Source organism: Pieris napi, chromosome 8, assembly GCF_905475465.1.
Source record: "Pieris napi chromosome 8, ilPieNapi1.2, whole genome shotgun sequence".
Classification (NCBI taxonomy): domain Eukaryota; kingdom Metazoa; phylum Arthropoda; class Insecta; order Lepidoptera; family Pieridae; genus Pieris; species Pieris napi.
This window is the reverse complement of record NC_062241.1, coordinates 12,398,844-12,870,880: the sequence shown is the minus strand read 5'-3', so window position 1 is coordinate 12,870,880 and position 472,037 is coordinate 12,398,844. Positions and strand designations below refer to the sequence as shown.

At 33.5% G+C, this 472,037-nt stretch overlaps 15 protein-coding genes, 1 non-coding gene and 1 pseudogene across 31 annotated transcripts; 9 read left to right on the top strand and 8 right to left on the bottom strand.

The window, feature by feature from the left end:
- Nucleotides 1–10,046: 10,046 nt before the first annotated feature.
- Nucleotides 10,047–10,165, bottom strand: LOC125052089 (annotated as a pseudogene).
- A 27,676-nt stretch (nucleotides 10,166–37,841) lies between these two features.
- On the top strand, nucleotides 37,842–126,428 carry LOC125051859 (dopamine D2-like receptor). 2 transcript variants are annotated; one of them, XM_047652453.1, is made up of 9 exons: nucleotides 37,842–37,984; nucleotides 100,412–100,839; nucleotides 108,415–108,524; nucleotides 110,140–110,392; nucleotides 118,184–118,365; nucleotides 118,858–118,953; nucleotides 119,189–119,365; nucleotides 123,150–123,328; nucleotides 123,852–126,428. In XM_047652453.1, the coding sequence occupies exons 2-9, from the start codon at nucleotides 100,519–100,521 to the stop codon at nucleotides 124,061–124,063; spliced, it is 1,530 nt and encodes a 509-aa protein (XP_047508409.1). In that variant the 5' UTR covers nucleotides 37,842–37,984; nucleotides 100,412–100,518; the 3' UTR covers nucleotides 124,064–126,428. The 2 variants fall into 2 exon arrangements, with proteins under 2 accessions (XP_047508409.1, XP_047508410.1); XM_047652454.1 differs by lacking the exon at nucleotides 37,842–37,984 and adding an exon at nucleotides 98,412–98,613.
- A 1,783-nt stretch (nucleotides 126,429–128,211) lies between these two features.
- LOC125051544 lies at nucleotides 128,212–144,308 on the top strand. 3 transcript variants are annotated; one of them, XM_047651934.1, is made up of 4 exons: nucleotides 128,212–128,461; nucleotides 140,180–140,313; nucleotides 140,647–140,728; nucleotides 140,801–144,308. In XM_047651934.1, exons 2-4 carry the CDS (start codon nucleotides 140,189–140,191, stop codon nucleotides 142,160–142,162), a joined length of 1,569 nt encoding a protein of 522 aa, XP_047507890.1. In that variant the 5' UTR covers nucleotides 128,212–128,461; nucleotides 140,180–140,188; the 3' UTR covers nucleotides 142,163–144,308. The 3 variants fall into 3 exon arrangements, with proteins under 3 accessions (XP_047507890.1, XP_047507889.1, XP_047507891.1); XM_047651933.1 differs by lacking the exon at nucleotides 128,212–128,461 and adding an exon at nucleotides 128,911–129,047; XM_047651935.1 differs by lacking the exon at nucleotides 128,212–128,461 and adding an exon at nucleotides 129,681–129,885.
- A 1,021-nt stretch (nucleotides 144,309–145,329) lies between these two features.
- Nucleotides 145,330–168,388, top strand: LOC125051604 (anaphase-promoting complex subunit 1). The gene is made up of 26 exons (XM_047652042.1): nucleotides 145,330–145,555; nucleotides 145,739–145,937; nucleotides 146,252–146,557; nucleotides 146,831–148,140; nucleotides 148,868–149,066; nucleotides 149,942–150,102; nucleotides 152,798–153,499; nucleotides 154,678–154,837; nucleotides 155,531–155,722; nucleotides 156,479–156,629; nucleotides 157,053–157,205; nucleotides 157,855–158,098; nucleotides 158,298–158,460; nucleotides 158,830–159,009; nucleotides 159,504–159,677; nucleotides 161,045–161,263; nucleotides 161,989–162,112; nucleotides 162,570–162,768; nucleotides 162,894–163,022; nucleotides 163,144–163,277; nucleotides 164,046–164,151; nucleotides 164,738–164,880; nucleotides 165,082–165,496; nucleotides 166,083–166,314; nucleotides 167,226–167,404; nucleotides 168,031–168,388. Exons 1-26 carry the CDS (start codon nucleotides 145,532–145,534, stop codon nucleotides 168,049–168,051), a joined length of 6,219 nt encoding a protein of 2,072 aa, XP_047507998.1. The 5' UTR covers nucleotides 145,330–145,531; the 3' UTR covers nucleotides 168,052–168,388.
- Nucleotides 168,389–168,600: 212 nt separating this feature from the next.
- On the bottom strand, nucleotides 168,601–173,947 carry LOC125052024 (serine protease 53-like). The gene is made up of 9 exons (XM_047652664.1): nucleotides 173,840–173,947; nucleotides 173,084–173,306; nucleotides 172,328–172,562; nucleotides 171,983–172,156; nucleotides 171,564–171,708; nucleotides 170,884–171,097; nucleotides 169,933–170,179; nucleotides 169,090–169,263; nucleotides 168,601–168,766 (listed from the first exon to the last, which is right to left on the bottom strand). Exons 1-9 carry the CDS (start codon nucleotides 173,889–173,891, stop codon nucleotides 168,617–168,619), a joined length of 1,614 nt encoding a protein of 537 aa, XP_047508620.1. The 5' UTR covers nucleotides 173,892–173,947; the 3' UTR covers nucleotides 168,601–168,616.
- A 1,790-nt stretch (nucleotides 173,948–175,737) lies between these two features.
- Nucleotides 175,738–178,488, bottom strand: LOC125051935 (chymotrypsin-1-like). Its single transcript, XM_047652562.1, has 5 exons — nucleotides 178,371–178,488; nucleotides 177,034–177,259; nucleotides 176,715–176,949; nucleotides 176,216–176,395; nucleotides 175,738–175,929 (listed from the first exon to the last, which is right to left on the bottom strand). The coding sequence occupies exons 1-5, from the start codon at nucleotides 178,420–178,422 to the stop codon at nucleotides 175,783–175,785; spliced, it is 840 nt and encodes a 279-aa protein (XP_047508518.1). The 5' UTR covers nucleotides 178,423–178,488; the 3' UTR covers nucleotides 175,738–175,782.
- Nucleotides 178,489–180,076: 1,588 nt separating this feature from the next.
- LOC125051933 (chymotrypsin-1-like) lies at nucleotides 180,077–183,752 on the bottom strand. Its single transcript, XM_047652561.1, has 5 exons — nucleotides 183,697–183,752; nucleotides 183,235–183,460; nucleotides 181,002–181,236; nucleotides 180,561–180,734; nucleotides 180,077–180,262 (listed from the first exon to the last, which is right to left on the bottom strand). Exons 1-5 carry the CDS (start codon nucleotides 183,746–183,748, stop codon nucleotides 180,104–180,106), a joined length of 846 nt encoding a protein of 281 aa, XP_047508517.1. The 5' UTR covers nucleotides 183,749–183,752; the 3' UTR covers nucleotides 180,077–180,103.
- Nucleotides 183,753–187,343: 3,591 nt separating this feature from the next.
- On the bottom strand, nucleotides 187,344–190,070 carry LOC125051932 (chymotrypsin-1-like). The gene is made up of 5 exons (XM_047652560.1): nucleotides 189,957–190,070; nucleotides 189,289–189,514; nucleotides 188,336–188,570; nucleotides 187,823–188,002; nucleotides 187,344–187,531 (listed from the first exon to the last, which is right to left on the bottom strand). The coding sequence occupies exons 1-5, from the start codon at nucleotides 190,006–190,008 to the stop codon at nucleotides 187,373–187,375; spliced, it is 852 nt and encodes a 283-aa protein (XP_047508516.1). The 5' UTR covers nucleotides 190,009–190,070; the 3' UTR covers nucleotides 187,344–187,372.
- A 1,713-nt stretch (nucleotides 190,071–191,783) lies between these two features.
- Nucleotides 191,784–218,086, bottom strand: LOC125052060 (chymotrypsin-1-like). 2 transcript variants are annotated; one of them, XM_047652721.1, is made up of 5 exons: nucleotides 218,013–218,086; nucleotides 194,842–195,070; nucleotides 192,664–192,898; nucleotides 192,207–192,380; nucleotides 191,784–191,977 (listed from the first exon to the last, which is right to left on the bottom strand). In XM_047652721.1, the coding sequence occupies exons 2-5, from the start codon at nucleotides 194,976–194,978 to the stop codon at nucleotides 191,807–191,809; spliced, it is 717 nt and encodes a 238-aa protein (XP_047508677.1). In that variant the 5' UTR covers nucleotides 194,979–195,070; nucleotides 218,013–218,086; the 3' UTR covers nucleotides 191,784–191,806. The 2 variants fall into 2 exon arrangements, with proteins under 2 accessions (XP_047508677.1, XP_047508676.1); XM_047652720.1 differs by lacking the exon at nucleotides 218,013–218,086 and adding an exon at nucleotides 195,154–195,620.
- Nucleotides 195,174–200,893, top strand: LOC125052058 (zinc finger protein 62-like). 3 transcript variants are annotated; one of them, XM_047652718.1, is made up of 5 exons: nucleotides 195,174–195,274; nucleotides 196,133–196,981; nucleotides 197,228–197,422; nucleotides 197,921–198,432; nucleotides 198,734–200,893. In XM_047652718.1, exons 2-5 carry the CDS (start codon nucleotides 196,138–196,140, stop codon nucleotides 199,385–199,387), a joined length of 2,205 nt encoding a protein of 734 aa, XP_047508674.1. In that variant the 5' UTR covers nucleotides 195,174–195,274; nucleotides 196,133–196,137; the 3' UTR covers nucleotides 199,388–200,893. The 3 variants fall into 3 exon arrangements, with proteins under 3 accessions (XP_047508674.1, XP_047508673.1, XP_047508672.1); XM_047652717.1 differs by lacking the exon at nucleotides 195,174–195,274 and adding an exon at nucleotides 195,824–196,020; XM_047652716.1 differs by lacking the exon at nucleotides 195,174–195,274 and having other exon boundaries at nucleotides 196,042–196,981.
- Nucleotides 201,068–252,886, top strand: LOC125052055 (1-phosphatidylinositol 4,5-bisphosphate phosphodiesterase). 3 transcript variants are annotated; one of them, XM_047652708.1, is made up of 22 exons: nucleotides 201,068–201,242; nucleotides 221,073–221,177; nucleotides 222,606–222,719; nucleotides 228,947–229,006; nucleotides 229,920–230,057; nucleotides 232,823–232,902; nucleotides 235,385–235,621; nucleotides 236,253–236,419; nucleotides 236,924–237,134; nucleotides 237,347–237,605; nucleotides 238,497–238,679; nucleotides 238,996–239,149; nucleotides 239,659–239,816; nucleotides 240,626–240,832; nucleotides 242,010–242,174; nucleotides 245,606–245,810; nucleotides 246,196–246,327; nucleotides 249,448–249,625; nucleotides 250,272–250,475; nucleotides 250,980–251,136; nucleotides 251,582–251,671; nucleotides 251,800–252,886. In XM_047652708.1, exons 2-22 carry the CDS (start codon nucleotides 221,121–221,123, stop codon nucleotides 251,866–251,868), a joined length of 3,225 nt encoding a protein of 1,074 aa, XP_047508664.1. In that variant the 5' UTR covers nucleotides 201,068–201,242; nucleotides 221,073–221,120; the 3' UTR covers nucleotides 251,869–252,886. The 3 variants fall into 3 exon arrangements, with proteins under 3 accessions (XP_047508664.1, XP_047508665.1, XP_047508666.1); XM_047652709.1 differs by lacking the exon at nucleotides 232,823–232,902 and adding an exon at nucleotides 231,175–231,254; XM_047652710.1 differs by lacking the exon at nucleotides 201,068–201,242 and adding an exon at nucleotides 216,075–216,137.
- Nucleotides 252,887–253,701: 815 nt separating this feature from the next.
- LOC125052061 (39S ribosomal protein L33, mitochondrial) lies at nucleotides 253,702–254,892 on the bottom strand. Its single transcript, XM_047652722.1, has 3 exons — nucleotides 254,731–254,892; nucleotides 254,528–254,631; nucleotides 253,702–253,846 (listed from the first exon to the last, which is right to left on the bottom strand). Exons 1-3 carry the CDS (start codon nucleotides 254,769–254,771, stop codon nucleotides 253,791–253,793), a joined length of 201 nt encoding a protein of 66 aa, XP_047508678.1. The 5' UTR covers nucleotides 254,772–254,892; the 3' UTR covers nucleotides 253,702–253,790.
- A 333-nt stretch (nucleotides 254,893–255,225) lies between these two features.
- Nucleotides 255,226–257,153, top strand: LOC125052059 (ELAV-like protein 1). The gene has a single exon (XM_047652719.1). The coding sequence runs from the start codon at nucleotides 255,611–255,613 to the stop codon at nucleotides 256,739–256,741; it is 1,131 nt and encodes a 376-aa protein (XP_047508675.1). The 5' UTR covers nucleotides 255,226–255,610; the 3' UTR covers nucleotides 256,742–257,153.
- Nucleotides 257,154–260,702: 3,549 nt separating this feature from the next.
- On the bottom strand, nucleotides 260,703–307,358 carry LOC125052057 (mitogen-activated protein kinase kinase kinase 11). Of its 4 annotated transcripts, none has more exons than XM_047652711.1 (13): nucleotides 306,245–307,358; nucleotides 276,604–276,743; nucleotides 276,019–276,211; nucleotides 275,196–275,371; nucleotides 274,880–274,900; nucleotides 274,037–274,223; nucleotides 268,414–268,581; nucleotides 268,022–268,189; nucleotides 264,966–265,076; nucleotides 264,753–264,888; nucleotides 264,168–264,285; nucleotides 263,316–264,058; nucleotides 260,703–263,222 (listed from the first exon to the last, which is right to left on the bottom strand). In XM_047652711.1, exons 1-13 carry the CDS (start codon nucleotides 306,927–306,929, stop codon nucleotides 263,165–263,167), a joined length of 2,904 nt encoding a protein of 967 aa, XP_047508667.1. In that variant the 5' UTR covers nucleotides 306,930–307,358; the 3' UTR covers nucleotides 260,703–263,164. The 4 variants fall into 4 exon arrangements, with proteins under 4 accessions (XP_047508667.1, XP_047508669.1, XP_047508668.1 ...); XM_047652713.1 differs by having other exon boundaries at nucleotides 264,966–265,055; XM_047652712.1 differs by lacking the exon at nucleotides 274,880–274,900 and having other exon boundaries at nucleotides 306,245–307,343.
- Nucleotides 307,359–308,056: 698 nt separating this feature from the next.
- On the top strand, nucleotides 308,057–308,128 carry Trnaq-uug. The gene has a single exon. It is a non-coding gene; the product is annotated as a tRNA-Gln (tRNA).
- Nucleotides 308,129–308,319: 191 nt separating this feature from the next.
- Nucleotides 308,320–407,199, top strand: LOC125052054 (protein PALS1). Of its 5 annotated transcripts, none has more exons than XM_047652703.1 (20): nucleotides 308,320–308,961; nucleotides 310,187–310,302; nucleotides 311,816–311,873; nucleotides 321,212–321,351; nucleotides 324,561–324,919; nucleotides 357,672–357,784; nucleotides 359,051–359,691; nucleotides 361,238–361,366; nucleotides 397,457–397,640; nucleotides 399,060–399,283; nucleotides 400,455–400,625; nucleotides 401,109–401,217; nucleotides 401,459–401,556; nucleotides 401,882–402,086; nucleotides 402,661–402,793; nucleotides 403,001–403,164; nucleotides 403,367–403,531; nucleotides 404,021–404,152; nucleotides 404,402–404,583; nucleotides 404,950–407,199. In XM_047652703.1, the coding sequence occupies exons 1-20, from the start codon at nucleotides 308,826–308,828 to the stop codon at nucleotides 405,130–405,132; spliced, it is 3,642 nt and encodes a 1,213-aa protein (XP_047508659.1). In that variant the 5' UTR covers nucleotides 308,320–308,825; the 3' UTR covers nucleotides 405,133–407,199. The 5 variants fall into 5 exon arrangements, with proteins under 5 accessions (XP_047508659.1, XP_047508660.1, XP_047508662.1 ...); XM_047652704.1 differs by having other exon boundaries at nucleotides 308,321–308,961; nucleotides 321,212–321,345; XM_047652706.1 differs by having other exon boundaries at nucleotides 308,322–308,961; nucleotides 359,051–359,142.
- Nucleotides 407,200–409,606: 2,407 nt separating this feature from the next.
- Nucleotides 409,607–412,705, top strand: LOC125051768 (breast cancer metastasis-suppressor 1-like protein). Its single transcript, XM_047652313.1, has 5 exons — nucleotides 409,607–409,939; nucleotides 410,360–410,510; nucleotides 411,029–411,122; nucleotides 411,935–412,069; nucleotides 412,575–412,705. Exons 1-5 carry the CDS (start codon nucleotides 409,738–409,740, stop codon nucleotides 412,671–412,673), a joined length of 681 nt encoding a protein of 226 aa, XP_047508269.1. The 5' UTR covers nucleotides 409,607–409,737; the 3' UTR covers nucleotides 412,674–412,705.
- The last annotated feature ends 59,332 nt before the right edge of the window (nucleotides 412,706–472,037 follow it).

Here is a 472,037-nt window from a genome sequence, read left to right as displayed (position 1 = left end):
ATACCCGCATAATGTTTACACTTACAATGGATACAAAATGTATTTTTAAGGTGTACCTTAAAGCAAGGAAAAAATAATGAAATTGAAAAATATAATCGAAATATAATCATTATTCACTTGGCATGTCAAAGTGTAAAATATTGTATGCAAAAGCACAAAACATGTCAGTAATATAGAAAAAAAAAAAAATGTAAAAAAATGAATATGCACTAAGCACAAACATGTCAATAGAATAAAATAAAATGCATATGCAAAAGCACAAGACATGTCAGATTGTAAATATGTACAACATGCAAAAAAAAAAAAAAAGAAGTGAAAGACAGCTTACAAAAACACAAGCGATAGCTGTATAAGCGAGCAGCTCAATCCCAGGCGTTTCTATCATTTAAATAATCGGATATCCTGTAATATCCTTTAGTTAATAATTTTGATTTAATAAAAAATTTAAATTTCTTAAGGGGAAGTTTACGAACATCCATAGGAAGTTTATTGTAAAAGCGTATACATTGACCCATGAACGAGTTGCTTATTCTATGAAGGCGAGTAGCATGAACTGTTAAATTATTTTTGTTCCTAGTATTTCGGGAGTGAAGATCAGACAATTTGACAAAATCCGGTTCGTTTTTGTAAACATAAAGTAAATTTTCAAAAATATATTGTGAAGTTACAGTCAGAATGTTTATCTCTTTGAATTTCTCTCGGAGAGAAACTCTAGGACCTAACTTATATATAGCGCGGACAGCCCTTTTTTGTAATAAGAAGATTGTATTAATATCCGCACAGTTTCCCCAAAGGAGAATGCCGTACGTCATCAAGCTATGAAAATAACTGAAATAAACAATTCTGGCAGTATCCACATCAGTAATTTGTCTAATTTTCCTTACAGCATAAGCAGCTGAACTGAGCCTTCCAGACAATTTGTTAATGTGTGGGCCCCACTGTAGTTTGGCGTCAACAGTAATGCCAAGAAAAACAGTTGACTCAACAGGGTCCAACTCTACTCCATTCAGTTGTACATTGGTGCTTAACTGCCTCACATTAGGCGTAGAAAATTTTATTAATGTAGTTTTACTTGAGTTCAAAAGCAGATTATTAACATTAAACCAATGGACAACCTTAGATAGTGCCAAATTAACTTGGTCAAAATTTTCAAGTTGACGCTTAACTTTAAAAACAAGCGAAGTGTCATCCGCAAATAATAGGATTTTGTGATCATCCCTTACACAAAAAGGTAAATCATTGATATAGATAAGGAATAAGAAAGGACCTAGAATTGAACCCTGCGGAACACCCATAGTTACCACAGATCCTTTTGATTTTTTGCCATTAATATCTACACTTTGTATTCTATTGTCTAAATATGAACTGAGAAGTCTAAGAGCCTTATTTCTAATGCCATAGTGGTGTAGTTTCTTGATAAGTGTGTCATGGCAAACACAGTCAAAAGCTTTGGACAAGTCACAGAATATGCCTAAAGCATCCTGTGAATTCTCCCAAGCCTCGAATACATTTTTGAGTAGTTCCACACCTGCATCAGCAGTAGACCGACCCTTAGTAAATCCAAATTGTTTGGAGTGAAAAAGATTCTGTCTGTTAAAATGCTTTAGCATTTGCTTTAAAATTATTTTCTCAAAAATTTTGCTCAGTGTAGGCAAAATTGAGATAGGGCGAAAATTCGTAGGATCGGTTGTACTACCAGATTTGAAGAGTGGAATCACCTTGCTTAACTTCATTAAGTCCGGAAACACACCAGATGCGACACAAGAGTTGAACACAATTGCCAGAAATGGGGAAATACATTCAATTATTGAGGATATTATTTGAACTGACAACCCCCAAAGATCGGTGGACTTTTTTACTTCCAAATCTTTAAATGCATCTAGAATGTCCTTAGCACTAACAACTGTAAATTCAAAACTTGTCCCACATTCTGCGACACAGTCTTTAAGTATGTTGTATGCGGAGCCGGAAGATGACAACAAAGTTTGAGTTGTTAATACAGGAATATTAGTGAAAAAAGATTCAAACTCGGTTGCCACCTCCAAATCCGCCCTAACATCTATATCATTAATTTTAAGATGAAAATCATTATTCTTGACTGTGGTTCTTCCTATTTCAGAATTAATAATATTCCAAGTAGTTTTAATTTTGTTTGCAGAAGATCGTATTTTGTTTTTAATGTGTAAAGATTTTGCGGCAGCACAGGCTCTCTTAAAAGTCTTAGAGTAATTTTTAACATACTCCCTAAACCTTTCACTATGATCATGGTTCCTTTCATTATATAATTCAAATAATCTTATTCTGCTTTTAAAAATACCTGGTGTTGCCCAGTCACTAAACAAAACTCGATCACTAACAGAAACTGATCTAGATGTAAAAACCTTCTTAAACTGAGAATTAATCATGTTAAATAATGAAGAGTAAGCTTGGTCAGGGTTATTGTGATAAGGCAAACCAGGCAGTTTTTCATTTAAATTATTTTTAAAAAGTTCTAAACGATAACTGGTTACTGGAACAAAATTAACATTTTTTCGATTTGCTTTAACAATGTCTTTAGTAAATGAAACCAACTGGCCACAGTGATCTGAATCTAACAGATTAATAATTGAGTAGAAAGTTGGCTTCACATTTGTAAAAACATTGCCAATACTGGCAGGTGATCTGCGCCATACCCTGAATCACGCCATCGAAGTGTATCTGACCGCTGAGCTTCTTCATGTACATCATCTTGAACTCAGCTATTGGTGCCCTGTTCTAGTGGTCGAGAATCCTCCCTTGGGTTCAGTGGAAACAGTGCACCATGCCTTCATAATACCTACTACTGTTTTTTGTAAAAAGTTGGAGTTTCACAAATACTCTGTTTAACACTTTTTAAAACGCCACATACTACGTTAATAACTCAGTACCCAGATACTTGGTTAACTTGATGTATTACATTTTTCTGGTTTAAAAATATCCGTAAAACAAACTGAATTTACATTCAAATTTTTCATATCGAGTTAAACACATCATAGCTTATATAATAAGGTCAATTCCAAACTCGTTTCTTTTATAGAATCGATCAAAGTCAGGAAGTGATTAGCCAAGAGTTTCACCAAGTCAAACTTCCCGTTCGAGGGCTCTTAATCGTAACTCTTCTATATAGTGGCTCATTAGCCACTATCCACGTCCTTTATTCGATATAGTGCCACATAGATTAGAGTACTTGTAGGGTTATTCTATATTCAAAAACTAAACATTTATTAACACGCACTTAAAATATTTACAATACAAAAAATATATTTTAGTGCGCAGTGTAATTTGGCTTCACTCAGTAGACACACGGGCTATGATTATCAGGAAATGTTTTGATCGAGTCAGTTGACTGTTGATTTTTATTCTTGCTATGGTTTGTCATTGAGATTTCTTGTATTCGTTTTAAGAATCATAATTTAATAATTAAAAGTAAGAATATTGTTACGACCAACCAGATCAGAGCAAATGTCTTGAATGGAGCATCTACAAGATGAAGCCTCGACGCCATTGTGGTAATAAGACGTTGGGTCTAGTAGTGTGATTAAAATAAAGTTGGGTCCCCTGAACCTGCCGCTTGTTATAATTTAAGCTAAACTTCTTTTTAACACTAAAAGGCATCAATCTAAATTAAATATAGTACGATAATTATTCGTGTCTTTTGTGCTCGCACTTTACGCCCACAAAGCCCGCAAATGACGATGTTGACGGAGTGACGATATTTCTGCGACAGATATAATATATATTAAATATAGAGGTAATTCAAATAAATACATGTACATATACGTATTGATTCATTCAGTACTGTGCAACAAAACTGTGTACTCTCCTTGCATATTGCAAGTGATGATAACTCAGATAGTGTAGTAGACAACATTTCACATCAAATGAAGATTGCCTTGACGTGTCCAATTAAACAATAAGTTAAAAATATGCAAATTAGGTACCTACAGATCTTTTTATTTCCACATAAGGGTTAAAATCGTTTAGGATCACTTAACAATGTTGGTTGTAGACATACTTAAGATCTTAGGACATAACAGGACATAGCGAGTAACTTAAAGTAATTGTTGTAATGGACTTAGTTGAAAATACGTATTCCTATACTTTATATTGGTAAATTAAAACGTCCGAAACAAAAAGACACACAATTTTCCTTTCTTATGACCTTCGCGAAATCGTGCGTGCGTGACCAGTTTGTCTAAAGTTGTAAATCACATTTAAACGTTCGATACAATATGTTAATATCCTAAATTCGATTCAAACCCAGAATATATCACAGAAATAAATTATAATTTGTATAAATAATTGCATGATACAGATTAGGGTCGAGGTCGGTCCCTTTGTCTTTTGTCGTATGTTATCTGAATGTTTTTTCCTTTGCCGCTTTGTGTTTTATAATGGGTTGTGCTCTTGAATAGAGAACACTCGCGTAAAATAGGCTTTATCTATTTATTTTATAATGGCCTGCGGGTGTCAAGCTTTGTTATTTGCTAAGAGATAGAAACTTAAAAAAAATTGGTGTAGTTCATTATTGCCTATCTTTGTTAATAAAATAAAATAAGAAACCAATTACAAAAAATACCAGTTTTCTTTCCAATCTTAAAAAGATCTCCGTGCAATCTAGATCAAGGTTACAAGTAATGAAATATAATAAATCGACGAAGACCACATCGGTTCGCCGAAAAGACCCCAAAGGTCGCCTTTACATTTATGAGAAATTTATTGGATAATTCCTCGGCGGAGCAGTAAGGAGAATTTGAAAAGTAAATAAAATCGTTTTAAGAGAACTGAACAGAATTATAATGAAAACATACGGGTGTACAATATCAATTACTATCTGGTTTAACACCTCTTGTTATGTGACATGTGGAGTTTTTTTAATGTAGCAAACGTACAGGAGGCTCACCTGATTTTATATTGATAGATACATTGCCAGTTCAGTTAGTGCCAGTTCTCAAATCAAGGGCGTTGAACGGAAAAGAAGAACTGGCAATAAACTCTCCGCCACGCTTTTTAATCGCCATGTTTTTTTTACTGCAACCATTACACCATGTTCCACATGACATCTTAAGTAATTAATAATAATAACATAAATTAAAAACAAAGACTTGTCCTCCATCAGCAGCAGGCATGGTGAAATAGGAGCACGCACTTACATTCTGGTGGGAACAACACGCAAACACATAGTCGAAATAACTAACATCACCGTATATACGAATTCAAGTACGACCAGTCACCACAAATGTGCACGAGAGTGAAGCATCGCCTCGCCTTGCTGAGCACACCAAGCTTTTTAGAGGCTTCCAAATGACCGCGAAACTGAACGTCATTCGATATGTCAACTCCCAGTATTCCGATGCTGGCTGTGCCGTTAAGGAGAGTATCTTCTACCAAATTAACTTCAGGCGAGCCTAGTCGAGCCTAGTCAATATTGACTAAGTTCAGCGAGCTGGTGTCTTTGATAATCCTGCAATTCAGTTTTCTTAGGTGCGAATAACGAACCTTGTCAGAAAACCGATTTAGAATGTCAATTTCAACATTAGTTGCATGTTAAACTGTTTCTTTCAATCTCTTATGCTTTTGTGAAATAAAGAGATACCGTTTTAGACTACCGTACATTTAGTCGCGGCGAAAGAGCAAAGAAATCGCTCCACAGAGCCGTGATTAACAAAGTTTAATTGTATTTTTAATTTGGCAGATTCCATAAAGTTGATTCCCTCAAACGATCTACATTCTTTCATATTTATTTCAATCACATACTAGACTTTTATCTGCATATTTGATGTATGTTTTGTTATTTATGGTGTAAGGCTTGCAATACAATATCTCCGGTAGAGATTTTTTTTAAAAAGAGGACCAATGTCGTTTGTTTCATTGTATTTTAATGTCGTTATTTTTCTTTATAAAATTAAACAAAACACACAAAATTATTCTAGTAAAAATTGATCAATTACAAGAAAAAACTACAAACAATTTATTGGGAAAGTTAACTTTTGTATAGTATCGAAATTGAGGAAATTTTCTAAATAAAGTTTATTTCCTATCCGTACTAGGTTAACTATTATTTCGTGTATAATAAAACCCGAAGAATAAAAGCAACATAAACCTCTTTAAACCTCGTTGCCTGCTTTTCTATTATTATTGTTTAAAGTAGTCGATCCCAGTCTTTATGTGTACAGTCGTACAAAGCAGCAGACGAGGCGTTTGAGAGACCAGAATACGATTTTATTTAATTGTCGGAGTTCTGGGATTTTAGATTTGAATCAGGTATTGGTATAAATACAAAACAAAAAGAAGATAAGTTAGTATATGCCGAAGTTATTTGTAAAAAAAGGGTAGCAAGACTGCTCCCCCACACACATCTCAATAAAAAAAGAGACAGGAAACCGGCGTTGGTAAGCGAAGCGGCTAGCGATTTGAGAGTTAGTAACCAAACTACGACAATAGCAAGTCAGATTCCAAGTGCGTCGCAAACGGTACTCAATGTTAGAAATCCTGAGGTACTTCGCGGAAGAAAGATACTACGGAGGAAAAATTTACATGAATATGTGGCATAGAAGTGGACGTTAAGGTTAATTCCAAAAAAGCTAGGAAGGAATATGCATAGGTATACAATATATTTATTATTTTAACGGTATCGGAATCGAAAGTTATATTGATCTGAAGTATGGCCTGTGAACACCGAGTGCATTCAATGGTTTTGGTTTCGGAACCAAAAAATAAAACTGTATGTACTGTAACTTTTCTCTTTATTATCAAAATGCTAGAGGCTTGCGAACACTGAACATCGATATAGTGGCCATAACAGAAACGGGATGTAATGATTCTATGAAAGAGATGCGGAACTTGTGCCCGCGAAGTATCAAATCCTAAGATGCGACCGGACGGAGTGAAGAAAACAAAGTGGCGTGTTTTAGTGGCCATGCGTGAACTGCAGTGGCGACGTGTGGAAGAACCGAATGATAAGATATAAAGACCGTATTCAACGAAGAGCGATTCGAATCGTCGACGACCAATCACATTCCGTGCGGCTTGGTCCCTTGACGTTGCGCAGAGATGTGTGGTTCTCTCTGCATCTTCTACCACATTTACCATGGAGAGTGTTCAGAGGAATTGTTCAGTCTAAACCTGCAGCTGAGTTTCACTATCGGACATCAAGGTAAAATCCAAAATATCATCCGTATCACCTCGACGTCCGTCGTTCCACAACTGAGCGTTTTCTAAGGCAGTTTTTGCCGAGCACCACCACTATGTGGAACCAGCTGCCCACTGAAGTATTTCCGAACCAATTCGACTCAATTCATGTAGTGTAAATGTTAAACAATATTTAGAATTTTTCTTGTCGTTCTGTGAATTCACTCAAGTAAGTCGGGCGTTTAATTGTGATGGGAGACAGCTGGATTTAGTTTTGTGCTCGTCGGGTATGAGAGCCGGGTTGTGTGTTTTTGAAGTGGACCATGTACTTTCTTTTATTTTTCTCGACATTATCGTAGAAGTAGGGAAGGGTATGACGGGTCTAAGCGTTACTACATACGATGTTTTGCATTTTCTGAGAAGATTTTCTATGGTAATATATATATATTTTTTTACCATAGGAAAGTAGAGATTTCAACGAACTGAAAGCACACCAACTTTTTAAAAAAAGCTGAAATTTTGACGTCAGAATTTTCGATTGAAAATTAGGGTGTTTTTTCGATATTAATTCAAAATAAGGTGAAAAAATAGATATTTTTAATCAAATAAATTACAGTATATTTGGGACAAAATAAGGTAAGTTTTCACCAAATTTCGTTTAAAAAAATTTTTTTTTGTAAAAGATAAAAATAAATAACCAAAAACTTGGTTTTTTGAATTTTTCACACCAATTTTGAGGTTATGTGAAAAATGTGTGAATACAAAAGTTTTAGATCTTTTTATTACCTACAACTTTGCCATTTAACTTTCTTCGATAGGACTTTTAGTTTTGCCGGAAATCGAGATAAACCGTTATTTACCCTTAAAACACTTATTTTTTGAAGGATTTTATGAAGTAAGTTAAGTATCTCACAACATATATTAAGAATAATTTATTGATTTACATTTTAGCAAAGTATTAATTTAATAGACAATAAAATTACCAATATAATTTCAATAAGTGTTAACAAATTACGTTTTGTTTTGAATAACATTTGTTGCATACTTTTTACTAGGTACCACTTAATAACTAGCTCGAGCCTTCGTGTTAAAGTGTCAAGTGGTTTAAGTAAAGCATTACAAAAGAAAGCAAGAATCAGACAAAAACTGTAGACGTTATTAGACGTTGTTAGGAGAAGTATAAAAGCATGGAAACAATCCGACATATAATTAGCTGAGTTCGTCTAATGAGCACTAGCGAGTGAGGGAGTTATGCTCTTTGCAAAGCATCTTAACGCTTGCGTGTACTGCTGCCAGAATAATCATAGTACGAATAAGGATGATTTCTGTTTCTCTTTGTAAGACAAAGGCTTTTTAATAAATTACTTAATTATAATGCAGATCAATAGATGGCAGTTATTTCATCTGGAAACGCGGTATTGTTTTACTTAGCAGATTTTACATAGTGGTGACTGTTTATTTGATTAAATGAGTTTTCATGATATCGAAGTGTATAATGTTAAGCTTGCGGACTCCCAATGGAGCTTGGAAAGTAAATTTGCGCAGGATTTGGTTATTTAAGACTACATTACAGGGATATAACCGCGAATTTTTTACACGATTTACTAGTTGACATTTAACAATTTAAAATGTTTAGCATAATAAGAACATGTATTGCCGTGAAGTTATACATGTGTAAAAAAAAATTATACAACACCAATGCTGAATAAAATTATTACTATTTTCATAATAACAAACAAATGTTCTTCGCGATTCTCCTAATTTAATGACGCCCACGTCAGAGTGGCATTACGATGAAGTTACTTCATTCCCGTGTTGGTATTCTCTGTTATAAGATTTACGTCTTACCAAAACTTGGAATCGTGCGAACTTAAGAACGTGTTTAGTTTTTAAAAGAATATCTAAGAATGTTTAATTGGAATGATATTTACAAGTGTATACGAGTAGACCAAGACTGTAGATTTTGCTCACTCAGGCTTTCTTAGTTTTATAAGCGTGGCGGTTTCCTAAATCGTCGGAGTTACGCACAGTATAGCCAGACGCAGGCACTCTCTTCGACTGTTACGTTGCATTCATTCGCTTATATTATATTTTTGTACGCGAGTGGGCGAGATAGTAAAACTAAAATTCTCTATTATTTAAAGCACCCCGATGACCCAGGAACCGTACGAAGTCATTATATATATTACGATATTTGAAATTCAATCGATTTAATTCAGTACCTCTTAATAAAATAAACAACTGTTTAATAAATTATTTAGACAATCATTCCATTCCACTTGATATAAAAAGTGAAATAGGGAGCACCGAAAGTTAATATTTGATTCACGCGTTGGACTGCGATCTGAATTCAGCAGTCGCTTTTCAGCATTTCTTTTTAAAATAAAATAGGGATACCGAGGTTAGATCACGTAGTGGTCTGGATTGATCAGTCATTTAAGCGCATGAGCCAATCCTGTGAAAGCCTGTAGGAAATTGTACTATTTTCACGAAATGAGCGTTTCTGAAAACTGTTCATCCACGATGCAGACGTATTGAACTATGTACTAACTCATCTGCAATGAAATCTCGCTTGGAAATGAAGTTCTCTTAAACTCACATACATACTATGTGTTACGCTGTATGAATTTATTCGATATTCTTAATAACAATAGATAGCTTGTTCTTACTTTAAGAGCGGGCACTAACCAAAATCACTCATCGTAGATTTGATTTTATGGATGTGATCTTTGAATTAAAAATAAAATACAATATAAATTCCTCTAAACAAAAAAAAACTTTAGAGGTGTCAAGGGACACCCGGATGGAACGAAATTCCTTTCGATTAATTTATATGTTAATTGGTATCATAACAGTATGAAGGATTTTCTACACATCAATCTTACGACGAAAAAAAAAGCCAACATCACGAGGTGTTCCCAGGCGGTCACCCATCCAAGTACTGACCTCGCCCGACGTTGCTTAACTTCGGTGTTCGGACGAGAACCGGTGTATTACAATAGCAAAGAGCAAAAAAGTGTCGTGACAACTTTTCGTAAGAATTTTTTCCGTCTAGCCCCCTTTCACAACGCGCGATAAGGAACTTCGTTCCAAAAACACAGTCACCCACCATTTGTCTAATTTCGTTTTTATTCAATGATGACAAGTATTATGGAGCCAAAAATTAATTGAACTACAGATAAAGTACCACTTTCAAAAGTATTAAATGGGTAGTAGGACTTTACTTGAATTCAAAATCTGTCTGAACTAAACACGAAGTATGATAGTAATCAAAATCAACATTAAAAAGGATTTAATTGTGTTATTTCGCCTTTCTTTTTCCTTTATGTTTTACGATTTCGTTAAAATACTCGGCAGTCTATTATATTCAAAGAGGGCAATCAAAGGCTGACTTCAAAGAATTACAAAGAAGTCCGTTTTCCCCAAATTAGCGTGGAATTTACTCCGGCCCTTTGTTACCCCTTACATAAATAGTAAATCTACTCCGCATACTATGCGAATAAGAGAATTATTGAATACTTGAAGATTTAACATTTAAACGTTCATGGGATTTACGCCATATATATTGTGTATATGAGCCATTAATTATGTCTTTTTAAATAAAATGTTACGTACCACATAGGTTAAATAAATCTTAATATATATATTTCTTGTGTGCGTGTGTATGTGACTGAACTCCTCCTAAACGACTGGACCGATTTTGATGAAATTTTTTGTGTGTGTTCAAGGGGATCTGGGAATGGTTTAGATTCAGCCCGCCAGATGTTAAGGGTAGTCCACCCCTAATTTTTATTTTTTTATTTATAGATAAAATTTTATTTTTTATTTTTTTTATGTTACAGAATTAAAAAAAACATACAACCCCTAATTTTCAACCCTCTACGATCAACCCCTATTTCTTTATTATAAATGATATACATGGCAAAACGACGTTTGCCGGATCGGCTAGTATTTTATAAATATTGAAAGTAAGCATTTAAATGTTAAATGTTAATTAATTACATATGTCCAGTCTTTAGTCTTTTATAAAATGACTTTCCCTTTGTAAGTTATGTGTTATTCATACAAATAACATACTTAGATAAAACTCAATTAAAATTTAAATAATACAAAATTGACTTGTGACTTCTCTAATCAGAAATTTTTGCTAACGATGTTCACGAGAATGCAGAAAACAAGGCATTCTGAAACATTGTCTATTTTCATAATCACTACTTTTTATATATTTAATTTCCATTTCATTATAAATATTATGAAAAAAAATCTCGAAGTAAAGTTGCTCATGTTCATAGCATAAGTATTCGGACTGTTTAATTTAATTTATGTGAGCAGTATTTTTTCGAGGCAGTTCGTTATGTCATCTGCTTAGTTAATTAAAAGTGTTATAGTTTGGTTCACTTAATTAACTATTCAAGTTCATAAACGAGTTTAAATTGTGAAGCACTCATGTAACAAAAGTAGTTAGTTAGTAACTTCAAATACTCGTCAGCACCTATATTACATATTAATTTAATCAAAAAGAATCATCTCTATAATAGTTTTATTTGTTGTATTTGTTTTTTTATTATTATACTCGTACAATATTGAAAATGTGGAGTTATTAGACCTAGTAACTAGAGTCACGTCTACTTAATTAATTATTTTGTTGTCTGGGCCGGTCTACTGATTTCAGCACGCGTTACATTTATTATTTTGCTTACAGATATTATAATTATATTAGGTGATTTGTCTCCTCTACCAAAAACAGGTCTTCGATTTTGGATCTAAGGGTACCATTACTTTCTAATGTCAAAATCTGTTCGTATTTGACATACGGTAGTCGTACTTACCGCGAAAACTCAACAAGTGCATTACCGTTAATAAACCCTGAACATGTATGACATCACAAATATATTTTGTCTATCCTTCGCTATGCCGACAATTTTTAATTGCACATTTAATTGGTGCTCAGCCGAGGCTGGAACATATCCTCCGCCTCCTGTTTACCCACATAGACAAAAATTAGAATTCTTTGTCGCGTTTATTTGTTTCAGAGAGAAAAGGTAAATAAGGCCATAAGGGGAAAATATGATTTGAGGGTTTTAGTAAGGTCCATCAGGAGAAGAAAGTACCAATTCTTAAAAGGCCGACAAAGCACTCGCGCGCCCTCTGGCATTGAGAAAGTTCATGAGCAGAGAGATCAATTTCTAGAAAAAAGGTTAAAATAAAAAGGTTAAATGCTTTTTTAATTATGGATACTTTAAAATTACTAATAAAGTGATATTTAAGATAATTGAATTACATAGAACTACACAGAACGTCAACAGGAAAATGTCATGGTATTTTCTATATGTCAACATCTTATAAAAAGAAAACTCCCCTAGAAGTATAAAGAAACACTTCCCCGTATTATAAATTTTGGAAACTTGGGTTTCAAATAAAAAACTATTTTTATGTTAACTACGACATCTCTTGAGGTGGAGATGGACGATTCATATCGCGACATCTACAACCAGCTTTTGAAACCAAATTGTTTGTAGATTTCCTGTACGCTCTGAATTCCTTTTATTTTAAATAGAGGGCAGGTAATATTTCATAGGTACTGTAAAACATAAATCATTTTGTGTTGTTGTATTAAGCGCCATCTTACTCAGCTTTTCTTTTATTTCTAAACTTCAGAATTGTTTTTTTTGTTCAGTGTTTCTTGATTGAATATATATGCGGCTATCTTAAAATTTTTCAGAACAAAATATTTACTTTAATAGTACAAAAAAAATTATTACACAAATGATATAAAAAGTTGATGAATTATCAAAAAATGTCTAATGATGGTCTAAGATAATTAAAATTTTTGCTGCCCCTGCGAACTTCGTTTCGTATTAATTTCCATTATTAGAGTAGTAGGGTAATGGAAATTAATCAGCAGCCTAGCTCCTTAATAGCTACCAACATATGGAACATTTTGCTATGCTTCCCCATCAAGACTTTTCCGGAATAAAAACCTAAGCACTAAATAAAACGAAAATTTCCCATTTTTTATATTGTTCCGATTTTTCTCTCAATCATTTTTTTTTTCATAGTCAGACTAAAGTTTTGGGAATATGTGTGTCTTCTACCCGTTTTATTATTTTTCTTTTACGAGTTTACGGAATATTAGTAGTATATTAGTATTATAATTTTTTAAAGGATGTCAAAAGTATTTTTGAAGATTTTTGTGATATTTGCAGTTTTTAAATTCGTTATAAATGTTGATACTTAGCACTTAGTTGTTTAGACGTTTTTTTATATTAATTCAGAACAGTATTTCTTGGTCTGCTGTAGTGGTGAAAAAACTTTTAAGATCTGTGTTGTTTAAACTAAGTTATGAACTTCATTTAAATTATTATATTTTCAGCTAAGTACGAAAATCATAAAAAAAATATTTTTGAAATTAATGTTTGAAGATTTTATTATATATTTATTAGATTATTATTTTTATTTAAAACTTATGGTTGCAAAAATCATTAATTTAAAACTTATAAACAGACGTTTAAAACTTATAAACATTGCAAAATCGAAGAAAAGTCATCAAAACTTTTCAATACTCTAGCTCACTTAGCGGATAGTTTAAAAAGTCCTAACTGAGACAATACTTAGTACTAGATAAAGTTTACTTCAAGAGATTTATCTCACTTTAGGAAACTTCCAGGTTGTTGACATCGAATGTTAAGTTTTAATTCTAGACCTGTACCATTTTACATCCAACTTTACTTATTTGCTCGAGAATCTAAAATGAGCTAACATTCGTACTCAGTCGTCGATGCATTTTCTCTTTTGGTAAATTAATTTAATTTATACTCATAAAGGATGGTGTAACAGCAAAGAAAATTTATTTCCGATTGGATAATTACTGATTTAAGGAAGAAAGTGCAGTAATTTTTTTAACATGGATTTTATAAATATTTTTAAAGTTGTTTTAGTGATATGATAATAAATCGTAAGTACATTGTCTTGTTTTGTAAGTCAACTATATTGTAAATGAAGTGCTAGTAATACTATAATGTATATATAAACTACTAAAAAATAAAAATGCGTCTAATATTAATAATTCTTAGTCTTTCCTCAAACTTTGATTTTGTCCCCTTTGGAGCAGAGAACCATGGGCCGTGGGGTTCAAGTGCACAGGCGCTAATTAAAGATTTAAGTTGTCGCCTGGTAGATAGTACCGGTGACCGCAAAGCTGGTGCTTTATATAAATAAGTATCGCAACGCAGCGAGGAAATGCTGCCAGCGTTAAAGGTTGTTAAATTTGTTTTAATTTTCTATTTATCAATTTATTATTATTATTACTATGTAGGTTAAGAATATTGTAAATAGTGTATATTTGTGTGTTGGAAATAAATAAATCATAATTTACTTATTAATCGTAATGCAATTTTTTTCATACGGCTCTTGGGAATACACACTCATAGTAAATAAAAATGAAACGCGTTGTAAAATGTACGTGCATAAGATATATTGTACGGGTGTTAAATTGAATGTGACGGCAATAACTTTCTCGAATTAGCCTCGTCCCGTGTGATTTCTCCAGAGACTCAAACCTTGGTTACTTGCACTCCGTAACTGTATCCATTAGATTCGAATTTCATTTACCAAATTGTAAGAAGTTTGTGAAGAAAAATCTTTCGCTTTTTTACTATCACTATCGCAAAAGAAAATACAAATTAACGCATTCTTAATTTTTTAATTCTAGAACTTAAACTTGTAAATTACAGTTGTACTCCGACTTGTTCATGAAGATTTTACACTTAAGCCAGATTTTAATAAGTTAGCTCAATTTTTCCGTTCTTTCACATACCTATAATAGATATACCAAAAGAAATAATGTATTTGACTTTGAATTTTTAAAAATATGTACAATTTTATTAAATTTTCAAACAGTTTTTTAATGATTTTTATAAGTTAAGACCAAAACAGACTTAAACGTATACAGTATACACGTCTTACAAACATGTGTTTACAATTTCAAGGTTTCACTAAATGTAGAATGGTGAAATGGCTTTGCGTGTTTGACCACCGTTAATGTAGAGGTCACTGTTAATGGAACACAGCTCGAAATTATTTATTCACCAAACAATATTAATCTTTTCACTAATTATTTTAACATTCTACAATATCTAATGTCTAAATCAAGAGTGACTAGTTAGTCATTTTTAAAAAAATTAAATAAATACCCTAAGTAATATAAGATGTATCTTCTATAGACTTAACGAAGAGGTCATATTATAGAATTAATAAGTCTATAAAAGAGATTCAAAATCTATCAACTTTATAGCAATTTAATGTTTTCCCTTTTATTTATAAAAAAAGAAAACAGCAGAATTATTATTTTGTCTCTTTCTGTCAAATTATGTTTACGCTATAATAAAGAGAGATGAGTACTTTAGCTAAAACGTATCGTACATTAGGGGGTATGTCCTTATGGCTCTTACGAATTTTAAAAATCTATATATTTTTTGTTATAAATTTGCGCGCATGCTACGCGTCTACAATGTTTATATATATATCTACGAGACTAGGCTGAACTAAAACATAGGATTTCCTGGAAGAAATCGCTTGTTAGCGATAAGGCCGCCCGTTGCCTTATAACTTTTGTAACCTGCCTTTTTTATTTTTGTTATGTGTATGTTTTTGATTAAGGTAATAAAGTATAAATAAATAAAACTCTACTGCTACAGTTCATATCTAATCTGCTACGCTTGGATGTCTACGATCGTAACTTTGAAAAAGGATTTTTTTATAGCCAAATTTATTGAACTATATTGATAGGCATTTTAATATTGTCCTTCAGTATGTGTTTTAAAAACTTTTAAATTAATTTATTTGAACTTTGCGCAATATCTAGAACAAACAAAATTCAATCTAAATTTAATTAAATTATGTTGAAAGTAAACAATTTGTTTGAAAACTCACAATTTCATACCAGGACGTTATAAACTCACATTATTATATTACGACATCAATAGTACAAGGATATATTGTGTAGAGAACAGATCTTATAACAAGTGAATTTATACCAAAATATTATAATAATATTTCAACAAAATCAACGATTCTATCTTTTTAGGTCTGGGCCTCAGATTTCTGTATCTGTTTGATGACCATTTGTCAATCTAATAGACAAGTAGGTGATCAGCCTCCTGTGCTTGACGACACGCTGCGCCGTTGACTTTTTGGATCTAAGGCAAGCAGGTTTCGATGTTTTCCTTCACCGTTCGTGTAAATGCTCATTTAGATCAGTCCATTGGTGTACAGCCGCAGTAAGCAGATATTTTTATTATTACTGAATCTTTAACTGCAGACGTTTGGATTTAATTTCCAGAGAGGCTGAAAACATAAGACACACCATACATATTTGTTAAAGACACAATTCGATATCTAAGTTTGGGAGTTAACGATGTTTAAACTCCCTGCCCGCCCTGAGCCTGCTCTTGTGTCCCACACGAGTTACTTGGCCAGTCTTAATAGATATACGCCATGGCCGTCTCGTCCTAGACATCGTCAAAATGTGAACCTGTGTTTTAACAGCAGATTCAATGTAATAATTAAATTGTTCAATATGTGCAAGTAATATTTGGTAAAAGAAATAATTAGTTAGGATAAAACAAACAAGAATTGAACGTATATAACTTTATTACTAAAAACATTAAACATTATTAAAATAATTTGAAATTTTAGCCAACGTAATAATAATAATAAATAAAAGTGTATTCTAATGCTGGCAGCATCACACGTTTCACTATCATGCATCTGTAGAGAATTATTAAATAATAATATTGTAAAACATATTTTTAATGAGTACTTCCTTTACCAAAACAAGATTTTTTGAGAGTAGAGCAGAGATAATGTATTTGAAAATACTCGAATACAATTGAAGTTAAAGGCAAGATAAGTCTTTGAAGTCAGACACGTGTTCTATTTGCGTCGACTTGCGTTTCTTTCTCGTTGCTTCTAAAGTACCAATAAAGTTTTCATATTTCCTTGTAAATTGGATTTATATTCATTAAAATTAAAGTTTAACCAAATAACGCAATGTCAAACATTGACGTAAATAATATTTTTACTTTAGTTTTTTTTTTATAGAACGGGGGCAAACGAGCAGGAGGCTCACCTGATGTTAAGTGATGTCTGAGTCCCGTAGAACATCTAATAGTAAACAAACTCAGTAATAAGACCCAATTAAATGGTATTTATAGTATTCTGAGCTTCTTTAAGAACCTTCCTAAATTCAAATCTAGCTTCGGGTGTAATTCCAAAGTAAATGTATTATAATAAAGTATTATTTTTTGAATGTAAAACCTAATTAACTATAATAAACATTTTCATCTTTCTACATAATAATCATCCAATAACAGTATAGCCAGGTGTTTTAAAAGTAAACACAAATTTGCTGACCTGAGTCTACCTCACAATAGACGAAAACACTTAAAATCGTACGTTTTTACGATTCCTAACGAAACAATCATGTTTAAGTAATTTTATTAGTTTCGTTTTACGAGCTATAAAATCTTTGGCCCTACTATGTTCATAAATACAATCGGAATAATAGTGGATTCTATTTTCATTTTTATCTTATAAGGTTCTGAGTGCATTTGTACATTATATATTAGGTCTAGAATTGTAAATAGTTAAAAACTGTTATCGGAATGTCGAGCCTATCAAAATACATCGTTTTATTTATTTATGGGCGGATGCCCTTCATTATTAGAATCAGCCATATCTTAATAATTTTAATGTTGGTCACCAAACTCAAAATCTATTTACTATTAATTAGGAAATCTCTTAAACAAGCACTTTCAATTAGTTTTGTAACAAAAACACACCAGATTATTTAGAACAAAAGCGATTCGTCGCAGACGTGGTGCGCTCGCCGTTGACGTTCGAAAAACTCCACACGATTCAACATGGCCGCGCTGACCATCGATACGACGCTCCGCCAGACTTGACAACTGTCAAATCTCGTTCCAATATTTGCAGTATTTCTTAACATGGCGCTAGGAATGCGCCGTCATATTTATTTCGTAACCCTAATAACACAAAGATGGAATACTTACATAATATTCGCAAAAGGGTTTCAATTAAAGGGAAAATTAATAAAAATATTCAATACATTTAATTAAGTAATACCTAATTTGGCTGTGTTGTGTGATGGTGTAAAAGTGAGGGTATGTACGTGAAGGTGTATATATGGGGTATGCTCATGATGCAGGTGATTTTGCGCTATTGATATTCCGCTATAGCTTAAACAAGTCAAGGCTTAAATATTGGTCGATGTTTGTCCGGGCTGCGCGATACAAAATTTGAGATTTTTACATAGTTAGTGTTGATGTTAGGAACATGAAACAAAGCACGACTACGAGTCTTGTAGACAGAAACAAGGAAGGGCAATTTTTCTAGAAGTGAGCTACGATTTTGTTTGAGATGATGACGTGTAGTAGCAATGAATCATATTGTTTTTAGCGTAGTCAAATGTTTCTAAGATTAATTTATACGCATTGAAAACAAAGTATTTATTTTAAATATATAAGGTGAAGTTACATTCAAAACGATTTTTAAGAGATTTATTTGTGAATGTGTTTTGTAGTAGGGGTCTATCCACTGGCGGTGTGTCGCATCTGATTCAGCACTTTATGCATTTTCCATGTGCACGTCGCAGATACGAGCCTCGGTTATGAGACTACATTTTTATTTTCCAATTGCCATTGTTCTTAAGAATATATTTACTTTATTCTTTTACTAAACTTCAATTGCTCAATATAACGATCATATTCCAAGACTATTCTCAGTTGTTTTTATTAATTAAAGAAAATGTATTTTCTAACATTTATAGTTAGAATTGGGAATGCTACACGCTACTCTGAATAGCTTGAGTGCGTACTTGTGTTATTTGTTTTGTCTACACGAACTAAGTCACGGATTTAATAGTACAAACTTTATTAACAATCAATACTTTTAATTTATTAGAAAAGAATTAAGATCATGCGTACATACAAATTATTCAATTTCATTCAATTTGGGAATGTTTATAATCGATTAGGGAACATCACTCAGCGATTTTATTGTTCTAATCTACACCCTCGAGGACCTACCAGTATGAATAATTTATAAGCCAAGTCATTGGTTAGCATTAATTGCAGGCTTTTATGGCTTCTCTGGAAAAGCTAAAGTTTTTTTCGTTATTCGCTAATGGTCTTTAAACAGACTAAGCATATCTATAATATTTACTGCTTTTAATTGTGTCACTTAGAAGTAGGTGCTATTTTTAATTAGGTTGTCTGTAAAGTCGGTTAACGGACGATATTTTACGTGATAACATCATAAGAAAGCAATGATGAAAAATTGCATAATTTTATAAATTGAATTAAATTATTATCACCTAATTATCATTGTTTTGTATAGCACGAAGGAGTTATATTATATAAATTAATATATATTTGCACTCGTTAATTCAATATAATTTTTTTACTTATTCCAAGTAACTATGTGCTAATTCACATTAACTTTTCACTTCACCTTATAAACAGTTGACAAAAAAGTTCACGTACCTACCTATAGGTTGTGCGCTGCCGCTGTCTTCTTACTCGGACGCATCGGTCAATGGAGTGGAAGAGACATAAATACGTCTCAAGGGAAACGCTTAGGTCGATCGTGCCTCTCTATTGCTTTTTCCGCGCTCTTGCTTGCACGCTCGTCTCAGGTGGAACGTGACATTGAGTCATGTGTTTTCGTGCGAACTGCCGGCGTTCATCGATTTATAACACGTTATCACGTCAAAAAAGTATTGCTATTCAGTAGAAATGAGTAAAAGAGTATATTATGAAACTAATAGACCTCAGTTTATTTACTTCAAAGATTTTCTTCATAATTGCATTATCTAATAACTTCTTGAAGCAATGTTAGTTTCTTGCAAACTTTATAAAATTATGAGGGTAGAGCACTAATAAACTTACAGAACTGTTATTGAAATACTATAATTTCATCTGTGGCTAAGTTTTAACTTGTGAATAACGTGACAGGATTTCATGACAAAAGTTTTACGAAAGTTGGTTACTTTAAAAGTGATATAAATGAGTGTCTCAAGACTAGTTTATAACAATATACAAATTTGTGAAGTTTGTTGCAACGTTCGTATTTCTGAGGAACAAACCCTGTGGTCTAGTGCAGATAATTGAAAATATAATATAATATCAAAATTAATTATATACCTATAATTTGATTCAAAACTAACTTTTTTCCAGGACCTTTAAAAGAGTCTACAGTGAGATAGTCAGAATACGCTTGCGCAATTTTCTGCCAATCTTCGCCACCAACTTCTTTCAGCTCGTCAACCCAGCCTACAAGAGGCAACTTCTGATTTATAATAATGATATTATTACGTTTGCATAACTGTGTTATGTGCTAATTCTGTCCATTCTTAATACATTTGTATTACAGACAAACTCCGATCGATAGAACTCTAAAATTGTGCATATGTTGAACTTATTAAACGAAAATATATATTTCAATTTCCAACCCGCAACTCAACCACGACTAATCATTAAGTTTCTTAGGTAAAGTAATAAATTATGAGTGATTTGAACTTTTACTCAAAGTGCGGCGTCATAAACTGTCTACCTCGTGAGTGCACTGACATGATAATGTACTAGGAACTTTTTATATTCCAGTAAAAGCAGGTGCACGTAATTGGCAATAGTTTGTAATATACGTGGTATAATATTCTAATATGTATAAAACATTTTATTTGTCTGGACCACGTATATGATAAAGAGAATAAAATAGATTTAAAGGCCAGTCATTTATTTATATGAAGACCCGCAAGTAACATGGGCACACAAAAAATGATATAAATAAATCAGTCTGGGTTCAGATTCTGTATCTGTTTCATGATCATTTGTCAATCTAGGCAAGTAAATGCCTTCTGACACACACCGTCGACTTTTTGAGTCTCTCTTGAGGCAAGCCGGTTTCCTCACGATTTCTTTCGCCGCTCGATCGAATGTTAAACATTGGCACACATTACGTTATAATTTTCTTTGCTTTCAATTCAGTTATAAAACTGCAAAATTGCTAAAAAGTATGTAGGTATTATTTTATTCAAAATTAAATGTAATGTAAGAAATCGGACACGTCAAAGACACAAAAAGCGAGGACTTGTGTGACTGACACTGACAGAATACTGATCAATGAACACCTATGTTTGCTCTATTTTCCAATTGGTACAATACTTGATACACAATTGAAATCTATGAAACGAGATTTTTCACACAAAGTGCGAATTCCACGGATCTATTTTGCACACTCGCCACAAGAGCCGTCAACGTGTCACGCGCGAATAGAACCGCGACGCTATGTCTAATTGAATTCATATTTTCATTTGAGGGAGATTTAACTGGAACTAACTTTGTTTGTTTTTTGTTTAAAACAGATTTTTGGATGAAATACTATATTCAGAAAATTCAGTGGATTCAGCGTGCGACTCTCATCCCTGAGGTCATAGGTTCGATCCCCGGCTGTGCACTTTCTGTCTATGTGCGCATTTAACATTCGCTCGAACGGTAAAGGAAAACATCGTGAGGAAACCGGCTTGCTTTGGACCCAAAAAGTTGACGGCGTGTGTCAGGTACAGGAGGCTGATCACCTACTTGCCTAGATACAGAAATCTGAGACCCAGACCTAAAAAGGTTGTAGTGCCACTGATTTATTTTATTTTTATATTTCAGAAATGATTCTTTGATTATTTATTTGAGTAAAAAGTTATTAATGAGCTGGGAAATATCATTATGGGATTTTCTAAATTTTTATTTTATATACCAAAATCTATAAAATCTGGTTAAACTTTTCAAGTAGATAGGCAACAAGGTACCTTGGCATTTTTATAAGAAATTAGCCGTGAAATATGTTAAGAAAAAGTTAAATAATATTCACGTGTTGACGTAAAAAATATATTAAACCACAATATTCTGCCTTCAAGTATATTAAGGAAATACTTTTTGCATTTTATAGGTTTCCTTTTAAAATTAATTTAAGAAAACCAATTTCTATTTCAATAGCATGACTATAAACGTGCACGAGCGAACTTGCGTTTTCATAGTTTTCTTCAAATAACTACAAGAAAACCCCGTATTGCAGATAGGAAATACCTTTATTTCTATAGGTAAACATTCGTATGATAATGTTTTGATTTTCTTATTCAGAGGAATTTACATTAATTTACCATAGAAACCTTTCACTGTATATTAATTAATTGAATTCTAAAGTAATCGGAATCAAATTTCGATTTTCTGGAACGGTGTTCGTACGGAGGCAAATACGACCTTGTGTTTTTTTAGTTCATCAGTTGTCTATGTTTTTTATCATACTTAAACGGTTTATGTGGGACAATAAATTATCTTGGGTTATTCGTTGAATATATTACTAAACTTAGTTCTTACATTGACAAGTCAGATATTCCAATAATAAATAGTTTTTTGTTATTGTACAATTTGAAGTACAATTAGCTGACTAAGAAATAACTCCCTTAATTGTTTTGTTATTCGTTTAAATTCTATTCTGAATTTGACCCCAATTGAAACAACCTACTCTATAGCCAAATCGAATCTTAAATCAAAATAGAGCTTTTTTATGTTTTTTAACTACTAACTTTCTGAACTATTTCCTTTCACGATTGGATTGGAGCATAATTCAAGAGAATGAATTAGTAAGTATTCGTTCGATGTGATTTTTATTGATATAGGTTTTTACTACATTGAAACGGTTGTACAGTTTAATTTTTAAAATTAAAATTAATTTAAGTCATATATAACTTTGCCTTTTTCAAAACTTTCAGATTATTGTCGAACCAAGCGATATGCTTGGTTCCTATTAAAAACTTTCAAACGAACATATTGTGTTGCTATTAAAGAGAGGTCGTAAATAACTGTATCAATATCGGTCGTAAAAGCTTTTAAAGTGATTTTTGTCATCGTTATGGTGTCCCTTCGATTACTTACATTCCATTTTTAAATATAACCCAAATCTTCTTATACTATGCGTCATATCCTTGCAATATTTATCTTAGTTTCAATAGATATAATCTAATAAGTTTTGAAGAAGATAATATTAAATTTTCCGACCTTTATGGTCACCTGTGTCTTACACACGACGCCGTGTCTAAGACATGCTCATTTTTCACGATGTTCTCCTTTACTTTTGTAAGAAATATCTACTTGCGTAATTGAGTATTGCTATTATTGCTATTAGATAATAGCGATAGCAATACTCACTTCGGCCGTCACAGCAACGACATTTACGTCAAAGTCAAAGCATACGACTTCTTTATTTTTTTACTTTTCATTTTATTTAGCCTCGCCAACAAGGCCACTCATAATAAATAATTTAATTTAACTTTTCAATTAAAAATAGACCTTTAAAACTGTGGTATGCAAACGCGTTGAATTCCGCAAAGCGTGTTTACTCTTAATCATTTTGTTATATAGAAAATAATGTTAAGTTAAAACTAGTTTCTACTCTAGGCACACTATTATTCTAATGTGTTTTGAAAGTTATCCTAAGCTGTGGCTCGGAAAGGGTTACAAACAACAAACACATAAATCACTCCGAACTAACAAAATCTACATAGATCTTCGTTAATATGTGGTAATAGTACCAACAGTGCCATACTTAAAATACTTTAATTAATCATTCTTTAACAAATATGTATATAAATTTGTCCAGCAAAACAAAACCTGATCTAGTACGACTCTCAATGCCAGAGTCCTCGAGAGTGCGTTGCCAACCTTTTAAGAATTGGTACGCTCTTTTCTTGAAAGACCCTAAGTCGAATTGGTTCGGAAATCCATCAGTGAGCAGCTAGTTCCACATAACAGTGGTGCGTGGAAAAAGCTGCCTTAACGTCAAGGTGATACGCATGGTATATTGTATTCTACCTTGACGTCTGATGATGAAACTCAGCATTAGACCGAACAACTCCTCTGAACACTCTCCATTGTAAATGCGGTAGAAGATGCAGAGTGACCCCACATTCACACTCTAAAACACTCTCTCCCAGAGGAAGATTTAAATCAAAATCTAAAGGGAGGATCCTCGACTAGTCAAACTATAGAATGGCCGGCCCAAAGGTCCCAGTGAGGCGCATATATATACGAGGTGTATATATAAAAGCGGTCGGAGTAACTTTGTTAGCGCGCTTCATGGTCCTCGTGATTTCTAGCCGAAGATAGAAGGTAGGATCGCAACGCATTTTAATTTTCGTCCTCATCACTGTCGTATCACTATTAAAGTTTATAAACGTGCGAAACCTTATACGATTAGCATAAAACCTTTTAAGAGCCTATCATATGCCATTATTTGTTATTAAAGATATTTGTAATGTTTTGTAACGAATTGAATAATAAACGCAAACCCAGTTTGACATCGATCTTTTCTGTTCTTCCATTGACTCTGTGAGACGCACACTCACATCCAGCTATTTCCATTAGAATAGTCATACTTAATTTTTTTAATTTTTTATTTACTAAAGTTCTTTAATTGTTTCATAGTATTATAAATTCATAAATGTTAATTTTAGTCCTCCTATCTCCTTAAGGTATTTATGGATTATCTATAGGTGGAGATTTGTAATTAGTACTGACTTTATTTTATTGTAATCGTAATTTACCTTCTGTTAAAATACTGTAAATCTTCCTAAAATGCAAAAATAAATAAATAAATACGTTTTAGTTCAAGATAAATTATAAACAGATCCTATTTGTTTGATATCTTTATAGCTAATAAACTCAATTCAACAGTTTAGTTATATGAATTCAAATGTCTAAATCTAAAAAAACCAGTGGTGCTTCATTTGAACAAACAAATTTAGGTCTAGCCTTAGTTTTCTGTATCTGTTTCGAGATCATTTATTTTTCTTAATATACAATTTGTTGATCACTTCTGAGGCTACACAGGCCGTCGGCCGTCGACGTCATTTTCTGTCGATGTTTTCCTTCATCGTACAAGCAAGTGTTAATTGAGCTTATAAACAGAAATTTCATTGGTATAGCCGGGGATCGAACCTATAACCTCAGAAATGATAGCCGCACGCTGAAATTACTAGACCAACACTGCTCCTGTTCAGTTCATAAAACTTTACGATGAAATTAAATGCGAAAATGCTTTGTAATAAAGAAATATTCTCGTACATATTTCTCATGAGCAAACTACAAAATGCCACTTTGACATTCAAGTCAAAGACAAACTAGGTTGTAGCACGTGCAGATATAAATGCCGTTTGTAATTTCATTACTAGTCTCATTACTTATTCATTGCTGCCGTGTTAGAACGTACGAAGAGGACTTTTTAATAATTAACTTTTTCAGATTTGCACGGGAAACTTCTATGATGCAAACAGGTAATATCACTTATTATTTTGTGAGTAAAATTAGCGTTAGATTAAAATTGTTTTTTATAATTCACCACACCAATAAATCACCTAAAATGAAACTCATCATAGTAATATTAGAATAATAGATTTATGTCTAATCGACAAGCGAATAAGAAGATAAAAAAATCTCATTATTGAGAATGCCAATACCTCCCATACTTCCCATAAAGATAAACAACTCCAGGTAATGACATCTTGGACAACAAAGATGGAGGTGATAAGCCATTAGGCATAATGGGGTATCTTTAATGGAGCATTGTTGCAATGACACCAGCGACCATCGGCATCCTACCCCGTAGACGTCGCATCTTTAGTATATAAACAGAAGTCTCACGACAAGTATTCATTCGCATCACCCATAGCACTAAGCTTTAGTTTAAGTCAATTTGTATATTTTGTAGTAAAAAAGTGTTATGTTTTAATAAAGGATTTTGAAGTGAAACTTCCTTAGGCGCATGAGGGTAAATTTTTATGGAAACCTCACGAAGATGTGCAGCGTTTTTGTCGAAGAAAAGGGAGATTGAGACCGATTGAGAGAGAGTGAGAAGGGCGGAATACCTGATAGAAATTCTATTTTTAAAATTAAAATTTCGTAAAGAGAATTTATGAAATATTAGTATTTTATATTTTATGCAAAATAACGTATTGAAATGTCACATGACGAATTGTGAATTTAGTTTGCTAAAGAAGTTTCGTAGTTTCGTTGTACGCACGCACTTTTTTAATTTCTTACTAGCTGAAATATTTTAAACAATTAGGTCTTAACACGATTTCTAAATACTTTATTGAAATATTAAAATCCATAATTGTACGCATGAGTATAATACTCGTATGTTGCGGCCGATAATGCTGGCAAGAAGAAGTTGTCCCATCGGTGATTAATTATAGATACGATTGAGAGATCACAAATCTAGCCATACTAAGTTTTGCTTCAAATTCACGAGTTATTCAAATATAATATGAATATATCCTTAAATATTCAACACTTTACAACATTTACGTCCCAAAATATACTTCTAAACTAATCTTCTGTGAATGTCTAATGACATTACATAAACACAGTATTTGTACATAATTTAAGTCTCTATGTGGTATAAATAAAGAATTTTTAACAAAGTATTTATATGTTTGGTATGATTGCAACGAATAAGCTTGCTTACTTAATTAAAACACCATGTTATCCATGAGTAAGATACTATATTTATTTCGAAAATATTAAAAAAATATCTACAGGCGTATAAAACAAAACTCTCATATGATAGATCCCATTGTTAATTTATTTAACAGTTAGTATTCCTCCCTAAATAACGTATATTAAAATGAAAAAGGATCTCCATTAAATTTCAAACAGAATACCCATTTTAAATCAGGAATAGACTTCAATAAAACTTCATTTTAAAGTGACGCCGTTGAACAAAGAGAGGTTTTTTATTAGTTCATAATCAGTAAATGTCAGATGCGCTCACTGAATGAATGAAATGAGTGAACTAAATTGAATTTCAGGTCCCTTGGGAACGATTTACATAGACTATAGTTTAATATCGACGTCAGGGATTAGTACCTTTGTAAGTTTTATCAGGCTCCTTTGAGTTAATGAACTTTGCGACACAAGTTTCTGATTGATCTTCGTATATACGCTTAATGTATACGTATATACTAGCTCTTGCTAGTTTATGTTAACAAACTAACTAACGACTATTATTTATTAAGGCATTTTCAACATTGTATGGAATATTTGAAGTTAAATTTCACTTTCGCCTAAATTAAGTTCTACGCCAGTCATGCTGCATCTAGGGATGCTCGATGATCATCGATGTTGAAAGCAAAAACATTGATGTTGCTATACCAAAAATATCGTAACATCGATGTTAACTCACGGCCTCCCGCATGACCAATGCAACTTACGAAACAAATTATGTCTTCTATGAACGCATCCACAAATCCATAAGGTTTATTAAATTTTTTAACACGTATTCATTATTTGCGCCCTTCATTCGTTCTTCGTAGTCTCGTTCGCTCTTTCTCTCTCACACTTCCTGACTACTCTTTATCAACTAATAAATATATTAATAGACGAATTATTGAATGAAAATTTTGAAAAAGACGAACCGTCTTTATCAAAATTTTCATTCAGTCAGTTGATAAAAAATATCGGAATATGTAATAATTTGTTCTGTTTCTTAATAAATTTCGAACCATTTCACTGTATTTTATTTATTTGTCAATTACTAATGCAAAAATCATCAGTTCATTTTTTGATAAATATCGAAAAACGATGTTAGGCTTTCGATTATGACATCAATGACAATATGATATTTTTTTAACATCGATCATCCCTACTCTGGTCTTGATCTCATCGATCGTCCATGAAAATTAAAATGTTTAATAAGAACTTGTATTTTGCGTGTACGTCCACCTTTAAATACTGCGTTGGGCGTTGGGGCCCGCGCGTTACTGACTTAAATTAATTACTTGACTAAATTTTAAGACTCCGTAAGCCCTTCAACTCTAAATTTTATTGGTTAGAAAATACCTCGACGGGCAGCTGGTGTCGCAAATGCGACGGGTGTTATATATACATATGATAATTAGTAGGTATAGAAATTTTTTGAAGTACCGTACACCGTTCGTGTTTCTACAATTCGTATATCTTTTTTCTAAAGATAAATTCCCTTTAAAAATATCTCCTTTTTATCCCTAATAAAATCGTATTCCCCAGCCTATACGATGTCATCATCTTCAAATTTATGGCCCATGGGATCCTGTTACCATGGAGGTAGGTAGGAATTCCGACCTTGGTCCGATGAATATGGAGGATGTTCATTCAAGTCGAAGCCAGCTTCTTAAATGACAGCCATCGCAACTCTGAAATTGTCAGCCTAGTTTGCCACTTCTGGGCACCCAAATAGTTGTGTGTAATATTTTGGAAGTGTCCATAATATAGAAACCTTTATTTCCTCCGCTATAAAACAAACGACGATCCACCAAGACAACGTTTCTACTTTTTTAATCATTTGTTCAGTCACCGATGTAGGGCGCTCGGCGCGGGGGTCGCCTTTAATGAAAGTTCACACAATAACGCGCGTAAAATATGGACAAGTATAAGCCAAGCAAGTAATGTTGCTGTCAAGTCTTAATTAACTAGCTTGGTAGTAATAAAAGTAAGCAGAAATATTTGATTACCGGTTAAGTAATTTTACCCATTTTTAAAAACGTTACAACACGACGCAAACAAATGACTCCTAGTTTAAAAAAATAAAAGAGAACTGATTGTTTTATTATTGTTATTATGATATCGGGGCTATGCTTGATAGATATATACTTAATTTCTAATAATTCTGTATCGCATTAGAACTTGAACACCTGGTATGCGCGTTAAAAAATACGTTATAAAACGGACATCGAAGTGACAAGGGTGGAATTTCATCCCGACGTCCAATGTTCCAATCAAGTTTAGCATGTTTAGGCTATGGACTAAAATGTATTGTAACATTTATTTCTGTGTTTGCTGGTATAAAAACTATTACAAATACATCGAATATTAATAAAAATGTATCTTCATTTAACAGTGACAATAAAAATAAAGCTTGAGCATGACTTTGAAGATATCTCTGAGGAGAATGTTTAATCACAACATCGTTGGTATTTGCAGAAAATTATTGTTAAGTTTGAACATGACTAAGATGAAAGAAAATATTTTCAGAAAAACGGTACACAGAAACTATGAGTCAAAGCGAATCATACCTTTGTGTTAGCTTTAACGAGACGATTGTAGTACTCGGCAAGCTGTATATGTAAAACTGCGTTCTAAAAACAGAACAAGCAATTCCGATACTTTTTATAATTATTTTTTTCATATTATGTTCACATTAACATTTCAAAAGCGAGTGTCAACATATTATACACATTCGTTGATTGGACTTATCATTAGCGATACCACCGCACAATTTATTCAAACTAACTTCTTCGTGATAACGATAACGTGATATTTCTTAGTTAATAAATATGTTAATAAAATATTCTGTATTCAACTACATTTTTACCACTATGATATAATTTGGAGTTTATTAAAAAAATGACTAAAAATTCTTGATAACCTTGACTTTTTCTTTGGTTCCAAACCAACCTTGTCATTGGTCTTAGTTTAATGCATGCATCTCGTATATTATAACTAACTAGACGATCATCCAGCTATGCCTACTATGCCTGCTTTTTGGGTCTGAAACATGCCTGTATTATCCTAATATGCCTGGTTTTTATCATTCGCAAACCAGCGCGATCAAAGAAATAAATAGTTGCCGCATAGTCGGGAATCAACGCACGATTTTAAGCTTAGTGATTACTATCTTGGAAATCACAAACTATAAATATTAAAAGTAACAAAACACTCAACCTAGAAAGTTTTATTCCTTACAAAACAATTTTTAATTAACTAAAATACCACAATGAAAATTATACGCAACCAGAAGACAATCTTTTTACACAACGCCACCATAAATAACAAAAAACTCCCGCGTCTGTCACGTCCGCGCGCCAATCGCCACATTTCCGGTGTTCCCAGTTCCACTCCTCTCTGTTACCCCTCACTCGGTCCGACTTGCTCTGTGGAGATTGTTTTATAAGACGGCCGTTCCTGACAGTGCGGCGTCCTCGACCGCAGCATTACTTGCACCACTAGCATCAGAGCCATTTCTCTCTTCATTTGTTTCATCCCTTGCAACCTGCTCATTATTGTCTAATGCAGTCTCTGAAACATAGAAGGAACTTGTAAGTAATTTACTTAGTTTAGTGTTATAGCCTGAAGCATATATCCTGGATTAGAGGGATGAAAAATGACATTTATCTCTATTTCTCAATTACCAGTACTATGTGCGCAAGCGTGCACTCAAGCGCACACAGATAAGGTCTATCAAAAAGCAAATATTACAGAATTAGATAGCTTCAGACTTAACACAAATAAAAATAAAACTCAGTATCTTGCCATACACTGTTGTAACCACAGCGGCTTCTAGTGCTCTCATAAGCGACAATTTGTTAAAACAGAGACCCATACATTTTGCATGTTCTCTAAGTGGCCTAAACACATTAGCACCAGAAAAATTTGTAACAGAGACCCATACCTTTGTATGTTCTCTATGTGGCCTAAACACATTAGCACCACAAAAATTTGTAACAGAGACCCATACCTTTGCATGTTCTCTATGTGGCCTAAACACATTAGCACCACAAAAATTTGAAACAGAGACCCATACCTTTGCATGTTCTCTATGTGGTCTAAACACATTAGCACCACTGACATCACTCACCAGTCTCAAAAAAAACTGAGCACGCATCCGGCGTCCACTCGCCTTGCCACAACATCATATTTTCAGCTGCAGCTTGGGTCTTTTTCCCATAGGAACCAGCTAGTAGCTCTAACTCGTAACGGTGGCACGGTAACGCGCGAATAACCTTGTAAGGCCCGCGCATGCCGGAGTCCAGTTTGCCGGTGATTTGTGCCGTCTTGCTCACAAACACAAAGTCTCCGACAGCAAAAGTGAGTGGCTGCCGTCGACCCTCGTTAACGTAGGCATCCTGGCGCTGTTGATTGGTTGCAAGGAGTTCCGAAGCTCGTTGTCTGCGAAGAGTTAAAAGAGCCTCCCGATTGGGATTAGAGTTAGTAAGTGCCACATCTCGCACTAACGATCTGATGACTGGAGTAACTGCGTCAATACCGACCAGTAACTGTAGTGGTGACGTCTGCGTGGTACTTTGCTTGGAGATATTCAAAGTGAGCTGCATCCTCCACAGCACATCGGACCATTGGGAACCTTTGTTGCCTACTTCAACACGTAGCATGTTGAGAACTGTCCTGCAGTACCGCTCCGCTTGCCCATTTTCACGGTGCATACCAGGCGTGATAAAATGTATCGAGCATCCCAAATCACTGACCCAATTTTGGAATGTAGCGCTTTCGAACATTCTAGCGCGATCACATACTATTGTAGACGGCGTACCAAATAATGACACCGCATTTGAAAAAACTCGTTTTAGCTCGTCAGTGTTTTGTCTGTACAGAGAGTAGAGCAAACAATACTTGGAAAATGCATCCACTATAATCAAAACGTATTTGAAACCGTTTGACTCTTGGAGCGGCCCTAGGACATCGGTATGTATAATAGAAAAAGGGATATCTGGCTTTGTCCAGGATTGAATCGGTTGTGACGGAGCCCTGGGAACTTTTTTATGTGCTAAACATACTAGACAATAACTTATGTACTTTTTTACAAACTGTCGCAAACTAGGAAACCAAAAGTGTCTTAATATTAAGTCAGTTGTTCTGTCAGTCCCAATATGATCATGTTCATCGTGGAACACCCTCAACAAACTGAGTCTGTGACCCTTAGGGATGTAACACAAGAGTCGCGGGTCTTCCCCAGTTGGTGTAAATTTGTAGTACAACAAATCATTTTTTATCACATACCTAGTATCGTCAAGCTGCCCGTCTCTTAATCTAGAAATTAACTCTTGTGTCTCCACATCAGCGGTTTGAGCGATCTTCGCCCAGCTGCTTGGATTCCGAATATGAGACACATTGGCAGTGGAAAGAGGAGGATTACGGCTCAGAAAATCTGCATGTTGCATTAAAGCCCCTTTTCGATAATCTAAAGTAAAATTAAAATCTTGTAAATACACCCACCAGCGCGCAACTCGAGGCAACAGATCTTTTTTACGCTCCGTCAATTTTAATGAATTGCAATCAGTCACTATTTTAAAGGCTATACCAATCAAATAGTGGCGGAAGTGCTGGAGCGCACGTACGACAGCCAAGGTCTCCAGCTCATAGCTGTGGTACCGTGACTCTGCGCCCTGGGTGGACTTACTAAAATAACCGACAACCCTCTTTCCCCTACCGGCATGTTCCTGTAACAAAATAGCACCAAGACCAATAGCACTTGCATCGGTGTGAAGTTCCGTAGGCAGCCGGGGATTGAATATCGCTAAAACCGGTTCATTTGTCAAACAGTGAATTATATAATCGCGAGCAGTATCCTGCTCAGCACCCCACAAAAATGGTAACCCTTTTCTTAACAACTTTGCTATACATGCGGTCTTAGAAGCGTAACCCGATATGTAGCGACGGAAATATCCCGCTAAGCCTAGAAACTGGCGAACCTCCTTGACATTTGTGGGTTTTGGAGATCTAATAAGTGCATCGACCTTCCCCAGACTCGGTCTGACCTGACCATGACCGATCAATCGCCCCAAGTATTCAATTTCTGAGTCTAAAAAGCTACATTTTTTTAAATTAATAGAAAATCCCGCTGTTTTTAATGTATGTAAAACTTCTTTCAACGTGTCCAGGCCTTCCTCTACTGAATTTGACAGTAATAAAACGTCGTCTATATACGTAAGGGCTTTGCCAGCATCTATTAATGTTTTTAAAGTTTTGGAAATGATTCTCTGATAAACAATTGGTGCATTGGCCAACCCATAGGGCATTTTCAAATATTCATAATGTCCTTCAGGTGTCACGAAGGCAGTCTTGCTGATTGAGTCATCGTCCCTTATTGGCACCTGGTGAAATCCAGTAGCCATATCAAGACTGGTGAAGATTTTATAGCTGCCAAGCTTGTCAACATGGTCATCGATTAGCGGCAAGGGAAATCTCTCCTTGACAGTGATAGAATTGAGAGCCCGATAATCGACACACATTCTATCACTGCCGTCTTTCTTTTTGACCAAAATAATAGGACTAGCGTAGTCAGACTGAGACTCCCGAATTATACCCTTACTGAGCAAATCGCTGACAATGTCACGAACTCTATTCTTTTCATCTATCGAAAGTTTATAAGGACGATGACTTATCGGGGTAGTCGAAGTTAATCGAATTTCCATGCTGCCTGTGTTCACGGTGGAGGCCGCAGTGCCAGAGATAAATAAATCCGAAAATTCGTGAATTATCGTTAGTAATCTATCCCTATCTACACCAATTAATGGGGTCCTGACACTCCCATCGTCCACCGCGACCACATGCTGCACAATCGGTACAATACCAGACCTTACAAGCCGCTGTTCTCCATTACTTCGAATGTATGTCAAACCCTTTCGGTTCAGTACGTCGGTACCAATCAAAATGGGTGCATTTATGCACTGAGAAGGAACAACAAATAAATCTATTTCTAATGACACTTCAGGAAATTCTATTACTGTCGTAATTAGAGAAGTCGACTCAATTTCTTGACTTCCAATTCCACGCATCAAGCGATAAGTTGGCACTCTATTCAAATTAAAATATCTCAGTACTGACTCTGAAATCAAAGAAATATCCGACCCACTATCGATCAAAACATCGACTGGTACTTTTTGAAGTACTGCTGATATTACGTTACTTTGTTTGGGGTCAAGTCTAAGCAAAAATTTACTTCATTGATTTTTTTATCACCACTGTTAGAACGCTGTTTTTGAAAACATGAATCTATCAAATGTCCCTTACGCTTACAAAATGTGCAATATTTAACTGACCTATTCTGATTGTCGCTTAATGCAATTGGAGATGGTTTTGTGAAACTGTCACTCTGAGTAGAAGTCGTAGGATCAGCTCTAAGTTGTTTAGGACAATGCCATTTCTTATGACCTAATTTTCCACAGGTGTGGCAAGTAATTTTATTATTATCAAACCTAGACGCCTCGCGTTTTCGCGTGAAAGACGGACCTGAACTACTAAAAGAACGAACGGTATTGTTAGATTGGCGGTAATCGTATTTAGGTTTTATATAAACAGATAAAAATTCAATCAAACCTTTTGAGTGTAATTTAGCATTTGTGGCCGCGGCTTTTATTTGGGGATCGCTAATGCCTCGAACAACAATAGCGGTTTTCAGCTCATCGGATAAACCTTTAACGATATTAAGACGTAGCAAAGATTTACGCGCGTATTCCGCATAAGTAGAAAACTTATTAGAGTTTGTACTCATTACCTCAAATAATACAGAAGCCATGTCAACGTTACGTGGACATAACGATCTAAATTCTAGTTTAAAATTACTCCACGATCGATAATTTGTCACCCAATCGTTTAACCACAACTTCGCATCTCCTTTCAAACAACTACCTATCCGTCCTAAACATTCGTGATCATCCCAATTATTTAGAAGCCGGGCACGGTCAACCTCGTTGCACCAAACATCAAAGTCGTGTACATTTGGATCAAAAGGCGATATATAAAAGTTGTGAGACTTTGCTTTGAACAATGCAGTCAATGCTTCAACAATACCGCTCCCCTCCTCCTTTGCTTCACTGGTTTTCATATCCAGTGTGTGTGGAATACTACCCTCAATAACCTCTTTAGCCATGCCTGAGCCTGGCTTACTAGCAGAACTCTGTACAGCCAATGGAGTAGAAACTAAATGACTCCCGTTCACAGGACGCGACGGACTCACGCTATCTACGGATACAGGTAGTCTAGCTTCGATCACTTCTAATCTACTAAGAATCCTATCAAAAGCTACATAGCGTGAACTATCGCGGCGTTTACGAGAGCTATGAGGGTCGTGCGATACATCACGACGCCTGGAAGTCCGATTCCGGCGGTTTGATGAACTACTATAGAGACTTCTACCAGGCGGCGTACATCGGGAATCTACACTATCGCGACGTGCTTCGCGACAACTAGAACGCCGTTTTTCGCGACTATGCCTTTGTCCCTCGAGTCGAGACGAAAGACCAGACATTTTGCTTTTATAAGAAATAAAACTTACGGCCGAGATGAGGTTCCTCCAATACTGAACACTAATAAGTACTAAATTTAGAAAACAAACGGTCTAAACGCGTGGTTATCCCACTTCTGATCTTGGAAATCACAAACTATAAATATTAAAAGTAACAAAACACTCAACCTAGAAAGTTTTATTCCTTACAAAACAATTTTTAATTAACTAAAATACCACAATGAAAATTATACGCAACCAGAAGACAATCTTTTTACACAACGCCACCATAAATAACAAAAAACTCCCGCGTCTGTCACGTCCGCGCGCCAATCGCCACATTTCCGGTGTTCCCAGTTCCACTCCTCTCTGTTACCCCTCACTCGGTCCGACTTGCTCTGTGGAGATTGTTTTATAAGAAATGGTATTAAAGAAACTATTAAATACGTCTGATTTGCCGAGATACTTGCTAATGTCAAAAACCGATTAAAACTGTAACCGATTCGACTAGATTGTATGTAATTGCCACCTTCTCTTGAAAATGGATCAAATTATCATAATAATAAAGTATGAAACGCTTAGTATCAGCAGAAAAATAGAAGCACATACATTATAGTAAGAAAAAAATATTCAGGTTAAATTGGTCATAGCGTGATTTTATATAGCCTTCCTATAGACTTCTATTTTGTGTTCTCTCGCATTCTGTATCATTTACTCTTACTGTTCATATTATTTAGCATTTATTATGACGGTAAAAAAATTTAGATTCCAAATAATTACGATTGTAAAATTTAAAAAAAAACAGTCAATTGAATTTCATCATGTATGGTACAAAATTGTTAGCGGAACGAATTCGTATAATTATCGAAGTTCTCTTAATTAAAATTCTGAAATCAATAAATACTTTCATGTGAATATGAAGTTAGAATTTTGGTTAGCAGCGATAATTTTTATTCCAATATTGTATATACGTAGTTAGTTGGTAGATGTATTCATAAGAACTAATTTCGAAAAAAAGAAAAAGTGATAAAACTAACCAATACTTTGACTTATTAGGAGCCTTTTTTGGTAGAACAGAAAGAAACAGACCCAAATATCATAAATTACGTAATGTTAAGTAGTATCAGTGATTCTGGACACTTTTACTGCCATATTTGCGAGTGCATTGTCGTCCTTTTAAAAACTGGGACGCTTGTTTCTTGAAAATACTCTACACACAGAATACAGAAAAAAAGATTTTAAGTTCTAAACTATTGTAATGATTGTTAAACGGTTTTATTTAGCTCACCCCGTTTGTTTTATTTATTCTTGGGTCAAATTTAGTAATTCAAATTTCACCCTCTTCCTGTCAACCGATTTATCTGAAATTTTGTATACACTTTGGATTTTGGTGACAATACAATAAACTAAATAAATAAAATAAAAATAAATAAATAAATATTATATAATATATAAATATTATATATATATATATATATAACATTATATTAAAAACTGTATCTATTTTATTAATTAAATATATATTATATTTATATTATAGAATTGATTTATTTATATAAACTAACGGGCAAGGAACCTTGCAATAATGAAGCACTAAATGAATTAAACAGAATGCGAAATAAAAACTAAAAACTAGAAAATAAAAATAGGTAAAAAAACTTTTTAAGTTAAACGGTTTTATGTTAAACATACATTGCAATGTTTAAGATAAATGTACTAAAAACCAAAAAATAATAAAATAGATACAGTCGTGGGAATTATAAACATATGCATAGACTAGACTAAAATAAAACCGTAGGGCACGTCAATTGTCTACAATCGTTGATTAAAATGTTTGTTTTGTAATGTTACACTATAATTAGGCAGTTGTTCAACCGACAACGATGGACGTGTGATAAGTAGGGCTAGAATGTGGAAACAAGCTAGCAAGCTCGATTATAAGCGAGTTTTAGGGTTTCATAGTGGTGAGCGAGTAGTACTTTTATCATATGTTTTGTCGATTAAAGACAAACTACGAGCAGTGAAACGATTCCTCGCCAGCCAGCAGTGTGAATGTCCAACGATAAACTAGTTGAAACATCTCTTTTATTTACATGGAGTGTATAACTATTGGAATTTCCATGAGCAAGAAAATAGTAAGTAATTTCCTGACCGTCTGCGGGCCAACTGCCTATTTTAACGACGAATTAAACGATTCTTCTATCGCACATTAAGTCGATAATTTGTAGACAATTGACGTGCCCCACGGTTTTATTTTAGTCTAGTCTATGCATATGTTTATAATTCCCACGACTGTATCTATTTTATTATTTTTTGGTTTTTAGTACATTTATCTTAAACATTGCAATGTATGTTTAACATAAAACCGTTTAACTTAAAAAGTTTTTTTACCTATTTTTATTTTTTTTTTTAATACAAATATCTCAATTCTAGTTTAGCCTCACTTATAACAAATGTATAATGAGTAAAATTTCAGCAGGTACAATAGTAAAAATTATATATTATCTGCGCATGTGCGCGGGAAAACGTCTCGATTTTAGCAACTTCCCTCAGTCGGTGCCCAATTTTGCCGAGATTAAGAGCTCGCTCAAGGTTTTGGAAAAACTCGGAAATCGCGGGAAAAGGTGTTACTTTTTAAATTCTAAATTTCAAATACTAACTGTAGAGTTATAAGTGAAGTGGTTTCAGAGGCTAGTGTTTTATTTTCTTGGTGAGTATTTATTGTGTTTATAGTAATAAAATTCGTAAATTCTGAAATTACATAAAAAATTAATTATAGAATTAGAGAGCTTTTCTAATAATATATACGTACATAACATTGCATGCTACTATTGTAACTAACTATTTAATTACAATGTAAAAGGTAAATAAATAATATGTTTTATTATATTTAAATCGAATCGAGAAAATTAATAATGCATATAAAATATAATATAATAAAATTCTGTACAAATGATTTTCTTGCAATATAAATCACACAAACAAAAATAAAGTATTTGAACTGTGTTAATTCCTGATACCATCTTGGACTATGTTTTGCTAAAAAACTTAAATTTTTGAACATTGGCGTTTTTTTTTCATAGAATATAGAATTAGTATTCGATGTGAAAAAAACGTTTGTAAGCTTAAAAAGGCTACGGTAAAATTAAAATTAAATGAAAATTTAACTTCACACAAAGTTCCTCAGTCTATCCAAACGCCTAATTATTTTCTGTTATATATTGTAGAGATTTGTATGTAAAAGGGAATGTTTAAGTTACAATATGTATAATAAAAATATCTGGCTGTAATCATTAGTAAAAGCCTGTACAAAACTCCAATGCCTGCAACTGCCTTAGGCAGATACATTTGTCTCTTTTCCCCTAACATACGTTGGCAAATAGCAAAACCTACGTATAAGATACCATCGTATTATACCTTGACAGTAGATAAAGAACGTAGCAATTCTTAAAAGGCCGGCACGGCACTCGCGAGCCCTCTGGCATAGGGAGGCGGTGGTATAACATCAGATGAGCCTCCTACCCGTTTGCTTCTGTTCTATTTAAAAATTAGATAACAATAATAGTTATATTAAATTTAATTATTTTTTAAAACAACTCTATTTTTTATACTATATATAAAAAAATGTGTATATATCCCAATTATAAACTATAAATGTAAAACTAGATATATTAATTTCTCTTCCTTTTTTTTTAAGTACTTCACAATTCGGTTACTTTTTTCCTAAACAGAATTGATTAACAATATTGTTTAAACTCCATGTGACACTGACATTAAACTCCCTAAAACGATGAAATTATTCGGCTTTGGTTAACCTTGTTTTTATTATCGAAATATATAACTTCCTTTTTAGATAACAACTCTCTATAGCGAAAATACGAGTTTACGCCGTACTCAAATTAACATAACTGCAACACCCTGTATAAACAGCTATAATAAAGTGGCTATCAATACAGTTGTCCCGGAACAATTGGAACGAATTGTGCAGAAAACAAAACAAACAAACAGACATTTGTTATTCGTGAAAGCTATTTATCTTACAAGCTTTTGTTGTGTTCATGTTTGAGATATATATGTGATTGATGACGTCATATATAACAGACATTTTTGTGTTCATATAAGTGATTAAACTCATTGAGTTCAGCAGCGAGGACCGATTCAAAATTTTGGAGAAAATAATATAATTAGATAAATAAAAGGAGAGCAAAAAATAAACGAAAACAAGTATTCGTATTAAATCCTTGTAAAGCACTATCTATAGCTTTAAATTCCGTTATTGCTTCTGTTTGTGTCTACTGTCTGTTTGTACTAATGTAATGACTCCTAGATTAGATTAAGGGTGAAAGAAAAATTACAGTTTCGTATAGGTACAAAAGACTTTCACCATAATATAGTATGAAATATACACTGTATGAACTAATGATAGTTGTTGTAATGAGTATGTTAAATTTGACATATATTTAGTATTCTAAATCTATTTTCCTAAATTCCTTATTTATTAATTACATTATTAGCTTATTATTTGGTTGTTTAAAGACAAAACCATTAATTTTTTAGTGATATTTGTTTATTGATGAAAAAATTGTACCATAAAAATGTAATAAGGGTTATTTTTTAAGCTTTGAGCTTTGGTTCCTAAACAATAGAAGGTCATCAATCAATTATTATCGTTAACGCCAGTGTGTGGAAATTCATAATTTGGGCTCTCATTTTTCAGATGTCTGAAAAATGAGTTCCAATTGACATGCGTTTCATGTTCCAATTACCTTATCAGACCCTTCTTTATAATGTTTCAAAGATCGCGGTGTTCTACGGCAATATGTTTAACTTTTACGCTAGCTTAAAGTAGGTTTTCTTCTATCAAATTGTATTTACGCTATGGTAAAAAGAGACATGACGTGCACTACAGTTAAAACCGTGCACGGACTGATATTTATAATGAATTTGTATTCTGACTAAGAGCAGTGTCTATCTAGAGGATTCTGCGTGCCCACTCATGCCTGAGAGGGTTTGAACCTTCCTTTGAACCCTTATCAATGCAAAATATCATGAACATCACCTTGCTGGCAGGAAGTCTTCCACGGTCCATTGTGAAATGGACTTTCTTTTGCGAACTAGCGAGCTGTCAAATTGATTCCCTGAGAGATGCGACCTCCAACTATTCAAAGTTAGAGTGAATTTGACCCTCAAAGGCCGGCACCCACCAAATATGGGAGGCCATGGGCTGCGATGACTGCCCTTTATGGGTGTCCCACTGGCCATTTGCCCCCCTATTATATAAAAAATACCTACGTCGTTCACACCCCGGCTGTCCACCAATAGACTTTTTTTATTCCAAAAAAGTCGATGCCGTGTGTAAGACACAGAAAGCTGACGTAAAAATGCAAGGCAGAAGGTGACTTTCCTGTGAGAAAAAACAAATAATCACAATAAATACACAAATCTAAGGCCCAGGCATAGGTAATGCCCCACTGCATTTTTTAAATTGACTTGCCAAAGCAAGTGCACCGTAAGAGTTATGATTTACGATAAAAATTTAAACGATATTCAAGTATAGCAACTATCCATTATCATAATTAAACTACAACTTGCAACCAGCTGTTGACGTGGTTTGTTGTATTTGAAGATTTAGTTGTATTAATTGTGTTTTAGTTTTGTCCAAATAGCTTAGAATGAAAATTAATCAAAGAGAATTTAGTGAAGACTACAAGTTGGTAATTAAGTCTTTATATTAATTTTCAATACATTAATATGAATTTTGCTTTCACAAATTTATTTTGTACAAATATTATAAAGAGGAAACATTTTCAAAATAAAACAGGGATCCCTCATTAAAATGCAATAATGTAACCCAAGGTGTGACAAAATTATCCGTAAAAAATTTGTCATGGCGTAAGCTGTGGAAACTATTGATGATAGAACAAAAAAATGTTATAGAACGTATCAATATCTACATCAAGAATGTTTTAGCCATGAGCAATTGTATCTTGGCCCATCCCGAGTCGGAACTCCAAAACATGAAATTATTTTGCTGCCACAAAACAAAACTACGTCAAACATTGTGTATAGGGAGTTCTAAGACACTGAAGTTCTTCAAATAAATCTCTTCTTTAATATTATAGAAGAATGTTTTACATTTGGAATTTTTGTTTTTATTTTATTTTTTTTTAAATTATATCCTAAATATTACTGAACTGATTCAAAAAATTATTTCATTACCTAATAGAATTCAAGAATTTTTCAATACCTGTAGAGTATTTTTAAATTTACTAATGGTCTACGTAAGTGATGTTAAGAATTTAAAAATTTGTTAGTTATATATTCGCTATAAAGAATTGATTAGATTATAAATGTAAGTTTGTATCTAATAATCTGAAAGGAAGTAATTAAAAACTAAGAAACTAAGTAAAATAAAACTTTTATGTTAACAAAAATATATCTATAGTCCGACTTAGTAGACTACCATGAGATCGGTATCTACGCGAGTGAAACCGCGGCTGGAAGCATTGCAAATTATTAATAATGTGCTAAGCATTTCATTAATTTACACCCTACTCCAAGACGAAGCATTTTTAAGTATCATTGAAGTAAATAAAACTGCTTTACTAATAAGAAATAGTAATTTTACATAAAGGACAAAAAAGCATATAGCATCTCTAGTATTGCTTTTACACTATGTAAATCCACATGATCCGTCACAAAATGGGACCGACACATTTCTGAATCATAGGTGTGATTTTCTTTTCACAGAGAATATGACTTTGTAAAATATTATGTATGTGTAAACAAAACAAATTGAATCAAAATATGGTTCTTAAATAAAAGGTAATAAAAGGAATCTCAATGATCCAAAGCAACAATAAAATCAACGGTCCATTGACTCGATCAGAACATTTCCTGATAATCCGAGCATTCCCTGACATATATAAGTATATATTATTTCGTTTCTTCTATTCTATCTATTTCAAAATTAGCTAATTGAGAAACGGTGCAGTGTGATAAAAAACGTTCACGTGAGTTATGTCGGTGGCGATGTTTTGTAGGGATGTTCAAATGTATGGTAAATGAAACTCTTTTTGAAGCTGGGTGTCAACTGGCTTGAATCGTTTAAGACATGAGCTTATAACAAACATAAAAGTATGGATATTAGAGTTGCAACGCTAGCTTGACAAAAAACTAACTTGACTTATTGAATACACTTATGTTATTGGTCATTATCGGAAACGAGAATGATATATTACAATTTATGTGTGCGAGAATCAAAGGGCTCATTTTGGCTTCAATTGTGCGATAATTGCTAACATTTGGCTTCTAATTATTAAATAAAATATACATACGTAACTTAAATAATGTTAGGTTACATAACTCGTGTTAGTACGTTAGTTACTCCATACGAACATCATCATTACAATAAGTTACATTGGTTAGAAGAAACTTAAAATATTTATACCATTTTACAAAGTATTGCCTTGGGCGATTGTCTGCAAACGGAGTCGTAAAACGTTCATTGGGTCTTAACTGGTGCATTTTATGGCTTTCTTCGGGTTTATGAACGTGAATTCGAAGGAAATGTTTATTCGTTTATCCTTTATAGTTAAAAGTTAATCTATTCTAAACTATAGGTAATTTTAAAGTCGTAAGCATATAATAGACAGATCACTCTCGGACGGTCTGGAATAGATTTTATGTAAAAAAACAATGGCAGCGGAAAGTGTCGTAAACTATACAAATACTTTGTAATGTTTTAAATTAAATATAAAAAGCCACCAATTCGAAAAAGGCCGGCAACGCAATCGCGAGCCCTCTGGTGAGCCAGTTAAAAGTGCAATTTATAATTAAAAAATATGTCTATAATAGAGTTGCATGAATTGGCTTTTGTGTTTAAAAGAAAAACCTTTCCTACCTCCTTTCATTCGTTTCGAAACGAGCAACTCTTTTCTTCCAATTTACTCTCTTTTTTATTGTAATCCCATCAAAGGAGCCAATTAAACTCGTGTATACCTAGTACTAGTAGTATGCATCACTTGCAATTTCCCGTCCGTTCCCTCCGGCTAACAATTCCTACTTGCTGTTCAATTGATTGTATTTTTAATTAATTAGCTTCTTGATCAATACTTGATTGTACTTAACCTTTTTTGTATTTATTTATAGACCGTGAATAAGAATATAATATAATTGCATTAATGGTTTTATATTTTATTTATCATAGGGTAATTTTGTGAAGTATAGCTGATATTAAATTTTTATTAGTAATGCAGAAGCAGATTGTTCAAGTGATTTGTAAACCACAAAATTCACCACCACAACCACAACATTATATAATTTATTAATATACATTAAGAATGTACACAATAAAAAATGCAATACACAAAACTATAAACTCTTAGTGTACAAGTAATAATACTACCTCAAAGGTGGCGTGGAAACGTGTGCATATTATGACGATTACAACTCTTTTAACTTTTTGAATCGTGATATCTCAAAAACGGTGGCTCTTAGGAAAAAAAGTATTTTGACATTTTTTATACATAATTATCTGATCTACAATTTTTGTCTGAACTAATTTTATGATAAAACTTACCATTTTGCTGAAAATCGCGAAAAACCCATTTTTGTGATCTTTGAACCGGAGTAATTTTTTTTGCACGTGCCGGATCGATGAGGACTTTTCACATTTCCTTTATAATAGTGTATTGAGCAATCCTACCAATATTCAGCCAAGTGCGAATTATTGTAACCTTACCCCTATTTTTTAGTCTAATTTGACCGGATTATCATTAAAGATTCATAACTTTAGATTGGTTTCCGTAATTAGAGATAAATTTATGTAAAAGCCAAGGAAAGTGTCAATTAAAACTTTGTAATATTAGTCACTTAATATCTTGAGATCAAGCGGAATATGATAAATCAAATATATGAGATTATAAGCTATATACAAGCACTAATCAATCTTTTTTTAACAAATATTTCGAATTTATGACATACTAAAATAATCAGTAATCGGAAGAAAGTATCCTGCTGCCTGTAGATTATGTTAAAACTGTAATAATTATATTAATCTATAAATAGTTTAATTTGGTTTAAGACATTTATTAATATAAAAAATAAATCAGTGGCGCTACAACCTCTTTAAGTCTAGGCCTCAGATTTCTGAATCTGTTTCATGATCATTTTTTAATCTAATAGGGAAGTAGGTGATCAGCCTCCAGTGCCGACACACGCCGTCGACTTTTCGGTCGTAGTCATGTCGGTTTCCTCACGATGTTTTCCTTCACCGTTCGAGCGAATTTTAAATGCGCACATAGAAAGTCCATTGGTACACAGCCGGGGATCGAACCTACGGCCTCAGGGATGAGAGTCGCACGCTGAAACCCCTAGGTCACATCCAGATAGTGCTATAGCAAATAGCAATGGATGCTCCTTGTTAACAACGATATTTGACAAAGCGATATTCGCCTAATAAAACGCAAGTGATTAGCTTGTCCGTGATTGGTACGCTCCACCTCGCGTGCGTAGCCCTTCGTAGTAGGGCGCGTAGATACAACATGACTACAGATAATATTGTGTATAGCCTGTAACGAACCCACAGTTTTTCACAGTCGACCGTTCTACTACATCCAGTTGATATATATTAGATCCCAAGAACTCATTGGGTATTTTTATTGTCCTGTGTTGTTCAAGTTTTGGTTAATTCAATTATTTAGTGTGATTCATGTTCGATGAATACAGGCCATCATGGTCGGCATAAATTTCGTATGTAGATGATACAAAGTTGTTGAGCGTGTTCAAGATACCGTGAATATGTAAATGTGACCAGATTCAGAAACGCTATGAAAATCGATTTAACACCAATGTCACAAGGCTCGAAATAACGTATTCCATTTTGAGTGATTTCCTATAGCTTAGGTCAGATATACACAAGCACGTCTTAACAAATATATGAATTATCCCTCCTCCTAATAATGTTAAGGGCAGAACAATTTCTTTATCTAATTTATTTATTTTTTAGATAAGTATTAAAACTGTTCCTGCCATACGCCGTTCAGTTTTGCTTTGCGTTACGATATATCAGTTCACAGTACAAACAAGTGTTAATTGCGTATATTATATACATCAATTGGGTTGGAACGCACCACTTCAAAGTTGGAGAAACGCTTACATTAGAGTAGAAATATGCATCGACAAAAATATAATTTACATAAAATATAAATTTTTTAATTAGATTTCATTTCTTTAATATTTTATCCAGTAAAACTTAAAATTTATATATAAAAAATATTAATCCGAACACAAAAATTAATATGTTATTATAATTGTAGAGAGTGGAGCGGATGATACACCATTCGCATACAAAACAAACCAAGAATTTAATATTTTATATATTAAATAATAAAATGTTCGTAAATAAAGACCCTTAAAATAGGCCGTGTGAAACGAGGTGTCGATTTCAAAGGAATATTGGAATTTTATTGCTTTCGAAAACTCACCGCGTGTGCATATTTAAAATTTTCAATATATCTTTAACAATTGTATATTGTGTAATGGAAATTATATTTATAAAATCATTTGTCTGTGGTCACACAAGAAGGGACTTTAAGCAAAAACACCAATGTGCCTTGAATATGTGCTTCAAATAAAAATGTACCCTTATTTGTATAAAATTATATATATTTTATAGAGAATTATTATCGCTGAGAGCTTGAATCACAATGAGTAAGTTCCATGAAAAAAAAAACCATGGATGAATAAATTAATGCATGTTAGAAATTTCGAAGAATACTCTATTTCGAATGAATTATTTATTTCTAACATTATATAAACAGTACTCGCATCCAGTACCAGCTTCCACTTGACCGTATTCAGCGAAGAGCGATTCGAATCATCAACGACCAGTCTTTCTTTCTTCAGACTTTCCGAGCGGTTTGATCCCTTAGACGGCGTAGAGATGTGGGATCACTCTGCATCTTCTACCGCATTTACCATGGAGTGTATCGCCTCGACGTCCGTCGTTCAACAAATGAGCGTTTTTTAAGGAGCGGCTGCCCACTGATGTATTTCCGAACCTATTCTTAAAAGACCGGCAACGCACTCGCGAGCCCTCCAGCTTTAAGAGTGTCCATGGGCGGCAGTATCTATTTATTAACATCAGATGAGTCTCCTGTCTGTTTGCCTATTCCATTAAAAAAAAACATTGTGGCCTGTTAATAAGACAATGTAATGTAATTTAATCAACGCAATATTTATCCAAAATCACAATATGGAAATCACGAAACGCGTTTTTAATATTTTTTAATTAAACTCGTAATTAAATGTAAGCCTTTATACGGCACGTTTACCAAAATAATGTTATTATAAATTCAATATGGCGCACGTACTTCACATAGATTTCGCGTAACCACCTCGCATCTTGATTAATTCTCTTATCATGTATTATAGGTTATAGATTTTTGCAGTAAGAGCATTGGTATATACATTAATGAAGATGTTTTTGCAAGGCTTGTTAAATGTACTTATATGAAACATGTCAACATGTCTGGTCTGAACGCGGCAACTCAGTTACGGAATTAAATCCCGAATTTATTAACGAATCATTTAAGAAAACTAAAATATGAAATAGTTTGGGTGAACTTTGAATACTATTGTCATTATTTTAAACGATTAAACAGTATTATTTTAAGTCAGTTCGTAGCATCTAGGCGCCCAACTACGAAGGGCTACGCACGCGAGGTGGAGCGTAGAAGTACTTAGCATGAACTAATCACTTGCGTTTTATTAAGCAATTAATAATTTATTTATTCTTTCGCTTTTTTTTACAATACTATTTATAAATATAATAATAATAAAGCAAGTTTATTTTCAATCTTTAGAATTGTTATCAGTATACATATTAAATTTGTTATGTTAATTTTTTTTATTGTTACTAGTTATCCTAACTCCTAAATGTACACATATTAAATCACCAAATACATAGAAATCGTACCGTCTAACGCTAATTTAACGCTAAATTAATCAAAGTTAATCTTTAATTGATTAATTTGCAAAATTAATTGTTGTTATTACTCTTTTTTAATGATATATATTTTTTTTTTTAAGGACACTTCTCCAATTATAACTTGAATTTCTTCTTATATTTGTAATGTGTCACTTATGTATAATTTTTGTATAATAAAATAAATAAATAAACGAACATATTATAACAATATTTTTTATCATATGTTCGTTTATTGTATGTTTATTTATTACTAGTATTTTTTCCTAATACTGTTAGTTACTGAAGCCTTGGTGCTTTAAAAGACCGAATGTCATTCGTTATAAACAAAGAAAGTTAGTTTCGTCGGATTTATCCTAGAACCAACATTACTCCTTTGTCTTTCGATGTTCTATCACATATAAATTTGTGCAAATTTAATTGATTAAATAATTAATCAGGCGGAACGTTTTATACTTACACTAGACTTGCGGTACATGTTTATTTATCAAAGCTGTTCATTTAGGGTTTTCATCCGATTAAATTCGGTCGTAGCTAGTTATACACGAAGCTACCCTCAATACCAGTATTTACTGAGATATCTTCAACCAAAGAATATTATATGTCGGCGAAATGGCGCTGGTGTCAGCTGTCACAGAGCTCGTAAATTTACAACGTCAAAGTCTAATCAATTTATAATCGTTTAATAATAGTGGTTCATTTGATTTGTCAATATTGATAGATCCATAAATTAACGACTATTTGATAGTCTATACGCTATAGTAATAGTAATTTCATAGTCATTATTTTAAATGTCAGAGCAATGGTGTTAGTGTCAGCTGCCAATGTCATTGTAATTTAATAACGTCAAGGTCAAATTAGTGCAAAACCGTAAATGCTGTGCTTTTCTTAATTATTAAATACGGCCATCAATTCGAATGAGCGGAGGAATCAAGCAGAAGCCTTTAAAAAGTAAACAATGTCGACATTAAACGGCTGATTCAAAAAAACAAATTTATGACAAAAGCAATGTTGACGTCATTATCTTCAATGATTTATGCAGGTCCTGCTTTTGTTAAAATTCAGGTCGTGCTCCCTGTCTCCGTCCTTCTTGTCGACTATATCCAGTGGCGAAACAATAGGGTGGCAGGGCTGGCAAAATGCCACGGGCCCCCGACCCAAGAGGGCCCCTGCCCAAAAGATATTATGTTGGATATGGATGAATGTGAAGTCTCCAATACGCATTGGGCTAGCGTGGGGACTACAGACCATTCCCTCTCGCCTAAGAGGAGGCCTATGGTCATTAGTGGGACATTTACAACGTGTAATTGAGTACGCTGAAAATCTCGAAGTTCATTAAAATTAAATTGAGTAGGGACGATTTTTACTGATAGGGCCCCATCAAAAGAATTGCCACGAAAGAAGATTTGCCTCGGGCCCCAGATGGTATAGTTACGCCACTGACTATATCCCTATTGCTCATTATCAGTTCCTGCGATTCACTTTCTACCTTCCTTCCCCGTAATCCTTGACCTTCGTGCACCATTATTTAGCTTCTGACCTCGTTCCTGGAACTCTTTAGTTAAGTTTCTTACTCACTCCGTCGCATATATCACCCGTCAGATTTATAATATAACTCGACATTTTATAGCCTGAAAGAATAAAAACTGTATTATCCACAGTAACAGGATATTAAGGTAAATTAAGTGCACTAGGAGCCAGTCTCTTCCTTTTGACATGTTAACCTTTTTTTTAATTTATGATTTCTACATAACACAAATTTATATTTAAACTATTTTTGCACAATAAGAATATTTTCTGTATCAGCATGGAACAGGTCGAAAAGATGTTGTTTAAAATTTTTAGTGAATGAATGTAATGTGGGTTTTTAAATGTTTGTGAAAATTCTGTTTTAAGAAAGTGGTGAAAGATGAAAGGGCCTGGGAAGGAGAAAAAGCGTTGGGCGAAAAAAATGCGTTTTTTGGGTTGCTTATATAGGTTTGCGTTGTGTACGATGTGGTGTTGTTGTTGTTTGTTTCCAAAAAGGTCTGTTTATTTATAACAGTAACAGTTAAAAGTTTTGTTTCATTGTACAATTTTGAAGTTGAGTAGCGAAAAGATTTCCTATAGGATATTTTAAGAATGGCACGTTGGGTAAGCTCAATTTTCGAGCGCCTTTTTTCAGTAGTGGACGTTGACATGATATGAACACGGTATATTGCTTAAAAGTATGTGAATAATCCTAGGTATAAACAATAATTCTATCTAGAGTATGCACTAAGCCTCTGCCACAAACTATTCCAACCGTGAATCCATGTTAAACAATGTGATAACTTCGCTTCAAAATCTCGAAGGCTTCATGTAAAGGAACTTTGAACTACTTTGCCTTGAAGTTAACGGGTTTATGTAAAACAATTGATAAAGTGGACTATATATACTTTAAAGTTGGCTTAGCTGCTTCGATGCTCCTAGTTTGCTCTATTGCATTGATTTTGGAACAAACGGTTGGGCTAAAAGCAATTATATTACTTAATAATGTTTTCCGCTAAAAAAACACTTAAAGCCTCAGCTACCATCGAAAGACGAGGAGGTGTTCAGAAGAGTTGTTCGGACTAATACCTGGAGCTGAGTTTCATCATCGAACGTCAAGACAGAATACAAAACACAATCGTATAACTTCAACGTCCGTCGTTCCAGAACTGAGCGTTTCTTAAGATGGGTTCTTGCCGCGCACCACCACTATATGGAACCAGCTTCCCACTGAAGTATTCCGAACCAATTCAACTTAGGGTCCTTCTAGAAAAGAGCATGCCATTTCTTGAAAGGTTGGCAATGCACTTGCGAGCCTTCTGGCAATGTGAGTAACCATGGACATCCGAAAGTCATTGCCGCCGCTATGCTTCCTGTTAAATTAACTTTAAATTAAATTGGTTAGAACTTGAGCTAGAACGTAATTGCGTTGAAATTATATTATGTTGATCAATAAATATTATAATAATAGAGCAAAACAGTGAGATGAAACTGTAAATACTGTAAACGGCAGAACATAAGTGTCACGTACTTACATATTAATTGTAATGTTAAAGTTACAAAGCTGGCGTGCGAGACGTTGACGTTAACTTGTTCGTGTGAAGTTTCGACGTCACGTCTTACCGTCAGGCATATTCAGCTTAATAGATTATATTATGGGCTACGTGAATTTCACTTTAAGGGCTGGTTATTGGCTGTTCAAGGAATTGTAAATATTTTTTACTAACACTCACATTCCTGAAAGACTACTACAATATACTAAATACTAAAGGTATTATCATACTAAATCTTGCTGATACACATTCGTTTTGGTGATGGTGTGATCAAGTCACGATTCTCACGGGTATCCCCGTAACAGCTGCACCAAGGGAAGCTACAAACCGAACAAAGTGGAGAGATCACTAGCAGGACAGTAGGCACCTTACAGTGACACTACCTTCAGCAATGAAGAATACAACTGAAAAGAAATTAGTGTCTATGTTGACAAACCAAATAAGTTGTGTTAATAAACCATTCAAAATTCTCAATTGACTATCGGCGCGTACTTGACTAATATTTTGATTTATTAAGATTGTGATATATACAATATAATTTTGTCTAAACAAAAGTATATTGTATATATAAGATGCTATCTTTATTAGAGAACTGATCATAGTTTGATATTAAAATTAATAGACAAATCTGTAAGTAATATTTTTGTATATGTATGGGTTTATATATTATCGGTAATACGATAATAAATATAAAAAGACTAACACAGCATTGAACATGTTTCTCGATAAATCAGTTCTCAATACTCAGCTAAATACGATCTCATTTATTAGATCCCTGAATTAACCTTTGCCCTTATAACCTTCAATTCAATTAGGATGTGGAGAGCTACTTAAAAAATAATTTAGATTTTCGATTTCTGAAGTTTTAATTTAACCCATTTGTCGATATTTAAATGAATATCTTATAAGAAAAATCTAACCACAATATATAATTTGAGCCAGTCAGGTAGGTGGTAATAAGATTAATTCTAGTGAGTATGTAATCAGATATTTTGTGAGGATAAGGGTGACCTCGAGGGCCCTTTGAGGCTAATTTTTATATAGACCCTTTGTTCGCGTCTCTATTGTTTCCTGTACTTGACATTGACAAGTAATACTACTTGCTTTTAAATAAGTAATACGATAAACTACGAAGTTGTTTAGTTTTTGCGTGTACATTTAAATAAAGTTCTTTATTTACACGAATTTATTGTAATTGTCGCTCGCTGCCAATTGCTGAAAACCATTGCAAACGTCGAGGTATATTCCCGTATATATAAATTAGAAACGTTTTAGTTTAAAACTTGTTTAAAGGTAAAATAATCTATTCTTTGTTTTAAACTATAAAGATATGCCTAATCCAGATTGGTGAGCAGTATTGGCCTGCTTCAGTGCGCGACTGTAATCCCTGAGGTCGTAGGTTCGATCCGCGGCTATGGACCAATGAACTTTCCATGTACGCATTAAACACCCTCGTACGGTGAAGGAAAAAACTCAAAAAGTCGATTTTGTGTATGACACAGCAGAGTTGATCAGCACCTACTTAATTTAGACAAATTAGAAATAACAATTGGGCCCAAAACAGATCCAGATATCTGAGGCCTAGGCCTTAAAAGGCTGTAGCATAAAAGTTAAGTTTTTTTCGTAGTTTTTATGTTATATTAATTTTGTTTATAAGTATTGACTACGAGTAGTCAGTACTTATAAACGCTGGCACTTTTTCTTACCAGAACTAAATATAAATGGAGATAAATTATTGTATTATTAAAATGATACAGTATATTTGTTGGCCTAATAAAATGTATTTGACATTTCCTTTAATTCTACAAACAAACAGAGATTATTCCACATTTAATATGAATGTTTTAATGTAATTGCCTTGAGCGACATCAGTTCGCCAACAACTCAGTCAAACAGTCTGCCTCTGCGTGTACACGCGCGGAATTTTAAGCTATAGGGCAATTAAATTATAGTATTGTAGACTTTAGTTTTTCCAAAGTATTTAAGCAAATACAGGTCTCATTCAAAACCATCTTTAAAAGGAACTTATTTCGAGTTCAATTTTTAATATTTATTATAAACAGAAATAAAAATCTAAGGCCAAAACCACCTACAAGCAGTAAGTATTTTTGACAACAGCATCTCCAGACCAAAGTAGATCTAACCTAAAACTGAGGCTACACCAGCTTGTGCTCAAGAATGGGGACGCGAATTACAAACATCAATTTCCCGCGAACTCTATTACTGATATCGGCCGAGCAAACATTCTTTCGTTAATTAACTTGTTTGATGAATGAGCAACACTTAGGACTGCTACAATCGATTAATTACGATCTCTCCCACGCTCTCAATCACAGAAAATCAATGGAACTCCCTTCGTTTATAATTAGACACGTTAATTGTTGTATCTGGAGTTTATTATTATTATTATTATTATTTTATAGAATAGGGGGCAAACGGGCAGGAGGCTTACCAGATGGTAAGTGATACCGCCGCCCATAGATCTCAGTGCCAAAGGGCTCGCGAGTGCGTTGCCGGCCTTTAAAATTAGTATTGATGAAAGTAGGAATAGTATATTGTAATAATAAAGGATCCTCTGTCAACAAATGTATAAGAAATAATACATTTTTCCATGAAAGCACCTCTTTTTGTAAATTTTACTAGGTGTCTTGTATGGGTTAATTTGGAACGAAGTTGTTGAAAAGATACTAAATTTACTTTAGTTATTATGACTACTAGTTGTTTACCTAGTGGTTAAGCCTGCTATTCTCAATATAGAGACCGGGCATTATTCCATGAAAATTTAAATTAATCATGAAACAGATGTAGATTTTTTGCGAAACAAAGATTTTTGGTATTATTATGCAGTAAAACCTTATCTAATTTAATACATTTTTTTTTCATTTCTCACAGTGGTTGTCTGGAAGAGATCGCTCGAAAGTGATAAGGCCGCCAGTTGCCTTTCCTTTACATTGAATTATGTTCAAATGTTCAACGAAGTGTTAAAAAATAAATAAAATTAGCAACTAAACAAAATTTTGAGAACTAAATAAAAATCACACACAATTTTTCTATTTTTATTCCCCGTATTTAGACAACCCTCAGAACGTGTGAACCTGTGAAGCCAACGCAACGATAAAAATCGTATACCGTTCAAGTATGTAATTACGCTGCCAAATTATTTGAATTATTCTGGCTTCATATAGGGTGAGATGCTATTTAAAGTACAAAGGCTTTGGAAAATATAAATGTCTTATGTTTGTCTCGAACGCTTTCATTTAAATACGGGCCGTTAACCCATACTTATTCAATCAATTTAATCACAAAAATAATGCGATTCATTAATCCTTTCCAATGTTATTACAATGTACTTAGTACACTGTTAAAGGTACGAAACCTTTTTGATTTATTTATTAAAAATATGTACAGCTTAGCTTAACATTATATTTTAATTCGTGACAAATTGTCCAATATTAAACAAAATGGTTTTTGATATTGACACTGATATTACATAAAGAATTACAATAAATTCACTTTTGTACTAATGAATGTTTGATTAAAATACTTACGTATTATAAAATGAAGTACCCGGCCGTGTCTCTCTGTCCACATGACTGGTCCTCAAAAAGTACCGATTTTTGCATTTTCATCTTGATAGTGTTTCTTCCGGAAGGTCTTAATTCTTTGTGTATGAAAAAATACCGAAATATAACTATTATTGTTGACGAGATCGCAAAAATCCGCAGGAAGCTATACTAAAATGATAACTATATATACATATAATTATAATGCATGCAGTAGTAAAAAGTAGATTTAATAGCGATGATAACTGCACAATTTAACTTATATGATTGTTTTTTTTTCAAACGTGATTCGAACAATTAACTGTAAATTGATAAACAAGAAGAAAGTGTAGTTTTATGTATAGAAATCAAACGTCCAACATTTATCAAATAAATGGTCAAATATTTGCCGTAACAAGCGGCCGATTGTCATCAGGGAAATGGAATAAATTACTTAAATTCCCTTTCATACAACGCCATTTTTGATTTTATTCCACGAACGATCTCTTTTATTTTGCAGTGAGCGTGCGAAACGCATGAGTAAACCAGGTCTCTACAGATTACAACAATGGCTGAACTCACGCACGTGCCATTTCATATAAGAAAAGTTCATTTTATAAAGAGAAATAGAACAGAGGCAAGATTGACCGGGGAATTATTGGTTTATTTATGCCCACCTTATTGCACTCACAATTAAATAATTATAATAACAATTACATGATGCACTGTGCGGCATTATTGCTTAATAAATTTGCAAAGAAAGTGTTTGATTCAGATTGATTTAAAAACACAAAATCAGCCATATAAAATGCAAAATTATGCATGCATGGTAAGCAATCTCTTGCAGCCTAATTAAAGAAAACACTTAAAATATAAATGCAAGGGTGCGAAATTTATTTTATAAGATTTAATTATTATATAAAATACCATTACGATAAGGAAGTCAATGCTAATAAACAACACAACACAAACACTACTAGTAAACAGAGTCAATATAAAACGAGTATTTTGTTAATAAAGCTGAATGGTTCGAGTATGTTGATATAGCGGATTTATCATATTCATTGTGTATCAATATTATTTATTTGTATTGTTTGGTCTTTTGTTTCACTTTTTAAAGTTATTTCGAACACAAATATACAGTATTTGCAATACTCCTAACCTACTTAGTAATAATAAAAATAATTGAAAATTAATAAAAACAAAATTTAAGCAGTAGCAGTGTACCTTTAACGCTGGCAGCATTTTCTCGCTGTCTTGCGATACTTATTCATTGAGTGATAAAAGCACCAACTGTCTCTATTGTGTGTCATATATACATATATAATATCATAATCATTCATTCACAAACATCTATATAGTTTTACAATTTTGTATAACATTGCTTTGCAGTTTTCGTTTATCTTCACAACAAAGAAGATAAAATATGTTTAAATGTAAGGCCAAAGGAAACAGTTGACACTATACATTTTGCCAACTTCCAAGGTCCAGAGATGTTTACGATTAATTAAAGAGCAAAACTGGTCTGTTCGTGGCACTTTGTCTGGAATATTAGCTCTGCGATATCCGGCAAGGAGCTACCAAAACAATTCATTTGAGTTATACTTGCTTAATTACTTTTTTTTAACTTGTATATGTTATATACAGAAATAAATACACAAAATCTGTCCAAATTAAAATTATATTTTTAAAATGGAATTTTATATTACTGTTTAAAAATAAAAACGTCTTACTTTCATCCATTAGCGAGAAGACTCAATTTGTTCGTAGCCAGCTTTAAGTTTTCAGAGTGATGCATTTTAGCTTCCACTTCAACTAAAAAGTATTTAAGTCTAAAAAAATATAAAAAAACTGAGTTAATACATGTCAACGATATATATATGTTTAATTCCAGAAAGGCAATATGATTTTCGGTTTCCCGGAATTTTGTTTACAAAATATATATGCTGCAATCGCTGAACTATAAATGTATAGTAAAAAATTAGGTAAGCGAATGGGGACCATATACTTCGTGTCCCGCGGTCCTCAAATATACGGTAGAGAATAAAATGTTCTAGGATCTATTAAATTTTCAAATGCATTTTTTAAGAGAACGTTCGAAAAAAGCGCTCTTTCAATTTGTAATGCTTTAAAGAACTTAATTACCTAACAAGAAATAATGCAAATTAGCAAGCCGTATCATCTAATAGATAATGATTGTTGCTCCAGGAATTATACTCTGAATTTCAAACACATGTTCAAACAGGTGTACTAGCGTTTTGATACTATAATAACAGTGAAGTTAATTGATACTGGATGTGTGCTAAGTAATAACGTTATAAAATTATTTCAGTATAAAAATATTAAATTAAGCTTTCGTTTTAAATATTTAATTTTTAATCAATTGTCAGAGTAATGTAAGCTATGCGCGTATTTTGTTCGCTTAAATGCTATACAGAATCTGATTAATCAGAGCAATGCTTTTAAAATGTATATATGTGTTTTAAATAGATTACTACGCACGAAATATCAATCGATTAAATATATATTCTTTTTGTATACAATATTTTTTAAATTAAAGTATTGTAACGTCGACGCTTCGGTGGACGGAGAAATTGTGACAAATTTGTGTTCCACTGTCATATTAATTTTTGTATTCAAATAAATAAATTACACATTTACTTCTCTATACAGATAGATATACATACCTATTCGTCTAGTATATCTATCTAGTATATTAGTCTCCAATCGTTACTTTTTATACTATGATATGATTTCTTTAATTATTGAATCCTCACAATACTGAAAATATAAATTCAAGACAAAATTTATATTTTCAGTATTGTCCCTACTGCATAGATGCAATGATAATAGTCGTCACAGTTATTAATATTAAAGCAGTTTTAGCTTAGCAGTTAATTATGTGGTTTTCATCGTTGAAGTCGTGCGATCGAGCCCCGGGAAAATTGATATTATTTTCATGTGCGCAACTTAAAGTACGCACATAAAGGACATCCGAGAAAGCCGTATTAAATCGTAGATCCAAAAATTTACAACGTGAGACTAAATACTGACTTAATATTCTCTTTTATAATAAGAATAATTAATGAAGCATGTGTGCAAAAACACGATTGTAGGTCCACTAGATTATTTAAACTAACATAGTTTGAAAAAAGCTATCAAAACACATTCAATCATTCAATTCCATAAAGTGGAATATTAAATTGAATGCATGAATATAAAGGGAATGGAAGGCCATTCTTCTCACAATCTAATTTAGCTCCGATTAATTCGGTGAATCAATCAATCTAGCTGTAATGTATTGAATCTAATCCAGTACGAAATCAGTAAATTATAATAGTAGTGAAACAATGCTGCCTTAAATAGGGAGCAGGATAGGATTTCAGCATCGGTTAACTAATAACTTTATCAGCGTCTTTCGAAAATGTATATTATTCTTTACAATGTTCTAGTGCAAATTGATAAATGTAAAATGCAATACACTAAGCACTTAATAGCATACATGTACTTAATCATTTGTAAATAATTAAATAATGTTTATTAATGTAGATATTCTTTATTCATTATTGTACGAATTATTGAAAACATCTCATAATCACAATCCTCTAATTTATAATGCATACAATTCAATCGTTACGGATTAAATAGATAGAAACGAATATACGAAATAAATCCTAATGAAAACCCTACACCTCTAGTCAGTGAGTTTTAAATTTCAAACGTCTAAGTGAAGGATTTATGCAGCTTTTATTAAAACCTTCGGAATTTATTGCACGTACTTTACAGACAACGCAATATTAAATTAATAGTTTATTAATCTTGTTTAAAAATCTCAGATAAAATTCATTTTCACTTATTTATTAATAATGAAGTTGGATAATCGATAACAATGATCGACCTCGATCAGCCAATTTATCTTTTGATTCATTCTGAAACCTATATGAGGTTTTCAGAATGAGTGATATTCAGAAAAAGAATACATTTCTATAACGTTAGGTTTTATTTACGCTTTAGTGGGATCATATAACCCTCATTTAAGCAATAGGACTTTTACTGTCCCAATTATATGTATCTTTTCGAAAAACTAAACTAACTTCTAACTATCTTTCTTTCTCCTTGCCTGACAGAGCTGACCTTGGCCTAACGCCATCTTGAAAAGGAAGTCTCCACCGTCAATATCGCGGTGTGATATTCCGATGTGGGAAACTATATTCCGGAAACGTGCTACCCGCAATGTTCTAACTTCCTTGGACATTCATAATTTGAACAGGCCTTATGGCATCCCCCCAATTGTGCTGCGTACTGTCCGGAAGTGTCCAGACATGCTTCAATACATGCGATCCCTAAAAAAGGCGATCGCATTGATCCGTCTAACTATCGTCCCATAGCTATAACAGCCTAGTTCTCCAAAATAATGGAAACCATTATTAACAGCCAGTTCCTAAGGTACGTAGAGGGCCACCAGCTGAATCGTTGTAATTATTATACAGTTAAGAATCGTTTGGAGCTTAACCTCAGTTAAGATACGAATGCGTGGTTTTCCTTGATTAATCGGCTGGCAAACTTATCTATAATGCCTATTTCATGAAGACAAATGAAAGGACAGTAGCTTTTTTTCTACACAAAAACAATTTTTTGCGTTAAAAGGTATTTATTGCACGTTGTAATCCGTATTTTACGCCTGGGTTTCTTGGATGAAACTGGTCTTAGCAGTAAACCATCTCTAAGTAAAATTTTATTACCTTTTTTATGATATTGTATGTAACCTAAGTAAAGTGTAAGTAATCTATCTATCTGCGAAAACCCTGGGAATGTTTCATCTTCTAATATAATTTTTGATTTTTATTTTATATTTATTCGTTTGAAATAAATAAAAATTAGTTGGCAATTATATTTGTCATTTTTATTAAAAAGGTTTCTATTATGTGCCCTATGTTTCAACATATAAATAACAAATAACAGTAGATGACCCAGGGCATAGTTTACCCACTGGGCATTGTAATCGCAACAAAACAATCAAACCGAAAATCCAATACTCATGCCATGAAATGTACAGGTTTATTTGAAAACGTTTATTGTTTTCATTCGTTTGCGTGTGAATTACATTTTATGGGCACTTTGGAATTAGATAAAAGCGTATACAATTTTACTGCATAACTTTAACATAATACTTTAGTGGACTTATACTTATTATGTATATATATTGTTTTGTTTATAATTTTGTGTTATACAAATAGTATATACAATATAAAAATATACAAGTATACAAATAGTTATTTTTTTAGTACAGAAGGCAAAAGGCCAGGAGTCATCGAGTAAAATTTATTGCTATAAGTAAATATTTTTTTATTTACGACGAGATGATATCTATCAACATACCTGCTGCCGATCTTGGCCTGCTGCTTATTAAATCTTTATTCTGTTCAACTATAGTGAGACTAAAATGCAACAAAATGAATACAAAAATGTGAAATTCTTAAGTGCGTAAAATACATTATATTACTCGAAAAACCCAACTTAGCTTTTAGCTGTTAACAGAAATACCGAATTCCACCGAGCCTTCACGTCACTTAGTGACAGCTCCACTTTACGCATTTGTAAAAGGAAAGTACTACGAGTATTTATATACGTATATAACGGGCCCTAGTATTGACTAGCTACCACTTCCAGTGAGGAAAAGTAATCAAAATCCGTTTGTTAAGAATAAGTTGCACCTCTAAACTATGTTATCAAAATAGTAATAAGAGACGATATACTATAATATGTTGGCCATACACATACATATATAAGTTTGTTTTCTTCTAAGTGTGCATGTAGTTACCACATCCCCTTACCGTAAAAGAAAACCTCGAGAGGAAACCTGCATATCTTAGATAAAAGGGGCATCACCTATTCGTCTATATAAAATATAGAAATAATCTACGAAAGATACAAACAAAATGAATATCAGAATCATATATATGTCTATAATAATGAAATTTAAACAAGTAGAGTAGAAGCTCAACATAATAAAAAAATTATAATAATCAAACCTAAAATAAACCTATAATAACTCTGATTACGACGATACTCAACGAACGATATAAACAAACATTAATAGTAGCTGAAAGGAGAAATGTTTGCGATTTGTGCAGTTCCATACACCAATATCGAAATTCCAGGTATTTGTCAGTACGATCGGGCAGCGTACATATTTGCAAACAAACCTACGCTTCGCATTGGGTCAGTGCATTTCAATAAAGTACAAGTTTAAGCTACAGGTTTTCAAATAAAGCAATCCATATTTTACATCATCATGGAGACTCTCGAGAGAAAATATTGTTTGTTTTGCGGAATATTTGTGACAGCTAAACATGTATGTTTTGATGTTGGTAGACCCAACACAATTAAGCCTATTTAAATATGTATACTATGATTTAACAAATGTAAATTATAATTATACTGGAAAAACTAAAGGAAAGAAGAGTAGTGGTATTAAGTGCAGTTAGTGTTATTACAAAATACAAGGAACATTTTTTGATTATTTCCCCTATAATAATGCGACTAGGTACTGTTTCATAAATAAATATAATCGTTCCATCAAATTTTCAATTATTATTAAAAATGATAAGCCGTATTAGTTTTTAGCCTCTGTAATAGGATACCGTTGATATTTTCCTCGTAGACGTTGACATTTTCCATTTACTCTTCCTACCCTCCCCCATTTCAGTATTACCTCTTACCATTTCTTTGGTGGCACAACTTACTACCTCTGAAATCCACGGGCCTTCAGTTTTTGCCTATATTCTGTAATCATGTTTATTAATGAAATGACAATCAAACATATATTTCAAACGATTTTAAATGTTTAATATGAATGTATTTTTCTTCGTATATTTTTTGCTGGCAACATGCTATTTGAGTGTTTTTCCAGAAATCTTCAGAATTGCTATATGTAAGTTCTACATAAAAGTGGCTGACACGAAATAAAAGTGTTGAAGTCTGAAGCCATATACAATCTTGTAGAAGTTTCATTAAAACTTTTCAGCGTAAAGAAATGTCCGAGTGGCTTTTGGGCTCGAGAAGTTTCCTCCTAATTACAAGTAGTGGTTATCGGAATATTTTCATTACTCTATACCTTTATACCACAACTTTTATCACGTACATGAGAAAATTATGAGATATAAAACTTAATCTATACAGCACTTTTTTATATTTTTGCATAGATATTCTATAATTGGAAGATAATAATAAATACAGTATGTAGCACTATTGCGTATACATTGAATGGGGAATTTTATACTCATGCTAATTTGGTATGCATTTAACATAGACAGCGCCGAACTCAATTTTATAGTTGTATAAATCATGCAGGACACTAAAAACAAAACTACATTAGAAATTCATATTTTATTATATAAATTCCTTGTGGATTATTATTTTAAAAGAAGTATATAACTTCAAAACATACTAAAATGTTGACTATAGCTAACTTCAGGGTTTGTGACGGTGTGCGCGCGCATCGTAAAAATATACTCTCATAATTTTTCCCTAACGCGCCAGAAGAAGTATAACTTCAAAAATATGTCATAGGAAATCATTTGGGGCTTCTGGAACCTAAGTCTAAGAGGCCCATGCCTTACAGGTCTGGTACTCGTCTTATCAAGATGACCTAGCGTGTAGGAACTTTGTATTCAACTAATCACTGGCTTGTATTATTTCCAGACCTATTTACATCCTTGACCAAGTGACTTGACCTGACCACTCTTTTTTAATCAATTTCTACTTTACCTAATATTTAGTACTTTACTGAAATACTCAATAACTATAATTTTTATGTGGGACAAGACGAAAACAAAGTTAGAAACGTTTAGAAAGTAGGACTAATATACTATTTAATGCTAGCAAATAATCTTAACATAAGTCAGCAGAAATTGAGTGCAGACTGAGAGTGACTGAGAGTGACAATGGACATTAATAGAACTTCCATTTAATTTTACGTAGTTTTATTAAACTATTACTACGACTATCATTATGGGAATAATTTTATCAACTATATTATCTGGCTTAAACGCTTAAAATTGTATGAAAACTTATTACATACTTTTTTTTGAATAAAATATTTCGTTATTTTAAATAAATATTATTTTAATTGAATAGTATTTCTTTAATATGATTAATCACATGGGTCGAAGCTTTTCTTTGTGTTAAGATCGCAATGGAATGCTAACTTGAAGCACAGAATAAAGGAAAATCTTTTTGATCATTGATCGAATATCCCTTAAAACTAGTTTTAACGAATCGACGCTTAAAATACATTCTGGAATAATAATAAATAAAAATAATAATTGATGTATTTGAATACGGACCTCAACCAGCGTATGGACAAGAATATAGCTCAAATCGATCCCAGGACCGAAAGCAATGTGTTAAGTACTTAGCTATGACGCAATAGTTTGCTAATCATATTTAATTTACCACTGAAGATGCCTTCAAAATATTTAAATATAACCTACAGCAATTAATTAAAATAACCTGTGATTAAAAATAGAAGTACATTTGAAATAGTCTGTCATTTGCACACTAATTACGAATTAGCACCTCAAAGACACGGCGCAAATGTAATTAAAACTTATGAATTCACTGAATTAAATTATAATTGTATAAGTTTTTGAAACTTTACTTTGGATAGTTAAAAGACGTATGTAATAAAACTATTTTGGTATTTACCAGACCGTATTTAGAAATATGGCAATTAAATAAATGTCTTGCAACCTTAAACTCATTAATTTCTATGTCTTCTTCATTGAAACCAGATAATTGTATATTACTACGTATGTACGAACGCCACATTATGATATATAAGTTTGTGAATTTATTAATAAACATATATCATATAACGAGTTTATCGATTATCTATCGAAAAAATAGGACTATCGCAGTAATTGGACAACAATCAATTTGGCTTGCTTATCAATTAATGTTTTTAAATAAATAAAACGCCTATCTCTAAATTCTATCATCGTGTATCATCTTTTTAAACTCGTTTAACTATGATGTGTCTTGACCTAGCTTTAACATTCCATTGTAAACAACAATTCTTGGTCCTTTTTGTTATATATTTTATATCAATTTAAGTAGTATATAAATGTATCTATGTAAAAACACATAAAACTATGTGAGAGACCTATATTAAGGCAAAAATAATATAAAAAGGCCAACTGGTAATTTCAAATGTGCATTAAAATATGAACACAACTTGCATTTTTCATTTCGCGACATTTTCGCCACAAAGTTTATTTAAAGTGTCAACTTGTATATTTACTGGGTGTTTTTAATCATTTTAAATTTTAAGTTTAAAGGTAGGTACAATATACATGGAATGTTGAGAGAATACTACAAATTTACATCTAAAGCAAAATATTATTATAAAAGTAGATTGCTATTAATAGCTTAACACTGAATTAATGTCTAATTATCCACGCATCAAACAAACAGAACAAATTTGAACTTTACGACCAACCAGGCTCCAGAAGATAAAACACTTATATGGAAATTGTATTCGTTTTTAGAACATACTCCCAAGCGAAATTAGAAAATTATCACTAAATAAATTCAAAGCCCTCGTTAAACGTAAATTAAACAATAAAGCTTTTTATAAATTTGAATGATCCTAATCCTTGGGATTGATTTGCTCTAGTTCAAACAATTTGTATGACTCAAAACATAGCCATTAAAAAGAGTGGCGGCAAGTTTCTTGCCAGTTCTTCTTGCTCGCTCTACCCCCTTTTGCATACAAAAATTAATGATTGGTTTAGCTTATATTGTCAGTTTATGTGTTTTACTGGCTGTAACTAGAAACTATTCGGTCATGTGAAAATACATCTAACTTTATTCATATAGGTAAACAAGTACACATCAGTCAGAAAAGAAGTTAAAACAATTGTAAATGTACAGCCAGTTCTCAAATCAAGGGCGTAGAACGGAAGAGAAGGACTGGCAATAAAATCTCCGCCACTCATTTGGATCGCCAAGTTTTTTGTTTTACACAACGTTTGTAAGGAGCTGCAACCATTACACCATGTTCCACATGAAATCTTAAGAAACAAATAATAATAAAATAAATTAAAAACAAAGATTGATCTACTCTTCACTTGGTTTCAATATAATTTACTCACTGTCAACGCGTCGAAATCATGCTACATTATATTTAAATCTAAAAATAAAAAAGTTTTACCTCATGATCCATTACAAATAAATAACACGGTCATAGAAGAAAAAAGTACAGAAAAATATCTCGGTCTTAGAATGGATAGCGGTTTGACGTGGAATACACAAATTGAGCACATCAGATCTAAGCTCTGTTCACTTATGGGATCACTTCGACACATTGCTCGGTGTATCCCACGTCAGGTACGTTACACCATCTACAACTCGTTGGTCAAGCCACATCTACTTTATTTAATTGAAGTATGGGGCAGCGCCGCTAAAACTAAATTAATAAATATTCAAGTATTACAAAATAAAATTATAAAAATACTGTTCCACTATAATTATCTTGCACCTACCATAAATATATATCGAGACACAAACATAATGAATCTAAAACAACTTTATATTTATCACACATGTATTCTTGTAAAAAAATTTATAACAAGTTCTCTCCATACAAGTTTAGCTTTCTCCAAACCGCCACGTGTACGAAGTATGCGTCGAACGAGTTATCTTGCATTACCTAAAGTACGTACGAACTACGGCAAAAAAATGTTTACCTACGAAGGCGCACAGCTGTATAATAAACTACCCACATATATAAAAAATATTACTTCTATCGATTCATTCAAATCAAAGCTAAGTAAATATGTTAAACAAAATTACTTTTAAATTCATTTCTTATTACTTACTTATTACTTACTTTTAATTCATATTTCTTTGTTTACTTTTATTTTTTAAATTTATTGCATGTACGGCTATATTTTATTGTGATTATTTTAAGAACGACTACAATGTTATGTTATCTAAAGTATTATTCTCATGTAAGTGACATTTGTTGTCTTTTTTGAGAAATAAAGTCTTTAAACCTAAACCTAGATTTGTCCTCTATCAGCAGGAGGCATTGTGAAATAGGAGCACGCATTAAATTCTCGTGGAAACAACACGCAAATCGCCGCATACACGAACTCAAGTAGGACCAGTCACCACAAGTAGCACCCGTACACGAGTATTACGCATGGCTAGCCGTCGGCCCCCTTGCCATATTTTAGGGAGAAAGACAACCCGACGCATGGACGCCGCCAAATCCGCAAATACGTGCGCATCAGCTTATTAAGCTTCTAGTGTATTTATCTAAATAAAAATAATATTACTGCAGATTAACTGTAATTTTCAATGTTCAGTGCAGTGATAATTTGTTGTAGATGTATTTTACAAAACTCATAATATACACCTATTGAGTGGTTCATGAAAAATAGTATAATACAATGATAACTCGAAGTTGTTATAAATTGTGCTTTGAAGCTTGGATACTAATAAAGCTTAAATTGATACAAATTGCTCGTTCCTGATTAAAACTTTGCTGAACTTCCCCGGAGACTATAAACCCTTTATAAATTTTCCAATGACCACAAATACACTGTCCAAGCGATTTTATAGGATTATATTGAACGATTATACATGAAGGTAACCTATTTTTAGCAATTACCGTTGTGATTGTTTACCGCCCCTTGGTACCCGAATCACTCAAATTATGATATTCCATAAATCCTGTAACCACTCAACGGAGCATGTACGTCTTTTAAATGATGTTGATGTACCCTTCCCCATATTTTTGATTTTCCGGAAATTAAACCGTCCCTTCTAAAATTGTTCCTCCGTAAATTCTATCAAATTAATTTTCAATACTAATTTATCTATTCTTAATCTACATAATAAGAATAATAATTAAAAATTGATAAAAAGAAAATTAAAACAATTATAAAAAGTTTGGTCTCTGTACCTGACGTACCTATTACCTTATACCTTACCTTTACCGGTACCTGGTGTACCTTTAAATATATATAATATTACTATGTAGGTTAAGAATATTCTAAATACATTATTACAATATATTTGTGTGTTGGAAAAAATAATTTGTATATTTATTTAATTCGTGTATCATATTGAACCTGTTCGGGGTTGGGATAAATTATCAAGATATTTAATGGGATAATTATTTATTTTATGAGCAATGGACTAAACTAGTGGGGTGAGATAAGATTAAGAGTCGCGCCCGGTACGAGGTCTGAATGCCGACTAACTTAAGTGAAATAATAAGATATAATGGAAATGAACACACAAGCAAATCATATTGCATGGTGTCATTTACATTGCAATACCTGTACGGTTGTAAATCGTACATGTTCCCGGGGGAGGAAAAGATGAGGGTTAGTAAAATGGAGGATGAACTTAAGACTAACAAGGTGATACACAAATTTTAATATTAAATGTTTATATAGTGTTCACTATATGTTATGATTAGTTGTGGGTGAGAAAATGAATTACATTTATCATATTAACTACAAAGATCACTTATATTTAATTCCGGAAGGGAAAACACACGAAAGATCGGCGAGGAAGGTCGATCTTGATTATTTACACTTACACTGGATTGACTTTTTGAATTTAAATTACTCACTCAACACAGTGAAAACACTTATATTATTATGATAAGAATGCCTTTTTTCCCTAACTTCACACTCACTCACAACACTTTCACTATTCACGGGGTGTGTAACTATACTGAGCTTTACACGAACTTAGTATTGAAAGGAAAAATAATGTTAAGGATAAAACCATAGCAGAGAAAGAGATGCCGCTGAAATTCTTCGCTTTAGGCTTCTTTTCATCGACCTTCTCATGGTTTAAAGATTGATTATTATTATTTGTAGGTAGAAGGGATAACTTAACGACTGGGCGTTTAATTGTTTATTATGATACATATCCCTATCAAGAAGGTACGGCCGCACTCATGAAAGACATTCAGTATCTCAAAACAATATGCTCTATGATAAAGGAAGGTCGCGTGTGCTTTCGCAATATTTTTGTGCTTAGTGTGTGTGTTATACTGATACCTGCGCATCAAAAGAATACATCTAGAACTACGATTTATGGATACATCTCTTTTATCCTAATCACATTGCCTTAGAAAGGCAATATACCTCAACCTCGACCTCGGTGCCTTAGAAGGGCACTACATCTCTTCACCTCGTGACCTCGGTGCCTTAGGAAAGCACTACATCTCTTCACCTCGTAACCTCGGTGCCTTAGAAGGGCACTACATCTCTTCACCTCGTGACCTCGGTGCCTTAGGAAAGCACTACATCTCTTCACCTCGTAACCTCGGTGCCTTAGAAGGGCACTACATCTCTTCACTTCATGACCTCGGTGCCTTAGGAAAGCACTACATCTCTTCACCTCGTGACCTCGGTGCCTTAGGAAGGCACTACATCTCTTCACCTCGTAACCTCGGTGCCTTAGAAGGGCACTACATCTCTTCACCTCGTGACCTCGGTGCCTTAGGAAAGCACTACATCTCTTCACCTCGTAACCTCGGTGCCTTAGGAAGGTACTACATCTCTTCACTTCGTGACCTCGGTGCCCTAGGAAGGCATAGTACATCTCGGATTCAGTACAACCTTGCAGGTATTGCGAGGATATCTTGAGCAACTTATCAGCTGAACAAGTAAGGTTATATTGTTATCTCTGATAATCTTTAATTATGTCCACAATGGAAGAAATTTTAGCTACCCAACAACAGTTGGTGGACGCATTGGATAAGCTTTATATCAACTTTAAGAAGGATGGAGCGGAGCGAAAGACTCCCGATTATATACGTCGTCGTTTAGAAACGTTAGAACAATATTTTACAGATATCCATAACAACCATATGACACTTTTATCTTTTAGTGATCAGTCTCATGAATATTTTACTTTTAATAAATACGAGCAGATTAAGAAAAAATATGGTAATATTAAGACAACCTTAATAAATTATAAGCCTTTGGCAAGCATTACAAAATCCCCTGAATTACAACCTCCAACGTTTCAAGCCCCGTCTACCTCTAACGCATCGACCTCTAATGAATCTCAGGAAATATCTCTCAAAAATAACTCTAATATGAGTAAAACAGAAGAGCTCATGAGAAAACAAACTACAAATTTTAAAGCTTTTTTGAGAACTGCCTCGAGTATAGAACTTGACCTTATCTCGGAAAAGTGGGAGTTAGAAGACATCCTAAAGACCTTGCAAGTCCGTTGGACTGCGATTGATAGCTTACATTGGGAGTTGGACAATGAACTTTGTGGTTCCAACCGAGAATATGAAGATCAATTTACAAATTACGAAAAATATTACATTAAAGTTAAGAAGGATATCAATAAAAAGATGTGGTCGGTATCACACATTGAATAACAACAGTATTTATTTTGATAAAATAACTAACATGCGTATAGTTAGAGACGATTGGCGTTTAATTGTTTATTATGATACATATCCCTATCAAGAAGGTACGGCCGCACTCATGAAAGACATTCAGTATCTCAAAACAATATGCTCTATGATAAAGGAACAATTGACACATTGCGACGGTATCACGTTACAGCTCGAGCACGAGTTCGATGAAATGAAACATTATAATGATATTGTAATTATGAGTAACTCGATTGATACGGGAGCTAAGCGCCAACGTCGTGGTTTGATAGACGGAGTAGGTTATGTTGCTAATAGTTTATTTGGATTATTAGATCATAGGTTTGCAGAAAAATATGAAAAAGATATCGATCTTTTAAGAGAGAATGAAAATCATTTATTTAAATTGTGGAAAAATCAAACTTCAGTCGTGGAAGCTGAATTAAATCTTATGAAAAGAATGGAAAGTACAATGACTAAACAACATAAAATAGTCAATCAAAAACTTAATAACCTTGAGAACTCAAACCTTATTCTTAAACAAAAAATACAAAACGCATCTTTTATCTCGGATTTTATAACCTCGGCATTTATAACTAACAACTTATTATATAATCTCAGAAGAATACAAGACTTTATATTAGATACAGTAACGAATATTTACAGTGGTAAATTAGATTTCCATTTGATATCTCCAAAACAGCTGAGGTCAGAATTAAATTTGATATCTGCACAACTACCCAGTGATTTGGCGTTGCCGGTTGACAATTTCCACTTTCAAGATATTTATAGTTTATTAAAAGTTAAAACAAAGAACACTAAAAAATATTTAATAATAGAAATAAGAATACCCTTGGTGGAAAGAAATATTTATGAAATCTTTAATCTCATTTCAATCCCACGTATCTCAAACGGCAGTATGGAGACAGTGATTCCAACCTCTAATTTAGTGGGTATCAATATACAAAAGGACTCGTACATAACAATCTCGGAAAGCGATTTTCAATCATGTCTAAATCAGAACCCTACAACTATGTTTTGTCATATTAGAAATCCTATCCGGCTCGAAGGACCAATGTTCGGGGTTGGGATAAATTATCAAGATATTTAATGGGATAATTATTTATTTTATGAGCAATGGACTAAACTAGTGGGGTGAGATAAGATTAAGAGTCGCGCCCGGTACGAGGTCTGAATGCCGACTAACTTAAGTGAAATAATAAGATATAATGGAAATGAACACACAAGCAAATCATATTGCATGGTGTCATTTACATTGCAATACCTGTACGGTTGTAAATCGTACAGAACCAGTGAATCAATCCAAAAATTTATTGTAAGTGACTTCTTTAAATATGGTAAATAAAACTACGACTTTGAACGTTTAATATTGTATCGATCGTTTACTTCTATTGACATTTGACACATCCACAATGAACTAATATATTTCAAATAAGGCAATTTATTGGAGAAAAATCTTTCATTTCGTTAACATTACAGTGAGAAACATTTAAACTGAATATCTCTCATCCGATAGCAGCTATCGATCAAGTTAACGATCAATTCGGTCTTGCCATGACGATTTGGTGAGACGATTTATTGAAAAAGACATTTATTGCTACCTTAGACAGGCAACAACCATGAAAACAAAAACAATTTGCAATTCTTATATAAATTTAGTTAAACGATTCATACACGTACGTATACTTATTTTGCTACTATTGTCTGATATTATTAGGTCCTTACATATGAAATTGGCGTTTTGTATGGGAGGAAAAAATGTAGTTTTTTTTTAAATAGAATATATTTAATTGATCAAAGTATGTACCATTACTATCTATGCACTTTTTAATACATAGACACTCTCAATTTCAGAGGGCTCGCGAGTGCGTTGTCCGCCTTTTAATATAAACTTAACGGATATACTTCATGAAATTAAAGTCATAAGAGCCCTTAGAGTTGTAGTTCTGGTTGTTATGATAATATACTGACAAAGCGAAGTCTTCACAGAAACTATTTTCATATTTCACAAAATTCATAGAAATACTTTACCAACATCCATTGCACAGAACATTTCATTTCAAATATTTTCAATCCAAACTTTGAAGGGTAGTTCACTGGCATTTACTTGTCATTTGAGCCTTTTTATTTCTAAACAAAATGTGTTTTTTATGGATCTGAAATACACACTATCTTCTGTGCCTGACACTATTATTCATTTGCTAAAATCACACTCAGGGCATCTTCCAACCACTAAGCCACCTACATCGTTCAGAACGAACAATTTGGATAGTTGTTTCTGTTATCTGTTTTAATATGTACATAAAACATTATATATAATAATCTGTGATGTCTCAAGAGGGTAGTACGAAATTTATTATTATTAATTTAGTATTTACATAAATTAATCCACTGTTTACTTGACCCCGAGGTACACAGATCATGGACAAAGTGATATATAATATATAAAATTCTCATGTCACAATGTTCGTTCCCATACTTCTCCGAAACGGCTCGACCGATTCTTATGAAATGCTTTATATTCAGTAAGTCTGAGAATCGGCTACAATCTATCTTTCAAACTCTTAAGTGATAAGGGGCGTCCACCCCAAATTTTATTTTTTTAATTATTAGTCAATTTTTTTTTGTTGTTTTTATTTTTTTATGATACAACACACAAAAATACACACAACCCTTAATTTTCACTCGTCTACGATCAACCCCTATTTTTTTATTACAGTAGATAGTTATGTTTATTGAACTAAACTAAACTAAAATGTTTCCTAGAAATAATATACATGGCAAAACAAACGTTTGCCGGGTCAGCTAGTATTAACATAAAATAAAACAGTTTTTAGCTGTCAAAAAGTTCGAATGTTGTTCCTCAAGTCGGGAGACGTAGGTATAGTTTAGGAGTTATTATTTAATTTAAAAGTAACATTACAACTTTTCCCTATAAATTCAACTTACATTTGTAGTACGCAATTGATATTTCTATTAAAATTATTTGCTTAAATTTGAGAATCATTTTTCATAATATGTTTCTTGATGAGGAAAGCTAAATAAAAATTGTGAAATTATTTTTAATTTGCTCTTACTTCATACAAATTAAGATCTATTTTAAGCAAACGAAATTTTATTGTTTTAGTAATAAAGCATACAATCGTTAAGTCGTCAAAGAATTTTCCCATTGTTGTGTACTTCGCGGATATTTGAAAAGTTCGCAAGTCATAACCAGTTTTGTATAATGGATTGATTCGAGTTTAAAGTGAATTTCCAACAATTAGCATTTCAGGCTTATCGTGCTTATATTCAGCAATAACTCAATTATATTTACTGTTTTAAGCAACAAATTTAATGAGGATATGGATTTTAAGTATTGATAAGCATAATCCTGTCTATCCTTCTTCACAAATATTCAGTGTACTATGATATTTCATTAAACCATTAGGTAACTAACTAAGAAAACTAACTTTTCTCTTATTAGTCGCGATTTTAGCCCATTTATGGTTTTGCAATCTGCTAACAAGTTCTGTTTTAGTGCTTCTTGCTACGGCTTGCTATCGTAGTTTACCTGAATACATTAGTTATCTTTCGATATTGGAAAAGTTATATTTAGTTCAGCACACTAAGCAGCAGCTAAAGCACACTTTAGGGAAATTATGTTTGGTATTTCAGGATGATTACAGATTGATAATAACTTAAAAATTTGCATAATAAATCTAAGTAGTATAAAACTGTATTTTTTTTTAAATTCATCCATTACGCAATAAATATATGCGTATTTAAACAATTATCAATTGAAGACAAAAAAAAGAGGTAGAGCGTCGTATTAACATGAGCTGGAAAAACTTTTGGTCAAAAATAAAAACTAAACTACGTAGTAGCTTGCCAAAATGCGATGTAAAATGCCAATTAAAAATAAGAAGAAATACAACCTTTACCTGATACGTGGTTCCGATCAGTGGTACTGAAGGCCACAACCACAACGAGTAATAAGAAAACATTATATATTGTAAACAATCGATTGGTAATAAGCCGGCTTTATTATTATTATGTAATTATATATATATAATATTTCTCAATGCTAATTTATTAACAATTTACAAAGTTTAAATTACAAACAATATCTAAAATAATATGGTTAAAAAGTATTTATGGGGTCAAGCGAAGTAGGTCAGGTGTCCCAAAGCTCAACCCTTTGGGAGACAAATTGTTTAATTATTTTAGTAACGTGTGGTTTCCCTTACTAACATTAGGACATCACATGTTATGAGGACTTACGTTTCCAACTACCAATTTCTTTTAAAGGGTGCAGGTTTGATTTTATATTTGACGTTACACACAGTTACAAATCGAACCTTTTCAAACCAAATAAGTTTTCTTTATATGTACGACATGGACATGCTTGTACGGCGAAACGAAAATATAAGGAGAATATTTTACGTATAGACTCAATCGAGACTGCCACAAAAAACTAATAGCTTGCTCGAAACAAACAAAGTAAAGTGCATGTAAAACAATTATTTTAAAAAGAATAAATAAAACATTTATAAAAATGCTGAGTTGAATGGAAATTGTGTTTTATGAATTACACCGCTGTGTAAACAGTAAAAACTTTTCTTAAGAATGCTTATTTTATTTGAATAAAAACATAAATGTTTTACAAAAACAAACACGTAGTAGGGAATTAAAAAATATATTATTAATGAATTGTTTGTCCTTTGATAAATAAATTAAATATATGTTTTCCTTCACTGTTCAGCGAATGTTAAATGCACACATAGACAGAAAGTCAATTGGTGCAAAGCCGGGGATCGATCCTACGACCTGATGGATGAGAGTCGGACGCTGAAGCAACTAGGCCAACACTGCGTTGTGCAATGTGCATTGATATGATATTAAAGTAATAATAAAATGACAACAGAGTTATAAGAACAAAACGAATAAAAGGTTATTTTATAAGTTCACGACTAAACCATTAAAGAGATTTTATATCATGTAACATAAAGGGTCTTAAAAAATCGCATTCCTTTGGTATTAACAGCACTGTATCCGATACATTTCGTTTTAATGTTGATGTAATCCCATAAGCCAGCCTTATGTGTATCTTGAAGTACTTGTCAATTTGCTTTCCCAATTTCATTATTGGAAAACGGAATCCAATTTTTATTTCGGTTATATTTTTGATTTGATTTCCGAATAGGCAAATCAATTTCCCTGTGTACAAATCCTCTGACGTTCGCTAATCTATATTATCGTATTTTTATATAGTATATCGTAAAAAGTTAAATCATGTTTTATTACTGTATCATGTTTAACAGGTTCACTGTCCAAGCAAGGAAGTGGAAATACCCTTCAAGTCCAGTTGCGTTTCTTTGAAAAGTAGTTTCTTTTGAGGTTTAAAGGAGGGCCGTATGTCCCAGAACTTTTTAGTTATATGTCCTGTCAAGTGAGCGTCATATACGCAAATCCCCGTACGTCCACAACTCCAAAAAGCCTAGAAGTTGTACCTGCAAGCAGACCTCATATGGTCTGTTAAGCCTTCTGGAGGTGAGCAATCAGGGGACATCATCAAATATATGCTCTTGAGTTGAAGGTGATCTCACTAGCAATTATTGAGAAAAAAAACATTACTAGATTTAGGGCACATCATTGTTTGACTCAAGATATAAAGTAATAGTATATTAATACAATATTCTTCCACTTCTGCTTGAAAAGCTAAGCGAAACGCTTAGTTATCATTGGTCCGGAAATACTTCGATGGGTAACTGATTCCCCCTAAGTGGCACAGCAAAAAGTTTCTGTGTCACTTAGACGAAGGGTGAAAATCTATTATAATAATATATTGCGCTGTGATATATAAGTTATAGCACAAAATGTTTGCTACGTTTCAACTGTATATTGCCACTATTGAGTTATGGTTTCTTCAAATTGAACTACGGAGACAACTATTAGCATTTAAACCACGGCGAGATGCGGCTATAACGTATGGAGTGTAGTCCTTACTAATATCGATAACGTCATATAACTATCAATCCATAGTATTTAATGAATAAAGCCTCCTTCTTATCATATATCTCAATTCAACACTGTACGTATATATATTTTCAGGTTGTTACAATTGTTCTTACAAAAGCCTTGTTATCTATTTTGACATGTTTTAAATCCTTTAGCCTTTTGATGAGAGCAGCGTGTTAACTACGGTTACAATTTTTACATAGAAAAAAATATTTTAACAACCAACAAGGTATTAGATTTAGTACAAGTTATAAAGACGTTAATGCTGATAGTGCCACATACTTTTCTTGACCGGTAAGAGCGTCGCTGTCATGATAGTATTTCCAGTAAATAAAAATTAATCATTATTAGGCTAATAATTTTAAGTCATGCAGGCTACTGTAATTTAAATTTAGTTTTTTATACTAGTAACTAGATAATACCTACTTGTTGTTATCTCTGCCAATAGTGTCATTTGCAGGGGCGGATCTACTTAAGGGCTTTTTTGGCTGCAGCTCAGGGCCCCATGGATACAAAGGGCCCTCAGTCCCCACTGAAAACAATAGGCGATATTTTTGATTTAAAAAACATATGAAATTTAAAAAAATCCAATAATATTGTTGGACTGCCCTGAGATCAATCAACTCATGTGTGATGCGTGTCAATCGAACGGAACGGGGAATTTCCAGTCGCTTGTTTTCGGTTGATGTATTTTTTCGCGTGTGGGTCTATTATGGGAGACTTCCCCCAGAGCCCCACAAGTTCACGACCGCCCATGGTCATTTGTACTGACTTTAAATAATAATTTGTACTAAGACTGTCATTATAAAACTCGACGGTCCAACTAGATTTATGTACTAAAATTCCTTGGTGCTTCATATCTTTTTATTAGTATTAATTTAAATTTAATTATGTTTTAAGTGCTTGTTAGCGGGTTAAACTGAATACAATTTAATTAATTTTAAATTTATAAACCGGAAAAACAATCCGTTTTAAGAATGAAAACTACGCTTCTATTTAAAGAGTGAACCTAAACAATAGAAAACAAAATACGGTATTTCATGAAAAGAAAACAACTGAGGTATATTCTTTAGTTTTTCTCTTAGTGTGATTAATATTGCTTTATTTCTTTCAACATTTTAAAAATGTCCATCAATGAAGGAGGTACAAAAAGTAGATTTTTTTTTTAAATAATATATTTTATTACCCAAAGTATGTAGGTACTATTGCTATCTATGCACTTTAGCCATCTTATAGGTAGTTGATTGATCTCATTACTAAAAAATCTTTGAAGGCGGTTTCGACTGCCCTATCAGAGTCAAGCAGAGTTTTAATCTGTTGTAGTAAGGTCCGGGGAGTACCGTGGATGTCTTAGTGTGCGTCCACACTGCAAGCCTAGCGCGGCGGGACCGAGCGAGACAGCGGGCGTAGTTTTCAATTGCTTCAATCCGCGCGATCTGGCCACACTACGGGCCTAATCTGCGAGCGAACCAAGGCGCGGGTGCGGGGGTAACAAACTAGTTCGGTCTTGTCGCTCGAAAATAAAAAATACTGAAATGTTTATAAGTGCCATTCAATCTAAACCACTTATATGACAGAGCTAACATCCACACCACATTAATCGTACAATAATAAAAAAAATATGGAGTGAAATAAAAGAACAATTTCCTGGAAGCAAAGGTAAGTTTAATATAATACATATATTATATTAAATTTACCAGATATTCCTCTGTTTTTATTTATTTCGTGCACACCATCTCTAGTGTTCAACACCTCCCATCGCAGGATCGAACTGTCTAGTAAAAATAGCAAATCCTCGTCCATAGTTTATACCTGAATTACGTTGAACCGCTTCAAGAACTCGTGCATCACTGTGGCCTTAGGCCTAAGTCACCGCGCATTTAGTATGGACGCACTGTTGGACATTCCAATTAAAGCTCCTCTAAGCTCTTCTGCGTTCTAGAGCGATTGACTAGCCTTTGTTGTTTAGCAGCTAGCTTTTACCTAACCTGTATAAAGATAACCTATACCTAATTATAAAGATTTATTGGGATTCGATGAAAATAGAATCTAGTTCAATAAATACCCAACAAAGCAAAACTGAAAACGGGATAATCTTATTGAATTATATATATTCATGTGGAAACCACATTCACCGCTTTTACACTCTATTACATTTCTACTAAGATGTGGTGAACTAAATAGATTGTAAAATTCGCTACGCTGAACAAAACGTCTTTTAAGTTCGTCTCTACTTTGTATTCCCACAATTCCGACTGCGTACACGTTATATAAATCCAAGTTAGACATCTATTATAGACACAATTATTGGCAAACACAATAATTATGGTATCCCTATTTGTTATTCATATTTGTTGCATATTTTTGTGTTCATGTTTGTTAATTGCGATGATTATGTTAAAGTTTCTGTTTCTTTTTCTGTTTTCAAGACGACGTAATAGTTATATATATTAAAGAAATCTATGTACTTATTTAGTTAAGATAACAAAATACAGGCTGTAATTAGATTATTTTTTTGTCACTATCATACAATCTCATTATTTTCGTTTGTCTTGACATAACTGAAAAATATTGATTAAAAAGAAAACAAAAACATACATTATATAAAATAGTTTTATTTGATTTTCATTCCATACACATAAATAGAACTTCCTATTTATCCTCTATTTGCTTGCTTTCTCAGGTTATTTACTTTTCTAAGCAATAAGAAATGTTGGGGTTACTTTAGCGATAGAAATGATAAAACTTCGTCGTCCTCTGAGTGAGTGCCGATGAAATGAGCTTCATACTGCGAAAACTGTTCTTTTATTCAAAACACGAGCGTCTTAAGGAAACACTAGGAAAATATTTTTCCGCTGGAGGTACATTATTTTCCGGAATTGCGTCTGCTGATGACTAAATTAAAGGCAGGTATTCTGAAAAATTGCAGTTGGAAATATGGAATAAAAACTCGTGGAAATAGGATATAATTAGAAAGAATATGCTTTTAAGAACTAAATAGCTTTTATAAAGCTTTTTTAAAGTTTTTTGTGATTTATTTTAACAGAATATATTTTTAGCCTCGGTACCATTCTAGTGAAACAAAGTACTCAATTTCATGGAGTTTCTTTCCCATTCTTCTCTGATCTATTGATTTTAGTTTGACTTTGACTAATATAACAAAATTAGCTTAAGCCATCGAAGGCAATTGTCTACCTACCTCTGAGTAACCATAGCATATGTCTGTCTAGAATCACTAAGGTCTAACCCAGACTGAGGCTTATTGCACAGTGCACACCTCCTTCAGTTTTTTAAGGTAAATGATCTAGGCACTATCTCGGTATACAAAAATCACTAAAACCTATGTAGATAAAAATATTTTTTTAGAGTTACGTAAAAGACATGAACAAACTGCTTTCTTTTGTCACCGAAGGCCATTAAGCATGTTGACGTCTAAAGAAGGGGTCAGGGTAAACTGGACGTTAACACTGCATTCAACAGAAACGACCAATGCTTTAGCTTTTATTACTCTTTTAGTACGCAATTAGTACTTTCTTACAAAACTCACTAAAGAGAATGTCAATGAAAAATATGTAATGTTCACTTGCTGTGGCCGGTGAGCCTTCACCGCATAGAGAAGGGCGATTAACGTAAGCCCCAATGGCACGAGCAAGCTTTTTGTCTGAACCAATTTTACGCTGCCCTAGTGCAAAATGTCGAGAAATTATTTATTTTCCTTATTTCCTATTTTTACTGTGACATAATACTAATACAATATTAAACTAAACTAAAAGTATAATTTAAACAAAACATAAACCTTTTTATAACTAATTATAAATAATGCAATTCTTGTGAATTCAGCCAGTGTGCAACTAAATAAAACTAAATGTTGTAGATATAACTTAATAATGTTGATATAACTAATAAAAATAATAAATGTAATATGATTACGATATCAGACTAACACATCTTACGTAATTCATGGATCTAACGTAATTTATGCTCGCTCAATACAATTGTATCCTTTGAAGAGAAACAATTTCGTCATTCAAGATCTTTGCGAAACTTTAACGGTTTACTTATTTAAGGGTTTTTCAAATAAACCATAAGTGACATTAGCGCGTTCAACCAAAAACACAAAATCGTTAATAAAATAAGGTGCGAAATGAATGAATTTCCTATTTACAATCGCATACAAAAACGGTAATATATTGCCCGCGATGGAAGTCATTGATATGTGTGATTTATTTTCGTTTTCATTTTTCCCTATAGGTTTTGGTGTGGAGGAGTAGAAAAATACAGTAAAAAGGTTTTTATTATGCTTTATATTAAATAAAATATGTCTTTCTTGTCTGTTCTAGAGACATATTAGAATAATACTCGTTACTAATCATGCTTTATCGTAATCACTCCAGAATCGAAAAATTATAAGAAAACTGTCGGAAAATATGAATGAACACAAGATATTGTAGTAATTTAATTTCTTTGAAATACTAAATTTTGTTATACAAGTCAAACAATTTTAATGCACGAGTAATATTTTTGATTTAATCTCTGAACAAACAAAATATGTAGTACATCTACTTTTAACTCGTTATCTCTTTAGTACAAATATATATTAGTTAAGGGTATAATAGGAAATATTCCTTTTCCTAAATAATATATTAATTATAATAATTCGAGTCTATAAAGTTTGTTTAACAGAGATACAGATACACAGAAGTTCCACAACTTAACATCGAAATCGAAAAGCTAATTCGATTATAATCAATGTTTCCCTAGGTCAAACGCTCTTAACTTATATCAAGGCTACATTTAATCCAATCTTCAGCCTAACCAGCTACAAGTTAGTTAAACACCGCTTAAATCTTTAAATAGGACCTCCACTTCTACTGAAACAAATTTTAAGGATTATTTTTCCGACCCAAATATCGGCCAATAGAATTGCACCATTCGACGTCACGTGGTACAACCTACATGGTATTATACTGATAATTTTTTGTGAAAATTTTCTCTGGTCGTTGCTTCAAGAAAAGTATTAAGTAGTTGTTTTATTCATTATGAAATTCTTATTTGTTAACTGTACATTTCGTCTCTTGGTGCAATTCTATTGGCCGACATTTGGGTCGGAAAAATAATCCCCCGAATACCACACGAGCTTCAAAATTATCGGGCATTTCCCTCAAGGTTCCCTGCAAACAAATATAGTCGTCATGACGACTATATTAATTGTTTGCAACGAACCTATCGGGAAATACCCGATAATTTTGAAGCTCTTGTGGTATTATAAGTGATAATTAAAATAAATAAACATGTATTATTGTTTTTTCGGAGTTTAGAAGCTACTATATAAAAAACAATTCACAATCAATACCCATTTATAAACATGGTTTCAGATAACTGATATGTCAAAATGATAAAAAATATTCACACAAAATGTCATAATGGATAAAAATAGTTCGCTGACATTGTACTTGTAATTTGATTTATCTTAGGAAAAGCTGTACTGTGTCTGTGTACATTATTTAGGAAAGATGAAAGGTTGTTTGCGTTTCAAGATCCTTGGCGAGGTCAAGGGAGCGATTCAACCCTTTTAACCAACGCAATGAAGGAGAATTTAAGGGACTGTGAAACACATTTGAAATTAATGTATGCTACACAACACGATTAGCCTTTTATGTATGTTATATAGTTTTAATTGAATATAAGCTTTAGAGACGAAATGAAAACCTAACTATATAAAGTAGGGGGCACTCCAGTGGAGGCATGATGACATTATCGCGTCTTCTAATCATTTGCTATTTTAAAAGAGTACCGAGAGTTTATTACGCCGGCTTTTTCTCTCGGCCTACACCCTGTCTTCTTTGCCGATGAGTAGGGATGCCTACAAATTCAAATTTAATGACGTGGAATAAGTGATACCTGTATCTTATGTTCCATAATAAACATATTTATTTTATTTATTTACAGTTAAGTATTTCTTTGTACGTACAATTTTTTTTGGTATAAGGTATTCCGGTGATACAATGAAGTTTTCCTTCGCTATTAAAGCGCCAGTACTGTGAATTTAGCAACAGGTACCTTGTGATTATGTGAGGTGATTTTATACCATGTGATCTCAACCTAATCTATTCTTGTTATATGTTTTAAATATGATGTTTAGAATTTTTTAATACTCACTGCATTAACAGAGATTTTTTTATAACTTGGTAAAATACTAACACAAAAAGACTTGTCTTTGACTTTTATCGATTTATCGAGCGAAAATAAAAGTTACAAATAAAAAACCATTTTCAAATGTTGAAAATTTATTTTTATAGATTGATTATCTATTTTTTACAAAAAATAATAGTTTAACATTGCTTTACTAAAACTTATTTCTATAAATAGAAAAGTTTTGTTCGAAGCTTTCATACCAGGATAATATTAAATAGAAGAGCTTTTTCTATTTTATTTATTACACAATGCTTATCAAAATTAAAATAAGTATTCTTTCACGAACCTGGTATTTTCTAAGCACACAAAGGAATAGAGTTTATAACGGAAAAAGTAACAAAATAACCTTTTATAAAAAAAATATAATTTTTCTAAATAAAGTATGATTATTTACTATAAAAATAAATCAGTATTGTCGTGAATTTATACATATTTTAATATATATAATACTTTAATATGATTAGAAAACTATAATTATTTATATTGAGGACAAGGTATTTATTTAATTATCAAACATTTCGTATTCATAATCTGAATATTTCGTGATGGTGAAGTTTTGAAATTTCGCTCGCTCAAAAAAGAGAGAGATTTATTCGTTCGAAACGAATAACTCAACGAATAAATGTCTGAAATACTGAATATTATGGAATTAAATTAAAATCTGAATATCTAATGCAATATCATTAAATATACCGTTATTTCACGGTTCTCGCGCGTACCTGATTCCTTTCCTGTCTTTAAATGAACATTTTTCGAGAGAAATAGGCATAACCTGAATGATTTCAAATGAAGCGCTTCTTTTATTTTGAAGAATAAAATAAGGTCTGTGAAATATTTTCTTCTTTTCCTTTCCATATATTATTTGTTGCTTAATGGTGCATATTACGTATAACGCTGGGCTGGATCCCATTGAAACAATAATTGTTTACGTTGGCTGATAGCTAAATGCCTTTGGGATTGAAAAATATACAGTCATAATGAATTTCTGATTTTTTTTTATATTTACCCTTGTATTTGAAAGAGATAGGCAAATCTTCTCTTACAAAACTCGAAAAAACTTTGAAATGGCCACTGCTCCTGCTAAAATATCTTCTTCTCTTTCTAACTTATATCATTATATCATAAGTTTGATAACTTGCAGATCAAAAATGTTAGAGAAAATATGTTATTTATATAACAATAGTGTTCATTTTTTTATGGAACTGGGGGCAAACGGGCAGGAGGATCACCTGATATTAAGTGATACCGCCCCGCCCATGGACACTCTCAATGCCAGAGGGTTCTCCAGTGCGTTGCCGGCCTTTTAAGAATTGGTACGCACTTTTCTTGAAGGCTCTAAGTCGAGTTGGTTTGGAAATGCTTCAGTAGGCAGCTAGTTCCACATAGCAGTGGTAAGCGGCAAAAACTGCCTTGAAAAAACGCTTAGCTGTGGAACGGCGGACGTCGAGGTGATTCAGGAGGAATTTCCTATTCTGAATCGAAGTCCGATGATGAAACTCAGCTGTAGGTATTATTATCCGAACAACCGAGTTTTGCCTTTGTTCTCTCGTAAGAATAAATGCTGCTATATAATTTCACCCAACACATGTTTCCGTCTTAATTGAGAGGTCAATTAATGCTGGTTACTTGAGACAGGAGTTTCAAATTCCTTGCGGTTAATAGATGAACTGAGATATATAGATTGCCAGTGTATTGGGACCTTAGTTACGTAGATTCTAATAATTAATTCGCACCGTTAAAACCTAAAATGGATGTAAAATTATGAAAATATTGACCGCCATTCCCCTAGGATCATACCCAGAAAGGGTTTTGATTCCGTAATTATTTCGTTATCACAGAATGCAGTTCACCTACTTATCTAAAAATGGAATAAAAAACACACGCATAGAAATAATTAGCTTAGCTTAGAAATAGTTTAGAAATATATTTTCTATAACATTAAAGACTATTAACTCAGACAAAACAGCGTACGAGTATTTTATGACGCTCTGATTCACGTAACGTCGAATCTAATAAACGCTCGCCCCGTAACTTTCACAAAAGGATTGTTTCCAGTTACCTTGTGCATTCTGTAATGTTTACTGTATTCAAAGATACAAGCGCAGTGTTATAGGGCTGTCAAACAATACAAAAACGAATCCACAAAGGCGTTGTATAAAGCATAAAGTGTTTGTTGAAGATGATAAGCTAAAAGCCTTTGTCGTTCGTAACACGATTTGGTTGAAACACAGAAGGTCCTGAATGTACAAAGAATATTAAGATAGGAATAATTTTTTTTACTGAATAGAGATTACAATTGAAGTACATTTCATTTATTTATAAGTTCAAATACAACATGTATGCTTAATTTACGTATACAATAAAATATGACATTTGAACATAAAAATTTCAAACTAGCAAAAAAAACACAAGCAGACAGCAAAAAACATTAAAACTATATAGAAACTTAAACCTCATTAAAATCGCAAGGAAACAAGCATATCTTAGACCTAGGAAACGTTGAATTAAAAAAGATGATCTGTCTGAAAAGATCTTGATAAGACCATAGATAGTAAGTAAAAAAGCTACCATAACAGATTATTCCAACTATTTCCTTTACATCACATAATGAACAGTGCATACACATAGAAAAGAAAAAACAACACAACAGTAAGCAGTAATAAATTGAAATATTTACAAAAAGACAAACTATTTCTAACAGCATATAACTACATAAAAGTAATCCTTATATTACGACCATTGCAACATCCAAAAATTTGCACCATAGAATCTGTCTACCTTAAAAAAGCCACCAATAATTTTATATTGATTGGGATTAAGTTACATGTATATTTTAGTAAATAATTAGAAGCGTAAACTAAATGGAAATCGGACACTTGAAGCCAAAATGAGCCCTTTATTTTCCCACACTCATCAATTATAATATCACATTCTCATTTCCGATATTGTCCAATAACATAAATGTCACTTAGATTTAAGAACCCCTAAATAAGCCAAGTTAGTTTTTTTGCTAAGCCAGCGTCGCAACCCCACTACCCCTAATTTTATGTTAGCTGTTAGAAGCTTATGTTTTAAACAATTAAAGTCAGTTGACACCCAGCTTCAAACAAAGTGTTTCATTTAACATAATATATTAGAACATGTCTACAACAACCGCCACCGAACTTAACTCACGTTTTGACTTTTTAATGCATTGTTTATTTTCCGAAATTATGTTAAAACCACTGAAAATAATTTACAATGTAGAGAGCCCTATTCAGGGCAACGAGCACCTGTTCGTTACAACAAAGGCTTAGACGTCCATTAGTTAGGGCCTAGCTTTGTAAATGATAAATATCTGACCGTGAAAAAAGAATGTTGAAAATTTGAAATACTTGTTTTAAACTGTAAAGGTCAATTATAGCTTGCTTTTGATGACGTTTTCATAAATAATAATATCAGAGGTACGGCTCTTGCATATCAAATCAATCGAATCACTTTCTTGTAGATTTAGATGTCTTCTTTAAAAATGTAGTAGGTACATCACTTTGCTCTACTGTCAATAGTTTCTATAGCTTACGCCTTTCACGCCTTTGGCTACCATTTTTGAAGTTTTCATGTGGCTCCCTAACTTTAAAGTATAAAAATTTTCTATAACCTTTGTTCATCAGGGATGTAGAATTCTAATGGTAAAGCATTTCTTTTTAAATCATATAACAAACACAGAAAAACATTCCTCCTTAAATTATTAGTGTAAAAGAATAACTTTATCAGCCTTTTGTGCCTGACACTTGTCTTCGCGTTTAGGTCTTAAATTCCTAATGTCTGACGATGTATACTTTACAAGCAAGTGTTGAGTGCTCAATTAACTAGGCCAACACTGCTCATAACTCAGTGTCGTAAACTCGTAAGTATTATTATTATTTTTGTTTTTACTTAAAACGGCAAAAAACTACAAGAGAAAATAGATTTCATTTTCTGATTAAACTAAACGAAGGTGTAGTGAGTACGAGCACAACAAGGCTTTAATCAAATTATCAATCTAAAAACCTCAAACCTCAGTACCACACTCCATTAGCCGCTTTAATAGGGATACACAATACTGTGTGAACTTAACGTAACACACGCTTTGGAAGTTGACTTTATTTCTCAATACTAAATTATATTAACCATTAAAGTTATACCTAATAAATAAAGCTATTGAAGGATTTAAATAAAAAATTCGATGACTTTGAGACCTGACATGCATAAGTATGTCCTTAAGTATATATATGTCAGAGATAATGTAATAAGAAAACACGATGTCATTTGTTTTATTAGAATGGCAACACCACGCAATATCGTACACATTTTAAAAGTTGTATATTTTCAGTGTCTTGTCAGTCAATTGTCATTAGTGCGTTAGATCAATCGATGAATTCAGTTCGTCTTGATCGGCGACTGCGCTCGAGACGTGCGCGCTGACTTATTTAAAAAAAAACAGATATCCAACGACGATAGTGATATCTATCTGGCTATACTAATATTATTCGCTATTAAAATTAAGGGAAAAAACACTTCGTCGCAACTTACCGTAAAATACAAAAAAAAACATAAATTGATATAACGTTAAAAAATTATGCTGTGCTTAATTATAGTTAATTAACTATATTATTTTTATTCTATCCTTATACATTAGTAATTGAAGTGATGTAATTCAAAAAAGAAAAGATGAAAACAATTCCTACTAATCACTAATAATAACCGTAGAATTTTCCTTACGGTTTAGATAGAAGATTTTTCTCTTGCTTGCTTATAATACTGACTATGTAGTTCGCTTATCGCATATCTACAAGTCATACAGTTTTATAAAGTACTACACTACAAACAAGTGTATATAAAACTCCTTTTATATATATCAATGTATACATAACCTATATTTTATGTTACTAAGTTCGATAGTAATAAATTATGCCCGCCCACTAATGAAATGACCAAACAACGTAAAGTTTAACATTAATTATGGACCCTAATTAAATTTCAGGCCTCTTCAACTTGCTCCGAGGTACTCGAAAATGGCCTTTCTTTGAGCTCCAGTTCAAACAATTTTTCCATTTTCATTCGGCCTCTGAATTACTCACATATAGCGTAAAAAAACTACTCTGATTTGGATTTTTACATACCCTAATGAAATTATTTTATTATCTTTTATAAAAATTTGATTTATTTTGATTAAAACTTTGGCTTAACTATAAACAAAACCTATAAAACATCAAGACAATTTACTTTAACTCACCACTAAATACACTGACAGACACAGACAGCCAATAAATGAAGAAAAATTTTTGTATTACCAACTCCAAAGAAGGTTTTTGTAATATTTAGCGGCCATTACATAAGTGAATTCTGGTTATCGTCTGTAAGGTTTATACTTTCTGAATCGATTAACTTTATTGGCTGGTTTATGATCTAGGAATCCAAATAAATAAGGTATAATGGATTGAACAAGCTTGACCGAAATTGTTGAACAGGCAAAATTCTTAGTTAAGTCTATCAGAAAATTTAGTTATTTCGAACCTACATAAGGAATCCCCAATAAATTAATCAAGAACGCAAAAGGTTATCAAAAAAGGAAACTTCATTTATTCCAACGTGGATTATTTAATAATCGCCTCTGCTTTGGATAAAGTTTTTAATTAATTTTTACGGAATCCTTATTAAAATGAGCTGCCAAATAATCTACCGTGTACACGATAATTGGTAGTGATTAATATGTGATTAAAGCATAAATTAATGTGTTGGTAAATGTTCTGGCTTAAGTGGACTATTCATTAGTAAAATAGTACTTAATCATCAAACTATTCTACCATCGTATCTAATTTAGTTAGTTATATTGTTGTTTCATTGAGGGAGCACTGTACTAAAAATCCTGCGAGAAACCTTTAACACTTCTCTAGATTTATTCGTATCTTATATTGATTCTATAAAAATTTTTTTTTAGAAATTACTTGAAAAGGGCTTAAAAGGTATAATTAAATATACACTTTTCTATTTATGAATCATACAAGTATTTGGAAGGTAATAAATGGAAACAAATTCATTTGTTAAGAGTGTGCCCGGGAAAGAAACCTCAATTTATATAAATAAAACTTAATTGCAGGCTTAATGCTTAATAAATTATATAAATAAATAGCGAAATTACTTAAGTCCCATAAACATAATTATTTTTCTTCAAATAAATTCTGTTGAAATTATATAATTACTTGATATTACAAGAAATTCATATATCAACGAGTCTTAAATTGATTCCCCGAGTGAAGGTTTTAATAATTCTTTACATTAATCTAATATAAATCCTTACTAAATCAATTTCATATTTAGTGATTTTGGTAATTAGAAAATATATCAAATGGCTAGATTCGGTTCAAATGTAGCTATTTGGATTTTCCTTCTAGTTTTATTAATGTTGTTCACATAATTTGTTCTGAGCGCAGATAGTATGTAAACAGAGTAGGGAGTGTCTTGTAGCGGGAGTAAATTTATTTTGTCCTATTTTATATTAGTTATTATGGTAATTTATATTTAAATTTTAATCTTGGCCTAAGTAATTATGAACTGTAAACTGAATGTAAGACCCAAAGGAACGTTTATCATTTTACACAGTGATTTTACAACCATTAATCTCCAACAAATGCTACGTTTTAAAAAATGGCGACACTTACTTCATTACCGCGCAATGCAATGCGCCGCAGGGCTCACTTAACGTAATGAATTCTATATTCTTCTATATCATTCAAGAAAACCGGCAACGCACTTGCGAGCCCTCTGGCAATGTGAGTGTACATGAGCGTATCACTTAACGTTAGATGAGCCTTCTGCACGTTTGCCCCCTGTAACATTAAAACAAAAGCTAGGTATCCAATAGGCTGGAGATATTACGCGATTATCACCCGATTTTTTTAATTTTGTTTTGCCACCCACTATGGAAGCAATTTTAAAGTGTATATAACATGATGACTAAAAAACCTCAGAGTAAGAATATAAAAGGCGACTCTTGTCTCGTTTCTAGGCTTGGAATGAAGATGCATTTGACCTAGTACTAGCAAACGAAACGCGCTATCGTTTCTCGTTCGTTTACCTTCTAACCTTCGGTGTTACCACTAACAAAATGCGTGTTTATGGGCTGTGACTTTTGTCCAGATTCGTACAAACCTCCCTTTATGAATCTTAAACTATAAACGTTTTATACAGATTCAAGAGGCGACACAAACATCATTAGAATACAGTTAAAACGCTATCACACGAACCTATGAATGGGACGTTGCCCTCTCTATTATTCACAGTCAATTCGGCCATGCTGAGAGTTACTGTCGCCATACAGTCCTCCTAATCCGATCTCCCGCTTGGGGACTAAATACATCATTTAGGATTAGTTAGCAAAGAAATTGAACTATTTTATATTGATCATTACTATGTACGAAGCAGTACTAGTAACATGTAATGTATATTTTAGTTAATAATTAGAATCTTATATTTGAATACAATAAATTTAAAACATCAGTTTTGCTAGCCTTTTAGTTTTTCATACACTCGTAAATTGTAATATAACATTCTCGTTTCCGATAATGTCCAATAGGTCGACTACACTTATATTCTCTATAGGTAACATAAGTGTCTCTTAGATTTAAGAACCCTTCAATAAGTCAAGTGAGTTTTTTTGTCAATCAAGCATCGCATCCCCATATTTTTTTTTTATTGATGAAGCTCGTGTTTTAAACTATTAAAGCCAGTAGACACCCAGGTTCAAACAAAGATTTTCATTTATTTGAATATCCCACCATCAACCGCCACCGAACTTAACTCTAGTTAGTGATTATTTTTATTGCTTATTCGATTTAATTCAGATTAATTTATTTTATATAATTAGGATGTTCTTGTGAGTGTTTATACCACCACCACAAAACTGTCAATTGTTTTAGATCGCCTTACTCCGTCTGGCTTGTACTGATTATACAAATAGTAATTAGTATTAAATTAATACGGTGTGTGTTTTTAATTCCATTACCTATAATTAATATCTCTTAAAATCTCGATGGATACTTATTTACTGATATAAAAATTACATTGCTATTTCACACGCTGATATGTCTCACTATATTTTTTATGTAACAGGCGGCAAACGTCGTCCATAGACACTCGGGCTCGCAAGTGCGTTGCCGTTTAAGAATTATTGGTACGCTCTTTTCTTGATGGACCCTTAGACGAATTGGTTTGGAAATACTTCAGCGGGCAGCTGGTTCCACATAGTGGTGGTGCAACTGTTTTCGCGCACCACCACGATGGACGTCGAGGAAATCTGGGTGGAATTTCTTATTCTGCCTCGACGACGTATATCTAAACCACCAAGGGCTATATAATTCAAGTCAAAGTCAAGTCAAAAATCATATAGGTTTCATCAATTACGTACACTTATGAACGTCAAAAAAGAAATAAAAATTAAATGCTTCTAATTTTACATTTACTGCCAGTTCTCAAATCAAGGGCGTAAAACGGAAGAGAAGAATTGGCGATAAACTCTCCGCCATTTTTTTAAATCATGAAACATCAAATTTAGAGTTCTCAAATTTTGGATACAAAACAAATAAGTTCAGCCATTAAACGCCTGAATACATTTATGTAGTCCCCGATAACTTACTATGACTCAGTAGAAGATTTGTTAGAAATCTTTATTGTTTATGCCAGCCATTTCATGTAACGTCCCAGTTAAGATGTAACGATATCGATATTTTATTTATGGGTGCATTTACGACTTTAATAACTTTTATTGATAAAGTTACCTTTGACGTCGTTTATAAGTTAACATAACTCTCCATTAGGGTTACAATCAACATCAGATGGACTTGTGGCCGAACTTGTGTTGTGGCCGAACGCCGTCCAGTTCTGTTGAAAAAAATATTGTTAAAACATTTTAAGCCTACTTTAATTGCTAATTCGAAACAATTATTATTTTGCCGGGAATAGAATTACATAACCTGCGGTCTTTACATAATAATAATAATAAAGCCTTTTTTATTTCCATATCCTTAGTTTACATGGCAAATGTTGTAAGTATTTCCTTATAGCTAAATGTTAGTCGCCTGTGGATATGGGTCCCATTTTTACCATTATGAATACTTACTTACTCCGCTAACGCTAGTTAGTTCTTCACTTTCGATGATCTTGCGCTAATTCTTACCACCACTTGGAGCTCAAGTTTCTACGCTTGGTTCCTGCCAGCGTTACCTGGACCGTCTGACGGGCCGTCATTGGTATTATTGGATATGCTTTCAAACAACTTTTATGGTAAAATCACAGTTAAAAAAATACACGTAGTTTGCGTTTTAATAATAATAATTTATTTATTTAAACAGACACTCATAAGTCCACATGTTTATTGATTTTAGTTTTATTAGTGATAGTTACAACAATCACCGCAACAAAACCACACAGAGTTTTTTACCATGTAGGCACATGCGGTTCAATGCTATTACCGCCAAAATGCTGTTAGGGTCTGTTTCACAATGTACGGATAAAGTACCAAATAGCTATGCAACACATAAATTATGAGGAAGATTGTGCTATTTGACATTCATCGGACTCATAACTTATAATGGACTTTATGTGACGAATAGCGCTATCTGACAGTCGTGAAACGCAACAATAGTGTTTATCCTACCAATAAGTATATTAAATAATAAATAGCTAATTTGGAACTTATGTAGAACTTATCCTTACATTGTGAAACAGACCCTTAGTCTCGCACCGCTATATACGAGTATAATAATAATAATCCAATGGCTACAACACTTAAACCTGACATTAAGTTGCATACGTTTCAGCGATAATTTTTATTTTATAGACAAGTCGGTGAAGACCCGGTTTTTGGGTTTGAGATGTGCTGATTCCCGGTGTTTGCCTTCACTTTAATAACGTGCAGATACGCACATTAAATGAAAATTCTTTAAGCGCACAGACGCCTAATGCGTGATCGTGCGATCTTTTATCTGTTTTATATTTATTGATTTTAAAGAATGATATTAGATTATTATTATTACCATGGTATATTACATTTGACTTTAATTTGCCTACATTTAAACCACTTTTAATTAACTATTAATTTGTATTAGTGTAATAATCATTTGCCTGTCTATTTTTGTATGGTTGATTGTTGCGGTTATTTTATAATTAATCAATCTAAATGTACCACTTACTTTGCGAATAAACGATTTTTTTATGTTTATAAGGCTATTACCGCAAAACTCCCACATATTTACGATTTGAACCCAAACCGTAATCCATTAAATATAAACTCAAGAGTTACTTAGCATTAATCCAAGTCTGTCACATAAATACAGTCATAAGTCTTACGAGATATGAAATATTTACCCGAAATTCCCTTTCCACTCTCTTGACCTTACTTTTCTAAGCAATCTCCGGTCACTTACGATGTTTCTCCTTTTCGTATTTTGGGTCTTAGTTCGAGTTATATAAAATTTAAGTACTGGAAGCTTTTCAGTTTTAACGATGATATAAATGTTAACTTATAACTTAACATTATATGCTAGATACATAAAGTATACAATATACATAATACATATATTAATTCGTGTATGTGGGTAGCTTAAATTGGTTTGTACGCAAGTGCGTACAACAATAGAATAAATGCCAAATAATTAAATGTTAATTGCTATGAAACGAATGTAATGTAAATGTTGAAGAAAGTGACTGCGCTTACTCGTATATTGTCGGGGGGTGACTCCAACGATTTAGGAATCGTCACGTTTATAAAACTAAAAAAGCTTGAGTTACATGTATGTACATCCTTGGCTCGCTATTAAAAAGATGTTAATTTTTTTTTAATTATGAACAACTTGTTAATTTTGGAGCCCAGTGATGATATAATAAGGTCATAGCTTCGACATATATGATACGATTCTATACAAATATTAGGAGACACTTAGAATGTATATTCTAGTATGAAAACTAACTTGAGCAAAAAAATTAACATGCAGGCGCTGTCAACACCTACACTTTGTGATAGGACACGCGTACGACGTAGCACATATTTACAGAATTATACAACCTTTTCTCGCTTCGTAGCGGTTCCGTAGGCCTTTTGTAGCAAGGAGCTTTAATCATACTTGATAAAACTAGATGACCACTCCTCTAAAGTTAGTTTATATTTACCAATCTTCCGTTCAAGATACAACACGAACCGTGTATATGTATATACAAAAGTACCATTAAAAAGTATTTTTGGCCAACCTAGGATGTGATTGCTTTGCTCCATTTTAGATACATGACATGTATAATAATGATTTTTTTTTTCTGTTTGTTTTTGTTATTTTTTTTGTATTGATTGTATTATTTTAGTTTATAATTTATTTATAACAGCTTACCAACGCTCGGCACACTGATACATTGTTACATAGCAGAATGGAGATAATAAAAATAAATTAAACAAAGCAATAATACAATTTATATGAAACTAAATACGATTTTATAGTGTGAAAGGACAACTATGGATATCCAGACTAGGAAGGAATATACAATACTCGTATATATTAAAACCTAGATATAATATATAACGAATTTAAAGAAATTGGTACTGTGGTGTAGCCCTTCACACATCAAGCTTAATATGTTTTCTGTACTTTTAGTTTATTATGTATAAATAATAATAAATAAATATATATTAATGTCAAAACTCTCAATACTAAAGAACCATTTACTAAATATACAGAATATATTATTTACTCTAGAGTCTCCACGTCGAAACTTACCACTAAATATTGCTATCCTGTACCAAAACAGTATTGGTTTCATAGTTCGCGGTAAATCTAGTCTCTGAGTCTTAGCCTTGGAAGACCTATAGAGTTTCAGACACGATAATAGGTTTACCATGTTTTAACTATTCCAGTAGTCATTTTATAAGGGAATCCTAAAAAGTATTTCCGAGACGAGAGGAGTTGCGAACAGCTTAAACAAAGAAGAGAAATTGAAACACAAATTATATTTGCTCTGTGGAGTTTTATGCAAAGTTTTAGCGTATATTTAAATTGTGTTTCTTGTCTTTTGAGATGGAGAGATCGTGTCCCCCAAAGGGCTATTTGTAAAAGATCGTAGCTATTTCACGCCTCATTATTCTTTTTAATCACTTCGAAAGGTTTACTTTTAAAAAAGATAGATAAACTTCTAATATGAAGCATATTTATTTGTAGAAGAAAAGAAATTACGCTCTCTTAATTTTTATTACAATTTATTAAAGGTCCATCATGGGTGTACACTGAATAATGCCTAAGTTACATAAAACTTTCGTTTTTTAGTTAACACGTACTAATCCTCCTACGGGGTTTGGAAGTCTGTTAAAACAAAAAACTGCTGTTATGTTTTTATATATCAGAAAATAATATTTGAATAACATTCGTCATTCGAATTTCGGAAAGTAAAAAAATGGCAAAGGCCTCCTCCAAATCCCACCTTTCCTCTCTGCAATGTACCTTGCTGTTTCTTTAATTTGGTCTATCCACCTTCTAAATTGTCATCTTTTTTGGCGAGCGTAAGGGGCATGAAAAATAGGTGTCGTCCGATTCTCAGACTTACTGAATATGCACAAAAAATTAATGAGAATCGGTCGAGCCGTTTCGGAGGAGTATGAAAACGAACATTGTGACACGAGAATTCTATATACTAGAAGATAAATAACTTAGAAATTTACTTCTACTAAACGATAGAAGGTTTATTATTGAAATTTATAAAAAAAAGTATTTACTTCGTATATGTCTCCCTAAACGGAGGTCAACATAATAACGGTCATTATCCAATCCCATAGTCAATCTGGATAATTCCCACATTAACCAGATTGATGGTGCTTTACCCGGAAACGGAGGACCCACATTTATCTAAATGGTTCATGTCATTTTGACTGCCAAAGAAAGGTGTACTTATCCCGAAACTAATTGTCTCTACGACATGATTAACTTAACCTTTTCAGAAGGTTTTATTTTATCTCGCTTGACCTTTCTTTTTTATAAAGATATCTGGAAAGTGTATTTGGTTCCGGTTAGTCATAAATGTCGGTAGAAATCAATCAATAATTCAGTGGCGCTACAACCTTTTCATATCTGGGCCTCAGAAAACTGTATCTGTTTCATGATCATTTGTCAATCTAATCAAATAGGCAAGTAAGTAATCAGCCTCCTGTGAGCACATGCCGCCAAATTTTTGGTATGAGGCGATTCGGTTTCTTCATCTCTGCTTACACCAATGGATTATTCTATCTTGGACCTGAAAATCTATAATGTGTGTTAGGACCGGAAGTTTTAACACCAATATTAGCTAATTATAGAAAAAAGAACCAGGAAATATAACCATAATTGCTTGTAAATGCGTTCTCCTATTTCAAGTTGCCTACTGCAAATAGAGGATAAATCTTTAATTTTTATTTTATTATTAATTACTTAAAAATGTCATGTGAAACATAGTGTAATGGTTGCAGGTCCTTACAAACATTTTGTAAAACAAAAAACTTGGAGTGGCGGAGAGTTTATTGCCAGTTATTCTTGTTCGTTCTACGCTCTTGATTTGTGAACTAGCAGTAAATCTAAAATTAGAAGCATTTAATATGTACATTACTTTACCTTCATAAGTGTACTTTGTGTTACCTAAATGAATTAATGATTTTGAAAATGAATTCCTTTATCCAGAAATCTTACGCCACTACCAGAGGCTATAGGACCACTGGTTGTTTTCAAACCAATTTTCCCAATTAAAAAATATAAAGAATAACAGATTTAGATATCTGAGGGTACGACTAAGCCATCGCTTCTTTTAAAATACTCGCATATTTTATATAAAGATAAAATACATCAGATATTTTCTGTGTGCGTTGTGACTCGAGTAACAGGCAGTCGCTCAGATCCATACAATGGTTGAAATTATTTCATCGCCTCATGGTTCATTCCGTGCGATTGCTAGCTATGGCTGTGTTCTACTTTAGGCATTTTATACGACAGCGTTTAAAACAACATTCTTAATAACAGTGAAGCGTTTTCCCTTTTAAGAATAAAATAGACTCTGTGACTTGCTACAGAAATAAAAATAAATCAGTGGCGCTACTACCTCTATAGGCCTCAGATTTTTGTATCTGTTTCATGATTATTTCTCAATCTAATAGGCAAGTAGGTGATCAGCCTTCTGTGCCTGGCACACACCGTCGATTTTTGGGTCTAAAGCAAGCCGGTTACCTCACGATGTTTTCCTTCGCCGTTTGAGCAAATGTTAAATGCGCTCATAGAATGTTCATTGGTCCACAGCCAGGGATCGAACCTACGTTCTCAGGGATGAGAGTTGCACGCTAAAGCCACTGGGCCAACACTGCTCTGATATATATATATTGATACATATCAGGCGCAAATTAAAGCATTGACGATTACCGTTTTCCTACATTGAGGGGTACATTGATGTATGCATGTATGTTCATATTCATGAACGGGTGCTACATGTGGTGATTCGTCGGACTTGATTTCGTGTATGCGGTGATGTTAGTAATTTCGACTATGTATTTGCGTGTTGTTCGCACGAGAATGTTAATGGGTGCTCCTATTTCACCATGCCTATGTTCATTTGTTTTTTTTTGTGGACCATGGTGTAATGGTTGCAGCTTTTGTAAAATAAAACAAGTTGGAGTGGCGGAGAGTTTATTGGCAGTTCTTCTCTTCCGTTTGACGCCCTTGATTTGAAAAATGGCAGTAAATGTAAAATTAGAAGCATTTAGCATTTAATATGTATTTCTCTATTGACGTGTTCATAAGTGTACATTATGTTACCTAAATGAATAAATGATTTTTGAATTTTGAATTTTTAAATCCAAACACGATAGATTACATCATGTAATTGTGACCCCAAAAAAAGAGTTAAATATATATGATAAAAATTTGTATTCGTTTTGAAGAATAATAAATCGTATAAATGTGTTGTTTTCAACCTTGGAATATTAAGATACTGCAAAATCATGAACAACTTCCAGTCTCAAGGAAAACTTTTTCGAGTCTGCCCTGAGAAGTAGTGCGAAGTTCGTGCGAATAATGTTTACGGGGAACGGACAACCGCGTCCGTTGTTGTTATTAAATTCTTATTAATTGTTTACCTTCAAAAACTCTCTACACAAAACAGCAGAGAATTACAAGAACGTTTCTTGGATAACATGGTATGTGATTGCTTGGCACAATAGAGGCGTGGTATTTTGATGTTATAACATTTTGATCTGTTTGCTATATCTGTGGTCTTTTCTTTTTATTAAGTGTAGTAATTTTTTCCTTTCGTTGACTAATTGATAATGTACTTCAGACACCAAGGTCAAACCTTTGGGCCTGTAGCTAAAGTTTTTTTTATTAAATGAAGAAAATTAAGAGTACGACGAATAGTTTATAAAAAGCCTTAAAGTTAAACTGTCTGAGAATAAATTGTCTGGTAAGTGAAACATAGCAGTGCTGCGATGTAATAAATTGTCACAAAGATTTGAATGTTCTGATATAATTAAACAAGGTAATATATTACCCAATTATTAAAAAATACGACGTAATTTTTTATTGTCTCTATTTTTTACTTAGAAAATATTTAACAATCCCCATTACACTAATATACTAATTCAGCTGAATTTAATTGATGGCAGCCATATAGAAATTCATTTTCGCGTAGAACAACTCCGACTTTTCATATAAAAGAATCATACATGACTATTTATCATGGTGGATTTTCCCTTTCTCTCGATTTATTCACTGAAATATATTCCTCCAAAGGCATGTGATTTCAGATGACAAGATAGAGTATGCCATAGGACTGCCAGTTACGCCTTCAGGGCTCAAATATTTTCTTTATGTATGGTCTGTATTCTTTGAAAAAATATATTATGTTTACGTTCAAAAAAATTTAATTTTATTTGGTTTTAGTACTAAACAGTATCGAGAAGGAGTCAAACGAAGATTTATACGAATTCACGTCATTTTAAATTATTGTGATCATTAATCACATTCATAGCGTCAGCCTTCAATTTTAACAATGACAAGTAGGCGATCGCCCTAACCCACATTCCAGAAACAATTATTATTTCGCCGGGAAATAACCATTATTAATATAATGAAGAATACATAGTAGATAATATAATGTATGAATAAGAGTTAATTTTTCATTACCATTAACGTATACAGTCTCATTTCTCATTTAGTTAAGACAAAGCTTTAAAATAAGTCTGATGTAACAGTGGAGAAACCTCACCAGGATTCGAGACAGATTAAATATGAAACCACAGTAAATGTAAAAAGTGGAAACTCCGCGGAGATTATGAGAATTTCTAAACGGCTTCCTGCCGACTTTCTTATTCCACTTGTCCATAATTCTAATTAAATCCTAAATTAAATTCGGGCTTAACTTTTTGTTTTATGGACATTTTCGGGAACCACAATTAGTGTCGCCTTTTCTGTTGACAATGCTTTGACTTTTACATGTTATATTGTTTATTTAAACCAGTGATTCCCAAAGTGGTCTATATCGACCCCTAGGGGTCTATGACAACCTGCAAGGGGTCTACGTCAGAAAAAATTCGGGGGTCCATGAAATGAAAAGGTCCACGATAGTGGATCTCAACTCATACTATCTTATAATATCAAAACATATACATTATTTATAAAAGTACCTATGAAGTAAAAAAATATTATATATGTTTATAAAATTGTTGTAGGATGTTGGTATTCGCTTTGTGGTCGCAATACATTTTGAAATTTACAGGAAATCAATATCAGGTAAGTAGGGGGTCTACCCAACACGGAAAAACATGGCAAGGGGTCTACGACACAAAAAAATTTGGGGAACGCTGAGTTAAACCTAAACATATCAATTAAATATACAGTGGTACTATCTACCGGGCGCCAATTTAAATCTTTAATAAGCGCCTGTGCACTTGAACCCCACGTCCCAAGAGTCTCTACTCCAAAGGGAACAAAAACAATAGTTATTACTAAATTTAAATTGAGCAATAATCACACAGATATCTATAATATTTAAAAAAGGTCTGCAATCACCAAACAGACAATGAAAGACATATATAAAATATACCTTAAAGCGATTGAGACTATATAGTATACAAGACAGTGACCCAATAAAATTTTGCTCTAATAAAAATTCAAATATCGTCCATGACAGTACGATTACTTAAACGCTTTGAACAGTAGAGCTATCATTGATTCCAATACAGTCGTGTAGAGAACTTGTTTACTATGAATTAATTTACATCATAAACTACAGTGCAATAAGTAAAATCTTTTAAAGTTACTAGACAAAGCATATTTTTAACAAATGACTTTATACTCTTGACTTTTACGAAACGAAAACATACGGATGTATTGTCGTAGTATATCTTATTATAAATAGACTTTATTCGAAAAAAATATAAGTGGCGCTTCAACCTTTTTAGCTCTGGGCCTCAGATTTCTGTATCTGTTTCATGATCATTTGTCAATCTCAATAGGTTAAGTTAGTAGGTGATCAGCCTCCTGTGTCTGATACACGCCGTCGACTTTTTGGGTCTAAAGCAAGCCGGTTTCCTCACGATGCTTTCCTTCATCGTTCGAGTGAGTGTTAAATTCCCAAAAAGGAAGAAAGTCCATTGGTGCACAGCCGGGGATCGATTCTACGACCTCAGGGATGGGAGTCGCACGTTTAACCCACTAGGCCAACATCGCTCGAAAATTCGCAAAAAATTACGAAAAAATAAAAAGTAACAAAAAAGCAAGTCCTTAAAAAACTTATAAACACTTTTGTTAGGGACTATGCCAATTCGCGTCGTCCATTAGAGCTCGCGTTAGGTCCCCTAATTCAATTCCATAAAAGACGTCCGGAGATAAGAGTATGTCCACTTTAGAATATTATATTCAACTATTATACTGTCGTATAAAGTGTAAAATAAAGTTTATAAACATAAAGTTTAAGATATCTTTATGCTCCTTATTTATTTATTTTGCAAATAAGTTGCGGTATTTAAAGTTTAGAATATTGTTTATAATTTCTCGTAAGTGTGTTAGCCTTGGACTGCACCTCGCCTTGAATACTGAGGTACGGCTTTTAGTATTAAATACAACATCAAATAATTTAAGAGATGGAAAACATTTATCATTTTACATCATAAAAACACTGTATAGAAAAACATAATTTCGCATAATTCGTTTGTGTGTTTAATGAATTATGTTGAAAGTAATGTCTTTTGGTTTTATTTTACTATGTTTTATTATAGGCTTTCATTTTAGATACTTTTACAGTTAACCACATATATATTTCTACCTCATTCTTTTTAGTCATCTGTGTGCCCTTTTTTGGCAAAGGCCTTCTCAAAATCCCGCCATTCCATGCCGTTCTCTGTCACGTACCATCTGCTGTTTTCTTAATTTGGTCTATCCACCTTCTAAGTTGTCTTCCTCTGTTTCGTTTATTGTACCTGGGACACCAGTTTAGTACTTTCTTGCTCCTCTTGCCTTGGTATATTTTTATGTAATAGGAGACAAACGGGCAAGAGGCTCATCTGATGTCAAGTGATACCGCCACTAACATCAGATAAGAACTCACATTGCCAGAAGGCTCGCAAGTGCGTTGCCGGCATTTTAAGAAATTGTACGCTCTTTTCTTGAAAGACACTAAGTCGAATTGGTTCGGAAATACTTTAGTGAGCAGCTGGTTCCACTTAAGTTCTACTACCTTAGTTGTTCTTCTTAAAGATTATTTTATGAATTTTTATTTTCTCTACCTACACATCTGTAGCTTCGTATACTGCGCTTAAGTGGGCGCCCAAGTTTAAGATACAGGTAGGTTACAACTTACATACAATATATCTTTTGGTTACTACAGATCTCAACTCATGAGGGCCTCTCGACTTCTAAGAAGTACGCGAATGATAAAAAAATTGAAATAACGTAATATATCTCATTTATTTCGATACAGAATTCTCATAAAGTATATAAAGAAATACACGCAGTCTCTTTTCCAGTACTGTTCGATAACGTTAACTGAATATCTTGTAATGATGTTAAAATGACTCTTCAAATTATATTGTTATAAAAACTATTGTCCTCACAGCCGATCGGTTCTAGTCTGACATGGCTTGATTTCAGGCTTCACTGCTTCTATTCATGAAAACTAAACAATAAAGCAAAAAAGAATTTCTTTCAGAATGTACTCTCACTCAGTTCTACGTTTCACGAACAAACATAATAACGTTAGACAAATTCAATTATACCGCTACGTTAGAGAAGACAGATTTCATTGGAAAATCAAAATAAAAGGAAGTAATCTATTTTAATAGGTAACCGAAATTTATATTATTTCCGGTGAAATGGTTAATACTAGTTTCATCAAAATCGTTTACTACAAAATAACAGGTTTAGTACCTGTTATTTTATATTTTAATAACATTGTGTGAGCTATTTATATTTTAATAACAACTGACTGAAATATTTCAAGTTGTCCGTTGTTGCGGTGTTATTACCAATTAAATTTAATTATATCAAAAACAAATTCAGTCTCGATAATAATAAATAAATAAAAACGTTAACTAAATTTTAAAAATGCAGTATAGGGAATTCCCCAAACAAATTTGATGAATACTAAAACAAAAAAAATGTTTGTTGTGTATATTAAAACTTCCTGTCTTCCTGTTTATAGTTGGTATCTCAGTCAAGTATTTTTTAATCATGAATTTAGTCTCAATAATTATAAAATTATTGATTAAACGCTCGGATTCACATCGATGCCAGACTACTTATCAAATTGCCTATTATGTGCGGTTCAAATGTCAAAGCTCAGTTCTCAGTGAATTCTTGTTTCATCAACATAGTAATTGGTAATTACAATTTTGTTCCAGATTCGTGGACCCATAATGGATGGCGTCAGAGCTAACACGGAATTCCGTGCAAAAGTTGACCCAATGAATATGGGCAAAACATAAATCAAAATGTACAACACCATAAAATGGAGACACCAATATGCACAACGAATTCAACTTATACAGATTATAATCGAACATTGAACGACACAAATTTTACATTATATGGATTTGACTTTGACAGGAATGACAGTACCACTTCAAATTCGACGGAATCTGTTTATAATCTATGGGCACTGTCACTCATAGTGTTTCCCCTTCTGACTCTGTTTGGAAATGTGCTGGTGATTTTAAGTGTGGCTAGGGAAAAGAGTTTACAAACTGCTACAAATTACTTTATCGTCAGTTTGGCGGTAGCCGATTTGCTCGTGGCGGTGGTTGTGATGCCTTTTGGAGTTTATTATTTGGTAAGTGAGATTTATCGTATTTTTATTATTAATATCTTATTGCAAATACCTCCAAAGATAAATTTAAAACTTGTTTCGTAGTCAGCTTAATTATGATTTTATCGCCATCGTTCTCATTGCTAATGCCCGCCCCACTGATAAGACCGCGATGAGACGTACCTACTTAGTGATAATCCACTTCGCCAACTAAATTTGTGTTGTCTAATAACGATAAACTATGTATAATTTTGAATCAAATCCCTCAAACATGCAAGTTTCCTGGCGACATTATACATTATGAAACATCTTTAAAGAAAAACAAGTTCGCACAGCCGAGTTTTACTAGGTTGAACTTGCCTGTTCTCGAATAATAAAAAGGCATTTATGGCCGATGAATTTTTATTTCAGGAGCAACAATGGCCTATTATTTATAGATTTATTAATATTTAGCCCGTGATCGTCAGTGAGTTCAGTCACGTAGTAATACTATCGGAACATTTTCATCCATAAAAACAAACGCGCCGATTTATATCACGTCGCTATTTTGATGATTTTTAAGTAAATCTGTAACTTAATATTACTTAGATTAACTTATTTACGTGTGAATAAGTGATGTTGTTACGTGAGAATAATTAAGAGAGGATTATAATAAGACGATAATTATCTTTGAAAGCCTAGGTTTTGTACTTTGTACGTTATGGGAATTTTTGAGAAGTAATGGGAATGTCAATCGCACGGAACGCGTTTCGACAATTATTTTCGTGTGAAATGGAGCGGGTTCTCAAAATCGTTGGCGAGATTACTTTCGCGCTGTCATTAAAACGAATAAACGAAACTGTATAAATATTAAAATACACGGTTAAATCATTTTAACTATAACAACCTTACTTGTATTCTATTTATAGTTCGTATTTCAATATCAACCTTATTTGCCCAAAAACCAACTTGTCACTTACGGATTAAAGCGAAAAGTATCGGCAATTCGATCATACCGTTATCAAGTTCTTCATTAGACGTTTAACGATATAATGGGGATTAATGCGTATTATCCCATAACCACTAAAAGCGAACCTTTCCTTTTTTATTCGATTGATTAACATAGATATATATCACTTACTTTTATTTGCTGCCGTAGTGATAAATGACATAAAAAAAGTTCAGTGGCGCTACAACCTCTTTAGGTCTTGGCCTCAGATTTCTGAATCTGTTTCATGATCATTTTTAAATGTATTAGGCAAGTAGGTGATCAGCCTCCAGAGCCTGACACACGCCGTCGACTTTTTGGGTCGTAGACAAGTCGGTTTGCTCACGATGTTTTCCTTCACCATTCGAGGAAATATTTAATGCGCACATAGAAATAAAGTCCATTGGTGCACAGCCGGGGATCGAACCTACGACCTCAGGTATGAAAGTCGCATGCAAGAATGAGATATGAAATGTTTAAATTTCAACAGAGGATAAACATTCCGAAAGAGATGTCTTAGATTCAATTGTTCATTAGCTGCAGATCTTTGAAATAGCCTAATAATAATCTATAGTAAATATAAACGTTTATATCTGCAATATATACGATGTGTGTGAAGTGTGAAGTGAGTTCGCAAGTAAACTCATTAATGGATTTTTTTATGAATATGACCACTTATTTTCTCCATACATCCAGTGGAATCTAACCAGCAACGTACATAAATTAATAGAACGACATGCACTATCATGCCATGTCACACAAATAGAAGTGGTTAATTAGGAAATGAATATCGAAATCATTACGCTTTGAGAGGGCTGTCAACGTTGATCGATTTAATTAGTCAGAGATACCCACTGTTGGTCTAAATATATCATCACATACATACATATTTAATTTCCATTTATTTTTTTTCTTTTTATCGATATACTCGTGGTTGAGGGTCGTTCAAACAACACATCTAATACTAAAACATACATTATCATTTCATAACACAGGCTTGAGTTACACAAATATATTATACATAAATACACACCCATACCCTTACACGCCGTCTCTCTCTCTCTCATAATATTATTGTTAAGTCTGCAAACGTTCTAATTCGATTTGATTGCGATTCGATAAAACAATATTTTGTACTATAGTTAATTAAGATTTCTAAAGAAATAATGTAACAAATGTATACTATAATATATTAAAAATATAATAGGTTTCTTTCCAGAAACACCTCAACGTAGAAAGAGAAGGGCAGCGATTACATAGAGTATTATAGTTGTAATTGCATAATTTGTGTTAGCTAGTTGAAAATACTCGTATATCCATACAATATTTCCACAAAATGGAAATCCCAATATTGCTTCTAGTGCTCGTAACATAAGCTACGTAAAGTGAAAAGCCGTAAGGATATAGAGTCTCACACATAATTCAAAGTACTTAAAGCTACCTTGAATATTCTCTAAGTAGGAAGTATATTCTAAAATTCGTATCAAGCCGAAAATATGTATGTCATAATAATATATTACATTAAACTATTTACACAAATATATATTAAAATCACTTATTTCACTTTTGAAAGTCAAAATAACAAGTTAAAAATATTAAAAAAGAAAAAGACTAGTTGTCCTTTCCAAACGGTAGTTTCATGTGGTATGAAACTCATAAATACATATTTTGTATGCATTGGTTTGATGATTATTGATTATATGTGAAGACCATGTACCCAGAACAAAAAAAAACTACTATACAAAAATAAAATAGGCGCATGGTGTTATGCAGCAGATAACTATATTATTATGTAGATATATGGTGCTCACATATTTACAAATATTGCAACTATAACTATGAACTTATTAATTACAACAGACACTTTGTTACTCAACTAACTAAGAAAAAGTAAAAATCAATATAATTTGTATTATTTACTTATATACGAGATTTGTTCCCACGAGAATGTAAGTGCGTGCTCCTATTTCAGCATGCCTACTGCTGATAGAGGACAATCTTTGTTTTTTTTTTATTAACTATTAATTACTTAAATGTCATATGGAACATAGTGTAATGGTTGCAGCTCCTTACAAACATTTTGTAAAACAAAAAACTTGGCGATTAAAAAGAGTGGCGGAGAGTTTATTGCCAGTTCTTCTCGTCCGTTCGTCGCCCTTGATTTGACAACTGGCAGTAAATGTAAAATTAGAAGCATTTAATATGTATTTCTTTATTGACGATCAAGTGTACATTGTTTTAGATCGATTAATCGATTTAATTATCATTGTTACCTAACTGAATAAATGATTTTGAATTTGATTAAGACATTCAAAGATTAATATTATTAACCAAACCAATGACTCTACGTTTTACTTCGGAATCGAACGATGCTGTTTTGTCTTTGTAATGTGCCCCGGCCGGGGCACGGCCCGGTCGAGACACGGTGTAGCGTGAATCATCCTTTAGGGTATAAAATGAAAAGGCTTGAGCAATATAATACTGTAATATGCTTTGACAAATTTAAAATGTAAGCAACTTCTATAAGTTGCTTACATTTTAAAAGAAACACCTATGTGTTTCTTTAAAATTTGGTTACGTGGTGTAGTCCAACAATAATCCCAAAGTACAGCTTTTCTTGGAGAGCAACCATAGAGACAATTAATTTACAAAAGTTCTTTTGAATTATGGCTTGTCCCTATTGGTGGTAGATTGTAACAAATTGTCAGGAAAAAACCTTGTAATATTTTTTTTTTGTAAAAACCGATTTTTTTTAATTCAAAATCCGTTATTCCATGAAACTTAAGTAGCCTAACGAGAAGAAAACTATTAATAATTGTGTATAAATAATATTTTTCTTTATTTTCACACTACAATTGAGTAAATTCCTGCTTATAGGAACCTGACCTCACACTTGGCCTACTTTTCATTTCAATATCAGTTACTATCAAAAGCATTCTTCGTACAATAAAATTCCTGTTTCTTTTCAAATAAAATTCCACTTTCCGTGGTTTCTCGGTATGGCAATATCATATCTAATACCAGAAACTCAATGTTTAGTAATGTAATTTTTATTTATTAAAAAACATTACATACTCAAACCTCAACCTCATCAGAGATCTAAATACCACGCACTCCTGCAAAACGGCTAGACAGATTTTTATAAAGAATTTGTAGGTATAACAATATGTCTTTAAAGTTCCATAATTACTATATACGGTACCTCCTAGTCTCGTAATACTCTTGCTATATAATGAAAATATATTCCCTAGGTGTGCTTTCTTTGTGGGCTTATGTGGTAGACCATGCCATACGAAAACCAGATTATTACCAGTTTACTTAATATTCTGTTTCGTGTGGTATTTCTGTTTGACCTTACTTACATGTACTTTGAGAACTTATTCAAATACGCCTTTGAGAGTGATTTAATTAAAATTGTTTATTTTGTATAAAATACACAATATTGCATGTTTGAACTATACATGTGTTAATAAAGTTGTTTTTAATTAACCGTCCAGTTTATTTACAATACTGAGATTTATCTAATAATATTCTGAGAAATCTGTAACAATTAAATGTTTCTAACATTTTTCTTCTAGAATCTGCTATATCCAATTACTTAAGGACATCATTATTTTTCTTATGGAAATCATTTATTATACAAAGCCCCGCTTTACCTGTAATTGCCATAATTTAAGATTATCGTTTTTTTTTGTATGCTAAAACTTTTCTTATACATACAATTTCTGTGAGATTTATAAGCAAAATGGCCATAACTTTGACATCGTATTTTGTTTGGTTTTTATAATTTATTATCTCTTCGAGTATGTTAACATGTTTGCCTATAGATGCTTATCACATTAAAATTCTATTTTATTTTTCTCGTACCAATGTATCAGTGTGCCAATCGTTGGCAAGCTTTTTATCAATAAATAAACTTCTATCAATCTTAATAATATTATGTATGGTCGTAAAAATGCCTGCTGTCGCAAAATTTTAATTCCTTATCGCGTTTTTCTAACTAAACTAATCTTTTTTTTTTAACTAAACTTGGCATCAATTCACATGAAGCTTAATCATTTAACGCTTGAAAAATGATAACAATTTAAATACCATAAAAATGGTTTTATTTTACGTCATATGAAGTTTTAGATTGCATGAATACAAAAGAATTTTCAGCTTTCTCACGACTCAACCTTATCTAACCTTGAAATTTTCATACATCTTTGAAATGTTTAGAAATTTTACGTAAGTCTTAATAAATGCTGCCTCAAGGCACGAAAATGTTTTTTTAAAAACTGCTTTGGACTTCTTTTGTTTTTTCTACATAAAGAATAATGGCTACAGATAATCCTTATCCCCAGCCTTCCGAAATGATTTTCACGCTAAGCTTTTTTTATTTAATACAAATACAAATTATATAAAAAGTTAGTTGTTGGTGCTAAAATGACGTATTGCCGGGTAAAGGCCGGCAACGCACCCAATAAAATGGGACATCATGGACTGTGATACTGCTCTTAATTGGCGCCTATAAAAAAGATCCTCAACATCCGACTTGATTGTGCTTTCTAGCAAAGCATACCAATGTAACATTAAAATATATCTAACTCGCTTCATTAAAAATAATTTCGTCAATACAAGTCTTCAAATTTCTATAATCTGAGAAAGTAAGAACACTATCATATTTTAAGTAGTTTACAACAAACAAAACTATTTTTTTTAAGAATGGCTAAAACTTAATTTAATTTTAAACTTCACGAACATATTTCACTTCATTAAGTTTTAGTTAATTACAGTAATTTTTCATTGGTTTCAAAAAACTTCCGGGAAAGTCGTCAAGGTCACCGTCAGACCTTACCTAAAACATGAAAGTTCAATTAGGGCCGAGATTTCTTAAAGAATGTATTCTACGGCCTTGGTTCTCTATTATACTCGGAGTAGGTTCATATTTATTACTCGACGCCTTTTATTTCTGCCTTATGTGGACGTGAGAATTTATTTGTCTGCCTGGCCAGCCTTGGAGTATGAAAACAAGGGATTTAGGAAGGATTTATTTTTTACTGTTATAAGCTCTATCTCTAACTCTATCCATTCTTATACAGTAATTAATAAAAATAAAATAAATCAGCGCTACAACCTTTTTAGATCTGGGCCTCAGATTTCTGTGTCTGTTTCGTGATCATTTGTCTATTTAATAGGAAACCTTCTGTGCCTGACACACGCTGTCGACTTTTTGGGTCTAAGGCAAGCCGGTTTCTTCACGATTTTTTCTCTGAATGATGCCGGGGATCGAACTTACGACCTCATGGATGAGAGTTGTTTTCTTCTTATTTTCAGTTTCTTTTAATTTCATTTTTGAATTAATGCTGCGTGTCAACCAGACATGGAAAATGTCTCTCTCTCTCAATATAGCTCTCTCCCAATTCTCGCTCTATGGCACTGTGCGCGTGATGCGACGTTCGCTCTTTCTCACTCTCTCTCTCTCTCGATCTTTCTCACTTGCTTGCTCCCTACTCTCGCTCCATGGCTATTTTGCTTCATGCTACGTTCGCCCTTTCTCAGTCTCTCTCAATCGCTCTCTCCCTTTGCAACGCTGCACATCTTCGTGACGCTAATATTATTATTTATTTATTTATTATTGCGTTTCATCCGTAAAAAAATTACCCTCATGCGCCAAAAGAAGTTTCGCTTCAAAAATTGAATTTCACCTATTATTTACAACTTTAAAATTATATTTGAAACTGTAGGCACGCTAAAATAGAGATAACAGAAGATTTATTGATCTCTTACATAAAAACTTGGATAATGTTTGCCCTTATTAATAAATTATACTCAAGTATTGTAATCTTTATATATTCTTCTATCACGCTCATAGACATCTCAATAATAAAGACAAAACTGATTAAAATATATAGTGTTTTGTGTTTAAATAGTGTTTTAAGTTGTAACATTACTTTTAATTAGAGCTTATACAGCCCTAACTCTCCATACTAAATGAAAAACGTATTTTCTTTCACATGAAATTTTGTAGATAAAATTAACCTTCAAACAGCTGAAACTGGTATAAATAAAGTATGAAAGGGCATCAGATTAATTTCGAGAGAGTGCGGACAAAGCCAGGCGGCGTTCATGCTTTTAGTGTAATGAAGTGTGCACCAATTCGCTTTTAATCTTGATTCTGATATGTGTATTTTATCAAACATTTTACTAAATACAACTAGAAATGTATCGAGGTTATTTTCGTTGGGTATTTATTTTTGTACCTACGTAATTTTTGTTATTAAACTAAAAAATACCGAGCCTGACTTGAACTTATTTTTAGTATTGACTCAATGACCATCTACATATCGAATCAGTCTTTCTGGTGTTTCTAATAGACCAACATCAGAGACTTAGCGCGATCCAAGAGTATGTCAAACTCCACTACGTTATGACGTATGGAAGTTAAGCTTAGCGCTAATTCTCGAGACTGAATCTTACAATTAGAGTCCGCCAACGAATAAGCGTATCTCCTTTTATAATACAAAAACGTTCTCACGACTGGGGCGGTCTGGGGTCCACATTAGGCTAGACCATGTGTTCAATATCCCTGCCTTATACAGGAGCACTTCATTAGCAAGTAAAATCGTTATTAATACTATCATTGTATCCAGGTGAATGGAATATGGGGTCTACCATCCGTGGTATGTGACTGCTACATCGCCATGGATGTCACCTGTTCCACATCCAGCATCTTCAATCTTGTCGCCATCTCAGTTGACAGGTAATAAATGTTTCAAACTATCGCTAAGATTATTATTTCTATCTATATATGGTATTCTATAAGAACCTATCCACGAGACCGCGAGTTTGGTTGCGCTTTTGCGGTAACCTCTTGATATACTTAAAAGAAATCTGATAGTAATAAAGTTTCTAAACTTAGATTTAAAATAAAGATTAATATTATTTAAAATTCCGACTCAGATGGTATAATAAAACTGATTCCAATAAATAAATCTCTTTAAACACATTTAGTAAGATATTTTGAACTGTAGAACTTTCACTGTTTTTCATTTATTCTACACACAAATCTTCATTAATTATCAAAATATATGCGTGTATTCGAATGAAATATTTTAATTTTAATTTCGCTAAAACGCCTACTCAAAAAAAAACTTAAATTAAAAATATACACTGGAATCATACGTTTCATCAACAGTCGCCGTTTCTTTTGAATATTTTTTAAAGGGCTCATACCTACGAAGTTGTTACAGCATTAGACATGTGTTTACGCAATAAGTTGGCGGAATTCTAGTATTTTTAATTCAATAATAAATTAAAATTTTCTTTCCTCATCACCTACAAAACAACTGACATAAAAATGCACTGAAAGGTACACATTGATTTATATTATAAATAATCGTTGTACACATTGATTTTCATGGATTTTTTTTTGGAAAATGTATGTCTTTATTTTTATTGAATGAAATAAAATATTTTTTAAAACATGGAACTGGCTTGAAGACGGTTGAGTTGTGATAAACAGAAATCTCTCTTTCCACTTTTGTACACAAATGAAACTTATCATTTTATCTTAATCATTATCCTTAAACAAGAAATTAAATTCTCTGCCGTTCCGTTGTCATTTATCTCCAGTGATAAATATCTTGCTAAATTAAATCAGATATTAGCCAGCATAACATGACCCTCGCATTCATCTTGTTATTATTTATGTCTGGTTTTGTTATGATGGTTATTTGTTGGCCTGTGATATTTATGGTCTGTTTTTTATGTATTACAAGCAATCTTTCGGTTTATAACTAACCGATTAACCTCAACTTTGTGTTATAATGGTAAATGTTATTTTCTTCACATTTTTCGTACAATAAGGAAACCGCTGAATCAAAAATAAGCGACATTTATTTGGTAATAATAATTGATACGTATTAAAGTCACTAGATATATGAAACAAAGATTATTTATTAAACCTCGTTCGCTGAAGGAAATATCGTAAGGAAACCGACATGCCTTAGACCCAAAAGTCGACGGCGTGTGTCACGCCTAAAAGGTTTGAGCACCACTGGTTTCTTTTTTATTTATATTCAATTGTTGTAGTCGATCATCCTTCTTTCGTAGTACTTTGATCCTTCTTTCTTGATATTCTATAAGAAAGCCTAACATTTGGTATTTTTTATAGAACAGGGGGCAAACGGGCTCACCTGATGTTAAGTGATACCGCCGCCCATGGACACTCTCATTGCCAGAGGGCTCGTAGATAATAAGATTTAGCAAAACAAATATTTATGTGTACATTTTTTTATACTTGGCGACATATTTCACATTGCGCTTTAAAGAAATCGATTGGCTAGTTAATAATGGAAAATTTCAAAAAATTTCAGATATATAGCAGTCACGCAACCAATAAAATACGCAAAACATAAAAGCAACCTTCGCGTGTGGCTGATGATCGGTGTCGCCTGGCTGGTGTCTGCTGCTATTGGCTCACCCGTGGTCTTGGGTCTCAACAACACACCAGATCGCAGTGAACACCAATGCCTTTTCAACAGTACGGACTATGTGATTTTCTCGTCACTGGGATCCTTCTACATACCGTGCATCATTATGATGTTCCTGTATTATAGGATTTTTAAGGTTAGTGGATATACCTTTGTAAACGGAATTATTTAATCTAATTATCTTAATATAATATCTTCGGTCCGAAGCAAATTTAAGGAATTACATATTTTGACTCTGGCAAGTCAATACATTTATGAGAATATTTTGTATGTGCGGAAAAATATAGATATCTTTAAAAAGAATAGTAGCTTCCATAATTATAGTACTCGTAATAAAGACAAAATTAGCGCACCAACCAGAAGGCTGCATAAAACGAGTAATTCTTTCCAAGGCAATTGTATACGTTTTTTCAACAAAATCCCTAGTGAGATACAAGCGTTGTCAATAAATAAATTTAAATCGTACATTAAAGTAAAACTGCTTGCTAAGGCTTATTATAATATAAATGAATATTTAAACGATCCTAGTGCTTGGATATGAGTTGCTCCAGTATATATTATAGGTAACACGACTGAATCTCTCGGCTGCTTTTCCAGACTCTGGGGCGATCGTCAACATCCACGACTGTTTTAATGTAAAGTGGGAACAAACCGTGATCCATGTGGTATCCAATTATTTCAGTATTATTATTATTTTCTTATGTAGCCAAGTCCACATTTCAAGGATCGTCATGCTCGCTTAAATGTCATTGCTTGTGGCGGCGTCCATGCGTCGGGTTGTCTCTTTCCCTAAAATATGGCGAGGGGGCCGATGGCTGGCCATGCGTCATACTCGTGAACGGGTGCTACTTGTGGTGACTGGTCGTACTTGAATTCGTGTATGCGGTGATGTTAATTATTTCGACTATGTGTTTGCGTGTTGTTCCCACGAGAATGTAAGTGCGTGCTCCTATTTCACCATGCCTCCTGCTGATAGGGGACAAGTCTTTGTTTTTATTTATGTTAATATTATTAATTACTTAAAAAATGGCGATTAAAAAGAGTGGCGGAGAGTTTATTGCCAGTTCTTCTCTTCCGTTCTACGCCCTTGATTTGAGAACTGGCAGTAAATGTAAAATTAGAAGCATTAATATTTATTTCTTTAATGACGAATCACAAGTGTACATTGTGTTACCTACGTGAATAAATGATTTTTGAATAAAAAAAATAATACCTCTCTTCGTTTAGTTAAATACCCTATTGTTTAATTCTTCTCTTTATCACAATATAATCACAATTTGAATTATCTTAGGTAATAGTGTAATAAGACTGAGCTTTTGGAAGTTGGAATATTTTATGTAACGTTTCTGGCTTTTTAAGTTTCGTAGCTTAGATGTTCAAGTAGATGCTTTATATTCCTACAAACCCGAAACAACTATCCCGTCTTGAACCCCGAATATAAGGAACTATTTATATATGTGGGTGAAATACTCTTAATGCGATATTCGAGAATATAGCTTTTATCTACTTATCACATAATGAAGCAGTCAATGATTAGACAGAAATAAGAAATAAGGCCAATTCTTATTTTATGTCTTTACATTCCCTTTTTGTTATACACTAAGAAAAAATTTAATCCCTAACACCCGCGGATTTAATTTAAACATTACAATCGAATAAATTGAACTAAATTGGAGTTAGCTTAGAGCAGACATTGATTTACCACTAACATTTTAACACTGAATTTGAATTATAACGAAATTTAATTTGAAATGCCCAAAGCTATTACCTAAATGAATTGTGAATGCATATCGTTATACCTGCCGATGACACACCACGATCGTTTGACAACATGCGGTTTGGATCCGTTTGAAACAAACCTAATTCTAGGAAATGTTCGTAATTTTCGTTGCATTTCGTTGCCTGAAATTTGCGAATATTTGTACTACTATAATGTATAATGGAATATTACACTAGCTATATCCCGTGGCGCTACAAAGCTTCAGGGGTGGCCTTGCATTAATGTTTATATATTTTTTTTGTTAATTGAATCATAATTAATTCCACGTCAAGTGGAGCAAGGTGTTATGGTTTCAAACACATTGTAAAACAGAATACTTGACGATTAAAAGGAAAGGAGTACATCCAGTATTTTACGTCCGTTCTACGCTGTTAATTTGAGAACGGACAATAAATATATATTGTCAATATAATATAATATCGTCATTACAAAAAAGTATATATTCGAAAGGGTGTCAAGATTACCTACTTTAACAAATTATGACTATGATTATTGAATGCGCATTAAAATAAACATCGATACTGTGGGTTCTTACGCACATTCCTCTTAACCTATAGGTTTACCCACTGTTATTATGCATATTTAACATATATAACATATAGAAGTATGTAAAGGTGTGAACAAAACATAATCAAACGCGTGACAAGCAGAGCACGAGAGAAACACGAGAAAACAAAAACGGGCTGAATTTAGTAATAATTTTAATGTGATTTTTGACTTTTGATTAATGTGAGTGTATTAACAAGTACTGCAATTTTAAAGAACTCTCATATCTCTAATGGCGGATAAAAACAATTAAATATCTAGAGACGTGCACTCCGCTGGGACACGATGATTCAAGGAAACAAAGGGCAGTATCTTTTGGCTTGCATTTTCACCTGAGTGACTTATTTAATCTATACTTAAATCAAGACTTAAATCGATAACACTTATAATATCACTATCAGTAAGGCTTGTCTAAGAATCTTGGTATCGGCGTACAAAACATGCGTAAACAAAATGTTACTATTATATTATATGAAAGAAGTTTCACTTAGTCAACAATGTTATAAAGGTACAAAAAGCGCTTTTGAAAACATCGTAAATCACGGATAAACAAATATTATTGCCACTCAATATTGAATGTATAAATAATTCCTTTGAGTAAGGTAACGCATGATTTGTGCCTGTCGTGTGCATTTTCTTTCGGCATGTGACCTACTTTCGATTATATAGGAGGAATATAAAATATTACAATAGCTAGGTTGGCTTTTTAAGTATAGTTGGTTGGCTAGATTAAACTTCAACTAACTAGTGTTAAACTGTTTTTAGCAGGCAGTGTTTGTGGTAATATCTTTTATTGAGTATTTTGCAAACAAAGGCAAAAGAATGATATGACGATGATGAATAAAACATATCCATAAATTTAAAAAAACAGTATTTTCATTTTTATAACTTACTAGCGACCCGCCCCGGCTTCGCACGGATCCAATGCTGATACTAAATTCAAAGTGCTACAGAGTAAAGGGAGAACCGCGGTCCGCGGCCTCCGACGCGTTGCGTCCCGCAATTTTTAAATTTGTGTTATCTTCGAAAATATTCATTAAAATCATATGCTGTAAAGGGCCATATACATCTATATTAAATCAACAATGTATTTAAGGTAATTAATTGGATAAGGATTAATGCTGTATTGGTTAAACTCGCTTCGAAAATAAGCCATTATTTGTCGTAAAAAATGTTATTGTACCACCATCGTATACCATCGCGGAGTTTTCTGTAGACCTTTTCAATGTGTACAATACTTAGTATATTATTTTGATAAATCTCGTAGGGTTCGCAAGGTTAGCGGAAAAAACTATAAACAAAAATTTTGAAGTACAAAATATTTTTTTTTTAGTTTGTTTATATTATAGTTAATATTTTGATTAAAGTGTATATATATTATACATAAGTTTATTATATAACATTAAAAATTAAAACTGTGGCTAAGAATCAGGATCGGGGCTTACCGCTGAGTATATCCAAATACTGACGACTGTCAAAATCCAACAACTTTTTAGTATTTGCCAGAATTTTTTATAAGTACCTACATTACTGTACCCTTCGAATAGTATTACTTCAAATGTACCGTTAAACAAGTGAAATATCATGTCAGTTAGTAGCAAGCACCCTTTGTAATGGTTCGATTTGTATTCCTAAAACGCTTGCGCCTTTTTGTCAGCATTATTGGAACTCTTTCTTACCTTAAATGTTTAACCGGCGAAAACTATTCTGTTTAAATGTTTTTTTTATTATATGTTTTGATTTTTAAACCTTTTTAGTTGATCGACTTAATTCAATGCGTTTTGGATTCGCTACCCTTATTAGTTTCGGGTTATGGAAGTATATATATATATTATAAAAAATATTTCTAAATAGACTGCCCGTATCTGACCAATTATCTATTCCGGTGTCAAGGTTTTATGTATGTCTTATGTATTTCTCCTTAACTCATTATAAGATTACAGAATTCAAGATCATTAAGTAGAAGTTTAAAAGGGGCTCGATTTATTTGGTTATTTTTATTAGCTATATATTTTTTACTGAAAATGATTAATTGACAGCAACAATAAGAAAATTTACTTTTAATATTTGGAGCACAGAAACTAAATAATAATTTAGAGAACAGTAATGCAGGCACCGCAAGTTTACGGAAAATGCGTATAATATGTGTATGTTTTAAAAAAGTTATAAGTTCTAAACCATACTTAAAAGATACAAGAAAACATGGCGTACTATACGATGAAGATTTATTAAAGCGATGATACTTGTTCCAATACGTAATATGTCTAAATGTCCTTTTTAAATTATGATTAAGGTCTGCAATATCTTTATATTCAGAAATAAGAAACGCAAATTCAGTAAATATTCAGTCTTGTTAACGTCCCACTTGACCTAAATAACTAATAAGTTCGATAAGCCTTTATCGTCTAACGAAATAAGGCAAGAAAATATAACCATTTATATGCCTACATTTGCCTAGATACCGACGAAATTACTCTTGCAACATTGAACATCATTATTCTTTAACATGTTTGCTTGTTATATAATTTTGCTTTTGAAATCAAAGGAACATAAAGTTCTTGTGATATGGGTCGACTGAAATAATTACCGATTTTTCCACAATTTAGAGACGTTTTCAGCAAGCTGAAACGTGCCTGCCATTTCAGGAGAGGGTATATTACATATTAGAATAATGTTATTTGCATAAAGATACCCTCGTTTTCATTAGACTGAAACATTTTTCAGACTGTTTCAGAGCACGTGTATTTTAGTGGTACAGTTTTCAGGTTAGATAGTTTCAGGATTGGTTATATCCCTTTGGTGAAGGAATATTCTAGAGTGAACTTTCTAGGTGTGAGACGAGGACGGAGCAATGTGTGAAAGAGATAAAGAGTACGTACGTAGAATTGTCAGATAAGGATAGTACAACCGCTACTCAGTACCAATCCTGCCTAGAAAGTTCTTGAACATAGTTCAAGATTATTCTCTGGGATATATAAACGAGCCGAAACGCGACCAGTTAATTCAGTTTCGAGTGCGATTCCAAGAGACTAACCTTGATGAGATATAGTGCGAATAGTGAAGACAAGTGATAAAGTACTGTGTGAAGTGAGTGTAATTGAAGAAATTAGTGTCGTAATTAGTGTATTTCAGCACGTAATTTGTGTTTTAGTGTAATTAAATTCCTAGTTGATTTATTTAAAAATAAACCCTTTAAGAGATCTACGGCGTTTTCTATCTAGCTCGTAACAATTAATGTTCGGCTACGCGAGATTAGTTGTTATTTTTAACAACTAATCTGTGATCAAGATTACATTGATAAACAAAATATAAGAAACAGAAAACATAACTAACGACAATTAACAATTAATATTATGAAGAAAAAAAATTCTTACTGCTAAATAAAGTCACAAGTCTTCCCGATCTTCTTCTTAGAATTACAATTATATAAATTTCATAACGAATTATTTGTAATAAACATATAAAAACTACACCCTTAATTCACAAAACCTAAATCCGTCTTATAAGAAACCTACTTTTTCGATTTCTGTCAAATTGTGATGAAAAAGGCAGATGAAATTAAAACGGTGATAGTAGATGGACTTATATTTTAATAATGCGGAAAACTATTAGGAAAGAAAGCCCTTAGGAAGAAGTAAATGGAATACTTAATGTAAAATAAGTAACATTAAATATTTAATGGAAATTTGAACATAGTTGGGTGTATTTGGATCTAAAAGAAAGCTCGAACATACATCAGGCACATATATTAGTGCCTGATGTATTGATGTAGTGTTAGAAAGTAAGACGCAAAAAAATTTCTTGAATTTTACCATGCCTTCATGATATAAATCCACAATAAAAAATCAAAACAATCAGTGGCACAACCTTTTAGGATCAGACTTCTGTATCTGTTTCATGATCATTTTTTTTCCTCGCGATGCTTTCCTTCACCGTTCGACCGAATGTTAATTGTGCACATAGAAAGTCCATTGGTGCACAGCCGCGGATCGAATCTACCACCTCAGGGATGAGAGTCGCACTCTGAAGCCATTAGGCCAAAATTGCAAATAGCATTAATTAGTAATTAGAATGTTTGATCATAGCTAAATTATATCGTTCGTAATTATTTTAAGAAGTGATTGATATATCGTTATAATGACGTTTATTCACAACGTTGCCATATTTACGTTGACTCTAATTTACTAAAAAGACAACATTCTATCTAAATTCCTATATCTGTGAAATTCAGGCGTCTGTTGGGGTTTACTTAATAGCTTTAGAGAAATATCGACGATGTGCTGAACTTGCTTCATAAACATTTGCGTATGAACCGCCGGTGATAATGAATTTCTAGTTAACCTATATTTGGTAGTAATTATTTAAGTTGAATACTGGTTACGTAGTTGATCAAAGAGAGACGGAAAAAATATGCTTTGAAACGCTCCTCTCCGCTTAAAATTCTATTAGCAGAATAAAAGAAAAAAATACAAAATGTTCATCTCTGTCAATATTGTCAACTGTCAAACATTTAATGTTCATTTCGTCGATACAGAAAACTCTCCCCACAAAATATTAAAGAACGTATTTCAATAAAGGTTTCGAATTGGCAAGAGATATCCACAATTCCACAGTATTGGTAAACTGGTGTGTTTTAGATTTAAAAAATGTCAATAATAAAAGGATTGACAATATATATTGTTTGTCAAATATTTTTGCGTGCGTTGAGAAATTTATTTCGTGTAAACTAAAGAAAATATATCAAGATACAACGAGTGGCAAATGAACAAATGACTTTTAAAAAACATGAAATCGATTGGTATCATACCATTTTGAAAAAGTAATGAACTTAATATTTATTTTGTATTCACTCTAATCTGTAACACATGATTGACTATTTGGTGGTACGAAGTTAGCCGGGTCAGCTAGTAGAAAATACATAATATGACTATTGATTGTCGAATAATGCCCATTAATGAACACGTGTCTGCAAGTGTCTGTATCGCTTTCTTCTCTTTCTTGGCGAAGGATTTGGCCCTCATTTTTCCAGCCCTATTCGTTTTAAACATGGTAAATCTTGCTGTAGACGCTGCACTTCTGAACATATATGTATTAAGTACAATTAGAAGTATAATTATATATCCATCTTCCATACGGCTCAAAGGCGTACAAAACCGTTACTTATATTAATGAACTAGCAGACCGGCCAAGCGTTGCTGTGGCTAAGGTTTTAGTTATATTACATAGTAGTAAACTATTCAAGGGAAACGGTAGGAGAACACCAGTCATGGGGACCACCAAGCTTTTTTGGTGGTAATGCCATTAAATTGTAGCTTAGTTGAAACGTTGGTACTTTCAACACAGCGCCATCTGTTAGAATTGTGACTATCAAATAATAAACAAATATTTGGCAATAAAATAATATTGCGGGTATAAATTGAGATGTAAGCTATCCTATCTTTTAAGTTAGATCAAACTGCACACGGTGTGCAAATTTGATTGAAATCGGTTCGGTAGTTTAGGAGTCCATAGCGGACAAACAACGTGACACGTAATTTATATATATTAAGATAGGATTAATGGATTTGACAGTAGCATACCTGAACCTGCTATTACTTTCAGGCGATACGACAGCGCGCAAAGAAGCAACGCGTAGCTAAAACGACTTCGACAGTCAGTTCGGCCGTGTCAACAGGCGCAACGGCTGTCATAATTGAGAACGTTGCGCATGCGCATCGGTTTAATATACCAGAAGACAGAGCGACCAATACAGCCTCCGGTAGCAATGACGATGATGATGATAAGTAAGATCTTTCACTGCTTTCGTTCTCTTGGTTTTATGCTTTTAAGCCGGGTGTTTGACTCCTAGGTATTTGTTCCGGTTTGAAATATATCTATGAGATATGATTGAGATTAGCTTTTTTGATTTGATTTGATTGACAGCTATACAATTTTCTTTAAAATAATGTTTTTGCTTTTTACGACCGACAAGTTTAAAACAATAAAATATTTATATATCTAACTAGGCTAACTTATGTGTATTCATAAAATATAATAATATAAATAAATCAGTGGCGTTACAACCTCTTTAGGTTTGGGCCTCAGATTTCTGAATCTGTTTCATGATAATTTTTCAATATAATAGGCAAGTAGGTGATCAGCCCCCAGTGCCTGACACACGCCGTCGACGTTCTGGGTCTAAGGCAAACCGGTTTCCTCGCGAAGTTTTCCTTCACCGTTCGAGCGAATGTTAAAGCATAAAATATAATTATTGATTTCATTGTATGCTTGTATAGCTACGATAAAACAGAGATGGGTGAATATGTAGAAGAGTTGGCGAGAACGAGGTCGGCGCGGTTCATGCTAGCCGCTGTCGTCGAAGAGACTGGCCTGTAAGTAATAATTATAATTTACATTTAATATAAAATCTGTGTTTGACCTAACCTTTGACCCAAAGATTATATGTTTTTTTATTTATTTTCTTCATAAATTGCACAGAACCTGTGCGTTTCTTTACTTGCAGTCTACTATACTGAATGTATTATAAAAACAATCAATAAAATATAGCTAATCTAATTAATAGAAGTAATCTAAAGCCGAATACAAAATGAAAGTCATCTCTTTCAGAATAATGGCCAATCTAGCATCACCAATACCAATGATAGATCCCAACACAAATAACGACTCTGGCTATGTTCCCTCCAATATGGACTTGGAGAAGGAACATTCACCCCCTCCTTCACCCCACCGTGAAGAGAAGAAAGAAGAAAGGAGAAATGATTTACCTAAGAAACCTGAGTTGAAGTAAGATATTACTTATTTAACATTAAAAGTTTTCAAAAGCATTTGCGCACTCTTCCTTATTTTGTGGCTCCTTCAAAATTCAAAAAATTCAAAATTCAAAAATCATTTATTCACGTAGGTAACACAATGTACACTTGTGATTCGTCATTAAAGATATAAATATTAATGCTTCTAATTTTACATTTACTGCCAGTTCTCAAATCAAGGGCGTAGAACGGAAGAGAAGAACTGGCAATAAACTCTCCGCCACTCTTTTTAATCGCCATGTTTTTTTTTTTTTTTTTTTACACAACGGTTGTAAGGAGCTGCAACCATTACACCATGTTCCACATGACATTTTAAGTAATTAATAATAAGAACATAAATAAAAACAAAGACTTGTCCCCTATCAGCAGGAGGCATGGTGAAATAGGAGCACGCACTTACATTCTCGTGGGAACAACACGCAAACACATAGTCGAAATAATTAACATCACCGCATACACGAATTCAAGTACGACCAGTCACCACAAGCAGCACCCGTTCACGAGTATGACGCATGGCCAGCCATCGGCCTTAAGGTCTTTTACAAATTAATCTTCTTTTAAACGAATTTATTACATTATATAGGCTCATGTTGAGTACTTTATGAAAATGTAAGTCTAGACAATATTAGTTCCAAAGAAATAATCTTACATTAATAGTATATGTAAAACTTTGCTGAGTTTTCCTAATACATACTTCATATATGTAAAGTCGTGGAGGAAGGATGCAGTACTGTTCCTCCAACCAGGATCCTCGAACAGTCTAACCACTGACTGGCCGACCCGAAAGCTCCAATGGCTAAATTCGAGCAGTTGTATATTAGGTGGCCTGAAAAGTTCGTAGGCTAACATTGAAACCATATTTTTTTTTATAAAGCAAGCAAAGCAAAAAATTTTTTTTTTTCAATTTTTAATAAAATATTATTTTCATAAAAGTCTGCAGCTACGGAAACGTGGTAAGGTCAGTGACCCCAGGCGAATGAACGAGACGTTAGCACATCACACGCTCGACCGGCCCCCGCCCCCGCAGTTGCATCACACTATTTATTAGCAAACGAAGCAAATGACAATTTCATCACACACAATATTGTTTGTTTTTGGTCAAAAACCAATGCTTTATTAACACAAGAAAATTCCTTTTCATCCATGTTTTGAAACAAACAAAAGTTCCATCACTTAAAATACTATATCTCACAACACACTCTCTCGAAAGTTAGGACTAAAAATTTATTTAATACTAGAAGCGCCATCTATGTGTCAGTCTTCGAACTTTTCAGCCCACCTGTTATTATCCTTAAAGGCCGGTAAAACTTCGTTAGCACTCAGCACATTTCAGGGTATGACGTCTGAGCAGTGACTTGTAAGAGCAGATTGCCGATGTCGCTAGAAAATATTTCCAAATGATATATTTGTTATATTTTAACTTTCTTCCTTAATAAAATATTCATTTAGCCATATCGTGGCATAAACCTGTAAGACAAATCGCGCAGGGTAATATTTTTTAGTTTGGGTTTAATTAGAACATTACGAAAATCTCAAATAATTTATTTTAGTATAAAGACTGTCAGTTCCATCAGCATGAAAAATGTACAACATCTGGCCACTTCAGACATAATATCCCCTAATTGGGCGTACAATCAGCGAGATAAGTGCTTTAAAATGTTTTCTGAGCTTTGAAATGGTAATCAGAGTTATTCGCCATCCCATCAGATTAAGTAGCTCTTGTAGCCAATACTAATTGCTTTACGAGTAATATAATCTTACCAAATGTTTTATAAAATATCATTAAGTTAAAAGTAATATATCTAACTTTAATTTCTTTTGTAAGTTTTTTTATGTAATAGGAGGCAAACGGAGGCACATCTGATACCGCCGCCCATGGACACTCATTGCCAAAAGTGCGTTGCTGGCCTTTCAAGAATTGGTACGCTCTTTTCTTTAAGGACCCTAAGTCAAATTATTAATGTTAACTGTATTTTATTTTCATAAAACGAAACTCATATATATATTTAATTGTAAGTATATAGATGTGTATATGATTATATAAAGTGCTGTGCGATCACAAAACGAAAGTTTTAATAATAAATATTGATGTAATGCATTTTAGTTACTAGACACAAAAAATTACAAACCTAAGCTTATCCCTACTGTAATGAAAAGCAGTAAACAAAATTATCATTGCTGAATTTGTCAAAATAATATATCCATCCAGAGAGCAATAAACTACTAAAAAAAATCTGTATAAAAAAATACTTAAAATTAGCCAACCAAAGAACTTGTAGTTGTAGATGAAAATGCCCGATTTCAACCCTTGGCTTATAATTCACGGGTGAGAGAACAAACGGTTCATCATTATGTATATTTCTGATTTCAATATTATTAGCATAACAACGAAGTGTCATTTGTTCATCAATTACTTATGAATATTCATTACTTATTAAATGCCTCAACTTGATTCGAACGAAAATTTGTATGGAAAACTTAAAACGAAATATTGGAGCGAAGAAATTAAATAAAAAGAAATGAAAGGTAAAGCATTATCTGACATAACTATACCAAATCAAATATATAATATCTAGTACGTATATGATATGAATAATAATAAAAAATCAGTGGTACCTTTTTAGGTCTGAGCCTCAGATTTCTGAATCTGTTTCATGATCAATTGTCAATCTAGCTTCCTATGCCTGACACACGCCGTCGACTTTTTGCCAATACTAATTGCTTTACGAGTAATATAATCTTACCAAATGTTTTATAAAATATCATGAAGTTAAAAGTAATATATCTAACTTTAATTTCTTTTGTAAGTTTTTTTATGTAATAGGAGGCAAACGGAGGCACATCTGATACCGCCGCCCATGGACACTCATTGCCAAAAGTGCGTTGCTGGCCTTTCAAGAATTGGTACGCTCTTTTCTTTAAGGACCCTAAGTCAAATTATTAATGTTAACTGTATTTTATTTTCATAAAACGAAACTCATATATATATTTAATTGTAAGTATATAGATGTGTATATGATTATATAAAGTGCTGTGCGATCACAAAACGAAAGTTTTAATAATAAATATTGATGTAATGCATTTTAGTTACTAGACACAAAAAATTACAAACCTAAGCTTATCCTACTGTAACGAAGTGTCATTTGTTCATCAATTACTTATGAATATTCATTACTTATTAAATGCCTCAACTTGATTCGAACGAAAATTTGTATGGAAAACTTAAAACGAAATATTGGAGCGAAGAAATTAAATAAAAAGAAATGAAAGGTAAAGCATTATCTGACATAACTATACCAAATCAAATATATAATATCTAGTACGTATATGATATGAATAATAATAAAAAATCAGTGGTACCTTTTTAGGTCTGAGCCTCAGATTTCTGAATCTGTTTCATGATCAATTGTCAATCTAGCTTCCTATGCCTGACACACGCCGTCGACTTTTTGGGTCTACGGCAACCCAGTTTCCTCACGATGTTTTCCTTCACCGTTAGAGCGAATATTAAATGCGCACATAGAAAGAAAGTCTATAGGTGCACAGCCGGGGATCGAACCTACGACCTCAGGTATGAGAGTCGCACGCTGAAGCTACTAGGCTATATGATAGGTATATGTAAGTCAGTCAGTAGTGTAATAAATTCGCGTTTAATTGAGGTGTTGTCATAATAATTTAACGATATATCTCTCAATGGAACTCCTCGTTTGATTAGTTTGCTAAAGTTATTTCAAATATTTTTTTTAATAAATTTACAGAAAAAAGTTGAGCCGGATAAGCAACAGCTCGTTAATATCAACTCCGCGTCGAAGGTTCAGAAGTGCAGCGTCTGCAGCAAGATTTACCATCTTCAAAGCGAACAGGGCTGGAAAAATGAGGGCCAAATCCTTCGCCAAGAAAGAGAAGAAAGCTACTCAGACACTGGCAATTGTATTAGGTACGTGTTAATTTTTATTATTTTATTAATGCACATTATTCGACAATCATGGTTGAATGGTCATAATGATATCATTAATAAGCATATGTTTCCACACGTTCAGTTCCTTCATCTTCAGTTTGAGATAACGTCCATGATATTCTTATAAATTGAGCATGTATGTACCTACTCATTATGCACGAATGGCTAAAAGTCTATAGTATTTAAGTAGGTATATGTGCTTTAATAACGGATATAGAAAGGCAAAGTCTTTTCTTTTGTTGTAGTATCTCCGTGACTCTTGATATCGACATGGTTTATAGATGGTCGCCCGACAAAGCTTCGATAAGCGGATACTTTATTCTGTCAGTTTGGAATGCACGAAGCTTACCTCACAATACTATTATACTAATAAATAATATGTGTGTAGTAAAATTTGTATTTTTCTGGAGAACCTAATTTATAGACACCAAAATGTGTGTGTTTAATTTATCTTTACACTAATTACTTTTTTCCGTGCCATAATTTTGTATACAATTTTCAGGGGTATTCCTCTTCTGCTGGGCCCCATTCTTTACCTGCTCAGTTCTGGATGCTCTCTGCACCAAGTTCGGATGGAGCTGCTCACCGGGTGTCACCGCCTTCATCCTAACAACTTGGCTTGGATACATCAATTCCTTCCTCAATCCAGTGATTTATACAATCTTTAATCCAGAATTTCGTAAGGCGTTTAGGAAAATTCTGTATTGTTCTTAAAGCATGTAGTAGAGAATTAAATCTCATTTTATTTAAGTAGCGGGCTGATAACGTCGTAGGCTAACATAGAAAAACTCCTTGATTATTTAATAAATGCCGAGAGCGACACAACGATTAAAGCGGTAATAAAAAAAATTGATACCATTTTTATAGTACGATTTGTCTTTAGCCTTAATATAGGCTTCAGTTTCGGCCATTTCATCACCGCAAAATGTTTGTCCAGCTAGCATTCTCTTGAGATCTGAGAAACAGGAAAAATCGCTAGGGGCCAAATCTGGAGAATACGGTGGTTGCGGAAGCAATATTCGAAGCCCAATTTATGGAATTTTGCCTTGTGCCTTGTCTTGATGTAACAGAACTATCTTCTACTTCAAATGGGGCGGTTTCTCTGCGATGATGTCCTTCAAACGCTTGTTGATGAATTTTCCCTTTTTTGGATAATCGATAAATGATTATACCATGCGCACCCCAAAATATTTATCCTATCACCTTGCCAGCCTTTGGCGTCTTTCCAAGATTTGGAGTCGATACATCACGAACAGTCGGCTGACTGTCGATTGGACTCGGTGTGAAATTATGTTGACCTGTTTTATCCATTGTCACATTCACTTCTTCAGACAGCTTCAAACACTGCTCAGAATCATCAATTCGTTATTGTTTTTTGGTAACACACGAAATTCCTTTTTATATTTTTTTTTAAACATTCCTTCCCTTAAAATACTACCCACTAACTCTCACAAACTAATAGTACGACAGTGAACTTTATACATGTGTCTCTTGAACGTAAGGACTAACTAAAAATCAATCCATTTAATACTAGTAGCGCCATCTATGTGTCAGCCTACGAACTATTCAGCCCACGTAATATATTTAATTCGATAAACGTAAAATTATAACAGAAGAGTATTTTACTATTGTGATAAATGTGAAAATAGATGAATGGGATAGTGACTCTTACGTATTGGAGCTGAATGTAATTGCCGTACCTATTAATAGTTTCACGTACTTAATGACTCGAGCTTTACATTATGTACACTTTTAATACTTGTCACGGGAACACTTCAAACTTGGGAAAAAACTACTAACTACTTATTTACCTGTAATAGTAATTTTCCCAATATTTTAATTTTATTTTAATAGAATTTAACTAATATTGAGGCTCAAAAGTTTTAAAAAGGGAAGTTACGCCTGGCGTATCAGGATTGTTTCCCGGTTGAAACACAGGTTGTAGCTTTAGGTTAAAAATGATCTAGTTGATTTTGAGGAGCCTACACCTAGCCTACACAGCTAGCTTCAAAAAATTCCTGACTCAACTTATCTTCTTCTAGTTTATTCTAAATTAGTATTGGCACCAAGAAACATATTTCCTTCTCCAGTAAATCAAAAAAAATTGTAAAAATGAGTGTCTATTTTAATACTGGAAACTGTAAATATGTAAAAAATATTGATTGGTGTAAAAACTGTTGTAGTAATTGTCTGTGTAATAGAGATTATGATATCGCTTAACCACCTAATATACTTAGTAGGGCTACCACAGACAAGCAGATCTAATGAGATCTAAGGTTGTGCTAACATTTGTGTATGCGATGTTACATATAAAATAAACCAATTGAATAACCACGGCGTTACGTTAAATAAACTTTAATCTGCTCTGTGTTAGCCTTAACTTCCTTCCCGCGGTTGTGAAACAATTTAATTAATTAGACTTAATAAGATTTGTAATTGAATGTATACGATTTCTATTAATGTTGTAAAAGATCAACAAATTATTTCTATGTAAACACAATCATGATTCAAACTAAAACAGTTAATATTTGTTTTTAATATATTATATACAGAGTTATTGGTAACGACGTATTCCCGTTAGGAGGTGCTGTGATAATTTTAACCCATATGTGTATTACAAAAGTGAACGTTTGAGTTACGTTTTTAAGCTTTTTTCAAAATAAGGCAAAACGCAATATCAAAAATTTATTCTTAAAACAGCATCAATTTAAATTTAATTTATCAGTAATAAAACAACAATTATCGGTCGTAATTTAAAAATTCTAGAAAAGTAAAACGATGTTGTTATCAACAATATTTTTTGAGATTTTTCACCAAAATGCCTTAAAACACTTTAAGGGAATAATAGGGTCGAATTACCAATAACCCTGAATATTTAAAACTAACTGGTACACATGAAAGTATTCTTTATTGAATTTAACCAAAAAATTTAAGTTTGTCTTTTATTTAATTTTAAGATAAAATAAAACTTAATTGTTAAGTAAATGTACAAAATTGTAAATAACACTTTTTGTAAATAATACATATACTTAAATAAATTAAATGTGTATTTGGTGTCGAGTAAAGAAACGTGAACTTTTTTATTCTTTTATTTAACAACTAAACCCATTCTTCACAAATATGGCATTATATTTTATTCTTATACCAAAATTAAATATAAAATATGATTTATTTCGTAATGTACACTTATGAATCTCAAAACAATCTATCTTTTTAAATTTACATTTACTGCCATTTGTCAAAAGGGCGTAAAGCGTACGAGAAGGACTGGCAATAAACTCTCCGTCAGTCTCATCGCCAATTTTGAGTTACTTACCACGTAATTTTGAGAAAGTGACATCAGGGCTACTGAAATATTAAAAGAACTACCTCGCCCCCTTCGTGGTAAGATGTTCTCATTAAAGTCCTTTTTTACGATCGAGATGTTTACGTGATAACGTCTTATTGGTGATATAAGTTTTTGGGAAGTAAGGAATTAATGAAGATAACAATTTTTTCAAATTTTAAATTACATCTATCGTTTTATTTACACACCGAAATTTATCGGGTGTAAAATGACAAGTTTACTTATTCGACTATGATATACATTTTTCTTCATACATTCACGGAATGACTGGCAGCGCTCGAGATGAGACGGGAGATCGGTCCGTCTCTCTCTCGTTATACCTGCGATCGCGCTCGTGAGGTTTTGGTGTGACACAAGTTTCTGAACATGTCACCCGACTAAAACGATTTTAAAGACGTTATCACGTCAATAAAATTAAAAAAGCCTTATATAATAATATTTTCCTAATTGTCTATTCTTTATTTAACCAAGGGGCAAATACGATACGTGTACGAGCCGATATAGTATTTCTCCAGCCTCGATAATGGGTAAAATATAGAGCAAATAGTAACGATAAAAAAAATTATGTATGAAGGAAAGCAGCGCTGCGCGAGAGAGACATCGAATTCGTTTGGTAAACAAATTGTATCGAAAGTACTTCGAAGATTGTCATTGTAAAATTAACAAGGAATTTGTCTTAGTGTTTGATTTCCAATGCTACTTATTAGCTTTTCAAGATGTTTAACGTCAGATGCACCTCCTGCCCGTTTGCCCAGTGGGCAGTGCATTCAAAAACAAGAATAATTTTCTTGCTTAACCAATTATGATAATACATATCTATAAACTTTAAACAAAAAATTATTAAAACTGTTTATTTATTTCGACTCTGCCGTAGCACAGATACAAATGCAGTTATAGATATTAAAATGTACACTGCACTGTTTTAAATCTTAAAACGTCATAATAATTATTAAAAAATATTGTTAGAACTACTGCCATCTATAGCATACCATGGGAATGGTGGTCAAATACGAAAAATGAAATTTTCAAATTTTAAGCTTAATAACTTTTTTTAAAGCTATGATATTAGTTAGGACCAAAGATATTTATTATATACACTGATTGTAGTGTAACAAGAACATAAACATTTTCGTTTGATAATAAATTTTCCTTTCTTATCTAGCTTTAGACGTTTCGTACTAGATGGCGCTAGTAGTTCCGTAAACATTGCTTTGTTATGTCTAAAAATACCTAACCTGATAATGATTATACGATATGATGAAATAGATATATAATATCTATAATTTCCTTAGGGTTTTCAATTCATCTTATACGGATAAAAGTTTTATTTAAGTGTTTTCCTTTTGTATTCATAAGTGCAACAAAAAATGACGTCTATTGCGTTCCAGTGTTTTCAATTTGCGAGTAATGAGCATGCTGTCTCTTTCTACATATATAGAAGAACCGCGAAATAAACCGAGACAGATAGTTTTTGTCAGTCTCTTACTGAAAACTGTGTTTCGTATCAGCTGACCTGACAAGCAAAGCAAAACAGTCGGTGCGCGACCATCTTGTCAAAACTGGAGTTAGTGACAATAAATAAATATTATAAAATGTCCTAAATCACTCGTAATGACTTAACTTTTGTATCGTATCTAATAAAATCGAGTGCATAGTTCATCATAGTGCTATTTTCATCTCGTTAACAGTAAATTTTCCTTTATAATTCGGGTTTGTGCTGCGTCAAATGACGTCATGTGTGTGATACACGTATCGCTGCCGAGTTCGTAAGTATTTTCTTTTATTACTGTATTAATTATATTAAACAGACAATTATTTCAAATAGCTTTCAGTTCCACCTATGTCAGTTTCATTCATGAATCATGTGGAAATCGCAAAAATAGCTTCTATGTCTCTCCATACTGGTTACAAAAGTTGGTAGATTGAAGTGCCCTTGAAAATTATGCAGCAAAAATCACATAGCAGTTAGGCCAATTGGTCTATTAGTTGTAACATCGCTTTCTATTCGTATTAATGGACTAAACTCTTGATTTCCTTGAGTTTTTTTAATATTTATCTGCATAGTAACTGAGTAAAAACGTCGCACACTTGTCGGCTATTGGTGAGTAGGTATTATGGATAGCGAATGCTCTCGACTTTGGTGTATAGAAAGTATGTATTTATGTATCACAAACATTTGATAATAAAAGTACATGATTCAATTAAAATGGCTGCCATCTGTAGAAAAGTGCTAATTACTTGACGCTTATTAATAAACACTTACGTATTCATTACCTACCTACAACATCCATCTACCTACTTTTTCATTTTTGTAACAGCGTCATGTCAACAAAATGTTTCTATAACATAACGGTGAGTGAAATAAAACAATTAAATAAAGATACTAATAGGATCCATACTGCTTGGGTGATACCCTGCGCGCCTCAATACATAAATAATTATCCATCGCTTGTTATTGACAAACAAGAAACAAGTTACAGTCCATTAGTCGTTATTTCGTTCGGCTATTTTTAATCCGTAATCCGCCTGCAATGGCGAATGATATGGACGAGTTTTTTTTTTATCACGTGTTTACATTGCAACATAAACATATTATGTATGTGAGCAGTTTCTTTGTTGAATCGGCTATGGAACGCTTTTCTCTCAATGTTTCCTTGGTATTTACGCGTTTTGGCATTTCAAGGATACGTTTTTATATTGGAATATATAGTTGTCTGTTGTAGTTTAGTCAACATGTATGTATTTGTTCCTACTGGCCTAGATTTGATATAAAATGATAGATCGATATATGAATGCCCTTGTACCGTGTCCTACCTCAAGTTTTATTTATCGTCTCTCTCTGTTATTTGCAAGTACAGTGAAATTAATTCCATCGATTCAACACAACACATTTTTATTTACGTGGCAATATAGCTTATGTTATTCACCTATCAATAAATCTATTGAAATTATGTCATCCCCGTGTCACAGACATACATGTGGGAGTCATAATTTTCTAATCCAAGGACGTTTTTAAAGGTCAAACGCGTGACAGCCTTATTTAAAGACTAAAAACATTTTAACATAATTAAAGTTATAACAGAAAATTAATTAAATATATATTTATAAAACGTGTTTAAAGATCAAACTTTTGAGTTCGTGATGACGGGCTTGCTCCAGTCAACATGATGGAGTCGTCTTAAATAAGCAGGTATATTATTTTTTAAACATATGTATATGTCACCGTCAAATTGTAAACACCGTTAGATTGTAATCTATCTCGCGAGATTATAAACTGTCGAAAGATTGTGAACCTCAGCTTACTGCTTACAATTTAACGTATTATTATTCGGTAGATTGTACTACACTAACTTAGTTATCATTCAAACTTCTTTGGTCAATTACAGATTAATTTTACTTCCCAACAATTTCATATAACTACCGAATAATAATACGTTAAATTGTAAGCAGTTCGTTGAGGTTCACAATCTTTCGACAGTTTATAATCTCGCGAGATAGATTACAATCTAACGGTGTTTACAATTTTACGGTGACATTAGTGTTGCCCAAATGCAAGACCAAGACGAGACTTAGGCCAGTCTTGGTATTGTCTTGCGTCAATACACCTGGTCTTGGTCTTGGTCTTGGTATTGCGCTCTCAGTCTTGGTCTTGGTCTTGATCTTGCAGCAAGAGTCTCGCAAGTCTCGCAAGACTTGCAAATACCTATTTGCCTATTGCTATTTGTGGGGTTTGCGGGCTATCCTGGAGCATTCACCAATGTATTGTACATCAACCAATAATAGCAGGCAGGCTACAGGCATTGTGTTGAGATTAGCAGATTTCATTACAGTGTGCGTAGGTACATTTTTTAGGCAATTTGTCGTACTCGTGACTGTCGCGCTTTGCTACGTAGGTACTGTCGTTAAAGTATGTGTAAGTAAGAAACGATGTAGGTACCTACTACAACAAAATTGTATTCCTTAGAAAAATAATCGTCGTACCTACACGACGATTATTTTTATTTATTTAGTAAATCATCGCTGAAGACAATAGTCGCTACTAGAGTAGGTACGATAGAAGTTGATAAACCGACACTGCAATTCTCGATGATTTTAAAACAAAATACGTAAAGCAATATGACGTCGCTCATATTTGGAGCTTTTCCACGTTTCAAGTTTGTTAAAATCACCCACTTCCAATTTTGCAGTGCAATGTCCTTTTAAAAGGTAATCTATATATATAAAAATGAAACCCGTTTTCCGTTGTCACGACATAACATGAAAACGGTTTGACCGATTTGTCTGATTTTTTTTAATAATATACCATGAAGTACGAAGATGGTTCTTACGGAGAAAAATTAAAATAAAATTGAGTGAATCAGTCTAAAAACAACACTTTTCTATATTCCCATACAAAATATTCGTAATAATACTTAAAAGTGAATTTGAACTTTAATACCATAGCATAAAGTTCAAGTGTTAATGGAGGGGTTCCGGGAAGGTAAATTTTTATTTTTTGACATAATGTATTTGTTGTCTTATCAATTTTCTTTTTTTATCTTACTAGCTAGACCGGTGTCCCGAATAGCAGAATAAGTATTTTAAACAAATAAAGAATCGACTGTTAGGCGGTACGATGTTCGCCAGGCCAGCTAGTAATAATATAAACTAGGTATATTTTTATTACTTACAACAATTTTTATAAAATCTACCTATCCTTACGACTACATTCTTCCTTGCGAGGACAACATAATCTATTTGCGTCCGTTCTGAGCACCCGGAAACTTATTTTATTTTTTAGAACATGGGCAGTGGCGGCGACCTTTGACATGAAAGCGACGGCGGCAACACAAAGTCTAGAAGCGGACTAAATTTTTACCTATTTTGGTGGGGTTGTCAATGTTGGCATTAGCACAGAAAAATAAAATTAAGTAAACACAACGTTTATCCACTTTTTAATAACTAGGTATCCACGATAGAATATTTTTTCTACTAATTTCCTAAGGGTCGATTCGACCAAACTTCAATTTATACACGAGTAACTATACCAAGAATAATCTATTCCATGATTTTAATCTCGAGTAAATCCATAGTCGTTTGTCCACGTAATCGATAGTATAATTGCGCTAGGAATAACAATACGCGAATAGCAATAAAATGGTGAACGAAAATACTCGGCAAATAAATGTTGTTCTACAACGGGACAGTGTAAGAGCATACATCATGTCAACTCGATTTTGCCGTATTATAGTGTGAAAAAGTAGCTTTTAACAGGTGTCAAACGACAACAAAAAGTTTTTATTTCTTGTTTGTTTGAGGCTTTCGTCTAAAAAGGAACTTCTGTTGAGCCCAGTTGAATTTCATTCTAATATTATAGAAAATAAAAAATCTAAAAATAAATAAATAAATACTAAATTGTTTAAACGTTTCATTATACAATGCCAGACTATTAATTTAGTGCGTTGCGTTGACTTGAAATTAAAACACAGAATACATATTTGTGAAATGACAGAAATCAGCTGATTGGACTGACTGACGCCATTAAATTATTCTAGGAATAGCTGTTATTCCGTGCGAAACGGCGGTATAGTTGCAATTCCCGAATAAGCCCACTATTCTTAGAATTTGTAGTTGGTAAAACGTAAAATTTATTTACTCTCGATTAACTGACGATTTATTCTAAGATTAAGATTTACTCTTGTTTGGTCGAATCGACCCTAAGTACTCAGTCTAAATATCTTTTTCATAATTTTTGTTTTTCAATAATATGTTGTGTGTAATTGAATGGTAAACTCTAAATCTTACTAGAGAGCTTTTTTAAAATAAACTTATTGAAAGCACTGACATGGCATATACACTTTTCAATCTTGCTGCTCACATTTTAGTACCTAGGTATCACTCACTATCTATCATTTACCGATATTAACAATGATTATTTCGAAATCAAAATATTCGCAATTCAATAGATGCAATACCTACTTAGTTATTAATTATCATCTCGCCCGACAGCTTTTAACGCTGTAGTGTTCGAATTCAAGCCAGTGTGAGAATGTATTTAAATAAAAAAAACTCAGAGCATTCAATTTATACCTACATACTGCTGGGACATCTTCAAGGTCATTTAATTTTATACTCCTATACCAACCCTACCAAAATAGGTAAAAATTTGTGTGCCTCTGTCCGTACTCTTTGTCGGCGAATGCGGCGCTCAGTGTCAAATGCTGTGTTACACTTGTTGCAAACCGCGGTGTCTTTGTCGGTAAATTATCAAATAAGTAGGTATTTAATACACCGACCGACCAACAGTTTATTCGCAGAACGTCACATTTCCCCAATCAACTTTGAACCTTAATTCTTTAGCGATAAACTTGAAAATCTGTTGAAGAAATTTGATAGATTGTAGTAGCTTGATGTGCTGGCGTCTGTACCATAGTATTGGCTGCCGTAGAAACTGTTACTAGACCTACTCGACTCGCTGTTAGTTTTAAATTTTGCTAAATAGAAGAATAATATAAACTTTGAAACATAAGTTTCACACCTACATGATGTTTATATAATTTTGTTAACTATAATTTTAAGCACATACCAACCTACGAGTACTAACTTTAGATCTGCACATTAGACATAAACAAGCATAACATATTATTATAGGTAGATACCTACAAGGTATGAACTTTGCTAGAATGTTATTAGGGAACAGATTTGTGAGTATTAACACGCTACCTACTTAATAAATTGTTGAAATATAATAAGTACTTACCTACCTAATCAATATACAATACGTTTCAGGGTGCTTTCAGACGAGCGGCACGTTGCCACTTACAAATACAACTGCAGCCCTTAGTTTAGTGTTATGATTTGTGATACCTACGGTTTTGATACTGGGGAACGTTTCTCAAAATCGGGATTGAAACCAAATACCTACTTAATAACGCCCAAATCTCAGTTTGTCTTAACTGCAAGACGCAAGAGTCTTGCAGGCTTAAGTATTGTCTTGCTCAAGTCTTGCAGGGTTCAGTCTTGGTATTGGTCTTGCTATAATAAGGCGGTCTTGGTATTGGTCTTGGTCTTGCAAAAACGCAAGAACAAGACCAAGACTGCAAGACCAAGACCGATTTTGGGCAACACTAGGTGACATATATAAAGGATAAGTTAATGTTCCTATACAATGCGAATTAAATTAGTATACTTGTCAGCCAACGCTGTCCTTGCATGATTTTTAATAGATTCTTTAAAAATAATTCCATCCTCTTTTTATTATAAATTGACCTTGAAAATTTATCAGCTTCCTGAGGTGTCGCACGTCTCTAGGGCCAATGTTTACAATTTACATAGTCCCTCATTCTTGATATAGAATGATATATTCCTCATTTTTATTCAGAATAACGAATATATTATAACAATTGCGTGTCGGAAGGATGTTTTCTCGTTGGCCTACGTACTTACAACTTGTAATAAATTGCCCTGCGCAGGATTACACAGCATTATTACCGCGTCATTGATTCAATTCATCATTATTCTCGATTCTTATAACTAATCTCAAACGTTAGACCTAATAAATACTTATTAGATATAAGTACAATTTTTAGACACGTTCATACTGTATTACTTATACTATCTTGATGAATGTATGAGTAACTAACTTAGAAGCTTATTAAAAAAAACATTATTACACATAATAAAAAAGGATGTATAGTTGAAAAAGAAAGTCCAATAGGATTCCCTGTGTCGTGGGCAGCCAGTCTCTTAAACAACATTACTAATGAAACACACACGGATACACACCAAATAATAATAATCATAAAATTACGGAATAAGGTACATTTTAAGTGTGTAATGTGTGTGTGTGTGTTGTGGTGGTAACCTTGCCCTGGTCATTCTGCCAGAGACCACAACAGTTAGACGCCTCAGACGCAAAAAAAGAAAAATTATGTTATAATAATAATAGTAGAAAACTACTATAAGAAATAGATAATTCTCTTCCATTTGAAATATTATTTATTTTACGTACTTGACGTAATAAATTCTATATAACATACAATTTTATTATTAAACTACTGTTGCACAAGAAGGCTGCTTTCGGTATCAGCATAGGACAAGTTTAGAAGATGTTGCTTCTTTTGTGATTGTTAGTGAATGCATAGATAGTTAAAATTTAGTTTTTAAGAAAGTGGTTATAGATGAAAATTAAAAGTCTATTATCTAATTAAAGGTGAAGTTACTATGTTTCCACTTTTCAGCGCTGTTTATTTATCATAGGTACTCGTGTTAACCAAATAAATCATTCCATTAAGAATTTATCTGTAAGTGCGTTGTGTTTAGTATGTAATACGGTTCATCCCCGTAATTGGCTCGATGATTTTATATAAGTGTTTTATTTGTGACAATTCTATTAAGCAATTTTTATATAAACGTGCAAATATGAATCGATGTTGCATAAACAATGGTGGACATTTAAATACGGTCGCAACACTTTGAATTTAAACCGTGCTTTTTAGTACACAGGAGTTGACATTTTTATGAGGTGTTACCAGTCATAGAATTAATAATGATATCAAATATTTGGCGAGTGGTGGTGTTTGCTGCACACTCCCTTGAGAGCGTCGGTGAGCGTTGGCCCGTTCGGGGCGCATGCCCCCTTCGGGTGGTGATTTTGTTCGCACCCTGCTGATGTTTATCCATTGATAATTTTTTATAAATATTTCTTTATGTAATAGGAGGCAAACGGGCAGGAGACTCATCTGTTGTTAAGTGATATCGCCCATGGGCACTTACATTGCCAGAAGGCTCGCAAGTGCGTTACCGGCCTTTTAAGAATTGGTACGCTCTTTATCACATATTTTTTAATCATCGCGAATTTGAGATCTAAAAATGAAACATTCGAATTACTAAAAACTATATTTATTATGAAACTGGTTATGACAAAATTGATGTAACGCTAGTCCCTCTAATTTCAATAAAATCAAATCAAATATTATTTCAAACGATATCACATACATACAGATCAAACTGATAACCTCCTTTTGTGAGGTCGACTAATTTATTTAGTTATTAAGACTCATAAAATATATAAATGTCGTCATAGGAACAATCCTATTAATTATAAATAATGCCCTAGGGCCTAGACTAAAGAGAACAAAAAAATACTTGTTGTTGAACTGTTTGTTATAAAATATTTAAAAAGAGCCCTGGTCTAAGCCTAAAAAAAAATATTCTAAGATGGCGCCATTTGTAAGCGATACATTTGAGTGAAATTATAAAACAGTATAAAACCTATTAAATATCTTATTACCATGTGATGAAAATATCAACCATAGTGACGTGAACATAAAACATTCAATGAAAATCGATAGTGTTAACGAGACTCATTACTGCGAACATTATCATTAATTAATTATTTAAAGTACAATTTCTTTAGATTCTTAAGATTTAATTGCGTACAGATTTTTTTTTAAACATCTGGCACGTCCTTAGTAGTTCAAAAATAAAATTGGTTGTTAAAATCGTTTTCAACAATACTAATTACTTTCTCTTGGAACATGTTTTTGGCGTAACGTGGGCAATTAAGTAATCTTACTAATGACGAAAATAATTTGGGTGTTTACGAATTTCAATGGCTATTTTTATTACTTTATAAATAGAATATAAGATCTCTTCAGGTTATGCCAATTGTAGTATACATTCTTATAAATACAACTAATGTACTTTTTTGTCTCTTTCTGTCAAATTGTCTTTTCGCTACGGTAAAACGGGACGAATGAATACTTAAGTTATAGCGATCTAATTAGACTGATTTATTTGTTATGAATAAAGGAGATAAAATAAATTCAAACAGGCTGTATTCTGTCAAGATTCGGCAGCTTGTCTTCCCTTGACGGCAATTATTTTGTCGTCAGCCTCGCTTGAAGACTCGTCAAAATGTTAATTTTGGTTCATGCGATCTTGAGACGTGCCCTTAAATTGTTGTTTACAGTGTCCGAATTTGTAATGATAGCTTTCGTTCTGAAATGTAGAACAAAATGTACATAAATTTTGAAACATTAAACCCACTTCGTATACCTGACAAGATTTTTTATTGAGTTACCTATGTTTAAACCGATTTTATTGAAAATCGATGAAACAATGTATGATAGGGAAGAAAATAATAGATAAAATAAATAATACGTACGTGAGTACTAAGAAGAACAACTAAGGTAGCAGATATTACAATAAAAATAAATAAACTAAACTGGAAATGGGCGGGGCACATAGCAAGAGGAACAGAAAAATGGAGCAAGAAAGTACTAAACTGGTGCCCAAGGTACAATAAATCAAAAACAGAAAGACAATTTAGAATTTGGATAGACCAAATTAAAGAAACAGCAGTTGGTACATGGCAAAGTGCAGATAGGAAGGATTTCGAGGAGGCCTTTACCAAAAATGTGCACATAGATACCTAAAAAGAATGAGATAGAAATATTAATGTGTTTATCTGAAATAAAATTCTATTATTATTATAATGAATTAAAACTTGTATGTTTTTAAGTTCGAAAGATAATCATATTGCAAAACTTTCCAACAATATCAAACTGATAACCTCCTTTTGTGAAGTTTAGATTTATTTGGTTATTAAGACTCATAAAATATATTTGTCGTCAGATAAAATGCACACGAGCAGTTGAAGTTTCAACTCTTAAGTTGATCCACTAAACTAAGTAGAAAAACTACAGTTATATTTAATTGAAATTTTAAATAGAACTAATTATAACCGGTACTAACACTTCTACAATGTGTTACTGATAAACGTCGATGTTTCCTTTTAAATGATGATTGATAACGCAAAAATAACAGTAGAAGAGGCGATAAAACGTTTTAATTAAAGTACTCCCACTATCGCAGACTAAAAATTTTCCTCAAAAGTAAGTTATAACCATTATTCGCTACAGATCTATTTACAGTTTTAGGTTTTAATTATGTGGATCGAATTATATTTTAGTTTATAAAAGTTTTTGGAGATTTCCCCGTTGTTGTTTTCTGATTGTACATACAGGTGTTGTGTACATAGATTAAATAAATTGGTACACAGCTGATTTGAACTTCAGTACTGGGAGTATGCTTAACCAATAGGATAGAATTACGTTATATATTACCAAGTAACTTGCCAAGATTTTACCATAATTGTCAAATAATATCGCAGAAAATAAGTTCCTCCACTTGTCACTGAGGTATTGTTTTGGGAAAAATGCTTGCTAGCTTTATGGATGAACGTTATGTACGTTAAAACAAAAGAATTACTTGACCTCGTAATTTTCGCACGTTTCAGTGCCTTGACCTTGACAAACGTGGTATGAATTTTTGTCTTCAATTTTCGATAATTTGCTATCCTGATACGAACGTTATAAAAATCACAATTTTCATAAATTTTCGAGTGTTTCCATAGTCTACGAAGGCATTACATTAGGCAAGATCTACTCTCAAAGATATAAGGAAAATTACTTAACATTTAAGAAGAATGACCAAAAGCAGAAAGTGACCCAAAAAATAAATGCAACTGCAGCTCTGTCTGTGCCAAAAATTTAAATTATAAAATGCATAAAGCAGATCTTGGCAAAATATGTAGGCTAATGTCAAATACTTGAAAGACTAGTTATATTATAAATAATTGGTTGATTTCCGTAAACCAGGCCTTGTCAATAGTTCCCGTGACGTCACACAGGATGGCCCTGGTTACAGTTCCTCACAAAACGGTTGATTGGGAGGATAGAAAAATTATGTATCAGAAGAAATGGGTTCAATAGAATAAAAAACATACTATAAGTGAAGATGATAATATACAAGTGATTACTTTACACCATTATCACCTATAAAGTATTTAATTTACAAAAAAATTTAAATTACTTTAACCTTGACCGTAAAGCAAATCGTGTCGAGGTTGCGGACAGTGCCCGCCGAAAGTGAAAACTCGCGCGCACGTCGCAACGGGACTGCACGCGCCCAAACACGGATCCTACACAACACGCAAATCACGTTTTCAATTTTAAAACTGTGTTTTATAACTGTATATTGTATATACTTGCCTTTTGACTTCCTCCCGGTACTAGTTTGGATTTATGCTACATATACAACGAGTCTGGTTTAGCAGCTTTTGCGTTACAAACAACACACTTCGTGTGTTAAAAAGGTTTGTAGTGCCTTAAAAATACATTATTTACCCGAACCTAGTTAAATATTCCTATACTTAAGGAGCGTTCAAGTAATACGTAACGAATTTTGGGGTTTTCCTTTTGTAAAACGTTACGATGCGGGGATCGAATTACGCGTTATTGTTAATATTATTTTCGACATTCCAGTACTTTACACCACATAATGGTAACTTTTAGGTATAAAGAGTCACTAGTGGTCACGAAACGTTTTATTATACTTGGGTACAGTACTGTAGGTACTTGGGTACAGAAAAACGTTACGGCGCGTTATATGGGGGCGGGGGGGTCAATAATCACCAAAAATTGCGTGACGTAATACTTGGACGCTCCCTTAGACGAACGGAATAGAAATTCTATTACAAAATCAATGCAATGCAAGATGAGTGATTGAGCAAGTACCGACAAACAAACAAAATCTATCTGAGTCACTAATATTATCGTTTGCAATCGTTACTTTAATGATAAAGGCAAGTTTAATAACGCGCATTGGTCTGAGAACCAAACTCAGTTTTCCCTAAACCTATCAAAAATGATCTTCTTCACTTTCCCTCTTCTGTAATTTCGATGATTCGTTGAATAAAGCGCAGATAGTTTTTTGGAGTTTTCAAAAGGTCACGGTGAGTATGTCAATATGGTATAAAACTTACAGCCGTTCTTTAAATTCTTGCACAGTTTCCATATGGCGATTGAGTCTTGTTTTTCGCTAACAAACATTTAACCAATATTGTCTGTGAAAATTTTATACACTTACTTGTCTTCTATACATCTTAAATTTGTGAATCGTGTTAAGTGCACGGGAAAAAAGTTGTTCATTGCCATTATTTGCGCAGAAGTATGTAATTTTCCTATTAAAAGTACATGCGCGTATTTTCCCCTACTACGTAAAATCTGGTGCCGAGACTAATGCCATGTTCTTACGTCCACAGATCACAAAGCGAAACAACGTAGGTTATCCTTGGATTGATTAGGAAGCCCCAATATTCCATCATGTTGTTTACGGTATCAGTGTCTTTGCCAAGTGCATATTTTTATCTATTGATAAGGACTGATAAGAGGTCATTGGCATGCATTGTCAAACATGTTGATTCTTAGGATGCACATTCCATTATGTAGCAATTCTCCTATATGTAATCTTGATATTTAAAGATAAAACACACGAATAAAGTAGACAATGCTTAAACGTCAAGGTAACTGGTATATATTTGAAGTTGTTTACTTAATTTTTATTTATATTGAATTAAAAAAAAATACTACAGCTATCATAGGAAATTTTAGCCTTTCTACCTTTTATAATATTTATACCCCTTAATGTTTTGTCAACAGACAGTGAAGATGCAAGAGCAGATAACAGATGGGGAGCCGGCGCACCATGCCCGGCGACCCATGAACGCCTTCCTTATATTCTGTAAACGCCATCGTAGCGTCGTCAGGGACAAGTATCCGAACCTGGAAAACAGGTGTGTACATGACAAATTAATTGTGCGAGATTGTAAGGATGAAAGCAAGCCTGAAACGGTGAAGACCGATGCTAGTTTTTTAGCGGCCTTTAAAAGGTCCTTCTGTGTCTACTTATACCTACAACAATAATTGATTTTCTTTAACTAGAATTTGTAGCAAGATACCCTTGATAGATTTATTTGAAGATAATTTTTATCAAGTTTAAAAACTTCGCATTCAATATTTATTAAAAAGGGAAAGCTTTATGGAAGATGAAATTTTATCGATGGAATAAAAAATTCGTATTACAAGCATACATATTTTTAATCCAAATTTATTGTCTAAATTTTCAGATCCATTACCAAAATTCTAGGAGAGTGGTGGGCTAACTTGGACAAAGAAGAGAAAGCTTGCTACACAGGTCTTGCTAAACAGGTACACATTAACATTCCTCTGAATAAGATCAAAAACAAGTTCCACAAATTAATGATTTCTTTTATTTTCCAGTACAAAGACGCGTTCTTCAGCGCCAACCCCGACTTCAAATGGTACAAGTTACCCGCACCGCCTCTTCGTACTCTGTCCGCTCGACCCCGGGACTCCTCTGACAAACAAGAGTCGCACATGGACTATCACGAGGAATATGAAAGGACAAACAACAACTCCACGAGAATAGACTTCAACAAAAAATCCCACGTCACAGAAAGTGAACCGAAAGAAACATCTATGTTCACACCGGGAAAACTAGCCGATGAAGCTCAAATGGGGGGCCTCAGCAGCCTCCTCATTCAGAAGACTGAAAACTCAACTCCGAACCCATTTTACTCACCTCCCTCTTTTAAGTTCAACTCGATCTCAACTTCAGCGGAATACAGATCTCACGGTGTAGACGGGCCAAAACCACAGAAACAAGATAATATACGTGAACTACAGAATGCTTTAACTGAAACCACTAAGATATTTAGTGAAGAATTCGAAAATAAAGAACTATATTACAACTCAAACGAACCTAACGACCAGATAACTAACCAAGATGTGATAGACCAAATAGTTGATACGCGTTATTCGAAAGAAGATGACGCGTACAACAGAAACTGGTCGGACGATGAAAAGAATTCGAAGTCGGGACGGTCATGCAAGGGCAAGCGTTACCAAGAATTCATGGCAGTTGGGGGACTTTTAGTTAAGCGGCAGAGGAGAGAATACGATAGAATGGACGAAGGTTATAACGCTACGTGTAGCTGGGATCTGGCTAACTATCAAGATGAATTCACTGACCCTACGAAATCAAACTCAATCGACACATCGACTGAAAGCGAAAGAACTGACGCGATCCAAGTGTCAGAATCAGACAATAATACAAACAAAACATTCAAAGCGGCTGACTTTGACTTAGATGCGAAAATCAAGGCTCTGCCCTCACTGAGCTTGGAGAAGTTTCAGCAGAAAAAACGCGAAAACAAGCGCAAGAAGAAAACGATCAATCTAAAACCAAAAGCGTTGGAGTCGTCTCAAATCATCAACTCAGTCCCTCGCCCTCTAATTGATGAGCGGCGTGATATGGCGGAACATTGGCGGGAACAAGTAATCGGTAGTCAGAAAAGAAAACCAAGAAAAATTAGTATCACACGACTCGAAATAAACAGTTTAGTTTCCAATTCTATGAACGGAGGGAACAAAATAAGTCCAGAGATTAAAATAGCCACCGAGGCGCCCAGCAGCGTCGTTCATAACATGGATATTTGCAATCACACGCAGCATGACGTGGACTTATTCGCGCTGGCAACACTCGCAGAGGTCGCGGCTAATACGTCAAAAATTGAGGAGTCAAATACACTTGCCAAAGTGAGTGACCCTTCCACGGTATGAAATGCCGGACTAGCCTTAACAAGATTCCAAAAATTATTTACTTTAAATCAGAAAATATTTATATAGATCTACTTTTACATTACGCATAAAAGATAATTGTACACTTTGGTAGGTTTTATATATTAGAAATAGAATTTATTTATATAGAAGAACTATATGTATACTTAGAAGTAGCGATAATCTGCTTTTAGAAAGAATAAGGGTGATAGATGTCAGTAATAATACAAGGCATAATGTATTTTATTTATATTATACATAATATTAAGAAAGCATGCGGTGTACAGAATGTTGTATCGCCAATTAAGAGCATACTGTATTCCGGCCATTCATCACAATAATTTTAAAATGCCAAAAATAAGTCATCATAAATTTTGAACCTCAAATATATTATGTATAGTTAGTGTGTACGTCTGCCTTAGAGTTGATTTCGCTAATCAAATAAATAAATTTTGGGGAGCTTCTATGATCGGTGGAATCAGCCATGTCTTGAAATTTAATTGAGACAGTTTTATATGACTGCGATGCATTTTTTATATTAATGCTAAAGTGCAATTAAATGTACACCTTTATATCAAATCATCACCAATGTTAGGTAGTATGAAGTGGAAAAAAATTGTCTGTAAATGTTAATTTTAACCGTATATCAGTTGATATTACCAGCACCTATCACATTAACGAGTTAAACTCGTCACGTATAACTTGTGATAATTTTTTATTTAGTTTTAATTTAAAAAAAGTTGTTCGTTTCTTTATCTATTTTTGAGACCTGTTAAAGTATGAAGTCCGCTGACTTTCGATGTCCCGTTTTCATCAATATTAATAACTGATAACAAAACGGGGCGTAATCACATCGGTGTACTTGGGTCTTAAATACTTTGCAATGTCCCAATTTGGTACCTGATTAAAAAAAAACTTTATCGACTTTGGCATTGGTCGTCGACTTTTACTTTTATAAGCTACGTTTTTGCGGAACAGTGTTTCTCAAATGTTGGTTTTTTTTTAATTGTTTTAATGGATTTATTTATCGACTTCTGTGATGTTATTTTAATCAGAAGTTTAATGGTGCGTAGCTTTCGTTGCAGGTCTAGTCTAGAATAGTATTCTAAAGAATAATGTTGAGTACTAAATTCTAAAGTGCACTTATATTATTTAAATCTTACAAAAGATGACACAAGCCATAATGTGACATGCTCATCCAAAGACCAAATGTATTTATAGTATAGAAGATAGGTAATAACTTAGGATCATGTATATATGAAAGTGGTATATAATATCATATTCAGGTGCAGTGGGATATCGGCATTCCGAAGTGACATTTTCCTTTATGACTTTGTTAATGGAATGTTATGATTGTAAATTTGTGAGCTTTTGGTGGTTCCTTAATGTATTTCAAACACTCGGGTAACAAAGTCTCAATCAATATAACTTTGTTGCATATCTATATTTCCAATGATTTAAACTTTAAAACACTTGTTTTGTCTTAAAGAAACAGCCTTATTTTGAATGACAGTTAGATGTTAAGATATATGGGGCCATGTTGAAGGTAAAGTAAGGCATAGAGTATTTATCGTTAACATCCTTTACATTTTATACATTTTCTATATTGTGGTGAGCTTATAAATATATATTTTTAAATTTTATATGAATATGGTGCTGCCAGATCTGCGTTAAGTTAATAAGAGTTTTAGTGAGAGTATATTTTGTAGCAATTGAGGTGAATGATGTGTCATATGAAATTTTTAACCAAAACTAAAAAGAAACCTTAATCCTTAAGCTTTGCTGGATGCATCATCTTCCACAATTGCGTATCACCTTTTCAAAACTTATATTTACCTAATTAGGAATTGGTGATTGTTACTGTTAGTCATATGAATAATATTAATTTTAAGACCGCAAATTATTTCATGCTGTGAATATGTTTGTTAATTACTTGTTCATACAGTAAGTTCAGCACAAATTTGCGTGTTACTCATATATGTGTAAGAAATAGATATAGTGAATGTCGTTTTTTGAGAAACACTGGTCTTAATTTAGGGCATAATAAGTCAGCTCCCAAAGTATTTTGTTGAATGTTTTGTTACTAGCAAGAAAAGTTAATTAAATACTTTTATTATTGTAGTAATAAAGTTTATTCATATTATTAAAACACATGTTTTATTTTAGACATCTGTAAGGAACTTTTTGAACATTATAATTAATAGAATACATATTAGACATATAACTACATATTTTTTTTCACTTAATATATACAGTGTTAGGTACATCCAAGTCAATATCATTCAATAAAGTTTAAGGTCATAGCTCATTAGAGCCACTCGGCACCCGACCAGCGCCGCCTTGTTGATCGGTGTCAACTCGTTGTCGACAGGTGGTCCACGGGTGAACGACGCGTTGTTACTTGTGAACGTCGCGAGATCAACCAATGAACGTCGCGTGGTCAACGAGTGGACATCGCTTGGGCCACGAATTTTCGAGTAGTCTGTTAGCATTGGCACTAGGTCTTCACGTGTTTTTCGTAATGTCAAATTTTACAAACCGTGAATTGGCACTCATAGCTGTCGCGCTTATTGAAGAAGAAAATGAAAGACGCAACACAAATGAAAACGCATTGAAACCGCGTCGTCCTCGCGTGGTTCATTCGCGGGCACCGCACGGTCCATGCAAGGCAAGCGTGCCAGCAGCGAGTTGTCACCGAGTGGTACACCCGCCGTCCACGCGTGGCCAGATTGCGAGCGAAGCGATCCGGTGACGATACGGCGTTGATGTAATGAGCGCTTATTCATAGAAGTCCATATAAAGAATAACAACCACTCGAGGCGAGGCGGCGCTGGTCGGGTGCGGGGTGGCTCTAATGAGCTATGACCTTTAAACTTTAGAGATAGTAACAAAGAATGTAAAACGCCCAATCGCTAATAAATTATAATAGCAGAGAAAAGCAATACCTAGAATCTCAAGTGAAAAATATCGGATATATTATATTTGTATAGATAACGTCTTGAGAAGTCTAGTTTTCTATACAAAAATATATGGTGTAAGTATTGACGACACTCTACAAGACTATAGTTAATCGAGCTTAGGCAGAGCAATTTTGCAAATTATAAGCTGTGGAAAAAAAGAGTTCTATGAAAGTTAGAGGAATGACAATAGGATTTCTCTGTCAGTTACGAGAATTAAAAAATGTCATATGTAAATTTTAGTCGTTTGTATCCAGGTTGTGTTGTGATTAGAGAAATATTATGTTTGAAAATTGAAACAGCTTTTCGTTAGGCAATAAAAGAAATAGAGCTGCGATATTACTAGAATAAGAATAACAGTTTCTGTTTAAAAAGGTGCATCAATTTGTTTTCCACAAATCTGGATGAAGATATTATGATTGCGGCATCTGAACCGTTGGTAAATATTTTTTTTTAAACGATCACTTCTTAAATTTTTAAATTACTAAAAATATAAAATAATAAATTATGTAAAAATGTTCGAAATTGCCGGTTAACCGAGCACTAACGTTGATTTGGTCAAAACTAAATACAGATTTAAATGTAGTTAACAAAAACAAAATGTTATTTTTTCGGTAAATAGGAGTTTGTGCCGCACGGACGTACAGTACTTGCAAACCATCCTGGGAAAATATACAATAATGGGCACAATGTATCTGCCTCTGAAAACTCCCTATTGTATAAGCTAACCAACTTTGGAATAAAGGATGACAGTATCTTGGAAACCAAAGATGAAGACAATGAATGGTGGACTATCAGAAAAGTATATTATAAGGCTACTGGTAAGAGAAGACATAAAGAAATATGATTGTTAATTTTGTATGACCAAACCAGTGGTTGTAAGAAAACACTTATATTATGTGATTTATTAAAATTTACCATCTGTGTACCTACTTTGCAAGCACCTATGCAACAAATTATGTATAGTTTGTATAGTGAATTAATAATTAAAATAATTGTCCGAGAGGTCTTTTGTGATATTATTAGGGTACAGGATCACATCATTTGAGACCCTTAGTTCCTAAAGTGAATGTATTGTTATCCAAATGCTTGCTGTTTAGTAAGCTTCTACTTTGTTTTCAAATTATTATTTCAGAAGTTGATGAGGATGAATCAAAGTCTTCAAAGGATAGCAAGTTGGAGAATGAGTCATTTCGTCCACCAAGTCGCCTAAAACATGACTTTAACATATCAATTAAGTCAGAACTTATGAGTGGATTAAAAAAAGATGATCTTTCTGGAACATCTAAGGGTGGCAGTGCTAATAGCTCTAGCAACATGTGTAAAAAGTTCAATTTGAATTGTGCACAGAATAAACAAAATAAAGGCTTGAACCCAAAAACTGACTCTTATTATGAAGAAGAACTTTATGTCAAAGGATGTACAGCAATATGGTCTAAAGGTATATTCTTAATCTTTGTTTTTGTTGATATTGAAAATCATTAAATAGATTTTAATTTTAATACTGAAACTACTAGAATTGGTTATCTGTTAGTTTTTTTTTTTTATAATAATGATAACCTCAGGCTGTGTGTGAAGAAGTTCCATTTAAATAGTTATCTCATCCATTTTCTGTGTTTTATTTATGTTTTTATTACAAATCCTTTAGTTATTAACCATCAAACAATTTTTCTCCTAAGTGTTCTATATTCAGTTGCAATTAATATTGTTTTAGGTTTAATTTCCTCACCTGGTTCAAAAGTTACAGCACCCGAGCAACGTGAAACAATAGCTTGTTACACAATAGAAAACCCTATTAAACATGCAGCCTTTGCTGATTTCCACGTAGATATTAAAAATACAATGCTCATAGATGCTCTCAACTCACAAATTGGCGACTCAAAAAAAAACATAAAAATTGAGGATAGCACAGAACACCTACAGTCGGAAACCATGCCTTCAATACTTCTAATAGATAACAAATGTTTGAGGGTTTTTGCAGTCGATGGGAGAGAATATGTTACCAGTCTTCCATTTCAAGTTAAAAAAGTTTGGCCAATGAAATATGGAGTCCTTTTAGAAAAAGATGCAACACCACTACTACACAATTCTATTTTTCCAATATCCCTCTTTAAGCACAATGAGTCTCATTACAGTACTTTTTCCAAGTCTAAAATATCCCTGCAGCATTTGAGTGCTAAATTGAGAGCCGAATCGATATCTGGTTATGACCAAGAGTGTCCATTGCCCACGTGCTTTTCATTGAGTCATCCATTAGACGAAGTGACACCCATATTAATGAAGTCACCCTCGCAAGGCTTGCAGTACTACAACGATGGGGATTTACAAATTATCTTTGTTGCATCAAATCCTAGCATAATACTCATATATGATTGGAAACTAGGAACTCATTCTCTGTGGAAGATCCGAAAAGCAATTCGAGATGAATGTTTATCTATGTGTTCAAATATGAATTCCACCACATTCAATCAGTCGTGTGACTTTCGAAGTCCTACACATAGTATGAAGAGTTGGGGAAGTCCCTTACACTCAAAGAAACAAGCGACACCCGTATCGAGACAGAATAGTTCTATGGCTAATATATTTCACCAGCAGGGAATGTCACCTCACGCTTCGATCGGTCAAGCTAGCTCTCCTTCCATGGCCAATACTATGATTCAGAATCCGCCTTCGCTGCCTCTATATCCAGATGTCTGCATCGAGCACATCTACACAGAAAACCAATCTTTACGACGAGATCCTATAGAACAACCGAACGATCTCAAAGCATTTCTACATACAGATCTAGTAGGCCACGAGTACTTATGTTATATGGTGAAAGTGGACGGCCTCAGTAAACTACAGATTATGAGATTAAAAAGGTCTCACACACACGGACAGACAAGTAAAACAAATATAATAGTTGGGTGGATGTCATCTGTGGTAGCCAAGGATGCAGTGGTGCTGGACCATCTGAAGATGATAGCATTGGTCGATGAAACTGGGAATATTGTGTTGCAATCTGGCAATGATTTGGTTGGAAAGGTTAGTGGAATTGTATTCTTTGATATTAATTATATTCTTTTCTGGATATATCCATTTGGCCTTTGTCTAACAAATTTTAATATACAGTCAAACCTGGATGAGCGAGAGTTCATGGGAGCACAATCTCATACTCTCTTAAAGAGTATTCTCACTAAACCGAGTTTTCCGCTAATGCCGGTACATGGGTAGCGTTTCTCTCTTATACAGGTACGAATGTAGTAAATATGTTATATGATAAAATTATGTGCACAACATATATTATGTACATATATATTTAATTTAGAACTTATTAACACTTAAAAAATCCGTCAATTTCGTTTGAGTTTCTGTTTTTGTATTTTGAATGTTTTTCTCTAACTCATAAATTTTGTCGAATATTGCTTGATCAATAACCGCCGCGTATTCAAAGTACAAGCTCGACTGTCGCTTATAGAGGTAAACATAAGTAGCAGTCTCACTTACGGAGGTCCAAGAGGGAAAAACGACTCTCTCTTACAGAGGTTTCTGTTTCTCGCTAATAGAGGTTTTGGAAGCTTAAAATGACGGGTCCCGGCTATTACTCTCACTTATAGAGTTTCTCACTAATCCAGTTCTCACTTACCCAGGTTTGACTGTATTACCATATTATTCTAGAACAGTACACTAAGAGTTGTTACATTTTTTATAAATTTGAAGGGCATTTTTGATAGGGGTAAGTGAAGAGAATCAAAATTATGTTTATTTCCAGGTCCACGTTGGTGGTGTACTGGCTCGTCTGATAGACTCCCCTTACACCAAGAGGTCCACCTTCCAGTCTCCGTTTCCTCGTCGCAGCAGCCTTTTACCGACGCGTTGCGATACAACCTTCGATGACTCTGCGCTGCATCTGCTGTCTCCCGTACCTCATTCTTCTGTTTCTAGATTAGAGCATAATAAGGAAACTTTAGGTGAGTTTCATTTTTGTAACGAATAATGTGCGTAATACGTAAAAAGTTATATTTAAATGAATTACTCAGGTAAGCAAAAGAATGTAGGGTATGAAGTCTATAGTTGTTTTTATATGTATAGCAACAACTTTTTTGTTGAATAAGCGAAACCTAATTTTACGGTTCCTGGGTCATAGTAGTAAGTAGTGACTACTTAATAGACAATAATAGAGGATTTTGGTTTTACTCTATATTAACCACTCGCGTACAACAATAGAATATAAGCGAAATATTGAAATGTTAATTGCTATCAGTCGAACAGAGTGCCTACTATCTGGCTCTACTCTCGGGGTGTAACTCCGACGATTCAGGAAATCACCACGCTCATAAAACTACTAGCTGACCGGGCAAACGTCGTTTTGCCATGTATATCATGTATAATAAAAAAATAGGGGTTGATCGTAGAGGGGTGAAAGTTAGGGGTTGTACCTATGTATTTTTTAATGCTGTATCATAAAAAAATAAAAACAGAAAAATATATCTAAAAATAAAAACAAAAAATTTGGGGTGGACTACCCTTAACATTTAGGGGGATGAAAAATAGTTGTTGTCCGATTCTCAGACATACCCAATAAGCATACAAAATTTCATGAGAATCGGTCGAGCCGTTTCGGAGGAGTATGGCAACGAAAACTGTGACACGAGAATTTTATATATTAGAAGAAAGCCGGAATGAGCAAAATGCAGCCTAGGCTCGTACACTAAAAGGACCATTTCAATGTTTCAAGAGCAAATTTTCTAGGAAGGACTTGACTGACTGCGTAAAGATTTCCAGTAGGAAAAACCCTAAAAACCTACTCGAATAATATTAAACAAATAATTGTCCATTTGCTTAGGTATTCGCGGCGTTTGTGACGCAGCGGGCGACCGTCTGAGCGTGCGCTTTGAATCCGGTCAGTTGTACCGAATAGCTTTGCCCCCGCATTCGCAGGCGCCGCTGCTGCAGCGGACCTGCACAGCACTGGCTTCTGCTCTTCCCAAGGATATTACTATGCAGGTAAACTACATTATTTGTGTTTGTGTCTTCGTGGCATACGTCTTACGACGGTGACATTGAAATATAGCCATCCAAATATGTAATGTAATAATTTGCAAATTTATCGAACAAGTTTAAAAATTCAGAGCCGCGACGTAATATCAAATGACGTTTAACGGAGTTGATCCTGAGTTCGACTCCCGGTGAAATTGTGGTGGGTAGGCCCAAAAGAATGATCATTATCATTTAAAATAATTTTATTAGGATATTTTTACACAATATGGGTGATTCTCTTATAAGAGGTAACTATGGTGGCAATCTATTTAAAAGTGTTTTTTTAATCTATACGTTGCTATTTTGTGCAATGAATCACATCACTTTAATGTCCTTTATTAAATAACATTATAATTAAATGTCTCATTAAAGCATATTTTTGTAAAACTCGTTATATAGTCTAAAAAAGTCTCTACCCTGGCCTGTCCCCTTACCGGTTTTAGCTTAACTAGCATACAATACATACAATATATGTATTATTTGCTAAACCAAACTATGTTTACCACAAACTTAATTAAATATACTTAAATATTATTAAAGAAAAATTGAAAAATATTTGCTTATTTTCAATAATTTTTTAAACTTAATTGTTGTCCCGCTTTTTTTGTGTATCTACCCTGGCAATATTCGCACCCCTGCTACAGTATAAAATATAAGATGGCCACATTCCCGAACTCGCTCATTGACATTTAACAACGTGAAGTTAGCAATACTAAGCACAGAAGCGGTTAGATCGACGCCATTTGCCAGTTGTTGTGACGTGAACGTGCGATGCAATGGTTTCGCAAGGTCATTGTGTCTCTCCACTGGTAAGTAATAAAAATTATAATTATCATTTTATTTATTTGCAATTCCTGACCTAATTTAGTAATACTGTAATAATCAAAGCTTGCTTTATTATAAGTTGAAAACTTTCTTGGATAAACCAAAATAATGTATTATGTTATGAAAACGTCTTTCCCCTGGCGTCTTTCCCCTGGTAAGATTACTATAGTAATTGTGCCACCTATTTATTGTCTGTGTGTTACACACGCCAATATGGATCTGATTCTTACGGCACTATTCCTAGCCAAAGTTACATCAATTTTAAACCATCAAAATCTTTTTCGTATAATTTATAAAAATAAAGGACTTCAATACAAAGAATTTGATATTAGTAATCCAATTTTTTGCAGAAAGTGGCAATCCAAGACTACCAATATAACTGATCCTAAAACGAATAAGACCAGAAAGGTGACTAAATATTTGAAAAAGGTTATTCAGATATATCTACGTGATTTGATTATGCAGTTAGAAGACAACTTGGAGTATTTTCTGCACCATGAACTGAATATAGTCCATCAACATTCTGCTTTTAAAATTAATAAGACAAATTTGACAGTAAGAAAAACTGTGATTCACGTGGACCTTAGTGACTATAAACAAAATACGCAGAAGAAACTCAAGCATTCCATTTTGGAGGTGCACGTCAACAGATGTCTGCACACAGTTGTAACTTACACGATAGAAGAGGCATCAGGTGAAGTAAAGACAACATGCTATTGTTCGATGTCACAATATTTGTTACATTCGCCTCCAGCTATATGGACATACTTACAGCCAATTTTGAACAGCTTGCCACCAGAAGTAGAGATCCTTATTTTTTGGAGCGATGGACCCGTAACACAATATCGCAACAAATACATGTTTTATTTTCTTGTCACTGATTTAATAAAATTTTACCCAGCTCTTAGAGACTTTACCTGGAATTACCATGAAGCTGGACACGGTAAGGGTGTTCCAGATGGTGTCGGTGCTGTTTGCAAAAGATCAGCCGACCTATTAGTAGCTAGTGGCAAAGATAATAATAAAGATATAGCCTGTCTGAGGGATTTGTCAGATGCTATTCAGAAAAAATGTCCTAGCATTTATGTTTTCGTTATAAATGACAAAGATATTTCAGACAAAGACGCTTTGCTTGCTAGTGGTAAAACACACATTAAGACTTTTGCTGGTACTTTGCGCGTCCATTAGGTGTCATGGAACATTGAAGATGCGACAACATTGAAAATGAAGTCTTTAAGCTGCTTTTGCAGAGAAGATATACATTGCGATCATTTTAAGCTTGGTACCATGACATAGTCGTCTAATAAAAAATCTCGTCTCCGAGTCGAGGATGTTTACGGCCCCGATTCAGAGTCCGAAAACGAGACTCCATTTGACATTGAACAAATAATAACTTCATAAGATCACAAGCACCAAATAAAGAATATTCAACAACCGTCGACATCCAAAGAAACGCCTAAAAACGGCGCATTTAGTCTGATTTATAATAAATATGATAAAAAATGTTGCCTGATTATAAATTTCAAGAACAATCTTTGATAAAAGTTGATTATTTCAATTGTATTCTTTGTTTTATTGCTTCTAATTATCTCCCCTGGTCAAATACGTATCTACCCTGATCTTCATGTCTCTACCCTGTCTGATGTATTTACCCTGGCCCTCTAAAAAGTGACAAAATATGTTTTAAGTAACTTGCCCTTACGTGAGTAGTTACATAAACGGGCCAAAAGTCATAATATATATGTATAATGGATAAACTCCAACTTTTCTCCTTGGCCGTCTCCTCCATAGACGAAAAACCTCTTATATAAGAACTACCCATATATATTTGTTTTAGGTTTTAATAAAATGGTATGGCGTTCGGAACGCTCCAGGCACACAAGATTTAACACCCGAACAGGAATGGGACATGTTCTCGAACTTAATCCTATCGCTGATCGGTTACGACATCGATAAACACAAGAGCTTAGACGAAGACCCGGAAATAATGCCCAAAAAGCAAAGAACCTCAAACGACGGATCCCAAGATGACTGGGATTACGTCATCCATTCACAATTCCATAAAAACATGAACAATACTCTCACAAATGTTCTAAACCTCAAAGCCTTAGAGGTGGATTCCAAGAAGAAAGTCGAAGAAGAAAAGTCAATTCAGTTCAACTCGAACGCTCTTCTCTTTCCGTACACCGTACATCTCTTCTACACGTTCCACCTTCTGTACGAAGACTTGAAACTGAATACGCTGTTAGAGAACGATTTGAGGGTAGTCTCAAAATTCCTATACCAAATAGCTAAAGATATATGTCTGGATAAGTACGTGGATCACTATTGGTTGGACTTCCCGACGCATTTTGCGTATGCGGGAGAGAGTCAGCCTCAAATTCAGCAAGATGTCCGCAAGAAGTTGGTTCAGCCGAATTACTTCAGCGTCGATCCGCCGAACATATTCGCCTACTTGAACTCGGTGTTGAAGGACGTGGACGAAGGTTGTTTCCCGTATATATCGCAAGTTAATGACACTTCTAAGGACATCATTGAGGTGAGACCACTAACTGAAAATCTTTGCTTGTTGAAGTTATACTTCTTTTGGCGCGTTAGGGAAAAATTTTGAGAGTAAATATTTCGTCACTAAAAACCGACACCCTGGATGTCTGTTCAAAGTCAGTAAAACTGTTTTATCGTCAAGTTGCGATATGTTTGTCATGGCGTAGTGTTTTTCAGAGTTGTGTTTATTTAACCAAAATAATGATTTCTTTACGAGAAAACTCGTTCCAATTTGGTAATAGCCTAGTGTTTATTGTAAAATATGATTAGTAAATATTATATATCGTTTCGATTGGAAATGACCATTAACATGGACAAGAAAAATGCAATTCAAAGAGGGAAACGTCTCTCTAAAGTGCTTGAAGAAAATTATTACGCCAAAGAAGTATAACTTCTAACGCTAACATAAAGCTTAGGTTTCCTAGAAAAGCGGTGCCGTTATCTAACGGCCGTAATGTAACGTTGGGTGACGTCACCCATACGTTGTCTATAAATAACATCGGAGTAGGTTTTCTAGAGAACGTGGAGTGTCACCGTAACGTCAAATAGCGGTGCTGTCATTTGCATGACGGCCGTCATAGCGGTGATAAACATTAGTTCAACGTTTTTCGCGTGTAGCGGTGCCCATATTTAATTAATACAGTGAGTGGACGTGACTTGTACGGCCATTAGTTCGCTTTTCTAAGAAACCTAAGCTTTAGTACACACACGTTTTTTGTCTATTTTTGAAGTGAAACTTCTTTATCGACGTTGGAAAAAAATTTACGTACGCGTACGCGTCACATTTTTCCGTTACGCGCCATCTTTGTTTTCTTGTCCTGCGATTTCGGATCCAGTTTATTTAATACACTGTCAACATTATCTTAACATTAGCGACCATCAAACTTTCATAAATCATATACTCAATTACTCAATCTTCTTGAATCATTCTAAATATTGGTAAAAACCTTTTGTATTTATCGCAAACAGACAGATAGGTAGAATCGGCAGAGGATTTGTTTATATGATATCACGAGAAAGTATTTAATTTTTTTGGGTTAATATTTAACCTTTGAGTTATGTCATGACACTAAAAAATAACGTGGCTTTCTATTGGCAACAGGTTTTCAAAATCGTTTCAGGAGAGCCAGTGACTGTGGCCTCTTTTTGATAGATCTTTCAATGAACCCCCAGATCTTGTCATCGGCGGGTTGCGGTCGTGGGGCAGGCGTTCGCGCCTTGTGCGTGGCGGGGGGCGAAGCCCCAGGGCTCACTACCAGCACACCCAGGGCCGGCTTCACGTCGACGCACAGTTCGCCTCACGCCGCTGCCGTAATGCTCGCGTGTGAGAGAGGTGAAATTACTTTTATTTACTATATTTTCTTTTATTTTTTTTAATGTTTTTAGGTCCTAATTAATAGGCTTAAAAGGCGACAAATCATAAGTCTTGATAGACACGGTTGAAAGAGAGGAGCAGTCTCGATGGAGATTTTGCTCTGAACGCCTAACAGCTCTCAACACATAGTCATCGCTCATAGTCTAGCTGATTGATTGCAAGATAAAGACTTCCTTAAAACGGAAGAGATACGTATATACTTTAATTTGCTGGGACTATATTCCATGTGATGCCGAACCTGCTGTTGCAGGCCACATAACTGTTTCATTTTTATTTCTTATGAAGTTGCTGAATTATCCGTTCGCTGAAATATCCAGTTACATTCGATGTTCAGGGCGTGTTTGCCAGCAGTATGTGCAGCGATGTTTGTTTTTATTTATTTAATGTTTTAAAAGCCATTATGCTCTCTTGATTATTTCCAGACGCAAACACTTCATATTCAAATTCTATTCTCTCTCCGCTTCGAGAGTGAACCTTCTTTAAATGTTTATCTCTTAATAATGCCCATTTTAAGTTTAAAAGAGAAGAAGCTTATCATTTTAAAAAGTTCAGTGCCCTTCACTGAGCTCGAAACACGTAGACTTTGTTCATGATATAATTGATGTTGCCTTATATTAATTTGTTACTCATAATGTGTAAAAATATTTTCAGGTTTCACTCCCCGAGAGCTAGACAAGCTGCCTCCGGCGTTATCCCTGATCCTGATCACCATATTCAACCGCTGCAAAGCGGAACCTCCGACCGACTGGCCTCCCGCCGCCTACCGCCTGGCCATGAGGGAAGACCTGGCGATCCAGGCGGGAATAAAGGAAAAGATCAGCTCCACGGATGATTACTTGGAAAGTAAGTATTGTAACTTATATGAGGTAGACAGATATATTTTTGAGTCTAGTATGACTGTCTTTACACAAAATGTGCCAAGTTTGCTTTGAAATCTCGTGAATTTATTTTAATATTATTTTATAATACAGATTAATTAACGTATGTAAACGGACATTTTGTAATAATTAAAAAAAACATATGTACTTAAAATGTTTACTTATTGTAAAATTAAACCAAGGAAATGGAGAATTGACTTCTCAATTTATTGAGAATTTTGAGAAATTATTCGATAATATCGTTTAAAAACTAAAAATTTATGGGGTAAATAAATTAACCACCATTTTTCAAGTGAATTAATTGTATTTAATGTTTTGTTACATTTCACTTATAATATAACGAAGTAGACATATGTGCATCAAATACAAAGCCACAAAGCGCACTGACTACGTACCACCGGTTACCTGCGTACACGCACACATTCGCGCGAATACCCCAATACCAGTTTTCTGTAGTTCTGTGCGAGTGACGATGGTATGATATCGATGTAAAGTGTCGATGAAAATACAATACATGTATATGCTACAAATTTATTCAACCTCCTTCGCCAACTTTCCAATTCCGTCGTCAGAGGTACAATGGGTGTTCCATTATGGTTGTCATATGATGAATAAAGTTAATACCCATTATGAGTGCAAAATTTCTGGCGCAGCTAACAAAAAGTATAACCACAACGTGAACTGAACCGTCATCATCGGTCCATTCCTTTAAAATTTTCAGCCTTAGCCCTGGAAGTGCTGGAGAAAGACACGGCATTCACACAAAAGGACACTTACCTGGATGACGTCAGCTCCAAATCGGATGAAGACATCACTGGAATGGAGCATTTGAATACGGAACTGCTGAAGATGCTCTACCCTGACGATCGTAGGTGAGGCATCCTGGTATTCAGTCATTATTTTTTAAATCTTTTTTAAATTAATTTATTTCTTTCGGTAATAAAAGACCAATCGAAACATACAAGAAATATTATTAAATACTTTCCAAAACGCGTTTTGGAGAGGTTTTTTAAAATAATATCGAAGAAAAGAAAAAGCAGATCGGTACAACATTGTTGTGTTGTAGTGTTGCATTGATTTTTAATTATAGGCAAGTAGGTGATTAGTCTTTGGCGCTCATAGAATGATCTATTCGTTTGCTACAACGGGTTCGAACGCACGACCTCCGGGTATTCACGCACATAGCAAACGTTGATTTGGCTCTAAAAAAATTAACCTCTTGAGAAAGTCAATACATACAAATTTTTTTATTACAATAGCTATAAAGTATTTTAGGTAATTTGATAAATTTGTAGGATGACAGAAGTATATAACCTCTTACAATCGTCGAAACCGGTGACAATCAACCTTACTCAGAGGCCTGAAGTGTCGGATCACGATTTCATTGAGGAGCAGGAAAAATACCTGTATGCCATCGGCACCAGGACTATGGCCTTGCCCATTGGGAGGTTAGTCATCAGTCATTTCAAAGTTACACGTGCTGCCCTTGCAATATATAGCTTAGGAAACGGTCGTACAAATACTCTGATTTTTAATTCCGTAGAATTCTGACAGCTATCATTTTTTGACACGTCAGAGATGGCAAACCATTTTGGCCGGGCACATTTTTCAATTTCAATACGAGTGAACATCGGAGTGCATAGAGATACATTTTACTTGTTAGTGAATGTATCAATTTTATTAAGTGTGTTCCTTTTCATCACAAATAGTTAACAACAAGAAAAAAGAACATTTTTTTTTAAGATTTACTAAACCTGCAATTAGTAGGCAGTGATGCCAGCTAAAAAATAAAATAAAGTAATTAAAGTTAATTCTATATAAATTGTTCGTGATATTGAAATATTTGTTATTTTGTATTAGGTCACTTGAGTAAGTAAATATTTAGATTTACCTTTTTATAGGTAAAACATAAAAAATACGTAGCATTTCATGCTCTCTCAATCGGTCTCAATCGCTCTCTCCCTTTTTTCAACAGTAACGCTGCACATCTTCGTGACGTTCCGTACAAATTTTACCCTCATGCGCCTAAACAAGTTTCACTTTTAAAAAAATCCATAACATTTTTACAAAAGCATATCTGTTGATAATCATCTCCAGGGGTATGGTCACTCTGCGAACTTTGGCATGTCCTCCCACGGACTCTTTGACGTTACCGAAACTGTGCGTCTCCGGTCGTGGCCCTCCGCCGCGCTGCAACACGGTAAACCTAAGCGCCAACGACACATCCCCGCACTGTCTGCTGTGGCCGACCTTTCACAACGGCGTGGCTGCGGGCCTAGCGCTCGTCCCCATGACGGGATCCAGCATCGATGCCAATTGGGTCATTTATAATAAACAACGCGTGAGTGCTTTCTTTATATTAATGTGGTGATAAATTATTATGTTCACTTATGGAATAAAGACTTTTTTAAATAATTTATTTTTTGCCAGTTTTTTAGGCACGAGAGGAACTAGCAAGAAACTTTTCGTCACTCTTTTAAATGCTAAGTTCTTTTGGTTTATAGTTTTTATGATTGTATGAGATAAATAATGTGCTCCAGGGAACGCAAGACATGTCGATCGAGCACGCGGGTTTCCTCCTGGCCTTGGGCCTGAACGGCCACCTGAAGGATATGCCGTACATGACCATGTACGAGTACCTCATCAAGTGCCACGAGATGATCAGCATCGGATTGCTTTTGGGGCTCGCCGCTACGTTTAGAGGTGAGGCTCGAGGTTTCACTATTTCTATAGGCCTCGCATTTGCAATATAATAAAAGTCAGAAGTGACGTCCTCTGTTTACTATATATATTTTACAATAATTGTTTTCTTCTGGAAACGGCAAATCAAAATATTTATAAATAGATCTGTGTGTAATGAACAACGTCTTGGGGTCTCTTTTCGACAGTCTCCTTGCCTCAAAGCGCAAAATGCTACCGCATTTGATCCAGGATCTATGAAGATTTAAAAAAAAAACGTTTTTATTGTTAATTTATCATTATTAAATATTTTTGTTTCTATGTTAGTACATATTAGATATTTTCGTGTTTCTTCTAATACTAATTAACAAATAAATAAATTTTTTAAATCAGGTACAATGGACGTGCAAGCAACGAAAATGCTGAGTATCCACGTGGAGGCACTACTTCCCCCGAGTAGCGTGGAACTGGATATTCAACACGGCATCTTAGTAGCTGCACTACTCGGAGTCGGGTTGCTGTACCAACGGACGGCGCATGCGCATTACGCACAGGTGTTGTTACGAGAGATAGGTAAGTTTCACAATCTAAAGTTTAGGCAGAATACAAAATACCATCCGTATTACCTCGACGTCCGTCGTTCGACAACTGAGCGTTTTTTCCAGCACCACCACTATGTGGAACCAGCTGCCCACTGAAGTATTTCCGAACCAATTCGACTTAGGGCCCTTCAAAAAAAGAGTGTTCCAATTCATAAAAGGCCGGCAACGCACTCACGACTCTGGCATTGGGAGTGTCCATGAGCGTCTGTATCACTTAAGTAATAGTTAGCCTCCTGTCCGTTTGCTGTTTCCCATGCCCCATTAAAAAAATTGTATATAGATTTTGTATAAGATCAGATTTGAGAGAGCAATAAAGTAATCTCTCAGAAAACTGTTCAATCTGACTAACTTTATTATTTATTGCTCCTAGGTTTGATTCCCAGTGAAGCAATAATAATAAAACATTTTGTTAATTTTACTTTTAGTTTAGCAAACACTTACTTATACTTAAGGAACCCATTTCAGGCAAACCGCCAGGTCCCGAAATGGAGAACTGCGTGGAACGCGAAGGCTACGCTTTGGCTGCCGGACTGGCCTTGGGCTGCGTCTGCTTGAGAGCCGGAGACAGTCCGCAATTGGGAGACCTGGCTCCGGCGCTCAGGACCTATATGCTGGGAGGGGACCGGCGAGGGTTTAATGGTAATCTTTGATAGGAACAGTTTGTAATTCACTTTTAGAAACATTATTGGCCCAATTCCTGAAGTCATGTGTTGCATAATAGTTATTGTTGCTTTCAAAACTTCGGTGAATTAAGTAAGTAATCTAAAAGATAAAGTTTTATTTAAACATAAAACTCGTGTTAACCATAGATTACCTTTTTTTTTTAATATTATGGCTTACCTTGAGTTCAAAATATTATTCGGAATTTCGGGGTTTAATTTCTTTTATTGGTGGTGAGGCAGAGCAACCAAATCCCTAGATCGAAAGAATTAGAAATAAATCGTAATCTAAATATAAGCCTCTATGGCGTCATGTGAGATGAAAACTCTCAATCTAGACTGGCTATTTCCCCGTACTAGACTTTCTAAAGTTAGTAATTCTTTTTTAAAAGGGATACTTTTCTTTAATAAAATCCCAGAGGCTCTTTTATCTCTGCCATTTAATAAATCTAAGAAATGTATTAAAGAGAAGATGTGTAAAAAGGCTTACTATAAAGTTAACGATTATCTAGTTGATAAAAGAGCCTGGGACTAGTGCTAGACTATGTGTTTTAAAATAAGTGTTGTTTGATGATTTGCTATTTTTAAAGAGTACCGAGAGTTTTTTACGCCGGCTTTTTCTCTCTGCCCACACCCTCTGTCTTCTTTGCCGATGGGTAGAGATGCTTACAGATTCAAATTTAATGACTTGTAAAAGTGAAATAAGTGATACCTGAATCTTATATTCCATAATAAACATATTTTTACTTATAATTGAAGCGAGAGTGAACTGTATGCGTGAAGTATTGGTTGATACACGGTAGAAGGGAGATCTTACTGCTATGGAATAATATTGAAAGAATAAGAGTAAGAGAGGTAGGATTTCACACACCTCATGTTGCGCTGCTGGCTTAAAGAGATGATGTGCTGCAGGTGTCCCTTTCTCCATGGATTGATCCAATGCGATGTGGTTTTTTTATTATGTAAAATACAGCGTAGGTTTGGGGTCATTCCTGTCTGCACTGTATCACTCTCTGCCATGCATCACCTGCTGCTTCCTTAAGTTGTCTATCGACATTCTAAATTCTATTTTTCTTTTTCATTTATTGTGCCTTGAACAACAGTTTAGTACTTTCTTGCTCCACTTTTCTGTTCCTCTTGCCTGGTGCCCATTTCCACTTAAGTTTATTTATTTTTACTGTAACATCTGCTTTTATCACCACCACCACTTTATTTTTCTTATTTTTGTATTCTTTATTTTGTTACCTCACTTATGAATTGGAGAAAAAATATAAATTTTTTTAAGTAAATCATAATGCTTGGTTGGTTGGTTGATATATTCCAGTGATCATAATAATATAATTTCAGGATCCCAAAAAGAGAAATACAAGCAAGGCTCGTTCGCCATTCGCGAAGGGTCGACGGTGAACCTGGACGTGACCTCCCCGGGAGCCACTCTGGCGCTGGGCCTCATCTACATGCAGACGAACAACGCCGCCGTGGCCGAGTGGTTGGAGCCCCCCACGACCGCCTACATGCTGGATTTCGTCAGACCGGACCTGCTCATGTTGAGGATTATCGCCAGAGGTAACTTTTCAATTGTATTTTTCAAGTTAAACTTCTTTAGGCGCATGAGGGTAACATTTTTAGCGTCACGAAGATGTGCAGCGTTTTGGTCGAAGAAAAGGGAGAACGATTGAGACTGATTGAGAGAGAGTGAGAAGGGTGAATTACCTTATAGAAATTATATTTTCAAAATAGAAATTTTGAAAGAGAATTTATGAAATATTAGTAGTATTTAAAGAAAACGCTTTTTACCGGATTAAAGTTATATATTATTATAAATTTACAACTATTTGACATAATTTTAAATTTATCCGACGTTTCGCGTGCTTTACAGCGTGCGTGGTCACGGTGACTGAAGACAAAAGATGTTGAATGTCAAAAGGTATCACAGCTGCAGAGAAAGTTGCATTATCTGTATTTGTTTCCCCGGAGTTGGTATCGACTAAAAGATGGAGGGTTAGTTAGTCGAAACGTCGGATAAATTTAAAATTATGTCAAATAGTTGTAAATTTATAATAATACATAACTTTAATCCGGTAAAAAGCGTTTTCTTTAAATGTGTAAAGGTTATGTTAATCAAAGACAATACTATATTAGTAGTATTTTATATTTTATGCAAAATAATTTATAGAAATATGACGAATTGTAAATTAAAATGCCATGTTTTTAATATTGAAGAAATAAATTTAAAAAAAAAAACTTTCCGCTCATCCGCTTAACCATAACAAATTATGTATATACTTCAGGTCTGGTGCTGTGGGACAGTATCAGCCCCATGGAGGATTGGGTGGAAGATCAGGTCCCCGACACCATCAGGCCGTACTGCTTCGTCAAACCCACTGAGGCAAACGTTGACTACGAGGCTATGAAGTGAGTGGCTTCAGTTGACCGTTTAATCTTAGAAAAAGCTTTAGAACATTTCGTTAATTTCATAAAATATTGTGGCGTAAGTTCGGTGGCGGTTGTTGGACTTCAATTTAAAACATGAGCTTTTAACATAAAATTAGGGGTAGTGGGGTTGCTACGCTAACAAAAAACTAACTTGTCTTATTTAAGAGTAACTTATGGTACCTACAAAGAATATTAGTGTAGTCGATTTGCTAATAAATTACTATTTTCGCTATGTAAATTAGATTTAAGATACTACTGTTAAATAAGAGTAGCAAGTAGAAGTTTAAAGGTCAGTGCTTTTATTATTATTATTATACAATCATAGGCCGGCGACGCATCCATTCAAGTATGAGTTTTCGTGGGCCGCGACAGTTTGTTTTTATAACCGACCCGTGAATTCGTCTACCTCCCCATGTTACAAGATAAAATCTTCCAGCCAAGCCTACTGCAACATAGTAGCGGGAGCGTGCTTCGCCCTCGGGCTGCGCTTCGCGGGCTCCGGGAACGAAATCGCCAAAGAAACGGTCCTGTACTACGCCAACCGCCTGGCCTCGCCCCCCAGACGTCTGCCGGAGCTGGCCGGAGCCGCCACCTTGGAGACCTGCAGCTGCGTCTGTCTGCTCGCCGCCGGCTGCGTGAGCCTTTTTCTTCTTTACAACTAAAATATACATTAACTAATGCTAAAATTGAAAATTGCGCTAACTTTATATAGTTTTGAGTCATCTAATAAAAAAAATATATATAAAGAATAATATTGCAGATAATGGCCGGTCGCGGAGACCTCGAAGTGATGCGTCTGTGTCGAAGACTGCGCGCGCGCACCGCGGCCTCTCGGGGACCGGCGCCCTCTCGTCCCAAAGCCCACGCCCCACTCACGCACGGCGCTCAGGTAAAACAGAGTTTAATGCTTAAATAACACTTAACTAAATTTTAACAGAACTTGTTAAGAGTGGCAGAGTTGACTCTCTCACTTGCTGCTGATGCTACTCCGGAATCCGCTTAAATTCTAGATGGCCGTGCACATGACCCTGGGGCTGCTATTCCTCGGCGGTGGCAGAGCGACCCTCGCCAGTACGCCCGAAGCGGTGGCCGCTTTGTTGATCGCTTTCTTCCCCAAGTTTCCTACTCACACTGAAGATAATAGGTAATTTCTGTACAATTCAAGTTTCTCCATTTATTCTGCGAAAGCTGCAAATCGGCTGAACAGATGAATGATGTTGTCGAAGTCAATTTAAACATACCCGTATGATTACCAGCGAACTTACTCTGTAACTGAATAAAAATTATAATATTTAATTTTTTATATCAAAAACAACATTTTTAATATTGATTATTCAGTTCTTGCTGAAATTTACTTATTATTTTATTCAAATTTATTCATTAAGTAACAATATGTACACTTATGAACGTCAAAAAAGAAATATACATTAAATGCTTCTAATTTTACATTTACTGCCAGTTCTCAAATCAAGAGCATAGAACGGAAGAGAACAATTGGCAATAAACTCTCCGCTAATCTTTTTAATTACCAAGTTTTTTTGTTTTACACAACGGTAGTAAGGAGCTGCAACCATTACACCATGTTCCACATGACATGTTAAGTAATAAATAATAATAAAATATATTAAAAACAAAGATTTGTCCTCTATCAGCAGGAGGCATGGTGAAATAGGACCACGCACTTACATTCTCGAAATAACTAACCTCACCGCGTACACGAATTCAAGTCCGATCAGTCACCATAACCCGTATTATATAACTCTACGCTTGTGAACGTCTAGATTTAAAAAAAGGACGGTCTTAATTAATAATTGTTATAGGCACGAGATGGCGCTTAAAAATCTTATTGAATTTTTGTTCTATGCTGTAATGTAAAAAAGCATTATTTAACGAAATAATAAAATTGTTTCAGATATCACCTGCAAGCCTTCAGACATCTGTACGTCCTGGCCGTAGAGAACAGACTGGTGCTGCCCCGAGACATAGATTCCGGGAATCTTTGCTATGCGTTCATTCAGGTAATTCCTTCGATTCCGGAGACACGATGGATTCGGTAGATGTAGATGTAGAGCGTAGATTCATTTCATAGTAGATTTGATTTTATGTTATTTCAATTAAAAACAATACCAATTTATTGATCCTTCACTGTAATTTCAATGGCTAGCTCTAATTAAATCACAATACAATATAAATTTCTCGATACAAAAAAAACACCTCTAACTTTTGCGTAATTTCGGTTTTATTCAATCATGGTAAAATTTTCCAAGAGCCAAAAATTCACAGAAACTCAGCATATTAGTTTGGCCGAAAGCTGTTACTAGTTAAATAGAAAGTATTTGGCGTTTACTTCATTATCATTTATTTAAATTAGGCCTATTAAAAAGGGACTTTTGAAAGTCAAAATTGCAAGTTAAAAATATTAAAAAAAAAAGATTAGTTGTCTCTTCGAAAAGGTGGTTTCATATCGAAAAGAATGTGCAGGAAACTCCATACTTACTCTTTTAAAAAGGTATTTACAATATTATTGTATACATTGATTTATAAACACCTTTTTTGGATTTTATTTTACACAGTATACGCTAATCGTGTATTTCCTTTTTTCAGGTCATTGACGTGGATAATTGCCTGAGAGAATACAAAGCCCCCTGCATCATACCGGAATTGAACCAGCTGAAGGTGGTGAAGATCGATGACACCAGATATTGGCCAATTCTCTTCGAGAGAGACCGGAATTGGGACCAACTCAAGTGAGAATTTATTTTATTAGCGCCCTCTACGTTAAAAACTAAACTTAATCATTTTACCGATTTAACTGATCTTGAAAAAGAGAGGATTTTGATCATTAACGTTTACACCTGTTGCAAATTTTAATTTTGTTTCTATGGCTAAACAATAATTCTTTTTTCTCTTTGGACATTTATTTGAAAGTGAACGCTTCGTGATTCCAGAACATTCCTCGAATACACATGGTGTGTAGATATAAAGCAGCGAGCCGGCTGCTTGCCCTACAGCAAGGACCCGGAAGGCTTCACCACCATGTTGGGGCACACCCTCACGCTGGACCAGACCAACATCTGGTCGGCGAAGCCGGACAACATCGACCTCTTCAGCAGCGACCGACAAGTGCGGGGCTTCATCCGCCATTACCTGGCTCAGGACGACGCCGAAGTCGGCGCGAACATTTGCGGAGACTGCCTCGTCTTGAAGAAGAAGAGAGGCGGCAAAGAGATGAACAGGACCTGCGTGTGCCGAAAGTACAGCAAGGAGGAGCAGGAGTTCATCCAGAGCCTGAACGTGGTCACCTACGAGTGTGTGGTCAAGGACGTGCTGCGGGCTCTGCCCATTTGGACGAGTTTTTTGAAGGTAATACTGCTTTTGTTTATTTACTCTGGCTGCGAATACAAGAGAAACAATTACGTAGTGCAAGGGGCGGCCTTAAAACTATTAAGCTATCTCTTCCCTGTTAAAGAAATTATTATATTCAAAAAGCTTTAATTTTGTTAAAAACTTATTTTAAACTTATTTACAGTACTACTACAGCAGTAGTTTATGTAAATATCGGTGTTTTTTATCCAAAGAGTTTATTATATGAGATTTTATATTTTCAAGCATTACGGAACGAGTTTTGAGAGTAAAATTCTTTTATAAAACGTTACGATGCGGGGCGGGGATTGAATTACGCGTTATTCTTAATATTATTCGACTTTCCAGTACTTTACACCACATAATGGGTAACTTTTAGGTATAAAGAGTCACTGGGTGGTCAAGAAAAGTTTTACTAATGGTTACGGCGCGGGAGGTCAATAATCTCCAAAAAAATTTCCAAAAGACCCATTTCGCTTGAGCACTAAATAACTTTTTTTTTTATATTGACAACACTGTTACGTCATTATAGTTCGAAACCGCACTGACTAGTGTTCGGTTAACCGAAGACGAAATATTTCCGCAGATAATAAAACTGATGCGCACGGAGCCCAGCTCCTACCACATGTGGCAGATTAAGCTGCTGCTGGCGCAAGTGGAATCCCTCTCCCGGAGGAGCTCGGATGAGATGGACGTCGACGACAACGAAAACGAGCCGCTGATATCGACCGAGTTCACGCTGGCCGTGAAGCAGAAGATCGCGCTGGTGTTCGACAAGTGGGAGCTGAAGATCGTGCCCTTCCTGAGGAAGTATTTGGGTGGGGTTTTTAGTGTTATTATTATTTTGTATTATACTCTGATTTTTAATTCAATAGAAATCTGACAGCTATTTTTGACATGTCAGAGATGGCAAACCTTTCTGTTCGGCACATTTTTTTAAATTAGTAGGCGGTGATGCCAGCTAAAGAATAAAATAAAGTAATTAAACTTAATTCCATATATTGTCCGTGATATTGAAATATTTGTTATTTTGTATTTAGTAAGTAAATATTTAGATTTACCTTTTTGTAGATAAAACAAAAAATATGTAGCATTTTTTTATTACCCTCAAATAAGTCAAATTTGTCCCTTTTTTGGTGGAGAATTTTTTTTGTAGCAACACTTATGAAATGTCAGAATTCTACGGAATTAAAAATCAGAGTATAGAACATCCAATTTTTATGTTTTCGAAGATTTTCAATGTTTTTTTGGATGAAGACCGATACAAGAAATCAAGATCCATGAAAATTGGTCTAGCCATTCCCAAGATATAAGTATTTGAATTTACCCGACTGTTTTATCTATTAAAGTACACTACATAATATATAATGCATCTCAGTATCAGTATTTGTTACAATCTGTCTATTATATAATATACATATAACAATTACGGTGAACATAAATTTTACAAAAAAAAATATTACCCTTCTAATTTTAGTTTTTACTAGTAATTTTTTGGTTAACATTCCGCATTATTCCAGGTACGCGCTAAACAGTTTTTTTTAAATCCTACAATTTTTGTCATAATATAATATGTGTGTATTTTCAAGCCTCATATTTCTGTTTTTGTTTTCTTTATATTTTTTCCTAAAATGCAAGACTTAGTTTCCTCTCGAAGTTTTCGAAAATCCATAGAATCGTTGTCGCGTAAATCGGTTAATTCCTTACTTAGGTCCTTAAAATATTCCAGGAATGCCAAGCAGTCGCTCGATAAACAGCTGTCACGATGACATCAAGCGGATCCTGGCGTCGTTCCTAGTCTACCACGAGTTGCGGCGCAATCTTCTGGGCGAGAGTGGGTTCGACACCTCGGAACTGGGACTGGTTATGTGCGAGAAGGCTTCTCTCAGTGGTGTTGCGGCGTGCAAGGTAAGAGAAAAAAAAGTGCGTGCGTACAAAGTACACATGACAGAAGTGACAATTCTTTGGCAAACAAATTTTTATAGTTTTCTTCATATTTACACAAATCTAAAACTTACATTTCCGAGAATTAGAGGAAGGTACAAAGGAAGATATGTTAGGAATTTAATGAATTTTATTGTCATTAAAATATTAAGTGTCGAAAATTAATACAAATTATAATTTTTTTTTAATTTATTTATTCGTTAATAAAACCACGTGGCATTTAAATTTAAAATTCGTCATTTAAGATTTCAATAAATTGCATAAAATATAAAATACTAATAAATTGTCTTTACGATATTTAAATTTAAAAAACATAATTTCTATAAGGTCTCGCCTTTCTCACTCTCTCTCAATCTAACCTCCTCTGAGGTTTAGCGGCTCGTTTTGCTGGGAGTCAAACCTGGACTTCCGGTTTATACGCTATCGTCGTTAATTAATAAGCAATTCTTGCCTTTGTCTCTGAAAATCAAAAATATGTCTGCCAATAGGTTACGATTTGTTCGGTTTATCGGTAAAGAAATATTTAAATGTTTAATAGGTCTCTTAAGTTGAGAGGCGTTTATAGGTAATTCAATATTTTAACATTTTAGGTGCTGGAACTAGTCCGGTGATTGAGGTCCCTGGCCGGTGGCTACGTCACGCGGTCACGCTGTCGGGAGGATTGCGTCCACGACTGGTGTTAAATATATTTATCTATTGAGGGTGTCTAATACCCAGTGAAGTGTGGTGCGGGTGACGGATACCCGTCGCGGGTGAACTATACCGTTGTTATATGGTGTAAATATGTCAATGTGTAGAATAATTCGTAGACAAACTCCAATATTGTTGTACAATTTAGTCTTAAAACAATTATTAAATAAGTGATTTCGCCGTGTTGGAGATCGGTACTAGTAATAATTGTAACTTTTTCCTAGATTATATTGTAAATATATGATTGTGTTCTTGCAAGAATTTATTTTCCTACCCTTCGAAACTATTTGTGCAAAGCAAACAATGGCAGATCTACTTCAGACCAAATCAGTCTATATTTTTTTTTGTTATTGCTCTAACACCTGTGTAAGGTATTACTCCGATTATTTATGTTTTCTTATCGCACTAGTTATGTTATGCAAGTGAATATGGGTCGAAATAATATTGACAGGAATTAATTTATTTCCATTATATATATTATAAATATTACAACACTAAATTCTCCTCAAGCCAGTCCTTAAACCCGCTAATTCTCACGAATACGTCCGGAGCGCCGCGTGCGCAGGGCAATCCCCATGAAACGATACCAAACTGTTCACCTGTGTCCACTCGTACCAGAGCACTGCCAGAGTCACCCTGAAAATTATTCACTAAGAATTACCTCTACCTACCTCTATGTTTTTGATAAAATCAAATTAAATAAAACAAAAAGGTTACAACTTATAATGGCATATAAAATCAGCCAGGAGTTTTATTACCTAATATATTTTACTCATAAAGTCTTAATTTCCTTTTAAGTTTTTTAAAATCATGTTTCCTGTATCATTATTTAACAGTAGATCTAAGGCTTACAGTTTACACGAATACATGACAACAATAATCTCTATTGCGGAACTTACGGCGATCAAAGCAACAAAAACCTTCATCTACAACTAAACAAACACGACATTGTTACTTACATTACAAACGCCATGTTGAATAGAATGGAAGACACAAAACTCAGTCGCAGGGTCGTACTCTGGTAGTATCATACCGGAGTCGATAGAGGCCTGGCGTAATTCTTTATCACATCTCCCATCCTCTAACGTTGTTACATACAGCTCTTGAAGACTGGGAGATAAGGGTCCTTGATGCTGGGAAATAAAGTACATACATACAAAAAAAACAATCCAGCCAATGACAAACAATCGTGGTTTTTGACGTGCGTAATTTATATGATAAAGGTCACTAGACCAAACGTGAATCCACGTATTTTAAACTCCATAGACGATCAACGTATAAAAAACGTACGTGCGTACAAAGTGCACATGTCAGAAGTGAAACTTCTTTGTAAATTAATTATTGAGGAATTAAGCTGCCTAAATCCCTAGTATTTCTATATTAATGAATGATAGGCTAATTAAAAACCAGAACTAAAATTAGTTGTTGTTATGTATATAGAAATACCACTATTAATATGGTAACAGTGACCAAATTATATAATAAATTTAAAATTTATTATTATCATAATTGCTAACTTATGTCCACATTTTCTTAAATAGCCAACTGGGTTTTAGCAAAGGTCTTGGTTCTGTGCCCTTATAAATATACAAAACCAACAAAAAATGGTAATTAAGTTACTTAATAAAATAATAATATTGATATGTATCGATCTCAATCGCGCTCTCTCTCTTTTCTTCGACAAAAACGTTGCACACCTTCGTGGCGTTCCGTAAAAATTGTACCCTCATGCGCCTAAAGAAGTTTCACTTCAAAAATGTAGACGAGTTTAGATTTTTTATGATGAACATTAAATTACTTACGTAAATCCGTCCCCATCCAGCAACTCTGCCTCTCACGCCCGATCCAACATGATCCAGACTAACCGGCACCAATTTCACTCTATCTGACAATACTACTTCAGTGGTGGTAACCAATAAGCCAATATCGTATTCCACATTTAATGGATCCCGAATATAGATGTGTTTGGGATGAGTAATATTACGTTGCACGCGGTATGCCTCACCGCCAACGTTCCACCTATTCGTGCCGACTATAACACGGAGTGTTCTGAAATTAATAATTCATATACTTAAGTAGATTGTTTATAACAAATGTTATAAAAGATAAATGTCGAGTTCTTTCGCTCGCTAGGCTCGCTCGGCAAGTGCGTTGCAGACCTTTTAAGAATTGATACGCTCTTTTCTTGAAGGACCTTAAGCCAAATTGGTTCCGAAATATTTCACTGGGTAGCTGGTTTCATATAGTGGTGGTGCGCGGCAAAAGCTGCCTTAAGAAACGCCGAGTTCGATATCGAGTTATCTCTGTCACTCTGACTACAGTTAATTACGCGTTTGATAAAGCTGAAGTTCTGTGTTAATTAATTGATTTATAAACTATATTCCAAATCAAAAATATTTTTTATAGACTAACTTTAGTTCAAGTCTTAATTTTGTACCGTATTTAGGTAGAATCAACCAGCCAAAATCAACCAATTTGGTTAAAAAACCGTATTAAATCAGATCTTTTTAATATAAGGTGACATCCGAAAAGCAGTTATTAGTTACTATGTTAAAAATTAATAAGAAAGAAAGTAACAGAAAATCGATGATAAGGATTGGATATTATCACAATATTATGGATGGAGACGATTTTTTATAAACGTACAGTTGTGCAATATATTTAGTACATATACAGTTAGTTGTCTTGTATTTAAATCCGATAACTACGGACAATCTAAAGCCTGAACTTAAGAGATTTTTTAAGAAGCTTACGGTGTCAACTCTCCCCCCGTGTACAGTCGGTCAAAGCAATGTGCTGCTGACAAAACATGTCTCTTTGTAATGAGAGAACCACCACATTGGAAAGTGGCTACCATCAGCCCGTGAACTAAAGCAACCATGTAGGGCACGCTGGCTTCTGCCGCACTATCACCTCCCACTATTCTACCAGAGAAGTAGGATGATAGATCATCTTGTGACGGAAAGCCTGCAATTTTTTGTGAAGGATAAATTTAAACAAATATATCATTTAGTATAATTATTTATAGAATAAAGATATCCGGTCGCACGGATCTTTATAATTAATTATTGTGCAAAATGGTTTTGCTTTTAAAAACTTACCAAAACTTCCTAATACTAAACTAACAAATATAATGGCGACGAAGGCCATTATTCAAAGAATCACTTCAAAAACTAAAATATGTAATCACTTTTGCATTTATAATCACGAATTATATTATAATTATGTATTTATCAAAATTCTTATCTAGGTGATTGTTGTCATCAATTATAAATAATTATATGATAACAACAAAATAATATTGTAATATGATTTTGTTATTTTGCCTTGATTTTATTATGATGAGATAAATATATCTTCTGGTTTTTAATAGGAACATGAAAGAAACAACTAAGTATTGGCATTCATTTGTATTGAAAAAAATGAGTTATCTATCGTATAGCGCGTTCGATCCAGCTTCTATATGCGCCGATTCTGGTAAACATGTCTGGAGCGCCGCGAGCGCAGGGAATGCCCCAAGACACGATACCGATCTGCTGTTTGTTGTCACTCCTTACAAGCGCACTGCCAGAATCACCCTGAAAATCAATAATTTATATGATTTGTTTTAATCATTCTGTTGACTTTGTTTATTCCTAATTTAACGTCCTTGTAGTATTATTGTACTCTCTTATTAGACAGTCATAAATGTTGGATTTTGCGTTTACAATGTCTTGTGAACTATAACAATAGATGATAATATCAGACAACTTCCTTGAGAGAATCATCAGTTCTGTCTTAAATCGTAATTATACTACTTACATACAATTGAGTATATTTAAACATTAGTCGTGGGTAAAAGTTAAATCTTACGTTACAAGTTCCTTGGTTAACAGAATGCAGTGCACAGATTTCCAAACGTGGGTCGACAGAGGGCGCTCGAATGTTAAACTGTTGGCCGATGCGAGGTACTTCCCTCTTACAGAACTCACCATCGACAGTTCTTGTTCGAAGTTCTATCAGCGTTCCAGAGACGGCACCGTTAAACTGTAAAAACAAATGTTTTTTAGAAGGTTAAAAGTACTTCTTCTGTTAAAGAACTTTAAAACTTTTAACGGATTAAAACATGAGTAAGTAAAATCTATGTAGTCTGGCTATTATATTGGTAACAATATTATTTAAAAAAAGACTAGGGCAAGGTTTTGAAACTCAGTCTACCCTTCTGTGTCCCCATCCATTGACAGTAACAGCAACTCCAGCGCCGACATTATTGTAGTTGAGTACGGCTGGAGCGATAGCATTGGTGAAACGAATTGTACTGGCCGAGACCAGTATTCCTATATCGTTTTTAATATCCGCGTGGACGTAATGCTGGTGGGTGATATTTCTGGCAATATTGTAATGGACTCCGCCATACATCCAACGGTTAGTTCCTACTGTAGCACGGAGGTTTCTGCACATAAAAATGTCCCACGTTATATCCCATTTTCGTGACGCCTTTTTCTTTACATACAATAAACTTAAAGATTACGTATTCCGATAACTTGTACCTATATACTATACAGTACTATGGTATTATGGTTATAGAACCTGTATTTCTGCTTTTTTTTTACACAGAAGCATTTATATACCTATACTTTATATTTGCACCGATTACAGTTACACAACACCAAAAAAGAAAACAAGATAAAATAATACATTGAAACGACAATGATAAATACAAGTACTTTAACAAATAACACACAAATCTATAACTTATAGTCACTTATAAAGCAAGCCTGATAAACGTCTCTCACTATGGACACACTGAAATACTATTTTACTTTCCTACTCATGAAACTACTTAGGTTTGATTATTGCAAAATCTTCATGTAGGAAATTTTCAGGAAATCTTTAGAAAAACATATTCGGTTGCTATGGCGTCTATGTATGAACACTAAAATATCGAACATTAGTCCCCAATTAACTACCAACCTGCTCAAACTCCCACTGTAAACTGCTCGAATACAATGGGCTGCTGTAAGGAAATGTCTGTTAGTGATAAGAGAGGCCCCACAAACAAAGTTCCTGATCATTGCGCCGTTGGATAGGGCAGTCATCCAAGGAACTAGTCCCGCTTCTGCACCTCCAACTATTCGGGCTTCGGGGTTTGTGTGGTCGAAGAATATGGACATGTCATCTTCTTCAATGGGTTTTGCTGAAAAGGCATAATTTTATAACATAGACACAACATTTATAACATACGAAAAACACACACACATAAACACACAAAATAACAATACTCAAAGAAAAAATAAAATAAGACATATCAAAAACAATAAAAATAAAAAATTCGGTTCGCTTCAAGTGTGCAATGTGCGTGTGCTGTGGTTGTAATTGGCCCTGGCTCAGCATTATGCTGAGGAGCAGAAAGTTCCACAGCGCTGGTCATTCTCCCAGAGACTACAGCAGCTAGCTAACCATGGAAACGCTATTACTATTATTATTAACTTTAATTTAACAGTATCTTAAGAATAAATTTAACAAGTATTTCTCCAAGAATATTTTTTAAACCACTATGATATAACATGTTATTTTAATGTTATCATAAAAATACCTCAATTTTAAATATAAATTAACTTAAATACATATTAAATACAGGTTTTTAAAAAGTAAAAATAAAGGGACGTTCCTATAAAATTCTGCTCAGTATTTGGCATTTCGGTTTCGTTTGTTCACATTTAAACTTACCCAAGCTTCCAACAAGGAGCGTTAAGACAAAAAAACCCAGTTTTAATGCCATTTTTGTTTTAATTACTTTCTTAGCGTAATAGTAGCCTTTTATATGTAAGAAGATAAATAATTATTATCAGAATAGTAAACATTTTATCGGGTAATTGTTGATTTTATCGGACCTCGTGCCGATTGTAATAGGTTTATGAAATCATTATATCGTCAATAATGTGTTCTATGCACTTTTGTCTTTCTCGCAGCCAAAATGTATGCACGATTTTCTTTGATTTTCCTCCTTACTGTTAAAAATATCTCACAGTTCAAACAACTCCGATTCAAATCGTTAGTCAAATAGGGTGTTGCGAGGATATTGGAATCAACAAAAGCGCCCCAAGTTCTACTCAGTTCCAAACCATAAGAAAAGCTTAGTTTTTTATTTAATGTTTTTTGTCCTATTTTATTCTTTATTTATGTATTTCTGAGCACCTTATCTTATTAAAAAAAAATTCACACAGGTTGCCTGGAAGAGATCGCTCGATAGCGATAAGGCCGCCAGTTGCCCTCCTTTTCATTTAATTATGTTCAATTTTTATATGTAATGCAACGAAGTGTTAATAAATAAATAAAAGCATGTGGCAAGCAGGGGTGCCGCTAAATGAATCATCAATACTGATGATGGCTGCTGTGAGTAGATGTTGCTGCAGAAATCCCATTCATGGAACAGTGATCAAAGTTTTTAGTTTGCACCACAAAAACTATTTAAAAATTATTTACTATTTAACCGTCCCATGGTAACACTACATTAAAAGTGTTGCAGTTCTTTCTGTGTCTATTTACAAACATCAACCATGGTTTAACAATTACTAAAGCTTCCAACAAGTAGCGGTGAGACAAATTATCCCACTTTGAATGCCATTTTATATTTTTTAATATCATCGCATGGACGTTCTTTTTATACAATAATTAGTATTATCTTTAATTAATTACTGATGATTACTCTTATATCACTTATTATCTACTACTGATATAAATTATAAGCGTTTTACAAAGTGCGAGTGCAAATGATAAGTAATTGAGGATGATTAGTGCAGGTGTCTAGTGCAAGTAGTTTCCGATGCTTGTTTAGTGGCTCTGTTAAGTAAATTCAGTTGTCGATAGCTGTCAATCAGCAAGTTTGGACGAACATCGAGAAGCGAGCTTGCAATTGGATGAAGTACTGAAAGAAGTATTAAAAGAGATAAGAGTATAAGAAGAAGTTTTGAAAGCTGAACTTGCAAGAGCAAGAAAAGTATGGGTTCGAAAATGGATTAATAGAAGACCCATTCAGTGCGCAAGCTACCAACTCTTTAATGAATTGGCTGCTGAAGATACGACGGAATATTACTTTGCTCTCAGGTTGACCGAAGAGTACTGCTGCATGTCGCGACGCGACGCGACGTCACTACTCGCAGTTCACTCGCAAAAAAATAAAACACACTTCTAATCACTTTACTACGCTCCCAACTAATCACCTGCACTAATCAGTTTCTGTCCACACTTGTTTTCTCCTAATCACTAATCACCTGCACTAATTTGAGAACTGGCAGTAAATGTAAAATTAGAAGCATTAATATTTATTTCTTTAATGACGAATCACAAGTGTACATTGTGTTACCTACGTGAATAAATGATTTTTGAATTTTGAATTTTTTGAATTTTTTAATCGCTAATCAAAGTGAATACAGGCCTGTATTTCACTAACAGAATATAGGTACTGCAGGTACACTTATGGTACAGTACAGTACACTTCTTATATTAATCTTGGCTATCTATTATCTAGTAGACCTAATAATACCTTTTGTTTTCCTCCGACCTTTCCAAATATATAAAATTAAGCATAACTGTTGAGGCTAAATGGGAATGAAATAAAGTTTATCTTAAGTGTATCTCAATCTTTATTTCCTATATAGTTTATACGTATATTACAAAATGGACGATTCGAGCCAGGATTTGTATGCACTGATCCTAACAAACATGTCTGGAGCACCGTGTGCGCATGGAATTCCCCAAGATACGAGACCTATCTGTTCTCTGGTGTCGCTCCTTAGAAGTGGACTGCCGGAGTCACCCTGCAAAAAAACTCTAGATTAATTAGATTTAGGAATAATATTTTTACTTATGCTTTTCAGAGAGACTTTCCACTTATCCGTATGGTCGATCGAAAAGTGCTTTTCATTAAACCTATGAAATTCTAAACGTTGACCAGTTAACAAGAAATAAATAGTATTTCACCAGTTGCTACTACTACTTTATACAATGCTAAACTATGATATGTAAAGATATAGGTGCAATGAACCATAATATATCGAAAGTATTGGTGGGTATATATTATTGTTTTCAATAAAAAAAACTTACGTTGCAAGTACCATGACCGACAGAGTGGTGGGTACAGATTTCAATGTGGGGTTCCACGGGTGGTGGACGCGATGGGAAGTTAATCGCCGTAGCGACTCGTGGAACTTCAATCATACAGACGAGACCATCGATAGTGGCCGCTTGTAGTTCCAGAAGCTGAGCAGATATAGCACCTCCAGCCTGAATTTAAATTTCCATTAATTAAGTTGTTAAAGAAGACTGTCGAGATGAAATTCGAGTACCATTCTGCTATTTTCTTATAGACCCTAGATTTAAATGGAAAGTTTTGTATATTTGATGAGTAAATGAAAAGGAAAGTGCACAGATCTTCCAACCTAAAGGGATAGCCAAAGCCTTTGGCTGGACAGAAAACTCCCAGTGGCTCATATCGAGATGTCCCTCACGGGTACTTTCTTGGTGCGATTAAGGCCATAACATCACTGCTGATTATAACCGCAGATTGTAGGTGTCGCTACAGAACTAAGAAGAAAAGCATTACCCGTATTCTTCCCCATCCATTGACTGTTGTTGCGACACCATTTCCGACCACATCAAAGCTCAAGGTCACAGGAGAAATAGTATTAGTGAAGCGTATTGCATTTCTGGTGATGAGTATCCCAATGTCGTTCTTGATAATTCTGGAGACGTAGTTAGGGTGGGTGATGTTCCTAGCGATTTCGTATTGCACTCCTCCACTGTTCCAACGATTTGTGCCGACTGTAGCACGAAGAGAACTAAAAACATAATATATTACCCTAATTAATTATTTCTTTTAAACTCTGGTAATCATTAGTTAAATATAAGGTAACTTGACATACCTGCTCAAACTACCCCAGCTAAATACTGAATCGATACAATGGGCGGCTGTGAGCAAATGTCTGTCTGTGATGATAGAGGCTCCACACAATAAATTTCTGACTAGCAATCCGTTGGTTAACACCGCCATCCACGGGACAGTTCCGGCCACAGTTCCACCGACAATGCGTGCGTCGGGGTCTGTGTGGTCGAAGAAGATGGACATGTCATCTTCTTTAGCAGGTAGTGCTGTAAAGTTTTAAAGCAGATATTATTAAACATTATACAGTTTTGGCAATAAATGTACTTACTCGTATTAGCTTACGTCTTGCGAATACCCTTACTAAATATAGTAAACAATTAATTTAACCTTAAAATAAGTGTTGTTATGTAATCAAATATAATATTATAAGATTTTTATTTAACTGGATTTAAAGTTTTTGCCCTAAATATCACGGAACTAACTTAAGTGGAGAAAAAATAACATTCTCTCTCTCGATGTCAAGCTTCAAACAGTGTTATGAGATACCGCAGATCTGGATACTAACACTGCTGAACATTTGTGAGTGTGTTGCCGGCCGAAGTTCGCGTTTGAAAGTTTAGCTATCATATTCTAAATATTTATTTGTGATACTACATGCACATGTATTGCAAATATTAAAACTTGCAATTGATGCAAGTTCGAGGCTTTTATTATATCTACGATGAACAAGTGTTACCCTAACCTTTTATAAGAATACTAGATGCCCACGCGAACTTCGTTTCTCCTTAATGTGATTTTTCTAAACCTACCTAGTACATACGAAATGGAACATTTTGCTGAGCTACCCCAGAGAATGTTCAGTTTTCCGGAATGAAATTTTTTTAGGGTTTTCTGTGAATTTTTCTCTATATAAACCTCGGAGTTCAAGTTTTAATTAAAAATAACAAATAGGGATTGATCGTAGAGGGGTGAAAATTAAGGGTTATATGTATTTTTTAATGCCACATAATAAAATAAACAAAAAAAGTATATTTTTTTGGGATGGACACCCTTATCACTTAGGAATTTGAAGATAGATAGCAGCCGGCTCTCAGAGTTACTGAACACGCATAAAAAATTTCATAAGAATCGGTCGAGCCGTTTCGTAGGAGTATGTGAACGAACATTGTGACACGAGAATTTTATATATTTAGAGATATCAAGAACTATATCGTGTTTATCTTTTATTTCGAAGCGGAGATTTTGGAACGTGGTATCACCCGGTACAAAGACAACATAGAAGAAGATCACAATAGGTAACGCTATTGGAAGTTGGAGTTAAACAGAAAAATATTATGTAAGTTCTATTTTATGTATGAATTAAACGAAGAAACTTACCCAGGCTTCCAACAAGGAGCGTTAAGGCAATTAAACCCACTTTAAAAGCCATTTTGTGTTTTGAGAGTATCACTCGTACAGTCTTTTTATACAACGATTAACAATAATCTTTTTAATTATCACGGATTATTACTCTCATATCTTTTTATTATCGCCTTTATCGTTTAATGAAAATCCTATACACAACGAGTACCCTAGTAGTCTCTGTATCCCCCTGATGTTGCCTGAATGAGATTGCTTATTACCCGCTAGTACATGCCAACGGCCCTACTACGTGAAGAACGTCGATCTCCACCTTGACCAAGTTCAAGTCATCTTCAGTCAAATCTTCATTACGAATTTCGATTCAAGCAATTCCTGAATGTCACTTGATTCTATCCGTTCGAACTCATCTCGTCCTATTTCATTCACAATTACGGCTATGTTTGCAGTCAAAGTTTGAATTCATTCATTACATTCATATCAGGATTATTAAGTATGTACTGATTAGATCCGTAAATACCGGAATTGGGTCGCATTCTTTTTAGTTCACGAAAAGTGAAAACGTGAATGAATGACACTCTACCGATTGGAGTGGAAAGTTCAAATTTCAATGTGGGGTTCTGCCTTAGGCTTAACTGGCCGGCAACTGGAAGCATTTCAACCATCGAGAGTCATTACCTGCATTTCCAGAAGCTGGGCAGACTTACTCATACAAAACAAACTAAAGGTTGTGTTGTATGAGGTCGGATTTTGTAATTTTTCTTCTTCGATTAATTATGCTTCAGAAACTTTAAAGTAAATTATATTTTCTTTCCCATCCGCTGACAGTAGTATCTCCAGTAAAGATCTCATGTAATAAGAATTCCAATATCATTCTTGAGAGTTTTGGCGTCGTAGCGAGGGTGGGTGAGCAAAGTTGTAAGTAATACCGCTGCAACAACAATAAAATATTGACTTGTATTTAAAACCTTAGATAGTTCAAATACTGTTTTACGGTGTTTACATAAAAAAATATAGTAGATAATTTTTTCACACCTTGGATTATATTATTGGTTTGTTAGTTTGAAAATGTAATATAGCCTATTTTCTAATGGTGAAATAATTTTTGAAATCGGTCCAGTAGTTTTTGTGTGAAAACATTACAAACATACAAACAAAAACACAAATGTTTCCTCTTTATAATATTCGTATAGATAATATACCACTTTCTCCGGATTAATAAAGCTTATTATAAATTACTTCTACGTAATTGACACGGAATTTAACTGTATGGAAATTATGTTGGAAAAGTTTTTAGTTTGCACCACAAAAACTTAAAACAAATTATTTACTATTAAACCGTCCCATGATAACACTACATTAAAAGTGTTGCAGTTCTTTCAGTGTCTATTTACAAACATCAACCATGGTTTACTTCCAACAAGTAGCGGTAAGGCAAACAATCCCGCTTTGAATGCCGTTTTATATTTTTTAATATTATCGCGTGGATTTTCATTTTATACAAGAATTAGTATCATCTTTAATTAATTACGTATTTATTACTCTTACATTACTTTATCATCTACTACTAGTATACATTTTAAGCGTACGAAAATTTTAATGTCACAGGAAATACAATATTCTCAGTAAAATGTTCATATTATTTTTTATAAAGTCCTATATCGATCTTTCTAAATATATAAAATTAAGCATAAATCTTAAGGCTATATGGGAATGAAATAAAGTTTATCTTATATCTTATTCTTTATTTCCTATAGTTTATATGGCAGAATGGATTCTTCGAGCCAAGCTTTGTATGCACTGATCCTAACGAACACGTCTGGAGCACCGAGTGCGCACGAAAGTCCCCAAGATACGATACCTATCTGTTGTTTGGTGTCGCTCCTTACAAGTGGACTGCCGGAGTCACCCTGCAAAAAAATTCTAGATTAACTAGAAGAAATAATATTATTACTATATATTGTAAACAAAATATCTAGTCAATTACAGACTAGAACTTTCCACTTATTCTGAAAACGGTCGATCAAAAAGAGTACGTTACACTAAATACTATAAAATTAACAAAATACAGTACTAAACGTAACAGAAACAACTATTATGTCATCAAGTGAACAGTGCTATACTATGCTATACAAAGATATGACAATAAACCTTAACATACCGAAAGTATTGATATATTTAACTTTGGTTGCAACATAAAAAACTTACGTTGCAAGCACCATGACCGACAGAGTGGAAGGTGCAGATTTCAATGCGAGGGTCCACTGGTGGTAATGTGATGTTCATCTCAGCAGCGACTCGTGGAAGTTCAATCATACAGAAGAGACCGTCGACAGTCGCGGCTTGTAGTTCCAGAAGCTGAGCAGATGCAGCACCTCCAGCCTGAATTTAAATTTACATTAATTAAGTTGTTGAAGGAGACAGTCGAGTTGAAATTCGGGTACGAAATTATGCTATTAGATAGCCTATGAACTCTAGATTTAAATGGAAACTTATGTATATTTGATAAGTAAAGGAAAAGGAAAGCGCACTGTTCCTACGACCTAAAGGGAAGGCGATTCAGGGCATATCATGAGGCCATGACGACACTGCACTGATTGTAACCGCAGATCGTAGGTGTCGCGACAGAACTAAGAAGAAAAGCATTACCCGTATTCTTCCCCATCCATTGACAGTAGTTGCGACCCCATTGCCGACTACATCAAAGCTCAAGGTCACAGGAGAAATAGTATTAGTGAACACTATTGCATCTCTGGTGATGAGTATCCCAATGTCGTTCTTGATAAATTCGTAGATGTAATTAGGGTTCGTGATGTTCCCAGCAATGTTGTAGTGCACTCCTCCACTGTTCCAATGATTAGTGCCGACTGTAGCACGAAGAGATCTAAAAACGAATAAACTCAAACTCAAAATAACTTTATTCATATAGGTAAACAAGTACACATATGAACGTCAACAGAAAAGATGTTAAATTGTAAATTTACAATTATGGCCAGTTCGCAAGTCAAAGGCGTAGAGCGGGCAAGAAGAACTGGCAAAAAACTCTCCGCTACTCTTTTTAATAGCTAAGTTTTGAGTCATACTAATTGTTTGAACTGGAGCAAATAGTAATAGTAATTGAATTCTTTTCATTATATTAGGTGAAATTAATACATATTAAATTGACGTTTTGTCCCCACTTGGCCACTCTTGACCTCAAATATCTTCTCTTTGGAATTCCAAATTCAATGATTTATAGCTATTTCCTCGTGAATTTGTTTTAATTAAGGGATTTTAAATCGAATCATTACCTGTGATGAAAAGTGGATCCTGTACGATAGTTGGAAGTGCTCATCGCAATGGCAGAATCCAGTCGAACCAGCCAAATCGTGCCCTAATCGAAAATTTATTCCGAAAAGTTGCTTGTGAGCGTTTGGTGGACTAGTGCCGGGGTCGTTCACTATAACTTTCTTAAATCTGGCCAGACAATTACGGCAGATGTCTATTGTCATGGAAAAGCTAGCTTGTAAACAACCAACGCTGGTCAATCGCTCTAGGTCACTGCTGCTTCTCGACAACGCTAGACCACACACTGCACAACTGCTACCAAATTAGAGGAGCTTCAATTGGAATGTCTAAGACATTGCCCCGGACCTTGCTCCAACATTTTACCATTTTTTCCAAAATTTTGATAACTTCTAGCAAGGTAAAACGTTCTATTCTGATGGAGCACTCGAAACCGCCTTCAAAGATGTTATTGATTCCCGACCGTATGTTTTTTTTTAGAAAAGGAATCAATGAACTACCTTTGATTAATTAAATATAGGGTGTCTCAGTAAGAGTGCACTTTTTCATTTTTAAATAAAGACAAGTATTTTATGACAGAGTTCTGATATTTTTATTGTATTGTAAAGAAGACATGTTCCGATTAAGTATGGAATAAAATATCCGGCAAATGACCTCCACGGCTCTGATGACAGGCCATTACACTTTTCATGAAATTTTCCATGATTTTTGCACAGAGATGTGTCTGTATCTCATCGATGACGCGTTGGATTTCCGATTGGAGCTCAGGAATGGTTTCGGGTTTATTCGCATATAACTCGAGATTTCACAAAACCCAAAAAAAAAATCGCACGGCGTTAAATTGCACGATCTTGGTGGCTAGTTGGCATCAAAATTTCGTGAGATAATGTGTTCTGTTCATCGAAGAAAAAGACTTTTTTCGAAAAATTGGCATCGACTTCCCTTTGCTCCATTACTCATTGAGCAAATTGCCGGTGCTTTCCTTGGTCTGCTGGTTTGAGCTCCTGAGTTAACTAAATCTTGTACGCACGAAGGTGGAGGTCTTTAGTGAAAATTTGCTGCGTCGAATTGATGTTTTCGGGTATTCGGCGACACTCTCGTTTACAGCAGCAATGTTTTCAAGGGACCAACCGGTACGTTGACGCAAAGGATTCTTATAATAAATAATTGACCCAGTTTCTTCAAATTTTTTGGCCACTATTCGATTGGTTGACACATTAGGTGCACTTTCTCGGCTGAAAATTTGGTGAAGTTTGCGAGCGTTTTCACCGTTACTTTTGTGATGAGTTTTCACAATTATAACGAGTTGTTCTTTCAAAAAGTGCTCCATTTTTAATAATCGGAATAAACAGAGGTGACACCTGTCAAATTTCAGAGTTGCCACTTGCAGGAAAACAAAAATATTACAATTTTAAAAAGTGCACTCTTACTGAGACACCCTATATATATTTTATTTAAAAATCTACTTTTTGTTTCTCCCATACAAAACGCCAATTTTATATGTAAGGACCTAATATATTACCCTAATTAAATGATGTTTAATAATATAGTTTAAGCTCTGGTAATCGTCAGCTAAATATAAGGTAACTTGACATACCTGCTCAAACGACATAAGATAAATACTGAATCGATACAATGGGCGGCTGTGAGCAAATGTCTGTCTGTGATGATAGAGGCTCCACACAATAAATTTCTGACTAGCAATCCGTTGGTTAACACCGCCATCCACGGGACAGTTCCGGCCACAGTTCCACCGACAATGCGTGAATCGGGGTCTGTGTGGTCAAAGAAGATGGACATGTCATCTTCTTTAACAGGTTTTGCTGCAAAGTTTTAAGGCAGATATTATTAAACATTATTCAGTTTTGACAATTAATATTTAAATTAACTAACTTAAGCGATGAAAAAAGTTAAATTTAAAATTAAACCGTTAAAACGTCGGTCAAATTTAAAATTTTGAAAAATAATTGTAAATACATAACTTCAATCCGGTAAAAAATTGTTTTATTATCAAATGTGTGAAAGTTATGTCAATAAAAGACAATACGGACAATCTTACCCAAGCTTCCAACAAGGAGCGTTAAGGCAATTAAACCTACTTTAAAAGCCATTTTGTGTTTCGATAATGTCACTCGAACAGTCTTTATATACAACGATTATTATTATTATCTTTTTAATTATCACGGATTATAACTCTCATATCGATTTATAATTGCCTTTTAATGGAAAACCTATAGACTTCGAGTACCCTTACTTCCTTGTATCCCCCTGATGTTGCCTGAATGAGATTGCTCATTAGTAGGCCCCGGTACTACATGCCACGGCCCTACTTTGTGAGGAACGTCGATCATGACCATGACCTGTAGCTCCCTACCATCGCCAATGGATGAAGTTGGCGTCCATACGGCACTTCGGAAAGGCTTAACATCATCCCAACCTGTTGGTCATCAAAAGCATCAACTCCCTTACCGACAAACAAGGCCCGTAGGAGGCCTCAACACGTTTTAAGGAATCCAGATGATCCAATAACTGCAGCTAATAACAAATTAAAAGCCGCTTTTATCGGGGAAGGCAAGGTCCTTTAGTTCGAACTTCGCTCATTCCCGTGAGCCTTCGTCCCGCCCTTCAGGCCATCAACGAGATTCCAATAAAAAAAAATTAAATATTCAGAAAGTAATTCTTTTATTAAAGTGAACATACAATCTATAAAAGATCATCGAACATTTTGTTCGTCTAAAGCTGTGAGGTCCAGGTTATCCGATTTCAAATAACGAAACAATTTTTGGGAATTAAAAGGCTTAATTGACCAATACAATTTTTTATATGGAGTTTGCTTAAGGTCGTATTTAAACAAACATGTTATGTTGTGGATATCTTATCAGGATTCGATAATCTGGTGTGTTCCTAGAATCGATTGAAGAAAGAAATCACATTCGTCGACTTACATTTTGTAGCTACTTTTCAAATTCAAAATCATTTATTCATTTAGGTAACACAATGTACACTTATGAACATCAATAAAAAAAGACATTAAATGCTAAATGCTTCTAATTTGCATGCATAGAACGGACGAAAGAACTGGCAATAAACTCTCGGCCACTCTTTAGTGGCCGAGAGTTTATTGCCAGTTCTTTGTTTAACACAATGTTTGTAAGGAGCTGCAACCATTACACCATGTTCCACATGACTTCTTACGTAATTAATAGTTAATTAATAAAAAATATAAAAACAAAGATTTGTGCTCTATCAGCAGCTGGCATGATGAAATAGAAGCACGCACTTACATTTTCGTGGGAACAAAATGCAAATACATAGTCGATATAACTAATATCACCGCATACACGAATTCAAGTCCAACCAGTCACCACAATTAGTAGCACCCATTCACGAGTATGACGCATAGCCAGCCATCGGCCCCCTCGCCATATTTTAGGGAGAGAGACGATGCATGGACGCCTTTAACTTCCTAACATGAACCGTTTTCAAGAATTCTACTTTTCCGAAAAAAAAAGGAGTTTATCCTAGTCGAGATTGACAATTTATAACTAATCTGGCCATAAATTCTGAAAAGAAACTGAAATATCCTCTTTACCGGGGAATTTTTTTAATGATTGAAGAACACTATAATAAGCAAAATGATAAAGTGTACGCTCACAGCTTTATAAAAGCTGCACAAGTGGTCGGAAAGGTTCAACGTGGTCATCATCCTGCCTCCGTGAGGGTTTAGTGGGACGTATCTGATCAAGGAGTCACAATTCCGCCAAAGTGTCTTGGTTCATGTTGTGAAATCTGTCAGCAATACACTTTTGAAAAATATACTGTGGTCATTCCCGCAGGATTCTGCACTTGGTCACAAGGCACGAACCACCCAAGCCTGGCTTGAAACCAGCGTTCCCTTCATAAGAGCTGAAGACTATCGCTCATCTAGCCCAGACCTCAACCCTTTAGACTTCAAATTATCTAATCATATTACTAAATAACATTGAGTCTCTTAAAAAATCTTTGGAGCAAGCAGTGGCGAAAATTCCCTAGAAAACAGTGCGTAAATCCATAGATTCGTTGCCAATCAGATTAAAGGCCTGCATTAAACCCAAAGGTGGCCATTCCGAATAGCATTTTTTTTTTCTGAGACTTATAAATATATGTATATGCATTTTCACTTGTAACAGATTACAGAACTTATGGCTGGACTATAATACTAATACTTACATGATAATATAATGACACAACATTTTTAAAATACAGACTTTTTATTATAGTTTTTGACAGAAAATCTTCTTTAACAAGATAATTGCAAGATTTAGACACCTCAAATCTCACTAAATATTAGGTCAAGTATATTGTCAGAGGAGTTTTTTATGAAAATTGTACTGACTGAAGCCAAGACTACTGCATGATTCAACAAGATTTGAACCCGCATTTTGTAGATTTACAGTTCCACGCCTAAGGAAGGTGGGATCAAAGGTAGGAGACCAGCCAATGTGGGGTAAATTGAAATCGCCAGCTAAAATATAATGATCGTGTGGGTGTAATGAATAAATATATAGAAGGAAGTCTGTAAAGGCTGTAAGTCTTACAGACTGCAAATCGTCTGGTGGTATGTATACAATAAATATATGTAGATCGCGTTTATTGCATTCATTTGAAGCGAGCGCGCTGGCGGGAATAGTCAACCAGGTACACTCAACACCGTTGCACGTCCACTCGGACATCTCTTGAGCATGCAGTGACCTTTTCGTGCATACCATAACACCGCCGCCCAACGTTTTAGTTGAATTTTTAGAATTCCGATCGAGACGAAGTACGTCATATCGATCATCACATAGTTCAGTATTGTAAAAGCCAGAAGTTAACCAAGTCTCGGTGATTAGAATTATATCGAAGTCGTACATCCACGGACATTTTGATAAAACAAACTTAGGTTATTTTTAATCATGGTTACTGTGTATAATAGTGTTGGCATATATTTATATATAGTACTAGCGATGATGACCCGTGAAGTTTAAGCACAAAATTTTGAGGTTTTAACCGGCGCAAATACTTGCAATTTTTAATAATATTAAATATCCATAGGCAGGTGTGTAAGTTGTATTTATGTAGAAGAGTGTTTTTATGAGTAGGTATAATGTTCATGTCATTTTGTGTGTATGAATGGTGGTTTTGAATGCTCAGATTAGGTAGTAAGGCTACTAAATAAAATTTAATTTGTTTTGAGTAATATAGGCACTTATTAGAATTTATAATAACTAACAGATTTTCTCCAAATCGCGCCTTAAGTATTGCTATAACAGGAGATTCCTCGTTCTGGCGTAAAAAATGCAACAAATGCTTTGCAGCAAGAGCCTTCGCCTCTTTTATATGTTGCTTGTTGTCTGGGGTCAAATGCTCATTGACAAAGAACTTTTTCGATTCCCCTGATAATCCTATATCCAGTGTTAAAATGCCTCGCTGTTGACGTAAGTCAGATAAAATTTAATGCTTAATATCACGTGATTTTAGGCGCACTACGATTGTCTTTGGTTTACCAGATACGGACTGCTTCGGTTGTACGCGGTTAGCATATTCAATCTATCTAGGATCTTATGTATTAATCTTGGCTATCTATTATCTAGTAGACTTAATGCTATCTTTTCATTTCTTAAAGTCCTTTATCGACCTTTCCAAATATATAAAATTAAGCATAAATCTTAAGGGAATGAAATAAAGTTTATCTTAAGTATATAATTCGTTATTTTCTATAGTTTATATGACAGAATGGAATCTTCGAGCCAATCTTTGTATGCACTGATCCTTACGAACATGTCTGGAGCACCGTGTGCGCACGGAATTATCCAAGACGCGATACCTATCTGTTCTCTGGTGTCGCTCCTTACAAGTGGACTGCCGAAGTCACCCTGCAAAAAAAATCTTGATTAACTAGATTTAGGAATAATATTATTACTATACCAGATACAAACTAGAACGCGATATCTATACGGACGATCGAAAAGTGCATTACATTTAAAGCTATAAAATTTATAAAATACTAAACGTAAATCTGCCGTCTGCTCCAGCCAAAAGAAACAACTATTATTTCACCAGTTAAACAAGGCTATTCTATGCTATAAAAAGATATGTACAACAAACCATAATAAACCGAAAGTAATATGTATATATTCAACTTTCCTTGCAATAAAAAAACTTACGGTGCAAGTACCATGACCGACAGAGTGGTGGGTACAGATTTCAATGCGGGGTTCCACGGGTGGTATATGCCATGGAGAGTCAATTTCGGCAGCGACACGTGGAACTTCAATCATACAGACGAGACCGTCGATAGTGGCTGCTTGTAGTTCCAGAAGTTGAGCAGATGTAGCACCTCCATCCTGAATTTAAATTTACATTAATTAAGTTGTTGAAGGAGACAGTCGAGTTAAAATTCGGGTACGATGCTGCTATTAGAGTTTAGACTCTAGATTTAAATATAAACTTTTGTATATTTGATAAGTAAATGAAAAGGAAAGCGCACTGTTCCTCCAACTTAAAGGGATAGCCATATCCATTGGCTGGAAAGAAAGCCCCAGTGGCTCATATCGAGATGTTCTTCAGCGATCGAAAGCGCGATTCAGGGCATATCATGAACCCATAACGTCACTGCATTGAATGTAACCGCAGATTTACAGGTTACTTCGTTACAGAACTAAGAAGAAAAGCATTACCTGTGTTCTTCCCCATCCATTGACAGTAGTTGCGACCCCATTGCCGACTACATCAAAGCTCAAAGTCACAGGAGAAATAGTATCAGTGAAGAGTATTGCATTTCTGGTGATGAGTATCCCAATATTGTTCTTGACAGTGTCGGAGTCGTAGTTAGGGTGGGTGATGTTGCTAGCAATGTTGTAGTGCACTCCTCCACTGTTCCAATGATTTGTGCCGACTGTAGCACGAAGAGATCTAAAAACTAATAGTTATTGAGTTCTTTTTTCATTATATTAGGTGAAAATAAAAAAAAACAATTGACGTTTGGTCGTACTGGCCTCTCCTGACCTCATATATCTTATCTTTTGTTTAGAATTCCAAATTCAATGTTTTATAGCTCTATATCTACTCGTGCATTTGTTTTTCGAAAACCATGATTCATTTAATTTTCCCGCTTTAATTTTTTTTCGTGGACTAGTGCCGGTCGTTCACCGGTTGTAACTTTCTTAAATCTGGACAGACGATTACGGCAGATGTCTATAGTCATGGAAAATCTAGCTTCTAAACAACCAACGCTGGTCAATCGCTCTAGGCCACTGCTTCTCGACAACGCTAGACCACACACTGCACAACAGACTGCTACCAAATTAGAGGATCTTCAATTGGAATGTCTAAGACATTGCCCCGGACCTTGCTCCAACAGATAAACTTTTTTTAGAAATTTTATAGTTATAAAAAATTCAACTCTGTGTTCAATCTTCTCAGTGACCAATGAACTACCTATAAGATGGCAAAAGTGCATACTTTGATTAATTCAATATATTCTATTTAAAAAAATCTACTTTTTGTTCCTCCCATACAAAACGCCGATTTCTTATGTAAGGACGTAATATATTACCCTAATTAAATGATGTTTAATAATATAGTTTAAGCTCTGGTAATCGTCAGCTAAATATAAGGTAATTTGACATACATGCTCAAACGTCCCAAGATAAATATTCCATCGATACAATGGGCGGCTGTGAGCAAATGTCTGTCTGTGATGATAGAGGCTCCACACAATAAATTTCTGACTAGCAATCCGTTGGTTAACGCCACCATCCACGGGACAGTTCCGGCTACAGTTCCACCGACAATGCGTGAGTCGGGGTCTGTGTGGTCAAAGAAGATGGACATGTCATCTTCTTTAACAGGTTTTGCTGCAAAGTTTTAAGGCAGATATTATTAAACATTATTCAGTTTTGGCAATTAATGTATTATGCATGTAATTTTTAGCTTACGTCTTGCCAATAGGTACCCTTTATCAATTAATTAAAACCTAAGATAAATGTTGTTATGTAATCAAATAAATTATATGATTTTTTTTAATTTAACCCCAAATATCTCGGAACTAACTTAAGCGATGAAAAAAGATAACTTTTATTTATTTTTCATTTATTATTTATCAACACTTCGTTGCATTACAATATAGAAAAATTAACATAATTAAATGAAAAGGAGGGCAACTGGTGGCCTTGTCGCTTTCGAGCGATCTCTTCCAGGCAACCACTGTGTGAAAAAAAAATGTATTAAATTAGATAAGGCAGGCAAGAAATATTATGTAAGGTCTATTTTATGTAAGAATTAAACGAACAAACTTACCCAGGCTTCCAACAAGGAGCGTTAAGGCAAGTAAACCCACTTTAAAAGCCATTTTGTGTTTTTAGTAATGTCACTCGTACAGTCTTTATATACAACGATTAATAATAATCTTTTTAATTATCACGGATTATCACGGATTTTATCTCTCATATCGATTTTTTTTTATAATCGCCTTTTAATGGAAAACCTATAGACTACGAGTACCCTTACTTCCCTGTATCCCCCTGATGTTGCATGAATGAGATTGCTCATTCCCCCCTACTACATACCACAGCCCTACTTCGTGAGGAACGTCGATTATGACCATGACCTGAACACGCAATCTATAAAAGATCATCGAACATTTTGTTCGTCAAGAACTGTGAGGGCTAGGACATCCGATTTCAAATAACGCAACAATTTGGGAATTAAAAGGCCTAATTGACCAATACATATGGAGTTTGCATAAGGTCGTATTTAAACAAACATATTATGTTGTGGATATCTTATCAGGATTCGATAATCTGGTTCGTTCCTAGAATAGATGGAAATCACATTCGACTTACATTTTGTAGTTATTTTTAATTTCTAATTCATTTATTTATTTAGGTAACACAATGTACACTTATGAACATCAATAAAAAAAATACATATTAAATGCTAAATGCTTCTAATTTGCATGCATAGAACGGACGAGAAGAACTGGCAATAAACTCTCCGCCACTCTTTAGAAGCGCTAAGTTTTTTGTTTAACACAATGTTTGTAAGGAGCTGCAACCATTACACCATGTTCCACATGACTTCTTAAGTAATTAATAGTTAATTAATAAAAAATATAAAAAACAAAGATTTGTGCTCCATCAGCAGCAGGCATGGTGAAATAGAAGCACGCACTTATATTCCCGTGGGAACAACACGCAAATACATAGTCGATATAACTAATACACGCATACACGAATTCAAGTCCAACCAGTCAAATCAAATCAAATCAATCATATTTTAGGGATAGAACAACCCGACGCATGGACGCCTTTAACTTCCTAACATGAACCGTTTTAAGAATTCTACTTTTCCGAAAAAGAAAAAGGAGTATCTCCTAGTCGAGATTGACAATATATAACTAATCTGGCCATAAATACTGTTACATAAAAACTTTTCACTTTACGCTCACGGCTCTATAGAAGCTGCACAAGTGGTCGGAAAGGTACAACGTGGTCATCATCCTGTCACAAAACTAAATTTTTGTGAAAAAGGAGTGAACAATTCAGCCAAAGTGTATCAAGTGTCTTGGTTCATATTGTGAAACCTCTCAGCAATACACTTTTGAAAAATATACTGTGGACTTTCCAACAGGATTCTGCACTTGGTCACAAGGCACGAACTACCCAAGCCTGGCTTGAAACCAACGTTCCCGACTTCATAAGAGCTGAAGACTGTCCCTCATCTAGCCCAGACCTCAACCCAGACTTCAAATTATGATCAGATTCAGAGAACATGGCCTGCTCTAAACGACATTGAGTCTCTTAAAAAATCTTTGGAGCAAGCAGTGGCGAAATTACCCTAGGAAACAGTGCGTAAATCCATAGAGTCGTGGCCAAACAGATTAAAGGCCAGCATTAAACGCAAAGGTGGCCATTTCGAATAGCATTTTTTTTTGCTGAGACATTAATAAATATATGTATATGCATTTTCATTTGTAACAGATTACAGAACTTATGGCTGGACTATAATACTAATCCTTACATGATCATATAATGACACAACATTTTTAAAATAAAGCCTTTTTATTACTTAACATAAGTTTTTGACAGAAAACTTATTTTTTTATAACATAGCAACAAATTGAGTTTATCTGAAGTCGATGCAGTGTCTTAATGAATTTCCAATGAAAATGGCCTCACAACATCGTAAATAAAGTTAACAAATGCGCTAACTCTTGTAAAAAAGTCAGGAGCGCCGCGTGCGCACGGGAAGCCCCACGACACAATACCAATTTGCTTCCGAAGTCCATAGTAGGTCATCAAAGCACTGCCGGAATCTCCCTGTAAATAAAAATGTTAGAGAAGGTAAACATTATAATCAAATGTAGGTAGAGGTAACAAATATAATCCTTACGTGATATATTCTTGTAATAACAATCATGAAACGCCTAATACTATTCTCTGAGCAAAATATACGATTTATTACCTTTCACGGTAATTAATTTAGCTATAATATTGAAAAGTTACTGAAGGGTAATAAACATTGTAATGTACACAAATAAATGCCTACATGACACATCCCATGACCCTTAGAAAGTAAGGTGCAAATCTCCGTTTTGGGATCATAAGGAGGTGCAGCTACTCCTGTGCCGCTGGTGTAGTTCCTCACGGCTGCTACACACTGCTTAGATGTTATAGTGCTGGTAATTAACATCTGTAGACGATCAGGTGTCTGTCCAAACACCTGTAACATACAGAAAAATAAATTTTAAGAATCAACGTATTAAGTCAACCATATTCGGGACTGATTTTATTTCATAAAGACCCAAGTGATAGCTGAAAATTTATATTATGTCAGCTGCTAGACAAAATTATCCAAAACATTGCGCCTACTAGACTTGATTAGCAATTGTCGTTCGTAATACATAAAAAATCTATTAAAAGTTTAGGAATCACGACTCTCACATTGAGTTATCGCTAGACATGGCGTTGGTTAAGAAATGGACTGTATAACAATAGGAACTTACCTCCAAATCACCCCAACCGGTGACAAAAGTTGTCACTGGACGGTCTATAAACTTTAGATTCAACGCAATGGGTTGGATGGCGTCATTGTACTGTATATGTCTCTTTGTTATCAGTATGCCAATATCATTTTTAATCGTAAATGAATTCCAATTTGGATGGTTGACGAATCCTTGAAATTCGATCATGTACTTAGTAGAGACCCAGTACTTTGAACCAATCGACCCTCGTAATGATCTGAAATAATATAATTCATTTGCCACTATAATAAGTTGATTCAATTTAACTAAACTCGGGCGAATTTGGAATAGACACGTAATATTGTCCTGGGTCAAAGATACGTAATAGACCAGAAAGCTTGATTTTTAATATTAACAGAATACAGAGCACGCTATAGACTTTCTAAACTTTAATCTATATATATAAAAGAAAGTCGTGTTTGTTACAACACTTATAACTCGAGAACGGCTGGACCGATTGCCATGGTTTTTGATTTGTTGGATTTGTTTCCGTCCCGAATAGCAGAATAAGCAATAAAATATTGGATAAGTTAACGAATAACAATAAATTAATTAATTAATTTTACGAATGCAAAAACCATATGGTGCCATCTGTTGACAAAACTACGCATCATTTTACGTCGAATTCGTGTCAGTTCAAGAAATTCCGATCTTGAGGTGAATGAGGAGATGCATAACCATGCTTTGATCCTGATCAAAAGATGTTGGTTACAGAAAGTGCTTAACATGCAGTATCGCCATATTGACGCTAGAGAGAAGATGCCTAATGTGTAAAACTGCCATTCTTCTTTCACAATGGCAAGCAGTAAAACATTTCTGTATTTGCAAAAGAGTTGTATTAATGTAATACTTAACATTAATGAAATCCTAAAATAAGTTAAATTAAAGTAACAACGATATTATAAGGTTGTAGGGCGGAACGAAGTTAGCCAGGTCAGCTAGTCTATATATATAAAAGAAAGTCGTGTTTGTTACAACACTTATAACTCGAGATCGGCTGGACCGATGTTAGTTATGTCTTTTTTTATGGATTTTTCTCCACTCCGAATAGCAGAATAAGTAATAAAATATCGGATAAGTTATCGAATAACAATAAATAAATAAATAAATTTTACGAATGCACGCGGCATGTGGTGACATTTGTTGACAAAACTACGCATCATTTTACGTCGAATTCGTGTCACTTCAAGAAATTCCGAACTTGAGGTAAATGAGGAGATGCATAACCAGGCTTTGATCTTGATCGAAAACATGTGTTACCTCATCAAAAAATGTTTGTAAAGCAGAAAGTGCTTTAACATGCAGTATCGCAATATTGGCGATAGAGAGAAGAGGCCTAATGTGTAAAACTGCCATTCTACTTTTGCAATGGCAAGCAATAAAACATTTCTCTATTTGCAAAAAAAGTTATCACCTTAATGAAATCCTAAAATAAGTTAACTAAAGTAACAACGATATTATTATAAAGGCGGAACGAAGTTAGCCGGGTCAGCTAGTATGTTACTAAATACCAAAAACGAATGACCAAAACTGTAAACTCAGGCATTTCAGATAATTTAGTATTTAATAGACGCTATAAGTAGTTTTTTAAATGCAACCTCGCTGTTGGCCTTAAGGGCCTTTACAGCTCAGCTTGGGCTGTTTTAGGGACCGAGATGGACGTTTTCCCGCGACTAGCGCAAGGATGTCATCTGCGCGACTCGGACCTCGGCTTGGGCCGTCGCGTGGTGGTCAATCGCCTTCCCCGGTGAAGGTAGTTTTTTACCTTCATCTGATTTTCATTTTGCTTTGCCGCGCGGGTGGCTTCTAATGTCATTAGCTATTATTATTGGATCGCGATAATTGAGCAGTAAGTGGGACATATTTGCTTGATTAAATACAATAATGCATCTACAAATTTAATCGTATCTTTTTTTTTTTTTTTTTTTTTAATTTTATGGCCTGGTAACGATTTAATCGTATCTATATTTTGATCATAGAGTATGTATCACTCATCATTTCCCTCACCCTATAATTAATAGTTTACATTACCAGTAAAAACAAAATATAACTTCGGCTCTGCAACACATTCGTAATTCTTTTTTTTTTTTTAATTTTAGAAAGTACATATATTTATTTCAATGATATTAACCCTGCATTATTAAAGTGTATGTTACTCACGGATTAAGTCCAGTTGGGCTCCAACGATCTATATAAGGGTCAATACAATGGGCGGCAGTCAGAATGTGTCTTTGCGTAATAATAGATCCACCACAAGTCAACCATTTAAATCTTTCTCCAAACACCAGGGCAACCATGTGCGTGACGTAGCTAGGAGAGGCTTCTATACCCCCGACTATACGAGAAGACAATAAATCCTTTACATTGTATGGCTGGACCGTAGAACCTCCTTTAAAAAGTATAATCATGATGTATTAAAAATTTATAAAACACATATTAATACAAAAGAGTTATCTGTGGGTTATTATTCACCTTCTATTTTTAAAATTAGGCAAAACGTTACGATTGCGATTTTAAAATACATTGCGAATGTAGACGTATTGTTTAGATGTGCACTTATTTCAACAAGTTCGATTTAATTGATATAGGAATGGTAAGAGTTCCCATATTTATATTAAAAATATTTCTTAGATGGATATCAGCTAGGAGATAGGGCTGTGTTAATGAATCTTTACCCTTGACTTTGTTGTTACTTATTGTTGTCTCATCTAGATAAGTTTGATGAACCCTATATGCTGAATCTAATTACTTTCACTTACATATTAATTGTAATATGCTTGTTTAAAAATAATGCAACGATAGTACCTACACTATAATAGTGTTACCTACTCGCATTAAAGTCTTACAACCTTTAGATTCAAAGGCAAGACAACCTAATTTTAAGTTTTATCTTGAAATCGTTTACAATTTTAAATAAGATACGAAACACTTTAATTAAGTAATTCGATATTGATATTTAGAACCAAACTATTTTTTAAATATGTATTACCGAAAATTGGCAAAAATTAAAGCAACAATTATGTCATAATGACATTTACTAATTATTAAATTTTTGACAATTATGTACGAAATTAGGTACACATAACACAAGTATTATTAATAATATGTAACGTACAAATATACTGTAACGCTGTATGGGATAATAAAGTAAATAACTAATAAAATGAAAAAAATAAAGTTTTCCTTAAGCAGCTAGAGTCAGTTGTTTAATAATTTGAATTAAGATTTAAAATTGGAGGTAGAATAATTCCTACCGCCTGGTACCGACAAAATGCCACTCTTAATTTTTTTTAAAGGTGGTGTTTCAATTTTAAACTCGTTCATAGTGGGTGGCAGGTCGTAAGTATATTTAAATTTTGTTGAACTGAATTTCACTACCTACTTCCTTTACTCATAATTTACCACAAAAAGAAATTTATTGGCACGGTGAAGATGGATTATTTTTTTTCAGTGAAAATGGAAAGTGAAACAATTGAGATGGTCGTAGAACATCCATATCCAGTTCTGTACGTTCCAAAATGGTGTGTGACATTCGAACACGACTTTGGTCCCAATAAAAATTTATTTCTTGATGTCGACATTCTTTCCAATAACACAGATCAGCAACGGACAACTGTGTATAAGGGCTACATTGCCCTTAAAGTCATTGATACTAAAGCCCCGGCTAATCCAATCATTTTGCAAAATGACGCATTTTTAGAAGCTGATCTATCCTTTAATATTAATGATAGAGCATGGTTAAACCTTAGCCCATGTGAATACCAGTCTGAAGGTGTCGAATGTGGCGAAGGTTGTTCACTGTACCAAGAACCACAGTTTTCTTATATAACTGCTGAGCATCTACAAATTCCACCCATAACCTACCAAGAAGAAGAAATTGAAATCTCTGAAGCTGCAGAGCCTGTATTTCTGCACAAGAAATTTAGGAAATCCACAAGTCGTGAGCGAGAAGACAGCCAACAAAATGACAATTTTAATAGTCAAAGCTCTGAACAAATTTTTGAAAACTCTGGTGAAAACCAAAACACTTATTATACTTCAGAAGAATTAAATTATGAAAATGAAATTCATGGAAATAATAGTGGAATAGATAAATGCAGAGAGGCAGACAATGCTTGTTCTCTTACAGAAAGTATTGCAATTGTGGAAAACTGTGCATTAAAGCAATTAATGTCTGACTTTGCATCGCCAAAACAAAATAAAGTTATTGTGTTTGCTGGAGACAATTCTAAGAATGGCCAGACAATTTACCAAATTAAGGATTCTTCTCTGCAATGTGGTGGGAAAAAAATAATAGAAGGTAAGATTTACATGCTGCTTATTGGTAAATATATTTGATTAATTTGTTATTTTTTTGTACTCTTTTCAAATATGTATGTAGGTGCATAGATTATCTACTTAATTGTCATATTGTAATTCATTTAGACTAAGTTAAATGGTTAGAAATTAATCTTCTGTGAAATATTGATTGGCTTTATATACATTTTAACAGAAAATTATGTTCTAAATAATTAAATGATAGTGTATTACAATGTTTTTTTCACAGATTCTGTTAAATTTACTAATGTTGGTAAAAAGAAGATATATCAATGCCAAAATTGTAAGAGGACATTTGATAAGTTAAAAGCATTTCGACAGCATGCCAGTATCCACAAGAAACAATCCCGGGTTAATTTGAAACACTGTGAAACTTGCAAGAGAACTTTCAAATCTTTGGAGAAGTATAAGGAACATGCTTTAGGTGTGTATTTATTTTTCCTTTTTTATATATTATTTCTACATATTTACCTATGTAACTTTAGATCAAAATAATTGATCTTTAATCTGTATTTAGGAGATTTAAGTTAAGCTTTAGTAAGCTAATGTAGTAATTAGGAATATAATAGGTATATACTATATACTGTTGCTTTTGCATTTCCTCAGTTACTCTATTGCAGTTATGCTTTGAATAAAAGTTATGTTTTATCTGTTCTTATTTTTTATTGATTTAAAACTTATATATTTAATACAAACAATTTTTTATGGAGTCTTAGTCAGCCGTTGGTCATACTTGCCAAAAGGTACCTGAAGTGTCCAATAAGTTTAATAAGTTTTGTATTTATTTTATGAGTTTTAATCTAATAAAAGTGTATTTTTTTAGCATTCAAAACAATTACTTTCTCAAATCTGCTGTTGCTACTTGAATAGCCTTTTTAATTTATATAAGTATATATAATAGTAGTTATTATGTATATTCCAGGGCACAACGACCCCGACTTGGAATGTCCAAAATGCTATAAAGTCCTTCGCACTAAATACACGCTCCGCGTGCATATGTCGATACACAATAGGCAACTGCCCTGCCCAAAGTGTACTCTAACATACAACGACCAAGCGTCGCTTGATCGACACATTTCACGAATGCACAGTCCAAAATTTTCCTGCTCACACTGCGGACAAGGTTTTAAAACCTTGGACGCACTAGAAAAGCATAAAGTAAAGACCCACAGCATGGTCTTCTGCAACATCTGCAACGCGGAATTCAACACAGAGAAAGAATATTTGAAACATCTAGACGAGCACATAATAGACAACTTCAATTCCGACGACGGCCTTTCTATAAAGAGTGTGGATAACATCTTGAACGATGTCAATTTAGACTTGTTCGAAGATAGCACTATTCGTGGGAGTGATCCCGTCATACAGAAGATTGCTGACGATCGGTTCTTTTCTATGAATCCACAGCTATCTCATAAGAAGCGAATGTCCCGGGTAAGCTTTTCTACTTGTATGTCCGATTGAGTGTGTTTAGTATGTAGCGCCATATACAATATTTAATCCAATGCAGAGCATATATTCGACATCTCAAGCCCCTGGGGCCTTTGGGTCAGTCACCGGTTCTGTTGGTCGAAGATCCTCATCCTCATTGGTAACCTCACAGAAGAACCATTCTTCCACTTCTATTTTTTTCTACTAGTTTGACCAATTATTTAATAGAATTTAAAGTTTGTCGTCATTTATATAGTTAATAATTTGAGTAGTTTGTTGACGAATTGTCCATGTGCTATTCCAGATTTGCATTGTGTGCAAGAAAAAGTTCGACAGGATAAGCGACATGAAGCGCCACCTCATAGAACACGTCATCAAGAGGAGCCTCGCGAAGAACCCGATCAACGAAGACGGGACCCTCAGCATAGTGTGTGACATCTGCCGCGTCGCCACTTTCTCCCGAGTCGACACCTACAAGGCCCACCTGCGGGAGCACGCCAAGCTGACGATCTACAAGTGCCTCCTGTGCGACAAGTCCTTCAGCGACTCGAGCAACTTCTCCAAACACAAGAAGCTCCACGGCCAATCTCGCTTCGAGTGCGACCTGTGTAAGAGGAAGTTCAATTCCAAAAAAACCATCTCCATACATATGGAGTTGCATTTCAAAACGGCCCCTTTGTCCTGCTCGCGCTGCAACAAAAAGTTCCATTTCCCCTCGACGCTCAATAAGCATCTTAAAAACCAGCACAAGCGAAATTATCACGTGAACTGCAGGTTCTGTGAGGCGACATTCAAGTCCTGGAAGGACAAGTGGGATCACGAATGGCATGCCCACAACGCCAGGAACACCATCTTGGACTGTTTGGTGTGCGATAAGAAGTTCAGGAAGTACACCGAGTTGAAGCGACACTGCAGCGATACGCATCACGTGATGATCCCCTTGGCGAAAAATTTGTAAACATTTTTGGGGTTTAAAGAACACCAACTCTAGTAGTTAGTACATGTAGTAGTTTGTTTTTTATATTAAGATATCAGGTTCTATTTTTTGATAAAAGTATAAGGTTTCTGAAATCAGGCACTATTTTTATCGTTATAAGTTATTAGATAAGATTTCTTGGCATTGTTAACGTCGTGTCGGTGTCTCATTCGACTACGGTGTGAAATTCATCGAAATCGGTCCAGCAATGAGCAGTTAAATCATATATTAACTATTGATTAAATTATTGTTAAGTTTTTGTAAGAGTTTATTATGTTAAATTAGGTTTTAAGTATTTTTCGGGTTTTTTGTTTTTCATAAGTATAAATGATATACCTTACAGGCTCATCCTATTTATAGTTCCTAAATAACAATAGGTATATATTTGTTATATATTTTTCAGAGTATATCGAATGTTTTTTAACTAAATCTAGTTACGTATTTTTACAATAACTATGTAATAAGTGTAAGAAGAAGATAAGTGATTAGCTTTTCTTTACTGCTATCATTGTACGATTATTTTTTGATACTATCTCGTACGTTGATAAGTAATTCAAAAACGTATTATAAGCCTCAAATAGCTTTTTAATGATTTGCTATTATCGAAAACTACTGTTTTCTTACTTGGAAATTGAAATACTATATTTGAAATTTATAATAGTATAGTAATAGTAACACACAAACCAGTAAAAGCTATTCCGTGAAAACGACACTTTTGTAAGTAAATTTACATCGTGTAGTAGCAAGTACTGTTTTTTACATAGTAGGAGGAAATATTTGTATTTGTCGCCAGTGGTAGGTAGATGGCGCTAAATGCTAAGAAAAACGTGACTTATATTTTAACGGATCTGTTTTGAAAATTTAATCATATTACATTTATTGCCAAAGGCACTTATGTGCAATCTAGATAAGTTTTTTAAATGTTTTTATATGACCGTTCATGTGGTAAGTCATCAAAAACTTATTTGGTCTCATTAATATCGATCTCGATTTATAGAATTGATTATTTAATCATTATTGTTGTTAAGTAAGGTACCTTTTTTTAAACTGTTTTTAAAATTCTTAAACAGTAAACAGGTTATTAATGTGTGGTCTTCGACGTTAACCATTGACTTGAACAAAATTTTTACGATTTCATAGATAGATAGATAGATTTCATAGATTTCTTGATATATGTGATTTTTTTAAAAGGTATCTTATATAAAAAAAGGTCCTTTATACTTTACTGGTATTAACAATTTAGTTTATGAAGATAAGTAAAATATTTTTTACTATCCTAGTGATTTTCACATGATACTCAAAGTGCCACCGACTCATGACATTTTTGTAAACAAATTAAGCTTATTTTATTAGTTACATTTCATATTATAGCTTTTAATGTTTGATATATTTTTCTATATATCTATTTAGATAAATCAGTTGGTAAGTGAGTTTGTGGCACTTAAGAAGTGTTTTTTTAATCATTATATATACATTGTTTTCTTATGCTTTGCGTGTTTTACTTAATTCTTTAATAATAAATAACTAAGTTGGTTTAAAATATAACTGTCAATTTGAAAATACGTAAACCTATAAAGTCTAGAGTTGAGGCGTAACCTTGGCCGCGCGCAATACGCATGCGTGGGTCACCATAGACATCGGTTTTCCAGTTTCCTCTTTCAGTCAGTTTGCGAACTCGCGTTGTCTGTGCTTCGTGTGTGTTGTTTCGCCCGCATGTACACAGTGTCCGAAAACGTATTTTATTACTTCTTGACATAATCTTGCATTCAAATTGTGTTGTTTTGGATTTTAGTGACTGTTGTTTGTGTGATAATATTGTCGTTCGCCTTCTGATAAGGTTAGTAAACGATTAACCTAGCGGTCACGTTTCGACAATACGTACGATAATAGATCGCCAATCATATTACATTTGCTGTTTATTTGTTATTTACGCTGGGCAAAGTTTGGTTATGACCTATCTAATGCAAAAACTTTAAAATAAAATTATTTTTGGTGGCCGTTTATTAAAGTATTGAGAACTTAATAATATAAAATCATTACATTTTACTACTACAACTTTTTAGTTTTTGTAAGTAAATACGACCACAAATTACTTTTCTACATCAATTCTAAAAATGTACTGTTAATTAATTATTTTATTGCTAAACTATTAATTAATGTATTCAGCCAATTGACTTGCTTATACAGTCAAAACCGTTTATAACGACATCGTTTACAACGACCTATCGGTTATTACAACCAGATTGTATGGTCCCGTCCGAATCCCTAGTAAACTATTCAGTAAACAAACCGCTTATAACAACATCGGATACAGCGACATATCGCTTACAACGACGAAATTTTATCGATATATCTATATAATTTCATCGGCTATAACGACCAACCGTTCTTGACTCAGCAAAACATAACAATACAAACGATTTTAAATCTTATTTATAAGTATTGAATGAATATTAGGCATATTATTACCTACGCACTTTCTCCCGCCTCATCCGAACCTCTTCCCGGCCATTTGACTTTGCAAACTTTACTCATGTTTAGTTCGCTAATTGACTGCGTGTTTGATTTAAAAGTGTTGGTGTTGTAAAGACTGTGCAATTGTGAATTTATGTGTTATCATGTCGCAAAAAAAGAGAAAAGTGTTTTCTATTGAATAAAAATCTCATGTCATATGGATAAAATGCAAAAAATATTTGAGACTGGGATAAAAAAAAACAGACCAAAATGACTGATTACTTTTGTACCTAATTATTTCGTAATAAATATTTTTGTTTCTTTTTTGACTCCTTTACACATTATAATATTAACATACCATATATAACCCATACCTACCTATTCTAGATAGATAACTATGATAATATAGAATGTACATACATATGTACTGTACGTATATGTATGTATATGACATTGCTTATAACGACTATCGGATATAACGTCGGCAACTATACGGTCCCTTCAATGTCGTTATAAACGGTTTTGACTGTAATTACAAACGTATTGCCAGTAATAAACTATAAGGCCTCTTAACGCCTCACGCCTGGAGTATGAGGGGAAAAGTTTTTGATTCCACTCTTTCATAGACATCTCCGTATAGGTCTCGATTAATTGTATAACAGAAGACACGTCACCGTAGGATAATGTTAATTCCAAGAGAGATAAACATTTTTTGCTGCTTTCGTGTTCACTAGTTTGACCTGTTTTATGAAGTCATGGCTTGCTAAATTACATAAGAAGAAAGATTACTGAGGTTTTGACACACGTATATTCACGATTTTTTTTCTACGGTAATAGGTATGTGTAATTACGCACACACCTGGATATAAAAATTGTACACAGCACAGTTTATTTAGACGCATGATCCCTTAGGACTAGGTCAAAATTGGCGCGCCTAGCCATAGCGAACACTGCGTTCTGTCCTAATAAATGCTAAATATATGTATAATAATACATTATTTCATTTAGGTGAACCATCTTGATAGAAGATGCATTATCTATGTTGTATATAGATAGTAGATACACATATATTTTGTGAACCTCATTTTTTACATTTGCGTACTGACCTCTACTGTAATAAATAAAAAAATAAATTCAATCCAAAAATAAACCTTGTAATGTAAGTTTCAGACTAAGATTGAATAATGAATTCTCAAGAAACATCTGCTTTGTATCCAGCGATCCATTTGTACAGTTTTTGTGGGTATGTACATTATTAACGCGAAATAAATTTAAAACGAGAAATTCATAGCCAGTAGATATAAAAAATACGGAAGGCATAGATAATAAAATGTTTTGATAAAGCACTTAAAAGTAATACCATCTGCGATGGGGAATATAATATGGTGGCGCCTCAAAAACTGTTTCAGGACTTAGTAGTAGATCTAACTACCGATGCAAAATCATGTAATCGTGGTTATTTTTTTTCATGGCCTGAATGGACTTACCATTGGCCGAGGTACGTTTTTTCTTTACCTAACAAGAGTGGGGTATATATTTACTTAGCAACAGCGAAAGATACTGTTACTACTTTTTTTTAAAATCTATTGCATAAGATGTTAAATGTGCGTAACGCATATAAATAAAACAACCCTCGTCTGTATAAATACGTGATCAATCATGGTACATTAAATTCTTGAGCTAACACATTTACCCTTTCTCGATACGGGTCAGGTATTAGGTAGAAATACCTAGTTGCGAGGATATAAATAAACTATGCCTAAGCCTTATATACTGACACATTACACCTTTATGCCCCGGATGCAAAAAAAGGAATTCGTTTTGTGGAGAGATTTTTTTATGTCTTAAAATATATTTACAACTTGGGTTGGTGACACGTTAGAAAAAAAACTTCTGGTGGGAAGTTTTTTTATTGATAAAAAGCTTGCCAACGCTTGGCACACTGATACATTGGTAAAAACAAACACAAAATACAAATTTTAATGTGACAAGGCAAACATGACATTCATGTAGAGATCATACAAATATCAATCAAAACAATTATTAAACAAAACAAACATTACAAAAAAACAATTACTAATCAAAAAAATTCAAATTACAAAAAAACTAAACAAAAATCGATTTAATAGTGTCAATTTAAAGATTCTTGTGTTGGATATTCTATCGAGAAAGACTAATATAAATATAATTGTGTGCTAATTTAATTATAAAGTCTACCCACGTTTTCAAAATCCGACTCCCCACCAAATATAATAATTATTTGAGGCTACAGAAATGATAACTAGGTACATTGACAATAATCAGGTTAACTATGATCCACGAGTTAAGTGGTTCAATGCCAAACTTAGATCAGTAATTAGTCTTTAATGCCCTATTACCTTCACGTTTCATTATGACTATTTTATCTGTTTGTATCAATAATTTATTGACGACTGACGTTTCTAAAAATAGGTATATGTTACCACATCTTATAATACATCTCATTATAATATATGAATTGGAAAGGGATATTTCTTTCGTTTCATTTATTACCTGGCGACGAAGTAGATATAAAGTGACAGATAAAAGTGACATTTTCTTTAAAAGTGGAGCTATAAAGTAAAACTTGTGTATATGTTAACGTAAAATTGTAAACACCGTTAGATTGTAATCTATCTCGCGAGATTATAAACTGTCGAAAGATTGTGAACCTCAGCGTACTGCTTACAATTTAACGTATTATTATTCGGTAGATTGTACTACACTAACTTAGTTATCATTCAAACTTCTTTGGTCAATTACAGATTAATTTTACTTCCCAACAATTTCATATAACTACCGAATAATAATACGTTAATTTGTAAGCAGTTCGTTGAGGTTCACAATCTTTCGACAGTTTACAATCTCGCGAGATAGATTACAATCTAACGGTTTTTACAATTTTACGGTGACATATACACTATATTTATAAAATTGGTAAAAACTTAATTCTGATTAAAATGCCTAGTCCTGGTAGTGAAGGGGAACTGTCTCCAGTCGGATTGAAGAGATCATACCGCTACAGACGTAGGACCAAATGTATTATTAGATAATTATTTGTATAAAAGGATAATTTATTACGATATTAGACTATTATGGAAGTCGACTACGGCGTCGGCGCAATGTTTGGCGATTCATTGCAGTTATTATTCTGAAAACTATTAGTCTACTTTCCATCATTTAAATCTGTCCACAGACGATTAAGATATGCTTGAACACAAACAAATGTGGAATTGATAACTTCCTCCTCCCTATATTATATATAGACATAGACATAACACTTATTACTAACGAAACACACAAAATAATAATAACAGAAAGAAAAATAACAAAAAACATTTTTTTTTTATGGAATAAGGTACATTTGAAGTGTGTAATGTGTGTGTGTTGTGGTTGCTACTGGCCCTAGCTCAGCATTATGCTGTGGAGCAGACGTGTTCCACAGCGATTGTCACACTGCCAGTGACCACAACAGTTATATTTTAAAAACAAATTCCTGAACAGAATCAGTGGCGGAGAGTTTCTTGCCAGTTCTTTTTGCCCGCTCTTGGCCCTTGACTTACGAACTGGTAGTAAATGTAAATTTAGAATCAATTTAACATCTTTTCTGTTGACGTTCATAAGTGTACTTGTTCACCTATATGAATAAAGTTATTTTGAGTTTCAGTTTACCCTCAAATAGAGCCAAATTTTATGCTGCTAATGCATTGTATATCCAAGCTTAACCATCTACAATAACAAGCTTGTTAGTTATAGTACATTTAAAATTCACATTCGAATAACATCAACATGTGAGCATTCATGACGTTAATAAGTTATTCAAGCGTCCTCAAAGTTGAATTCAACGGAATATTCAAAACTAACTCCGCCCCAGGGTCCGAGTGGAATAAATAAATCTGTGACCTCATTAAAGGACTGAGGGTGACTCGACGGACTACTCTCTCGTGGGCGACAATCTAACGACAATATGATTCAGGTCGTATTCTAAAGCGTTACTGAAGTTTGAAACTTGTTATATTGGGCTAACTTTTTCTCTGGAAAATCTCCTTTTATAATGTCTGAATATTAAAATGATAATTGGTACTGGATAAGATAAATGATGTCTGAGGATTAAACTTTTGCTGCAGCTTTATTGCTCTGTTAAATAACATTCCAGAGCTATTGAATTCTTTTATTACGAAGGTAATTGGAATACGTGTGAAATGCTGATCCAGAATTTTCATTAAACTTTTAAATTAAGTTTCCTTTATGTCAATGATCGGAAACTAATATTCACATAGACATAACATTTATTACTAACAAAATCACACACATAATAACAATAATCAAAGAAAAAAAATACAATAAAATTTTGTCCCTTTTCCCTTTCTGTTCGTTTTAAGTGTGTAATGCGTGTGTGGTGTGGTTGAAATTGGCCCTGGCTCAGCATTATGCTGAGGAGCAGACTGTTCCACAGCGCTGGTCATTCTGCCAGAGACCACAGCAGCTAGTTTGCGGCTCAGTCGCAAAAAAAAGATAAGAATGACATAATACTAATACGTGGTAGAATTTTTTTTTTAGTAAAAGTTAGTAGTGTAAGTAATGAAGTCTTGTGTAAAAGTGTTTAGTAAATAAAATAAAATTAAAAGTAAAAAAAAATAAGAATATTTGTTAAGAAGTAAATAAATAAATATTTTTGGGCGGATTAAAAACTAGATTTCGTGGGATTTTTGTTGAAATAGATGTACTTTATAACTGCGACTAAAATTTTATTTTAATTTAACATCTCTCTCTATTAATACTATCTAGAGATTTAATTAACTTAAATTATAATCGTAACGATTTCAGAGTTGTACAAACTGTATAAAATTAAAGTACTATTCAAATTCCACATAACATATTGTTCAAAATCGATTCTAAAACAAAACAAAGCTCCCTAGAGTGCCTTTAAGCTGAAGCAAAACAATCCCATGCCCTCTGGCAATGTTATCCTATTTGTTTTAACCTGTTTACGTTTAAACTGTATATTTTACTTTTCACTATTGTTTAGCGAACTGGAATGTTTTCACATAGTTATGTTCAGTAAACAAATGTTAGTGAAATATTTGTTCAAAACGAACGTTAGCTGATTTTATTGGCCGTTACAAAACACACAAATGGAGGAATTTATGCTATAAAGAAAAAAATTACAATACATTTATTAAACTAAACAACCGTGTTGAATCCGTAGGTTCAATCCCCGGCTGTGCACCATTGACTACATTACATTTACTACAAATAACGGACAAGTTTTAGAGAACATATTTGATTCGGGAAACATTCTAGTACATTTAGAGTTACTGTTGCGTAATTAGATTTTTTCTAACTCATGACGTCGTCCCATACTCTATGTATATATATGTATATTTAAATAATTTTCCTCCTATTACATTTGTGTGGAATTGCCTTTTACTAGTTGTACTGTTTTCATGTAATCGTGTATAATCAGGCATTCAATTTATACAATTTCTCAATGACATAGCGTGACTGCAAATCATTATTTTAATATGGATAATGGGAAATTACAGTTTACTTAAGAAAATGACATTCATAGTTGATTTTTAATGCTCTTCCACAAAATCGAATGGCCGGTGGTGCTTAAAAAAATTATAGGCTGAATCAAGTGCTCAGACGCTAATTAAAGATTTAAGTTGGCACCTGGTAGATAGTACCGGTGACAGAGCTGGTGCTTTCCTTGCTCAACGAATAAGTTTCAGCATTAAACGTACCTACTGCCACAGGGACCATATTGTTTTAATTATCCATTTATCAATTTTTGAATATTAGTACTATGTAGGTTAAGAATATGGTAAGTACTGTATATTTATGGGTTGGTACAATATAATTATAATAAATTTTATAAAGACAGAAAATGGCATGGGATAAATATTTTTAAATAAAAATGATTTTTTGCGCGCGCCAACAATACGAAATGTAGTTTATATTGAATAAAGGAGAAAGTCCATGAAGGTCCGGTTTATATAGAATAGAGGCCGATGTTTTTGGTCGATATAGTAAATATTTATCGCATCAAAACTAACTTTTCATGTTACTTAAAGTTATTACGTCGACTCACAAGAAAATTGACGCGTTTTCACTAAAGTGTCAGGTCTATTGTCTGGAGACAGACTGTCGAGAAAATAGGTCAAGGGTCACGACAAGGGCCTCAACGAGTTCACAATGGACCCTTATCGGTTGTACTCGTATCGGACGGCTAGAATAGCAGTTCGCGAATATTTCTTTGTAATGTGTAGTGTGTACATAATTAATTATAATAATAATAAATATTTTATTTGCAAAGAAAGTGGTACATTCAGATTGATTATTTATAAATAAAATACTGCACAATCAGCCATATAAAAATTGGCATGCAAATGTCATATTAATTAACATGTTGTTTATCATACATAATAATATGTATAATAAACTTATAATACATTAAAAAACCGCTGTGGTTTGTACAAATGTATATATATGTTGTCAAAAGTTATGGGTCTAAATACATTCCCTTGCAGCACCTTGCCTTTAAAATTTATTAAAATATTTTTTTATTATAATTCACCAATTAGCCGTTATAATCTAAATACATAATTTTTCTAATAGTTTTGTGTCATGCAACAAAGTGTTTATTTGACAGTTCCTTTATATTTCGTTGTATTATATAAGTATGCTTCGTCTATTATGATGTAAAGTGTCACAACTGATTGCCATCTTTCCGTCCTTCGTTCCTCTCAGCCCCATGATAAAGTAAAGCTGTGAAGAGCTGGAACCAATTTTCATAAAAAACATATTTCATCAATACTTCTCTGGATAACATTGGTTTTTAAAAATGTGCTTCACAAACACTGACAATGCAAACAGAGGCATCGCGAATCTCTGAATCCGATTAGCGTAACGAGAAATACAATGGCTGACACGATTAACACGTTCAGTAAAACGTGGTTTTGTATATTTTTTGTCATACTATGTCTTATAATACACATTCACTTTCTGATTCACTAGTTATTTATTTCTTGGTTAGATTACAGGTATTATTTGGTTATGTATATCTAAAACTTAAAAAAACATATACTACAGGAGGCTCATCTGATGGTGATATTGCCGCCCATGGACACTCACTGCCAGAAGGCTCTCCCATTTCTCGAAAGACCCTAAGTTGAATTGGTTAGGAAATACTTCAGTAGCCACATAGTGGTGAACGACGGACGGCAAGGTGATACGGATGGGATTTTGTATTCTGCCTTGACGTCCGATGGTGAAACTCAGCTCATGTGTTAGTCCGAATAACTTCTCTGAACACTCATTGGTAAATGCGGTAGAAGATGCAGAGAGACCCCACATCTCTACGCAACGCCAAGGGATCAAGCCGCACGGAAAGTAACTGGTCGTTGACGATTCGAATCGCTCTTCGTTGATAAGCGGAAGGAGCTGGTACTGAGGAGAACTCAAATTACACTATTTTTGTTTAATTAAAACCTATAACCAAATTTAAAATGCTCTGTAAAATGTACCGCAGTTATAATCTCAGGTTAAAATTACGATAAAGTCTACATTTGTTTACAATATAAACAAAATAACTATGATATCAGCTGTTCCGAAAATACTGGCTGTATTATCGCATTGTATAAATTAGAGAATTATCACTAAATAAATTCAAAGCCCTCGTTAAACGTATCTTAATCAATAAAGCTTTTTATAAATTTGACGAATACTTAAATGATCCTAATCCTTGGGATTGATTTGCTCCAGTTCAAACAATTTGTATGACAATACTTGGCGATTAAAAAGAGTGGCGGAAAGTTTTTTGCCAGTTCTTCTTACCCGCTGCGAACTGGTAGCAAATTTACAATTCATTTAACTTCTTTTTGACGACTCATAAGCGTACTTTTTTACCTATATGAATAAAGATATGTTGAGTTTGAGTATATTAGCCAATATTAGCTCTGTCTCTTGTGTGAATACCCTTAGCGCCAAGTGTGACTCCCGTCCGTCAAAAACGAATTGGATTTTGACATACATACTCGTTTCTGAAACTCCAAGGCTTTTAAGTCCCGGGAAAAAAGTTGGCAGTTGATAAACTCAAACTCAGCTGCGTTTTAGTGGGGCAGTGTAATAAAGTTTGGCTCAATAAAACTAAATGCGATCCTGTTAAACATTTGAATGAGTTCGCAAACAGACGGTTATCGTTCTGCTACCTTGATCTTTGTGTACATCGCTGTAGCCTAAGAGATTGTTTAAGATTATTATCAGTGGCTCTACAACCTTTTTAGGTCTGGGCCTCAGGTTTCTATATCTATTTTAAAATCATTTGTCAATCTAATAGGCAAGTAGGTGACCAGCCTCCTGTGACTGACACACGCCGTCGAATCTTAGGGTGTAATGCAAGTCGGTTTCCTCACGATGTTTTCCTTCACCGTTCGAGCGAATGTTAAATGCGCCCATATAAAGAAAGTACATTGGTGCATAGCCGGGATTCGAACCTACGACCTTAGGAATGAGAGTCGTACGCTGAAGCCACTGCTCTTGTTTAACATATTCCTTCTTTTAGGATTTTTTTTTTTTTTTTTGAGTACACAAACTGAAAAGTCATCACGACCTAGTGGAGTCTAAAAAATGTATAGTAGGGGAATACGTTTTCATATATTTCGAGTGTTTAAGATGAATCTTCAGATATGACAACAAAAATTAAGTTTTAAATACGTTTACATATTCTTGGAAACCACTAGTAATATTCAAACTTTTTTATAGCAATAATTAAGCCATTGAACTGTGACATCATATTGTAATAAAAATATTAATTTTGGTGAACGAAATTATTTATCGAATTAAGACTAATTAATAAAGGGTATGGTCGATATGTAGTAAAAGTACCTACTGACCTTAAAATCGACCTTTGATAGGGTTCTCAAAGCCTTTGAAATATACATCTTCCTATATTTACCTAAACTCTTAAAGGTAGCACTATGTCTTAAAATACCTGCCTAAATTATTTGTATATATCATACATAGGCCAAAATAAACTAAAAAAATAATAAAACGTCATACAATTAAAAGTGGTTTTATACCAGATGTATAGCTATATAATAATGTATAGATATGTTATATCCGGTAAATTTGTCGAATCACGGCTTCACCTTAAAACAGCTCAAAATTTTTTTCTATCGTTCTTTACGACTTAATATTATTAAGGAGGCGTATGGTTATGACCCCTTAAAAAATTAAAAAACTGATAATATTACATGCATGATGTAAATGAATTTGTCTTAGTTCCCAGTGGGTCCCAATGAATTAGGTTAGAGTAGGTTTTATTTATTGTTTATTTTATTTGATTCTAGGTGGCGTTTTTGATCAGGTAAGATTAGGGTAAAGCCAAAAATTTGTACCTTTCATTCATTTCACAAATCGTGATGTTTTAATTAATTTCTATAGTGTAAAAGAGCATGCCCCACCACATTATTGCCAAGTGATGAAAATATGTACAAAAACAGTTGGAGCTGTTTAAAGGTGGAGCCGTGATTGAAAAAATTAACCTGAAATCTATTATACTACCCCAATAAGCTTCAAAAACATGTTGAGAGCAAGCGGGGAATGGGAGCTTGTTGATGCTGGACTGTACGAGTCTCTCTCTTTAATCGGCAGCACATGTCTGTTGTGGTCAGCAACGAAGCATCTAGAGCGGACTATCTGTTTTCACCGGTTTCTGTCCAGCGCTTCTCTTATGACAGTGTACAGTTTTGAGGACGATGAGTCTTTCACTTGATCGGTCCATCTGGTTGGTGAACGGCCACGTGATCTTTTGCCTTCTGTGTTACCAACCACGAACAGTTTCTCCAAGTTCTCATCGCCTCTGCGCATTGTATGGCCGAAATTAGATACGATTCGCTGCCCGTAACAGTCTTATTTTGGTTTTGATACCAATTCCTCTTTTCTTCCAGATGTTGCCTTAACGTGTCATGGCATCTTTAGCCATGACGATACGGCTTTTCATTATACATATATAATACAACAGAAAGGTTGTTTCTGGCAGCTTTGATAATTTTCCGGAACGTACAATCTTAGAATATATCCCAGCAAGTATGTGCTAATCAGCGGCGGTTGTCGCTTTATAACCACTTTCCTTTAGATAGATAGTTCTTAAGCGTGTGGTTTGATGAACGCCTTTCGGGAACTTTACTACTATGGTAGGAGCGTACCATGAAATCACATTGAAACTCAATGCGATTACTTATTTAAATTCGATATTGTTGCCTTTATGTTCAGCAAATACGTGTCAGTTATACAAATAGATATTTCTTTGCAATTCTTAAGCTCTTACGCTACACTGTTTACGTTAATGCCGTGAATCAGCTCATGTCACGGCCATCGCCAGAAAACGTGGTTAATCTATTTCTAAATACTGTAATACCTTGTTAACATCTCTTAAAATAGGAAGTTACATACAATTCGATTAAGATTAATTCGATCTTATATAATAAGCGAAGGAAGTTTTTCTATAGGAAGAATTGTTGGATTTATTATATTATTTTAGTGAACTCTTTTAAAAGTATATTGCACCCGTGATATTATAGGAATGCTAGGAGTAACTTTATAACTAAAAAGCGATGTGCTCCAGGAAACTATACTTTCAGGCTAAAGTATATTTTGTTGTATACCCTTTTTTTATTAACAACTGGGGTTGACATGATATTGGATACAATTTATTGCTAGGCCTCCATTATCATTTTACCTACTTCTTTTACTTACTTTTTGTGGGCTCAAATTAATATTTATGCAATTACCGTTAAAATATAATTATAATTAAAACAACCAATAAGTATCGCATTACAGCGGGGAAATGCTGCCAGCTTTAAAGGTACACTGCCACAGGGACCAAACTTTTTAAATTTGTTTAAATTTTCTTTTTATTAATTTTCATTATTACTTTGTAGGTTAAGAAAATTGTAAATACTGTTTATTTGATTGTTATGATTACTTATAAAAATATCTATAATTAATAAACGAAAATGTGATAATTATAGGCTGTCCCATTTTATATTTTTTCAAACAATGCTGTACGCCTTGTGATAATTTTAATTACTGAAGAGTTAATTGCTATTCCTACTGCGTAAACAATACTAAAGGGCTACAGTAACAACAAGAACCTCATTAACTTTACTAAGCTTACGTCGAATGTATAGTTTTCTACGATAATAACCTACAATGAACCTTATCACAAAGTAATAAAAGCGCAATTTCTATAAATAAAGTAACTCCATGGTAGTCACCAAGCCACGGTAGACAATAAACGGTATAAAAGTTGGGCCATTACCCTGCCCCTTGAGGCGAAAATCCATTTAATACGACAAAAGGGAAACCACAAATCTGGGTCGACCTAGGCTTTATAAATTAAACGTCCAGCTAAACTTTAGCGAAAGGTTTATGTTCTATGTGCTAGATCATAGTTATCTAGATCTTAATTTATACGGATGTTGTTTTTGGACATTTAAATTACAAGACTGAAATATAAACCTTTGAAGAACGCAACAAATCTTCAGCGGCTATATAAACGGCATTTACTCAAAAACTACTGGATGGATTTTAATACAGTTTCCACCAATACATAGTGTGATTTATAAGGAAGGTTTAAATTTCCACTGTAAACTCTCTGGAACGTCATTCGTTACAACGAAAAACTGTCCATAACGTAAAATTATTTACATTTGTTTGGTTGAACACAAAACCTATACATTAATTGACTCTTTATAACGCAACAGCCATTCTTTATAACGAAGAAATATGTTCATATTTAGACATCAACAACATACTTAGTGTAATTGTTTTTATAATCACAAAACTAGCCTCTTGCGGTGCCGAAATTTCTAAGAAAGACACCTGAGGTCATAAACAGCTGTCTCGCCTTTGTTATTGTTAATTTCATTGACACGTGTGCCATTGTTCTTAGATTACATTGCCTGTAGGATATTTTGGTCTCAGTTACTATACGCACCATCGTCACGATACACGATAGTGTATTACGTCAGGCAAAGTTAACAGAATATATTATGTGTTTAGAATAATTTACCTATTGATAGCAATAAAATTAGAAATTACACAATAATTTCTAATTTGTTTCTTTTTCTTTTGTCGTCCTATAACGAAAACTCTCTATGACGAAAAAACTGCTCGGTCTCTTGGAATTCGTTATAAAGAGTTTATACTGTATAATTCTCAATGGTTTAACGTTAATTAACTGAAGTACAAACCGTTGAAGAGGACGCAAAAAATCTTATCATCATATAAGCGGCATTTACTCAAACTACCAAATAGATTTTTATACAGTTTACCACCAAAAGATAGAGTGGTTTATAAGAAAGGTTTAAATATATAATTCTGTATAGTCTAACGTTCATTGACTGAAATATAAACCGTTGAAGAGGACGTAAAAATCTTCAGCGTCTATATAAACGGCATTTCAACCATAGATAGAGATGATTTATATAAAATGAAATATATATATAAAGAATTATATATTTAAAAATGGTTTAAATATATAATTCTTTATAGTTTTATGAAATTTGATAATATTTTATTTATTTTAAGTTAGTTTCTACGAAGGATTTACAAAATATACACAATACTTTGTAGAAAATTGTACAATAGGAAACTAGAATAAAACCAAAACCTGCGGGCTATATTATATATGTAATTGTATTATCAAAGCATTATAGCTTTAATATATCTCTTAAGGGAGGCTAATCAGGCTAATCATTTTTATAAGGCATGTAACCTTATAAAAATGATGTGTGTGATTTGTGAACCATGTGTGTGTGTATTGGTTTTCATTAATTAATTTTAACCAATATAAATGATACTATTTCGATGGAATATGTAAAACTCCTCACTTGATTATACTGATACATTTTCTAGTAGCTTTTGATTGAATGAAGCTAGAGGCAATCTGGGTCACCCGAAACCACTAGGTCGAAGTTCGTAAATATAGTCTGAATAGGTCGTATTTGTTCTCAGTCCTACAAAACCACATTTGAATTATTTGTTTCAGCTTTTGCTCTATTTAGTGACATTGTTTGGTCTTCACTATACATTGACTGTTTATGCGAAAACTGTTCTCGAAATTCGTTAGTACGAAATAAAGAACCAAAGTATTTATCGTGCAGTCACTTGGTGAAGACAATTGGTATTTCCCAATCAATAGAACATAGAAAGAGTTCTTGGTTACCAGTTTATAGAAAGCAAGCAGCAATCCCCTGCTTGCTTTCTATAAACTGATGTCTTATTTTTTTTTATTTAATATTTTATTTCCGTCATTAAAAAATATTGTAGCAATGCTTCGTCCAAACATGGACTATGTTTTTTGAATTTTAAGAACACCTGAGGAAAATGGCTTTGTATTAAAGAATATTAATTTTGCTTTTAGTTCTTATAATTATTATTCTTCTATTACATATCCTGTTAGGATGAATATAATAAATACTAAAAAAAATACAGTAATTCGGAAAATGAATGGTGTCTGCAACAAGCGTTCTGAAAGAAGATAATATTTACGAACATAGAACTTTACTAAGTACTGTTCACACAACCGCCTCCATTTGATTGACGCCCATATAACCTAGATGTTTTGGACTATATTTCCTGGCAAATAATTAAGAAATATTAATTAATAATTCAGGCGCAGATTCACCGGTTTCTTATTTATATTATTATTCAATAACTGCTTCCGCGAAATTCGTTTGCCTCAATATGATATTTTTAGTTAGCCTACCTGTTTAGTAGCTACATACCAACATATGCAATGCTAAAAACTGTTCGCCTTTCCAGAATAAAAACCTAAATACTTATTAAATCTATTATTTCTCCAATTCTCACTCCATAAAACCTTTCTCAGAGTTCAATTCAAATTTTGCGATTCTTTTTTTTTTATATAGATTAACAACAGGCTTATTCCCCGTGCACGATTTCCAAATATATGTTGACTGGTACTTCCATTAAGATTGGCATCTTGCCCGTCGCCACCTCTCTGATAATGATTGGATAGTCATCCAATTGGATCCACCTATGGACCCTTACCCACATTCACGTTACGAGTACTGTCACGCACAAAAGGGATTTATTATAAAAGCACGTTAACTCTTAATTCCATTAGCAAGGCTTCACTTAATAGGATTAAACGTTACATTCGCTCAGTTTCGTTCTGAATCCCGTTGGCTATACTTGTCTATTTAGTTATATTGTTCAGTATTTTCAGGTAAGTTTTTAATTGACTTCAAAAATACTGAAGGAGATTTATTGAATGTAAACACGTATTTATTGACTAGTAAACTGTATCCGTGATGTGTGATTCAATGGTTAATATATAAAGTGTATATAAAAAACTGAAACGACCGAAAATAATGTTCTTGAATATATTTTGTCTCCACAAATATATTCCATATTTATAATATGGAAAAGTAATTGATAATTTAATATTTAAAGTAAATCACAAGGATTTTGATTAAATTATATAATAAAATCTAGTCTATCTATAAATAGATTTTATTTGGAAACTCCTTAAAATAAAATAAAAAATACAGGTATCACTTATTCCAAGTCATAAAATTAGAATCTGTAGGCATCCCTACTCATCGGCAAAGAAGACAGAGGGTACACCCTCGGCCGAGAGAAAAAGACGGCGTAAAATACTCTTTTAAAATAGCAAATCATCAAACAACACTTATTTTAAAACAAAAATCGCAAATTAATTAGAAGTAGCCTGTCTAGCACTAGTCCCAGGCCCTTTTATCAACTAGATAATCGTTAACTTTATAGGAAGTAAGCCTTTTTACACAGCTTTTCTTTAATACATTTGTAAAATTTATTAAAAGGCAATGTATTAAAGAAAAGCTGTGTAAAAAACTACTAATTAAGTGCCTTTAGTATACCGAAGTAACCTTAAGAAGCCTATAAATTATTCCAAATTACGTAAAAGCAAACAAAGGCAGCATACGTAATATGTATAATTAGCTATTCTCTTATACGTATACAACTTCGAACGCCTTCAGAGAAAATTGTTTGAAATTTATTACATAACTTTGTACTTAAACGTTGAGTGTGTGTCTTGTGTTTAAGTACATATGTGTAAAACTATCCATATAAGTTTATTTTTATAGTCAACTAACTGAATACAAAACAAAATGTTTAGTTCTTTTATAAATAGCAATTGCGTGTTTTTGCTACATTACAGTTCAGTTGTCACAGTTAATTTGCATTTTTTTTTAAATATTAATTTCGATTCATGAATGAACCAAATCTTTAATTTTAACATACACGTGAATATCGTCTAACGTCGAATTGTTATTTCCTTGATTTTCGCGTCTCTCCGTTTCAACACGCGTCGCCGACTGTCAACTGACATAATATCTTCAGCGATATACCATATTTCTTGGAAATTGCTTGCAAACTATGATAATGTAAGGGGAAATTTCTTACCTTGTATTCAATATTTAGATACAGACTTGCATTTGTTATTATTTACAATTCGTTTGAGATACAAGAAATACGTTTTGTCCTTTAAGTCTTAGGTCAAACTGAGAGTCGCAATTTGGGTTTGAAAATATATTACTCTTAATTATTGTTTGTTTTGTTTGCACTGTCAGTTTATATTTTATAAAATAAAGTTAAATAAAAATGTTTTATTCATCATAAAAATGCATTAGAATGTTTTATCTTACACATTATATTATATATAATGAGACAGTAATTCTAAAAGCTGAGAATTAATTTGTCAGTTCAATAATTAATTCTTGATTAAAGATCTCAACGTTGCATTATACAATTATTAAATCTCTTTGGTATTATCAAAAGCGATTTCATATATATCAATATTTCTCATAAGTGGTTTTAATTATGATTTTGCCAGTTATAAGCAGTTGAAATAATCTGAGCTCCTAATCTCGTCACGTAAACCTTTGTCGAAAATTAAATCACCTTAAATTCGCCGGTCGGATCACGAAAAATACACCTAATAACCTCCTCTTTCGGGGTTTTTTAAGCGTGCATAAATGTCAAGCTGTGTAATGTAACTTTATTCTCATCTGCGCTTTTTGCAGCCTAGATATAAAAACTAACAAAATTTTACACTCACTGGTTTGATATAGGCGAGTGATTCCTCTGGCATAACACAAAGGCTTTTAATCACTGTCGGCAATTAGTGCGGGCCGCACCCGGTCATCTACCTTTCCTATCGATTCTCTTATATAATGTGCCCACTAGTCGGGATTTATGGGCTCTTCATTACAAATTTACCGGCTGATTAACTAAAACACCAGGCTCCCTGATAATTAAAGATTATCAATCACTCTTTTAAGACTTCATGGACTTTGAACATCGTACCAACGAGAGAGAGAGAGAGAGAGAGAGGGTTTATATTTGTTTAAATATATGATATATTTGCGATAAACAATTAACTTAAGTGACTGAAAAATAATATAAAATTGATTGCTAAATACGTAACCTCCAGTATTTCCTCAAGAGATAGAACAATTGTATTATCGTCTAACAAGGTCATTTATGCGAATCGGTTCGGTTCATTGCGCCCAATGAGGCAGAGATATGTTTTTTTCTATTTCCCGAAAACAAAGAGAACACGTGAAGAGCCGTAGTCACGTTTAAACACGGTCTCGGGTTCATATAGAATCGTATTCTATTTAGAAATCGCAGATCATTCTACCGTAGATTAAAAGTAAAATGTTCTTCGTTTAGTTGAGAGATACGAAACTTTACTTGTGAGAAAGCAATAGTCTGATTTATCTATGATAATGTATTTTTCACTAACAAAGAGACTTTGTTAGATCGAAATGAAATGCATCAAATAGAGAGTAGAGACTCTTGGGCCGTGGGGTTCAAGTACACGGGCGTTAATTAAAGATTTAATTTGGCGCCTGATAGATAGTACCGGTGACCTCAGAGTTGGACTTTCCTCGCTCAAACTCGCCACAGAGACCAAACTTTTTAAATTTGTTTTAATTTAATATTATTTTTACTATGTAGGTTAAGAAAATTGTAAATAAAAAAATAATATTCATTTATAATGCATGAAATTAACTGTTAGTTATATTTCGATAGTTATTTCATGTTGATGCCATGGCCTTTGACACTGGAAACCTTGAGCTCCTTATTGTTGTTCATGACCTTGAAAATAAAAATTATTAATCCTATTATTTTACCTTAATCTACCGGACGTTTTCATAGGTAAAATTTAATTCGTTTAATAAATTTTATGAGTTAAATTATAGCGATCTATGAGTTGTTCGATTTTGTATAAAAACTATTTTTCTATTTAACTATAAGCAATAAAAATGATATGATTGACATAATCCTTCCTTTTTTTAATTTAGTCATTTAGTTGTATGATAATGAGCAGTGTTGGCCTAGTGGCTTCATCGTGCGACTCTCATACCTGAGAGTCCTTCGATCCCTGGCTGTGCACCAATGGACTTACTTTCTATGTGCGCATTTAATATTTGCTCGAACGGTGAAGAAAAACATCGTGAGGAAACCGGCTTGCCTTAGGCCCAAAAAATTGACGGCGTTTGTCAGGCACAGGAGGCTGGTTATCTACTTAGATTGACAAATGATCATGAAACATATACAGAAATCTGAGGCCCAGATCTGACCCAGATTTTTTTCTTCATTTATTTTTATAATTAGTATGTAATAAATTCTCTAAGCAGAACTAAACTTTAAACATTGTATGGCCAATACGTCTGGACTGTATCTAATTATGTTGACCGTCTGTTATTCCGCCCTACATTTCGTAATAACGTTGTGTTATTTCATACGAAAAATACTCCGGTGTTGCCACATCAAAAATTGTCGAAACGGCAAGTGGCAATTTGCAGACGTCTTTAAACTGGTAATTTTAGGTCGAGTACTAAGCAAGGAGTTGGAAATGTGATTTTAGTAATGATGTGAGCTGTGACATTGTGTTCTCATAGCAGGATTTTTCATCCTCAATTTCCCGTTTCTGAACCTACATCCTAGTTTTCTTATATATTTATAATGTATACTACAGTAATCACAATATTCTTAACCTACTTACTACATAGTAATAATAATTAAAAATTGATAAATAGAAAATTAAAACAAATCTTAAAATTTGGTACCTTTAATGCTGGAATCATTATCTCGCTGTATTGACATACTTAGTCGTTTAGCTAGGAAAGCACCTGCTCTGGAGTCACCGGTACTACCAGGCACCAACTTAAATCTTTAATAAGCGCCTGTGTACTTGAACCCCACGGCCCGAGAGTCTCTACTGCAAAGGGAACGAAAGTCTATTTCATCAATATGTACTTTCAAAAGTTAAACCATGTTTTTTTTTAAATTGTTATTCTGACACATGTTTAATCAAAAATAATTAGCCCATATGTATGCTAACATGCTAAGGCCGTATAGGGCGGCAACGCTCTCGCGAGGCCTCTGGCATTTAGAGTATCCATAGGCGGCAGTATCACTTAACATCAGATGAGCCTCCTGCCCGTTTGCTTCTATAATTAAAAAAAAAGTTTTGCGCTGTCAAATTTTTGAATAAAATTGCTTATATTTCAACGCAGTACTTTTGTTTTTTTACTGGACTGTAACTGTTTTGTTTCTTACTGTAGCATTTTGTCAATCACAAATATGCAAACAAATTCTTCTTCTGTAGAAAACGGTATATGAAGCTTTAATATTAAATATATAATAAAAAGGATCATATGATATTGCATTCTCCGTTCAGCGACAAATTATACCACTACTGACAGCTTATTGAACTTCTTCCTTCGAAAGTTTTCTTGGCAACTACGAGATCACTTTTGGAGTCGAAACTTTTTCAGTTTAATGTGTCCTCAAAGTTTATCAAGTCATTTCGAGTTAAAGGAAGGCAGTAATTACAGTCTTCTCAACTTTTATCATTAGACTTTTGCAATGTTGGAAATTGATACAATTTCGGCGAAAGAATTCTCAATTATTGCAATCAAATATAATTAAAGTCTTTTGTGTCTTTACACGAGTAAAATTCTTTCATTGGGAATCGAGCACATGACCTCTGAATTACAGCATTTGCTAAGCTACTAGTCGCAGACGAAAGATATTTTTATAATTTAGCTTTAAATATTTTCAAGAGAAATGTGTTACCTGTTACTTAATGCGTGGTAATTTGCAGGAAATGTCTTCGTGGTAAATTTAGCAGTGGTGGGGAAGCAGCTCCATCATGACCAAGCGATTTGAATTTAACTGGCAGATCCCCGTACCCGAACCCTTGCTCCAAGTAAGTTAAATTTATATAAAAACAATTTATTCTGAGTTCTTGAAAACATATTTATTGCTTTATCGTAATAACATTCCTTGGCCACGAAACACATACCGTTACATACCGTTAGATACGTGTATCTGAAAAGTATAAAATTACGAGAATTTCAACGTGGCCTCTTCGTATCTTCGGAAAATAATATTACGCCTAAATAAACTTCAACCCCATCACCTTGATGGCTGGAAGTCTTCTATGGTCCGATTCATAAGACATTATCTTTTGCGAACTAACGAACTGTGAAATCGACTCCCTGGGACATACCACCTTCAATTGTTTAAAAAATACTCCTCCCACGAAGGCCGGCAACGCACTCTAGTGTGTGTCCATGGGCTGTAATGACTGCCCTTTATAGATGTCTTAGAGGGTCGTTTGCTATCTCGACTTAACTGCAAATTCATATAGTCAAAAGCTTGCGACCCATGATGAAAGGCATAAAAGTAGATGGAGAGTATTGCCATTCAGGAAATTTCCATGTAGTATTTCTTACGGATAAAATTCAAATCCAAGGTTTGTATTAAAAAAAAAATTGTGTTATAATACAAATAATAATAAATAATAACATAAATAGTGAATATATAAGGATGTCTGCACCAAGAGACCTAACAGACGGAGCCCTACGGGTAGGATCAAAGGTTCGAGGTGGTGGGATTATCTCAAAGTTACCGGGCTGGATCACCACGATAATTAAGGGCTTGAAGTAGTCTTCGTCACTTTGAGAGGAAGCGAGAAATGAACAAGACAGAGCAATATTCAAATCTCTTTTATTATTTAAAAACATCTTAAATACTAATTACATCTATTCACACATATATGATATTATTCTAGTGAGCTGTTGGTGTATTGCGCATCTTCAGCTGTTAAGATTTGGAATACACGTGAGCCGTATCAACAGATGATCAATATTCAAATAAAATATAATTAAAATTGCTCTTCAGCTGCTACGATTTAGAACACACGTGATCCATGATAGCAGTTGGTTGATGTTCAGATGATGAAATCTGAACACTGACTTATTTGTGTTCGACTTTTTCTTAAAAATAATCTAACAATATATCCTAGTATCGTATCCAAAAAGCATTAAGAGAAAATTTTATTGAATCCAATTGCCATAAAAACAAGACTTCCGCACTTATAACATTAGTATGGAATGGATTGAAAGTTCACTACAGCTATAAAATCTGTTTATAACCTCAGTGTATCCAAGGCATTGCATTCTAAACAAATGGCAGCTACCTGTGATCCGTGCCAAATTCTTATAAATTTATAAAATTTAAAATTCTTCCTTACCTGGAGTATGGTAAACCTATATATGACATTTTATCGTTATGAACTCGAAGTTTCGATGCTTTACCGAGAGACATACATTCATTTTTTTAATACTTGCAGGGAGCTGTATTCGACAGATGGACCGAAGAAAAAGACAACACGGAATTGGAAAAAGAATGCCTTTTCAAAGTCGACGAGTATGGCTTCTTCATTTATTGGAAAAGTGAAGGAAAGGTATGTATTCTAGCCTTATTGCTTAATTCAAGACGACCTACTAGAGCAAAATTGTATCTAATATGTATATAAAATTCTCGTGTCACAATGTTCGTTCCCATACTCCTCCGAAACGGCTCGACGGATATTTATGAAATTTTTTACGCATATTCAGTAAGTCTGAGAATCGGCTATTATCTATCTTTCAAACCTCTAAGTGATAAGGGGTGTCCACCCCAAAAAATTTTTATTTATTTTTAGAACTTTTTTTTTTGTTTTAATTTTTTATGATACAAAAATACATACAACGCTTAATTTTCACCCCTCTACGTTCAACCCCTATTTTTTATTATAGTAGATTGTTATTTTATAGAACTAAAAAAAATCCTAGAAATAATATACATGGCAAAACAACGTTTGCCGGGTCAGCAGTTATATGTACATATATAAGAATAACAATTATTTTAGTCGGAATGTTTCAGTATATTATTTATTGTTGTATATTTTATGTAACCGTAGTGACTTGACTTCGTTAGTTGGTTTCAATAACAATATAATCCAAATATTAGTCCAATTACTCTAATTATTTTATAGAAACGGGGCAAACGGGCAGCAGGCTCACCGGTAAGAGATACCACCGCCCATGGACACTCTCATTGCCAGAGGGCTAGCGAGTGCGTTGCCTTTTAAGAATTGGTATCCTCTTTTCTTGTCCCATAGTCGAATTGGTTCGGAAATGTTTAAGTAATAAATGATTTAAATGTAATATACAAGTTAGTGCTTAAACTATTAAATGTTAAAAATTAAAATGATACGACTTTCGTAGTTTCTAAACAGATCCAGGCGAGGGGTGTTTTGTGTTTTTTTTCTCGTGATTCGAATCTATGGCTTCTTTGCTAACGCGGCCTAGTTTTATAATATAATTTTTGTACAATTTAACTGCATACAGAATAAATGTTATATAGACTAATTGATAATATAATATATATAATAATTCTTTGAACTAAAGTGTGGGGCAGTGAAAACCCATTTAAGATTTCGATCAGGTCTTTTTGTAATCATTACTAAACGGACACTAAATTTATCACAATGTTCAATTATATATATGTGTATACATTACAGTTTCCGTAATCCAATAAGTCTGGTTAACATTTGTAACAATCTAGCATATTATATCCAATTATAAACAAAATGTATTTCATCTTATACAAATGCAACCTACGCAAAACATCACGTGTGCCAGTGTCAATCGTCTGCCACGTCCGTGATACGCCAAATTGGATTACTCACAGACAAACGCTGCACATCTTCGTGACGCCAGGCCTATCAAAAGTTTATATAAGGTTGAATCTTATTATTTTTTTATATATGAAGTATAAAGCGCACGAGAACATCATGCCTTTGCTGCTTTATACACATAGTTGAATTGATCTTGATATCAATGAACTCAAATATATTTCGTGTCTCAAATCCCCTTTAATACATCACATGGCTCGACACTGTTGACTTACTCGCACCCTTCAATCAAAGGAATCAAGTTAGGACCTCCTTGACTTCATCTCACTCGATCAAAGCTAACGTAATTGAGTTACGAAATTTTAGACGTATAATTTGTATATAAATTAATACTTTTTTATTGCCTTAGTATTTAGCACGTAATTTGAGCAGTGTTGGCTGCTGTCGCCTCAGGGTGCGACTCTCATGCCTGAGGTTCGATCTCCGGCTGTGCACCAATGTACTTTCTTTCTATGTGCGCATATAACATTCGCACGAACGGTGAAGGAAAACATCGTGAGGAAATTTTGCCTTAAACCCAAAAAGTCGCCTATTAGATTTTTTTTATGTAATAGGAGGCAATCTGCAGGAGACTCACCTGATATTAAGTGATACCGCCGCCCATGGACACACACATTGCCAGAAGGCTCGCATGTGCGTGGCCGGCCTTTCAAGAATTGGTACGCTCTTTTCTCGATGGACCCTAAGTCGGATTGGTTCGGAAATACTGCAGGTATCAGCCAAAAAATTGGCAAATGTTCATAAGATAGATACAGAAGTCATTCTTTATTTATTTATTCAGCATGTATAAGATAACAATAGGTTTTTAGTTGCTTGATAAATGTAGGTACTTATTGTAAGGTCTATAAAATTAATTTTTATAGACCATATATAATTTAAGCAACAAATTTCTATTCAATGTAAGCAATGGGAATAGGCTTTATTAGATATTCAACGTTGAGATATAACATATAACAACTAAGTATGTTTGAAGACGAGACTGACTGTAAAGCTACATTACTTCCCATCCAATGTTGAACGCCTTTTGTTTTGTAACGAATCTAACATTGGCTTGGCATCTACGCAGATATATTTGCCTGATGTAATTGTGTTTACCTAAAAGTTTTATTGGAGCATTGCGGTACTCAATTCGCAAATCCATTTCTATCGTTTATGAGTCATAAATCAATTGTACTTGCAACGTAATTGAAACTACAATGAGCTTAATGGATTAAAGAGAAACATAAACTGAAATAGGCCATAACGTCTAATTCCATTCGTTTTATTTCGTCCGCCATTCTGATGTCGATGAACTGATTCCATAGTCTTTGATGTATCACTTGACCGAAGACAAGCCCCGCGTGCGACGCTGACGAAAGAACCGACCACATGGTGATTCATTTACTTCTAGACTGTCCGACTTTCTAAAGAGCCAGGTGCGATCTGAAGCTCGAAACTGGTATAAGGGAATCCCGGGATGGGCTATCCGACATGTTTCTCGAGCACAGATCGCAGCTGGGAAAATTCTGCCACAGAATTGACAAATAAGTCAGTAAGATAAAGACAAGAGGTAACTCGCCGGCCAGCGGGCTCCTACTCGTCCCTAAATATAATGAGGAAATTTCTGGAGTAGATGTCGCCCGAGCCCGGCGGGAAGAGCCAAGACCACCAGAACTTTAAGCAATGTCCCGTGCAGTCTATCAGACATCGCTTTCCTGAAAAAGAAATGAAATTAATAATGTAATACGTAATTGGTAGCCAAATTGTAAATTTAAGTTAAGGGAGTTATAATCGACGATAATAGAAATTGAAAATGTTTTAAAGAAACTTGCGTCATAAAGTTAACTTTTCTTAATTTTTAATAATAGCAATTCACGTAATCGCGAGATATTTTTTTAATGGCGCTTCATCTCTTTTTGTTCAGTTCTTCAGTTTATTTGGTCTTTAAGGCTATAGGTAGGCCTGTGTGTCTGTGTATGTGTGTGATTAAAAAGAGTGGCGGAGAGTTTATTGCCAGTTCTTCTCTTTCGTTCTACGCCCTTGATTTGAGAACTGGTACTTAATGTAAAATTAGAAGCATTTAATGTATATTTCTTTTCTAGCATTTGATGTTCATAAGTGTACATTGTGTTACCTATATGAATAAATGATTTTTGACTTTTGACAATCGAACGCTACCACTGAGCGTTATACTTTTATAACTAGACACACGTACCATTCAGGCAAACCTAGACATACGAATCGATGTGGCGCATTTATTCAATGGTACATCAAAGCACAATGGCGCATCCGAGATGACCTAGTTACTGCTATCTGGAACTGTCAAAGTGTCGTCTACACTGACATAATAATAGAAGTCTTGTATAATACTTATTCAAGAATTCTTTATTTATCATAAATTCGCCCTCAGAGTGTTATATTATATAAACTTACATTAAATAAATAAAAAAGTTGCGCTACAACCTTTTTAGGTATGGGCTTCCGATGTCTGTATCTGTTTCATGATCATGATCATGGCAAGTAGGCGATCAGCCTCCTGTGCCTGACACACGTCGTCGACATTTTGGGTCTAAGGCAAGCCGGTTTCCTCAAGATGTTTTCCTTCACCGTTCGAGCGAATGTTAAATGCGCATATGGAAAGAAAGTCGAAAAAGAAAAGAAGTGTTGCACATTGCACAGCCGGGGATCGAACCTACAATCACAGGGTTGAGAGTCTCACGCTGAAGCCACTAGGCCAACACAGCTCTATAACCTTACAGTACAGTCATTAAATATCCAGGCACAACATTTCTACAACAAATATATCTAAGTAAAAGGACCAGTATATAATTACTTAAATAGGCCCAGAAACGAGGCTGCCTCATTAGGAGAGGAAAAGATCCAATTAGATGAAGATCAAAGAACAGTGTTACATTTTATTTAATTAACAGTAGCTTGAGATGTGGTCTTACGTGTAATTGGGAAATTTGATGGCAAATTTTCTTTCGTTTTCTTAAATAAATAGAAAAAGGCTATAGAGCATGAAACACTTGGTGCTGCCTTTGATTATATCCTAAGATTGGTATATTTTTGATCTTAATTCTGGACGTTTTAATGGCAAAAAGAATTCGTTACGCAGGGATTTCCTGTTCACTGTTTACATATGATTTGATTTCTTACCATTACGACGCTTTCGTTTGAGATGATGTCGATCTTGAAGCGGGGACTGTAGGGCTGGGTCCACACGCCCTTAAGGGGTTCGCCAATGCATCCAACCCTTAGGTTGGAACATTATCCCTGAGCAACAAAATTTAAAATGTAGGGAATATCTGAGAGATAAATTCAAGGAAATTTCTCTCGTACCTAATATATTTATGAAAATATTATGTATGTAATATGTATACAATAATAGCGAGAAGTTTACTGTATACGTATACATACATAACAAACGCAGGTTGCAATTTCCGCGTACTAGACTATCTAAAGTTAGTAAATCTTTTTTGGGATACTTTCCTTTAATAAACTGCCAGAGGCTCTTTTAACTCTGCCATTTAATAAATTTAAGAAATAAAGAAAAATTAAAGAAATGCTGTGTAAAAAGGCTTACTATAAAGTTAACTATTATCTAGGTGATAAAAAGGCCTGGGACTAGTCCCTAGACAGGCTATTTCTAATTAATCTGCGATTTTTTTGAAGACATTTAAATCTAAGCGTGCTGAGAATGTTTGCCTAGTATTAGTACAATTATAATAACTATACTCAACAAAAATCCCTCTAAAATCATTCGCGTTTTAAGTGAGCAAACATAGCTCATCCATAATGCCTCGGATAACAATATTCGTATGTAGGTCGGACGTCAGCTGAGCGATGTAGTTCGATAATACTGGTTTTTTTGATTGAATACGACAAAAGATTTTTAATTGAACGTTGATTGAAAGATAATGATCTATTAATTGATTAAAATATATATAGTAATACAATGTATATAAGCGTTTTAGTATATAAAATAACCGTAGCAGTTAAATGATTTATGGTTTCATAGAGGTATTCAGTTTATACTATGAGCTAAAATTTGATTGTAAATGGAAGTAACAATGTTTGCTTTTGCATAATTTAATTTGTTAACATTTTTTTATACATGTGTCTTCATTAAGACATTATGGAATATTACGATCTAGCCTAACTTAAGACTAATAAGTAATCTAAGTCTAACCTAATTTACTAAATAGGATTTTTAACACAATTGTGGAAGTGTCCAATAATACTACTTACAGTCTCTATTAATGGGGAGACACTCTGTTCTTGTGTTCTATTTTTTCACTCACTGTTTAGCACTTAATACTTATTTGTTAACTTTAATTAAAACTACGGTATCAAAATGTCTGAACCCAGCCAGCTGAGTTTCATCATCAGACGTTGCGGCAGAATGAAATCCCACCTCGACGGCTTTCTCGATTTTTTTCCGGACACCACCGCTATGTGGATTCCGCTACCCGTTGTGGTATTTCCAAACCTATACTTAGGGTCCTTCAAGTAAAGAGCGTACCAACTCTTAAAAGGCCAGCAACATACTCGCAAGCCTGAGATTGAGAGTGCCCATGACGTATCATTTAACATCGCAGCCTCTTGCCCGTTTGACCCCTGAAAAAAAGGAAATATGGATTTTAAAAAGATGCATTGTTGTTCTGAAGGAACTAGCGGAAATTGTCACCATGTGTCGCAGGAAATTATTGTGAGATCTTAGTAGTAATGGGTTCCTTCCGCTTCATTTCCTTCTAAAAAGCGACTGTTTATTTGTAATTAACAATCGGTAGTGTTTGAAATTGTTTTGTTTAAATAATTGCCATGGTTACGTAACACTAACTATAAAATAATACGTGTAAACTTCTTTAAAAAAAGTTTAATACAATATTTTAATATTAATTTATCTTTTTATTCACATGAAATGATCTTCGAAAAGATTGATGCATTATTCTCGCATTGTTTGGTTTCAGGATGGAGACGTGATAGAACTGTGTCAAGTCAGCGACATCAGATCTGGAGGAGTGCCAAAGGTAAAAGCCTCAGAACGCATACGTGCAGAGTAGGAACATGTTTATGTTTAAAACATTTTTAATTGGTAGACATTCTACATGAGTTGAAAGTGATTGAAGCACAAATTATAACTAATAATACATTGCATCATGAGCATACCTACACCTTCACACTTACCCTTACTTTTACACCGTCACACAACACAGCCAAATTAGGTACCACTTAGTTAAATGTATTAAATTATTTTTATTGTTTGTTCCCTTTTGTAAATTGTTGAACCTTTTTGTATGTAAATATTATGTATTCCATCTCTGGCTATATTTTTAGTGTAATTGTTTGTTACTTAATACAAACAAAGTAATTTAATACAAATAAAGAGCGGACCGTATCTCCCTCCTTCTGGTTTCTTCTATCTATATTGGCCATAGTCATTTTGTATGATGCTTTGATATTTTAAAAGAGTACCGAGAGTTTTTACGCCGGCTTTTTCTCTCTGCTTACACCCTATGTCTTTTTTGCCGATGAGTAGGGATGTCTACCGAGACAAATTTATTGTCGTAGAATAAGTGATACCTGTATCTTATATACCATAATAAACATATAGTATTTGTTATCTGTATTACGAAATAATAAATACAAAACCACAAAGGCGGCAGGCGTTATATTGTGTTAATTTGGCTAATTTAGGAACCCTAACTTACAAGCCTCCTGGATGAAGACTTTTTGGGAACACATTACCTCGAATATCTTACATCTATTACTTAATTACGTTAATAGATTAAAATCTTATCTTTGAGTATATTGGTACTAACAATAATTAATTATTTAGATAATGTAGGCTAACAAGCGAGATCTGTGATTGTTTGATGTTAAAATTCAGTTTGTATCGGATTTGAATTCGGATCTCTTATTTACTTTGCTCAACGATTGCAGGACACAAAATTGAACGACAAACTAACGACCAAACATGGAAACCAATTAGAGGAAAAATCGTTAACCATATGCAGTGGTACGGATTACATCAACATCAACTATCAACATGTAGTCTGTCCTGATGCAAATACTGCCAAGGTAAAGATTGATACATTCCTTCCATTTTGTTTCACAACTGAGCGTTTCTTAAGGCGGTTTTTGCAGCACACCACTATGTGAAACCAGCTGCTACTGAAATTGTTCCGAACCAATCCGACTTAGGGTCCGTCAAGAAAAGAGCGTACCAATTCTTAAAAGACCAGCAAAGAACTGGCGAGCCTTCTGGCAATGTGAGTGTCCATGGGCTATCACTTGACATCAGGTGAGCCTCTTGCCCGTTTGCCTCCTATTACATAAAAAAAAAGAAAGAAAGAGTACTTAAGTTAAGAGAATTTACTAGAAACCTATACCGGAAATTTAGAGAGAATTTTTTTTATGCTAAGTGATACCGACGCCCATGGACACTCACACTGCCAGAAGGCCCGCAAGTGCGTTGCCGGCCTTTCTAGAATTGGTACGCTCTTTTATTGAAGGACCCTAAGTCGAATTGGTTCGGAAATTCTTAAGTGGGCAGCTGGTTCCACATAGTGGTGGTGCGCGGCAGAAACTGCCTCAAGAATCATTCAGTTGTGGAACGACGGACGTCGAGGTGATACGCATGGTATTTTGTATCTTGCCTTGACGTGGATGATGAAACTCAACACTTTTGTCTCTTTTTTTTCAAATACATACAATGAGAAGAGACAGTTGAATACTTCAGTTAAAACGGTAGACATAGATTTATTCATTATGAATAAGGGTTTGTTAACGAAGATTGAATTGTATAAATGAGATGAAACGTCATTAATTAAATTTAAACACTCTTTATCAATTTACTAATCAACAAGTAGACCAGTATTTAACGGACCGTGTGAAGTTGAGGGTAAGAAAGGAGACTTAGCTCAAAGTATGGCTACTGTCATAATTCAATACGTTTTTGACATACGGAAGTCATACTTAGCGTTTAGTCTCGTTTATGAATTTACACCCTAAACTCTTATAGACTTTACAAATATTATTCCTGCGTCGGTATTCTGTAACTTTCAATGGCGATACGGATGCTTTTGTATGGAATTTCGGTGTATTTGGCGCGGTACAATATCTCGAAATTTCAGTCGGAATCGCTATCGAGAGTTATAGAGTAACAGGTGGTTTAAAATTTAAAAAAAATGTCAAGGTCTGGTTGGATGGCTTGAGAAAGATCACCCACAACGTGAAAGCCAACAACGTTTGCCCCATGACTTGTCTCAAGAAACAGTAAGTTTGGGACACTTGAGGCTCGCAAATAAATCAGAGTAAAGGACGGTGACGCAAAATTCATAGAGCTTTAATTAATAATAAAGATAACTCTCTAAACTAGTCTGTGTAGTTATTATGCAATAATAATTAGTAATTAAAATTTAATTTACCAAATTATGTTTTGCAAGCAATAAATAAATACTTATTTTTATTGTGAATATCTTAAATAAATCTTATGCCGAATAACACAGAAAATTATGTTAATGATAGGTTTTAGAACTGAATAGGAATTTTTAAGAAATAAGAAATACAGTAAGTACATTTTCGAGTACCCCTTAACAATTAAATTGCCCCCCTTTGGGGCGTGTACCCCACGTTGGGAAACACTGGCTTAAACAATTATACTTATAAAAAAAAGTGTGGTAGAAAATCCGCATTCATTATTATATCTCAAATCTACTAGTTTCGAATATAATTAGCGCGTTACGATGAATAACTTTTAAAGCTACCGTTCCTTTACTCTGGAAAGCTTTCGCATGGCCTAAACTTGTTACTAATTATTTAAATAAGCTTATTGTCTAACGCCTTTGTGTTTCAAAACTTTGCATGTTTTTAACAGTTAACCAATGCTTTGTTAAAAGCAAAATAGAGAAAATATTTGAATAGATTCCTGGAAATTAAAATACATTTTACGAAAAGTGCTTTGCTAACGTGTCAAATAATCCACATAAAGTTGCTTTTCGATGGCTTCAAGTTTTTCAGATCATAGCATCAGTTTTATCCAGTGTTGGTTAACTGTTTATTTTATTTTTTATCTGACCTTTGTATAATGTATGAGATGGTAATCAACGTTTACACAGATGGTGGTTTTAAAATTCAAATAGAGCTGGATTTGAAAGTTTAAAAACCCAAATTTATCGTTGAATTTCAACGTGACGAATATCAAGCGTATATTTAAAGAGGGAAAATGTGGTTACGAAATTAATTTTAGAAAAACATATATAATAAACTTGAAATTAGCAGTGCGACTCTCCCTGAGGCCGTAGGTTCGATCCCCGGGTGTGCACCGATGGAGTTTCTATCCATGTGCGCATTTAACATTCGCTCGTACGGTAAAGGAAAACATCATGAGAAAACCGGCTTGCCTTAGACACAAAAAGTCGACTACGTGTGTCAGGTACTGGCCTATTAGATTGCCAAATGATCATGAAACAGATACATCCACCTGAGACCCAGACCTAAAAAGGATGTATTATTTTTTATTTATATAAAATAAACTTTTTTATAACTCATTTTTTAAATAAAACTCCTACAAATTATACCGAACATATCGTTCTTTTTACTATAATAATTCTAAAACAACAAATTAAAAACGCAATAAATGTTTCATATGAAAATTACCTTTATTAATTTAAAAGGTTTTATATCACATATGTTCTTCGCCAGTCCATGTATTGTAAATTAAAACAAAAATACAATTTCCTTATTCAATGAAAATCGCGCATCGCTCATACAACTTTTAAATTGAATTTAGACTTTCAAACGCTAGATATATTATACAAGGGTCATTGCATGTCTTTGTTAAGGTGTGGAAAGAAGGGTTGCGGCACATCACTCACAATAACAAAATTAACAATGTCTGTCCGAGGACGAGTCTTATGAAGCAGTAAGTATATTATATTGTGTGCGCTGCTAGAAATATTGACGTCTTTCGAAACGGGTTGCCGATATAAAAAGTGGTCAAAGCACTCATACAAATACAATCAGTATAATCACATTATGTGGCTACAGGTGTATTGTCTATAAATATATCCCCTTTCAAACAACTCTCATCTAGAAGCACGCTGGAGTTTCACCCCTTTGTTGTTGACATCCCCAGGTGACGCACTGCACGATTTGGTTCGTTTATTATAAAAACAGCAAAGATGTGTAACTCCTTGCCTCCTTCCATATTTCCTAGACAGTTTAATATGAGTTCATTTAAGCGGCGGTTAAATAGGCATCTCCTGGACAGGCGTGCCCTCAACATCACTTAACATCGGGTGGGATTGTGGTCGGAAGTCTGCCCAGTTCTGTATATTATTTTTTGAGGTGAAACTTCTTTAGGCGTAAGAGAGTATTTTTTTTTAATAATAATAATATTAGCGTCACGTCAGCTTTTTTGTCGAAGTAAAGGGAGAGAGCGATTGAGACCGATTAAGAGAGAGTGAGAAGGGCGAATTTCTTTATAGATATTCTATTTTTAAAATTTGTAAAGAGAATTTATGAAATATTAGTATTTATATTTTATGCAAAATAATTTATTGAAATCTCAAATAACGAATAGTAAATAAAAATGCCACGTTTTTTTTATTATCAAAGAAATAAATTAAAAAAATAAAATTTCTGACATATCTTCCTTTTTCCCTCCCTCTAAGTCTCGGAAACCTAAGTTGATTTGTATAAATACGAGCAAGACTTAAAAATTACTTTCCGAAAGAAGTTTCACTTCTATCATGTGTACTTTGTACGCACTTTTTTTTAAATTCTGATAGTTTTGATCCGAAGGAAAATATTTCAAAATGAATACGAGGATACGCAAAAATTAAGCGTTTAATATATTGACAAAATATGTAGAAATACGGTAATAAGGGAAAAAGATTTTCCTGTTTGTGTAACAATATTTACGAAAATGTTTAAAATTAGATGAAAGTAAATTGAAGTAAAACAATTGTTTCGCAAATTGGGGATTTCTCTTTGTAAATGGCTCTTTGTTACCTTGATTAAATTTTGGTAGACAAAAATATAGGTATACATTTACTTTTCACCTTTTATGGTTTAAGATGTAGACGAAGAGATAAACATAGATTATAGAGCGGAGTTTGTTATTTTAATAATTCTGGGATGTAGGTAGTAGATAACATTTTTGGCGTTTTTGAAGTGAAACTTCTTTATCGGGGTTGGGAAAAATTTAGTGTAACATTTTTTCGTTACGCGTCACATTTTTCCGTTACGCGCCATCTTTTTCTTGTCCCTACCACGGTTGATCCGAAGAGATTCGAAGCCATTAGTAACAAAAATATATAATAACGATAACAATGATAGTAATACTAATAATTCTATTACAATTAATGAAATTCTGTAATAATCTTAGTACTACATAGTAGTACAGTAAGAAGTTAAAATGAAATAATTGTATTTGTATTCATGTCTATGATAATAAAAGCCTTTTGTTAAACTTTCTCTAATTTAACTTTATTTAACCAATTTCTGTAAAGTTGCATATAGTAGATCATTTTTCGAAAAATAAGGTCATAAAGAAGTTTCACTTCTTACGTGTGTACACCTAGTACACGCACACATTTTTTTTTGTCTACTCGTTTTTTTGTTACTAGATGTGAAAATAATCAATTCTACTTGGGGCCATATAAAAATAAAGTATCAATTTGTAAAAGTCGGGCAACGTACTTACTTGTGATCCTCTAGTAATGTGATTGTTTATGGGCGTCGGTATTACGTAATAAAACGTGAGCCTTTTGCTGTGTTCTCTGACACTATTTTCATTTTTCATCATAATCAAATCAATCGACAATTTTTTGTATAAAAAATCTTAATATTATTAATAAAACTTGTAAACCGTTATATTGATAATCAAATAACTGAATTTTTTCGTTCTGACTTCTGTCACAAGGCATTTTATCCTCGGGCGTATCTAATATACGTTATTTATGTTATCCTGTAGTCTTCAAATAATAAGGTACAATGATTTTGTTTCGGATCAAAGCAATCTGTGCTTTACTATACACATATAACATGTTTATCTCATCCATAAAAGCTAAATCAGTCTATGTAATATTGTAATAAGCTCATATGAAAGTCTCTTTCTGACAATTTGTGTTAAGGCTAATAAAAAGAGATGGACACGTTAGTGCTTTAAATTAAGAAAGATTTCGTTTTTATTTGTGTCCAAATGCACAAAAGGACATTTTTATATGGTTGTCTTTTTATATTTATTTTATCTTTTAAATATTCTAATACTATGGTGCATGTTTAGTTCATTAGTATAAAAGCCAATATATAATGTATGTATAAATGTTATTACGTCTGCTGCGTTTATATTAAAATTCCACCCCCGTATCTATATGATTAAATTACCTTGAAAATTCTAGTTGGATGCGTCTAAGTTTCCTCACGGATCCCAAAGGCAAGGTGCCAGTTAAGGTGGTCGCGCGAACATTCGCTTCAGGGAAAACGGAAAAGCTGGTTTACCAATGTCTCTCGGAACTCGGACTTCCTTCTGGGAAAAATGAGGCTATGGAAAGAGAAGCATTCACATTTGATAAGTTCTACGCCCTGTATCATAAGATCTGCCCCAGAAATGATATTGAAGAATTGTTTAGGACTATGTAAGTATTATTTTGTATATAACAAATTATTAGTCCGTCTGCACGATACATGCGAAACTGCTCCTTTGAATCGGTAATTGGGCCTGTGGTTAGAGATTTCGTATAATATCTCGATTTCCAGTCAAAATTATTTTACAGGAACTGGTAAAACATATCAACGAAACATACGCAGAAATGCCCTGCGCCTGTTCATTAAAAGTTACATTTTTTCCTCCATTATCAGTACAGATATTTTATTTAATGATGTGCAAAATTGAATGAAGTTATGCATTCTCGATGCGCAGTGGATAATAAATTTACATGAACACCTAGACTACACTTTGTCTAGCTATATTTTTATTAGTATAAAATAACTTACAGTTAAATATATTTTTCGAAGACAATTTTTTATTTGTACGGAAGTTTACTCATTAGTAAAAGCTAAACACAAGCATTAAGAAGTTTTAATAAAAGTATATTCCGACTTCGGGGATTTTAAAATCGGTTTTGAAATAATATCAAAAAGTTGATAGGTCGGATGTTTAAATGACTTACTATTCTTTTGGGTAGACTGCTTTTTAGTGCTCAGGACGGGAACATACGATTCATCAAAACGAACCTATTGCTAAAGAGCTCATACGAAAATTTACAGAACTCAAGGCAAATCGGACCGTATCAATTTGGAACAATTTGTCAACTTCCTGAATGAGAAGCAGCGTGACCCGAGACTCAATGAAATTCTTTACCCACTGTACGAAGACAAGCGAGCAGTGGAAATTATCGAAACTTATGAACAGAATGACGAAGCAAAAGCTGCCAGTGAGTTGTACAATTTATTTTATTATCTCTCACATATTTGTACTCTTTGGTGAGAAAGTTTGATGTGTATTTAAATGCAAATAGGATAATTTTAACGGATAAACGCGCATATAAATCTATAACGTCAAGTTACATAAACAATGTATTGTACCTAATGTACGTATTGTATATGTATACAAAGCGTTTTGAACGCAGTTTTTACCGCGCACCACTTATATGTGAACACTCTGCCCACGAATTTAAGAACCAATTCAATCCGAACCATTCAAGAAAAGAGCGTACTAATGCTTAGTAGGCTGGCAACGTAAGAGCCCTCTGGCATTGAGAAGGTCTCACTCAATTCTTAAAAGTCCGGCAATGAACTTGCGAGCCTTCTGGCAATGTGAGTGTCCATGGGCGGCGGTATCACTTAACATCAGGTGAGCCTCCTGCCCGTTTGCCTCCTGTTACATAAAAAAAGATAACTTTGTTCGTACATAAATCACGTTTAATACATATTTCCAGAGTGCCTTACAAAAGACGGTCTCATCCGATACCTTATGTCGGATGAGAACGCTCCAGTGTTCCTCGACCGTCTGGACTTCTACATGGAAATGGACCAGCCTCTATCCCACTATTACATTAATTCATCCCATAACACGTATTTATCTGGTCGTCAGTTTGGTGGAAAGAGTTCTGTTGAAATGTATAGACAGGTTTTGCTGGCTGGATGTCGGTAAGTTACCTTCTTCTTATACTTTAGGCCAAAACCGATACTCTCTAATCATGTGCATTTATTTCTTTTTCACATCGTGTCCTTTATTTAATCTAAACTTCAGAAAACTAAGAATACAGTTAAATAAAAAAAAACTAAATTGCCTACTTCATCATATAATTTTAGTCATCCTCCAAACGAATATTTGGGTCATCCTCAAAAACCTCTTGCAGATGCGTCGAACTCGACTGCTGGGACGGCAAAGGTGAAGACGAGGAGCCAATAATAACTCACGGAATGGCCATGTGCACTGACATTTTATTCAAAGACGTGATTTACGCTTTGAGGGACACAGCTTTTGTGACGTCAGACTATCCCGTGATCCTATCCTTTGAGAACCACTGCTGTAAGGCCCAGCAGTACAAGTTAGCCAAGTACTGCGATGAAATTCTTGGAGATCTGCTTATGAAGGAGCCGCTGCCTGATTATCCGGTTAGTAAGAGGAATTTTAATTTTAGGAAACTTAATTAGCTTAACCTGCCTGTAAATTATGTATAATAATCAAATTTCGCCTTTTTAAAGAAATTATTTATGTGTCTCTTTTCATCACAGCATAAACAGAAAGAGACGGAAAAGTTTGAGAGAGACTAAGAGAGAAGCGCCTAAATTCATTCGCCTACCTGCCTCATTTTAAATATCTCTTATCAAAGCAATTGCATTCTCTATCTCCTACCTCTACGTAACCCTGTGATTGTCTTAATAATCTTTATATTTTTTTAAGACAAGATGGCGGATATTAATTGTTTTGTGTTTCATGTTTTATGTAAAATACAATGTTGGCTTAATAAAACAGTTACTGGCGTAAACTGAATTTATGATAAGTTATATTATTATTTGTAATAAAATTACTTTAATTATTTTTGAATGGATATTTAAGTCTGTATCAATTAAACAATTATTTTTGTTAATTTTTTTTTTCGTATGCACTTCTCTGTTTATCTCTTAAAATGGTTTACCTGGAAGAGATAATATCCTCGCTTATAAGCAATAAGGCCGCACGTTGCGAAGTCGCACCTTGATGGCTGGAAGTCTTCCACGTTCCGCTTCACAAGACATTTTCTTTTGCGAACAAGTGAACTATGGACTAGTGGGGGTCTTCCCTGGGAGATACAACCTCCAACTGTTTAAGCAAGACCATACTACTCTTAAAAAGGCTGGCAACGCACCCGCTAAAATGGGTATCCATGTGTCGCTGACTACTCTTTAAGGGCGTTGTCACGTTTTCATTTAAGTTTTTGCCGTGTTTTGTGTTTATTGTTTTTCTACGAGTACAAGTTGATGGCATACACAAGTTGAGTGGTTTTTTTGAAATCCTTATTTCAGTTGGAGCCAGGAATGCCTCTTCCTCCACCGTGCCTTTTGAAAAAGAAGATAATGATAAAGAACAAGCGGTTAAAGCAAGAAGTCGAGAAACAGGAGTTGGAGCTGTTCAGGCAGGGACAGTTCGTGATTGAAGACGAGGTTAAAGAGGACGCATCGGCTGTTGTTCTTCCAGAAGACAAGAAGGTAATTTTTTACAGCACTCAAGACGAGGTAGTGGCTTGAGATACGAATTAGAATATGGACCTAAGACGTTTATATTAAAGCTGGGTCATAATTATTGGAATCCGCAATTTTTTAGTCCAATTCCAGCAAACTGGGTCATTCTATCAAACCCTAAATCGATTCCTGAATTAAAATCAAATTATAATTATGAGATTCTTGGTTAAGCTGCTCCTGTGTTAAATATACGATATTAATCGTTTTTAAATTCTAAATTATTCATTGTAATGGTTCGTAACTGTCTGTGGTGGTTGGCTTATTCTATTTTCATCCCCTATAGCCCGAGGAAATAGTCGTGGAGGCAGCCGCGGCAGGGGACGACGCCCCTCCGCCGGTGCAATACACGGGCTCCACCACCAACGTTCACCCCTGGCTGTCTTCCATGGTCAACTACGCGCAGCCCATCAAGTTCATCTCCTTTGAGGAGGCCGAGAGTAAGTAATAATTGTTCTATTCAATGTCGCTTATCTTAAAAAAATCTAAATCACCTGCATCGTGAGCATACACACACCCTCACTTTCACACCATCACACAACACAGCCGAATTATTATTTTGAATTAATGAATTAAACTAGAATTAATAATTTATTATTTATTAAAGGTATTACGTATTTAATTTTTATTGATTATTTTTTTGTAAATATTTGAACCATTTTGTATACATTATGTATTCCATCTTTGGCGATATGTTTAGTAAAATAGTTTTTTTGTTGTATATAATTTGTTAGCTGTAGGATTACGAAATATATAAAAAATATGTTTAAAAACAGTTTAATCATTATAACTAAGATTGTGATATAAAATGCGTTTGAAACCAGTTATTTTTCTTGTCCATAATACCATTACGCTTAATTAACCTTGCTCCATACCCCATTGAGAGGTTACGGCAAAAGTTTAGCTCTAGTTCAATGCTACCTACATTAAACTAATTAATAATAAACAGAGCGAAACATCCACCACAACATGTCTTCCTTCGCCGAAACAACGGGAATGAACTACCTCAAGAGTCAGGCCATTGACTTCGTCAACTACAACAAACGTCAGATGTCTCGAATTTACCCCAAGGGGACCAGAGCTGATTCGTCTAACTATATGCCTCAGGTAACATTTTTATATATGTATATATATATATATATATAACAGGGGGTAAGAAGTTCACCTGATGTTAAGCGATACCGCCCATGGACACTTACATTGCGATACTCGTGAGTGCGTTACCGGCCTTTAAACGCTCGTATTGAGTCGAATTGGTTTGGAGATACTTCAGTGAAAATATAACATTGTTTAGCTATATAATAAATAACTTAAAACATTGATATGAATCTCTAACCGTCAACGGCACCTCATCATCTCCATTTGGTGATGATGGAGCGGTAGATGCGTAGGTCCTTCTCCAAGGGACAATTAAACTTTACATATTGTTTGTTATGTTACTATACTTCTGTTTAACTTAATAAATTAATCAGCTTTCAGGGAAGAAGTTATTAATAATTGAAAGAATATGTAAAAACAATAAAATACAAATCCTGATTACAATATATATGTCACCGTAAAATTGTAAAAACCGTTAGATTGTAATCTATCTCGCGAGATTGTAAACTGTCGAAAGATTGTGAACCTCAACGAACTGCTTACAATTTATTCGGTAGTTATATGAAATTGTTGGGAAGTAAAATTAATATGTAATTGACCAAAGAAGTTTGAATGATAACTAAGTTAGTGTAGTACAATCTACCGAATACCGATAACCGATAGATTACAATCTAACGGTGTTTACAATTTTACGTTAACATATACACATGAAATTTTTAATAAAATAGCTTTATGAAACATTCCATCTCATTTTAAAAGCTATACACAAATCTCTTTAAGCAAGAGATACTCGATTACCAAATTTAATTTTTTTCCAGGTATTCTGGAACGCGGGCTGCCAAATGGTGTCCCTGAACTTCCAGACCTCCGACCTTCCGATGCAGCTGAACCAGGGCAAGTTTGAATACAACGGGAATTGCGGGTACCTTCTAAAGCCGGACTTCATGCGTCGGGCGGATAAGAGCTTCGACCCCTTCGCCGATGCACCCGTCGACGGAGTCATTGCTGCTCAGTGTGCTGTACAGGTAATATTCGTACACATCGGTTAAGTTCGTTTTTAGTTTTTATCATTTAGGGGTTTCGACAGGGGACCGATCGGGGACCTTAAAGCTTGCTTTTCTTTCACAACGGGTAATCAGTTAAAAAAAAAATTCAATTTCTAGTCATGAATCTAGAGTATTCTAGATATTTCAGGTTTCATAGTTGTAAAATATGTCCAATAACAGGTCTACGTTATAATAAGCAATATTGTGAAGTACATAAACAAAGCTTTTAAAATGAGAGATACAGCCTAAAATCTCTATTTTCGGCAGTCTTGCTCTTACTCGCATTTTTTTTTATTTTACCCTAATTAATTACACCACATCTATTCTTTGAAACGTTCATCCATCTTTACAGAAAATCCACACTTAAAATTTTATACATACTCTCATAGAGTATATATGTTAACGTAAAATTGTAAAAACCGTTAGATTGTAATCTATCGGATATCGGTTATCGGTATTCGGTAGATTGTACTACACTAACTTAGTTATCATTCAAACTTCTTTGGTCAATTACAGATTAATTTTACTTCCCAACAATTTCATATAACTACCGAATAATAATACGTTAAATTGCAAGCAGTATGTTGAGTTGACAATCTTTCGACAGTTTACAATCTCGCGAGATAGATTACAATCTAACGGTTTTTACAATTTTACGGTGACATATATATTCGAGGAGCTCCAATTGGCTAATATCTCTCTTTGTCTTAATGCTTTTTCTCTCAATCTTCTTTAACAACTTTTTTAAGCTCGTCAGCCCAGCGTGCAAGAGAGCGTACTCTCTTTCTTTTCCCTGGTGGCCCTTTCCACCTTGTCACCCTCTTTGTCCATCTGCCATTGTTCATGCGAGCTCCTTTATAGATTACTACTTCTGACATACTGACATAAAGTTTATTATGACTATTAATAATTTAATTATTCTTAATTGTATTTTAACATTTGCATGCTAATTGTGGTTTTTTGTAATTCAGTCATCTTAAAGCTTTCTTTAAAAAAAGAATGTATTAGTTATGTAAAATAGCAATTCATAAAACTTAATATATAAAATAATAATTCATAAAAACTTCATATATTATTAATATATACCTACTAAATAATTAAAAATAAATGTCGATTTTAGTTCTGTGTCCTTGAGAATAGTCGAAAATGTTTGCAGGTGATAGCGGGTCAATTTTTGTCAGACAAAAAAGTGGGTACTTACGTAGAAGTTGACATGTACGGTCTACCCACCGACACCATTCGTAAAGAGTTCCGGACACGAATGGTGCCCGCTAACGGATTGAACCCTGTCTATAACGAGGAACCATTTTTATTCAGAAAGGTAAGTTTATCAACTTAAATCTAGATCTCAACAAGTTATACGAGTAGTAAGACATATTAAGTATTAAAAGCAAGAACCTAAGGCGGAAGTCACAACTTTTGTTTTTTTTTTAAATGTATTTAAGTGAAGAATTATCGGTGTGATATAAATAAATATTATTAACAATGCTTACGCCAAACTCCGTGAATGTAACTATTATTAGGAATTAAACCCTGTTTTCTAGCTCCATCAAGCTGGAACCCGCTTTAGAAAAAACTTGATTTTTCTAAATTTACTTTTATCTACAAACGATGCTAGTGAATGTAGTAAACTTTATTTTTTTGTAGTATCATTAATTGCGCCGAAAAAATAATTAATACCGCGCAAAGCAGGAAATATTACAAATAATTCAATAAAAAACTTTGAAACGGGTGCTAAATTGTTTGTAGTTTATTGTAGTGACAAAAAAAATTTTTTTTTACCCCACTTTATTAAAAACTACGGAATAAATGCTAAAATAACGGAACTATGCAAAAAAAAAGACACCGACTCAAAAACTATAAACGATGCTCATAAATGTAGTATACTTTATTTTTTTGTAGTATCATTAATTGCGCCGAAAAAATAATTAATACCGCGCAAAGCAGGAAATATTACAAATAATTCAATAAAAAACTTTGAAACGGATGCTAAATTGTTTGTAGTTTATTGTAGTGACAAAAAAAAATTTTTTTTACCCCACTTTATTAAAAACTACGGAATAAATGCTAAAATAACGGAACTATGCAAAAAAAAAGACAACTACTCAAAAACTATAAACGATGCTCATAAATGTAGTATACTTTATTTTTTTGTAGTATCATTAATTGCGCCGAAAAAATAATTAATACCGCGCAAAGCAGGAAATATTACAAATAATTCAATAAAAAACTTTGAAACGGGTGCTAAATTGTTTGTAGTTTATTGTAGTGACAAAAAAAATTTTTTTTTACCCCACTTTATTAAAAACTACGGAATAAATGCTAAAATAACGGAACTATGCAAAAAAAAAGACACCGACTCAAAAACTATAAACGATGCTCATAAATGTAGTATACTTTATTTTTTTGTAGTATCATTAATTGCGCCGAAAAAATAATTAATACCGCGCAAAGCAGGAAATATTACAAATAATTCAATAAAAAACTTTGAAACGGATGCTAAATTGTTTGTAGTTTATTGTAGTGACAAAAAAAAATTTTTTTTACCCCACTTTATTAAAAACTACGGAATAAATGCTAAAATAACGGAACTATGCAAAAAAAAAGACAACTACTCAAAAACTATAAACGATGCTCATAAATGTAGTATACTTTATTTTTTTGTAGTATCATTAATTGCGCCGAAAAAATAATTAATACCGCGCAAAGCAGGAAATATTACAAATAATTCAATAAAAAACTTTGAAACGGGTGCTTAATTGTTTGTAGTTTATTGTAGTGACAAAAAAAATTTTTTTTTACCCCACTTTATTAAAAACTATGGAATGAATGCTAAAATAACGGAACTATGCAAAAAAAAAGACACCGACTCAAAAACTATAAACGATGCTCATAAATGTAGTATACTTTATTTTTTTGTAGTATCATTAATTGCGCCGAAAAAATAATTAATACCGCGCAAAGCAGGAAATATTACAAATAATTCAATAAAAAACTTTGAAACGGGTGCTAAATTGTTTGTAGTTTATTGTAGTGACAAAAAAAAAAATTTTTTACCCCACTTTATTAAAAACTACGGAATAAATGCTAAAATAACGGAACTATGCAAAAAAAAAGACAACGACTCAAAAACTATAAACGATGCTCATAAATGTAGTATACTTAATTTTTTTGTAGTATCATTAATTGCGCCGAAAAAATAATTAATACCGCGCAAAGCAGGAAATATTACAAATAATTCAATAAAAAACTTTGAAACGGGTGCTAAATTGTTTGTAGTTTATTGTAGTGACAAAAAAATATTTTTTTTACCCCACTTTATTAAAAACTACGGCATAAATGCTAAAATAACGGAACTATGCAAGAAAAAGACAACGACTCAAAAACTATAAACGATGCTCATAAATGTAGTATACTTAATTTTTTTGTAGTATCATTAATTGCGCCGAAAAAATAATTAATACCGCGCAAAGCAGGAAATATTACAAATAATTCAATAAAAAACTTTGAAACGGGTGCTAAATTGTTTGTAGTTTATTGTAGTGACAAAAAAAAATTTTTTTTACCCCACTTTATTAAAAACTACGGAATAAATGCTAAAATAACGGAACTATGCAAAAAAAAAGACACCGACTCAAAAACTATAAACGATGCTCATAAATGTAGTATACTTTATTTTTTTGTAGTATCATTAATTGCGCCGAAAAAATAATTAATACCGCGCAAAGCAGGAAATATTACAAATAATTCAATAAAAAACTTTGAAACGGGTGCTAAATTGTTTGTAGTTTATTGTAGTGACAAAAAAAATTTTTTTTTACCCCACTCTATTAAAAACTACGGAATAAATGCTAAAATAACGGAACTATGCAAAAAAAAGACACCGACTCAAAAACTATAAACGATGCTCATAAATGTAGTATACTTTATTTTTTTGTAGTATCATTAATTGCGCCGAAAAAATAATTAATACCGCGCAAAGCAGGAAATATTACAAATAATTCGATAAAAAACTTCAAAACAGGTGCTAAATTGATTGTAGTGACCAAAAAATGTGGTGTAGCATTTATTCCGTAGTTTTTAATAAAGTGGGGTAAAAAAAATTTTTTTTGTCACTACAATAAACTACAAACAATTTAGCACCCGTTTCAAAGTTTTTTATTGAATTATTTGTAATATTTCCTGCTTTGCGCGGTATTAATTATTTTTTCGGCGCAATTAATGATACTACAAAAAAATAAAGTTTACTACATTCACTAGCATCGTTTGTAGATAAAAGTAAATTTAGAAAAATCAAGTTTTTTCTAAAGCGGGTTCCAGCTTGATGGAGCTCTGTTTTCTTTGTACGTCATATTCAGGAGGCTGTGAATATTTATACAAATATACCAGAAGACGTAATTAGATATTATGTAGCCTCACTGTAAAAAAATATAATTTAAGAATTGAAAATAATATGTAATCTTGTTATTAAAAAACCAGGCCAACCGATGGTCTGGGCATCAGATGGTGATCAGCCTCCAGTTACTTACAATTATTTTGACTTTTTGGGTTATACGGTTATCTATCCGGCTATATACTGCAGGCCATCCGGTTTCCTCACGACGTTTTTCCTTTGTTTTTTTTTCTTTCAAAACTTCCTCCTTTGGGTCTACCTACGATCTCAGGCATGAGAGTAGCACGCTGATCCGCTAGGCAAACACTGCTACAAATCTTCTTAATGGTTGATAGTTATTTCGATTAACATTTGACCAGGTCGTACTCCCGGACTTGGCTGTTCTGCGTTTCGGGGTGTACGATGAGAATGGCAAACTTTTGGGCCAACGTATCCTGCCTTTGGACGGTCTCCAGGCGGGATATCGCCACATCTCCCTCAGAACTGAAGCCAACTTCCCAATGTCATTGCCTATGCTGTTCTGTAACATTGAGCTAAAGATTTACGTACCTGATGGCTTTGAAGGTAATCGAAAATCACTAGTAAGCTTACTTAATTTCAAAGTAAAAGTTATTGTAAAAGTTAGGTTAAAGATCCCAATAACATAAAAAAAATACATTTTAGTGGTGATTCCACGATATATAAGTTTTCGTACCATGTATGGGTTTCGCCCAAAATGACGTCATTAAGGTTGTTAATGCCTAGTAGTCCAGACTCATAAGTAAATTCACTATTAAAGTTACTGATCTAATATCGTATCGAGTTTTATATGTTTAAAATTGGAGTTACAAATCTGCATAACACTTTCCGTTACACAGAAAGTTGTTTGAAATGTCTGCTGTATAATTGTGATAATTGAACGCGTTTTAAGCCAGAAAAAGTGTAAATTATTAACAAAAATCTATATTAGATTTCATGGCGGCTCTGTCCGATCCGCGTGCTTTCATGGGAGCGGCGAAGGAGAGAACAGACAATATGAAGGCCATGGGCATAGAGGAGAGTGGGCCAGAGAAGAAACCGGAGCCTGAACAGAAGAAAGAAGGTCAGTTTTTATTTCAAATATCTAACATAATGTTCAAAACTGTAGATTAAAAGTTATAATGCCAGATTTGGCCTCTCTTTTTGACACATTTAAAGGTAGTAAGTATTTCAATTGCACACTGTCGCAAAATCTAGAAAAAATATTATGTCGGTAACAACTTTTGATAGGCCTTCTATAGCGTCACTCAAACTTAAAACTAGTATCAATCCTTAGTAGTTGTAAGCTAATTGTTAAAAGATTTCTACCAGATTTTTCAATGTGACAATGATCAATACCTACAGTGTCTTCAGATACGTCTTAAAATAGAAGTAGACTAATTGAAACCACCCAGTGACTCTTTATACCTAAAAGTTACCATTATGTGGTGTAAAGTACTGGAAAGTCGAAAATAATATTAAAAATAATGCGTAATTCAATCCCCGCCCCGCATCGTAACGTTTTACAAAAGAAAAAAAAATCGTTACGTAATATTTCAACGCTCCCTTATCTATCGCGGAATATTTTAAAAGAATATCCATAGCGCTAAATCACCTGCATCATGAGCACACCCCACATACACCCTCAGTCCATACCCTCACATTTACAATATCGGACAACGCAGCCGAATTAGGTATTACTTAGTTAAATGTATTTAATAATTTTTAACTTTCGTAAATGACTGAAAGTTTTTGCTTATATTACGTATTCCATCTTTGGCCAGTTGTTATATTTATGTTAGCTATAGGATTACGAAATAAATTATTAAAACTTATAAAATGTTTTAAATATAAGATGATTTACAACTTTTTCTTGTAAGTTGCTAAACTTCCGTTCATATCTGTTTATGAAACACGAATGTGAACTCGTCAAGGTAAGCGCAAAGTCAGGTTAATTTATTTATATACGCAAACCCCACAAATAGCTCTCATTTACGAACGCCTGGACTTCAGATTATCTGCGAATTATATTTGTATAATAGTCGGGCACAAAGCATGCGATTAGCGATTACTTTAAAGTTCTATTCCAAACTTTTGAAGCCAAAATTTTGTCTTGTTCAGAGAAGATTCTTCTTCTTATCGTGCCATCTCCTTGCGAAGAATCATCATGAAGGATTATGAAGGCGATCATCATGGCTAGTTTAATTTTGGATCCCGCGCTTCTAAACAATGACTTGGTGCTTTGAACAAACCATTGTCTTAAGTTTTTCAACCAAGACGTGCGTGCGCAGATTTTTACACTGTCACTTATGTTCGTAACGTTCATGCTGCTTGCGTTAGATTGTCTTCAGGTTGTAATAAAAAGATGCATGGTCATGATTTAAGCAGTTACACCGATTCAATTATAATGAAGTAGACCCTCTTGGGTCGTGGGGTTCAACTGCACAGGCGCTAATTAAAGATTTGTTGGCGCCTGGTAGATAGTACCGTTGACCCAAGAGCTGGTGTTTTCCTCACTCAAGGAATATGTATAGCAATACAGCGAGGAAATGCTGCCAGTATTAAAGGTTTATTGCCACAGGGACCAAACTTTTTACACTTGTTTTAATTTTTTGTTTATGACTTTTTAATAATTACTATGTAGGTTGTGAATATTGTAAATACTGTATATTTGTGTGTTGGAAATAAATGTCTATATAGGTAGGTATATATTTTAAAATAATATAATGAATAAAATGATGATTTTTTAGCCATGTTTGAAGATTTAAAGTTTAATATTATGTGTATATTACGTTAGTTATTCTCTTTGTACTTGTCTACCTAATACGTGGAATCCCCATCAAAGATGCCATTGTTAAAAGTACTACCTATAATAAATCTCTACCCGCTATCTCCTGCAATTTAAAAATAATATTTAATATACGTTTCCAAGATTCATTTCCTATGCGTAGTCCGTGGGTTGCAGTTCACTACACCACCGGTTTCAGTTTATTCACTTGTTAGTGTAATGTTAGTGAAGTGTACTAAATATGAATTGGCGAAATTGTAAAGGTATTTTTTTTATCTACATAAATTTTATCGATGTCCACTCTATTTCAATTATAGGATTGATATCTGAATTGTTTTAATAATTAATAGTAAATTTTTATTCATAGCAAACTTTAATAACAATTTTATTATAATTATCATATCCACTATAAATATTCAATAATAATTCAATTTGCATATTCAAATCTTTTTCGCTTACTTTGCGTAGTTCGGACAATGAGATGACAGTGTAAAGTGGTAAACAAAAAGAATCATGTGTGTATATAAATAAACAAGTTCTATAATCTACTTTAATTAAAATAAAACTTATAATTTAATTACAAATGTGACAGTTCGATGCAGTGCACGTTTGTTTTCTTACAAGTCTAGATTATATCTATATTCTAACTTGACACCGTGGAACCCCTGGTTCGGAATTCTTTTATTTTGGAATTACATTCACAGATATACTCTAAACATATATGTAAAACAATTGTTTTGAAAACTCTTTCGTTTTCATCGGAAGATAAAATTAATTATAACTTTTATTGCAATGGATGATTTTATTTAGGTTACCCGGCGGTGGCGAACATCTTGTCATTGAACTAGTTTTATTAGCTATTTGGGTACGTTGCGCAGAGCTGCATATTTGACACCGTCATTTTATAGTAGGTACTTTTAGAGCTTTAAGGCAAGTCAGCACGTGATCGGATGTAACTATTTAATTATCCTCAATGTTTAACCACAATGAAACGCAATAAAAATTACTTGTGAATAATTAAAATTTAAGACAGCATAATACAGAAATCATTGTACGATTAAGGCATTTCATATTTTTTTTAAATTACTACAAATACTCAATGATGTAAATATAACGGCTATCGATGGTGGATGGTGTCTATTCTAGATTTGTGCACAAGCTAAACTAAATTAAATGCATACTGGAAATCCCTTAATTGCCACGAATTAATAAAAAGTTTATTTGATATGGGAATATTACGCAATTTAGTCAAATAAAGGCATTTTAAATCAATTGTTTACAAAATTGTAACATTCTACATCAGATAAATATGGCAATATTAAAAAAATAACAATGATTTGGAATAAGAACATTTTTAAAGAAGGGGATAGAAAATATTCGGACGTAAAATATTAAACAATCCCGAAAATTTTACAGAACCGCTGGTATTCGAGCCAATAACAGTAGAGTCCCTCCAACAAGACAAGGGCTTCCTCAAGACCAGCAAGAAGCAGCAGAAAGACTTGGAGGCGATGAGAAAGCGACACGCCAAGGAGAAGATGCTTTTACAGAAACAGCAGTGTGCTGCTATTGAGAAGATGATTAAGGGAAAGAAGTAAGGGTTTTCGATAAAAGAAATAATCATTAACACAATTTTATATAGATTCTTAAAGCAAACATACGTGTAAAGTTCTGTAAGGACAACTTTTTGTCTCTTTTATTGACAATTTTCTAACAAATATTGTTCAGTTGGTAATATGGTATCCTGTTAAGAAACACTTATCCTACTAATATTACAAACGCAAAAGTTGGTAAGTATGGAAGGATGTTTGTTACTCTTTCACGTAAAAACTACAGAATGGATTTTAATGAACTATACAATAATATGTATAGCTTATAATAATATACATCATATAACACATAGGCTACCATTTATAACGATATTGTGTGAATTGTCCAAAATAACAAGTAAGTAGGAAAACATCAACCATTTGCGAGCTATTCTGGCGTACGCTGCCAAAATTGTGGCGAGCGTTGCTGAGAGGCCACAACAGCTAACCGTGAGGAGTATTCGATAAAGCTGCATTTGATTGCTAAGCTACTCGAAATACTAATCCAGCGCAGACGAAGTGGCGGGGGCACCGGCTAGTTATATAAATATGATTTCTAACGAAAATTTGTCCATTTTTGATGCCTGTCAAAGCAAGTCTTATTCCAAGATAAATTAGTCTAAATGAACAATTCCTCGTTAATCTATCCAGTAAAGAGCAGCTGACGAACGACACGACCTTTCGCACGCTCGTGACGGACCAGTCCAACGCGTGGAGCGAGCTGGTCTCCCGCCACCGCAGAGAGGAATGCGCAGCCGCCAGGACCAGGCTGGACGATCAGCGGGAGCTGCTCAAGAAGATGATGGAGCAGACGCAGCTGGCGCAGATGAAGCAGCTCGAGGCGAAGCATGAGAGGTATCAAAGTTCTTTTTACTTCTTAAACATTTTATTCTGAATATTTTTGTTATGAAAGATTCAAAGAAACTATCTTTTTTAGTCATATTTTAGTACCAGTTACTAAATATGGTTAATTTACGCTCAATATAAAAAAAATATTCAGAGAGAACTTATGGAGGCATAGTATTTTTGTGATATACTCATGAAAATGTACATTGAAAATCATAATACTACTAGCGGACCGACCGACGTTGTCCTGCATGATAATTCAAGTGATTTGGATACTAAACAAAGTATGAAAGTACCGACTGCAGCGCCATACAAAAACAAACATAAACGCATACAAAAAAATTCATTCAAATCGGTCCAGCCGGAGGAGTTTAGTGATATACACACGTACAGTAGAATTATAAAGATAAAGATACACTAAAGTCAAACTCACTCAGTAATCTTGACCTTGTTTCAAAATCCCTTCAAACAAATAAGTTACTTTAAAAATATAATATAAATACAAATTTTCAGGGAACTAAAAGAAATGAACACTCGTCAAGCAAAGATCAGCGTCGAGACGAGTAAGGAAGTGGCCAACGATAAGACCTTGAAGACTAAACAGGAGAAGGACAGAAGACTGAGGGAGAAGAAGCAGAACAACATCAAGAAGTTTATGGACGAGAAGAAGGTGATTTCATTTATTAATTTTTATCCTAAGTTTGATATTGATGGAGTTGAATAACATTTCAGTATGACGATCTATTAAACACAAAAACACGTGTGTATGTGTGTCATTTCACTCTGATATTAATTTAAATCTGGTATATTCCAACTTTGGAATTGATTAGGTTTCTTTAATATCGGTTCAGTAGTTTTGAAGATTTGGTTATCCGCGCATTTCGATAAAACATGATATACTTAACTATGTACATAGTTACAGGTATTTAAGTAAATTCTTTTAAATTACTTTTTGTACTATAGTGATTATTATTATTGTTTTTTCACATTTAAAAATATAAGGAATGTCGAAATTTATATTCTAGTCAGTAAATAATTATCCATTTCGCTGTTATGACTAGTCGCATATTGATTTGAAATATCGACAATGAAATACAAACTAATATTCCTTCCAGACTCAAACAATAAAGCAAAATCGCGAGAAAGAGAAGCTGAAGGTGACACACGACAAGCAGGTGGAAGAACTGGGGAAGGACATAGATAACGTCAGTATTTATGATGACTCATTTTGCTTACTGCTTCCGTTGCTATTGGATTGCTTCGTAGTTAAAAACTGTCCCATAGCCCACTGGGGTATATGACTTTCCGGCTGTAATTTATTATATTTTTTTAGCTCATCGAAATGTACAAAATGGAAGAATCCGAGTTCGACATGGCGAGCAAAGCCGAGTTCTTAGCATGAAAGTTCCCGGACATTGCGCCTCTCATTCAACAAATGACTTGACAAGTGACGAGTGATCTTTAATTTTAAACGTTATCAGTGCACTAACATTTAAAATAACACCATCATTTACGTACAGATACCGGCAAACTTCTTGAGCATTAAACAAAGGAATGGGGGAAAGTTTGCGCATCGTACACATACGAGCAAAAAAAGGGTCTAACTATTTTATTTTACTGTAGAATACTTTTTACGTATATAAGTTTTAAAAATAGTTAGTTTTATTTTATGTAGATTGTTGACTTGGACGCAGCGCGGGACACAAAGTCTCAGTTTCCCGCCGAAGTGATACCTAAAAATCGCTTCTGCGCAGTCAAGGACATTTTGTTCAAAATGTTTGCCGGTATCTGTACTTATTTCTTTTTTCCGTTAAATTACAAGAATTTATAAAAAAATTACTACGCCTACTAGTGACAAAAATAGGTTTATTTTTCAGAAAAATCATTATAGATTTTCAATTTTATTAAATTTTAAATATAAGTTTAATGTTTTAATGAATTTGAGCATTTGTTTCAAAGTTCAAATATTCGTTTGGTAAATTTATTTATTGGTTTGTTCCTGTTTCGAGTGGTTTTTGTTATGTTTATGCACTAATTTTTAAATATGTTATTATTATAAAATGTTCCTTCTAAACTGTGAATACTAATGTAAGTTAATAATTAGTTTTAAAATTATTATAAGGGTAAAAAACTATTTAAATACTGATTATTAATTCCAAGATTAATAATTGGGAATTGAAAAAAAGTAAAATGTTTATCATGCCATGCTTAATAGTTTTTATCAACTACTTATTTTGGGAACAGAACATTTAAATTAAAGTGTGAATGCACTTTGAATTTTTTTTCTAGTTTATAAAAACATTAACCATGAAACATAGTTTTTAAAAACTTTATGAATTTGTAAAGTTTAATTGTTCTTTTTACGGGTAATAAGATCTAATATTTCAAAAATTATTTCATTAGACTTAGTGCGTAGACCCTGAAGACCCAAAATATTCATTTTCTTAATCTCTTATTTTGTAAGATAATAAATACATAATTGTAACTTAAATATTGTACATCTCACTGTCAATCTCTAACTTCATATTTAGTGGACCAACTATTAAAAAGTATAAATTTTCTCCTAATTTTTTAAATTATAAAATATTTACTAACAAATAATTTATCATAAGTACTTAAATTTTGTCAAGTACATTATCTAGTCAATTTTTATGAGCCAGTGACATGTTACGAGAATAATTTATATGAATTTTACCTGTTAACGTAATTGTAAAGGTTTAAAATCTTAGCACATAGTATTATAGTGAGAATAGCATAAGTTTTATTAGTTTATCATTATTGCTAAATTTATAAAATAGTTTTTATCGCTATTTTCAGGCCTATAAATGGGTGAATTTTCTTTTATATAAGGTTAAGAAGTGTTATCAGTATTAGTGTTAAATTTTATTGCACCTAATTTTATTATTGCACTCCTTATATTTATATGGATGTAATATTATTTATCAGGAGTTAATGTAAAGCATATATTCTAAATTACAATAAAATTTGTATGACTGTATGCAGTTGAATATTTTTAAAAACTGTTGGACACTGAATTTGATGGCCATGTTACAAAATGTATAGAAACTCAACACTAATTCAAACTATTGTTCGTAATTACTGGAGTGGTACAAGTTTTAGATTTGGAATGTGGGCCCTTAGTGTAAATTACGATTAAAACATTCTTTATGAAAAATAATTAATCTTGTAATATTTTCAATTACTTAAATTTAAAAGGTTTTATAAAATAGACATGTTTCCAAAGATTTATTTAATAGTTTACTAAAACTAAATAAATTATACTAATTTAGAATGTGTACACAATTTTTTTAACTCCCTTCATCCTTACTTTTTAATACTCCTTATTTTCTTCCTTTCCTTATAGAGACTTTCATGTTGGACTGAAAGATAAAAATCTAATATATTCAAGGATAAAAATCAAAATGTGGTCAAAATCACTTTTTGACATTCAAGACTTTCATATTGCATGAAGAAAAAAGCAAAGGTCTAATAAGGTGAAATAAAATTCTTAGTGATAATCGAAGACTTGGTCTAGTACAACCAATGGTTATATTTATAAGTATTTATTATGCAAATGTAACTATATAATTCTTTATCCAAAAATGCAACAACTACTAAAATATTTAATATGTTTAGTATCTGCTTACATATTTTATAAATTGAGCTAATAATTACTTTCATTGTCATTGACAGTAAATCAAGTTTTATACAAATTCCTTTATAACTCAAATAAATAAAAGTGATATACCTATCACTGTCATATATATGTAATGAACATTATATGCAAAAATATCTTTGATTATAAATTTATGCAATATTTTGACAAATGTATATAATAATCTTATAACTTAAAAATATAAACAGCAAATAGCTTAACATTACAAACATTTAATGTTTAAGTTAAGACACACAACTAAATCAAATTATTATTTGATGTAAATTAAAATTTTGGATATAATTGCATACTTTTTCGTTAAGTAAAATTTAACACTTGAAATTAAGTTTAAAAAATCAACTATTTAAAAGAGAGATTTTTGAGGCATTAAGTTATTTTTACTCACTATATGGGTCAAAGCGAATTAGTTCCAATTTATCCCCAAGCCGCTCACGTATTGAATTGAATTTATGCCCCGATACAACACTTTCCATTAAAACCATTATGTGTCTGAAATATAATTATTCATATGAGAATTTATTTTGTAATATTTCTGCTGTTGTTAATACTCATGTGTTAAGACAGGTTATTAACTTATTTAATACTTACTTGCTTTTAGCTTTCTTTAACAAAACATTCGTTAACAGCATTGTGCCTTAATTAAAGTAAACGTATAAATCTAAATTGTACTTGAAAATTGAAATACCAAATCAAGCAATATCAATACAATACATTGAGTGGAAACTATTAACTAAGAATCGAAAAGTACAGGTCACAGATTAGAAATTAGAAAACAAAAAAATCATATCAATAGATATATCAATCGCTATATTAATCGCTTGGCAGCTGGCATATGTCAATTTACAATTATTCAATTTCACCACATTGATTAGTTTATTAAAATTTGGTCTATTACTTGTTAGTGTATACTGGAGGTTCTACGATATGTATTATTTTGAAAATTAAAATAATAAATATGTTTTTAATTGATTTTAGATTATTTAGCGCTACTACAGTTGCCGAGTTTACGTTGTATAAAATTAACAATTAATTTTGACACTTGACAGCGGGTACACTCACGTCTCACTTAGCCACGTACTGTAAAAAAGTTATAAAAACAAATTTAAATTGATTGGACTTCAAATTTAACACGTCTATTATGGTTGACTTAAAATACGTTCATTGAGCAAATAAAGATTTTTCTACCATAAGCAATGATAATTGATCAAAGTAAAGCAAATATCTCTATAAACTGGTAACATTTCAAAATACAAACTTGTTCAAGTTGTTCGTGTCCGTGAGCCGAGTGCGGTGTGATGATGAACTTGTGAACCGGCGCGGCGTTGTGTAGTTGGCGTTTTAGTTTGTGTAAGGTTTTTTGTTAACCTTTTATTAATTTTAAATATCACAAATGAATTAATCAACTAAGATCAGTGTGAACTTTTAAGTATTTAGTTTTCTGTAGTGTAGTTTGTGGTAAATAAGAACAATGATAAAAAACGAAATGAATGAGAATGGCGGCGTCGACGCCAATGTGTCACCGACCAAACTCATGGTCAATTATATTCCGGAGCTGATGACACGTGATATGATGTATGCTCTCTTCTCGGCGATGGGAAAGATCGAGAGTTGTAAGCTTATAGCCAACAGAGGGTACGGCTTCGTCGAGTATGAGAAGCACGAGGATGCCGAGAAGGCGCGCGCTGCTTTTAACGGCCTCTTAATGCAGGGGAAGACTCTTAAAGTCTCATTCGCGCTCCTCAATCCCGAAAACAAAGTAAGCCATAAGCCGGATACGGAATCGAATCTCTACATCAGTAACCTACCTCCAGATATGACTTTGGAGCGGCTCAACAATCTTTTTAATCAATTCGGTAATATTACTAATAGTCGCGTCTCGCAAGGGATCGGTTTCGTGTGCTATGAAGCCAGACAGCAAGCAGAGGATGCTATCCACAACCTGAATGGTCAGACACCCATTCCTGGTGCGGGGCCGATTGTAGTCAAATTTGCAAATAAACCCAATGCAAACAAAACTGTAATGAGGCCCATTCAGAGAATTGGCATGTCAGCTGCACCCATTGCATATAACGGTGCGACGGCTGTCTTTAACGGCACTACTCCAGCATTTAATGGTACTAACTTAAGCGCAGCATTTGGATCACGACCAGCCGCATTTGCACCTGGCTTTCCCCAGGCTTCACCTCCTCCATTATTACCGTCACCTGGAAAAGCTCTACCTTTTATAAATAAAGGCCAACAGCGCTTTAATCCAATGGCTGCAACCAATCACACACCAATACCATTACTGGGAGCTCCGGCAAGTCCTGTCCCTCTCCTAGGTACAACTGCAGTTCCACACCAAACAACAGTGTATGTATACAACATTGGTGAAGACACAGAAGAGTTAGCACTGTGGCAGCTCTTTGGCCCATATGGTGCAATAGATTCAATAAAAGTGATCAAGGATCCAGAGACAAAGAAAAACAAAGGTTTTGCATTTGTCAACATGCGTGAGTATGATGAAGCTGCTATGGCCATCCAGGCCCTGAATGGCTACACGCTCAATGGACAGGTTCTTTCTGTTAGCTTTAAGACGCAAAAGAGAAATAATATGTAGGTTAACGGACGTTATAAACGCCGTTTGTGATTGTTGGGAGGCCCAAAGCTTAAAGATTTTCATTCCAATCTCAAGAATATTTTTGTAGTCGAGACGTGAGATCCTCTATGTGCATTTCAAATTAGTCACATAAGTATTTTTGTAAGATTTAATATAGTTTTCTACTGGCAAGAGCGCAACATGACTACCTGTGAGTAGAGTTGGCTTAACATTATCTTATATGTGTACTTTATCATATGATATGGTATCTTATTATTTGACTATGTATGGCCCTGTCGAATTGTATGTATTATGGTTGGAGCAGGGATAGCCTGCCTGTTGCCCTCTCCGCCTGAACCCTCCAGGTATTTTATTTTGTGTAAACAAGCATTGTATGTTTTTTTTAATCTTTAATAAACTTCATGTTTAAATATTGTGTATTGTATATTTCTCTATTGATTTTCTATATTCAAATCCTCATCCCACCCCTATCTACGTATAATAATATACATAATATTCATAATAAGTATAATTATTATTTGTGGCAGTAGTTAACATTTACATTATACTAGTATTTTATTTGTATTGTTCAACGGCAGGTCCGCTGTGTAAAATTGCTTGAATATTGCATGTTGTGTAGTAGAGAACGAAAATAAGATTTTATTTGTTTATATTACCTCAGTTTTATAGCCACCATCATTGTGTACGCCGACATTAGTATTTTTTCTATTTAAACAATCTTTTCGCTGTAAGTCACGCTCAAAATAACGATCACTAAACCGTATTCACGAAAACCAAGTCCCCCCTATCTGATGGTGACTTTAGGATGTGTTCACATTTAAAGTTAAAAGGTTTCACAAAACGGTAGAAATGCTAATAATTAATTCTGAATTGTTGTAGATGCCTACATAAGAAATGTATATTATCGTGGCGTGTTTGCGCTCCAGGAAAAAGATTAGATATGAAAGTACAATGGTAGAAAAGCCACTATGACTAATTCAAATTACTGCCACAAATCAACATAAACATAAAAAATATTGTCCTTAGAATTAAATTAAGTCCATGGCGTGGCTAAACATCGTTGGCGATTTCAAATCATATATTATGTTCAAATTTAAAGTGCAGCGATAGGCTATAAAATATTGGAAACCACGCGTATCGTTAACGTTCTTTACAACCTACCTATTAATAATAAATATTTTAATTTCATGGCAATATTTGCGATAAACGTACAATAATATAGTTATAACGTAACATTTACAACATTTTGTTGAACTAAACTAATCAATATAGAAAGATAACAGTTGATAATGCCAACTAATACAGTAAAAAAGATCTAACAGTCAACTGGCTGAATATATTGATTTTCCTTTTCATACTCGGTGGAGCCGTCGTCTCATCTGTCCTTTTCAAGGTCATTGGCTATAAATATTCGTCTGAACTTATGTCGACGACCTTTCCTCGGCTTAGCTCTTCGGCGCAAACCGTCTCGATCTCAAATACTTAAAGACTGATTACTTTAACTAATTAGGTTTTCAAGGATGCCATGATACTAAGACTCTTTTTATTTAGTTACTACAATGGTTTTGCACATTGATTAATATAATGAATGTCTTGTGATCAATAAACTGCTTCATTTAATAAGTCAATTTATTCTTGGTCGTTGGAAACGTACATTAAATTTAATATCTTATGTAGACTAGTGGTGTTTATCATAAACTTTTTTAATATGAAGGTTTTTCTGAACACCGTAAAACACATCGCATAACTGTTTTGACGTGTTCTTCTCTAACTGATAAATCAATGAACAAATATTCGGAACTTATTTGAATAATCCTCCCATAGGGCAGACGTTTGGGTTTGTCCTAGTAATATCGGATAAAGGTATCTTTGTGGATAGTTGTTTCAAATTGTTTTCCAACGTTATTTTTGATGGACTTTTTTTTCGACGATATCTATTATCACTGAAACAATACGATAGTTTGAATTGTAAAACCCATTTTTTTTATTACGATACGCATGTAGTTAAATTGTATACTTAATACCAATGTGGTAAAATATATAATAATGAACCGAAATTGGTGCCGTCTGCGCTCATTGCTACTTTTGATCGAGTTCCGTGTATTAATTATTGTTAAAACGAGTTTTCAAACCGACTGGTGTTTCGTGAAATTTATTTAAATTGATAAGGTTATACGTAATCTAGGTAGAGGCATGGATTCTTCGTTGAAACGGTGCGTAGACTATTTATGGCAGGAACAAAAACAAGTTTGCTTCGGTAACATGCCTATTTGTACAGTTGTAACAATAGCAGTTTAGATCGCGGTCAAAATATAGGGGAATATTTTACCACGTCACGGGTGTGTTTAGGATCTGTTTAATTGAAAAACCATTACCTGTTATTTCGTTAATACCAAAGTTGAACATGCCGCTTTGACTAGTTGATTTCTAAGAATTTGGAGTTGCCAACAGGCACGACTACTAAGAGGAAGGAAGGAATTAAATAAGCTATAAACTATTCTAGGACGCACCGTAATTTAGGAGGATAGGAAAATTTAACATTTGATCAGTCTCAATTTGATGTTTTTGCAAAAAGTTCCGTTGCTATCTGACTGTTCCCTTTAGCTCGGCGTATGTTTATATGCAAATGCTTTTCTATCTATATTCGTATGATTCGTGCATTGTTGGCATGGCAAGCTTATTGATTATTATAAACTTTCGTTTAACGAAAAATTATGTTTATTTATATATGTTACATTATTTGTATATTTTGTTAAATATTTGAATACTTTTCCTGTATTGACTTTTGCATACTGACACACTCAATATTTAGCCTGAAAAAACATTTATGATAGCATATGACTTCATTTCATGGAGGTTTACGAGCTTCCAGAACCACTGTTCTGGAAAACATTGGTCTGAATCTTATGAAGATTTTGGAAGTTTCATATTAGATCGTATAAGTTTTTGTAAAAATTTCGATAATACTATATTATGATAAATCGTCGTTAAGTAGTTGTTTTGGCAGCGATCCACGAGGCGCTAACAAAGCAACCGTTGATGAGGCGTGGCCGTTCAACCGTGGAAAATAAAACTTAGTATCCTTTTCACAACGAAAACATGACAGTTTTATGTTCGCTGACTTATTTGTTACTGTATGGAGGTCACATAATTAGACATTTTTGTTCCACTTCACGTTTTCCAGATTATGCTGAAGAACGACAAAAACCGTCCATTAATGTACGGAGGGTTGACTTTTGTATTTTTCTTTATTTTGTAATGTTTTACGGTATATTCAGTAATAATGAATTATTTCCTTAACAAGAAAAAAAACCACAAAATTTTAAAGGTACTGTCGAAGATATGTTCCACTAGTCATAGAAATTTATGAATATATAACTTATACTTTGTGATATATTCAGTTAATATTTTTAGATTATAGAATAAGAGGTTAAAAACCAAAATTACTAAACCAAATGGTTTGAAACTAGTGATTAAACGAAGCTTCACTTATTGTTTAGATCTAGACATTCGTAAAGGACAATTGTGATAAAAATCATTGACATTTTTCTTTGAGACGTGTACATAAATAGAATTTTAAGACACGATTTTATAAGTAAATTTATATTTTATATGTGCACTACATACTATAATTATGCAGAAAATAAATTGTTCTTTTTATACTTTAGCAAAATGTTTTATTTTCTCGAAACCTCAGTTCCTATAGCAGGGAAATAAAGTATTTAATATTTTACCCTTGGTACAATTAAAACAGCATTATTAAACATTGCACATGTTATTACTTTCTATATTTTGCCTCCAATGGAAACCGGAAAAATCTTGTGACCTTGACAATTAACATGCAGGCTATAATTGGCTGTGACCAAACAAATGCACTAAATGCTACACAGTGTACAAATATCAGCTAGGTGGCCAGTCTGCCGATTGTTTACGGAAGTGAGGGTTAAATAATAGTCAAGAGTAAAAAGCTTAATCTATTTTATTTGTCGGTTTAACGTACAGACGTAAGGCATTCTCCCAATACATTGGCACACAGAACCTTCAATACTTTCGCTCACTACGAGCTCGATATCACCCCACCATGGAATGTTTAGTTCAAAATAATGGAATGCCCGGATTTGCACTCTTACAGAGAAGACAGTTTCTATGATTAAAGTAAGAATTTAGCATCTTCTGAATAGATCTTTGCTAGAAATTCAGATTATTATATTCCATTAGATAAGAAAAATGGAACGTCTTCAATGACAGGCAAAGAGCGCAAAACCGTTGTAACCAAACAAAACTCAAATAAAAGTAAGACTAGACGTTTTAAGTAATTGCGCCGTGAATATTTACAGTTTCGTTACGTTGACTCGAGAAAACAATTTGTGACTAATCTGAAACTTATAATACGAGAGATTCTTAACATAATTTGGTTAGGTTTTGGTTTGTACTAAATAAATAATTCAAAGCGCAATATTGGCACAGACAAGCTCAAATTACGCGCTACTTAATGATCAAAATATATACATATAAATAATTTCTTGATTGAAATACTGTATCCAATACTGTTTCACGACGTTATAAATAAAAATAATGGACGCAAAAAATTCCCGCATATTGCACAAATAAAACCGCGATATTTAAATCACATTGCATAAAGTCTGTCATAATACAAAATATAATAATGAAAATGCCAATTCCTGACCTTCCACACTTCGCCAGCAAACATGAGGCACTGGTTTCGCTAATCATATCAAAGCTAATTTTTATATTACTTTTGATATACACCTTACATTTAATTACGCTAGTGAACAATGTAAGCGATCGGTAGTCGACGCAAGTTTTCAAATTCCTCGATCATAAAAATATCTCTTTCGCTCAATATTAGCGACTTCGGTCGATCACAACTCGTAACTCGTCAAATCCAACATTAACAGTACAAAATGCGTACCTAATATCGACTTTAATATCAACGTATTGTCACAATGAAACTATTAGAAACGTGTTATTTTGTTATTACTTATTTACGTAATTAAATATACAGTAAATTCGTTTGTTTAATCCAAAGCGTAGGGGAAACATTCTTAGCGCCAAGTCTCTTCTCACATGAAGGAAAAAGCGATCTGGTAAAAACAAACAATTTTAATTATATGAATCTGAATAAAATAACACGTTTCAACAAAATGCATCTTTTATGATGACGCCGACTAGTAACTTCGATTTCCACCTAAATATAACTTGAATACAAAAGCCACTAAGACTACGCAGAGTGGCCGATCGTGCCATAGCCACCGGAGTGAGAAGCTCATTCCACATTGAAGGCACGGATATACGCCAAAAATTATCTGAACATTGTCGCTTATCATAAACATACAAATTCATTAGAAAATTTACACATTTTTTTAATTCAATGAAATGACATCACTCTAGTATCTACGGCTCCAGCCAAACGATATTTCAGTAAAAAATATCAATACTTTGTACAAAATGCGATATAGTTTTAAATATACACACGAATATAGTTCTACATACCTTAACATATTTGTACTATTTATTAAGAAATCTTAAATGCCAGTTAAATAAATGAAGCTTGTACATTGCGTATTTACACTGTACACGTGTGCCTGACAAATATTCGAGTACGAGGCGACCGTCTTTAAATAAATGACACGCTAAAAGGGTTTGAAAGGCAGATTTCATTATTTCAACTCTGCTTCACAACTCTGACGATAAAACATATTTTTCTCCGTTTGTTTTGAAAAATCAATGACTCAAAACAGCTTTTCAGCATGTCAATATAAGTTTGCATATAAATCATTTATCTTAAAATCTCAAAGACCGTTCAGCCGCCAAATCCTAAACTTATAATCTCATATACATTCATTTCATTGTCAACATAATTGTTTCACTAAAACACAAATTATACATTTAACGAGAGTTTAATACACATCTTAAAGTATACAATCGCGGTGAGCGAGTGTAACGAATCCCAATTTTAATGGCATTTAGTGAGTGCGTGTGTAAAACATATTTTATTGTGAACTAATAAAAGCGTGACCGATATCATTTTCTTATTAAACTTTTCTACGCTTAGTTTTTTTGTAAAATATTTTCTCGAAAATCGGAACATTGACGACAATCAAATTCTTAAATATCAGTTCGTCCGTCAGCCATTTCTGATACCTAATCACGTCGTTATATAAAAATTAATCTAAGAGATTACACTTCAAATATCGTGGCAAAAAGCCATGAACAACGTTCAATATTAGCACAGGGTCCACCAAACGAGTCAAAAACGTGGAAAGCACAAACCGTATGCGAGTAGAGAGAGAGAAAGAGAGATATCTCCGAGACACCCTCTAAAGCGAGGCCGAAACGTCGTCCGACGCGCCGTGCGATCGTGTATCACACGAGGTAATCGTCGAACTTCGTGAGCCTTCGCTACGAGTGCCGAGAGCCGCGACGAACCACTCCTTCTTCCAACGCTTCGGGACTGAATCTGTAAGACACGATTCACATTCAAGTCACACTATTATCACTAGGAGATAAGGTAAGTGGAACTTTTAAACACTAACTCGCAAGTGGGACTAACCTGACTCTGGACTGCGACCCGATGGAGACGTCCCTCGCCGAAACGTAGGAGCTGTCCGTTTCGCTGGTTAAGCTATCCGGCGGGGTGGGGTTGGTGGGGGTCCCTCCCCCGGAGCTGCCCCCGGACGCCGACGACTTCTTGTATTTTTTCAGACTGGACCGTAACTTGGTGGGTGCCAATTCTAGCCCCAGATTCGCCGGTCTCTCGGCTTCCTCCCGATAGAAATCCCTCGGAAGGGAGTAGTCGTTCTTTCGAGGATACTCGCCTTTGGGGCGATAGTCTTTGGGGTACTTTTGGAATTTGGGGGAGAATTCTTCCGGGTGCGAATTGGACGCGGAGGAGTTCGACGGGGTCCGTCTATGCGTGAATCGGTAGTCGGGGGTCGATTCCCGGTACTCGAAGGAGCACTCGTCGTACCCGTAGTACGGGTGTTTGACCACGTAGTCGGCGGTTCTATCGTAATAGTCCGGTCTGTAGAAGAAGTCCTGTCTCTCTTGGGAAGGGGAAGGTTGGAAGTTTTCTCGGTAGTTCTGGTACAAATCGGCTAAATGATCGGAAGTGGAGGAGGTTCTTCTGGGAGAGGGAGTCGGTTGGGTCGAAGTGTAGTTGGTCCCGAGACCGGAGGTGCCGGAGAGCGGTTGAGCGGAATGGCCGTAGCCAGAGGAAGAGGAGGGGTGCGCGTAATGCGTGGGAGAGTCCGTGAATCGAAGAGGCTTTTGTTCTTCCGCTTGAAGGCTTGATATCTGAAATCAAATTGGAAAATCTAACTAATAGCTAAGTCTGTCGGGACAGCTCAAAAATAAATGCTTCCAAGCTTCGACAGGTGAAATCAAAAGAGATATTTGTACTCACGGGGTCCGTTAGAGCGTTGAGCGGTGCTCGGACGTGCCTTGTAGGTCCGTGGTAGGTGTTGTGCGCGAAACCGAATCCCTCGTACACTGACGGACTTAGCACGTCTGATTCCTCCGCTCTGAAAACATTTAAAATTACATAATAAGAAAGGATACAAATCCACCAATCAATCCCAAGGATCATTAAAGTATTCGTCAAATTTATAAAAAGCTTTATTGATTAATTCATTGAATTTATTTAGTGATAATTGTTGTTTAAAGTGGTTTATTTTCTGGAGCCTGATTGGTCGTAACGCTTAGACTAATTCTGTTTCGAGTATTATACTGGTGAAAGTCAGTGTTTTAAAATCGTTTATATTTTTTGTACATACAACAAGACTTCAAGAATATATTGACCAGATAGTGTCATAATATTAAATTCCTTAGTTATTCCGTACCGACTTCCTTGAGGAAACACAACAAAACCCCCGAACATCCCAATAATATATACATATCACATAAGGTAGTAAATATAATGTATGTTAAATTTAAAGTTATATAACTATCGGGACGAATGGCGGAACACTGAACAGAGTGACAAACACACCTGTGTGGCTGTAAAGTAGGATGCAGTGGGCTGACGTTGGAAACTCTGACGTCATATCCGGCAGCCACGCCGCCCAACAACGCCGCCATATTGTATAGCACCAGCTCGATTATACTCGGCTTTTTGAACTTATAACCTGGAATCAAAGAATATTTTTTTAGTTTTAACTTCCTTAAAGTTAGAGAAGTGAATTCAGAATGCTTGTGAACATACCTTCAGTACTATAAAGAGTAGGCATGGGTATCGAATACCTCGACGACGTACCGAGTGGGAACTCTGGACCCCATTCGTCCGGACTGAAGTCTGTGTAAGGAAGAAAACAACCTATGTGAATAGAAACATAGGCATTAGACTAGGGGCGTGCTCACAACATCTATATTAGCAATTAGCATCGATGTGACCACTGACAATAAAGAAATTCGAGAAGTTTTACATTAAAAGGTTCATAAATTCAGTCTTAAATTACCGTTTACCGTTCATAACAACAAATTTTGGGAGATAGACGAGATAAGAAAATAATTTTCTATTGTGTAGTTTTTGATTGCCCTATTCTATTTTGAAATCATACACCCTGTACAAGTCTACATCGATGCTTCATTAGCAATTTATAGTATACATTGTGCAATGATATGAACGAATGTCTGCAATTGATGAGCTGCGAAATTCTAATTCAAATACACATTAATAACTTAATTGTTTTAACACTATTTAGTTACACTTTATATTACACCTAGAAGTTCAAAGATGCGATGTGAATAGTGCGAATAAAACGCGTGTAAATATCTACGCATGCCACACAGTTCATAAGCAACATAAAAAGCAATCGTCGCTTAAAAACACAAATTTTTATTCTCAATTTGGTTATTTATTTGCGTTTCCAATCGAACTTTCAGTTTATCGTAAAATAAAAATAAAATATGTTTATTATGGAACATAAGATACATGTATCACTTATTCCACGTCATTAAATTTGAATTTGTACGTGTCGTACGTTCATATATAAAATCCTAAATATACACAGAATTTTGAATTTCCAATTATTTTACAGAATTTTAATAAAATGTAGAATATATTTCGTTTACGATAAACTGACTCGAGCTAAACTAAAAAAAGTAAAATACTTACATTTGCAAATGAAATCGTGGCGCGATCTGTCTCTTAATTGTTATAATGTTATCCTCCATCGATTGAGTCCCGATTAGAAAAGCTAAGCTCCTTTTCCTTCACCTCTCTTTGTATTTGTCAACGAGACAGTCTCTTTGTTAAGGGTAATGTTAGCTTTATTAGTAGACCCATGTTAAAAGAATACACCAGACTCGATTTTATGGAAAAGGTTTATTGATATATAAAGAATTAAGTATAAACTAAAGAACCGGATCACCAAGAGTTTTATTCGATTGCCCTAACGGTTTAACTTCGGCCGGGGAGAGTCGGCGGAGGAAAGATCGGTCCCCGATCTCAAATAGATTTAACTGAAATTTCGGTGTGACTAGGTGGGGCGGCAGTTTAAAAATCATATCATCGCTGTTAACCGATTGCCGACGATTAGAACCCGAACGGAAAACAGAAAATTAACCCTCCGTCGACTCGCAGCCGGCCCTCCGGTGACATTTCGACAATTTCTGAGTCTAGGTCCACCACCACGGGAACGTGTTATCGAATGTTACAACGGAAATTTTGTACTATCTTACATTATCCTTTATCCTACTCTACTCCAGCTTTGAAAGGCTGTCCGACGTGACACAAACGCGGAATCGAACAGGCTTCCAGAAACCGAGAGGCCATTGTAAACATTTGAAAGCGTGCCACGATACGACGAGGTGAAGAAGCGATGTCTAACGTAAGTACAAAATACATAGATAATAAACCGTCCCGTAAATAGCGGATCGAACTGATAAGCATGCATAGCGTAAAACAGGCTCAAGCAAACAAATGCTTACAATTCACAAAACAATAGAAAATTACAAAATCTACTTAGGCTACGACACACAAACATCTCGAACCTTCGGCCGAACTACGGCTTCGCTACTTTTGTGACTAATGACAACTTCTCATTTACGTTTTCATTTCGAGAATATACTTACAAGGGTACGGCAGATTGTCTGACGATCCTTTAGCGGCGAGAAAAAAAATCAGAACAAAATTAGTGTCGCCGATACGACGTAGAAACGATTTTTTTTTTATTTTTTTACTATACGAGATCTCTACGCGCATCGACTCACACGTTGGCAAGAACCCTAAAAAAATCAGTCGATTGAGAACTATCAAGTCTTCTAGAGACACACCTCACAGATCTAGCGTCACCTTCTCTAACCTAACCTAACCTAAACCTAGGGAATCGCCGGCGACGCTTCGTAGGATTTTGTCATAGAAAAATATCGCTATCGGCGCCGGCGACTCGTCTTACTCTAGCGTATCTAATGTCGGAATAAATGCTCTATGTCAAATCACTATTCTCCGATTCGCCTCGATTTTTGGAATTCACAGGGTGAAGCCGATAACTTAGAGAACACTGGTCCTTAACTAAATCTAGCCTAGGGAAAAATAAGTCTTTTTATCTTATAAACTTAAACTAAATCGAATCTTCGAGACTCATTCGCCCGGAACCCGTCGAGGGACGAGGTCGGTCGCGATAATAATTGCGCGTCAGGGACTCGATCGCGAAAGGGATACAGCGTGACGTCACTCGTCCCTCAAGAGCTCCGTGGTGTCCGAGGACAGGCTCCCGGCCACGGCGAGGAGGCCGGCGAGGCTGTTGGACCGGATGGACTTGAGGAAGTTCTTCTTGATCTCGCCTCGGGGGCCCTCGCGGCCGTCGGGGAGGCCGAAGACGGTGTCGTAGTGGGGGATGTCGGCGGCGGAGGTGAACATGGGGCAGAGGAGGAATCGGTTCCGTCGCGGTTCGTCGTTCTCGTAAAGCAAGTCGTCGTGGCTGCCGCTTCGTTTCGCGGCTAGGTCGGTTTTGGGCGCGCGCACTTGGGATTTCGATTTGCGAGGCTTGCGCTTCGGGTGCTCGACCGCGCTTATTATTAGCCCGGGCCGATCCGCTTCTTCGTGTGGACAAAACTTATATTAGGTCGGCCTTCGCATACCTTCACACGATACTTCATAAGTATACGTAAGTTTATCCATAAATTTCTCGGATTATTCCAATTTGAGAAACGGTTTATATTTCGTCAAAATCGGTTCAATAGTTGTACTTGGCAAACGGCATTTTTTTCTGTTGGCGTTTTGATAAGTCTGAATGAATGATAAATAAATCTACTCACCGGGATGCCGGGCGGGCGAGGCGCGAGCGGGCGAGAGGTGGGGGGCGGAGGTAGAGGCGGAGGGGCGGTGGGGACGGGCGCGGAGGGCGGGTAGCGGCAGATGCGTCCGCGTGCGCGTGTGTCCGGTGGACGGACCCCACGTCTTGCCTTTCACGCCGTCCGCGGGTACTGCGAAGCGATGTCGACGTCTTTTAAATATCTCAATATTTATTGAGAAATAAAAGAGAAAGACTCTATACTTAAAATGTAAATAGATAATTCTTAAGCATTTATCTATAAAATAATTAATCAAAGAACATGAAATAGCAGAGATATTTTAAACATTATTTTTAATTTAAGATTAAAGGTTTAGTCTTTTGTTTTGCAATTCTTTCCTCCCAAAGAATACTCACGAGCGATGGCCCGCATGATGGCGGGGGATCCGGGCGGCGTGTCCTTGGCGACCGCGACTAACTGCTTCACGCTGGCTTCGTCGTTGGGCCTCACGGTCAGCGTGTGACGGAAGTCCAAGGGCGAGGAGATCGTGTCCTTCTTTAGCAGACGGATCTTGCTGAATTTGCCTGAAAATTTTATTTTTGAACTGTACAATTTTTACGGAACGTCACGAAAAAAAAGGAAGAGAGCGATTGAGGCCGATTGAGAGAGAGTGAGAAGGGTGAATTACCTTATAGAAATTCTATTTTAAAAATAAAATTTCGTAATGAGAATTTAAGTAATATTACTATTTTATATTTTATTCAAAATAATTTATTAAAATCTCAAATGACACATTGTAAATTAAAATGCCACGTGATTTTATTATCGAAGAAATAAGTCCTATATTAAAAAATTCATAACCGAAATTAAGGATATGCTTGCTAAAGCAAACTCTCAAAATGAAAGTAAATTCACCTCCTTGCAATCCTCCATGAGAGAAATCCTGACACAAAATACAGAAATAAAAGACTCCATTGCTTTTGTCTCTAAGCAGTACGAAGATATGAAAGCTAAATACGAGAAGTTGGAAAAACAGAGGAATGAAGATCGTCTGTATATTGATCAGCTTGAAAAGAAAATCGAGTCGCTGGAACGAACGTCTGCCTCAACTAAACTTGAACTAAGAAATATTCCTAAGATTACCGGTGAAAATAAGGATAGTTTATGTAAAATTGCTTCAAAAGCTGCAGATGTTATTGATTTTCCCATACAGAAACAGGATATTAAGGATATTTATCGTACAAAAAGTAAAACTGGACATGGAGCAATTATTGTGGAATTGGGCAGCGTTATATTGAAAGATGGTATTATTGAAAAGGCACGCAAATTTAACAAAATGAATTCTGCTAACAAATTGAACACGGCACACTTAAGTTTGGAAGGACCAGCAAAGCCATTTTTTATTTCAGAATGTCTATCACCCTGCGGAAAACGATTAAATTATCTGGCTCGTGCATTTGCTCAGGAAAATGGATATAAATTCTGCTGGACCTCATTTGGAAGAACCTACCTGAGACAAGATGAAGGTAAACGGCATATTAGAATTGATAGTGAGGGTGATTTAAATAAACTTCGTCTAAAACAATGACTTTTTGAGGCCCCCAGGAAACTCCGCCGGCCTACGATAACTTTCCTGTTTGTGAAAATCCGGCACTTAATTATTGTTTTTATAGATATTATTTTATTTTTTTATATATTATATTATTGTTTTACTTTATATACATACTTATACTCTGTTCATTGTATTGTATTTTACATAACTAAAAAATTATACATTCTTAGTCTAGTGATCATGTTGAAATCGAGATCTTATCTTTGTAAAAATGTCAGCATTTCTCAGACACGAGTAGCTGCGACAAAAAGCTTAATATTTTACAAATGGCTAGATTTATTGATAATATAAATAATGATATTGATAATATAACAGTGGCAACTGCCTACAGTTGTGATATAAATAATTGTAATGATTTAGTTAAAAAATCAGGAAACTCCCTAAAAATTATAACACAAAATATCCGTAGCGTTTACAAAAATATTGATGCATTCTTGGCCCATATAGCTCGTCTGTACTTTGATCCAGATATAATAATTTTAACTGAATGCTGGTTAAACGATAATAAACCCATACCCAGTCTCAAGGATTATAATTCTTATTTCACAAAAAAGTGCTTAAATCAAAATGACGGTATTATAATTTATGCTAAACAAAATATAAATTGCGAAATTGAAGAACCTAATCCTAAAGATGCTAACTTTCTGCTTGCTAAAATAGTACCAGATATTGTACTTTTAGCTATTTATAGATCACCATCCTTTTACTACACTGAGCGCTTTTTGAATGCTTTGAATGATATTGTTAAATCTATAAAATCTAAGAATATATTTTTAATAGGTGATATAAATATCGATATAAAACCTGGAAACGGTGACAGAAACAGTAACTCTTACTTAAATTTAACCAGCGAATTGGGTTTTCTGCCAGGCCACACATATCCAACACGATTAAGCAATTGTCTCGATCATGTAATGGTTAAAACTGTTTTACAAACTAGTGTTATAGTTATAAATTCCACCGTAACTGATCACGACTCTATTCTAATAAATCTATCCCTTAACAGTAAACGGACTAATACTCAGTGCCCTTCCATTGTTGAAAGAGTAAATTTTAGTGAAGCTATAAAATATGTTGAATTGGCTGATTTTACTTTTATGACTAACAAGCAAGACGCCGAGTCTGCTGCGACTCGATTTGTTGAAATTCTGTCATCTGCTATTAAAGCTAACACTGAAAAAGTCCGTGTACCCAGGCGCAAAAAATCTCTTAAGCCCTGGATGACTCCGGGCCTACTTCGCTGTATCCGTCACCGGGATAAACTGCATCTTAATTTAAAAAGGGACCCCCAAAATGAAATTCTTAAAATAACCTATAAAAGGTACAGGAATTTTTGTTGCTCATTACTTAGAAAATTGAAGCGCGAACACGATAAATTCTTATTAAAAAGTGCAAAATCAAATAAAGAAACCTGGGCTGCAATAAAATATGTCACCGATAGTTCAAGTAAAAAATCTTCTGCCGATGAGTTAATTAGGAATTGTAACGCATTGGATGCGGTTGAGGACATAAATAGTTATTTTTCTAATGTTGGTAGAGAGCTAGCTGAAAAACTTACAGGGTGTAAGTATAACTACATATGTACAAGATCTAATTGCTTGACTAACTCCTTCGTACTAATGCCACCAGATGAGGTTGAGGTGGAATCTCTCATCTTAAGCTTAAAAAATGATTGTGCCACTGGTTGGGACTCTATACCAGCTCGATTTCTAAAAATGGTAAGACATGTCATTGTATCGCCGCTTACTATCTTGTTTCAGACATGTTTTAGGGAAGGCTGCTTTCCAAAAGTCTTTAAAAGGTCTCTCATTACTCCTGTTCACAAGGGTGGGGCACGGGATTGTGTTGCAAACTACAGACCGATTTCTGTGCTTACAGCACTATCAAAAATCCTAGAAAAGATGCTTAACGTGAGGTTAATACAGTTTTTAAATCGGTACAATATTCTGTCCAGCTCACAATTTGGTTTCAGAATGGGTATGTCAACAGAAGACGCTGTGGGTAGCTTGATTGAGTTTGTCACAGAAAAACTTGACAGGAAACAAAAGTGCCTTGGTGTCTTCCTCGATCTTGCCAAGGCATTTGATACCGTCTCAATACCTATACTTGTGGACAAACTGGAGCGAATTGGAATAAGAGACTCAGCCCTGCTTATTTTTAAAGATTTCCTTAGTGGTCGGGTGCAAAGGGTTAAGATTAATAATTATATTAGTTCCGACGCAAATGTAACTTTTGGAGTTCCGCAAGGCAGTATTCTTGGTCCAAGTCTTTTTCTTATTTACATAAACGACCTATGTAATATGTCCCTAACTAGTTGCAGGTTGTTTACCTATGCCGATGATACGGCTATAGTTTTTTATGGGGACACCTGGACCGAGATACAAAATATTGCCGAAAGCGGACTGCAGAAGGTGGCTAGATGGCTCAGGGAAAATTTACTTACTTTAAATATTTCTAAAACTTCGTATATTCAGTTCCAAACTATTAATTCCCATATGACTGATATTAATCTTAAAATACACATATGTGTCTCTGAGCGCAATTGTACTTGCATTAATATAACAAAATCCAATACCATTAAATACCTCGGTATCGAATTAGATAATAAATTGAGTTGGCTTCCTCACATTGAGATTATAACGGCACGCACGCGAAAACTAATCTGGACATTCAAAAAATTACGTTATGCCGCGGAATTTGAACTACTCCGCACTGTTTACTTTGCCTTAGTAAAATCGGTTATTGGATACTGCGTGAGCGTGTGGGGTGGAGCGTGCAAGTCACATCTAATTCAGCTTGAAAGAGCCCACAGATCTTTACTAAAAGTAATGACTTTCAAACCCTACAGATTTTCAACCACACTTTTATATAAACAGTGTGAGCTCCTCAGTGTTAGACAGTTATTCGTCTTTAATATAATAGCCAAACAACATGTCCATACCCCTTATAACCCAGAGGTTTGCAGTAACAAACGCTGTATACCAAATGTACTCCCCACAGCAAAATTCCGTACTACCTTCGCAAGGCGACAACGAGCATATCTCTCAGTCTTTCTATATAATAAAATAAACAAAAAATTAAATTTCTACCCTCTTTCACTACATGACTGCAAATCAATTGTTAAGACTTGGCTTTTGTCCTTAAATTATGAGGAAACAGAAGATCTATTTAACTAACATGCTACAATAATATTTTAGTTATTTTGATTCATTAATTATGTGTATAATTTATATATTTATACTAGTGTTACATATACCCATATGTAAAATGTATAATTATGTATATTTATGTATTATGTATATTTATGTATTTTAGTATTTTATGTGTATGTACCTATTTTATTACCTATTATATTCATTGTAATTTATACTGAAACATTTTTTTTTTAATATATGTTATTTTTGTTTAAGTATATTATGTGTAAGAAGATAATTAGATGTAATATCTGGAATTTACAAATGTCTATAAAAAGTATTGTCTTGTAAAATTTTGAATAAGCTCTCTTGACACTTGTTACGAATTATATTGGGAGAAGCCACTGACTCCTGAGATACAGGCACTAAAGCCTAGTTTAGGTGTCAGAGTCTTCATAGGATTTCTGTAATTACAAATATGTCAATAAAGATTATTATTATTATTATTATTAATAAATTAAGAAAATTATATTTATTATTTGAATAGATTTTCGGCACTTTTAATATTTTAAGGACAATTTAATTCATTAAATGCCTAACATATTTTCCATTTTCCCTCTCTCTAAATCTCGGAAATCTAAAGTTTTAGATTTGTATAAATATGAACAAGACTTAAAAAATAGTTTGCCAAAGAAGTTTCACTTCTGACATGTGTACTTTGTACGTACGCCCTTTTTATTATTATTTAGTTCTCGTTAAATTAGTGTCATCGTAAAGACAGTTTTTTTGCAAAGAATTACTCTTAAGCGTGCAAATCAAACCGTACGTTTGAATCACGACAGTGCATAAATGGAAATTTCATACTATATGTGCAGTTAGGAGTTGCTCCCTGGCACAGGCTAACATAGGAAACCGGCCTGAAACGGGTCTCAATTCCAAAAATCGATGACATGTGTCAAAAACAGAAGAAAAATTTCATAGACAAAAATAGGCCCACCTAGTTGTCTATGAAATTTTTAAAATTATCTAAAAAATGTATCTTCGAAAATTTTATATTTTCGGCAATCTGAGGTTAAAACTCATATAATTGCAGGGTTACTGGTTATCTATTATATAAATAATTAACGATTCTTCAAGGACACTATATTTTAATTGCAATAAATAAATACATTTTAATTGTTATCATTTTGTTATAGTGTTTTTTTTTAAACATGATATAAACATGTGATGCATTCAATTTTTAAACATAATTATTATTTACAAATGACAATTTTTTTTTAAAAGCCGTCTTACCTTTCCGTTTGTTAGGCTGCGGCGGTTGTTGCGACATATTACTAGCGAATATTAGTATGTGCAATTCACGAGCTGCCAGATCGATCTCTCTCATCTCCAACTCCCTCTCTTTCTGCGCGAGGTTCTGTTCTACCAGCCTCTGCTGGAGCTGGGCTCTGGTGAGTTCTTCTTCGCGACATCGAAGCTCCTGAAATATCAAAATATTTCTGTAAATGACCGTCAAACAAATCCAGGCAAGCAATTTAAAAAAAATAGGGTTACTTTTTTAGTCTATGAGCAACAGATTGAAAAAAAATATAATTATATTGATTAAATTAATTTTTATTAATGCCTCCTTGAGGCACCCATGTCTGAAACTGGAGTTTATTGATTTTAGCTCTTGAGTCAGTGTAATAACTTATATTTAATTGACAAATATAATCAGTAATATTGAAATCATAGATTTATTTTCATACTCTCTTTTATCTTTGATTATATAATACAAAATGACAGCAACTGCTTACATAGCTTGGAGATTATGCACATGGCATATGGCCTAGAGGTTGTAGGTTTAAATTGTGGAGAAACAAAATAAAAATAGATGTCTACGTCATGCATTTGGGGATTATAGAATTTCTACAAATACCAGATAGATGTCATTTGCAATTTATTACTATTACCAGAGATTCTGTTCTCTATTTCCTTAACAGTAATACATATTTGCAAAGAAATAATAATTCAAAATAAATATTTAACTTTCTTACATCTACAAAAAATCTACAATCCAAGCGGTTAAACACACTTAATACATTATATACTACATTAAAAGTTACAACAGAAATACTATGAGTTAGTAGCACTAACCTCTTCTATAGTTTTGCATTCCTATGTGTAAGCAGATAGAAGACAATTTGCATTATTTTATTGTAATTATAATACATAATACTCTACGCTGTTACAACAATTAAATATGTTGATATGTTTAAGTTATACATATATTGTTTAATGAAAAATGCAATGACACAAACAGACAAGATTACAGGCAAAAATTACCTCCTCTTATTATAATAGAACTATTATCAAATATTATTTTTTTCTGAAACATCAAAAAGATAAATTAACTTCCAAGTCTGCCGAACACATAACTTTTTGGTACCGCCAGTCCGTAAACCTCCCTTACCTTCTCTTTTCTCCTTAGATCCCTCAGAACCTCTTCAATTTCTATCCTCCATCCATCTTGCATTGTGTGAAAACTTTCGTGAGGTGCGCGGGTGAATTCTGATTGTCTGATCCGATCCAGCTGTTCCAGGATTTCAGGGAATAACGGCCGTTCTCGAGGGTTCGAATGCCAGCAGGCTGGAATATGAATGCAATAGATTGTAAATTATGTTGAGTATACATATTTTTTTATATGCTCATTTTAATTATCAATACAAAATACTATGTCAAACAATATACTAATACAGGGACCTGATGCGGAGCAAAAGTTTGTATGAGAAGTCTTACAGCTTATGGTATCATAACTCTAAAACTTTTAAACAGATTTGACAACAGAGTTTGTACGTTAAACCAGGGATGTTATGGAGCTCCATTTCGTTTCGGATAGTTTCGAAGCGGTATAATAATAATAAGAGTCTAAAATCTAAATAGAACTAAATCATTACATACTATGTATTTGTATTTATATTTCACTTCAATCTAATAACCGTAATCGAAACTAACGGATAATCCGAAATAATTAAAAATCTGTAACCGTATCGCAAATCGATATAATTTTATTTCTATATCCATATCCGTATCCAGATCCGAAATAACATATCCATAACATCTCTACGTTAAACTATGACAAACTCTTGATTTAACTACATGTGTGGGTCAAGGCGCTGTTCTCTTCAGTAGCAAGTACCTCGTCTTTTCTTTCTATCCTCGAATACAAAAAGCTAAGTAAAACATGTTAATGTACTACCAAAGAGAAAAAATATGAAACATTTTCATCCCCTTACCTTCCATAAGCACTCTCCAAGGCTCCGGGCACGTACTGGGTATGGGCAGCGTGAGTTTGTTGACGGCGACCCCATAAGCGACCGCTAACGCATCGATGCCCTTATAAGGTGTCTCGCCCGTGAGTAGTTCCCAAAGTAAAACCCCATATGACCAGACGTCTGACGCGTGGGAAAACGTCGAGTTCTTTATCACCTGGAAGTTTTGTTGAGGTTTGTTCAGTCCTAATTTTAAAGAAATATGGATACAAATATCAAATTTTTTAGAAAGATTGTAAAAAATAAACAATAAAAATCGCCGTTTTAAAAAACAATAAAAAACATTCTATGATAACCCTTGCTCTCTTATATTTATATTCATGAAGTCATCCTTTTTTTTTAAAGTTTAATAAAACTTTTTTATAATCCTCATTACTTGTTAGATAGCTATTAAAAAGAGAGGCGGAGAGTTTATTGCCAGTTCTTCTCTTCCTTCGTTCTACGCCCTTGATTTGAGAAGTGGCAGTAAATGTATATTTCTTTTTTGACGTTCATAAGTGTACATTGTGTTACCTATATGAATAAAGGAGTTTTGACTTTTTGACTAACCTCAGGTGGCATCCAGGCGTAAGTCCCCGCTGCAGACATTCTTGTCGTTTTGTAGACCTCCCGGGCAAGACCAAAGTCCGTAATCTTCAGAGTTTTGTTCTCTAACATGTCGTCTGTTAATATTGTCTCACTTAACAAAACTGAAATTAAAAAAAAACTCATTACATTTCGTCGACATCAAATTTAGGCATGGAAGGCAAAATACTAAATTGGTAGGGTGTTTTTATTCAATTTTTTAATATAATAATAAAATCTAATATAAACATAAATAGAAGTCTTCATCGTAAGTTATCATCTTTAATTAGAATTCTTAGAGCGCTAAATGTAAATTTAAAATTAATTTAACGTTTTTTTGACGTTAATAAGTGTATTTGTTTACCTATATGAATAAAGATATTTTGAGTTTGAGTATGGCAAGTTCTTTCACTCAGTCTTAAAAAGCTTTATGTGGGTACAGTAACAACATCGTATTTAAGTTCATTTGCATTTCTAAAAAGTTAACATTAAATTAATTCTGTCAAATATAGTGCGTGAACGGTGTAAGGTAAACAGCCCAGTCAGATAACCAAAAATATACTTGGAATGAGTTATGATATTAGGCAAACAAATTTAAAATAATAAGCGATTACGGTCGCCTTATTAAGTCATAACTATATAATACGCCCGAGCCGTGATAATTAAATCTAGAATAATTAAACCTATAGACTTTTAAATTTAAGTGTAATACTACTACTACTTTTAATCTGTATGCGGATCCACATAATTTATTTGATTGTGAGAGAGAGAAAGTCAATAACAGATCAGGAAAACTTGGCGAAACTTTCGTGAAGTTCTGATATTCAATTGTACTTTTCAAACTTAGTTTCACCGATTGCTGGTGTAACTACTTAGCTGTTAAATAAAGTGGATTTATAAGATAAGGTGATATACTTACTTAAGCGTCAAAATTACAAGTCTAATTATTTTTCTGTATTTTTTTCTAATCGGTTAAAAACGCATCATTTTATACTCAACAACTTAATTACTTATGTAACTAACGTAATGTATAGCTTTCTGTCTACGCCTAACCATAACTTGTGAAAGCAGTGTAAATCGACAGATTTAAGCATTTGTTTGGTGTATTCTCTTAGAAGAGAATAATAATGAGGTCGTATTTAAAAATAATAATAATTGTAGGCACAGTTCAACTCTTTATAACCAATGTCAAGAGACCGAGCATTTTTCTTCGTTATACGGAGGAAAGAGAAAAAACACCAAATTGGTAAATTACAATAATTTATATATATATATATATATATATATATATATATATATGTATATAATAAATAGGTGACAAGGGTGCGTTTATAACTGAGACCAAAATTTCCTACAGGCAATGTAATCTAAGAATAATAGCACACCTGTAATACAATTAACAATAACAAAGGCGAGAAGGCTGTTTATGACCTCAGGTGTCTTTCTTAGAAATTTCGGCACTTCAATAGGTTAGTTTTGTAAGCTGATTATAAAAACAATTACAATTAAGTACGTTGTTGATGTCTAAATATGAAAATATTTCATTGTTACATGAATTCATATATGGGTTTTGTGTTAAACCAAACAAATGTAGCGAATTTTTCGTTATAACGTTATACATAATAGTTTACAAAGGACTCCTGAATACTAGTGCGTCAGATATCTGAAGATCAGGAAATAGGATTTAGTGAAACTGGTCCTAAGTCACGATTTCTAGGTACGTGGGTGGATCTCTACGTGACTCAAATCGTATACAGGGTATAGGTTACTTGGCTTCATAACTTTGTTTCGACGTTTCAATTGAAAAATTGAGTTGGCAAGTTCAGTGGGCAGTAAACTGAAAAGTTCAATTGTTTCCATCTAGTTTTAAAATATTCTAAGCTTTTAAACAGGTATCTGCGTTATTGTACCCTTTTAGGGTTTTAACGCCACGACAAGCGTACCGCAACTATAACGCGTGGCGTAATAATAAAAAAAACATACTTTTGCATAATACATATATAATCAGTGGCGCTACAACCTCTTAAAGGTCTGGGCCTCAGATTTTGAATCTGTTTCATGCTCATTTTTCAATCTAAAAGCTATGTAAGTAGGTAGTTCGACTTTTTGGATGTTTTCCTTCACTGTAAAAAATAAAATAAAAAAATAAATTTTAACAAAAATAAAATTATTTTAATTTTATGTGTGTAAGCTAAAATGGTGTGTGGTGCTTTAAGTAAAATCGAAATGGCCCGACACCATTTATTTCTAACCTAATTTTCTTTATTTTAAAAATGATTATAAAAGCTAGAATGTTATTTCAAAAATTAAATGTAAAATACGAGACAAGTTAAGAGTGTAGATGTAAACCATACTTTGATATTGAGCCCAGGTTTTAATAGGTGTATCTTTATAATATTTTCCCATAATACAAATAAAATAAAACGTTTACATAAGCGTTCCATTAAAATTTGCATCGCCGTTGTTTGCTAGAAAATAGAATTTTCTACGCGAGTTGACTGTTAAATAAACAAGTAAATTGTATAGTGGAATCGATTTCCCACATCTAGGTCAATTCGTTGTGTCCAAAGTCTAGACCGAAAGATAGCGTTCAACGTGCCTAACAGGCTCTTAGCCAACGATTAAGCTTTTGTGAAAGCTATGAAAAAAAGTTTATTTCTTTAAAAGGTTTTACTTAATACTAAACTCCCTAAATAACTAAATAGATTTTGACTTTAATTCGGCAGGTTCTCTTGCACGTGATGATTTTGTTAAACTCAAAATTAATCAATCGAAAGAAATAAAAAATTGAAATGGAATATTTACGTTTCATTATTTAAATACATATCTGACGAGCGATCTTAAAACGTCGGCTATTATGTATTAATAATTATTTATGGTTTCAAGCAACGTTTCATTAACTTATCATTTTATCTTTTAAAATCTATATAATTTTATTATTGACAGGTTTGGCAACTTATCGAAGTTATATAAAGCTATATAGCATGCATGTAAGACGGTTCAGTTATGAAACTAAATCACCAAGTTCGCGTTAATTTACTTTGCAAAGTTTTAATAGTTAGCTTCGGGACTTCATGATTAAAGTGAAGTGTGTGCATATAATTCTAATATCTTAATATATATATAAAAATTACGCGTCACGTTGTTTGTCCGCTTTGGATTCCTAAACTACTGAACCGATTTCAATCAAATTAGCACACCGTGTGCGGTTTGATCTAACTTAAAAGATAGGATAGCTTACATCTCAATTTATACCCGTATATATATTTTATTGCAAATTATTTGTTAATTATTTGATAGTCACAATTCTAACAGATGGCGCTGTGTTGAAAGTACCAACGTTTCACATAAGCTACAATTTAATGGCATCACCACCAAAAAAGCATGGTGGTCCCCATGACTAGTACTTATATATAAATAACTTTAATTCATATTTTCGTAACAAGATAATCTTTGTTTTCATAGATTTCATAGTAAATCTTGTGACATTCCTGAAAGCAAAATGAAATCTTTGCGTATTTAAAACAATTATATGTATATACAGTCAAAACCGGTTATAACGACATTGAAGGGACCGTATAGTTGCCGACGTTATATCCGATAGTCGTTATAAGCAATGTCATATATTATATATACACAGGTATAGTTAATATGTATGTACAGTATCTACAAGTTATATTATCATAGTTAGATATCTAGAATAGGTAGGTATGGGTTATAATATGGTATGTTAATATTATAATATGTAAACGAGTCAAAAAAGAAACAAAAATATTTATTACGAAATAATTAGGTACAAAAGTAATCAATCATTTTGGTCCAGTCTCAAATATTTTTTGCATTTTACGTTTCATACTCCTTAAGGTATGAGTATCACCAGTATCAAACTGTTTGTTAAAGGCAACAAATTTTTGCAAAATTGTTACAGCCTCCGAAATCGTTGTTGGCTGAAACTGTTCGTTGAGAGAAAGTGCGTAGGTAATAATATGCCTAAATATTCATTCAATGCCTTTAAATAAGATTTAAAATCGATTGTATTGTTTTGTTTTGCTGAGACAAGAAGCGGTTGGTCGTTATAGCCGATGAATATCGATAAAATTTCGTCGTTGTAAGCGATATGTCGCTGTATCCGATGTTGTTATAAGCGGTTTGTTTACTGAATAGTTTACTAGGGATTCGGACGGGACCATACAATCTGGTTGTAATAACCGATAGGTCGTTGTAAACGATGTCGTTATAAACGGTTTTGACTGTAGTTGTATTTAAAACAAACGTGGACCGATTTAAACATAAACAAGTCTGAAACACTTAAAATATAAAATAAAACGATTTTTTAATTTAAGCCGTCACAATTCCGAGCCTTTCTCGCTAAAAGCGTTCCGATGGTTATTACAGCTGCCATAAACGGATGGAACAAGATGTCTTGACGAAATTGTATACGAATTTATGTTCATTTCTTCAAATGAGAATTATCGAATCATCATAAAGATAATTGGATATGCAATCATTGTTGCCATTTTAGTTTTTTGGAAATGTTACTACGACGGTTCTTTTAAAGATTTTCCTATATCTTTCAATGGCATTAAAATACTGTGTGATAAAGTGCTGGCTGTAGCTTATAAGTAAATTATCTAACATGGTTTTTAGTTTACTAGTAATAATAATAATAATAAAAGCCCTTTATTCGCTGACCTTTTTAACTTAAATGCTATTCTTATTAAACAGTAGTATTCTTAAATCTAATTTACATAGCTTAAAATAATAATTTATTAGCAACCACTTTGGTCAGGTTGTCTGTCGACATAGGCCTTCTCCCAACTCGTTTACTATTACTAGTAATATAATAATTAAATATCATTAAACATAATTAACATTTCACGTGCTATCAAATACACGTTCATTACAGAAACAAACATAATCTCGTGATGATATCACAAAATTATAATTGACACAGAACCCTTTTACCTTATAGGTATTCATATACATTTAATTGTTACAAAATCTCTGAACAATCACATCGAGCCGACATTTCGAGGCGCCGTTTGTTTGACATTGATGGACATTTGAATCGAACCCACGACCACGTATGATAATGCCAACGTGATACTTCGGATAAAGGCCTCAAATCTTGTGTTTGTGAGCAAGAAGTTTACATTAACTATCCGCGTGTCAAACATCAGTTACGTTTAAACCTTTACATTGTAAAACGCTTTATGCGTTGTTACTGAACTACTTTTACTATTTTAATGCCTCTTCAAATATGTATTTGGGATTAAGATAGATTATAATAAAGTTGTTTTTTATTATTTTCAATCACTAATGCGTACAAAGTCATAGAAGGAAGATAATGTTTACTATATTATATTGACTTAATTTTGTTTCCTTAATAGTATTACATACATGGAATAATAATTTATAGCGTATATAAATATATTAGTCTTTATACCTTTGGAAGTAGGAAAATTACTGCTCTACTCACATATTTTTAGCTCGATACAAAGTTTTCTGTATATTCATTATTCATATTTTATTTATATATATATAAAATAATGTAATTCACAATTTGCAGAATTTTATATTAATTTATATACTGAAACCTGTCAGTCTCTATACATCTAAACCTTTTGTATTGAAACCTATGTAACACGTTTTTACCGAAGGTTATAAAGGTTATATCTTTTGTTTTTAAGTTACGTTACGTAAGCTTGGGTGGGCCGAAGGTCTAATGAACTTGAGGTGAACTGGAATGGATTCATAATAGGTGTTTACTAATTAGTTTGGGTCTTTTCTACATAAATCTTTCCACCATTATTCCCGACGGATAAAGCCGTCGTTACATGCGTAGAAGTATATTCTCGAAGGAAAATTTTGAGTAGATACATATTTACACCTAAAAGTTACGTATATAAGATCATTACATTATGTTACATTTATCAAACCCGAGAATTATTAGTCTCAAAGGTGTAGTCTCATTAACTACCACTTAATATAACAAGTCCTATAGCTGGTGAAATATTTAACATAGATAATAAAAGTGAGAGTTTTGAATATATAAGAAGTGTTAAGTAGTAGTATCGGTTAAGAAAAATAATATTCCTAATCATACATTTTATATACCCACATATCCTATCCTGCGCAATTGTGACTCTTGTAATCATGTATTTTCTTATTCTTTTGTATTGCATTGTAATTTTTTGAACCGTGAAATTAGCTTTTAGTTTTAGTCTATTTTTTATTTTAGATTAATATTGGTAATTGTATATGTAATTCAGAATTACTTATAATTTTATTTTTGTTGATTTTCTTATAGACACACTTCTTGCATTTTGCCCATAGTATTTTTATTTTTTATTACTTATTTTCCACACTAGGGTTTCCTGGAAGAGATAGCTTGTTAGCGATAGAGCCGCCCGTTGCATCCTTAATCATTAATGTTATTTATTTTTATTTGTAATGTAACGATGTTTAAATAAATTATAAGTTTCTTCATAGAAGCTTAATGATTTAAATTAAACTTTGACGCATATAAATCACTCGGAATGACGATTAGCAATAACTACGCGTTAATATCCACTAAAGAACTTTTACTTAAACGTGCATTACCTTAATCAATTCAACTTAAAAAGGCAAGAGTTACGACTCCCTCAAACATAAAGAAGCGCGCAGTTGAACAGTATTCAAGTGGAATGAATAATTCATCCCATATGACGCAGGAAATGCGTCTTACAGGAAACAGATCCGGTGTCCAGACTTAAATGATTTGTGAGATAACATTGTTTTATCCACAATTGCTATTTCTATAAATAGATAGAATCTAAGTATGGAAAAGATCCAAAAAGCTTCATTATTTGGATTAAACATGTAAAATAAATATTGCCATATACTATTTATAATAAATAAATACTTATATACTATGTTTTCACGTGAATATCTTTGAAAAAGTCACGGAATCATGAAGTCGATAGGCGACCTAGGTTGTCATGGAACAAGTTGTGGGGATATAAAGAAGTCCCGAAAGCAGATATACCACCATACTTAAAGAAGAAAGTCTTAGACACGTATATATTGCCATGTCTTTCTTACGGTAGTAAATCATGGATAAAGGTATGATTCGAACACCGACAAAAAAATAACAACTTGTCAACGAAGAATGGAACGTAGTGTACTAAATTTAAAACTAAAGGAATAAGAAGTACAGAAATCAGGAACAAAACAAAAGTTATTGATATCCCATTGCTAAAACCTTAGTGGAAATGGGTGGGCCATACCGTTGCAAGAACAAACAGGGTAACCAGATAGGAAAGGGTCACCAGGGAAAAGAAAATTGGAGTTTCCAGTTGGAGGATGCCTATTCTATCTCTATAAGAGGTCCTTGAAAAAAAATATAAACATATATAATTATTTCTATATAAATATTTAAGTGTATGTATTTTTTATATATTTATATTAACACTTTTCTAATGATGGGTGAAGGAAATAAATAGGAATAAATGAGATTAAATTATCAAATTTTCGTGATATTTTCATTAAAAAAAATCAGTGGCGCTACAACCTTTTTTGACCTCAGATTTCTGTATTTGTTTTGTGCTTGACACACGCTGTCGACATTTTGTCGATATTTTCCTTCACCATTCGAGCGAATCTTAAATGCGCACATAGAAATAAAGTCCATTGGCGCACAGCCGGGAATCGAACCTACGACCTTAGGGATGAGAGTTGCGACTAGGCCAACACTGTTCTAGTAGTAGTTATTTTCATTACGGGGTAATAAAGAATTGCATTTTCAAGTTTTGCAACCGAGATATCTAACTCCGCCTACATAATAAGAAAAATACATAAAAATAATTGGTCTTCTGAGAAATTAAACACGAAGAGGTATATGAACTGCGGTGCAGACAGCCCAAATATCCTTTAGCAAATCACTGCGTGGGAGCGTATGTAGCCGCCATACACAAAAATACCGACGTTGTTTTATTAGCAAGATTTTATTGGCATATTTGGCAACGTTTAAATTGCAATTAAACAGTTTTATTTTATAATGTGTAAAGGTTTGTATATTGTTTTAAACAAGCGTATTAAGGTGGATTACCATAATTATTGATACTTCATAATAATAATAAAGTCAAATTAATAATTGGTTTGTTCACGTATAAGTTGATGTACAAAATGATATTTACACACATTCGTATACGTCAAAATTCCTAAATAATATATATATATATGTATACCTTAATAAAATATCGATAAGCTCAAGCTTGCATGAAACCTCAATATAGCTTAAAGATTAAGATGAATAAGTAATACCGCCGTCCATGGACTCTGAATGCCGGAGAGCACGCGAGTGCGTTGCCGGCCTTTTAAGAATTGGTACGCTCCATTCTTGAAGGACTCTAAGTCGAATTGGAAATACTTGAGTGGGGAGCTGGTAGTGGTGCACGACAAAAACTGCCTTAAAAACGTTCAGTTGCGGAACGAGCGTTTTTATAGCATGATGATGATGATAATTCGAATTAAATATAAAAAAAAGAAATAAAAATAAAACTTTAATTAAATCTAAAATGATATCTGATTTTCCGAATGTTGTTCCATTAAACAAGATCTTATCGCAATTAGTCAAATCTTGTCCGGAATGTCATATCAGCTGACCGCAAATACCAATATAATATGTAAATGGTATGCAATATTGTATTCGACATCACGTAACAACAATGTAAAATCCCAAATGTATCGGAAGTTGCTTTGCTCATTGTTTTTCATATCGTCAAGGACAAGTTATGGTGCAATGTGATACGTCATCTATGTGGTACACCGATAGAAATCCTGAGTGTAAATTACGCAAGCCCCAACCGATAGCGGAGCTTTATAGTGGAGGTAACATTTTTCATCTAAGCTTTGCAAAGAGAGCTGAAGTAACCCCGCTCTATAAACTAGAACCCATCCCTTGAGGATTACCGTTTTTAAAGAAAATAGATGTTGCAATCAACATCGCTTGTTAGGTGAGCGTAGCTGTGAAATGGAAAATATAGAACACATGTCTCTTACTCCCGAACCCAATAACCTATCTCAATCCATTTTTGGTCTCTGAGATAGAAATCTTAATCCAAATGTTGTAACAAGTGTACCAATAACCAATCGACGGATTGTATAGAAATCTGTCGATACAAGCTATCCATGATAGGTCGGATCGGTGTCTGTGGATAAACCTTTGTATGAAAATGACAGTTGACGAAAGCTCGATTCCAACAGTCAATTATTTTAACAGATTTTAACATACACCAGTTTTTTAAATAATTAAAAAGCTGTTTGTTATGTTTTAAACATAGACATGTATATTTTAATGTTATTTGTACGGTTTTATTTACTTTATTCGGTTTACATTGATTATCAAATATGAGTGAAAACTCGGTAAAATGGAACTACAAAGAGAATTTTATCTGTCGCCAAAAATGGATTATTTTCGTAGGGATGGATATTGGGATGCAGATAGGAGATCGATCGACTGTCACGGTCTGATCTCAGATTGTTTTTAATTTGAGATTGTGGATTAATTATTGGGTTCGGGCGTTAGTGGACTGGTCTTGGCTTTTTAGATCTATCTGTCTATTTGCCATTGATACAGGATACTCGTGACACGTACCAGTTATGAAGGCAACAGGATGTTATAATGTCAAGTGCAATAAATTGAAATGTTAACCGGAATTTTTGCCTAATTACCAAACGTGTTCTAATTAAGATATGCCATGATATGCTGGTATTGTGAGATTATAAGAGCCGCTTGTGAGCACTGCTGTTTAAAAAAAATAAAAAGTGCGTGCGTACAAAGTACACATGTCAGAAGTGAAAACTTCTTTGGCAAATTAATTTTGAAGTCTTATTTATATTTATACAAATCTAAAATTTAGATTTCCGAGACTTAGGGGGAGGGAAAAAGGAAGATATCTTAGGAATTAAATTGTCATTAAAATATTGAAAGTGTCGAAAATTATAATACAAATTATAAAAATATTTTTTTAAATTTATTTCTCCGATGTTAAAAACAACATTTACAATTCGTCATTTGAGATTTTAATAAATTATTTTGCATAAAATATAAAATTATAAATTTATTTCATAAATTCTCTTTACGAAATTTAAATTTTAAAAATAGAATTTCTATAAGATAATTCGCCGTTCTCACTCTCTCTCAATTGGTCTCAATCGCTCTCTCCCTTTTCTTCGACAAAAACGCTGCACATATGCGTGACGCTCCGTAAAAATGTTACCCTCATGCGCTTAGGCGCAGAAGTTTCACTTCAAAAAATCTATCATCTGATAAAAGTATATTCATTTAACAAAAAATGGTTAAATCAACATTTAAAATCGTGGACTTCCGAGGAATATGTTTGTTCCTCTCAAACCCTGACTTCTTTAGCGTATACATTAAATTTCCGACCGAAGACAAACACTGATAATTTGCCTTTACATCGTGATTGACTTGATGTAAATATTTGAAAGCAAAAGCAGTTTTTACCTTAAATTGTAACTAAGAGACGAAGTCACAAGTTCAAGCTCAAGAAATACCTTGTATGAAAACACAAACCTACCACAAACAATATTAAAAAAAATTAGATTTTCGAGTTACTTCTTTAAATGATTCTGATTTTTTTCTAGTTATAATATACACGGTACGAATATAGCTATGCTTAAACTTGGTAGCTTTGTTAAAACATGACATAGTGGTACAAAACAACCTCTGTAGGTAGTCAAATCGCGACGGTATTCAATAGATTTTTTTAAAAGTATAAAAGAAACTTATTGATTAAAAAAAATACAAGTGTTATTTTTACGGTAGTCGATATTAGACTCCTATTTTTACGGTAGTCGATATTAGACTCCTATTTAAACGGTAGTCGATGTTAGACTACTTTTAATATCATTCTATTCTTACTGCTCTACTCTTTAGCATGATAAAATAATAAAACCAAGCATGCGTCGCAGTAGTTGTATTAACGCTTATGGTGCGTTCTGGGTATATGTGTGACAATGTATCTAGGAAGTCGGCAGAAGACTATCAGCAAAATAAGCAGCGTCGGTACTTTTTATATCAATGTTACAAAAACATCGCTCCGCCAACAAAGCTTTGCTCATTGCAAATACCTACTTAATTCAAAAATCTTTACATTTTAGAATTAAACTTTTTGGTTTCATAATCTAGTCTTTTATCGGCAAGGCATATTAGTTGCGGGTTTGCTGGCCGTACCTGAATTCCCTCTTATGCGCAAGGGATGTTTTTCACGTTCCTAAGACAATGGGTTGATAGATGCAAAGGGGAGGTAATAGTTCTCTCGGGAGCCGTCTATCCCTTTATTCTCTGAAGGTGTTTATAAGGGTCCTGATATGTACTGAGAAAATGTTGAAGGAACGAAACCAGTACAAATATTCCTTTATAGTATTTTTCATTATGCAAATCAGTCCTAAGCTACAGTATCATATAAACAGCTGAAACCGGCGCACGGGGGCCAAACAAGTTCCCGTTGCTGTTTGTTTCTATTTTGTTTATTTGTACAGATAACATCGAGACGAGGAAAATCAATCATAATCGTGACGTAGCCGTTTCGTATCAGTGAGGCGACATACAGTCTGAGTGCCTTATCTTAAACGCATTTGACTGTCTGACTTTCGACTGATAAATTTATCAAATTTATCTGGTACGCTAGAATTGTTCTGTAGTGATAAATGCTTGTGGTGTACGCATAGAAGTATACATATACTATACAGGCCAATATTATGTTAAAGTACTTAAAATAATAAAAACTTTAGCAGTGAACGAAAGGGAGAAATAGGAAATTATAATGCATACTTAAATAAATTATAATTTCTGTATCTGTTTCATGATCATTTGTCAATCTAATAGGCAAGTAGGTGATCAGCCTCTTGTGCCTGACACACGCCATTGACATTTTGAGTCTAAGGTAAGCCGGTTTCACGATGTTCCGATCGAAACTACGACCTCAGGGATGAGAGTCGCAGGCTAATAATTAAAAGTATATTATTAATATAAAAGTACTATGTGAATTGAATGCCCTGGTTTAATATACCAGCATCTTAAGAAGTTCACGTATGAAGAACATAAAAACTTTCATGTCTCCACGAGGACATGAATTTGTTACTTTTATTGCTCAAAAGACGTCGAGAGCGTTTTACGATCGACAGCGAATAAAATTTACGTTTCGATGCTAAGTTTTGCGATCCAGTAAGACATTTTAACTCCCAAATGTTAAAGAAAATAGATTTGAGAGTTAAAATTTGATTTCCAAATTGTATATATGACCTTTAAAAAATTCAGCAATTTAACTGTCCTTCACAGCTGCTTAAGCTGTGAAATGTGATTGACTGAAAATACTCTGCCCCAATTAAAAACAAATAACGATATTCATAAACATAAACAAACCTCAACTGCGCTTATCGCGTTTGGCATACAACTGTCATATGATAAGGACAAAACATAAAATTATTGAAGCATATAATTCGTTTACAGTTGAGCAGTGTTGGTCTAGTGGCTTCAGCGTGCGACTCTCATACCTGAGGTCGTAGCTTTGATCCCCGGCTGTGCACCAATGGACTTTCTTTCTATGTGCGCTTTTAACATTTGCTCGAACGGTGAAGGAAAACATCGTGAGGAAACCGACATGCCACTTAGACCCAAAAAGTCGACGGCGTGTGTCAGGCACTGAAGGCTGATCACCTACTTGCCTATTAAATTTAAATATGATCATGAGACAGATTCAGAAATCTGAGGCCAATACCTAAAGAGGTTGTAGCGCCACTGATTTATTTATTTTTTAATATGTTTACAAATGATTATAAATGCAGTCTCAAACTTACCCAATCTTATGTACCTACTCAAAGCTGAAACAGTATTGTCAAGCAACTGGAAATACTCAGACATCAATTAATTAAACCTCAAGATGGGGTAAAGCCCTTCCGAGGGTTGTTTTGTTACTTCCTAGTTAGAGGATGCTATTCATTTTTGAATACCAGAGAGTTTCATGCTTTATTTAATACAAAAAGGAACTGACGTATTTGAATTCGTCTGCGTAAAAGGAAGAATTCTTCTCAAACAATCTAACTTTGAGTTAGTTCACATTTTAGTGACAAATATCTTTTAAAATTTTACTTTGTTATCTAGCTAAATAAAAATATCCAGTTTAACTTGAAGAATGTCATTAAAAACACAATATTTATTAATATACAACATAACGACACATGTTATATTATTTACAATCATATTATTCTTTGTCAATAAAAATAGCTTCGAAACTATTAGACTTAGCTATATATAAACATATCACAAACAAACAATTATAAGTAAGAAACAGGAAAAACAGTACACGCTATGTTGAAAGTAGGGAATGCAATCCCGATCCCGCGGGATTCTGATCTCGCGAGATCCCGTGTAATTTTTCGGGATCAATCCCGAAGCATAATATGACGAGATCCCGTTCGAGATTGACGGGATTGGGAGATGCTTATTTAGTTAGTGCAGAACATATGTTGCGTTTCATTATTCGAAAGATAGAAGACCTAGAAACTACTCTCTCAGAAAAGTTGGCCTCTTCGATAAAAATCTGAAAACTCCGGATAATTTTGAAGATGATTTGGAGCAAGGGAAAGACAATGAGACTTTCCAATTGCCAAGCAAATATCTTAATCAAAGAAATCAAAAAATATAATCACACTATTATAGAGATTAATAGAGAGTAGTAGGAACAAGTAGAAATTAATATATAGTATTAAACGAAGATCACTTGCCACTTTCTATGATTTCAGAGGATTTAAATATGTATAAATTCTACTGCTACTCAAACTAATACATCACTTCAAGAGGAATTAGAAGAAACTCTCCGAGCGTCTAAAATTCCTTTTACTTTTAGACGCTAGCTTAGAGAAATTAGAGTCAGTAATACAAAAATAAATGGATTTTTTTTGAGTGTGGTGGAACAAGGGGGCGATTTTTTCAGTTTACATAATATAATTGCTTATTCACGCTGTTGCCAACCAGTGTTGAGTTGGAGAAAGCATTCCCAGCAGCTGGGAACATCGCAACGAACATTAGATGTCGGTTATCAGATAGCACTCTTGATACACTTTTTTTTAAGAAGTAACTTTCAAAATCTACTACTTTTTAATCTCCTTAAATTATATCTACTTTTGTTTTGATTATGTTTATGTTCGTAAAACTGTTAATTATTAAGTTAGTACTAAAGGCCTTTGTTTTCTTTCAAATAATATTTTGTTTTAATTAACCTTATCTCATCACAAACAAGCAGTTTTCATCATATTCAGTCATGTGAAATTCACATTTTTTTAAACATGACGAGATCCCGAAAATCTCGGGATCCCGCAGGATTGATATTTCTAATCCCGAGGGATCTCGAATTTACGATCTCGAGTCGGGATTGCATTCCCTAGTTGAAAGCGACTGCCAGATACGGCAACTTGGCGCGTTGAATGAACCCCAATCCCTATTATGATCTACTTGTAAGCTTAAATGTTCATGTCGTAACATTCAAAAATTACCATTTATCAAACCTAGAAACTGCGTTAGGACGAATACAATTGAACTAATTAATTTTTATGTTTAACAAACTACGTGATTTTGTATAATATTCTTCTAATTTATAGGTTACAAACACTGATTAAAAAATTCAATCTTAAGTATGTATGTCTGCGTAAATATAATATTCTACCGTCGCGTATTTACTCTATCTGAAAATGTACAAACAATATTACTACAAACAAGAACTTATCAATACAATGCTCGCAAAGTATCAAAACCGATAGATGATTAATGGTCGCTCAACAGAATAAACATACATTTTGCGGCTGCGCCGGCGCCTGTCTCGATACCGTTTTTACACCCACGCAACATTTCCACAGCGGGTTAATAGAACCTATAAAACTGGCATAATTTTAATACTCTTTATAGCGGTTTTAATATGTTACTATGTTATAAGCAAAGAAAATGACTCTTAAACCAATCATTTTATTTTGGTGAAGACATTTGATTGCCCATTCAATTTATTATTCCTTATCCTATACTACATTACCCAATCGGTAACATGCTGTATTTATCTTTTAAAATTATTAAAAAGTCCTACGAAAGCACAATAATGTCAACCAAATTTTAATGATGGAGGAATTCAATGAGGATTGCAAGAACTGCTTTTAGTTTTAAATAGCGACTACTTCGACAAAATATCTGTTAGAAAGTTAATCATACATTTGCTTACGTATTTAGCGCTTAACACACACTTAACACACACTTAAAACACATGAGAAAATGTAGAATTTTATCTTAATAGTCGTTTGATATTCAAATAGCTTGGCGCCCGAATTGACACCGTTTTATACACCTACGCAATAAATATAATAATGTTATTCACATCAATTTATTAAACGACATAACAGTTACTTCTAATGTTATAACGTTCACTTACATTAAACACTAAGGTACTTCAACTATTTCGTGACATTTAAAATAAGGACAGTATAGCATTTAAGCGAAACTAGGACTTTGTTCGTAGCAAAAAATAAAAGAATTTTATAATTTTATATTTCACAATAACAAAATAATTCCATTGAATAACAACATATTGAAAAGTTTACATGCGTTAATTGCTTAAGACATGCAAAATTAAGCGATTATTATGTTGTATTATTGTATAGTGCGTAATCTCAGTACAAACCTGAATTATTTTTTGCACGCTCACTTGACAAAACACTATGATTATTGTAATACTGAAGTGTTAGTTTGGAAGAGGGTTATCTTTTTATATTTGTATGTTTTTACACATGAAAACACTCAACTTTTATCCTAATCACAGATTGTGTACATTAACTTGCAAGAAATAAACAGAGATATAAATAAAGCATTATAAATATTTAACGTAATGGACTATTATGGTGATCGTTAATAGAACATTTCAACCGCAGCTTACTTTACTTGTAAAATATTGAATGCTATAAATAGTCTTATAATAACTTTACGGGGTGTTTAAAATATAACAATAGTAAGTTTTATACAGCTAAAGCTTTACCAGCATTTGTGAATTATAGTTAAAGTATAAATAACATGGGTTCCTATGAAACGTTATTAAAATTCTAATGAAATTTAATGAAAGGGCTTAGAATACAGTGTTTTTGTAGAATACTACTAAGGCCTACATGCTTCATGTATCAAATATGCAAGTAATATATATATAAAGGGAATTAATACTACTCCAATATAATAGTGTGGAGCTGTGCTTATTTAGGAAATATGTAGTCACATATTGTCATATACAATAATAATAGTATACCAAAATTAATGGCTAAAATGTATGTAAAATATTAAGACTTTTCCATACATATCCAAGATACGATTTGAAATAAGCTCGGAAATTTGTAACGATACTATATTTAGACAATCGTCTTTATTTTTTTTTAGAAAAAGACAACAACTTAGAGAAGAAACAGTACATGTTAGATAAAAACACCCCTAGGAGTCAACATGTATAGCAATAAAATCTGCCCCTATATGGAGTAATTAATTCTTCTCGGTTCAACGTCCTGACGAGCTGATCCCTGCTTAGACGACGTCTGAGCCGTTAAGGGCACTAACGTGGCGCCTCGGCTTCTTATATGTTCTTTAACATATAAGGAACCATTTTAAAAACATACATTATATCGACCGAGGAAGTAACTATATGATGCAATTTGTAATAAGATCATTTACATAGGATTTGTATGGAAAATCTCTTACCTAAGTATTAAAATAGCTTCTAATTTGTTTTCATTATAATAACTGCTATAGCTACATATTTACCAAACTTAGTTAATTTTGCCCCACTTCACAGGCCACAGGCCGTGTCACGGGGTCTCTTGGTAGAAGCTGCTTACGCGATCCCAAGTTACCCCAACTGTGACGTGATTGGTGGGAGGGGTTTAGTGGGTAGTGTTTTAGAGCCAGTCCCACACTCTGTGCGGAAATGTATTCCCCTCAATAAAAAAAAAGGCCAACCACGTGATATTATCCACCCTGTATCTTTAATCAAACGACGCCTAACAAAATTGTATGTGCCGCTATATCTTAAACTCCAGATCAAAAGAGGTTTTACCAAATAGGTCCATTAAAGGACAAAGATGCCGTGAGAAAATATATTCGCGTGGGAGAAAAACACGATACCGATACATTATTAAAATTACGAAACCGGCTTCCATTCAATGCAATTTGGCTGCATTTGCAATTCTACGAAAACTTTAAAGCTTTACTAAGGTTGCGAATCGAATCCGTTTCCGTGGTTAGTGAGACAGTTGGTTTATTCAGATATTACCTGTGTTCCGATTCCGAACAAGACAATTTTTAGCCCAGTAACTGTACCATTAGTATGAATAAGACTTAATATTAAATAGCCCAATCATTTTTGCCCAAAAATTTCTACATTCATAGAATCTACGGAACTATACTTATGTAGCTATACAGTTTGCTGTATAAAAATAGAATTGATAAAACTATCGTAAACTTTGTTCAAATGTTGTAATAGATTTTATATGTACCTATTACAAAGTGAAATTAAAAATAATAATTGCAACTTATTCAAGGTCTAAGAGAATACAGTGACGACTGTTAGTTTAAAAGATAAGATTAAAAGTTTTGTAAGTATGGATAAAAATTATTTATAAAACCGAATTCGTGATAAACAAAAAAGAGGGGGCAGTATACAAAGAGAACATTTCAATATAAATTGGTCGATATCAGTAAACAAAAGTCAACCCGCAATATATACCGCTAATTAGGAGACAGTGAAATTAGCATAAATTATTTTAACGCCCATAAAACGGCAAATTGATACACCCTCCGTCCTCAGGCCGTTGACTCTTTGCAGTAAAATTTGGCAAGCGATACTGAATAACTTGGCCCGTTGTTTCAATGTATGGAGCATTTAACTCTTTGTGAAAAAATTAAAGATAGAGAAACGGGACATAATATGTTATATATTCATTAATTCGCATAGTCACAATTGTATCTATTATTTAGTAAAATGAGCAAATATATATATATTTTTTTTTGAAGAGCTAAAGAGTTTAGCACGATGTACATCATTTGTGTGTTTGTTATTATGCTATGTGGCAATCTGTTCAAAAATAGTATTTTTCCTTCGAACGTACAGAAGTCCATATTTTATTAGACATATACCTTTCGGCGTCAACTTTTTTGATTAATTTAAAATACAAGTACATTGGGTAACTACTGGCCCGAGAAGATCTCTAACGAGCTACTTTGTGAGCACTGCCGAAAAACCCTTATCAAATCAATTAAATCAAAGTGGAAATGGATTGACCATACACTCCGAAGAGATTCCCAAGCAGGCGCTTGATTGGAACCCATGGCCGTCCCAAGAAACCTGCAAGGGCAAAGAGTGCCTGAAAGATATCCGAAGACCGAACGCTCTGTCCCATCTACAGGTTATAGGGCATTAGATCCAGTTAATCAGTTTTGTGCCTTCCAACCAATTACTGGTTCACGCTCAATTAAGTTTATAAGAAGTATATAAGGTATAGATACCAGAAAAATCATAGTATGTAATATATATATTTTATACTGTATGTAAAAGTTAATATTTAGTAAACGAGCACTGAAGATGCCACTAAATGATGTGTATGAAATTGGACTTCAGGTTTACAAATGTTGTTTAGTGTGTAATATTTATGTATTTAATCAATCTGTTTTATGTTTCTGTACCAAAAATTTAAAAAATAAAAAATATAATAGCCATAAAATCAACAATTAGTTACCTATTTACTAACCGAAACACTACTTTATGGTCACTCTTTGTTTTATAAAATACTGATAAAACAGTAACGTCATTGTAATCGCGACCGGAAGTTGTGGTCCATGCGCATTGCATGTTGTCGTCCAAGTACGTCACTACCTGTCGTAACCAAACGTGTAATAGATACGTAATAGTCGCTAAGACAATTAACTAGATTCTATTATATTTATGGTCGATGGAGACTAATTTTATATATTCTCGATTCTTTACATTTTGACTAGGCTTCGCTTCTTTTGTATATAACATGCTGTTTGAGTAGTTAATATGGTTCAAATCTATCAATAAGGGGTGAACTGTTCAGCAAATATGTAGGTGTCAAATTCGTTTATAATTCTGTACCCTCCCACGGGGTTCTAAGACAAGCAATTGTCCTGCTGTGCCTATTCTAATATTGTTTTGACGGAAATCGGATTTAGAGCCTTGAATATATACCACAACATAACGCATTTTTTATGCCGCGAGGCGGTTTAAAGTACAGGACTAAATCTAACTATAAATTAATAGGTTTATAACGGAACTGGTTATAACAACATCTAACAGAACAACTGAACTATTTTCCTCGTGGGTGGCAGCCTCTTGTTCTCTAATTAACCAGTAAGGTAGAGCAACGCAACTCTCACAACGCGCCGTACTTTGTTTACGGTGGATTATAGGGATTGGGAAATACGAGAAATCAGTTAATGTTTCAACTCTACATTTAAATGTAGACAATTTAGAGTTGAAACATTAATTTAAATCATCATCAAAATCCTTATTATAAATGTTATTTATTGTTGCGGCTTTGTGTTCTAATTTTAAATATTGTTATTCAAAATACGGTTATTGTTATACAACTAAGTTGCAAGAATATATAGCTAAAAATCCATAATAATTGAAGTACCAACTAATTGATACCAGAGAATTTCGATTGCAAACAGGGCTTTACCGAAGATTTATATGGAATCTGTTTAAAAAAAATTGTAAACAAAACTGTCTTGGTAACTGTTATATGCAATATTTAGCTATATTATTATATTAAGGAATACCAAAAGTTTTTCTATCTAATGGTGCAGTCACGATAGATTTTCACACGAATCCCCGTGCCAGCTCGCGCTTGGCACTGGAGGTCACGGACAAGCCTTATATCACTATGCAGCTCTCTCACAATCAATTATGCATTTATCGTATTAGTACATAGACCTAAAGCCATTCGCGGTATATTAGATAATTATGTATAATGTAAGTTATATATCTCTATCTTATATATAAAATTCTCGTGTCACAATGTTCGTTCCCATACTCCTCCGAAACGGCCCGACCGATTCTTATGAAATTTTTTATGGATATTCAGTTAGTCTGAGAATCGGCTACTATCTATATTTCAAACCCATAAGTGATAAAGGTGTCCACCCCAATTTTTTTTTCTTTTTAGTTTTTTATGATACAACATACAACCCCTAATTTTCACCCCTCTACGATCAACGTCTTTCTTATTATAATAGATAGTATTTTTATTGATATAAAAAAATGTTTCCTAGATATAATATACACGGCAAAACAAACGTTTGCCGGCTCAGCTAGTACGCTATAAATTCATCTTATACTTAAATATCATCAAACTAAATACCGTAAAAAAGTATATGATGTCATGTATGTTTATACTTAAGTCATTATCAAATTTATTATAATTAGCATTAACAACGCCTACATTATGAGATCTGCTGTACAAAGTTCATATAAGGATGACAAGATTTGCAAATTTTTTGTCGTATAGTAAAACAAATGTTTGCAAAAAGTACAGTTTTCGGCGACAAGGTCGATGACCGACAAGTGTGCCGAGTGTCATGGTGACTTCTCTATTCTCGCATTGCGTATTCAATTGCTAGATTACGAAACGCAAAATATAATTAAATTATATACGACGATAGTCTATGTCAGAAATATATACAGTAAATATTTAGCCTCTACTTAGTATAAAACAAACTGGCTCCCCGCTGAGTGTAAGCTAAGATCTTTAAAGCTACGAAATCTGTTTCCACGCGAATATAGTCGAAAAGGAACACTATATTATTAATACCAAACTTTATATAAATTTGATGTATACTTAAATGATCCTAATCCTTGGGATTGATTTGCTCCAGTTCAAACAAATTGTATGACAAAACTTAGCGATTAAAAAGAGTGGCGGAAAGTTTCTTGCCCGCTCTACGCCCTTGACTTGCGAACTGATAGTAAATGTAAATTGACAATTAATTTAACTTCTTTTTTGACGTTCATAAGTGTACTTGTTTACATATATGAATAAAGTTATTTTGAGTTTGAGTTTGAAACTGTTCTATGTACATATTTTTCTTTGGATACCGATATTTCTTTTATAAAAACTACTTTAATATTTGATATCTCCACATTAAAACCGAGTCATCTAAAATAATTCAAACCACTCAAACGTAATACGAAAGTGAATCACGATAATTTCCATCATTTAATATTTGAGTCACAGTCTTCTAAAATCACTAATGTCTTTTGGCTTCCTATCAAATCCATTATCATTTACTAGAATACATTCATTTTATTTAAATTACAATTTCCCCGCCAACTAAATATATCATTAACATTTTTATATCACCCATTTATGCCTCTATTATATATACATAAATACTAAGAAGACGATAGGACCAAAAATATGTATTATACAATTACAAATTATTTTAACTGTTTCGTATTTTCCACCTATTATTTATTTCTAAGAAATATTAATTAATAGCAAACATACTTCCTTAATTAAACCTTATTAAGATTTCATTTATCAAAATATTAATTAAATATTGTATTAAGCTACTGTGTAGTAATTAATATTATCGTAATTTAAACAGGCAGTGAACGGCGTACGGCTGGGTTTTTCCCATATTATGTTAGTCTTGTCAACTATTATATTATATAAACAGAGAGACTTCAATGATACAATAGCAACTAGGCGGCGATTGTTTCAATTGTGGTTATAATATATTTATTTATTTATTTTAGAAGTCCTTTTCGCTTCAGCTAAAACAATTGAACTAAGTTTATTGAAGTAGAGATAAACAGCACATCAGACCGTTTTTATAAGGCTTTTAAAGTGCACACTATATTCTAGTTAGAATAGTCATAACTATTAAGTACATTAATATACATATAAATAAAACAAAAGCGTGGTGATAATAACAGCTAATACAAACTATGATCCATTGCATTTTGCAGACTTGATGAGAATGACGTGTATTCTTGGAAAAATCATGTTATTACTGCGAATAAAAAGATTCCCACGGCTGTATTCTAGATAGCTAAACGGTATGCGGTATACAGTTCATACTCAAGACTATTCATATTATAGGGGACACAAAGTAAAATTTATGTTATATGTATTTATAACTCAATATTGGCATGTTTTTATACTAATGAATAGCTTTTGATTTAAACTGATATGTACGTAGAATAAAGCAATGCCAGCTTACTTGGCGTAACTAACTGACCTTACTGAATAATGGTTTATATCGGAAACTAAGGGTTTATAATAATATCGCAGTCGTCGCTGGTGATAGGTTATGCCATTGTTCAGAGATCAAAGGACTTAGCAGGTACTTATGATTAAATCCTCGACGGCACGTGGTTGGTGTGTGATCTACAACAAATCGACGCAATATCAAAGGGTTATCTGAAGTTGGTTGTAACCGTATCAAGCGATTAGCCCACAAAGGGCCGAGGCGTCACGGTCCCGCAGTTCAATTAGGCACGTTTGCTTACGATCACAGCTCAGGTGCAGATAACGAGGTTAATGAACTGGAAAGGGTCTGTATTCTAAATTCTATACTTTTTTGGTACAGGATATTACTATTTAAATTAAAGAAGTAATGAAAAACAGAAACTTCAAAATTGTTTTTACAAGGGAAAAGTGTTTGATGCCTGATATACGCATGTCAAACCTGGTCACTCACTGACAAACAAGAAAACAAACTAAGAGTATGTAAAAATAATATCGAAAGGAGTGTTCTGGGTCTAAAATTTAAAGATAAGAGTAAAACTAGAAAAAGTAAAAGACATGACAATGTTTGGAAACGCTGTTACTTCTAGCAAAAGACTGAAACGGAAATGGATAGAACACAAAAAAGACGGGAAGATGATATAAGTAAAGCAGCTGGCCCTCTGTGGCTACGTAAAGCTAGACTCCGAGACGAGTGGAAGCTTTTTCAGAAGGCCTATGTCCAAGATAAGCTGTAAAATGGAAATTAACGAGCTTGGCGATTAGTTATTAGTTTTTATAGTACTCCACATTTTTATATACTATGATAAGTATTTTACAGCAATAAAGGCTATTATTATATTAAAATTTAAAAGACATATGGTCACACTATTTGCAACCAAATTCACGGATGATTTCAGATGTAAGACTTAGTATTCCTTTGAACTTTAATTAAAATAGTCAAGACGTAAACAAAACGTACTTTACAATTTTAAGGTTTTGGGAAGGGGACGCCTATTTATTCGGTTTAAAATTATCCCATACAGTTTCTAAAACCTTTAAAGGCCTCACATTAATACGTATATCCACAATGTTATTTTATCAACAGACGCGAGCCAAGCTTGGCGAAGCTTGTCAAACAACTACTCGATCTAGTATTACCATAATATTGACATAAAGGCGCGTGTGTTGAATGATGAAAGTGTTTTGAAACATTAATGGCTATACTATATTCTTATATGAGTTTAAGAATTGAACCTGGTAAAAATTGAGACAAATAAACTCTACCAGGACTCTATAAATCGGTAATAATAACAACTCCAGCCTCAGATTGCATCTGTTTTCGTCATCATTTTTATTTCTAAATACATGTACAGTTGTACACATGAAGGTGTAGGTTTACTTCTGTGAACGTCTAAGACGTGTCGCTTTCCACACGATGTATATCTTCATCGTAAGAGCTGGTGATCAATGACCAAAGTACAGGACTTTATAAACAAAATAAGGCAATTGAAATAGCGCTAGACCGGGCACATGGCGAGAGATAGCAGGTTGAAATGTACAAAAATAATTACAGAATGGCAACCACGCTATGGAAAAAGGAAAAGAGGAACACAGACCAAGAGATGGGCAGGCGATAAAAAGAGAATAGGAGGCACAACTTGGACAAGAAAAGCTAACATCAGAAAAGAATAGAAGCAGCTGGAAGAGGTCACAGGACACGCTGATTACCAAAAACGGGACATATGTATTAGATTAAGTTTTATTATGTAACTTAAAAAAGTTTAATATATTATACTGGGTGTCAGCAATAAAGGCTGAATAATAAAAAGAGCTGGTGGTTAACTGCGTACATAGAAACATAGCTGGAATCTTAACGCACGACTTGCATTCGTTGCCTTGCACGCTAAACGCACTAGATCAACACTGTTCATTTATATAAATCTGAATGAATAAAAAACAGATGACAGTTAAGGCTGGTGCTTAATCTGCTGTTTTATTGGAACGTTTATACGCTTTCCTTAAATCCTGAACTGCTTATGGGATATCAGGGAGAAGTAGACAAATATAAAAATCCAAATATATGGGATACTGAACTAGTGAAGCCTACTCTCCAATCAAATTGACAAACACGTGACAAAATCTGTCGTTCCGTTGGACTAATCCCGGTCAAGCGAAACGCGCCATAGTTCGTTCAAATTTTAACTATTACAAGTTAAGGATATCTATATTACAGGTTAAACACATAGGCACGGCATCCTTTAATTACAACAAAAATTTGGCGCATACAAAATTTAAAATTAAAGTTTAATTTTCAGGTCATAAATGTACCCCCAGTGGTATCTCGTTATGCAATCGCATAACCCACCCCATGTCGTGAGTTAGAATAATTATCAGCTAATTACACGGATCCCTGCTAACAAAGCCTGATGTTTATATGTATTTTAGGAAAATATGCACAAAGTTTACGCATGGCTTGTAACCGCTGCATGCTATATCCACCCTTGCTAAGTGTGGTTTTTATATTATAAACGTTCGTACAACAGCTGATTGTTCTTTGCGGTTATTAGAAGTCCTCACTATATTCGGAATTTTGAGGCATCTGTTCCATCTGTTACTAAAAATGCTACTGGTCTGCTCTTGCTACAGAATAGATAAAAAAAGGTTGGAAGTATCTTTGGTTCAACTTTGTACATGAACCAGTGTCATCCTGATTGACCTACCCCTTTCTTAATATATAAAAAGTCTCACACTGTAGAGGTAAGAGTATTTACGGACGCTATGTTACCCTTTCACTCCTATTTATCTATTCCGTGATGTAGCCCTTACATTATTAAATATTAAATCGACTATACATATACTATTGCTCACAAATTGTTTATGTAAAAGGTATCTTCATAAATAAATGCATGCATAGAACTTTTGACATTTACCAAAGTCCCAGGCCCCATTAACAGGTCACTCGGTTAATGTGTCGCCAAGGTGCGTTGGTGCTCATTAGGAAAATTACCACAAAATCTCCAACAGGCTTCGATAACGCAATGTGGAGAAAAACTTAACGACATTACGTGTTAAACCATTTACGATTAGTTTTTTACTGACTAATTATTGAGAACTGTGCCTTTGCTCATTAATTAAGAACTATGTTAAATGTTTCTTATATGATAGTTAAATAACATACACTATAGTTTTATAACCTATACCTATTAAAATTTTATTAGGAAAATATATTATTATTAACAGTTTTTTTTTTCGAAAAATTTTGTAATACGCTTACGCATTCTTCACTCAATAATAAGTGTATTTTTAAGAAATGAACCGTACACAACAGCTATGGTTAATTTTCGAACATGAATAAATTGCATACAATTTAATTTCCAACACGTTTTTATATACTAAAGTTTAAAGCCATAATTATACTTAAAAACTCCAAATAAATCATAATAAATTACATATCATCCTCCACGTGCAATCATCCGAGACTAAAGTCGCTTCGACCAAAAATGGCAATGCACATTGACTTTAATTTAGTCAAATAACTTGAGCCACTGACAGAGGTTCCAAGCCTACACCACAAGACTGAAATGTTTTACAGCACATACGTTTGTAGCACTTTAAAAATTTAAGTAAGTATAACTTTAGAGTCGTTTTAATTCTCAGAGCGATAGCGTTCCTAGTATTTAGGTTTTTTATATTGAAAAAATTGATTATGGTATGTTCCAATATTTAGATAGAGCCAACAAAAGTAAAACGACAAAGCAATTCTAAATCAAAGCAAATTCATTAATTTGTTTCTAGTTTTTAACAAGTACTTTAGTTCATAACAAAGTTAGATTCAATGAATTTTCAGTCAAATTAATAATTTCTAGTTCAGGTGTTATCTACCCCTGATCATATAATACCTGAATTTCGCGGCATGTCATTAACGCCAGCTGTGTAGGGCGGTTGTCACGTTGCGCATTCCCTACATTCATTACGTGACCATAGCGTGTTATTCGCAATACCTAACGAATAGGTCAACTAATCGCATGTTCAGGAATAATAAACGATGCATTTTGGTGTTGCCATGCAAAATAACAAATCTTTTAACTAGGTACATATATTGTCTTGCCATCAATCAAAATTTCTGCTTCATATATATCTAGGAGAATTTTTTTATAGTAGAAGAATTTTTAAGTACATACTATTCAAGCTAATAAGAAATTGAGATAAATTGAATAACTTACATATAAACTATTAAGTGTCCAACCAATTTATTTGCATAAATTTATGTCACTTGCAATATTTAAATTGCATTTAATGCTTTCACTCCATACATAGCAAACTGGTGATAAAGTTAAGTTCAAAGAGGGAAGTAAAAGCATTTTTAAAATATTCTGCTTTAAGAGAACATTTTTCAGAACACTTAAATCATTTCATAAGAATTTTTATTACTTATTGAGGCAGAGGGTCATTTGCAAAAACATTAATAACATGTTACAAAAAGGTTGCTTCAACATGATAATTTACATATAATTTATTTAACTGTTATGTCTGGGCAATTACATTTTTTTATTGAACTAGCACACTAGCTAGTTTTTTGTTATTGTACTTGGTAATAAGTGATAGTCACTAATGTCTCATTTTATACATCTCTCATTTTGTTATTAATATATTAGGCAAAGAATAAACTATGTATGTACATGTAATAAATATTAATTGAGAAGCAATTTAGAAAATAAAGTATGTCAAAAAAAAGTGCTCAGTCTTAACTTTAGTCTTACTTTAATAACTGATGAGTGATGACTAAAGTAATGTCTATTAACTAACTAAAAGTGGTAAATTTGCAACAGAGTATTATTATTAAGTAATAGGAGTTTGTTGTGCCAAGGAAGAAATAGAAATAGCAGCTAATGTAAATAAAATATAGATTTAACTACATCAAGCTGTGAAAACATCAAAGTAATGGTGTAATCTGTAAGAAAGGGGAGACCGGAAGCTTTCAGCTGATTGGATCAGAACTGCTGGGGGGCTATAGGGACGATCGCGCAATAGGGCGCGAAAGCATATTCGAGTTCATTGGAAATAATAGTATACTGTTTAATATTTAAGTAGTTTTTTAATGCTTATTTTAATTTTCTCACATTTTAGCCTGCTGTGCCTTTTTTTAAATTTTTTATGTAATAGGAGGCAAATAACCTGATGTGAAGTGATAATGCCGCCCATGGACACATACATACATTGCCAGAAGGCTCGCAAGTGCGTTGCCGGCAAAAACATGTTGGCAAGTTTTGTTTTTGTCCCGACATGCAGGTTTCACTAGAAAGTTTTTAACACTTAATACATCTTTAAAGTAGTGTTTGTGATAATGATATGATATAAGTAGTGATGATGATGAACATAACAAACAACTAAGAAAAATATTTGGTATGGTTGTTTTTTTGGAATTGGACCAACTACCTACTTTTTATCTTGACTTATTAAGAATCAAAGATACAAACTGTCACATTAGATTTCAACAGTCTTGAATATATAAATCTAAATGTCTTGAAACAGCCTGTTTTCTGTGCTGAGGTGTAACAAAGATACATTAAACTTTTCCTTTACAAAGGCCATTCATAAGTCAGTTAACAAGGCATATTTGCAATGTCACAGGCCCTTATGCAACATACTCATATTGTTCAGCCCACTCAACTTTACAATGTAGCACCCACATACAAAATATTATATCAATCAAATTTTAAATTTAGTAATGTGTCTGTAATCTTGACCTCATATTTATGAAGCTATAAAAATATTTGTTCTAAAACAATATTTAGGATGTTTCTTATACTGTTTTCTGAAAAATCTGCAGTATGCTGCTATAATATAAAATTAAATTTATAATAATATTCAAGGCATTATTAAGAATATGAAAGGTTTGAAAATGTTTATTTTATTTTTTATTTATTTACACTTTGTTGCATTATAATAATAAAAATTACATGTAAAGGAAAGGCAATTGGCGGCCTTCCAGGCAACCACTGTGAGAAAGTACAATGTTCCTGTACCTAGAAGTTCTTCCTATCTAACTAATTTAAAAACAGAGTTTATATTTTATTAATCTGCAGTAAACTATACTAATTATTATAGAGTAATAGAAGGCAAAATACTGTTCATATATACCCCAATGTGCCAATACTAAACAGACTTTTTATAGTTTCTACAACCAGATTAACTATTGCTATATTTAGACTTTTAGTTGTTACGTCTTTGTAACATCGATATCAGGGGAGAAGTTATCTACTAAATATTAAAATAATCATTACAATTAGTAATAACTATTCTATTGAAAAAACTTGGTCGAGCAGCAAACAAACCACACCAAGCTTTGGTTGGTGTTAAAGGCTAATTTTGGTTTTTAATTTATTTACACATAAACTAACATATTATATTTTAATTGGCATTTAAAACCTATTACCTATTATAATATATTGTATTCCACAACTTAAAGTTTTTTTAATTTGGTTACATATATTGTTCCATTAGACCTTTGAAAGGTGGTTATTAGATTGCAACAATATTGAAATAGATGACTTTGAAATCTGGCTTATCAAAAATGAGTAATTTCCTCTGTGATAACAGTATGTAGAGTATAACCTTTAGGTAGAAGGATGGATCAGGTTGTCAACCTTAAAGTAAATAATAATCTATTGTTAAAAAGGAAGTAAGGTGATTGCACTTTGTAATTGTTAAAAATGTTTGAAACATTATTTACAGTCAGAGCAATGACTTTTACCAATGGGTTCAGGTTAACTATTTCTAAATTCTAATTGTTATCTCAAATCTTAATCTGATTTAGAGCACAGTCATAGGTCAAACCTCATATAGAAGAATTACATTGACAGCTTTAAACAGATTTAAGTTTGCTTGATATTGTAGAATATGGGCCTCAGATTGTCTCATAAAGAAGTGAATATGAATCAGAACCATATAGGCAGAATATCATTGATATCCATAGTATAATTCCAAGCAATATATTTTTTTTAAATTAGCATTCACTTGCATTTATTCTCAATAATAGGTAATTTTTGTAAGAATTTAGGAAAAAAGAAGACAAAATAGAGTGAGGCTTCAGTATGGTTATAAGCTAAGCTTGCATGATATAAATTTTTAAGGTCAAAGTCCACAAGTATTTAACCTTAAATGTGAAAGTTGTGTATAAATTATTGACTGACAGAATAACATATCATAGTTTTCCCCTATTTCTGGTGGTTTATGAATAGCGCAACTTTATATAGGTATTCAAAAAAGATAAGCTTACTTCTCTATTACTCACCATTTGAACTCTTCAAGTCTCGATGAATAAGAGAAATAGGCGCATCGACGTGGAGATACGCCATACCGCGGGCGACTTGAATAGCCCAGTCGACGAGAATCCCAGGTCGTATCTTCCGCCCAGATAGCACCCTATTGAGTGGGCCACCACGAGCATACTCCATCACCAAACACAAATTAGGCTCTTCCAAACAAACACCTTTTAACGACACTATATTTTCATGCTGCAACATCCAAAACAGCTTTGCTTCTTGCAGCACACTGTCTTTGATAACTTCAATGTCCTCATTTGCGTCCTGGCGTGCGGCCTTTACCGCTACCACTTCGTCATTCCAATAACCACGGTACACTTTACCAAAACCGCCGACGCCGATCACCTCCTCGAGTTTAAGCTCAGAGAACGACACTCGAGGGGGGTCCACATCTCCTATGACAGACGTGACGGCCAGCGGGTCTTCTTCTGTCACGTATACCGCGGGAAATATTCCCACACGATCTCCAATCTTTCCCGTCCACCAACCCTCGTCACCCGATATGTTCGCATCTTTAGACAGGACCTCGACGATCTCCCCCCGGCGAAGGGAGAGCTCGTCTTCCCCCTGCGCTACGTAGTCGTAGACGGCGGTAAACAGAGCGAGTGGGGGACGGTTTTCCTCAGCCGCCATAGCCGCTGGCCGCGGCGGCATCACCCCGGCCGGACCATGGAGCTCCCCCACTCTCAGACACCACGACACCGCTGCCACCTCCGCCCACTAATGTACATAACTACAAAAATTCAGAGCGTTTGGTTATGATCACCGTATTATTCCGCCATCTTTGTTTTCCACATCGATCATGGCGATGGCGGTGTTTGAAAGCGTTCACCACGGTCAGACACGTTCGATAAATAGCGCCCCGGCAATCGTTTCGGAAAGGAGACTTGTGTTGGCTTCGCTGCAATAATGTTAATTATTTCTCATTCATCTATCACGTTATTGAATAGATGGACGAAATGACAACCTTACTACAGCGAAGTCAGTAACAAACTGTCATAGATAATGTTACCATATGGTTTATTTGTGAACTGTCGCTCTAACATATTTTTTGGTGGTGGCAAGATTTACAGAAACTTTTGAAACTGAATGATAATTATTATTTCATACGTTTTTTTTAATTAAACAAAAGTTGTAAGTGCCTTATTATTTTTAACTAACATAACATCTAAAATTATAATTTTATTACTTCTTGTCTCTGTTTTGAACTTTGAGTCTATAATAAGAAGTTCTGTGTCAAATACGAACTCTTTCTGTTATAGTTGTTATACCTATTCAGCAATAGATGGCACAACCACACATTTACAAACTATTATTGTTTATTATTTTTTTACTTCTTTAATACATTATTTTATTTAGATTATTAAGAAGAAAAAACAATAAAAGGAAGTTTCCGAGGAACAGTTTGTTGTTTACCTGTACTTGCGTTTTAGTTATACTTACCGAGCCAAGCGACGTAAAGCTATAATAAAGATTTTTTTTTATTTATAATACTTGCAGCAACTAGTTGTAATTATCTTAACTTGATTTGAATCCTCATGGTATATTTTAGTGATTAACCCTTAATAAAATTATATACATAAAAAACTATGCAGCATCCTTCATATCTACCCTTCTAATTAATATAAGCCTGCAAAGAAAATAAGTTTTTTTAGCTTAGCTCCTTCAAATTTATTTTCGGTGATTGTTTTTATAACTGTTAGTTTGTTATTCCTTAAAATATTGCATTAAGCATATGAAAGTATTTTAAACAATTAGTTGTTTCTCCTCTAAGCGTATCAGGTCCCATGGTGTAATGGTGAGCACTCTGGACTTTGAATCCAGCGATCCGAGTTCAAATCTCGGTGGGACCTAAGGAGTTCTTTTTACATTTTTGATATTATATGTGAAAAGTTAATATTTTGTCCTCCTCAGCTGAATATATTCAGGAACGCTTATATTATTAAAAGAATATTATTTTATTTGCAACGCCAGTGTTGTGAATGTAGGGATGCTGGGTAGGGAGCATTATTGATCGCGCGAAAGTGGGATAGATGTATCCATTCGCGGCTTACACCCTGCCAGCGAGACGTGGGACCGCTTCTAAACCTCAAAAACACGCTTAAATACATGAAAAATAACAATTTGACAATACAAAATCGCGCTTTTACGTCCCCGTCCGAAATATCGCGAAAAATACACAAATAACGACACAAAATAAGCAAAAAACAAGTGAGAACCGCCGCAAATTGCAAAATGAGAGAAAATTCGACAATACATCGCCCACAATAAAAATAACTGAAATCACAGATTAATTTAAATTATTTTAGATTAACACAAAGTGCCGCGTATATATCGCCATGATATTATTGTGTTTGTTATGTGAAATGTAACTAAATAATTATAATAATGGCCGAATTACCGCCTGGTTGAAAATTAAAATGTACTATGAACGTATCAAATGGTTCGAAATACTTGAAATGGTGCTGGGAGAAACGTTGGTACGGGTTAGAAAAAAACGATTAATTTAAAACGATTTTTTATTTTAACGTTAATATAAAATTAAGCAAGATGAACACATTCAATGCACCTACAACGCAAATAAATGCGATTGATAAAGTAACAACAGTGAAATGCAAATCCGTGGATTTAGAAGGATATGTTATTATTGTTGTTCAAACTAAGGATAATAAAATAAAATTATATGGTAAGTCTATTATGATCAGTATATATCTATTTTATTCAAAATATATATACATATATCTAAATTATCTTTACCATAAGACAATGTAGGTATATCTTAGGTTTAATTTAATTTAATTTTGACGTAAAGTGCTTTTAATTATTTAAATATTCATGCAATATATAAATGCATGATTTTATTTGTAACGATCTCGATATTTATTATCCTTAAAATAATGAGGTATTTTTGAACCTGGAAAAATGTATACTAAGTTAGTAAATTGTCTTCTAAGACCACGTTCTTGAATGTGCCGAAGTGATGATAACGGTATCATTTCACAGAAGAAAAATTATGATGATTATCGAAGTCTATATTCTCCTGGATAAATGCTTCAATAGCGTCTATGCTAAATCATAGAGGCTAGTTTGTTAATTTATTTAGTCATCGTTCTAATTGTTAATCAATTTTAGTTTTTTCACGTAAAACATATTATGTTTCGGTTAAGAACGTGAGAAGCCCAAACCAAGCAACTCAGTTTGATTTTTGCTATCAATTATACGATTAATTAGTTTTATACTATAACCTACACTTTCACATCATGACGACATAGCCGAATTAGGTATTAGTTATTATTATTAATAAAATTTATTTAATAATTTTTTTTCTTATGTAAATGTTTGAACCTTTAAGTATACGTACTACTCCAGTGTTGGCTATACCTTTAGTTTTTCTTTTATACAATTTATGTTAGCTGTACGATTACGAAATAATAATAAATCATTTATTTGCCTAGATAGTGGTACAATTAGATTGATCAACTACATAAATCCGCACAATCAGCCACATAACAGGCATGCAAATGTCATATTAATTTTTATGTCATATAATAAGTTAAGTTATTTATAATTGGTGTCAAATCTAAAAATAAATAATATCTAATTATTTCTTCCCTAGGACGGCTTAGCATATCGTCACGCATATTTAGTTAAATATACATAAAACAGCATAATGTTATATAAATACTTAGCCCCCTTCAGCATGACCATTCTCTATTTAATTATCTTATTCGTTTGGAAGCTGTATGATATGTTACTATGACTCTTTCTTGACATTACTGGTAACAACCAACACTGCCTCAATTTTGTGTTTCTATTTCTACCTAGCTAAGGCCTTCTTTTATCTGATGTAGATCTCCCAGCTCTACATCCACCTACATCATCTCCCGTTTTTAATACAATTTTCTGAATAGGATCACCATCAGCGGGAAACTTCGACAACTTGGAGCTGGCTGACGAAATAATGGACGTCAACGAAACCAGGCTGGAAGACATGTCTCGCACGGAAGTTTTGAGTCACATACATGAGGTATATCCAATTTAATCATCCTTAATAATTATATAAAAATCAAGCATCCTAAGATTCTAAAAACGTCTTCCTCATTGCTGAAGGTCGTATCACTGTAAGGTTCCTGCTAGTGATACCTCTCCACTTTGTTCGGTCTGAGCTTCCAGCTGTTATGGGGAGACCCATGAGACCCAATCGTGAGTTGGTCACACCAGCGGGTTGGCCTTCCACCTTGCCGACGACAACCAGCTTGTCCAGGATTACTGAACAAATACCTACCTAATAGTATACCTAAATGAAGTTAAATTATTCATGTTACTTACGAGACTTAGGGCGCCATTATCGCTTATAAGTGACTATGTATTTTATCGGTCAAAATACATCTCCGGAGTAAAAGAAAGTTTGTTTATCTCTATCTTATTCTAAGCATAGCATTACATCATACTATAATAATATATTTCGGTGAAGATCATGGGTATAACTGTATCCCTTATTTCTTGATATAGCCACTAAAGAGACATTAAGAACTGGCTCCTCTCCAAATAATTCAAGAGCCACAAGTCTCGGTTGATTATCTTCATTGAATCAGGATATTGTATTGTATCAAATATAATTACTAAGAGATACTGTCATATAATTAAATACATCGCTTGCCCCGAAGAACAAAGTCGTAAAAGCAAAATCTATTTTGTTCAGGAAAAATAAAAGAAGGTAATGCTAGGATTCCAACTACACATACACAACTATACCTACATATCAAGTGAAAGCTTATATTTTTCTGTGCAATCTTAACATGGTTGTTATTTACTAAGTAAATAATAAAAATAAGTAATTTATCTCATTAGATTGAAGAACAAAAGCTTTTACGATTGTTTCACTGTTTAAACATAATTACAGACGACACAGTAACCGCACACTTATATTTTGACGAAAGTTTAGAAAGAAATCTATTACCACTATTTATTCGTTTTTATTATAAACTTTTAAAGTATTACTAACACAGTTCACAAATAATTTCCGTAGGATAAAGACATCTTCGTGTTTTTATAGTCAAATGTTTTGTCAAAATTCTGAAAAAAATTACAGAACATTACCCAAGGTTGACATCCTTGGGTAATGATAAAACATTAAAACAGTCGTAATAATGCTTTACGACTTAGTTCCCCGGGGCAAGAGACATGTTATATTTTGAAGCGCGGAAATAGTAGATATATGTATTTAAACGTATTATTTTATGTGAATCAGCTAATTTTGAGGAGCTTTTAAATCTTTATTTGCATTAAAAGTATATATTTTATATATACACAATTTCGTCTAAACGAAAGAAAGGTAAACGGAGGCTTTTGGAATTTGTATTTTTGTATACGTTATTCTGTTCTTGTCTGTGAGAAGAAAATGTGTTTGAGTGTGAAGAACACAGAAACAGACATTAAATCGTGTTCTCTACTGGAATCATAAATTTAATACATTTCTTCCTGTATGCAATGTCGTAATTATTATTTTCATTTTGTTTAAATATAATATTTTGTTACAGTGTATATCATCATGTGTTATCAAACTACGAGTTAAGAGGAGGAGTGAAACGAAATTGCGTAAGCATTTTTTAATATTTAGTTGTAAGTTGTTCTTAAAAACCTTTTTATTTAAGCACAATAATAAATTATTCAATAAAGAAGTAATACCAACACAGGAATGTGACTCATATATAAGATATATAAATAGATAATTGCAAAAAGTGGCCTTAATTACATAGCTAAATAATAATCGATCTTCCAATTGCAGGAAATGATGCGCCTGTTTTTGTTTCTTAGCAATGATAAAAGGCATCAGTTAAAACTCTTGACAGGCGCAATTTTTTACGATTTCAATCACGTTGGAACGTAACGTATCATATTTGTTATTTCTATATAAATACCTAATAACTATAATTGTTGTGTTCCTTTTTTTTAAATTAAATACATTCATCTCATATATTTATCATGCCGTGTAGATGAAGCTCTATAAACCAAACCTATATGTGCTAAAGATATTTAGTTATCCAGGTACTTATATAAATTATATTCCTTTATAAATGACTAATAGGTGTAATATAAAATATGAAAACACATCATCAATATATTATGAGTCATGTCCAATCATCGTTAATACAATTGTAGAACTCTTTCCAATAATGTGATTAAAGGCATGGCTTCTATACAATGCTGCTGAAATATTAATCATCGCATAAGGCTGAAATAGATTTTATGCAAAAGTTATAAGACCTATATTGCAATAACAGTGAATGACTTAGGTAATGTAGCTGAACATTTAAAACAACATAAAGAATTTAATTAAATAAAGTTCTACTGCTTGCTAGGCTGCACCAAAGTTAGAACCATTTCAAATTAAGTAAACATGTTCTCCATTTTCGCTGGACACAGCCTTTGAGGTTACAAGCAGTGTTGCCACTTCCGTGTATTCAGCTCTATTTGAGAAAATTTTAAATCATGGTGAAAATTATATTTAATTAACAAATTTGTTTTAATTGTGATGTAAAGATGTGACTTTCTGATCAAATTTTGAACGTAAATTTATATTACTGGAAGTGGAAGGCACATAACATTCGGATAAGATTCCTGGCAGAAAATTAAACTGTACAAGTAATTCTAATAATCTAACTAGAAATTTTACACTTTTTAGTTTAGTATTACTCGCTATGACCAAATATATTTTTGATTGTGTTGGACCAAGTCAAATGGACATACAAAAAAAATTTATCCCGTTTTTACCCTTAGATTACAATACTTTTAAATATTGTAATTTCTTAGTTGTAAATTTATTTATTTAAACAATTTGAGTGGATATTACTTTTGAATATGGCAGCACATTATATAGCAGTCCATGGTGAGACAGAGATAGAAAATTTGTCGACGGTCGAGTCATCGTCGCTCGGCTATTTAGTATTTACCGGTGTTTCAAGTGAACAATATTATTGAAAAACAATTACTCATGTTTTGACAAAAACCATACGTTGGATGTGAATGTGATTATACTAAAATGTATTAGTTCTGTGATGCTTTTGTGACCAGTTTCTTAAGGTGAGTGACCTCGCGCCTTTGGCCTTAACTGCTGCAATTTCTTAAGCCTTAACTGTAATTTTAACCAGAAAACGCAACTAAAAACTCAAAGTTAAAGTGAAATTCATAACTTCCGTGTAACACTGATGATGTGGTCATAAGGTTAATGGGACTTTCACTTAATTGAATTATAAGTAGGTATCTGTTACTAACTTGAAAGTGCTAGTTCATTACTAGATTGTCTCACAAATGACTTATTAATTGGATATTATATAGATAAGGAAAACTGTAGCTTATTTTGAATAGGTAGAATGTTTCAACACAGAACAGACAGACGTCACAATATAATAAGCTTTATATTTAAACACGTTTAACTGGCTTTAAACATCAAGTTATTTAGCTAGTAAAACAAGAAGGATGTACGAAGAATCCTTGCTCCTAACTTACCTTACCGTACATAAATGATCTATTAAGGTTACGTAGCTTTTTAATATAGTATAGTAATAGTGGTGTTGTTTAAAAAAACGCGTAAAAATAAAAACTACCGTAGCTAAAGTGTCTTATCAAGACTACAGTTCACGTGTCATTGTCAATTAGGTATGTTTCGTCACTGATTCAAACGTATGTAAGCACGTCTTGAGTTAACGTGATGCGTATAATATTGGAATCCTAGGCTAGAACGTGAAATTGAGCTTTACAGTTAGGTTTATTTCGACGGACTAATTGGTCAATTTTGTTCTAGTGTAACATAGTCACTGTACCGTTACTGACATCCGTAGTAGTTTGTGAGGCTCGTACACTTTTGACGACACACGTATATGAAATCGATTGAAAATACGTAATTTAATACTTGAATACACCCTCAAGCAACCAGGGTTCGTGTCTGCTTTTGTATAACTAGTCAAAATACATTAGTAATGATATATTTTATTCGCTACAATTAGTGGGGATAACTTAAGATTTATTATAAAACTTAAGCGAATCAAAAAGGTTTCCTGAAGCAGACAACTGGGGCATACCATTTTTGCAATAAAAAATAAAATATGTTTATTATGGAACATAAGATACAGGTATCACTAATTTCACGTCATTCAATTTGAATCTGTAGGCATCTCTACTCATCGACAAAGAAGACAGTGGGTGTAGGCTGAGAGAAAAAGCCGGCGTTAAAAACTCTCGGTAGGTACTCTTTTAAAATAGCAAATCATCGAACAATACTTATTTTAAAACAAATATCGCAAATTAATTAGAAGTAGCCTGTCTAGTACTAGTCCCAGGCCCTTTTATCAACTAGAACTACATGGTAAGCAGACAGATAGACATCAAACTACATACGAATGTCAATAATACAGCGTAGGTACAATAATAAATTTAAATTCAAGAGATTTAAATATAATATTCCGGATATAATATTCCTTCACCGTGATTTGGCGATAATGGAGCATTAATAGCATAGCAGATTTTCATGGGATATTTCTACACTATAATTATTATTTATCGCTGTGAAATGTTTTTTCTTAAAATTGGGGCTTGTTTTAAACTTAAAACAATGGTTTAATTAGCGTTTGCGTTACTGAACTATCATACTTGGCATACAGTCATGATTGCGGAGCAGCCATTGTTTGCAATTTACCACGTAAAAGTTGGTTCAACAACTATTGTTTGATGCGTTGGAATTTATTGTATCATTAATGTAGTGCACAGAAAATGAGCACGTACTACGAACTCTTGGATTATTGGCGATCGGCAATTTGTGTAACAGTTTCTGAAATATGAAGAATTATAGATTTTTAGCTAAACCTGTTGATTCCATGTAATCAGAATCGCTATGAAACGAGTCTAATATGTGTTCAATATTGTAATTTTTAAACTGATATATAATATATATATATTTATAAATCGATTTAAAGTTACCTTAATTAATTCCATACCATGGTTCAGACAGCGTCAGTCAGAGTCGTCCATTTAATTATTAATTAAAGAGCGGTACACGTTGAACCTTAAGTTAGCCTTACTTTTAATGACCGACTCTGAGTACTGTTGTGCTTGGAAAAATGTATGCATGGATATCGATTCGCTAGCAATTTTCTCCGCGTTTCTATTTGAACCATTTAAACGAAAATAACACAGATTTCATAATAATTTTAGTTCAATTTGTTCTGCTGCAAATTGCACCTACATAATGCATCGGTTACTCTTGAGTTGAATACAAAATAGGTAATTTCAATTATGTATATAAACATTTTTAAAATTTTGAAAAAACATTATATCTTGGGAATTTCATGTTTTCACTATATGTTATTGTAGAAGTGTCTCTCGTAAAGATTTACGACACTAGGTAGAGATCTACCTGCTAATATTCGCATTTATCGCAGACTTAAAACGAAGGCAATTCATTTCTTTTTATAAAACCTGGGATAACAGGCTGGGGAATCATCCGGTGACATTGCTAATGCAACAGTGCCAGACTCACGTGTGTATTGCTAGCCTTTAGAAAACAGTCAGCAATATTTCTGGATTTACGTTTTTATCTATAAATAATGGAACGTTACATCCTTTCTCCTCACGACGCCTTCATACCTCACCGCATACCGCCTTCGCGTGGGCGGCTCATTGTTAAGCGCAGACATGTTTAATAAATATATATTAAATTATTTGAAGCGAAATACACCTACGTATAATAATTCGATTGTAAAGTTAGAAAATATCAATCTTTGATGTAACACTGATTCCCTGCTATACACATAGCATAAAACGATTCTGCTACTGATATTAATTTCAATTAATTTTAATATTGTCTAATCAATGATCAATAAGTAGGATTTCGGGCCAAACTTCACAACTCCACGCCGACGTTACTTTTTTTCATGTCACCGTAGGCAAACAGAAGGCTGAAGGCTCACCTGATTTTAAGTGATACATCCGCCCATGGACACCCATATTGCCAGAAGGCAAGTGCGTTGCTGGCCTTTTGAGAATTGGTACGCTCTTTTCTTGAAGGACCCTACGTCGAATTGGTTCGGAAATACTTTAGTGGGCAGATGGTTACACATGGCAGTGGTGAAACGCGGCAAAAACTGCCTTAAGAAACGCTTGTGGAACGACGGATGATACGGATGGTATTACTTCTACTAATAGGCGATAAATTCGATTCGATTCTTTAATATTTATCAGTTTCGTAAAACTTTGGATGGAAATAATCCACGCTCTAAATAAGCATTAGGCTACCCCAGCTCATTTATAACGCCTCATAATCCCAAGCAGAAAAGCCGCTTATCATACGCGTCACAAAATGTATCGTCACAGATATATTTTTTTAGTCTGTGAAACCAAAAATGTTACGGGGATAACCATAGATAAGTGTATATATTCTGCGAAAAATTTAATGACATTCTAAGTATAAGGGATTTTACGATATTTTAAAATATTTCTTCTGTTTTTTATAGTGTAAAACGTATACATGTTGTAACGTTTGATATAATATATAATGGTGTGTGTAGGCTTCAATATACAGAATTCAATTCAATTCTATTATAACTGTGTATGTATATATATTTTACAATCAGTTTTTTTCACTATGATCTTTTAAGCGTAGATACTAGTTCAGTTATTATTTATCTCTAGGATTATCTATGGTTTACTATAGGTATTTTCTACGACTCGTAATGTACTTATAGAAACCTGGTCAAAGTGTTTGAAGGTCTTAAGCTCATAGATTTTCTGCCTATCAACCACTAGAAGGTGTTCTAAACTTAGTTTGTTGTTTGTACGGCGGATGAAGATCGTCGCATGCGCATATGAAGTAGACAAGACACGAGACGTACCTTTTACTTTTTTGTAATTGTGTACCGTTCCTTGGAATGTAGGAGACAGTTTACAAACAAACAGTTGCTCACATGCTTTGAGCCATAGCAATTTTACTAATATTGATTGAGTTTTTTTTAAATTATGTTTTTTTCCAAGGATCTATAGTATAGGCCTCCAACTGGCTCCATCACTCTCTACCTCGAGCATTTTTCTCCCAATCTCCACCAACTTCCTTAACTAACTAACAACTAGCCTCTTCCATATTTTTCAATTTTCTCTTATTTTTCTCAATGCATTGTTTAGATCTAATTGTCTTGTTTTGGATGATACTTACGTTGAAAGTGCATAATTTTAATTGTGGTGACGTGGAGCGCCGTGGAGCGATGGAGAGAGAGTGAGAAGGGTGAATTACCTTATAGAAATTATATTTTTAAAATTAAAATTTCGTAAAGAGAAGTTATGAAATATTATTATTTTATACAAAACAATTTAATGAAATCTCAAATGACGAATTGTACATTAAAATGCCACGTGTTTTTATTATCGAAGGAATAAATTAAAAACAGTAAATTTATTATTTGTATTAATTTTCGACACTTATAATGACAATTAAATTCCTAACATATTATCTTCCTTTTCCTTCCCTCTTAAGTCTCGGAAATCAAAAGTTTTAGATTTGTATTAATACCAAGAGTTAAAAATCAGTTTGCCAAAGAAGATTCACTTCTGACACGTGTTCTTTGTACGCACGCACTTATATTTTTTATTTTTATTATTGTCCTGTTCTTTGTTTTTCATATGTTGCTTATTACGAGAAATCAAATGTTGATTTACCTTGTAGTATAATAGTATAAATATAGTATATAAATTAAATTTTTGGTAACGAAACAATTTAACCCCTTCAGTTTGCTAAAACATATAATATACTGTGGATAACAGGTTTTACACGTACTCCAAATGGCTAACATTACTCTTATTTCAAACGAAATTAAACTTTACTCTCTGAAATATAACTGTCATTTTTCCACTCGCTGTGATGACAATAACATAAATTTTAGAGGAATCTATGTTCTATTGTCTAGAAAATAGGGTTTCTTTTGTAGATTTTCCGTTTATTATAAATCAGATAACATCAGTTAAGTTAACAGAGTGGATAGTGGATGTAAGTGACAATGGTACAATGCCATGCTTTCGCCATAAAACATGTTATTATTGTATAGTGAAGATTAAATCCATAATAAGCTATATTCAGGTCTGCCCTGCGATTCTGTAACTCACTTCACGAACTCACACAGCGGTTTTCGCATCGGCCGCGGCGGTCGCTCTCAAATCAGTCGTGAAGCAGTCATTTTATGATTTGGCATTCTGAAAAGGTGGGAGCTTGTACTTTATTGTTAATCAGAATGCCAAATCATAAAATGACTGCTTCACGACTGATTTGAGAGAGACCGCCGATGCGAAAACCGCTGTGTGAGTTCGTGAAGTGAGTTACAGAATCGCAGGGCTGATCTTAAACTTTGTAACATTAATATCTCGGTTGCAAATACAGTAATCCCCTTCCTATAAACCGGACCGCGTTATAGGAAATCGCGTCAGGAGTATTCTCGTAAAACCGTTTTTTTTTTAAAGTCAAAAACTAGGAACACAAGTTTTTTAGTTTTATTTTATAACGACAAAATTGAAGTAGGTGCAAAGGTACGCAAAACTAATTGTGGACAAATCATTATAAATTTCACACTACAGAAATATAACGTTATATGCATGACGAAAATCGCGTTATACGAAAACGCGTTATCGAGTTTTTATTTACCTAATACACATTACACAGTCAGCTCGTACATTTGTATATTTTAAATGATTAAATTTGGAAAACTGTATTTTTTATAATAAAACATACAATTGTAATTATAATAAATGCTTTATTTGAACGTGATACATAAAATAAATGAATTACAAAAAACCGCACAATTAGACACAAATGTCGAACTACATTAAGTTTTTTATAATGTCAGTTACGAGCGGGTTGTGGAATGTTGTACAAAGCTTAATATTAAAGATTAAATGAGGGTTATATTCTGAAAATCAATAGATTAGCCGATTGTTATCTGATTAACAATGGCACTGAAACAAAAGAATTCTTCAAAGCGATTTAAAAACGCAGACTTTAAGTAACAAAAATTTACTTCTCTGTAAAACTTGTCTTTTATTGTATTAGAAGTCCCAATGACGTATTAAAGATTTAGCCGAATATGGTATGATATATCGAAGAAAAAATAAAGAGAAGATGTAGCCCACTCTGGTGTGTGAGTTTTTTTTATAGAACAGGGTGCAAACGGGCTCACCTGATGTTAAGTGATACCGCCGCCCATGGACACTCTCAATGCCAGAGTGCTCGTGTCATGTTTTAAAACAAAATAAGTTTTCATTTCTAAGCAATAATTAAACGTACTATATTGAAGAACTTTAAATTAACGATGCTGTATTTGTAAGTGTTAATAACATATAAGAGCAGTGTTGGCCTAGTGGCTTCAGTGTGTGAATCTCATCCCTGAGGTCGTAGGTTCGATACACAGACTAGACTTAATTATATGTGCAGATTTAATATTTACTCGAATGGTGAAGGAACACATCGTAAGGAAACCGGCTTGCCTTACACTCAAAAACTCGATGTTGTGTGCCACAGGAGGCTGATCACCTACTTGCCTATTAGATTGACAAATTAATAATTATAGTGAAACAGATACAGAAATCTGAGGCCCAGATCTATAAATGTTGTAGCGCCACTAATTTGACTTTTATAATAGCATATTATTGTATGCATAAAAAAACAAGGTGGATAGAAAAAAAGAAGCGGTAGCAGGAAACGAATGGAGAAAGAGAGCCATAGATAGAGTTAGTTGGAAAAAGCTGGAGGAGGCCTTTGCCCGTGAAGGGGTTCCAATTGACGGTACTGAAGGTAGCTAGGTCATAGGATAACATTTACAAAAAATGTGTAAAAATGTAAAATAATCTAAGCTGTATATTATAATTATTGTCATGATTGGAAATAAAACGGGCTGTATATATAGTATATATAGTATGTATATATTATTATATTATTGTATGGAAATAAATATAGCGTTACATTATGTTGCAAATTTAGTTGTATGGAGCAAGATAACTGAAGATGCTTCAGGTATAAACCGCGCACCATCATTACGTATTCATACGAAGGCGTCAAACCCATTGTCGACTTGCGTTACATACAATTTTGAGCACAATACAGTTGGTATAAGCATCATTATCGCCTGCTTTATACTTTTGCAGTACCATTCAATTAGTGCGTGTATTGTAAATTAAATAGGGTTTATTCTACAATAAGTTAATTTTGATTGCAAATCGAGGAATTTGACACAGCCTGAATGATAATAGTCTAGTGTTATGTAACGTCTTTCGCAGCTGGAAATGATTCATATACTAGTTTTAAGTAGAAACAACATTGGTGGATTTAGTTCGGACTGGCCAGGAATAATGTAAAACAAAAAATGAATGTATGCCTCGGTGTTTATAGAACAGGGGGCAAACTGGCAGGAGGCTCATCCGATGGTAAGCGATACCGCCGTCCGTGGACACTCTCAATGCCAGAGACCTTGCGAGTTCGTTGCCGGCCTTTTAAGAATTGGAACGCACTTTTCTTGAAGGTCCCTAAGTCGAATTGGTTCGGAAATACTTCAGTGGGCAGCTGGTTCCACATAGTGGTGGAACGACGGACGTCGAGGTGATACGGATGATATTTTGTAGTCCGCCTTGACGTCCGATAATGAAACTCAGCTGCAGGTATTAGGCCGAACTACTCCTCTGAACACTCTCCAGGCAGGAGGCTCACATTGCCGGAAGGCTCACAAGTGCGTTGCCACGTTGAGAAACACTGATTTAGTCGTTTCACGTGAGAAGGTATTGGGTGTTCCCCATCGTGTTCGTTTTATAATCGCCACTACTGACAAAATCGGTCTAGAATTATGGCTGGCTTACTGTCCAATTGTAGTGTTATTTAAGACGAAGTTAAATCGTTGCTATTTCTGTTTCAGTATCAGATATCGGTCATAACATAATCCAGGATGCTTTCCTCATCGCGGTTGAGGAGCAGGCTCGGCAGCGGCTGCAGAGGCTGTCAGCTCTCAAACGGATCACACCGGTTGATATGTCAAAACTCTCTTTAGAGGTGAGTGTAAGTACTTATTGTATTAACTACGGGCCATATTTAGTGATTGGCCTATGCGTCCGTCGTATACAGAATAGTGATAATTCAATAAAAATGTTTCAATTTTATTAATTAAAAGTATGGAGTCATTTCATCAATGTTTTGTTGTGACGTTAAACTATCGTCCGTCAAGCGACTTTGCAGACAACCATTTTTTACATTGATCACACGATCACATGATCATCTATTGGGGCTTTTACCTTAGTAATAATTAATTTACAAAGAAGTTTCACTTCTGACATGTGTACTTTGTATGCACGCACTTTTTTTTATAAATTTCTTAATATCCCCGACTCTTGTGGTGCGGAAACTTATCTTATATACATATTTTGTTAAGAAATTTTCTATATATATTTCCATTTCTTTATATATAGGCGAGTGGGAGCCCGTCGTCTCGCGTCCCGCCTCTCTAAACCCTTCAGACATCCTTGAAATGCGGAGAAAATTTTATGAAACTAGATTTACTATATTATTCCTGATACCTTCGGCTCTTTACTTTTGACACCATAGTCCCGATCTCCGAGTGTGTAGAGGATATTTTCTTTCATTGTCTATTTTTTTTTAATTGGACAAGCAGGCAAACGACTCGCCCAAAAGGGGCAGTCATCGCAGCCCATGGACCCCATTTTAGTGGGAGCGTTGCCGGCCTTTGAGGCAGGAGTATATTATTTCTTTAAACAATTGAAGGAACCCCCACCGGAAATGGATTCTGTCGATGCAGTCTTTTAAGTGTGAAAACACTAATTTAACTAAAACAAATCGTTTTGTCTGTCTACATTTTATTATGAAAAACAATCCTATTAAATAAGTCATGTGATGAAACCAGTAAAAGCTATTGTCTAACTAGACTTCGATGTAGATTAAATAATGACTTCGACCTCTAAATAACGAACAATTTATGGCAACAATTATTCATTCTAAATTAGCTGTTTCCACTTTAGGTTTTTTTGTTACTCTGTCGTCAAATTTCTCGAGTGGGTTCAAGTATTTATCGATTCCCATATTCAAGTTTCGCAAATGTATCTATGATATACATCACAAATCAAAAGCTTTGAAGAACAAAATTGAAGACCTGTCTAAACGTAAAGCAAGGTCTTTTTTTTTATTGAGAAAAAGCTTGCCAACGCTTGGCACACTGAGACATTGGTAAAAACAAACACAAAATACAATTTTTAATGTGACAAGCACTTATAGGCAAACATGACATAGGTACATATAGAGATTATTAAACAAAACAAACATTACAAAACAAAAAAACAAAACAATTACTTATCAAAGAAAAAATTCTAATTACAAAAAACTAAACAAAAATCCATTTTATAGAGGTGAGCAACTATGTATATCCAGACCTAGCTCGTTTATAAGAATGCTTATTTTAAATACAATAATACATCAACAGTGATAATTAGTAGCGTTTTAAATCCTAATTAAATTAAATTTGGATGTTAGTCGCGCAATTAAAAGAGTTTACCGTCCGTTTAAATGATCCTTATCTTTGGGATTGATTTGCTCCAGTTCAAGCAATTTGAATGACTCAAAACTTGGCGATTAAAAAGAGTGACGCCAGTTTCTTGCCAGTTCTTCTTGCCCGCTCTACGCCCTTGACTTCCGAACTGGTAGTAAATGTAAATTTAGAATCAATTTAACATCTTTTCTGTTGACGTTCATAAGTGTACCTACTTGTTTACCCATATGAATAAAGTTATTTTGAGTTTGACAACATATTGCAGTGGGTAAAATCACACGGGCTGACTTTTTCTGGATATTATATTTAATAAACCGACTTTAAAATACCCACCTAAAAAGGGTATCAATTCGATGTGTATTTTTTTGTGTATCTTGCTATCTTTTTTATGTATGCTGTTAAGACTAGCTAGGCAGAAAGCGATAAGACCGCCCGTTGCACCAATATGTTTTTTTTAAATTATCGAATGTAAAATAAAAAAAAAGGCGTAAGGCATTTAATAATAGACAATAGAAAAAAAATATCTTCCGCACCAAGCGGACGGCGCAGGCTAGAGTGGGTGTTTCTTTTATAGTTATTTATTTAGCTTATTATACTTTTCATATTGCACGACAAAGAACGTGTAATTTGCGAATAATTGTTTCAAATGATTGTAAATAATAATTAGAAAAAAAGCACAATAACTATATATTTGTATTTTTATTAGACAATTCTCTGTAATTTAAATACTAAAACTCATCCCAGTATATAAGTATAATGTATAATGCATAAAATTGCAATACTCCAATGGCCGGTGAAAGCTACAGGATTTACGTAACAGTAGTGTAATATTAGTTCCGTCATTCTGATGGTCTATTGTATATTATTCGTTATGTATAATATATATTATTGTTTCATTAATAATAAATCATGTTTTAATTTGATAAAATTATGTGGAATAGGAGTGATCACCGAAAATAAATCATATGTTAAAAGTCTCTTTCTGAAGATATTGCTTCATATATCTTCTTCTTCTTCAGGTGCCACTTTTTACTAAAGGTTGGTTGTTAATAAGTTGAATTGCCAGGTATCTTGCGCTAGTCTTATTAGTTTCTCGGCGGATGTGCTGCCGATCCACTCCCGTACGTTCCGCAACCACTACTTCTTCCTCTCTTGCCTTGAATTTTGCCAATCATCATGAGCTGTAACAAATCGTGATGACGCAAAACGTGTCCCATATATACGACTTTCCGTATTTTGACAGGCTGCATAAACTTACGTGGCCCGAGTCATTGAAGGAATATGTATTGTATATATAAATCTACTGTACGTGTGTATGTCACTGAACTCCTCTTAAACGGCTGGACCGATTTGAATGAAGGTTTTATGCGTTTGGGTGGTGCCCTGGATAGTTTAGACTTTAGACTAACAAATCAGCCCGTCAGATGGCGCTGCAGTCGGTATCTAGGTTATTTATCTATACTGCAAATAAACAGCTATATATATAAATAAATCTTCTGTGCATATGTTAGTAATAAAACTCCTAAACGGCTGGACAGACATTGATGAAATTTTTTGTGGGAGTCGAGAAAATCGTATTAAATTTTTGTTTGTTTATAAGACGTGTGTACAGGACAACCTCTGCGGGATCCGCTAGTATTTATACATTAATAAACACCACTATTAATTGTATGTAATATTACACTGTACTTATATTGTACATTATTTTCAGTTAAACAGAAAAAAGCGTTCGCAATCTGAGAGCAAAGAACTGAACGGATACATAGCCAACTCCACAGTGTACGTAACTTCTATTAACGAAAACGGGGCTATAGAAAGTAAACCAGTAATATCATCACCAAAATCACAGCCAAAAGCGCTCCAAGCGAAGCCAGCGCCGGTCATAGCCAACGGGGTCCAGGAGAAAGAGGAGAATGAGAAGGATTTAAGTGATAAATGTGATAGTGTAGTGTTAAGTGACGCGTTGAATGTGGCCAGAGAGCATTTGAGTAACGGCAGATGTGAAAAACTTTTGGGTGAATCAGTGAATAGGACGACTGGACAGGATAAGTTGACGCCTGGTGAAAATCGGTGAGTTATCATTTTTGTAACTATATCACCCATGTGTGTGTTAAAGCGTAGTTATCAGAAGGTTATTTTTATGTAATAGGAGACAAACGGGCTCACCTGATGGTAAGTGATACCGTCGCCCATGGACATACACTGCCAGAAGGCCCGCAAGTGCGTTGCCGGCAAATATTCGTACGCTCTTTTCTTGAAGGACCCTAAGTCGAATTGGTTCGGAAATACTTCAGTAGGCAGCTGGTTCCACATAGTGGTGGTGCGCGGCAAAAACTGCCTTAGAAAACGCTCAGATGTGGAACGACGAACGTCGAGGTGATACGGATGGTTTTGATTGGAAGGCAACTATGATATACAAAAATGTTATATGCAATTCGCACATACAATGAGTTTCACGAAAATACTACTAAGTTATAAGCGGACGATCGATTTCACTGTACTAGAAAAATGCAAGATTTAAATTTAACATTCGAAATTCAAAAATTAAAGACACGCCTTGAGACACTTGTTTTATGATATTATATACTATTTATACTAGCAGTACATAAACCGCGTGCTATATAAAATTATTGTAACATCTGCGTCACTCTAAAGAAAAATACAGTTATTCAGCTGTTAGACTACGGCCATATTTATGACGTGCTCTTTTGTTTGACTCGGTTTTGAATTCGGTAATTCCTTATCCAATTTATATTTTATTAATAGCCGAGTCGTCCATCGAGATTGTCTTATAGAAGATTAATAAGATTTAGATTGATCTATGATTTAATAATAATAAAAAATAAATCAGTGGCGCTACCTTTTAGGTTTGGGCCTCAGATTTCATGATCATTTTTAAATTAAATAGGCAAGTAGGTGATCAGCCTACAGTGCCTGACACACGCCGACGACTTTTTGGGTCTAAGATATGTCGGTTTCCTCCCGATGTTTTCCTTCACCGTTCGAGCGAATATTAAATGCGCACATAGAATGAAAGTCCATTGGTGCACGGGGATCGAACCTACGACCTCAGAGATGAGTGTCGCACGCTAAAGTCACTAAGCAAACACTGCTCTTATAATAACATTAAAGCCTGTTTATTTCTAATCTTTTAAAATGCAGTTTAGTTCTTTTATTACTTTCTTTTCTTGTTATCTTAATATCGTAACTTCCTTCAGTATTATTGATTGAAAATCCGTCACAGTTAAAAGCCTCTAGCTTTTCCCGAATATTTTGTTCTCTATTCGCTTCCTGCTAACGCTTCTATATCTTCTATCCACCTTTTTTTAGGGTGCCATCTTTTCCTTAAATATCGTTGTCTTTAAAGTAAGTTTATCTGTGCATCTAGCTTTATATGCCCTTTTATTTTTGTATGACTTAAGATTATATATTTTGGAATGCCCAGTAAGCTGCTACTTACATGCCTATAAAGAAGAAATATCTGTGAATGTAATCTGTCACATTTCCCCATTTATAATATTTATATATATTACTATTTCATATTTTATTATAGTAACTATGTGTTGTCTTGTGGTGTAGTCTGATACGTGCCTATACGATACTCGTAGGCGTATATTTATCCAACTTTATGACGGAAAACTGATTTGTCACTAGATAAATCACATACAATTTTAATCAGTTAAATACTCAATGATATTATTTCAAATTGGGTTAAATGTTAGGATAGCTATCACAGTTTTTTTTATTTTACGTAATATAAAAATAATTTATTCCATCTGTCAACAAGTAAATAGTTTTTTATATATTTAAGCTTAGGTACGAACTTGAATACTATTAACAATTTAACAATCTGGCCCCTGAGTTTGTTAGTAATACATTCATATCAGGTATGGAGAAGTATTTTTCTAAATAAAAACCCTAATATGAGATATTAAAAATATTATATTTTACATAAATAAAAACAAATCAAAATTAAATCAGCGGAATACACGTAGAAATACATTGAAATTTACATTATTTCTCAGTATTCCTAGAAACGGAAGTAGCATGGAATAATTATTAATAATTCCCGAACAAAGGCATAGCAAGATAAAATTAATCGTAAAAAAAACCCTAGGGGTATGTTTTACCTGTCGGATCCCACCTGATGCGTCCGCGCATACCTGTTTTTTCCATCTCTTTCCCACGCAACTCGGCAAGGTTGATTCAGAAGTCATCTAACGAGTTTAGCGGGCGGTCGTGTCGTGTGTGCTTTAAAAATTTAAAATTGTGAATTGTGTTTTATTTTAAGTGGGTGTAGTGATGTGTTATTGAGGATGCATTACAAACTATTTAAAAGGTATTTATTCACCTTAAGTATATTTAAAGTTTTTGTATCGGTATTTTTAATTTAGTGATAAAACATTGACGGATAAGAACCGGTTAGAAAATCAACGAACTAATGACTAATCTTTGGCAAAACTAGTAGAAATTGGACATCTTTCTTTTAATTCTATCTATATATGTTCCATTGTATTGTCTTTTGGAGCAGGAGGAATTAGACAAAAAGACATAGCTATGCGTTCTTAAGCTACCTGAATGTATACGTTTAGTAGTTTTGTAGATTAGTATCTATTATTAACCGTTATTAAATATTTGAATAGATTTTTCTTCATTGTTTTAAAGCGAGCATAGTTTACAGAGGCATTAGTCTTGATGAACCTAGTATAATGTTTGTTATAATATGTACTTCGTTTATTCCAAAGTACAAGCTTTATGCTTGAGTGCCTTACTCCTGGAGGGTTCTACGTGTGTTGTTTCTTAATGCGCATCATATTCATATATTTTCTTAACATTTAAATCAAAACACATTGTAAAGACCACTTGTATGAACTTAAAAATTCTTGGTTTCTTAAAGTTCTTATTAATTTAAAAAAATTGTTCAGTGTCTACAAATAAACGCTTTTTATTCCCGTGGTTTAATAAAACAACAATTTTGTGTTTTGCCGTAATAAAGACTAAAGGCAAGATTAGAAACAACATTTACCCTAATGTTTAGAGTTATGACTTGGTTCTTCATTGAATTTTAATCTAAATCTTTCCCTAAGTGAATATGATATTCTTATTATATATAATAAGAATATCTTATTATATATATTATGATATAATATTCTTATGTTCATTACAGTAAATTAGGATAAACTTAAATTCGTCTGATAATAGCTTATTTCAATATAAATTTAAAAAAAAAAGCGTTGCTAAGCAAACAATTATTTCTAAATAACTAAAATTGGATGTGAAATATACTTTATAGTGTAATATACTTATGTTCATAATTGTCATGTGTTTTAGAATACATAGATTGTAATTTTTACTATAGAAAATGCACTATGATGTGGTGTACTTTAGTAAATGACCATAGCATATTTTACAAGGAAACGGAGGTGTATGATGCGCAATTATGATGCACTTAAAATGCCGTCATTTGCACGTTACACGATCTCAACTTTATATAATGAAGGACACAATAAACATCTTGATTTGCATGTCAATATTTTAGTAGAATTTAAAATAGCTGGTGCACATTCACATGAAAAATTTTATGTACCTAGTTTTGTAGGTTGCCTACGCCACTTCAAGGCAGTAAAAATACTTTTGATTGATTTCGGTGAGAGAAGTGTTGCACAGATATCGAAATTTTTTCTCAAATGTCTAGTAAGCAGAGAAAATGGATAGGATAGGGTTTGTTCCTATTTATTGTTACGAATGCCGACTCGTCGTAATATTGAAACTGAAATCGATATGGTCTAAGATCCCGCTATACAACGACCTTCACCGAGATGCTTATTTAATGAAACTTATTTTATATATAATTTAATATGTCAATAAATATAATCCATATGAGTTGCCTAGCAAATTTCAGTCCAGAGTATGTTTAATTAATTTAAAAAAAAAATATTTTTTTAAACATTTCACCGGTATGATTATTAGATAAATTCTATACCAATCGAAAGTATGAAGTCCATAGAATATGCAAACGTTAGGTTGTTTTTAATCAATTAATTATTTATGTGTATTTTTTATGTGACACTAAAGTATATATACATCTTTAGTATAAAAGAAGGTTATAGTGATACATATATAATACTACCCTGATTAAAAATATTGATTGAAAAAAGTTCAAAAAATGTACTACATGCAAATTATAAAAAATTTTTTTTTTTAAATATTAGTTAAACATACTCTGGACTGAAATTTGCTAGGCAACCCATATGGATTATATTTATTGACATATTAAATTAAATATAAAATACGTTTGCATATTCTATGGACTTCATACTTTCGATTGGTATAGAATTTATGTAATAATCATACCGGTGAAATGTTTAAAAAAATATTTTTTTTTTAAATTAATTAAACATACTCTGGACTGAAATTTGCTAGGCAACCCATATGGATTATATTTATTGACATATTAAATTAAATATAAAATAAGTTTCATTAAATAAGCATCTCGGTGAAGGTCGTTGTATAGCGGGATCTTATACTAATAGTAAATTGTGCTTTTGCGCTTCAATTGAATTGAAATTAATATGAAAAATATTAATTTGATTTGATTTTTTTTTTCTATTATTTAATTATGTTGACAAAAATTAATGTATCAAACGATGTTCCGATTCAGGAAAAAGGTAATTGTTTCATCCTGTCGTGGACGGACAACGAAACAATTTAAGTAACGTATCTAGAATCACTAATAATCTCGTACCGATGTCGAATATCAATAGTATCGCGAGAAATCCTTACGTTATAGGAATAATGATTTAGAAGATAAATGATCAACGTACGTACGTATAAAGCCTCGTAAACTATTCTTTATCACGATAAACCTTTACTATTTCTTATGTTGGTGACGCAAGTGATTGGTTTATAATTACAAAATAATGTTTTTAATTAAATGATAGGGATAGTTTTTTGCTTTGTACATTTATGTCACAAAGATCTTTTTGCAGGTGATAGCTGCTTACTATGGTTTTCCTAGGATTTTACCTTAGGACTGTTGCTATTATTGATTTATTTTAGAATCCCTCCCTGTATACGACAAGATATATCCACAGTTGTTCCATGGGTCTCATAGTAACACTATTACTGCGTAATTCGTCAATGTATCGGGTTTTAGCTCCCTACAATACAATTTATGAAGATGTAAACATTTTCCACCTTACCAAGGAAATATTTTAGAAAGAGGGAAGACTTTGGACTTTATTTAGCAATACTACAAATATCTTTTTTTCTTTAAAATATTAAGTTGTAGTTTAATTTCAGTTTACTTTGTTATCTATTAATGTATTTAATTGACTTATGTTATCTATTTCGTATATTTGGCTTAACAATTTAATCTGTTTTGGCTTTGTATATTGTCAAAGTGTTTTCTTTTTTATAATATGTCTAACTGTAAGGTTACTTATAAATAAATAATAATAGAGAATACTGGTTATTCTTTAAATAACATTTCTATTTTAACCATCGAGTCGTTTTTTATTAAACATTTACGTGAATATCACCATAATGCTTTTTCAATTTAATGGAAATTGTATTTTATCACCTTATGTTACGATTCAATTTCACTTGATCGTTTAATCAAACAGTGGCAACAGACGTTTGTGTAGGTTATGGTCTATGGATGAATTAAGTCTGTGTTTTGTTGTCTTGACTGGGATATAGACTTGCAAAGGTACTTTGATTTTTGTAAATAGCACATAAAACAAATACTTTTATTAATAATTTTTACAAATAGCGCTACAACCTTTTAGGTCCAGGCCCCAGATTTCTGTATCTGTTCCGTGATCATTTTAATAGGCAAGTAGGTTCAACCTTTTGTGCCTGATATGTCGACTTTTTGGGACTACGGCATGCCCGGTTTCCTGTTGTTTGTTGTTGATGTTTTCCTTCACCGTACAAGCGAGTTTTAAATGAACGAACCTACAACCTCAGGGATGAGAGATAAATATATATATTAATTTTAGATACCTAGGTATAAACTTTCATAAATTGTATTTAATTGTATGGTAATTGTTTGATACCTACCCAATAATCACTTCATGACTTGTAAGTTTTACAGTACTAGATTTAATATACAATTTACCTATCAATATAAATATCAACCGAACGATTATAAACATAGTTATGTATTAACAACAAAAACTTTCACATTCATAGCTAGTTTAATATAATCTAAAGAATCTCATTAATGTAGAAAGCACTTATGAAATCGCCCGAAGCATTAAGCCATCCTTAAATCAAGCTTGGGCCGTAATAGTTTTATGTATGGTGTATTAAGTATACAATTAACTTGCGACGGCTTTAAGGCTTTTTATTTAATAGGAAGCTTAAATAAGAGGTGTTAGTAGACTACGCTTAAATCTACGTATCTACCCTACGTTTGTGGGTATATACATATTTTTAAATGATGGAACGAACGAACAAGTTGTTGTTTAGTGAGGAGGTGTATACACTTTTTTAATCAATTGAAGATCGTATCTCCCAGGGAAGAAACCCACCGGGAGTGATTCCATTTTCGCAAAAGAAAAATAATAATTGAAATTAAATAAATAATACTATGCAGACGCAAAATGAAGATACTAATAATATTTGGGACTTCCCTATGTACCTTTTTTGTGGGAAGTTAAAGTTAAAAATAATAAAGGAATATAAAAAGGTAATATATCTAGAGGAAAGCCTTCGGGAAAAACGTATATCTAAGACCTGAAATGTGTAATCCATGAACTAGTGAAGGAAATATTATTAAGTCCATTTTTCTATTATATGAAAACAAATATTTTTCATAGTTAATTAGTGTCAAGGACAAATTTTATTCTGGACTTCATCAACGAATCACATAAGCTTTTATGATCCTCTAAAATATAATGGTATTGATTTACGCACCCACGCACAAGTCTCCAATGAGTATGGATATTGGTGGGTTTATATAGATGTCTAAAGTATGCTAGTGATAAAGTATGGGTGTTGTAGACAAGACACTTTCTTTTGCGAAACGAGCTGTGAAATCCCAGTGATCTTTCCTTGGGTCTTCTAGTGAGATACAATCTCCAATTGTTTAAAAAAAAGTAAAGTCCTGTTGTCTATTGGCTACAGTGACTGTATCTCGTTGTCTTCGAGATGACATAAAAAAACGAGTTAAACATGACGTACAGACCCGAGCGGTAACGCAATTTCGGCTCTGTTCACCGAGAGCCAACAACGTCTATGGCGAGAAAACGTTTAGGTATTTGCTACCGCGGCTAATAAATGGACTACCCGGTCAGTTATTAGATAGCCTAACGTTAACCAACATAAAAAGTAAGTGGAAAAACTACTCAAAGCATTTGTCACGTTCCTGACAAGACTGCTATGGTTAGGCCGTGGCCCCATGTCTACGGCACGGCACCGGCTACCGTGCAACGGCACGGCGCCGTCGCCGTGACACGGTACGACGCCGTGCCGCACCACGGTGCCGCGGGCGATGTGCGCGGGGGGCAATTCTCAGTCGATATTTCGCAGGTGGCGTGCGTGCATGTGTTTAATGTGTTTAAAACAAAATGGTGGAAAATATCGATGTAGATTTCTTTATTTCGTTAGTGGAGGCACGTACAGTGCTCTGGGACAAGACAAATGACAATTATAAGGACAAACATTTAAAAACAGAAGCGTGGAAAGATGTTTGCCGAAACATTTTTGAATCATTTGATGACAAGGACATTAAAGAAAAAACAAAACTGGGTGAGTACTAACATTTATTTGTTTTTAATGTTTTTATGATAATGGAGTAGGTACAGTCGTGGTCTCATCGAGATATATTTTTATGCAGAAATAGAACTTGCGCTGCTGTAATAAGATCTATAATAATGGTTGTACACCATACAGTTCCTGTGTACTTTGAGATGACGTCTCTTCCACATAGGAATTCAGTCTTGATAATAGAAGGCAGGTAGGTTTTTTTTTTTTTTTCGTGACTGGTTTTGAGTTATATTTTGGTTAATTGCCAACTAAGCGCGCCAACATCGCTATTAAAATATTTAGAAAACTCGTCTCTTATATTTACTGGATTTGATAAAGAAACGTCATCTATAGTTTGTCGCAAGTCCAAAAAGGAGTCATCGATATACAGTTCTTCGGACATTTTACTTCCATCTCGAGATACAACAAAGTTGTGCAATACACAGCATGCTTTGATAATGTCTGTTGCAAAATCATATTTGACGTTTAAAGGCCTGTGAAATATACGCCATTTATTTGCAAGTATGCCAAAAGCACACTCGACATTTCGTCTGGCCCGACTCAAACGGTAATTAAAAATTCTTTGATCAATACTTAAATGTTTCCCTGAGTATGGACGCATTAGATTACTCATTAACGGTAGGCCTTCATCTGCAATAAAGACATACGGAACTGGTTTTTGAAGGCCTGGCAAAGGCTTTGAAACTGGTATGGGGAGTCGATGTTGAATTAATAATTCATATAGTTTTGTGTTCTGAAAAATTGTCGAATCACATTCTTTTCCATACGCTCCAATATCGACATACACAAATCTGTATTTAGAATCGACTAGTCCCAGCAACACGATAGAATTATAGTTTTTATAGTTGAAAAAAAGAGATCCACTGTGGGCGGGACTGTTAATGCGAATGTGCTTCCCGTCTAAGGCCCCCATGCAATTTGGGAAATTTGTTTTTTTGTCAAAGTCTTCCGCTATTTGTTCCATAAGCTCTTCGGTTATTGTCGGTATACATTCAGATAAAAGAATGTCCCAAATAGCACGACATACTTCTTGCACTATTCTGCTGATTGTACTTTTTCCTCGATAATCTGTGAATTCCATATCTCTAAATGAATTCCCTGTTGCCAAAAACCTGAAAAGAGAAAATATATTTACTAGTTTCTTAGAACAGTGTTACCACAAACTGTTTAAGCAGCTCAATTTTCGAATTGCTTTTTTGAATTTATACTTTGGCTAACACTTTGTATACCCTATGATAAATACATGTAGTCATGAAAATATTAACCTAATGTTTTATTGTTGCAGGACATGACATAATTAAAAAATGGACAAACATCAAAGACAACTACAGTAGAACCTCTATAAGTCGAACATCAAGGGAGACGCCAAAAAATTCGAGTTATAGAGTTTTCAACTTATGGAGGATTTCGACTTAGGCGGATTTTGGTTCGACATAAAGAGTTTGAGGTTTATTCTTATAAATTTTGAGCCAAACTACTTCTGACAGTATTTAAGTCGAAAACAAATGACTGGCTTAGCTAAATTTCAAAGGGAATCAAAATTGAACACCTGACACAAAGCAAGCAAACACGTGTTTCCATGAGTCATAAATTTATTATTGTATACTCCTAAAATGTTTTCTAAGAAACAATACTCACATTGTCGGCACGTTCTTAAAGTCGGTAACTTATTTTTGTTCGAACAATAGAGATAATAAATTCCAAATGATCAAGTTGTAAAGGTTGTAAAATAGAACGTTCCTATGTTCGAGATACAGAGGTCAAATTTAATTTTTCGAGTTATAGAGTGAAAATATGTACCAAAATGGCTTGGAGGGACTCGGTGATTATTTCGATTAACAGAGGGTCAAGATTTCAAGTAATGGAGGTTTTGGTGTTTTAAGGGAAGGGAACAAAACATTTTTTCGAGATTTGGAGGTTTTTGACTTATCGAGGTTCGACTTAACGAGGTTCTACTGTACATGAAATACATGAAAAAGAAAGAGCTTGCGAACAAATCTGGAGCTGGTGCAAAGAACTTGAAAGAATATCATTTGCACAAACAACTGATGTTTTTAAAAAAAAACGCACCAAATTTAACAGACTGTAGTATATTGGAAGAAGAGTCTGAAGGTCCAAAGACAAATGAAAATACTAGGTCACGATACCGACCTTATGCTACACCTACGCGTAAAAGAAAATACGTTGAAGATGATTTTGAGAACAAAATTATCGAAACTTTAGAAATTGCACAGAACAGACATGTGTCTTTTTTTAAATCAATTTTACCATTTCTGGAAAAACTAGACGACCACCAAACATTGATCTATCAAAGTCGTGTAATGCAAATATTGACAGATTTTAATCAACCCACATATCAATACAATCAACAGTCATACAGCGGCTACCAGACAGCATATCAAAGTAGCTACCAAAGATCACAAGAAGCTACAGCGACTTATCAAACAACTCACAATCCATCATCTACATCGTCCGTGACCAAACTTCGCCAAATTCAACCATAGAAAACATATCTAATAATTTAAGCGATATCTTATCAAACACACAGGAGTCCGAATACGATTTTTCTTAAATCTAGTTAGATAATTTAAGAACATCGCAGGGGACCACGACTCTAGAGCGAAAAAAATCGCATTGAAACTCCTGTGATACAAATAATAAACATATTTTGATTTACTATAAGTTCGTTTTATTCTTACCTGACAGTTAAACCAAGCTTCTCAATAGGATCAACAGGTTTTCTGAACACGTATTGTTTTTGTAAACGAGGTGCTAATTTGGTAAATAGTTGTTCAAAACTTGTTATGGTCATTCTAAAATATTTCTCATTCCCACATATTTTTAGGGCTTCATATTTCCTTTTGAAATGACCTCCATCTTGGTTCATTGTAAGAATATATGGATTTACCCAAAATTTCCTCTGTTTCTGTTTTTTTTTCATTCGTCGTCTTAGTAACATCAGGAGAATAATTTCGTGATCCATATCCAGATAACCACGTCCGAGTACAACAACTGCGAAATATCGACTGAGAATTGCCCCCCGCGCACATCGCCCGCGGCACCGTGGTGCGGCACGGCGTCGTACCGTGTCACGGCGACGGCGCCGTGCCGTTGCACGGTAGCCGGTGCCGTGCCGTAGACATGGGGCCACGGCCTTACATTTATACAAATATTATGATTTTATTCTGTAAAATAAATGAATTAAAAAAAAGTTCCTGCAGAAGATTTCGACAGACGAATGTCATACTAGTTTAAATTTGTAAACACAGTAAAGTCGAAATAACAAAAAATATTATTTAAATATAAATCTCCATTTTAAAAACAGCGGGTAAAAATGCAAAATATTAAAAACGCTAATTTGTATTCTTACAAACGTTGTACAAACTAATTAAATATTTTTCTCATTATCCGTTTAACACTTGAAAACTTTCATACTAAAAGCTTTTAACTTAAAGTTTTTGCATTTATAAATTTAGAGCTTAAGTGATTTCAACATGTGTAAGTACTTAGCGCTTCGTAAAGATTTTGAAGCTGTATTGTCGATACTTTGTTAGCTAACGCAAGAAATTACTGTCGTGAGAAAATACGCGATGTTTACTTTTTTATTATTAAACTATCTTCTAAAGAACCTTTTGAGTTAGTAAACTTAGTATAGTGAATAAGTATAATATAAAACACTAAGACTGTTACATTACCTTGGTTTAAGCTATTAACTAGTATTGTAGAAACTTAAGTCAACATAATATTACTTATTAGCCATAATTATTGCAGTCTAGAATGTAAATCATTAATGTAGTGGTTTCAGCGTGCGACTCTCATCCCTGAGGTCGTAGGTTCGGTCCCCGGCTGTGCACCAATAGACTTTCTTTCTATGTGCGCATTTAACATTCGCTCGAACGGTGAAGGAAAACACCGTAAGGAATACGGCTTGTAAAATATAGTACTTTTATATGATAATGATGTGCTTGTAGTTTTACTTACTATTCTTTCACGCTATTCCTAAATTTATCAACAAAAAAATCAAAACATTTACGAAATCGTGTTTCAAAGTCGTGACGTCATTGAAGGGTGATTATTACCTGACGTTTCGGGAATCACCTTTGTGTGGAATGTTGGTTTTTATAGACTTTTTTGTAGCTTCGGTATGGTCATTGTTTATTCCGTGAGAACATTTATGTTTTCCTGGTAACATTTTGCTTGTACTCTTCTTTGCCGCTTCTTCGAATCAGTTACTCTAATCTGGCGTGTAAATTTGAACCTTGTGAACGTGGATTTGAATCCTGACTGTGTCCAATAAGCCCTTAACAATAACAAATGCCTTTATTTCCAAAACGATCCTAAAAAAATTACTTTTAACAGTAGGTACAATACAATGTTAGGAACCATCATATGCTTGCCTTGTCAGGTTTTGGTTTGTCCACCGTTGGACATAGGCCTCCTCCATCCGGTTCCACTCGTGTCTGCCGTGGTCCAGGCGCGGCCAGTGACTTTTCGACACTGGTTTTAATTTGCTGTATTATATTGTCCTTGGATATTCTTAGATTTTCCAGCGTGTAGAACCGATAAAATATTCTTAAGTGATTCTTGTTCTATTGGGTTCAGTCGTGACAGTCTGTAACTTTTTTTTAGCCCTTAGTCGTGTCAAAAACATCAACAATGTGTGTGAAACAAAAATAGCTGATTTGTAAAAGGGATCAATAAAAATTAAAAAAAAGGGCCATGTTTTTCTTCAGTATTTTTTTCTATAAAAAAAACAAATACATTCCAAATCTGGGTTCCTACGCATGTCTTCAGTATTTGAAATCACCAAACTTAAGATTACAGTGGTAATTATTACCTTGTAGTTTTAACAACAATAGGAAAATATGCTTTAAATTTTTTCTATAAACTGTATGTTAATCTATACCTTTAGTTTAGAAATTGACTCCATTAATGCTCTCCTTTCCTTTCACATAATATAAATAGAGACAGCGACACGGTCCTTTTCAAAGTGCTTTCCTCACATTCCTTTCCCGATTAGGGCCTGGTTCACGATAATTCTGTAAACAATGTCTTATCGGTCGCACTTGTGCTTGAATAGCTGAACCGTTACTCACTCAAACTAGGTTAAAATAACTTTAAGCACTCTGCACGAATGTTAATAGCATCCAAATTTCTGTTCGAAGTTCTAACATTGAAATCAATAACGATTATTAACTCAATGGTAACTGCCTGGAAATGCAAGCAAAATATCTAAATGACTTATATGTAAATTATGTAATAGGTATATATATATATGCAATAATTTTATATATCAGCACATCACTTTATGCTTAAAAGGAGTATTAAGAACATCCATAACGAAACCCACCCTCCACCCTCAAGAAAAACCCTAACTTCCACACCATCACACAGCACAGCGGAATTACCATCAGTATTTTTCTTTAGTCAAAATCTGTTATAACGACATCGAAGGGACTACTCATATTTGGTCGTAAAAACCGATAGTCGTAACAGCCGATGACGTTGTTATTAAGAACCGAACAAAATGTACTGTCTTTTTCCTTTACCGTAGATGTTTAAAGCTGATGTTAAATGAAATGTGGAGGGCACGCCTGTCCAGGATATGCCTATTTAACCGCCGCTTAAATGAACCCATATTAAACTGTCTAGGATAGTCGGGAAGGAATTCCACTCCTTTCAATCCGTGGCGTGCAGTGCGGCAAAGTCAAAGTCAAAAGTCATTTATTCATATAGGTAACACAAAAAAATTATTAAAATTAACGTAAAAAAATAAATATAGGTACATTAAATGCTTCTAATTTTACATTTACTACCAGTTCTCATCAAGGGCGTAGAACGGAAGCGAAGAACTGGCAATAAACTCTCCGCCACTCTTTTTAATCGGCACTTGGGGATGTCAACAACGAAGGGTCCAGCGTCGAGATAAGCGTTGTTGTTGAAATCTCTGTATTATGTATTGGTTTGCCGTGATAGTCATAGAGATGTTCACGCTGTTTAAATGCTAAACCTTCTCATCTTAAATAATTGTGGCAAAGTTTGGTCGAAGTTGGTCTCAGCAGGTTGCAAGACAGTTACAAGAAACATTACACTTAGTGTCAGGTGTCTGGTAAGAGGAGAGGTTCTCAGGCTACGAGATATCGACGCCATCTTGATACCCCAGAGATAACGGGAATCAGTCTCAATATACAAGTTTATAAACTTTTAGACATTTGTTTGTCTATATTAAAATTATGAACTTTTCTTGAGTTTCTTTCACAAATTTTTCATTTTGTTTTCTTACTATCAAAGATGTTATTAAGTTGTATGTTCGTATCACAAGAACTCGAAATATTACTATTAGGAATCTAATATATAAATAAATAATAATTAGCGATGGAGTATAGCGTTCTTAGTGTACCTAAGTTAATTTATCAATTATACAATTAACTATTTTACACTATGTATGTTCACTGTGCACAGTAAGTTTAACTGAAGGTACCAAATGGGAAAGAACAAATAATTTACGCTAACGTAATCTCGAAAATGATTTAGAAGCTATTTAAATGTTCTACAGTAAGCTCGTCTTTAGCACAATTATTACTCGTCAATAATTAAACAAAGAATCAAAAAGCAAACCAACGGAATTGATTACGCACATGATGACAGGTCACGGTGGATTCTTGTCGTATCTTTACAGGTTTAGGGTTAGACAAAGTGCTGCCTGTCCTTGTAGCAATACAGCAGAAGAGACGGTGTTACATGTCCTGACCGACTGTCCAATGTACGGATACGACAGGTATAACACTGAATAAGCTACGGCAATAAAAGTAACAGACGAACTTAAAAGCTTTCTGGAATTTGTTGTAAATGTTATACAAACAGTTGTTAAAAGAAATATAAAAAGGTAGAAGTGTCAATCATCCGGGTTACCAATACCATTTACTTTAGTTGTACATATACGTAAGTTATTTAATACCTCCGACGATAACATAGTCGGGGAATTAGCTAGATTATATATTTAAAAAAAAGGACTTGTCCATTCGTCTATTTATCTATTTATACGTTCTAAAACAATGTGTATGTCTAAAAATACAAGAAAATATGACATCACAAATTTAACACACATACACATGTATGTATATGTTAACGTAAAATTGTAAACACCGTTAGATTGTAATCTATCTCGCGAGATTATAAACTGTCGAAAGATTGTGAACCTCAGCGTACTGCTTACAATTTAACGTATTATTATTCGGTAGATTGTACTACACTAACTTAGTTATCATTCAAACTTCTTTGGTCAATTACAGATTAATTTTACTTCCCAACAATTTCATATAACTACCGAATAATAATACGTTAAATTGTAAGCAGTACGCTGAGGTTCACAATCTTTCGACAGTTTATAATCTCGCGAGATAGATTACAATCTAACGGTTTTTACAATTTTACGGTGACATATACACATCAATTATATTAGAACATAAGCACTACTATCAAAGGAAAAAATAAACAAACAACCTAACTAAAAAAATAAAAGTAAAAAATAAGATAAAAAATAAAAAAATATCTCAGACTATCGTGAGTTCAGCTCGAAACGCCCACTCTGTGCTGCTCAAGTCTAGTGATCGTTAATTTATGTAAATGTAAATTTAGTATCAATTTAACACCTTTTCTGTTGACGTTCATAAGTGAACTTGGTTACCTATATGAATAAAGTTATATTGAGTTTGAGTTTGTGCTATCGGTCCTTGACGTGTCGATTTACAAGAGGTCTTCGCGTATTTCAGTGACATTCCTTCAAAGGAAGTATTGCTATTGTCCCAATTCTTTACAACAATTCTAGTTTTCCTTACGCAATAATAAACACTAATAGTTATGAGTCAGTGCCTCGTTAAATAACTATTTACTATGGCGTCACCGATTATCATTAATTGCATAGGAAAAGCTAAGAATATCTTAAAGACGAGAATATCATAGTTTACTTGTAATAATGAAATACATAGAACCCATTGAACATATTGATTCCCGTCCGAATGGTTTTATTAGTAAGGGGATCAATGAACTACATAAGATGGCAAAAGTGCATAGATAGCAATAGTACATACTTTGATTAATTAAATATATTCTATTTAAATACAATCTCAAATTTCCATACAAAACGCCAATTTCAAATGGACCTAATATATGTATCTAATTCGGAACTTTTGCCAATTCATTGTATTTTCTTCTAAAAATTAAGACGTAATCTACTATTTAGAATTACTACTGTTTTCGTTACTTATAAGTATAGTTTAGTCTACTCATAAATAATAATAATATTCTTTATTCGAGTTTTTGACTACAATTGTCGATAATTCGTCCATATTTCCACACGTATACAATGAAAAAACCAGTGGCGCTACAACCTTTTAGGTCTGGTTCTCAGATTTTTTTACCTATTTCGTGATCAGAAGCATTTTCTGATAGGAAATAACGTGGTCGCCCTTCTATGCTCGACAAACGCCGTCGACTTTTTTGGTCTAAAGCTTGCTGGTTTCCTTACGATGTTCATTCATCGTACGAGCGAATGTTAAATGGGTGTATTAGTGCACAGCCGAGGAACGAACCTACGAACTCAGGGATGAGTATGTAAACACGTTGTATACGTATAACTATGATTATTTAGACAATTTATTTCGACTTAAGTCAGTTCTTTATAAAATTTCAGGAATATCCAAGACCAAAATCCATTCAATTCTGTACTTCCTGCAGTTAGGGCGTACATATTAATCATAATTCTGTTAAAAGTACCACTTAGATGTACTTTTTAATGCCCGCATGGAGATTACTCTCGTGCGACGAGAAATAGTTTCACCATGTCTGATTTACACGACACTGATAACTATTTTGTCATACTTTCTAATATACGTATTTTTCAAACTGTATTTTTATAATATACGAGTATTCACTCAAGTATTTACTGCTATAAAACCTAGTCTGTGCTATCTCTACACCATAGACAAAAACGACTTTGACAAATTATACTCTATGTGTTAATTGTATAATTGATTAATTAACTTAGGAAACGCTTACTAAATTACTATAATCTTTAACTTAATCATTCGTAATAACATTCCTAATAACTCAAGTATTTAAAAACATTTAGCGGGTAATGAAATTTATATCGAGTGTTAAGTACTTTGACAGTGCTCAAGACGAGAAAGGTACGGGAGATACGAACAATGGCGGATTTACAATTCTCAAGGTATAGGCTAGTTAGCCCTTGCCACTACAATCCAACAATTTCGTTGAAATTGCACGTAACATAATTTTGGGTTTTATTTTTGAGCACAAAATTATACATAAACCATCCAGTTCGCAGCCTCTAACCAGTAGTAGGACAGACACGTATGGGTAGATAGGAAGGAAGGGAGAAGAAGGAAATACATTTTCTGCAATTTCGCTCTTTTCACTCATACAAAGTGTTAGAGGGCGCAGACATCGATTACTGGTTGGGGGGCGCACTTGCTGTTTTACATAAGAATATGGAAGTTTGCTACTCCAAATGAACGTGAAGTGAGAGGGGAAATACATCGGCAGTTCTATCTGTAAAACACCAAAAACCCGTCATGCAGAAATCTTTTTGGTTTCTATGGAAAAAAAAGTTCCAAGTGCCGCCCCAAAAATCGGCCGCCCTAGGCTGGAGCCTACTCATTAAGATTATATTCATTATAATATTTACGAGATTTAATTGAATAACCTAAAACTATTACTGTAAAGATTTATAGTTTTAACGGGGCACAACCACAGCCTTTAGTGAGAGCCTACTGTACGTTCTATTAAAAAGAACTTCGTCTTAGTTTATGAAATATCTTAACGTGTCTGTTCAACAGAAATAAGAAACTATACTCGATATCTCACGTATGTGCAATCATAACACGTTTTATATTACAAAGGTATTTTGTCTACCATTAAATAACACTTCTCTAAAACTATTTCTATAGACAGTTCTGTTATATGGTATAAAAAAGTATATTTACGTCTGTCTACATGTTTCTGTTTTCATTTCGTTTTTATATTGATTCTATTTTTTTTTACCTCTTTAGTTTTTATTTAAAGGAATTTGACGTTTAGATTTTTAGACACCCAACTTAAACTCCTTTTTTGGTATTTAATGTTTAAGCAATAATAAAAAACAAATTAGCAGAAGTTAATTTTATGTACTCATTTTTAATTTTGGCAGTTATGTGCAATGTTTTAGTAATACATTTTTTGTATTTATTTGTATTACGAAAATCAAATTACAAATTTTCATTTTAAAAGAAATGTTAAAATTAACTAGAAACTAGTAACCATTTTTTTTGTATTTTCCTTATTTAAAATTGAGATAGATGGAGAATAGAAAAATAATGTTTAGAAAACAAACAATATGACTTATATAGAATATACACAAAAAAATATTAATAATCTGTCTAGCCGGAAGAGTTTAGTGTCACAGACGTGAGAATTTTATATATATATATGTAGTATGTACATTACTTGATATCATGGCTATGTAACATTTTTGAAAGTGGTCGGGTGAAAATAATTTGCTACGAAACGTGTTGATTCATTTCACTAGACATATCAGCTTATACGATAAATGTGAACGGACCGCTTCCGAATAGAGATGATCTCTAAATGATACTTTTTTAAGCAACTTTAGATTTTATAGCTTAAGCTGCCTGAACTTCGTTTCGCCTTAATATGATTATCACGTAGCCTACCTTTTTAGCTACATACCAACCTATGGAACATATTACTATGCTATCCCATAGAGACTGTTTGCTTTTCCGGATTAAATAAAACAAATTTATTACAATTTTCCTTTCCATAAAGTTGAAGAGTTCAAAGAAAAAAAACTCGAGTTGGTCCAACAAATTTTGCGATTCATTTTTATTTACATAGATAAGAATTTTGTTGACACTTTCTCATTTGTAATTATTATATTAATATAAGATTTTTGCACAGCTGCACACAGCTTTCTGAAATATTTGTCAATTTAATACAGCCTAAGTTACATAGAAAAAAAAATTGGTCCAGTTTTAGAGTTTCTTTCTTTACACAAAATATTCCTATGTGACATATTAGGTTATATCAAGCATCATCATATTGATTTGTATTAATTGATCATGAATTTTGATATAGACAGAAACCTGAACGATATGTTATCCTGCAAAATAAATAAGGCTCCGTTTTTGTATACGCGCCGATATTAGAGAACTACGATTCGTAAGTAGTTAAGATATTGAAACAAATCATAAGAGGACGAGGTCAGGGTAGAGGTATTTTTGGTATATAATAAACCCATTTTTTATCTGGTACAAATAATTGTACATACAAAGCCTTATTAACTTCCCACGCGGCGCGCCTCTGGGTGTGTCTCTTCAATAGCTGCCATTGAAATTCTCTTTATTGTCTCTAAGTTATTGTACCGCGATTTTTATTGTTACTCTTTCCGTAGAGTATTTGTATGGTAAATTCGATGTTACATTAATTAAATTATAAGGATAATCCAAATTATATATATAAATATATATAAGTAGAGGAACTGCATCATATGGGGGATACTGTAGGTAATTTGGGATACTGCGATATTTTAATTAATATTAACGCCGTCTGTGGTTTTGTGCCCTAAACATAACGTCATATACTCAAGACTTGGCCTAAAGGTCTATATAGTCTGCATATAAAGTTATATTTAAAGTATAGTTTTTCTATGCCAAATGAATATTCTCCAGGTTTTCAGTGTTTAAAATTTCAGTTTGACCTATTTACTACAAATATAGTCTGCCTATAAATAGATCAGACTCTAGACTGAAAGGTAGCTCAAAATAACATTATCAGTCAATATTCATACAGTGATTTAATGTGATAGACTGTTTTAATTAAACTGTATGTATTTGCATTGTTTTTCTAAGAGTTTGTGTAGTTTTTGTAACTGTTTTGTTGTTTTCTAAGTGTTTGTATTTATCTACCGAATCGGACGAATCTATAAAATAATTTTATATTTTATATTGTATATCTTCGTATTGCGGTTTTATTATAAAACTAGCTGACCTGGCTAACTTCGTTCCGCCCTACAACCTTATAGTATCGTTGTTACTTTAATTTAACTTATTTTAGGATTTCATTAATGTTAAGTATTACTTTAATACAACTTTTTTGCAAATACAGAAATGTTTTATTGCTTGCCATTGCGAAAGAAGAATGGCAGTTTTACACATTAGGCATCTTCTCTCTAGCGTCAATATGGCGATACTGCATGTTAAGCACTTTCTGATATCCAACATATTTTGATCAGGATCAAAGCATGGTTATGCATCTCCTCATTCACCTCAAGATCGGAATTTCTTGAACTGACATGAATTCGACGTTAAATGATGCGTAGTTTTGTCAACAGATGGCACCATATGGTTTTTGCATTCGTAAAATTAATTAATTAATTTATTGTTATTCGATAACTTATCCGATATTTTATTGCTTATTCTGCTATTCGGGACGGAAACAAATCCAACAAATCAAAAACCATGGCAATCGGTCCAGCCGTTCTCGAGTTATAAGTGTTGTAACAAACACGACTTTCTTTTATATATATAGATATTTGTTATAAACAAGCCTATTTTAATCGTGTACTAGTTGCAGCTTTAAGCAATTAAAAAAAAATCTCTTCGCGATTCAAGAGAATTTCCATTCTTTCTGGTAGGCACCAGGCACCATCTCGGGATTTAAAAGTAAATATAAAAAATATTCTTGTTATTGACATTTAAAAGTGTACACTGTACATGTTCAATATTTGCATAAGATTAATTGCGCCTTAAATAACAATATTATTTAGCAATATCTGATAGAAGAATGATTGTGCTTTATTGATTTCAAGTGATGTATAAATCACTGTCAATGTAATCTGTTAATGACTTACATAATGTTAGAACAATGGATGTTAAGAAATTGTGAAAGTTATCTAATACGTATATGTAATGTATGAAAGTTTTTAGCCTCGAAAGTCGTGAATCGTGAAGAATTTTACATACACAATGTTTATGTATAATATTTTCATGTATTATTCTAAAGTTTCTCGTATATTATTTGATGGTTCGTCCGGGTTTGCTTTTTACTTCATCTCATATAGATATAAGATGTTTAATAATAATTGAAATGATCTACTTTAATCAGAAATCTCTTTCTCGTATAAATTATACAGTGAAAGGATAAAACCATTTTTTTTAAACAAACTGTTTCTTCAAAACCGTTTAAAATTACGATCTAATTTAAGGCTAATAAGTAGTTTGATTTATTGTTTTTTGCAACGAAGTGTTAATAAATAAATAAATAAATAAATAAATAATTTAAGTATTCTATTTTTTCACTTACAACTGATTAGCACTAACACTAATTCACGAATTAGATAGAACCAATTAAACGAATAATTTAGAAATGGCTGCGCCAATTTTGTTTCACCATAGATCACATTTCTTTTAATATCTCACACAAAAAAAAAGAAAACTTTCCTACATATTACTAAAACTAACCTAGAAAACGCATATTATTTTTGGTTTACCCTAGAAATCAAAAGGCTATAGAAATGCCCTTTTTTGGCTTCTAAAACTGCGTAAAAAATAAAACAATACCTGTTAAAAGCAGAATTTCAAATAAGTTAGAATTTTTTTGTTAAAACGCAATAAAAGTCGGAAACCTTGTAAAGTTAGCGGTTCGTGGTTAGTTAAGAGTTGGGCGAGCCTTCTGTGGCTGCCTTTTGACTTTCTTCATATTACGTCTCCTATTTCAACTTTAATGATTTCTTTATAAATGAAACAAATGCAAAACCGTTGGTAGTAACTCTACCAGACATAACTGTTCATATCAATCATAACTGTTTTATAGAATACCGAATATTCATCATTCTTTTACATAAGTTTACTTACTTTATAATATATGTATGTCAAAAATTTTAACTGCACAATTCAATTTTCTTCATTATCCGCCCGTCATATATCTAAGATTTATCGAAGCCCGTACATAAAAGAAAAAATACCAGGAATTTATAACGTACTAAACGTTGAACATACCGGGTATGTTATGTATGACAAGGTGTATCAGTAGCTTGTTCCAATTGAATTATACCTCAGTAAAGGTATTTATTTAGTCACAAGATGCCCGCAGTTAATTTAAAGGACGCTCAAGGCCTAATTACTGTTTATTAGGGTCGCCGTTCAACTTTATAGTTCACTGATTTCTGGACCGTGTTGTTGAGGGGTAAATGATACAATTATATATTCTTAGCATACTGTATATAGATTTTGGTGAGAGTAGCTTTTACAGTAAATCTCAATTATATATTTGGTAATCAATATAAAACTTATATTAATACCACAAAACAATTGTACTAAACATATAGCCACATATGCAATACATGTATACAAATAAGGTTCAAATATTTACGAAAGGCTAAACATGATTAAAAATATTAAATTTGGCCAATTTGTGGGTGTGCGTCGAGACAGAATACGAAATTCCACATTTTTTCCCGCGCACCACCACTATGTGGAACCAGCTGTCCACTGAAGTATTTCCGAACCAATTCGACTTAGGGTCCTTCAAGAAAACAGCGCACCAATTCTTAAAATGCCGGCAACGCACTCGCGAGGCCTCTGGCATTAAGAGTATCGATGGGCAGCGGTATCACTTAACATCAGGTGAGGCTCCTGCCCTTTTGCCCCCTGTTCTATAAAAAATAATATATTTAGCGCTATGGATATTCCTAATACTCCTGTTAAACATATTCCGCGACAGGTTAATCAAGTCAACGCTTAAATAGCGGTCATTGTCTAAGCTGCGCGATACAAAACTGGGTTTTGTTGCATAGTTGATGTGAGGAACGTGAAATAATTTTTTTAATTAAAAAAATGCCTTATTCTATAGTTATACCAAGTTATTCACCACATGAATATAAACTTTGTTTAAAATACGCCTAACTTCTTTGATAAAGGTAGCAGAGGGAAGGAGGCTTTATGCCATATTTTTCGAGTGTGCTACATAGTACCTACTAAGTACTAACCATCATTAAGTAATTACAAATCCATTACGATTTTAAAATTCTAACTTTATATTGAAAACACCTATAAACCTGCTTATCTTTGAATGCTACAAGCATTATACTAATTAGATTATGTCAATCACACAGTAGTTATTGATTTTAACCGGAGAACAGAAGCCGTACTTAATCAAGTGCGCTTGGGATAATTGTTTACCACTGAAGGCAAGGAGGTTTTACAATACATATCTGTTTTTATATGGATGATATTTTTTCCAGTTCTATTATATTTAATGTAATTTTTATTATGGTTTTCTCTTGCGTAAATGATATTTGGTGATTCTCTTAATTTGTTTGATTTTAAAATTAAACGGTTTCCTCGCTACAGATATGTAATATCTAATATATATATAAAATTCTCTTGTCACAATGTTAGTTACCATAGTCCTCCGAAACGGCTAGATAGATTGTTATGAATTTTTTAATGAGAATCGGCTGCTATCTACCTTTCAAACCCCTAAAGGTCCACCCGTAAATTTTTATCTTTATTTTTTAGAAAATGTTTATTTTTTTTATGATACAACATACAAAAATACATACAACCCTTAATTTTCACCCCTCTACGATCAAGCCATATTTTTTACTATAGTAGATAGTTATTTTTATTGAACTAAAAATTTTTTTCCTAGAAATAATATACATGGCAAAACGACGTTTGCCGGGTCAGCTAGTAGTCTATAAGTATATCTGTAATGGTATAAATTAAACATCTATTCATATTATGTTGTTTTGAATTATCAAAATTACATTGTATACGTTAGAATCAGCTGTGTTAAGACAGAGAAGGCTCGCCCTGTCTCTTACGCACGGATGTGACGTTAACGTGATCAGATCGCCCGCTTCCGGCAAAACCTGTAATACTTGTTTTGGGTTTGCCATTCAGGCTTTTGTTTGTAAACCGGCGAATGCATTGTTCAAACATTTTGAATATATTAGGCATCGTATACACGGTCACATCAGCCTTATGCAGTATGTACCTATATGCGTTGTGATACTATATGAGTAATCTGTGACTAGACTACCTACCTCAGCATTTACATAGTAGATATCGCTGTTTAGTCTTTCCAACATTAAAGGTTTTCCTTATTTAATTCAATCGAATACTACAACTATTTATACCATGCTTATAGTTGAGCACCAAGCTAATCAAGTGTACATGAATTAAAATAATAAGTTTATTGTATTTCTTATCATAATTTAGTTGTCATTAAAACATTAAAGTAATTAAAATAGCTATATCCCCAGTACCAGCTCCTTCCTCCTTCCACTTGACCGTATGCAACGAAGAGCTGTTCGAATCGTCGACGACCAATCCCTCTCCGAGCAGCTTCTTCTACCAAGTGTTCATTGGAGTTTTTCGGATAAATACATGCAGCTGAGTTTCATGATCGGACGTCGAGGCAGAATACGAAATTCCACCCGTATCACCTCGACGTCCGCCGTTCCACAACTGAGCGTTTCTTAAGGCAGTTTTTGCCGCGGATCACCACTATGTGGGCCCAGCTGACAACTGAAGTATTTCCGAACCAATTCGACTTCGGTTCCTTCAAGAAATTAGCGTTTACTATTCCTAAAAGGTTGGCAACGCACTCGCGAACCCTCTGGCATTGAGAGTGTCCATGGGCGGCCCATTTGCCCCCTGTTCTATAAAAAAAAACATCTATTTATAACTAGGCGTCTATAATGGAAGGATTATACCCCGCATAAAACTCCCGCCTCACGTGGCTGCAGCACAACTTTCATATTGAATAAGTTTTCCTCGGAAAAGTTTTATTATACCCGGATGTCGAAAATACCGATTTAACGGCTATATCGGCGGCTATATATAGTCACGGCGGCTTTGTTTTCTGTATGTATAAATTCATTAAAAATTGTATATAAATCAATAATTAAGCTTATATTGTAAAGGGTTTTTTACATTTTGGTACCAAAAGCTTTGAGCGCATGAGTTTCACTAAGTATTAAATTCTAACCTCACGATGGGCGCAGTCTTTTCATAAAAATATTTGACAAAACATACTATTACTAACTTTATCAAAGTAGTATTGCTAGACGATGTCGTGGACATCCCTAATGGTATTATATAAGCGATCAAAAGCTTACAAAGTATGAGATATAACAAACGTGAGAAGGACCCGAGAACAGTTTTGTCCAACACAATGTCCATTGTTGCAGAACTTTGCAAATATGAATGTTACAATGTTTGATAAAATCTGGACCAGAAACATCTTCAAAGTATTCTATAGTCTATATTTGTATTTGAAAACACATAGTTTTGAGAATTATCAAAAAATTTAAACACAGGTTTTGTTTAAATTAATTTAATATAAATCTTAAACAAAACATAAGAAATACACAACCAACACAATGAATCGCGATAATCTAAAACGGAACAAGCTAAGAAATATTTTTTTAAAGATAAAAAATATCTGAAATAGATAAAGAAACTTACTTATCATTACAACTTAAGTATTAATTATTAAGCTAAAAATATTTGCTTTGAAAATTATAGAATACTTATTAATTCATTTTTAATAATAAAAGCCTTTTTTTTAATATTTAATGTTTAAATACATTTATATTTCTATAATCTCATTCTTGCTATCTAGCAATAGCAGATATCTATCTGTGTACCCTTTTTCGGCAAAGTCCTCCTCAAAATCCCGTCATTTCTGCCATCACTGTGCCACTCTCTGCCTGCTATTTCCTTAATCAGGTCTATCCACCTTCTAAATCGTCTTCCTCTTTTGCGTTTATTGTACCTTGGGCAGCAGTTTAATACTTTCTTGCTGTACTTTTCTGTTTCTCTTGCCATGTGCCCCGCCCATTTCCACTTATGGCATACTTTATATCAGTAATACAATCGATTAATTAAATGTACATTTTGTTAAATTTGGATTCATTAAGGATTCATTAGACCTGTTATGCAGCTCTGCAATTCGTTACTTGCAGCAATATATATGGCAGAGTTCAGTTTCAAGTTAGCAGTTAGTAAGAAGCTAAGCTATTCATTGCTAACGGAATTTATAAAACAATGAACATTATTGAACACATCACACATTGTTGGATATCACGTCAATTGAATCATGAACAGTATAGGGCTGCCAATGTTCATCTCTAGTTCATCTGTAATCATAACTAAAGAGTACGCAATTTAGATATACACCACAAACTATAACTAGAAAGTATGTGTTTAAACAAATGTTTCGATCTTTAGGCCGTACCACTACAATAAAGGCCGGCAACGCACTTACAAAAGTGTTTTTTTAGAACAGAGAGAAAACGGGCAGAATGGAGGCCTATGGACCCTCAATGCCAGAGGGCTCGCGAATGTGTTTTCGGTCTTTTGCGGTTGCCTTGGACCCCCAAGGGCGGTGATAAACACTTCACTTTTAGTGTTCCCCCTTGTTCATTTGCCTCCTATTCCATAAAAATGCGAGAAAAAGCCCAAATAAATGTCATCATAAAGTGCTTGCCATCGACATTAGGCTAGGATTTTAATCCCATAAGTACCTACACCAATGAAATGAGTCTTTAGTCAAGTCAAATACAACATGATTGTACTGTTTTTAAATCTCTCTTTTTATGACAGCGTAAACAAAACTATCAGATTGGTTTAGATTTTAAGATGGTATTTCTTTATCTAAAGCAGTGTTGGCCTAGTGGCTTAAGCGTGCAATTCTCATCCCTCAGGTTGTAGGTTCGATCCCCGGCTGTGCACCAATGGACTTTCGGTCTATGTGCGACTTTAACATTCGCTCGAACGTTGAAGGATAACATCGCGAGGAAACTGGCTAGCCTTAGACCCAAAAAGTCAACGGTGTGCGTCAGGCGCAGGAGGCTCATCACCTACTTGCCTATTAGACTGACATGAAACAGTATCATAAATCTGAATCCCAGACCTGAAAAGGTTGTAGCGCCACTGATTTATTTTGATTTCTTTATCTACGTTATTCTAACTTATTCAAGGCAACCCTATAGAAAGCCTGGTTTATATTCGCTTCTCGTAGCCCTGGGACTATTGTTGCATTGTTAAGCTGATGCTATATTGACATTAGTCGAGAATCTAGGTGGTTATAACAATGTGGACTTTCACTTAATTCTTAATAACCGTGTAAATCTTAGAGGGTCATTCAATAGTACATGTGAAATTGTTTATACGGAAACTCCAAAGCTCGTTTTAAACTTCCAAAATATATGTAATAATGTATGTACATGGAAAGTCCAATTTCGCAGTCATCTGGAAGAAAAGCAGTATTTCACTGAAGTACAACGGCTCTACAAGGTTCAAGTTAGACCTCATATATACCTCATATATCACATCTCTGAGCTGGTGCTCCCAAACACCAGATTCTTCCTTTTGACCAAATTCAGCGAATGGTCATTCTCCAACGTATTACTGATCGGCCTGATTGTCTTTCTCTATGCAGAGATATTGCGTTTTGCGTTTTCTACAAAGTGTACTATGGTGAGTGTTCTGAAGAATTGTTTGGGTTGATCCCTCCTGCCTCGTTTCAACACCGTACGAGCCGTATCAATTCAAAATTTTATCAACATCAAAGTTAGAGTGTACTCCTCCCACAAAGGCCGGCAATGCACCCCTTAAAAATGGGAGTCCATGGGCTTGCGATGACTGCCCTTATTGAGCAAATCGCGTAGGCTTGTTTGCACCCCAATTATGTATATAAAAAAATATTGCTGTAGATTGGAAATAAGAATGTAACTAGTGCACCAAGACAGCAGCAGTTGAGCTGTTGCAGATTTTATGAAGGGCATCAAAATTCGAGAAACGTATTGAGTACAATGTATTTTAAAGGAAATCACCTTTTCATGAAATGGTTGCCCACATCACAAAGTGAAGATCGGAGATCGGATCCCTGGAGATCGGTTGTTTTAACCGACTTCAAAATAGGATGAGGTTCTCAATTCGGCCGTATATTTTTATGTGATGCCAGATCACGTTTTGAATAGATTTTAATTATTCTTTTTTGTTGAAATGAACATAAACGGCATGAAACATCTGATGGTGGTATCCGTATCCCAGGGCAACCGAGGAGAACTCAAAAATCAGTTCAAAATAAAAAAATGATGTCACAATTCGAAAGTGTTTTTTTTTTGTTAAAAAGTATTTTTATTTATTTGACATTTTACGAACAAAACCTGTTATTCAGAATCACAGTTAACCGAATTATTTAAATGATTTAATTCAAATATTTAAAATTTTCCTGTTGATATCTATCATGGCGCTGTGTAGTAAAACACATTGCTCAGGCGATAACACCGATTTGATTACATGTAAAACAAAACCTAATTAGCATAGTTTGACGTATAGTGATAATGGTAATTGTGTGTATTTTTAGAAACTATTTTTGATGTAGTCGCATAATACGTGATTTCTATAGATTTTACTTTTCCTAACATATCCCAATGACGCTACAACCTTTTAGGCTGGGAGTCTGATTTATGTCTCTGTTCCGTGAACATTTACAATAGGCAAGTATCAACCTTCTATGCCTGACACACACCGTCGACTTTTTGGGTGTGAGGAAACCGGCATGCCTTAAACGGATACAATGGACACAGAAAGTCCATTGCTCGCCGCCTCCTCTGTTCTAATTTTTTTTCATTGGTTTTAAATACATAATAAAACTCAAAAACTCAAAACTCAAAATATCTTTATTCAAGTGGGTAACCAAGTACACTTTTGAATCGTCAAGTTAAATTAATCGTTAATTTACATTTACAATAGGCATTGACGTATGTGTTTGATATATATATATAGCATTTCCAACCTTATATATTATATAAAATCACTCTGAAAAATGCATTTTATACATAGAAAGTTCTAATTTAACAATACCAATAAACTACTCTTTAAAGAAATCATTATATTATCCATACGACGAGATATTAACATTATATCGCATTTTCTCCGGGATTAGAACCGCTTACCTCTTTGTAGATTCTTGATTTCTGGAGCTAACAGGTTGTCAAGTGAGTTTTAAATAGAGTTCTAAACCGGAAGTGACAATGCTACCTGTAGCAGGTACCTGACCTAATTCGGCCTTTGTCAAGAGATACTCACTCGAGCGTCAATCGCCTATTTATAGGTTCGATGTAGGGGAAATTTGTAGCGGATATGTTGAAGTGTTCCGTGTTTCGGGATATTTTGTGGAATTTGATTTACAGTGAAAATTATACTGTTGTTTATAGGCGTGTTGTTCCCACGAGAATGTGCGTGTTCCTATTTCACCATGCCTCCTGCTGACTGAGGACAAACCTTTGTTTTTAATTTATTTTATTTTTATTCATTACATAAGATGTCATGTGGAACACGGTGTAATGGTTGCAGCTCACAAACGTTGTGTAATACATAAAACTTGGCGATTAAAAAGAGAGACGGAGAGTTTATTGCCAGTTCTTCTCTTCCGTTCTACGCCCTTGATTTGAGAACTGGCAGTGAATGTAAAATTCGAAGCATTTCATTTTTTTTTGACGTTCATAAGTGTTCATAGTTGTACATTGTGTTACCTATATGAATAAATATATTTTTTTTATAATTTTGAAAATTGAATACAATGAATCGCCGATAGCGAAATCTAATAACATTTCACACTTACGTTCACTGCTGGTGAACGATTAGGAAATCAGCTTTAGGCGCTTCGTCTAATATATCTAATCTCTATGGTTATTTTAAACAGTTCTATTCCTTTTTAGGATACTTGTTTTAAAAAATTTCAAATTTTTAGTTTATTGACGAAACTTAACGCGTGATTTCTTATTAAAATTTAATATTAGTAGAATACATATAAATACCGAATACTAGTCACTACAGATACTTCTAGTTATGTTTTTTATTTATTTTTAAGCCCACAAACACATACACATAAATGATATATGAAGGCAAAAGTATTGAAATTTGTATTTTGTCTTTAATGATATACTTTGGATTGATCAATATTAGAATGTGAAACCAATATGTGAAACCAGCTGCCCACTGAAGTATTTCCGAACCAATTCGACTTAGGGAATACTTCTCAATGGGGGACATTCAATTCTTAAAAGGCCGGCAACGCACTCGCGAGCCCTCTGGCTTTGTGTGGCCATGGGCGGCTGTATCTTACATCAGTTGAGTTTCCCGTTTTCCCCTTGTTCTATAATAAAATATACAAAAACGGTGTAGTGAGGCAATAGGAAGACTATGGTTTACCTAATAACGAATGGTTGTGAATCATTCTTATGTTGATGTCCTGTGAAAAAGCACCCATTTCTTACACAACACCTAGTAAAAGCGACGTTGAGCGAGCGACTACCTAAGTGAATTTGTGTAATAACTTCTCAATTCTCGAATTACCGGCGGTGACTTACCTTTTGACCGTGTAACGCTTAACGGTCTAATAGCGATACAGATTATGATGTGTTTGTATGTAATTTGGAAGTTCCCTAAATATCCGTAGCGGTGATGATTATACTTGGGGTCATGCGGTTACAGAGTAAGGACGCGGTTGAGCCTCCTGCCAAGTTGCTTCATTGTAAAAACATCAGAAGCAAGACTTCTCTTGCCTTGAAATTACTTTTAGAGATTTATAAGTAATACTTTTAAACAATAAAATACAAAAACCAACTGACCTACTTTACTGGTTTTTGTTTAAGAATCAGTAGTTAACCAGTGTATAAAATATGAAAATTTCATTCAGTTTCCTACCATTGTGTCACTACGGTTTTATTTTACGTATCTACATACGCTGACAAAATTGGAATGCTGGAAATGGTCCCAAAGCAGAGGTGACAGCGACTTTTCTTTTAATATAAAGAAACAATATACATTAAATTATCTGCGTGTATTAATAATTTTTTGTTATGTGAAAGAAAAAGGTTTTTTGTTATATACATAAAAGGGATTTGGTTTTGTTCACTCTTGATTCACGAAATCACGTAGGACCACGTGACCTAAGATCCTACCTACCTAGATGCTCTGCGTGTAAAATTTTTATTGGACATAGATTCTTTGGTCGAATTCTTAAAGTATTTGGTTTCTTGGTCACTTGTTAAGACAATATTGTGTTTTTAGTAAATAAATAAATAAAATAAAAATAAATTAGCCTAGATAAAACCAAGTTTTTTACCTTCATGATTAAAAATATTTTCTCTCGGTTTTGTCACTGAAGTATTTCCGAACCTATTCGACTTAGACTCCTTCAAGAAAAGAGCGTACCAATTCTTAACAGCCGGCAACGCACTCGCGATCCTTCTGGCATTGAGAGTGTCTATCAGGTTAGCCTCTTGCCCCTTTGCCCCTGGTTCTATAAAAAAAATTAATATAGTTTAAATGTCTTATGTTTTCTTAATTTGCGTAATTCGCTAACTCGTATGTCTTAAATCAAAGTCGTGTTCATTCCATCAGCTTCCCAAGCGGCAGCGGGCGGCAATAAATGTAAGCCGGGCGGTATTAGGCTGTAATCATCCGCTTCGTTTGACAATATTCTAGACCTTTACGAATACTCTGCAAATCCTTCGACGAAAATGGATTTTAAGCTAGACTATGTTATAGGCGTTAAAAATGTCGGAATTAAACCCATTTTTTTAGAAGAGAATATCGTAACTGTCAAGTCTAAAGGTCTAAACTTCACAGACATAGCGCGAACTGTCATATAGCTCCCGTATGTCCCAAACCAATATGTTTTAGACATACATAGAAGTATGACTTAATCTTAATATATATATAAATATATGTTTGTCCGCTATGGACTCCTAAACTACCGAACCGATATCAATCAAATTTTCACACCGTGTGCAGTTTGATCTAACTTAAAAGATAGGATAGCTTACATCTCAATTTATACCCGCAATATTATTTTATATTGGTTTATTATTTGAAACAATTCTAACAGATGGCGCTGTGTTAAAAGTACCAACGTTTCACATAAGCTCTCCTACCGTTTCCCTTGAATAGTTTACTACTATGTAATATAACAAAAACGGTCTACTAGTAGTCTATATATAATAGGTTCAGTTAAAAATATCTCCAGCACCATCTTTATTTAGCCACAGAGAAGGGTGTGTTTATGTTTGTTACACTGTTTACTTTTAGATTAAACAAAAAATATGCAAAGGAAAAAAACACGTTATAACACAAATGTTTTATAGTAAAAAAGTGTTAATGTATATTCTTGTCATATGCTTAATTTACGGGTTAAAGATTGAATGGATATAGCGTGAATATATTTACGCAACCTGTTACACATGGACAAAGCTACAGTGTGGAACACGATGGACAAATTTAAAATTCTAAACCGTTACATAAAGCGGTGAGCACACTGCGTGACTTCACGCGTCGTCGCGCCCTCCGCTCCACAACTAACCTTGGGACATCTTGCATTCTGTATATTATTTACACTGAATCTGAACATTATTTAACGTTTAAATTTAATTGAGATTGTAGATAAGGGCTGATAACTGTCAGGCTTTAGAAAAATACGAATATTCTGTGCAGAAATTATATTTTGACTGGATAATTCGTATGTAATGATTTTTGTCTAGTCATAAGTTGATCTTTAAATAAAATTTGCACGCTAAAGGCCTGGAATTATGGACTGAGCATCAAGTAATTGCGGATCGGATATGTTTACAATGAGATTTTCCCACGCCAATGGTTTATCCATTCAAGACAATTAATTGTATTCATTTACCTTTAATTCTATTGAAATAGGAGCGATTTTGCATTGTCCACACCACGTCGTGGAAATTTTGATACGCGTTTCTCGCTGACCACGACTGCCGTATAGCACTTGATGTAATAAATTTACGATTAAGTTTTGTTCAGTATTCTTGTTATCATTAAGTATATGATCTTGTGCAAACGTCTTCTTATCTAAGCAAATAAGTAGCTAACAGCTTTCTAGACCAAGGCGTAATTAAATTTCTATATTAATAATGTGTGTAACGTTTCAGACCGCGGCGCCGGTCGGGATCCAGCATCGTAGTGGTGGGAGCTGACGAGGAGAAGAGACCGCCGGATGACGGGCCAGACATGCTCACCATGCTCTCACTGTCTTCAGACACCGGTTAGTTTCAATTTAGTCATGGTAAATAACGGTATTGTGATCGAAAAAATACAATTTACTCTTACACGATAAATTCTTAAACGAGTTTTGGTTCGGAATATATGATTATGTTTTACCCCTTACTCCGGCCACTGATTCCATAAAACTGTATTTATATAGCGCAGTCATGGGTAAATATATGTAACCTAATATACCATAACAATAAATTAGGCTTTTATTTGTCAGATTCAATACGTCTTTGACATGCGAGTGTCATACTAAGCGCATTGCCTCGACTATGAATTTTACACTTTGTCTTTGCTGTCTTATTCATATAGAAATTATAAATTAATTAAAATTTATTTGCTCTTAGATAACCAAGGATATACGATATACGTATAATTAATAGACTTCTTTACTTACACTATAAATTTTTACTACTATTATTTTCTCTACTATTATTATTATTATAATTTTTTTTTTGCGTCTGAGGAGCAAACTCACTGTTTTGGACTGGCAGAATGGCCAGCGCTGTCAGACACGTCTGCTCCAGAGCATAATGCTGAGCCAGTTACAACCACAACACACACATTATACACTTAAAATATACCTTATTATTTTGTGTGTTTTTGTGTGTGCGTTTCGTTAGTAACATATGTTATGTTTATGTCTATGACAGCTATTTAACCTAAATTTTAGACTATAACGTAAAATAGTGTTTTTAATTAAAGCTGAAAAAACGAAGCATATTTTGTTTTTATCTAACTTCAACCCGAAGATGTTTATTTTTAAAGATCGAAACACCAAAACTCAATATGATGGACATAACTAATTTCGAATGCAAATTGGTACTTGGACATTTTCTTTTCGACTTTGAAAAATTAATTAACGACGTCTCAACAAATAGATAATTATTTTTGCTGACATTGAGTTCAAGTGCCGTGAAATTTGATAAATTGACGTCGTGGTTCAGTCGACCTTCAAGAAATAAACAAAAAATATATTGTTACGTTTACTAATTATGCCTTATTTGATTAATTTGGGAAAAAGGACAGTTTTAAATATATTTAATTGGATTTTTTGGCTATGTGATATTTGCTTTTGCTATTTGAACGTTTTATTGAAGATTTTTTGTAGTAGGTATTGTCTTAGTGGGCTATAAAGGTTGATAAAATATATCCTATAGATAGATAATAATATATCCGTACTATTTTATTATAGTTCTCTTAGTTTTTTTGTATGTAAGTTTTCTATTGTATCATTATTGAGTTTTCTTTTAAATTTCAGGACCTCACCGCGAGATGGCGGTGGACGTACCGGACAGTTTTATCGCGAGAAACAAAACACCTCCGCGCTACCCTCCACCAAGGCCTCCTCAGGTACGCGCCCGAACCAGGGACGAAGAACCTCTCCTATCATCAGGCGGTTCAGGAACATCCTTCGGGAGCAAACAGAGCACCGTTCTCCAAAGCCTGAATATATCAGGTCCGAGTTCTGACGGTTCCGGAAGCTTCAAGAACACAATCGAGCTCCTTTCACTACCACAAAGTTCAGATTCGCTTAGCTTCGGCAGCAAGAAGAGCAAGAACTCCTCTGAAACAACCAAATGCGATATGTTATCGGATAGATCCGAGTCGGTAGCTTCCAACGCCACACACAATCTGAGCGATCACAAAATACAACTCCTGATATCGAATGGCGACGATTCTTTATTAGATTGCAGAGAAGGTGTGACCTATTCGGCAAGGACAGATTCGGTTCTGATCAGAGAAGCCGTCTACGCGTCGTATAAGCTACCGCCAGGTTTCGATACGACTCCAGTGTTGCTAGGAAGGGAAGTGGCAGTTGATGTGCCGGACAGTTTTGTTCAGATTGTGAAAACAACGCCAAAATATCCCCCAAGCGATAGAAAGAGCGTTGCGTCACAGGTAATGCACTGCACTTTCATTGGTGGTGGTCATTGGGTTAGATCGCAAGGTTAGTTTGGTAAGGTATCGGTGCTTTTTGGGCCTAGAAATTAAGGTTGATTAATTTGAATATGTATATTATGACTGTCCGTTAGAACTTGACTGAACTTTTCTATTGCGCAATAAGGACTGTTAAATTTATTTTCTGGGAAGTATATACTAGTTAACCTGGTTAAAATGTGTTACTTAAATTGAAAATGCAACATTGTCCTGGTATTTCGCATGCTTACAGCGGTGTAAAAGAGGTTAGCTGATATTAAATAAAATGAAAAAATATCGTCTTTGTCATGCATATTTGCTAATTCGGAGTATTTGACGTATTATGTACTCAATATATTTATATGTATGTACTTGACTATAAGTAAACATATATCCTTATAAATCTCATCTAAGAAATATTAAAATTGTAACACTTTTATTATTTATTAACATTACCAGGTGTTGCATATTCATTTAGAAAGTTACGCTTTTGGATTTCACATTCACTTTCTTTATTGCAATAACATGAGGCGATAAACTTATATTAATGAAGCTTTTTAGAATTTTTACTAACTTAGAGCAGTTGGGCCAGCGATGCAAAATGGATTTATATAAAAACAAAACGATTGACGCATTTCAATGTGGTAATAAAATTGAAGCTACTTGGTGTATATTAATAAACATAAAAGCCAAGATATTCTACAAATTTCATTTAATTTTGAGTTTTTCAATTGCTTATTCACTTCACTAAACAATTTTCATATCATCAACACCTTTGCACGAACGCTCTTTCTATTTGTAATCTTATTTATAAAACTATCTACATCAGCCGTTACTCTTCCAACAGATGTCGCTATTTTAAATTTTTTATAGAGTAAAAAAATGAAAACAGATGGCGCTGATTTAAAAATACGTCTTAATTTATATTTTGTTAATTTGTATGCACGTTGTTCTATGTAATTTATAATAATGTATTTATGTACACATATTATTTAAAATACTGGGTTGTATTTCTATGAGAATGATATTGCTAATAAGGAAAATAATGTTTATTTTTCAGAGGATTCTTGTATGTTTGTATATTACTTACATTTAATTTGCATGTCTTGGGATATTTTCAAGGGAATTTAGCTTATTGGATTATGTATAAATCATTTATCATTTTATACGTTGTGCGAAAGGTTCAAATCTCAACAACATTGTCTGGGATTGGAAGATATATTATTGCTCATACTAGTACACTGTAGACGACGTATTAAGGATTTTGCTGTATGTAAATGAAATGATAACCTATTTAGAGCCCCAATTATTAAATTTAAAAAAGGTTTCTTTTAAAATCTCTGGTCTCTTTAGAAGGCAAAGTAGACAGCGTAAATGTTAAAAGTCAATACATCAAGTATATATATGTGCTTATGAACCTGAGTTGAATTTACATTTACAGACCAGTCAAGTATGGACTGGTTTAATAGCCAGGGAATGCATAACGGTTCTCTCTGTACCAAAATAATCATAGAGCAATATATTACAGCAGATGAATGGCACAGCAAAGGGCATCGCTCCAGCGGTACCACCAAGGGAGGTACCCAGGGACGCACCCCCGAGGCCACCAGCTCATGATGTCACCAAAGAACAGATGGAGTCTATCAAGAAATACCAGGTTTGTTTAAATTTAAGATGCACATAATTTATACTAAAAAGAGTAAAACTTAAAAATAATAATGAATTCATGTGCAATGTGCTGGCGATAAAGCTTGCTTTCAGTTACAAAAATTTTGTTATTTAGGTATTCTTGTAACAGGTCGGTTTTTACACATTTTATTTACGCACTCGTGTATATGAACGCACTAGGCCCTTAGTTGAATCACGAAGTGTCAATTGTATCCCTCATTCATTTACCAGCTTATTTTACGGTGATACAGGAAAAAAATCCGGACTAAACCTATCTATAATTGTTGAACAATTTATAACGATAATCCTATTAATTCTAAATATAGAATTAATTGGAAAGAAATTGTATCTCAAAACAATATGGAGGATTATTATGAAATATAATTTTATCTTCACGAATATTAGACATAATAGGATTAATAATTAATTTTCATGAACTATATAAACAACTGAAGTTGTTTATTTTTAGGAATTCTCGTGATCAGTGTTTAATAAGCTTTTTTAAGGTAATAAAAGGCAAACGGGCAGGAGGCTCATCCGATGTTAAGTGATGCCGCCGCCCATGGACACTCAATTGCCAGCTTTGCAATCAGTACAAAGATCCCTTGTAATTCTGGCTTAGGAATGTATACCATTCATAAAAATCTTTAGGTTTCCATTCGTAAGCGTAAAGCTCATACATATTGTTTGAAATATGCAAGCGTTACATCAAAGCTTTTAGGAATGGAATATTAATATATAGATTTTTTTTTGTTTACATAATAAATGGCTCATGTAAAAATTGATGTGTATCTTTCAGTTGTATGCTGCATCTCGTTTAATGAATTTTTAATGTTAGTTAGCATATACTATTTGACTGGTTACAAAGGAATAAATACATAATCAATGGCTGTACAGCCCCAGATGGGCCTTCAATCTTGCAATCACTTGCTTCTTGCGTCCTCGAACACCTAATGTTTCGAGGTCCTTGACAACTCCATCCCACCAGCGCAGCCTCAGTCTGTGAGTTCAGTAAAGACCTTGGAGTTATGTCAATACGAATTCAAAACATACTGTTACAAATTAATTTTTTTTCCCGGTAATTAGTATATGAATATATATTATATTAAGAAATGTATAAAATAAGGTCCCGCACCACCAGAGTCGGGGTCACTAAGAAATTTAAGATAAAAAAGGAAAAAAATTTAGTGTATTATGAATTAGGTAAATTTGGTAGTAGCTATTAACAACAAACGATTTCTGTATATATATGACACTGGGAGATAACAAAACGTGAGCGTAAAATAATACAATTTATCTCTCGTTTAGAATCCTACGAAAATTTCTTCCTAGGAAATTTATTAACTTGCAGATTTTGTTATATTCCGGTGACATATATATATTATTCATCAACACGTTATGAGAAAATAAGCTCTCCTCCTCAACCTCAGGGCATGGCAGTTAGCATTCTTTTGCTTTCCTGCTTCATAAAAAATATTTTTCACAAAAAAAACTAATTCAAAAATACATGGTCATGCTGTCAAGAAAATGCATAAGTACTATATATTTTAATTACGTAATGCAAATGAATCAGAAAGTTCAACAACCAGCCTATAATCTATTTTTGGTATCACAAAGCATTTTGTGGTTAGTTCTAAACTTTGGTTACCCGTTCCACTTAACTATGCGAAAGTTAAGTTTATTACTAGATAAGCATGTTTGCTTATCTGAGCTTTCAAAGAGCTTATAAGACCTTTGAGGCGATGTTGATACAATAGTGTTGTGTGGCTTGCAAATTTTAAGTTCTTTTTTAATTTGCATATTTTGAGATTAGCGATATTCTGAGTGGAGAGTTAACGTTTTGTAATCAATATGGGTTTACCAAAGTTTGCTATGCGATGCTAATCCTGGTATTTGAGTTCTATTTGCTACCTTTCATCCATCGTAAACTAATCGGGTATAATAACTAATTTCGTCGAAGAGAAGACATTTAAGGTAATTAAAAAATAATTGTTTATTAGGCTTGTACTTTGTAGAAACCAAACTATCTTCAAATAACAATAGACATAGACATAACATTTATTACCAACGAAATACACACAATAATAAAAAAGAAAAACAACTAAAAATTATGGAAAAAAAGGAATAAGGTACATTTTAAGTGTGTAGTGTGTGTCGTGGCTGTAACTGGCCGTGATATATAGATCGCTGATATGCGGTAGACGTTTTTTTTCGTCACGAGTTAATTTTGCGACATTTGGCTGCATTGTTATCACGATTATTATTTCATTTCTGAGGTGCGCGTGCACTGACTCTAACGTGCTTTAGGATACACTAATATTTGTAATATGTCTGATTCGTAATTGCGTCCTTAATAAATTAGAAAATTCCCTGGTCTGCGCAAAGCAGCTGAAAGTAGTTCTTGTTTGCTTTGCGTTTTGTTGTACTGTCAAACCATTTATTTTGTACCAAATTTCACTTAAAGTAAAAATTAATTTCAATTCCAATATAATTAATTTTACCAATATTCTTAAACAAATTAAGAGAAAAATTAATATTTAAAATTGCGCTTTTATAGCAAAACATGAAACGGAAAAAATAATTTGAATATTAAATATACGTGCTCGCAAATGAGTTTTTCCGACCATTTTGAAATACATTTCGCGTAGTTATTTCCGCGTATATTCTCAACAAGTTGAAATGAACTCTAGCGAATGGTGGCTTAATTAAAATTATAACGCCTCGAATGTTGCGTTATGTTTACTAGCAGCTGCTTGCAACTTTGCGTCTACTGGTTTAAACTCTTAAGAGAAACAAACACTAATTAAAACAAAAAGTGGCGATACAACTCTTGCTCTAGGTATATAATTAGCACGTACGTTATCAGACTTTATCCAACAAATGAACGAATACTCGTACTTCTACTAAATCTCGTCACCCTTGCCAGGTACCAATAAGTTTCTGGTAATATACGTATAAGGTTCTGTATAATCCAGAGAAACAGAAGTGGTGAACTTTAATTTTCCTATTTATAATGTTTCACTAATGCCCTTTGCATTACAAATTTCGTACGTTGCAAGTTGCGTACTTAAATAACAGTGGCGCTACAACCTTTTCTTGGCCTCAGATTTCTGTATCTGTTTCATGATCATTTGTCATTCTAATGGACAATTAGGTCATCCTTCTGTGCCTGACACACGCCGACTTTTTGAGTCTAAGGCAATCCGGTTTCGCCACGATGTTTTTACTTCACTGTTCGAGCGAATATTAAATGCGCACATAGAAAGTCTATAAGTGCACACCCGGTAATCGACCTCAAGGATGAGAGTCGCACGTTGTAGCCACTGGGCCAAGACTGCAACACTGCGGCCAAATTGCGTAGTTACGAAAAGCAAATCGTACAATATTATACGATATGAGTATATCACAAACAACAATGGCAAGTTGGTACCTACTCAATGCGTGTAATGAGTATATAAATAGGATTAATTTAAGACAAGAGAAGTAGTAGGGACCCATAAAATCTCCTTAATAAATGAAAAGTAAAAAGCAAGATCTTGTACAGCGTGTATAGAGAAAAGTTAATGCACTTTCTGAAATAACTCTTGCATGTAAAATGCTTACAGTGGGTGCGCTTGAAATAAGAGTCGCTGAACCAAATTTAAGTAAGGTTTAAAATATATAGAACATTTAAATAGGTACTTTGTTTTAAAAACCATAAACACTTTTATTTTGATTCAATGAACGTCTAGTAACCTTTGGCTTAAATAATATAATTACAATAATAAAAGCCCGTTTAATTTCCAATCATTACCAAAAGTAACTTAGATGTGTTTTTCTTGTTATCCTATTATCATGGCTTTCTTCACTAATGTTGATCGGATCCCCATCACGGGTATAGGCTTCCTCCAGCTTTTTCCAAATATCCATGGCTGTCTTTCTCCTTTCCCTTCCCAAACGCTTTTATTTCTTCTATCCCCTTTTTTGGGGCGCCCTCTTCTCCTTCATCTCCTTGATCTTTTTATAGTCTTATTATATGTCTATCATATGTCTTAAAGGTCCACCCTTTATCTGTGCATCTTGTATATAAATATAATAAAATACATATGTATTAAATCTATACTACCGATTTCTAGTTGTACTTTTCAAGTATTGACTCAGTGTTCTACTAAAAAATTGTAGTCGTAAATTTATTTGAAGGACAGGAAGTTTTATAAAGATCCTACTACTGAGATGCCCTACAATGCAGAGTTAAACTGCACCAGTTCCGAAAGGATATGATATGATATTTCGACTATGTGTTTGCGTGTTGTTCCCACGAGAATGTAAGTGCGTGCTCCTATTTCACCATGCCTCCTGCTGATAGGGGACAAGTCTTTGTTTTTAATTTATGTTATTATTAGATATTAATTACTTAAGATGTCATGTGGAACATGGTGTAATGGTTGCAGCTCCTTACAAACGTTGTGTAAAAAAAAAACATGGCGATTAAAAAGAGTGGCGGAGAGTTTATTGCCAGTTCTTCTCTTCAGTTCTACGCCCTTTATTTGAGAACTGGCAGTAAATGTAAAATTAGAAGCATTAATATGTATTTCTTTAATGACGAATCACAAGTGTACATTGTGTTACCTACGTGAATAAATGATTTTTGAATTTGAATTTGAATCACACGCTTAACCACTGGGCTAACAATGCTTCTAACATCTTCTAACACTGGATAAAATAATTCCTTGCAGTCCTTATTTTTTAATAATTTTAGTTGTACCCACTGCATTTCTTGTAACGAATCGTTTAAATAAAAGCAGCAAAATAAAATGAAGGTGTTCTCCCTGAGTCTTATTTTCCACTTGTATTATAGGAAGTTGCAACTAGGTAAAATTTAAAATATGAAAGTCTTAGTTTTCGTTAAATTTAAAAACAATGCGCTATAAAGTAGACGATAAACAATAATTTATGTGTTTGCGTCTCGGGAGATAACTTGCATTACCATACCATTTGTGTTTTATCTTTCCATAATATTTATAACTGACTAGATATATTTTTAGTAGAGGTTTTTAAATTAACGGATTTTCTGTATATTATGATTTCTGATCAGAAGCTTGGACCAACGCCCAGGCTCCGATGATTTCCTCGAGAAAATTCTTTAACCCGTAAGGACTCACTTGGCTTTCAATTTGATAAAGTCCACCCCTTGTTTTTTTTATGATACAGCATACAAAAATACATACAACCCTTATTTTTTATTATTGTATATAGTTATTTTTATTGAAGTATAACATGTATTGGCAAAACAAACGTTTGCCGGGTCAGCTAGTGTGTATATAAATATAATTCAGGTTTCTCATGTGACCTCAAAACAATGATGTATAAATGTTCCAGACATACTTATCGACAAAGTGGGACATCTATTTATAAATATGTAGTTAGGGTCCGCGTCTCCATCGAACCTAAAAACGTCCGAACCATACGCGTTTTCACTACTACACTATTTTCTACATTACTTCGCATTCCTTAATTCAGTCTGTATTTAAAAATAACTGCGTGCGTACAAAGTACACATGTCAGAAGTGAAAATTCTTTGGCAAACTTATTTTTAAGTCATGTTCATATTTATACAAATCTAAAACTTTAGATTTCCGAGGCTTAGAGGGAGGGAAAAAGGAAGATATGTTAGGAATTTAATTGAAAATATTAAGTGTCGAAATTTTTTTTTGATAATAAAAACACATGGCATTTTAATTTACAATTCGTCATTTGAGATTTCAATAAATTATTTTGCATAAAATATAAAATACTAATATTTCATATTTTATTTTTCATATAGGTAATTCGCCCTTCTCAATCGGTCTCAATCGCTCTCTCGCTCTTCTTCGTCAAAAACGCTGCACATCTTCGTGACGTTTCATCCGTAATAATTTTACCCTCAGGCACCTAAAGAAGTTTCACTTCAAATATAGATATTTAAAAATCTTATTAAGAAAGTTGAGTACTCTCCTAAATAGACAAGCGATCGAGTATAAACACCTTCTCATATTTCATAAATAAATAGCACATAAACACGTTGTGGTAGGCTTTGATCTACGCAAGCGAAAAATACTGATAAACAATAATATTTACTGTGTAAAATGATTATGTAATTGGAGTTGTTTTTCATATAAATTATTGAACTTTGGAACGCGCCTGTTGACGAATATAAATTAAAAATAAATACAGAAAAGGTGTCGATAGAGCCGTTTTTTTAATAATAATAATAAAGCCCGTTTTATTTCCAATCATGGGAAAAACAAATTATATTATAATTTGGTCCTTTCTATACAGTTGTCTTTAAGGTATTATCTGTGTATCTTGCTGTATGCACTTCTGTTTTAGTGAACCTTAAAAAAAGTGTCTATTAGGTTAAAGTTATGATCGACTAGTTTGGTATAATACTCATTACTTGCGTTTCTTGGAACTGTTTTATTCTCTAAGTTAATTCAAAAAACAGATTAAATTACGATTTCTGAAACAAATATTTCTTATTCATTTAAAAGTGTTCGTAAGGTTGTGCTAGGTACGTCAATATATTTCTATCTATAAGAATTAATAACTTTTGTTCTTTGGGTGAATAAGAAATGACGAATTCGACCTAAACCAAAATCTACGTATCAGGCACAGAAGGCTGATTCTATTAAAAGTCTCTAGAGTCTATTAAAAAAAAAACATGCGGAAGTGACGCCAAGACCCATAAGAATATAAATAAGAATTGTTAACATTCATCACCGGTGCAGTTACCAGGATTGTATAAGGTGAAGGACACATAAAAAAATAAAAATAGTATGTATCCTAGTACCACATAATCAGGAATATATTAAGTCCATGTCTAATTATTTTTTTTTTATTAGGAATCTTACAGCTAACAAACATATGATGAACAAAACACTTAGACAGATTACATAGATAAACAACACTTATGAAACAGAAAACATAAGTAAGAACATAAATATACTAAAACAAAAAAATAAAAGTAAACTGAAATTTAATATTAAACCAACGACAGTAAATACTTAATATTTCAAAGATTATTTTTCCGACCCAAATATCGGCCAATAGAATTGCACCATTCGACGTCACGTGGTACAACCTACATGGTATTATACTGATAATTTTTTGTGAAAATTTTCTCTGGTCGTTGCTTCAAGAAATGTATTAAGTAGTTGTTTTATTCATTATGAAATTCTTATTTGTTAACTGTACATTTCGTCTCATGGTGCAATTCTATTGGCCGACATTTGGGTCGGAAAAATAATCCCCCGAATACCACACGAGCTTCAAAATTATCGGGCATTTCCCTCAAGGTTCCCTGCAAACAAATATAGTCGTCATGACGACTATATTAATTGTTTGCAACGAACCTATCGGGAAATACCCGATAATTTTGAAGCTCTTGTGGTATTATAAGTGAAAATTAGATTGTTACTGCAAAGTGAAAATCTTCCCGCCTCTTCAAATGTCAAAGTCAAAAATCATTTATTCATATAGGTAACACAATGTACACTTATCAACGTCGTAAACAACAACGTTTGTAAGGAGCTGCAACCATTACACCATGTTCCACATGACATCTTAAGTAAAAATAAAAAATAATAAAATAAATTAAAAACAAGGATTTGTCCTCTATCAGCAGGAGGCATGGTGAAATAGGAGCACGCACTTACCTTCTCGTGGGAACCACACGCAATACATATTTTCTCATATCCTCTTTGGTGAGGTTGAAAATATCAAAATCCATCATTAATATCCAAATCAAATTATGCATGTCATTATGTTTAACATTAGTACTCGACCTCCGACCGAGTGAAGTCTCCCAAACTCTACTTGTCTCTCATCTTCGCCGCCACCACAAACCCCGCTATTCCTTTTATTTCACCTTCCCAGGGTTCTGGTGGGCGTCGTCTCTTGTTTCTTCCCACTGGGCCATTCCAAGTAAGGGTTCTGGACACATTACCAATATCAAATATTGAATCACAACAAACGTTGCACAACATTCAATATCTAATGACAACATTAGGAAGATTAAGCGTAATTGTTGAATTAATGGCCGAAATTAGGTATTCGCAGCATTTGCATAAATGTTATAGACCCTAAAGCTTTATGTTCCAAAATGATTTTAAATACATTCTGGAATGAGATATGTTAATTGCGTATGTATTATTTAATGGTATGCGGGGACTTTCTCTGCTTTTGATAAGTTTAGCAAGTATTTTGAACTTATATGATTAAGTAATAATATCATTTTAATTATAGGTAACTATTTTGTACTTGAAAATATAAGGAAGGTCTATATGCGTGTTTATGTTTCGGATTAAGCTATATGAGCCTATATAATTACTAGAATAATTACCGCGAGAAATACCAAATATTAAAGATTTATCTTAATATGAAACGAAAAAACATAAATTATGTATGTAAATTACTCGATTTTAACAACATATATTTTTTTATATCATCACGCCTTTTTCTCGAAGTGGTAGGTATTACGGATCTCCTCTTGCTACGGTCCTGACATACGTCTCTCACTTTTTCCATGGGCATGACATAAGACATTCACTATGCATGCTCGTCGGTTATGGGCACTTTTAACTTTTCCCTTCTCTAGTATTTCTTGGATTTGCCCAAGTATGAGCGACAAGACTCGACCCAACTCGATTTCCTTCCTTCTCTTAACCCTTCCCTTTCGTCTCCTTGTCATTAAGCTTGAATGTAAATAATTATGCCATATAAAATTTACGATGACGTATTTTAAATCACAAGGTTCTCGTTTAATCTCAAAGGTATCTCATTATTCAGTTATTTACAGTAAAAATATTAATAGAGCCATTGTAAGTCGAAGTTTTAAATTTTTCGTAAGACGCAAGAGAGAAGAGAATTTCAAGTAAACACTGTACTATCTTCCAATTAACCTATATCAAGTACAGTTTCATATTAAAAACATTTTGTTCTTGATGAAAAGCTTGTTTGGAAACTAGGCTGTCAGTCCGGTCTTAACAACGCAACGACGCTACGGTAGTGTGCCACGGACTCGCGCGAAAGCCTGACGTACGGCGGATGTTTACTGTCAAAGTTCCCACAATTTTTTGACAAATCGTGAGTTTTTTCGTGATGTGTTATGGCTGCCAGTGTTTTTAGTGTATGTTTTGATTTTAAATGGATTGAAAAGTTTTTCAAATTATTTATGTATTTTATTGAAATAAATGTTGTAAGGAACTTTGGTACGTAAAAAATATGACTATAGCCTTTGACATTTAAGTACTTAAATAATTAAATACTAAACTATAGTTACTAAAACTTACCATGGAAGCCTACACTTACAACTTTCTCTTCATAAAGTTTTTGCAAATAAAAGTGACGTCATAATCAATAAAGCATTGATTTAAATAAGTAATTAAAGAATTGCGGTATTTATGAGTTGCGTGACACAAATACTGCTTTTCAATTAACATATTTTTCGACACAAATAATCTTTGATATAAAAAGTTACTCTTAGCCATATTGTCATACTATCCGTTGATTAAATGTTGTTTTTGGTTTACGTGAGTACTATATAAATAAAACTCCTTTGACGAATATAACCACGAACTTTTTTGCATTTACGTAACTTTAGAAATCGTGGTTAGCGAGACTGAATTTTTTTATTTGATTTTTATTCTATATAAGCAAATATGTAAGGAAATAAGAGCGAAAGTTTTAATCTATATTTGTATAGGATACAAACGAGTGACAGTATGCCCTATGACCTTCGCTGACTTTCACCACTGAACGTGTGTCGTATAATCTAGTTAGACTAACACGTGCTTTGAAAATGGTTTCTCCTTTAAATGTTACACGTACAATCGTAGGAATATTATGTTTTATTACTTTCAAAACCAATTCCGAATCAATCAATGTTTATGTGATACATTTAAACCCATATACTAATAGCCAAAGGTGATACAATTCAGTTAAATAAAATTATTTTCATGCAAATAAATATTAGTTCACATTTTATCTCAAGCCTTGTAAAATTGAGAAAAATGTAGTATTTATTTAATGTATGTATTGTAAAAGAGTGGCGGAGAGTTTATTGCCAGTTCTTCTCTTCCGTTCTACGCCCTCGATTTGAGAACTGGCAGTATATGTAAAATTAGAAGCATTTCATATATGTTTATTTTTTGACGTAATACATATTGTTACCTATATGAATAAATGATCGATTCGAATTTTGAATTGAAACATATACCTAAAAAATCAATTATAATGACCTACGTAGGGAAAATATAAACATTTTTGTTTAATCATATTTGTAGGCTAATCATTACTTAAGACAAACCTCTCATTACTATAATAGACTCAAATACATATTAAATTATCCCTATACTAGCTAATTAAGGAATATGGTATGTTTAAAAAATGCCGTTTTCAGAGGAGGCATTTTGAAATTGTTGTAATTCGCCTTTTAAATAATTACGTATTAAATTATGCCCTTGAGCTAACCATCGACACATTACCATAAACATGTGCGGTATGGCACAACCGAGGAAAAATGTTCATGGTCATATATCTGTGTACCGTGTAGACTTAATATTCGCTATTAAAACAGTTTTATTAAGGTCTGTGGAGTATCTCCCTTTGTTTTGGTTTCCGATTTCGTTCTCAATTTAACAAGTATGATCCGAAATTGATGATGAACGTGTGAGCATTGCGTTTCTTATTTTCGGTTAATTGCGTAATTGATTTTTATAATATATCCAGATGTGATGTATTATTTCAGATTTTCGATTTACATAAATTCCATTTTAAACCACGCCACCGAACGATTGACTCGATTCGATTGACTTGATAAATAATACTAATATTTTATTAATCATACCAATCATATATACAGTATTTAATGTACAATTTTATTAACCTACATAGTAATAATAAAAAGTAAATTAAACATGTAAAAGTTTGGTCCCTGTTGCAGTGTATCTTTAATAATTAAGATATTATTTTTAATATACGCATATCTATGTATGCTTTTTATTATTATATATACGTGTTATTAAATAAATCTTATTAAAGTGCTCATTAGTTAGTTATATTAAAAAACATAACATAACAAACAATTATATGACTTTAGTATACGATTTAAACTATAATACGTTATAAAATGATTATATCTTAATATTTATCTGAAAATAATTTCAAAGATACAACCCGATAACAGAACAAGAACAAAAAAGTAACGTTCCCCGACCTTAGGCATTGTGTTTCAAGCACGCTAAAGAATTTATTGCACAAGACACGATCGCTACGGAATACCAGGCACAGATTGATTAGCTTTAAATAACACATAGAAAATAACGTTTTAATAAAAACAGTTGTCGCAAATTTCTGTATCCTGACTTTATGCAAGCGGGTGGTGTCTTCTGACACACCGTTTGAGCATACATAGAGAAATTCACTGGTGTACAACAGGGTACCAATCTAGCACCTCAGGTTTGCGTATCGCGACTAGAAATTAAAAAAGCAAGGTATAAATTTGATCTGGTTAAGACTAACGTAGCCAAGAAGATATTATTGGATCTTGAAGAGTCTAATTGGAGGAAGTGAAAAACACTTAATTGAAGTGGATTTTATTCTGCTAAAGATTATGTTATGTTTTCACAGTGTATTTAAAATATCAATATTTATGTTTTTTTTGCAATACCAATTCGCTAATTACGTCCTAAGAGAATGATCACTGTCAAAAAGTCTTAACTCAAAGTTCTGTTTCACAAATCATAAGAATTTAATAATTTTGATTGTTTCTTCCTTTCGTAAATCTTTGAACCTTTTTGTATATATTCTTTTTGGGTAGGTATATCTTTAGTATAATTGTTATCTATACTGATATTATAAAGGGGATAGATTATAATAGTTTTAGCTTTAATAGACTAACACTTAAGCAATAAAATATAAAACATACACAGACACACACCCACACACATACACATAATTTAACCTACACACATACCCTATGTGGTTTCCTCTATATATTGTAATGTAATGTATTGTAATGTATTGTATTGTATTGTATTGTATCTTCTGTCGATCCGAAGTGGTGGAGGCCTGATGACCTGTAACTCAGGTACTATTACCTTTAGCAGGCATCAGTCTCACACAGACTTGCTTTTTTCATAAACAGAAATATAATATAACTGTCACTTCCTTATGTCCTAAGTTTAAGTTTTTGTGAGAAAATAAATAAATAAATAAATTTATTTGTATGTATGTTTTTAACAGATTGGTTCAAATAGTACTGGACCGATTTTAAAAATTTGCTATTTGAATTGCAAGAAAACAATAAGGATCCCTACTAATGCGTATAAAAAATATCTTTCATAGCATGCGCTGCGAAAACTATTGATGATAGAACAAAAAAATGTTCTACAATATTAAAGAACATCTATATATAATTTGCTGTAGGAGTACGAAATAAACTAGTTAAATCACACCTAAGGGGACTACAATCTTCTCCGTACCTTTAAATACACAAGATTTACAGTATTAAAACGTAAGGTACTTGTATCAACATCAAGTTACAATGCAAGTGTAGGCCGAATAGAAACCGGTTTTAACTGGTTGCTTTTCTTACCCTAACGTTGACCTAGTCTGGATTTAATCTAATGTAATAAAGGCCATTCGCTTTTCCAGAAAGTTCTTATAAAGTATAAGTTATAATAATAAATAGTTTAGTTGAGCAGTGTTGGCTTAGTGGCTTCAGCTTGCCTCTCTCATCCCTGAGGTCGTGCACCAATGGACCTTCTTTCTATGTGCGCATTTAATACACTCGAACGGTGAAGGAAAACATCGTGAGGAAACCTGCTTGCCTTACACTCAAAAAGTCGACGGTGTGTGCCACAGGAGGCTGATCACCTACTTACCTATTAGATTGACCAATGATCATGAGACAGATACAGAAATCTTAAGGTCTGGGCTAAAAAGGTTGTAGCGCCACTGATTTTTTAGTTCGGAAAGTGAAACATTCACATTGATTAATTAACAGAAAACGGACAATCAGCCGTATAAAAATTGGCATGCAAATGTCAATATTAACATGTCACAATAATAAGAACAGTTTTTTATAATTGTTGTCAAAACTTATGGTCTAAATCCCGGAGTATAAAGGCAAGGTGCCTTTATAGTCCGCCTTTTAAAATATTAGTGCCTTTCTATGTATGACTCTTCATATTAGTCTAAGATCCCGCTATACAACGACCTTCACCGAGATGCTTATTTAATGAAACTTATTTTATATATAATTTAATATGTCAATAAATATAATCCATATGGGTTGCCTAGCAAATTTCAGTCCAGAGTATGTTTAATAAATTTAAAAAAAAAATATTTTTTTAAACATTTCCCCGGTATGATTATTAGATAAATTCTATACCAATCGAAAGTATGAAGCCCATAGATAATATGCAAACGTTAGGTTGTTTTTAATCAATTAATTATTTATGTGTATATTTTTTATGTGACACTAAAGTATATATACATCTTTAGTAAAAAAGAAAGTTATAGTGATACTGATAGATTGAAAAATATTAAAAAAATTTACTACATGCAAATTATAAAAAAATATTTTTTTTTTAATATTAATTAAACATACTCTGGACTGAAATTTGCTAGGCAACCCATATGGATTATATTTATTGACATATTAAATTAAATATAAAATAAGTTTCATTAAATAAGCATCTCGGTGAAGGTCGTTGTATAGCGGGATCTTATACTATATGTAAAAAACGTATTTAAAGTAGTAATCTGTGCTTGTTGAATCTTTACTAGAGTAGAGAAAAGTGTTTTTGTAATCCTTTGAGAAGATATGATATTTTTATTCTATGTTTAGTCGTAAATGTTTTTGATGGACCTTGAAAGGGCAGATACTTGTTGACAATAAAAAAACTTGTTGAAACTCTTGGAAATTGTATCTTTGACACAATTTGGGTACAAAACTGGCTGTCTGGAAATGCGCCAAAATCGTAAAAACAAGAACTGCGGTGAACGGAAAAAAAAGAAACGAATAAAAGAACAGAAGCCAAACAAGAGGCTCACCTGATGTTAAGTGATACCGCCCATAGACACTTACACAGCCAGAACTTGCGTGTCGTGATAATTCAACCTACAATTTGCTTTCAATAATTGGTAAAGATGCTGTGACCTATTGGAGGACAATGAAAGGCAATGACACAGATTTGTAGTGACTCACAAAGATTGAAGTCCACACAATTAACGTCAGAGACCGCAGTACAAAGTCAGATGGAATAAATTAGTTGGCTTGAGCCGCTTCGAATTTCAAAATCGAGTGCTGTCAAGTTACAGACATTTCTGGAGAGAATTTTTGACAGGTCACAGAATACGTCATTGTAGATTTGACTTGGCAGATCTTTGGATAAGTTAAGGCAGGATTTTGTCCCCGATTTTCCGTGTTTCCTAATTAGATTGTAATATTTATTTCTATATATCAATGTCAAAGAATGTTTAAATCCGAATGTTTTACTATTTCATATTATACAGTAATCTCTCCAAACCGCAGATTCCGCGTTTGAAACGCGTTGTCGGAGTATTATCGCATAACGCGCTTGTATGACCCCATATAACGCGCTATGCACAAATAGTTCAACTTTAACTTTTCTCGTTAAAGGGGATTTAAATCGTATAGTAAGAAAAATATTGTTATGAATGCAATATGTGCGTACAAGTCATTGTAAATGTCACAGTACAGAAATATATCGTGTGCGTTATATGGGGGAATACCCGTGTTATACGAGTGAAATCGCGTAATAAGATAATGCGTTATCAGAGTACCGTGTTATAAGGGGACTTATACAACCTTAAATGTATGGCGAATATTAAGAGCATTCTTGAGCCGCAGTCTATTTCTCACACCCAATAGCATCGAACCTCTTAAAATTAAAACATATTGGTCTAAAAATAAACCGAGGTTGCAGTAATGGGGCGTCTTGTTATGTAACCCAGAGTAGAGGAAAACTTGTAACTAAGTTACCGATTTATCTCGCAACGTTTATAAGTTTAGTTTGTTCAGTAGTTTTTAATTGTAATATTTGATAAAGGAAATGCTCTTATCGGCCAATTCTACATTTAATGAATATTATCAGATTGGCACAAGATTATATATTTTATCAAGATTTTGCAATTCTGTCACAAATCCATATAATATAATTGTTACCTACATAATGTTTTTTGTTAAAATACATAAACAGAAAATTAAAAGAAATTTTAAAAGTTTGTTCTCTGCGGCAGTGTAGTTTTAACGCTGGCAGCATTTCCTCGCTGTATTTGCGATACTTATTCGTTGAGCGAGGAATATATATTTTTGTTATATATATTTAAAGCTACACAACAGGCTCTACTCTACCGGATCAGCGTTCCCCCTGAGTGAGTTCCAGTTCCACGAGGAGCAGTTAGCTGCGCTTTTGATTGCACCCTCCAATACATTTAACAATTTAAAACATTATCTTTGAAATCAACTTTTTTCATAAATGAATTCCCAGCATTATTTATAAAACTATATAACCCAGAGTAGAGGAAAACTTGTAACTAAGTTACCGATTTATCTCGCAACGTTTAACAATCATTCATTTAACAATTTAAAACATTATCTTTCAACGTTCAACGATTTTAAATCAACGTTTTTCATAAATTCCCAGCATTATTTATAAATCTATAAGTTAAAGTTTTAATTATATATATTTTATATTAGCAGTAGCCAGCGACTATGACCGCGTAGTAATGAAGTATAAAGTAATATTCAATCCGGTCTTAGTGAACTTCCCTTCCTATCAAATTTCATCTTTGTACGTCAAGCTGTTTTTATTTGATTACACACTTTATTACTATAACTAGGTGCAAAACGGTGTTTTAACCTAATTACGACACACGTCGTTGACTTCAAGGATCAAAGGCAAGCTGGTTTTCTCATCATGTTTTCCTTCATCCTTCTAGCTAATGTTAAATGCACACATAGAAAAAAAGTCCATTGGGGCAGAGCCAGGGATCGAACCTACGACCTTAGGGATGAGAATCGCACGCCGAAGCCATTAGGCTAACACTGCTCTGTTGCGTTTGCAAATAAAAAAATACATGGATTACAAAACGACGCGACCATCTTGGTAAATTATATTATCATTATTGTCTTCCGGGAAGATGTGCTATGCTAATGTTAACATCGTTTTTCCATAATATTGCTTGCCTAATGGATGAAAATCAAAATTTCCTATACTTGGCTGTTATGTTCTCCCTATATGCATTATTTTGCTATGCGTTTGTTATTATGACATTCTTGTCTTGTGAAGCATGGCATGACATGCACTGCCTTACGCCAAAGCTTCGCGATTAAAAAGATTGGAGTTTCTTGCCTGTTCTTGTCCCTGGAATTGGAAGTAAATGAAGTTGGAATTTACTTTTTTAAATCATACGTGTATATAGTTTCCATTAATTCCAATAAACTTATAAAGCATTATTTTATTTTCATATCCTTAATCTTCATTTCAAATGTTGTTATTTATAGCTAGACCCAACGTAAGAGGTTGTAGTGCCTCTGGTTTTGTTATATATTCAAAAATATATATAAAGTTATAGATATATATTTTTTAATTGACGATTTCTCCATACGACGGTAATAGTATTATTTACAGAAACGTAATGATAAACAGACAAACATGTCATTGGTATAGTAGATTTAGTTAATAGATATTTTAAATGAATCCCAAACACTTAACTCGTGACTTATGAGAGTACCACCTCAGCAAAACTAATCCTAAACTAACAAATACTTATAACTAAGTTATTCCTTCCAAATGTTGTTTCGGCCTTTTCGATAATTAAACAAATAAAACCAATCATTACCCACATGTTGATAGGTCACGGTGGATTCTTATCGTATCTTTACGTGTTCATGTTTAGACAAAGTGCGGCCTGTCCTTGTAGCAATACAGCAGAAGAGACGCTGTTACATGTCCTGACCGACTGTAAAAAGTTTGGATACGACAGGTATAACACTGAACAAGCTACGGGAATAAAAGTAACACAGACGAACTTAAAAGCGTTCTGGAATTTGTTGTAAATGTTATACAAAAAGTTGTTAAAAGGAATAGGTAGTAGTGGCAATCATCCGGGTTTCCAATACCATTTACTCAAGTTGTACATATATGTAAGTTATTGAATACCTCTGACGATAACATCGTCGGGGAATTAGCTAGATAAAAAAATCTTATACTTACGTATTGTAATAATTTTAAGTATCTCAAGGGCCGTCATACTTTATGCAATTTTACTTTAACGGATATAAACGCGACGTGTTTACATATATTTTAATATTATAAAGAGTACTTGTATTTTTGTATGTTTGTAACGAATTACCTCTATACGACTTAAAAATTATTTTACCATTAGAATTCCTCATTATTCCTTAGTAATATGGGGTATACTTATGGGATATTAATTTGAGGGAGATTATATTCTACTTCAAAAAAGAGCGTATCATTTCTTAAAAATCCGGCAACGAACTTGCGAGTGCTGAAGCAATGTGTTACATAAAAATATTCCAGCCGTGCATAGCCGAGATATAGATATAGCTTATATATATATATAAGCCATTAGTTAATACATATATCCACGAATGCAGTAAATAATGTAATGAATTTGCTTTATATCCGTTGCTTTTAAAGTGCTTTTCAAAAAAACATCATCGCTTAAGCGTAAAACGGAAAAAAACATTTAATACAAGTTATTGTATTGAACGCATGAACTTGGCTCCATTCATTAACAGGATACAGGAAATACGTGTTTGTCTGTTCGTCTCTATGGCGACAATGAATCATATTGTATCTGTCTCGCTCTAATTCAAGTAATTTGTATGGCAGGTGCTGAATCGTTTTGTATGTTTTATGTATGAATTGCTCGAGCGGTTAAAGGGACCATGATTTTGTGTTACATCACATATATAAGTACTTAAAATCATATGAGAAAATAAATTTTATATATTTCATTTACATGTGGTGACTGGTCGTACTGAATCCCCGTCCAGAGAGAGAAAAAAACCTGTTTTTTAATTATTATTATGCACAGCTTACAGTAGGTACAGAACAAGGGGTTTTTCTTTGATTTTTTTATTTGGTGATAACGTCAAGAGTAATTATATACTTTTTTACACATATTACCCACACATGTTATATTATGCTACGCTCTATGCGAGGGGAAGGGAGATAAATTGCAGTAAATCTGCTTTAGTTATAATTGAACGGCGCCAAATTATTAATTATTTAACCTAATATACCTAACTATATAATAAACCAAATAGTAATCCCCCCGAATAATATGAAAATGAAATTGTCCTTTGTCACGTATAATTTGTGATACACCTATTTAGAGCATATTTCAGTGCAATCTCTTATCAAGTCTTACTTGTTATCGATATACACTTGGCAAAACGAGGTCAAATCTCAATTGTTGGAAGTCGAGAAAGCAGTCGTTCATAAACTGTATTATAGTACCGGTATTCTACTTGAAATTTCCATTTACAGAAGTTGTTAAAGGGCTTTGTAATTCTGTTCTGTTCTCTTGTATTAGTTTGTAAGCATTTATGATACGGTCTTTTTTGATGCACAATGTTTAGACATTTTGGCGTCTTTATATAAAATTTAATTTTTATATAAATCTTGTTTTATATCTTACAAAATAGTAAAATAAGAAAGGATTTTTTTACTCTTTAGCCGCGAGTTAAGTTCGGTGGCACTAGTGATATTCAAATGTATGTTAAATGAAACTCTTTGTTTGAAGCTGGGTGTTAACTGGCTTTAATTGTTTAAAACTGGAGCACAAAACTAACATAAAATTAGGAGTAGTGGTTGCGACGCTAACAAAAAACTAACTTGGCTTATTTAAGGGTTCTTAAATCTAAATGACACTTATGTTACCTATAAAGAATATAAGTGTAGTCGACCTATTGCACATTATCGGAAACGAGAATTTTATATTACAGTTTAAAATGAAATATAACATTCTCGTTGGAATGTTGGATAGGAAAAATTGCTAATTTTTTCAATTGCTAATGTTTGGTTTGCGCTTCTAGTTATTAACAAAAATATATGTGTGTAATTTAACTAATGTTAGGTAATTAAATTTACACTACGAATAAATCCTTTTTGTTTAATTCAGAGCACAGTAACAGTATCTCATGGCATAAAAAAGTTCTTAAAATCAACAGGTTAAAGTTACGAATTCGCATAGATTTTTCTAAAAATAGGAATGGCAGAACTTTCTTGCCAGTTCTTCTTGTCATCTCGCCTTGGTAGTGCCGATATGACACTATTTACATTTGATTTCTTCTGTTTCATCTAAGCTAAGAACTCCCTACAGAGTTAACTCAGGAAAACCAAGAATACCTGTCATAAGTCAAAGGTTTTTAATGCAATCAGCACATTACATAACATGAAGAGAATACTTTTATGCCAGCAGTGTCTCTTGACCTAGGATTTCTAAAGACCTCTTATTGTGCCCTAGAACGCGAATGCGTAATTACACATTTCCATACTTAAATCACGGGTTCCACTGGCGTATTCCGTTTTTTTTTTTTTTAATCTCTTACTTTATAGTTTACGACAGTCATAGAAATCTTGGGTGGAGAATACTATACTCGGAAGTGGGGATTTAGACGAGAGATATCGCTAATTAAGACATACGGAAGTCCTATGTTACGATAACACTCAAATCTAAGCGTAGGTGATATTTCTAATATTATTGTATTGTCCGACAAAACAAAACCCAAGCCATTATGAAAATGTCTTCAAGGAAAGAGGTTACCAATTCTTAAAAGACCGGCAACGCACTTGTGAACCTTTCGGCAATGTGAGTGTCCATGGGTATCAATTAACAGGTTTTCATAATCATAATAATTTATTTGCAAGAAAATGGTACAAAAATCTTATGGTTGTACAATCTAAACTCCGCATATTCTGCCACATATAATAGCGTGCAAATTTATGTTACATAATTAAAAATTAGAATTTTACGTAGTAGTTTTATATTACAATCAAACCTTATGTGATTTTATAATCACATTATTTATTATATTATTATTTTCCTCCTGTTACATTAAAAACAATGAATTAAGACATGATAGAAATGTTGAATGAGTGTCCTCTACGCCCACGCCGTAATTATATATGTATGTACATATAAATATTAACACTTGTTGTGCATGCTTTTTTAATATATGCTCGTGCGTTTAATATCGTGAGGATACCGACAAGTGTTAGGCTGAGATTCAAAGTCGTGTTATATATTATATATCATATAAATTGTACTATAATCATTTAATCATGTTACATACGTATAATTTGTATAATTTACAATTTTCTCAATCTACAAAGTAATAATAAAATTTATTAAAACGAAAATTAAAACAAATTTAAATAGTTTTGTCCCTGTGGCAGTGTACCTTTAAAGCTGACAGCATTTCCTCGCTGTATTGCGATACTTATTCGTTGAGCGAGGAATGCACCAGCTTTGCGGTCACCGGTACTACCAGGTATCTACCAGGCGCCAACTTTAAAGAGTTTCTACTCCAAAGCGAACAAAATCGAAGTTGCAGGAAAGACTAAGAGTTCTCTTTCTCTATTTGTGCCGTTTATGATTTTCTGCATGCTCTGCATATAAATATCATATAAATTATATATTGTTATCGATTTTTTTTATATATATAAATTTTGTTTTAAGACTCAATTTTACATTAATAATTGTTTAGTATTACGTATATATGAACCACGGAAGAGGGTCTGGTCATACAGGAATGTCCTTAGTGTGGGGACCAGCGTCTCTATATAAATAAGTATCACTTCTCAATGTCATATCCAATGTTAACACGAGAATCACGCTTAGCATTGAGCCATAGAATATGTCCTCCCTTTAACCCCCCAATTAGTACTGAAGAACAAAATAAAACAACGTCTAATATAAATAAATGCTGTCGTTCGCTGAATTGCGATACTATATTAAATGTTTTATTAAAAGCCTGCAAATTCTAAAACAATACACATTTCAGTCAAAAGGCATTATTAAAGTATTCGCACACATTCCGTTCGTATTTTTCGTAGAAGAATTTTGAGTGTTGCAGTAATAACTTCAGTCAGACAATAAAATTTTAATTAACATTGTTCGGCCTGAAGCAGTTGCAAGTTTCAGAACAATCGAATTCGCTTATAATGAAGTCTTCACTTTGGAATATAAACAAAAAAAATAAAATCAATGGCGCTACATTTTTCTTAGGTCTAGGCCTCAGATCTGTTTCATGATCATTTGTCAATCTAATAGGCAAGTAGGTAATCAGCCTGCTGTGCCTAACACACACGGTCGACTTTTTGGGTCTAAAGCAAGCCGGTTTCCTCACGATGTTTTCCTTCACCGTTCGGGCGAATGTTAAATGCGCACATAGAAAGAAAGTCCATTGGTGGACTGCGGAGGATTGAACCTACAACTTCAGGGATGAGATGCGCACGCTGAAGCCACTAGGCCAACACTGCTATTTTGCACATTGTATTATAAGACTAAGAATAATATTTTTGGTTTTCGCAAGTTAAGTTCAATTATTATTAAATATATTAATATATTGGTTATTGGAGGAATGTTCAAATTAATTAAACACTTTGTTTGTATCTAAGTGTCAACTGTCTTTAATCGTATAAAACAAGTGCTTATAACTAGCATAAAATCAGGGGTTGGGTTGCGACGGTGGTGGAAATAAAAACTAACTTTATTTATGGGTTCTTAAAACTAAGTGACACATCCATTACCTATACCTATACCTACCTATGTAAGTGAAGTCGACTTATTGGACATTATCGGAAACGAGAATGTTATATTATAATTTATTAATCTAAATGGCTCAGTATTAAAACTAACATTTTAGAATATATTTGCGCTTATATATTATAATCATTAAAATACGTATATATGTAACTTAAATAACGTGAAATAACTCGCGACTACATTATAATAGAATCGAAGTGTCGAGTGCTTTTCAGCAATAGTCTCGATTGTACTCAAAACTACTAAATGTTAAATTTCTTAACATTGAAAATACTTTATAGTACAAGACTTTAGTGCAAAGATGGTGGTATATATTCTACTTTGACGTTTCTATATTTGTACGAAAACAGGTGACGTGTTAAGACCTAGGTAGCAGCTGTTCGCATTCCACAGAGCCATATGCTTCGATGAACTTAAAATCGTTTCCACGAGCTTGCTCTATGAAATGTACCTTTTTGTATGCGATAAAAATATGCCTACGTGTTCTCATTTTGTTGTCCATGCTAAGTACATGAATATTTATTATTTAAACGTTATCAAATAGATATACAAAGTAAAAATCTGTTGCTACATATTCCACAATAATTTTTGTGACCGTTTCAATTCGATTTTGATGTTATATTTCTTATAATACAGCTTAAGTAATAAGCATTAAATAGCTTTTGTGGTATTTATTTCGTAATCCTGCAGCTAATAAAAAAATTATATAAAAACAAACAATTACACTAAAAATATAGCCAAAGATGGAATACATAATATTTACAAAAAGGATGAAACATTTACAAAAGGGAAAAACAATAAAAATTATTCAATACATTTAACTAAGTAGTTACTAATTTGGCTGTATTGTGTGATTGTGTAAAGGTGAGAGTATGTACGTGAAGGTTGTATGTGGGGTATACTCAAGGTGCAGGTGATTTTGCACTAGTGATATTCTTAATACTCCTTTTAACCATATTCCGCGGTAGCTTAAAGAAGTCAAGGCTTAAATATTGGTCATTTTATGACCGGGCTGCGCGATACAATACTGAGTTTTTTGCATAGTTTTTGTTGATATGAGGAACATGAAACAAAGTACGACTACGACTCTTGTAGGCAGGAACAAGGAAGGCCAATTTTTCTAGAATTAAGCTGCAATTCACTTTATTTGAGATGATGTCATGTAGTAGCAAGAAATGGAATTGTTTTCAGCGTCGTCATGTATTTTAGAATAGATAGATTGTGACTGATACTGTAGATACATTATATGTGATGTGGTCGTGGTGTAGTCAATAAATAAATGAAGTAGCTAAATCAACAATTTGGCAAAATTCATAACTTAGAAACGTATATAATTTTCGTAGAAATATTCGACACAACCTCATTGCAACAGTAGCTATACAAATTCACAATTCAATAGGTATTCGGAAAACATAAACACAAAACGCCCACAGCCTTATCGTCATCACAAAACAATATCTGGCGTGACAAACTCGAACCGAGATAGCCCGATAACATCAGTATTCGCAGGATTTTCCGAACGGCAACACCTTATCAAAAAATATATAACCTTCATGGTTTTTTAAGTTAATTGTCATTTTATTTCGCGCCAATAATTCGTTTATATATTGTATAATTTTGGTCAGTGACATGTGATATTTGACGGAATGGCAAAAGTCATGCAGTTGCTGAATGTAAATTTGTTGGACACATCTCGATGTTGCTCTGCTGTTGACAGATTGAAACAGTTATGCCTTTGCCGGAATTACCAAGGTGATAATGAGGTAATTATTCTAACACAACCTTGCATAGTACATTTGAAAGGCTTTCTAATACTTAATTTTTTATCGAAAGACCAAGCTAAATGAGACTTAAATTTAGGAAAAGGCCAACCCTAAAGACCAACCAATACCAAACACAAAGTCTTGTACAGTGAAGTTTTATTAATTTTAGATGCCATGTTTTTGAAGTGAAACTTCTTGCGCATAAGGGTAATTTTTTTACGAATGAAACGCAATAATAATAAGGGGCAACTAAGCGGCACGAAGATGTGCAGCGTTTATGTCGAAAAAAAGGGAGATTGAGAGCGATTGAGAGAGAGTGAGAAGGGCGAATTACCTCATAGAAATTCTATTTTTAAAATTAAAATTTCGTAAAGAGAATTTATGAAATATTAGTATTTTATATTTATTATTAAAATCCAACGTGTTTTTATTATAGAATAAATTAATAAAATTAAATTTATTGTAAATGTGTCGGAAACATGATAAAGACTCAATAATAATTAACTTCCGCCTCATCGAACCTTATTTAATTTGTTATTATCAGCTCTTACTTTACTTATGTTACTTTTTCATATGTGAATTTAGTGATAGAATTACGCTTGTCATAACTTAAGCATACATTAATCAGTGTCCTAATAAGTGGAAATCAAAGTCTAGATTAGGTAAAATGTTAACATAGATATTTTATTTCGAGTAAGACAACTCAGTAATAACTTAAAAATCAAGTTACTGGAATACAGTCGGAGCTAGAGCCAGTCTGATTGGAACAATCCAATCTAGCTGAATTCACACTATCTTCTATATTTTGTGTGCATATATTGGTCAAGTTGTATATACTATATGTATGTATTCAATAAATTTATAATAGTAAATTCCGATAGCAATCTATTGTAGAAGAGTAAGTATAGAGTTTCTTGCCCATTCTTCTCCATTGAAACTACAATTATATATACATATTTCAATAAATATTATCAGATTCAATCGAAATTTGTTATATATACTAGTCGTTTAAGTTATAAGATCTGTCTTACATAAAATGAATTGCATTTTTAACCATAAAATTCTATGACATTTTTCACTTCTAATATTTTTCTTATTTATATTTTAAATATTTTTCTAATAAAATATTCCGTACGTCCGTAAGTGTTTCTAGTTAATGAAATTTGCATTACAATAACACTGGTGACGCCAGAAATATTTAAAAAGTACACATAAAATATGTTTATACAGTTCTTTTTCGTAACAAACCCACATTATTTAGTGGTTCGTACAAGACGTCTAATCTGGAGGTCTGGGTTCGATTATCAGTGTGACATTGCGGGTTATAGTTTATCACCTAGTTGCCTTAATAACTCTGTTTTTTTATTTTCCTTATAGACTTTACTTATCAGACTTCTATCTTTAATTGTGGTCTAACATTTGAGCGAAGAAATGACGTATTCCTCACGGTGTATTTCCCCACGGTGTATTTCACGCACAACAGATTATTACATATTTTCCATGACCAAATTTTTAACATATAATCAGCAAAAGTCATCATTTATCTATGTTTCAAAATCCCGATACTGTCACATTGTTGATATGACGTTTTATCTATTTATTATAAAGTATTTTATCAAACGATTTGATGACTTCTCTTGTGATAAGATAGGATCAATATGTTGCTTGGATATTTCAATCAAACAATAGCGTATATTATTATTGTTTTTTTTACCTATAATAAAATACAGAATAAAAGGTCCTAGGGTCACCTTTCTAATCTACATTACATGAATATCTTTTTTTTTTATTTGATACAAACCGCAGATGTATATTAGTTAACAATGTTGCTCAGGAACTAAGCTACGGGTCAGGTTGCCCTGAATACCTTACATTTACAAATCAGCCCGGCAGATGGCGCTGCAGTCGGAACTTTCATACTTTGTTTAATATCCTAATCGCTTGAAATATCATGCAGGACAACGGTCGAGTTAAGCCGAATTTACATTACGAAACTAGTTTTATGACATAAATTTCATCAACAATTTCACCTGTAAATTTACAGTTTCATAATGCATGCATCGGTTTCGCGACACTGGATAAATTTCGTGCCATGCGCATATTTTTTGTAAAACTAATGTCACGCAACTACTTTCACGATGAAAACGCGACACGAAACTAGTGTCGCGAAAGCATTTGCACAGGGCAGACGTGTGTGTTTGAGTGCATCGTGCAGCTAAATGACCGCCAAAATGGCAAACCATCGTTGGTCAGTTGATAAAAATATAATTTTCGAATTTTATATATGAACATCTGTACCACGACGTTCTGCATCGCAAAATGAAGCTTTGATGTTGACAGAGCCATGTCGTTGGTGATACTGTTGATTTCACGACACTATTATTTTTTGTTAAAGTAGTTTCACACGTGCTGCAACTATTTTCATGAAACTCATTCCAACATGCATAACACTAGTTTCGTAATGTAAATTCGGCTTTAGTTTCATATAAAATCGATGGATCGCTGGTGTGCCTTACTTTCTATAATCAAAGTTAAATACTAATGATTTTTAACTACATAATTTTGTATTTTTTAAATTTACATAGCTATGTCTCGCTAAGTATGGTTTAAGTATGTAACAAGTCAACAAATTTCCACGAACTTGAAGTAGTTTGGAATACTTAATCAGTTCCTATGAAACTTGCGGTTAAGGAAGATGTTGGGAAATACGATTCCGATTCGCTAGAAAATTTGCGTGAACAATAAATGATATGATACTATGAATGATATTGTATTTGAAATGTACTCTCGTAATAAACCTAATTAGGTCCATAATTATATGATTATGAGCGTATTTAACGAATGTAATAATTGTATTAACTAATGTTATAAAGATATACAATTTAAAAGCTTCTATCCTTTATTAACTCAATAACAATTCCCAATTTTAAAAAAATCTTTCACCATTATACCTACTTGATCTACCTTTTTTCTTTTTATTATTGCTTAATATATTATAAATAAAGTAAAAGTATAGAAAATACCAAAAGCCTACTAAAACCTTGGTGCCTGAAGGGCACAGGAAATTAAAGAAAATTTAAAAGTTAAAATAATATAATACAATTAATACAAAAAACGAAATGAAAACATTACAATATAATGATAGAGAAAAATACATGTTTATACCTTATGCCTAAGTAACATAGGCGTAATATTTATATACATAGTTATTTCTTAAATATTTCAAAAATCCAGCCGTGCGAAGTAGAAAAAAAACATACGTAAATTTTCTCATACAATTAAAATATTGATTTCGTTAAAAATCTTTGCTGTTTTAAAACATTAAAATTACCTCTTCATCGGGGCTTCAAAAATCAAAGTAAACTCGCCATCCTATGACAAAACCTCTACAAATAAACAAGTAGATAACTCCGCTGCAAATAAACCCTGGGGCAGCACAATTTCTCTTACCCTAATTAAAAGTTCAGCTTAATTAAACACCGTTTTAAACCATTGTGAGCGGAAAGACTTTTTTCCTTTTGTCTTTTGTACTGGTTTCTAATGGGGTTGAAATATGTATGAGTATGTCCCGTACTGGTTAAGCGGAAGTGACCCTTACAATTGTACTAGTTGAATTTTTTTTTACTATAGTATTTCCCAACTAATGTGACTTAGAGTCCTTCATTATAAGAGTGTTCCATTTGTTAAAACTCCGGTCCTTCAAGAAAAGAGCGTACCAATTCTTGAAAGGCCGGCAACGCACTTGCGAGCCTTCTGGCATTGTGAGTGTCCATGGGCGGCGGTATCACTTAACATCAGATGAGCCTCCTGCCCGTTTGCCTCCTATTACATTAAAAAAAAAAACGCAATAGCGAGTCTACGGGCAATGTAAGTCTATGGGCGGCGGTATCACTTAACATCAGCTGAGCCTCCTGTCCCCTTTTATATAAAAAATATACAACTGGAAATACAGAACAACAATAGATTATATTAAATGTACCGTGATTTTGCAGCTACATATATTGTATGTTTTATTTACTAAATTAAATATATATACACTTATTATATTATTATTCCTTACTTAATGGAAGCTTTTTGCTAGCATCAACGGTATAATAACAAAAGTAGTCTTTATATTTTCAATATCAAATGCTAATGAAAGACCGAAGTATGACGAACGCATTCGACACGCTGTTAAATGCATATGAGATGTGTGAAATATACTTGAGTAATATGAAATATTATATAAACTAGCTATGGATGTTTTTAATTTTACTTATTTAAAAAAATAGTAAGTACAAAGTAAGACAGTACAAAATTTTGACAAGTCATTAAATTTTCAATATTTTGACTGAACGCATAGATATGATTTAAACCTTTGTTACCCAACCTTTCCGGTCCCAAGACGCCCCCCCCACCTTAGCATTAAAATTTTTATGTGAATACATAATTATCATATTAAAAAAAATGTTACAGTTAAGTAACCTAACTTATAGGTTTGAGTAAGAATTTACTAAAAAATTGTTAACAAAACACAGTAAGTAAATTTTGAAAACATACTGAAAACTTGTATTGGTGCGTAAGCCCCACGCTGGGAAATAATGATTTTATTTTTTTAACGTTTTTGACATTGCAAAAAAGAAAGTGTTTTGTAATATTAACGCTAATTCTTAGGACTTTTCTGACAACCTTTTTTTGAATAATTCATTCCTAAGAGCCAAACAAGAATCTTTCAAATATACTAGATGCTGTTTATTGCTTCTAAAGTAAGAGTCGCTTTTACTTGATACGAAAGAATTCTTAATTGTAATCAAAACCTATTATTTTATATAGCAGTATTGCTTCAGCGTGCGACTCTTATCCCTAAGGTCATAGGTTCGAATCCGGCGGACCAATGGACATATAGAAAATGCGCACATAGAAAATGTGCGCATTTAACACTTACTAGTACAAAAAATCGCGCTGAATGTCTGAGACGCAGGCAATATACGGTTCCTTTAAATAATAGAGATTTTAGTTTTACTAAATATTAACCACTTGCGTACAACAATAGAATATAAGCGAAATAATGAAATGTTAATTGCAATGTAATGAATGAATGCGATGTAACAGTTGATGAGAGTGCCTGCGTCTATACTCTCGGGGCGTTACTCCCACGATTTAGGAAATCGCGACGCTTGTAAAACTAATAAATACTGAGGGAGCAAATGTACATCTTTAGGTCGTACGGGCACAGAAGGCTGATCACCTACTTTCTTATAAGAAAGACAAATAATCAAGGGACAGATACAGAAATCTGAGGCCCTAAAAGGTTCTAGCGACTTTTTTTCCCTACATCATGTTATTGTCTTAATAAGATCTGGTTTGAAATCTCAGAATTTTAAATAATAGCGTCTATAAAAAGATCATAAAACCGCATAACCTGGTTATATCGCTGTGACGTAATATATGAGCTTAGCGTGAACTTTATCGTCACCTCGATCGTAACGGTAACGTCGGAATTTTTACGTAAAGCGTAAATCGACCAAATTTCTGACATTCGTAGTTAAAACTACGTAATTTTGATGATACTAATTGCTTACCACTTAAAGGTAACTTACTTATAACTTTTGTGTAAGGTAAAATGGAGGAAAGTCATGGTGCAGACAGTTCAGGGTGTCGGTTTTTGTGAGTGTGCGCGCGCCTCATAAAAATTTACTCACACCACTTTTCCCTAACGCGCTAAAAGAAGTACAACTTATAAAAAACAAAGTATAAAAAGAATTAAACTATTTGAACTAAGAAATGAAATTATCGGTACTGTCTAATTCTGTTAAAACATAAATATATTATACAATTATGTAGTTAAACACATTAGTAGCTTAATACGCTGATGCGCGCGTATTTGCGGATTTAAAGAAATTATCCAACGTGTTTTTTAAACTGCACTAATTACACTTTCCGGAAGCCTATTCCTGTCAACCACTACTAGGTTTGGGATACAGTGCTTCAGGGAATTTGTATTATATTGAGTTTTAAAGAACGAGTAGTTCTTCTCAAATGTGTGTTCTCACATAAAATAAATAGGAATAAAATGCATTGGAAAAAGTTCTTATCTACTTTTAAATCCATTTACCTTTTATTATGTAAGACTAAGCCTTCTAACAGATTTAAATCTAAATCCATTCAGTATAAACCAACGTTTCCAATAGAATTTAATCATTAAATTAAATAAACCAATTAAAAACACTAATTAAACCTATCTGGCAGCCATTAATCGAAATTGTATAGTGCAATGTGAAAGTGTGTCATGTTTGGGATGTTTACGTATACCGTTATAGAGATCTATAGATCGTGATCCATAGATCATGGTATCGTCGTCGCCGCGTGCGCAGACGCGGTCGCATGATGTTGACCCAAAAAGGATTAAGGCTTACTCGGTAAGTTCTCACGAGTTTTTGTCAATTACATAAGCTCTTATGTAATTTCGTAATTATCGCTCTTTGTTATGTATTTAGTATTAGTTTCATCACGTCACTACAGTAACATACTAATGTACTCGTTATATATATCCAATATATTAAATTATCGTGTCACAGTGTTCGTTCCCATAGTCCTCCGAAACGGCTCGACCGATTCTTATGAAAGTTGGTATGCATATTCAGTAAGTCTGAGAGCTACTATCTATATGTACATACAACCCTTAATTTTTACCCCTCTACGATCAACCCCTATTTTTTATTATAGCAGATAGATATTTTTATTGAACTAAAATTTTTTTTCCTTGAAATAATATACATAGCAAAACAATGTTTGCCGTGTCAGCTAGTATACTCGTATACTAATATATTAACCGAAAGTGACTGTTATACTTTCACCCCTACACAATTGAACTGATTTCAATTAAATTTATTATAGTTATTGACTTGACCTAGAGAAAGGTAATCTAAGGGCCTCGTAGCCTAGCGGTTTTGTTAGGTGTCTGCTAGGGGAGGGGTATCGGGTTCGATTCCCAGTCAAAGAGCAAGTTTATTTCGATAAAATTAAAATGGGTCTCTGCCTCTGGCAGGGCTGTACGGTACCGGGCGAGTGCTTACACCGTCCATGGCGGGTACACTCAAATTTCTAAGGCAAGCAGTGAGTATGCTACGAGTAGGTACCTTAGGTACCTTGGAAAGTAGAGGTTTAGGATTGTATGTATCAATACGTCTTGGGATGATATTTGTAAGTGGTTGGATATCAACATTCCTTTTAGGTAAAGCTTGTCTATTTTTGCGTAAATAGTAGTTAAATAGGGGATGCTAATTTGGATAAAAGTTCGCCTACGAGTACTATTATTGTTTTTTTTCCACATAATTATTATATCGTAATAGTTATAATACGATAGAACTACACAATACTACCTACACCGATAATTCTAAAATTAAAGTACATTTAAATATATGTACCTAGAAATTATAACTAATAACATAACAATCAGCTCTTGTGAACTCTGTAAACTGAAACTATTTCGCGAACATAGTCGCAAGCGAGAATTTATCTATGTAGCTTCTTATGCCACTGTTATATTGTAGATTATAATCTGTCTAGTAGCCTTGTATTTGATACTTTGTAATCTATTGTAAGATTTAAACTATGATATGGAACAAAATTTTCGATAATTTACAATATCATGAGGTAATTATGATGAGAAGTTTGCTACAGCTGGTGATTATTTATTTATAGTATTTTTACGTCTCTTCCCAATTCATTTTACGCTGCTATTAATGAAGAGATAGAGTTAAAACTGATCAATAAGACTGTTTTTATAGAAGTGAAAGTTGCCACTTCATGTTGTTTATGTTACAGTTTATATAATTCTGTATATAAAAAATTAACTTATGTATAGTTGGAATTTACTAATCATTTATGTAATAATTGACATTGGGAGTAAGTATATAAGCGTACGGTATGAGTACAACTTCAAACACTTCAATTCAATAAAATATTTTAGTTCAAAGCCTTCAATAAAATATTTTATAATTTGACTGAGTTCGATAGCGGTTGTTAGAGGGATGTTCAAATGTATGTTAAATGAAACTCTTTGCTTGAACATGAGCTTATAACTAACATAAAATTAGGTGTAATGGGTTTGCGACTAACAAAAAACTAACTTGGCTTATTGAAGGGATCTTAAATCTAAGTGACACTTCAATAGCCTACCTTTTGGACATTATCGGAAACGAGAATGTTAAATTACAATTTATGAGTGTGGGATGAACTAAAGGACTCATATTAGCATCAAGTGTGCCTTAATTGGTAACATTTGGTTTGCACTTCTAATTATTAACTAAAATATATAATATATACGTCATAATACTAAAATATTTAACTAATTTTAGGTTACATAACTCCTGTTTCGTTAAATTTTTCCTATTTATAATGTAAAAGTATAAATTAAAATGATAGGAATTTGTTCATACTGAAACCACAAAACCAAGCTCTTTGGTTCGTAGAACCAATATAAGTACTTAATTTTATACAAAAAGGTCTCCAAGTAATTAAGAATTAATGCATGAGGGTTAAAAATGGCGTTAAAACCGTAAATCTACAAATCTTTGACATAAAAACCCTCTCAAAGCAAAGGTCACTGAACTCATTTGCATTTTATTCAAATATGGCTAGATTAAGTATATTAAATATCAAAAATACTTTTTGTACTGACTTGATTTTAATATTAGCATGCATTTGAGAGTTTATAAAATTAAATTAACATAATCCCGTTAGTATTTGTGACAGTTTTTTGGCACAGAACTAAAGTTGAATTTCTCATATGCTATTTTCGTATAACTGTATAAAATAATATTCAATGCAGTTAACAATAAAATAAACATTGCTTTGTTTAGTATTTTACTTTGAAATATGTATATTTAGCATTTAAAAATAAATTTTCAATCAACATTCATTAATCATACAGTATTTACAATTTTCTTAACTAAAACAATAAGAGAGAAAAAAGGTTAGTCGACATCACAGGAGACCGAAGATCTGGCAGCTACCTCGGACAAAGAATTAGTCTAGCAATTCAAAGGGAGAACGCTGCCAGTATCTTCGGAACCTTGCCTAAAGGGACTTCTTCAAATATTATATTTTGGTTATTATATTTTAAGGTTAGTTATTGTTTTTGTTTTACTTTTGTGATGCCGATCCACTCTCGCACGTTCCGCAACCACGACTTCCTTCAACCAGCCGGTCTCTTGCCTTGAATTTTGCGCATCATTATGAGCTGCATGTCGTATCTATGATGACGCAAAACGTATCTGAGATAAGCAACTTTCCGTATTTTAATAGTCTGTATAAACATTCGTGTACTACACTACTTATTGAAAAATACTTGTAGGCTGTATAAATTTCTAATATTTCAATCAACTCCAAATATTTTTTTCTTAAGCTAATTATTTAGACGAAACAGTAATCTCCAATTACCTACATCAAATATATTTCAATGTGAAATCGCATAGAAACTCTTTTCTGTAATATTAGATTAGGAAAAGTCCCAAAGTGTTATGGCAGCTTAACAAACTGTTGTTATTCACAAAGACTTCATAAATTTGAAATAACTCCCAAATCTCATAAAGTAAGCTTAGCCGAGTGCAAAGGGTCATTCAGTTTTATGCCATTGACGTCAAACTTAATTATATTCGGAAAATGTTTTGTTTTTCTTTATTCAACTTAAACAACTGCTTTCTATTTATAACTTACACAACCCACAGTATTATGTAGATGATCAGATTTTTGTTTGTAACGAATTAACTCAAAAACGATGCCTGATTCATATTCCGATTCGTCTCTTGATTAATTTATTGTTAAATGATCTTCTTCCATTTCGATTTCTATTGTCTTTTTCTTTTTTAAGAAATACTTTTGGTAACGTGTATTTGATTTTTAAAATACATTATGTCAGTAACCCTAACATCTCTGCTTATCACAACTTCATTTTATTCTGGTATATAATCTCTGTATGCTTTAAAAGTTAGAGTATCCTAGAAACATGCCTTCTTTTGCATTTTCAGAAAATTTACCTTCTTTTTCTAAAACAAATGTTTTTCGGCCAAATACATTTCCCAGTTTGTGGTTTGCAAATCCATCGTGAGCAATGTATTTAATGTCTAGTCAAAGCTGGGACTAGGTTATTTAAAATAAAATTTAAAATTTGATACTTTTGTAACTTTAATATCTAAATAAATAATTGTAAATATTATTATTTATTTTATTTTCTATTTATCATTATCAAGAGTATTGTAAATACTGAAATTTGTGTATTGTAAATTCATAAATGGTATTATCCAATGGAGGTGTAATTCCTTTTAAATTGCTTTCTACTTGTATTGATGACACTAATTTCTCTATGGAGAGCGAAAGATAATTTAGATTATATAGATAGTAATATCTACAATATATTAATTGAGTCAAGAATGAATGTTATTTATGAACAGTTTGATTGAAAGTATAATTATTCAGATTGTCATGCTAAAATATTGTGGCGTGAATTAAATTCGGTGGCGGTTGTTGTATGGATATGTTCAAATAAAACACTTTGTTAGAAGCTGGGTAACAACTGGCTTTAATTTAATAAAACATTAGCTTATAACTAAGATATCATTAGAGGTAGTGGGGTTGCGATGCTGAATTAACAAAAAACTAACTTGACTTATTGAAGAGTTCCTAAATTGACACGTATGTTATTGGACATTATTGGAAACGAGAATGTTAAAAACTTTAGAGGTGTCAAGGGACACCCGGATGGAACGAAATTCCTTTCGATTAATTTATATGTTAATTGGTATCACAACAGTATGATAGATTTTCTCGACACCAATCTTACGACGAAAAAAAAAAGCCAACATCACGAGGTGTTCCCAGGCGGTCACCCATCCAAGTACTGACCTCGCCCGACGTTGCTTAACTTTGGTGATCGGACGAGAACCGGTGTATTACAATAGCAAATAGCAAAAAAGTGTCGTGACAACTTTTCGTAAGAATTTTTTCCGTCTAGCCCCCTTTCACAACGCGCGATAAGGAACTTCGTTCCAACAATTTATGAGTGTGGTAAAAACTAAAGGGCTCATATAAGCTTCAAGTTTGCGATGATTGTTTACGCTTTTAATTATAAACTAAAATATATATGTAACTTAACTAATGTTAGGTTAAATAACTCGTGTTTAAATTTAAGCACAGCTGTGATTTAGGGTAAAATTAAGTCGAGGCGTGGGCTAAGTATGCCTCGAGAATATATGTGTGTTACTAGTAATTACAAACAATTACAACAAACCAAAAAATAGAAATTTTTAAATAAACAATCGTGTAAATAAGGGCGTTGTTTCAATAGCAAATATAACCTTTTCACTAGAAACATTGAACAAGTCGACGTCTGACGTAGGTCTTCCCTTGCGCACAATGCGTTTAAAATTAGTATTTTGAAAAGCCTTTTGTTTAAAAAATCTTTTGTGCGGCCGTAAAAAGGTATTTTTAGATTAAATATGTAGATTGATTAATTCAGACCGTAACCCCGTATATAACGCGGTACCTAATGCAGCCAATGTTTTGTGTTTACAAACAGAATTTTGTTTGTAGTTGGATTATGTTATATAATTGTTAATGTAGTCCCAAAGGTTAATGTGTAACGATGCATTAAACATTAGCACATTGATTGTTCTAGTTAGAAGAAAAAAAGGTCAAAAGCAATAAATTTAGAATGAGAAAAGAATAACGAAATACATAGTAATTATAGACCGTTTTATATGTTCTTTTAACATTTTACAACAATTATATTTATAGAACATTTAATTTAAAGTTTAGAAAAGATTCTTGATGTGATTGTACCACCTGACACATTTTTGTGCCATATTCTTGCAATAAATTATTATTATTATTAAAAGGCCGGCAACGCACTTGCGAGCCTTCTGGCATTATGAGTGTCCATGGGCACTTATCATGGTGAGCCTCCTGCCAGTCGCTCCATCATTCTTGCAAAATTAAAATCTAATATGTTCGTAGTCGTAGTCACCCTGACCACGCACGCTGTAAAGCACGCGAAACGTCGGATAAATTTAAAATTATGTTAAATAATTGTAAATTTATAATAATTCATAACTTTAATCTAATATGTTGAAAAGTGTGAAAAAAACGGGTAATATGAATCTAAATTTAGTTCGTAGGTAAAGTTCTACCACCTTAAACAATCACGGAATTTCTACGTATAAGTCAATTTTTTTTAACTCTAATGATTGTTTTTAATAACTTTTGATAAGAATGTGGCATTGGCCTCAAGGTAATTTTGACCGTAACTCGCACGTAATAAGATAAGCGATAACAGATAGAAACCCTACGTGTTGTAAGCTTATATTACCTACTTATCACTAATTAGTATTGGCTTAGATTATTTACAGATTTCCAAGTTTCCGACAATCTTTGGATAACTGCTCATATGTTTTGCCAAAATATCTCAAAAATTTCCTTTATTATTCCAGGAGCAACTCCGTCAACGTAAAGAAGCAGAAGAGAGGATCGCAGCGCAGAATGAGTTTCTACGTACATCACTACGAGGCTCGCACAAGTTGCAGGCGCTGGAGTCGAACCCGCCAAACACTACCTCTTTCGTCAACGAAGCATATGAGGAAGATGATGAACCGTCACATCTTTACCAGCTTGTTGGTAAGTCCTTAATTAGAATGTAGTTAGAAACCTGGTTAGAAATAACTTCCGAAGGTAGAGATGGAAGAAGGGAAGAGTGGGAAGTGAAGTCAAAGTAAACAATCATTTATTCATGTAGGTAACACAATATACACGTCTTATGAACGTCAAAAACGAAATATACATTAAATGCTTCTAATTTTACATTTACTGCCAGTTCTCAAATCAAGGGCGTAGAACGGAAGAGAAGAACTGGCAATAAACTCTCCGCCACTCCCAAGTTTTTTGTTTTACAAAATGTTTGTAAGGACCTGTAACCATTACACTATGTTCCACATGACATTTTTAAGTAATTAAGTAAAAATTAAGTCAAACTCCTAATGGAAGTAAAAGTCACGCACAGTCGGTATGTCTTGATCTATTGCAGATATTATTTGACCTTACTTAAAACCTGGTGAGCAATATCCTTTAAAACACCTACCAACAAAGCTGTAGAGCTACGATTTCCTGCGCATTTTGTCCAGGTCTAAACAGAAAATACTGTTCCTTTTCTGACTAAAAGATCTCATTTGATTATTCTTCTCCCATACTAGTAATTAAGATCACTTCAGGTTTTATTATTATAGAGTGTAGATGCCCCATTTAGTAGCTTTTTTTTTAATTTCTAATAAACACACAGAACAAATTACAAAATGGTTTTTGAAGCAAATGAGTCAGACGTTCATTTTAGATAAAAATTTAATTAAGAGCAAAAAATAGGTTAAAGTAGCCGTTAGGATATCATCTTGAATACTAATTAAAGTTAGTATTGAACCAAGTCGAGCGTGTAATACGGCTCTTGCAGTTTTGTTGCTTTTCTATTTAAAGACTTTTTGTTCTTAAAGAGATCTTGAGATGAAATCTGTACGTAAAATCGTCGAAGCTTAATTAAATATAAACCTGCAGAAATGTCTAGTAAAGTGTATTTTTTTGTGAACTCATTATTACTATAAAACAATCTTAGACTATTGGATTGGACGAAATCATAATCGATAAAAATAACAAAAGTGCCTAGAAGTGGAATCATTTATTTAGATAAAAGTAAAGAAAAAGTCCGAGTAGTGTTGGCTTCAGCGTGCGTCTCTCATCCCTGAGATCGTGGGTCCGATCCCCGGCTGTGCACCATTGGACTTTCTTTCTATGTGCGCATTTAACATTCGCCGAAACGGTGAAGGAAAAAATCGTGAAAAAACCGGCTTGCCTTAGACCCAAAAATTTGACGGCGTGTGTCAGACACAGGAGGCTGCTTACCTACTTGTCTATTAGATTGACAAATGAAAAATTAAACAGATACAGAAATCTGAGGCCCAGACCTAAAAACAGGTTATACGCCTCTGATTTTTTAAAATAAAGTCAAATAACAGATTTTTAAACCTAAAATATTTTTTTTTCCATTTTCAGATTACCAAGAAGTCTGTGCTGCACTATCGAGGGTTCAAAAGGCGTTAGGGTCGATTGGTGAATCAGGTCTCGCAGCAAGAGTTGCAGGAGCAGCCAGTGCCTTAACCAGTCCAGGGTTACGCACTGCGCTTGCGACGCGATCAGCTGTCCTCACCGCTGTTAGACATAAAAGGCCCGCGCTCACGCCGCCGCAGACGCAGAGAGCTACCGATCGATTAAAAGATGTAAGTTAGCTATGACATACCTTGAATTGAGAAAATAATATTTATTGCCTTGATCTAAGGCAGTGCTTTCGAACGTGGGGCTAAGTTATTATCAGTTTTTCATTGTTTTGATAATTTACTTACTGTGTTTCGTTCACAATTTCCTAGTGATTTTATCCTCAAACCTATCATTTAAGTTTGTTAAGTGATCAATTTTTTAATATTCAAAATTGTGTTACATTACATAGGGTGGCATAAATTTTTGAGAAAGGCTTACGTGGAGCATGGTACAAACAAAGTTGGGAAACACTGACTGTTTTAGTATAGTAGACAAATTTAAGTAGTAATGTAAAGCTACAACCGTACTGTTCAAGTATCGTTTCCATCAGCAACGTGGCTTCGAATCCTGCGAAAAAAACAATTGTTTCGGGTTGATATAGACAATTTAAAAGGGAACATTCAATCCCTATTGGATAATTGGAGGTTCATTATATCTAAAACAAGTCATTTATATCGTAAAACAGTGTTTGTTATATTTTTTTACTGTCGCTAAACCTATATATGATATACCTATTGTCTCATTGTATTAAAATTATTAACAATGACTTGTAAATAATTTATCAAACAATTTATTTATTCTATTACGTCATAAATTTATGACATGCCTATTTTAAGAAACACATTCGTTCTAAAACTGCAGTATTACCCCGGGATCTATAATTTTGGCTTCAATTGGTTTTCGCATATCCGTCAAAATTTGAGTCATTTGTTTCCTGGTACGAACATTTGAGATTTTTTTTTTAATTTTATATATATACTAGCTGATCTGGCAAACGTCGTTTTGCCATGTATATCATTTATAATAAAAAATAGGGGTTTGAACGTAGAGGGGTGAAAATACAAGGGTTTGTTTGTATTTTTTAATTCTGTATCATAAAAAAATATATTTTTTTAATCTTATCTAAAACAAAAAAATAATAATTGGGGTGGACTACCCTTAACATTTAGGGGGATGAAAAATAGATGTTTCTCAGACATACCCAATATGCACACAAAATTTCATGAGAATCGGTCAAGCCATTTCGGAGGAGTTTAACTACAAACACCGCGACACGAGAATTTTATATATTATTAGGTAGATATAAAATTTTATATTTGAAATAAAAAATTGATTCAAAAATATTTTTTTCAGTGTATAGATGTACTAGGATCGCATACAGCGTCAGGTGGTGAGACGTCAGGCGTAGCAGCGGAACTGCTGTCAATTCTGGGAGGGCTTGAGTTAGAAAACCTCTTGCAAGCGCACGACCAGGCTGCCGCCTTGCTTGACCCCTCTTGCTTTGCGCGGGGCAAACGAAATAAGGTCAGTAATTTGGTATTTCAGAAATATCCTGCATCAGTTAATGTATAAAATTAAATAACAAGATATTAGCTTCTAATTATATTGAATTTTATTATAGTTTAAGTTTAGTAATTTTATTTTAGTTGATTTGTTATGCACTTCTTGCACTTTACCCTTAGTATTTCTTTTTTTGTTAAGTTTTTTTCCTTACCAGGAAGAGATCGCTTGTTAGCGATAAAGCCGCCCGTTTTATCTCTTATAATTTATGTTAATGTTAATATAACGAAGTTTAAATAAATATAAAATATTCAAATTCAATTCAAAGTTATCTTTTTTAGCATTCTTCAATATCTGTTCTTATAAACAGCGTGCTTACAGGTATTAAAACTACATTAAATGTTTTGCCAACCCCTGAAATTTATAGGTTTTTAGATTAATTATACTATATAAACATTTCCATACTGACCTCTTACATTTTATAATATTTTGTTTGTTCATCCGCAGACTGCAAACCATGTAACCGAGAACGACAAGTTCCAACCGACCAATTCGCCGGACGACACCAGCGATACTATTAAGATTATTAAAATTGAAAAGACTAATGAACCACTTGGTAAGTTAATTTTAACTTTTAATTGAAATATGGAGAAATTTATAAAACCATTTCCTTATTTGCAAATAAATAAATAAATCAGTGAGCGTTTTAGCGTAGAACTCTTAAGTTGTGTTGTTTAAAGTACAATGCAATAAAAAAGGACATATTTAAAAAAATCTATCTTAAAAACTATTGCTGATACACTATCACCAACAATCTTGGTGTAATCATTGCTTCATTAGCTTATTTACGTCTGCAGGTGCTACAGTACGCAATGAAGGTGAGGCGGTGATAATCGGGAGGATAGTGCGGGGTGGGGCTGCTGAGAAGTCAGGGCTGCTGCACGAGGGAGATGAGGTAGATGATATTCCGTATCTAAGTTCAGCTACTGGTTCCGTGTACACCTTGGTTTATTAAAATAATTCATGTTCGAAAATTCACGATCACAGTGTAATTTCCTTTGTTATGTACTTTGGTATCCCTTAATACAGGTCTAACGCTATAACTCTTGGATTTCACTTGCGTAGAGACAGGAAAATAAGATGAAATATATAAACATACAGATGGTGGTTTTATAATCTTGGTTTACCCTGTATCTCTATGAACATGTTTATAGTAGAGTAGTCTAGATATTTAGGTTAGATTAAAGAATTATATAAAAAAAATCGAAATGTGTTTCCAGCTGCTGGAAGTGAACGGTGTGAGCATGCGCGGCAAGTCAGTGCACGAGGTGTGCCAGCTGCTGGGCGGACTGGCGGGGACTCTGTCCGTGGTGCTGGCGCCTCGCGCCCGCCCGCGACCGCCGCCCGCCCATCGGGTGCTGCACGTCAGGGCACACTTCGACTACGACCCCGAGGACGACGTCTACATACCTTGTCGGGAGCTCGGTGAGTTATTTTAATTTCCCTTGTTTATATATATATATATATATAAAGGGGAGGGAATGAGCCTTCGAGACGCCCAAAAAAGGGCAGTCATGGCAGCCCATGGACACCGTTTTTTAGTGGGTGCGTTGCCGGCCTTTAAGAGAGGAGTACACTCTAACTTTAAATAGTTGGAGGTCGTTTCTCTCCTTAATATTTTATTTTATTATTAGCTACATATATAATCCAAATAGGGAATACACATTTAAACACAAATATAACAGGTAGTATATAAAAAAAATTCATTTAAAAGTAATCATATAAAAGAAATAAAAGTTTATGATTTACTTACTTTATCTGACAAACACGCGTGCCTAGAATTCTATATTAGGTATTAAGAACGATCCATTGTTCGCTATGAGCTCATATTCTAATAAGCGATTATGACATAAGATACCTTGAAAAACTATATAATAATACATTAAATGATAAGACTTATATATTACAGAATAATGTTTTAATAATATTTTTGTAACTTCAAGTTTACGAAGTAGGCTCGATTTAACAAATATCTTATTTTGACGTAAATTCGTTACAGGCATAAGTTTCCAAAAAGGCGACGTGTTGCACGTGATCAGCCGCGAGGACCCCAACTGGTGGCAGGCCTTCCGAGAAGGGGAGGAAGACCAGACCCTCGCCGGACTCATTCCTAGTCAGGCTTTTCAGCATCAGTGAGTATAAGACTTTGGTTTTTAGGCTAATTTTTCTTTTTCTCATAAAATATTTATATTAATGTACATTATATTTCTAGATAATATACTTTACATGTTGTAGGGTTAAAAATTATCAAAAGTGCGTATAAATGTGTAACATACGAACATTTTCGTGATTTATTGTTTAAATCACATCCACTTATATTTTTGTAATTTTTCACTCAGGCGTGAATCAATGAAACTGACCCTGGCGGGTGAAGTAGCGGCGAGGGATAAGCCTCGCAAAGGAGGGACTTTGCTCTGTGCCAAAAAGCCGCCCAGGAAGAAGAAAGGCAAGAAAGCAACCAGTGAAGCCGGATATCCCGTTTATTCCACTTCCGGTGGAGATGGTAATGAGCTTTATTACTTATCGTATCAAGAAGACAGAAATGTGTTTTTTTCTTCACTTTAAATAAATAAATCTTTTAGTTAATCTTGCAGTTTTATCTTGTTGAGGTGAAGTTGAAAGTCTGTCCATTTAAACAACAGCCCGAGTTTTATCAAAACCGGCTTAGTCGTTTTTGAGATAACTATATACATTTTATTTCGCAGAATACGAGCAAGAAGAGATCCTAACGTACGAAGAAGTGGGCCTGTACTACCCTCGGGCGTCCCACAAGCGGCCCATCGTCCTCATCGGGCCTCCGAACATCGGGAGACACGAGTTGAGGCAACGGCTCATGGAAGACACCGCCAGGTTCGCCGCGGCCGTGCCACGTGAGTTGATCTTTTTCAATAATAAAAATATATTTTGTACTTACAGCATTTAAGTAATTTTGTCAAATTTCGTACCTCGTGCACTTTTTACCGTTAAAAGTTTTGACAGTGATATACAGATAGAATTAATTTCGTATTTTGTATATATTATAACAAGTAACATATGCATATATATGTAATAGCTGCATGTTATATTCTTATAAGATCGAGTTATATATTTTTTATGTATTTTTATGTGATATTGTATTTAGTTTTAATTTAGTTGTAAAAACAGCCTGCCAAAGTATTTTATAATAATTTAGTTTGAGTTTTTTTTGATAAGTGCTCCGATCAGACCTCATCAGCCCTACGCCGTCAGTCTTATTCACTATTCATAAAAGTATTAAAAACTTTCTCTAATATCAGATCTGTAATAAAGATTCTTTGACCATTTGCAACAATATGTTTATAAAAGTTTATTAGGAGATTGAAACAATCACTTCATAACAGATACGTCGAGACCTCGCAAAGACCACGAAGTTCCCGGACAGGACTATCATTTCATATCCCGGACGCAATTTGAGTCGGATATACTTAATAGAAAATTTGTGGAACACGGAGAGTACGAAAAGGCGTATTATGGTGAGTAAAAACTTAAGTCTACTCCTTTTTTATTTTAAAGTACTTTTTTCTATTCCAGCATTAAAACACGAAACTCTATTATTTTTTAATTTTCAATTTTTAAATAGCTCATAGCTCAAACAAATAACTCTGGTTTAGATATAACGATTAGGGTATAATCATTCTTTTTCAATTTCATAATATTTGTGATGTGATTGACAATAATAAAAAGTTTAGCAAATTTATTAAAATATGTACATACATTTTCAGGTACATCGCTAGAAGCCATTCGGGAAGTGGTGAATTCTGGGAAAATCTGTGTTTTGAATCTTCACCCTCAATCTTTGAAGATATTACGAGGCTCCGACCTCAAGCCTTACACGGTGTTTGTGGCGCCGCCCAGCTTGGAGAAATTGAGGCAGAAGAAAATCAGAAATGGCGAGGCTTATAAGGTAAAAGATTATTGGATTTCGTTTAGAATAGGATCGTCAGTTTAATTTTTACTCGTTTATTAAATATTTTTTTAGTTATTCAAAGTTTCTAATAATTTTTTGATTTCAATATATATAACACATATAAAATTGCCGCCGTTATTCTAGAAACTATATCATACCTAATCCGCTGTTTTGCTAGTCATTTTTTACATTTATTTCTGCTTAACAAAAATTGCTAGTATTTTTAGTTTATTTTTTGTAATGTTTATGTTTACCAAAAGATATACCGTTGATATAGTTTATGTATAATGTGGTAAATATCAATAAATAAATAAATAAAATGTATTCAAGTCTCCATTTCTCTAACTATAATTTTTGTTTCAGGAGGAGGAATTGAAGGAAATAATAGCCACAGCCCGTGACATGGAGCTTCGTTGGGGCCACCTCTTCGACATGATCATCATCAACAATGACACTCAACGCGCCTACCAACAGCTCGTCAACGAAATCAACAGCCTCGAAAGGGAGCCGCAGTGGGTTCCCGCCCATTGGCTCAAGCACACCTAGCGAACGATCATCGCTCATCGATTTAATCGAATCGAGTCGACTAGTGATCGAATACCGTTCAGGTCGATCACGCCTGATCGAATTTTCAATCATTCCAGTCAGATATTTCACGACGATCGATCACCGGCAACCGAGAGTCGATGGAGTGTCTCCGATGCGAGCGTAAATGTCGTAATCGAATACGTTTTCAAGGCGATCCTCTTAATCGGAATGATTACGCGAATGGTTCTACATTTGCTGACGCGGAAGGAATACAGTTTGGAATGTAGGCTCTAGTGCTATTAGTTTGAATAAAAATTTAGTTAAAATTAGACATTTATACCTACAGATGGATTTTATGGCAGCTTGACTGGATTTGACATAGCTAATAGAAAACGTAAAACTGTAATACTTGACATCTGACAGTTCATACATCATTTGGCGCGTACCAAACGTCGGCCATGAAATCCAATACTTAAGTATATTAAAATTATTTTACTTGTATGAAATTGTGATACAATTTATTGTATCGTAAACACAATTTTTCCTGAATTTTTATTCTTTCTAGTGGTGACGTGTTCTTGTCCTTAGGGACGTTTCGTTGTTTATTAGTTGAATTTTTTTTTTCAATTTGTCGTATATTCCTTAAATATGGCAACGTTGAATGGCAATAACTTTCGTGGGTATTTTCTCTAACAAACTCTCAGAACTGCCTTAAAATTTAATAGTATTTTATAGTTGTTTGTGGATTAGAGTTTTCTATAAATTCAAGGATCACGTATTTCTATAAATTATTTTGAAGATAATATTCCATTGTTACGCTTCTCATTTGAATAATTATTATAGTCGGTATCAGTATAACTACATTTTGCACGTTCGTGCTGAATATTTAATCGTAAATAAAGTTAATTCGATAATTTTCTATATTCATATTTACGTTTTTGGTAAAATCAATGTAAATCATAAAATTAAAACGATTAAAATTAATATATTTTCACGTTACAATTTTAATATTTATCTAATGTATGACAAAACTCTAAAATAACAATAATTAAACTAAAACTAATGAATAATTCGATTCTTCCAAAAAATTTGCAGTAGGTTTTAAAACATAGTAACTTTTTGGAAATTTTCTCCTGTAGTACCTTGGGGGGTTTGATGGTAGATTTTAAATATTTACAAATATTGGGCAATGTTTAAAATCGGCTGAAATAGTGAGTAGAAAGCAATATTTGAACCTAACAACGACATATCTGTTTTTATAGTATACCTATACCTATAAAGCCATAGTTATAACGGTAATCATTAAGCGATTACGGTACCCTATTGCATTTTTAATCTACATTGAAATTTGGTATTTTTTTTAATATGACAACACTTAACCAAATGTCAACCTTCACAAATATTGTTAAAATGCCAAATTTGTACAATCGTTTTTCGAATTATGTATGTTACAAAATTGAATGCCATAATTCCGTTGACGGATTGTATATCCATGTTCAAATAAACAAATTATTTGGAATTTTTAATTATTTGTAAATGTACATTCCAAATAACTTTGTGCCAAATACGAGACATATGTCTCATTAATAACAATTTATTTTAATAATCACAAGTATAAGGTTTTATATTAAGCTGTGGCGCTCGTTGCAGTTAGCGTCGTGACTATGATAGAAATACTAAAATTTTAAACGAGCGCCCAGCCTTTTGTGTATATTTTGTAATTTATTATATCCTTTGAACCGATATGAATATCGAGTCATTTAGATTAAAGCGGTTTCATTACTTAGTTATATTTCTGGTAGCCTGTGGAGGTGCTATATTCTAGGATATATTTGTTATCTGTATAATTTTACGAATCGTGCATCGGGTGTATGCATTTTAATTTATGTGTAATCTGTTTCCCACGTTTTACATTTATGCACGTATTCAAATGTGGTATTGTCGAACTTCACAGTATTGATAACATTAATATTATTTATAAATATTCCTGTATATAAAGTTTATTGTTTACTGATTGATTATGAAATTATTATAAATACCATGTTAATAGAGAACAATTTAATGTAAATAATAGAGTATACCTATTAAATTTAATATCAGATAACAACTTGTTTCTTTTTTAAATATGTATGAATCTGTCGTCCCGAATTTATCTTGAGATTTTTATGGAAAGAACAGTCACTCTTCGCATTTGCTGGAAGTATTACATTCGAAATGTACGACTTACGCAGTATTGAAAAATTGCCAAAAGCTTTCGTCGAAATTATATAACTAAGCTTATAATAATTACTAACACTTACACTTAGATTCACAGTAGAGATTATCCCAGCACTTAGTAAGACTCCCATAAGTCAAATGCATACGTTTCTGACATACGGAAGCCTAGCGTTCCACATCACAACGCGCAGGCGCACCTCTTTGTAGAACCAGCTGAAAGTAGAGGGTTTTTCGAACTATTAGGGACCTTCAAGAGAAGATCGTATCCTCAAAGCTCGATAAAACACCCGGTGTTGCTGCTATCTATGGGCGACGGTTAACACTTTATAAGTAACCGTGGCTCATGTTCCAGAAAAAAGTCAGAATTTTAGCCGTAACTTTTATTAAAATATTGCCTCCAGCAAAAGTCCTAAAAAGTTTCAAAGTGTAGTCCTCATGTGTATGATACACATGAACATATTATATAATATAACATTCCGGTCAAAATTATACCATGCACTAAAGTGCATGAAAGTAAATTTCAGGTGACGCGTAGCTAACAAAACTCATTTTTTTTCAGGATCATATGACCATAATATCAAAACCGCCCTTTAAAAACATACAAGTTTTAAATAAAAACATTACTACCTGTAATAGATAAAGATTACACAAAGCCTTTTTAGCCAGTCATTTCCAATAAAGTCGTCTAGACACATTACTTTAAGGGGCGATTTTTTTTTATTTTCTGAATAAAAGAAGGATTTAAACAAATGGAATTCGCCAAACAAAAAAATCAAAACCAAACAAACAATTCGATAAAAAAAACGTTGCCGTCAACCCATTCAAGGAAAGTTTAAGTCTTATGAGGAGGTCTATAAATATAAAAAACTAGAAATACCTACTAAAATCTGTATACTGTATACTACCTAAGACCCATTTTATAAAATGGATTCGTTGCATAAAATGGGTACCGAAGGTTGTCACTACCATACCGTATAAATTTTTTATAACATGTATGTGTGTAAGGTGTATTATTTTTGTCTCATCTCGAGCGCTGCCAGTCATTCCGTGAATGTATGAAGAAAAATGTATATCATAGTCGAATAAGTAAACTTGTCATTTTACACCCGAAATTTATCATCAAAAGTGTGAATAAAACGATAGATGTAATTTAAAATTTGAAAAAATTGTTATCTTCATTAATTCCTTACTACCTAAAAACTTATATCACCAATAAGACGTTATCACGTAAACATCTCGATCGTAAACCTACTTTACAAACAACAATAAAATCGTTTTAGTCGGGTGACATGTTCAGAAACTTGTGTCACACCAAAACCTCACGAGCGCGATCGCAGGTATAACGAGAGAGAGACGGACCGATCTCCCGTCTCATCTCGAGCGCTGCCAGTCATTCCGTGAATGTATGAAGAAAAATGTATATCATAGTCGAATAAGTAAACTTGTCATTTTACACCCGAAATTTATCATCAAAAGTGTGAATAAAACGATAGATGTAATTTAAAATTTGAAAAAATTGTTATCTTCATTAATTCCTTACTTCCCAAAAACTTATATCACCAATAAGACGTTATCACGTAAACATCTCGATCGTAAACCTACTTTACAATCAACCAATATTTTTTTTTTTAAATCTAAGAAACTCTATTCCACAAAACTCATTGCATAACATTGCATAATCTGGCACTTATTCATTCACAACAGTCTTTTCAACGTAACAAAAAATTTATCACTGCTTCGTATAAGCTGGATGTCTCTAACGAGAAGGTTCTTAAACGAGTTGGAATGTCGATAAAACTTATGCAGAACGTTAAAAACGGAATGTTGCGTATCTGGGCCACGTCTTGCGCCACGACAGCTACCACCTCCTTCAATTGAAGGAATTAATTATAATGGGTAAAATCCAGGGTAAACGGCGGATTGGTAGAAGGAAGAAACCATGGCTTCGCAACGTTAGGGAGTGGACGGGTATTGTGACTGCAGAAGAGTTGCTGCATCTGGCACAGGACAAGACACGCTTCAAGAGACTAACGGACAACCTCCAGTGATGGAGAGGCATTAAAATAAGAACCTAAGGTGCCCTCTAGTCTCTAGACATGCAATGATATGGTGCAATAAAAATTGAGATTGCCCAGACATTGGTTGAATCATTGTTCTATCTTCAATATTTTTGCAAAAATTGAATTGATCATGTAAAGGTGCATAAAATCCAAAGTAAAAATATACGCGCCACACGTCCTGACGTTTCTATAATTTTAACTATGCTAATTGTCAAATTTCAACAAACAGGAATTATCATTTTGACAGCTTGAGTTGTTATTGTTTATGTGGAATAAAAATTAAAATCTACCACCATTCACAAAAGAAGATCCAGTTTCAATAATTTTATACGTTTAGCGGTGAATAATGCCTTCCATGAAAGTGGAGGGTGACAGTGATGGAGATGTCGATTTGTCCGGGGGCGAGACGGAAAGGTCTGGTGGCTCTTCAAGAGGGCCTGATCGTGACTCCAGCGCTGAGGAAGCTGACGAACCAGACTCAGATGACTCCTCTGAGATGGATGAGAGTGAATGCGAAAGGCGGAGGAATGAATGTCTTGATAATTTAGGTTTGTAAGGTTATGTTTATAAACTTCCATGTATCCTAAACTGTCTTTGGCCCCAAATCTCTGTGTAAGAGGGCAATAACTGTTGATTGTTAAAGATAAGAAACAGCTACTATATCTTACACGTAATGTTTACCTTGTTAAAAACAATACTTGTTATTACAGTGGTTTTAAATTTAGTTTTAATTCAAAATCTTCAGTATAATTAAAAATAGTATATTTTAGTCAGGTAATAAACGTCATAAACCATTACATTTCTATGTTTCACTGTGTGTATCTGATGCTTTATGAACAAAATATATATTTTAAAGTTGTTTAAAGACTCCACGGACTAATGATGACTTAAATCAATTTCTCTATACAAAAAAATTTAAACACATGTTTGGCTTAAAAAAATACTGAATGTTATATTATCAATTCCAGCTAATCTTGAGCATCAGTTCACATTACTCCGTGACCAGTTATACAACGAGAGAGTCAAAGACGTGGAGTACCAGTTAGCTGAAGTGAAAGGTGGTAGATCACCAGAGTATCTTGGTCCTTTAAGAAGGTTGCAGGAGAATATGAGAATAAGGTACTTTATGTTATTCCTTAAGTAACACATATAGTTATACTTAGATATTTTGTTGAGATTTTAACAGTGTTAGGCTGAATTCCAATGTATATATTTCAAACATAATTAATTTAGATGTCTCAGACTGAAGAAAGAATTAAATTTTATTCAATAAATCAAGATCTGGTAATAATTATTGTTGTCTCGAATTACCCTGTTTAAGTAAAACTCTGTCTTAATTTATGAAAATCACTTATAGTTGTAATGTTTAAATAAACCAAACTTAGCTCAAATAATTTTACAAGACATTTTTGGATTGTCAATTTGCTAGTTACAGCATACATAGTGCTGCCTGAGTAGCTTTTAGCTGAGAATCAACTAGAAATTTAGTAGATAAGTGAAAGCTTTTATATATGTATATTTAATTTGCCAAAACTTTTCTTAAAAACTGTTAAACCAGTTCCTACGAAACTAGTGAAAATAGGCTTATAAAGCAATATACCATTATCTGTATATGCAATTATATTTTTTTCTTTTAGGATCGAAGTAGCAGGCATCTTGAAGCAGATGCGAATAGATAATATTAAACATAAGTTTGAGGCTGAAGAGCAAGCGGCTCACCAAAATTTTAAGGTAAGTTTATTTATAGATATATATTTCTGCTGAAACATTCGATACATTATATGGTATCATAGCAAATTTGCAGAATTGACATTAAATTTTCTGTTATTATATATTATTTATAGAAATTAAAGTCAATTTTAATTATACCTTTTTGTATAGTTTCAAGATCAACACTTTTGTATTGGTGCTTAATAAATACCTCTTCTAGTCATTTAAAATTACTTAAAGAGTTACTTTACTTACTTCAATTAGTGTTAAATGATAAACACTAGCAAGTGAAAGTGGATAAAACACAAGAGCATGTTTCCCTCAGTATATACTACTAGACTTGTCACTGACTATGATTGCCGAAAAGCACTCGACACTTCTATGCTATGTAAATAATTAAATATATTAACGCATTTATTGTCGTTAAAGAAGTTTTTAAGTATACATTAAAGTGTATTATAGTATTTTAAAAGTCAGACTCGAAAGGCAATTTAAATTTAAATGAATTACTATACATTTTTTTTTCAATTATCGAATCCAAAGCCGAATTTATGAATTAAACCACAAGGGTTTAGTACAGAGTTTGAGTCCTGCAGACACAATGGTATAGAAGTCTTGCCTTGTATTCTGAAATGTTAGGAAATTTGTTTTGTCTTACCGCTACTCCATTTCCCTGAAAATCGAAAATTAAGTAAATCAGCTAAATTAAAAGTGTTTTTTTTATTATATAAATTTCCCAATATCCCCCGACTCTTGTGGTGCGGGACCTTATTTTATACATATATTTTGTACAAACATATATATACATCAAACCAGTGTTTTTTTGTTTACAGAGTGAAAAATGGTTGGTTTATGAATCATTAAAAGAAGAAATACTAGAAAAAATAAGAAAAATTGAAGAAGAGAGGCATACGGTGGATCTCTGGTCGTGTGGCGCCGAATGGGGACGCAAAAGAAGAAAGAGACAAGTATTTTATTTTACATTTTACTGTATTTAGTCTAAAATTATATAACAACACGATGTTTAGCGTGCTTATACGACGTATGTTCATGGTCACTCGTGGCGTTTGCAAAGTTGATGAACATTATTTTTATTTATTTAAAAATCTTCTTTTTGAAGTACCAAAAACGTTTGGTAAGGTACACCGTTAAAAAGAACTAGATTGAACCGAGAATCTGCAGATTAAAAGTCAAAGAGACCGATCCAACAATAAGTAATGGTGTACGTAATAAAAAGTACGAGTGAAAGAATGTTTAGATGTGATATACTCTTCTTAACTGTCCTATATTATTGATTCAAGGAATTAAATTACTTTTTATTTTAAATTTTAATATTTTGCAATTTATTAATTAGTGCACTTTTAATAATTTGACTCTGAGGGTAGGATTCAGAGTAGGAAGTAAACGCTAAGTTTAGTTTCACGATCTAACTCTGCTTATTAGAATATCAAACATATTAGATTAATTTTCCAGGTGACAGTTTCCCCGCCTTACGTTGTCTACATGTTACCTGATGCTGACATCATGGAAGATTGGAGGCTAGTCAGGAAATTGCTAGAGAGGACTGATTAGATAGTTTTATAGTAATAAATGCTATTTCTGTATTTTGTTTCTTCATTTGTCAAAAAACCTTAAACGGCAAAAGGGCGTAATTCCTACGACTTTACTTTTATTATAGATTTAAGAATTCATTAAAACATGGAATATTGGACGTCTAAAATACATAGTACGAAGTTTTAGCTTAAATATCAATATAAATTATACTGTAAAATAAAAATCTTTTACTAAAACGCAGTATTTTGAAAACATTTCCGATTTCTCATTTCTTAATCTTTTTAAATTTATTTAAATTTTCTATTCATCCGTTTTTAATTATTATTATTATTACGATGTTGAGAATATTGTAAATAAGGCATATTTGTCTGTTGGAAATAATAGAAAATCATATTGCATAATATGTGTATAGAAGTATAAAATTGATTACAATAGAATTTAAAATTGTTAATTCTAAAAAGTTGTTTAATAAAACAGATAAACAAACATCCGCCCCGTTTTGACGTCTCTATAATTTCATCTACTATAATGTCAAATTTCAATAAATCTCTCAATTTGACAGCTTGAGTTGTTATTGTTTATGTGGAATAAAAATTAAAATCCAGTTTCATGTATTTTATACGTTTTAACGTTCAATTATGCCATCCATGTAAGTGGAGGGTGACAGAGGTAACATAATGTTTGTTTGTCCCGTAGCGATACGGAAAGGTCAGTTGGCTCTTCTAGAGGGCCAGATCGTGACTCCAGTGCTGAGGAACCTGACGAACCAGACTCAGTTGACTCCTCTGAGATGAGAGTGAATGCAAAAGGCGGAGGAATTAATGTCTTGATACTTAAGGTTTGTAAATAGGTTATGTTTATAAACTTACAGGTATTCAAAACTTTTTTAGGTCTTAAATCTCTGTGTAAAAGGGGTAATAAATGTTGATTGTTACCGATTAAAAACAATTACAATGACTTACTCATAATATTTATATTATTGAAAACATAATACACTTGTAACTGATAACGGTTGTATTAAATTTAGTTACTTTCGCTTTGATATTCAAAAAATTCAATTGTATGAGCTCAGGCTAATAGCTGATGTGACGCAAAAGCACTCTGTCTCTTGACTGAGTAGATAAACTTAGCCTCATTTGAGATTGTTTGTTTTGCTCCTGGCGAATTGTCTTTAGTTATTTTGTTGTCTTGTCCTCCAGTTTGGTTTTTATCTATTTACTTACCTTTTTTAAATTAAACACATATTCATGTGTTCCATAATAATATGAATGTTTGAATCAGCTGTTATTAAGATTGTAGCTGTGCAAATGTCTATAAATAATTATATAGAACATAAAATTTTTATGATTAATTTGAAATATTTTTCAATTGCTACAAGATACTTAATTACATCTAATGATGATTAAAACTCATTTCACTTAAGACTATAAGGATTCCAACCAGCAAATACTATCATTACATGTATAGGTTAAAAAATATTAAAAGAAAATATTTTAAATTCCAGCAAAACTTGAACATTACTTTGCTTTACTCCGAGACCAGTTCTACAATGAGAGACTCAAGGATGTGGAGTATCAGTTAACTGAAGTGAGAGGTTGATCACGAGAGTATTCTGGTCTTTAAAGAGGTTGCAGGAGAATATGGTACATTATGTTATTCCTTACAAAACTATAATAATTTTTAAAAGTAAATTTGTCTCTGCATATACAGCAGAAATTTGTTAAGTTACTGTTAGAAGTTTTAATTATTTTGTTCAGAGTAAGATGGCAGTGTTTGGCTTTAATTTCAATGTTTTTAACACAGACTTTAGTCTGTGTTAAAAACATAACGTAAGACTAAAAAAAAAATATGATAAATAAAACTCACATTCTTATTCTATAATCTATGCCTAATATGAATGACAAGGGGATGCAGAGTTGATCCTTAGCACTAAGTATGACTAAAACATTAGATTTTATCAGATGAAAGTCATGGGACAGCTTCTACTGAATTTTGTCATCTTAATATTAATACATTTTTAAAATATTGACTTTTAGTACTATTGTTGGGTCTATGTACGTGCAATTGGAATAATACTTAATGTCTTACTATATGAAAATTCATCAAGTCCACTTAGCTTTGAGCATCACAATAAACAAATGTATGTACGTTTTTGTTTGTACTTAAATTGGTTCAATAGATCAAGATTTGGCTTTTAATCGTAAGAAATATAAAACGGGATAGGTTTTGGTATATATATGTTTATTTCGCAATATAAATTAAAGAATTGACGTAAAATCAATAATAGTATAGATATAGTTTTAAAAGTTATTATTTTTATGCAAATCTAGTTATGACTACGAAAATTTCGTAGCACCCCTCGTAGCGCTTGTAGCAAGGCTACGAAAGATCTAACTTCCGGTTTTTAGTTATACTGTATACAAATGATTTCGTGCGCCTTTTTTAAGATTACAGTCTAATTATATTTTACTTACTTTATATGACAAGATTATCTTCCCGCAAGACTCCTGTTTAAAACTCATGTATTTTAATTATTTACAACCTGTGTCCATTAATTACAATTACTGAGTTTAATAGAGGAGAGATATTTCTGCCCCTATTTCACCGATCAGTGATCAAGTATGAATTATTGTTGCGTCACAAACTAATTCACTTATTCCCCTTTTTTAACTTAAAGACTGTCTTAATTCTTCACGCCATAAATGAGCAAAAAAGCGCCCTCTATATCGATATTGGATGGCATATTTTACTTTTATTTATATTTAATATTCTAAAGCGTATCATATGATAAAAATAATAAAATATGTGAAAATATTAATTTCTTTTCTAGGACCGAAATAGCGACCGAAATCTGGAAGCAGATGCTAATAGACAATATTAAACATAAGTTTGAGGCTGGAGAGCAAGACGCTCACCAAAATTTTAAGGTAAGATTAATTACATATACAGTCAAAACCGGTTATAACGACATTGAAGGGACCGTATAGTTGCCGACGTTATATCCGATAGTAGTTATAAGCAATGTCATATACACAAGTACAGTACATATGTATGTACATTGTACATAGTTATATTATCATAGTTATCGATCTAGAATAGGTAGGTATGGGTTATAATATGGTATGTTAATATTATAATATGTAAACGAGTCAAAAAAGAAACAAAAATATTTATTACGACATAATTAGGTACAAAAGTAATCAGTCATTTTGGTCTGTTTTTTTTTAGCCCAGTCTCAAATATTTTTTGCATTTTACGTTTCATACTCCTCAAGGTATGAGTATCACCAGTATCAAACTGTTCGTTAAAGGCAACAAATTTTTTTAAGAGCCTCGGAAATCGTTGTTGGCTGAAACTATTCGTTGGGAGAAAGTGCGTAGGTAATAATATGCCTAAATATTCATTCAATGCTTATAAATAAGATTTAAAATCGTTTGTTTTGCTGAGATAAGAAGCGGTTGGTCGTTATAGCCGATGAATATCGATAAAATTTCGTCGTTGTAAGCGATATGTCGCTGTATCCGATGTTGTTATAAGCGGTTTGTTTACTGAATAGTTTACTAGGGATTCGGACGGGACCATACAATCTGGTTGTAATAACCGATAGGTCGTTGTAAACGATGTCGTTATAAACGGTTTTGACTGTATGTATATATTTTCGAAACAATCAATATTTTATGGTAGCAGAGCGAATTTGCAGAAGCTGTATTAAATTTTCTGTTTTATTATAGAAATTGTAATTATACCTTTATAGATAATATAAGGCCGTTTCTCCACTGCTCCGGTCCGGCAAACGTTAATTACCGATCCGATTTAGAAACTCACAACAGTACTTACGTGCTTCTCCACTACTCCGGCATCCGGTTTTTATCGATCCGATAACTTGCTAGATCGGAACGCGGTGTTTTATCGGTCCAAGTATATCCAAGAGGTTAAAAATTATTATTCACAGGTTTATTTATAGTTTCTTTAATTTGAAAGAACCTGGATAACCTGGACCAAACCAAATTATGTTGCTATTTATTTATATTTTTATACCATAGTAATAGTGAACTGTTTATTAAGTAGATTATAATATTTCAAGATAGACAATATAAAAAAGTAATAAACTAGCCAGGCCAATAAAATATCAGAATTTAGAACGTTTTATTAATAAAATTAAATATTTGGGTTTTAGTTAATATAAGTGTTGCATGATAAATACACAAGTATCGATTATTGTCGGATCGGATATAGTGGAGAAGCGCAATCCGGCCTTCCGATATTTTTCTCATGACTCATTCCGGTATCCGACGTCGGACCGGAGCAGTGGAGAAAGGGCCTAATAGTTCAAGATCAACGCTATCGAATTGGTGCTTAATAAAAATTTTCAGTCGAGTTTTCAATAATTTATTGTGAAACTAAGTAGATCCTTTTAGTATTTAACAAACATATCAATAGAAAGGTTGTTTACTAGCGTTTACTAGTCGGTATTTAAAACATTTTTTTCCGAAGTCTATTCCCCTAAATCCAGCCCTGGTCTTGTCAAAACATCCCCAAACCTTGGCATGCGCTAAATACTTGTTGCATTTAACATCAGAATAAAACAGACTCAGCAACAGCTTAAGGCAGTACAAACATTAACAACAAAAATGGATCGAAATTAGGTAATACGTACTTAGATTATATAATTAACTGTGTTCCCCAATCAACGGGATTATTTAGATTAGGGAAATGTAAAATTTCTTTTTACATTCGCAGAGCGCTGTTAATGAGTGGTTAGGCGAGCGATTTGTAACCCTGAGGTCGTTGGTGTGAATCCCGGCTGTGTTACTAAATAAACACATACACGTACAGTGAAGGAAAACGTGAAAAGCGGTATTTCCTTGATGCTAAAGTGACGACGGGCACAGAAGGCTGTTATGTTAAAAAATTATCATTGAAATAAATCCAGAAATGAACTTTATGGAAATGGTTGCCATTATCTAAAAAGGGCAAAGGCAACTGGGTTATGATTACTTTCTACTCGTATGCAACATAAGGTTAATATGTATGTATACCGATGAACATATTCATATTAGTACAAATTATTTTAAAAAAATACAGAAGTTTATCAAATTACGGAATATATTACACAAATTTGTCCACCGAAGCGTCGTCTTTCAATATGTATAAAAACTTAGAAATAGAGAGAGAGCTATAACCCTAAACAAACGAACCCTAAACTCTTTGTTTAGGGTTATAGCTAAAATCCAATTGCGAAAGCACATTAACAGAATGCAAAGTCTCGAATATCTATAATCTATTTTTCTATATAATATATAAAATTCTCGTGTCACAATGTTCGTTCCCATACTCCGCTTATGAAATTTTCACCCCTCTACGATCAACCCCTATTTTTATTATTGTAGATAGTTATTTTTATTGAACTAAAATGATGTTTCCTAGAAATAATATACAAGGCAAAACTACGTTTGCCGGGTCAGCTAGTATATAGGTATATAATATGTAGAATACCGATATTTATAACAAAACAATTTATCATCCGTAAATCATTACATCATTAAATTTCCCAATACATATAATATAAACAATAATAATTTCTTTACAGTTCAGTCTTCACTTGCTCGCGGAATAGAGAGGCGAAGAAGAGTCCCAATTCATTTTATGCATATATGTATATCCCAATTGAACATTGCCTGTTGACATCCTTTTCTTACTTGATGGCGACATCTTAAGTTAATAAATATTGTTATTAGAATTTTTAAATAGCTATTATTTATGTTACAAATTTGAAAAATTCCTATGTTTATTTCTAAAACAGCAGCGGAGAATAATACAATTCATGACCTTTATAAGGAAAATTAATTATAATACTAGTGATATAGCATCCTTCTTCGTATGTATACGCGACAAATGCACACGGATCTTTGAAATTTTTACATTTAGTATATTGATCTCAACTGGATCGTTTTAACAAAGCTGATGGTATGCCCCTTGTAGGTTGTGAATAGGTTCGCAATAGAGCTTATGGTGTTTTTAAAAGTTGTATTTGTTTATACAATAAAAAAATTTACTACCTTTTTATTGTTTGATTGATGACATTTTTAAGATTACATTTGATATTTGATAGTGATTTCCCCTTGATTCTGGCTAAATACTATTGTTTGAGTCTAGTGCTTGAAGTTCAGGAATCTGCTAGGGTATGGCGCAGACATATTTCTGTCTTGTTTTATTGATTGAGTCTACTATCCAGTACAATTGTTTTGCCAGGAATCTAAACTAAGACCTAAACTTTTAAAGAACCATGTTTGAGGTGCCTTTTGATTTTTTAAATAATAATTAATACCTAGATATTTAGATCTTTTTATAGTCTTGAACTTTGTTGCTCTTAAACATATAATTAATACTTAAATTTAGAGGGAAAAAAAATACACTCCCGAACATACGAAAACGCATTGATATGCGCGTAGAATCACATAGGGACCACGGCATTCATAAGGGAAATTACTGTGTCTATCTGATTATTAGACAAATTGGTATATATAAATATTTTTAGACAAATGGGTGGTCCGCCTTATACCAAAGACCTCCGGGACCGCCATTTACGTTTTAACCACTAAGGCAGGGCGGAAAACAAATAAAGTGTTGCCAAAGGTTAAATTATTTTTGACGACTTATCGTAACCTTAAGTTTGATTTTTTTTTAGCCCGGCAACAAACTTGCGAGTGTTCTGGCAGTGTGACCTGTGTGAGTGTCCATGGTCGGCGGTACTAATTACAATCAGATGAGCCTCCAGCCCGTTTGTCACCTGCTATATAAAAAAATATAGCCCGGTCACAGAGATACTTTCTGATGCCCGGATTTTACAATTTTTAATCAAATCTGGTTTCAAGAGCTTTATACTTTTTCGCTTACTAGTTACTACATATGAGCTTAAGACGAAATTCGACTTGAGATACTAAGTAGAATATGGATTTTATATTCTTATTTTATTTAAGAAAGCACAACATTACAAATATTATATTCATTACGATAAAAAAAAGGTACAAGTTATGAATCATATAAACTGCGAGCACTTTAGATCTAACGCCAGCCAGCATCGATTTATAAGTACAAATCAAAACACTAACTTTAAACCAAAAAACACACTACACTACTATTGACAACAAATGACAATTAACTGTTCTTTTTAATTCGACATAATGATAATTAATATGACATTTGCATGCTTATTTTATATGGCTGATTGTGCGGTCTTTTTTATAATTAATATATCTGCATGTGCCACTTTTCTTTGAAAATAAACGTTTTATTTATTTTATAAAGCGTAAAAACCCTTTCATATTAATTCTTCAACATTAGGCTTCGGTTTTCCGTCAAAGCCTTTATAACCAAACAATGACATTCGAGTCACGTTGATAATAGTAATTTAAAGACCGGTTGCCTTTTCACAACACAAGAATTTCTATGTTTTTATCCTTGGCGACACAAAGCCATATTAGCCACTTGTATAAACTTCAATTGAACGGGTGATTTTTTTTAAATTATGCTTAGTAAGGTATTTCAATAAGAAATACATATATGAAAATTATACATTAGTTATTTGATCGATTTTTATATATGTTAACGTAAAAATGTAAAATCCGTTAGATTGTAATCTATCTCGCGAGATTATAAACTGTCGAAAGATTGTGAACCTCAGCGTACTGCTTACAATTTAACGTATTATTATTCGGTAGATTGTACTACACTAACTTAGTTATCATTCAAACTTCTTTGGTCAATTACAGATTAATTTTACTTCCCAACAATTTCATATAACTACCGAATAATAATACCTTAAATTGTAAGCAGTGCATTGAGGTTCATAATCTTTCGACAGTTTACAATCTCGCGAGATATATTACAATCTAACGGTGTTTACAATTTTACGGTTACATATACAGATATTAGCCTATTATTATTAAAGCTTTATTAATCCATACAATATTTATTTATTTACAATTCTTAGTATAAGTATTAGTTGTTTTAGGTTTAAAATATAGGTAAAAAAACGTTCATTAGTAATCAATACAGTACTTGTGCAATCGTACTCGTAATCGTACAATCACATATACAGTAAGTATTTATAATTTTCTTAACCTATATCGTAATTAAGTAAAAGAAAATGAATAATAAATATAGGTTGTTCTACGTTGTCGACATCCCCAAGTGCCGCACTGCATGATTTGGTTCGTCATTTATTATAAAAACAGCAAAGGAGTGAAACCCCTGGCCCCCTTCCGTCTTCCTTATACAGTATGATTTGGGTTCATTCGGCGGCGGTTGAATAGGCATCTCCTGGACAGCTGTGCACTCCAATAGGCCACGTCTCACTAAATCTCATGTGGGATTGTGTGGCCAAATGTCTGTCCAGTTCTGTATATAAAAAAAAAACAAATTTGATGTATTTTAACTTTACGCGCCTGTATCCTATAACTTATAATGTTTTCTATGTAATTCTCCCAATATCCCTCGCACTGATGACGCGACATTGAAGTCGGGATCGCAATGGATATCATTAAACGTTTAATGCTATTTGTACAACTCCTTAATCATACATATTAAGCTCAAGTGACGAACAATCAAATGTTAATATAAATTTTGATTGAATATAACCTTTCCCTATACCGTTGACTGGCAGCAATTAATAAAGAGTCGTTCACTGCTCAAATGATCACCGGATGTTACGTCACTTCATGAATGCGCAAGTCGATGTCCTGGCTTCTACCGGATGTGTCATTGTTCTTTATGTTACTAATTGTGATAACATTTATTAGTAGAGTATGATATAGCAAACGAAAAAACAAATTTAAACATTAATTATAAATGAAATTATAATATAAAACTTTTATTATGATATATATTGTCGACCTGAAAGTCCAATTTCATCACATTTATTTTTAAAAATTCTACTTAGTAATCGCAAACTGAAGAATTATTTTTGCAATTTGTAGCTACTTTTTACTTTCGGGCTTTCCACACAAAAATGTCTAATCTAACCGTTTACTGAAGTAGTAGCATGTAGTTAATAGTTATCATATTCAGTTTATATCAATATGTATTCAGTAAAGATTTGGCGTTAAGAAATAACGAAATAAATTTTACATATTTTTTTTAATTTTACAGATTTTTACAGGTCTCTTCCAGTATTTTTTCTCGTAACACGCCACCTATGTGGTTTTTTTATATATAAAAGTACACCACGCCATATATACAACACACTTCTACGTTATATTACGATCTATTTATTTAATTTATCTAGTTATATAGGTTTATATTTGCTCTTATTTTTTTTCGAAAAGAAATCAGCTTTGACGTAGCTCACACACTTTTTGACTGTAGGTTTTTATATAACACCATGCGCCTATTTTATTTCAGTATCATAGTTTGTTTTGTTCTAGGCACATGGTCTTCACATATAATTATCAATTCAATGTACATACAAAATATTGTAAAGGCCCTTTGTTTTGCGGATTAGGTACCTAATAGGTTATTATTAACGCTTTTTTTAATTAATCCGATCTGATAAGGTAATAAACAATTAATATAGAAAACTAAAGTACTCTTCCTTTTCCGCAAATATATGGAAAATGCTCTGTCGGTTTTGCTAATACCTAAGGTTAATAAGGTTAATATTTGATATTTCTTTATATTGGTCGCTATGTCCATATATATAAAAATTAATTGCTGTTAGATTGTCTAGCTAAAACTCGAGAATGGCTGGACCGATTTGGCTAATTATGATCTTGAAATATTTGTGAAAGTCCAGGGAAGGTTTAAATGGTGGAAACATAAATAATAAGTAAAGAAAAATAGCAAAAACGACAACTGAATTTTCCAATAAAAACTGTTCCTAGCTGAAAAATATTTAATGACTTTTGTCTTTTTAGAAATAAAAATTGTCGCTTGGTTGTGTTATATATATAGATAGATAGATGCCTTCTGAAATTTGTTTTTCATAACTGATATTTTTTGAAAAATTTGTATGAATTTGGTGTTACGAAGTAGTACCTACCTACTCCAAACCAAAAGTAACGTAGCATATAAGATGGATGACATTTTTGTTTTCATAATAGCGTCTAATCCGGTTTTAGTCCGAATCTAAACTAATCAAGTATTATATTTCAATGATTATTCCTTATTTGTATCGAGCTAAACAATAGCGCTATGACCCTGTGATCGTTCTAAATGCATACAATGGCGAAACGGCGCCATTTTGACGTTTTCACCAGCTTCTAGCCATTTTAAACTAAAATTATTTCCGTTTGAATATGTTTTATCCTATATATGTGAACGTCAATTAGAATATTTTTTGTGATTTTGATATTAGTTAAACATTTTTTTGTATATTTACCGAGTAATTTTTTTTTGTTTTTGTTTTGTTAGTGGCATACTTAAATAGAGACCCAGAATAATATAAATGTATTACGTTTTAATAGAACAGGGTAAATGGTACAGGAGGCTCACTTGATGTTAATTAGTACCGCCGCCCATGTACGCTCTTAATGCCAAACGCGAGTGCGTTGCCGGCCAAATAAATATTAATTGGTAAATGTAGTGGGTATACCTTACCCAGCTCTCTGCTTAACAGAATGCTTGGAGTCGAGTTCCAAATGCGTTGGAATGAGTAAATGTAACCTGGGCAACAAAAAGGCCAAAACACATTTTCAGTAATAGACTCAAGAGGTGTTTTTCGTTTGTGGAATCAATTTAGTTATCTGCTGCATTGTTTTTTATAACACCATGGCTATTTTATTTTAGTATAGTAGTTTTTTTTTATTCTTGGTAAATGGTCTTCACATATAATTATCAAATCAATGTATACAAAATATTATGAAACCTATTTTAAAAGAGAAAGTATGAAGTTTCTTGATCATTCTTCTCCATATGAACTACCTTTTGAAAGGCTAGAGTAATTTTTCATATTTTTAACTTGTAATTTTGACTTTCAAAATGCCTTTTATTTGGCCTAATTGAAATAAATAATTTGACTTTAATTTACACTTATTTAAGAGTTAAAAAATAAGAGCTTGAGTGCTTTTTATCGCTTGGGATCTAACCTCATATATACGAAAGCCTCAATTTATATATAACAACAAGTTGTACTAGATTGTATCTCTAAGGAAACAATAAAAAAAAAAAAAAAAATCTTTATTTTTCTCCACAATCTTACATTGATATTAACTAAATATTAAGAAACAGATATATTGTCGCAAGGAAACATTATAAGATTGTGAGAGACTGGTGACTGAACTAAGCAGGGCTTGTATCTCAGACCACCAGCCTCTCCCCACATGGTGTAAATAAAGAGGTAGTACGTGAAACTGTAGGATTTTCAGTAACAGTGTATAACAGTCTGTAGCAAGTGGAGATCCGTGGTCTCTGCCTACTCCTTCGGGAATAAGGCGTGAGATATTTTCTAATTGTAATTTTTTTTCAAATTTCATACCGTCTAGATCAATATTTCCTAACCTTTTTGTGCCTTGCCCCACCTTGGTCTCACTAAAATTCTTATGCAATATTCATCATACATTAATTTAAAAAAAAATTAAATTAAAGATGCCTATCAAGTTCTTCCTATTTAGGAAGAAATTGTTAACGATACACAGTAAGTAAAACATATAATGAAAAAGTTAAATTCTAATTCCAAATAATTTTAATAAATTTTCAAATGGCTTTTCTTAACAATCAAATTGACCCCTGTGGCCCCACGTTCGGTGGTCTAGATTAACCAAATCAGCCTAAACCTTTACAAAACCAAACTTCGAACAAACCTTGTGTAACGGAAACATACAAGCATGGGTTCATTATTCATATGTGTTAGCTGGTGATTAATTAAAACCTAAGTTCATTAAAATTTGCAAATTGGGAAAGTTGCAAAATATGACTTTGGTGCATAACTCAGATCTTTAGTAAAATTGTAAATTATAAGTTTTTCAATTTGTACGAAGGAAAAATTGTGAAACCGACATGGCTTAGCCCAAAAAAATTAGTGTTTGTTAGACATAGAAAACTGATTACTTTACTGGTCTGTGGTCTCTGTTCTGAGGCCGAAAAGCGAACGTAAAGACGATTTAATAAACATGTGTTTTGGATACATAATGTGTTCCTTTAAATCTCTACTGAACAAGCATTACCTGTCCACATCGTATCACTTTGGTACTATACTGATCAGACTGAAATTATCGTAATTGATGTGATCTTTTCATTGTCTACATAAGTCTTAATTGCTTTGTTTTGTTTCATTCCATGGCAAGGAACAAAGGCAAACCAATAGAGCGATGGGCCGACGGGATCGAAAAGCTGGAAAAGATTGGATGACGATGGCACAATATAAAATAAGGTGGAAAATATATAAAATAAGAGGCCTACTCCCGGATAGGGGCCGCATCTTTAAGTAGTAAATTTTTTTTTATAGAACAGGGGGCAAACGGGCAGGAGGCTCACCTGATGTTAAGTGATACCGCCGCCCATGGACACTCTCAATGCCAGAGGGCTCGCGAGTGCATTGCCGGCCTTTTAAGAATTGGAACGCTCTTTTCTTGAATTGGTTCGGAAATACCCCAGTTGAACTGGTTCCCCAAAGTGGTGGTGCGCGGCAAAAACTGCCTTGAAAAACGCTCATTTATCTAACTCTATATCTATTTTTGTTAAATGTATGGCAATAAGATGTGGATGAATAAAGGCTCATTATTATTATTATTATTATTAATTGTATGTCTTATGTAGTTTTTCACTTCTTAATCTCACCCTATTTTATGTAATTTTTTCGTACAGTGGTTACCCGAAAGAGATCAGTCGAAAGCGATAAGGCCGCCCGTTGCCCTAATTATTATTTAATTATTTTAATTGTACTGTATTTCCTGCAACGACTTTGAATAAAAATAAATAATAATAAATAAATTACTACTCCAGTATAAAATATGTATATAGTACATATTCTACAATAATTTTGTGAGGTAAGTTTAAGTAACCGTTTACGAACAACTCTTGTAGGCATTACCACGTATATATGGAAAACGGGTTTTCGCGCATTATTTGAATTGCAAAAGGATTTTTAGAGTAGATTACTATTATCTTTGGTTTACGCAAATGCTATATTTAAATAAATCTTTTTACGGATATAATTAATTTATATTATTTATATATCTCAAGTTTAAATAGAGAGATATACAATAGATTATTCTTTGAAGATAGAAGAAATGTTAATTTTCGCATTTCCAATTCAAGTTTAATATTTTTCTATGGTAGAAATTGTGAACATAATTACAAACTGAAAAGTATTCAAAAGTCAAAAGTCATAAATCATTTATTCATATAGGTGTGAATGTGTAAACAATGTGCACTTATGAACGTCAAAATCAAGGGCGTAGAACGTAAGAGAAGAACTGGCAATAAACTCTCTGCCACTCTTTTTAATCGCCAAGTTTTTTGTTTTATACAACGTTTGTAAGGAGCTGCAATCCTTACACCATGTTCCACATGACATCTTAATTAATAAATAATAATAAAATGTATGAATATGAATTCAAAACAAAGATACATATTAATGAATAATATCTAAAACCTAAAGTATTTATTAATAATTTAATTTACCTAAAATTTTGGGAAAAATTTGATTTGATTTTCGCTTGATTTTCCATAACGAACAAACCCGCAGTTATAATATTTACTTGTGAATTTTAACGGTGTTGTTAAACTCGGAACGAGAAATGTGAATGAAATACTTAATCAGAGCGTGTGACCTCCTTCGGTCAACGACCCGCACGGGTCATGTATATTTTCAGTACATGCCACGTAAATAAAAGCTTTGCAAACAAAAATAAGCCGCGACTTTGTCTACAACTTCCTCATAGCAGACAAGTAAAAAGTGCATTATTCTTCAGATAAATTTGCTTTATAACTAGTCGAAGTAAATAAGGAATGAAATGGTAATATAGGCATTGCGTGTTATTTAAAAAAAAACACGATTGAACAATCATACTTCCTACATTTTAGTATAATCAAAGAGTCGATCCATGGCAGCATTTCCTCGCTGTATTGCATTACTTATTTGTTGAGCCAGGAAAGCACCAGCTTTGGTCACCGGTACTGTCTACCAGGCGCCAACTTAAATCTTTAATTAGCGTCTGTGCACTTGAACCTCAACCTCCAAAGGGAAGGGAAAAAACGAAGTTGGAGGAAAGACATTGACTTATATTTGAGTCGTTCATTATTTTCTTTTTCTTATTTTGCACTGGTACGAATTTCATTTTGACAAGTTGCAAAAGCCATATTTTAAAAAGTCGTCAATCAAACCAGTGTGGACCTGGACCGGGTAATAATGCTTTACAGTTTTATGTCTTCAGATCATACCGTACCTTTACAGTTCTACCCAAATATATCGAGTTTCTTCGTACCTTTTTAAACCTAAGTTTCATTTATTTTTGCACAAAATTAATGAAACAATACGAATTTCTTGACAAACTTCCGAAATATACATATGTGATTATGCGTCTAGCGTAGGAGTTGAGGAAAAGATGATGTGTATGTCATAGTCAAGTCATTAAAAGCGTTATTTATAACCTTAAACAGCCTAAAACTTTGATATTAATGGAGACAGAGTATCCCACTTGTCATTTCTTATTATATTATTTTTTTGATTCACTTTATATTCTCTTATTACATGGAAAATATTGGTAACAGTCAAGTATAAGTATGTTTATTAGATAAGGGTGTAAGTTTAAGGTTAAAAGAAGTGACGAAGATTTGAATTTGTCGCGGGAATGTTCCCGTTCTAAAGTTAAATTAATTAATTTTTCTCGTTTTGACTCAGTAGTTAGATTTAAAACTGAATAAACTTTGAACCCACAATGATATTTATTATTATTTTTCGCCTTGACAGGAAAACTATTAGCGAAAATAGATGACGTACATTTCAATAGCATAATAAAAATTAGTTTTTACAAATGAGTTACAAATAATATTAATCAAACAATAAATTGAATTCTTGCCATGAAATTATCAGTACACTAGGGAAATAAAATTAAAATTCGTTTTCATAAAGGTCGCAGTGTGTGTGTGTTTAATTGATATTTTATAGGTCGAATTATTTTTAATGTGAATGCTTTTATATTTATAATTGTTGAAGTGGATATACTTGGGAAACTTAGAAAGTATTAAAATATATTACAAATGTCAATTCGCAAACATTAAAAACTTGAACTTAAAGAATTGGGATTATATTATTATAATGTCACAAAATGTAATACTATAATATTATAATACACAGTGGACCTGTATTATTAAATAAATCAGGGTTCAGAGTCAACATTTTCTAAGTACGGCTGCCTACTATATAAAATATGCATTTTTAACAGTCGGAATATCACAATAGGAGTTTTTAACCAAGAATTTCGCAAATATTCCTCTAATACTTTGAGGTTATACTAGAAATCTAAATGAAGAATATCCAGGAAGATATACATAGTAGAAAACACAAGGCTGGTCAGATTTTTCTATCTGTTGATGGGACAATGACGGGAATCGAAGCTTTTATTTTCAGGTCGTTATTGCTTTATCATATAATTATAATAAATTATATAAATCAATCAATAATCCAAAGTATTATTATTGTTACATATTATTAGTTGTCAACATATTACTACAGTTATTATCTTTACAACTATTTACGGTGCAAGATATAAAAAGGTTTTAGTTTTTAATAAGAGACAAACGAACAGGCTAACGAATAACGATATAAAAATCTTAAAAAAAAAACTTTTAACTTTTAATTTATTTCATTTATGTTGAGCCCTTATTTTCAATAGTGATTTGCGATTTGACATCCGTATCGTGTTTTGGTTCATAGACAAGTAGGAATTGTACCTACCACAATTTTTGATTGTAAGTTGCATAACTTAACCGTAGACGCAAAAATTTGGTAGTAGAATTTCATATGTTTTGATCATTCTTTATGCAGCTCAGTTAATTGAGATTCAGATTCAGTGCCGGATTAGCCATATAGCAAGAGTAGTAAATGCTACGGGCCCCGCGAATTTAGGGGCCCCGCGCTCCAACGCCTGTCTGACCGTAATAAAAAAAAGTATTAATTTAGTGGCGAGCGTTTTTTTTTTTCAATATTAAATGGTATTAAAAATGAATTAAGGAACTCGATGGGCCAAGAACGTCTTAATCTTCTCACATTGTTCAATATAGATAATGATTTGCTTGAAAAAGTCGATATTGATAGTGTTATCTCTAAATTTGCCCATATTAAACCCAGAAAAGTTTATTTGAAACAGTTTTGTTTTATTAAATACCCTTAACTTAAAAACCTATAGCAAACCAATGGCCCATAGGCAGAATTTGCTACAGGCCCCGCGCTGGCTTAATCCGGCACTGTTCGGATTACAATATGGACCTAATAGTCTAACTGACGGATTCGAAGTCCAGACTTAATAATAATAATAAAGCCCATTTATTTCCAAGATCCTTAAATAACATTTTTATCTTATAACTATTCATCTAAAACTATGTTATTGGAACCCCATGTAGGGTAAAGGCCTAGGCTAGTTCACTCCATGCTTTTCTATTTATTGCTTTTCTGCTCCAGTCTTTACCGGCTATTTGAATTATTTCGTCGATCCATCTGTTCATTGGGTGGCCTCTTTTTCTTTTTCCAGACTTAGCGAATATCAAATTCAAAGAAATCTAATTCTGCATAACCTGTCATCATTCTATATCCAAATAATTTGAGTAAATAAAGGCAATATAAATCAGGAGATGGCATTCTATTCTCGTCCATATACGCGGAGAAGCAACTCGTGAAACAATTTCCTAGCTTTAAGAAATCTAAACCAGCTTGCATACGTAACAAATTGCACACCGACAAACGTTTCCGTTCCACTCCTGCGCAACACGTAAACACTATGTAAAAGCAAGGCCTGACATTTACGAGGAAGTTGGTCTTTAATTACATATAAATAATAGTACTTCAAATATAAATTGTTAATAAAAATAAATATTCTCGATTTTTGTGTTTTTACATTGATTTTATATATAAGTTTATTAATTTGAATTAATATTATCAATGTTAATATTAATTCTATATTACAGCTATATGCACACAAGAAAACATTATCAAGAAAGGCAGTATGTAATGAGCCTAGTGATCTCAACCTGTGCTAAAGCCTAAAAGAGAGCTAAGTACATAGAGAAGTAAAATCACCGCCGTTAAGCGTAAAAAAGGAAATTTTTAACAATATCGTCAAACGGAATAATGTATCTTCTTGTGTTGTATATTTGTCACCAAAGGACCAGCAATAAAAAAGGGCAATAGAAAAACAGGAAGACCTTTAGGGATCGAGAGAAAACTGATCGTCGTTGACCAGACCTTCCACTTGAAGGAGGGTTCTTATACTAACATAGGTTAATATAATATTATAATATACAAGCTGCCCCCGCGAACTTCGTTTCTCCTTAATGCCTAGCCTACCTTTTCATATACAAACTCTTCTTATATTTTATTTTTCTTCTTTGCCGAAATCGACGATGTTTAATTTGTCACTTGACATAATAGATGTAAGATGTTTTAATTTTTTTTTTATATAGGCTTTAAATGTTGTTTCTTTTGTATTCACAGAGAAACGCAGTTGCGCCTTATTTATTCCCAGTACTCGTATAAGCGATTGATACCATTATATATATACAGTCAAAACCCTTTATAACGACATCGTTTACAACGACCTATCGGTTATTACAACCAGATTGTATGGTCCCGTCCGAATGCCTAGTAAACTATTCAGTAAACAAACCGCTTATAACAACATCGGATACAGCGACATATCGCTTACAACGACGAAATTTTATCGATACTCATCGGCTATAACGACCAACCGCTTCTTGTCTCAGCAAAACAAAAAAATACCAACGATTTTAAATCTTATTTATAAGCATTGAATGAATATTTAGGCATATTATTACCTACGCACTTTCTCCCACCTCATCCGAACCTCTCCTACCTCATCCGAACCTCTCCTCATGTCATATGGATACAATGCAAAAAATATTTGAGACTGGGCTTAAAAAACGTACCAAAATGACTGATTACTTTTGTACCTAATTATTTCGTAATCAATATTTTTGTTTCTTTTTTGACTCGTTTACATATTATAATATTTACTTACCATATTATAACCCATACCTACACATTCTAGATAGATAACTATGATAATATAACTATGTACATACATATGTACTGTACTTGCGTATGTGACATTGCTTATAACGACTATCGGGTATAACGTCGGCAACTATACGGTCCCTTCAATGTCGTTATTATCGTTAACGGTTTTGACTGTATATAGATAATCGATATAAATAAGCTAATTAATGGCTAAAATAAGTTATTTGGTTCGGTTGTAAACAATGTTTTGCATATTTGACTGCAAATACATATTAATTAAAGAAATTATATGACATTGATAAAATAAAAACACTTAATCAAATCATTATATATTAAAAGAAATGCTTGGTACACTTAAGCTTTTAATTTAAATTTCAAGATCATTCAATTTAAATTATATCTGTTATATAGAAATCATTTAAAAGGCCTGAAGCCTTGAGAAACGGTTCTAAAAATAGTAGTCGTTAGTGTTATATTTCTTGATGTGCGCTTCGATCTTGAAATTATTAAACAGCTTTAAATATTCTATGGGATTACAAACTTACGTCATTACTCCAATGAACGTCGTCAAATTGGATAATGGATATCAAATTGAGAAAAAAAGAAAAACAAGGCCGTAATGTAGGTATGTTAAGTCTTTGAAGATAAATAATTCAATTTATGATACTCCTGTACATAAGTTTTACAAAAACGTATCCAATTGTTTTAAAGACAAAGTTACAGTTTTTTTCTAATTAAATCAATGAAGATTGTGCTATAGAAATCACATTGTAAATTGCAAAAATCATTGTTGTAAGCCAACATTATTAATTAATACAGTGTATTATTAATTACACAAGTAAATTGTTTCCGTTTAATAATCATTTTAATATTTTCGTTTATATCCGTAATAAATATTTAAATCAGTTATTAAAAAGATAAATATCACACGATCATTATACTCTCCAATAGCCGTCAAAATGTGTGAACCTAACATGCAGCCGATGTAAAAATAACTCGCTCTGATGACAGCTTTAGCTTACCAAGTTACACACAAGATGGCGCCACGAGTTTCAACTCTCCGTCTGCACATTTTATGCAAATGAATCTACTTGGATTTTGATTTAAATATCAATTTACATACACGTACATTTTGTATTTATGTAATTATAATAAAAAAAGAGTGTTAGTACAATTTTCAATGTAAAGTTTTTCAAATGAGGTTATCTTATCAGCGAGATTCTGTTTATTCAACGCGTGGAACGTGTATATGTTGTTTTTGTTATGTAATAATATGATATGTAATTGAATACGACATAGCTTGAAAAGTACACGAGTCTATCAGACATAGTACCTACACTTGCACATGTTATTTACTTGCAATAAAGAATAACTAATTAATTACTCATTTGAATAACATCAGGTTATTCTTTCACCTTTGTTACGAAGACAATTTACGTAGGTGTGTGTGTGGAAATGTCATTACTGATATTTCTATTTAAAGAAAACTGTATATTGTTAACGTTTAAAAAGTTGTAAGCGCTGAGCTAAACATGTGGTAGTTAAATCATTTCGTATCGGGCACTTTAAAAACCTGCGCCCATAAAGACGAGACGGTTCAAAAATAAATAGCGATGAGGCTCCTAAATAATCTATCAACAAAAACGACAAAATGGCCGCCGCGTAGCGTTTCTGAAAGCGTCTACGAGGTGCTATCCTTGTCTCGCGTCTGTGCTACGAGCGAGACGCACGATGTACCCCGTGGGGCCTCGTGTCAAGGTGACGTACCCTCGCACGCACACAAGCGTACAATGCGCGAGCGCATTTGTCCCAATTTGCGAATTTTTTCGCGCTATATTGTGCCGTAGGAGATATTTAAACTCCACGTATTTAATTCATGTAAAGTATATTGCGCTTTGGCGTAGGTAATCTAGGGTCTGGACTATTTAATAAAATGTAGTAAACTATACTTTTCTCATACAATACTTGTAGTACAGGTTACAGGATTTATTATAAGGTTAAACTGATTTGTTTGTTCAGATTTTAACTTTTGTTTACACTTCATATATATAATTATTGGAAAACACCCACTTTAATATCAACTAAATATAAAATTGTAATGGAGGACAACGTTTTTGTACATTCGCTGATAATGTTAATGTCAATTAAATTTTATATTTTCCTTCCCGTTTCAATGTATATGTGGAAAATCACAATTTTTGCTTTTTATGTCACCTTGGTTTTTGATTAATCGTTTTATAAAACGAAATATATTAAAGCGTAATATATTACGCTTAAAAATGAGGAAGGTTAGATATTAAATTAACAATAAGTATTTAATAATTTCTTAAAATATAATTCCCTTTTTTTATAGAAATAATCTTTCTATTTAGTTAATTAATATTTTTTCGTACGGTGGAAGAAAATGCGAGAAAATTAGCACAATTAAATCTGGGTACTTATATAAAATATGAAATAACAGCTTAGTAGCTGATTAGACTTTTGTCTGTAAACAATATGATGAAGTAATCGAGGTCTAGAGCCATGAAGGGCCGTAGCTAGTAATCAAGTACCGTAATTTTTTAATTATAAAACTTGACGTTGGTGTTGTTCATTGCATAACAGAGCTGGTGACGTTAAATCGGCAAAACATGAGGCGAGATTTTAAATCCAACAAATTGACGTCTTCGGACTCGGAAGGCTGATCACTTGTTTTCTAATTAAGCAGTATTTTAAACATTGCTTAATTTTCTATAACAAATACTTTTAAACAGCTGCTCTGATTCGTGTGTTTATTGTAAGATTAATAAAATAGTTCTTATACTTACTTACTATGAACTAAGAACAACTAGTAACTTTAATATAATACCATTTTTTCTTATAAATCACATAAAAGGAATTAAAAAAAGAATATTATGCCATATGTAAGTACCTAGATTAGCTAAGTAGTGTTCTTTATCAAAGAACATCTGAACTTATAGGCTGTAAGTGTTATTAGACACTATACGTATATTTCAAGTATTTTTATTTAGCAAATTAAGTTAAGTGTAAATTAACTAAACCAATAGGCTAGATCGTAATTTTCCACCATGACTCAGTGACGGCAACAACGACATCAACCTAAATTCCGTTCGAATCCCGGATATTACCTGTTATTATGTGCTTAATTAACACTAAAGGAAAACGTCGTGATGAAACCGGCATGATTCAGCTAAAGCCGTATCTGGTACAGAAGAGTGAAACCTATTTGCCTATAATCTATTTTATAGGCATAGAATTCTGAGATACGAGGGTTGTAGAGCCTGGGAATGTATATTATATTTTAGAAAACACTATATTTTTTCTTAAATCTCGTTAAACCACAAAAAAAAGATGAAACACAAAATAGTCCTTCTCATCTATCAAGATAAAAAACACAGTTTTAAAAACAAGCACTATAAAGTTGGCTGAAGCTTTTGTGTTTCGAATAATAAGGCTTTTTTGCAAGAACTTTTGCGTTTACCTTTATTTTTGGAGCTTTCTGAAAATTAACATACCGAAGATGATAACTTGATGTGTTTTACAATTCGACAATTATATTTTTATCTTAAACGAAAAATGTATAATTAATACTCTGTTGTAGTCTCGTTATTCCTTTTTTAGAAACATGCAGTCCACTATTTTAACTAAATCACAGCTAGAAAACTATGCCCAATAAAAAAATATCTTAAATACCCTTGACTATCATTTCGGACTTTTACTTTGGACGATTATTGTGCAAGCACCGTGTATTCATTCCTTCATGAATTTTCATACCTACATAACCTAGTATATATTACGTCAATGCGGAAATCAAAGCTGTTAAAATGATCGTGTGGTTGCCATTATATAAAAAAAAACTGTCGTTTGGAGAGTATATGTGTTCAATTTAAAACTTGCAGCTAAAGATATTTATGTATTATACTGAGGTAAGAATAGCAAACCTTTTCGTATTAAACTCTTTCGTTAATTAAAAATAGATTAACCGACATTTAGTCACACAATATTAGCTACTTTTAAGGTTTTATACATAGTTTACATAATTCTATTATAATTATAACATATTCATAATATGTGTTTGTATAAGAACCCTCAAGTTGATTGCCTGGTCAACGACGATCAGTTTTCTCTCGATCCCCAAAGGTTTTCCTGGTTTTCTATTGCTGATGCTTTCGTTATTGAGATGCGACATATGTCCGTCCCAATCCCACTTTAACACAACAGCAGTTCGATCAGGAACGAATAATAAAAAGTAAATAAAGAAATCTGTAACATCCGGTATAGATGCGACGCGAATTTCACATCGCATTTCGCGGTAATGCTTTCTATTGACACACTTTCTTATTGGCTCGTTAGTTTAAGGGTGTTTAGTCTAAAGAAAACTAGTATAATAATTTCTACGTTTAAAATAGTATGATCATGGAATTCTTTAAAAACACAGCAGCCAGTCTTTTCCAAAATACAGGCAGAAACATTCATGTTTATCAAGGATTTAAAACTAAAGCGCGTGATTAACGAATCATTAATCATCACATAATTACTTAATACGTCATGTGGAACTTGGTGTAATGGTTGCAGCTCCTTACAAATATTGTGTAAACAAAAAAATTGGCGATTAAAAAGAGTGGTGGAGAGTTTATTGCACGTACTTCTCTTCCGTTCTACGCCTTGACATTTGGCATTTGACAACCGGTAAAATTAGAAGCATTTAATATGTATTTCTTTTTTGACGTTCGTAAGTGTACATCGTGTTACCTATATGAATAAATGATTTTGATTTGATTCTTAATAATTCAGGTTATCGAGGAAAATTTGTCCGTTTCATAATGATTTATCTATTCCATGGTTAATTTTTCCTGTTTCTATTTTGACCACCTTTTTGACCTGAGTCTATCGGGGATTTTCCTTCTTCTATCCAGAGACAAATATAGTCAGTGACCATACATGTTTTTTTTCATCGTACCGTGATAATTCAATATACAACAGTTTACACGTATCTATTACTAAAATAGTTTAATATTTTTTCATAGGTTTTTGGACAGACAATATTTAGTTAGTCAAGATTCTTCGAAAGAGTGGGTTAACCTCAGTATATCTCTACCTCATAAATTTTTTCCATAGACTAAACTTGTCAAAAGTAAATCGATATATTCAGTGCATTTCAGTTATCGTGGTGTACGGCAGAGTCAAAGTCAAAATCATCATTTAATCATATAAGTAACACAATGTACACTTATGAACATCAAAATAGAAATGTTTATGAAATGCCTCTAACTTTATATTAAGTGGCAGTTCTCAAATCAAGGGCGTAGAACGGAAGAGACGAACTGGCAATAAACTCTTCGCCACTCTTTTTAATCGCCATGTTTTTTTACACAATGTTTGTAAGTAGCTGCTACCATTACACCATGTTCCACATGACATCTTAAGTAATTGGACATCTAAGGTATCAGACTGCAAGTAGACTTAGCAGCTATACCCTAGTAGTTACGTGTTTTGTTTTAAATGTAAAATTAGAAGCATTTGATATGTATTTCTTTTTTGACGTTCGTAAGTGTACATTGTGTTACCTATATGAATAAACGATTTTGACTTTGACTTTGGGTTGCGTGTCTATACCCTATGCAATTATTTTCTATTTTTTTCTGTCACATTGTATTATGAACACATGCGTCAAGCGTCTTGGACCTTAAATTTTGGCTGATCCAGTGATCTATTATATATAATTACTATATATTTTCACTCCTGTTATTATTTAATTCTATATTACAGTAATATAATTAATATATAAGTTGTGCACTAAATCAAAGGTCGGAAACGCACTCGTGAGCCCTCTGGCATTGAGAGGCGGCGGTATCACTCAACATCAGGTGAGCCTCCTGTCCGTTTACCCCATTTCTATAAAAAAACACTAGATCTTTGCAGTGGTAAATGAATTACGGTGTTTTAGGGGTTTTAGGCAAACCATAGTAGTAAAATCTATATCATATTTTAAATCATATGTGAAATTAAGACTTAGAAAGTAAATAGGCTAGAAGAGGCACGAACATACCCTAATGGAAAAAATCATGTCTTATAAGAAAATTAGTTTGTAACATATATTTTTTATAAAATTATATTTTCTTTATGTATATATATATATTTATGATTGGGTTAGTAATATTAAACTTATCGACGTGCGTGACTATGCCGTTCAGATTACGTGAAAGTATGTACAAAAACTATATCTCTTGAAGATGTATAGAAATTAGAAATAGCGATTTCTATCTCTTATAAGTATATTTTGACGTTTCTAATAGTGGTACATCACAACTTGGTACGACTTGTAGTAGGTACATGAATTTGGTTAAAGGTGTATTATGTCAGAAAACATTAGTGAAACAAAAATATAATTGATTGTTTATATTTTTGTTTCACTACTGTCAAACTAATGTGAGGGCATAGACAATACCATAGACATAGACCTATATTGTCTATGGTATGTTTTTGTAAGATACGTAAATAAGTGAATACATAGAAAGTTTAATGTAAGTGTTATATCAGAGTATCCAAAACATTAAGTATGAAACTTAACCACCAATACTACTAACAATTAAAAAAATACCTTTACGGAAGTAAAAGTTATTAGTTAAAAGTTTTGATAATACTCTAAAAACACTAAAATTAGACTTCGTAATATGTAACTTATTTACGTATCTTAAAATAATATATCATAGACAATAATCTGGTATTGTAATGTATGAAACACTATTTACTAAAAACTTTTTTGTTTTAAGATAAAATTACATTAGTTTTTCACTATCACACGTGACTAAGCGATCCTTATTCGATTCTCCAGAAAGGATTATTGATAAATATTTATACTATATTAGATTCTTAGACGTTTTTAATAAAAGAAAAGTAATTTTATTAGAGTTTATATAATTGTAAAGTTTTAATAGATTATAGACAAAATAAAATATTAAGTAAATAGTAATTCTCACGTACAACCACACAGATACGCTAAGACACCAATATATTCTTATATTTTACTATTTAGGCTATTCGTGGCATTTTTTACAGTACATTTATATTTTCCATGTTTTCTGCTGCTACATAAATACATATTTTATAGTAAAAAAACATCATATTATAAAAAAACATATAAAGTCTAAGTAAGTTCGTTTTTTAACATAATCTTTATTTGAACTTTGGTAAGCTTATTGTTATGCCTCAACTAACCATTGAATATCCTTATCATGCATATACTCCTCGGCAAATGAATAAAAGTGACAAAATATTCTATAACTGTTACAACATATAGTTTATGAATTTATAAAGAAAACTTTTCGTATATATGTTTAACAGCTTGCTTAGTAGTTTGGCTTGTATGAGTTGTAAAATGTTTCTTTAACTAAGGGTTTTCATAGTTTCTAAAGAATATAATACTAACTTATAAGATATTTATGTGAAAAATGTCAAATTAATTTTATCCCAGTATTGGGAGATGGAAGGCTATAAATCACATTTGTTTCATTGAATTTTTTTGGTAAATAGGAAGGTGATTCTGGAAATTCGTTGTCGATTACTGGTGGAACATGTAGGTTTCCTCCTGGTGCCTTCGGTCTTACGAGCTATTTATATTTGTTTTTTTTTATATAATACGGGACGACCAAAAAGGGCAGTCTTTGCCATAGATAGACATCCATTTTTAGTGGGTGCGTTGCCGACCTTTGAGAGAGGAGTACACTCGCTTTTTAAACATTTGGAGGTCGTATCTCTGAGGGAAGACCCCCCACCGGGAGTCGATTCCACAGTTCGCTAGTTCGCAAAAGAAAATGCCTTGTGAAACAGACTGTGGAAGACCTCCAACCATCAAGATGATGTTGGTGACATTTAGAGGTCGTACGGCTCGTACGGTGTTGTTATTTGAACACTTAATAGGTGCACTTACCCGTGTACTCCCGTCAAAATCATTACTAAAGTCAGACTTAGCGCTAATTCTTTTCTCTTATTACCCTTAGGGTTAATTCTGACTCCCGTCGGTCAAAAACGTATTGAATGTTATATACAGGAGTCATACAGCTAAATCTCTTATAAACCCCAAATCTTACCCTTAAACACTAGTTTTGTGTCCGCCAATTCGTCTTTGTTGAATTAGGAGGCAAGTGCCGTCAAAGATACCAAACAATTGTTTGTTTACTAAAGATAAGCTAAAAACCACCAGAAGTCTATATAAAATATAGATTATGTTTTATAAGTTCTACAGTAATGCACGACAGCTATGCAAAGTTTATAAAACATAATTTACTTACTAGCAATAACATATATCCATTGTTCCATTTATTTTTTATGCTCGGTAATCGAAATCTATGTCTTCAAGGCGAGACTGTTTAAATATATTATTTATTTAAATTAATTACGTACGATAAACTGTCTAGTCTCAATACAATTTACATGACCCTTGATCCTACCAAATGACGAATTTAATTATTCTTAGTAAGTACGTAACATTTATTATCTACGTTGGTGTTATTGTAGAGAAAGATTTGTAAGGACATTTATTTCATAGTTCCTCCTTCAACAATCAAAAATTTTATTAACACAAAAGTTACATTCTATAGGAGAATAGGCTTTTTTAAATGTACTTAATCGAGGTTTGAAGCAAATAAACCAAATTATGTCATGTAATAATAAGAAAACACTGATATTGCGCTTGAAAAATCATCACTTTTCATTTGACATTTTATCTTGTGACGCGGCACAAAGGCACGGCGCGAGTGCGACGTTGCCGCACTTACCAAGAATGCGGCTATGCGTTGCCAGTTCTACGGTTGAGCGATAATGCCGATTGCTGAGTGCATTGGGCGGCTGAGAGTTGAGACCGCCATATTGTTTTGCCATGTTCATACAGCTCATCCTTCAAGTTAAAAACTATAGAACTTCAACGTTTTCAACAATCGTTCTTTATTCAAATAAATAAATAAATTCAAAGATTGAATTTTGAAAATTGAATTAGACCATCGTTTAATGTTTTTATTTTCTTTTTTTAATCAATTACAAGGTTTTAAGATACTAATAATTCGATAACGTTTAATAAATATCACTGATTTCAAGGAATACATTTTAATAACATCGTATTATCTGTATTTACATACGTTATTTACTTGAGTACATGCGCAGTGTCTAGAGGACAAATGAAAGTTACGTGGACGCTTTTATGATCGAAGATTATATTCATTTGAACGGCGATTATTTGTTAAGGAATTTTACAGTTTTGTAATGGCTATTTAGTGTTTCTGTAATTAGTACTATTTTCATATTTAGTATTTTGTTCTACAACGTTATTGACCCATGTTTCTTATACTTTCGATATTAACAGTAAGTAATTCTTATTTTTACACCTTTATGAAATAAATGCACTGTCTTTGTAACACATCTGCGTAAACCGATAAATCGATTGACGTAAACCTTGGTTTTAGTTTAAAAACACCTACTTTAGCAATAAAATATGAAATGGGTTACCTAACAAGCAATTTCTCAATTGTTCAACAGTTTTTTAAAGTTTCGTTGTAACTTGTGTTATTTTTTTGTTATCTGAAGCTCTGAACAAAATTTGAAGAAGCACGTGTGATAAGTTTGATTGTAAATGCAATGTTATAAGCTGTATAGTAAATTAGAATGTGTTCGTAAATATGTTTCACATAGCCAAGGATATGTATGCAGTTTATTAGATCGAAATAATGTTTTATTACACCATGGCAGTAAAACTTCAAGAACGTTTATAGACCAGTGCAGATAGCCTTCAAAATAAATAAAAAGTGAAAAAAATTACAGTAGGATGAAACCCATTAGAAAAGCAGGGGAATATGATCAAAATGAAAGGAAAAATAAATTACGGTCGATCTGAGTTCGGGAAGGGGTAGGGGGGGAGTTTTAAGGGTAAAAAACGGTTTATCTCGATTTCCGGCAAAACTACAAGTCCTATCGAAGAAAGTTAAATGGCAAAGTTGGAGGTAATAAAAAGATCTAAAACTTTTGTATTCACACATTTTTCACATAACCTCAAAATTTATGTGAAAAGTTCAAAAAACCAAGTTTTTGGTTTTTTATTTTTATCTTTAACAAAAATATTTTTTTTTTAACGAAATTTGGTGAAAACTTACCTTTCTATGTCCCAAATACACTGTAATTTATTTGATTAAAAATATTGATTTGTTCACCTTATTTTGAATTAATATCGAAAAAACACCCTAATTTTCAATCGAAAATTCTGACGTCAAAATTTCAGCTTTTTTCAAAAAGTTAGTGTGCTTTCAGTTCGTTGAAATCTCTACTTTCCTATGGTAAAAAAATATATATGTATTACCATAGTAAATCTTCTCAGAAAACGCAAAAAATCGTATGCAGTAACGCCCAGACCTGTCATCCCCTTCCCTACTTCTCTATGAATCTTCTTTAAATTATAATCAGATGCCTATTTATTACTATTTTAAGATAACTTATATATGCCTGAGTGACCTAAAAAAAAAATTTAGCCTTTAGATGGGCTAAAATTTTCGTATTTCATAGAGAAGTAAGGAAGGGGATGACAGGTCTGGGCGTTACTGCATACGATTTTTTGCGTTTTCTGAGAAAATTTACTATGGTAATATATATATATTTTTTTACCATAGGAAAGTAGAGATTTCAACGAACTGAAAGCACATCAACTTTTTGAAAAAAGCTGAAATTTTGACGTCAGAATTTTCGGTTGAAAATTAGGGTGTTTTTTCGATATTAATTCAAAATAAGGTGAACAAATAAATATTTTTAATCAAATAAATTACAGTGTATTTGGGACATAGAAAGGTAAGTTTTCACCAAATTTCGTTAAAAAGAAAATATTTTTGTTAAAGATAAAAATAAAAAACCAAAAACTTGGTTTTTTGAATTTTTCACATAAATTTTGAGGTTATGTGAAAAATGTGTGAATACAAAAGTTTTAGATCTTTTTATTACCTCCAACTTTGCCATTTAACTTTCTTCAATAAGACTTGTAGTTTTGCCTGAAATTGAGATAAACTGTTTTTTACCCTTAAAACTCCCCCCCCTACCCCTTCCCGACCTCAGATCGACCGTAATTTATTTTTCCTTTAATTTTGATCATATTCCCCTGCTTTTCTAATGGGTTTCATCCTACTGTAATTTTTTTAGGTTTCAAAAATTATCGGCACTGGTCTATAGAAGAATAATGCTAAAAAAATTATTTCGTATTAGGCTGGTTAATTGTTAAGTTAGATATTGTTTTTATCTGTTTAGTGCTCATAGCTTTCAGAGCAGAGCTTTGAATATTTTATTATAAATTCGGAGAAATCATAAGGGCTCATTATCAAATCATTTATAAAGATTTAAAACAAGAAAACAATTGGTGTGTTTTAATTCGATACCGAAACTCCCTATTGAGTCCGGAATGATTGTTAACTTTGTGTACTTAAGAGCTTTCGTAAAGCTTAGACTACTTATGATTTTTTTTTTTATTCCGTTTATTTTTCAACATTTCACGATAAGTCGGAAAACATTATGTCGGTGATTACATAGCAAATTTTACTATTGTTTTTTTTAATCTAGCAACAATGAAGATAAGAATTTGTAGGTCCTAATATGTTGTCGTCTTTTAATTTTTATAAAATACAAGATCATAATATATACTATGATTGTAATACAGAAACTATTTACTACTAGTATTTTTTAGTGTTTCTAATGTACAGTCGTACTCAGAGTACAGTAATTAAGGTTGGAAGCTATAATACGTCGTACACTGCCCTTAAATTAGTCGTAAACCGTGCATTACAATTTGAAGCCTCGTTCTTTAGATATATAATTATATTTAGTTCTACCATTAAATATAAATTAACTATATTTTTGTCATTTATATTACGTATAGATGTTTTTGTAACAAATTAGTCTGAAGTTACGATAATTGTATACATTTAACTAATTCTAATTTTTTAATAGTCACTTACTCAAGTAAAACTTCGTCTAAATACAGCCATTAGAACTGTAATATCCTGATTTCGTCACTATCAGTACCTAAACGCGTCGCTAGATGGCGTTAGTTGTCGCGTCGTTACCGACGTGCCTTGATGATTCCGTTATCTTTTATTATGCTTTGCCCGTCGTAGCCTATAAATATATGGTTATAGATAGATTTTATATCTCACATATCTTTCTTAGCTTACGACAACTTAGCTTGGTTATTACAGAGTTTCTTTTAGACAATATGAGTTAACATGTATGTAATTATTTTGTTTTTAATTACGTTTTATAGACAGTGTTAAGCACGGTATTTATTTGAGAACAACAGTAATAGTTTTAAGTCCATTTACACAGTAATGGGGCAAAATTTTTTTAATCTTCCATAGATTTATATAGATTGTGTGTCTAATACGAAATAACTATTTCGACGAGTTAAACCATTTTCATTTATCATTCCTTAGGTTGAGTAAGTTCTATTATCTTGCATAATTTTTGTTATTTTTAAGAAAACCCTCGGTTGTTAAAATTACTTTAGGATTTTAGTACATCAACATTTAAATAAAACGAGTGGCGCTAAAACCTATTTAGGTGTGGGCCTCAGATCTGTATCTGTTTAATGATCATATTTTGTCGATTATTAATCGATTTGTGATCAGCCTCCTGTGCCTGACACACGCCGTCGAGTTTTTGGGTCTAAGGCAAGCCAGTTTCCTCACGATGTTTTCTTCCACCGTTCGAGCTAATGTTAAATGCGCTCATAGAAAGGAAGTCCATTGGTGCACAGCCGGGGATCGAACCATCAACCTCAGGGATGAGAGTCGCACGCTGAAGCCACTAGGCCAATACTGCTAACCTTAACATTTATTGAAGACAAATTTACAAGATTTTGTGTAAAATTACATTTTGGTCTTGTAACTTGAATTAAATTTTACTATATTTTAGATCAAAACTTAATTTATAAATACTATAAAAAATGTTTTAGTAAACTATATCTCATTTACGAAGATTTCGCGAAGATACAAAGAAAAACCTGTTTGGCTTAGTAGAAAAGTTTTGTTTCACATCTCGAAGCAAGACAGCGTAAATCAAATGCAAGGGCTCACAATGACCTCACACACAGCTATGACTGAGAAGATCGAGTCAGTCAAGCCCTGAAATACTGAACTGAACTCATTAATGGTTTTATTTTAGGCAAACAGTGAAAAACTTTTTAAATATATTCTGGCCTATCATCCCAGTATCGTTATTTATATAACAGATTTGATAGATACATGTTATATTTATGTTAACAAAAACAGATTTGATAGATACAAATTAATCCAATTTTTTTTACTGAACAACAGTTTTTTCTCTATCTCTCTTTCTTCAGTTGGTACTTCATGTCTGAGGGTCGTAGTCAGCAACGAAATATCTGGAGCAGACAATCCATGTCCACTGGTTTCTGTCCAGTGCCTCTCTTATAACAGTGTATTTTGAGGACGATGACACCAGTATTATAATGAGATTCATATGAATATTCCGCTTCAAAAAAATTTTTCTAATGTCACAAAAGGCTGATACCCTGTATTAAATTAAAATATCAAAACTAAAAATCTCATAAAGTAGAATTTATCAGTATGTAGTCGAATTATTACTGCGAATTATGTGGCACGTTCCCTTCCCTTTTATTTCGCATAATATGTGGTAAATAATAATTGTTTTAATTCAAAATCAAATATATAACTATGGTTTGATTTTGATTATATGACCTTTAATAAATCGTCATAGTCGTAGAATAGTGACGGATCTGACAAATAGTAAACTTTACCATTTACTTAGCCATTTCAAAATAATGTAATCATGTTAGTTTTTTTGTCATTACTATTTTAATTCACATTCTGTTATTATGAAATTGCCATATGAGGAAACAAAAGGGTTTGTTTTGATACATAATAAACATAATATCGTTAAATTACACCCTTTTTCTAGAAAAACCAGATGCTTCTATCAAATCCGTCACTTTACCGACTGATTAATTTGAAATTTAAAACACAGGTAATTTTTAATGTTGGCTATTGCCGTAATATTTAGTCAATGTAGTACTCAAATATGATAAAAAGTGGATTTTGGATTTTTTTCAAATCCGATATTGTTCGAAATGTGTGTGTTTAAAATAAAATGCAGAAAATATGTTTATCGTTACGTTACATTGCCAGTTAAAAAGTATTAATAACTGTTTAATAAATAAACAAATACTGTTGAACATCAGTACTGATATTATAAAGAAGAAAGATTTGTATTTCCCTACGTTTATAACGAATTACCCACTATTTATTTCCAAATAATTCCAGCCGTGTGAAGCAGAGACCGCTTCTGTATTTATAAGTACACATCAACGTAACCATGGACTGTATTCAGACCTGAAACGCTTTTTCTACGGAAGCATTATGCGTGCTGTGTATGGCTTCATTTTGCCGTAGTAATACTAGCTAAGTGTCCTTCAGTGCGTATTTGTTTACGGTCTTGGAATATGACTCTTATATATCTCATTTAACATATTATTTCATTACTAAATATACATATTACCATAACATTATTTGTTTATAAACAGTTTGTTGCATTAATAGTACATATAAAATCAGATAACATAAATTATTAGAGTCAATGGTCGGCCTTATTACGAGCGACCACTTTCAGACAACCCTAGTAGAGAAGAAGGAAAAGAAATACTAAGGGTAAAGTGCATTCAAAAATTACAGACATCAATGATATACAATACAAAAATAAAAATATAAAAGCTAATCTTAAGAGACATTAATCACAATTTATGCTAGGATTTAAATACAATTGAAGTAATATATTTACAATTACATAGTATAATTATAAACCAAACCAACATCTTCTTTAGACATATACATTCATACGTGAAGGCGAACTTTGTGGTGTACAAAACAAACGTTCAAGGAGATTTGCGAATCGATTAATGTGAAATTTTAGACAGTTCACATAAAGAATTTCATCAATAAAATAAAATACTTGAAATAAATACTACACAAATTTGATGGACACTTTGATACAAATTAAATACATAACATATATACATATTTTAAACGACTTTGACATAAGCTTCATAATAAAGTTAAAAATTAAATGAATTATTGCCAAAATTTCATTACTAGAAAGTTACATATACATACCTACCGTTAACATGTAAATAACAATAACTATGCTGTTTTCACGAATATTTATAAGTTTTGGCCTAGTGGCTTCAGCGTGCGACTCTCATCCTTGAAGTCGTAGGTCTGATACCCAGCTGTGCACCAATATTTCTGTCTTTGTGCCCATTTAACATTCGCTCGAATGCTGAAGGAAAACATCGTGAGGATACCGGCTTGCCTTAGATCCAAAAAGTCGATGGAGTGTGTCAGGCGTAGGAGACTGATCACCTATTAGATTGACAAAATGATCATAAACAGATACAGAAATCTGAGGCCCGGACCTTAAAAGGATGTAGCGCCACGGGTCTGTTTCGTTTTTAACGAGTTTAACGTTTCTCTTAACTGTCGTTGTACATTACAATCTAGCCTAATTAACTAATTAGAGTAATAAGCATAAGAAAGTGTCCAATAACAGTATTTACACACTTAACTTAGACTTAAGGCGAAGATACTTTATTTTGATGTTATATTCGTTCCACATATGTGATATATGTAAAAACACAACATAAATTTAACTTAAATCTTTTAAGTCACGAAAATACTAAAGATTATCATAAATCTCCACCAAAAAGGTTTTATCATAATATAATAAATATATAATAATATAATATTTTAGTAAATAATCTTTGATTAGATTTTTATGCCGCTGTACTTCGTAGCCTTGAATATAAATAATCTAATCAATACTTATAAAATTCTATTCTCATATGATAACTCGGTCAATTATGTTAGAGCGTTTGATTTAACAATTAGTATTACACAAAAATTATGAGTAGATTGGATAAAAAACAGGATTAAATATTTCTCATCATAGGCTTGGCTTTACTATTTTTAAAAATTATAGTTATAATAAAGAAAGTTCAATAAACGAGCTTTATTGGCGATAAATATTTAATTACATGTCCGTATAAGTGTGTAATTGCTAATGGCCCTTCTAACGTAAACCTAAGCCTGGAGTAGCTATTAAATAAGAGAGGCGCTGGACAGAAACCGGTGGAAAAAGATTATCAAAAGAGAGAGAGCTGTTGTGTCCTAATCACTCCAGTGATAATTTAAAAATCAATTAGCAAGTCAAAACATTTCTTTAACAATTTAGGCTTAAGTTAACGTTCAGAATCTAAATCGTTATTCAGTTATTATCGGTATTACTAAGTAGTATGATCAGGATAATGATAAACTCATCTAGATTTGTAGCGTCAAAGCGAGAACCAACGGGTTCTTCGATCTTTTAATGGATGCATAATAGTTATGGGAAAGTAATTAGTAATTGAGAGTATTTAATTTGTGAATACTATTTTTATAAGTTACATACATACATAAATTTCTCGTAACCATGCAATAATATTTTTTTGTTTTGTTTATCAGCTAACCAAATTGAAGGTTAAAAATTATAACTATAAATAATTTTAATAATTATAATTATATATAGAGATAATTTCTTGCTTGTGTTGTCCATAGGCTGTTCTATTCCGGGAGGGTTAGAGTTGAGTTTCAGAATCGCGACGAAAACGATGCTATCCAAAATGATGATACCAAACTAGACGCCGATATGCTCGAGGCACTGCAATGCCTGGTTAGTTTTGTTATGATACAGTATGCATCACTGTACTTCACCCTAATTGTGCTATATGCTTGTATTTTTATTGTATAGTATATCCAGTGATGACAGCCCTTCGCCTTAAATAAGATAGTAAGGGTATTTGGACTTGCGTCCGACGATGTTGTATCTGACGGCCCTCTTTGCCGACAAATAATTTTCATTAATATATCCTATATCCTTGAACGGGTTCACTCTCTTAATTTTACGAGTATGAGACCTTGGTATCACTATGTTGTATATCCGTTTAACACCATAATTTATTTACATAGTACACAAGGCCATGATACAAGGCATATCATAGGTTATAGGTTTGTCATATCTTAATAGGGCATCTAAGGTAATTGATAGAGGGACTGAGGACCAAGTTATCAGTAAGTCTAAATTGCTTGCAATACATGCGTCGCACTAGCTCAATTTCACTATAAAGTCTTTAATGTACGAATTAAACAAATGTGGTGTAGTTAACCCTCCTTGCCGTACACCATAGTTCAAACTGTATTCGTTAGACACCTAACCCTACACTATCAGTCTGGTTCTCGTATGGGCACCTCTCCTCACTTCTCTTAAAGTCATATCGAGATAATCAATAGAGGAGAGATTTAAGTATATTCCAACTAAGGCAACAGTACTTGTTTCATCAAAATCTGTAAATTTTTTAAGTTTATAGCGAATACTTGCAGACGGCGAAGCACTTTATTTTATTTGGTAATATTTAAGATTATTTTTAATCATTACGTTGGTGCGTTGGTTGGTGTTGGCGAGGTTCTAGTAAGGTTTTGGTTTCATAAAAAAATCATTAAGTTAGATAAACACATTATTGCATATGGGAGTCATAATTAGCGCTTATTCAAGTAAGCAGTAAGGGACAGATATGCCTAGACGACAGAGTTAAGTTGGGAAAGAATTTAACATGAGATCCCTGAAACTAAATGCGACTTTGTTACATTATCTACATCATTTGACGTTTCGAGTCCTCAATATTGACATTTGACAGATGTCCAAATAATGAAGCCTAAAAAAGTGTCGCCATATTGATGAACTTCTGCCGCGATCTTGGTGTTTGCAATATTCCACTGTTTTTTTTACAAACCTGATTACCTTTTTTAATAACCGTTATTTTAATATCTAGTACTTGCATTAGACTCAGCCCCTTGTTTATAAAAACTAAGCCAGTCTAATTGCACCCTTTTAACTGTAGCATTATTTTCCACTTCCTGGCTAATTGAGTTTAAGCTGCGATGAAAAGAGACCCTATGTAGCACTCTTAATATAATAAAGTTTAATAAGACCCTTTTATTCAAATCTCGACTGCCAATCGAAATTATCTTACTGCATATCGGTATAGGGTGGAGGGCTATTGTCTTCAATGCTGAAAATTTATCGTGTACAATGCGCCATTCTTAAGATATCCTATAGGAACACTTTTCGATACTTAACTTCAATATTGTACCACGAAACAAAACTTTTAACTGTTAGACAATTATAATAGCAGCCTTTTTTGGAAACAAACACCTGCCACACCACATCATACATATATATAAGCAACCCAAAAAAACGCACTTTCCGAAGAACGAGAAAAAGCCTTGGGTTCGCCCAGAGAGATCTTTAACGACTTTCTTAAAAACCAAAATTTTCACTAACGTTTCAAAACTCACATTACAAACATTCAGTAACAAATTTAAACTGACACTTATCAACCTGACCTGTCCTAAGCTGAAACATAAAATATTCTTATTGTAATAGTTTAATTATAAAATATAAGTGCTATGTAGAAATTCTTAAGTACTGTCAAAAGGAAGATACTAGCTGACCACGACACAAGAAATCCTAGTGCACTTTCTTTTTACCTAATTATGTATTTTATTGTGTGCTTATATTAAAGTTTTTGAAGTTATAATTCTTTTGGCGCGTTAGGGAAAAATGTTGAGAGTAAATCTTTACGATGTGCGCGCACACCGACACAAAAAACCGACACCCCAAAGTTAGCTATAGTCAACATTTTAGTTTTTTTGACGTTATACTTCTTTTGGCGCGTTAGGGGAAAATTATTAGAGTAAATATTTTCTATTGTTAGTGTCGTTTTTTTCTCCAATGCAGAATAAGGCGAAAGATACAATTTTTGAAATGATTTTTACGCCAAAGAAGTATAACTTCTAACGGATGTACTTAAGTACACACACGTTTTTTTCTTTCTTTCTAAGGTTTAGAAAATCATAAACTATTGGAGGTTTGTATTCAGTAAGCCGTCAATCGAGTGCGATTTCAATCATTAGTAACTGTTAATGTAACGGTACTCAAGAGAGATCTTCTTAAGTAGAAATAAACACACTTCTAATAAATGTTTCTGTAATTTTAAAGGAATTTTATGTAGCATTTAAAATGTTTGTACTATGTTGGTGAGTGACTAAAGTCGAGTTAAATATATTAAAATATTAGGTAGCGCTAAACTTAAATAATCTAGCGATGATAAATTTAACACAGAACAAGCTAATTAAACTTTTGAGGTTATTTTTTCACATTTATGATCATAGAAAATATATGATGGTGTTGTAGTCCTGATATACCTCACATATTAAAATTAACAGTCTCATTCAAAATTGATTGACAGGGCTTGTTGATGCAGATAGTGAATGACTCAAGCTGAATATGAATTCATAAAAACAGCTCCATTAATATTTACTAACACTTTGAACGTTTAAACGTATTCTTTATTGATTTTTCAGCCTTATTATTACGTCCGTCGTTTCACAACTGAGCGTTTGAAGGAATTTTTTGCCACCACAAATTGGTGCATTTTGCACATTGTGAAGGAACCGATATCCTTTTAGACTCAAAAATCTACTATTACAAAAAATAATCAAACTACGAAAAAAAAATCTACCACAAAAAAAAATCTACTACAAAAAAAAAAATCACGAAATAGATACAGAGTTTTGAGGCTAACAGCATAGGTTGTCGCGCCATTAATTTTTTTAACTACAGTCGACTCTCGATAATTTGACACTCGTTAATTTGAATCTCTCGATAATTTGAATTTTTTTTCCGGTCCCTTGAAAACACTCGATAAATTGAATAAAATCAATAGTAATTGGTCCCTTCGGTAATTTGAAGTTGAAAAAGTATTATCTTCCTCGCCAACATGCGATAATTTGAAATCTAGTCTTCCCTACTCTCTATAATTTGAAATCCAGTCTTCCCTACTCTCTATAATTTGAAATCCAGTCTTCCCTACTCCCTATAATTTGAAGCGTTTATCATGCACGTACCTGTCGTTTGTTTACATACATGCACAGACTTGTCAATTGTTGCCGACACAAGTGACGATTACTTTGCAGCTCTCACCACTATCAAAAATTCTTTGGACAATGATAAACTGAAGTCACTCACTCAAAAAATGATTACAGACTTCTTTTTGAAATAAAAATTTGTGAATAATTGTTATATTATGTAATAATAATTGTTTATACATAATAAGAATATAGAAATAATAAGTAACAAATTTTGATCAAATTCTTATTTCCTTCAGTCGCCCCTCCCCCTCGTGCTTATTCAAAACACTTGTTATTTTGAACTCTTGATAATTTGAAATTTATCTCTGGTCCCTTGAGTTTCAAATTATCGAGAGTCGACTGTACTAAATACATGTAGGCACTCAAAGAGAATTCAAAATGTTATTTGCTAAATGTTAGATCTATTATAACGTTATAGACGAGGAAGACCTTGAACATTCATTATCTGCATTGAGAACAACTCGCCTTGATACGTTATACATCTCATACCAGTTTCGATTATTTACTAACGGATAGTCGGTCACATCGTGAAGTATGTATCACAAGTAGATTTTTCTTCCTATTGAAAGTGCAAGCCACAAAAATCTGTTAAGAATAGAATGCTTAATAATAATAGCCTTTTATTTCAGATACTTAAACACATTTATATTTCTATCATCTCATTTTTTTTGTGTGCCCTATTTTGGCAAAGATCACCTCCAAATCTCAACATTCCTATCGGCACTGCACTCTCTGCCATGTTCCATATAATACTCGCACAGAGCTCGGCACTAACTGAGGCTTTTGATTTGCGCTAATTCCTCTATTGTTTTTAACCCAGCTGCTAGATTTGTCAGACCCCACTAAGAAATCAAAAGATATTCAAATTACAGTAAGTACAGAATAAATATAATAAATGTCGCGATTTCAATATTCATGTATGGCTATTTCAATCGACACTTACGCTTATATGGTCACAGATGAATCACTTAAGACGCAAGGGACCCAAAACATCAGTTATATCAGCTAGTGGGTTTTTTTCTAAAACAACCATTTTGGTTACATATAATAGTTATGCTATTTATTCCACTGATAGATAGAGAGTAAATGACCTCTGCAATCACTCCGCGATAGACGCCTGATTGACATTATCTTTGTTTTCAAAATTTTCATTACTTGTTAGATTTACCGAATTTTCTCTTAAAGAGAAACACATCAGTCTTTTTTTACGTTCGGGCAGTGAGGACCAACGTCGGTGGTAATGCTCCTCTAAATAGATCTCTATCTGCATCATTATATAATTTAAAGATAGTCTCCTTGTCTTCAGGCGTAAGATGCTGCAGCCACTGTTGAATCGACACCCATAATAGCGAAGTAGAAAAATATTAAATTGCATATTTGTATGTCTTAGTCTAGTTTGTCTTTTATTTTTATTGCATAACTTCTTCTCTCTTTTATTATTGTAAATTTTCCCTCTCAATGTTGCACACTTGTCATTGATGCACATTCATGTATTGTGTTTTGTATGAGGTATGTGTTTCATTAGTGTGCCTTTTTAAAAATAAATACATTACAAAGGTGTCCAAGAAAGGGCTAAGACAGGAAGAGGAGTGACTTTCAGTGTATTTTAAGATATGTTTAAGCTACAACAAAACCCGCTTAATACATTAATAACGTCAGCGCCCAAATATATAAAAAAGCTATTCCCAGGTCCATTTTGGTTTCGTGACAATCACAATTATACACATCGAAAATAATGGTATTTTTTAAGATTGAATTGAGAGTCGGCCTAGTGACTTAAGCGTGTGACACTCCAGCCTGAGTTCGTTGCAATCACACCAATAGATTTTTCTTTTCTTGTGCACAATTGCTTCTACGGTGAAAATATCGTGAGAAACTCAGCACGTAAATCACCTACTAGTGTAAATAAATTCAGTGGTGCTACAACCTTTTTAGGTCTGGGCCTCAGATTTCTGTATCTGTTATATCTTTTCTCAATGTAATGGGCAAGTAGGTGATCAGCCTTCTGTGCCTTACACTCACCGTTTTGGGTCTAAAGCAAGCCGGTTTCCTCACAATGTTTTCCTACACCGTTCGAGGGAATGTTAAATGCGCACATAGAAAGAAAGTCTGGTGCTCAGCCGGGGATCAAACCTACGACCTCAGGGCAACTAGGTCAACTCTGCACTTAAAAATAATCTATGAAACAAATAAACCCAAGGCTAATATAAGGGTAGCGGGTGTAATATTAGTATTATTTATACTGAATTAACAAATAATTATTTATTTTAAAACTGCCCTTTAACCGTATAAACGTGAATGATATGTTATACGTAAGTGTATGGACAAAAGATGGCATTGTTTGCATGCAACTTTGTACTATGATGACTAATAAGAATTTTATCTTTATGTATTCCTGTGTAATACAAATGTTAATTGTTGGAAAACTATATCTCAGCTTTGTTTTATCTTCTGTATTAAATGATATGGTATGCGGAGCACTACCCTCTGCCCCACCTATATAAACTATATATACTTAATTTAATACTTGTATCTATTCCCAAATCCTATTCTATGAAGTTCGAAAGAACTGATTAAAAATATAAGTCTTTTAATATCCAATATTAAAAGACTTATATACAATATACATTTGACATCGATAAATCATAATATGATGTTATTTCGCTTCGTATCAAAACATATGACGTGAAATCAGCTAGCGTAAAAAACATACATTTATATTTTGATATGCAGTCATTCAACACGTTTTACGTTTAAATAATAAAATCTAAAATCTTTACAAAACATATGCATTCCAGCAAAAGCGGTCTTCCTATATAATATACAATATTTAATTTAGTTGATATCAAATTTTAGAATCTCTTAGTCTTGCGAAATAACCCAGTAATTAGTCTAAATAGGAACATTGGCTCGAAGTCGCCAAGAAGTGCTGTACCGAAATAGACGAGCTTTGGCAGAGTACCAATATTAGCCTTTACGTTAGTCATCACAAAGTATAGAAATGCATTAATAAATTGTAGAGTGCAACAAAAGTTCTTGAGTACTTTATTTCTTCTAAGTATTTGGTATGATTAAAGTTAAGCCATTACGAAATTAGTGGCATGCAAGGGAAATCAGTTTCACGAAATTAGTTTCGATATATATGCGAAAGTAATTTCGTAGTTAACCTAATATATTTGATAACTTAGTAAATGGGGAAATAACAACAGGCTATTTGACAACATTTTGAAAAACCATTCAGTTTATTTATAAGTGATTATACAACCGATACAAATCGTTATTTTTAGTGGTGGCATTAAAAATTCATAATTTCATGAACCCCCCTTAACCCCCCCAAAAATGTATGCAAGATGGCCAGCAGCCCCAATGACGTACCATGCCAGTAAACACGTAAACAAACGTCCATATTTAAAGTTAAGTATTTGAATTACACTTAGATCAGTCTCCTACACAATTAAACTCTAAGCTAGTATAAATATGAGAAAAGCGAAAACATTATTTACTAGCATGGTACGCAATCTTCGATTGGACTAATCTGTGATCTTTTTGTGTCCCGTGACTCACGTACCTATAAAAATCAATATTTTTAGTTCTGACCTTTTGATAAATTAATGACTATTTACGAGTTATGCTTTACACGAATTACTCTCAATACCACTTTATTTTTGATTAAATAGTATTATTATTACTTATTAACATAAACGTAATCCTTGGTTGGTCACGAACAAGCACGAGCAAGCAAGTAGTGGCTAATTATAACATTGTAATCACTTTAAGAAACGAGCGTACTAATTCTTAAAAGGCCGGCAGCGCATTTGCGAGCCCTCTGGCATTGAGTGTCCATGGGCGCCTCCTGCCTGTTTGCCCCCTGTTATATAAAAAAACCTGAGGTGCAGGGCGGCTTTCTAGGCAGCACTTGGTGAAGAAACACTAGGAAACCAGTGTCAGACCCTAATGTGGAAGACGTTTGTCGGAAGGCTTACGGCATTCTCATAAAGCTTTCACGTAAACGGCGATTTCAATTATTGACTCGATTGACGGCACTTGGCCGGTATTGGCACTCCAATAGAGGTCTATAATGACGCCATCTAAGGATTTCAATATATTTCTATATGAACAATAACCAGCATCAGCAATCTCGCATTGCTTGCTGTCGCAAGTTACGTAATAGTTTTCTTCTAAAGTTTTTTCTGTGTAAAATTGTTCTTAATTTTTACACTTTTTGATTAAATTTTGGCTGTTATGCTGCAACAAATGAAAGTACGAATAATTTAAATTCATAAGTTTTCCTATTGAAATTAGATTCGCTATTGAAATTGTGTACTTCTTATTACCTATATATTGAGTTAATTTGAAAATATATATTTTTTAATATCGATTTTGTATAAATCCAGCTACTTCTAGTCAACATCATGTTACAAATAAAAGTAAAATTTGGTGTCATCGATACAAAAAATTGCTACGATATGTAATTTATTATTATATTGGCTATATTGGCATTGGCTCCCGGTGGAGGTCTTCCCTGGGACAAGACCGACCGACCGACCGTCATACGACAATTATGAAAAAAAAGAGATCACTCCTTCCACAAAGGCCGGCAACGCACCCAAAAAAATGGATGTCAAGGGGCTACGATGACTGGGTCATCTTACCGTGCCGGCTACCCCCATTTGCAATCCTATTTTATAGTTTTTTGTTAACCATGATAATGCTCGATTAGTAAACAAGTACTGAACAATTTAAAGAAACTTTACTCCTTGTAAATCATTTTTTTTATTGTGATTTTATTTTAATCGAAATAACGCTAGTTTTAGTAAGACTCAGACTAAAAAAAAGAATTAGACTCTTTAATTTAAACTGATATTTAGTAGGTAACTATAATACACTCAGGGAAATCTTCTTGTGTTTATTTTCTAATTTCATGTGTATGTTTGTACACTTCATGGAATCTAAAAATCACAAGAGATTTAAATCTAGTCTCGTACAGCAGAGGGAACAGTCCAAGATTTAAAAAAAAATTGCTTTTTGCACACAAAACATACCACAGTATCAAAGCATTTATGGTGGGGTTTATCTTTATCTAAGGCGTTCGCGCATTCAGATTAGATAAATAATTTAATCGTATTTAATTTTTTTTTATATTTTTTCTCATTACTACTAACCGTTCGACAAATCGACACAAAACCCCAAAACAGCTGCCGCAGCCCATGTTAGATCGAATTTTTTTTATTTGAATTTTTTTTTTAAATCGAATTATTCAAATTACGCAAATAGTTAAAACTCTAATAAAACACTATTATTGTTTACTGCAGTTTTAAAAGAGTTCGCTCAGAAAAACACGTCTATTTAAGTGTACAGAAAATACAACGCAAGACAATAATGAATAGCCTTAGACCTTTTATGTCTTAACACTAAACAGAGCTTAATTAATACTATGGAACCGTTATTTAATGGTCGATTGCAGTTTTTATATTTAACGGACGCTTTCGTCAGCATTCCTTTGCAATTTATTACATTGAGGGTGGAAATAAGATATAGGTACTAATGCCACGCAATGAATGTTATATTTTTGTCTACACTAATGTTATAAAGAGGAAAGATTTGATTGTATGTTTTCTCCTAAACTAATGGGCTGATGTGAAAAATTATTGCACCATTAGAATTCTACATTATCTATGATGAATAAAAGCTATAGAATTTTTTCAAAAAAGTTAGGTATCTATACGAAAACTTTAATTATGTAAAGCAAGATGTAAAAATCTATAAAAATCCCTTTATTGTGTACGCTGCGGAAACTATTGACAATAGAGCAATGTGATGTATTACAGTTTTATAGAAGATATCAATATATATCATAAAAATCCGATACCATATGTGTAATACATATTTAACAAATCAATCAAAATCTTATAAAGCGAAGCGAAAATATCTAGAGAGCTGTATAGAAACAAAATGTTAAAGTAATTTTAATAATTTTGTCCATTTTCAACATAATTCCAATAGATTTTATACATCTGTTCAAAATAACATTGATGTATGAAATGCTATTACCATGACATGTCATGTCCTCGTACAGTACAAAGCGTTTATATATAATTCCATTCAAAAGACAGACCTAGTTATATCCAGTTTATATCCAACACACAAATATACAGTATTTACAATATTCTTAACCTACATAGTAATAATAATAATAATAAATAGAAAATGAAAACAAATTTAAACAAGTTTCATCTTTTAGTTGAAAGTCAAACTCAAAAATTGATCATACTGTTAAGAAGATAGATGTAGTATTTTATTTGTATGATATACAAATGGTAACATTGCAATTTAAATATGACAGTTTACATTTTAAATGTGTGTCATGTGTGTGCGCTCATTGTACGTGTGGGTGGAGATTTTCACATGAAACGGGAACGCTCTCACGCGCAGTGGAATGTTAATATGACTACGTCATGCGTTCTTTTGAAATAAGCCTTAATTATAATACAGTGGATCGACATCTGTTTCTTGAACAAGTGCGCAAGTATAAGGCTAATATCTCTTAAAACATAGGTAATAGTTGTCCTGGGTATGTACTGGGAAAAAGGTATTTATATAAAAGTCTATTTACGTACTCCCTGCGACCCAAAAACTGTCTTGGTCTCCGAAATGAGAATCTCCCAGCATTCCCCAGCACTCCCGCCAATTGCTGGCATTCAGCTGCAGCAGGTGGTCCTCCACTCTGTCTATCGGTGCCTAGACCGACCTACTGGTCTCCGAACACAAAGCCGGCAAACAGATAAGCTTCCTTCACCGCCTGATATTGGGTCATGCATTTAAGGTGCCCCAGCCATGATCGGTGTCGATGATCTTGTCAAAGTCAATACAAATATATTTACTCTATTTATTTATTTAAAAACAGCTTACCAACGCTCGGCACACTCGCACATAAGAAAAATAAAATGCAAGATTTAATGTAACAAACACGAAGGAATTCATAAATAAAAAAAACAAGGAAAATTGATATTAAGTGTGAGGGAAGCAACTATGGACATCATGACCTAGCTCGTTTAGAAAAGCGATGATGGGATGCCTGTGGTATTTAGGGGGTACACGCAATTTCAATTTAGTTAAGATGGGGCAATTCTGATTTTCGATATTTCAATAAATTTTTTACGATTCTCCAATGATAATATATAAAATATTTGTATTTTTGTAAGGAACGTACTGAACCGATTTTGAACAGCATTTCACCGTAAGATCCTATATTGTATATGTAATATAATGATCCCTGATAATGATGGCTAAATTTATATCCGCAAAAATGTAAATGTGCTAATCCGGGGCAGACTAGTAGGAATAGACAAAAAAAAACGATTCCGATATTCTATAATATTTTCTATGATTTTTCAACTTTATTTATGTGAATCAAAAATATATGAATTTTATATTACAGCCGGTTAAAGGCCATGAGAAAAATAACCTTAGTTTGCCTTTCTGTAATCAATTTGTTTAGTGCGATGTACGTAATAAAATCAAAAGTATATCAGCATATCTAATGGCCAACGCAACAATGATTTCATCACATATCTAAGGCGTTTATATGTTATGGCGTAAACAATATACAGTTTAATTATTTGTATTTGGCCATTTTATAATTGACCTAAAATTGGTCATTTCACAAAGTTAGCAATTCTACGTTCTGGCTACGTATGCATTCGTTGAATTCTTTTGATGTAAGATTCAGGAAGAAAGCCGTCTAAAACACTTCGATGACAGACAGACAGTGCAAAGACGATTTGACAGTTTGAATTACACAACCAATTAATTAAAGAAATACATGATTTCAATTATATTGGTATAGATAGACCTGGGGTTTTCCTTGTCATAGTAAAAAGGCTTTGCGCAGATTACTTGTGTGTATGTCATAGTTAAAGGGCGATATGGCTCTGTCGGAATAACTTGCTTATCCTAGTTTTGCTAAAACCCTTCGGTCAAACGCCAAATTCCAATTTCGGCCATTGTCAAACGTCGAAAGTACAATCTATTCGGGCTTCGCCTAGACTTTTAAGCAACGCCGACTCCGCCAAATATCGACCAAGGCTTTATGAAATGTCATTGCAACAAAAAATGCTCTTAAAAATTATGTAAATGTACTTAACTCTAACATCCTTGACGACGCCAACACCGTCGAATTAATAAATACAATACGCTCAAGTGGTTGGAACATGTACACTTAATGGCGGACGACAGAACTCCAAGGTCCTCACCGAACTCATATCCTGGTAGCAAGAGAAACCCTGGTAGACTGAGGTTGTGCTGGTGGGATGGAATTGTCAACGACCTCGAAACAGTAGGCGTTCGAAGTTAGACGCACGAAATAGATGGTGATGGCGAAATATACGTGAGGATGCTGAGGCCCACAAGAGGCTGCATAGCCGTTGATGATGATGAAGAACCCTAACTTATCGTGCCATTGTCATAATGTCTCACCATGTTAATGTCAAATGTCATAATGCCTCACCATGTTTGAGTATAGACTATTGTTTATTAATTTTCATTTAAATTTTTGCTTAAGATACTTAGGAATAGGTAATATATGTGATAGAATATACCTATACATGTGTGAAAATAACAGATAATACGGATCCATGCCACTTCCTTCCACATTCGAGTAGCCCGCCATATCGCAGCACACAACTCACGAGGGGACTCTTTATATTGAAGAAGTCGCATCCGCAAAGCATCCGCGAGTATTCACTCTAATACATAATTATGTAGGAATAAAGAAAGTAATATCAATAGCAAATAATTAACAGAGCAATTTTTCTAAAACGACTCGGCAAAAAAAAAATAAAAAAATCACACTAATAATTGAAGTTTGACTGATGCAACCCGATTACATTAAATTGAGGTTGCAACAGTCAAACTTCAACGTTTGCCTAACCAAATTAGTTTCATCTAGGTTTGGTCAGATGCCGAAAACTTTCATTTCTTTGGGCTTTAGTTCAAACTGGAGCTTTGGGGCCTTTCAAGTATTACATAAGCACTATAGGGGGGAGGGGGCGTCTTTGATTTTCTTATTTGGTGATTACGTCAACAGTAATTATTTACTTTTTTACACATATTACCCACACATTGTCTATGCTTGAAAACGAAGTGCATTTTTGAGGATTCCTACAAAAAATTAATACGTTTATGTACTATTATTGAGAGCTTTGCTTCCTTTTGCTGACAAGAGGATGGGGGGGGGGGGGGATAAATTGCAGTAAATCTGCTAACGTAATACTCCGAGGTTTGCGCAACTTTTACACAAGACACAACTTGATATTAAATTTTCGTCTACAAAGTTTTTGAGTTTAATAAAACCTTTTGCAAAAGCGAATTAGACAATAGTTTTGTAAGAAAATACAACCATATAGTTAACATGACATGACTTTTAAGAGTCCTGGATTTGATTCCACGCGAAACAGTAATCTACAACATACATTATCAATAAATGCAGTAATGTGTCTCCAATCCCCATCGGCAATTCATAAGACTAAGTACATCAGCGGAGCGTGGCCAATGTTGTATGAGAGTGGGTGGAGCTGGTGGACCTCGAACGTCTGGAACTGATTCCTAATGTACTTGGAAAAGGAAGGTCATAAGGTATGGAGAAGAAAGTGAGAGATGAAATTCAAATTCAAAATAATTTGTTCATATAGTTAACACAATGCACACTTATGAACGGCAACAAAGAAATATATATGAAATGCTTCTAATTTTACATTTATTGCCAGTTCTCAAATCAAGGGCGTAGAACGGAAAAGAAGAACTGGCAATAAACTCTCGGCCACTCTTTTTAATCGCCAAGTTTTATGTTTTAAACAACGTTTGTAAGGAGCTGATTACACACACATAATAAAATAAATTAAAAACAAAGATTTGTCCTTTATCAGCAGGAGGCATGGTGAAATAGGAGCACGCACTTACTTTCTCGTAAATATAATTGACCGTAGCGAATAGAAATCTTCTTTGGCTACCGTATAAGATAGAAATATCATTAACTAAATATATAAGAAGTAGAATTAAATATGTATTTACATACCTATACACATTAATTTTATATGATACCTCTATAGGCAAACCTATGGAGAGGCCATAAAATACAGCTGCAGGGTGCTAGTCGGTTCGTGACCTAAGAAATAACTTTATAAGTTTAATAGCTATTTACATAGCTTTTTTTAATTATGCAAGATAAAATGTATGTTTTACAAGCCTACATAATATATGAGTAACACAAACATACATTATAGGTATGCTTGTATGTATAACTACGCGCGAACTATGTATTATTATGTAAAATTTCAATATATTTTTGGCAATGTCATACTTTGCTAATAGTCTCGATTCTGAATTCTCTTAGAATCTAGTGCGTCTAAATTGCGGATCCATTAGCTCACGGCTGGGATTCGAACGCACGACCTCGAATCGTGCATCAAGGCTACTGCTAAAGAAACATTAACTAACTTAACACTCAATATAATACAATATAAATACATTTTGCAAGTTATACTTCTTTTGGCGCGTTAGGGAAAAATTATAAGAGTACATTTTTTTCTGTTGTTAGTGTCGTTTTTTCTACAAAAATAGAATAAGGCGAAAGATAAATTTTTTGAAAATATTTTTATTTTGTTACGCCAAAGAAGTATGACTTCTAACGCGTGTACTCACGTTTTTTTTTAGGTAACCCGACCGTACATATAAATAAAGCCTTCGTGCTCTTCATCACAGTGGATCAATTGTACCAGTATATGAAGCTCTGCCACTGAGGCACTGTGATGTGTTGTGGTATTCTACGAGGTGTGGTATTCTCGTAAATGCTAGGTCAAACATATGAAATAGTTATAGACGGACTCCACCACCTGGAACCAGCTGCCCACTGAAGTATTTTCGAACCAATTCGACTTAGGATCCTTCAAGAAAAGAACGTACCAATTCTTAAAAGGCCGGAAACGTACTCGCAACCCCTCTGGCATTGAGAGTGTCCATGGGCGGTATCACTTAACATCAGATGAGACTCAGGCAGAGAGGCAGTTTACCCCCTATACCATAAAAAAACTAATCACTTTGAAATGCCTCTGTAGATCTTGACTTACTTTAAAAACGCATCTCGATCACGTATGCTTTTTAAATAACTTTTTAATTCCTTTCATTTAGACGCTAGGCCAGAGATGAATACAAAGTTTAAACATTACATTTTTGCATAAAAGGTTAATAAAATGATAAAAGATCGAAGTTAGCGTTTTAATGAAAGATATTGAATCTGTAAATAGCATAAAACCTCAGATTTCAACCGAACGGATAGAGCTTCCTGTCGGTAATTGGAGAATGCATAGTAATTTGGGGCCCCAGGCTTTTATTATTAAGTTATTTTTTTATGTAATAGAAGGCAAACGGGCAACATTTATTTCGTTTTCCTATAGCGAACATAAATTATATACAACAAAAAACAATTATACTAAATTAATAGCCAAAGATGGACTACATAATATATACAAAATAGAAGATTTATAAAAATTATTAAATACATATTAGGGGGCGTCCATAAATTACGTGAGGTGTTTTTTTTAAATTTTCTGTGACTCCCTCCTCCCCTGGTGAGATGTCGTGAGATTTTATTCAACCCCCTCCCTCATCCCCCAATCTCACGTGAGATTTTTCAAAATGTGGGTTTCTTACGTAAACGCGTTGAAAAAGAAAAAAAAAATACTTCGTGCTTTTATTTATGACTAAAACAAAATAAGTGAAATGTTGAGCGTTTAGGTATGGAGTTAGCGGGAAGTTGCAGAGATGGCCTTTAGGGTCAACCGTTTTCCTAAAATTTTTTTTCAATCAGAAAAAAAATTGCGTGATATTTGCCGAGACCCCCCCTCTCTCCAACGTAAGATTAAATGAGATTTGACTCGACCCCCTCCCCCCCTTAAACACCTCACGTAATTTATGGACGCCCCCTTACATAAGTCGGCTGTGCTGTGTGATGGTGTGAAAATGATGTAGGTGATTTTGCAGTGGTGATGATGGATATTCTTAATACTTCCTTTATTATTCCGCCATTGTATCTCAATTTTCATCACTTAGAGTTTTGATCCTATGCTTTTAGAAACATTCACATGGCCGATTAGTCCTTCTATTAGCTTCAAAAAACTTTTGAAATGGAAATGTTGTAAGACATATTTAATTTCAAATCGGCTCCCAGTGGAAGTATTCCCTAGGAGATATGACTAGCTTTCAAACACAAATACTCTTTTACAATACGAGAACTCTTCCTTTAAAGACCTGCAACGTATCCACCGATAGAAGGGGTGTCCTTGGGCAGTTTGGGTGGTCTTTTTCGATAGACCCGCAGGCTGCTTAGAGTGACCAATCATAGTTTTATCAAGTGACTATTTAATAATAGGCTTAATTAGCCAGGGCTGTACGTATAACGGACCAAATGTGCCTCTAAGTGTGGAAATTGAGTCCACACTACTAGCACTGATACCGCTACTATATATTACAAAATAATAATACAAAAGTAAACAGTACAAGGCAAAGGTATAATATAACTCAAATAAATATAGAATTTTGGCGCAAGTCTCATAAACCCTTTTAACCGCAACCCGATTTATTTCCTCCTAATTCAAAAATATAATAGGATTTTTTGAACTAGTTGATATATTTAGGTTTAAAGAACTTTATTTCTCATAAGAACTTAATACTAGTTCGCTTACAATGAGATATAGTACTTAATTCTACATTATATAATATTAGTAGCCTCTAGAGCGTTGGAAACATTACACTGATTACAAATAATCTTTTAGATTTCTTTTGCCCAATGCCCAATGTTTTACCCTGAATATATTGCACTGTTCTTTTTTTATGTAATAGGTGGCAAACGGGCCGGAGGCTCATTTAATATGAAGTGTTACGCATTACCAGAAGGCTCGCAAGTGCGTTGCCGGCGTTTTAAGAATTGGTATGCTCTTTTCTTAAAGGACCCTAATAGTCCAGTCAAATTATGGCTAAAAACGGGTTAAATAAACATGAGCGAACACAGTTTGGGGATTTTGAGGATCGATAGGGGGGTGTATTCTGAGCATAAATTCCAATTTGAGGGGTTGTACTGAGGTCAGCTCAAGGTCATTTCGATGGAAACGCGTTTAATTCGATATCTCGAGAATGGTTAGTGTTAGACGAAAAATTGTAGAGACCTTTTCTTTTCCTAACTAAATTTACTAACTTTTTTATTTGAAACTTTTTTTTATAACATTAATATTTTTCAAGTTATTTCTCCCGCAAGGCAGAAATTTTACTTTTTTTTCAATTTTTCGTCGTTTTCTCCCCAATCATTCAATTTCATTAAATTTTACTGATCATCGAAGTGTAGATCTTTTAATTATGAACAATTTTGTTCTTAAACTTTTTTCCGTAATGCCAATACCTTCGGAGTTATAGATTACTTTACCGAGCGAAATCCGCGCCACTGTCGCAATATAAAAAGGTCAATCGATTAAACTACATATTTAAAAATTAGGTAGATACCGTCAGGACCACGAATATTCACGAATCACTTCCATCGACCTCGGGTGCCTAATATTCCGAATTTTATAACCTATTTTTCTATCAATAAATGTATGAAACAGTTTTAATTTTTAATTTACTTCTTACCCAAATTTACCTAAATTAAATACCTAATTTTTAAATATGTAGTTTAATCGATTGACCTTTTTATATTGCGACAGTGGCGCGGATTTCGCTCGGTGAAGTAATCTATAACTCCGAAGGTATTGGCATTACGGAAAAAAGTTTAAGAACAAAATCGTTCATAATTAAAAGATCTACACTTCGATGATCAGTAAAATTTAATACAATTGAATGATTGGGGAGAAAACGACGAAAAATTGAAAAAAAAGTAAAATTTCTGCCTTGCGGGAGAAATAACTTGAAAAATATTAATGTTATAAAAAAAAGTTTCAAATAAAAAAGTTAGTAAATTTAGTTAGGAAAAGAAAAGGTCTCGACAATTTTTCGCCTAACACTAACCATTCTCGAGATATCGAATTAAACGCGTTTCCATCGAAATGACCTTGAGCTGACCTCAGTACAACCCCTCAAATTGGAATTTATGCTCAGAATACACCCCCCTATCGATCCTCAAAATCCCCAAACTGTGTTCGCTCATGTTTATTTATTTCGTAATTTGACTGGAGTATAAGTCGAATTGGTTCGGAAATACTTCAGTGGACAGCTGGTTCCACATAGTGGTGGTACGCGGTAAAAAGTGACTTAAGAAACGCTCAGTTGTGGAACGACGGACGTCGAGGTCATACGGATGGTATTATCTTTGTCACGATGTCATTATTTTAGCTTATAAAAATATAAATATAACAGGCTTTATTCGAGTACTACATCAGATTACATTAAGTCCATGTCATTATGTTTAACATTGGACACGACCTCCACCGAAATAAAGGTCTTTAAATTCTTCCACTTGTCTCTTATCCTCACCACCATTTTCCTTCCCCACTATCTCTTTTATTCCATCTTCCCAGGTTTCTGGTGGTTGTCTTTTTCTGATTGATGATTTGAGCTCACGAAACATTCATCTGTCTCAGTAAAAATCTAAATCTTATTACAGATAAACTAATAGTCCAATAAAACAATTGTGTACGCACATAGCTTTCTATGATATATCTCTATATATATAACATTCTCGTGTCACAATATTTGTTCCCATACTCTTACGAAACGGCTCGACCGATTCTTATGATTTTTTTCTTATGCAAATTCAGTAAGTCTGAGAATATTTCAAACCCCTAAGTAATAAGGGTCCACCCAAAAAAAAAAAATTTGTTTTTTTATGATACATCATACAAAAATACATTCAACCCCTAATTTCCACCCCTCTACGATCAACCCCTATTTTTTATTATTAAAGATAGTTATATTTATTTAACTAAATAAATGTTTCCTAGAAATAATATACGAGTACATGGCAAAACGTTTGCCGGGTCCGCTAGTTTCACCGACGGGGATCGAACCTACGACCTCAGGGTTGAGAGTCGCACGCTGAAGCCATTAGGCAAACACTCTTAATAGGCAACGAATGGCCGTACAAATATTAGTCCGTCCCTGTATGACTACAATATAAGCAAAATAGAATAAGTTAGAATAAGGTGAGTGAATCGATCGGTCCGTTTGCGCATGTCCGTGACGTGCGATGCAGATGCCGAGTACATAGCCTTATTTACCTCTTATATACAAGGCGGATTATGATTTAAGACATTTTAAGCTTCACATTTTGGTTTTATGAATGATTTTGCAATGTAAATCAGAATTACGGAGTTCTGTCGTAGTTTTCGTGAAACATCAATTTCATTTAATTAACGAACTGTGGACTTATATGAATTCAGAATTAGATACAGTCTACAAATTTATAGAAATTTGAGATTTTTGATGCATCATATTATATGCAAGATGGTATATTATGTTCTGACACTGGTCGTTAATTTTGGTGGTTATAATAATAATAACAAAAACCTTTATTCAGTAACCAAATACATACATTAACATAATTTTAACCTAAGGGATAACATACATTTTAACTATATTTCGTCTGGCCTCTTTTCCTTCTCACATCTCTGGGATATCATCCTATGACTTTTTCGTCTACTGTATATCTTCTTCCCATCTCTATATTTGAGGGCCTTTTCCTTCTCACATCTCTGGGATACCATCCTATGACTTTTACATTGGTTATCTCAATTAAAATTTACGTATAAATACGTTACACCGAATTCGGGGTTGACAAACAACATCAGGGTTGAGACTCACATGCCTGAACCCCTAAGTGGGATCATAATTATTAACTCAGCTAGTCTTGTTATTAAATAGAAAATGCCAGTTTAACTTAAAAATGTACTATGCACACATATAGGATGAGAATTTTCTCGAGTCCTACATTTTAACTTTGAAATTTAAAAAAAACTATTATGTTATACAAGTGTTATATTTTTCAACAGTCTCTTATAGAATAATTAGTGCAGTACTGCTTGTCTTTTAACTAGATTCCGTCATCAGCTTTCAAACAACGCAGCTCTAGAAGTACGCTGGAGTTTCACCTATTCGTTGTTGACATCCCCAGATGCCGTACTGCACGATTTGGTTCTTTCAGATAAAAACACCAAAGGAGTGGAACTCCTTACCCTTTAATCTTCCCTAGGGGGCCGTTCAAGTATTACGTAAGCAGTTTTACTGCAATTTATCCCCCCCTCCCCTCCTCTTGTCAAAAGTAAGCAAAGCTCACAAAAATAATAGTAGGTACATAAACGAATTAATTGTTTTTAGGAATCCTCGAAAATGCATTTCGTTTTCAATCATAGGCAATGTGTGGGTAACAAAGCAAATAATTACTGTTGACGTAATCACCAAATAAGAAAATCAAAGATCCCTCTATAGTGCTTACGTAATACTTGAACGGCCCCTAGACAGTATAATACGGGTTCATTTAACGGCGGTTAAATAGGCATCACCTGGACAGGCGTATATACACCCTCCAATAGGCCACATCACACTTATCATAAGGTGGGATTGTGGCCAAACGTTGGTCCAGTTCTGTATAAAAAAAAGGAAATTAAAAAGATTCTTTTTAGATGTCTATTCTAGAATTTCCATTTTGTCGGTTAGATGGTGCGTAATGTAAGTACTTTGGGAATAATAATAATCTTTATTCATTTCTCACCGCAGGCATATTATGATTAAACAATCAAATGATACGTATGACGAATTTCTGCGTTCCGTAAGCGGCTTGGTTATCCATTTATCAGCGGCGTGATGCTTAAACTTTTATATCCATCTTTAATCCTCATCAATCCTACAACTCCTTCTTACCTCAAGAATATGGCAACTCATAGCTATAGGCTAAGTAAGCTCTTCCAAAAAGTTTATCTTTGAAATCCTATCACATAACTCTTCCATTCTTCGAGAACCCTTCAGGGACTCCGCAGTGATGCTATGGATTTCACCTCCTATCCCTATCAACTTAGCTCCTTCTCTATCTTCCTTTAAATCACTACTGCACAATTTGCTTGTCCATAACTTTCGTACAAACTGAACTAACTGAAGTTATCGTGATTCATGTGTCCTTTGTCCATTGTCTACGTATGTTGTAATTGTTTTGTTCCATTCTTTTTGTCTAAGTAATTGTATATCTTATGTAATTTTGCACTTCTTGCTTGCTAAGGAAAAATTACATTTAGTAAGGAGGTGCTCACCTAAAGAAAGATACAGTAGTACCGTAGTGGTACAGTGGTTGCCTGGCAGATATCACTTGAACGCGATAAGGCTGCCTGTTCCCCTCCTTATTATTTAAGTATTTGAATTGTACTGATTTCTTGCAATTAAGGGTTAAGTACCCTATTAGTAAGTAAGTTAAGTAACCGTCTAACAGTCAATAAATTTCGCGATATAAGCTGAATACAAAATAAATATTAAATTCTAGTGAACTGTACCTATAATTAATTATCTTAATACTGTAGTTACACAAAAAGAAATAAGCGTCTGGACGCACGAATATTTAAATTTAATTGGCTATAAATCCTTTTTCATTGCTAACATTATTCTAATTTTTTTTTAATCTAAAATAAGCCTGAAGAAACCTTATTTGAATACGTTGTTTCGTTTGAGGGGAGAATTAACCGTATCGGGTGAACATTGAATGTTTGAAAGTTACTAAACCCATGAAAAATTTTCTTTTATTTAAATTTTCGTCAATTTTGTTTTTAATTATTTATTCTGGTATTTTGGGCAGAGACAAATACCACAAACCATGAAACTAATCCAATCGTTCTCAAGTTATAAGTGTTCGAACCAACCCGACTTTGTTTTATATATTAATATTGTATTTAGTGTTTTTTGCTTAATAGACGCTCGCAATTCGCCCGCCCCATCGAAGAAAGGAACGTACCAATTCTATATATCGTATAAAAGGCCGGCAACGCTCTCCCGAGCCCTCTGGTATTGAGTCCATGGGTGGCGATATCACTTAACATCAGGTGAGCCTCCTACCCTGTTCTATTAGAAAAAACTATTTTTTTGCCTTTTATCCGACGTGTATTTTTTCGAACTCGGCAATTAGTTGATTAATTTATCCTAGTCTTATTACTCAGGGAAGAATTAAGAATATATTTACTAACAAAAAAAGACTATTCCGACAAATACACACACATACACGAAATATACAGAATAATATAAATTGGTGATAACTAAACATCATTTCGATTTAGTTAATTCTCACACAGATATCGTGAACTAAGGATTACGTGGTACTAAAACTTAATATTGAAACATAGGAATCGCTATTATGGAATACGCCTTATGCAGTATCCAACATTAAGCACGTAGTATTAACCAGTTTTCATTGCGTTAAAATCAACTTAAATTTTTACTAAAGATAATTGAACCGTTTAAAATTACATTATCATTTTATCTTATCGAATTTGATAGAGCCATTTTGTGATAAATTTGGAATCTCGTGTGTGGTTAGTAATTAATCAAAAACATTTTTTACTCAGGTGGAAAGTTTCAATATTTATATTTCGATTTAGACTGGGAATTCAGTGTTGGAATCGATTGATTCGAATATCAGCACCGTGACTCTAGAATCTCAATCGCGACTTCAATTTCGAGTTATACTACCGCGTAATCTTATTGATATTGATCCTATTGAACTGTATCGAAATTGCATACAAGTCGGAAGAATACTTGTCTAAGAAGTAGCACGAGCAACTGTTAATTGCGAATATAGAAATAATAGTCCGGTGGTGCACAGCCGCGATTAGAACGAACGACCTCTGTGGCCACTTAATCAACTAGCCACTAGGCTTTTATTATAATTATAACAATACACTACAATAGACTAGATATAACAATTATATATAAAGTCAATAAAACATCACATTTAATAACCCAGCACCCACAATTCACATTTCGTAATATTTCGTATATTTAGTATCAATAGTCTAATTTTGTCCACCACCTGAATAATCCAAAAACAGTTACACAAATCAAATTGTTGGACTTCGAAAAATCAGTTAAGATTACACCCCTAAAAACTGTTCACTTAGCTTAGTCCCGTGGTCAACAGTGTACAAGGATCATGAATAGATATTGAGCTAAAGTAAACTGTTACCAATGCTGACAATAGTTTGTTCATGACATAAATATGGTTGTGACAAAATTGATCTAACGCCTGGGAGGGAGAACACAGGGGAGTTATTGCTAACTACGAGTAGATAACAGTTATGCCGTGGTACACGATTAAAACAATTATTTACATATTATCAAACTAAAGTCGTATAAGACCTCAAGTTGCGTATGTGAATAGGTGTGTGTGTATATATGTTTATATATAGAGTAATATACTTATGAATTGTGAATATTTTTAATTAACCGCTATGTGGAACCAGCTGCCCACTGAAGTATTTCCGAATCATTTCGACTTAGGGTTTAAGAAATGAGCGTACCAATTCATATAAGTTGACACGCTTCCGAGCCCTCTGGCATTGAGAGTGTCCATGGGCGGCGGTATCACTTACATCAGATGAGCCTCCTACCCGTTTGCCTCCTGTTACGTAAAAAAAGTAGGTTATCAGCCTCCTGTGCTTGACACACATCGACTTTTTGTGTCTAAGGCAATCCGGTTTTCTCAAGATGTTTTCCTTCACCGTTCGAGCGAATGTTAAATGTGCACATAGAAAGGAAGTCTATTGGTGCACTGCTGGGGATCGAAACTACGATCTCAGGGATGAGAGTCGTACGCTGAAGCCACTTGGCCAACTCTTACTATGATACTCTGTGATAAAATAGCATTCCAATGGTGAAAGAATCTTTAAAATGTGTACAGTGGTTTTGGAGCTTATTCGTTGCGTGTGTAAATATAATACATAAGTTATCTTTATATATTAGTATATTATATAGTATGTTAATATAGCTGTGCCTAGTTAACCAAACAATATAATTGAAAAAAGTAATTTATGTGTAGTCATTCGTAGCAATTCGTAGCCCCCAGGGTGCTACGAATGGCAAATTTATTACCATCACTTTCACTTTTATATACTTTTATCTACATAATATTATACGGTTTGTCTTGTCCTTGGAAAGCAGGTAGCGTTTTGCGATGTACCAATTCTGTAGTAACAACTTCTTAATTTAAGAACAATTTTATACAATTAATTAACTTCTCTTCTTGACTTGACATTTCTGCGTATGTTTCTCTTAAGTAGCTGATTTATCTTCTATACCTGACACAGATCTTTATGCCGACATTCTCGCTCTGTTTCACCATCGTATAAACGTAGCGTTCTATTGTTGCACAGCCGGGCTTCGAAACATGACCTCATGGTTGAGCATATCATCGAAGACCTATGTTACCAGGCAAACCAATGCAGACAAATTAGCCCTCGGCCGTGCAACCCAAGTTGTTCATACTGTTTAATCACCTTCCTAGAACTTATAGATCACTGCCATAAGTTTGGCAACATATATATTATATAAATAACTTATTATTATTTTGATATGATGATTATATTTGTATTATTTTACGTTATGATTATTAATGTTTAAAGAACTTTATTTCTCATTATAAAAAAATGTATTTTTATTTATATGAGAAACTTAATATAATATACGAACGAGATACGCGTCGCCATCAGCTATCTCAATTTTAGTCTACTAGTATGTATGTGGTTCTAATATGTATCTTTAACCCTAGAAAGATAACGTGCGCCTCAGAGGCGCCCGCGAAATATATATTTCGCTGCCATTTTGTTACGACGCGCATACAAGTTTGTGTTTCCGGGCCAATTCAATCCTTGGTCATCACTTCCGAGAGACTACTGCTTCTGTTCGGTAAGTACCACAGTTTTGCTGTTAGAGCGATGCGTTGCGCTCGGGAGGCGCATGTTTATCTTTTGTGTAACTTTCGCCACTTTCATAGTGATTTTGTTTTTATAATTTTTTACCAATATACGGTAAGTTTAAAGGTAGGTTTCTTTTATTGGTGAATACTTATTGTAATTAATTGTTTTTAGGAGCGTTTTAGCATCA

Coding starts and splice junctions, on each gene's coding strand:
- LOC125051859 (XM_047652453.1), top strand. CDS start 100,519: ATGGAGACACCAATATGCACAACGAATTCAACTTATACAGATTATAAT. Junction 118,954..119,188: donor GTCGTCGAAGAGACTGGCCT/GTAAGTAATAAT, acceptor CATCTCTTTCAG/AATAATGGCCAATCTAGCAT. Junction 119,366..123,149: donor CCTAAGAAACCTGAGTTGAA/GTAAGATATTAC, acceptor ATAAATTTACAG/AAAAAAGTTGAGCCGGATAA.
- LOC125051544 (XM_047651933.1), top strand. CDS start 129,018: ATGTCAACAAAATGTTTCTATAACATAACG. Junction 129,048..140,179: donor AATGTTTCTATAACATAACG/GTGAGTGAAATA, acceptor TTTTGTCAACAG/ACAGTGAAGATGCAAGAGCA. Junction 140,729..140,800: donor ACACAGGTCTTGCTAAACAG/GTACACATTAAC, acceptor TTTATTTTCCAG/TACAAAGACGCGTTCTTCAG.
- LOC125051604 (XM_047652042.1), top strand. CDS start 145,532: ATGATTGCGGCATCTGAACCGTTG. Junction 162,113..162,569: donor GTTGACTACGAGGCTATGAA/GTGAGTGGCTTC, acceptor AAAATCTTCCAG/CCAAGCCTACTGCAACATAG. Junction 164,152..164,737: donor TTTGCTATGCGTTCATTCAG/GTAATTCCTTCG, acceptor TCCTTTTTTCAG/GTCATTGACGTGGATAATTG.
- LOC125052024 (XM_047652664.1), bottom strand. CDS start 173,891: ATGGCATTAAAACTGGGTTTTTTTGTCTTAACGCTCCTTGTTGGAAGC. Junction 171,709..171,982: donor TTAACCAAGGAACTTGTAAC/GTAAGATTTAAC, acceptor ATTGATTTTCAG/GGTGATTCTGGCAGTGCGCT. Junction 168,767..169,089: donor TTCAACATGGCGTTTGTAAT/GTAAGTAACAAT, acceptor AATAATTTTCAG/GGTGACTCTGGCAGTGCTCT.
- LOC125051935 (XM_047652562.1), bottom strand. CDS start 178,422: ATGGCTTTTAAAGTGGGTTTAATTGCCTTAACGCTCCTTGTTGGAAGC. Junction 176,950..177,033: donor AGCTGGGGTAGTTTGAGCAG/GTATGTCAAGTT, acceptor TTATGTTTTTAG/TTCTCTTCGTGCTACAGTCG. Junction 176,396..176,714: donor ATGGATGGGGAAGAATACGG/GTAATGCTTTTC, acceptor ATTTAAATTCAG/GCTGGAGGTGCTATATCTGC.
- LOC125051933 (XM_047652561.1), bottom strand. CDS start 183,748: ATGGCTTTTAAAGTAGGTTTAATTGCCTTAACGCTCCTTGTTGGAAGC. Junction 183,461..183,696: donor GCTCCTTGTTGGAAGCTTGG/GTAAGATTGTCC, acceptor AAAACTTTGCAG/CAAAACCTGTTAAAGAAGAT. Junction 180,735..181,001: donor ATGGATGGGGAAGAATACGG/GTAATGCTTTTC, acceptor ATTTAAATTCAG/GCTGGAGGTGCTGCATCTGC.
- LOC125051932 (XM_047652560.1), bottom strand. CDS start 190,008: ATGGCTTTTAAAGTGGGTTTACTTGCCTTAACGCTCCTTGTTGGAAGC. Junction 188,571..189,288: donor ATCTTGGGACGTTTGAGCAT/GTATGTCAAATT, acceptor ATTAGTTTTTAG/ATCTCTTCGTGCTACAGTCG. Junction 187,532..187,822: donor TCGGTCATGGTACTTGCACC/GTAAGTTTTTTT, acceptor TTTTTTTTGCAG/GGTGACTTCGGCAGTCCACT.
- LOC125052060 (XM_047652720.1), bottom strand. CDS start 195,205: ATGTATTTTAAAATCGCAATCGTAACGTTTTGCCTAATTTTAAAAATA. Junction 192,899..194,841: donor AGCCCAACTGGACTTAATCC/GTGAGTAACATA, acceptor ATATTATTTCAG/ATCATTACGAGGGTCGATTG. Junction 192,381..192,663: donor CCGGTTGGGGTGATTTGGAG/GTAAGTTCCTAT, acceptor TGTATGTTACAG/GTGTTTGGACAGACACCTGA.
- LOC125052058 (XM_047652716.1), top strand. CDS start 196,114: ATGGATTATTTTTTTTCAGTGAAAATGGAAAGTGAAACAATTGAGATG. Junction 196,982..197,227: donor TGGGAAAAAAATAATAGAAG/GTAAGATTTACA, acceptor TTTTTTTCACAG/ATTCTGTTAAATTTACTAAT. Junction 197,423..197,920: donor GTATAAGGAACATGCTTTAG/GTGTGTATTTAT, acceptor TGTATATTCCAG/GGCACAACGACCCCGACTTG.
- LOC125052055 (XM_047652708.1), top strand. CDS start 221,121: ATGACCAAGCGATTTGAATTTAACTGGCAGATCCCCGTACCCGAACCC. Junction 229,007..229,919: donor GATCTGGAGGAGTGCCAAAG/GTAAAAGCCTCA, acceptor CAACGATTGCAG/GACACAAAATTGAACGACAA. Junction 242,175..245,605: donor AACCATTTTTATTCAGAAAG/GTAAGTTTATCA, acceptor ACATTTGACCAG/GTCGTACTCCCGGACTTGGC.
- LOC125052061 (XM_047652722.1), bottom strand. CDS start 254,771: ATGCTGTTAACGAATGTTTTGTTAAAGAAAGCTAAAAGCAA. Junction 254,632..254,730: donor TTAAAGAAAGCTAAAAGCAA/GTAAGTATTAAA, acceptor ATTATATTTCAG/ACACATAATGGTTTTAATGG. Junction 253,847..254,527: donor AATTCGCTTTGACCCATATA/GTGAGTAAAAAT, acceptor TTTATCTTTCAG/TCCAACATGAAAGTCTCTAT.
- LOC125052059 (XM_047652719.1), top strand. CDS start 255,611: ATGATAAAAAACGAAATGAATGAGAATGGCGGCGTCGACGCCAATGTG.
- LOC125052057 (XM_047652711.1), bottom strand. CDS start 306,929: ATGCCGCCGCGGCCAGCGGCTATGGCGGCTGAGGAAAACCGTCCCCCA. Junction 274,224..274,879: donor AATGCAAAACTATAGAAGAG/GTTAGTGCTACT, acceptor TTGATATTTCAG/GAGCTTCGATGTCGCGAAGA. Junction 268,582..274,036: donor GCAGCCTAACAAACGGAAAG/GTAAGACGGCTT, acceptor TAAAATTTTCAG/GCAAATTCAGCAAGATCCGT.
- LOC125052054 (XM_047652703.1), top strand. CDS start 308,826: ATGAACACATTCAATGCACCTACAACGCAAATAAATGCGATTGATAAA. Junction 324,920..357,671: donor TTGACGCCTGGTGAAAATCG/GTGAGTTATCAT, acceptor GTAACGTTTCAG/ACCGCGGCGCCGGTCGGGAT. Junction 403,165..403,366: donor TTCCACTTCCGGTGGAGATG/GTAATGAGCTTT, acceptor TTTATTTCGCAG/AATACGAGCAAGAAGAGATC.
- LOC125051768 (XM_047652313.1), top strand. CDS start 409,738: ATGCCTTCCATGAAAGTGGAGGGTGACAGTGATGGAGATGTCGATTTG. Junction 410,511..411,028: donor CAGGAGAATATGAGAATAAG/GTACTTTATGTT, acceptor TTTTTCTTTTAG/GATCGAAGTAGCAGGCATCT. Junction 411,123..411,934: donor CGGCTCACCAAAATTTTAAG/GTAAGTTTATTT, acceptor TTTTGTTTACAG/AGTGAAAAATGGTTGGTTTA.